The sequence below is a fragment of the Spermophilus citellus genome, assembly GCF_964194105.1.
Source record: "Spermophilus citellus genome assembly, chromosome: 13".
NCBI lineage: Eukaryota > Metazoa > Chordata > Mammalia > Rodentia > Sciuridae > Spermophilus > Spermophilus citellus.
In genome coordinates, this window is record NC_138193.1 from 66,756,386 (window position 1) to 67,333,101 (window position 576,716).

Here is a 576,716-nt window from a genome sequence, read left to right on the forward strand (position 1 = left end):
TAAGATGACCCCAAAGATTCCTGGCCTCTGTTTTATGCATGATCCCCTGGAATGTGCATGAGTTTGTGACTAGGATGAGGTTTCACTCTCCTGATTAGGTTGGTAATAAACTGACTATGAGTTAATTAAAAGGAAGGTGGTTAGGAATCAAAGGTGACCTTTAAGACCTGAAAGAAACTCCCTCTTAATAGACAGTAAAGAAAGAAGGACTTCTGTCCTATAGTCGTAGGGACTGAGTTCCATGAACAGTCATCAGGGACTGAGTTCTGTCAACAAACTCCAGATGGATATGACGCCTTGACCTCAGTCTTGTGGGACTCTGAGCAGAATATCTAGACTTTTCATTTCCAGAAAAGCTGATGTAGCAAATGACAGACAATTTAAGTGTCTAAAATTGTGATAATCTGTTACATAGCCACAAAACTATTATGCTATAGTTTTGGATTGAACTTATCAATTTTTAAGGAGTATATATTAAGATCTCCCATTATGGTTTTGCTTGTTAATTTCTGCTAGTATTTCTAAGCAATTATACTTTTTCTACTTTGAGGTCAAGATATTTGGGTTATATATATTCAAAATGGCTAAATGAATTTTTCCTGTAGGTAGTGACCCTTTTTTAATTACTAATTATGTTATTTGCCTGAAAATTTATTTTGTCTAATATTAAAACATACACTTTTAAATTAATATTTTTCCAGTATGTCATTTTTTATCCCTCTATTTTCAACCTTCTTTTTATGTTTTTAGAAATATCTGTAGCAAAAAAAAAAAACATAGTTGGATTTTGAAAAACTGGCTTAAGGCTATTTATTTTTACATAATGAGTTTTTTTTTTCTATCACATTCACTATGATTTATTTATTTATTTAGACTTTTTCTATCATCTTATTTATTGTGTTTTTTTTTTTTTTTCTATTTTAAAAAGGCTTTCTGCCTTGTACTGTTTTGATCAGATTTTCCCCGCTCTCCCACCTTCAATCTCTATTAGTTTAGAATTTAGAAATTATTTTTCATTCTTTTAGTGATTACTTTCAAATATTAGTCAGCATTTTTAACATAAACTTGAAAATTAATAATTAATTTCATAATCTTAAATACATAAGAATATTAAATAATACAAGGAGATTGGCCTTTTATAGATCTGATTATGCCTTCTTATCTTGCTCATTATGACTTACAGTTTAACTCCACCTTGATTTGATTAATCATTTTTATTAATATTGATTTATATAGTCAAACTTATTTAGCTACTCAGATTTTCTTTCTCTGAACTTGTTTTGGCACCTTAAACCTTTGTTCTTTGTTGAATTCATTCATTCTGATGAATATTCTTTTGTAATTTTATCTTCATGTTCTCAATATTGACCCCCAAACTGATTTATTTTGACCTTATTCTACAATGGTAGTTTAATTGGCTATAGAATTATAGGTTGATGATTTCTTTCTTTCATCATTTTTGAAGTTATGATTCCATTATTTCTGCCTTTTGAATTGTTTATCTGGTGAAGTCTTGCATAGTCTTCCTGTTAAGAGCTGGCTGGGGGTCTTTGCCCCTTTTTCTTGAATCCTAATAGTTACTGTGTCTACTTGGCCAATAGCATAGAATATGGTGGAAATGGTACCATGCTATTTGCAGAATCAGGCTGTGAAAGTGTCACAGTTTATATGCTTCCCTCTTGGATTTATGATGCTCAGGGAAGCTTGATTACCTTGATATTCCCAAGCTGTGATGAAGTTTGTGTTAGTAAGGGGAATCACTGCATGGAGTCAATCCCTCCAGGCAGGTGACAAACATGGAATGAAAACACCATCTTGAACATTTATCCTCTGCTGATGTGATGTAGAGAGGATGTAAGGCTGAACATATATCCCATTCCATTGTTCCAGTCTACTCCAACTGTTCAAGCCAACCCAGTTGAGGCCTGAGTTGTTGTTGAGCAGAGAATAGCCATCCATGCTGGGCTGCGCTAAAGTTCTTGACCCATAAAATCAAGAGCACAACAGAATGGTTGTTATTTTAATAACTAATTTTGTGGTGGTTTGTTATAATTAATACATATCTGGAACAATAGCATTTTCCCTTTGTAATACTTAGATCATGCTCTCAAATTATACTTTTATTAGTGTGTTTAGGGTTTATTTTTTTCAAAAGAACAGGTAAAAATGGACATAATTTGTTTTACATTTTATTCTCATGGCCTACCACATATAGATGTTTAATAAATATTTGGCAAATGAATAAATATTATAAAAAGTTTACATTGCTCAATTGTTTTGTTCTAATTTTTGCTATTTAAATTCTTTTAAAAATCTACTTATTTGGAGCTGTTAGATTTGCATCACAGTGTTTTATCAATGTACTGATGAGAACATTGTTTTGTGGTTGGATTGTTTTGTATTTAAAGCATTTAAAATTTAAAAAAACAAAACAAAAATAAACTCCAAAACATTTGCAGTGTTGTTTACCTGAGCTGATATAATCCACAAAGAAAGTAAATTAAAATAATGAATTTTTTTAAACCTACAAAAATTTAATTTAATCTGGAGATAGAAGATTCTGATTCTTTTTATGTCTTTAGGGCTTATTTGTTCCTCTTGTGCTGATAATTTTTCTGGCCATAGAAGACAGAAGAAATCAATGAACAATAACGCTGGCTGGGTTGAGCAGATAGAGCTCACAGTGAAAAGTTTAGAGTTTAAATTTAAAGATTACTTAATCACTTTTATTTTAAAATCTGGGAAACATCAAAATGCTTCCCCCAAATGAGTCCTGGCTCTACTGTGTATGATCCGATGATGCAGCTACTTCACGGTTTCCTGACATCTGTTGTTCCATGTCTTCATGGACAGCTGCGGAGATCTGCTTATTCTCCTTGTCACTTGGTTATTTCTGCTTTCACCCTCCAAAGATAATTCCTTTGCAATAAGCATCTCTTAAAATAGAGTTTGGGGGAAACAACTATTTGTTTGTTTATTTATTCATTTAGATAACATTATGTTCTAGAAATTCAAGTTAGTTGTTAGCTTCATGGATATATACATGTGTGTGTGTGTATGTATGTATATAATTTTTACATACAGAGAAAGAAAGGAAGGAAGAAGCAAAAGAAAGAAAATAAGGGGAATAATATGGTCCTGGTATAAGATTTAGAAAACTCAAACCAGAATGACCTTTTTTCCCAACTTGTGGTGGGCCAACATTTGTCTCTTTTACGGGAAACTGGTTTGTTACATGGTTCAAAATGTCCATAATATTAATGCAGGCCAATTGTGCAGAAGTATGGTTGTTCTTGGTTCCCATACCAGACAGTAATTTTTCCCAGGTTCCTCATAAAGGGGACCCAGGAGGAAGGAAATAGTTTCAGCTGAACTGTACCACAGAATAAAACAGCATTTAGGAGAGGCTGTAATTGACTGAAGAATTCAGAAGAGAATGAGTTACATTTATATTATATTTCTAGTTAACATCAGTGCCAGGCAAATAGTAGGTACTAATTAAATCTTCCTTAAGTGCATGAGAAACCTAAAATGGAAAAATGTTTCGGATTGCCTAATAACTTTTAACAGAAAGTTATCTGGAAGAAGAATGTTCCTCAAAGGGCTTGATGTGCTAACTGGCAGCAAGTCTGTCACCATCCTCATCAGGGTTGCTATGGAGAGAACATCCTGTCCTGTGATGTGTAGTGGGTACCACTGGAGATTTAAGCAAATACTGGTTAAATAGAACTGGGAGCTGCTGCTGTGGATTTGGATGCCTTGGAGGAGATGTGTATTTAGTTTGTGTAATCCTTCCTTTGCTCCCGAGGACTTAGAAGGCATAGCAGTTTCCTCTCTACTACCAGGGAAACTGGTCAATTGTTTTACTTGAGGCCCTTGGGCCCTTCCATTTTTTCACCATAAGTTCTATTTAACTTCATCAAATTCAGTTTTCCTCCATTTCTTCTTTTTTTTTTTTTTGGAATAAATCTGAAAATGTCTCTCTCTATACAGTTGACATGAAAGCTTACCTTCCCAAGCCAGAGTCTTTGTCTCTTTACTAACCTGTATGTCCATTGAACAATAATTATACTGTGGCCTGAAAGACACAGTGTCATTGTGTGGGTTAAAGTCAGAGTATAAAGGAGGGTCACATAACAATAAGGCTATAGTATTCTTTGCTGTGTTGCAACTGTCCACCTCGGTTATGTGAGAAGGCCCAAAGGTAAAGCCAAGTCACAAAAATAGGTTGCATTATTAGCACACTGCTCCACCCTCCGAAGCATATTGCTTCAATTAGAACAATGCTACACATTTGGTGTTAGTAAAAAATGAGGCAGTCTTTCCCTTTATTTTCTTTGGTCAACATTTTCTTTACTTGAAAAAGTAGTCTCTTTGTGAAAAAGCAGGAAACAAAGCATTATCTTTTGGACTTTAGTTTTTAGCCCTGTTAGTGAAACACCTAAATATTCCAGTGGGCAGCCTCTCCTGATGGCATTTCCCACCTTCTCCAACCCAGCAATGTGGCCACTGAAATGGGAACCCTTGTTGATGTTCTTCTTGCCCCTCACCCTTTTTTGCAATTCTCTGAATAGAATGGCTGAACAAAAAAGGGGAAAGAGAAAGAGAGCCAGAGAATCAGACTGGGCTGTGTAGAGATGCCCTGGCTTGGTGCTCAGTGGAGTGCACCAATGTGCAGAACTGCAGAATAGAAAGAGAATGGAGAGCCAAGAAGGGCAGCAACAGCCGAGTTCGTAGTCTTTCTTACCTGACTTGCATTTAATGAGAAACATACACCTATGGGAGAAATGGCTAGGTAAAGGTGGGCTTCAGATCATCACAGCTGCAGGGATTTCCACAGGAAAAGAAGTTTTCTCTGACATCAATAAAATGTAGGAGTTTGGCTGGGCACAGTGGAGCACACCTATAATCTCAGCAGCTCAAGCTCAAAAGGTTGGGGCAGCAGAGAGGTGGGAGGGAATGGGAGGGAGAAGGGGAATTGCATGGAAGATGGAAGGAGACCCTCATCGTTATATAAAATACATATATGATGGTGTGAGGGGGAAGAAAAAAAGAGAGAAATGTGTCACAGTAGATTGGGTAGAGAGAGGTGATGGGAGGATAGGTAAGAGGAGGGGGGATAGGAAGGGCAGCAGAATACAATAGACACTAGTATGGCTGTATGTATATACGTGGCTGTATAACCAATGTGATCCTGCAGTCTGTGCATGTGGAAAAATGAGAATTCATACCCCATTTGAATCAAATGTATGATATGTCAAGATCATTGTATTGTTATGAGCAACTAATTAAAAAAAAAGAGGTTGGGGCAGGAGGATTGCAAGTTCAAAACCAGCCTCACCAAAAGTGAAGTGCTAAGCAATTCACTGAGACCCTATCTCTAAATAAACTAGAATAAAATAAAATAAAATAATAGGGCTGGGGATGTGATGTGGCTCAGTGGTGGAGTACCCCTGTGTTCCATTCCCAGTACCCCTGTCCCCCAAATACAGGAGTTTGAACCAATGGCTCTGTCCTTTCCAAGCCACATCATCTTGAACCAGTTGAACCTTTCTGAGCCTCTGTGACCTCATCCCTCAAGTGCAAATACTTCAGAGTGCTGTGAGAATACAAGATAATGTACATTTAAATGCCTGACTTAGTCACTGGTAGTATTACCATCCTCCTTATTAACATTTTTATTTTCTTCATTATAGTTACTCATTTTGTCCTCTATGCACATGATCTTAAACATTATTATTATAATTAAATATCATTGAGAACACCCTATATGTCACTGATCAACAGAGCTGCAAAGCAAGCATAATAAAGTATTTCCTCTTTAGAACTAAAATTCATTTGTTTTTCAAAAAGGCAAGAGAAAGCATGTTTTGATTTATCTAATACTTAGTTAAGAGTTACTCAAAATAGTAGCTTAATTTGTAGCTAGATCTTTCTTTTAGGAAGCATTTTTACAAGACCCAGTCTCTGGAGAACTCAAAGTATGGCGTCTGGTAACTCATGTCCCTTGGTGGATCTCATTTTCTTCCTCTGTACACAAGGTCTTTCCATTCTCCTCTACCATGCTTGACTCACCTCCCCTGCAGGTCAAACCCTGTAATGAATACAGGACTTTGGGCAAGAGCATGTTGACTCCATCCTAAGAATACTGATATCCTTCCATTTTGTGTAAGTACATTAACATCAGAATCTTGTTGGCATCGATTCAAGAGTTTTAGAAAACAGATTCCATCCAACAAATTTAATTCATTGATAAATTTTCCATAAGACCAAATTAAACTATTTTTGATTTATTCCATTATGGTTTTCATTATTGAAATTCTTTTTTTCAATTTTTTTCCATTGAAATTTTACAGTGAAGATTTGATTTAGGGATCAGTTTTGTGTCTGTGACAAATTTTGCCAGATTCTATTGTTAAATATTGTGGATTTTCTCGTGACTCTTATTTCTGTTAAACTTATTTTGTTCAATCTGACTTTTTATATTTTCATGAAGTATCAAAATTTTCAGCAATTTTATTTCATTTTCTTTTACAAGAAGATTTAGTTGTGCATTTTTTACTATTTTCAGTTTGTTTGGGGGATTGAATCCAGGGGCACTTTAACACTGAGCTACATCCCCAGTCTGTTTTATTTTTTGAGACAAGGTTTTACTAGGTTGCAGAGAGTCTCACTAGATTGCTGAGGCTGGCCTCAAATTCATGATCCTCCTGCCTCAGCCTCTCGAGTTGCACTGTTATTCCTGTCTATCACCAGTTTTTATTTATGCTGATTAATTTTTTTCATAATATTCTTTATATGTTATGACATTTTGAATTTTTTTCCTAGCTCATTCATGGGGTAATATATGAGCATATTTCCTAAACTGTTGAAATGGGAAGGGAAAGTGGATAATAAGGGAATGTTAGCAAAAGAACGGATAAACCAGGAGTTTTGGTGCATGCCTATAATCCCAGCAGCTCTAGAGGCTGAGGCGGGAGGATGGTGAATTCAAAGCCAGCTTCAGCAAAAGTGAGGCACTAAGCAACTCAGTGAGACCCTGTGTCTAAATAAAACACAAAATAGGACTGGGGATGGGGCTCAGTGGCCAAGTGCCCCGGAGTTCATCCCCAGTACCAAACAAACAAACAAAATAAAAACAGAAAAAGTGGGAGGTAATCAGGAGAAGGTTAAATGGAAAGATTATCAGAAGAAAAGGAAGCCAAGGGTGTGGGGGAGGAGTCAGAACACCTCATGCTTAAAGTGAGGGAGTCAAAACAACTGGTTTATGCAGGGAGATCTTAATATGTACTTCTGATAGTAACTGAACATCAGCATGTTACATTTGTTAAATGGGACTTAGGACAAAATTAGTGATTGCTTTAAGGTTTTTCTTTTGCATGTCTCCGAGACATTTTTGTACCTTGACCAAGTCCCCTGTTTTCTCACTTTATCCTTTTCAAAGTAACCAGAGAGTATTTCAGTTGTCTGGTGTTTGTTCCATCTATGTTGCTAATGTTGACTGCAGCCCTTGCTGTAGTGTCAACGTCCTCACCATAACCCACTTTGAAATCACTCCCAGTTTCGAGGTATAAAGAGGTGGGACCAGTAGGATCTTTCAGGGGTGACCAGGTCAGGAGGGCTTTGCCCTTCTGAATGGCTTAATCTACTCATGGATTAATGGATTAACAGATTAATGGGTGATCACAAGAATGGGCCCCTTGCTAGGGCTAGATTGACCAGCTCAGGTGTCCTTGCTGTGTGGTACCCTGTGCTTTCTCTAGACTCTAAAAAGAGTCCCTACCAACAAGAAGGCTGTTGCTCACCAGGTGTGGCCTCTTAACCTTGAACCTCCCAGCTTCCAGAGCCAAGAGCTGAATAAACCTTTCTTCTTTTTTTTTTTTTTTTAAGAGAGAGTGAGAGAGGAGAGAGAGAGAATTTTTAATATTTATTTTTTAGTTCTCGGCGGACACAACATCTTTGTTGGTATATGGTGCTGAGGATCGAACCCGGGCCGCACGCATGCCAGGCGAGGGTGCTACCGCTTGAGCCACATCCCCAGCCCCAACCTTTATTCTTTATAAATGACTCAGTCTTTGATATTCAGTTATAAGCAATATAAAATGGCTAATGTAGGCCTATAAATAGAATTTGTCCAGTGAGGATGAATTCAGAAGTGCATAATAACTTACTTGGAAAAAAAATGCAGTGTCGTAGGAATAGACAGGCTCATCCTGGGGGAATACCTTCTGGCAGGTCAGGGGACTTGCTCTCTCATGGAACTCCAACTCAGTGCTCAGTATAACCACAGCTGAAGTAAAGTGGAATGATGCTCAGAATGGTCGTAGTGATGTTATGTCAATGGTAGACACTAATTGGGGACCTCAAGATCATCTAGTCAGAACTAATAACTAGAAACAAAGCCTGGTCTTGCTTGGGAAGGCAGAATAAAGCACGATCCTCCTGCAGCAGCTGACACCAAGTCTCTGTATTCATCCTACATAACTGGACCCACACACCCCCTTAATTATTGAATATTTGTTTTTGATTACTGGATTAATACATCTTCTTGACTAGAAACTATGAGCTCCATGAAGATAAGAATTAGGACTTCTTTGTTCATCCGTCTGTATCTGCATATATTATAATCCCTGGAACAAAATAGGTGCTCAATTTACATTGATTGAAAAAAAAAACTTAAGTGAATGTATAATAAAAACAAAAATAGAACAGAGCTTCTGAGCTTGATAGGAACAAGAGTTACCTTGAAGAATTTCCCCTTGATTCCTTTATGTGGATGTGGAGAAGAAAGGGAACAATGGATCAGGTCCCATCATTCATGGCCCTACTTCATGTACCCTGATACTAGTTATCTCAGCTTTGTGCTTCCCTGGCAGCTGCCCATGACAGTGCTCTGCTCACTTTCTTGAACAATGGAACTACCCTGCTTGGGGTCTAGTTCCAAGATCCTCCAAGGGAAATCCTTAGAAGTGAAAAACTCCAGGGTCCAGACTTGCCTCATGAAAACCAGCTGAGAGAAGAGTAAGACCTTCAAAAACACTGAGCATAACTGCTTTTGACAGAGGGAGAGCAGACAACATGAAATTAAGAGTGTATCATTTTTTTTATTTGAATCTTGGAACTTTTCAAATGTGCAGAGGGCATGAACCTTCAGAGTGCAAGGAATGGAATTGCTTCTCAATGATGGCTCTAATTATAACAGGGCCATGAATAATCTGCTTAATTTATGGAGCAAATGTGTACAGAGACTGCCCTAGCCTTGCTCCGACCTGGTAGTCCACCTCTCTTCCCTTTATTCCCCACCCCAGCAACAGAGCCTCCTTTCTGCTCCTTGGGAAACCAATTGTGCTGTGTTTCTGGGCCCTTGAGTATGCTGTTCCCTGTACCTAGAACACTTTTCCTCAGGCTCTTCACATGACCACTTCATGTTCATCAGTTTTCTGCTTAAATTTCACTTTCTCATATTTTACCGCCCTATCTAAGATACTCCCCCACATGAGCCCTATTTTTATATCTTTTTCTAACAGTTATCTCTCTACGATTACCTTTTTCAGTCGTTCATTCAATCATTTTTGTTCTCCCTGGAATGTAAAGTTCATGAGAGTATAAATGCTGTTGGTTTTATTCACTATAGTATTCTTAGCCTCTAGCTTATTATTATTATTATTTCTGTATTTTTGGAACTGGGGATTGAACTCAGGGGTGCTTTACCACTGAGCCCCAGCCCCGACCTTTTTATTTTTTATTGTGATATAGTCAGGCAAAGTTGCTAGAGCCTGGCTAAGTTGCTGAGGTTGGTTTTGAGCTTGTGATCCTCCTGCCTCAGTCTCCTGTGTTGCTGGGATTGCATATTTTTGGACATTTTAGAAGTATTTAATAGATTCTTGCTGAATAAATGAATGAATAGAGGAGACAGAGAAGACTTTAACATGAATACGTGATAGATTTGGTGGGCAGATTTTGAGAACTACATGAAGGAGTTTGGATCGTATTCTCCTACAGTGCCTTGGTATAGATTCTGGGTGGCTAACAGCAAAATCCACTCATGCTAGTTTAGGCAAAAAAAAGATAGGCATTAAAAAGATGCCAGGTAGTTGCAGTTTGGGCTACACCTAGGGTGTAGGGCCTCAGGAAAATATTTTGTTTCAAGTGATGCATGGCAGTTAACAATAACTGATCAATCTAATCTATGAACATTTAAATAGTTCTAAGATGATGCAAAATAAGTGGGATATGTTAGATGAAGACAGACTATTTATTTATTTATTGTTTGGTTCTGTGATTTTTAGCTAGGTAAGGATCTATTGCTGTTGAAATAGAGGATGAGTCTATATAATCAATTGGCTGGCTTAATTAGCAATATTTGGACATTCCCATATCCTGTTCATATAAGGTAACACTTGTCTAGGTATGAGGTTACTCAGTATTTTGTATCTGTGTATTCTGTTTTTTTTAATAATTCATTTTTTGCTCTTATTTTTCCTATGACCATGATAAAACAGATTCTCCAAAACACAGGGTAGTGTTCTTTATGGAAACACTGGAAAACTCAAGAGCCAGACCCCATAGACATGCCTGCAGGACGTAACCCAACCACACCGTGGAGACTGCCCTAGGGAAAACTGCTTTTCCCCTTGATGCCAATAATGTGTGGGTCCACACGCCAGAAGGCCTGCCACATTTACTCCCAAGGAGCCGGGCATCCCACTTGCCAGGAGAGTTTCTGCACCAAGCTCTTTCTCATATTGGCCCACACCATGTTTCCCTCAGGTGTGCTTAGAGGAGTAGAACCCAAGTTACACACCTGTCCTCCCAGCTGCAAGAGAGTCTGGGAGTTTTTCAATTCCACTTTGAAAGAGGAATTGTGGAAAGCTACTTAGGTATAAGGAGGCTTCTCAGTGACATTAGGTGGTCATTCTGAGAAAGACTCCATGTACCAGCTTTTCAACCTTTTAAATAAGAAAGTGATGTGATTTATATTCTTAAAAGACCACTCTTGTTTCTGATTGGATTATGGGCTTGAAGACGGCAAGAGCGGGGCAGGAGTGTGAGTAAAGATGTGAGACCTAAAGGTTTTGGGGTGTGGCAACAGGGATAGAGAGACGTGGGCAGAGCACAGTGGACATAGCAATGCCACAATGGAGGGTACTGGAGGAGATGAGGCTGAGGCAATTTGTGGGTCACCTCATTGAACAAAGGCATTATTATGTATTAGCTTATATGGAGACAGCCTTTTTTATGATCTTTTCCAAAGACCAAAGAAGACCAGAAGTTATCAAATTGGTCATTTAATTTCACCTAAGAACAAGCATGTAGTGTTCCCCTTCTCTATTCCAGTGTGGTTTTGATAATTGTGTGATAGCTTGCTCATGTGTGATAGCTACATTTTAATTAGCTTGAGTGTCTAAACAAGGATGGTTAACAATATATCAATCACTTCCTCTCTTACACTTTTGCTGAAAGTACTGCAGGCACCCAGGTCAAGTTAGGAATCTATTTCAATTGGCTCTTATCTCCTTAAGAAGCCAGGAGACTGGGATCCACAACCTAAGATCTGATGAGAATGTGGCAAATCTGAGCCAACAGGAAATGATTTTAAAAAGAATTTCCGAGTGATTATAAAACAAATATCAAGTTTTTTGTTACTAATCTAAAATAAATATATATAACCTGATCCATCCACAGTTAAGAGGGATATAGAATTTTTTAGAAGATTTGAAGTTTGAAAAATTTCCATAGGAAAGAGTTGTTCTGAGGAGATCCGGTTATGAATGACAGAATGAAACTGAGGGAGGGTGAATTTAACCTGAACATTAAAGAAGATATCCTTCATTCAGGGTCACCTATGTGGCAAAAGAGCAAAGCTTGTCTCTCCAAACAGGTTTAGTCATCACACCGTCTGCAAGACAGCCACATCCCAGCCTGGCCAGCCTTGGGCCTGCCAAGAGAAGAGGTCTTTCCTTTCCAAGGCTCTATGTACGCAGAAGCAGTGATTAGATGAGAAATGAATTTTAGAACAGATTTAGAGGATTTGCAGAATCCCCAGAAATGTCAAGGCTCCTTTCATACTTCCATGGCTGTTTGATAGTAGAGGTGAAGCAGGATGTGGCCGATGATCACCCACAGGAAACAAGCCCTTTATCACAACAACACCCTATTCTAAGGAAATTATTGCTGTTATAATCATAATATATTGATATGCGATGTAACAATTTTATTCTAAACAGTGGCTGGCTGACTGGTGAAATGTCTGCATTAACTATGAGATGGGTGTTCCCCGATGATATACTAGGAGACACATTGAGTGAGGTTCATCACTTGCCATCTCCCCAAAATAATTTGCTGTGTTAGGAAAGGAGGACCACATTTTAAACAGAATGTTTATATCTCCTGCCTTGACATTTCATATGGAATGCTAGAAAGTTTATACTATTTGTATGTTTTGGTTTTGTGGTTAGATTTAAAGGAAAAACAAAATCTTTGCAAACAAGCTTATGTGAATGAATCTATTTTCCTTTCTACTAACTCACAACCCCAAAAGGAGAGAGAGAGAGAGAGAGAGAGAGAGAGACTAGGAACCTAGCTCAAAGAAAATCTGCTGCTGGTTTTCATGAGATCCAGAAGTCTGGGAAAATAGGGACACTATTGCTGACAATCACCTGTGCACTAAAACTATAGCACTGCCGATCAAAACCAAATCAGAGTGGGATTTGCTGTGTCTCTAGGTCAGAAGACTCCACGTTATTCAGATGCCAGCTCTCCCCAGATACACCCATAGGTCCGATTCAATCACAGTTACAATCACAGTAGGGCTTATTGACATTGAAATGTTGATTCTAAATTTGATATGGAAATTAAAAGGTTCTAGAATAGTCAAAACAACTTTGAAAAAGAAGAACCAACGCAGAGAACCAATACTATCTGATTTCAAGACTTATTACAAAGCTACAGTAATTGAAGCAATATGATATTGATGTAAAGCAGGGGTAGGCAAAATGCTTATGTAAAGAATCAGATAGTAAATACTGTAGGCTTTGGGGGCCATACTGTCTCTGTCACAACTGCTCAGCTCTGCTATGAAAACATGCCATCTGAAAACAGCCATACCCCGTACATAAAAGGAAGAGTGGGACTGTTTCAATGTCAGTAAGCCTTTATTTGAATACATTGAAATTCGAATTTATATAATTTTTCTACATGTCATCCAAAAGTATTTCTTTGATTTATTTTTCGACCCTTTTTAAAGGTCAAAATGGTTTTTAAAATGGGAAAGCCATTCTTTTACTAGCTCATAGGCTGTATATAATAAACAGTGAGCCATCATTGGCAGAACACTGCTACAGACATAGACAAAAGATCAGTGGAACAGAGAGAGTCATGAAAAATGCTTATATACACACCAGCACCTAGTTGTGACAAAGGTGCACAGGCAATTCTGTGAAAAATTATGGTCAAGTAGCACTGTAATGTCCACACATAAGGGGCAAAAAGAACTTTGATCTATACTATATGCCCTGTGCAAATATTAACTCCCCATTCATAATCTAAAGCTATAAGACACCTTATAGATAATCTAAGACCTATCACTGTAAAAACTCTAGAAGAAAGCACAAAATAAAGTTGTGGTGATCTTAGTTTCAAAAGGATTTCTAAGCATATCAAAAGCATTGGGGACTCTTTGAATGCCAAAAGCATTATGTATAAAATAATAAATTAATGAATTAGAATTTATCACAATAACAGCAACAACAAAATATTTCTGTTCCTAGGAAGACATTATTTTGAGAATGAAATTTCCATCAATGGGGAGTGGATAAATTATTTTGGTATATCCATGTAATAGATCAATAAGAAGGATTGAACTATCCATGTGTGCTACTAGAGAGATGATCACAAAGTAATTAGTCTAGGTTAAAGAAGTCAGACAAAAATAATATATATCATATGATTTTTTAAATGTCAACTAATCTGTAGAGATAGAAATTATGAATATGGTTTCTGAGATGGGGTGGGTATGAGGACAGAAAGAAGGGGAGGATTACAAAAGATCATGAAGAAACTTTTATATACGGGTGATATGCTCATTATCTTTATCATGACAATAGATTTTCATGTGCACTAAAATGGTAGATGATAGATAGAACCAATGATAGATGTCAATTCTTATCAAATAGTATACCTTAAGTTGTTGTAGTTTATTGTATGCCAATTATATCTAAAATAATCATAAACACAGATAATAAAAATAAGCCTACAAATAATCTATACATTTCAATTATTGGACAAAGCTTTTAAAAAATTCTATGATTGCAAAAATCAAGAAAATATATGACATAGAGATTTTTATTGGAAAAATGAAAAATATATGCATACAAAAGTAGCAAATAAAAGTCTAAGAACTAACAAATATAATTTCTAAAATTATAAACTAAAAAGTTAGGTTTAACAGATTAAACAATTCAATACAAAATATTGGCCAGTGTTTTAGTCATCTTTTTCACTGCTATGACTAAAAGATCCTACCAGACAATTTTAGGGGAGGAAAAGTTTATTCGAGGGGTAACAGTTTCAGAGGTCTCAATCCATGGACAGCAGGTTCCATTCCTCAGGACTCCAGGTGAGACAGAACATTATACAGTGTGGTTGACAGAAATGGCTCACATGATGATTGGGCAGCAGAGAGAGAATTCACTAGCCATATACAAAATATGTATTTGAACATCATGCCCCCAATGACCCATCTCCTCCAGCCATGCCCTACCCACCTTCAGTTCACACTCAGTTAATCCCATCAGGGAGAGTAATTAATTGATTGGGTTAAGACTCTTGTAACCCAATCATTTCTCCTCTAAACCTTCTTGCATTGTCTCACACATGAGTTTTTGGGGGATACCTCTCATCCAAACCATAACAACTAGAAAGTGAATTATGCATTGGTTATGTACTTAATAATCAACAACCAACAAACTCATGTTAAATAATCTTTTTGTTAATTGTCCTGGAGGCTTATCTAACTAGCTCATTGATAATGGAAATGGTTTCTCAACCTAAGATAGGTTGCAGAATCTAGGGTTGCTTTGCTTCAGGCTGCAGGTTTGTGGGTTGTTTAAGTTCCCTGAGCACCACATGCCCAGGAAGCCAGGCAGGAGTCTTGTCACCCCTGTGAGCCCAGGGAGAAGCAGCTTTACGTCCAGGAATTTTAAAATTTAAATGGAAGAGATAATTTCAACACAATTACTAAAACCAAAACTGACACAAGAAGAAATAAAAAATCTAAATGATACTAGTTCTATTATAGAAACTGAATCTGTTATTGAAAATAGGCTCACACAGTGACTCAAGTTCAAATGCCTTCTGGCTGAAGTCTCTCACTTGTTTAGAGAAGAAATAAAATCAATTTTACATCAATTGTTTGGAAGAATAGAAGAATAGTTGGACATTTTCCAGTTTATTCTCTTAGGTCAAAATAAATTTGGTAACAAAATAACAGGCCAATTTTTCTCTTGTACATTGATGTAAAAATCTCCTAAACAAAGAATTATAAATCAAATTGATTAATATATAAAAAGGAAAAGACATCATGACTACATTTGGATTATCCCTATAAAGCAATTTTGGTGTAAGAAATGAAAAATCAAAGTAAGTCACTGAATTAAAAGAACACTTGAGAAAAGTCACATGATCATTTTAATTAATGGAGAGAGACAGCATTAGAAAGAATGCAAAAGTCATTCATGATGCTGAAACATTTTTGAAGTCTATTTAAAGGCTCCTACAAAACATGTTTATTCTTAATGATGAAAAACTGCAAAACTAGGGAAGCAAAATCTGTTCTTTTCAATTCTAGGCAATTCTACTGTGGTGCTGGTTAGAAGGCTTACCCAGCACCACAAAGAAAGAAAGAATGGTATATTAATTAAAAAGAAAGAAGCAAAATACCATTATTCACAACTAACATGATTTTGTATGTAGAAAATCCAAAAGAATTGAAGACAACTTATTAAAATTAATAAGTGAATGTAGTAAAAATCAATTGAGTTTTACATGCAATGTAATAAACCTTCACAGTTCATAAAGTTCTGAGTGATAAATGTATGCATGGTTACTGAAAAAAAAAAGTGGGCTGGAGGGTGCTGTCAGATGCCAAAGATGTCTGAGGTTAAGATTTCCTCAAATGTGTTAATGGAGGACCCTAGACTGTCAAATCTCAAGTATATGGCAACAAACTATTGAAAACTTCAATGTAAAAAATGATACCAATTGGGGCTGGGGATGTGGCTCAAGCAGTAGCGAGCTTGCCTGGCATGAGTGCGGCCTGGGTTCGATCCTCAACACCACATACAAACAAAGATGTTGTGTCCTCCGAGAACTAAAAAATAAATATTAAAAAAAAAATTCTCGGTCTATGGTGTATGGGAGCTTTGGATCCCCTGCAGTTTTTACAGAGCACTGATATCTATGGACTCTAACATGGACTTCATTTAAAGAAACCCACGGACCATTGATGGACAAAAACATGAATCAATTTGTATTGTGGCATTCAAATCCTAGCACTTTGGGAGAGGATCACTAGGCAATGCTGAGCTGACGTGGATCTGGGGCGAACAGTCTGGGCCTCTCAGAACACACACTGAGCCCAGATCGGCTGAATTCAAGCTCCCGTTAGCCTGCTTCCCGCAGACAAACAGCTGTGACTCAGCACTAATCCATCCGGCTGAAACAACTGGTCAGCCCTTCTGATCCTACGGAGGTAAATGCCTACCGAGCCTTCCTAGGTAGTGGCCACAGGTTTGAAACGGGGCTTGGGAGAGACAGTAAGGACCCACCCGTTGCATTGGTCACCTGGCAAAGGGAAACAAACTGTCGCCATTTGCAAGAGACACCACCATGGCAGAGAACTGATGTCATCAGACTGCGGCGGAGGAGATAACTTCATTGAAACCTGCGGCTACAGCATCAAATAAATTTATAGGAGTAAACAGTAACTCAGCAGTCAAACAGAACAAGAAGTAACATGAGCAGCTTCAAAAAGCAAGGAAGAAAAGGAGTACAAACAATGCAGGACAGCCTAAATATTCAGGAGGACCTAGAGTCATCAGAAAAATGGTCACATAAAGAACTCAAGGAACACCTTAGACAGATGGAATGGAACCTTAAAGAGGATACAAGACAGCAAATTCAAGCAGCGAAAGAACACATTGAGAATGAATTACATAAACAGATAAAAGAAGAAGTTAAGCATCTTTATCAGGAGATAGAGATTATAAAAAATAATCAAACAATAATTCTAGAAATGAAGGAAACAATAAACCAAATTAAAAACTCAAGGGAGAGTATCACTAACAGAGTGGAGCAAGTAGAAGCCAGAACATCAGATAATGAAGACAAAATATATCATCTTGAAAACAGTCTAGCCAACTCAGAAAGGCTGGTAAAAAAATCATGAGAAAAACATCCAAGAGTTATGGGATAACATAAAAAAACCAAACTTACGAGTCATCGGGATAGAAGAAGGTACAGAGATTCAAACCAAGGGAATGAGTAACCTGCTGAATGAAATAATTACATAAAACTTTCCAGAAATAAAAAGGGAAACAGATATACAAATTGAAGATGCATACAGGACACCGAGCACACAAAATCACAGTAGACCAACGCCAAGACACATTGTTATGAAGATATCCAATATACAGAACAAAGAGAAAATATTAAAAGCTACAAGAGAAAGGAGACAGATTACATTCAGGGGTAAACCAATAAGGTTAACAACAGATTTTTCATCATAGACACTGAAAGCAAGAAGGTCATGGAACAATGTATTTCAAACACTGAAAGACAATGGATGCCAACCAAGAATTCTGTATCCAGCAAAATTAAGCTTCAGGTATGACAACGAAATAAAAATCTTTCATGATAAACAAAAGTTAAAAGAATTTGCAGCCAGAAAACCAGCATTGCAAATCATTTTGAGCAAAACACTACACGAGGAAGAAATGAAAAACAATAACCAAAACCATCAGTGGGAAGTGCCTCGGTAAAGACAGAGGGCGAGGGGAAAGATAATCATGGAGAAACAAACTAAATTTTTTTAAAAAAGGATAAACAATCAAACATGGATGGAAGTACAAACCATATATCAATAGTAACTCTGAATGTTAATGGCTTAAACTCTCCAATAAAGCAACATAGGCTGGTATCATGGATTAAAAAAAACAAATCCAACAATATGCTGCCTCCAGGAGACACATCTGATTGGAAAAGACATACACAGACTGAAGGTGAAAGGATGGGAAAAAATATACCACGCACACGGTCCTCGTAAGCAAGCAGGGGTGGCCATCCTCATATTGAATAAAATCGACTTCAAGACTAAATTAATCAAAAGGGATAAAGAAGGTCATTATATACTGTTAAAAGGAACCATTCACCAACAAGACATAACAATTATCAATATTTATGCACCAAATAATGGTGCTGCGACATTCATAAAACAAATTCTCCTCAAGTTCAAAAATCAAATAGACCACAACACAATAATTATGGGTGACTTCAACACACCTCTCTCACCATTGGACAGATCCTCCAAACAAAAGTTGAATAAAGAAACTATAGAACTCAATATCACAATCAATAACCTAGACTTAACTGACATATATAGAATATATCAACCATCATCAAATGGATATACTTTTTTCTCAGCAGCACATGGATCCTTCTCAAAAATAGACCATATATTATGCCATAGGGCAACCCTCAGTAAATATAAAGGGGTGGAGATAATACCATGCATTTTATCTGATCATAATGGAATGAAACCGGAAATCAATGATAAAAGAAGGAAGGAAAAATCCTACATCACATGGAAAATGAACAATATGTTACTGAATGATCAATGGGTTACAGAAGACATAAAGGAGGAAATCAAAAAATTCTTAGAGATAAATGAAAATACAGACACAACATATCGGAATCTATGGGACACAATGAAAGCAGTTTTAAGAGGAAAATTCATCGCCTGGTGGTCATTCCTCAAAAAAAGAAAAAAACAACAAATAAATGAGCTCACACTTCATCTCAAAGCCCTAGAAAAGGAAGAGCAAAACAACAGCAAATGTAGCAGAAGGCAAGAAATAATTAAAATCAGAGCGGAAATCAATGAAATTGAAACAAAAGAAACTATTGAAAAAATTAACAAAACTAAAAGTTGGTTCTTCGAAAATATAAATAAGATCGACAGACCTTTAGCCATGCTAACGAAGAGAAGAAGAGAGAGAACTCAAATTACTAACATATGGGATGAAAAAGGCAATATCACAACAGATGCTACAGAAATACAGAAGACAATTAGAAATTATTTTGAAAACCTATATTCCAATAAAATAGAAGGTAGTGAAGACATCGATAAATTTCTTAAGTCATATGATTTGCCCAGACTGAGTCAGGAGGACACACACAATTTGAACAGACCAATATCAATGGATGAAATTGAAGAAGCCATCAAAAGACTACCAACCAAGAAAAGCCCAGGACCGGATGGGTATACAGCGGAGTTTTACAAAACCTTTAAAGAAGAATTAATACCAATACTTTTCAAGTTATTTCAGGAAATAGAAAAAGAGGGAGCTCTTCCAAATTCATTCTATGAGGCCAACATCACTCTGATTCCGAAACCAGACTAAGACACTTGAAAGAAAGAAAACTACAGACCAATATCTCTAATGAACCTAGATAAAAATCCTCAATAAAATTCTGGTGAATCGAATACAAAAAAACATCAAAAAAATTGTGCACCATGATCAAGTAGGATTCATCCCTGGGATGCAAGGATGGTTCAACATACGGAAATCAATAAATGTTATTCACCACATCAATAGACTTAAAGATAAGAACCATATGACCATCTCGATAGATGCAGAGAAAGCATTCGACAAAGTACAGCATCCCTTTATGTTCAAAACATTAGAAAAACTAGGGATAACAGGAACTTACCTTGACATTGTAAAAGCTATCTATGCTAAGCCACAGGCTAGCATCATTCTGAATGGACAAAAGTTGAAGGCATTCCCTCTAAAATCCGGAACAAGACAGGGATGCCCTCTATCACCACTTCTATTCAATATAGTTCTCGAAACACTGGCCAGAGCAATTAGACAGACGAAAGAAATTAAAGGCATAAAAATTGGAAAAGAAGAACTTAAATTATTACTATTTGCAGATGACATGATTCTATACCTAGAAGACCCAAAAGGGTCTACAAAGAAACTACTAGAACTAATAAATGAATTCAGCAAAGTGGCAGGATATAAAATCAACACACATAAATCAAAGGCATTTCTCTATATCAGCGACAAAACTTCTGAAACGGAAATGAGGAAAAACACTCCATTCACAATATCCTCAAAAAAAAATAAAAATTGGGAATCAACCTAACAAAAGAGGTGAAAGATTTATACAATGAAAACTACAGAACCCTAAAGAGAGAAGTAGAAGAAGATCTTAGAAGATGGAAAAATATACCCTGTTCATGGATAGGCAGAACTAACATCATCAAAATGGCGATATTACCAAAAGTTCTCTATAGGTTTAATGCAATGCCAATCAAAATCCCAACGGCATTTCTTGTAGAAATAGATAAAGCAATCATGAAATTCATATGGAAAAATAAAAGACCCAGAATAGCAAAAGCAATTCTAAGCAGGAAGTGTGAATCAGGCGGTATAGCGATACCAGACTTCAAACTATACTACAGAGCAATAGTAACAAAAACAGCATGGTACTGGTACCAAAACAGGTGGGTGGACCAATGGTATAGAATAGAGGACACAGAGACTAATCCACAAAGTTACAACTATCTTATATTTGATAAAGGGGCTAAAAGCATGCAATGGAGGAAGGATAGCATCTTCAACAAATGGTGTTGGGAAAACTGGAAATCCATATGCAACAAAATGAAACTGAATCCCTTTCTCTCTCCATGCACAAAAGTTTACTCAAAATGGATCAAGGAGCTTGATATCAAATCAGAGACTCTGGGTCTGATAGAAGAAAAAGTTGGCTCTGATCTACATATTGTGGTGTCGGGCTCCAAATTTCTTAATAGGACACCCATAGCACAAGAGTTAATACCAAGAATCAACAAATGGGACTTACTTAAACTAAAAAGTTTTTTTCTCAGCAAGAGAAACAATAAGAGAGGTAAATAGGGAGCCTACATCCTGGGAACAAATTTTTACTCCTCACACTTCAGATAGAGCCCTAATATCCAGAGTGTAAAAAGAACTCAAAAAATTAGACAATAAGATAACAAATAACCCAATCAACAAATGGGCCAAGGACCTGAACAGACACTTCTCAAAGGAGGATATACAATCAATCAACAAGTACATGAAAAAATGCTCACCATCTCTAGCAGTCAGAGAAATGCAAATCAAAACCACCCTAAGATACCATCTCACTCCAGTAAGAATGGCAGCCACTATGAAGTCAAACAACAACAAGTGCTGGCGAGGATGTGGAGAAAAGGGCACACTTGTACATTGCTGGTGGGACTGCAAATTGGTGCGGCCAATTTGGAAAGCAGTTTGGAGATTCCTGGGAAAGCTGGGAATGGAACCACCATTTGACCCTGCTATTGCCCTTCTGGGACTATTCCCTGAAGACCTTAAAAGAGCATGCTACAGGGATACTGCCACATCGATGTTCATAGCAGCACAATTCACAATAGCTAGACTGTGGAACCAACCCAGATGCCCTTCAATAGATGAATGGATAAAAAAAATGTGGCATCTATACACAATGGAGTACTATGCAGCAATAAAAAATGACAAAATCATAGAATTTGCAGGGAAATGGATGGCACTAGAGCAGATTATGCTTAGTGAAGCTAGCCAATCCCTAAAAAACAAATACCAAATGTCTTCTTTGATATAATGAGAGCAACTATGAACAGAGCAGGGAGGAAGAGCAGGAAGAAAAGATTAACATTAAACAGAGACATGAGATGGGAGGGAAAGGGAGAGAAAAGGGAAATTGCATGGAAATGAAGGGAGACCCTCATTGCTATACAAAATTACATATAAGAGGTTGTGAGGGGAATGGGAAAATAAACAAGGAGAGAAATGAATTACAGTAGATGGGGTAGAGAGAGAAGATGTGAGGGGAGGGGAGGGGGGATAGTAGGGGATAGGAAAGGTAGCAGAATACAACAATTAGTAATAGGGCATTATGTAAAATTGTGGATGTGTAACCGACGTGATTCTGCAATCTGCATTTGGGGTAAAATTGGGGGTTCATAACCCACTTCAATCTAATGTATGGAATATGATATGTCAAGAGCTTTGTAATGTTGTGAACAACCAATAAAAAAAAAAGAAAAAAAATTCTCTCTCTCTCTATCTCTCTAAAAAAAAAAGATACCAATTATTGTAACATCAGTTGATCAGTTACTTAGAAATAAGCCTGATGAAATATTTGTAAGAGGAAGAATATTCTAAAATACCATTGAAAAACTGAACAAAGCCTATCTTGTGTTTTGAATGGGCAGAGAGACTCAACATTATGAGCATATCTGTTTTTGCCAAATTAGCCTATGGATTCCATGCTATTCCAATAAAATCCTGGCAGACTTTTAAGATGGAAATAGAGAAGATGATTCTAAAATTTATGTGAAAAAATAGAAATACTATAGAAAAAAAATGCACATAGAATAAAATAGCTAAAGTAATCATGAAGAAGTTTGAAGATTTATCCTACCAGATATCAAAAGTCATTATACTTATTATTATTATAAAACAAGGTGCCACTGCAATGCAATGAGGAAAATAATTATTTTTCTGAAAATCCTGTGTAGTCATTTGGGTATCTATAAGAGGAAAAAATGAATCTTCATTTCTACAACATACAATATAACAAAAATCAATTCCAGTTGTATGGTAGACTTAAATGTGAAAGGTAAAACTTTTCAAAGGTAACGTAAAAGAACTTTTTCATGACCTTGTAGTGGGTAGGCAAAAATTAATTAATCTTCTTCTGTGCTCAGCCCTTCTCAGCTAGAAACAAGCTCAAAAGTGTGAAACAAAGTATAAAACGTGCTATTTATCTGACCATCTCACTATTTAAGATTCTGGCATCTTAATTTTAATTGGTCCGTTGAAGTCTGCTTTTCTACATATCTATAACAATATCTGAGATGTTGAGGGGATTTTACAAAGGCTTGAATATGGAAACTCTGAACTATATTTGGTTTAGTATGTAGTAAATGTAAGAATAAATCCATACAGCAAACTATTAACAATATAAAGGGTTATGATGTTTACTTCCAAATGTACCTCCAAGGATTTAATAAAAACTGGCCCACTGGAGCCAAGGGATTTCCCCCTCTGTTTCACTGTGATTCGGTTTCCTTTTCCTTTATAACATGGGCTCTGCTCACATTGTGTCTTCCATGCCAGGAAGGAGGGGTTGTTCATGGTAAGAGCAACCAACGCGGTCACCATGGCAAAGTGATATAAAGTATGATTAGAAACATGGGCTTTGAAGTCCACTTTCTCTGGAATCCCACCATGGTTGCTTACAAACTGTCTAAATGTAGGTAAGATGCTAAGTCATGGTGAGCCTGTTTCCCTAATTGAGCCTATGAGTATGATACTCACAGGCTGCTGCAGTTAAAATGCAGATACTGTTTCTGAAATGCTTAACCCAACGTCTTGTCTATAGGAATTGCTCAAAAATGGAAGCTGAGTGGGGAGGTGCTAGGGAGTGATATTGTCCAAATTATATTTTTATATAATGTGCATGTACGAATATATAATAACAAATCCTATCATTATGTACAACTATAATCTAACAATAAAAAATGTGAAAAATACAAATGGGCCAAGGACCTGAACAGACACTTCTCAGAGGAGGACATACAATCAATCAACAAGTACATGAAAAAATGCTCACCATCTCTAGCAATCAGAGAAATGCAAATCAAAACCACCCTAAGATACCATCTCACTCCAGTAAGATTGGCAGCCATTATGAAGTCAAACAACAATAAGTGTTGGCGGGGATGTGGGGAAAAGGGTACACTTGTACACTGCTGGTGGGGCTGCAAAATGGTGAGGCCAATTTGGAAAGCAGTATGGAGATTCCTGGGAAAGCTGGGAATGGATCCACCATTTGACCCAGCTATCGCACTTCTCGGACTATTCCCTGAGGACCTTAAAAGAGCCCACTATAGGGATACGGCCACATCAATGATTATAGCTACACAATTCACAATAGCTAGACTGTGGAACCAATCTAGATGCCCCTCAATAGATGAATGGATAAAAAAAATGTGGCATCTATACACAATGGAGTATTATGCAGCACTAAGAAATGACAAAATCATAGAATTTGCAGGGAAATGGATGGCATTAGAGCAGATTATGCTAAGTGAAGCTAGCCAAGCCCTAAAAAACAAATGCCAAATGTCTGCTTTGTTATAAAGAGAACAACTAAGAACAGAACAGGAAGGAAGAACATGAGGAAAAGACTACAGTAAACAAAGACGAATGGGGGGAGAGAAACGGAGAGAGAAGGGAAAGCACATGGAAATGGTAGGAGACCTTCAATGATACATAGAATTATAAGAGGTTATGAGGGGCAAGGGGGAGGGAAAAAAAGGGAGAGAATTGAACAACAGCAGGGGAGGTAGACAGGGAAGATGGGAGGGGAGGGGAGGGGAGGGGGGATAGTAGGGGATAGGAAAGGTAGCAGAATACAACAGTCACTAATATGGCATTATGTAAAAATGTGAATATGTAACAGATGTGATTCTGCAATATGTATTTGGGGTGAAAATGGGAGTTCAAAACACAATTTGAGTCAAATGTATGAAAGATGATATATCATGAGCTATGTAATGCTTTAAATAATCAATAAAAAATGTGAAAAATAAAAAAAGTAAAAAAAAATGGAAGCTGATTTTCATGTTCTTATGTTTGCTTCTAAAACCCTTATTGCTACCTGCCATGAACTCTTAATCTCTGAAGCTTTGCAATGACTCAAAATTTAGATTTCAAATAAAAGTGAATCAGACCTAAGTCCTCTGTTCACATATGAATACACAACCAGTGTAACCCTACATCATATTTAACTGCAAGAATGGGATCTGATGTAGAATAAATTATATTCCATGTATGTATAATAGCCCCAAATACATTCTACTGTGATGTATATCTACAAAGAACAAATAATTTTAAAATATAAAAATGTCCATATCACCAGATTCTCTAAAAAAGGCTTTTGCTTTTATTAAAAAAAAATCTACAAATTCCATACATTTAGTTCCTTGAAAGGGTCTTCTTTCCCTTTCCTCTTGTATCCATAGCTTTAGGTCTCTCTTACCCCATCTACTGTGACACTCATCCCTTGGAACAAAGGAGAGGGTTTTTGGAATTTGAGATTTTTAGTAGCAGGACAAGTACTAGGTTGGACCTGAAGTAAAAATGGGTCCTTCGTTGTGCAGAAATGACGAGTCCCATGATACTTTTACATAAACCCTCTCACTGTTGCTGGAGTTCAGGTTTTACTGTGTAAAAACATATGGCACAAATTATGCCATAGGCCAAAGTTGCTCATAAGCAGAGCCTTGCCTTTCCTGCTGTGGTTGTCAGAGGTTCCTTGTTTTACCTGTGGACACTGGTATATACTGCATCCGTTGAAATCTTTCCTTCTTAGCTGTGCCATGGATACCAACTCATGGCTTTCCTTCAGATGTCCTATTATGGAGGAACAGGATATTTTTTATTTACAAATGTGAAAATCTGCAGCAAGGCATATCTCTTTTATAATGCAGTGAACCTTCCAAACCCTTGTCTTAGTCTCTTGGAACCAAACAAATTACATGCCATAGTGTGCTGTATATCACAGCTAGAATGTTTATAACGTTTGGCTGAGTGGAATTTAGGAATGGGCTTCTCTGGTGAGCTGGAGCAGATTGTGCCTTTGACAGACAAGCTGCCATTTTCTTGAGATTTGACAATTTGGGGTCCTTCACCTATCCATGCAAAAAAATCTGAACCTCAGAGATCTTTGGCATTTGACCCCAATATTTTTATACAGTAACCATACATACATTTATCACTCCAAGCTTTATGAACAGTGAAGGTTTATTACACTGCACTCAAACCTCATTTAACCTTTTCTCTTGAAGCAATACTTTAAAACAGAGTTGTGAGAATTCGTATTATCAAGACTGGTTGGTTGACCCTTTTTGTGATTCCTTTCTTGAAAAGCGTTTGGCATGAACACTTGTGGACAGTAGACATTTCCTATAACCATGATCAAACTTACCTTTCTGTTCTCTTAGGGACTCAAAGTCCTTGGAAGCTTTTGGGTTGAGAGGGATTTTATAATGGGGAGATCTTAGAATCAACTGGTCACAAGTAGAAGTGATCAGATGTGTTTCTTGTGTATACCCATTATCACTTCCAGATCTGATCACTTTATCTATCACTTTCCCATCAGCCATTACATACAGGCCACTTCATGCCTGGTGACTATTATTTCTATCCTTACTATTCTGTCTCAAATGAAACTCAATTCTCTAAAAGTTTCTTCTTTCCTAAATTTAATGTCTTATTATCATAACCGATTTTGGATTATTTTCTGAACTTGATTTGTATAACTGGCGCTTTCCCAACTTGCTTATTAGTTACCTGAAGACTAGAATTGTATACTGTCATGCTAAACTATTCAAACCTCACACAAAGCTAAAAACATAGAGTAGAATTACAACATAGATGGAATGAATACATTTTGACATAGTATCTTTAAAAAAAACTATATTTCTGTCTAAAGATAAATATTTCTTAATAAATGGACAATTCTGAATGGAGCACTTTCTTGCCTTGGAGGTTCAGACGGTCCTGATGGTTATTTCTTCATGGAATTGGGCCTTTTGGAATTTGATGTCTGAGTACATCAAATGGAAGGAACCATGTTCCTTCATGTACCTAGATGCAAAGTTCTGAACCATTTGTTTTATCCCTTCCCTGTTTCAGTTCTAGCTAATATGTAGGGATGACCTGTAATATTGAATTGACAGGAGAGGTTTCAAGCTCCATGGGAAAGAGGACTAGGTATGCACAGGAAAATGAGTGGAAGTGCATAAGCCCTTTCTATGTCATCCCAACAATGCACATCTTAAAGCCAGGTCAAAAAGCTGATGCTCTGACCGCTGTTGATGTAAGGTTTTGGATCTGCCACTTTTATGTCCCTCTGAAACCAGTGCCAATCAGCAGTGAAAGTTTTGCTCTTTGCAGGGAAATGGAAGATGCTGATTCTAATTTCAAGTGGGTATATAGACATTCAGTAGCATCAGGGTCTATCATTTTGGCTTAGCTTTTCAATTTCATTCAACCAAGCCATTATTCCACTTTCTGTCCTTGCTCCCATTATGAATTTTCGATGCATTTCTACTATTTATGACCCTGCATGGGGCTTATTGTCACTCTGCTATGTTTTTCTCATGGTTTTGGGAGGAAACTGTCAGGTAATACCATTCAGAGATACCAAATACTTAAACCAGCTGGTTGATCATATCAGAAATACCAGGAAGCATATTCTGAGCCCTGCACATCTTTTTATTTATTTGGTACTCATTTGCTATTTAATACTTGTCAGACACTAAGTGCTTAACAGATACTAACACAGTTAAGCCTTAAAATTGCCCTCTGATGTAGGTACTATAATCATCCCAATTTAAAAGATGAGAAAACTGAAGCACAAAGAGTTTACAATATTTTGTGCTAGGTCACCCAGTGAGGAAATGGCAGAGCTGGGGATTGTTCTGTGACAGTTCCAGAATCTATGCCTTTAATGATGGGGCCTTACTCTCTCTGTTCTGAGTGTTTTGTTTGATTAGTGGATATTTGTGGAGTGCCTTGTTCTCTAAGCACCATGGAAAACAACTCTATGGATATGGAGAGGACTCGGTAAAGCACATCAGCACTTAAAGCGAGTGATGGAAATGTTCAACTTTGTACAGCATAGGCGTTGCGTGTGCATGCATGTGTGCCAGGGGGTTGGGGGGGGGTCTTCCTGCCCTCCAGAAAATCTGAGAGCAAAGTAGCTGTTGAGCAGCTGTTTAGGCTGCTCAGTGGGACTAAACTCCAATATCAGCTTTCAGATGAGTTGGGTGGGAGTGAAAAATAGAACGCCAGTCATTTAACAAACATTTTTCAAGCAACTGTAAGTACAAGGCATGGGATTAAGGAACAACAGAATACTGTCAGATCTTACCTTTAAATATTATTATAAAACATCACCAGTTTAGATTCATAGGGAAAAGGCCGCCTAAAATGTAATAATTTGCAACTATATAATATAATATAATGTGCAAATTTCATGTTCAATTAATGCAGTGCTATCCCTGTACCTCTATTTTTATAAGGAAGGGCAACAAGAGAAACAGGAGGGAGAAGAAAACAAAGGATTGGATATGTGCCAATAATTCTAGTGTATATCAGTTACTAGGGCCCAGGGCTCCTCATTCCCCTGCCTATGGATTCTCAATATGGGTACCCCTACTTGGCAAAAAAAAAAAAGAAGCCATTTTTTAACAAATCCATAGGCAGCATGAACTTGGCCAATGTATCAGCCCCCTGGGAATACTAAATGTACCCCATTTCATTTATAGGAAAGAAGCAAATTTAGACAGAGTGCTTTTGTGTAAACCATAAACTGCATTTAACAAGGCAGGAGGCTTGGGAATCCATGGTCAGGCTGCTTGCTTTTCCTGGCACCTTGTTAAACACAGTTGAAAGTTTGCATGCTGGGGAACAGCCCACTTTCTCTTTGTTCCTGGGAATGGTCCTAACTAACCTGGTAAGCCTGGGTGGACATGCTGGAAGAAGCAGGGGAGCTCAGGGGGCCTAAACTCTAATCTCCGAGCAGTACCCACCTCAGCTGGGCCTGAGAGCCTGTATGTGCAAGTCCTCCAAAGCACAGAGCTGCCTCCAACACTGACTCCAACATCTAATAACACTTATTATCAGGCCACTCTTTCTATGTCTAAATTAAATCCTTCATCCTGCAGTTTAATGCATCTCCTTTTGTTCTGCCCTGAATAAAGATGGAGAACAGCTGGTCAGCGTTCCCTATAGAATAACTCTTCAGACACTCAAAAGCTATTATTAAGTTCCCTCACAGTCTCCTCTTCTCCAGACAAATACTGAAGCTTTCTCCCACTTATTTTCCCCACTCACCTTTTTTTCCCCTCTGGCTTTAGGTCCTTCTCCAGCTGCTTGCTTCTTGAGGCCACCTGGAAATCCAACTGCATTTTTTTTCCTAATGGTCTTGTCACTGGGAAATGATGGTGGGGGGATGCTGTTTCTCTTTCAGTGTCGTCATTTTCTTGTGGGCTTAGTCTCTAATTATCTCAGGATAATCCAATGGCTTGAATTAACGGAAGAATTTATCCTAATCTTGAAGCATTGGGGGCCTATTAAAATCTTGTTAGTAAAGTTGCGTTTGCATGTGTGTAAGCTTGTTTGCATAGTTTTTCTGAACTTCTACATTCATCTCTTCCTAAATATTATTATCGTGATATCAAGTGTACCTCTACTTTAAATATAGGTTCAAGCCACGATTCTTTCTAAATTTGGGATAAAATATGTGTGTGTGTGCACGCCTGTGTGTGTTTGCCTACTAACTTTAATTTGTGATAGCTTTCCAGAATTCAATGGTAAGAAGGATTCTGAGGCTGTATTGTAGTTAAGCAAGAAAGAATGAGACTGAAACGAATGCTTTGTAGCATTAGCTATGGTTGTGGCAATAATGTTGCCAAGTTGTGTGGTCACTAAATAAGTGGTTGAAAGTTAAAATAGCAAATAATTATGTTTTTTCTTTGTTTCCCTGATATTCTTAAAGAAATTCATCCTTTCTATTGATACACCTATGGGTAGTATTATTAATGAATCTCTCATTTACTCTGATTCCATATATCCCAGGGCATCTGGAACCCCTCTCACCCTCAACTCCTGTATTCTACTGGCTAACCAACAGTCTTGGGGAAAAAACTCCATTCTCATTTTCCCAGAACATTATAGGAATTTATCAACTCATTCTTGGATCAGTCTGGAAGCCCAATAACTGCTTGCCTCTTTTCCCGCCCTGTGGCCATCCTGCCAACACCCTAGGCTGAAGTTTTATTTATGGCAGTCCATTACTCAGGAAGAATTAGTGGCTCAGTGTTGCTTAATGTAATGCATCTAAATGCTTCTTCCTCCTTACTGACTTTTGGGGTTTTCTCAAAGTATGTTCTACTCAAAATACTTAGTTTAGTTTCCTACCACTACCCAGGAATCTTTTTGCTTCAAAAAAAAAATAAACACATCTTACACAAAGAATGTTTACCACTCACCTAGAATATCCTCCTCTCTTTCCATCCATTTTAATCCAACTCATTGTATGAAACTCCTCATCCATGAACATTTTTAAAGGTAGTCTACCAATCTTTTATTGGTGTCTATTTTCTCTAACTTAACACTTTTATATTTTGTCAGTTAGCCCAATTATATAGTTTGTATGCCTCACTAATTGTTCTGTGTGAATCAACTGGTCTCTTCAGGTGGACTGGCTTTCTGCAGAGAACAGACACTTCCCTTTCACCTATTTGTTTTATTCTTCTTTTCTTCTATATTAATCTGCTCCATAGTATTGGTATACTCAGAAATAGTACTGCAAAAGTACCTATCACATGACCCTACAAATAACAGTCTGACAGCTTTTCACAATGATTAGATTTTTAAAGATAATATGACCAGTCTTTATGGCTTTGGATAGATGAATTAATATTTCAGAAGGTATAGTTACTTGTGACATTAGTAAAGAAAAATGTATTTGGGGATCACACCTAGTTAATAAATGATTCTCTTTGGGGGAAGAATAAAAGTGATTTCATTTTGACAGAGCTCAAAGTATTATTAATTACACAGATGCTAATAGGGTATTGAGGAATAGCAATGCAAAGGCATTGAAATGCAATTTCTCACCTGGCTTGCATAAAGGGTGATGAGATGTTCAACACAAGATTTCTCTACCGGCACAAAGAATATCTTAAAAAATTGCAGGCAAAATCCGAAAGAGGAAAAAAATTATTAATCAATCACTAGTATATAATATTCACTAGTGCAGTCAAGAATAATCACAAAGGGACCTGTTGGGCTGGGATGTGTCTCTCATGTCTTGATAGGGCATGCCTCAGCCACCGAAGGTTTCAGAAATCTTCCAGGAAAGACACCAGAGGACGTCAGCACAGCCCTTGCTCTGTTCCCTGTGTGAGTGTGATGGTGGAGCCATCTGAAAGTCACCTGAGAAGCACAGCAAAACTGTGCCATAGCATGGCATTTCTGAACCACAGCATAGTGGCTTAATTGATTTATACTTTATTCTTTTCAAACGACAGCTGAATGTCAAAGGTCTTTCTTTTGTGTAGTACTGGAAAACTGGTTGTCAAACAACCTCTACTCATTTAATAATTTATCACATTTTGTAAAAGAAAGGCAGCTGACATGCAGTAAATCTACTCCATATTTAAATTACTACATTGAACAATAATAAGGAGAATGAAAAATCTAGTCCATTATTTAAAATTAAACATATATGAAACTGTTTTTTTCCAAATGATCACCAAAGGCTATAGTTTAAAGGCGGCAGTGAAGCCCTGAGTGGAATAAAAATGCCTAACAGTGGTTTGCAAATGGCAGCAGAATTATTTATTCTATTTTTTCTATACATAAGGAATTGAGCTAAATGAACAATGTTTAAGCATGTCAGAATTTCATCAATTTTGCATGAGCATTCTCAAATATCCTGGTGGGGGTAATTGCTTGCAAATACATTTAAACTAATGATATGTTATATCCTTACTTGATATAAAACTATTAAAAGATACGTTATTGCATTTGACAATGCCATGCAGCTGGGTCAGATCTTAATGACAGATTTCTGCATTTGTGAATTAAGATACACTCTGCTGGAAGCAAATATTTTGTAAAAATAAAAGCTATATACTATGTAAGTTTGATCATTTATCTCAAACTTCCATTTCTGTTTGTTGGTAGCTATAAGAGTTAGAAAAGAAGGGGTTTGTCCATTTCCTAAAATTGGAAAAAGTATCCAGAGCTATAATCGAATTGTCCTCTTACCTTACTCCCCTCAGCAGGATAAAGAAAACTTGTAAAATCTACTGTGTGGTTTTAAAGGTCCACTTAGAGTGTGGTTTTGCAAACCCTTACAGGCTGAGGTGACTCACATGCTTCAAACCAATTAGAGAAAGTGGTCTTTTCTCCCTGTGAAAAAAAGCAAATTTATTTTTTAGGGAGGGGGATTAAATTCAGCTGAAAGGGAATATTGCATGGGGAAAATAATTCAAGGAAAAAAGTGAAATGGAAATCCACTAGCAGAAATAGTTTTGGAAAAGGGAAATGTACCAGTTTGCTGCAGGGATTCTTTGGCCCTTCACTTTCTGGCTTTTTTAATATTTTAGTCTATTCTTGGTTTTGCCTGAGGTCAGTATACAGAGGGTCCAGCTTGTATCAGTTTGGATTAATTTGCTTGGTTCTGGAATCAAAACCCCAGTGTGATTTCTCTTATTGACAATGGGCTAAAATGCATATTAATTTGTCTCCTGTGCCAGGATTCCCGAGACTCCAAGACGGATTGCGAAGCAGGCATTAATGCGTGTACGTGATTATAGAACTTGGGGAGCTATCTTGGCATCCCACTGGAAGTTAGATGATGTTATGATTACAAGGAAGTATTGATATACCTCCCTAATTGTTTCTTAGGACTTTGGATTCTATTTATGATGTCATTACAAAGCTATGCATTATCTGCATAATCGCCAGGAAAAGACTCTCTGGAAGGGAAATGTATCCCACTGAGATAATGCCACAAGCTACTGCTATACATCCAACGGCATATGTATGGTGTTGAAATAATAAGACAGCATGGAATAATGATGAATTCTTGTTCCCATCATGACAGAAAGCTTTCCCCAAATTATCACTATTACTGGCTTAATTGATCTATGCTCTATGAAAGGATTTCAGCAAATGGATGGTTTGGGGACTCCATCCCTAACCTTCAGCATAATTTCTGGTGGTATCAGCATAAGAAAGGCCAGCTACTCTGCAGAAACTGAGCCCACCCTGCCTCGAATGCACATTTCATCTTTAGATGTGTGTGTGTGTGTGTGTGTGTGTGTATAGTGTATGTATTGTGTGCCCCTGTGTGTGAGCATGGGTGAGGGTCTTTACACAAAGGTGCACATACACCATTCAGTTGATGGCCTGGGGGTGAAAATAAAGGTAAGATAAACTTGCCTCTGGAGTAAGAGGAAGATAATTTTTCTCTGAAACAGACTCTTCCCTGAGTGAAAAAAGTACACATTATTGTCGCTCGGTGTTATATATATGAAGCTCTCACCTTGACTCGGCAGCCTAGCAGGACTCGATCTTTTATATAGCAAAGAGCAGTACAATATACCTTTACTGCAAGGTTTTCAGTTACAGGGTAATTCTGATACATATTCTCTCTCTGTCCTTAAAAGGCACGTATGCTCTGATTTTCAACATCATTGAAGATTATTACAACTCCACTTCATAATATACTGTAAATTTTATTATAAAGCACCAATTCCTTGGCTCCTAAGAACAATCTTAGGCACAGAGTGCCCTATACTTCTTCCTCTTTCAGTAATGTGAGAGGAGACCTAATGAAGCTCTTTATGCAAATATCCTAGTTATCAGGTAAAACCTTCACATAGAAAATCTGTCACATGTTGTAAAATTTCTTTATGTTATCAAATGCTAATGATGACTCAGAACACAGCCCACAGAGGATCTTTGAAATCCTTCATAAAAACTGTATTCCACCCCAATATCAGAGGCCTTGGAAATTCCACCACTCTGAAGACGTGGGTTTGTAATTAGCACGGTGCGGGCTTCTCTGCCCTCTGAAACCATAATGTTAATTACAAAAATTACACTGTGTTTAAAAGTGCAATTAAGAGACTCCACCGCACAAAGGGAATCTTGGAACCTCTTTTCACACTTTGAAGCCAGGTCATAATGTAGCCCATAAAAAGAGGCCAAGGCTCATTCCCTTTTAAAGGCTTCAGAAGACCATAGAGGCGATCTCAGCGAGAATGAGCTCTACTGAGCTCCGCAGCGCTCTTAATGAATAATGTTCTACCTGGAGCAAGGGACGAGGCAAAAGGAGAAAATTAGCTGAAAAATGATGGCTGTTCCTTACCCAGCATGGCTGTTGCCAACATCAACGCCCAGCTTGGGTCTATTCTGGGCCAATTCTGAAGTCATTTGCTTGGTCCTGGTGTCTGCGTGGCTACAAAAGTGGGACACATATGTGTAAGCAAAATGGGGAGCTGGACTTGGGTGGATTCAGTCGTAGTTTTGTTCGTCATTCAGAACAGAACACTATTGACTTATTTGAACAAAATAAAATTATACTGGGAAAAAGTCCCACGCCCCACCCGCAGGAAATAAGGGAGAGAACTTCTAGAAGTGAGCTAATCACTTTCTTTGGTGACTTAATGGTAGGACTCAGGCTACATGGTTGGTGATGAAGTGTGTTAATGGTTAGGATAAAGAAGGCAGTGTAGACCAGAGGGCAAAACAGTGGGGCAGGATGTGGAAGCTCTGCATTAGACTTTCTGATCTGAGGTTATGTGGCATTTCAAAATAATTTAAATTCTCAAAGCCTCCGTTTTGCCACCAGGATAGTGAGAATAAGGCAGATCTTGAGGAGGGTCCAAGATCTAATTATATGGAATAAGTTATTCAAAATAAAACTGCTCAATAGCCGGTAAAGAAATCATTATAATTTTGTATTTCTTCAGCTATATCCTGGGTAAACATGATAATGCTGGTCAATGCTTGTGGAAGCTCTTCCTCTCACCCGTGCTGTTGTCTATATTGTATCCCCAAACACATTTTATACACTGAAGTCCCAGCTCCCAATGTTTCCGAATGTGACTTCATTTGGAAATAAGATCCTTGTAGATGAAATTAGTTAATATGATATGGGGGTGGGGGGATAATCCAATATGACTTGTCAAAAGGGAAAACTCGGGCATAGAGATAGATATGCACCCAGAGAAGCTGATATGAAGGGACAGGGAGAAGAGGCCGCCCATCTACAAGCCAAGAAGAGAGGCCCAGAGCAGCTACCTCCTGTGCTGTCCTCAGAAGGAACCCAGCCTGCTGACATCTTATCTTGGACTTCCAGCCTCCAGAACAGCAAGACAATACACTTCTGTTTCTGAAGTCATTCAATGTGGGGTATTTTTTTTTTTTTTTTTTTTTTTTTTACAGCAGCTCTGGGAAACTAATCCACACTAAAATTGAATTTTACTTTGTCAAGGTCATTTTTCTCTGAAAACGTTGGCATACCTTTCAGATAAATACACAGGAGACCAGAGAGCCCATAGGTCATTCTTCCCTCACCCACAGGCAGTCTTTTGAAAGTCATTCTTTTAAAATATTGGGTTTTCACATATGTTCTGGGACCCTGGAAGCCTACCATACCTTTCTCCTTCCTTTAATTTTTCTTGTGGTACACCCTGGCATGTTGAATGCTCACCAAGAGGAAAGTTGACTAAGGACTGAATCAAGAAGCAGCATTCATTTTTATACCTATGAGGCAGCAAAAAGCTGCATGAAATCTGCTTATACCACCTAAAATTTTGGTATTTTGGTTTTTGCCCAAAGAGCAATAAAAGGTACAAAATGGGTAAATTGACATTAGGTAGAGTTAGGTTATTGTAGTTGTTTATTTTTTAAAAGAGTGGTGGCGTGGAATCAGAATAGTGGAAGTAAGAGAGAAGGTTCCAGAAAGAGACTAAGACATTGGCAGTCCTGAGCTGGTATTCTGGGGAGTGTAAGTAGTTAGATCTAGCACTGTCCTAGCATCCCAAATGACAATGATAGTTTCTATAGAAAGAGACATTCATATAGGAGATAAAATGTTTTTTTTTTTTTTAACTCAGTAAGGTGTTTTAATAACCCCCTTTTCATGGCAGAACACTACCGATTAAAAACCCAGGGCCTTGCACTAACACACTTTTTGGATCTTCTTTCTTGTTCTCTCTGACATGTACATACTCATATTCACATACACAAATGCATATGTCTATGCTAAATCCTGAACAGTGAGTTTTGCATTTTTTTACAGATTTGCATTTTGTAAAGTTTTTTTTTTTTTTTTTTTGGTAGATTAGCAAAATCTGCAAAAATTGCTTTTCTCGGGTGTCTACAATATCTAAGTAAGCTGCTGCCTAAGTAATTTCCATCAGGAGAATTTTTGATTCGCTGTCCCCTGAAAACCCTGGACTTGTTTGTTAACCACCACATTTTATACCCATGAGCTCCTATGTGGTCCCTGAATTGGTGCACATTACTTAATTTTTCCTTCTATTTACAAATAAATTTCTTGTGAAGTCTAATGTGAAAACTCCCAACACTGCCTGATAAATTACCCACCTGACCTTTTATAGAAAATATTAAAAATTGGTATTGACACTGACTTTAAAGATGGGAAGAAAATTCCTCCTCTGCTGTCCCTGCTCCCCCCCTCCCCAAAGTCCTGCACAGTGTGCTGCCCATTGGCCTGGGTTGTTTGGCCTATGAGTCTGGAAAAATTCACTTCCTCCTCCTTCATCTTCTACCTGCCCGACTCGTTACAGAACCAGACAGTTTACATATGTGATCCTTCCTATTTAGAAAATTAATGGTGTTTTCTGGCTCCAAATCACAGCTTGTGGTGCTCTGCAGGCGATGAAAAACTTGGCCAGCTTCAGCAGCAAGGCAGCCATTAGAAAATTAACCCTTGGTGACCAAGGAGCAAAGGTAGGCAAGCGGGGTCCTGGAGACGTGGCAGGCTGTAGCTTTCAGGTGTCGATACATATGTTAGCCGTGTAGGAACAGCACACACGGGGCCCCCTGAGAGCTCCTAGCTAGCATGTTTGTGGTTGGCCACTGCAGAGAGGGCACGGACATAGCTCTTGGCAGCCAATGCAACCAATATGCCACGCTTTTTATTAGAGCTCAGGAGAAAGCCCAGAGCCCAGCTTTGGAATGCCAGCCATCACTGTCTTGGCTCCACCTGATTAAAAGATGTGCCATTCATCGCCATCCCTGTGTGCCTCCATTTCACACCCCCGTGCTGTGCTCTCCCTGCCGGCCTCAGGAAATGGCTGACCTTAGAGGGATGGAGTCATAAAAGCTAGGGTGGGAGAGAGCTTTATAGTGATTAATTCCACATTAACTTAAGTCATCTCTGCTTGTTTTCTTTTAGGATTCCCCCCCCCCCCACCACCACCTGGGGTCCAAAAAGAGTTATTTTCATGTGAAGTTTTGAAACTTCCTTCTGTGTGTGCATGTGTGTATGTGTTTGTGTACATGTTCCTTTGCATGCACAGGGGACAAGAGTTAGGACAGACAGCTCTGTAGCGCCAAGGCTACCTTTGGGAATTTGATTTCCTGAGGACAGTGTTGTTCGGAACTTTGGTACAGTTTTCTTTTTTCACAGGGAAGGCAGAGTCAAGGCAGTCTGAAGGTTCATCTCTGGTCTGGAATTGATCCCCCATGAAGGCAGAATTCATTTTCCTTGTCCTGCCCCCAATGCAACTGGCATCACGGACCCCCAAATCCACTGTGTTGGTGTGTGCTTTTCTATAGTTATTTACCTCTTAAACTGATGAGACACGGGGACTTCATATGCTGAGCAGGGGTGGATCCCTGAGCTCACCACTGAGGGAAGAACCTGGGCCGCCTGGAGAGCAGCCGTGGGAAGAACACAGGCTGGAAATGTCCCTGCTCCATCTTCTGCACACCTATCCTGCAGCCCTGAAGTTGATTTTTATTTTTAGGTTCCTGGTAGAAGAAAACACAGCTGCTTATTTTACTGCTTCTGAATGCTTGCTCCGTGGTATTCAGTGAAATCAGGCTATATTCATCTGTAACATTGTGTAACACCAGCTTTAATACAAACAGGGGTAAATAACAGTGGCACATTAATTACTCCTTTCTAGTTTACTCTGACAAAAATGTACTAAAATGAAGACTAATATAATTATAGATGATGCATTTTCAATTAGCCTTTGTTAATACTATTAATAAGATTAATAATATATACTAAAAATGTCAATATGCTTATCTAAATAATTTTTTTTTTTAAATCACCCTTTCAAGTCCCAGCATCAAACATTAAGGCACAGCGTCTTAATTACATGTGCTCATCAACAAAGTTAAATGGATAGCATCCCTCAAGTGTAGCAGACACAGGCGCGCTCTAGGATTGCCTGGCGAGTTCACCTTTCTCAGCCCAGTTTTACTTCTCTATACACCAGACTAGACTGCAGCCAACTCAGTGCAGGGCTTTGCAAAGTTCCTGTGTGGTGAGGGTGACTCCTGGAACAGCTTGCTGGCTAATGCACACACGTATACATGACCCCTTTCTGAACTGAATGATAAAATGTGGCTTTTTTCCCTTTATAATTTTAATAATATACAGCACAACACTGACTGGTGTTAATGTATAGAATTAATTGCCCCAGTGAGACATTTCTTCCGAAAAAGCAATAATAGCTGGATTCTCCTTGAGAATGTGAAAACCCTCTGGTATACTAATAAAATAAAAAAGGTTCATGGAATAATATCCTAAATAATTGGGTTCCCTGTGTACCGAAGGACCCCATGTCGTTTCTCTTAAGCATTCTTAAAAAAAAATGGTGATTATTCCTTTGGACTTAATAAAACATAATTGAAAAAATATCAGTGAGGATAACATCAGACAATCTCATTCATGTCCCCTTAATATTTTTAAAGGTGAAATTCTTAACACTCTCTTAATATTAAGGAGAAAACTTATGCAAGTAAATAATGATGTTTACTTGGCTGATAACATACTGGTAATATGCCTGGTCTCTCTCTCTCTTCCTCTCCCTGTGTGTATGTGTGTGTGTATGTGTGTGTCTGTGTGCATGCTCAGTATGTATATTTGATCATTAAAACTTTTCAACTGCTCCATTCTAAATCCACTGGCCCTTTCCTCCCCAGAAACTGGGAAACTGCAAGCTCCTACTGTGCTGTATTCATAATCAAATTAGTGTCTTTTGAATAGCCTCTGTGTGTGTGTGTGTGTGTGTGTGTGTGTGTAGGGACGGTGGGGGCACAAAACTGTTCTCCTGGCTGGCTGAATGTTTTCATCCCAGGAGTTTTTCTTTTTTCCCCCTTCAGACATAAAGGCTTACCCAGACTGAAAAGCTCACCCCTCTATTTTTCCTCCCACTCATCTTAACCTGTTTATTTACTTGTTCTTGTTCTATAAAACAACCAAAAAAAAAAAAAAAAAACAGCGGCTGGAAATGAACACATTTTCCACGGAAAGAGGAGCTATGGAGAGTGTTAGGAGAAATGCAAGGGGTACTGCGGACAGAGTCGGGGATGCAAGAGCGACAGAATGCTGAAGATAGTTGTCCCAGCTACGAGATAAAAGCTACATTACATGAAATTAATGGAGGCTGTCTGCGACATACATGAATCACTGTTTCAACACTAAGAAACCAGCACAAAAGAATAAAGAAATCTGAGTACTAACTACATCTTCAAAGGTCTCCTATTTACCCAGCTATACTGGGTACTGACACAAGTGGGGGGAAATATAAGAAAAAAGCACTGCTGTGATCGAATGAATGCGACCATATGAGCTATATTGGAGCCGTATGCATCCTATTTAGCTGATATCAAACACAGTTTAATGAAAGTTAAATAGTTTCTGAGGAGTGCATGAGCTGGAACAGATTAGATTCCACCGAGGGGTCTCTCAGCATATTGTTGCTCACATGTATTCCCTGCTCAGGGCTGCTACAATTCCAGCACTCCATTAGCAATACACAAAAGACTTATGCAGATAGCGGGCATAAGCTCCTACCGCCATGTTGGGAAATAAAAACACACACACACACAGACACACGCACACACGGATGAAGGTTTTGTTCAATGTGTTCATCTCAAAATAGATCTCTGTAATTCAAAACTGATAACAGCATTTGTGGAAAGAAGGAAGTAGCTGCCTATATTTTTAAACAGAGAAATATGTAAACTGCCTCCAATAGAAGATATTGTATCTGACACATAATGAGAGTTTGATTTTATTTTTCAGAGGACAATGATATGGGTGAATGCGATGCCCTTTTGATCTGCAAACTACATCTGGCCTAAAGGGTCCACAGCTGCAGCTTCCCTATCATCACCTCATGAAGTTATAGGAGTGTGTGCTCCTCCAAATCCTCACACACAGAATTTCTGTAGCAATGCCTCATTTTTAAAATGTACAATTCCTTCCAGAAATACTGACGAACAGCCTGTCCATCTATTCACATGGTTGTTATAAAAACTGACATGAATTGCAATTAATAATTTCATTACTTGGCAAAGATTTTTTTTTTTAACTTCTTCACAATTAAGTTGTCTATGTGCTTTTTTTCTTTCCTCCTGTCCAAACACCCTCTGCTCTCTCTTTACTGAGCTGACTCTTCCTGGACAGACAGTGGTGTTTTAATTTAAATAAACGGGAGAGATCTTTCACACTCGTTTCTCTATAAAAGTGGCTGGAGTGGCTGAAGAGCATCATTTGCTCCTTTCAGATTCAAAGCAAAAGATATCCCTTTCAACCTGAGCCATTTTCACACTTTTTCACTCTTTCATAATTGCAGTCAAACTTAGTTGAATATTTATCTTATGCTCAATATTTTCCCCACGCTGGCCTGGATTATATAGACGAATCAGATAAGATCCCTAAACTCCAAGAGCTTACAGTTTCCTGTAGCACTTCTACACTGGGGGTGATTTTGACAGTCTCCTTACCCCTAGGGAATATTTAGCAATGTCTGGAGACATTTATTCTGGGTTGTCCTGACTGGGAGAATGCTACTGGCATCTAGTGGGTAGAGGCCAGGGATGCCGGTAAGCCTCTTCCAATGCACAGGACAGTCCCCAACATGAGGAACTGTCTGGTTGAAAATGTCCATGGTGCCCGGATCTAGGGATGATGGTTTCCCATGAAGGAGCAAGGTGAAACTCCCAGTAACCTTTGAACCTGGATATAACTCTACAGCCTCTTCCTCTCCCCACTGAGGTCTGGACAACCTTGTTGTGTTACTAACCTGGCAGAACCCAGGGCTTGAGCCAGGCTCTCATAGCATTTTGCTTTCATGTGGGGAATACACTTTAAAGGCATTTTGTAGCCAGGGACAATGCCTCAAGTTTTGGAAAATCTCATTTTAGGTTTTTAGCTGTCTGAGGTTAGGGATAATTTTGTAAATTTAGACAAGAGAAAGAAAAGCAGACAGCTCCATGCATCTGCAATACATTCTTTCCCAGTCATGAGAAGACTTTCTTATTAACATTATTCAGGCCCTTCTAGAAGGGGTGGAATTTCCTCAGTCATCTCTTTTATGTCCTTTGATTATTGCTCCTAGGGATAAAAATGGCCCACATTAGGGAGCCTGGTGTCTGTTTAGGTAGTCTGTCAGATGCACTAAGGTAATTGGCTCTATTCCTTCATCTCAGTGCTCCAGTGAAGTACTTTCTTTAGGAATCAGAGTAGGTGTTAAAGTTGTCACCAGCTGCTTGTTCTGGTCAAGAAGGATTTCCTCACATTATTCCTGTTGTCCCTTGTCACCCACATTACATCATCACATTCCACATGACATTGTGTCAGAAGTGGTGCTCACACTGAAAGTTGCTTCCATCTGGTGGTGGCGTGATGGGGGGGGGGGGCAGCTGTCCTGTTTGGCAACATCAGCCAGCCCAGAGTACCTGTAAAAATATTGATGAGCACGTCTTTCACATCCTCTTTGATTTGTGCTCCTCAGATAATTGGGAATATAGCATCACTGTGGCTGGAAGCTGAACCATAATTTATAATGAACTGATAGCAAAGTTTATCTACTATGACTAATAATCATAATGTAGTAATGGTAATGTCAGTCATAATAAGAAGGAACTAATTAGAGTGGAAAACAATATCTCTCTTTAAGAAACCTCACCTCGCAGAGAAAATAAGATGTAGAGTTGGCACAACGTGTACTAATTTATTTCGCATAGTGCACCCAAAGAACAGTACTTGCACAGAATGATTGATTGACCTAGGAAATAATTCACGTGGAAACTAATTGATTGAGGGTAACTCTCAAACCACCTTTACCTGTGACATGAGACATTTTACGACAGTAAGGCGAATGCAGTTGCACAAAGTAGCCCAAAGCAATTATTTCCTAGGAAATGACTCCTTGTATTTTCCTAAATGTAAGTATCAGCTGGCCTGAGCGTCATGTAAGGAGAGAAGGCTGGCTGTGATGGTGATGGCAAAGGCATATTTTTGATAAAGAACATTGTCAATGAAATGAGATTCCATTCCTGCTGATTGGCAAGGTTTAGGGAATATTTTGGAAAGAGTTATAACAGTGTGCTGTGAGGATTTCAAGAATCTTGCAACAGTTTCTCTTTAACCTGCAGGTGGCATTAGTAGTAAAAATGTATTTCCTATCATTCTTGAAAAAGTATTCAGCAATGAAGTGAGGGAAACAGCAAAGGGTTTCACAGCATGACTCAATTAGAGGAGCAAGCCCGATTCATTGCAGATGGCTTTTTGCTATGTTTAATAATCCAGGGAACTCAATGATCCAAATCCAGAAATAGTAAACTACAATCCTTATAGGAATTGAAAAATCTGGGGAAGTTTTTTTTTTTTTCTTTCTCTTGAGTTTGGAATACAAGCATACGTCTATATGCACACATACACACATGTCTTTGTGATTCCGTTTCCATGTGGGAGGCCAAGAATCTGAGCACTGGGAGCAAACTTGGTTCTTTACTTACAGAGCGAGAATTGAAACTCAACAAAGTGTGATTGAAACTCTGTGAAACCAACCCTCTAAGATTCTCCCTCGCTGCTTCTGGGCCCTACATCCAGCCCAGGGAGACTGTGCAATGCTAGCATAGCAGTTCCCACAGCCGTGGGCTTACTTTTTACTTCTTTGGGGTGCATCAGCAGCGGGACTAACTGCACTGACCAAGCAAATTCTTGTATTGGTGGTGGTGAAGCACCTGGATGAGAGCCAATTTGCCAAAGGTTCCCTTCCCACCCTTTTCAGAGAACTGCCCATCCAACCAGTTATTCCTGGGAACGGGAAATTAATAGAACATTCCTTTAGAAACCCAAAGGCATCATTGAGATTACAAATCCAGGAAGACACAGAGAACATGTAAAGAAATGATTGGGCTTGGCTTTTGTGTTCTTATCCTACATTAACTAGCACGGGATGACTGTGAGGGTGAAGATGTTAAATAGGGTGGCCCCGCGTATGGCATGCAAGCAATCCCAAAGCATCCCTTAGGGAAAATGTGGCCTTCCAGCAGAAAGAGGCTGCAAAGAAAGGACAGGCACTGATTGGAAATCTTGTAAACACAAAACTCAGATTGATGGATAAAGATTCTTCCAGAACAGCCTCACTAACCACAGCGAAGTTAGTGGTTGTTCTGAAGAGAGCATTTTCATCTCTGATGATTTTCACATCTAAATGCCTTATTGTTAAAGCCTCTGCTTCCTTTCCACTGGATGTTTGAGGATTTTGTTGATTTCTAACAGCTCTAACCAAACACCAGGAGTAGCTCTTTCAGAATTCTTTTCAGACAAACTTACACGAAGGCTAGTATTTTACCAAATAAGTACTGATGTAATTGGAAGGGTCTATCGATGAATCAGTTAAATCACAAACTGTTATTGAACCTGAAAGTTCTAGCCTACATGTCCCCTTTTCTCACACTCCGCTCTGCCAACCATCACTATTAAACTGGCTCTGGGTCACAGTCTCTCTGCATCCTAGGAAGCACAGCTCCTCCTTCAGCCAGCATTGGTGAGAGTTTCCATGAAAAATTCCATTTCTACTGGAGGTTGCTGCTGCCTATATCTCTTACTGCAATGGATTCTGCTATTCTCTGCATTGGGGGAGAGCCTAGAGTCTGGAAGAGACACCAGGTTGCCCAGCTAGTTCATGGGGAAGTGACAAAGAAGGGCTTCCTTTTAGTTCTTAGTCACCATTAGAGGGTTAGAGGGACTTCAGGCAATGTTGCCTGTGCCCAAAGATTTCAGGACTATTTAACAAAGTGCTTCTCCATCCTCTAAGCTCTGCACAGAATATGGAGAAAATGGTCATAGCGACTGGGCTGGGACCCAGAATCCCCAATTCAAAAAGTACTACCCAGTGCTGGGCTGGGGTTCCAAACTTAGAGAACCAGTAATTCCTTGTGTAACTTGACACTGAGCTCAGATTTCACTGTATCCAAAATGATGTTTTTCTAGTGCTCCATTTCCTTTTGTTCTTTGGAGTCTTGTGGGGAATGTGGATACCCAGATTTCTGTCTGGTCTACTTAACTCCAGATCTTGGGCATTTTAAAAAGATACCGGCTTGTCTCCTTATTCAAATTAAAATATTAGCTGAGCCAAAATAACACGTGGTTTAACTTTCCTTTCTTTATTAAAAAAAATCCTGTGCAAAAAAAAAAAAAAAAGGATTTTTCTTAATTTGAAAAGTGATTATTGCTGGGTGTGGTGCTGACTCCTGTAATCTCAGAGACTCAGAAGGCAAAGGCAGGAGGATTGCGGGTTTGAGACCAACCTCACCAACTTAGCAAAGCCCCAAGCAACCTGTCTCAAAAATAAATAAATAGCCTGGCACTGTGGCACACGCTTGTAATCCTAGCAGCTAGTTCAAAACCAGCCTCAACAACTTAGCAAGGCCCTAAGCAATTTAATGAGACACTGTCTCTAAATAAAATACAAAAAGGGCTGGGGATGTGGCTCAGTGGTTAAGTGCCCCTGGGTTCAATTCAATCCCTGGTACCAAATAAATAAATAAATAAATAAGGGTTGGACATATGGCTCAGTGGTGAAGTGCCCGTGGGGTTAAAACCCCATTACCAAAAAAAAAAAAAAGCAATTGTTTGAGAAAACTTTGGCACTATGAAGAGAAGGTATATCTCCTCACTACCCACCCCAAATTATATGTTACAACCCCATTGCGGTGGTACTCAGAGATGAGGCATTTAGGGATGGTTAGGTTATAGAGGAGAAGCCTTCATCACCGATTTAGTGTCCTTATAAGAAAAAGCATAAGCTTGCTTCCTCTCTCTTTTCATCATGTGAGACACAGCAATAAGACAGCTGTCTGCAAAGTGGGAACGGGCCCTCACAGGAACCCAGTCATGCTGGCACCCGGATCTTAAATATCCCCGTCTCTAGAACTGTGGGAAATAAAGTTTCATCTATAATATTTTGTTGCAGCAACCTAAGCAGATAAAGACACATAATTATACAAGATTTTACAATTGGCTTTATATTTAACAGATACCCTTAAGAATCAACTCAGTGGTAGAGCACCTGCCTTGCACATGTGAGGCACTGAGTTTGATCCTCAGCACCACATACAAATAAATAAATACATATATTTTTAAGAAAAGAATCACATGAAATCAAGATGATCTTGGAAAACTGGACACATGACTGCTTATGCTTGAGTGTGTTCAGTAGTAAAGGTTTTCACCAGTTGAAAAACACTACACTTTGTTGTGTCTACTTGGAGTTCTCTGATTAATCAGTTCTTTCTATCAGGAATTTAGCTCCTGTATATCATAGAGTACCTGGGATCTCTATGGCAGTTTACAAGAACAGTGCCAGTTAACTATGTTATATAATGATTATCCCTCCCTGGGCTGTGTTTTCTTTTCCTGGTAATATATTATTCTATTCTCATTAATTTCTCTTTAAAGATCTTTTAAGGATCTTTATAGATAATTCAGGCCTTGGTTTTATGACGATGAAATATATGCTTCCCTCTGACCATTTAGAAGATTAAAAACTAACAGTCCTGGTAACTACAGGAATAGGTATGCGACCTTTACTTCCTCTGAACTTGTTTCCATTTCTACTTTACAAATAGACACTAGGCTGGCTCCAAGCTTCTCCTAAACCATGCCCCACAGTTCCTCAAAGGCACACACACATGCACATGTACACATGTATACACAGAACTTCAAGTTTATACAATTTAATATAAGTACTCATTTTTCAGTTCTAGTCTAAGAACAATTCTGAAAATCTTTCATGATTACACAAAATAAGAAATAAAAAGTGACACTTTGGATTTTTGGAGCAGGGAGCCAAATGTTGGTGAGGACTAGAGATGAAGAATGAGTGGAGAATATGAAAATCGAAGGATTAAGTATTAGGCTTTATACCTTAACCACTCTCTCCCCTCAACGTTCTCATCTTGGAAATAGGAATCATTATAGCACCTGTTCTATGTATTTTGTAATATTAATAGAACAGGTATTTTGTAATATTACCGAGACAAATAATTTACAGAAAATACTCCTTCCAAAAAAACCCATAAAATGGTGTGCACACATAAGGGTAGCCGGTAGCTGATTTACTGCTTCTTAAAACATCTGGACTCTCTACAGGATTCCCAGCAGTTCCCAGGAGTCCCCCCCAGCATGGAACTGGTAGAACAGGCACATTTGTGAAGGCAAACTCATATTCCTAGGAGGCACTTCTCTGCAGATTTGAACTCTTATGGGCAGCAGTATGTTAGGATTTGTTTTATTCTTTATGAAAACTCTCCTTCACCCATTCATTTGACAGAGCAAATCAAAACATGTGAGAAGGGACGATTGTTCCAGAAAAGTAGGGTGTGCAGAGTGGGTTATGTGTTGAGAGATGCCTCTGTTAGAAGTGAGGGCACAGGGAGAGAACATGGAAAGCACTTGCAATTCTGCAACCAGAAGATTCAGTGAAAGGAAATAAGGAGGAATCTTTTTTTTTTCTTTTTTTAAGTGTGCCAGACTCTTAAAAAGGGGAACACTGACCCAGCATGTCTCAGGCATTGTTATGAAGGACTTGAGACCCATTTGTTTTGACTTAGGTGTAGATATTTCTAAATTTTTGCCCCTTTACAAACACATTTGTTCTAACCATATTGCAACAGATCTGCATTGCTAGCCAATTCCCTTGAATTCTTAATTCTTGTTAACAACTCTGGCAATTAACCAATTACTCCTACCACTGAAGGGCTCGGGGAGGAAGGGACTGATGATTTATAGCAGCACAGCGTCTGTGCTTGTTGACTTGAACTCAATTGCTCAAGTACTTCATTTAGAGAATGGATGGGCAGGTGAGTAGCCAACAGGCTGAAGCCCCTCAAAAGACTAAAACTGCCAACAGGTGACAGGTTGATGGTGCTATCTTCTCTAGCTCTTTTGGGCTGTTATTTGCTTCCTTCCTATTCCCAGAACTCACAAGAAACCCTGATGCTCCCTGTGTGGGTCAGTCAACTAATCTAGTATGGATGGTTTTCCAGAATGGTAGAATCAGGGTGTTTAAGAAACCTTCTAGGTTGTCTAACTCGTAAGTGCAGGAAGCTGTCCTGCAAGGTCCTGGTGAAAACCATTTAGACTCTTCAAACATGACCAGTAATGACTTTGGAAGGTAGTTCATTCCTTGTTGGACAACTCCTCTTGTTAGAAAGTCTCCTTTAAAACTAAATCCTATCGGCCCATCTGTAATTTATACCCATTGATTCTATTTTTGTCCTGGGAAGCAATCCAAATAACTCCACTCTCTCTTCTGGTGGATAATGCGCCTTTAAAACTTAACATCAGCTTGAGTGTCTCCATTCTCTTTTTCATTACATTCTTCTAATGCTTGTGGGGCATGGTTTTCCTGTCTCTTTCCAGCACCTCCTCAAGGCACCCTTTTATTTCTCAAGGTTCTTCTTTAATTGCGGCAGCAACATTTTTAATCTAATTGCTTCTATTGCATTCCGGACGAGGCCCATCCCTGCCATTTTACATCCCCATATTATCTTTGGTCCTAGTAAAACCACAGATTCTGGAGGACTCATTCAATTAAAGTCAATAAAATGACCAGGAACACTCTGATGACATTTGCTAGTCCTTCCCTGAAATAACTTTGGATTTATCTGTTCTGTTTCAAGAACTATTTCTAGGGCTATGTGGCATGGCTTGAACTTTTGATGTGCTCTTTAGGAGAATCTAAATTTACTGAGTTAATAAAATTATAGGCACCGGTAAAGGCAATAATAGACCAAGGGGAGGTGAGGAATGCTATCAGGCAGAGAGAGAAAAGGGAAGGTCACTCACGGGAGAGAAGGGCAAACAGTGTCTGCAGAGAAGAAAGCTCTCTGGTAGTGGATATGAAATCACCCCAAAGGGCAGGGCCCATCAGATGTGCAGATAGTAGATGTGCAGCACACGATGTGAATCATGGGGTGACAACACACTCCTGCCCCCCGAATATTCCTCAAGCTCTTTCTACCATCAGTAATCCCCATGCAACAAACTTTTCCCCCTTAAGGCCACAGTAAAACTATAAATGTTCTCTGGGAGAGCAAAATATTAAGCCACTACCAACCAGTGACATCTCAGCTGTCCTTGACCACATTCAAACTAGCTGGTCACTGAGAAGACCCCCAAAGGAATGGGCTATAAAATATGTTTTAATTGGGGGAGAATTATAACACAACAAGCTAGAATTTCAGGACTTTTATGCATGAACTGAAGAGGATGGATGGAGGGAAGGATGCAGGGGGTAGCATGGTGTCTGAGACAAGAAGATGCCTCGGTGGAGGCCTGTGGAGGACTGTGGAGCCTTTGGAGTCTGTGTGGATACTGGAAAGTGGATGGATAAAGAGAGGATGCTATTTTTTTTTTTTTTTTGCTAACACATTAATCAGTCTCTTAGGGTGAAACACTATGTGGGAGACCCTGAGGAAATATCTGTGGTGCTTAAGCTCAGTATCTATGAATTACCTGGATAGACAGGATGCCTTAGTTCTTTTAATTTTCTACTTCTGAATGGACTTACTTAAATTGCTTCAGAGCTGTAAACTGTAATGGGAAAAATTCATTCATTTGGTTCTTTGCTCATTTTTTTTGCTTTTTTTTCCTTTTCTCCTTTTTATTCCTGACCAAGTCCCCAAAACGTGGTGTATTAGCAAGTGGAAGGCGGATGGGAGCCAGCAAATAGAGCATGAGTTGAGAGAAAAGATGAGGAAGAATAATTCTCATATTCTTTCTAATCATAAACTAGGCAGACACCTTGACTTCCAATGTCAGAGAAGCAAGGTAAAGTAGAAAAGGAGAGTGGATGAATCATAAATACATCCGTAGGTAAATAAAGAGTGGAAGAAGAAGGTAAACAGTGGTGTCAGGCCCTGGGACTTCAGTGCTAGAGTCTGTCTTTCCCTCTTTCACCTTTCTCTTATGTGAGCACCCTTCTGCCTGTTGGGTTTATTCCTTCTTACCAAAGAATAGATCCTTTCATTTAATTCTTTCTGCTTTATTCTTAATTTTAGTTCCGTTTAGAAAAAAGTATAAAAAGCCTCTGATTTGTTTGACATGGGTCATGTGCTTATGTACAGAATGATCTCCAATCATGGTGACCCAGGCAGCAATTGGTTTATTTTGGACTCCATGTTATACATGGGACTTCCTTTAGCTATATCTACTTCCTCCTTAAGTGCTCTACGTCCAAATGCAGTCACATTGGGGTTAGGAATTCCACATGAATTTTTAGGTGGGACTCAAAATTCAGTAAATAGCATATTTGAATATAGGTTTCTCAAAGGAGAAAGGACCTAGCTGTGAAATAGCAGTTTAGTGGATTTTTTTTGTTCCCCCTAATTTTTATAGGACAATATAAATCAGGAAGGTGAAGCCACTTTAAATAAACACACAGAATATTTGTAATGTGAGAGTTGAGAGGATTAACTTGGTTATGACTGATAAGGCTACTGAAGACCAGATATATCAAACAGGCTAAAGACATTTTCCTAGCTGAGCTGGGAATTCTGCCTAACAGAAAGACTGATTTTATTCTCGAAGAAGGGCCTTCCCCAAAAGGGGAACCCTCATCTTTGGAGAGGCACATGCATCTGAGCCTAGTCGAAGACTAATCTGTCTCTGGTACTATTTGATGCAGAAGTTGGCTATATCATTTGTCAGTGTCATCATTTAAGAGCTAAGTTTGGAAAAAATGTCTAGGAAAATAGAATACTTATTGGCAAATGTGAATGGCAATGAAACCCTATCACTGGCTATTTTCCATCAGAGGAAATAGCTACACATTCAAAATATCTATGAATGAACTCTTAAACTCATCATTGCTATTAAAAAGCAGTTTACACCAGAGCCCTTGCTTCAACTAAAGAGGAAATACCACCTCTGTACTGAGAGAACAATATGTCTGGTAGACCTCATTATTTAATAGGAAGAAATGAGGTTTGGGAAAACAGAAATAAACAGCATTTTTTAAGAAATCCCAAAGGTCAGGAGAATAATTACTACTTTGATCCATTGAGTAGAAGCTCTTTGGCTTGTGTATTCATGTGGTGTGTAGCTCATTACAATCCCTCTACCTGTGCACACAGGATATATTTGGGGTGTGCATGAGAGAGAGAAGGGGGGCTGCATGTGTGCAATGGGAAAGAACACATGTAAAAGAATAAAATCAATGTATACAAAGCATAAGTTAGAATTTTTTTTTTGGGGGGGGCAATGTAGTTTGAAAAGTAAGCAAGTTTGATGAGCTTTCTTTCTTATAACCAGGTTTGTGTATAAAGAAAAAGACTTTCTCTTATACAAATAGAAACCCATGTACCATGTCCTTCACAAATATAAGCAAGGATGTGCACATATGTCTTAAATTAATTCTGAAGCAATTTCAGACCCAGATTTCTGTTAATGCATTTAGCAAGTAATTCGTTGTCCATTCATTCATTAACAGCATATTTTAAAACTTCTTGCAAAAATCCCACCTCCCCCTCTTTAACAAAGTGGCACTTCTAGGAAGACAGAAGGGATATAAAATATGTCGGGTAAGATGGGAAAACAAATCTGAAAAAGAAAATTACACATTTAGTTGTAGAAGTGTATTACTAATATAAATGAGCTTTATAAAGACAATACTCCTCTTTCCTTACCTTTTCACAGGAAAAAAAAGGGATGAAGTTGTGAATTGGCACTGCATCAGTGGGTACTTTAGCATTTTATGATTCCAGTTTAGTATAATGTTATTCTCTCTTGGACATTATAATTTTTCTTCCATTTGTAAAGTGCTTTATAGTTTTCTAAGCAGTTTCATACAGAGTAGTTCATTTGTGGAACTAATAGCATTTACATGGGATAACAATATCCTAATAGAATGGTGCAATTCATGTAATGAGTTTAACTTGTTATTAAAATGAATGCCACTTGGATAAGATTGAGGGGAAATCAGACTGATCAAGAATCTTAGGGTAAGTTCTGACCATTCTTGATGTGTAAAAGGCAGGGGTCCACATATCTGGTCTCTCTACAGGCCTCTTGATTTTTCTTTACTTATATATTGCCTACCCTCTGTCAGTCTCCATTTTCAGTTAGCACAGAGGATGAATTAGGGGAAAATGGGAATCACTGGGTTTAATATCCTGCTCTGTACCTGCTAAGAATATGAGAAATGCATATGTCTACTTTTTATTTGTTTCCATGTATTTTGCACAAAATTTACTGAAACTGAGATCCAAATGAGCACAACTGGCCTCTTCTTAATAGTGGACAAGATTGGGAGCATTTTGTGCAGAGGTTAACAAAAACCCAAAGCAGTGTTTAGGATGATCTAATAGCACTTTGCTCCATTCATAGGCCACTCTAATCTTAGCACAGAGAGAATAGTTAATAACTAGTGTTTAATCACTCTATTCTTTCTTAATCTTTTTTTTCTTCTGCTCAAACATTCATGGGCTGGATTTTTCATCCTCAGAGTTTCCTACTCTCCTTAAAATATAATTTTTTTTGTAGAAATAAAAAAAATCATCTAAAATTTGTTGAATGGTTATCACTTTTCAGGCATTTTGGGGATAAGAAATTTTAGGGTCTTGGACAATAAGAAGAAATATGGGAATGGGAATGAGAAATAAATATGACCATGGATAATATATTTTAAAGTCCAAACATGAAGGCTGAAGTCACAAGAATACCTTGTCCGCACTTCATATTTTTCCTCAAGAATTGTGAGAAACATTGGTGGTTTTCATTCTTCCTCACTTTTTTTCCTATGTGTATGTGTCCCTTACAATACTGGATGTGGCAATCTGTCCAGTTGAAAATCTGTAGGACTCAGCCTCTGATTCCTCATCTTGCATCCATCGACCATACAACTAGACCTTCTAATCCAAAGGAGATCTAGAGAATGGAAACTATAGTAAAAGAGAAGACAAAAAGATGTAAGGAATTTAAGATATGGATGCTAAACTAAAGACCACTCTTCTATACACCAGCTGTTGTAAGTGACCAGCTTCACACAGGTCCCATGTAATGCAATCTTTCCCTTCCCATTCTATAGAATTTTTGATCACTGCCTCCTTTGTATGGGACTCTAATAAGAACTTCTTCAACATTAAAGGAAGTGCAGTCCAAAAGTGTTTGTGGTGGCATATAAGGGGAGTTTTGTCTCAGGAGTAGCAGCGAGTGCCCTTTCTAATGGGAGATGGGGTCTACGAGATTCAACTTTCCTCTTGTCAGAGAGTCCTGGGGAATATTTCCAAAAGCTTCTCTGATGGCCCATGGAACACTGAAACAGTGTTTGCCTGAACTGTCAACTTCACTTCACACAACTAGGATGTTAAACAGTTACTACTAATTGTTTTCAACAAATGCCTCAAGGAGGGGGAAAGTATATTTTAAAGGTTGAGCTTTGAGTATAGTCAAATAAAATGCCATGTAAGTTGAGATTTCCAGAGAACTTCCAGACAAGTCAGATAATGGCCATTCTGAGGCTGTGGGGCTTTTGAGGGGAGTTAAACCCCAAATCTACCCACTGCTGCCAGTGGCTATGAATTTTTATCCCTAACTTGATTGTGAGACCTGTTATTTGCAAACGTTCAGCAGATACTGAAGGAAATAGAGCACTAGGAAAGTTTCAAGTTAAAAAAGCCACAAAAAGTTCCTTCTTCTTCCCATGTTTCAACTGTTTCTCTTGAATAAATACTTCTTGGATTTGGTTAATTTCCAGAGTTCTGAAAACATTTATTTGACTCTCTTTGCCAATGTTCATATTACTTTTATAAAATAATGGAATTTTAAGAGGTTCTTACTCTTATTCCTGCAGATGTTACTCCCAGAAGTCAAGCTTAACTTAAAAACAAGGGGAAATTTAAGATATTCTCAGAAAAAGAACAATTAATAGAGTTTGTCATCAGCTAACTTACCCTAAGTGAGCAGCTCAATAAAGCACTTTTAGGTAAAAGAAATACAACTAAAACAGACTCGTAGAACTGAGAGAAAAAAGCAAATATATGGGTAAATAAAATGGTCATTTTTTTCTTTAGTTTTCTAAATTATATTGATCTAATGTGTTCCTTTATGTATATAGAGAAAATATTTGAGAATTATATAATGCATGTGTAAGAGTGAATACATGTAAAGAGAACTTCTATACATTGCTCAAACTAGTAAAATATTGACACCAATTGAACCTGATAAGTTATATGTTATGTATATATAATATTTTACTTAGAACCAACACTAAATTATAAATAGGTACAAACTCAAAACCATTATATACAAATGAAAACTTAACTATAAAAATATGAAGTTAACCCACAAAATATAAGAAAAATAAATGAAAGAAAAGCACAGGTAACAAACAGAAAGCAAAAAAGAGGCAGACTTAAGCCTAAAATATCATTACATTAAATATGAAATGTCTAAATATATAGACTAAAAGACTGTAATTGACAGGGTGGATGAAAGTCATGGCCAAATTACATGTTGTCTAAAAATGTTTATACTCAATATAGTAGCAGGATTATAACTGGAAAATCACCAACACCATACTACTTAGAAACTATACAATGCACTTCAAAATTATTCATAAATCAATGCTAAAGTCCCAAGATGTGTTCGAGAAATACATTTAACTACATGAAAATGAAAACATAACACATTAAAATTTTTGAGAAACAATGAAGTAGTTCTGAGAAGAAAATGTGTGACATTAAATGACATAAAGACAAAAACTTAGATTTTTGACAATCTTAAGAATGTTGTAAAAGAAAGCCAAAATAAACCAAAGCAAGCAAAAGGAAGAAAATACTAAAGGCAAGATCAAAGATCAAGTAAACTAAAAATATTAAAACTATAAACAAATCAATGAAATAAAAATCTTGTTATTGGAAAGAAGCAATAAAATTGACAATTCTTCAGCAAAATTGACAAAGAAGGGAAAATAAAGATGCACATCATTAATATCAAGAATAAAAAAACAAGACATTATGGTGGTGCATGCCCCTAAACCCAGAAACCCAGAAGTCAGAGGTAGGAGAATCGCAAATTCAAGGCCAGCTTGGGCAGCTTAGCAAGATCCTGTCTTAAAATTAAAAAAAAAAAAAATAAATAAAATACAAAGGCTTGGGACATAGCTTAGTGGTGAAGCACCCCTGGGTTCAATCCACAGTATCAAAAAAGAAAAAAAAAAGAAAAAAATAGAATAAACAAAACAGACACACAGACTTTTAAAGGATAATATAAGGAAAAACATGAGCAACTTTACATAGGTAAATTTGACAATGTAGAGGAACTAGACCAATTTCTCAAAAAAATATATAAACTCTTCAGCTCACAGAACATGAAATAGATAATTTAAATGCTCTTATAACTACGATTAAATTTGTATCATAACTTTCATAGTGGAATCCCAGACCCAGATGATTCCACTAGAGGAGTCAACCAAACCTTCAATGAAGAATTAGCACCAATTCTACACATCTTCCAGGAAGAAGAAAAGAAAGCATTTTTCAGCTCTTTTTTGAAGTTGGCACGTGCCTAATACCAAAAATAGAGAGTGCAAACAACAACAAATTAAAAGCATAATTTCTCAGTGATACCAATGATTATTTCTTTAAAAATACATATATGTATATCTAAATTATCTACATATCATAATTTGGTAAGTTTGATTAAGGAAAAAGATAACTGCATTCACACTTGATTTGTGAAAGAGATTATAATTGAAGCCCTGAAAGACATTTTAAAAATAGCAATAAAATTTTATGTGTGTCTTTATTGAACAGTTACTTGATATTTTAATAAAACACATATAATATTGGATTGATCTAAGAAAGATAATTTACTAAATGAATAATATGAAAACGCATTTGAAAGCTATTCAACTCTGGATTTTTAATTCTATTAACGACAAATAGGTAGTTTAATTCAACCAGCCAGCTTTAAAAAAAAAAAAAAACAACTGAAAATTGTAGAAAGATTTTAAAACATATTTGCTTGGAGACACTGGAGAGCTGGTAAAACATTGAGAACTGAGATCAAAACATAGGATAAGGAATACTGAGGGCCTCCTTTACTACAGTGCCTTTGCTACTATCTGACCCAGTCAACTGGAATTGAATCAAAGAATGGCAAAGAACTGAAGCTATAAAAAAATGTACCTAAAATTTTTGTGTCAATTCTAGAATTGAACAATATAATTACAATTAAGAAATTAATGTGCAGATTTAATAGCATTTAGATGCAGTTGAAAAAATGTTAGCAAATAAGTTAATAATGATGTCAGATGAAAACTATCTTAAATACAACACAGTGAAACAAACTGAACAAAACTACACAAGACCTGACAAATGAGAAAATCTAACATATGTGTTGAAACATATCTAGATGAAGAGTAGAAAAGATATTAGAGAAAACTGTAAAATTAGTAGATGCAATGCCTGAAATAAAAATGTGAATTACCAATGAATACCTATGAGTCCCAAGTAAAACAGGTAAAGAGAATCTTATGTCTATCACAGTAAAATAACTGAAGGCCAAGGACAAAAAAGGAATTAAGAGACTTTGAGCAAAGAAAAATTACTTTCAAAGAAGCCATGCTTAGCTCATGATAGATAACTCCACAGAAATAATGAGAGCTAGAAAACATTGAAATGATATTTTCAAAGGACTGAAGACAAAATAGTTAACTTTAATTTTATAATAATGGAAATATCCAGGCTAGGGATATAGCTCAGTTGGTAGAGTGCTTGCCTTGCATGCACGAGGCCCTGGGTTCAATCCCCTGCACCACAAAGATAAAAAAAAAAAAAAAGAAAAGAAAAGAAAAGAAAGAAAATATTCTTCTAAAATAAAAATATTTTCACAAAGGAAGTAAAAGATTTCATTAATAACACTAACTCAGTAAAAAAAATCTAGAGTATTCTTCAAAATAATCTAATCAATGCAGAAAGAGGAAAAATAAATGTGGGGTAAATCTAAATGAACACTGACTGTAAAAAGTAAAGCGAATAATGTATTTTGTGCTTTTACCCACACTCATACACAAATACACAGAATTAAAATATAACAGTAACTTACATGAGACTGATAAATGGAATTAATATGTTCTAAGGCCATTAGAAAACTTGAAAGGCCCTTGGAAAAAGGTGAACATACTTTATATACCAATAGAGGTATGAAAAATGAGGTTTATATGTGTAATAAGAATTGTAATGCAAAAAGTTACATGTATAAAGGCATGAATTGGCGTGAACATACTCTATATATAAAGATATGAAAAACTGTACTCTATATGTGTAACAAGAATTGTAATGCATTCCGCTGTCATGTATTTAAAAAAAATAAAAAAGTGAAATTTCCATCTTTTATTAGTTGTTTTGAATCAAGAATATATGTTCTAATTTCTAGTGTATCTACTTAAAAAAAACAAAAACAGACAACTTAATAAAAGGAATAAATGAAATAGTTAAAAAAAACACAAATAAAACATAAAAGCAAAAATTCAATGAATCAAAACTAGACTAAAAGGGAATAAAATAAAAAGAAGATAAATTTATAGAAAAAAGGATATTAAGTTTAAAAACAAGTTGCATTAACTCTTATATTAAATATAAGTAAAGTAAGTGCTCCAAGAAAGATGAAAATTTTCAGACTCAGTAAAAGCATATACTCATCTCAATGCAAATTAAAATAGGCTCTGAAATATAAGGACAAGCCAGGTAGAAAGAAAAGGAATGAGCAATACATGATCTGCAAACAGTAACCAAAAGTCAGGTTGTATAACCACATTATTATGAGACAATTACTGACAGGTGAAAATTATTAGTGGAGATTAAGGCAGTCACCTTATAATGCCAAAATTCTCAATACACTAGGAAGTAAAAATAATTTCAAATTTTCATAGTCACTAAAACCATAACTTCAAATAAAAAGGAAAAATAAACTGACAAAATGCAAGGAAATCTATCACCATAGTGGTGCATCTTAAAAGATTCCTCTCATTAACTAATAAAACAATGCAGAGAATAGAACAGTAATAATATAGACATTTGAACGACACAATTAACAAACAAGATGTGATTGATATAGAACATTGCAACCAACATCTGCAGAATATGAATTTGTATGAAGTACACATGAAACAGTAACCAAAATAGATCATCTGCTGATTCATATAGAAAGTCTAAACAAATTTCAAAGGATTGTAGTCATGCTGAGTATGTTCTCTGACCACAGAGCAAATTAAGCTAGAAAACAAAAACAAAACGATAACTAGAAAATCCCCATATGTTTGGAAATTAAGAAGTATATTCTAAATAGACTTTGAGTCAAAAAAGAAATTATAGAGGAAATTAGAAATTTCTTTGAAATGAGTGATAATGAAAATACTACAACTTGCAGATTGCCGCTAAAGAAATTTAGAGGGATAATTATAGATTTAGATGCATATATAACATAAAGATGAAAAATAATCTGAGCATCAATCTAGAAGAAATTGGGGGAGGAATTCTGTGTGAAACCCAAATAAAAGAGAAGGAAAAAAATATAAATAGGACAGAATTTAAAGAAGTAGAAACATATGCAACAAAGCCTAATGTTGGTTATTTGGAAACTAACAAGACAGAAAGTGGGAAAGAAACTGAGAAAAGGGACACATAATCAAAGTCAAGAATGGCAAAAAGGGATACTGATCTTACAAATAATGTTTTCATATTCTGTACAACTTTATATCTGAAATTTGAAAATGTAATATGAAATGAGCAAATATTAGGGAAAATTCCTCTTACAAAAAGGGAAATAAGAATAGAATATTTGAATGTAAGTAACTGTTAAATAAAAACGGAGTTTTTTTTTTTTTAACTAAAAGACTTCTATGAAAAAGAAAATTCACCCCATCACTAGATGACTTCCTGAGTGAATTCTACCAGATTTTAAAGGAAAAAATTATGACAGGTTTACATCCTAGCCTACAAAATAGAAAAAAATAAAATAAGCGAATAATTGCAAATTCAATTTATATGGCTTGCATAACTTCTATACCAAACTTTGACAAGGAATCACAAAAAGAGCAATTCTAGGTCAATTTCTTTGATCATAAATGCAAAACTTCTGAGCAAAATAACAAGAAACTGAATGAAAACCAATAAGTAAAATAATCATATTTTTATGTATAATTTGGTTTTATTCCAAAAATGCATAAGTTTGTTTGACATTAAAAATTAGTTAATATATTTCACTATATCAACAGAGTAAAAGAATTAAAAATATTTTCAATAAATATAGAAAATGCAGTTTTAGAAATATTTGCTATTTATAGTTAATGCAAACACATAAACAAAACATCTTAGCAAACAAGAATAAAGAGAACTTCCTTCATTTGATGAAATATATAAACAAACAAACCTGAAGTGATTATCATACTTAACAGTAAAATGTTGAAAGTTATTCAAGATTGGGAATGATTCAAGAATGCTTCGTACATCAGTATTATTCAATACTTTTTTTTTTTTTACTAGAAATCATTTTCAGGGCAGTAAGATTTAAAAAGAAACAAAAAAATATAAGAATAAAGTAAAAGTACTAAAATTTTTATTAAGAATGATAAAATTATAATCATAAAAATCTGAAAGACTCTTTCAGATAACTTACTAAAATTGACATATGGGTGTAGCAAGTTTTTGGCAAAAGATTAATGAAAAAATAATCAATTACATTTCTGTTTACTAGCCTTCCTTCAAAATTTACGAGGGAAAGATATATGTCAGGATTAACCATTACAATGGCATGAAAATAACCAATTATTTTTTTTGAAAGAGGAGAGAGAGAGAGAGTGAAAGAGGAGAGAGAGAGAGAGAGAGAGAGAGAGAGAGAGAGAGAGAGAGAGAGAGAGAGAATTTTTTTAATATTTATTGTTTATTTTTTAGTTCTTGGCAGACACAACATCTTCGTCTGCATGTGGTGCTGAGGATCGAACCAGGGCCGCATGCATGCCAGGCGAGCGCGCTACCGCTTGAGCCACATCCCCAGCCCAATAACCAATTATTTAGAGCAGGTTTTATAAAAGATGTATATGTGTCTACAAAGAAATATACAGAAATATATAAAACAATATTGGGAGAATATAAAGCAGATTTAAATACATGGAGCAAGAACTATGTTCGTTCATTGATAGAATGATTCAAGATCGTAAAATATCTTTTTGGGGGTGGGGGTTTGTTATTGATATTTAGGTTTAATATAATCCCAAATTCTCTACTAGATTTCATTGTGGAAACTGGCAATCTAATTCTAAAATAAATATACATAGGAAAAAAAAACCAAAGAGCAGGAACAACAAAAGCAAGTTTCAAGAACTTGTTATTAGGTTATTAGACATATTAAAGAAACAGTGTTTTAAATAGTGTGGTATGAAAATATATTCATGGAATAGAGCAGACACACATATATGGAGACTGGTATATGCCAGGTTCCTTTAGTTGAGGAGAAAAGGACAACCTTTTCACCAAACTTTGCTGGGTTAGCTGTATACACATATAGTGGGAAAAATGTGTTGAACCCTACTTCACACCAATAACAAAATCAGTTGCATCTGGGTAGAAAATTTTAAAGACTCTAGAAAATACAAAACCCCCTACATTCAAATATCTTGGAGGCTTGAGTAGACACTTTGAAAGAATATCTAAATGACCAATAAACACCTAAAAATATGTTCAAAAGTAAAATGCAAATTTAATTATGGGGAGACACCCAGTATTCATTCTCAAGTCTAGTTAAAATCACAAAGACAGACAATGGGCATCTATAGCACAACCAGAGGATTGCTGTTGAGATACCATTTGACTGAGATGCTATTGCTGAGGATGTCGATCACCATTACTGTTTGGCATTAGCTACTAAAACAATTTTATTCTTTGGGATTTTCAACAGAAATAATGCACAGGTGTACCCAAAAATGCAAAATAAAAATAAAAAGTCAATAGAATCATGGCTCATATTAGCCAAAACCTTAAGAAAATAAATTTTGATAAGTAAGTTGGTAAAGAGTGTATATCTGTGCAAAGGAACATTGTACAGCAGTGAAATAGATACATTATTGTTACATGCTGAAACTTGAATAAATTCACAAACATCATATTGAGCAAAGGGAGTGGGACCTGGAAGGGAACATGTATTATATTTTTCACTTACACTAAACTCAAGAGCAGGGGAAACTAAACTATAATATTCAAAATCAAGATACTTATTGACTTGTTGAAGAGAAGGAGCGTAGTTATCAGGAGGCATTACAGGCATCACTTTAAGTACTGGTGATGATCTGTCTCATGAGGTGGAGAATGATTCTGGGGAGGTTCACTTGTGATAACTATTTTTTGTGCTTCTCTGTATTTTTCTGATATATGAATTATTACAAATGTTCACAGTGTTAATTATATTTCCCAAAGTTCCAAGCAAATAGTACATTAAAAAAGTATTCTAGAAACTATACAAAAAAAATTGAAGGAAATTTTCCCAGTCTGTAATATATGCAATCTCCAAACAGGGTGAACAAACTATAAAAAACAAGAAAGAAAAGAAAAGAAAACAAAACAAAATAAAAACTGAAAGACAATCTTGTTGATAAGCATAGACGCAAAAGATCTAAACCTCAAATGTATCAAATATAAACAAAAATCACAGTTACAAACAAATTTTATTCATTAGTATATAATTTATTTAAATAATGTTAAGTCCTAACAAAGTAAAATATATCTCAGAAATTTAAGAATAGTTTAGAATTCAAAGATCTATTATTAATTCACTAATCAATAAATTTAAGAAGAAATAATATATGATCATCTTAATAAAAAATTGTTTTTCATCGAAATCTAAATCTATTCTTGAGAAATATTTGAATGAAATAATGAAAGTCTAAGTTTGTTGTTATTGTTTGTTTTTAAGCAAATAAAAAGAAAGGCAACAAATATTTTGAAGGAAATGATTTCCTTGGGGTTGAGAAAGCTTCCTAAAGCAAGAAAAAGATAAAGTTTAGAATCTATAAAAGAAATGTATTTGTAGATTTTGTGACATAAAAAATTAAATTTGCTGTATGATAAAGATTCCATTGACTAAGATAGAGGTAAAATATCATGCTGAAAGAAAATAGTCTAAACAAACCTAAAAAAGCAAGCATCATGGTTCAGATATATCTGTAGGTATGTCTCTCTCTCTCTCTCTCTCTCTCTCTCTCTCTCTCTCTCTTTGTGTGTGTGTGTGTGTGTGTGTGTGTATATATATATATATATATATATATATATATATATATATATAATGTATAATAAATATCAAACAACTCAACAACAACAACAAAAACCCATATCTTAATACAAAATTGTCCAAAAAGTTAGCAGGCAATTCAACACAAGAAAAAATAGAAATAAAAAAGAAATTTATAGAGACACTGAACCCAAAAAAAGGCATTTTAAATGATTATAAGTACTTGTCTAAATTTAGGGAAACGAGAATCATAACACACTGTTGGTGGCCATGCAAGCTTGTTGTGTCTCTCTAAAGGGCAATTTGCCAGTTTCTATCAAAGTTATAATTCCCATAGGCTTTGATCTAGAAATTCCACTTTTCAGTATTTATTCTTGAGTAACTCTTACAAAGCACATAAAAAAGCAAATAAGGAGATGCTCATTGTGGTGATTTTTTTTTCATAATAGAGAAAAAAACTGAGGCTAAGAGATTCTAATAAGCAAGTCTCAATAATCAAATATTTAAATAAATTGAGTTCATCTGTGTATGGAAAATATGGAAATATAAAAGTATAGATGGACTTGCAAGTATTGAAATAGAAAAATCTTCAAAGGAGTTATTAGGTGGTAAATATTACAAAAATATTAAGAATTTTGCCATTGTGCAAAAGTAAGCAACTTTTTCTATTTTTCACACATGTGAATATGTATTTGTTTTGTCAACAAATAGATCAAAGGCAGGAAGATATACTTAACTGGGAACAGTTATATTGATCAGCTCCATGAGAAAAATGAGAGCGGGAATATGAATAGTGAGATTTCTACCTTCAGTCTATCTAGCTACATATTGGTTCAGTTTCTAAAACAAATTTTCATTTGGAGCATTGCTTGTGTAACTAAAATACATATTGCAAATGTTGGTGGCAATATTACTGTAATAGGCATACAGACTTGTGGTTTATCAGCCCCTCTGTAAGATTTTTTTTTAAAAAAAATCCAAAGCTACACTTTGTATTCCCCTACTAATCCTTTTTGAAACCAAATTATGAAATTCCATCCTGAAATATCAGTTGCAAGTAAAGCATCTAATAGGAAAAAGCAATAATAAAAAGTAATATTGAAAAGTAGGAAAGAGATAGGGAAACATAGTAAAGTATGTATCAAGTAGGTGATTCCTTTCCGCTGATTTTGGCATTTTAGAATCCTTAGAACATCTACTCTCAGGTAGATTCCCACCTCATATTGTGATGCAAAAATGTCCCTCTGTCCCATCCTGAATTTGTTGTAGAACTGGGGACCTACATAGCAACAGTCCATCCTCCTCTTCTTCCTTCCCTACTTCCCTTATTATTCTGGCTACTCAAACACAGTATTGACTTTTGATCCAAGTGTGTGTCTTTCTTAGTGGGACTCCCCTTCTGGAACCTAGAGAGCTTGGACAACTAGTTTGTGTGCCAGCACTTCTGTATTTTTGGAAGATGGAAATTGATTTTCCACCTATTCACATGTGCAGTCGTTGAGTGAGCCTCTCCCTTCACGACCTGTGCAGATTGTGCCATCAATAGCAGGATCATCATCACAGCCAGAGCACTCAGCACCTGGCATCTGAAGGGCCAGAGCCTTGCAGCAATGAGGATGTGCTAGAAAAATAAAGTCACAATGCACTGAGCTTAGAACTGCCCTTGTCCTTGAGAATTTCTGGATAAACTGAGTATCTGGAGACATTTTCTGGGACTGTGCCTTCCTGGAGGGCGTGTTGTGTTCTGTGTCATTCTAAATGTATTACTCTTGTTAAATGAATAGTGGGAGGATTCCTTTCAGGAAACAGAGAAATAACCATCAAGAATATCAGCAGTGCATTAAATTATGTTCATGATAATATCACCCATATTTGTTAAAATACAAAACTAGGTCCTGCTATACCTGGTACGGTTCTATAGCTATGAAAGCCTAGCTACAGAGGTGACACTTTGGTGGTCACACATTGAAAAACTCAGAGGTTTTGGGACAGGGAATAAACACAAGGTAAACGTTTAGAAAGTTATTGCAAGTTCCTAGTTCTAAATTGTTAATTGAGTGAGTGTATGGTGGCTACAGGGTAGGAAAACAGGAATCTTTCTAAAAGATGGGATAACTCAATCAGAAAGTCTAAAGATTTTGGTATTCTTAAATATTTCTTAAGAAAGTGAGGCTGGTATCTAATAATATGATTAGTACTAACTGCTAAGACCTTGGGAGATTAGAAGATGAAGGGTATGGTCAGAGGGTAGGGTCATTAAACTGACTTCAGTCCAAAACAGGATGGATAGATGGATGATAGATAGATAGATATAGATAGGTCTCAACATCTGAAATATAACTCACATTTCTGGATCCCACTTTTCAAGGACACATTGGAAACACTAATGGTCTTTCAGAGGCACACACAAAGGTGCCTTGTTGGACAGTCATTTCATGAAAGACATTGGATGGTGATGAAGAGAAAAAAGAAACCTGACATGCTGCCTGATCATTCTTTTATGTATTTGGAAAGCTGTTGTGTTAGAGAAGGACTGACCCTCCTAGTAGGCTCAGAACTTGAACCAACTGCTTAAACTTCTACAACGATAGATTTTAGCTAATCATAAGGCTAAACTTTCTTTTCAAAGACAAAAGTTTCCCCAAATGAAGATGGCCATAGTAGGAGAAAGGGATGTCCCAGCCACTAGAAGTGATCACATTGTTGAGGTGTGACACTGTCAAAATTACTTCAGGGGGTTTATTGGACGAAAGAATGGACTAGGTTATTTTTAAGGTTCCTTCCATCTCCAAAATTTTATTATTCTATGAAAATCTGACTATTTCAGAATGAGGTAGCTCTTCATATACTGCTTCACAACTTGTCTATGACTTGTCTCTTGAACACTGAGGGAAAGAATTTCCAAAAATAAATAAGTAAGTAAAAGAGGGGGTTATCAAAGCAAGGCTAAGACAGGAGGTATACTTCCAAATTGGATATTTAGAAAGGTGCAATATGTTTAAACAACTGAGATAGATGATATATATGTAGATGGACAAGGCCACAGCTATGGTTAGATACAGACAGTGAATCATTGCTTTATAAACATGTCTCTCCTACTCTAAAATGCCCAGATATTAGGAGGCATCTTCCAGTAACCAGTTTTTGAAGTGGGCAGGGAGGAGTTAATCTTTTGTCTTCAAAGCCCACAGGAATGTTTATCAACTCCTGTGCGGTCCTCCTTTCTTCCTTTCACTGAGTTAAGTCTGCTCTGCTTTGTTTGACGCTGCCCATTTGAGGAAAGCTTATCCCTGACCTTCTGCCAGAGAGACTGATGACAAGGACAGTTTGCACTAACCTTGACATTCACCAGGGTAAATGGCTTTTTCCACAAGTAGTCGGCAAACAAGGAGAGCCAGCAAAGAGCTAATGAATCTACACCAGAGAGAAACTGAACAACAATTGTGCTTTTAAAGAAGAAAAGAGTCCTTGGAAGACTCGGATCCATCTGGTGCTTAAAGGTTTAGGGGAAATTAACTCTTTTAGTTAATGCAGGTTGGAAATATAAATACATATATACACACAACCCCTAGCACTGCAATCTGCCCCAATGGGTCACTTATAAGTTAGCTCTTCTGGTCTTTGCTGCCCCAAAGTGAAGTTTCTGTGTCATTTTGTGGTGCTCAAAGAAGGCAGAGAAAGGCTGAAGAAGTGACCAGGATGTCAAGGCACATTTTCTTCAGCCACCACTGAACCCAAATCCTCTGAGTTCGATGGAAATAAATTGTGAATCTTATTTTTCCTTAATACTGGCCCAATTTAGCTACTATGTATACTATAAAATATCCACAAAAATATTCAGGAACTTTCCTATTATAGACAATCAGACAAGCAAATTTTCCCCAAGGGATCCCTGTGACCGGATAGAAATCCCACTGTATAAACTCACTCAATACTCTAAGAATTTTGCCCCTATCTCTCCCTTATTGATATTTCAATAGAGTGTGGGCATTATGGTCTCTTCTATTTAATTCTCTCCTTCATACAGACTTATTAGGACTATTCTTTGTTTTAGGTGTGTAGGTCTTTGCTCCTCATTGACATTTGTAACAGGTTACTTAAGATTTAAAACAATTTTTATCCACCACAATATTTTGCTCAATTCTGCTATACATAATTAAGGTTTGGTATGAAAATGTATGTTTCTGCCTCACAAAATCTGATCAACTATATTGTTCCAAGGTTCTACCAGTACTTTTGTTCATCATGTGAAATCAGTACTTACATTCTCACCCACATAACTCTACCCATCACAATCAAGTGTTTTTACATTTTCATTGTTTTCTGTTCTTTCTAAAAGTTATTACTATTCTTAAAATATATTTAAAGAAAAATCTAAAAATTTTAAACCCATAATGGCAGACAGTTTTACAAAGCTACATGTAATTGCCACCCAGATCAAGACATTGCACATTATCAATACACCAGATGCTTCCCTAATGCTTTGTCATTATTGCCTCCTTTCCAAGGGAATACCTGGGTCAATTCCAACAAAAGATTCGTTTTTTTTAAATTATTTTTTTAAGATTATATGAATGGAATTCTACAATAAACACTCTATTGTGTTTGAATTTTTTTCTTAATAACATGCTTTGAAATGCATCTTTGTGGTGGAGTGTAGTTATACTTGCTTATTTTCAGTGACATATGAAGTTTTTTCTTATGAATATACCACTTATTATTTATTTAATCTCCTGTTGATGGAAATCTTGGTCATTGCTGTTTTTAAGTTATGTTCATTATTGAAAATAATGCTGCTATGTGTAGTTTTATATGTCTATACCTTTCTGTTGAGGATAAAATATCTGGGTCAAAGGTAATGACCATATTAATTTAATAGCTATTCCTCAGTTTTTTGCTTTGTTTTTCTATAATCTGGTAATTATTTCAATATTTAATCTTTTATTTTTATTATATTTCAGTAATATGTACATTCATTATTGTCATTTTAGTGTCTAGTCTAGATATTACAATATGAATCGTTGATTTACTAGAGGCTAATATCTTTCCCAATTTTCTGACAAAGTAAGAGATATTTAACTTGATTTATTCCCCTCTCAAAATATTTGCCTTTTGCCTTTAATAACTTATAAACCATAAATCCTTTAAAACTAATTTTTAATATTTTATTAATTTAGTATTTATGTATGCTTACCCACATGTTTATCACTATATCTCCTCATTCATTCTTGAACCTCTAAACTTTTACTTTGGGATCATTTTCCTTCCATCTGCAAGGCATCTTTTAACAATTCCTTTGTAAGAAGCCTATTAATAAAGACTTCTCCCAGTTTTTGTCTGAAAATACCCTTTACCTTTTGTACTTTTTGAGGAAATATTTACTCAAATCAGAATTACAGTTTGACAGTTATTTTCTTTCAGCATGTTCACATTATATTCTATTGCTCTTTGGTTTCATTGTTTCCCTTCATAAGTCAGCTGTAAGTTTTGTTAATGCTCCTTTGAGGATAATTATCTATAAACTATAAAATCTGTTTCTCTTTTTTTTTTCTGAACATTTTTCCTCTTATTCTCAAAATAATAAGCTTTACTCTTTTGTATTAGTATTATAGTACCAAGGTGGAAATAAACCCAACATTGCACTACAAACCAACACTGCAAGGCACATCTTTAGGAGAAACATGGTTACTAAGGAAGGCCATCCCACAAAAGTGGTAGAACTATCTATTCCATCATATGAGCAAATCTTAACATAGGGATGCAAGAAATAGGGGGAAAAAGGTAATAATAACAACTTCCCAAATCATAACTCTCTAGTAAAAGATTCTAAATATATTGATGTGGAAAAAATGCCTGCTAGTGAAATTTTAATTAGACTCAAGACAATATAGATAAATAGCTAAATGAAATTGTGAAGGCAATGAAGGATGAATACAATAAAGGACATGAGGTAGAAATTTAGATAAGAGATTTTAGAGCTTGAAAATAAGTCTTTTGGAAGATTGCATTCAGACAAAAATAAAGCAAAAAAAAAAAAAGAACGAATAAAAAGAGCATACAAGATCTTTGGGACACCTTTTCAAAAATCAAATGTTTTTATAATTGGCATACCCAAAGGGGAAGAGATAAAGGTTATGGGAATAAAAACCATATTAAATGAAATAGTAGCAGAAAATGTCCCTAATCTTGGGGGACACATTGACATCCAGGTACAGGATGTCTATAGAACCCCAAATAGAAATGTCCAGGAGAGATCCATACCATGATCCATAATAATCAAACTGTCAAAAATGTACAACAAAGAATTTTAAAATCTGCAAGAGAAAAGTGCTAAGTCATATTTAAGGAAAATTCTATGAAACTAACAGTAGATTTTTCATCAGAAATTCTACAGGCCAAGAGGGGATGGAATATTGTATTTCAAATCTTGAAAGAAGATAACTTCAAACTAAGATTACTATATCCAGCTATACTATCCTTCAGAGTTGAGAGAAAATAAAGTCCTTCCAATACAAGCAAAACTGATGGAATTCACAGTAAACATATTAGATTTATAAAAGTTGTTTAAGGGAATTCTATATCCAGAGGTTGAAGAAAGAGAACTACCATCACATAGCATGTGAAAATATAAATCCCCTTAGAAGAGTAAAAACAGAAATAAAGAGAAGATAAAAAATGAAACATTATCAATACTATAAGTTATTGAACTACAAAGATAGATAAAAGAAGTAGCAAATAATATTCAAAACAACAAAAATAAAATCAAGAAAATGACAGGCATAAGTCTATACCTTAATGACTTTGAATATAAATGGTTTCAATTCCCCGGTTAAAAGATACAGGCTGTTGGAATGGATTAAAAAGCAAGATCCAAGAATAAGCTGTCTACAAAAGATGCACCTCACAACTATAGATACATGAAAGTGAAATGATGAAAAATAACATTACAAGCTACAGGAGTAGCTATACTTATAGTTGACAAAACAGATTTTAAGACAAAAGAAGAGACACATAAGATTACTATTTAACAATCAAGAAATAAATTCAACAAGAAGATATAAAAATCATAAATCTATATACATTCAGCATCAGAGCACTCAATTCTGTAAAACAAACACTGTAAGACATAAAGGTAGATATAGGTAGATATAGGCTCCAATACAGTAATGGGGGATTTAAATACCCTTGACTCACCGATGGATATATTATCTAGATTAAAAAAAATTAACAAAACAAATTACAGTAGCAATTCAATAGACTTAATAGATATTTATAAAACATTCCATTCAGTAGTTTGCAAAATACACATTCTTTTTCACCAATGCATGGAAGTTTTTCTGAAATAGACTATATATTAAGCCACAAAACAAGTCTGAAAAATTTCAAAAATATTAAAATTATGTCCTCTATCATTTCTGATCATAATAGAATGCAACTAGAATGTAACAGCAAGAAATACAGTACAAATTATACAAAGACATGGAGACTGAACAACACAATTTTGAATGAACAGTAGGTCATTGAATAAGTCAATTAGGAAATTTATTCCTTGAAACAAGTGATGATGTAAACACAACATACTAAAACCTTATAAATACAGCAAAAGCAGTGTTAAAAGGGACTTTTATAGCAATGAATGGTTACATTGAAAGAAAAAGAAACTCAAATGAACTAATGTTGCATTTCAAGATCTTAGAAAAGAAAGAATAAATAATACTATAATTATTTAAAAAGAGGAATAAAAGAAAACTGAAATATAGTCTAAAGATTAATGCAAATGATTAATGAAATTGAATTTTTTTGAGAAGATAAACAAAATTAACAAAACCTATCTAGATGAGAGAGAAAAACAGAGGCACAGAGAGAAAGGGGAGTGATGGGGATCTGTAGTTTTCATTGTAGAGGTCTTTCACCTCTTTTGTTGATTCCCAAGTATTTTACCTCCCTGCAGCAATTGTAAATGGAGTAGTTTTCCTAGTTTCTCTTTCAGAGGGTGACAAACAGAAATGCCTTTGATTTATGGGTGTTGATTTTATATCCTGCTACTTTGCTGAATTCATTTATTAGTTCTGGAATTTTCTGGTGGAATTTTTGGATCTTCTAGGTATAGAATCACATTGTCAGAAAATAATGATAATTTGAGTTCTTCTTTTCCTATCCTTATCCCTTAAATTTCTTTCACCTGTCTAATTTCTCTGGCTAGAGTTTCAAGAACTATGTTTGAAAGAAGTGGTGAAAGAGGGCATGCCTGTCTTGTTCCAATTTTTAGAGATAATGCTTTCAATTTTTCTGCATATAGAATAATATTGGCCTGGGGCTTAGCATAGATAGCTGTTGAGATACATTCCTATAATCCCTAGTTTTTCCAGTGTTTTGAACATGAAGGTGTACTGTATTTTGTCAAATGCTTTTTCTGCATCTATTGAGATGATCATGATTCTTATCTTTAAGTCTATTGATGTGATGGTTACATTTATTGATTTCCACATGTTGAACCAACCTTGCATCCCTGAGATGAACCCCTACTTGATCATGGTGCATTATCTTTTTGATATGTTTTTGTATTTGCTTTGCCAGAAATTTAGCATCTATATTCATTACAGATATTGGTCTGAAATTTTCTTTCTTTGATGTGTCTGTCTGGTTTTGGAATCAAGGTGGGATGGCCTAATATAATGAGTTTGGCAGCATTCCCTCTTTTTCTATTTCATGAAATAATTTGAGAAGTATTGATGATGGAAAGATCTCCCTTGTTCTTAGATAGGCAGAATTAACATTGTCAAAATGACCATACTATCAAAAGTACTATATAGATTTAATGCAGTTCCAATCAAAATCCAAATGACATTCCTCATAAAAATAGAAAAAGCAGTCATGAAATTCATCTGGAAAACTGAGACCCAGAATAGCTAAAGCAATCTTAGCATGAAAAGTGAAGCAGGTAGCATCAGTACTATACCTTAAACTATACTACAGAGCAGTAGTAACAAAAACAACATGGAATTGGCACCAAAATATAGTTGTAGACCAATGGTACAGAATAGAGAACACAGAGACAAACCCACATAAATACAGTTATCTCATATTAGACAAAGGCGCCAAAAAACATTCATTGGAGAAAAGATAGCCTTTTCAACAAATGGTGCTGATAAAACTGGAAATCCATATGCACTAAATGAAATTAAGGCCACATCTTTCACCATGCACAAAACCCAACTTAAAGTGGATAAAGGACCTAGGAATTAAACCAGAGACTCTACACCTAATAGAAGAAAAAGTAGGTTCAAATGTTTATAATGTTGGATTAGGCCCTGATTTCCTTAATAAAATCCCTATAGCACATGAAATAAAACCAAGAATCAATAAATGGGATTGATTCAAACTAAAAAGCTTCTTCTCAGCAAAAGAAACCATCAGTGAGGTGAATAGATTCTACAGAATGGGAGCATATCTTTATCAAATGCATATCAGATAAAGCACTAATCTGTAGGATATACAGAGAACTCAAAAATCTTAACACCAAATAAAACAAATAGCCAATCAATAAATGGGTCAAGGAATTGAACAGACACTTCTCAGAAGATGATATACAATCAACCAACAAATATATGAAAAAATATTCAATATCTCTATCAATTAGAGAATTTCAAATCAAAACTACTCTATGATTTCATCTTGCTTCAGCCAGAATAGCAGCTAGTAAGAATACAAACAACAATAAGTGTTGGCGAGGATGTGGGGGAAATGGCACACTCATACATTGATGGTTGGACTGCAAATTGGTGCAACCAATATGGAAAGCAGTATGGACATTCCTTGGAAAACTGGGAATGCATCACCATTTGACCCAGCTATCCCACTTCTTGGTTTATATCCAAAGAACTTAAAAACAGCATACTACAGGGAACAGCCACATCAATGTTTGTAGCAGCACGATTCACAATAGCTAAACTGTGGAACCAACCTAGAAACCTAGATGCCCTTCAGTAGATGAATGGATAAAGAAAATGTGATACACACACACACACACACACACACACACACACAATGAAATACTATTCAGCATTAAAGAGAATAAATCATGGTATTTGCAGATAAATGGATGGCATTGGAGAATATAATGCTAAGTGAAGTTAGCCAATCCTAAAAAATGCTGAATATTTTCTCTGGTATGTGGATGCTGATCTACCATCATGGTGATGAGTGGGGGCATGGGAGGAGTGGAGGAACTTTAGATAGGGCAAAGGGGTGCTGGGGTCGTGGCTCAGAGGTAGAGCACTTGCTAGCATGCCTGAGGCACTGAGTTTGATCCTCAGCACCACATAAATATAAAATAAAGATATTGTGTCCACCTATATCTAAAAAAATATATTAAAAAAAATAAAGATAGGGTAAAGGGGAGGGAGTGGAAAGGAGGGGGAATGGGGGTAAGAAAGATGGTGGAATGAGATGGAAATCATTACCATAAGTACATACATGAAGACGTGAATGGTGTGACTCTACTTTGTGTACAATCAGAGATATAAAAAATTGTGCTCTATACATGTACTATCAACTAAAATGCATTCTGCTGTCATGTATAACAAATTAGAATGGATTAATGATTTTTTAAAAGATAGCATAGAAAAAATAGAAAGTAAAAGGAGATCTTACAACTGATACCATAAAAATTTGAAATATCATTAAGGATTATTTTGAAAAATTAAAATTATATGATCATCTCAATAGATTACAGAAAATGCATTTGAAAACATTCAATATTCTTTCATAAGAAATCCCTGAACAAATTAGGGATGGAAGGAGCATACCTCAACATAATAAAAACTATATATGACAAATCCATAACTAACATCATAACAAATGAGTAAAAATTGAAAGTATTTTCTCTGAGATAAGGAAGTACAAGGGTGTCCACTCTCACTACTCTTTTTCAATTTAGGATTAGACATTTCAGTAAGAATAATTAGGGTACAGAAAGAAATAAAGAACATACAAATAATAAAGGAGGAACCCAAATTTCCCATTTTCATATGATATGATTCTGTAAATCAAAAAACATAAAGACCACCAAGACTATTAGAACTGATAAACAAATTCATTAAAGTAGCAAGGTACAGCCAATCTATAAAAGTCAGTAACTTTTCTATATATACATCAATAATGAATTTTCTGAGGATGAATTCATGAAAGCAATCCCACACACTACAGACACACAAAAAGCAAACTACCTAATAGTTAAACAATAAATGTAAATGAAAGACCTTTACGAAGAAAATAACAGAACACTGAAGGAAAAGACTGATGAAGACACTACAAGTTGGAAAGACTTCCCATGTTTATGAATTAGAAGACTAAATACTATTAAAGTGTCCATACTGCTCACAGTGATCTAGAGATTAGATACAATGTCCATCAAAATATTAAGAACATTTTTGACAGAACTAACAACAAAAACAAACCTACAGAAGCACAAAAGACCCTGAATAGCCAAAGAAATCTTGAGCAAAGAGAGGAAAGCTGGAGGTATCACAGTACCTGATAATTCAAGACATACAGAGGGATAGTTACAAGAATGGCATGGTTTCAGCATAAAAATAGACACATGGACTAATGGAAAACCGTAGAGAACCCAGAAATGAATCTACACCTCTACAATCAATTGATTATCAGCAAAGGTACTAAAAACACACATTGGAGAGAGGACAGCAAATATTGCTGACGACAACTGGTGTGGGAAAACTAGATATTCACAGCAGAATAGTAAATTTTGACCCTTGTCCCTCACCCTGTACATATACCAACTCAAAATGGATCAAAGACCGGAATCTCCAAAACTGCTAGGGAAACACAGGGAAAACACTGAAAGTTATTGGTATTGGTTATGATTTTTCTGTGTTTTCCCTGTGTTTCCCTAGCAGTTTTGGAGATTCCGGTCTGACTATTCTAGATATGAGATATTTCCATTTGGTGATTTTTGTCTTGCCTGAGCCTACTGTGCATATAAAAACAAATTCCTAAGATTTTCACATGGTGTAATTCTAGGGGTTTTAATAATTTTGGGGGCTTGATCCAAAGTGTAGAGCACTGGGCTTTATAGCTTTTGGAACAGAGCAACATCTATGCTTCTATCATTTCCTCAACCCAATCCATAGCAGGTAGGCTGCTCTAGGGTATGGGGATTTCTTTTATCACTAAGTATATTCCTCCATTGATAGTCTACCCTGAGTGATTTCTGTGTCCTCAAGAGTCTTGGCTTTTGAAATTCAAAGACAGAAAAACACTGGTTTTCTTTTTTCTTTTTTCCTTTCTACTGTCATATCTCTTCCCTGAGGCTGAATCATGGAATGTGCTAGTTACCTCTTGACCAATGGAGAATGGGGGTACTAAAGGAATAGAGAGATGGGGGTCTCATAAAATATGTTTCTTCAACTAGATAACTAGATGTACCTGTAATGCAAAAATTATAGGATATATTAAAAATAGTTTCAGTTACTTTTGCTGAGAATTTACTCTATGAGGTTACCTTGCTAAGCACTTTCCAATACTCCTAAAAGGCAAATCTTTAATTTACCCATAATAAAACTTAGAGATATTTAATTGAGACCACAGAGTTAATAAGTGGCAAAACTGGAATTCTAGTACAGGTCTATCTTACCTTAACACTTTTGATCTTAATAACTTTGAGCCAAGACTTGGGATTCTACAACCTGGGTCAGAACATCTTTAATTGAGTTAAGCAGACAAAAAGCTGTGAAAGAAAGCAGCAAGGAATGGACAGCAGCCATCAACCAGGCCAGAATTTACCTTGTGGTAAAGAACTGGCACATGATTAATCTTCACAGCAACATTAAAAAATTGTTACTCTCATAAAGTTCATTTTATAGATGAGGAAACTAAGATGTCAAAAGGATGTGAACTCAAGAAGTTGGGCTCTAGAATCCATGTTTTTACTATATTTTGCCACCTATTCCATAAAAGGGGCAAGATGCTAGTGGGTACCCCTAGGAAAACCCTGCCAAGTGGTAGACAAATGTAAAACTTCTGCCACTCCTCCTGGGACCTTTATATCCATGGCTTCTGTGGCCAAAGGCCAACCAAGCAAAATTGCATACAGTGGGGAAGATAATATTTCATCCTCCTCTAGGTCAGTCGGTTCTCAGCAGCATGCTTTCTGGTTTGAGATTTGAGAATCTCCAGATAGACAAACTCCACAATCCAGCAAAGGTCAGTCTAAATATTAGCCATATAAACAATACCTTCACCATAAGCACAAAGATGATTTATATCTCTCAATTCATTTTTTCTCCCTCATGACAGGGTACAACATAGATAACAGAAAAGGCAAAGAGTCAAGGAGCTTCTGCAATCCCTGAGGCCCTACTTATCCAAAAGTTGTTTTTCTGACTATTTGCTCTTATATCCCTTTGTAGCCTGACCCTTTCTTTCCAACATTGCCACATGCTGAGTATGCTGTCTTTCTTTATGGTTCTGGCCATTTTCTTTGTTGCAGTTGTTGGCGTGTGTGTGTGTGTGTGTGTGTGTGTGTGTGTGTTTGAATATGTATTTATAAAAAGATGACACCTTTGTTTCAATTTGCAAAATAAAGACATAATGAATGGAAACACATTTTGATTTTCAATGTGTTGGTTTCAGGTTAACAAAAGCATGTTGTCCATCATAAGTATGTCATTACCTGGAACTCCATCTCTGCAAATTCCTCCTTTCTTCACCCATGGGCAGCTGCCTGCATGCTGCAATTCTTCTCAGAAGCTCACAAAAGAGGAGAAAGTATTGTTGAGAACTTCTTTTTTTTATTGGTTGTTCAAAACATTACATAGTTCTTGATATATCATATTTCACACTTTGATTCAAGTGGGTTATGAACTCCCATTTTTACCCCGTATACAGATTGCAGAGTCACATCAATTACACTTCCACTGATTTACATATTGACATTCTCATGTCTGTTGTATTCTGCTGCCTTTCCTATCCTCTACTATCCCCCCTCCCCTCCCCTCCCCTCCCCTCTTCTCTCTCTACCCCCTCTACTGGAATTCATTTCTCCCCCTTGTATTATTTTTCCCTTTCCCCTCACTTCCTCTTGTATGTAATTTTGTATAACCCTAAGGGTCTCCTTCCATTTCCAAGCAATTTCCTTTCTCTCTCCCTGTCCCTCCCACCTCTCATCCCTGTTTAATGTTAGTCATCTTCTCATGCTCTTCTTCCCTACTCTGTTCTTAGTTACTTTCCTTATATCAAAGAAGACATTTGGCATTTGTTTTTTAGGGATTGGCTAGCTTCACTTAGCATAATCTGCTCTAATGCCATCCATTTCCCTCCAAATTCTATAATTTTGTCATTTTTTAATGCAGAGTAATACTCCATTGTGTATAAATGCCACATTTTTTTTTTATCCATTCGTCTATTGAAGGGCATCTAGGTTGCTTCCACAGTCTTGCTATTGTGAATTGTACTGTTATGAACATCGATGTAGCAGTGTCCCTGTAGCATGCTCTTTTTAGGTCTTTAGGGAATAGACCCAGAAGGGGAATAGCTGGATCAAATGGTGGTTCCATTCCCAGCTTTCCAAGAAATCTCCATACTGCTTTCCAAATTGGTTGCACCAATTTGTAGTCCCACCAACAATGTACAAGTGTACCCTTTTCCCCACATCCTCGCCAGCACTTGTTGTTGTTTGACTTCATAATGGCTGCCAATCTTACTGGAGTGAGATGATATCTTAGGGTGGTTTTGATTTGCATTTCTCTGACTGCTAGCGATGGTGAGCATTTTTTCATGTACTTGTTGATTGATTGTATGTCCTCCTCTGAGAAGTGTCTGTTCAGGTCCTTGGCCCATTTGTTGATTGGGTTATTTGTTATCTTATTGTCTAATTTTTTGAGTTCTTTATATACTCTGGATATTAGGGCTCTATCTGAAGTATGAGGAGTAAAGATTTGTTCCCATGATGTAGGCTCCCTATTTACCTCTCTTATTGTTTCTTTTGCTGAGAAAAAACTTTTTAGTTTGAGCAAGTCCCATTTGTTGATTCTAGATATTAATTCTTGTGCTATGGGTGTCCTATTGAGGAATTTGGAGCCCGACCCCACAGTGTGTAGGTCGTAGCCAACTTTTTCTTCTATCAGATGCCTTGTCTCTGGTTTGATATCAAGCTCCTTGATCCATTTTGAGTTAACTTTTGTGCATGGCGAGAGAAAGGGATTCAGTTTCATTTTGTTGCATATGGATTTCCAGTTTTCCCAGCACCATTTGTTGAAGATGCTATCCTTCCTCCATTGCATGCTTTTAGCCCCTTTATCAAATATAAGAAAGTTGTAGTTTTGTGGGTTGGTTTCTGTGTCCTCTATTCTGTACCATTGGTCCACCCACCTGTTTTGGTACCAGTACCATGCTGTTTTTGTTACTATTGTTCTGTAGTATAGTTTGAAGTCTGGTATCGCTATACCACCTAATTCACACTTCCTGCTTAGCATTGTTTTTGCTATTCTGGGTCTTTTATTTTCCATATAAATTTCATGATTGCTTTCTCTATTTCTACAAGAAATGCCATTGGGATTTTGATTGGCATTGCATTAAACCTATAGAGAAATTTTGGTAATATCGCCATTTTGATGATGTTAGTTCTGCCTATCCATGAACAGGGTACATTTTTCCATCTTCTAAGATCTTCTTCAATTTCTCTTTAGGGTTCTGTAGTTTTCATTGTATAAGTCTTTTACCTCTTTTGTTAGGTTGATTCCCAAGTATTTTATTATTTTTGAGGATATTGTGAATGCAGTGGTTGTCCTCATTTCCATTTCAGAGGGTTTGTCGCTGATATACAGGAGTGCCTTTGATTTATGCGTGTTGATTTTATATCCTGCCACTTTGCTGAATTCATTTATTAGCTCTAATAGTTTCTTTGTAGACCCTTTTGAGTCTGCTAGGTATAGAATCTCGTCATCTGCAAATAGTGATAGTTTAAGTTCTTCTTTTCCTATTTTTATGCCTTTAATTTCTTTCGTCTGTCTAATTGCTCATATCACTCATATGGACTTCGGAAACAAGCAGGAGTGTCCATACTCATATCAAATAAAATAGATTTCAAGCCAAAGTTAATCAAAAGGGATAAAGAGGGACACTACATACTGCTCAAGGGAACCATACACCAACAAGACATAACAATCATAAATATATATGCCCCAAACAATGGTGCAGCTATATTCATCAAACAAACTCTTCTCAAGTTCAAGAGTCTAATAGACCACCATACAATAATCATGGGAGACTTCAACACACCTCTCTCACCACTGGACAGATCTTCCAAACAAAAGTTGAATAAGGAAACTATAGAACTCAATAACACAATTAACAACCTAGACTTAATTGACATATATAGAATATACCACCCAACATCAAGCAGTTACACTTTTTTTCTCAGCAGCACATGGATCCTTCTCAAAAATAGATCATATATTATGTCACAGGGCAACTCTTAGACAATATAAAGGAGTAGAGATAATACCATGCATCTTATCTGACCATAATGGAATGAAACTGAAAATCAATGATAAAAGAAGGAAGGAAAAATCATGCATCACTTGGAGAATGAACAATAGGTTACTGAATGATCAATGGGTTATAGAAGACATTAAGGAGGAAATTAAAAAATTCTTAGAGATAAATGAAAACACAGACACAACATATCGTAATCTATGGGACACATTGAAAGCAGTTCTAAGAGGAAAATTCATTGCATGGAGTTCATTCCTTAAAAAGAGAAAAAAACAACAAATAAATGATCTAATACTTCATCTCAAAATCCTAGAAAAAGAAGAGCAAAATAACAGCAAAAGGAGTAGAAGGCAAGAAATAATTAAAATCAGAGCTGAAATTAATGAAATAGAAACAAAAGAAACAATTGAAAAAATTGATAAAACTAAAAGTTGGTTCTTTGAAAAAATAAATAAGATCGACAGACCCTTAGCCATGCTAACGAAGAGAAGAAGAGAGAGAACTCAAATTACTAGCATACAGGATGAAAAAGGCAATATCACAACAGACACTTCAGAAATACAGAAGATAATCAGAAATTATTTTGAATCCTTATACTCCAATAAAATAGAAGATAGTCAAGGCATCGATAAATTTCTTAAATCATATGATCTGCCCAGATTGAGTCAGGAGGATATAGATAACCTAAACAGACCAATATCAATTGAGGAAATAGAAGAAACCATCAAAAGATTATCAACTAAGAAAAGCCCAGGACCGGATGGGTATACAGCAGAGTTTTACAAAACCTTTAAAGAGGAACTAATACCAATATTTTTCAAGCTATTTCAGGAAATAGAAAAAGAGGGAGAACTTCCAAATACATTCTACGAGGCCAACATCACCCTGATACCTAAACCAGACAGAGACACTTCAAAGAAAGAAAACTACAGACCAATATCTCGAATGAACCTAAATGCAAAAATCCTCAATAAAATTCTGGCGAATCGGATACAAAATCATATCAAAAAAATTGTACACCATGATCAAGTAGGATTCATCCCTGGGATGCAAGGCTGGTTCAATATACAGAAATCAATAAATGTTATTCACCACATCAATAGACTTAAAAATAACAACCATATGATCATCTCGATAGATGCGGAAAAAGCATTCAACAAAGTACAGCATCCCTTTTTGTTCAAAACTCTCGAAAAAATAGGGATAACAGGAACATACCTCAACATTGTAAAACCAATCTACGCTAAGCCCCAGGCTAGCATCTTTCTGAATGGAGAAAAATTGAAGGCATTCCCTCTAAAATTTGGAACAAGACAGGGATGCCCTCTCTCACCACTTCTGTTCAACATAGTTCTCGAAACACTGGCCAGAGAACTTCTTTTGATGAACATCAGTGACTACACTCAATCATAAACTGTCCCTACACTCTTTTGTACTGTTTACATTCTGTAAAACACAGCAATGCAGTAATAATCTTCTGATTCTTCAGGTAGATTTCAATGCTGCTTGTTTTTTTTCACTTAATGGATTTAAACAGAACTTTGGTAAACTCTATAATTATGTTCATTTACTTGCTCCCTGTTTTCTTTTATTACTAAGTTACTGAGTTATGATAGGTGTGGCATCTTGGACAATAATCCTAGATGCTTGGCAGGGGCAGTTATACACCTTAGTCAGAGAACAGGTGTTACTATGAAAAATAATTTTTTTCTGCCATAGGCTTTTTGATGGGGTCTAGTTCTCATGAGATCCTCGTGATTAGCTACTCACGTTATCTTGTCTCTGGGGCTAATGCTTATTCTCAAATTGGCATCATCTGTTTTTAGCCCTTAGTATTAAAGAACTTCCAAATAACTTGAATATTGTTCTTATGCAATCCAGTTTTGCCTGAGATCACCATCCCCATAAGATTCACTATATTCAAAGCAAAAGTAGAAGGCTTGTTTGCTATTATGACTGTCAATATACCTCTGCCATACAACATATATATTACCTATGCTGAGAGAGTATTTAGCCCAAAGCTGAGACCTCTTTTTACCCTGAGTTATGTCACTCATTGTATGGATGATGTTGAGCAAGTCCCTTGATCTTTCTGGATCTCAATTTCTTTATCCTTACAATGACAGTGTTGTTGTACTTCAGTAACCTCTAAGAATCTTTCCATCTCTCAAACTTCTCTTATTACATTTAGAAACCTCAGTAACTTTCCCCTCTGCATTTTCTATAACTTGCCTTTAAAAATCTCATCTGGCTAGTATATCATATGTTGGCTCATCAGAGGAGTTGAGGAATCTATTCTGAGGTTCAGACGTCTAGCAGGTGCTAAGAACACTGTGGATATTGTTCCATATCCCCCCACTACCAGTTGATACTGAACTATGTTAGAGAAATTGCCCAGCAAACCTGAGTCTTTCTTCTTCTCATACAATGGGACTTGAATATTGATTGCATTCAGATCACACTAGAATTGTTCATCCATTTATAGAAATGTATACTCTTCATTTTAGAACTCTGTATTTTTATTTCCGCTTGAATTCATCTGCCTTTTCCCAACAGATACTATATTTAGTCAGTTTGTGGAAACTAATTTTTGGTGTCACTGCACATTTGCTCAAGGTATTTATTTATTTTTAAACTACAAATAAGCTAATATTTCCTAGTGAAGGATCCTGCTTGAGGTTTGCTGATGCGACTGGAGATGCTGGCAGGGGAATTCTGGATCTCTTGACTTAGCTTCCTGCTGAAGACTTAGGATTCTAAATTGCACAGATAATCTCTCTGTTCTAAAGTCTTAGTACAAATAACTTTTCAATAATTAGTGAGGTTTTATCACAGGCATAAAAACATTGTGAAGTTATAAAAAACACTAATGTTATTTTAATTGCCTTTAAGTTCCCCTTGGGAGTTAGATTTTCATAAGGATACACCTTATAATAGTCACAGTTGGGAGGACCCATCTGAGTCCAGAGAGGAAAATCTTGAAATTCACTTATATCTTTCACTTCCTCCTATTTTCTGTCCAAATCTTTATTTACCTTTCTTATGCATAAAGTCATATCTGAGGGCCGCATTAGTTTTTTGAAAAGACCGTCAATGGGAAGTCAAGTGCTTACCTTAAAGAATAGCTAGCTGAGAGACAGGTAAGAGGCTGTTGAGAGGCAGTAGCCTCCATCAAAAACCTAAGTGATGGGCACATATGGGGCAAACTGCATTCCCAAAGTGTAGGCAAAATTTGCAGCTTTGTCAAAGTGTCAGGAAACATGCAATTAAAATTTTTCTTCAAGATGATTTTCTTTAAATCAATAAAAATGTGATAGAATTATTGAAGCCCCAGTTTCTTTGGTTACAGAATATTGGGAATGCAACGTTGAATTGTCCAGGAGGAACCAGGCATCTATTTCCAACTGATGTGAAAGGACTTAGCAACTTCCAGTTACACCTTACACACAAAACCCCACCCTACCTCCACCAGGGAGGCTCCCTCAAATCTCACGGTCATAGGAACAATCCTGATCCCACCATGTGAAGCCTCCCATCTGTCCCCCTGATCCTGGACTACACTGCCCCCTGCATGCATCCTTCTGTCTCTACCTCTCACTTCCCCTCAGTGCTGGACCATGAGAAACTGCCTACAGGAAAAAATGAACAAAGGCATCCTCCCCTTACCCATGACTCTATTTTTTTGTATATGCCAAATGTAGAAATATCCTTCAGGGCAATATTCTTGCTTTTAGATTAACACTGTTGGGCAAGAGAATGACCTGGACTGAAAACATTAGAGGTCACCTATGCCAAATTTCAGTGCAATGTTTTTCCCTTCCCCATGTCTAACCTGCAATAGATTTCCCCAGGTTATGTTATGTCCAGCCAGTTGGACCTTCCAATGCTCAATAGGAGGGACGGTAGATAGAGGGGGATAATAAATTGCCCAGATATTTGCAAAAATGTGTGGGTGCTAACTTAATTTCTAACTCTTAACATATTCTCCTGAAAAAAACGGGTAATTATATTTTATGGCATTATGATTTAAATATCAGAAGTACATTTTGTGGAATTCAGAAACTTCAATATTATGGCTTATGTAGAATTTTCAAAAAAATAATGCGTTATGAGTTTCAAGCAACTATTTTACACATAACATATAGAGAAATACCTTTACACCTTTAAATTTTTTTTAATTGTAGATGGACAGAATGCCTTTATTTATTTTTATGTGGTGCAAAGGATTGAACCCATTGCCTCACACATGCTAGGCAAGCACTCTGCCATTGAGCTACAGCCTCAGCCCATCTTTACATCTTTTGTAATATAATGGGGGACCAAATAAGCATTGATAAAAATTAAAACAATGTTTGTGGCTCAAGTATGCAATTGATACATAATTCATGTTTTCTAAAAATTAACATTGAATAGTCACATAATATTTTAAGTAAAAAACACACAAAGAAAGATAGCTTTATGCTACTTCATTTGTCTTTCAAGCTGGACTTAACGTATTTGCTGGAAAGATGTTGGTTGCAGACTCACATAAAACCTGGCATCATATATCATATAGCTTAAGAAATTTGGGCTGGGGATGTGGCTCAAGTGGTAGCACGCTTGCCTGGCATGTGTGCGGCCCGGGTTCGATCCTCAGCACCACATACAAACAAAGGTGTTGTGTCCGCCGAAAACTAAAAAAGAAATATTAAAACTAACTCTCTCTCTCTCTCTCTCTCTCTCTCTTTAAAAAAAAGAAATTCAGAGTTTTTTCCTACTCATAAAATAGGATATTTGTATTATGTGGTTGTTGATATGAGTTCAAATATTCAATGAGGTAAGGGCTAGTAGCTCCTCACCTCCTTTGTTTGTTTCCTTGTAGTTATAAAAGGGATGCTAATATACTAAGTGTTACATCAGTATTCAGGATAGAAAGCAGTGGAAGAAAGGAAGAGGGAAAACCAAGCCTTTCTGTACTTTTTATAAGAATATCAATCTCTGCCAAAAGTCACTCCTCTCAACGACAGACTCCCATTCATGTTTTCCAGTCAAAATGGTGTCACGTAGCCAGTGATCTCTGAATGCAAAGGAATATGAGAAAGTGAATATTTGAATATTTATGTTCTTGTAGCCACTATAGACGAAATGATGAAGAAGCAGGGCAAAGTTAGATAATTGGCAGGGTCCTACTTGGGAGATATTTAACCATCTAATAACTTAGACCTGGCAGAATTTTGTCTATGCAGGAATGTCAAATTGGAAATTAAGAAAATCTAATTCTAGTTCTGGCTTCATTAATCTCTGGTTTTGTGATCTTGAACAAGTCACTTGATCATGTTATGTTTTGCTCTTGATAACTGACGTGCCTGGAGATACAAGATTAAGTCCATGGGCTTTAAATCCCCTCCTGAATGCAACACTATAGGATTCGGAGACCAATATGATTATACATAGCTGTGTTAGTCAGCTTTCCATCACAGAGAGAAAAAAAAAAAACGTCTGAAATATTCAACTTATAAGGAGGAAAGGTGTATTTTGGCTCACAGTTTCAGAGGTTTTACCTGAGGTAATTTGATTGGATAGAGTCTGTGGTGGCACAAAACCTCATAACTGGAGCACATGATAGAGGAAGCCTGTTTTCCTCATGGTGTCTGGAAAGCAAAGAGAGAAGAAGAGAAGGGGCTGGGGTTTTATTATCCCTTTCAAAGGCACACCCTTAATGACCTAAAATTCTTCCACTAAGTTCTACCTCCTAAAGCTTCCACCACTTCCCAACGATGCAATGCCATGATCAGGGGACAAAGCCTTCAATACATCAGTATTTGGAGGACAATGAAAATCCAAACTACAATGGTGTTGTGATTGATATGAGAACAAAATTCAGTGTCCCTTCCAATAGACTTCTACATTTTTTCACAGACATAGATGAAAGATTCTAAGAAATGTTTGGGGAAGTAAGAAGACTTTGTCAAGGAGGTACAGAGATGGTAATTTTTAGAATAATAATACAGCAGGACAGGGAGTTCAAAAGCCAGGAAATTCTTCCATCAAATCACAGAGATCATGAAAAATAGTATGAAAACTTAGTAAACTTTCAAACACCGTCACCATATATACACTCCTTTTAAGGAGAAATGTCTAAAATATTTGGTGAAAGGGAAAGGAGGAGGGCCAGATCCTTACTGAGAACTCCAGCCCCTAGATGGTGAATACAAATCACAACACTGCTTAGGTGTCACCAGCTGTATGGTCCACATCAATCTGGGGAAAACCTTGGCTGCAATATGAATACAAATAACACAAGTCTCCTTTGTTTCAGGTTGTATGGACCTGCACACACACAAAAATACAATCAATAATTAGTATCCATTCAAGTATGTTTTATGGACTACATGAAAAATTAAAAGTACAAAAGCAAAAATATAGAAGTAAATTGGGAATGAGTATTATATTATGATAAGGATATTTTGTTCCATGTGAAGTAGCCTCTAAGCTCACTTAAAAGAGTAAAAACCCTAGGTTTTATGTATATGAATACAGACGTAGTTAATTTGTTAACAGAATTGGAGATTGGAGGTTGATTGGAAAGGTAAGTCAAATCACTCCCACTTGACAGTTAATGATAAAAGTGAAGACTGAAGTGACCTGTAATGATAATGTTAGGAAAGAGAGAGATTTTGCATACATAATTTAAAGGATATGTCTTTTTCAGTTCACTTGTCTAGATGATAAATCTGGTTCTTTGAGGTGAAAGTGCATTTGGGTATCCAAATCTGCTTCATTATTCCTTCAGTGTTCTATAACACAAGGATGTGAAGCATAGTGGACTACCACAGAGATACAAAGGGTGACGAGGTCACCTTTCCATCCAGCAAAAATTGTGTCTTAACATATTGAGGAATATTTCTGAGTTATCTGTAGCATCAGAAATCTTCTTCAACACATCTTAACTTAAATTACATTGGTTGTAGTTTAAACACATCCCTTTAAGTGAAAACAAAAAAAGGATTGCATAATTTCAGACATGAAGATCTCCCTCTTAGTGTGATAGAATATTTTTGGAAATATTAACCACTTTTTTTTCTCAGATATACTTTCTAAGTTGGTTACTCTTACAGTTTAAGCACCAGATAGACAATCCTGAACCTATCTTAAGGAAAAAGGAAATTGTTCCTGTGATTTCAGTTTTAAAATCCCTATCTATTTCCTTTAAAGGACTCAGGGTGTATACAATGGATTTGGAAGGACACAAATGGAATTAGAGCATGGCTTCCACATTACAACTAACTCATCCCAGTCAGAACAGGTTGAGGGTAAGAGAAAAAGACAAAAAGAAACCATAACAGTGTGTTTGTTCTTACCTTTCCATTCTGTGGAATTCAGAGAATGGCAAATTCTTTCCACCTAATGGATTCAGGGAGAAGGTCTCATAGAGATCTTATGTCTCATCATAACTTAAGAACAGCCAAGGAGTTCTTGAGTACAGAGTATATCTGGCTGAGAACAATCATATCTGGGTCTGAAGACCCCTGCAGACTGGAAGTATGAGGACTTCATATGCCTGTGGGAGTTTCAATAACTGTCATCATATATATATATATAGGACAAGATGGAAGACCAGACAGACACTTGCTTTTCCCACCTTGACATTATGTAACGGCTGAAACGCTTAAACAAAAACATTAAAAAATTTTTATGTATATTGGATTAGACTATACTTTGATCGCCATGAATTTGAGCATTTAATGAAAACTAAAAATAAAAGTTATAATCTTTATAAAATTTGAATGAGCAAATGAAGATTCATGTTACATTTATATAATTTATTTTTTAATCTTGGCAAGCATTTCCAGAATGACGGAATGTACACTTTCAGAAAAACTATGAGGATCTGGACAAAGATTGGCAAAAATCAACATTTTTGGACAATAACTAAAGGTTTGCAACAATCCTGGGAGCATGAATTCAAGAGAAACAGCTGAATCTCAGTAAGAATAGCAACTTTGCACTCTTTTAACTGATTCCAACAACCTCTTCTTCCCAGCTATGTGATAGCCTTGAAACTCAGCAGTCTTTCAACTGTGGCAGCAGTGACTACCAGTAAGGCAACAACCACTTAAGGAGGCAGAATACATTTGGAGTATTGAAAAACATCTACAACTTCAGAGAATACTCATTATTCGACTTTCTGGCAATTCTGTGGAAAAGCTTAATTCACAGGGACTATTTTTAATTGATCTGATTCAATCCTATTTGATGGCAAATGCTCTTTTCCCGAGGTGTTTGTTGAAAACAATAATTGACAATACTTTAACACTGCAGTCACATGAGGTAAAGATATCAGTCAAAGTAAACAAAAAGGCAAGTCATAAAATCTAATAGAAAATTTAAGAAAACTGGATATCTGTTGTGGTTTTTGAAAAACTCCAATATTATTCCTAGGACCACACACATGAGCAAGGATACATACGGGTACCCATTCAGGAAAAACTGGAGAATGACTATCTCTCACTTCTGACTGAAGTTGGGGATTTGCACATAAAGAAAGAAAGGCTAAAAGAGAGTTGTAAACTATTTACATGTTGAAAGTGAACCCAATAAATATATTCAACAGAGGCTAGAATAATAATTGGTCTTGGGAATTTAAGAAAACCTACATCCAATAATTAGCTGATCACTAAGCCAACTAACTTCAGTGACTTCAGATATCATAGAATATGAACTTTTGAAAATTAGTTCAAGAAAGTTACAAAAGAGTAAAACAGAAACAAAATAATAAAAAAACCTCAACAAAAAATGCCAACTGGAAATGTGTGTCAGATTGATGGAGATAACACATTTTATTATTTAAAATGTCTAGTTTTAGGGCTGGGGATGTGGCTCAAGAAGTAGCGCGCTCACCAGGCATGTGCAGGGCGCTGGGTTCAATTCTCAGCACCACATACAAATTTAAAAGAAAAAATGAAGATGTTGTGTCCTCTGAAAACTAAAAAATAAATATTAAAAAATTAAAATTTTATTTTATTAAAAATAAAATAAAATGTATAGTTTTAAACTATAAAAATATAACACATAAAATAAATATGAAGATATGGCTCATATAATGGGGACAAAATAGTCAATAGGAATTATTCCTGATGTTGGAATTATAAAATAAAGAGATTAAATTGACTGTTACATTTTTTCAAGAAATTAAAGAAAACCACATGAAAGAAATTAAATGAATGCACAAGAATACTCTCTCATAAAATAGGAAAGTCAATAAAGAGATAAAAATTGGAAAAGAACCAAACAATAATTCTCAAGTTGAAAAGTATTACAAATGAAATAAAAAGTTTACTAAAGTTGTTCAATAGTACATTTGATTTTGCTGAAAGAGAATCAGATAACTCAAAGATAGGTTAATTTAGAATATATACTCTGGTTGGGCATGGTGGTACACACCTGTAATCCCAGTGGCTTGGGAGGCAGATGTAGGAAGATCACAAGTTCAAAGCTAGCCTCAGAAATTTAGGGAGATACTAAACAACTCAGTGAGACCCTGTCTTTAAATAAAATACAAAATAGGGCTGGGGATGTGGCTCAGTGGTTGAGTTCCCCTAAGTTCAATCCCTGGTACCTGCCCCCAACCCCCCCCCCCAAAAAAAATAAAAAGAATATATATTCTGAGGAAGAAATAAACACACGAAGAAAAATAAACAGAGCCTTGAAGATATTCATGACATCCCTGAATATATATATATATATATATATATATATATATATATATATATATACACACACACACCAGAAGGGAAGTAGAAAAGAAGAGAAAGAAGATATGAACTTCACTCAAAAACTTCCCCAAATGATTTTAAATGCTACTAAACTATATATACAAGAAACTGAATAAACTAGAAGAAACTCATTTAGATATGTCATATTTAAACTGTCAAAATTCAAAGACAAATTGAATTTTGAAAGCAGTGAGATTAAAACAACTCATCAAGTATTAAGGTTGACATCTCATCAGAAACTATGGGACCCCCAAAACCACAAGAAGATACACCAAAAGGAGCCTTTAAGCTGGATTGAATGAACACTAGATAGTTAAAATAAAAATGAAAATTAGAAAATCACTAGTAAATGTAACTACATAGAAACATTAAGAATGAGTATTTTTTCTTGTAACTATTTTCTTCTCCTCTGTGAGTTAAAAATGCTTAATAGAGTGATTAAAATAACACTGTTATAAGATATAAGAATGTCATTTGTAAGATAATAATAGCATAAGAAGAAACGAGATATTTGTAAAAGAAAAATTTTATGTTATTAATATTAATCTATATTAGTTTTTTAAAACTTAGAATGATAAGTATAATTCACAAGGCATCCACTAAGAAAATATATTTCAAAAAGTTGATGTATAAAAAATTAAAATAGTAGACTACAAGGATATTTATTTAGTATATAGAAAGCAGTAATAGAAGAATAAACTAACAAAAGAAATGAAATACAAAAACAAATATCAAGAAAGTAGACTTTTTTAGTACTTACATTAAATGTAAATGTATTAAACATTGCAATAAAAAAGCAGAGGTGGTAGAACAGATTATTAAAAAACATAACCAACTATATGCTGCCTATAATGGACACAGTAGATCCAAAGACACAAGTACAAACAAGTAGAAGAAAACAGTACATTAATCAGTTGAAATAAGTAAAATATAAATCAGAAAATTAATTCAATGACTCTCTTAGAAGAAAACATAGGAGTATATTTTCATGATCTTGAGTAAGACAAGATTTCTCAGTTATAACATCAAAATCACAATTGACAAAAGACAAAGCAAACTAAATTTAATCCATATTAAAAACTTTTGTGCATGAAAGCACACTATCAGAAAGAAAACCCACAAAATGGAAGGAAATATTTGCAAATTGTCTCTCTGATTAAGAACGTGTATCCAGCATATCTAGTAAATAATTTGGACACAACAATAGGTAACATAAAAATGAGCAAAAGACCTGAAAGAATATTTCAAATACATACACATACAAATGCTCAGAAACATATAAGATCAAAAATATTAGTTACTAGTTATGAAAGAAATGCAAATCAAAATGAGATAGTATATTGCACTCATGAAATGATTAAAATCAAATTGATAATCAATAAAATTGTTAATGATATGGAGAAATTGGAATTCTCGTATATTGCTGGTGGGATTGTAGAATGGTGTGGCTACTTTGGAAAACAGTTTGAAAATTCCTCAGAATAACAAATGTAGAGTTATTATATGACTCAGAAATTCCACTCCTAGATATATATCCAAGATAAATGAAAATACACATCCTAGTCAGGTGCAGTGGTGCATGCCTGTAATCCCAGTGACTCTGTAGTCCGAGGCTTGAAGATCACAAGTTCGAGACCAATCTCATCATATTAGCAAGGCCCTAAGGACTTAGTGAGACCTAGGCTCAAAATAAAACACAGAAACCTAAAGGGATGAGAGGGATATATCTCAGTGGTTAAGCATCCCTGGGTACCAAAAAAAAAGAAAAAAAGAAAGGAAGGAAGAAAGAAAATATACATCCACACAAAAACTTGCATATGATTGTGGCAAACTAATTTATAAAGTGAAAAAAATCCAAATTTCTACCAACTACTGAATCAATAAACTCATGGTATATCCATGAATTTGTATCAGCAATACAAAGGAATGAAGAATTGATATATGCCACATCATGGATAAATATTAAAAAATATGATGAATGAAAGATGACTATCATAAAAGACCACATACAGTATGATTTCTTTCATAAGAAATACCCAGATAATAACAATCCATAGATGCAGAAAGATTAGTAGTTTCCAGGGACTGGTAGGAGAGAGAAGTAAGGAGTGATTTCTAATGGTATAGGATTATAGGATTTTTGAGGTCATGAACATTTGGACATTAGATAATAGTGATGGTTACACATTCTGTGAAAATACAGGGTGGAAGGGGGGAGAGAGACCCACTGAATTATATAATTTAAAAGGGTAAATATTATGACATAAAAATTGTTCTTCAATCAAGTTGTTATAAAAAAAAATAGCCTGTCTCATTCCTAGGTTTGTCATGCTCAAAGATGCCTAGAGATCTGTGATCCCTGGAAGTGACTTAATGTGGGACAATAAAAGTATACATAATTTCTGAAGTCAATAATTGAAAACTGAGGTTATCTTTGTTCTAATTAATATTCTGCTTTACTCTAAAGTAAAAATGCTTTCCTACTTGTCTTTCAAGTGAGAAAAAGGAAAGTAATTTGGGTGCTTCTCATCAAATTATATCACATGGGAGAAGACAAATATGAAACCATACATTTGTGGTCTTCTAAAGAAGGTTTTGTCTTTAGCAATCTATGTGGGTATAAAACCATGTATCCCTGATACTCTGTCCAAAAAGTAACCCTACTATAAAATATGTTTTTCCAGCAACATTTCTAATTATCATTTCCTATTAATAGCTCCAATTTCACCAGACTGCATGCTTCTTGAATGCAGGGTCCTGTGTTATTCATCTTTGATTCCCTGTCCCCAATAACGACAGGTGCATGGAAGATGTTCAGGATGTTTGTCAAAGATTAGACTCACATAAGGTTTTAGATCTGGTAATATGATAAGGGATTATTATTTGTTTCCAGACTTTAAAAATACTTACTCCCCTCAAAGATATCAGAAGGAATGTGAACTCCTGTTTCTGTCAACAGCAGAGTCACTGGACCCAGGCCCACCTCCTTTACATAAAAAGTTATAAAACTGAACAAAATAATTGAAGCAAATGTTTTCAGACTTTGGACAATAAGAAGCACAGTACTTTGATCCCTGAGAAAAGGGAAACAAATGAGGTGAACCCTATAATTATTCCAGCTTTCTGCCTGGAAGTACTTTCCAAATCAAGGTACAAGGAGAGAGATCCCAAGCAGAGTACTCAGCTATGGAAGCAGATATCATAATTGGAGGCAGCAGGAAATTTGCTGGGCAGGACTCCAGAGAGGAAGGAGCTGCGCAGAAAAGGAGCACTGGAAATAGACATAGAGGCTCTTTTAAATCTTTGGCTCAATACTAAGCTGCATGTGCACATGGAGAAACTGCACTAAGCTGGTGGATTGTAGCTTCTGGGGCAGGTGGGTTGGACAGTCAGAGTACTCAGTGGTAGGATTTCTGATCATGCAAGAGTGAAGAACTGATCAGCTTATTGAACACCTTGGCCAATTCTTGAGACTTAGACAAGCTACATATTGGAAATGGTAAAGTCACACCTATTCTAAGAAAGAATTAAAATAAGCCTTGATGTGATCAAAATGATCTACAGAAAATTAAACCGCTTGCAGAATAAAGCTAAATACTCTTTAAAGGAAGTAAACAAAATCTTGATTCCCAATACTGGCAAACTCAACATTCCATACTAAGAAAAATTACTAGATGTGAAAAGAGAGGGGAATCAGATCTTTTTTTAGAGGAAAAAATGTGGTCAATTAAAAGATTACTGAGTAGATAAAACTAGGACTCAAGGGCATTAAAACAGCTATAACTAATATTCTAAAGGAGTCACAGTAAAACACAAATATAATAACAAAAGAATGGAAGATGTAAGAAAACTACCAAATGGAACTTATGTTGATGAAAACTGCATTACTAGAAATAGAAAATTTGCATGTTTCTATTTCTATATTGCATGTTTAAGATCAGATTATATACTGCAACATTAAATATCAATGACTTTGAATTTATTGCAATAGAATAGAAGTTACTCAACATGGAAGGAATAGATGAACTCTAGATAGGGCAGGGGGGTTGGAGGAGAAGGGAGGGGGCATGGGGTTATTGAATGTGGAATGTGATGATCATTATTATCCAAAGACATGAATTGGTGTGAACATAGTTTGTATACAACCAGAGATATGAAAAATTGTGCTCTATTGTGTAATAAGAATTATAATGCATTCCACTGTCATATATAAATTTGAAAAAAGAAAGAAAAAACAGTGCTACTCAAACTAAAGCACAAAGATTATTTGTATGCACTAGTAATGGAACATATGTACAGAGATTTAGAGAACAAGTAGACAAAAATCACTAAGAACATACAAAATTTGTACAAATCTATCAACTACAGTAGCCTAACTGACATTTAAAGAACATTCCACATAATAACAGCAAAATACCCAAAACTTCAAGTGGACATGGATTACTCACTAGTTCACCTACTGAGAATTAAAATAAGTTTCAATAAATGCCAAAAGGTTAAAATTATACAAAACATACTCTCTCACCAAAACAGAATCAAATTGTTCACCAATAACAAAAGTATTTGAAATACTTGGAAATTAAGCAACACAATTTTAAATAGCCCTTAAATCAAATGAGACAAACAAACAAAAACTTACAAAATATTTTGACATGAATGATTATCAAAGAAAAAGTCATACAAATTTCTGAAATTCAGCTAAACCAGTAGCAGAAGATAAATATTTGAACAGACATTTCATGAAAGAAGAGATATCCCAGCCAATAAACACATGAGAAATGGCAGCATCATTAATCATTAGAGAAATATAAGTTTAACATATAACAAAATGACATCTCCCACCCACTGAAATGATTAAAATTGAAAATGTTGACAATATCAATTGTTGGCAAGGATGTGGAGAAACAGGAACTTCACACACTGCCGTGGAGTATATAAAATGGTACAGCGCTTTGGAAATGTTAGACAGTTTTAGGTCAAGTTAAGCATGCACATGCCATATGACCCAGCAATTCGAATTCTGTGGAAAACATGGCCATGCAAAGACTTATAGAAACTATCTATCTATGTAGATATCTATTTATTTATTTATTTAGTGATGCTGGGGATTGAACCCAGGGCCTGTTGCATTCGAGGCAAGCACTCTACCAACTAAGCTACATCCTCAGCCCTATATAAAAGTTTTCATAGCACCTTTATTTTATAACAGCCCCAAACTGGAAAAAGCAATGCAAATATACAGTAACTGAGGAATACATGAACAAAATATGGTATATCTATACAGAGAAAAACTATTTAGCAATAAAAATAAAATAAAAACTATAAAACTTGTCACAGCCTCAATGAATCTCAGAACACTTTGTTGAATGAAATAAGCCAGAGAAGAGAGTATTATAACATTTTACTGGGCTGGGGATGTGGCTCAAGTGGTAGTGCGCTCGCCTGGCATGCGTGCGGCCCGGGTTCGATCCTCAGCACCACATACCAACAAGGATGTTGTGTCCGCCGAGAACTAAAAAATAAATATTAAAAATTCTCTCTCTCTCTCTCTCTCTCTCTCTCTCTCTCTCTCTCTCTCTCTCTGTCTCTCACTCTCTCTTTAAAAAAAAAAAAAACATTTTACTGACATGATGGTCTAGAACAGAGCTCTGGTGAATGCATTTTTAATTACCCTAGGTACATGTATGACTGCACATATGGTGTGACGCTACATCATGTACAACTAGAGAAATGAAGAGTTGTGCTATAATTGTGTACAATGAATCCAAATGCATTCTGCTGCCATATATCCTTAACTAAAATAAATAAATTAATTGATTAAAAAAGAACAACAAAAAGAACAGTGGCTGTCTTTGAGGGAGTGGGAGAGAATTGACAAAGAAGGGGCAAAGAGAACATTCTACGTGTTGGAAATTGGTGTGATGCTTCTCAAGAAACCTTTTGAGCTGTAAAACTTAAGTTCTGTTCATTTCACGGTGTATAAATTATACCTCAGTAAAAACAAATTAAAATCATACATGTGTTAGGCTGCTATCATTTTATTTTGCCAAGAAAAATTTTAAAAATCAACAAGTAACAACAACAACAAAAGCTATTATCATCATCATTTCATGAAACTAAATGTTTTAATTGCCTAAAAGAGGAAAGAACAACATCTTAGTGGGAGGATATTCCTTTGAAATGAACAAATTTAGTAATGCAGATAATTAAATTAAATTCATCTCCTCTCTTTTTGTTTTTATTCATTTCACCAGTGACTTGAAAATTTCTTCATCAATTGTCATGCTTTCCTGACCATTTGATCTTGTCAAACTGGAGTTGCCAGATTTATAAAATAAAAGTACAGGACACTATATCTATCTATCAATCTATCTATCTATCTATCTATCTATCTATCTATCTATCTATCTATCTATTTATCTATCTATCTATCTGTCTATGTGGATGATTATTGCCAAATATTGCATAAGAGACAGTATTCTAAAAATTATTTATTTGTCACACTAAACTAGTGACCTTGTGTTGGGTAAATCTAAGCCAAATTTTTCTTTGGATAGATGACTAAAACAGAAGCCCAGAGATGTGGATTTTCCCAAGATCTAACTAGTAAAACATTCCTTGCCTCTCCACCTGCACTTTAGTGTTTAAGGTTAATAAAATTAAGGGTCAATTTTTTGAGCAGAAATATGAATGTGTAATTCCTTTCCACATTTATTTTAAAATGTGTTCCACTTGGAAAGTTACACAATCGAAGGGTCAATCCAATGAGGTAATTCGTGTGGATTCTGTCCTGCTCACTGTGACCTTTGGCAAGTCCCAGTAAAAGATTACAACTGCTATTATCTGTCCAATATCACTCTTCAATGCTAATATTGTTACCTGCTTTAAAATGTGCAAGCTTTTCAAAAATATTGCCCCTACCTCAAAAGTACCTGTGAATTGCCCAACGACATGGAGACCATGTCTGTACTTTCAAATATGATTTATCATCTGGAGAATATATGGAAAATGATAAGACCCAGAAAATAGTCACTACATGTAGAGCTTTTTCATCTTGCCTTACACAAGGCAACCCTTCCTCCTTTGCATAAGTGACCCCAAATACTCTGCTCCACCTCTAACCACAATATTACTGTTCATTCTCTTTCTTACTCACTCTTCCAAGCCATAAGTGTGGTCTTATGCTATAGCCTTTTCTCACTGAGCCCTCCTTGGCATTCCTTGTGAATAAAGCTCTTTCCCATCATCTATGCCTCAGTATCAATGTCACCTCCTCTGAGGATCCTCTCCAAGCACTCTGGTGTTGACACTCTGTTATTCTTCCTCTCAGCCCCTTGTTTATGTCCTTCAGAGCCCTTGTCACCATTTTAAATAATCTATTGCCTACATCTCAGCCAGGAGAAGATGGACTCCATGAAGGATGGCATGGTGGGCACTATTTCTTTGGTCCTTTACCCTTAGTAGAGAGCTTCCGGATGTCCAAGGAGGAATGACTCATTAGTGAGCTGTTCATTTCTGTGACAAAAGTATCTGACAGGAGCAAGTTAGAGGAAGAGAGATTTATTTTGACTCACTGTTTCAGAGGATTCAGTGTGTGGTCAGCCAACTCCATCACTCTGGGACTGAGGTGAGACAAAACCAGAGAGAGAGAGAGAGAGAGAGAGAGAGAGAGAGAGAGAGAGGGGAAGAAGGAGGAGGAGGAGGAGGAGGAGGGGTATGAGGAGGAGGAGGAGGAGGGGGAGGAGGAGGAGGAGGAAGGGGAGGAGGAGGAGGATGAGGGGGAGGAGGAGTAGGAGGAGGAGGAGGAGGGGGAGGAGGAGGAGGAGGAGGGGGAGGAGGAGGAGGAGGAGGGGGAGGAGGGGGGGAGGAGGAGGAGGGGGAGGAGGGGGGGAGGAGGGGGAGGAGGAGGGGGAGGAGAAGGAGGAGGAGGAGGGGGAGGAGGGGGAGGAAGGGGAGGAAGGGAAGGAGGAGGGGGAGGAGGGGGAGGAGGAGGAGGAGGGGGAGGGAGAGGAGGGGGAGGAGGAGGAGGAGGGAGAGGAGGGGGAGGGGGAGGAGGAGGGGGGAGGAGGAGGAGGGGGAGGAGGAGGGGGGAGGGGGAGGGGGAGGAGGGGGAGGGGAGGAGGAGGAAGGGGAGGAGGAGGGGGGACGGGAAGGGGGAGGAGGGGGAGGAGGAGGGGGAGGAGGAGGAAGGGGAGGAGGAGGAGGAGGAGGGGGAGGGGGAGGAGGGGGAGGGGGAGGAGGAGGAAGGGGAGGGGGAGGAGGAGGAGGGGGAGGAGGAGGAAGGGGAGGGGGAGGAGGAGGAGGGGGAGGAGGGGGAGGAGGGAAAGGAGGAGGAGGGGGAGGAGGGGGAGGAGGAGGGGGGAGGAGGAGGAGGAGGAGGAGGAGGAGGAGGAAGATAGGAAGTCTGGAGATAAGAAAACTTTTCCAGGGCATACCCTCAATAGTCCCAGCAGTCCTCCAGCTAGATCCCACTTCCCAATAATCCATTCAGCTAGTGATGAGTTTAGACCTCTTATGATCCAATCAGTACCTAAAAGCCCCACCTCTGAACCTTTTTGGGTTTGGGACCATGCCTTCAACATGTGACTTTGCAGGCATTCCATATTCAAACCATAACAAATGGACTGCTGCCTGCTCTGCCCCTGACCACCCTTGGCCCTCCGTCTCTTGCTCTCTGTACATCTTCAGTGAGGCTCTCCTCACTTGCACCCCCAGGTCATGATGCTCTTTTATAGACCCCCACAGCAAGGTGCTAGCAATTGTCACATTGGTAATCAATCACATAGACATTTGATTGGTTGAAGAATATCTATATCATTAGGCTGTATGCTTTGTGACCCTGGCCAGGGTCCATTTGCTCACCTCTGTATCCCTGTTATCTTCACAGAGCCTAGTACAGAGGATTGGATACAAAAGTATGAGTCTGATACTATGTGCCATCAATCTAAGGTCTAAATACATGACTTTTCCTTCTAAAATTATGCTTTCTCGCTCACAATTCTAGCCAAATCCCATTTCCCAAAGGGCATGGAACACCTTGTTCTCTAGAAAACTACAAAACAAGTAATGAAGAACATGTATTCAACGGAGTCCCACCCAAAAAGAAAAATCTCACAACCACCAAATAAGAACTCCTCTCTCCTCTGGCTACACCCCCATCTCTACACCTACCACCTTCCAGCTGCTTCAAAAAACAGGAAAAGGAAAAACTTTCTTTTCTTTTTAAGAAAATATTCTAGGCCTGTGACATATTTTGGGATAGGAAGGTCTTGGGGGTACTTGGCTGTAAAGGTCCACTGCTGGTACGAGCCTACGTTTCTGAGCTTTGTTATTTTATCCACATCTCTCTGTTGTTATGATCAGTGTCAGTTTTATGAAAAAGCGAGGGAGCCTGGAGATGGTTAAGCATATATTTCAAGTGGGCATACTACTTGCTTCTAAAGAAGTCAAATGCCATAACAATAATTTTGATATCCCACATTGCCTTCTCATGTACTGTGTTGTCACAGTCTTCAAGTACACTTCCTGTCTCTAGGTATCATTTCTAGTCACCAGGTGCTCCTATTCCGTCTCTCTCTCTCCCTCTCTGTCCCTCTTCACTTTTCTTCTCTCTCTGCAGGGAGACAGTCTTTAGTCTGGGAGGGGACCTGATGGTATACTCACACTTCGATGTTGAACCGTGGTGGTGAGTGGGTGGGTGGCTGGGCTTTTCCCTTTGCTGTCTCCCTGTTCTCCTCTGTTGCAGCTGATTCAGTATCAGCGCCATTGGAATCATGGGATGCATCCCCGCCTTTCACCATTTGTCAGGATCCCGTTTGGAAGGAGGAGGCCAGGAAGGGAGGCTTTAAATGAGCAAAGCAAAGGAAGGAGGAAAGAAGCCAGTACATAAACAACAGAGATTCTGCTGTGGTTAGACGGGGGATTGTGATCAGATGGAAGCTGATTAATATTTTCAATGTTTATCAACGATGATTAGTGATGGGATAATAGTCAGGGACAAGTAGCTTCAGCCTAGAATCCTGGCAGCCCTGCTCCAGACAGTGAATACTCAGGATCACTACCAGATTAATCAGCTGTGTTCCATGACAACCAAAGTGGGTCAGAAAACCCCACAAGACCCAGACGGACTTTTATCCTGTCCTGAGTTAAAACACAACATTCATTTGAATATTCTCAGGATTGCATATTTTGAGGATGGAGTTTGGGGTGGGTCATTTTCCAAAGCCGATCTGTGAAGTTAACCAACCTTACCTGGACTCCCACACTATCAGAAGGTGACATGAGGACTCTGGCAAGGTATGAGGAGTAACTTATTTAGTGAATACATCATTCATTTTCGTCTCTCATTCTTGCACCTGAAGCCACTTCCTTTCTTTGAGGGAGTTCTCACTTATTTGACAGAGCCTACCTCCTCAAAATGCAAGCTCCTCCTTTTCCTAAGTGTCCCAGGGGCTCTGCAGAGGGCCTCCACCTGAGGCTTCTGACCTGGATCCTACAGCTTAGAAGTGCGGGCTCTCCTTTGATCACAGAGCTGGTAATATATTTATGAGAAAAGAGGGATCTTGCAAATGCCAATCCTCACGTGGTTGGCAGCAGTCAGTGGCTACATGTGGTTTCCAGAAGAAGTGGTGGCCGAAGCTGCAGACTCCTGGGTGATGCTGATGGTCCGGACAGGGGCTGCTGTGTGGTTTGGAGAATGGCTCCTACCTGCATTGGTTCTAAGACTGTGACCTCTGGGATATGCTGTGAGCTGTGCATACTCTTTGCTTGCTAACTAGAGTGGACTTCTGTTCCCCCCAAACTAGGTCCTTGGATGATTCAAAGCCAAAGTTAGGCCCAGATGTGCCTTGGCTGCTTTATGCACTTTTTATTGCTGCTTAATAAATCACCTCAAAATTAGTGGCTTAAAACAATGAACATTGATCTTCACGCCCTTTCTGTGGGTCAAGAATTAGGGCTGAGCGTAGCTGGATTCTCTGTTCAATATCTCAAAAAGCTGCTATCCAGGTGTTGGCCAAGTTGCTTTCTTCTGACAGGCTGGACTGAGCAGAGATATGCTTCCAGGCTCCCTTAGGCTGTTGTCAGAATCAATTTCCTTGCAGCTCTACAATTCATGGTCTTTGCTGCACCAAGGCCAGAAGGAGTGAGGGTCTCTAACCTTGAGACCCATTTGAAAAAGTTCACCTGATTTGGTCAGGCCTTTCCAGACAACGTGGGTTTTGATTCATGATGACGACGTATTAGAGGTTTAACTTAGTCAATAAAATCCTTCGATCTTTACCATGGAAGGTACTCTGATCACCACAGTGCTGTCCTGTGACCTTTGCCACATCCTGTTGGTGAGAAGCAAGTAACAGGTCCTGCCCACTTTCTAGGGGAAGGATTGTATAGGGTTGTTGGGAGCCTTTAAGTCCTGGATGTGGATGCCTTTAAGTTCTGATGCACTGGGTTCTGAATAGTTATTGTGTTCAGTCTGGCCAGATAGTGCTAGGTCACAGTAACTTGGGCATTACCCCAGCTCAGATAATAAGGCGTGGCTCCAAGAGTAGGCATCACCCGCTGGGGTTGAGTTACACTCAACTATTCCTTTGGAATCCTACCCCTTTGCCCTTCTGGGGATAGAATATTCCATGGAACAGCCTCCCCCAATAAAACCCGGGTTCGAGGCGTGCTCTCTCTCTGACTTAGGATAGTCCCAAGATGACAAAAATGAGGATGTGATTTTGTTATGTGGGTGCAGATGGGCAAGGCCTGTGCTGTGTTTGAATTTTGAGCTGACTTTTTGGTTTATATTTTCAGAGAATCTGTGAGCTATCTGTACTTGGGAGCACAGCCTGTAATTGCGTGATTGTTCTCAATGAAAGGCCCTATACTCTACCCAAGTAAGACCCTCCCAAAGGTGAAGCCATCTTCTCTGAACAGCCTGGTGTGTCATGTTCCATGCACATGTTTCCTGATTCCTGAACTGGGATCTGCTCACTGAACTGGTAGACTACTTGGGTAAGACGGAGACAAGACTGCTCAGAGAAGGATCCCCTGGGCTGGTGGGATGGGATGTATGTTAATCTTGAACTTGAGACTTCAGTATGAGGCTCGCAGAGGTGCAGCCTGGGCCCACATAATCAGAGCAAAATAACTTGCTCTTCATTTCACCTTCAGATGTGGAAGACTATTTTTTTTTTTAACCAGGCAAGAAGGGTGAGAGAGAGTCAAACTTGTTTTCTCGGGTTTCTGATAGCAAGTACAAAACACTAACTTAGACTTGTCATGATCTTCTGGACGTGCAGGACTGCTCTTGGTTGGGTGTGTGATGTCTGGCATTCATTTGAAAGGCAAATGTGTATCGTTCTAATTTCTGTGAGAATCAGTTCATTAAAATTTTAGCTATGCTCAGTCGGTGAGGGAATTCATTTTTATGTTCTAATGAGCCTTTCTGTCTCCTGTCTTTTCACCTCTCTTCTCTACTGGCTTTTCCTATCATTATGTACAAGTTTAAGTCTCTTTTAATCTTGAAACAGACAAGAAAATAAACAAAACCTATATGGCCCCAACTTCCCAGCTAGTTTTTACCTGTGCGACATCTTATCTTCATAGTCAAGTTCTTCGAGGTGTCTACAAAACTCTATCTCCTTTCTTAACAATTGCCTTCACCACCTGACATTGGTCAGACTCTGCCCCTACTAATAACTGAAACTGTTTCAAAATTTATCCCATGGGCAGGGGATGGAGCTCAGTTGTACAATTTTTTCTTGCTTCTCTTTATTAAAGTTTTGCCCCTTTTTTAAAATTAAAGCTCATATCCTCAAATAGCACAAATTTTGCTTATTTTTGGACTTTTTTATGCATGGAATCATATGGTGTATGTTCTTTTTTTTTTTTTTTTTAGAGAGAGAGAGAGAGAGAGAGAATTTCAATATTTATTTTTCAGTTTTCGGCGGACACAACATCTTTGTCTGTATGTGGTGCTGAGGATCGAACCCGGGCCGCACGCATGCCAGGTGAGCGCCCTACCGCCTGAGCCACATCCCCAGCCCCAGGTGTATGTTCTTTAGCAACTTTTGTTTTTGCATCTGACATTGATTTTTTTAAAGATTCGCACATACTGATGATTGTAGTTGTACTACATTCATTTCACTGTTTTTCAGTATTTCATTGTGCATTAATACTGGGCGTTACCCATTGTTATAACTGTGTCCATTTACAGCTTAGCATATTTTGAGTTAAGTCATAAACTTGTGTAGAAGTAGAATGGTACCTATAAATATTAGACATGCCACTGATAACTAGGGATCATAAAGATCCTGAAGATACCATCTTTCTTCTCTGGGAATTTCTGAAATGCAAACTTAGATTTATTATCTAGGCAATTTCATTCCCTTTAATATTTTTGTCCAAAATATCTATACCAATGGGATTAGAATATGATTTAAGTCATATTGAATATATCTAGCTAATTGCCTAAATTCTCCAAAACACTTTTCAAGAGAGTAAACAGTGTTGATTTTGATGAATCCATTTCAGAGAAAATGTTTTTTGTTGAATTTAAAGACACATGTATACTGACAAAGTTATATGAATAGCCAACATTTGTGATTGTTTGTTTCCTATTCTTTTCCCAGAGGTCTTTGGAAACAGTTTACAAATACAAACCCAAATAACATTACTTTGGGAATAATTATCAGAAAGATGCTTATCAATTGGATAAGTAGACAGTTGTAAAACAAAACTTTTGGCCTAGGGCCTAATTCAGATAGGAAAGTGTCCAAATAACTTTTAAGTAGTATAAAATGATACTGCTAAGGGCCTGATTTTTATTCAAGAAGAAGACTTAAAAAATAAGCTGCACTATTTTTCTAAAAACTGTTTTTGAAAAATGAAGTTGAGTTTAATGTCTTTCTTTCTTAATTCTGAATTGTGTCAAAAAAAGAGAAGGAATTAAAAAAACCCAAAACACTATTAATTTAATCTGGTTTTTAAATGTGATATCTTGTATATTTTTTACCCTGGGATATTAACATATTTGTCTATTGCCAAGACAACAGACATAAAATCAATCGAAGTTTTATTTTTATTCATTTGTATTTTGCAGCCTTAAACTTGAGTGGTCCAAAGGGTGTCATGGTGATTAACTGTTCTGATAACATTCTTGTGCATTTAATATGGTACTTTACCATTTTCAAAGTACATGTAAGGAAACTGAGGTCAAGAGAGTTTAAGTGAGGGGCCCAGCTGCAAAGCTGCTGTTACTATTTGATAAAAAGTTATAGGTTAGAGTGATGTTAGTAAGTTCCAAGGCCAGAGCGACAATCTTATTCTTCTGAATCCTTCCTTAGTACTTTTTCCCCCTGACATTCCAGGCCATTCTTAGTGAAATGGATGAACACCACATTGCACATTGGCTGGTTCTTTTTGATAAGTTATTACCCCCTGACTAAAGATTTCACAGCAAAATAGACACTTTGGATAGGCAGGAAGGTAACTACATATACTTTGAGGTAAATGTGCATTTTTTTTGTCTTGACCAATTTTCTTTTCAATTAGAATGCACATTACCTCTAAGTTATCTTTTAAGAAAGATGACGGTGTCCAGGGTTTTTGAGGCACTAAGCAGGAGGCTAAGCAGGAGGTTATGGGATGAAACCTCAAGATTGGAACACAGTGAGATAGCAGGCTAAGCATAAGGGGACATGGAGGAGGGACCGTGCTTTTAAATGCATTGCTGTGATGTCAGATAGGGAGAGACAGGCTCTGACACCTCTACAGAAATTAGTGCTTCGTAAACGATCAGTGTGAGGCATGTGTCCCACGTGATGCAACACACTTGTGTTGGGGTCTGGGAGGCGTGGTAGGGCAGCAAAGCTGAGGAGAAGAGAAGGCACAGCAAGTGAAAAGGGAGCTAAGAGAAACTAAAAGGCAGGCGGGGGTCACTTCCTATGCCATGACCAACTTCCTCTGCTTCCTTTTCTACTTCCTCTTTCCCTATCTTCCTCCAATCTTCTTTCATGGGGCACAGTGTTTGCAATTTGGTTCACAGTCATTGCTCTTACTCATTGCCATTCCAGTTCGCCTCTGCAAGCAAGCACCCGGGCCCCGCTGTGCTTGTTTTCAAGAATGAATAGCTCCAAGTATGAACGTTTCCCATACAGGAGGCAAAGGGGTCAGTCTGGACCTCTGGACATTTGCTGTGTTTAACTTGCCTGGCATGTCCTGCGAAAGGGAGGGTAACTCGCAGAGCTTTTGATAGCTGTTTGTGTATAGGCTGCAAAGCACAAGTCAGATCATGAGATTGCCTGTCAGGTCATCTCCTGTGAAATCCATTATGAAAAACACCCGGAAACTGATGCCTGACTTGAAATCCTTAGTTTACTAAATTGCAGAAATTATCTTTGGAAGGTTTTGTCACTTTTATATTTTTTTCTTATAAAAAAAAATAATGTTTGCAGTAATGCCGTGTGCAAAGTGCTAGTTGAATGAATCTGTCACTGAAACTTCAATTCCAGATTACCACACTGCAAGATCTGCTATTATAAATGAAAACACATCTTTAGAAAGTTCACAACAGTTTGAAGTATATGAGCTATTGAAATGCAATAGAAAAATCCACCCTTTACAGATTAGTCAAACAGTGATTGCAGTCCAATATGTAAACACAGTCTCACTTTATTGTCAGGGTAAAATGGTCCTTAATGTGCTACTCCAAGAACAGGTTAGCATTACCTAAGTCTACAAATAATGATATAAATTATCTTTAAGAATTCTTTGCTTGTGAGTATGGCCATAGATTTCAAAAGCAAATAGAAAATCACTACATTACCAAACTACCAGACTTGTTTGATAAGTTTTTCTTTAAAAAAAAAATAATTCTCTGTAAGCAACCAACCACAATTTGGTAGAAGAATGTTACTGAGCAGTTCTTAGGGGACCTTTAAAAGTAGGTTTTATCAAAAGAGGCCTAAAAAATGCCACATCCTTGTAGTTTCAAGATCAAATATGAATAAGTTGGTTTCATTTCCAGTGCAGTGTGCTGTTTATAAGGGTAGGGGTGCAGGTCTCCTTTTTGTTTAGTTATTGTGCCTTTGGGAAATCATTGTTTTATGGTATTTTACCACTAATATGAACCATGCCTTTTTTTTTCTCTCTATAGTAAAGACTGTTACTTAGTTTTCCAAATAACCAAAAGTTGTGTAGACAAGAAAATGGGGATTTACAATATGGAAAGAAGGAGGAAGTAACTATTGAGAATCCTGGATAAATAAATCAGAATTTTACCATGCTTGCAATTTTTTTCAAGACTTGCCATCTACAAAATTTCACATCAAGTGTACTTACAGTTGTACTTCTAATTAAAACTTTGAAATCTTAATTCAATCCCTGAAATTAGTAGAGGATGGCAAGGAATGAAATAAAGAAAAAAGTAGTGAGGAGGAGGAGGAGGAAACTCAAAGTTCTTTTTGTATTGTACCCGTCCTGAAAGGGATGCCCCCAGAGGACACATGATCATGGCCATTCATTCAGATCTCAAGGCAGCCATGGTACCTATCACCACTCTACCTTTCTGATTTGCATAAAGCAATTACCCCCATGGTCAGTGGCTTCTTAGTTGTCTAGACAACATGCTTCAGATGGTATCGATGACCTCAGACACACCAGGCTAGCTCTAAATTAGTGATGAGCAGAGCTGGAGGGATGTATTATAATAGTTATAAACCATAAGAAGGTATTTAAATAGATAGATAAGACACATGCAAATCTTTTCATTGCCATGACAACCATCTTGATATAGGTTTTCCATATGTAGCAAGAAGGGCAGAGCAAAAGGCACTGGAGAAATAGCAGGAACCTGTAATGAAAATGAACCCTGGCAGGGGATTAGTCCAGATCTTGGTCATTTATTAACTCTTAATAGAATACAAACTTCTGTAGTGGCACACTGCTTACCAGTCAGAGAAATAATAGTTCCAACACTGGCTGTGTCGTTCTCAGCTATACCATTACATCCTAGGTCCCCAGTTCTCACAAATGGTGCTGACTGATTAAAGGAAGGAAGGAGAAGAGGGATACCAGTATGCTACGAAATGCAAATTCTTTGGTGCCCCAAAGAGCTTCCCAGAGAGGGATTCAGCCCATACTCAAAATGTATAACTTGTAGACATGTCTTTAATCATCGTCTGTTTTTGTTGATCAGAGAAACTAACGAATTCCCAAATAATCATATAACGAGGAAGCTCACTCCATTTCAAAATGAGATGGCATTTGTTCTTGTGCAAGCTACCTCGAGGGAGAAGAAAAGAAACGCCGCCTGCCCACCCCCTGCGGCCCTCCTTTCCCCTCTCCCCTGTTTCCTTCTTTCCTCTCTTCTTGCTCCCCTTCTGTTCTCTAGCTTTTGTTTCTTTCTTTTTATTTTGCTCCCAGTGTTCTTCATTTCTTCTAAGTGCCAACACCGTTTCCAGGCCAGCTTTAGGCACTGATGATTCTCTTGTGGCCTGGCAAGCTCCCTCCAGCAATGTTCTCTTCTGCTACAGATCTGGGAGCAGAGCCACTCGGGCCAGGCATTTCATCCCCACCTGGTTCACCCCAAACACCTGCTTCGAGGCAAGTGACCAAGGTGAGAGAACACAAGTACACCTCCAGCTCTATGTAACATTTTCCTCTGCAGATCACAGACCTCCAAAGGCCCTCAAATCTTTTGAAATATAAATGGCAATTCTATTTGCTACTCATGAGGCCAAACCTGGTACTGTTGGCGGCACCACGGAGTCATTAAAATTCTTCAGTGAGATCTTCGCATGCGCAATCAATGTATGGATTCCCTTTGACACAAACTGGCATTTCAGCACACAAGGGAACATTGGTGAAAACAAGCTGGTTTATTAATTAAAGTGATAATAAATAATTCCCCTAAACTTCAATATGTTTAGTGCGAGTCTTGGCTCAGTCAGGCGTGTTCGGAGGCTATTTTAAAATGCGGACTTCCTTTGTGCTTTTTTTAGCAAGAAACCAAATCAAAGCCAGAAAGACCCATTCCAATCACAAAGTAACTTCAGTGCTAATTTGGTAGTAGCCCTTGGGAACCAAACTTGATAGGGTATTATTTAAATATGGTTGCTTTAAAAACTAGTTTGGTGGCCACTTAAGAGCAGGAGACAGAAATAAGAAGAGGTTAAACAACAAACGCCCTTCAGCAAAGCGCAATTGAAAAATCTCATTCATCAGACTCCACCTGTCCTTTGGAAAACGTTCTAACTTTATAGAAATTGAAGACTAATCATAGCCCCGAAAACTGTTGGTATTAACACTGTGGGGCATCCTGTGTGCTGATGTCTCGGTTCCTTATCCGGAATACGTGTTCTGTCTGACAAATTTTTGGGGTGTTGTTGTGCCTTCAAGATACTCAGATGTTCCTTTTTTTTTCTTCTTACATCTGGGGTTTTAATTAACAGTCTTTCCGTATATTTGAAGCAAAATGAACTTGGTCTGATCTGGGCAAGGCCGTAAAGCATTTTTATTTATGAATGCAATCCCTGTCATGTTAATTTTTACCATGTTTCTGATTTATCCTAAAAGAACACATTACACAGTGGATTTGCAGGAGTTAAAGGGAATCTACAGGGTGGCTTTCATCTTTATGTCTTTATATACTGGAGGGCATTTGACTGCACCTCTGCACCACTCTCACTCACAATCATTTTCTGCTTTAGAAATGTAGCCATTTGGATCAATAGTTACAGGACAATATATTGTACTTCTGATGGGGGCCTCCTAGGACAGTTAAGGAGCCTTGTGGTAATTTCACCAGATGCTTGGTCATACCCAGAAATCTATTTTTAAAATGAAAGTTAGTGCAACGTACACAGAACCAAATTTATGGGCCTCCTAATGAAATGTTACTTACTCTACTTACGTATATTAAAATAAAATTAGGAAAAATGGAGTATACAAGAACGTTTTGCAGCTTGAAAAACAGATTTTTTAATGGAACGCTTGAGCAGTACAGCTACAAATCTTTGTCTTTTTTGGAATTTGTAGCTGCTGCGATACTCGACTGTTATCAAACACTGAAATTTGGGGTTTGGTGTCTATCTCTAGTTGTGATGATGACTTTACACTTCTAATATCTGAAAGAAAAGGGGACAAAACCCTGAGATGGCCATAGATGTTTACAGAGTGCATAGAGATAGAGCAAGAAAAGATGCAAGAAATGATATGTCTCTTAAAGTGTTAACAAATGTAGGTTCCAGTTGAGGATTTTTCTGTAAATACTTTATCTATAAACACACTGGGTTATCACAGATGTTTATTGTACAACTAGTCCTGATCCTAACCTTTATGTCTTTATTGCTTACATACCATTCCCTTGTTTATGGGTCTGTACCATTCGGTGCCCTTGAGCTTGGTCCCTCTGAGCCCCGACCTCTGCATGCTTGCTCACTCACTCCGCTCATGTCTGCAATCAGTAAATCTGAGACAGGCCCTGGCTGATAGCCGAGCCGCAGTAGGGCAATTAACACAGAACTAAAGTGTCATTCATGGCAGGGTGGGGACAGTGGCAGACCGCAGATGACAGTTCTCAGTTCTGAAGCTGTGACATCCAGGCCAGACCCAAGATTATAAGGAACAAGAGGGGAGGGGGAGAAAGGGGAGGGCGGGGGGTGGAATTTGGGGGGAAAGAGTTCACCAAAGAAAAGCACTGAGTGGTTTCTCTTTGAAGAATTGTTTACTCCCTGTATCAGATTCCAGCTGTCTGACCAGTTAATTGGATGAATACCTAGAAGAAAGCGTTCTGTGCACTAAGCGAATTGGGGAAAATGGGCGTCTTTGTTTCTCTTTAGATGGAGAAAGTGCTTTTTCTTAAAAAAAAAAAGAAAATCTCTGACTCTCAATCACCTTTTAACAGTGTTCCTGCCAGACTTAGATTAAAAAAAGGAAAAGAAATATCCTTTATTAAGTGCTGCCTCCCCCCACCTTTTTGTTCGCTCACCATTTCCCCTGAAGCCACCTACCTGTGTCAGCTCTGATATCTTAATAAAGTTAGTGTTGAATAGAAACAGAGAGTCCAGGCCCTGCGTCCAGAGAAGCAGCTTCCCTTCCAGCCCCTTCTTCTAAATAGCTCTGGAGACTCATCTAAGCAATAAGAGAAAACTGCTCATTGTGGACCCCAGTCTGGAGGGTTAGCTAGCCCCCAGGCCACCAGGGGGCATCCTGGATCCTGAGGTTGCACATCTGGGCATCAGCTACTTGGGAGTTGTACAAACCCACTTTGAGAACAGCACAGCGCTTTCTTGATGAAGTCGAATGTTCTCCCTCACCTCCTCCTTCCCACTCTTTCTTGCCTACACTCGCCTTTTACTTACTATTTTCTCCAAACATTTTACCTTTTCTGTAAAATTGCTTCCAATGGCTAGGAAAACATATTCATAGCAGCTACCATCTATAATTTAATTAATGTCATTTGTCCTCTATACTGTATCTTATTTAGTCCTCACCAAAAATAAACAAAAGATAAAAACTAGGCTCAAAACAAATATCTTTCCAGAAGTCAAATAGCTAGAATGGGTAGAGCCAGATTTCAACTTATACTGATATTGTAAGAATGCCCAGAGCTTTGGACCTCTGTCAGCTGTGTGGCCACAAGAGCGTGCAACAATCCATTCTCCACTTTACATCTCAGAAGCTTTACCTGTAAAATGGGAATTATAAACTTGGTAGGACTTTACTGAGGGTGGAATAAGTCAATGCTGCGTGTGAAAAGTACTTGGAGCAGCAATGAACATATCCTAACAGTCTTTCTAGAGGTTGTTACTGCTGTCATTAACATCACCTCTGCCATTACCCTGCTTTTCTGATTGTTTATAGCATCAGGGTGTAGGAAGTATTAGGTGGAGGAAATTAGTGTGGTCATTTCTACAAAACAACTTATAATTTACAGAAGTTGGGAAGAAGGAAAAGGCTTGAACTCTGGGTCCAAGATTTATTTGTGAAGCCTCAGGTAATTCCATCCAAATAATGTAGACAGTTCAGTTGCATACTGAGTTCACACAAAGGATGGATTTCTCAAAAGGAACTCCTAGGCTAATTCTTTCTCACTAATGGTTTGCTCATAAAGCAGCTGGTAAGGCTTCTGCATTACCCTGCCTTATATTGTGTAGTCAACCATGTGGTTGTGAAATGAAGGCAGTTCTTTGAAACTTTCTCCCTTGTGAACCTGAGTGATAGGAATTAGCATCTTGTCCAGGAAGATAAGACCTAGTCCTGAACCTCTACATTTGACTATCATGTTTCAGAATTGGACACAGTAGTGCTGAAATTGATATTAAGGGTTATTTTCATGATGAGGCAATTGAATGATTCAACAGTAGGATAGTTTCCCGTTTGTGCCAGGGGTAGAGTCCAGCTACCCTCTCTCTTCCTGGTTCACCTCTTTTCCCTACATTGCCCCACACTGTCACTTCTGCATTTTCTAACAAGTTGTGAGGCTCAGGAAATGGCATATGTACTCAGTACTTATTACAATACCAAAATAGCAAAATTAGATAAGAAATTCTGATTTCAGCATTGAAATAGTTGAGAGCTACAACTCCTCATACAAATAGCAAGTCCAGGAATCTGTCCACTGTGTATTCCTATATATGTATATTTTATCATTGATTTTTTTTTAACCATTATGGTTGTGGCCTATGGCTTAATTGAAGGATATCAGATAGGATCATCCCTTTATCATTAACTCCACTCTTTCTTTTGAATGTTCTGTTCTTATTCTGTAGTCTCAACACTAAACCATTTTTTCCCCTATACTCTCCCCTATGGAACTCTGTTTCCTTAAAGATGGCAGGTGTTTTCCAGATAAAACATTTCTGTGACTAAATAAGTTTGAGGAATTTTGAATGGTTTAGTTTCCTTTTAGAGATTTGTAACGATCATTATTATATTTGGATTAAAAAAAAAGTTTTCTCAGGCAAATTCTTTTAATTTTGCTTCGCTTAGCATTTGCCTAAACTCATTTAGTCATGAAATCATCTTCTTGAATATGTATTATTGCAGCAGAATTGTCCAGTGGATTGTCAATCTCTAAACACAGCAAAGGGAAAGACAAGTGTGGCTCATGGAGGAGCCAGCAGAAGGGCATTGCTTCTGCCCTTATGCCATTGGTCAGTACTTGGTCACATGATCACCCTTGATCACAAAGGAGTCTGGGAAATGTAACCTAGTTGGTGTCCAGGAGGAAAAGGACTGCATTCCTGGGAACTAGCATTTAGTTTTCACCATGAATACCTTGCAATACCATCTTTAAGAACTAGTGTGGCATAATTCAGACTCCATTCTATGCCACATGCCTTCACTTTAAGTATGTCTCAATTTTGTCCAAGTCTAGTACCTACAAGTTTCGCTTTAAGATATGTTTAGTAATGGAGTAGATAGTATTTCTGCTATTTCCTGATAAAGTAAAATAAGTGTTGTGACAGATCTTATATTTTTATTTACAACATTGAAGAATCAATATTAAACCTTAATTCAGAAGTGGAATGAATTGAGGGAGATTATGTGGCTCAGATGCATTTTTTTTTTCTGCTGTTTTAGGCTAACATGAGGATAGTGCTTAGAGATTTGGAAGGAATAGGTTGTTTGTGACCCATTTGGCAATCTTTCTTAAATATCAGATGTCTCGAACTAGCTTTGGACCAGTAATGGCTCACACTCAATTCATGGTTGAATTGTCTGATGAAAATTTGAAATGTTGATATCCTGGGCTCACAGCTGAAAAATGACACACATGGTTTAGTGTTTCAGCAGGCAAGAAGCAGACTGGCATGGTGGTATGAAATTTCTGAAGCCTGACTTCCTTTTTCTCCAAGGCATATAGTCAGTTACTAACCAAGTGGAGTATATCACAAGGATGCTTGAGAGTAAAATCTGGAAGTTTCTAGAAAGGAAGTACTGGGTCAAATCTATCACTGTGACATCCACAGAGGAGATATCCCAGAGCTCTCAGCCTACCATGTGACTATGGAAACTATAGTGAAAACAGTTTTACTATGAGTTGTGTTGACTATAAAGGAACCTCAATACATGTAAAATAAATGATTTTTCAAAAGAAATGTGCCTCTATGGTCCTCCACTTTGAGTTAATTTAAAACCTATCTTGAAAAGTTCAACTCTGGTCGGTTCATAACCATCCTGCTTATCAAATTAGAACATATGCTAGAAATAATCTGATTTCCCAATTTTATAGGACAGAAATGCAAAATCCAAAGATGCAAAGTGACACAGCCAAAATTACCTGTAAATTGAGGCAGAACTGACCATAAACACTTTCTATTTAATGGAATCGCTGTCTCTAACTGAACAATTACTTCAAAATACTTAATGAGTTGTCTACACAGATATTTACTTAGCAAAACTAAACTTTTTTAAAAAAAACCCACAGATTTAGTTTACTTTTTTCAAAAGTGAAAATTTTAAAAGAAATTATATTAAAATATTTTTTTTATTTTTGCACAGCACTGAGTTCTACGGTAGGTGCTTGGTTTCCCTCAAGTAATAACAACAACAACAAAAAGTCAGAGGTTTCTGTCAGGAAGACAGGAGCTAGTAAGATGTGCACTCAGAACAGGTTCTGGCAAATAGTAAATGTTAGCTGTTGCAGTCGTGTGTCACTGCCGTTCCTGCATTTGCAGAGCTTGAGTGAAATAAGAAAACAGTTCCCTGGTTGGTTTCCCCTCTGTCAAATCTCATTCACTCTGCTTGTGTCTTCAGGAACTTCAACTTACTTCATGAGAACCCTGACACAAGTCCCCTATTCTTCATGGATTCATTCCATTGTGATTCTAAGCCAGAGCTTGTTTGGCAAGATGTTTCCTGAGAATATTTATAGTTAGCAGCTTGATTTGGAGCAGACACACGATTTAAGCTCTACAAGCATTATATATATATATATATATATATATATATATATATATATATATATATATATATATATTTTACTATTTTTTTCTGACTTGATTAAGTGTGTCACTGCAACAGCTACTAATCTTTGCCAACAAGAAGCATGAAAGGAGGGAGATAGCAGGAACCAGAGACGGACAGATCAAGTAAGAGACAGATCAAGTGATGAGGATGTAAGTTCTTTAATTTAGAGATGTTAATGAGGTGCTAATGTGGGTGCTGCAGGAACTATGAACATGAATGAGATCCATCTCTGTGGAGCATCTTTAGTGAACTCTGCTGTCTCCTAATGGGGGTAAAGAAAGTTCAGAAATAGCAAGATACGAATTGGGAATGGAAGATGCAGGAAGCTCTATAAGGGATCCAGAAACAGACTGTAAAGATCAGAGGAGGCGAAAGCCTCTTGTTTTTGAAATCATCAAGGACAGCAACCAATAGCCCAAGAAAGAAGGAGATGAACTCTTGATCAAACAGTTATTTATTCAATATTCTGATGGCACAGTTTGTTTATTTGCTATCAAAAAGGTATGTTCAATTTGCCTATCGTTATATCTTTGCTCATCACCAAAAGGGAATCAATACACAAGTTCTATGTCTAAAGGAATTTCACTTCAAATGTTTCCAGTAAGACTTTTCAGAGATGACAAAGGTGTGAAGGGGTGTAAATTCAAGGGGCAAGATTGTTACTGAAGGTGAAGCTGTGGTGCTGAGTGACAATGGAAGATTTAGAGGCACTGGGATTGAAGAAAAAAGTTTGAAGGAAAAGGGCAGGGGGCTTCTTTTCTAGATAAAACAAAGTCCCAGTGAAGACTGGAGTTGTTTCAGGGTTTGGAAATTTTTACAGATAAAAAAGCCTGTGTTCTCAAATCTGGTGAATAAATTTGCTTAAAAGATTTTTTTCCATTAAAGATATATTCTATTTAAAATATGCTACCAGCTCCATCAACCAACACTAGAGCGACTCAAGTTTTTCCTGAACACAGTGATCATGGCAAATCAATAGTGTACTCCAAATTATTGTCCCATGTGTCCCATGCAGAAATTGAAGATACTCAGTTGATACCAATTACCTATTTTAAGGAACTAAGTCAAATGACTTTGGTGTTAAACTCAATAATGTTTTGTTCTCTATTCAGTTTGTCTGTCTAGATACCTAATAATTGCTAAATGGTTATTTCAACTATGTAAAACTTCACTCTTATATAAAACTATTAGAAAACATGAATTTATTTTATATTCCTGTTAAATTCCTTTTATTGTGATAACTACATTCATACCATGAAAATCACAGTGTCCACACATTTCCCACTGACTGACCATTCTGGACTGTTCTATAGCTTAAACCTTTTATCTACTTTTGTTCATTCATTTATTCAACTGGTGTAGATTCTTTACTTTGTGCCAGGTACTCTCTAAAGTATTGGAGACGAAAAAGCTTGACAAAGACACATTGTGGTCATCTTTGCCACCTATCAGGTCCAATGTGGCCTTTTCTCCTGCTCTATGTCCTGGCAGTTGGATTCTTATGGACTTTATCAACAGGGTCCTGTGAGCTCTGGGAAATAGATGTACTAGAAGAAGAAAAAGTGGGGGGGGGGGGCTTTTATCCCAGTCTCTACTCTGCCAGGTTGCTCAGTGTTGGTTGTTCTCTTCTATTTTGGGGCACAATCCCATATAGGGGTGCTTTTCATTTGCCTACCCTTTCAAGGTTCTTCTTCTAGATCCTTTAGGTGAAGAGTTGCTAAAACTAGGGGCTGGGGCTGGGGCTCAGCACTACCGCACTTGCCTGGCATGTAAGGCAGTTGTTCAATTCTCAGCACCACATATAAATAAATAAATAAAGTAAGTAAAGATCTATTAACAACTAAAAATATTAAAAAAGTTGCTGAAATTAAAACAAATAACCTGATGTTATTAGATCCATGGTACTGCATCCTTTTTTGTTTTCTTTATCCATTTCTTTCTTTCTTTTTTTTTTTTTTTTTTTTTTTTTTTTTGGTACCAGGGATTGAATCCAAGCACCACTGAGTTACATCTCCAGCCATTTTTATGTTTTATTTGAGAGAGGGTCTCACTAAATTGCTCAGGGTCTCACTGAGTTGCTAAAACAGGCTTTGAAATTGCAATCCTCCTGCCTCAGCCTCCTGAGCCACTGGGATTACATGCAGTACAACCATACCCAGCTCCTTAACACAAATTTTAAATAGCCTCTTTCTTAAACTCCTGCTCAGATCCTCTTTGAGAATGGCCTTTGTTTCTTTTAAGAACTCTGATTGATACACCATGTTTCTTTCCTTAAGGGATTGCTACTGGTAGGTCAGAATAAATCCTGAATGAATACCTATAAATGTTAACAGTTACAACTTTACTAGGCCTCATTGGATTCAGATATTTGCAGTGGTAGCAAAATTGATAAAAAATATCCCATGTACTAGCTCTTCTTCTGATACAAATGTACTCTGATTTTTCATCATTTCTAGATGCAGAGATATTTTCTGTCAATTATTCCTGTGAGATATTAATGGTTATAAATACTCTATAACTAAAAATGTCCTTTCTTTTGAGATCCAGATCAAAAACATTACAGTGGTTTACAGGACTTGGAGCTGGAGAGTAGTGTAAGGCTCCTTGTATGTGTTCTAATCACCATTCCAACTCCTGTCCGTATAAACAAGATCTGTTGTAAAACTCCATTTACAATCTCACATCTTTCCATGCCAGCCTGCTTGGGCATCCACATTTTGTCAGAAAACAATTAAAAATCCACATTGGTTTTACTTTCACAATCTTCTCACTTAGTTCCCCCCCCTCCCCTTTGCTAAAGACAGTGAAATCTCTCTTGCTTTTCTTATGGAATTCTAACAATGTTTTGGAAGGTTCTACTACTCTCCTTGGATTTTCCCTCTCGTTTCCCTTTTACCTTTTTTTAACAGATGAAGTCTTCCTAACTAAAGCCAAACACTCAAGGTAGCTTTTTAAATTCTACATTTCCTGAATGACTATGAAGATAATTCAATATATATTACAAAGACCCACTATTTTTTTTCATATTATTCTCAATTTCCCTCTTAATATAAACCAATATCCCATTTATTATTATTTTTTAACCTTACCCTGTATGTCAATTCAACATATTCTTTGAGCTGTGGATTGTGGTGTCTCGATTTCCTTCTTGAGAGGCTATGGGCAATTTAGAAGCCATTAGTGTATGTGTGTGAGTGGTTTGAATTGCTTCTTCCACCACATCTTTCCTTGAACTTGCTCCACTGAATTTCATTCTCCATTGTAGAAAGCGATTACACAACTACCTCTGGTCTTACTGAAGTTCTTCCCACCTCTTATTCTTGACTGCATCTGTGTTGAATATCGGAATAATTATATAGTTTTGATAAATTTGTTGCCCTAACTATTCACCCCATCTTTGAGGTTGTTCATGAACTTATAGGGTACCCGTGCCACTAGTGATCCTGAGACAATCATCCAACTTTTGAGCTGGTAACCAGTCATTTTTCTCAGCATCATTTTTTTTTTTAGCCAGCTTTCAATCCAATCCTCCTAGAATTCAAAGTATTTTTTTCCTAAAAGATACCAAATGAGTCATTTATTATTCAGTGAAAATAAAAATAGTGAAATCCATCTTGAAGACACAGTCTACATATAATCCTGACAACATTCTATAATTTCTTTGAAATTTGGTGGATGACCAATGCTATGAAAAAGTGAAAATGAATAATTTTTCAGTTATTTCTTTTTTGATATTTAAAAATTAATTACTTTAATTAATTTAAAACCTGTTTAGATTCCTCAAACTACATATTTATTAATATAAATAACAGTGAAATGATACTCTAATGCAAATAAAGAAGTTTAAGGACACACTTTGTATTTCTTCAGGAGAACTAGAACATAGACAAGGATTCTCAAAAGGTAAAATTTTATTTGACTAGTTTCATGGTGGAATGCAAAAAGCACCAACTTTAGAATTAGACTTTAACTTGAACTTTGTTTCTGTCATTTATTTCCAAAATTTCCTTTAGGGTATAAATGAATGAAAAGATTGGGTATCTTGGTTTTTATAGGTTTTGGAAGAACTTTAATTCTAGCTGAAGAAATCAAGTATCAAAAAATGCATGTATCAAAACTGTGATTGTTAATTTTTCTTTAAAAATATTGATTTCTGTACCCTCATTCCATGGGGGAATAATACTTTCTCACTCCACTGAGGTTGATCTTTTCTGTGTGACTGGCTTTGTCTTCACAGTTCTTTGATCCACAACTGAGTTTGGCCAGGTGATTGATTGGCCAATGGAGTAATGACTTGATGAAAAAATAGATCTGAAAAGTATTTGCAAGTTAGACTCTTGCATCCCTCTCACTTCTATGATAAGACCATGAGTGGGTTAGCTCATTAGTTCCAGGAAAATGAGAGTCAAATGAAGCAGAGGCATCCAGCTAAGTTTCCTTGTCTGGACCAAACCAAATAAGTTATCCCTAGAGCTATCTGAGTATGCCCAGACAAGATCAGGAGAATCACCAAGCTCATTCTAGTCAGACCACCCAGCTCCAAGCCAAGCCAGAAATAAGTCAACTCAGCAGATGCACATTGTCTTTTGCTACTGAGATCTTATGATGATTTTGTGTTTACTGTTATTTGGGCAATAGAAAACTGACCTCCTGAAACACCCAGTTGAAGTATCTCAGCCACAGATAGATGACAATGGTTAGCTATAGGCCATCAATGCAGTATGTCAAAGAGACTTTAAATATCAAGTCTGTCTTCCAACCTAGTTAATGTTCATTCAGAACAGTGTGCCGTTTTTCAATCAGATGAGCAGGATGTGTAAAAGAAATGGAATTGGGATTTGAATTTGCAAACTTTAAACATGTCCTCTTAATATCTATGTTCTAAAAAATAAAAATAAAGTAAGACTGAAAACAGTCTTGCCACATGCTTGTAGAAGAGCCGTTCATACACTCAGAAAGCAGCTCTGCGTGGGTGTCTCTAGGTCTAGACTCACTCATGCTAATTTCTACTTAATATCACAACTTAGGTGCCTCCATATTGACCCAACCATGAATTGCGCATAATTAAAGGTTTGCTGCCCTCATCTACATTCTCAATTTTCCACATATAAGTAAATACAACTATGCTTACTGTCGCCTCAGTTGGAAATCTAAGAATGACCTTTGATTGCTGTTTTGTTTACAACTAACTCATGAAAATAAGTCTAGATCCACCTCTAATGTGGTCAGATAAAGTGCTGAGTCACATTCTGTCTTCCCATTCTATCATCTTAGTGGGCCATCATTGTCACTCATCTAGAACACAACAGTAGCTTCCAACAGGTCTTCTGACTCCACCCTTGCCCTGTAATTTTCTTAAAATTCAAATTGCAAAAAGTTTGTCTTCTGATTAAAATTCTTTGTGACTGTTACTACACGAAGCAGAAAACAAACACACACAGGTAAACTCCTGCCCATAGCCCCCAAGTCCCAGAGGTTCCCATCCCTCCTCATTCAGCACACTTGGGCCACTCTGCCCTCCCTGTCAGCTCCCCAGCCACACTCTTCTCCCCTCCTGATCTGTGAGTCCACTGATCTGATGAGTGCTTCTGACCTTCACACAAATTGCCTCTGTCCAGAATATTCTTGATGTGGCAAGCCCCATTTCCTTTAGACCTTAGGGCTCCTCAGAGTGGATTTTTAAACTACACTATTTAAAGTAGATTTCTCTATTTCTCTGCTTCAAATTATTTGTCAATGTTGTCTATATTTCTTTTTATTGTTTTTTTTCCTAATCTTTTCTGTCTTTTTCCTCCACCGAGACGTAATTTCCTGGAGGTTGGGGGCTTTGTCTGTCTTATGTACCATTTTATCCCCAGTACTTCCTATATGGTTGATGCTTAATAATTGTTAGTTCATTGAATAACAAAAAAATAAATAAATTTGTGTCTCTCATTTCAAGTCACTTGGATAGCTGTTGCCACTTGCAGCTTATATTAGCATTTCTCTTTACCTTTCTAACTTAAAGCTCATTTTTTCCAGCCTCGAGTTTTCCTTGTATCTTAATTGGAAGATCTTTGCTTCTGGACAACAGGGATCAAAGACGTCAGACCAAGAATGCACAAAAGCTCCCTCAGCTTTCTTAAGTGACAAGTTGAGGTCAAGCTTAACATGAGTGATATTAGACTAATTATATTAATCGAAAGCAGAGACAGTGAGAAAAAGTGCATTATAAAAATATGATCCCCAACCATTTTGTTGAGATAAGTAAAATCTCAATGTTTACACTAAAGTTTTCCATGAGTGAACTGGAATGATGTCATAGTCTCTTGGTACAGAATATGAGAAGGTTCTAAGAACTCCATGTGGTGGGTTTCCATAGTGCTTCTCTGGAAAGGAGACAGCATGCGGTGTTGCTATACTAAGGGAGAAGTCAGGAGGAAATGGTTCCTCGTGGCAGTGGCAACCCATATCATTAGCTGAACTCCTGACACCTGAAGCAATTTTTTTTTTCTCTGCCAAACCACACTGTTTTAATTACTGACCATGGCTCTTACATTTATCTACAGGGTTTCACCTACAATTCAAAGTCACTGAATTTCCTTTCTGCATGTTTAAAGAAACACATACCCTCCAGCTCAATCTCTGAAACCTTGAGTCTTCAGTGAGACCCTCTTCTTTCCCAAGGCATTCCCCTACTTCCTCTTTTAGAGGAAGATTGTTCCTCCTCTGTTTGATTTGCCAAGGTCTCAGTAGCCTCGTGCTGTGAGGACATGTCATCCAAGGAGACCACGGCAGAGTGTGATCATCAAAATTACAAGGTGCAAACACACTGCAGGCTGGCGGGGCGTTTATCAGTGACACCCAGAGACCATCATGCACAGCTAATCAGCAGAACACCTAGATACAAGTTGCCCTGTTGGCCATCCCAGGTGAAAATGAAACAGCTGTTTAATTTCGCATCTATGAAATGAACTTTTATCTTGAAACTTTGATGTCTCTATTATCATTTATTTATTTATTTATTGTGGTTATTTGATCTTCCTTTGGTTCTTTTGTGTGTTCTAGAATTATGTTTCTCTATATGAAAAGTAAGTTTAGGGGTGCTTGGATAAACTGAATGTCATAGGGGTGCATTTATTTTTAGGCATCTTAGAAAATATATGCATTGATATCAAATGTATTTCTTAGAACAAGATTATGCCAGGGACTTGGAGTCGATTTTAATTTTCTTAAAATAAAAGAGTAAATAAAATTCAGATATGGACAAAAATCATGAATGTGTTGACTGTGAATTTGGGGAAACATGGTGATATTACCTAGTCATAGTTGATCTTGTTCTATGATAGGATCAAATAGGTTGATTAAAAAGCAACTTCCTTTGAATTTGGCCACTTGGCAATATTTTATTTTGAATGGACCCCAATGTGAAAAATCTTTGCAGTAAAATTTTTTAAATGCTAAAGTTGAAGAGTGTGGAAATAAAGGAGCAGAAATGAAAGAACAAAAGTAGGGATGATCCTGAAATTCGAATGCTGGTTATAATAGCACACTGGGGTGCAAGGCTGGTAAGTGGAGGAAATATGATGTGGGTTCCTACTCTGCTCAAACCTGAAAACCTCCCCAGAAAAGAGCTTCAGTTGGTCTGAGGCTGTGCAATCGCCAGCACAACGGAATGCTTTATTGCCGTCTGGAAGTGTTTATTTTCTGAACATAAATTCAGGGGACAGATTCAAGGCATGTCTAGAAATAAAGCATATCATCATGTGAGCTGAGCTGACAGGGACAATTTACTGTACTGTGCATTTGTTCTGGGCCAATAGGAGGAGAGTTGGTGATCAACATTCTAAAGGCTGGCTGTTCACTTCTGACTGTCCCTTCCCTGAACTTTGGCATGGCATGGCTTAACCCTTGAGGGACTGCACTGCAGAACCTGGAAACCCATGAAGGGACACGTCTTCCACCTGGAGAAATCTACAGTAACGACATGTTCTACAGCCATCTGTTGGCTGCTGGTCCTATGCCCTGGGAAGGATGGGGCAGCTGAAAGCTAAGCTGTCTCCTAAAGACTTTTGTTGACAAACCTGAAAATGGAGATTTATTGGTTAAGTTTCCATTCGATTTCGCAGTAAAGAAGGGCCAAGTGTTTATGCTGATCATCTGACCAGGGCTTGCAAGATTACTGAATCTGGAGAGGGTAAGAGGATGTTGTATTTCAGAGTAGGAATTCCCTAGCCCCAGGGAGATGGTTTGGAGTGGCAACCCGTCTTTGTCTACATGCAAGTTATTATTGCATCTAACCCTTTCTTATTTACAAACAAGAGAACTTTACACCTATCTTATGTAGAAGCCATGAAAATCAAGTGAGCGGATGCAGATAAAATGCTGGGATTAGTCAATACTGCATCCTGTGCTTGTTACTTGTTAATTATTATTATTTTTGTTCACACGTTGAGCTATAAAGAAAGAGCTGAAAGAGAAATTTTTGCTATTTTCTTGGAGTTGTGAGTGTTCATTTACACACTACTTGTAGAAAACCTAATCTCAGCTATAGGTGGCAATGTTTAATCCATTATTAGAGTATACAGTTTTCAGATGGTTTTCAAGCCTTAAGGACTTTAGATTGGAAAAAAAAAATTCAGTTTCAAAACACCTCGAGAGATTTAATTTGAGCATGATATGTGGAGTCAAATTCAAAGTCAAGTAGCTTGCAATTACTCTGATGTGAAGCATATTAGAAAAATGAGGATAGAATTAAGTTCAAGTTGGAAAAATAAATTGGCCAAAGTAAGCTTGATATACAATTGGCCTTTCATATCCATGAGTTCTACATCTGTGAATGTAACAAATCTCAGATCAAAAATATTTGGGAAAAAACTGCATCTGTACCAAACATGTGCATCTTGTTTCTTGTCATTGTTTCCTAAACAGTACAGTGTAATAACTATTGACATGGCATTTGCATTGTGTTATGTATTATAAATAATCTAGAGATAATTTGAACTAGATAGGAAGATTTGCATAAAAATATTATGCCATTTTACACAGGTTGGAGCATATGTGGATTTTGATGTCTAGGGCTTGGAACCAATTCCCCATGGATACTGAAGTATGCTGACTGTATTGAGGATAAAGATTGTAATTTTTTTTTTCATCATAGAAATGACTAAAAGCTTAAAGTTTGAATGTGTTCAAAATAGGAGGGTGTTTTCTACCACTTCCTTTGGGGGTTCTCCTCTCTCGTTCTTCTCTCCCTTTCTGGTTCCATACTGTACAGGGAAACAAACAGGAGAGTCACACAGGCGAAAGAAGTAATCACAAGGAAGCTTTTATAAACCGAAAGGACATAAGTTATGCTCTGGCATAATTTTTCCTGAGAGACTTCTGAGCATCCAACAGAGTTACTGGGTAGACAACAAGGATTTTAGATATATAGGTTTTATCTTACTTAACATTAATGTTTGCCCTTAAACATTCATTGAGAGAAAAAGGAACAGTTTAATTGAATTTTTTAAAACAAAAGCTATAACTCTTCATTGTCTATTTTAATGATTCTATAAACAAATATTTTCATGGCAAGTTGATTTGTGAGCTGAGGCTATACAGGAACCAGAGCTTTCCTTCTTTCCTTGTGCTCTCTGGTTCTCTCCCCTTTTCTTTCTTTCTCTTTTCTTTCCTTCCTTTCCTCCCTTTCTTCCTTTTCTCCTTCCTCCTTCTTTTCCTCCCTCCCTTCCTCCCTTTCTCCCCCACTCCTCTTTCTTTCTTTTCAAGGTTACCCCATCCTGATTCTTCAACGTAAGGATGAAGGCAACCTAATTGAGACTCTAATTCTGGCGTTAGGGAGACTACTGCCAATATCTTATTGGTGACATCTGATCTAGTGATGTGTTTCTCAACTATCTACATAACTTAATAAGGCTCTTTTTAGAAACACACTAATGGGGGATTAGAAACTGGCTAAATGGCACATTCCATTTCTCTTACAGATAACTCCATATATTACTACTTCTGTTTAATAATTAATGCTCTTGTTTTTAAGATATTAACAATTTAGTCTTTGCCCTACTCAATCCACTCTCATAATGAAAAGCTCAGTGTGTCTATGGGCCTTGTATCACTTCCACACTAATTGTGATGAAATGCTCAGTGTAATGCACCAATAAATATTTGAAAATTGGGTGGAAGGAATGTGGGGAAAGCACTTTGTGCTTTTAATTGATATGCTGAACAACATTGGTTGCAAATGGAACTAATGCATTTGACTTTTTTTTTTCTTCTTCTCTAGATGTGATTTAAAAATTGTGGTGTCTGAAACAACCTGGGTTGGTTATTCGCTTTAGTTAGAGTGTCTGTTTCAATGTCAGTTGCCCTTGCTTCCTTTTTCTCTTTTACCTTCCTTTTTCTCTTTTACTGCAAGAAACAGTTTAGTAGCAATATTCAAAGTGGTGACTAAAGTTCATTCAGAGTCATACGGAGGTTTTCTTAAATCTGGCTCATCACGACTTCTTAGCCTTCTATGTTTTTCTTACTTTTAAGTCTCCTTTACCATTTGCCTGAGTCACTTGTGTTTTTTTGTTTTGTTTTGTTTTTAATTCATCACAAGACGGAGGGCCATTCACTTTTCTGTGATGTCCAAGTTGTAGGCTTGTTTTTCAGTCTCAGACCTGTGATACAATTTAGCTATTGTATTTAGTTCTTGTGAGAGTCCTTTTCAGGTTAGGAGAGATCTTTTGAGGGCTGCCCTGTCATTTCCAACAGAATTGTCCTGCTTGGTTTATAGTGGCTCCCTCACAGCTGTTGAAGTCTTTCCTCCCAGGTCATAGTATTCTGAGAAGCCCAGGCTCTTTAGGATTTGACTGCCTATGTCTCTGGCCTCACAGACTACTAGCAAATCACCTCCTCCCTCCTCTACCTCTTTTGCACCCCATGAGCACACAAAGCTACAGCCATGATTTGGTCCTTGTCCTAGATTTCCACAATTGCTTTTCATTCCTTGATCTGATACTCAGATGTCATCTCCAGCCTCCTTCCCTGACAGCTTTGGGAAGAGTTTTCCCTACTCTCTGCAATCACAGAGCAACCTGCATTCTCCTATTGTGGTACCCACTGTGCTGGAAATGCCAGTTTATCTGGCTGCCTTTCTCAGTCCCCTGGGGGATGCTGGAGAGACCCTGTCTTCCTGTCTTTGAAGTTTGTATCCTCAAGACTCAGAAGAGTGTTTGGAAATTATATATATATATATATATATATATATATATATATATATATATATATATATATGGGGGAGCTGGTGTTGAGTAAATGTATCAATGAATAGGCTAAGAATGAATGAAATCAATTCTCCAGAGCTAGTTCCACACCTCCAAGGTATTGCTGGATAATAGTGTCCATGGAATTGCCCACCCTAGAGATTACGGCTTTCTTTCTTCCCCTCCCTAGAATCAAGAAGAAAATTAAGCTAATGACAATTTTTCAATACTCTTAGTTTTTAGTATTGTTAGGTATTTTCAAAAAGAAAAGAAAAAAAGAATACAAGAACTTTTATTTAGAGAGCTTGATTTTCTAAAATTAATCAGGTTACTTGATATTGCATTAAAACTATTAAAACTAACACTGTCTGCTAAGGTTTTGATATTGTTTAAGAATTGACTAAGTGACCAAGACAGATGGTGAGTCTTTTGATTAGTGATAAAAGGAGGAGGGCCAGAAAAATTCGTTGAGGTAATTCCTACTTGGGATCTTTTACTTGGGTAATACACCCTTAATTTAGGAAAACTGTTAAAATATACTTTCTGTTCAGACTCCTCCCTGAAATTTGTAGCCCTTTGCCCTTCTTTCTCCTCTGTATACATGTGAATACTTCATATTTTTCTCTTGCCCGTTAGGAGGTTCTGTACATGGAATTTTGGGAATTTTTTTAATGTTATAGTAATGTAGTGCGGCTATCCCAGATTTCTATCAGAAGTGGCAGGCAGCCAAAAACTAGAATCATTGTTTGCAAACTCTAAATATAGAGTCAAGATTTATATGAAGAAAACAGATATGTCTTGTTATAAAACCATGAATAAGCATTGGCACAAACATAATAGTTTATTCTTCCTTGATATCGCTTATTTTAAATAGCTATCTATCTTTTACCAAGATACTGTAGAAAGATACATTATAGAAACATTTGCTTCCACTCAAAGTACTGGAGAGTTGCTCTTTTCTTATTCCAGTTAAGACTTCATTATTTTCTAGGAAGTGATGAGGGAAATAAGAGCCAAAAGGTGATTTGGTCTTTCTAAATTTCAGGTAGCCTGTGGGGTCGTTATTATTAATAATGCATCATGTTCATCTTTAGCTCATGTTGATGTGGTTTATTATTATTACTATTTTATTCGGGATCTGCTCTAACTTTGCACAAAGGTCGCCTTGATCCTGAGACTTCTTTGGCATTTATTCTACAAGATGTCACATTCCACAAAGAAAGAAACCTCCCCCATGTCCATCTGTGCTTCTCCCGACGTCCTTCCCATCCTGCCCCCTCTCTTCTGATTTCCATCCCCCTTTAATCATTTCTGCCTGGTCCACAACAAAGGGACAGCAGAGGGAAGAAAGACTTTCGGAAAGAGTTAAAAAGGATGGATGAAATTCATACAATGTACACCATATGGCCTCACATTTTCCAGATTAGGTAAACATTTCTGTTGGGGATAAATAGTTCTGTACATCGATGTAAAGAAATTGCAAGAGACAAGGGCACATTCAGCATAGTTATGCAATGGAGTAATGTTTGCTCAGGATGAGAAATCTAAAAACCCAAGGGCAAGTAGCAGGAGGGATCTTGGTACACTCCAACTTCTGGAAGAACGGGTTAAAAACCATGAGTCTATGGCCAAAATAAATACTGTCTCCTCTAAGCTAAGCATTAGTAATTGTTTTCAAATGCACGCGCGCGCGCACACACACACACACACACACTGATCCACTCTTGTAAGAAAGTCCCAATAATCCATCAACAAACCTCTCTGAAACAACTAAAGTTCTAAATTTTGTCAAAATCCATTTCTAGGTAGCCGATGCTCACAAAGAGACACTTGCAATACCTGGAAAAATTGATTCTAGGTGGGTCGTTTCCAGTGTGTGTCCCTGTATTGGGTGTAGACTGCTCTGCTCCTTGGTGAACAGCCCCAGAGCCATAGATTTCATTTGATCTTTGCAAAGGCTAACATCTGTCTGCTGTCATTTTAGTAAGATTGATGACAGGCAAGAAAGAAGAAAGGGGAGGGAGCGGAGGGAACACAGACAGGGAGAAGGAGCTTTGGGCGGCCCCCACGGTGGTGGCCAAGGCTGCCAGGGGTCACCGCTGCAAACCTTTTGGCCGATGAGGGCTGTGGTGAGAAGCAGCCAAGGCCCCACACTGGCAGTAATTGCACTTGGTTGTTACAGCTGATAGCTAGAACTCCAAGATACAAAGGCAGCATTTTGCACCTTATATATCTTAATAGATTACTCACATTGCATGCAGCACCAAGCTAAATGTTATGACAGCCATAAGAATGTAGTTTACTGTTATCTTAATGTAGCTGGGCAGTGTGGGGTAAAGCCATCAAAAATATTATATTTTTTAAAGTTTCCAAGAGAAACTAACTGATGCAGACATAGAGCTATTTTTACACAAAGCCCTGAATTTTGGCAAACACTTTTCAAACCATAATTTTAAATATATACACACATATTTCACATATGCATATGTATATGCATGGATATGCACATTTATATATGCATTTCCCCCGTTTTGCTAAATATCATTTTTCTTTCACTACTTCCTTTAAATTGTTATGTGAACACCATCCAGGGAAGACTCAATTTAGATATTTTTAAGAGATGATCCCATATTTGAAATTTGTCTAGGAAATAGTAAGCATTATTTTTGAAGGTACAAATGGCACACTTGGGGGATTTGGCATGAATGAAGAAGGACATAGACTTTCCATTAATGATGTAGTTTAAACATACTAGTCACATCCACTTCTCCGAGTACACACACCTGCTTGGAACAAGCCAGCACTTGCCTGTGAAATAAATGAAACTGGAGAGGGTTAACTCCCTCTGAAAGTGGGGAATCCAGGAAAGCACTATTTTTGTGCTGGTGTGGTCGGATGTTTGACGGGAACTTGCTGAAGTGGTGGCTACAGGGAGTTTAGACAAGTTTTGGCCGTTATCAGCAGGAGGCAGATTCTATGAATAGAATCTAATCCAGACACATACAACACTTTCCAAGTTTGGTTGGAAAGTAAAACAACTTTGCTTTATTCAATGGGAGCCCTTAGAGCCTTAGAATTCCTTGTGACATCAAGGTGACGACATGACAGAATGACTGAGTTCCATGGGCCAATTTATGTAAGTTTTAGGACATTCCAGAAAGCAGGCTTGAAGATCATACTGTCCTGTCTGATTCAATTATTTCATAAATGAGAAATTGGATATTTTTTCCTGAAAATATAAATTTCTAAAATAAAATATTTTTTTCCCAAATTCTTTTGAATTTAGCAAATAAAGTTCTACTTTGAATAGATTCATATAGAGCAGAATCAGCAAGAAGCAAAAGAACAAATATTTAAAGATCAGAAAAAAGTGAACACACAACAGAGTGTCAATTGCCATTTCCACAATATGAAAGAAATTATTTAAAAATGGTGAGGGCCAGTAGATTAGGCAATTGATCTCTATAGTGTTAAGAAGTCACTTTTACTTCAGTTTGGCTGAATTTTTCCATTATTTGGGGGAGTTTTCAAACATATTTAATATGTTCATGGAAGTACATATTTTTGCTTTGGTGGAGGATGGGGAATACTTCATCATAAAATATTATGCTGTAACATAGAAGCATAGAGAATTAGCTCTTCCCTCTGGATTTTTTGTAAGTGTTTTCTCAATCATTTTTCTTTTTATTCCTTTTATTATTTTTTTTTTCTTTTTATGGTGCCGCAGATGGAATCTAGGGCCTCATGTGTGCTAAGCATGCATTCCACTGCTGAGCTATTCCCCAGCCTCTTCCTACTGGATGAGTCAGAGAAGATAAACTCCACTGGGGTTGGGGAGAGGGTCTTTGGTTGAGACTGGGAGTTAATGTCAAAATCTCAGTTGATAAGGTCATCTTTAGTTTTGTTTGTTTGTTTAATGTCAGGGTCCATGTACTCTTAAAAGGGTAAATTTAACACAATGGAAGAAAGTTAAATGTAAGAATTCTTTTCACAGCTTTGGGCAGGGTGAGGGAGCTCTGTCAATAAGGGATGGTAAAGCATAGAAGACATAGAAGAGCAAATAACAATGACTAGGACTCATCACAGTTATAGCCATTTGTAGTAGATTAAAAGGTCAAAAGATATGTCTGCTAGAACCTGCAAATGTGACCCCACTTGGAAGGAGTTTTTGAAGATGTAATTTAGTTAAGGATCTCAAGAGGAAGCATCCTGGATTGTCCAGATAGGCCCTAATCCGATGGCAAGTGATCTTATGAGGAGAAGAGAACATCGAGACAGAGGGGAGAAAAGGAGGAGGAGGCTGTTTGAAGACAGAGGCAGAGATAGGAGGTCAGGGGAGGTAGGCAGACACGGGCCAATCCTTGTCTGGAGGCCACCAGAAGCTAGAAGAGTAGATAAGGAGTAAAGTCTTTGGAGGGAACACAGATCTGCCAGCAATTTGATTTCACACTTGGGTACTGGAAGAACTTCTAGAACTGGGAGATAATATAATCCTATTGTTGTAAGCCTCTTAGTTTGTGGTAATGAGTTATGGTGGCTCTGGGAGACTAATGCATCAAGGACAGGGGTCTTCAGATAGGTGTATAGTCCATCCTGCTTATAGGGAGATGCAGGGGCCACATAACAGGGAGTTTATCTCTCCTCCTGGTCTCTCATCTCCCACTGTGCCTCCCACTAACCAAAACAAGTTAGAAACATGACATTGTACCCCATGCAGATTGTATGATTATTATGTGTCAATTAAAAAAAAAATAGTACATTTTTTAAAAAACAGGAAGTGGAGGAGAGTTCTAGTAAAGTGGTTCTAGAATGCCAAGGTTTTGGAACATGAAACATAGGGGGGAAAATTTTGTGTAGAAAACAGAATATCAGAAAGCAACAATAGTACAGTATGTATTCCTTCATAACAAAGCTTCTAAAAAGTCAAAACTTTGCAATATCTCATTAGCAATAAAGAGGCTCAAAAAGAAAACTCAAGCTCCCAGTTATCTAGGATTTGGAGAAGACCATTATCATAAAGAGAAGCAATGGTAGATGTGAATATTGAGGGTTTGCTTAGAGATCAAGTGAAACTCATCAAAAGACATGTGTTTTAAAAGGCTAAAAATAAAAATAATTGAAGTCCTTGAGATAAATAGGAAACCTCAAGCAAACGTAGAACTTAAGAAGTTATTAACAGAGTGAATTTTTCTAGTTGCTCTGATTTTTAATGCTCTACCTCTAGTCAATTATCTGCACGTCTTAATAAATTCAGATTTATAATTGTGCCCAATCAAGTAAAGATATGAGCTTCTCTATGAGTCTCAAACGTGTCATGACTAGATACTTCTGGAAGATGAGAGTTCAGGTGACTTCATCTTAGTTCACGTGACCTGTTCCCCCTGAATTTCAGAATTTGGAGCCCACAGAGGGACAAAACTATTCCCAGTGTGGTTTCCCAACCCACACAGACACCTGGTATCATGAAATCAACTAGTCACTAAGGGAGATACAACAGGAAAATATGACTTGATGCATTATTTTCTGGAATTTATTTTTTTCTTTTACAAACTTTTATATGCAACAGTGCTTACTATCTAGGATATGATGTCTAACTTAACAATGATGTCTAATTTAACAAAAAGTATACATTTTATACATTAATTTCACATTTTCTATATCAGATTTTCAAGGTAGCTCACAACAAAAAGAAAAGGGCTATTTCCACATGCTCCATCATATGAAACTGGAGAAATTTAGGTCCTCTTAAGTTTTCCTTTTGGGAACCTCACAAAAAAAAAATAATATTAAAATGAGCAGCTTCTTTCTCTGGACCTTTATCTCAAAGGGATTTCCCCCAAAGCAATCCATTGTTCTGGTGCAGGACTTTCTATTAAAGTATTGATTTTTTAAAAATTCCCCCACATAGGAGTTAATGTACTACTCTCTCACTATTTTTACTCGGTTGGTATATTAAAAAATGCATGAACTTTGGGGTCAGACAAATCTGAAATTGAATTATGACTTTGCCACTGCATAGAGGTGGCACTTGGGTTTTTATGAAGCTCAGAGTCCTTATATATAAAATAGCTGATCACAAAGGCTTGCTGCAAGGATTAAGCACAATTATGCAAGCACAGTGCTTGGCCCATTTGAGGTGCTGGTAAAAGATTAAATGCTCTGTAGTTTGCTATAAAAGTAGAAAACCCGGAAAGATGAGTGGGAACACAAGGATGTGTCTAACCACATTTTGTTTGGTCTTATCACTTTGGGTTCTCTGGCACTGCCCTATCTAGCTCCTTCTCCCTGTTTTTGCCATCTGTTTTCCTGCTGCTTTGTATATCTTCATAATTTAACTCTCCTTCCAGTCCCCATCATTGTGTTTTATTTCCCACCCATCCTTTTCCCTCTTCTGGCTGTTTGGTACCCAAGAGAGAGCCCAGCAGGAGGATTTGGCCAATGTAGTCTCCCCATTTCCCTCCCCAAATTAAATGCAAGCTCTAACTTGGCAGACCAGGTTCATTTTCTCAAGCTCCACAGGACCTGTGTGGGATAAGGATCTGGCCTGTTGCTAATTAGAATCAATGACCCCGGCCTGATTCCAAGATTTAGAAACAGACAGCGCTACCCCTCCTCACATTGCCTGGTAGTAAATATCATTCCTTTCCCTCTGGCTCCCTTTCCTTCCAAACTGAATGAATCCATTTGCCCAAGCCCTGGAAGTCCATCTAATCAACTGTCTGCTAGGTGGGGTGGAGCAAACACTCTTGAGCTTTGCAGTTTGCTCAAGTTGGCTACAACAGCAATGCTTAAAGTGTGATGGATAAAAAACATGAATGATGTGTAGCTCAGAGTCAGGCATTCAGCAAAAGCCAGATGAAAATATTTATCTGTGTCTTCCCTTTGGACAAGTGACACAGTTTCTATCTCTGTCAAACACTTTTCTCAGGTAAATTGCTCAATCTTATTAAAGAATCACTTCTGGTGGGGGCAAATTGTCAAATCCAAGACATTTATATTAATCTGGATGCATTCAGCTGTTTATAATTCTGTCATAACAGTCACTTCCTGAAAGAAACGTCTCTTCTAGGGATCTTTACAAAATATAGTAGATGAAGAAACTGCTGATGAAAAATGTATTTTATAAAACTAAAGAATTAGTTTAAAAAACAAAAGAGCAGGGCACATCTATCTCAGTGACACAGGTAACTATGATATGGATATTATGGGTTATCATAACTTAAATCCTGTTTGGGGCAAGATATTATGTTCAAGTCACAGGACCAGTGTTCTAAAGGTTGTTTCTTACTCTTTGTTATAACAACATTTAAGGAGAAAGGTTTTCATCAAGAAAATAACCTGCCTTCCATGAGTTTGATATCACTAGAGACAGTCCCTATTGTGGACAAAGGTATTTCTGTCATAAAACTACTAAAACCTCTGCTCTTTCCTGTGGGAAGAAGCCATTTATCATGACTAAAAAAGTAAATAAAAATATATAACTGATGTTTCAGTCAGCTTTCTGTTATTGTAACAAATATATAGATAATCAACTTATAAAGCAAAAAGGTTATTGTGGCTTATAGTTTTAGAGGTTCCATTCTATTGTATGTTGGAACCATGACTTTTAGGCCTCTGGTGAGGCAGCATAACATGTTGGGGAGTTTGTGGGAGGACTCAGCAGCTCACCTAATGGCCACTACACAAAAGAGAGAGGAGTAAGGAGTGGAGATACCAATATCCTCTTCAGGGGCATTCTCTCAATGACCAGAAGATCTTTTCGTAGGCTCCATATTGTGAAGGTTTCTATCATTTCTCATTAGCACTACTCTGGGTACCAAGACTTTAATACATGGGCCTCTGGGGGTATATTCAGATTCAAACTACAGAAACTGATAAATATGAACATGGAACAAATACCTATATCCAGTTAACAAATGATGTTCCTGAAAGTACAGGGGTTAGACAAAATTGGAAGGCAGGCTAACTTGTTCTTTTATAGAAAGAAATCCTACAAACGCTCTGTGAAGAGCAACAGGTCCTTCCTAATTGCTGCACCTGTACAAGTTTCTCTCTGTGGGGACACATTTGGGATTTTGTTGAATGTGGGGGTTGATGAGACTGTGAAGGGAAGCTTTAGAATGTGGAAGTACGTGGAAAGTGGAAGTGTGTGTGTGTGTGTGTGTGTGTGTGTGTGTGTGTTTCATCAGAACAAGGCAACCATCTCAAAAGCAACACAAAATAGAGCCAGGCAATCAGTAACAATGAAACCTACCTTCTTACAAAATAAGAAATGGAACTTTCTTAGAGCTGACTCAACTTCCCCTTTTCCACTCCCATAGTCCTACTGTAAGGAGAGTCCTGGGACATGGGAGTTACTTGTATTTGTAGAACAAATGAGTGAACATGTGAATAAATGAGAGGATTCCAGGAACTTGTGGGGTGCTGCACATGTGCTAATCTATCTGACTCTCTGCAGTAGTTTCCTGAAGCTGCTGTAACAAATTATCACAAATGTCATTGTTTTAAAAACTACAGTTTACTCTGTCATGGCTCTGGAGACTAGGAATCCAAAATGAAAGTGACATCAGACTGGACTCTTTCCAGAGGCTCGAAGGAGAAACCTTTCTTTGCTTTTCCAGTTTCCAGTGGCTACAGGTGTTGCTTTGGCTTGTGGCTACATCACTCCAGTCCCTGTCTGGTCCTTACATGGCTTTCTCTGTGGGTCTCTCTTCTTGTCCTCAAATCTCCCTCTACCCTTCTTATAAAGGAACACTTGAATTGGGTTCAGGGTCCATCTGGAAGGATAATCCAGGATTATCTTGTTTTAAGATCCTGAATCACATCCCCAAAGTCTTTTTAAAAAAAAATTAAATAACATTCCCAGCTACTAAGAATGTATGTGATATCTACTAGGGAGGGTTCGTACTGAGCCTACCACACATGAATTAGTTATTATGAAAATAACTTCTATTGTGCTTTGCCTCTTTTACAGATGAGAAACTTAGAGGGGATAGCAAATTATTTCTGTAGTTTCCAAGACCCACCTGAAAGCCTGGAGAAGAAAAAATAAAAATAACCCAGAGGAAAATGAATGTCCTATTTAAATTATATCCTAAAAATTCTTAAAGTATGACATTCCATCTTGCAAGGCACAAACAGAAATTCAGATACAAGTAATATGTTTGATACTGTAGTATTAAAAAACAAAAAACAAAAATGCCCACACACACTTACCACAGGCTCCATAAAATCTAAACTACTTCCCCATTGTTTATGGTAATTGAAAAATATGATATTTTTTTCTATGGGCACCAGGTCTTCTCTTATTTATTCTCTTTTTTTAATATTTTTATTGGTTGTTCAAAACATTACAAAGCTCATGATATATCATCTTTCATACATTTGACTCAATTGGGTTATGAACTCCCATTTTTACCCCAAATACAAATTGCAGAATCACATCAGTTACACATCACATTTTTACATAATGGCATATTAGTGACTGTTGTATTCTGCTACCTTTCCTATCCCCTACTATCCCCCCTCCCCTCCCCACCCATCATCACTCTCTTCCTCATCTGCTGTTGTTCAATTCTCTCCCTTGTTCCCCCCCTTTCCCCTCACATCCTCTTCTATGTAATTTTGTGTAACATTGAGGGTCTCCTACCATTTCCATATGCTTTCCCTTCTCTCTCCCTTTCTCTTCCCCCACTCGTCTTTGTTTAATATTAATCTTTTCCTCATGTTCTTCCTCCCTGTTCTGTTCTTAGTTGCTCTCTTTATATCAAAGAAGACATCTGGCATTTGTTTTTTAAGGATTGGCTAGCTTCACTTAGCATAATCTGCTCTAATGCCATCCATTTCCCTGCAAATTCCATGATTTTGTCATTTTTTATTGCTGCGTAGTACTCCATTGTGTATAGATGCCACATTTTTTTTATCCATTCATCTATTGAAGGGCATCTAGGTTGGTTCCACAGTTTAGCTATTGTGAATTGTGCCGCTATGATCATTGATGTGGCAGTATCCCTGTAGTACGCTCTTTTAAGATCCTCAGGGAATAGTCCCAGGAGGGCGATAGCTGGGTCAAATGGTGGATCCATTGCCAGATTTCCCAGGTATCTCCATACTGCTTTCCAAATTGGCCTTACCAATTTGCAGTCCCACCAGCAGTGTACAAGAGTACCCTTTTCTCCACATCCTCACCAGCACTTGTTGTTGTTTGACTTCATAGTGGCTGCCAATCTTATTGGAGTGAGATGGTATCTTAGGGTGGTTTTGATTTGCATTTCTCTGACTGCTAGAGATGGTGAGCATTTTTTCATGTACTTGTTGATTGATTGTATGTCCTCCTCTGAGAAGTGTCTGTTCAGGTCCTTGGCCCATTTGTTGATTGGGTTATTTGTTATCTTATTGTTTAATTTTTTGAGTTCTTTGTATATTCTAATGTGTCCTTATCAGTTCCACTGGCTGATTCTCTCTTGTCCACTTTTCAAAGGCTTTCTGCCCAACTTTATCTTAAGATACATGAGGTTAAGGAGTCAGCCACAAATTTCATATGTAACTCAACATATTGAAGCTTCTCCAAAAGTCCCCATTGGTAAGTATATCACCTTGTACCTGGAAAATTTAATTATGAATCACATCTTGCTTTTAATATATTTTTTACATTTAATTATTCTAGCATTCTTATCCAAAAAGTTGTTTCACTCTTTATTTAACACATGGGCCTAAAATATGAGCATTATGTTGAATGCAAAGAGGGCACTCAATAACTACATTTGAAATTTGGAAAGGAATTTTGTTTTTTAAGGAGTAGATAAAGCTGTACATTGCTTTTGAATTATCGGTAACACATAGCAATATATATAAAAGCTCTAACTCATTCAACATTGTATATAAGTGAACTATGTTATTTTATTTATGTTATTAATGTTAATTTGTGGAGATGGTTACATGAATTACCACCCTGTTCATAATTCTTCCACTTTTTAGAATATAAAAAACAATCGCTCTAAAATGCTAAGCCATAAATGTTTCATGCTGTTTTTTATATTTCAAATAACATATGATTTTTTGAATATCTGGTCTTTCATGGGTCAAAAATATCTAAAGATTCAGAAAAACCTGGAAAGAGATGGGGAGGACAGTTGAAGTTATTTGAGATACTACATGGAGCAAATGAAGTTCAGGTTTATGTGAAAGAGCTTGTCAGAAAATATTATGTGCCCCAAACTGGAGAATGTAAAATTCTTACCTAATATTTCTGTTGCTTCTTTTAAAAATATTTTTTTTTTAGTTGTTGATGGACCTTTATTTTATTTATTTTTATGTGGTACTGAGAATTGAACCCAGTGCCTCACACATGCTGGGCAAACGCTCTGCCACTGAGCCACAACCCCAGCCCTATTTCTGTTGCTTTTAATCCAATATTTGCAGGATGGGGGAGAGAACAATGGGGGGAAAGGAAGTAAATAACTTCAGACTTTCCTGTATCTCAATTGGGAAAAGAGAGAAAAATGTGTCGTCCTCCAGGCTGTTTTCTGAGTTCAAGGGATCAACTATTATTTATTAAAAATCTTTGTTGCAAGTTTCTAAAGAAGAAGGTAAAGAAAGCATTGTCAACAGTGAGTCACAGTGACAGCAAAAAAGATGCTTTTTCACTAGGTTGCTGTTGTGGAATTGCACTTTGAGCATTTGCAAATGTTTCTAGTGGATAAACAGCAATATACTTTGGAATATCAGGCTCTAGAAATTTGGTCACATCCATCCCAAGCAAGCCTAGAAGAAAATGAAATTGGTTAGCTTGAGGGCGGTGATCATTTTTTTTTTTAAATATTTATTTGTGTATACATGAAATGTGTGGAAATTCCACGTGTACCTTTGTCATTGGCCAGATTGAACCATACACTTCATATAGGGGTCCAGGAATTGGGATTTACTTTTTGACTCTAGAAACACTGAGATGCTCTGTATTTCAAACCACAAGAGATGGAACAGGGCCCATTAAAAAGGAAATAAGTGGCCAGAATCAGCCCAGCCACACTAACCAAATGCACATCTTCAGATGGAGACCCACGGTCGTCTCTTTCAGATGCTATTTTCAAAATCTTCACAAAGGACTGCTCGGTGATTATATGTATTCATGATGTGCATATCGTGTGCTCAGCTCAAAGGATATTTGAATGATGCATTGAGAATTATTCCTAAAAAAAGATTCAGCATCTGTAAACTGCTTCGTCTTTGAGAACGGGAAGGAAAAAAAAAATATGGCTTGATTTTCTTTAAAAAAAAAAATACCAACTCATAAAGCAGAGCAGCTTATGTGAGTTGGTGTTAATGCCCCATTACACACAGACACACTGAGGCATAATCACACGCATTCACGTCCACACAATCACACACACATAAACAACCATGCGGCATTGCTTCGCCCTGATTATTTCCATCTTGAAATTCACTTTTCAAATCAAGGGAGCCCTCAAGCTCCAGCTCATAGGTTTTTCCCCTTCCCCGAGCTCTCTTGGCCTCCAGAGAGAAAAATGTCTCCAAGAACAAACCCCAGGCCAAAGGCTTCCCACAATCTATGGATCAGTTCCAGGTATTTGTACGTGTAATGTGCAGGGGATGGGGCTTGTCTACACACATGTTGAAGTATGGACAACTTGGAGCTGTCGATTCTTTCTTATTCCTCACATCTGTCCTTGATGGTACACTTCAGGGAGATCACACAAGTCACATCCCAAATGTTCTCTGTCTTTACTGACCTGGAAATTCAAGGGCCGGAGGAAGTCACCTGACTTGGGGTTTCTGTGCTGGTCTGGGCTTTCAGGTCACTTGTTTCTGAGAGGCTGCTACATCATAGGAGCAGATGCTGTCTTGTGATTAGCAAGGGCCATTAGCTGGTGTGCCAGCTGAGGGGCATCTCTTGCCCCACATGAAAAGAAAAAAAAAAGATAAGGAAAAGAAAAAAGAAAAGAATTTTACAGTGGAATAAAGTATACAAATCAATCTCTCCTGGACAGTTGAATATTCTTCATTTTCTAGCATATTCAAAACACTGATGGAGTGGAACATGCCTGTAGTCCCCTTGGGTCAGGAGGCTGAGACAGGAGGATTGCAAGTTCAAAGCCAGCCTCAGCATTGTAGTGAAGCCCTAAGCAACTTAGCAACATCCTTTCTCAAAAAAAAAAAAAAAAAAGATTAAAAGGGCTGGTATATGGCTCAATGGTTAAGCACCTCTGGGTCCAATCTCCAGTACAAAACCAAAACAAAACACTGATGGATCATCACCCAAAGACAATCTAGTGGAGTCCCAGAGAATGTTTTCTGAGAACTTCATATTTTGCTTAGAATTTATCCTATTATTTTTTTTTTAAAGAGAGAGAGAGAGAAAAAAAAATTTTAATATTTATTTTTCAGTTTTCGGCAGACACAACATCTTTGTTTTGTATGTGGTGCTGAGGATCGAACCTGGGCCACATGCATGCCAGGCGAGCGCGCTACTGCTTGAGCCATATCCCCAGCCCTTATCCTATTATTGACTAGGAAATATTCAGTGAGTATCTATTACTATATGCCCCAAACCATTAAGTGATATTCCACTGCAAACTTTTGATTGTGAATATATGAGAAAGGGGCCTATGTCTTAATCATACTTGTTCTCAGTTGGAAGGCTGAAATACAATAGACAATTGATCCATGTCTATGGAATACATTAATAAATGTTTGTCCCATCTCTTGCCCCTAACATTTTTAGTTTACTTAAAAGGACTAATTGCTTTTTTCTAGTTTTGTAACTCCCTTCTTATTTACCTGAATTATTTTGTTAAATAAGTAAAGGTAGAAATGATAGATTAGAATGATAGTCCTGACTAATGGTGTTGTTCTGCGGATTTCCTCTGTGATGAGATTTGGCACCTCTCCTCAGCCGGAGATGGTACATATTGCTTCACCCCTTGAGTTTAGATTGCTCTTGTGACTCTTTGGGCCAGTGAAGTATAATGTAAATGACAGCATGATTGTTCCTTTTCTTAACATAGACTTCAAGAAACCTTGTGTCTTTTTGTTCTCTTTCTCTTGGACTCCAGTCTGTGCCATGAGAATGTTCTCTGATTCATCTTCTGGAGGGAGAGAGATCACAGGGATCAGAAACAGACCATCCAAATCAAATCTCGGCAAGGCCAGGCTGACCTCAGCTGACCCACCAGCCCCCTGCACAGGTACGAGCAAGTCAAGCTCAGATCAGTAGAGCCACCCAAGCACAACATTGACTTACAGCAAAAATATGTATTTATAGTTTTATGCTTCTGTGGTTGTTTGCTCTAATGCATTATTGTGACAAGAGATAATGGATATAGGTGTCCTCATATCTTCTTCTCTCCTGGCTTTTCTGTACTCTTCAGTGTCTATTAATCACACTTCCTAAAATCTGCTCCCAGGAAAACTTCTGATTTCAGTCACAATTAACAAATAAATGTTAATTAAACAGATTGCTTATTTGCTAGGAATTAATAATACAAGCATGCATTCTGACTGTGGAATGGCAGGTTTTGCATTATCTTAAAGCACTTTACTTACTCTGATAATCAGAGGGGAGAAACGCAATGTTAAAGAAAGTACAGGAGCAGCAATGGGCAATGTGCACCGTTCAACCTCCAAGACTTCTTCTGACCCTGACATATGGTAACTAATCTTCACTTTGTCTACGATCAATTAAGATTTCTTCATCATCCCTGCCTTATGGGAGCTTTGAATCTAAACACATCAGTAGGGGCTCAATTAAATAGAGAGGATGATAACCATAACTGTAAAGACATTGACCTATTCATAAAATCATATTTGTTCAAACCTAAAACATGTTTTTTCAAGCTTTCAGACTCAAAGACAGTTGATCGATAAAATGGCTAACATATACGCCCTATTGACTGTACATGGCATGAATGGACATGAATGGAATGTTGAGAAATGAAGACAACTTGTAGAAAGAAGACAAAACTTCATCTTTAGGTGGAGGATTATCTGTCACAAAAGGAAGAAAGCCAGTGAGGGAAAAACCACTTGTTCATTCATCTAGAAAATCTTCCCAGAGGAAGCAAAAATCCCTAAAATTTTGAAGCCAGAATTGTAATCCCCCAGCCAAAGAATGGTGTTATGGGGTTGTAAATAGTTGAGAATGGTGTTATGGTGTTTTGCTCAACTGTGTGTCCAATTAGCCCTTAACAAGAAAAACTGCTGCAGCACTTTGAGAATTTCAGAACTTCCAATGATTCTTTATACTTAGTAAACCTTTGTACTGTTTTAATTTCATTCCATCAATAATCACTATGGATGGAATGAGAGGTAGGATGGAGTTTGCCTAATAGAGAAGTAAAGAGGTTAGACCAGAAGGATATATTTCTTCACACAGTTTAATCACTTCCTCACTCAGTCTATCAATCAATCAGTCCATCAACCCATGTCGAGTAGGTGTGAAATAGCAGCACCCTGAAATTTGATTTCTCTGTGCCTTAAACATAAGCCCAAAGCCTGCATGTTAGTAGGTGTCTTGTGGATATTTCTTGACCTGACACAAGTGCTCCATACATGTTGACTGACTTACACCTTCCTGGGATTTCCACCAAGAAATCTGGCAGAAGACACCTGGGCAAAGATTTTATTTGGGGGGGGGGGTGGTATTGGTGTCTCTCATTAGAACCAAGTATTTAGGTAAAAATAACAACATGAGTTGAGAGCTCCTTTTAGGTTGTATAATTTGGCTTTTATCCAAAAGCCAGATCCAATGTAACCTATGTGTTTCTCAATTTTTCTGTCTTTATCTTTGTGGTGTTTAATGTGCATATGGAGGTCACAGACAGAGTTGTTTTGAGTAGTTTAGAGAATAGTCTGATCATTGGTTGTGATTTGTTCCAGGTTTTCATACTCGTTTTTTTTGTTTGTTGGTTATATTATTTGTTTTTTTAATAACATATTTAGTCAGTGAGCTTTGTCTTCCAATTCATTTTAATTTAGCAAACTTATTTCCTATAAACTAGCCAGGTGCCCAGTCAAATCAAATATGTGACTTGCAGAGAACTAATGGATTTTTCCATAGATGATTCATAGCTTCTTATTCCATAGTGACCCCTTCTTTACTTAATGACATTCCAAAGAACAAGGGTGGTATTCTGAAGTGCTCTACACCAAGGACAGATTTTAGGGATTAGTTGAATTACAATAGATAAGACATTACATTTACATCCATGGTACAATGAATGAGCCATGTAGAATGAATACATTAAGCAATTTCCACACACAAAAAAAATTGATAGTGCTCATATATAAATAATTGTGAGTCAATTTTTACATAAACTCTTGGCATCCAATCAGACCATGTCTCTGATTCATCATTCTGTCCAAGTTGAAAGCTTTCTAGTGTAAGCCTCACCTCTCTGCCTGGTACCTTTCTCTGGCTGTTGAAGCATGCCCAGTAGGCTATCGGGCTAGCAAGCCAATGTCTGAGTACATGCTTACCTAATGATAGACAGAAGTCGGTGCATAATAGAGTCAGGTTTTTTGGCTCTCCAGTGGGCTAGCTACACATGCTCCATACTGTCATCCAGTGGTTCCCATCAGGATTCAGTTTCAGTTGATCACAGTGATAATCTGCTCTTTAACATACACTGTGTTGGTTTCCTTACCTTTCCTGTTTTCTTCTTCCCCTATTCCTAGGCCTTTATGGGCTCATTTAGTAATTAAGTCCTTATCTCCAAGTCTACAGCCAGAGGAATTGAATCTATGCAACTCTTAGTCTGGATCCTGCTTTTGGAGAAATCGCATCTTCAACAAAGCCACGAACGGTTCAAAAATGTTATGAGGATTGTTGCTTCTCTTTCTGCTTAGTTTATTCTGTATCTGAATTATAGAACAGCTACTATGAAACATTAAAAAGTATAATTTAAAATATCAAATTTCCCTTCCTTCCTTCTAGATCTTTTATATTTAGTTTCTGGCTTTCAGCCACTAGAACGCATGTCTTACATCCTTGAGATGATCTCAGTACCTTTCTCATTGACCTAGCAAGCTATTTTTTTTCCATGATGATGAGCTAAGATCACGCCTCCTAATGACGGCTGCAAGATTGTCTTGTTAGGAGAAGGGCTAAGGTGGGATCGTCTTTAATGACAGCAAAAGCACCTCATAAAACCTGACTCCTCAGTTTTACAGGCATGAGTCTGGAATTTTAGCAGATGTAGACTTACTAAATCAGTCAGTCAAAAATTATATCAGTTGAAGTGCAATGTTCCTGGCAGTCCAAAAAACCTGAACATGTAGGTGATTTGGAGGGCATTTCGTTAACTCTTTAATTGGTCGTTTCAGTGCTAGAGGCAGGAGCTAATTGCCTGTAGGTCACTGTAGTCCTGGAGCTTAGGTAAATGTATATTGTCATATGTCACATTTTCATATGGTTCCTTTGCACAGGTTGGTAAAAATGATTGCTACATAATTAAAATTAAGACAAGGTGGGAAAAGTGATTCAATTAAAGCCCTGAAGCCATTGCACAAATTATCTGATGTACCAAAAACTAATGAATAGTTATAACTAGTTTTTTTTTCTTTTGCCTCCTTGTTCTTCAATTTTACGTGCCTCATGGAGTGCCAGGAACCCTTTTCAAGTTCTCTATGGCTGGATATTGGGTGGGCAACTACTGCCAGGAGCCAGTGCATGAGAATCTCAAGCTTTTAAAATATACCTATACAGAAACTTTGTGGATGGGGATTTTTTTTTTATTGGTTGTTCACAACATTACAAAGCTCTTGACATATCATATTTCATACATTAGATTGAAGTGGGTTATGAACCCCCAATTTTACCCCAAATGCAGATTGCAGAATCACGTCGGTTACACATCCACAATTTTACATAATGCCCTATTAGTAATTGTTGTATTCTGCTACCTTTCCTATCCCCTACTATCCCCCCTCCCCTCCCCTCCCATCTTCTCTCTCTACCCCATCTACTGTAATTCATTTCTCTCCTTGTTTATTTTCCCATTCCCCTCACAACCTCTTATATGTAATTTTGTATAACAATGAGGATCTCCCTTCATTTCCATGCAATTTCCCTTTTCTCTCCCTTTCCCTCCCATCTCATGTCTCTGTTTAATGTTAATCTTTTCTTCTTGCTCTTCCTCCCTGCTATGTTCATAGTTGCTCTCATTATATCAAAGAAGACATTTGGTATTTGTTTTTTAGGGATTGGCTAGCTTCACTAAGCTTAATCTGCTCTAGTGCCATCCATTTCCCTGCAAATTCTATGATTTTGTCATTTTTTATTGCTGCATAGTACTCCATTGTGTATAGATGCCACATTTTTTTTATCCATTCATCTATTGAAGGGCATCTGGGTTGGTTCCACAGTCTAGCTATTGTGAATTGTAGTGGATGGGGATTTTAACTGAAACTAACCAGATAAGAAATTCAGGAGGTCTCTCCATAGCCCAATATTATTCTGAAAACATCTGCTATATTTCAGTCTGCATGGAGCAAGTATTATATACCAGGGTGAGTGATGACAGTGAAACTAAATGAGATTTGCCATACCTAAAACATCCCATGTTTTACATCATTTATTTTACAAATCTTCCAAAGTGTCTCAGGAGGCATTAAATGGGGAGCATTGGTGAGAACTCTGAGATGCCATGTTTAAGGACAATTTTAATTACTTGATGTTGATGTAACAACTGAATATATATTTTGCGTGCACAAAATAAAGCCAAAGGGATGTTTAAAAAGCAAAAAAAAATGTCAGGTTATCAGTTTGTATCTCCTGAATTCTATGTATGCAGAAAATAGTATTCACATTCAGCCCCGACTTAATGCAGATACAAGAAAGAAGCAGGTTTGGTCAATAATGAATAACAACTTGGGATAAGTTTCTTGGTTGTCAGAATGCTGATATGAAATAAAAATCCTTTTGGGAATGTGTCAGAAAACTAATAACCTCTAACCACCTATAGTTACTAGCATTTATTAACATCAGTTGCCAGGAATTTGACATATATTATTTCTGTTGCTTACAACAGCTCTGGAAAGTAGTATTATCATCTCATTTTAGAGTTGCTGAAACTGAGCCTTATGAAGTTCCAACAACTTCATCAAAGTTATCTATGTATAAATGTTGGACAATTGGCTCCCATGGGGCTAGTCTTTCCATGGGTATTTACATAATGAATTACCCTGGAAATTTATGACTTAAACAATAACCACTCATGATTCTGTAAGATGACTGGGTTGAGCTGAGTTGCTCTTTACTGTGATATTGACTAAGTCTGCATCACCTGTCTTGTGTCTTGGCTGGACTATTCAGGATGCCTCACACAGGAGAGTGGTGGGTGTGGCTGGAAGACTGAGCTAGCTGGAATGCAAAGGGTGTTGTGGGTTCTCTCCACACAGTTTTAAAATCTTCCCCTCTCCTTCTGACCTTTCCATGGAGTCTCACCAACAGGGTAGTTGGACTACTTATATGGCCACTCAAAGCACCTCCCCAAAACACAAATGAGGACCTGTCAGGTCTTCTTAAGGCTTAGTCCTGAAACTGACACATCCTGCTTTTGCCTCATTCTTTTGGTTAAAACAGTTCATTGATTACTTCAGCTCCAATGTTGGGGTGACTGCACAAGGACATGAATACCTGTAACTATGGTTGTCTGGGAACCATTTCTCGACATTCACCACTGTAATATATGATTCCTAAGGAGATATTTTTATTAAGTATCTGTATGGATGCTTATCTCTCCATGAGAGCAGACATGTAGACATGTACTTATATTTTCTCTCCCAGCCCAGTTGTTACATCTCTAGCACCTAACATATGATCTAAAATATAATAGGTGATCAATCAATATTTTTTGAATGAGCCATTATTGAAAGGTTAAGAGATAATTATACTATGGTTGGCATATGTTTGCAAGATAATTTTCCTGGGTATGAGTTTGGGTAGATCTGAATTAATAAAATTATATAAAATATTCCATTGGTGGATAGATATGATAGACCAGGAAGGGACAGGCCATTTCTTGTTCTCTGAAGTGTCAATACCAGCAACAACGAGATTCAAAGTACTTAGAAAATAACTTCACTTGAATTAATTAATTTAACTCTCTAAAACAAACAATCAAAAAACATAGTCAAGTTAAGTACAGTCATCCTTTGGTATCTGCATGAGTCTGGTTCCAAGACCCCTGCATATACTCAAATCTACAATTGCTCAAATCCATTCCATAAAGTTATGTAGCACTGGCATATAACCTAAGTAGTCCTCCCATATACCTTACCTAAACTTTAGACTATTTGTAACACCTAGTACCACATAAATAGTAGTTATATTTTTCTGTTTAGGAAAAAAACCTCTATAATCTGTATAAATTCTATACATACACAATTTTTCACCTAATATTTTCAGTTTTTTTCGTTGGTTAGATTCATGATTACAGAACTAGCAAATAAAGAGGGCCAACTATACTATCATTTTCCTCCTTTTATAAATAAGAAAACTAAGTCACAGAAAGGAAATAAGATATGACATAGGTAGGAATTGACCCACTCCACCCCCAGTCATTGTCTGTCATGACTGCATTACATTCAAAGGTGATTTTCCTGTAACTAGAAATGCAAAATGGTGTATGTCACTTTCTAGTTAGGAGAGCTGAACCAAGATGTTGTTTCATTTTGCAGGGTTTAAAGAGATATAACCTTAAAGGAGAAAGAGAAGGAAGAAAAGAAAGATGGAAGTAATGAAAGAAAAAAAGAAAAGGAAGAAAGAAAAGAGAAGGAAAATAGAGAGAAAGAAAGAAAAATTAAAATAAAAAGCTTACAGGAAATAGGTATAGAAGTCTGGGAGGCAAGAAAAGCTGCTTCTGAAGTTGCCCCAACAATTCTCAAACAAACGTGTTCTTACCTCAAGAGGAGTCCTTTCTCATACTCAATAGTTAGGGTCCAACACTCCTTGTACTGGAATATTGGAGATAAAAACCTGCATGCTAAACATGTGACATTTTATTATCTGTATTTTCTTCCACCATTTTCTCATGTGTTTTGGTAAAGCTTTGTTGATAATCCAAGGCTGCCCTTGTGCTGAGAATATTCTGGACTCTGTCTATGCCTGGCTGAGGGAGAAGCAGCACTAAGGAACCCCAGTGAGGAGAGCTGGAGCCATCAGGAGTGAGTGTGATAAAATCCTAGATGGGAGAATACAAGTGCAAGAAAACCCAAGAAAGGATACTTTTTTTCTTCCCAGTTAATTTTCTCAGAGATAATTTAGAAAGGACAGATTTATGCATCTTTTCCAAAAATGGGAGCAGCTTAGTTGATAACACAGTGACTAACCTAATGATGTGACTTGTACAAATAGACTGTATCCATGGGCACAGGGAGGGCTAGTTCCTCATCATTTTGTGACCACTTCTGAAGCAGAAGATATCGAAATGAAAGAAGCAGAGGACATGGGAGGAGGTGTTTTCGAGAACCTTGTCTACCCAGTGATTTTGTACATCTAGTTCAACTCATCTAATCTCAGCATTGAGCATTGCTTTTTCACGTTCCTGAGGAAAAAAGAATAATTTGCCTCTATTGCACATTTTTTTTGAGCACTGAGAAGACTGAATGTGAATGGGATACTTCATAATCCTGGAATTGAGACTATTCTTTGAGGTCATCTCAGAGATCTTGAATACCTTGGGCTTGGTTGGTAAGTTGTGGACAGCGGCCTCATCCATTTAGGTAGGAGCAGCCATGAAAATGGAGAAATGGGACAAAAAAAGTAGACTATGAAGAAGGTTGAAAATTATGGATGTAAATAATTATGAGTTGGCTTTCTCAGCTCCTTTTGACAAAAGCAGGAATTTGCCATGAGCCAACCTGGAAGAGCTTGATTGTATAAAATCCACAGGTAAAATTCTCAGTGAAAGAAGATTAGATCTTTGTGTCCTTCTCCCACTGCTAGGGGTGCAAGTTAACCCTTCCCCATCCTCATCTGAGCTTTGCCTCCTCGACTTGTAGGCCTACGTCATCATTTATTCCAACAGCTAGAGATTAGTGTAAGAAGTCATTCATGTGCAATTTATGTAAACTGAAGGTATGGAAATACATAAGATCAGAGATAGAAACTGGATATGTTGGTACATGCAAAGCCTTAGATTCAAGCTTCTTCTCATTTTATACTTTTAAAAGGATAGCATGGATAATACGTTTAAACAATACATTGGTCCCCAAACAAACAATATTAGCAATCATAAATCTTTGTTCTTAAAAAATACTGATACTTTCACCCCAAACAAATATTTTGAAAATCTATTTCAGTCAACCATATTTATTGACAAGGTCCTACGGGTCTAGCCAAGTTTTAGAATAAGGAATCTAAGCACCTATAAAAAGTGTGAATATCTTACATCATTTTCCCCAGACTTTCTTTTTCTCCTTGACTTTAAAAAAAAAAAAAAAAGAAGCATCTATTTGAAAAATGAAGTTGATTCTTTTATTGCTGATGGCGACAACAGAAATACAGGCTTCCTATCTATAGATACCTTTCAGAAATGAGTCCTTCCAGAACACTGAGATACACCCCCCAAAAAATAAGTACTAAAGGTGTGTGGAGAAGGGATAATTTAATTCTTCCTCACAGCTTTGGCACTGAAGCTAAGGTGATGGAAAGGAACTCAGAGTGACTCTGATGAGGGAAATCCAGATCTTTTGATTCACTGGGTAAAGGTCTTTGGAGAATACATTCTAATATATCAAAGCCACACAGACAAATAAAAAAATCTAATTCCTTTATCTTGGCTGCCCTTTCCTGTGGTGTCTAAAATTCAGATATGGGAACCACTGGAAGTCTGATGTTTGTGCACTGATAGGGTGGGCCGTGGGAGGGACAGGTTGCCGCAGTTTGGACACCAAGAAATAATAGCAGTTCTGAGTGACACAATAGAGGCTAAGGCAGAATTTGAAAGAACATCAATCAATTAATCCAGCAATAAATGGAAACATCTTCATGGAGAACATTCTGTGATCACAGAACCATGTCACATGCTTTTGGCAGGAAGAGAGTACAAATGTTTTTAGTTGTCAAGGCAAAACAGAAAAGTGTGAGTGTTAAATAATGGGAAATTTTGATAATCAGAATAAATGGTATAAAGAAACACATAAACATTTACCACTTCACTCCTTTTCCTCTTAGAGCACAGGAAGAGAAAGGGTGATAACCCTAAGAGAGCAGGTGACCTTTCTAGTGCCAGTTCTTTCTCTCAGTCCCTTTACCACCTCTTCCCTTCCTCCTTCTTCTTCCTTAAGAAGGAAAAGACTATACTGGATTATTTTGTAAGATTCTGTCTTTGTTGTTAGCACGTTAGTACTTGAAAGAGAGTCCTGGAGTAAATCCAGGAGGAATTCCTGAGGTCTTAATGGATGCCTGATGTTTGCAGTTGAAAACCAGGATTTTCATAGCTATTGTGAGAATTCTGTATTATGGAATAATTGTCAGAGGGTCTGCCCCTGAGAGCTGTGATTCTAAAATGGGAAACTGGGGTTCAGAGAGTACACATCTGATAAAACTTTCTGGTGGTCACCATAATGAAGTAGCCGAGTGCAAAGGTATCATTTGGCCCTGCCATCTCTGAGGCATTGACAGCAACAATTTCCCTAGGATTATTGGGTTCTCTTTGAACCATGTTCCTTTTTCAGAAGCAATAGCTTTTGCCTGAAATTAGAGGTATGTTCTGCTTTAATAGCAGTGACTCTTAGCCACTCAGCTTCAAGTCCACTCTTGAGGCTACACATTGGTTGTGTCCCTCCCTTTTACCCTCTTGATTAAACTCATATCGTTCCTTACTGGAGTCTGATAAATTGAGGTATAGAGAAGAGGTTGAGATTCCTTAGACTTGCCTGGCACTTTCAGCCCCTAAGATCCAAGCTCACTGCTCAAACTGGAAAAATTATTATCCTCAATTACAATGTGTGACTGCATAATTTGATTTTTTTAAACTAAATTTTCTGTTTTCATATTTAGAGAGAGAAAAGAAAAAAGGTAACTTCTGGGAAAATAACAAATGATCATGGTCTCATGACTTCAATCCTTGTTAGTTAGACACTCTGTCAATTGACTCAATTAGACAGTACAGCCCCATTAAACCTGATGTTTTATATGTCAAGAATTATATAAATTATTTATCAAAGGTTTCATACGGCTCTTGAAACCATCCCACATTTCCTGAATATCTGTAGTTAGAATTTTATACATTTCTTTATGAATCAAGATATCAAATTGTGATAAATGTTGAGTCCAGTTTCTGTCTCCCTTGGGCAGCCTTAGATTTTAATGTCCTCTGATTCCAGATGTTTATTATCAGATGTTAGGTCAAAAAAGCTTCTGAACTCATGCAACTCTGTCAATTATTTGGAGGGAGGTAAAAATACTCATGATAGCATAAAATTTGTTCTTGGTTGTTTACTAACATATTTTCAAAAAATGACTTTTGGGGACCCTAAGAACCTTAATTTTATTGAAGGCCATTTATAATTTCATATCCTGAGGCCCAAATCAGGAAAGAACTCTCTCCTATTGATATTATGCTCTACTGAAAAAAAAAAAAACAGAAAATAAACGCATAAGTGAATAATCTCAGATATCCAAAAGTGCTATATATAAAGAAATCAATCAGAGGAACCAAGAGCCGGGAGGTGGTGTTTTACAGTGGATGGCAGAGGAGGCTTCTGCTACATTTGAGTTGAGAGGTCAGCCAGGTAAAAATGATTTGGGGGGCTGGGGATGTGGCTCAAGTGGTAGCGCGCTCTCCTGGCATGCGCAGGGTGCTGGGTTTGATCCTCAGTACCACATAAAAATAAAATAAAGATGTTGTGTCCACCGAAAACTAAAAAATAAATATCAAAAAATTCTCTCTCTCTCTCTCTTAAAAAAAATGGCCTTTCTGTTGTCCCAGATTTGGGTCATTATCAGTGTATAGAATAGAAAGGTCATGTAATCTATAAAGATAACTATATGAAAACCAAATAATAAAGATTGTATGTTTCAGTGCTCATATTTTAATCAATGCCCCTTCAGCTCTCTGACCAGAGAAGTCTCTGGTGGCACTTGTGGACTCGGACTATCTCAGGTCAGGGCATTGTGAAGAAGCAGGTTCATCTCCTCTGCTTGGAGAAGAGTTGAATCATTAGTGCCAGGCTCCATCTGTGCTTGATCAAGGAGACTCTTCCTCTGTAGACAGGAGTATAAAAATCTTCATACCAGGTTAAATCTAGACAATGGGAAATGTATCATTCGATTACAAGGAAGAATTTAGAAGGAGTCTGTCTAAGGCAGTTTCTATATTAATCAGGATAGCCCACGATTTCAGTTGCTCAACACACCCAAAGTTCATTCTTTATAAAGATGGTTCCAGGCAACCTCTTTCCAATAATGGGGTAATCTAGGCTAAATTGGTGTGACTTTGCTGTCTTATAAAAACCCAAAGCTCTTTATATCACACTCACTGTGACCAAGGAGAGAAGTCACAGGGATCTCATACTTCACTCCTGTATTCTTAGCTTAGAAGTGATGCATAAAATTTCCACTCATAATCCATTGGCCAGGAATCCTCACACAGCATGGTGTTCTGTGTGAATGGAAGAAGAGCAGAGCTATATACTCCTGAGCCCAAGTAATGTTTGTCTTCGGCTGAGAAAAAAAGATCGTGGAATTCCAATGCTTATTTAACAAATGGGAAACAAGTACCAAGATTCAGTGACTTGATCAAGATGACAGAGCTATTTAGAGACAGAACTGGACAAACCAGTTTCCTGATTCCAGGCTGAGTAAATTCAGAGGAAGTAATTCAGCTGTATAGAGTGGAAATTATGGAAGAAATTTTAAGGAGCCCTCATCCATGGTCCTAATCCAATTTCAGAAAGCTTACTTAGAGGAAACACGCACGAAAAAAAGACCCATAGATTTGGAAATATCAGGGAGGAGGAGGCATGTTTATCTTTAAATTTTTTATTAATGTGTAACACATATACAGAAATGTAGACAAGCCAATCATAAAGGCTAATGAATTTTCATAAAATGCACACAAGACATGGAATAGTGTCAGTATCCCAGAAGTATAGACTTACTAACTTCTAAAGCTAGAACTAATCTTTCTGGGTTTGAATGTTTTATGTAAATAATTGCATGACACAAACCTTTTTTTTTCCTGGCATCTTTCTTTCAATGTTTAGTTTGTGAGATTTTGTAGAATGACTATACAACAATTGGATTCCCTATTTTACTATGAAAGGATGTTTGCATTATTTCCAGATTATAACAATTATGAATAACACTGTACAAATGGTCTTGATGTTTCTTTTGATGCATATACACATGTGTTTCTGTTAATAGGGGAAGATCTTCTTAAAGTGTTCATTGACACTATTGCATAGCAGGTAGAATGCTGCAGGAAACCTTCACTCTGTCCCTTTCGGTGAAGGCAATCTGGCTAAGATGTGAAATTACGGTTTTCTTAGAAGTCAGAAAGCAGAGGATATGGAGAAACTTAAGTTAACTAAACTCCAGAAAGTGAAAAATAAAACAGTAAGAGAAATAAAAGTAAGAAAAAGATTAATGAAATAATGAAATTTCTTATATTGCTTTTGCTTCTGATTTTCTTTGGTTCATTTTTTGGTGCTGGAGATTGAACTCGGGGCGTTTTACCACTGTGCTACATCTCCAGCCCATTTTTAAAAATTTTTATTTTGAGACAGGGTTTAAGTTACTGAAATTGGCCTTGAACTTGCAATCCTCCTGCCTCAGTCTCCCAAGTAGCTGAGATCATAGGTCTGTGCCACCACAGACAGTTCTTACATTGTTTTTAAGTAACAGAATACTAGTTGATTATAAACTTCCTAATCAGAAGATTCATATTATAAACTCCAGAGCAATCACTAAACATGTGACTCAAATAGATACATCAAAAATGTCCATTGTGTAGTTAAAAATGGAACATAAGGTAATCAAACTTGCGGAGTCATGGGGATTGAATAAATCCAACTGAATATAAAGTTCATACAAAATAGAATGTAAATGGTCTGCACTAGGGTACTCTATTTGATATGAATGGTGCCCCCTGAAGTTATACAATGCACAGTCCTTTGATGCCTAGAGTGGCAAACCACAAAGCAAATCCTGACAGATCTAAAAATGAGAAGCGGATAAATATGTAATTTTATTAGGAGATTTTAACAATATTTTTGAACAGTTGATAAAACAATGAATGAAAATCAATAAAATTGTAGAAAAAACATTTACCTAATTAACATTTAGAATACTATACAAAACATTAGCAGAATATGCCTACTTTTCTCATCCACATGAAACATTCACCAAGCTACACCATATTTGGACCAGAAAAATATATACCAATAAATGTTAAATGATTATCACCAATCAGAATATATTCTTGGGAGAGCCACTATTAAATTAGAAAGAAATAGTAATAAGATATCTATAATATTTCTAATAAAGAAGATGCTTCTAAAAAACCTGAGGGTCATAAGCATGGTATTCTAGAAAATAACTAGAAAAATCAGACAATATATAAAAGTGATAATAAAAATAAATTTGACATTTGAGAACTGAAGCTAAAACAGTGCTTACAGGTGATTTTTTATTCCAAATGATTATATTAAAAAGGAAGGCTAGTTTAAAATTAATAATCTGAGTTTGAGAATGTAGGGGTGGGAAAATCTAACCAAAAGTGGATCAAAGGAAGGAAATAATAAATACAAGGGCAGAAATCAATGATATAGGAAAGAAATAAACAATAGCACTATGGACAAGGCCAATGTCTGTTTTTTTGAAAATATTAATAAATTGGTGAAAGCATACAGATTATTCAAGAGTAAAATAAAGCACTAGTTACTAATAAAATAATAAAAGATGTCTATTGCTGCCAATCTACAGACAATAATTAAGTTATAATCATACCATGACCTGAAAAGCATTTTACCAGCTCAATTGACAACTTACATAATATTGACATATTCTTTCTAAACAGAATTTACACAAATGTTATTCAGTCTGGATGACTTCTATTGATTTATCTTCATATTCATTGACTGTCTTCTACCTGTTAAAATCTGCTATTGAGCATCTCTGTTGAGTTTTTCATTTCAATTATTTGACTTTTAACTCCCTATTTTAATTTGGCTCTTTTTATAATAATTTTTTCTCTTTATTAACATATATATATATATATATATATATATATATATATATATAATATATGTGCTTGTGTGTGTGTGTATCTTACTTTAGTGAGATTTGATCATCTTATTTTAACTCTTCAGATATGATTTCCTTTAGCTTGAATAATAAAAAGATAAATCACCTAATTAAAAAATGGCAAACAATTTAAATGGACATTTTCTTTAAAAAGAAACACAATTGGTCAATAAATAAAAAGTTGTTCAATATAATTCATCATTGGAGAAATATAAATATAAATTAAAACTGTGATAATACTCAATTTTACTCCTCTTTGAGAGGACATTTTTAATTATAAGAGGTAAGGCCCATAGGAAAAGATGGCAAGAATGTGGAGCCACCAGAATGGTTCATACACAGCTGATGAAGGTATAATTTGGTAAAACCACTTTGAAATACTGTTTGGCATGGTTTCATTGTTTTTAAGTTTCATATAAACATGCCTATGGACCACCAATTTTACTTTTAGGCATCTGCTCAGGAGAATTGTAGACATGTGTTTAGAAAATAGGCTTATTGTACGCATCTGTGTCATTTGTAAATACTGAAACCTATGTGACCCACACCCAATCAACAAAATAAATTGTCGTGCATCCCCACCAAAGAATACTCTTTGGCAATAAAAATGAACAAAATACTGACATTCACAACAAAATGTTGAATTTGTACAACATTATATTAAACAAAAAAATCAAATATGGAAGGTACATAATATATTACATATTGATAAAGTTAGGGACAAGTTAAACTAATTTCGGAAGTAAGAAAGCCCCACTCAGGGATGCAGTATGTTGATTAGAAAGGGATGGAAAGGGTTCTTTTGCAGTGATAAGAACAGTCTGTGCCTTATTTTGATAGTTTTGTGGATTGAATTTGTCAAATTCGTAGAATTGAATCTTTGCCTTTTATTCTGTATAAATTACACCTCACTCAAATGTAAAGTTGAAAAGTAAATGAAAACATGTAAAGCAATTTCTCTAATAGCAATAAGATGCTGTAAACATATCTCCAATTACTAATTAAAATATTTTATGCTAAAAAGTATCCATTGGGTGGGGTCCTATTTAGGTCTTCTCACCCTGAAATCTGAAATGTAAGTATTTTATCTTGTTTAATGTCTTGAAGATCCAGTCAGCACCATGAACAAATGAGGTGAGGTGCTGCTCAGAGACAAAAACAACTTTAATAGAAATTTGTTTTAAAAATGCAAGAAAACTCAGAAGTTTTTTTTCCCCATTTTCCTTAAAAAATGTCCAAACAGATTTTTATCTTTCAATTTGTGAAAAGAAGGAAGTCTCTTTTCAGCTGAATCTTATTAAGGCACCAAAGCATTGTGCAGCCAGATGAGAAAGCTGTGAATCAAAGGGTTCATGACACTTGTGCCGACAACCCTCTCTCCCGGGCTCAATGTGGGAAGGGAAAGGTGGTGGAGACCCGCCTCCACATTGTACCCCATCACCCAGCCTTGCTCCTCCAGCCTCCAGTCCCACCCACGGCAGCTCAGATGTACCTTAGAACAAGGTGAAGAATGTGACTTTTTGGGGAGTCCAGTCCATCTTGATTTATAACCTCCAACTGAAGATAAAATTGGCAACTAAGATGCCTTTTTACCTTTGTGAGAGTTGAGTAGATTGAAAATCCCACACACTTCAAACTGTTTGCTGGCCTCTGAAACATCTTCCCAAGATAAAAAGGTGGCATGTATTTTGGACTTGAGTGTCTTGCTTTCATGTATATATTTCACAAATATAATTGAGCACCTACTATGACCAGCCACTGACTTAGCAGTTATATTTGCTCTGAAGGATGAATTGAGACATGGAAAAGAGATAACGATTGGGTCATTTGGAAAGCATGTTAATGGGGATCAGGGACTTCTTTCTAAATCACATAGGATAACAAGAAGTTGATGGAAGTTCATTAATCCAATTAAAATATAGGCAGGGAATCTGTATTATGATAGCACTCTGAAATTATATTATGAAGCCTACCCAAACTGTCCATGCTACACATTATATAAATCCTGTATATTTTAATTCCTTGATAGATAATTTTACTGACTAACATATTTGAGACTAAGTTGTAACAGACAGTGTTCTGAGAGGTTTGGGTGCTTTCCATGTATTTAATGGAGACCCATCACTTTTCAGGCTGAGTGTACTTAGCCTTGCATTAGAGGCAGGTGTGATTCATCAAATGACTTTACAAAGCACCATTTCAACTACACCCTGAATTTCATGCTCATTATAATTCAGGTATATGTGGACATGTTTCCAGGGATCGAAATTGTCATGGTTTAGATGTGATGTTACCGCCAAAAGCTATGCATGAGACAATGTAAGAAAAGTCAGAGGTGAGGGCTGGAGTTGTAGCATAGTGGTAGAGCACGTGTCTTGCATGTGTGAGACCCTGGGTTCGATACTCTGCACCACATAAAAATAGATAAAAATAAAGATATTGTGTCCATATACAACTAAAAAAATAATAATAAAGAAAGGTCAGAGGTGAATTGATTGGAGTAGGAGAACCTTAACCTAATCAGTGGTCTTATCTACTGATGGATTAATGGGGTGGTAACTATAGGCATGTAGGGTGTAGCTGGAGGAAGTAGGTTAGATGTTGGGAGTGTGCTTTGGGGTTTGTATTTTGTTTCTGGTGAGCAGAGTGCTCTCTCTCTCTCTCTCTCTCTCTCTCTGTTTCTCTCTCTCTCTCTCTCTCTCTCTCTCTCTCTCTCTCTCTCTCTCTCTTTCCTGAACTGCTTTTCTCCACCACACCCTTCCACCATGATATTCTGCCTACCCATGGGCCCAGAACAATGGAGTTGACCATTTATAGTATAGACTGATACTTCTGAAACTCTGAGCCCCAAATAAACTTTTCCTCCTGTAATTGTTCTTATCAGCTCTTTTGGTCACAGTGATGAAAATTCTAATGAAAACAGAAATTTTATTCACATAGTCCCTAATAATTGCTAGAGAGAACAATAACTAGATGCAACAACTTGCTTTGGGACCAAGACGAAGAGAATTTAGGGACGGAGAACCTCCCCTGAGCTAACCAATGGGCAAGGAAACTACCTCATGGGAAAGAAATCAGAATACTTGAACTTGGGAGAGGGAGTGTAGCTAGTTAAAGGAGAGAATTTATTTAATTTCCATATTGTTCCAAGTCATCCCATTTTTTTTGGTCTTTGAGCCCAAATATTAGGGACTTTATTACAACTGTGTGTTGTTGTAGCTACCAACAGCCAATCAAATGAAGGATTGTATTTTTGAGAATCTGAGGGCTCAAGCACCTCTGTTAGTAATCTACTGACAGAATATGGTTAGAGAGAGTGTGTTCTCCTCAATTCAATGCGATATTTATTTAAGCAGAAAAGATGAGGGCCTCCAAATCATAGAGTTTATGGGTACTCCAAAATAAATACCTGTGTGCCAGGACCATTTTGTATAGCCTGAAGGAATGATGTCAGTGGATACCTGAGCAACTTTTGGGGGACCCTTTGGAGTAACATAAGACAAAAAATCTGAACTATAAGCATGAAGTGATTCCCAAAAAGGCCACTTATGAGAAACCTCAGGTGCTCCTTGGTTCAAAGGTGTAGCTTTGGATTCCAAAAATGTCACTGGTTCTGCTGTGATTTTGGCTGGTGTGGTCTGAGAAATGAGTACTAGACTTCCATTTAGGAGTCCCCAATGCCATCAGGTGCACTACGTGGCACTTGCTGCTTCTCCTGGATCCCCCACCCTTAAGCAACAGCCCAGTCCACTACAGGGGCCTCCTGGCAGCTCAGACAAGGCACTTAGCAATCACAGACGTGACACTTAGAAAAATCACTTGTCTCCCAGTTCAGACAAGGCACTCAGGAAACTGTGGGTATCTGGTTTTTTTTTTACATCTGTAAAAGGAGAGAGGTTACCCCACATACTTCCTATTTGCTGTCATTGGTTTAGACTCTGTAGAATGAGAAAGAGGGAAAGGGAGAAGAAAGGAAGGAAACAGGGGAGGAGAGAAGGAGGAGGGATGGCAGGAAACAATAAAAAGAAGTTTCTCTTAGGCAGTTATTAGGATTAAAGACAGAAATAATGTTATACATCATACAAAATATTTTCACTATTCAATTACTTGCAGAAAAAGGTCTGTGTTAGTGTGCTTTATGGACTAAAGTGTCTTCTTCCCAAATTCAGCCCTAGCACCACAGAATATAACCAAAGTTGGAAATAGGGCCACAAAGTGGTAATTAATTAAATGAGGCCACGTTTATGGGCGCTGATCCATATGACTATTTGTTGGAGACAGGGTCTTCAAAAAAGCAATAAGTTTAAAATGAGATCAGTAGGGTGTGGGTCCTAACTAGTAAGACTGGTGTCCTTAGAAAAAGAAAAGGGGACATCAAGAATATATTCTAGCGAGACACTGTGGCACACACCTGTAATCCCAGTGGCTCAGGAGGTGAGGCAGGAAAATTGCGAGTTCAAAGCCAGCCTCAGCAATTTAGTGAGGCCCTAAGCAACTCAGCTAGACTCTGTCTCTAAATAAAATACAAAATAGGGCTGGGGATATGGCTCAGTGGTTGACTACCTCCAAGTTCAATCCCTGGGTACCACTCCCCTCCAAAAATAAATAATGTATCCTAATTGAGAAAAGGTCACTCGAAGACATAGAAGATATCACTCCATGGTAAGATTACATAGGACTAATTTCCTTCTTTATGAATTCCTGGATTTTTACATAATAATATTCAATGATCAAAGGTAACACTGGTAATTATGTTTTTAAATGTCACTGGAATGTAAGTAAAAACTAAACCAAAACAAACACGTGCCAAAAATAAATAAATAAAAATAAACTTCACTTGTAACTTTTTTAAGCCACCAAGATTTTTACCTGTGTGCTTCTCAGGTGTATATCTAAATATAAGTTTTTACTGACATAAAAATAATTTCACATGAATTTTTTTTAAAAGAGAGAGTGAGAGAGGAGAGAGAGTGAGAGAGAATTTTTAATATTTATTTTTTAGTTCTCGGCGGACACAACATCTTTGTTTGTATGTGGTGCTGAGGATCGAACCCGGGCCGCACGCATGCCAGGCGAGCGCGCTACCGCCTGAGCCACATCCCCAGCCCCACATGAAATTTTTAAGAATTAGAATTACATGAACTTTAGTAATTTGACCAAGGCTCACCTTTTTATTTTCATGTAAAAGGAAAACTGTGTCACCATCCTTAGTCACAAAAGGGAAAAAATGAAAGAGAAAAGAGGAAAATCTTTAAGGAAAAAAGAAGAACTTTCCAGTTCCAAGCTCAGAGAAATTTAATTTGTAGAGTCTGTATTTTAGTTACATTTTTCATACTTGGTCAATATAAAATATTCTCCAAAGTACAAATACTACTCAGGGCAAGCTTTGCCTCAGAGCCATATTTGTTCTACTTTGGGAAAATTACTTAGTCTCTCTCACCAGTCTTGTATAGGCAAAAAAATAATAAACATTTTAAGTCACAGATTTCAAGTCACTTCAGCATAACCATTGCTATCTTGCCTGAGAGCCTCTATTCTTATGAATGACATGAATGTTGAGTTTAAGGACTTTGAGAAACTGAAAATTTCCACTTTGAGGTTGGGTGATGTTTCATGGAAAGGTGATGTTGATGAGTGGACAGGACTTATATATGGGACACCGGAGGTGGTCATTCCTGATGCAAGGGAAAACCGAACAAAGGCACACAGGTAAGAAAATGTAGGGCATTGTTTGGGAAAAAAAAAAATGAATAATTTTGGTTTGCTAGAGCAGAAATATATAATGGAATCAGTTAGTAATTAATTTGCAATGATTCATGTGCTACTTTCCCCATTATTTCAAAGGGACTTGGCTATTACTGTAAATTTTCTTCCATGTGGACATAGTAGAATGCCCCCAGCTTCCTCACCACTGCACGGCTACTATGTTATGCAGAATGTAAGTTGATATGTACAAATTTACAAAAGATCCTAGCATATCTGGGGTTCTTTTATTGAAACTAGTTACTATTATTTGCATTAATAATATTACTACGTGGCACCTGAACTCAAAATGCCACGATGGCACCATAAAACAATACCCGAATGCATTTATGCCATCTTTCATTGGAGAATCTCAAAGTGCTTTACAAACATTAATTAATTAAGGTTCCAAATTAATTATCATGCATTAATTTTTCATTGTATAGAATAGACTTTTCAGCTTCATTGATTTTTACGTGCTAATAAGCTTTCCTTGACTCTCTTCATTTTTTTTTTCACCCTCTGTGACTAAGCAGGTATAAAAAGGAGAAGGAAAAGACTTATGGCATTTGGGAGAGTGGAGTTTGATTTGAATTTGGACTTTTCAGCTGTCTGTGTGATTTTTAAATGCTGGCCCTATCGTGGAGAGTGGTTTTGTGGGGGTTAGTTCTAACTTCTTTATGTGACACAGAACTGAACCAGGAGGTACATCTGGGCTCTCCCAATGGCTGTTTTCCCTTCCTGCCTGGCATGCCAGGTTTTTAACATTTTGCTATTGCCTTGACCTAGATTCATATGGAAATAGTGATGCTGATGTCTGGACAGGACATGGACCGCTTGTGATTGTGTGGTTTTAAGTGCCTGTAAAATATGGCCTGAGTGTGTGAAAGGGGGAAAATGCTGACAAATCAGATCTTCTCAAACTAAAGGATGGTTTGAATAAATGCACCTAAGGATTGGGAACTTTTCTCCAGAGACTAAATGGAAAAAAAAATTAAAATATATAAATAAAAAGCAAAGGAATGTTCTATAAGGGTAGTAGCAACCGGAGCACCTATCTTAAGGATTGGGTTCCTTCATTTGTTTTAATCATACCAACTTTAGTAGCAGATCAGGATTTGAAGATTGTATTTACAAATGGTGTTTTAGAAGATTCATTATGAAATGTGTGGCTTTTTTTTTTTTTTTTTAAGTGGAAGCTGAGGCCCAGCTGGTGCAGCCGGGCTGGGCTAATGGAGATTCTCCCATCTGCCTTCTGTTAGGGAGAGTGCTGACCCTGCGTGTCTAGGAGCAGGTTGGGGGGTGGTATTGCTTACATGTGTGTCTGGGAGCTGAGCTGGGCCTTGACTTATGAAGGCTTCCTTTTTTAGGGTCAGATTCAGGCCAGGGAAGATTTAGCCTCCTGGCCCTGATGTACTCCACATGGCTCTCTTCTCCATCCGTTCATCTTAGCCATGATGGAGCTGCCAACTCCCGCTCATTCCTTCCTGTTCTCCAAGCTGCTCAGTCCTGCTACAGGGAGCGCAGCACATTCCCCAAGTTCACACTGCTCTCTAGGAGAGTTTTCTTAGACTGGTCATTCCATGGACTTTAACAGAACTAAAGTTTTAGGGATGGGCTTGTTTGCTTGGGAGTTATTGCCCGTCAATGACATTGAAAGAATACTCCTTTGACTAAGGTGGATTTAAGGGAAAAAAGGTAGAAAGGAGATTGGTGTGAAACTGATCTTTTCTTAGGGGAGCCAAAGAGAGAGAAAATGCTAAATTATCTTCTGCATTCTAGAGCATTCTTTGTTGTCATTTCTTATCCATTAGGCATCTTTCACAGACCAAGATTCTTAGGCAAATGGGCTCTAAATGTCCCCCTGCCTAACTGCTTTTGTTCATGGTGCTTGTCACAGAGAGGACTTCTCACTCCGGTCCAGCTGTGCAAATCCTAACCATCCCTCAAGCTCCAACCTCTGTCCTCAATCCTTATTGCAGTTTACCTGTCCACCCCGCCCTAGGCTCTCTTCAGCCTCTGAACTCAGGCAGCATTATTGTCTGAACTATTTGGCAATTAATCATGGACAGCCCTGCTTTGTGACATCTCCTATATTATATTATTATTAAATTCAAACAATTTAACTTTTCAGGTGCCAAAGAGCTTCCTATACTTTCTGCAGCAGGAACAAAAAGTTGTACTCTTTGTGTTTTCCTCTGTGCATGTCTCAGAGTATGGAGCACATGCTCTCAGTGATTACCTTTTGATTAAATTAAAATACTAGTACAAGAGGAGTCAATTATTTCAATCACTTATTTATGAAAAAAAAACCCAACATTCTTTATGGAGTTACATTTGTATGATATATGTATACATAAATTCATAGATTTTTTTTATTGGATGTGGGTTTTAAAAAATGATTAATTAATCAGAGAGAGAAGAGAAATTGCTAGAAGCATACTGGATTCTGGAGTATCTCTAGGAAACCAAAGGCAGCTGGGTTTTATGTATCTTAGGGCAAAAACAGAACAGTGCAAGTAGAACTCTTCCTGTCCCCTACTCAGGGTCTAATTTCTATTTTACTCTGCCTATTTAATTTTTAGTCTCTTCATATATAAAATGACTTCCTGTGTTGCTTATGCAAGGGGACAGACAACCCCACAGTTTGAAAATTTATGCTATCTCAATTCTAGCCACACCCAGACACTGACTAGCTATTAATCAGTTCTAATTCCAAATTCCAGGGAAGAGTCTTTTTGGCTTAAATTGGATTAGAAGAGTATTCCAGGCCCCATAGACTATCACTGAGGGACCAGGTTACATAAAATATAGTCACAAGGGGCCCATCTTGGTAAGAGGGAGTCAACTCAGAGTGAGGGGACATTATTTTCATCTAGTAATACTCTTCCAAATTTTACCAACTGCAAGTCTTAAATTGGTTTCTTCCCCTGATTTTAATATTGAATTGATGATATCATCATACATTGAAATGGACATATTAAAAAATCTAAACTGAGACTCTTTCTTCTCTTTCCCTTGCAAATTCTTTGGGTTCCATCTCCTAGCTGCCCTTTTCCTCCTCCTTGTGCCCCTTACTGTTGCCTTCACCCAAGTCCACTCCACTTGCTACTGGGATCATTTCATTAGCCTTTGAATTATTCTCCAGGCTTCAAATCCCACCCGTACATCCCAGTCATACTCCACATACAGATGATTTTAGAGCACAGCAGGATGGGGTTAATCTCCTTTATTAGAAAACAGAGTATATTCCCTATCACCTACATTAATTTATTCATTCAATATAAGTTAATATTTGTTGACTACTTATTATGAGTCAGACACATCTTTAGAAAATGAAAATAAAAAGAAAATTGAGATACAAAAGGTCCCAGGGCACATCGGACCTTGAGGGAAGGCAGACCTAACACAGTAAACTACTTTTAGATCGGAATAATTAAAAGCAAAGAAATAAACAGGTTTGTATGAGAGAGTGTGGAGAAATGAGGCCAATTTGGGTGAAGTCTTCGAGAAAATCTTTATGAGATGATATGTGGGATTTAAAATATCATAATATGGGAGAAACTAAGGCTATAAAGATGAGTAGCAAGAATAGTCCAAACAGAAGGAAGAGGCATGAATCAGGTTGATTTATTCCAAAAACAGAAAGGTAGTCACTGTGGCTTGAGCACAGTGAGCAAGGGTCAGGATGGCATGGCACATGGTGAGGTCAGAGAGGCACCAAAGGCTTGGCCATTCTTCAAGCCATTATTCTTCCATGTTTAGTAGAAATCAAGAACATGGGGAGGAGTGTCATAAGAGAGGACTCACTTTGAAAAGTTTCAATCTTTAAACACTTACTCTAGCTGCTATGGAAATGAGTTGCTGAATATCAAGAATAGATCAGTAAGATCAGCTGAGAAATAACTAATGTAGTTTATTAAGAAGATTATGGTTTAAACCATGCTGAAAGTAGAACACATTGCACTTAATGGAAAACATGTCAAGAAAGAGAGGTAAAAGGAGAAACTAAGGAGACTTCTAAATTAGACAGATATTAATATCTGTCCTAGTCAGATAATATAAATACTATAAGATGATGGGTAGCTTATGAACAACAAAAAATTGTTCCCACAATTTTGGAGACTGGGAATCAACCATGAAGGCCCCAGGCCTATCAGTATCTGATGAAGGCCTGGTTTGTAGATGGTGCCTTCTTGCTGTGTCTTCACATGGGCACAGAAGCTCCTTCACACAGGAGAGCACCACTCTCATGACCTTGAACCTCTTGAAGTCCTCACCTCCTAAAATCTTTGGGATTTTAATATGAATTTCAGGAAGACACAAACATTCAAATCACAGCAGTAGCTTTTCCTAACATCAGGACAATTAGGGAAGGAACCCACTAGATGTGGAAGTTGGGGCAGGGCATGAGAAAGACTCAAACATATAAACTCAGAGATGCCTCATATATATCCAGGAAAAGATGTCAGTCAGGAAGCTAAATGTATGAGTCAGAAGAAAATTGAGAACTCAAGACTATGAACTTGAGAATAATCAACAAAGATATGACATTTATAACTTTGGTGCCCAGTGATGTCATGAATCTTTAAAACAGAGTTCAGATAGAGAAGAGAGAGGACCCTGAACTAAGGTGCCAGGCACTCTCCAATTTACCTGTTAGGTAGAGAATCAAGCAGCAGTAGGGTCTGAATGGGTCTTCCCAAGTTGTCAGTCAACCAAAAAGTTCAGTGAGCTCCTGGTCTTGAACTCCATCTATTGCCACAGCTCTTTGTATCTTGTAATGAGGAATCACTTTAGCTTCCTTCTCCTAAAGAATGCAGAAAATTGGCATTTGCACAAAAATGTATGTTTGCAGAACAAGGATAATATAAAGCTGATATCCCCAGCAGTAAGCCTCCCAACTACCCCCCAGGACAGTCTGAATGAAAAAATGATTATGTACTTAATGTCCACTGAGTACCCCAGAGAGAAAAAGAGCATACTATAATTGCAAAGTATTATTTTTACCATTATTAATACATGAATCATTCATTAGGAAAAAAAAGAACTAGGAATCGGAAAGTCAGGAGATAATAGGCTGTGTTTATAATGTTGCACAGAAGGAATTGCCCACATAAATCCCCTCCCACTAGGATGTGTAGCCGATTCCCACACGCTGAGTATGTTCTCATCTTAAACACCAACCCTTAGCACTAGCCCTAGAGAACTACATATTTGTAGTCAAGTGAGCATCTATCTTGTGCATTTTATTTTTCCCCTTGACCTTGCCTGCCCTACAGGGCTTCTTGATCAAAGGTCCTGAGAGGGAGTTGACTTCTTTTGTAAGATTGCTTAGAAGTATACCATCCTTTCAAATGGTGTGACTCCATTTTAAAAGAATGAAGGAATTTACAGGACTTTGGAAGGACTTTAAGTATACCAAGTATAAGCACCCAAATCTTGGATTATCCACCAAAATTACCCATTACAGCCTGAAAGTTTTATCATGAAGCAAAACAGGAAACACATCAACAAAATCAATTATTGATGTGCATCTGAATACATTTTTAGAAATGCAAAATAACAGAAGACCCTAAATTTGATATCCATTTCCTTATTGACTAAAATATTTAGAACAAATATGACCAAATTTAACTATGCTATTTCTATCCTCATATTTGTAAAGTGGAATAATGTGTTTTCTTGGGCAGACTGTCTGGGCAGTAATGATTCAAAGCCCACATTAAATATCTATGGGACATTAAATTTGAAGGGGGTAAATTAATACTGAAACATGCAATGATGAATAAAGAAGAAGTTTATTTTTATTTATTTATTTTCTTTATGAGTAAGAAATAGACAAAAAAGGCAATTGGAATGCTAGATTCCTCTTTGCTGAGAGTACTGGGGTATTGAAAGTGGAGGGTTTGGATGGTGGAAGTTCCATGATTTTATTCAAATATCACACAGCTTTAAAATTAGATTAGCAAAACTCTTGACTACATGTAATTCTGTCCTTGAGTAGTAATGTTAGATGGTTATTCTAGCCCCGGATTATGAAGATGATTTCATTACTGTGTCCTCATTCATAGGATTGTTCTTCCTCTCTCCATGTGAGCTGTGAGTGGCAATTGGAAGGTCCACAATGTTGGTAATCACGAGTGAGAGGGGCTATTAAGCAATAATCATTTCCTTTTTAATTGGCTTACAAACCACACATGAAATCAGTCTCATTTTTAACCAAAAATATTATTCCCAGCTTAACCAACCATCTTATTCACCAGACTTTTAGCCAAAATGATCTTTGGCTGCATCAAGGAATCAAATTTACTCTCAAAAAAAAAAAAAAGTGTCACAGCTGAATGTGTTTAAATAGATTGTGCCCCGGGCTTTAAAGGAAAACCTGAAGACAGATACAGAAATTTGGAAGGGAAAGGTACTATTGTTACTGGAATAAGAGTAAAACTTCCTCAGATAATAATTTTTATAGGAATGGCTTTATTTTTATTATTAATAAATTCAGTCCTATTATTTTGATGACATTTAAACTGAATTTCCCATATTGTGTGTGAAGGGAAACCACATTTGAGGTGTTTGAGACACCTGTTTGTTTTCCAGTGTACCTACAAGTATTCTGCTAAATTTATTCTTGACTTATATATTGACTAGCTAGCTAGACAGCAAGTCCTTTGGTCCTACCCTACCCTTCAACATTAAGATTGCTTCTGAAATCTTTTAAGATTTTTAAACATCTACACCTACAAATGACACTATGATCTTTCAAGAGCAGGTAAGTACCCCTATTCTACTCTGAACCATATCACTCTCACTCACAGGGTGAAAGTCACTCAGGGAACGTGGCAGATGGAATTTGAAACAAAATTTGGGTCAATCCTTACAGACTAGAATATATTTTGGTTCCTGTAGTTTATGCACAATATCCGGCAATGCCAAATTGTTTAATGAATGGAAACTAACAAACTAATTAATTAATTAATTAATGCAAATTGACTGGTCCCAGAATTCAAAGTCTTCATCTCATTAAGATCAGTGCCCATTAATTCACAGAGCTGAGGCTCCTGCAGACAACCCTTTTCCCATAAAGGAAATTCAGCCATAAAAGATGATACTCAAGGTGTTAGCTGGGGCAAAAGCTGAGGTCAGATGCTCTGAGAGTAGCTGCTTGCCCTATAATAAAGCTTGCTCCTTCTTCTAGACTCAACTGTCTCTAATCCCAAAGTTCATTGGGAATAAAACTGGGGGGTTGGGTGGGAATCTTTCTAAGAGGTTCTTTCTTTTGTCCGTGGGGGCTGTTTCCTGTATTTAGGAGTCTTTTGTGGTCTATCAGTTTCCATCTGTAAATATCTTCCAGATTTCCTAACTGATCACTCATCTAGGACCCTGGCGGACTTCCTACAACGGATATAGATTTAGTCTTATATTTCTGCTGTCATTTTGATGGGATTTGAGGAGGGAGGAGAAGAAAGTCATTTGTTCAGTCAGCCATCTTGATTCAGAGTTGATAACCTTTTATCAGGGCAGGCACAGAGGGACAGAACTCCTGCCCCAGATCCTTTAAAAAGCAATTGTGAGAGACGTTTAGCACGTTCAGAACACTAGCAACCTGACCTACATTCTTTCAGTATATTGATTTGCAAAATCTGTCTTTCTTTACTTTCATATTTTCTGTGCTTCAATTCTTTAAGAGAAAAAATATAGGGAAAATAAGTTATTCATGGCTTCAACTTTTAACTCTCCATTTTTACTTATGAGAGTATATATTTTTATTTATTAGTTCTACAAAACAGAGAACTTACACTTTCCTCTCATGAGGGATTTTTATGAATTGTTATATCATTGAAATGAGATATAGCATGTTTTATTGTCCTAGAAAAAAGTTGTTTAATAAGTAAACTAATCAACAAAAGGGACACAGTATCCACTCTGAAAAATGAAAACACAAGACAAAATTGTCACTCATTTTAGTCTGAGTGTTGGTAGTAGGGGTGGCCATGTGTGTGTTTGCATGTGTGCATGCTCTTGCATATGTATGTTTAGCTCCCACACAAGACTTCAACTTAAGTTATGCCTTGATCACATGTTTTCTCACTGAAACCCAATGTGAAGACACATGAGTAGAGGGATGGTGGCTTGTAGAAAAGATTAAGGGCTTCTGGAGGTGGAAGAGAACAGGACAGAAGGACAGGGAGAAATAAAGAAGGATCTATGATAGTGGACTCTAGTTCTTCAGTGCTAAGTATCATGACCTCTATGCTGTGTGCCTTTCTTTTGAAGCAGTCTTCCTTGATGACTTTTCTCAGTGCCCAGTGGCCTTTTGGAACTAAGCATGTATTCAGAAATCCTACAGTAATGCTTCCTCTGAGACATTCCTTCCAGGACTGCTCCATGTTCCTGAATTTTCCTTCTTCTCTTTCCCCATTAACCTACTTGAATGATTTTTGCTCTCTTTAAAAGTGACCTCTCTAGGCAGGCACAGTGGGCCATGCCTGTAATCCCAGCAGCTTGGGGGGCTCATGCAGGAGGATCATAAGTTCAAGGTCAGCTCTAGTAATTTAGCGAGGCTCTGAACAACTTAGTGAGACCCCGTTTCAAAAAAAAAATAAGGGTTAGGGATGTGGTTCAGTGGTTAAGCACCTCTGGGTTCCAATCCCTGGAAGACGGGGACCTTTAATTTCTTCTGCTTCCATATAGAATTGTCCCTGCTTATTCCTTCTCTCTCTCTCTCTCTCTCTCTCTCTCTCTCTCTCTCTCTCTCTCTCTCTCTCTCTCATTCATCTCATCATTTAGACTCTACTTTTAACAATAAGATTAAATATTTTTTCTGGTAAAAGTATATGAACAAGAAGGAATAGTATGACCATTCAAAATCTTTGTTTGATGCTTTGAGGTTTACATTTTACTTTGACATTTTTAATCTCACTGAATTTAATGAAGTCTTTACATGCTATGTAAATAATAAGGAATTGGAAAGCAAAAAGGAGTCAGTGGCCATCGTAGGTTGCTCAGCCATTTTTTGAGTAGTGGAGGTGGGAGAGGAAGGTGATTCAACTCTAAGGCTCACACGAAACTCTTAACTCTCCTTCCATGCAGGTACTCAGGACCCAAGAGTGAAAAATGCTCAGTCCATGTCTGGGCTTTAAACTTACCAGCTGTGTGATCTGAGAAAATCTCTGGTCCACTTTGACCTTCTGTTGTTTCTCCCAAGTTCTACCAGAGCCTGTCATGAAAGGACATGTGAGTTGTAAGGACAGCACATCCCTGTAAAAATATCAGGCACCATAGGTCTGCTGTGTTCCATAACCCCAGAAGGCACCCTTCTCAGAGAATGAAATGCTGTGGGGTGTGAGCACATGGTGTTATATTTCAATGGTATTGCACTGGAGTCCTGTGATTCCTGTGGCTTTGCAAATTGCTGTTGTATGAATTTACAAGAAAAGAAAATGAAGATTTGGATATGTGCAAGAATAAGTTGTGCAAAGTCCAGATATACACAACGTGCAAAGTCTTAACAATCGCTATGTTGTCTATTGTTTCTGCAACTTAAAACAACAAGTATTGTTATCTCACAGATGTGGGGGCTGACAGACTACCTCGGGTTGTCACATGGGGCCCCTCATGTGGTTTTAGTGGAACAACAGCTGCAACCAGAGTAATCTGAAGGCTGTTTCCTCGGCACCAGTGCTAATGTGACTGGAACAGGATTTGGCCAATTTGTCACTACTCTTCCAGTGCAGACTTTCCAAATGGAGGAACTGGACTTTATTATAGATTACTGTAGTCTCAATGTCTTCACATTTCTTGCATGGAGGCTGGCATCTCCTAGAATAGGAGTTACAAGAAGCCTAAGGGGAAACTGTGCAGCTTCCTAGGATCTAGACTTGGAATCCTGGAATATCATTTCACTGTGTTCAGTTACGTAATCAATTGATAAATGCCCCTCTATTGAAGAGGAGGGGAGAAGTAGATTCCACTTCTCAGGGAGCCTGGAGTATAGCATAGGGAAGGGAGGAGTTGAGGGAGGTTATCTTAGAGACAAGCTACCACAATGAGCTCTCTCCCATCTCAATCCATTGGCTGATCAACATCTCAAAGTGTGTATGTCACCACCTTGCCAATGCCCAATCTGTTACTCACACTAAAACCAAACACATCACTACTCCTTGGGTTGTGAATGTGCATGTGTGTGTGCATACACATGCACACATACACTGAGCTTCATTGTTTTCCAATGAACATCATTCTTCCATCTGAACTTTTATTTTCAGATTGGATTAAGCGCTACAGAAGATAATCCTATCTATAGATTGTAGCATCAAAGACCCATATAGACAAAAAACTGATTCCTTATTCATACTTGCCTTCCTAATACTAGAAGTCATGACAAAATGTACATGGGTGATCACAAGGAAAAAGAACATAGGCAGCTAGGTCAACATGATTATATCTAAGAAAGTAGCATGTCAGTGTGTGCAAGTATTTGTGGGTTTGTGCACATGTGTGCATGCCCATAGGAGATGCATGTGTGTATATCATGTGCATGCACGCAAATGCATCTGTAATGTATGTGTATATGTGTGTGTGTTTATCTATATGTAAATACACACACCAGACTGATCAAGGACAGTGGTCTGGGCAACAAAGCAGCATTATCATCTTCATGTAGAAAAATAAATCTTCAAAGTCTGAAGCTCTAATTCTCCCATAGGTCAATATTAGTTTTCACTGGACTTTAGAGTGGTAGGTAACTCCTGATGGCTGTACTAAAACTACTTTAAATTGTTGCCTAGTTATGGTAGTGTATTTTTGTACATGTCTAATTCTTATAATGAAACAAGGGGGATGCACTTTTCTTCTAAATACTGCAGGTAATAACCTTAATGAATTCAGGCTGTTTCTGTATTATGTGTTGGAAAAACGCGGTGACAGCCATGAAGCTGCCAGGCATATCCTGCCAAGGAAAAGTACATAAGGAAAGTATATGGAACCAACATTAGAAAAGCCATAAGAACTCTCCATATCTCCTTAATATGGTATTAAAACGATTTTAATTGTGTGCATACACCCACAGACCTCCAAGGGTTAACTGCACACAATGTAATGAATTCAATAATGATGAGTTAAAAAAGGTCTAATTAGCAAGTAACCACTTTATTATGAAAGAAAATGGTAATGAATTTAATAGCTCAAAATCATTAACAATATTTAGTTTGCTGGTACTTGTTCTCTATTATCCTCATTAATATGAACATTTAATATGTTTTAAAATGGATTTGTAATACTTTCTGTGCCATGAGGTTACACTGACAGAAAGAGTGTAATTATTCTGCTAATTGTTATCACTGTATGTTTGTGCTCCGAATAGAAGTATATTTAGGTGTTAATACCAAAAAAAAAAAAAAAAAGTAATTAAGAAAGGGAAGATTTAAAACCTAATTAAACAAAAACTAAAAAAATAAAATAAAATAAAATCTTAGGCCACCATAAGAAAAGAATTTCTGAAGTAATTGCATTGGAAAGTTTTTTTTTCCTTCTCTTCTTATTATTTTTTCTATTGTCCTATTGTGGTGGGGTTTTTGAAGGAGAAAATAAAGTTATCTAAATGCAAACTGGGATAAAAAGAAACAGAAGAATTTCAAGATTTGTATTCTTAGAGTGAAGTTGGCTCTTCACAACATGCCTGACCATAATGGTCACTGTTAGGAGGACCCTCTGATGGTTGGCAACCAGCCTCTCACACATGAGGCAGCACGGTGAACTTGCCCTCTCACCTGAACTTAACCTTTTTAGCCCCATGCCTCTCTATCTCTGTGATTCCCTAGGATTCTGACACATACCTGTGTGCCTTCCCCCATTGAGTGTTATTTCTTCTGAGATCCAGGGCAGTTTTCTTTTTTAGGCATCCTATAGTTGCCAGAGCTGCTAAAGGTTCACAGAGATTTCAGGCACAAATCCCCACAGACTGAAATATCACAGGGTAAAGAAGACTCATGTTGTACGAACAATATTCAACCTTGTCAGAGACTAATGAGAGTCCCCCAGAACAAGCGAAACCATCCAGAAGCTTCTTTCCAACAAGGTTTCTGAATCAGTCCAAAAAGCAGCCCAACATGTCACTGGGAGTTGTTGGTGGAACGTCTTTCTTATGCTGGGCTCCTTGAAGATAATTTGATAGACTCTTGTAATCAGGTTAACCTAATTTGTCATCTTACTGTAATTGGTTCAACCTTGCAACTTTCATAAACCGGACTACATTTAAGGCTCCATTTGTCCTTCTGGAAATACCCCCATCTTGATTCTTTCTGACCTTCACTTTGAGGGCCAATATTCCATGAACAGGTACCCTTCTGGTCCTCTTCAAACAGCCTTGTTGTTTCAGAAGTCTTCTTTTTCACTCTTATGTGGGGATCCAGACCTTGTCCCCATGCAATGGTGACTCTGGAGGAAGTTGAGTGCTCTGGTGAATGCCCGGATATTCTGGCTTCCACTGCAGATTGCTTCTCCACCCAGCTTGCTGTTGCTTTATCTTCAGGCATTGCCAGCAACAGGATGCCCCCACCTGGTCGTTATATCACTGGGTATACGTTTTAAAACCTTAAAAGATATAGTAGGCAGAAATTTTGTGTACTTGGGTCTATAAAGATAAGCCATAACAGGAATAACCCATATAAGTCACTTCATTCCACGAGCAGGCAAGAGACAACTGAGAGAAGAACTCTTAATAAAACAGTGACTTTCCTGACCTCAGAGTATTCATACTCCTGGGCTGCCTCAAGTCAGATCTCTTCATCTCAATAGCTTTACTCACCTATTCTCTTTGTTTGGAGAGAATTTTTAGTGTTGTTATCTGATTTTAACTGCCTTTTGATGACTAACAATCAATTTGGGGACTTAACTACTGGTCAAAAGAGACACAAAGGAAAATCTTACTAATTTTGGAAAGATATGATTGAAATTGCCTGGGGTTTCATAACAACTTTTTTGAATAAGTAGCATACTTTCAATTCCTTCTCAATTTATTAGTAGTCATGTAAGGAATGGGGCTACTCATGAACCACCACACAGTTTCTGTTTTTTGAAATTCTTTTTAGTATGACAGTAAAGGTTCAGATACCATGCGAGAAAACAGTAAAGATAAACTATGAAGTCTTCCATTAAGAGTATCGAGAATTTCTAAAATCCTTTCTCCTACCCACTCCCAGTCTCCCTATTTTGCTTTCCCCAACCTGCCCCAAAGGCACCGACTGCTGTCACCGCCCACCCCTCCTCCAGCATCTTCTGGTTTTGTTGTCCCACTGATATCCCCCAACCAAATTCCACACGAAACAGACAAATTTTGAGATTTCAAAGGACCTCTTTGGATTCGACTTGCAAAGTACACAGAGAGAATTTAGATTCCCAGAATCAAACAGTTCACACATATCTCGATTTTGAAAGCATTCTCTTGGATGTGTCAAGTATAATATCAGGAGTTTGTAGGCTCCGATAAGAGTTGGCTCATTCACTCTTCCTCTCAGTTGCCCTATTAACACCATAACGCATTTTCTACAGAACCCAAGAATGTATGAACTCCCATTCCTGCTTTCGAGGAACAGATTTGTTCAATATGGAGTATTTAGCCAATGAACAAAGTAAATGGGAATCTGTACTTAGAGTCATCAATTACCCTGCAGCCAAACTCTGCTCTGCAATCCTGTCATGCAAATACCTGTACAGAAACACACAGGAGCAAACATCCCAAAGAGTTTGCTAGTAGATCTTGAAAAGATTACCCTCAATTCCCGGAGATTAAAAAAAAAATACCCAGATTTTCTGACTGCCTCAAGGAATAAATCTCTGAAAACAGTTTTTTAGTTCTCCAGACCAAGAAACCTAATTGCATATAACCTAATTGTATATAACTAAAGTGACAAAAAATCTTGCAAATACTAACAGTCTTGTCAGTTTGTGAAGTTTGTCTTTCTAACATGACAGGACTGATAGAGACACTGGACAGTATGCTCTTCTACTTTCCTTTAATTCTTATGCAACAATTTCTCATATTACCCGTTATATATTTATTGGTTTTGATTCTTAACCATGAATATAACTTATTCTATAATCTTGCTTGTTTTACGTTACCATAGATCTTGAGCATAGTTCTATGCCAATAAATAAAGTTACATGTCATCGTTTTATATGACTGGATAATATTATTAAAGCTTTTGTTGTCACTGTGGTCAATTAAAATCTGAGTTCTATTATAATCTTGCACTTCGTGGGTGGATAAATATCTCCTTGTTAAAATACATACATACATACATATATATATATATGTATGTATGATATGTATGTGTGTGTATACATACATATACATACAGAGAGATAGAGAGGGGGGGTATATTTTGGTACACACAGCAGGTTATGATTATTATTTAGTTTTACTTACTTGTTTCTTTTTTCATTACATAACATTCCTTTTTATTCTAATTAATGTGCAGTTTTACCAATGTTTATTTTTTATATTTTTATTCTGAAATTGTCTGAATTTCTATACAAGCCTTTTTATACAGATGATAGACCTTTATAGATGATATACCAAATATTTCTTTTAATCAGTCATACTGATGAAGCCCTTATGATTCTTAAGTTTTATTCTCATATTCATCCATTTTCAATGATCCTTTAAGATTTTGCCATATTGTTTAGCTATTTATTTGTCATACAAATGAGAAAACTTAATAGTTGTCATCATACTTGCTATTATATTTCTGAATAAACATAGGATGCAGAGTATCTTGATCTGTCTTTTGAACTAGGCTGCTTGATTTTGGTAAAGTCACAAACTGATTTCCTTCATTCCTTCATTCAACAGTATACGATAAACTCGATGTTCTTTCTGCTTTTCAATCCTCATTTTTCTGAATAACATCCTTGCTTACTTATTTATTTTCATTTAGTTTTTGAGAGAATCTATTGAATTCCCAAAATGCAAAGTGAGAATCTAGTGTTTTTAGACTACTACCTCCACCCTACCAAGCACACCCATTCCAATTCTTAAGTTACCTCGATATTTAGTGTTGATGTCATGTCATTATTCACAGTCATGGTGTCTGGTAAAGAATTACTTATGACTTTCCTTCTTATGTAAGCCCCTCAATTGATAATTAGGCCTCATTTTTTATTTGTTGAGTTTTCTATGTATTTCTACCTGCCACTTGCCTCTTAGGTCCCCTCTCCATTCCTTTTCACCTTCCCTTTCGCTCTCCTCCTCTTCCTCCTCCTATTTTTTGTTTTGTTTTGTTTTCTTAAGTACCAGGATTGAACCCAGGGGTGCTTAACCTCTGAGCCACATCCCCAACCCTTTTTATTTTGTATTTTATTTTGATACAGCTGCTTAGGGGCTTGCTAAGTTGTTGAGTTTGGCTTCAATCTTGTGATCCTCCTGCCTCAGCCTCCTGCCCTGCAGGGATTCCAGCCACTGAGCCCAGCTTCAGTATTGATCATACTGTAAAACCTTTTGTATAGCAGAATAATGGAGATGGAAATGAATAGTATTTACCCTCAAAGAAAGACACCCCTCTTTTTCTCTGAGGCCACTAGTGTAGAAGGTTACACCCACTTTAGTTCATCTGGATCTGGTTTTCTTACAATCTTAGTTAGATGCAGTGCATTAGTGATTCCTCATGACTTGGGGGAAGAAAAAGGCTATTTCCCCCCATAGGGCTTGAGATCTAGGTACCTGTAAGACAGTGGAGATCTGATTATGCTTTACAACTGGGCTCCCAGCTTCTCATTTCATGGGCGTTTTCTCTTTTACTTTTGGATGTCATCACTTCAGATTTTTGAGTTTTCTCTGCTTTCCATTCCCTCCACTCCATTTTTTTCTGGTCTTTAGGAGATCAAGTTTTGTCTATCTGCCCTCCTTCTTCAGAAACCAACACAGTGAGTGGGGCAGGTTGGCGCACACCTGTAATCCCAGCAGCTTGGGAGGCTGAGGCAGGAAGATAAGGAGTTCAAATCCAGCCTCAGCAAAAGCAAGGCACTAAGAACTCAGAGAGACCCTGTCTCTAAATAAAATACAAAATAGGGCTGGGAATGCGACTCAGTGGTCCAGTGCCCCAGAGTTCAATCTCCAGTACCATAAACAAAACAAAACAAAAAAACGGTGCAATCTGTGAAAGCCCCATGTGCCTCTCTGACTTCTCACTACTCCCCTGCCTCATCTTGAGCTTTTGAGAGCATCTGCAGACCAAGGTTGTGCAGCGCATTGGGCTGGTCTCCCCCAGTATCAGTCTTCCACAGGAGGGTGCTTTGCATTAGGACAATGGCCCATGCACCTCAGTGGGGATTTACCTCATTGATCTTACAGTGGACTTACAATTCCCTTACCTTCTGGGAAGGTCTGTGGGAAAAAGCTTGTATTGATTAATTTTATGTGTCAACTTGACTGGAACACAGAGTACCCAGGTATTTGGTTAAACATTATTCTGGGTGTATCTGTGAGGGTGTTTCCGGATAAGATTAAAATTTGAATCAGTAAACTGATTAAACAGATGGTCCATCCAATCCATTGGAGGGCTGAATACAACAAAAGGCCAGATAAGGGCAAATTCAATCTTACTGCAGGTGACAGCTAGGACACCAGTTCTCTCATGCCCTAAAGCTAGGACTTGATGATCACCACTCCTGGTTTTCAGGCCTTCAGACCCAGACAGGTAGCATAACATTGGCATTCCCTGGTTCTCCAACTTACATAGAGAGAGCATGGGAGCTACACGGCTCCTTGATCACATGAGTAAATTTCTGCAACAAATCTCTTCATATACATATTTCTGTTTCTCTGGAGAACCTTTTATAAATGGTGGCAGATACTCTCTAGCCTGGCTCCTCAGTATCTGAATATGATTTTAGTCTCACCATAACAGAGTGACTACTGAAATCTCCATTCTTCCTTTAAGCTATTTTCTTTTTTTTTTTAATTTTTTTTTCCACTTATTTTTTTTTAATTTTATTGTTGGTTGTTCAAAACATTACATAGTTCTTAATGTACCATATTTCACAGATTGATTCAAGTGGGTTATGAACTCCCATTTTTACCCCGTATACAGATTGCTGTGTCACATCAGTTACATTACCATTGATTTACAAATTGCCTTTCTAGTGACTGATGTATTCTGCTGTCTATCCCATTCTCCACTATCCCCCCTCCCCTCCCCTTCTCTCTCTCCACCCCCTCTACTATAAATCGTTTCTTCCACTTATATAATTTTTCTCCTACCCCTCCTTTCCTCTTATATGTAATTGTGTATAACCCTGAGGCTCACCTTCCAGTTCCATGCAATCTCCCTTCTCTCTCCCTTTCCCTCCCGCCTATCATCCCAGTTTAATGTTAATCTTCTTCTCAAGCTCTCTACCCTGTATTTGGTTACTCCCCTTATATCAAAGGAGACATTTGGCATTTGTTTTTTAAGGATTGGCTAGCTTCGCTTAGCATAATCTGCTCTAATGCCATCCATTTCCCTCCAAATTCTATGATTTTGTCATTTCTTATTGCAGAGTAATACTCCATTGTGTATAAATGCCACATTTTTTAATCCATTCATCTATTGAAGGGCTTCTAGGTTGGTTCCACAATCTTGCTATCGTGAATTGTGCTGCTATGAACATCGATGTAGGAGTGTCCCTGTAGCATGCTCTTGTTAGGTCTTTAGGGAATAGACCGAGAAGGGGAATAGCTGGATCAAATGGTGGTTCCATTCCCAGCTTTCCAAGAAATCTCCATACTGCTTTCCAAATTGGCTGCACCATTTTGCAGTCCCACCAACAATGAACAAGTGTACCCATTTCCCCGCATCCTCGCCAGCACTTGTTGTCTTTGGACTTCTTAATGGCTGCCAATCTTACTGGAGTGAGATGGTATCTTAGGGTGGTTTTGATTTGCATTTCTCTGACTGCTAGCGATGTTGAGCATTTTTTCATGTACTTGTTGATTGATTGTATGTCCTCCTCTGAGAAGTGTCTGTTCAGGTCCTTGGCCCATTTGTTGATTGGGTTATTTGTTATCTTATTATCTAATTTTTTGAGTTCTTTGTATACTCTGGATATTAGGGCTCTATCTGAAGTGTGTGGAGTAAAGATTTGTTCCCAGGATGTAGGCTCCCTGTTTATCTCTCTTATTGTTTCTTTTGTTGAGAGAAAACTTTTTAGTTTGAGTAATTCCCATTTGTTGATTCTAGTTGTTAACTCTTGCGCTATGGGTGTCCTATTGAGGAATTTGGAGCCCGACCCCACAGTATGTAGATCATAGCCGACTTTTTCTTCGATCAGACGCCATGTCTCTGATTTAATATCGAGCTCCTTGATCCATTTTGAGTTAACTTTTGTGCATGGCGAGAGAAAGGGATTCAGTTTCATTTTGATGCAAATGGATTTCCAGTTTTCCCAGCACCATTTGTTGAAGATGCTATCCTTCCTCCATTGCATGCTTTTAGCCCCTTTATCAAATATAAGATAGTTGTAGTTTTGTGGATTGGTTACTGTGTCTTCTATTCTGTACCATTAGTCCACTCGCCTGTTTTGGTACCAGTACCATGCTGTTTTTGTTACTATTGCTCTATAGTATAGTTTGAAGTCTGGTATCGCTATACCGCCTGATTCACACTTCCTGCTTAGCATTGTTTTTGCTATTCTGGGTCTTTTATTATTCCATATGAATTTCCTGATTGTTTTATCTATTTCTACAAGAAATGCTGTTGGGATTTTGATTGGGATAGCATTGAACTTATAGAGAAGTTTTGGTAATATCGCCATTTTGATGATGTTAGTTTTGCCTATCCATGAACAGGGTATATTTTTCCATCTTCTGAGGTCTTCTTCTATATCTCTCTTTAGGGTTCTGTAGTTTTCATTGTATAGGTCTTTCACCTCTTTTGTTAGGTTGATTCCCAAGTATTTTATTTTGGGGGGGGATATTGTGAATTGAGTAGTTGTCCTCATTTCCGTTTGTCGCTGATTAATAGATTTTTCCTCTATTGTTATTGGTCTGTTTAGGCTGTCTATATCTTCCTGACTCAATCTGGGCAGATCGTATGACTTAAGAAATTTATCGATGCCTTCACTATCTTCTATTTTATTGGAGTATAAGGATTCAAAGTAATTTCTGATTATCTTCTGTATTTCTGAAGTGTCTGTTGTGATATTGCCTTTTTCATCCCGTATGCTAGTAATTTGGGTTCTCTCTCTTCTTCTCTTCATTAGCATGGCTAAGGGTCTGTCGATTTTATTTATTTTTTCAAAGAACCAACTTTTGGTTTTGTCAATTTTTTCAATTGTTTCTTTTGTTTCGATTTCCTTAATTTCAGCTTTGATTTTAATTATTTCTTGCCTTCTACTTCTTTTGCTGTTGTTTTGCTCTTCTTTTTCTAGGATTTTGAGATGATATATGAGATCGTTTATTTGTTGTTTTTTTCTTTTTTTTAAGGAATGTGCTCCAAGCAATGAATTTTCCTCTTTAAACTGCTTTCAATGTGTCCCATAGATTCTGATATGTTGTGTCTGTGATTTCATTTAACTCTAAGAAGTTTTTAATTTCCTCCTTAATGTCTTCTATAACCCATTGATCATTCAGTAACCTATTGTTCATTCTCCAAGTGATGCATGATTTTTCCTTCCTTCTTTTATCGTTGATTTTCAGTTTCATTCCATTATGATCAGATAAGATGCATGGTATTATGTCTACTCCTTTATATTGTCTAAGAGTTGCCCTGTGACATAATATATGATCTATTTTTGTGAAAGATCCATGTGCTGCTGAGAAAAAAGTGTAACTACTTGATGTTGGGTGGTATATTCTATATATGCTTTAAGCTATTTTCTATTTGGCTCCTTAGTCTACTGACTAAAGCAATTTATGAATAGCTGCATAATAACCTTAATAGTGAATCTGGGATCAAGCTGGAGCTCTCTTTTCTCAACCTTCTTATATTTATGGGATCTGACCACTGAAGTCCTGAATACTTTGACAGCCTTGACTTTCAACTTTTGTCTTCGTATCGTTGTAAAATTGCCAAAGTCTAAACTGGTTCTCTGTCATCTAGCCCCCGTCTCAGGCAGACCTTGCAGTCTATCTGGGTTCCTCTCACAGTGATTCCCTTCTTTTTGGAATATTGGTTCCCCAAGTCCTGATCTCTGTATTTGCAGTTCTCTGATGTATTTAAATCAGTTTTTCCTTCATAAACTCTAGTTATTCTGAGCTGGAGTTGTCTCATGCCTGTCATATTCCTGCATGTTAGGCAGAAGGTGGGTTCCCCAGTTCCAGCCTGGACCTTTGTTTTATGGATGTGCTGAACTTCACTGTCATTTTATGTTTTCCTCTTGCTTTGAATCCCTTCTTTCCTATATTGCATATGCTCCTTTCGTTTTGATTTATTTCTTTGATTTAATGAAATACATTCCATAAAGGATGTTTATGATTTGGGTGTGGTGTGTGCGTGCGTGCATGCATACATGCCTGTGCTTGCGAGCTTGTATTTGGGAAGGGTGGCCTTCCAGGTGACTGGAAATGCCTTTATTTTACCATCATAGCTCTATTGGAATATAGAATTATAGGCGTGAAATCTGGTTTTTCTTTTCTTTTAAATATTATTTTTTTATGGTTTTCCAGCTTCCAGATTTGCTTTTAAGAGGACCGTGTCACTCTAATTCCTGATCTTATTATGCCATCCATTATTCTTTCTGGAAACATTTAGGATTTTTCTATTTATCTTTATGGATCAATAACATCATTGAATATAGACCCTTGTGTGATGGTGTTCTTATTACTAAAATTTTGCATACTATGTGATGCATCGCTATCCTCAGTCTGGAAATATTTTCTCTTCAACATTTCTTTTCTCTTTGAGAGTACTATCACGTGGGTACTGAGCTTCCAGATTTTTCTACCTTTCCCCCCATGTCTTAACCTTCTTCCTGCATTTAATTTCTTCTAAGCAGTTTATTTTTTTCTCCACTTTTTCTGATTTTTAAATAAATTTCAGCTAACATATTTCAGTCTCCAACAGTACTTTCTTCTTAGGATGTTTGTTCTTCTAGCAGTTTATTATTTCATAGATTCAGTATCTTCTCCTATGTCTCAGAGGATGTTAATTATAGCTGTTTTTGTATTTTCCTCTAATATCTATATTATCTTTGTTTTTCTTATGTTTTTCTGTATTTTGTGTTATTTCTTTGGGTCTCTTTCATGCTTAAGCTGGTTTTTGAACCCCTATGACTGATCTTAGAGCATCCATAAGTTTTAAAAGAAAAATGCTAAAATATTGACAGGAAACCTGTTTTCTTTCTCTTTTCACAAATCCAGTAACACACTGTTTTCATTATTATAGTTTTAGAATACCTTTTAATATTCTTCCTTTAATTTTTTAATTGGTGCATTTTAATTATACATGATGGTGGGGTATATTGTTACATGTTTGTACAGGCATACAAGCACAGTATAATTTGATCTTTGTTCACCAGTATTATTATTCTTTTTAAAAATAATTTTGCCTCTTATCTGTACTTAGTCCAGAAGAACTTTTTTAAAATTTACTAATTTAAGCTTGATTTAAACTATATACACACACATACATATATACATATATAAAAGCAAACTAGAGTACTGAGTTGATTATATAACACAATTCTATTTATATATTGTATGTTCCCATGCTCTTATTGCTAGCTTTTTTTTTTTCATTTTGGTGTATTAAATAATTTATTGAAGACAGAGAATTGTTTGGCTTATTGAATTCTTAACTTATTAACCTCATAAAACAAGTTGACATCATGGGGAGTGGAGAAGAGGCCAAATATCAAGCTCAGTGGGAAAGACTAATTTTTCACACTGATTAGATACAATCACATGGATCAACCTGAGAGATTCACCTTGTAGGTTCACGCCTCTTCAGATGGCAATGTCATTCCAAGCCTGCATTGGCTCATCTCTCTTCCTATCATCATTACAACCAACAAGTCAGAATAAGCAGCATATCCAGAGATGGAGTTGGCACCATGGGACCTCTCTGTGCAGGTGCTATTCCTCAGGACAGTAACCTTTTGACTTGGCTTACATGTAAGGGATCCTGGTGTACTGCAATATGCAGCAGATCCAGTTGGTCCGAACTTGTAGTTCCATTTGGAGCATGGGTTGATTTGAACTTGTACATCAAGTATGTTTGCTCAGACTTTCAGGTGTACACCCTAATTGGTTATCAATAAATGGATAAGGACACATAGCCCTTTCTTTCTTCCTTTCTCTTTTTCTTTCTTCCTTCCTTCCTTCCTTCCTTTTTTTCTTTCTTTCTTAAATATAGACTTTATTTGTAGAGCAGTCTTAGGTTAACAGAAAAATCAAGTAGAAGGTGCAGCTATTTCCTATGCATCCTTTGTCCTCACACAGCCTCCCCTAGGTCAGCCTCCCCTAGGTCAGCCTCCCCCAGCAGAGGGGTACATTTGTTACACTCAGTGAACCTACATCCACATGTAGCTATCACTTAGAGAATATGCAACTCTTGAAGTTGCATATTCTATGGATTTGGTTAAATTTAGAATGACATGTATCCTTCATTGCAGTATTTTATAGAATACTTGCACTTCCTTGAAAATCCTCTGTGCTCTGCATAAACTGTTTTCTGATAAATATTGAGCAGATTTTAAGTTACAAATGTGACATGCTCTAATCATACAGCAAGAAAATCAAATACTTTGAGAAGGAATATAAGTCTTCAATCAGGAGAATGTTTACTAAAACAAATGGGGCGACTATCCACAGAGCAAAAGATACTGTCCAAGGAGCAAAGGCGCACGGGTGGGGGGGGGGGATTCAAAGCAGTTGGAAAGATAAAGGAGACAAATGCTGTAAGGATGGCTCTCAGAGTTGGGTGTGGGTGGCAGTCACCTCAGTTTCTTCAAGAAAACCTCTAGATAACACCGTCCCGACTATATACCTCCATCTACTCCATGGAGTGCCACTCAGTATTCCTCGGAGTGAATATAAGCCTCATCAAACCCTTCCTTTCTGGCTAAATACAAACCTTAAGTGTATCTCTAGCTATGTATACATAGCTCAGAATTCTGGCTGGCAAAGGTCATTTTATTTCTGAGCTTTAATTTGAATTTCCTTTTCACCCAGTTCTTCTAAAAGAAAGTATTTAGGCAGAGTTTTTGTTGTGGTTGCTGTTGTTGTTTGGGCTTTATTTTTCAGCAGAGCTGTTGCATAACACAATTGGTTTTGCATGCTTCGTGGGAAAGCAGGCCACCTTCCCTCATAAAGGGTGAGGGCACTGACGTGCCTCCCAATCACTTGGTTCTATTGTTCTAAGCAGTCCTTTCAGTGTTTTTGGCAGGCTCAGGCTTCTGTGCTTCATGGCCTTATTTTATTATTGTGTAGAGGGGAGTGCAGTGTGATTATCCATTCTTCCTTCAGGCAGAGCAAGCCATCTGGAATGTTTATGAAACCCGCCGGCTGATCAAGAGGCTAGAACTCTGGCGATATACATGGACGTGGGTTGTTCTACATCATCACGGCTTTGTTCCTCTGATGATGTAGCATGCAGAGAGGGCCACGCTAATGGATTTAGAGCACTTCGCAGTGGAGGTGCCATGAGCTGAATGGAGGAAGAGATATTTTTGGCCTCCGGGTAATTGACTGAAGGATGGTAGAAAAATGTTTCATGTTAAGCAAGAAGGCTTCAAAACTTTTAACTGTTTAATTTGGGGTGGTAGAAGGGCAGGTGATCAGCAAGAGGTTTGAGGAGCGGCCTTTGAAGCCCAAATCTTTGCGATGAGGTCATGCCCCCCTAAGCCTGTCTGACGCTCTGTGTAAAAAGATCAGTCAAGCTTGTCCAGAAATAAAATGCTACTATTCTAATTTTAAAATTTAGGCATTTCCCAGCCTACACTAAGCAGTACTTATATTTCTTTCCTTTTATTAGTGTCACTGCAAAGAAAGAGGAACATTCTTCCTTTGCTATAAATTTTGGTCTGTAATTGTTGAACATATTTTTTGCAGGAAGGCAAACTTTGTCTCTTCATGCTTTCCATGTTTGTAAAATGAGTGTTTGTGGAGCTGGGAAGAATAATTTATAATGAGGGTTTGGGATTCTTTTCAATTTAATTTGGATTTTACACTGCGTCAACTTTTCAGTCAATTATAGAACTATGATTAGTTACCAGTCACTTAAATAAGCACCTTTTAAAAATAGACCTATAAAAATGATACAGGGACTAATCACTGATGTGAACAAATCTTGTGCAGGGCCACCCGTACCATAATAAGAGGAAAGGAAAGATGGGTGAGCAAATAAAACCTGTATTTGGCTAAATTGCAAGATATGTTAGTTACCCAACCTACTGAATAAATCTGTTCTGGCCCAGGCTACATCAGTGCACAGGATCTGCCATTGAGAACACCGTGAATAAATCCCAGATGACAGAAATGAGTAACTTCTCTTAATATGAAGATGAATATCTCAGGTGGAGGAGCTCTGTGTAAAGCATCTTGTCTGAGCTTACAATTGGTGCTCATTGATTTAGAGACAGGTAAATATATATGTTTAAATGTGGTCGTACCAACAGACCTATGGTTATATGCACACATATATGTAATCACATCTACCACTCTGTGTGTATACATTATATAGATCAACATAAGTGTGTGTTTCTTTGTATTCATCTTCTCATATTCATATTTTTATCTCTAGTCAAATTATGGACATCTCATCCACTCCACCAGAAGTCACAGCCACATTAATATTACAGAGGGAGACAAATTCCATCAGACACCAATGTCTCCATATCAGTTGTCTATTGTTGCAATAAGGGGCAGTAATCACCACCATTCTGCACTGGTCTGGCTTAATACAACAGTTATGTATCACTCACGAGGCAATGGGTCTATCAGGCAGCTCTGGGCTGTTAGGTTCACTCATGCCTCTGACATCATCTTCAGGTCAGTTGGGTGGCTTCACATACTTCACTGGTTCTTTTGCATGTCTGGGGTCTTGGGTGGGAAACCTGAGCTAATTTGGTTTGCTCCTCATGGTCTCTCTTCTTGCAGCCCACTAGAGTAGACTTGTTCTGATAGTGAAAAAGACAGAGAACAGGGATCCTGAGGTTCAGCCTCTGAAGTGGCATGTTATCTTTCCTGACATATTCCACTGGGCAAGTCCCCCAAACTAGCCTAGATGGAAGAGGTGGGCAAGTGGATACCACTTTGTGATAGAAGATCTGTAAAGTCAAGTTATTGAATATAAGAACTCAGAGACAGCCAATCCCTCTCTGCAGCTCAGACAGAATGGGAAACAGAATGAATGCTCTTGTCTACTTGCTGTTACTCTAACATCCTTAGCTCTGCCCCTTCTAAATTAAATAACAATGTGAAATGTTTGTCCTCACGTCTCTATAAACCATCTACAACGGAAAATATTATTGTTTTCAAAACAACATCCAACCTATATATTGAGTCATCACCAGAATCTTTTTCTTATCCTTGACAGTGTGATTTCAAGGCATTAGGCCTTCTTATACTAAGATTCCATCATTTTCCTGTGAAAGTTGAGACACTTCTCGATTAGCAGTCCTCTTCTGGATTTTTTCCAGGCCTTTCTAACTTTGCCCACCATTCTTCCTACTCCATGGAATATGTAGAGTGGCACTGATTAGGAATATTGTGTACATAAAAATAAACAACCAACCTTAAAGTGAGCTGTGAACTATTGCAATCTGGCTAAATCTGCAACTGTATATTTGAACTGACAGCAGTGTACCAATTATCCAATTAACATGTAAGCCCATATATCTGTTTCATACTCAGCGGTGAAGTTCAGCCAACATTCAGTTTATTTTGACTCAATTAAACTCTTTAATTTCAGCTTGATTTTTCTGGAGAGGTGCTCATATAGCTTCCCTTTTCAAAGCTCTACCTAACCTGTTGCTCTTTCTTGACTTTCTTTTCTTATGTGTGGTAACTGTCAAATATTTATTGAGTGCTTTGGCATTCGTGCACAAGGCCAGAAGATTAAGAGTTCTATAGTTCAAGAATAGAATAAGGGTCGGGTGTGGTTGTACACACCTGTAATCCCAGCAACTTGGGAAGCCAAGACAGGAGGATCATAAGTTCGAAATAAAAAAATAAGAAGGGCTGAGGATGTGGCTCTAGGTACAATCCCTCATACAAAATAAAAAAGAAAAATAGTAGAGTTAGGAATAATCCATATGACTTGTGTTCACTGACCTCACAGGAGTAGATACGTGGAATGAAGGAGAAGAAAGAGAGAGGAAGACACACATGCATACTGTTGGAGACTAGATCTCTGTAATACTGTATTATAAGTGAAGATAAAGTCTAGCCCCCAAGCAGGCCCAGTAATAGAGCTTTGCCAGAAGCTACAGTTCTTGATACGACATGGTGGTGGTTGCTAGGATTACTCTGTTGCAGCTACTCTGGTGACCTAAGACTCTAACAGTGAAAGATATCAGACTTGAGACTTCAATCTTGTCATGGCAACCCACCCCTGCTCCTCCAACTCAGACACTCCTACGAAGAGGGGCCAGTGTGCTCCTGACTTTAAATAAAAAGATGCAGTTCACAGACCCCTCAAGTTCCAATGACTTCAGTGGCAAGAACGTCCCATGATGGGGAAACTGGCCCCTCCCTTTGGCCCTGGCTCTTCCTCCATTGGTGAGACAGTGGGGTGAGTGCCTTAGTCAGTTCCTCCTCTCTAATGTGAATGGAGAGAGCAGGGTTTTCTCTTGCAATATGACCTCTTGGGGCATCTTCTGAGTATAAGTCTTTGGCCTCTCAGCTGAGCTAATTGTGGCAGAGGTGAAAAATAAGGACAGATCAGCAGAAAGAGGAAAACCACCCGGACTTGGAACGATTTGAGAGAAAGAACTCTGTCAGTGTAATATGTCTAAAGAAATCAGGTCACTATTGGGGAAAAAGATTTGAGTATTTGCGTTAATGAGTCTGCATTTGTTTGATAGCTCTTCAACTTTGAGGGTCTTGTGTCACTAGAGTTTCAATATCATCCAACAAATTCCATCACTACCTTCACTTCTCTGGTGAAGAAACGGAGGCTCATAGAGGCAAGGCAACTTTCCCAAGCCACATGGTGGAGATCTGAGGCCATTGCCCTGTGACTGTGAAGGCTGAACACTCTTAACTGTCCTGTGGAGCCAGAGTCCTCCTCCTTCTCCTTTGGATCATCTTTTTGTAGAGTTCTGAGTCACTCGTCTTGCATCTCTGGTATTCTCTTTACCAATGTGTGTGTGTGTGTGTGTGTGTGTGTGTGTGTGCGCGCGCGCCTGTGGTGTCAGTCTACCTGCACTTATTAAACTTGACAAAATGTGTCACCAGCTGAATGTGGAACAATGTCTCACCTTTGTTTCCTATTTTGTAATACATGAATATTGGTCTCCAAAATCTGTAGGTCATTTCTCACATTGTAAACTTTTCTCGATTTTCTTTTGTTAATGAAACCAGCCACTTACCCAAATAACAGTAATATTTAATTTTTACTTCCATAAAGTCTGAAGAATCCATCCAGAATCCCTGTTGGAGGAATTTATCTATGATTTCAGCCTCACAGATGTGTCTCTCCTCTGCCTATCCTAAAAACCTACTACTAGTCAAGCACAGTGCTAAATATATGAAGCAGACTCCTGCCCTCAAAGAGGTTATAGATCTCACTAGATGCACAGCAAGGCAAGCAGAACTGGGTTTGACTGAATATGCAAATGACTTGCCAACAAACTACATGCTATTACTTTTCTGATATGGAAAGTGATTCGAATCTACAATAGTAACAGACCCAAACAATGGGGCCAACTGATCATGGACTGAAACCTTCAAAATCATAAGCCAGAATAACCCTCTTTATTTATAAGTTGATTATCTCAGGTAATTTATTATAATAATAATAATAACTAACACAAGTCAGTAAAGCTGACTAACACAGTAAGCATTAAATTCAAGAATAAAAACTTTTCAGCCGATGTAAGAAAAGGTATTGTTAGTTATCAGCCAAAGCCAGAAGGGTTTGTTTGGAACCCAACAATGAGTTGTCCAACATCTACACAGTGAGCAAGCAAGGATCAGGTAAAAGAATGCATGACAAAGAGAAGCCTTAATAGCTGAGCACTTAGAATCTCTGTCTTTATGTATTAATTTATGACATAGTAAACCAATGTTTTTGCTTCTAAGGAACCAGAATTTCATAATGAAATACTGTTGATTACTTGCTCAATTAATGAGGGAGTCTTCTAATGCTGCAAATCTCTGTTAAATAGCAAGGAGTATTCTACTTTGGAAAAGGTGAATCTACAGAAAAAAAGTTGAAAGATAGAACTCTGGGGCTTTGCTTTCTAATTAAGCATATATTTACTTCCCAGACATCTCCCTCTTTCTCTACCCTCTCCCATTTGTACCCTGCTCTGCAGTAAGTACTCTCTAAGTATAGATGCTGTGTGTATGGAACTGCAATGAAAAATTAAGAGAGACTGACTTCCTTTTCAGGAGCAGTTAATTATTACAGAACATTAGGTTTCCCCTGCTGATCACTATAGGCAGGAAAGATTTAGAGGAGGAGCTCATGTTCTATATCAAGGACAGCCAGATAAATACTATTGATCCGAACTTGTTTGTGGCAATGGGGCATCCACTTGCTGGTTAGATTAACCCCAGGTGTGTATTCCTTCTGTCTATAGGATTTAACCCGACTCATGTTTTCTATGTAAAGGTGGTTATTAAGCCAAGAATTAGTGACTTCTAATGGCTCATAACCTCTTCACTAGGAATTATAAAAAGTTTCCTCTGGCTTGAGAGTGTTTTGCCAGGATTGAAAAAAATCAGTGTTGAAGGGCTTCTAAACAATCTCATTGGAAATTTCCCTTGGAACAGACAAAGCTATCTCTTTTAAGCCATGTTAATAAGCCAAAAGCACGAAAGTTGAGTAGAAGCCAAAAGCACGGAAGTTTCACCCAGGAAAAAAAGTTTGGAAGTACGACACATGGATTAGTAATTGCTTATGTACGTTCCTGTGGTTGACGACTATTTTCTTCTAAAAAATATAAAGAAATAAACATTGGAAAAGGACAGGATCTATACGGAATTTTACCTATGGAAGCATAAAGCTGTGCAGTGGCAATTCTATGGTGGCAGATCTAGACAAGCAATCTTGCTGCATACCTGTCTAAGCCCATCTTGTGTTGCTATTCCAAAATACAAGGGGCTGGTTGCTTTATTAGGAAAGAGCTTTACTGAGCTCACAGTTCTAGAGGTTTCAGAGCATGGCACCAGTACCTGCTTGGCTCCAGTGAGGGCCTCATGGATGATGGCGTCACTGAGGTGGCACCATGAATGGAGCAGTCAGCAGCACCTGTGGAAGAGTGACATAGGGAGTCTCTAGGTTTGCTGCTAACAGCCCATTCTCACAAGAAAGAATCCAGTCCCATGAGACATGACCCACCAATCCATTCATGAAGATAGAGCCCTTACGACCTAATTACCTCCCGCTAGGCTCCACCTAGGACTCACCCCTTGCAAACCACCACACTGGGGACCCAGCTCCAGTACGTGAAATTTTGGCCAACAAGTCACACATATCCAAACCAAGTATGCTGGTATGGATATTTTCAAGGTGTCCCTAAACCATCAGTCCTAAAACAGATTGAAGATGTACCTGTCGTTCTGGATCATTCTAAGCTTCTCAAAGAGCCAACCCAAAGTGATGAGGAAGCCAGAGAAGCAAATCTCAGGGAGAAACAATTTCTTTAAAGAGGTAGAGCTGTGATCACAATGGAAATCTTGAGGCTGGATGTGACCTACCTTAGCTTGGGTACCTAAAGGATGGACCGTTCTGCCTCCTCTTCAGACCAGCCATGAAACTGCAGAGATTAAAAAGAAAAAAAAAACATTATATTATCTTTACAGGCAAATAAAATTCAAAAGATATGGATCTCTGAACAGATTCTATAGTCATTAATAGACTTCAGGGTGAGCTGCCTATATTTCCTCTCACCACTGAATTCAATCTGTTGTGAAAAATTTTCACTGTCTCCAAGTCATCATGAAAACATCCTCAGCTAATTGAGACATTCCCAAACAATTAAGATAACCAGATGCGTCTGTTATTTGTAATTACCTGAACATGCATTCCTTTCTTTGAGAAGAGTTCCATTTTTTGAGCTTTTTGAACTACTCCAGATAATGAAAATGAAGATTACTGTGTGTGCATTTTTCACTTGGCCTAATTTTGACATGGAATTACCTCTTTCCAAAATTAAGCAGCAAAACTAGAAACATGTGTGCAAGAAAGAGCTTTTTTCACTTTGCTTTGTCCTGAAATAATAGTTTCTCTTTTTATACCAATCACATCTCAGACAGTTTCTGAGATTTAAGTTAAAAGATGGAAACCCATAGTTATGGAAAAAAATAAAGTTTATAATTGCCACTCATGACCTGCCACACTTAATCTTTAATATTCATTCTGAGTCTGGAATACTGTATGAAGTTTTTGGCATGTAAGTACAGTAGGTTTTCCATGTAAGTGGTAACTACAACCATAACTATTCATTAACTATTACTAGCCTTCACTATTTTCCTTAGTACTCTTGATAATGATATCTGATTTCTCCAGACGGAAATCTTCATTAGTGCTTTGGAGTATTATTAGGAAATTTTGTTTTTGACTTGAATAACATGCAATTGATCAGAATGATTTAAAACTTTAACCCAACAATAATTCTGCATTTTCAGTTCTCCAATGATAAAATTCCTTATAAATTTTTCAGAATAGACCTGCAATTCCATCTATGTCTTGTTACAACTCTGCATTTGTCTTCACTATATTTACAAATTAGTCTTATATTACCTTTTATTATAATCACCTCAAACAATTATTTAGCTTGCATTATAATTTGAAGTTTTGTGTGTCCAATCTGAAGACAATGCCTACCCTATCCTCATTTTTATTCCCTACCTATAAATCTAGCCCTTGCATGTGGTAGGTGCTCAGTAAATATTTTATTTGCTTTCATTGAAAAAGGTCTTATCTCTTCCTGATGTACTCTTGCCTTCCAGAAAATACTGTAAATTCAGTATTAAACAACTTTGGATTCTCGGGAGTTGGAGTGTTATATTCACCATGAATGATTGGAATATTCTTCTCCTACCCTAGTGGTGGAACTGATATCACTCTATGTCATACTATGAAGACAAAAAACTTTTTGCTTGGAAGATCAAAATAGGAAAAATGTCTCTAGATATGGACAAAGACATCAGGAGACATGTGACATGGGAGAAAGGAACAGAACCTAAAAATGAAGGAGAAGGTAGAAGAGACAGAGAAGTTAAGAAAGAAGAGCACACAGAAGAAAAACAAACATTTTTCTTATAAATTACATCTCTTGATAATGAACATTAATATTTCATTAAAAGTAAAGGATGAGTTATATTTATGCATCAATTGCTAAAACATTTTCCATTTTGATGAGTCCTTCTGAGCTAGTATAGAATGCTTTCTATTCTTATTCAAGTGACCTTTTATCATTATGATTAGCTGTAACTTAATTAGATTCCTCCTTCTTATTGTACAATTACTGTCAAAGAATAGGGACTCCAGGTCAACTTTCCACAACTGAAACTCATTATTTTTGTTAACTGCCCCTCTGTATATTGTTGTTTGAAAAAACAGAAATTGCAACCATGTATATTCTACTTCCCATAGTTATTCTGTTATTTTGTAATTTTATGACTATGGACAAGTCATTTATTCTGTCAGAAGCTGTACTTTTATTTATTTTTATTTTTTATTTGATAGTATTTTATTTTGGTGTATCAGAGATTGAATACACGGGCACTTAACTGCTGAGTCACATCCTCATCCATTTTACTTTTTATTTTGATACAGGGTCTCACTAACTTGCTTTGGGCCTCACTAAATTGCTGAGGCTGGCTTTGAATTTTTAATTCTCCTGACTCAGCCTCCTGAGCTGCTGGGATTACAAGCAAGTAGCACCATGCCCCACAAGAAGATATATTTTTGTTTTTAAAGTGAGAATAATAGTACCTAATGATGTATGTGTAGCAAGTATTCTATGTTAAATTTCACTTCTAAAACTTTTATTCATGGAAAAGAAAATCTTATATAGTACTGGAGCAAAATGAAGAAAACTTGCATTGGAAAATAAACATTACCATAAGATTTCATTGTGGTCTCAATTTTTTTTTTGTATTACATTTTACCTAAGTATGTGAAAATGTGATTATAATTCTTATATTGTGAGGTATCTAAACAAAGCTTCACATTATATACAAATAAAAATACGTAGCCAAATCTCTTCAAAAAAATTTAATGTGACAGATGATGTTTTGTTATTTTGCTAAAACTAAATGATCTATGTGAATTTAATTGTATAAAAAAGAACATATAGTCGTTTATTTCACTTCCTGTCAACTTGTGTATTTGTAACGTCGAGCCCGATAGATCATTCCTTGAATCATAGCCATCACTGTAATAATTTTCCTTTTTAAAAAATAATTAGTTTAAGCCACAACTCATGGTTTTCATGGACTCATTTGTGTGGCAGTCCAGCCTCCCCCCCAAATGAACTAACAGTGACTTTGAAGCATGATTTAATGAAAAAATGTTCATTGTCTATTTCTGTGTAATCCTCAAAAACCTCTGTAAATTGTGTGTACAAAGATAGATTTTTCACAGACACCCACGAGCAACATGGATGGGATTTGCTGCTTTCCTTGGATTTCCTGGCGTTAGGTATGATTATACCACTGTGTGATGTGCCCTGTGATCATTTAATTATTCAATCATAATTCTTTACTTGAACTATAAAACCTGGGTAATTTTTTTTTACCATGTTCTGTGATGTCACTTACTGTTCATTTGATACAAAAACCCCATTTATATATTAAGTCTGCTCTGTTCTTTTCTTATTAGCCTGTGACAATTAATGTGGAACATTATTCCACCACACTGTCATTTTCATGATGTCAAAACATTCTGGATTTATTAAATAAATTATGAAGCTAAAATTCTAGTCTGTGAAAATATCTTTCAATTATAGCTGATCACTGTAAAAGAGAAGTTTTTTGTCTTCATAATTAGTAAAAGAATCCAACAAGAGTACAATAGCAGACACATGATGATCGCTGTCTCATTAACAGTAGGACATGATCACCTAACGCATTTCTGGCTGGATGTGATCATTTGGTACCAATGTGTAAACTCACATATAATCCTCAGCAGTGAAATCATGTGGCCGTTCCCAAGCATAGGATGGCTTTCTAGATGGTTCAGAATGTGTTCACTCCTTTTGTATTTTAAACATTGCAATTGATCTGAAAATTTTCATTGAAAACCTAAGATGTTCAAACTAAAAACCTGCCATAGGGATCTCACTCACTTTTCACAGACTCCCGTGGGTGAACAGACATAGCAAACAAATACATCCAACACGAATATTCATTGGATGTCCATTAGAGAGTACACAATAAGTTTGTAATGTTGTATTCTATGGGTGCTTTCCTTTTTGTGATTCTTATTGATTTATTGTATTATTACTGAGGTGAGCATTTGATTATATCTGCTTTAAGAATTTTCTTTTTTTTCCTTTTTTTTAGATGGAATGCATTTGCTTATAAACAATTCTAGATTGCGTGCTTCCCACAAATTTATGTTACAGACATATTTTGCTGATTTAAGGATTGTGTTGCTTTTAAGATCTGTCATCAGTATATATTTGGTTGTGTGCATCTAATTGTGTGAAAAGCAGAATCAATAGCTTTTGTGCTTTAAGAATTTTCTAAACTAATATTATTATGACCTTGCCCAACATCAAGGACATCAAGGTCTTATTGGGCTATATTTTTTCTGTGAGTCAGAAGTGAGGCCAAACCACTTCAAGAGGAGTTTGTCCTTGTTGGTGGCTCCTGAAGCCTTCTTCCAAAGGAAGGAAAGATTGTCTTCAATTCAATCAAGCATCCTTGCCAGACTCTTTTAATGCTTATAGAATATGTGTCAGCTTGAGAAGCTGCTGGGTCTTATGTTTCTTCATGAATATGAAGCAAGGAAGAGTGACACACTGCACCCTGTTGGGGTGTCCAAATGTGAGTTCTTTGCCTCTCTAGATATATCAGAAGAAAAACATCAATGGAGAAATTCCCAAAGGACTGGAATTCATCCATTCTTTAAGAACAAGTTCTCTGAAACTTTTCTTTTTTACCACTTATGAAAGATGTCCTTCATGCACACAATATACTACCATGAATAAGTGCATATTTTGATGACATCAAGAGAGAAAACACAAATAAGATGGTAAATTGAAACACTGTAGTAATTAATAATCCATAATCCCACTAACTCTGTTCAAAATGGTAGATGGTATTATGTCCATTTCCAGGGGAAGAAACTGAAGCTCCAAGAGGCTAAGTCACAATTTACTGAGGGTTAAATACCTCCATAATTGTTAGCGCCACATGCTCCTTTTCTCTGTCCACTGTCTCTCATCATTTCAAACCATTTTAGCTTTACAAGGAGATTGATCAAAGAAGAGTGCAGCATTACTTGAGAGCAGGAATTGTACAGGAGAGAATGGCTGGGTCAGACCTCTTGCAGAGAAAGATATGGATTTGATTCCTTTTCACTTCTCAATCTAGATCTAAAAAGGGAAGCTCTGGATATAGTCTAGATTCATGCAAGGGAGGGTTGAAATTCGTTCAACTGGTTTTGCCTTTCTAAAGATGATAAAAACATTAAGTTGACATTGAGAAACCATGGTAGGAAAAAAAAGTGCAAACATGTGCAAAAAAAAGAGACAATTCAGAGTGTGACTTTAGAAAAAACCTCTGATAGTACATATCTTGGGTACAAACAGAATTCAAGCAAAACCAATGGAAGGGCTGCTTGTCATTTAATATATCTGAAATATCCACCCCCACCCCGCCCCGTCACTTTCAATCCCTTCTAAAGTACTGATGATATATTGGTACTCTTCTACATCATTTATACGTGTTTTCTCACTTAATCCTCGTAAAGACCCTATGAGTAGACAGTATTATTGTCATCTTTTCACACATAGGGAGACTGGGACCTTGAGAGTCTATGTAAGTGGCCCCAGATTGTTCATTGTACCATGGGGCACACTTGGTGCTCAGTCCCAGATGGTTGTCCCCCAGAGTACATCTTGGCACCAGAACAATCTGCTTTCTCCTTCCTTCCCACTTCTCATGGCCATCTCCACTTGGCCTTTATTCTGAAGTTGGTTGTTGGTTGTGGGCTAACCAACCACTGTGATGATGGGAGACAAGAAGGACCACCACTCTTTCCCACTCTCCGATCTTCCACTGGGAAGGGTTATGTCTTCTCACTTGTTAGAGATCGATATTTATCATAGATCCACACATGCCAGCCATCTCTTCACACTGTCCAATCTCCAATGCCTTTGATAAAATTCCATAGGAAAGCCATTATGTAGCTCTGAAGTATAACAAGAGGAAAGCAGCAATGGTGACACAGGGGACACACGGTGCTTACTCTGTGGTCATTACTAGAATAAATCCATTACCAGGACCAAGCCATTCATTTCTCTCAACAATGCTTTGAGATAGGTGTTATTGTTACCATCATTGGACAAATAATCAAAGACAGGCCAGAGAGCTTGCAAAATAGAGTCTTATTCTAGGGCCTATCATTGCTGCAATTATATGGGGAAAATCTTGATGATATGCACTGGAAATATATCCAGGATACATAAAGAACTCAAAAAAACTTAACAACAAAAAAAACAAATAACCCAATCAATAAATGGGCTAAGGAACTGAACAGACACTTAACAAAAGAATAAATATGATCAGTCAACAAGTATTTGAAAAAACACTCAACATCTCTAGCAGTTAAAGAAATTAAAGTAAAACTACACTGAGATTTTATTTTACTCTACTCAGAATGGCGATCATCAAGAATTCAAGCAACAGTAAATGTTGCCGAGGATGTGGGGGGAAAGGCACACTCATACATCTCTGGTGGGACAACAAATTGGTACAGTATGGAGATTCCTCAGAAAACTTGGAATGGAACCATCATTTGACTTAGTTATCCCACTCTTCAGTTTATACATAAAGGATACCAGAATGACTTTCCACATCAATGTTTATGGCAGCTCAATACCAATAGCTAAACTATGGAACCAACCTATGTGCCCTTCAACAGATGAATGGATAAAGAAAATGTGGTATTTATACACAATAGAATATTACTCAGCTATAAAGAAGAATGAAATTATGGCATTTGCTGGTAAATGGATGGAACTGGAGAATATCATCCTAAGTGAAATACACTAACCCCCCCAAATTAAGGCCAAATGTTTTCTCTGATATGCTGATGCTAATTCACAATAAGGCAGGAGGGGTTAGGGAAGAATAGAAGTATTTTGGATGAGACAAAGGGGTGTGAAGGAAAAGAAGGGGGAATGTGAATAGGAAAGACGGTAGAATGAATTGGGCATTACTATCCTATATGCATATATGATTACACCACTAATGTAATTCTACATTATGTACAATAAAAAGAAGTCTCTCTCTCTCTCTCTCTCTCTCTCTATATATATATATATATATATATATATATATTTATTTATAAAAATATTTTAAAAAATATTTTTATAAATATAAATATTTTTAAAAAATAAAATATTTTTAAAAAATAAAATATTTTTAAAAAATATTTTTAAAAAATAGATAAATTTTAAAAATAAGGATATTAGCCAGGTATAGTAGTATATGCCAGGTACTTGGGAGGCTGAGGCAGGAGGATCACAAGGTGGATGTCACCTTCAGAAACTTAGCAAGACCCCATCTCAAAGCAAACAATAAGTACATAAGGGCTGAGACTGTAGCTTAGTGGTAGAACGCCCCTAAGTTTGATTCCCATGACCACATAAATAATATCATGTAGGTGCACTTAAACTCTTAATCTCTTTTACGAGGCTTTCTTCCCCCTGTGAGAACATGGATTCATTATTCTGAGCAACTTCCTTCTAGAGAACATTTGGAAGACAACCTGTTCATAATTTGGGGGTCCTCATTCCAGGACATCATCATTGAACCCTTGTATTGTGTGTTCTGTTTTATTATCACCAGAGCACAGTGATGTTTAGTCTCTCTCACTGCAACAGGGAAACCTAAGAACCATGGGCTTGTCCTCGGCCAGTTTTGAGCAGGGGTCTCTGCAAAGAAATGCATGTGCTGTACTCCACTATCCCTGTTTCTTTTTTTCCATTTTCTTTTTGCCCCTTTGACAGTTGCAAAACAATAAGATAAAACAAGGTATACAGTAAGTGTTGGAGGCTGGGGATAAAGTTTACCATAATTCTTTACTGTATATGCAGTATCTGAAACTGAAATTGGCTTCTCTAAACAACAGCTGTGATGGAAGAGGCAGCTGTTTTGAAGCAAAAAAAAAAAAAAAATGACTCTGGACTAGGAATCAGGGGGTCCAAAGCTGAGTCCTGGATCTGCCCTAGCTTTGTGATGCAGCCATTAGACTCCTTGGTGGTCAGTTACATCATCTGCAGAATGGGAATAATTCTGTCTCACAGGATGAGATATTACATATCTATATGTAGAAACCATTAGTCTGTTAATAAAGAAATACTTTATAAACTACTGAATGAATAAGAGCTCTTAAAATTGTTAAGTAAAGTTGTAAAAATTGCAAACTCTAATGGGTTGGGTTAGAAGAAAGTATTTCTCTAAATAAAAGTTCAAATGCATTTGGCCCCTCCTCGGCCTTTTCCTCTTCTTCTTCCTCAAAAAAACTCATATAAAAATGAAGCCCGATAAGTGCATGTAAAGCTTTTCAAAGCTTTAGGCACAGGTTGGGAGAAAAGACAAATTGTTGGTAATGCCATAAAAAGCTACAGAGCAATAAAATTGCATCGTGATGATACCAAGAAAACATCTGTTTCTTAAAGATGCTCACCAGCATGAGGGCTCAGTTTAAGGCATCTCTTTTCAGAACAAATGCACAGAACAGCAGTGAGAGGAACTCTAGGCAAGAGCAGCAACATGATAAAGCCCACAGAACAATCCAGGTATCTGGGGAGATTAGAGAAAATGGATAATTCATTGAAACCATTGCCAAGATGGAGAGTAATTATAATCCACAAAAATTTCAAATTTAAAAAGGAAAGGAAGGAGAAGAGTTATTTAATTTGATCCGGAAGATGATGTAAAAATGAGAGAAAAGAAAATTTGGGAAAATGATTTTTGGTAATTAGATAATTAGCATGAAGAATTCCTAAAGGACCCCAAAGATTTTGAAAGGGGCAGAGTGTCTGCAGAGCATTGACATACGATCCATTAAAAAATCTTCAGCTACAGGTGCCCACTCCTATTGCAAGAAAGAACCCTCTGGTCTCAGAAACTTCACTGGATATAAAGGTCAATGGATTTGGTTTCCTTCCTGGCTTCCTTTTGCATTGCCAGAGATCAACCCCAGGGCCTGGCACATACTAGGCTCTACCGCTGAGCTACATCCATATCCCTGGACTTGATCTTTCTTATGATCATTTGTAAACCTAAATATGAAATAAGAAGTCAGTTTTCCAGGAAGAAAAACGTTTGAGAATCCTCAAGCCTCATACTCGTGACTGGAGACCCAAATATATGATAGCTGAGAGCCATCATCTTCTCCGCTCTAGAAAATATTTATTCAGTCATTTAACCAATGTTTGCTAAGCACCTAGTAGGATCCATGTAGAGTGCTAAGCAGTTCACTTATATCATGAAATACAGCAACTCTACCGTTTCCTATGTTTCCACTAATTAAATCTTTTGTCGTATTTATCTACTATCAAAAAGTAACAGCAAGCTTCGTGAGGGTAATGATAAAGACAGACAGGGCTTCTCCAGCACAGCAGCCAGCCCCTGCCCTGACTTTATGTATGACTACTAAATATATGTCCAACATGATGCCAAGAAGAGGAACAGGTGGCAAGATGTATGAGTTCTAGAAAAAATTTATTCTTACTGCCTCAAAACGTCATGAACTCCCAATGTCTCTCAGATTCCCAAACATGTCATGTCATAATATTCATTTAAAAATGTAAATGCATTTTTTTTCTTGGATAAATAGTCATCAAATCCTTAAGGAGCAAACAGCGTCGAAGTCAAATATGTACAATGGAGACAATCCCAGGGCTATTCAGGTACAGACATATCTAAATAATGAAAGACAGAGTCATTAGCCAAGCTGACTTCAGGTGTGTTAGTTAAATCCTCATGACATCTAAGTAAGGACAGAAAATATTGATAGATTTCCCTGTCCCTCCTTTCCTTATTTTTATGTGCGCAAGACTTCTTTATTTCTAACAGTAGATCAACTGTAAGCATCTGTAATACGGTAAATACCAGAAAAGAGACATCATTAATTCTGTCTTTTAGTCTAGAAAAGACCAGCTAAAGAGAAGTTATTTCATTAGTACTTTCCGCTCTATGCCAAATACCTACACATGTTCTCGTCAGTGTGTGCTTTAAATTACTTACTGAAATGGATATTTGTCTTTACAAAGAAATAATGGTTTCCTCGTGTCTCTCAGTAACAGGAAAAATTTCCATCCTTACTCGGGTAAGATTAAAAAGCTAATCAGCACTGTGGTCTCTTCGAGTCTGCAGATGTGCGCTCCTGAAATCCACAGTGGATTTGGATTACCTGGTGATATTTGAACTGCCCCTTCAGCTCTGCTTGTTCGTTTGTTTAACACTTTGTTCAGCTTTATTTTTAAGTGACTCTGACAGCTCCTAACTAAGGAACAACATGCTCCGGCTAGCTGTTTGGGCCAAGGGGTTTAATGATTTAAAAATTATCTCATTCACTTTGGTTTTAATGTAGAAATGTCTGCAGATGGGAGGAGGGCCAAATTAAGAGCAAAGAGTGTCTATTCTGGAAGCTGGGCCAATGTTTGCAGAGAGCTATGGGCTTCCCTGAGAAGAGTTTAGCACATTGAGCCACCTACCACCTCCCCCCCATTAAAGAGAGGGGATATTTGGATTATAGTCATCCATTTACATATATTTGAAAAGCTAACTCTTCTGGGGGAAGCATAACCCACGTCAAATTCTTCCTTTCAATCCCTAGCACTCACTGTGATGCCTGGCACACAGTAGGCATGTAAAGAAAAAAACAATCGAAGGATGAAATTCTTTTTCTCACTGCCTTGCTAATTGGATGAGGTCAGATCTCTGACAGGAACTGATGTCCTGAGCATCGCTGTAGGTCCTCAACCAAGACTTGCTGAGTGATTGAAAGACCAACCTGTTTCTCATTCTACTGGATGCCAAGCCATAGAGGAGAAGTAAACAGACTTAACAGGAGATGAAAGAAGGATTGCTGAGCCACAGTGAGAGGTTAGAGAACACGCATTTGTGGCAGAGACAATCAGCATGTTTTCAGAAATATCTCTAACAAAACTTGGCAGCCTGGGAGACAAAGAGAAAGTGAGAGAGAGTAAAGCAAGAAAGGAAAAAAGTGAAAGAAAAAAAGAGAAACCCAAGACATTAAAACAAACAAACAAACAAAAAAAGCAGATGGCAGTGGTCAGGGGTTCCTGGGTGGGGCTTTGTGCAATAGATAGAGTCACAAACTCCCTGTCCTTTCTCTCATTTATCCTTATGGTATCCTGGCTGGTCAACAGGCTTCTCTTAGAATAACTTTTCTAGAGTTGGACAAACTCAGAGTATCCAAAAGCATCCCTGCATTTGACCATGACTCCTGGTCTGAAACAGGCCTTCATCTTAAGTTTAGTTTAAGTTTAGCTTTTCTGTCTCCCCACCTCTCCTCACTTCTATTTTCTTTCTCATATTCAGGAATACCATACCATTTTATAATGAAAACCAAAATATTTTTGGAGAAGTGAGGGAAAAGGTAGCTACAATGGTTACATACAGGGCTGCTGTTTGACTATTGTAGGTTTTCCTCCAGAAAAACACATTCAAAATCATATCTTATGACTTGCATTAATATAACATAATCTGGGCTATCATATAATCCAGGCCAGATTCAATATAGCAGAACATGCACATTGTTTTTCCTTCTGACTTAAAAGAAATTCAAACAGCTTTGAGGGTCCCTAATATCACACACCCTGGACCTACTGCCTACTGTGCCTGGTGGAGAAGACAGCTCCAATTGCCTCAGGCTTAGAAGTACAAGGGGTCTGTTCTGGGGACAGTCACTCCGTAGGTTTAGAGTTCTGTTAATGAAAGTTACACTCACATGGAATCTTGATTCCCTGAGACTCAGCTTCCGGCCCATTCAAAAAGTAATGAAGTACCTGAGCTATTATAATCATCAACTTTGAATAAACAAGAAAAAGACACGTGGGAGCAGGCCTCGTTGTCATAGACAGAGGATTGGTGTGGGGTAGGCTGCGTGGAAGGCACATGCAGATTCCAAAAGGCTTTGTTGAAAATTCCTTCAGTGGCAGGCAGTTAGGGGAGGGAGGTTTGTTGATGGCCAGGACTGTGCTTCTCTAAGTCTCCCTAAGAGTGAGGTAAGGGTGCTGGCCTACAGTGTCACTAGGGAAGACATCTAGCTAAATAGTGAGCTGGTTAGGGAACCAGCTTGGTGGCAGTGACATTAGGTAATTTGGGTTTTTGTCAAAAAAACATGAGCATGAGAGCTTCTTCATTTCCCTATCATGAAAGGTGGTGACCTTAGCATGGATTATTTTAGTGTGGAGTCCCCATCCCGTGATACATCTATAATGAGATTTGCCTTGCTACTCACATCTGAACAGTCTTCCATCCTTAGGTCACTTCTATTGGTGACTCCTTTTGTACGATATGTTAGCTTACCTCTCCAATTTAGATGTAAACATCTGTGAAAAATCTATCTTAGATCTAATCGTAAATAAGTCATCACAGACTCCAAATCCCTCATTTATTTTTTTCTTTTTTAAATCTTTAATCAATCAATAATACTAAAGTACTATCCATATATGTACATTGAATAAAATGATCAAATCAAGCTAATTAACAAATGCTACTTCACATACTTATTTTTCGTGATATAAAATATTAAAATTTTCTATCAATTATGAAATACACAATAGATTATGATCAACTCAAGTCACCATGTAGTACAATAGATCTCAAAAGCCAGTCATTCTATGTAACCAAAACTTCGTACCCTTTGGCATCTCCCTGATTGCCCTGAACCACTCTGCTCTTTGGTAACCACTGTTCTGCTTTTCACTGTAAGACGGATTTTTCAAGAATCCACGTGAAAGTGAGATCCTGTCTATTTAGGAAACCCCGAAGCTAGTTTGTAGTAAAGCCGTCATGCTTCAGACTCACATCCTTTGGGTCCTAGCTTCTTATGTTAAGACTTTGTTAGAAATTTTATATTTTTCATCTTTGAAAGCCTCCTCACAGCTTTGGAACTGTTACCTAACCAATATCCTCCTCTTTCTTCCATGAAATTCTATTGCAATTATTACATTACATTATTCTTCCTCACTTCCATCATCCAATGTTCCAAGACTTTTCATTGGTTTCCAAAATCATACCCATCATAAAATGTCCATAATCCCTTCAATTCCTATGGTGTTGATATTGATGTACTTCTGCCAACCTTTTACTTCTACAGTTCTGGGCTCATCTCTTCGTAAGACTGAACTAAATTCAATAATCCATATTGTAGAGTATCTGTGTCTTGCTACAACCACTGTATCTTTGCTCTTTCCCCTGCCTCTGACTTTTGCCTTTATCATGGTAGCTGTGGCCTCAACTTCACCACAGGTTGTCCCTCTTTGTAATGGTTAATTTGAATTGTGAACCTGACTGGAGTAACAGATGCCTATGATTAAGAGGCTTATGGTTGTGTCGATGAGGGTGTGTCTATGAATGATTGGCATGTAGAATAGCCAACTGAAATGGAGACCCTCCCTAAGTGTGGGCAGCACCGCCCAATCGGATGATGGCTTGGATGGAATAAAAATTGGAAGAACAAGGAAGCATCAGTAAATGCAACCTTCATCATTCTTGAATGAGTTCTTGATTGCTACTTCAATAGTCTGAGGATATAAAGTCTTGCTTCTTAACTCTTCCAAAGCGCACTCTGCCAGTGATTCTCCAGAAGCCTGTGGTGTTCCACTGGAGTGTTGCACTGTTCAGCTACTAGTTCTTCCAGTCCTCCAGCTTGCGACAGCCATTGGACTATCCAGCTTCTGGTTGTGTAGGTCAACCTAATGCATCTCCTTTTTATAATTATACTTCCTTTTGATTCTGTTCCTTTAAAGAATCCTGACTAGATACACACTTCTTCACTCTGCCTTCAGCTTCAGAAGCCTTCCCTGGGTCCCAAGACTCTACAGCAGGCACTTCCTAACTGTCCTTTCTCACACACTAGAATCACTCTTTAGAGATCCTGCAATCTTGCCAAACCTCCACTATTAGTTGCCCACCATTTGTTAGCTGGTCATTGACTCCTAAGTGCCAAGCTTTACTGGATAAATTCATGAGAAAGTTCCTATTGAGTCTGCTCTGCTCTTGTTCCCTAACCTCACTTTTAGACATCTTATTGCTCAGGATCTCAGGATCTTATGCCTCTTTGAACTTTATATCCATTTCCTCTCAAGAAAAAAAAAAAAGATGTTCTAACATTTTTTCCTACGTTTTTGATGCCTCATCTCAGCCATGCCGTCCTCACTCTGAGCAGATGACCTTCCTTCCTACTTCACTGAAAAAGCAGAGGCCATCTGGTACAACCTCCCTAATCTTTCCTCCTCTCCATCTGTCACCATGCTTCACTTCTGAAACTTTCTCTGGTATCTTCATCTTTCCTTCTCTTCCCTCCTGTTTCTAACTCCTTTCCAAAAAAAAAAAAAAAATCTGAGCTTTAAAAAATAATAGAACTAAGCTAGACTTGACATTAGCTTTATGTCTAGCTCTGGTGACATTTAGAAGTAAATATCTCATATGCTGTATCAGGAAACCAGGAACTGCTGAGTTAGCAATGCTTCCTCCCACTCCTGAGGTACCCAGCACCACTGGGCTCTTGGTCCCCTACTGCATGGTTTCTCCTGAAGCTACAGAAGGTACCTCTTCCTTCTTCAGTCATACCAGGTTTTTCTCTAAATGTTTTTGCTTGCATAAACATACACAAGAGCTGCTGATTTTCCAAACAAAATTATTTTCATCTTTTATAATCAGTAGGCTATCTGGTTATTTTTCCCTTTACATTAAAAAAAAAAGCTATGTACACTCTCTGTTTCTATTTATTGATGTTTGTAATTCACAGAAAATTATCTCATGGCTCCAAACCTTGATGATGAAGTTGAAATGGAATTTTCTGATTCTTCCCTAACTTTGCCCTCTATGTAGTATTCTGAACTATCTTTAATGACCCCTACCTCCTTTTTGTATTCTCTTTTACCTTTGGTTCTGTAGACTGGCAGTATCCCATTTTTTTCCTCCATTTTTTAAGTTTTTTTTTCCTCTCTCTCTGTTGTTTTCTAACCCTGAAATATAATCACTCCTTGAAGGTCCACTTTATCCCCTTCCCTTGAACCCTCTTCTCTTGCTATCATTTATACCCTTGCCTTCAAGTATTATTTCTAGACTAGTAGGTTCAAAAATTATACCCCTCACCTTCCCATTAGACACAGTCTTGAATTTACAAAAAAGTATCAACCAAATATTTGCAGCTGGTTACAACACTGGCTTCTCAGTATAAACTTAAAATATGGTATAAAATAGAATGTATTGGATTATCTGTCCCCAAATTCTGCTCTTCTTCTTGTCTTTCCTCTTTATTCTCTTACTCCTGACTCAAGAAACTATGAATCCACTTTTAAATTCCCTTTTTTTCTTTAACCATCATAACTGAACTGTGACCAAATCCCTTCCATCTGTGGCTTCCAAGATATAGGTATCTGGTAGCAATAAAGAGCTAGAATCTTAGGACCCTATCTAACACTCCTCTTAAAAGAGTGTCATTTACCATCTTTTCCTACAATTCCGATGGTTAGAAGTTCATTCCTGTGTGAAGCAGTACATTTCTTTTGATAGAATGTTCTCATTTTCTCTTTATCAGAGTGAGAATTTTTTTTTAAACTTGCCTAAGAGTTTTCATGAATTAGTATTAAAAATTGTCAAATGTTCTTCTGCATTAGTCAAGATATATATATTTTGTCTCCTTTACTTATTAATATTGTGAAATACATTAATTGATATTAAAATATTAAACTAATTTTGCAAATGTGTAATAATTTCCCTTTGAAATAATACTAGATTTTAGTTACTGGGGTATTTTTTTAGGTATTTTTATGCCAGTGATCATGAGGGATATTATTCTCTAGTTTCTTTTTATAATAGTATTTTTATCTGTTGCTATTATTAGAGTAATGTTTATCCAATATAATGAGCTAGGAAGTGTGACTTCATCCTCTATTTTCTGAAATAGTTTTTAGATAGACTTATTTATTTTCCCTTAAGTATTTCAAAGAATTTAACAGTGCAAGTCATTTGAGTCTGGAAATCATAAATAAATATGATTCTTCTTCAGCTTTGCTTCTTTTTATTTTTTCTTGTGTTAATTCTGATAATATGCTTTATAGAATGTGTTATTTTCATTTTCTTGTTGAATTTATGGTCCAAAGTCTTTTGCAATCTCTCCTTCCAATATCTTAATATTTGTAGGAACTCTAGTTTTCTCTTGCAAATCTATCTTCTCTTTTTTACTTCATAAATCTAAGTATTTATCAAATTCATTGCTCTTTTAATAGGCCAGTTTTTTTTATTTTTTTAAATTTCTTTTTGCTTTCATGTTTTCTTTTTCTTTTATTTTTACTCTAAACTGTACTATTTCCTTCCTGCTACTTCATTTGGTTCTATTTTGTTCTTTTTCTTAAGTTTAATTGTTCTGTTCCTTAACAGATAATTTATATCTTTCTTGTTTTCTAATTTAAACACTCTGAGCAAAAAATTCCCCCCATTTACTACTTTAGATGCATCCAATATGTTAGATATGTTGTGCTTTATTTCATTCACAATATTTTCTAGTTTACCTTGTAATGCTTTCTTAAGATACTTAAAAATATGTTTTTCCCAATTCTTGTGGATTTTTTAATATTTTTCCAAAATTTAAATACTATTTTAAGTCTCCTATAACTGGATAACATATTCAGCATCCTCAGATATTCATGGAATGTTCTTTTGTGGTACAGTTTATGGCATATCTTGAGTAAATAATTCATATGTGTATGAAAAGAATGTCAATTAGTTCATATTAGTTGATACATTTTGCCATCTACTTCTTTTATTAAATGAAGAAGAGGCACTGAAACTTCAATTAGGGCTGTGGATTTGTTTCTTACTGTAGTTTTGTGATTTTATATTTCATATATTTAAAAGATCTGTTGTAATAGTTAATACATATAGGAGTCTTAAGACATTTTAATGAATTAACCACTTAAGAAACATCCTTTTTTATTCCTTGACTACTCTTGAAGTATTGTTCATACAGATACTCCTGTTTTCCTTAAAGTAATAATAGCATAATATGACTTTTTCTGACTTTTAAATTTTATTCTCTCTCCATTTGTATGGTTGATATCTATTTCCTGTACATGGCATAGCATTGTGTTTAGCTTTGGTCATCTAATCTGTCAAACTGTGTATTATAATCATAGTGCCAAGCCGTTTATATTTAGTGTAATTATTGGTGTAACTTTGTGCTATTTTTGCATTTTGTATCATCTGGTTTTTGTTCCCTTTTTCCCTTTTCCTGGTCTCTTTTTCTGTACATCCACATAATTTTTAGTATTCTATTCTTTCTTTAACTTTTTAGCTATATCTACTTATTTCATTTTTTAATTGGTGAATATTCTAGAGTTTTAACTTATTAAAGTCTATATTTGACTACTAAGTACATTAAAGTGTTCTCACTTGAATATAAATACATTGCCACAAAAATTTTTATTTCTTTTTTTTCCAAGAATTTTATGTATACACATCTAGAGTTCTCAAGGTACTCTTATTTTTGCATCAGTTGGTAAATTATGTTTTAAATAAATAAGAGAAAGGGTCTTTTGTATTTACTTATATTTTCTTTTAAAATCTTTTTTCACTGTTTCCCATAGATTTGAATTTCTATCTTGTATTATTTTTCTTTCATATAAAAGTTCCTTTAACACACTTGTAATTTAAGTTTGATGATGATGGATTTTTGATGGAAAAAATCCTTCTTAAGTCTCCATTTTTAAAGACACTTTTGCTGGATGTAGAGTTTTTTTTTTTTAGCAGTTCTATTCTCTCTCTTTTTTAACTTACATATTGCTCTCTATTATTTTCGAATTCCATTTCTTACAAAAATTTAGTCTTTATTTTTATCTTTGACCTCGTGTAGTTAATATATTTTTTCAGGTTGTTTTTAAGATTTTTTTTCTTTATTGGTTTAAAACTATTTTGTTGCAATGTGTCTTCGTGTTGTTTTATTTGTGTTTATCTTTCTTGGAATCATTGAACTTCTTAGAACTTTGAGTTTAAATTGTTTACACCAATTTTAGATAATCTTGTATCATCTCTTCAAAGTTTTTTTTTTTTCCTGATTCTCCTTTTGGATTCTACTACCATTTATATCAAACACTTAAAAATGGTCTGCAGATTACTGATTACAATTTGTAGGTTTTCCTTGGCTGTTTTTCCTTTCACATGTAGTTTTTCTTTTGTTATGTCATCAAATTTATGATCTCTTTTTCTTTAGTGATTAATCCGATATGAAACTCATCTCGTAATTTTTTTATACCCAATATTATGTGCTATGACTTTAGAACTTCTATTTTATTCTATTTTATATCTTCTACTTTTCCTTAACATATTTGTATTTTCCTTTAAATACTAAAATATATTCAGAAAGCTGATTTGCAATCTTTGTCTGATGATTTCATCATTTCCATAATCGTAGAGTCTGCTTCTATTTAATGAGTTCTATCCTGATTGTTGGTCAGGTTTTCCTGCTTCTTCATGTTTAGTGATTTCTTCCTGAGTGCTGAAAATTATCAGTGCTATTTCTTTGTAGTGTATGGATTTTGAAGTCTTCTTTTAAAGCATGTTTATTTATTTATTTCTTCTTTTTTCTTTTGTATCAGTTTGATTTTTTTTCAAGGTAGTTATGTGTTTAAGCTCTTTCATGACCAATCTAAATAAAACTTTTCCTTAGGGGTAGCTTATGGCCTGGCTCTTGTGAGGTCTCTGCTGTGTTCATTATTCAAGACCTTTTAATATTGTACCCCAAACTTCCATTCCAATACTATCAGCTGTTGCTCTTCCAATGTGAATCAATCAGGTCCCTTGTTTTGCTTATTCTGGTGATTCCCTTTGTCTACAATTGCATATTTTTTTCTCTACCTATTTAAGTTATATCCTTTATTCTACTCATGGGTTATACATCACCACCTTCATGGAGCATTCATTAATCACCTACATGAGAATTAATTTATTTTTCTTCTGAGCTGCTAATTTTCTTGATTTGGCTCTAATTTGTTAAATTTTGCATAGTAACTACTTGTAGCCAAATCATTTCACCTATTCTCAGCCTTAGCTTTCTTTTCTGTAAAATGGGAGAACAGAGTGTCTAGATTTCTCAGGTAACTTGTAAGTTGTGTCTGTGAAAATGAAGTGAAATCCTGTCTATGCAAAAGTGCCATTGTTTTTTTTGTTGTTGTTGTTGTTGTTGTTGTTATTACTGTTCTGGTGATGGTCATGCCAACCTTTTAATCCTGAAATCTGCTTGGGAGCCAACAACAGGTTGTTTTTAGCATTTTGTAACTATTTTGGCCTTCATCTTCAGATATCACTAGTCTTTCATCTGTCCACTCTGAATCTTCCAGGTCATGTCAATTCAGTTATTCTCTATATATGAAAAAATGTAAACAAACATAATTACCTACATAATATCTCCCAACACGGATTCCTCAAGAATTTTGATATGTTAGATGAACTATGTTTTAATTTATTTAGACACTTATCTTAATAAGTTTAAACTTTTCTGGTAGATGATGTGGGTTAATGGTTGAATGACCCAAAGCTATCAGGGCATATTCAATTGTTAAGTGCTTGTTGGGTTTCCAATAGCATGTTAGGTACTCTAGGCCAAATAATAATACTAACACTGGATGGGAGTACATTCTGGACTAGCCACTGTGCTCAAGGCTTTTATACACATGAACATGAATTTAATCCTCTAAGAAATAGGTGGTTACAATTTTATCCCCATTTCTTGCATAATGAAATCAAGGCTTAGGAATGTAAAGTAATCTGCCCAAGATGAGACTCTCAATCCTGGCTGCACATTAGAATCACTCGGGGAGCTTTTAATAAATTACCATATCCCTTTGTACCCTATACCACTTAAATCAGAATCTCTAGGGGTGCAATCCAGGCATCCATATTTTAAAATATCTTCCCAGGTGATCCTAATACACAACTGGGATTGAGAACCACTGCTCCAGAGCATCTCTGCTCTCCTTCATAAGCGTGTAAGTTTCTACCCAATACAACCTTATGTACTAATTAGATAGATACACAGGGATGAAACAATAAAGAACCAGTACAAAGGAACCAGGAGGTTACCAAAGTAAACACTGAATTACATAGCCTACTGTAAGAGCAGCAGAATTGGAGAGAATGTAATTCAATTATAATTCCTAAGTGCGAAAGGGTTTGAATATAAAGGACGACCAAATGCTTTCTCCCTAGCAGAACAGGAGAGGCTTTTAAATTGCAGACGAGATCATGCCTAGTCTAAGAAAGGGTTTCTGCATTCAGCTGGACTGAGGGGCATAGGTTGTCTTCAAGACTCTTAACATAGGGTGTTTTAAAAATGATTCTAGTCAAAGGCAGGGCCTCAGACCGAGTGACCCCTCACAGCCTCTCTCAGCCCAGGAATTTTGTGACATGCATTGGAATGCAGACAGCTCATCACTGTGAGGAAAATGAAACAGCCATTGTGTTTTACTAACTCAGGCTGCTTGCCTCCTCCAGCCATCTCCACAAAGTTACCCTAAGCCATCAGAGCACATTGCATTTCTGGTCCTCAACAGTAAAATCCTGAGAACAATAGTGCAGTATCTGAGAATAGCAGAATAACTTACTCTATCCAGTGCTCATCAAAGCAAAACCATCTGTTTAAACATTCGACATTATTACAAGTTTGCACCCCATCAGAATAAATAAATTAAGCCAGAGAGGCTGCGTAATCTGTGCCCCATAAACGAGTTGACAGAAAAGGGTTCAAAATGAACGGTAGGGATTCAGGCATGTTGGGGATGCATCCAGCCCACTGGGAGTGATGGAGAAACCAAAGAAGGTGCTCTGTGAATAAAAATTATCAGCACTGTGGACATCCTGCAAAGAGCCGGCAAGAGTGTGAGGCTTCATGATGCTCACCTTCGCCAGTACTGACCCTATCATCACTGAGTCCTTGGCACCCTCCATCTCTCTCTGCCATCCTCTCCCCTATAAAAGCTGGCCACCTAGTGCCAAATGTGCTAAGAACACACAGGAAGGGTGGCAATGACTGCCGAAGGAAAGCGTGGGAGGCAGAAGATGAGGAATATGTATAGGAAATGACTGTAGACACATCTGATCAAAATGTAAAATCTGACATTTATCTGTTTGCAATGCTGCAGAAAGGTGGTCTTGCCAACCATGGATGGGCCAGGAAGCAGTGGTTTTTCTATTAAGGGTAAATAAAATGAGGGTAAAATTTTAAGTTGAGAAATTTTTCTGTTGCTAGAAGGCAAATTACTACATGCAGTAGTACAAAAGAACAGGGGTAAACAATACAATATGCTGTGAATTGCGAATGCATGTGTGGTAATGTCATGAATATATTAACTTCCTTCATTGTCAAGGCAAGTGACAGAGGCTGCCTGAAATTCAGAGAGGAGCCGGCTGTCACTCTGCAGCTCAGACAGTTGGAGTCACATCTCTCCTAATAACAAAGTCTATTCTGTTTACATTTGACATGGTGAGCAAGAAGTGGTGGGTTGTTTTTTTTTAATAAGGAAATGAATGAAAGCTTGAATGAATGAAGGAGTGAATGAATAGATGGAGCCTCTTCACCCAGTCCTTCTTCAAGCTATCAGTCTTCCCTATTTGGATAAAAACAAATCATCTCTGACAGGAGCACATTTAGATGAATTTTTTAATATTCCTGGCAATGGGTTGTATTTATTTATTTTAACTATGTCAACATACTGCATATTTCTGAATCTAGGTCCCAGTGGTGTTTAATAAAAGAAACCTGAACAGCACTACAGTATCAGAATCGAGGAGGGAGGAGGCTCCAGATGAACTAATGAACAGAAGGGACTTAAGGCTGATGCCAGCGAGGGTTGGTGACAGGTTAACATTAGTTCTGCTTGGGTTGGGTGTGGGGGTCTGGTTATCTCAATGCTCCCCCATTCTAGGGCATAACTGAGGCAAGGAGGTAAATATCCCATTGTGCTTAATAGCAGGATCCTGAGAAATGTTCTCAGAGTGAGGGAGGAAAAAGAGCCGGAGGCAGATTATTAGGTTGGAATTAAAATGCAGACGAGATTCATTAAATTGTTGACCCTCCTCCCCACTCCAAAAAAAAAAAAAAAATCAGGTTGCCATCTTAAATTGACAGCATTAGAGAGGAATTATGTGCGCTGATTAATAAGTGAATGTTTTTACCATTATGATCGCGGCACCTGCTAGTTATGTCGACATTGAAGAGGCTCTCAAACTACAGTGTTTCCAATAATAGAGGTACCATGAGCTGAAAGTTGTGCACAAGTGTCAGTGCAGGGACACATCATTTTCTTACACAGTTGTGATGTTTAAAAATATTGCCGCTATTCCTCTTGCCAGTCTCTTCTGCGCCCTCCCCCCCTCCCATTCTTACCTGCACATTGTGCGCAAAAGCACATCGTTTACTCCCATCAGTAAAGTGAAAGGGAATTTAGAGTCAAATCAGAAAATGCCAAAGAGAGTGAATTCCAGAGCAAGACAAGCATGCAACTCACCATTTAGAACCACATGATATAAAGTGATTTGAAAACATGTGTTATTCTTTCCAGATTCCAAGAAAAATGGCAATTTTATCCAATTTGGGTGTTTGCCAAAGGTGCCATTTCACCAAATGTAGCTACGGTCATAAAAAAGGAAGCTTCAGAGTAGATTAACTGGCTTTGCTGTACTATAATGGTGCTTTAAATGAGCAATTTGAGACAATTAACCTGGAACAGGCACTTCTGAGTGCTTTATCCCTTTAACAGTTTTGGTTCTTCAAACAAGAACAGAGAAAATGAAAATTGGCTCCTTCTCATCGTAGAATCTTCTGTATAACTTTCTGAATATGCATATGATCCATAAGGAGCGTGTAATGGGAAATCTAAACTATGTAATTTGAAGATGTAATACTCCATCAACCAAATAAAATCATTTAAAAAATTAATGGGTATTTATGTGGCTGACTTAAGATAAAACTGTGCTCCATCTTTTAGTAATACTTACTAGCTCTTCCCTTGGATACAAAACACATATTTTTCATCTATGTATTTATTATTTACTGTAATGTATGGGAGGGGAATCATTTGGAATTACATGGAATTATTAAAGTATTAAAATGCTTTCCCACACTATCTGGAGATACTATTCTCTCGTTATATTTAAAAATAGCTAGTCAGAAGAGAACAAAATAGAATCAATCTATCTAATCAAAAGGAAGGAAGAGTTCTAAGAATGTATTTAGATGAATATCTAATTGGAAACCAAATAAGAAATATTTGAGTGCCTACTACGTGCATGAAATTATGACAGATAATATGGAGATGATTAATCGTAGCTATTATGATTTTGAACGTACTATTCTGAAAAGGATGATACAGACATGGTGCAGAGGAGGGAGCAGAGTCAGAGAGATAAGAGTCTTTTACACTGATTGAGGTGCCCTCATTGTCTTGTGGGGGTAAACCAAGCTAAAGAGAATGGTCCTAGGGAAAACTAGTGTTAAAAAAAAATCATTGCTGGGAGATTTGGAATTCTTAATAGAAACTCCCAGAAGCATCTTTGTAATATGGAAATGGGAGAAAAGAAAACACATATTTCTGCCTGGGAATTGAACTTTCCTTAATGATGTGTGACCCTTGCTTCAGACACTTGAGGTTTAAGCCCCTCCCCCAAGAAGATGGGCAAGTCTCTGTGCTGCACAGTATTGGAGACAGCAAGCCCCGAGCCTGGAAGAATGATCTATCAACTTACACAAACAAAGTCAACAAACATCTTGTGTCCTGGAAAAAGTAAATAAAAGTAATTTTAAATTTCAGAAATGTATTTTTCCACATTGCTAAATCTAGTATTTCTTTTTCAGACTTGATCTCATTTGATATTTCTGCAACATTTGCCATGGCTGATCACTCTTTTTTGGAACCTTCTACACTCAGCTTTCTGAATATCCCATTCTTCCTGCTTTAGTGGGTGATACTTAGATTTCTCTCTTGGAGTTTTCTCTTCTTCTTGATCTCTAACTTCTGCAAATGCTCCATCTCAGTGCTGCAAATCTCCTTTGTCTTCAAGCATTCCCCAAGCCCCCATGTCTCTAAACTTGACCTCTCCTAGAGCCCTGGATGCATGTCTCTCACTGCCAACACAGTACCTTCCCTTAATTTGGATACAAACCCACATATATTTATTTATTATTTACTGCAAACTATGGGAAGAAAAAAATCATTTGGAATTCTATGTAATTACTACAGTATCAAAATGCTTTCACCAGAGGAGATGCTGTTCTCTCATTAAATATCTAATACGGGGTCTCAAAATGAACAAGGTCAAATATAACTGAACCCAACCATGCTTCTCATAACCTCTTCATCTTAGAAAATATTGCTACCTACTCTCAGTTATTTGAGATGAAAAGCCCCCAGTTAGATTTTCATCCCTTAGAGTCCTGTTTTTGTTCTGAATATGGAAAGATAAGAAGCCAAGATTATTCTTTGCATAAGGGGAATGTGAAATATCACCCATACTGTTGTGGTTTGGTGTCCCTGTGTTAATGCAGGAATTTTTGGTGATTAAGTGACTGGATTATGAAAGATGGAACCTAATCAGTCCATCCTAATTTGGCAGATGGATCATGGTTTGAGGAGGTGGGTCACTGGGTGTATGCCCTGGAAGGATTCATCTTCCCTGTGCCTCTCCTGATTCCCTCCTGCATCCTGGCCACCATGAGGTGAGCTGATTTCTTCTATACTCCCCTTCGGCCATAACTTTGTGACTCACCTTGGAGCCTCAGAGCAATGGACTAGGCTTTCCATGGACCGAGACCTCTGAAAACATAAGCCCCAAGTAAACCTTTCCTCTTCTAAGTTGTTCTTGGGTATATTGGTTGCAGTTGTGCAGCTGATTAAATACCTGCCTTGCAGATTATTCTTGTTCCTCCTCCCCTAAAGAGTTGCTTAACCCACCCACTGATTTGACAAATAATTGTTGGGCATGATGCATATGGTAGGTTCAGATCTTGATGTATTAGACACATCTTGTTCTCAAGTGTTTAGAATTGCAATATCTGAAGAGACAACAGTATGCATTGCAAATTCAAGGGCTAGCAAGAACACTCATGGATCTTCCAATTAACTTAAAAAAACCCCAGCTCCTACCCAAATTAATACCATAAAGATAATGGTTGATCTCTAGTTGTAATCCCCTCAGGTTCTAAAGCATGGGAACTGAGTGTTTACCTTCCAGTTTATAAAATCACTTGGAGGAAAGTGGAGGTGACCAAAAGTTTGTAGTCTAACTGCTTAGTTTAGATAAGCATGGAAGACGTGGTGGCTCAACTGACTGACATTTTCCAGATTATGAGGTCAGCAAGGTAGGGTGGAGTTTTCTTTCTTCTTCCCCTGGTACTCTTATAAATTCTAATTTATTTCCTTCTCATCTTCTACATTTCTCAACATTCAATGAGTACTTTTTTGCATGGACCTGGGTGCAAGAGATAAAGCTTCCTTTAGGACAGATTCTCTAGTCTGTAGAAGTTGAAAAGTCTAAGCAAGGGAGAAAATCAAGGGAAAAACTTGCAAAACCAGGGCTCAGATGCTTGGAGTGGGGTTGAGGACACAAGTTGGCAGTGTGGACTGTGCCACCTGGTGGGCTCAAGGCAGGTCTATGAACAGAAGAAAACAATGTTCGTTCTCCACTCCAGACAGTGTGGAAAATAAGGGCAAAGGCAAGAAGGTGATAAGCAGCAGATTCTAAGCATTCACCACTTGAAAGGCATGTTCACAGGAAAGAAGACCATGTGGTCACAGTGATCAGTATGGTAGGCCAAAGAACTTGGCCTTTATCATATATAAGTGGGGAAGCTTGTGAGTTTTTCATGGAAAATATAATGCAATTAGATTGGCAGTTATGCAGATTATCATGACAGCTGTGTGCAGGTGAACTGGACATGATTAGTAGGCGCTAGTCTTTCTCACAATTGACAGAGATGAGCCAAACCTGGGACTGGTTAGCATTTTTACATAAATAATAGGCCTTCTTCTTATTTGTCTGTTTGCTTTGAGGCCTTTAAATGTTTTCACATTATTAGCTTGCTCATCAGATTTAAAAGTCTGTAGCCTTTTACATATGGTTTGATTTTTTAAGCAAGTTGCTTAACCTGTTTGGATTTACTTATTATAAAATGAAGAAAAGAAAATAGTACCTGTTAGAAAGTTTTGGAGAGATTTAAATTCTTCTACATGTGAAAGGTTTAGCCATGGTACCCCTATCTTGCACAATTAAACATAAATGATTATTGATATTATTTTAACAAAACAAAGAGACTAATAAGTAAGCACACTTTTCAACATCCAGGGCTAGGAATATGACTGTCATTATATTTTTCAAGTCACCTGATGTCTTAGTACTACAGTAGTAGTACTGAGGAGAAAAAAAAATGATACATTATTAGCATTGTAAAATCTCCATCTTAATGCTCAGCCCTGAACTGGGAGAAAAAATCCCCACTGAAATTTTTAAATACTGTTAATGATGTGCAATTCTGGATTGGCTTGATCATGACTTCGACCTTGAATTACAGGGAGACAGGTCTTATGTTATGGGCACACTCAAAGTCATCAAATGACTGCCCCTGGGAGTTGTTCAAGTCAGATATCTTCTTATAAGGCATCTTGCCATTTCTTCCTATTCCAGAAGTTTATTCTGAAGTACGTTTTCCCATAATAACAACTCTATCTTTTTTAAAAAGAATGCTTACTGCAGCAGTCATGATATTGTGCTATCTATCTATTCATTTAGACCTCATTATCATCCAGTGGTAAGATTACATAGGTAAAGGACCCTTACTATTCCCATTTTACAGATGAGAAACTGAGACACAATAGAAATTCTGATGCCCAACCATCTGACTCCAAGTGCCTCACTAAAAGAATGTTAGACTCATCTACTGGTTCTTCAAAATTCATACATTATTCCCTTTATGGATTAATTGAATAAAGCATGGTTGACTTTCCTTTGAACATCTAGACAACCATTTGCACTTTATAAAAAACCCACTTAGTTAAAAAGATAGTGTGCTTTAAAAACACCAGAATGTAGCCAAATATCAAAATTAGAGGTATTCATATGCTAAGTTGACCCACCCCTTAACCTATTAATTACTAAAACAGAGGAAAACAGTACCTTTTCAAGTTTTTCCCCCCCCTTTCAGAGTAATTGGATTCAAACTCACATCTGTAGCATTAAACCCGTGTTTTCAACCTTTTTTTTTTCCTCCTCCCAATTGTTTAACCTCCATCTACATCTCTGGCATAAATTTAAGCCTTTATTTGTGAATATTCGGATAAGCACTTTGCCTCCAACGGTATTGTTCAGGGCACAGCATCATTGTTACAGCTGTAATTGTAACTATCAAGACACAGTTCTTTGTAATTAGAAAGTCAAGATGGTATTCAGCAGTATGGCAGCACAGACTTACATTTGTTAGGCTATTAGAAAAAAATGTTTACAGAGAAAACAGTGTCATTGTTTAGTGCTCTTAATTGACCATCTGCCTGGTAAAGAAATGTCCAAAGAAGGATAAATAAGACTATAGTACACTTATTTATTTATTTTCTTTGTGCAGTGAGGAAATTAGGAAAAGCAACAGCGGAGGCAAACTCGATAAGACATTGCTAAATCAGGCTGCAAGTGAAATCATGCCAGGAATACCGTTTCTTTCTTTCTTTCTTTCTTTCTTTCTTCTTCTCCTTATTTTTTTTTAATTGCTTTCAGTGTGGAGACAAAGACCCATGGCCTCCTCAAAGTGTGTTTAAGAGAAATCTCTTGGATGATCCTGGAGCTCCTGGTATAGGGTTCTGGCCTCCCTTTGCCTTATTCTCTTCCTTTGCCAATCCTCCTTGCTTTGGCAAACACTGGTCTCTAACCACCCTGCTTTGTTCTCCAGTGCACAGTTTCTGCAGAATAATGCTCCCTTCCCCGTGTTTTTGCTTAAACAACTCTATATTCCTGTCCCTCCTCCCCTCCAGCTATATAAATCTCATCCATCCTTCCAGTGTTGGCTCATGTATCTCTCCCCCACCTCCATTCCATGTCTTTTTCTGACCATCCAGGAAGATGAAACTCTCTCCCTGCTCTGAACTTCTGTAGCAGTTATTATTTTCCCATCCACTTGGCAGTGGAGGGTAACCTGCCTGGCGATGTTCTTCTGTCACGCTGGAACTGTTATTCAAATTCAGCCTTGCCATTTGCATCCTCATATGCTCTTGTTTTGACTCTCCCCTTAGATTGTAAAGTTCTCTTCCTAAAATCACATCTTATTCTTCTTTGAATTTCCCCCAAAATGCCCATCACTTTTTCCTATGTCTCTTTTCTTCTTTACTTGATCCAAAACAACAGACTAGCACTTGGGGTCCTAGGAAATGTCTATCATTCATCTTTTGACAAAGCCAAACAAACCCAAGCTGATTTGACCCTCAACACATGAAGTCTCTTCCATAAACATACCGGGCACCTATTTCATGCCAACTTTTTGGGAAGCATTGGGTATGCAGGGAAGGATCAACTGTGGCCCCTAGTCCAGAGCAACATACCTTTGGGGGATGAATGGATGCTGGTAAAATCACATGTTGGGGAGATGCAGGACATACAGCAAGATTAGACAGTATGCCTCTTGGAATTTGGTTCAAAGTAATAAGAGTTAATTTGTCACCAACATCCCAGGATCACAATAACGGGCCTGTTCTGTTGTGTCACACTGGTGCACATCTTGTAGAAAAGGCTACATCAGTGTTCTTGCCAGGAGCAAAAACAATATGTGGCACCCAGGACAGAGCTGCTCCCAGATTCCGTAATTTGGGTCCTATTGTATGTCCAAAAAGCAAAGAGCAGCTGGTCTTGAGAAGATTATCTGTCGTGCTATGTAGATGTCCTTCTGTCCAGAGTCTGAATTGAGTTTCCTCCAAAGACTGTGAGTGACCAGGCTTATGTTCAGAGACCTGTCTCTTCCAGGATCACAGATGGAAACCCCCATTACAGCCATGCACAGATTCACCACAATATGGAAACCCCTCAAGCAGAATTGGAACCAAACACAAAATATGACCTGACCCAATCCCAGCCTCAAATTTGTATGAATAATGTTTATTTCCTCATTGTATTTTCCTTTTTTATTTTTCTTTTTTTAAATATTTTTTTAGTTGTTGCTGGACCTTTATTTTATTTATTTATTTAAATGTGGTGCTGAGAATCAAACCCAGTGTCTCACACATGCCAGGCAAGTGCTTTACCATTGTGCCACAAACCCAGCCCCTCACTGTAGTTTTCTAGAGACAACATATGCCTGGTTGCCTAGAAGATACACTTCAAGACTCCTGCAAACATCTTTGTAACACCTTTTCTGTCTCTTCCTTTCCAACTCAGTTATTCTCAGAGCATTTTATATAGCATGCCTTTATTTATTTATATATTTATTTTTATGCAGTGCTGAGGATGGAACCCAGTGCCTTACACATGCTAGGCAAGCACTCTGCCACTGAGCTACAGTCCCAGCCCACCTGATGCATTTTCTAATGTTTCATGGATAATACTTCTACCAGTACTAGCCTTATAGCTGAACTGAACACACCTTGTGCCTAAGAATTACTGTTGCAAATAGGTTTATATTTTCCTGTTGCTCCATTATCATAAAAAGGGGCAAAGACCAAAGAGCTTTTACTCTTGCTATTATGGCTTCTTGAAATGTTCTTCCCAGGATTTTCTCATAGCTCCTTTATTTTACGTATCTCCTTAAATTCTGCCTTATCATTTAGTTCTTTTGAACTTCCCTACATGAAGGGCAGCCCTCACCCCAAACAACCCTAACTCATCAAATGTTACATACCCTGGCTTAAATTGTGTCCATATCTGAGATCATCAAGGTGGTGTTTATTCTCACTCCTCGCCAAACATACACACACACTAATATTTTCAAGGAATGTCACAGGGACTCAACAAACATACATTTAATAAAGCATCACATTTTTAGAGATTCCTGGAACCCTTACAATGATTACACAGAGGAAAGAGTTTACAGAATTCTTGAGTTTTGATATCCATGTCCCATCGTCAGGTTTAGAGCCCACATTGGTCATTTAGCAACTGTGAGACTATGAGAAAGTTTCACTTCCTAAGCCTGCTTGCTGAACCTCAAAGTAGAGATAATAATACTGACGTCTTTAGAGTCATGGTGAGGAAGGGATAAGTTTTATAAAGGTTTGTGTCCACAGGGGAAGATATCCAGCATACATAGATTATTTTTCTACCTTCATTTGCTGTTTTCTTCCTTCCTCCCTCTCCTAATCTCTTTCTCACATTGTTCTTTATTTTCTCCTTCCATTCCTTTCTTAAAAAGAAAAATGCTTTTTCTTCTTTCCCTCTATTCCTTCCAACCCTTCATACTAGGATTGGAAAACAACCCAAGAACTCTTCTTCAATGTGTTCCTCAGTAGCCTTTCAAAGTAGACACACATACACACACACACCCTGCTTCTGTTCCTAACTTTTCAGAAGATTTGAACTGAATCATTAACTCATTCAACATATCTTGAAAAATACAGTTGCCTTTTAATTTTCACTGTTTTTTTTTCTGAAAATTTTTTCAGACCCATAATTTTTCTTAGCCATTTAAGAACACTCTAAGAACCTTAGCCATAGTAGAACCCTCCTTTGGGGCATTCACAACAGGAGCTACTTCTGGGCAGGAGCTGTTCTCTTTTTCATTCTTTTGTGCCACATCAGAATAGATAGTTTAAATGTTTGTATGAAATCAGAACCTCCACTTGCATTCAGGTAGAGACTGCCATTGCTTTTGACATTAGAGAAATTTAACACAAGAGTTTTTCAGTATTAATCCTAGCCCAGGTATAAGCTCTTATTTCATTGGGCAATGAAAAGGCATAAACATAATTCCTAATATTTTAGGATTGGAAAACTGAAGCAAATTGAGGCAACACATTGGCTCATACTGAAATATAGTAGGAAAAGCCTTAATGCCTGGAATATAGTAGATACTGGCTTTAATCGGGGTTATAGAGAAAATCAGCTGCACTGCACCATCTTAACCAAATTGGAGAGGCTTTGTTAGTCTCACATAGCAAGAAATAAGTGATGGATTATCCAGAACTAGTACTGTGGCTTAATACCATCTTAGTGATGTCTGCAGCAGTTTCAATAATTCTCTGTGATCTGGGTAGAAAGAGGGAGTAGAAGACACAGTGTAAAAAAACTACTGCTTGTAACATTTAGCCAGAATGGGGTCCTGTGGCTACCCTAGCCGTGATGGGGGCTGAGAATGAAGCACTTTTACTACAGCCTCTGTAATAGGCTGACATAAAAGGCCGTTGTTGGAGTAGATAGTGAGCTCATCTATTGACAGTACCTACAACAAAAATAATGGGACATAAATAATTGAGAATAAATGAGATATCATTCGGAAAAAATGAGCTCTGCACGTGCTAGAGCTAAAAGATCACATATGCCTACTTTATTATTTTTTCAGAAAGAAAAATTCTGATGAGTGGGTAGGAGATTCTTTTTAGGATCATTTAGAAAGTTCAAATCCCAGATAGAAACCTAGGTCAGCAAACTGTGGGCCACACCCCTTTTCCAGGACAATAGCAGCCACCTGCTGGTCACATATTTCTCTTTTATCATGGCAAGGTATTTCTGAGGTGGAAGAAGTAGGAGATCAGAGCTGGTTCCATATAAAGCCAAAAGAACTCCATCTCCCTTGTTACACTTATTACAGAGCATTCTGCTTTGGCCATTAGAAAAAAAGAAAGAATGAAATGAAAATAGTAGGACGTATTGGAGTTCCGAAAATTAAGTCATTTCCAGTTTACTCAACTAGTAACAAATTAAGTCAAGATTTTTTGTTTGTTTGTTTGTTTGTTTGTTTATTGCAGTGCTGGGGATTGAACCAAAGGGTTTTGCACATACTAGGCAAATGTGTACTGCTGAGTTATGCTCCCAGCCTCTCCCCTTTTGTTAAATTAAGGATTTAAATTCAAAAGTTTTGCAACACACAAACACTAAACAGCCAAAACATCCTCCCAAAAAACAACATCGTAGTTCAAAGAACATTACCACATATGAAACATAATCAGAGGATTTCTGTTACCTCGTTTTAACGTCAGTTAATCAGATTTTATAATTCACTTATTATTATTGAAACATCTGTTTTACTGTTATAGACCAATGTTATTTATTTAAACCTATTATTATTATCATCACCACCACCACCACCACCACCATCATCATCATCATCATTTAACCAGGACTTATTCTTTTCTAAACAAACTGAAAGAGTGATGTCATACAAATAACCCCACATTGGACAACAACTATGCCTTTCACAGATGAAAGAAACTATTTATCTGTGGATTCTTAGCCTGAGTGTCCTATAGATCTAAGAGACTTGGATAGAAAAAGAAGCTCCATTTATTTCCTCCCACTATTACTCCATTCCCATCTTATCAGCATTAGAGAGAGAGAAGTAGTCAAATTCATGCCTAAAGATGCCAAGTCCAAAATAGACTGACTATAGAGGTATGCCCTCTTAAACTGCAAAGCTTGTGTGCATTACTCTAGAACATGCAGGGTTTTTGTGGGACCTTACATTTTGTGTTTCTGTTAAGTTCCTAGATGATGCTGATGCTCCTGGTCCTCAGACCACTTAAGGATTCCAGTTTTTCTCTCTCGTCATATCTGGAGTAGCAAGCGCCTAATCTACCACTGCTACAGCTGGGGATCTGGTCCAGGACTGACTCGTGAGAGAAAACTCCTTGATCTCCCAATGGATGTGTTATTATTAAACCTGCTGAATGGGTCCAGTTTGTTATCATTCTTTTAGTAAAATGATAACACTGAAATTAACATGAGGGCCACTGGCAAAGGAAAGGACATGCTTCATTAGATAGTAAGCCAGAAGAAAAATCATCAGCAAGTGTTAGAGAGATCACTGCAAGTGCTCAGAGCTCTGTCAGTGGGCCTGGCCTAAAGATTTCCTGAAGGAAAAACCCAGACGTGGTGCCCTCTTCCACTGCCAACCTACAGGTACACAACAGCAGTATAATACACTCTTCTTTCCAGTGGTCCCTATCTAGTCAAGATGGTTACTTCACTCTTACTTCAGGCAGATGTCTGTCCCCTACCATGTGATTTTGTTCACTTGAATCCTTAATCTTCTAGTCCTGATCTTATCTACATCTCTTCCACCCTGAGTGAGATTCCACTATTTGCAAGAAGTCCTAAATTCCTAAACAGTTTACTATTAGATCCTCAAAACTATCACAGAGCTGCAAAATCAGTTCCTGCTACATGTTTGTGAAATCAATGAACAGTGAATTAATGACAAGGATGATCCATGCTCTGACACCCACAACATGTGAACCAATTGACTCTTCATTCTCTCCTCATCCCTGCAAAGTGTTTCACTAAATTGAAGAAAAGAGAAATAATTTTAAAAGCAAGATGGATTCTGTATAACTTTTCCAAAAGTATCACTGGAATGAATAAAAGTTAAACGACCCTGCCAAGAAGCTCTGGCACTAACATTTACAAAGCCTCTAACATTGATAGATTTGTTCCCTTTGTTTGAAGCATTATATCAAACCATGGACATCGTTTCATTCAACTCCTTTAAGAATCCTAGGAGACAGGTGCTATTACACCATTAGTATGCTTGAAGGAATCTGTAGGTCATACAGAACTCATTGCAATTAGAACACGGATTCCAAAACAGGGCCATTTACACACATGCTCTGTGTGCTTTATCAGTGAGTCTTATCCACTGCTTTCTGTCCCCCCAGCATCCCACATGCAAACTGCATTACCCTTATAGATAGATAATACTCCAAAGGGAAATGAAGAAAGGAGGGAAGAAATGAATGGATATCTTTCTAGAAGGCTTGTGTACACGTGATACCATACAATTTAATATCCCAATAAAAGCATCTGTCCCATTCACTTTGGGGTTTCAACAGAAGTTGAAATTTCTGTCCACTTAATCATCAGGTTCTAATGTATCCCCCAAGAGTTTTCAGACCTGGCAGCTGTATGCAAATAACCAAAGGGGTATTTTATCCTTCCAGGGAATTTGATGCCTCTTATGAGGAGATGAAGATAACCTATAACCATGTCTGAATCGAGACCAAAAGAGATAGTGAAATCAGTAAAGATGAAGCAATTCTGACATTCTCAGAGGTCTTTAATACTTGTCTCTGGAAGCCTGGCTGGAGGCTGAAGGCTGGAGGCTGAATAAAACAGCAGTCCCAGGATGCAGTTCTCACCGTAGCCTTTGCTCTTCTGTTCTCTGTTCAGGCAATGCTCTTCCTCTGCATTCCCACCAGGATCTGATTGACTTCTCTCTGCACTGTGGTACACAGTCCAGTCTCACCTCATCCAAAGCCCTTCCAGGATCTAAAAGAAGCCCCTCTGTTGCTTTATTCCATCCTACAATCTTGTTTTATATTTTTTCTTCAAGGCAGTAATTATCCCCTGAAATATTAAATAAGCATTGATATATAAATCCTATCTCCCCTACCCTAGAATCTCAGATCTTGGAAGCAGGTCTGTGTCAGTGTTGATCCCTTCTAAATTCCCGAACCCAGATTAGTGGTTAGTGTGTATGGGATGCTTCCCAAATATCCACTAAATAAATGAATTCATCAGCACCAAACATCTTAAGCAAGTTGCCAACCATCCTACCTTTGTGCTGTATCTCAACAAGATCAACTACCACAGCACCCACCTACTGAAGATAACACCATCGTACTTCTGTCCAAGAAGCATCTGGCTTCCTTCCAGACAGACCTTGCTTCTTCCCTCCACCTCATCTCATCTTGAATTTAAGATGGTATCCATCTCTCCAGGACCATCAGCATTTTCATGGGGTAGATTAGATTTAGGGAAATGTTCTGATATGCACAAAAGTGTGCATTAGGAGTGGGGAAGGATCTTCCTTCCTTCTCTGGGTGATGGCATAAGATCTTTATTAGGTCAGTGCCTCGCATGAACCACAAGCTTCTTAGGGAGCTAATCTGCCCAGCTCATCCTGTCACCCTTCGACTTAGTGCCACTCAGTAATGATGTGTTCTGGCTGTCGTCACTGTCGTCCCTGTGCAGTAAGAGCAGCTGCCTCCTCCGCCTTCAGTGTGCGGAGTCCACTCAGCATCCTCACTTGGAATTGTCTGGTAATTGCTTCTGAGAACCCAGGAAGGACTCACCCCTCCTGACTTCCAGATGGACCTGGCATGAGAGTTAGTAACAAATACTACTTCTGATTTTCATGTGAGGATAAACTTGATATCACAACCACCACCACAATCTGGTTGCATCATTTGGGAAAGGTTGTGAGATTTATATACTTGTATAGTCGAAACCACTTTCACACAATGAGATGCTGACCTCCCCCAAATCTCTTTTATCCTACAATAGATCTTGTTTTAAAGGTACCTGCCCATATTTATTGTAGATGACAGACTAATAAAATGAAGTCATTTTAATAAACGCCATATCAGAATATCCCATCTTCTAATGTGGCAATGTGAAATTTCACCACTGGAGGAAGCATTTAACATTCTGACTATTTTAATACTTTTAATAAATATTTGCAATTCCTATGATAAAGCATCCCAGTAGAAAATGCATTTCCTCCGAAATTTATGTGGCTGCTGGCAGGTGGCCATTTTCTAATTTTCTGTCTCACTTACATACATTTATTACAGATTTCTAAGTACCCCTTTTTGCTCTTTGGCTACAAGCATGCTGTTTCTTTGGAGTAGGAATGTGTGTGGTTAAAACTGAGGGTGGTAAACAAGAGCTTCTGGTTTGCAAATTTGAGGGTTGGTCCTATCCCCTTGGGGGGTCCTTCAACATCTATTTTATTCAACCCTACAATACATTTTGCATCCAATCTTCATGATCTCCATGGAACTTGAGAATCCTCTCTCAGTTCCACAATGCTGTGAAAGGCTGGGGGCAGGCATATTTTGATCTATTAAGCCTTGAGCTTACTAATGGAATGCTGCAGAATTTGTGAAATATTTCTTAGAGTAATAAGATTTAGGGAGAGAGAGAGAGTAATATCCAGGTTAAGTAAACTATATTTCAAGTTCAAAGCAAAGGGTGTTAAAAAATTTCTGTCGTAAATCTTCTTGTAGAATTTTTTAAAAAATAACTTCTTGAAGTGTATCATCAACTGTTATTGTGTATTTCCGACCTTGGTTAGACATGATGTAAAATTAGTAAATGTACCTCAAATACCCTGGTACTTCCTGTTTTCTTCCTTCTGACATGTTCAAAATCTGCATGTTGATTGCTCTTAAAGTTATGGTCCAACCAGAAGAGAAATCAGAGTCTTTTTCAGGCATTGCCTTTCTATGCTACCACAAGGCCTTCTGGGCCTGTATGTTCAATGTCTCTAGTCATTTTTTTCCTTCAAGTCCCACTGACACTGTCTTGGAATATTTACTAATTTTCACTAATGAGCACAGTCATTCATGAATCATTTCATCAAGGCATTATCTCATCTAAGCCATCTGACCATCCCATGAGCCAGATAATATCATCCCCAATTACAGACAAAAGGAGAGACAGTAAGTCACAGTGTTTTGTTCCAGGTCACCACTGAGGAAGTCTTAGCGCTGGGATATGAAACCTGACAGTCTGACCCCAGAAATGAGACTGAACTATGAGGCTCTTCACCAGCAGGGATTATAAAAACTTGGTCACTCTTCTTCCGGCTTCTTCATCTCATCTTGGCTGTTCCTCTTCACATTTCTGTCACAGCCTGCTTACAAAACTATGTGCTCATATTACAACCTACAAAACCTCTGGTGGCAACTCTATGCCCACCATTTATTCACGTGGCCATTTGTTTATTATTGATTGCTTTATTTCATTCATTCAACAAATATTTGCAGGCCACACGTAATATATCAGGTGGAGTCTAGCACTGAGGTTGTGGTAAAGATGAAAATCATCCAAGTCTTGTCCAGTGGATAATAGGTGTGGAGATAATGATATAAATAAACTAGAGTAGTGGTGAGTGGTGTGGAGAAAGATAAAGCAGAGGAAAAGGTAGGGATGGAAGATATATTTAGACAAGATAATTAGGAAAAGGCTCTACAATGAATAACATTTATATGTAGACCCAAGAAATGGGAGGGAGGATGATTCTAGGCCAAGAAAGTGGCTAATTCATCATGGAAGGAGGATAGCCAGTCCAGGGTGCTTAAAGCAGGGCTATGCTGAGCCTGCTCAGGAGTAGCATGGTGGCCAGGATACCTGGAGGAGGAGACAGTCCTGAGACAACACAGGCTTGGAAGCCTGATAGACCATATTTGGAGTGATATTGCTCTCCCTTTCACTTATGTCTCTGTATTTCAAACATCTTCTGAAAATAGGTTTTTCTTGTCAACAATGCACTCCTTGGTAAATCCAAAATGGAGCATTCTTCTAGCCACTTCTCAACATGATGAAGACTAAGGCCCTTCTTTGTCTTCTAAAACCTTTACATCCCTAAGGCTTCTCCGATGCCACTGCCTGAGTCAATGTTGCTCTTATGGCTGGCCTTGCTACAGCTCCCTCCTCCTCCTCCAGTGGAAGAGGCCTACTATGGGAAACTTGGGGTCAGGCAACCTCAGATCAAATCTCACCACACACCTCAGGGATGGCGTTCCCTAGAGTTAGTGAAGACATTTTTCCAAATTTCAGTTTGGTCTTGCTGATTTTAAATACAGTACTATAGGAACAATCTCTTACAATTTACAGTGGAATAAATGACGAAGATAATGTGAAATTATCTTCACAGATAGTGAAAATACAATAAGTTCAGTTTTAAATTTTTTAAAGGGATGTCATATCCCATTTTCCTTCTGATGACCCTAGTGATATCCCCTAGTATTATGAGTCCACCCACCCCCTTGCTTTCCTGGAGTAGACTTCCAGCATCTTGAAAGCAAGAACCATATACAGTTCATCTTAGTTGTTCCTTCAGTAAATGCTAATAAAATGATTTGAAAGAACCTTTTAACCTAAATCACTAGTTTATATACTTCATTTAAAACAATTAGGATACAAATGAGTGAAGAATTTTGAAAAATCAAAACATAAATAATTTTTTTCCTTATAGCCATATTGAAATAATTTAGGTTTACAAAATTTAACACATGGAAAGTATCTCTATGACCTGAGGCAGGGGTTGGGGGGCAGGGAAGAATTTTTCAATGCAACATAAAAAGTAATAAATTTAGAGAAAACTTGATAAATTCAATTAAGATTATTCAATTCTTAATAATCAAATTAAGATTTAAAATTTTGGTCCTTCGAGTGTGAGTAAAATGGCAAGATACAAATTAAAAGAAGATATTTGCAATATTTTATCAGGAAAGATTTTGTGTCTAAAATGTGTATAAATTGTCTACTAACAAACTTTAAAAGACACAAGCATACAGAAAAATAAGTGAAATAGGATAAACTAGAAATTTTATAGAAAATAAGACAAATTCAGAAATTATAGAAATTTTAGCTTTTATGTCTTTGGAGATGTGTGCATGGATCTTCACAGAAACATTGATTATCAGAGCAAAAACCTGGGAACAACCCTAATGTTTTCCAACTGGATCATTAAGTATTATGGAGTGAATTTTGTCCACCCAAATCCATTCGCTGAAGCCCAAACACTCAATGTGACTGCATTTGGATGCCTTTAAGGAGGTAAGACCAATGTTATTATAAGAAGTAGAATAAGTTGTGCACAGAAGAAAGGGCACGCAAGAGCTGGGGAAGAAGGCAGTTGTCTGCAAGCTAGGAAGAGAGACCTCACCAGGAACCAGGCCTCTCTGTACCTGGATCTTGAACTTCTAGCTGCCAGCTTGTGAGAAAATAAATTTCTGTTTTTGAAGCAACTTAATTTGTGGTATTTTGTCATGGAAGCCCTAGAAGATAATTTCATACATAAATCATTTATGGTGTATACCTTTATTATATATATATATATATATATATATATATATATATATATACACACACACACACACACACATACACATATACACACACATACACATACAAACATAATAGAACAATGAATAAACAGTGAATAAAAAACAGTTATACCCAACAAGGGAATGAATCTTAGAAAATTTACTGATAAAATAAGGTTATAAGAGACTATATTCAATACTACACAATTTGTATAGACCTTAAAAACAATATATATATTATATAGAATTGGGGGATATATTCACATGGACAGAGACTTTAAAAAAAAAACCAGAATTATGAACGTAAAATTCAGCATGCTGGGAAGACTGGGAAGCAAGATGATGAAGATTCTCATGCAAAAGCCATGAAATTAGAAATGTTCTATTTTTTAAGTCAGATAATGAGATTATAAATATTCATTGTGTTATTATGTTCCAAATTTGTTTATAGAGAAAACGATATTGTTCTTAAGAACCAACTGTTATTTAAAAGATACCAGAAACTGTGAGGTTTTGTTTTTGTTTTTGTTTTTTATAGTGGGGGTAACCTTTCCCCCATAGTCAATTGTCTTTGGCCATTTGGTCTGCTATAACAAAACATCAAAAACTAGGCGACTTAAAACAACCAAAATTTATTTCTCATGGTATTAGAGGCCGGGATGTTCAAGATTAAGTTTCAGTGTCTTGTGAGGCTCTGCTTTATGTTTCATAGGTGAAGTCTTGTCATTGTGTCTTTACCTGTGAAAGAGGCAAGGGACCTTTCCCAAACCTCTTCTGGAGAGGGCAAATCCCATGAAATTAATGTGTAGAAAATTAATTATGATGAAAGCACCATACCTGTGATCTAATTGACATCCAATGGTCCCCCCTTTTCATATTATCACCATGGTGATTAGGATTTAACATATATATTTTGAGGAGGACTCAAACATTCAAGACCAAAGCAGTAAACATGGCTTCCAATTTTTTTAATTGCAGTTACTTTCTTCTCCCTTTCTTTGATAGCCTTGACCCTTTTCTTTCCATATAACTGCCTCCTTTATACATTTTAAAATTGGGGAAGTAGCCAATTTCATTAAATTTTTGTTATAAAAAATATCCTACTAATATATCAGGTATGTGAGAGCATAATACTCAGAATTGATTCCAGTGTAAAATTAATTCTCAGTTACTTATAATATTTAATTTGTGTATGCAAACTACCCCAGTCACTGAGAAGATAATTGGCTTTTCTCTGAAGTCTCTCAGCCTACATATTAATTTCATCTTCTCTCTCAGACCCATACACTCATCAGAACTCATTGGTATTATCTGTGTGTACTTAGAGGAGTTTCAATGCCAATAAGTTTGTCAAACATCATCATATCTGGTCTGTTGGGCAGAATTTGTTTATGTTATCCCAATTCTACAACATTGAACAATTGCCTTCCAACACTTTGTGGATTATTTTCTATTTTACAGGTCACGTTGGCTGTTGAAAGTTAAGGACTCCTTTGAAATAGCTACATTAAAATATTAGAGCATAGTCTTCAGCTGCCAAGGGAGCACAGTTTTGTGATCTCTCATATTTTTTCTTTAAATTTACATTCTAATTTTTTTTAATAAATTAGTATATTCCTTATACAGTTGGAAGATCACAGCACATACAGAGTAGGCAAAGTAGAGGTTTCAAAGTAATTTTCAGACTGATGTATATTTTGATAAGAGATGGGGCTGTTGCTGGGATGGGTTGTGATAGCTTCATCCACTAAAAAGTAGCATTTTGGTGATAGTTCATTGCCACTTTCCCATCCTAAAATCTTCAAAACAAACTGTCAATCTTACCACATGGAACGTCTCACGACAGTCACTGACACATTTGGCTTTCATCAGAAATTTTTGTGCAAGATATCCGTAAAGCAGGTTGGGCTGTTGGATTATTACTATCATTTTATGCCTTTCTTGAGAAAATGTGTTAACTGTGAAATATGATTTCAGCATTAAACATTCAGAGTAACACCCATCACCAGCTTGGAAAACTTGATGATTGAAAGTTAAGTGTCTTCTCCCAAACACCAATCCATTTCTTTGGCTGTCTGTGTCTGAGGGGGAAACTGAGGAAATGAAGGAATATTCATCTCACCAGAGGGATCCTAAGAAGAAGATTTTCTCTTGCAGATGATTCTAAAACTTCAGCTGCATCTATTTCTCTTTTAAAATGGAGTTCCCCCTAGGCCTTCATTGAGTGAAGTTCATTTTCCTTCTGATGCTAAGTCAGTACATCCCAAAGCAGATTTCTGTGTCCTTCCTATCTTTGGTGGAATTAGTATCATCAAAAGAAAACCCAGAGACATCAACTGACACAAGTAGGTATGTCACTTAAAAAGCAGTATGTCACTTAGAAAGTCATCTGACGTTGAGGCCCACCCACAGGGGTTCCAGGATAGGGGCTGGTACCCTCTCCTAGAGACTGTACCAAGAGATGCTGGGAAAGTAGGTTAAGCGGGTCCTACCCATTCTCCTAATTGTCCTAGTGACAGTGTTGTCACTCTGGCACAGTGGTCTGAGTTGTACTTGGCATTTTGATATATCTATGCTCAAAGAACCCACACTTTCACTCTCAGATTTACAAATCTTGGCATTTGGCTTGAGGCCTACATTTCCTGTGGAAGCACTTAAGTGCTATTGTGCAATATTGGGTTAGGTGGCGATTGGAGTTTCTCCTTCCTTGAAAATTGACCTCCATCATTTTGGGGGTCCCAGCAGGCCTTTTATGTTCTCTTGTAATGAATTTCCATTTAATTTTTACTTTTGTTGGGTGGACTGGAATCCATAAATATAAATGGGAGGGCTGCTGGCCATTATGGGAGCTGTAATTCAGTCCACCGGAGGCTCTGATAAAATGTACACTGTTAGAACCCGATTCCTACAGCTTACGTTTATCAGAAACCTTCTATCAAATTACAACCTGGTAATGTCTATTTTCTCATGCATTTCCCTATCTGTAATGATAACAAAATCATGCTAATCCATTCCGATGATGATGATTATTATTTTTTTTGGTGACACGGAAGCTGAATAGCCCCTCCAGCCAGACTCTTACATCAAAGTGCTTCTTTCTTATAATGCCTCTTAAGAACAAAACTGTATTCCACTCTTTGGCACACTCTAATCTTTCCATGTCTATTACAATACTTCATTAATTTGCCTACCTCGTTGCTTTGTAGCTTTGAAGAAGGGAAGAAGTGGAAAACACTTGAATTCATAGTAACCTCTGGCAGGGTCTGCTCTTCCAAATATTTCAGCTATTTCCTCCCTGCTGGCTCTCTCGCATGTCTGAGTTCCTGTGAGGAGCAGATAGGAATCCATGCCCTCCCACCTTAGGCATCATAAATATCTTTCAGATAATAGATAATTCACCCGATTGTACGCTGTTCCTCTGCACTTAAGAGATTCTCAGTGTGAAGAGAAAAATGCATTTTGATTTGAGGCATTCCTAGGTTTTATAGGGATGCTAAATTATATCCCTATAATGGTGGGGGGAACTAAAAACTTTTCCCATTATTGAATGTCAGCTTTATCTCTTTCCTTTTTTCCTTCCCCAACCTCAAAAGAAACATCTGCAAAGCTATTCAACCCAATGAAGAGCAATATTCCCCTGAATGTACCCCATGTTTCTGACAAGTGTGTGGGCATGTGCATGTATACAGTAAGGGAACATTATTTACTTTAAATCTTTGAAAGGAAATGTAAACCTCTGAACAAAGCAGTCCAGTCCATTTTGGTATGCTCTAAAGATTAACAAATGTGTCCTTACATTGATCCTACATCTGCCAGGGTCAAATATACTGGGCTTAATTTTGCCCTCTGAGGAGACCTGACAGTTGTATCTTTTTCTGCAAGACATTTTTTCTCCAAATTTGATGATTTTTATCAGACTTATCCTATGTCTCCTCTACATGGCCCCCATATATTTTCCTTCTATGACATGAATTCTGGAGCCAGTTCTTATAGTGTCTTATCTATTGGGATCACTTCACAGTAGCGAAGATTTAAATGTGGTCTTAGGTTGGTTTCCTCTGAAGCAACCTGAGTCAAAATCTTGGTGTACATGATTTATTTGGGAGACAATCTCAGGAAGTTCAAGTGAGGAAGAGTGGAAAGTTGGAGAAGGAAGAAATTTAATAAAATATGTGCGAATGAGCAGATTACTGCTGTGGGCAATGGGACTCCATTGCACTGGGCACCCGTGCATAACCACATGAACACTCCTCAAAATCATTCCATGGGTATTGGGGAGGCTAAGGTGTATATCTACCAATATCCTTCCTCTGATTTGGAGAAGGGTGCACCTGGGTATGTAAATACCTAGCACATCTTTGTGTCTTGACATAGAAAAAAAATCATAAAGGTGGTGATAAATCTCCACAAGAGAAGAGATTGAGAGTCTTTTGAGGTGGAGGACTGTGAGCCTGCTGCAAGCCTGTGCACCTGGGCCTCAGGGGCCTTCTGGTGAGCTGAAGGGTTATAGGGCAGACTCTCAGGGAGGGCTACTGTAGAGTGCAGCCTGGTAACCTATATAAGCTGGTGAATCTGTCCAGGTAGAAAGCAAATAAGGAAGGCTGAGCCTGTGGGAATCACAGAGTTTATGTCCTACCCAGAAGTATTATAATCTAAAATAATAATAATGGTAATAATTCAGAGACTATGCCAGGTAAACCAAATATGTCTGTCAGCTTGCAACCCTTGCAATAATGGAAGGAGGCACAGTCGCAAATTTCAGTGCATGTCCTACCTAAATGAGGCTGTCCTCCTCAGCTCCAGCCAATTGTTTAAAACATGATATTGCTAGATTATGATTTTTCCCCATGAGATTCTAAAACTCCAGATTTTATAGAAAATATCTTGGTTTTTTTGAACACAATATAAACTGAAGTTGCTTGGGCTTTGTGAAGCCCTTCTTGGGGTGTCCACCTCCCATGCACAGCCTCTTTGTCACAGAAGCTACAGCACAGGGACGGTGGGAGCTCAGGACCTCAGAAGCATGTAAGTGGCTCCTTTGTGCCTCTCCGGGTAAACTTGTTTCACTAGTGTAAGCTTATTCCACAGAAGTCCCATTTTTGAAAGAGCTAACACAAAAACAGATTAAGTACATGCAATGACAGCAGAAGTCGAGCAGTCTCTTTCATTAAATAAATTTCATTTGTTTTGAGCTTAACACTACCTTTGGGGTGGAGTTTGGGGGGGGGGGGCGGCGGTGTTCCAAAATAGGTGAATAGATTTTTACCCTATTAATGTAACCCAGGTTAAAGCTGCATTGCTTTGCAGCAAGAAAATTTAAGGTAGAGCTTTGATCTCTTTCCTATTAAAATAAAGTAATGCATTATCCTGACCTCAAAAAAGTAGTCTTAATTAGGGGCCTTGAATGAGATAATTGACCTTGACATTGCCTTCAGCTCAAGGCACAAAGCTGTTATCAAAATGACTTATCGAGAAGTAAGACATGCTGCAATAAGGACCATTTATTTAATAATTCTACATTTCAGAATTTTAAACTCCCAGAATCTTTATGCCACAAGGACAAACACTAGCTTTGTAGTGTCCAATAAGGAGACAGCACTGTGTTGAAGTGAAATCTACTTTAAGATTATGCTTTGGTAAGAAATATAGACTTTGTTTAATATGCATATTTTTATATTTTTGACCTAATTGTTTGCATCTTAACAAAATTATCTGATTATGAAATGTCTCTTCTGTGTATTGCAGGATATCTTTTTAAGCATCAGCATAAAGATTAGAAACAAAGAAGCACAGAAAGAACATAGGAGTCAAGAGATGTCCTCCTTGGTTCCTATTTCAGTACCAGCCATGTGGCCAAGGGAAAAAAAATATTTTGTAGAATCATCTTTAAACTCCTTAAAGCTTTATTATCTCATAAGGTTAATATAATTATTGTCCTACTTCATCCTTTGACCTTTCTTCGTTTCATCTTTTGCCTAAAAATCAAGCTATGATCAATTCCTCTTACCTAGGCAAACTCTGGGTAAAATTATAAAGATGAAAAACTCCTTTGTAGTTTCTAAGACCTTCTTTCTGGTTCTTATTTCTAGTCCATGAGCTGAGTTTTCCTTAGCATCCCAAGCCCACATTCCACTTTGTTTCATGATTAAACTCTTACTCTCTGACCCAGCTACGTTCTCTCTCAAAATCTCCAATCTACTCTACCCCCACCCCAGTAAAAGTTAACCTGTTACTGTTCCCTGTTACATTTGCATCTATTTCTGGTTGAAGAATTAAGGTTCCACTCTTTTGTTAGAGAAATTTGAGAAATAAGTATCCAAATGTGAGAAATCTTAGAATGCTAGTAAAGAATGATTTTTACCATCTCTCTAGGCCAAGAAATGGGATATATACACAGTGTGGAAACCCCAGTCTCAATTTTAGTACAGATTATAGACACAGGCTGTTATAGGGCCAAGAAAAGAGTTCAGGTCTGTACATGTCACATGCAAACACTAAGCATTATTAGATGACTGCCTAGTAGACTAGGGGCACAGAAATGGATGTAGTAGTATTTGCCCTTTAGGAATTCATAGGCTAATGGAAGAGATGAAAGGAGGTATAGATTGGCAGGTGGGTCTGGGAAGATGGTGTCCAATTCAAGATAATAGACCTTATTTTGCTTTTCAACCCCCTTTCAGATAACATCCATCCACAATAATCCAACCTGAACATGTGGTACATTTTTTTCAAATCTTTGTCTTCTAATAAATCATCTTTCTTTTCCACCTCTTAATTTCTTATCCTTGGTGCCAAATCACTACCATTGCTTTGGTGGGTCCGTCCTCCTCCAACTCACATACCACAGTACTTATCTCAGATTTGAACTCCTCAAAGTCATTCCTGGATGTTCCTTGTGCCCACCAAAGACCTAAGGACATTTCTCCAGCTGCTTTTTGCCCGTGGGCTTGATTTCAGTGTACCTGACCTGTTGCCTCATGCCCCAGTAATAAAGATAGACCAAAACATCCTCCGAAAATCCATAAGATAAAATATTTCATGAAAACAGAAGAACTGGAAACATCTCCCTCCAGGAGGCACTATTTCCTCCGGTCTCCAAGAGTGAGCTGAAACCTGACAGGAAGAGAAGGGAGTTATTTAAGCAGAGAGTTCAACATGCCAAAAGAATCCAGGGAGGCTTGACAAGTTTGGGATGTTTGGAGGAGAACAAGGTGTTTCATGAAGTTACATCTGCATCCACCTGAACTGTCTCGTGCCTGTTTCATAACTGGATATTGACACCCACATAAAAAGGGCAAGGTTTATTTGTCTCTTTAGGCCTAGAGTGCATACTCCACAATGTACATATGGAAATGATAGAAACGGCCTTGAAGAAGAGAAAGTTTTAGAAAGAGCCTTGCTATTTTTCTATACCATTCAGTATAAGAGTTAATGGTAGAAACAACTATACAGCTATCTAGGCCCTCAAACCTTTATTTTCTTGATCCTGAAGGCTAACACATATTCTCTCTCTCTCTCTCTCTCTCTCTCTCTCTCTCTCTCTCTCACACACACACACACACACACACACACACCCTTCCCTGCACTCTCCACTTACCACCCGGCTCCAAGTCAGCCCCTCTTATTTTGCATTTGGCCCTGAGATTTCCCCTTTACAATAGATGGGGCCCATCTTTCTGATTTTAACTTCTCCCCACCAGGAGGTAGAGATTTATCTTGACAAACCCTTTGGAATTGCTAGGGGAATATTAATAAAATTTGAGCGTGCATCCCACAGCAGTGAAGAGAATCCCTGAGAAGTTTGAAAGCTTCCGTGGGAGATTAGAGGTGGCTGGGAGCAAATGTGGTCCCGGGTAGCGAGCTCCCAGCGCGGATCTCTCACTATCCAGGAATCTCTAATTACTAATACAGTACATGAACAGTATGATATGTCCTTACAATTGCAGACGCCTTTTCAAAGATAATCTTTAATAGTTTATTTGACAACCTGTAAAATTATAGAAAATTATTAGTCTTGGGAATTACAAAAATCCCTGTAGTACAGTCAAACAATAAAATTATAATTACCTGTGGGTAATTGAAATTTAACTGTTTTTTTATTGTATATTACACATCAATAGCAACATAAGTTCAAGAGGTTTTTTTCTTCTTTCCTTTTTTGTTACAGAACCTGAGAAAATGGACAGCATTGTTGGGGGCTGTGAGTTCCTGTCACAGTACTGAGCTTGAACAATTTCGATTAAAGCCCCATGTTTGAGACTGTCATTAGACCTGCATTAAATTACATATCTGGAGTGTTAAAAAATAAAGAGCACAGTAGCTTTTTCTCAGCTACCTAAGGTAGGTAGTTAAGGCCCTGATTATCTTTAAAGGTCTATTTTTTCCCCCTTTACTGAAAGTCCTTATTTCTTTCATTAAACATAAAACACATTTAAGAATACTAAACTGTGCAGACAGGAATATTAGGGATGGCATATTCCAAAGTACTTTTGTTCTGTATTCATTGCTCAAGGTTGACTTCTGCATTGTATAATGCGATTTTTTATTATTTAGCTCTTGCATGGGTGAACTAAACAGGACTGGCATTGTTTGGGTCCTCTAACTCCCTGGGTGTTAGATAAAGTGTATACTTTCCTTCCTCCTCTTCTTCCTTCAACGGCTCCCTCCACTACCCACCCAGAAAAAAAAAATAACTAAAAAAACAAAACATGAAAACATGTTAAGTGTCTTCCAACCAAAGCAAGATGCTGGCATTTAAATTGTGTCCCATGGCTTCTCCTTGGAATGACAAAGAAGGTCTCAGTCCTCTGTTTCCTTTGTTTAAAAGAAACTCTGGGTTCCTCCCTGCTGGAATACTGGTTTAACTGAGTGGGAAGAAAGTAATGGACCCATATAGGGTTAAAAAAAAGGGGGGTGGTGGTCACTGACAAAAGGACTGGTTTCTGTTCAAAAATCATCTCCAAGATTTGCTGCCCCTCCTTGCCCAGCTCCCTCGTCTGTCCCTGTCTCAGAGTCCCACCATTTCCTGTCTGCCAACATCACTGCAAGGACTTTGGAGAACCAGGGACCTCAGGACAGCCTTTTGAAGCCTTTATCCAGAGGTAACAGCTTCAGGCCAAGTGGTCTGACCCAGTTCCTCTCTGTGGTTTGGAGAGCAATGAGAATTTAAATCTGCTTTTATTTTACCCGGTACTGTCTGATTTTCACCTCTTTGTCTGAAAATAAAGAAACAGGGTCAAAGTATGTTGAATGTTCAGGACTGATATAAGAAAATTCGCCAGCAGGCTAGTGCCAGCCTTTTTCTGTGAATAGTCTGAGGGGTCTAGTGTGGGAGGACAGGAGGCCTTCATCTCCCATGGCCATCGCTGGTGATTTCATGACACATGAGGCAGGAGGAGGAGCTGCTCATTCCAGACTTTTGCCTTAATTATATTAAAGAAGCTGAGAGAGAGAGAAGATGAAAGAAAATGAAGTTCAGAAACAACAGCAGCTCATTTTTTTCTCGTGTCCTCCTTCATGAATTTATTAAAATATGTGATGGAAAAACTGAAGTGAACACACACACACACACACTTTTTTCTTTCTTTCTTTCTTTCTTTCTTTCTTTCTTTCTTTCTTTCTTTCTTTCTTTTTTTTTTTTGATAGGATATCATCAAGTTTTCCGATCTGCCATGACTGAATGATATTCTACCAAATTCAAATACTGAAACCTTAACTTCCAGTGTGATGGTATTTGGAGATGGACCTTCAGGAGGTAATTAGGTTTATATGATTAATGAGAGTGGTGTCCTGATGCTGGATTTAGTGTCCTTACAAGAATAGACACCAAAGAGCTTGTTCATTCCTCCATTGCATGTGTGTGCAAAGAAGAGCACACACAGCAAGATAGTAGCCATATGGAAGCCAAGAAAAACTTCCCAAGTGTCCGACCATGCATGCCAGCACCCTAATCTCTGACTTCCAGTCTTCAGAACGGTAAGAAAATAGGCTTCTGTTGTTTCATTGCCCAGTCTATTGTAGTTTGTTATAGCAGCCCGAGTAGACTAATGCACCATCTGATAGCTGAGGTCATAATTTCATTAATGTTAAGAGTCAATGTTGAAAAGCAATCATAGTTAGAGCATTTCTTTTTGAGAAAAATTTAGTCTTAAAATTAATTCAATATAATGATTTCATGAAGCCCCCAAAAGCACCAAATAATATCTTCTCTCCAAAAGTAGGTGAGAAATTTTGTATACCATTGAATCCCTGTTGTGAAGTGATGAAAAGCTAACAGATTACCCTCATGCAGTTCACTGTGGATAATGTCCCCCTACAGATTGAGGGAAACTCAGCAGTTTGGGGCACCATCAAGTCACACTTTTGTAAAATATTCATTTGGTAGGATCTTTTCAAACACGACCCAGTTCACTTCTGGTTTACCCATTAGTCATCGTTCTTTTCCCACTGGAACCCAAGTTCCACGTAGCTGAGAATTCAATCTTGTTTATCACTTTTACTCTCATGGCTCTCCACGGGTCTCCAACTTCAAACAGACTCCAGCCGTGGGTGTTCCTGCCCCTTCCTGCTCCCTTATTCCTGGTCCTTTCTCTTCCACCAACTCCCCGCCTCACTTCCCCCCAGCCACCATGATGGTTGTTCATGCTCACACCCATCCTGCATTTGTCCACTTTTTAAAAAAATTATTATTTATTTCTCGTCTTCCCTTTTCAGAGAGGAGAAGACTACTCTTCTAAAACTCACTTCCTTTCAAAGCAGGCAGTTGGCTCCTTAGTCTGCTTTATTTTTTCCTCATAATATTTGTCACCATTTAGAAAGATATTTTAGCACTGATATATTTGGCTCTCAATATTTGTTGAATAGGTAGAATTTAAAGCAAGTGAAAAACATCCCAGAATGAGAATTGGGTGTGGAGGTCAAAGTTACTCCCTGTGGTCCCCAGGGTCATTCACAGAAACCGTCCGCAAGAAGGGCTTACCAAGGGGGGGAATAAAGAATCACTGATGAATTATTTTGATTTTTATATAGGCATTTGTCATTTCTCATTTCTAAAATGGAAACAGGTGATCTATGCAGCGTTAAATATTCTGCATTGGGTCCAACAGTTCAACATTACATTGAGGAGATAAATGTGGAAACTATCAAATCCATAATAAGGTAAAACCTGGTTTCCACCAATTTAATCTCTATTAAAAGCCTCATAAACCACATTTTGGTAAGAGGGACTAATATCTAACTCACAGCTATGCCCAGCTTCTAACTCAATTGGCATATGTTTCTTCATATTCCTCTTTAGAAAGTCAATGGTTTATGAAATTATCCAAATATCTGAATCCCTCCCTAGCCAGAAAGAGTCGCTAAATGCAAAAGAATTTAAATTGCCCACACTCCATAATCTCCTCCAACTCTCCCCCCACCCCTGTGGGCAAGCTTTAATTTTCGGAAAGGAAATACATGTAAAAGAGTGAATTTTGGGTGGGTGGCTCCATGATTTTGATTCAATGCCCTGAATTTAATTCAAGCTGTTGAAAGGTAAGGCTTAAAAATAGTTCAATGCTAGCCTTCCCACACTGTCCTCAAACCTTCCTTAATTCCTCTTTCTACTTTCAGAGACATGAGTGTGGAAGCCTTTCCTCATTCAGCAGAGGTCCCTACTTGTCGGATCCTGTAAAGAGGCAAGTGGGGTGCTTTTAAGACAAAACTCTAGAAAGACTTTTTTTTTTTTTCTGAAGACTCCTCAGAATCCTTCCTGTGCTCAAGATGCCAACCTCAATTGGGGGTGTTAGGGCCAAAGGTCACTAGACCCAAAAGATATATCCATCTGGACAGTGTCCTTTGTGCAATGCAGCTAAAGGCTCTTATCTGGTGGGAGGTTTGAGATGTGTCCAAAGAAAGACAAAGTTCCAGCTTCTGGCTTTCTGAAAGAGTCTCATCTCTCGCTGTCTGCTTTAAAATGCCCATCTTCTTCCAACACTCCTACACCACTTGGGAATCTCTTCAAGGCTTTGCAATGTGTACCATGCAGAGGTCAAAGTCTCTCCCCCGTGTTCACATCCTACCGGCAACAAATTCCTAAGGAATCAAGGTTAGACATGGAGTGGATTTTCCTTCAGTCTGCAGGGGACCTCAGCCTATTTTAAGTTTCACGCACTTGTTAAGTATTCCTGACTGAAATTAGAGGCCTAGTTGACAAGAGTCTTTGAATATCCCTTCCACTTCTAGGAATCCGGGTTTTAGCTCCGTCCCAGACAGTTCTTATAGTGAAAAAGTGAAACTTCTGTTCTATCTAATTCAGTCTTCTGCACATTTGCTACTGTTTTTTAGAAGCCAGAGGCGATTTACAAGAGAACTTGCAAAGCCATTTTGCCTGAACAAATTCTCCATCTGGTGATTCTCTGAACATTATTTTATGTTTCTTAAAGGAAGAAATGAGGAATGGACTTAGAGGGCCTCACGTTGACGTCTACCTGCCAAGAGACCTTACTCTACCTACTCTCCAGGAACATTTGTACATTTACCTTGTGGATGTGTAACCGACGTGATTCTGCAATCTGCATTTGGGGTAAAATTGGGAGTTCATAATCCACTTCAATCTAATGTATGAAATATGATATGTCAAGAGCTTTGTAATGTTGTAAACAACCAATAAAAAAATAATTTAAAAAAATAATTAAAAAAATTAAAAAAAAAAAAAGAAAAACACTCCTTGGGCATAATTTCTCACCATTTCTTTGTTCCCAGCATTCTTAGGTCAGCAAAGTTGCCACTTGGGGCCCTATCCACATATATGTATTAGAATAGCTGAGATAGGAGAAATCTGAAAAAAAAATAAAATAAAAAGGAAGGCTCTGCTTTTTTAGTTCATGAAACGCACACATAAGTTTGAGTGTTTTTAGTCAGTTGTGTGGTATCTGAGAACAGTGCTGCTGTTGAGACATCTCACATCACCTCTTCAGGAAAATAATGAGTGCACGGAGCTTCTTGGCATTCAAATAGAAAAACAGGGTCTGCAGTTGTGGTCAGGTGGGGGATATGAGACCTTGAGGGCTCTGTTACTCTTTCTGAATACTTGAAATTTCCCAAACCTCCTCTCACAAAGTCACACCTTTGCCTCCCTCTCTCTTAGACACATGGTCCTGACAGTTTACTTTGACCCTGTTGATTTCTCTGCTTTCCCCCAATTTCCTAAAGCCAGATGTGCTTCCCATCTGAAGATGGCTTTTCCTCCTTCACGTGCTGATTGCATCATTTTCTGTTTCTGTCCCCTTTCCTAGAGATAGCATCTCCTGGTCAACCTGGTTTGCTTTCCAGCCATCTGTGCCTAGGAAAAGAGAACGGGCCCTGGTTCTGGCCTCTTCTCAGACATCCCTTTCTTAAGGCCACATTCTGGTTCTCATTCAGTTGATCTTCTTTGTGTTTCCACTCTTTAATTTGTCATTCCCCCTCTGTGACCCTGGCTGCTGTTCGACTTTGAATCTGGCCTTCTCTTTTACTGGCCTCCCACATTGTTAACTCTGGGGGCAAATATATGGGCCAGGCTCATGTCGAAAGAGAGCCAGGGAGAAGAAAAAAAGACGGATTGGATTACAAAAGGGTGTAAGGTTCACGGGGCTCAGGAAGTTGGAAATGCGGCACACTGCCTTAGCTGAGGAAGTAGTCCAAATGCACTCATTCACTTATACATGCATCATTTCTTCATCAATTCAACACCTCCATGGAATAAACACTCTGTCTCTTAGTTGTCTCTTTTATGAGGTTGGTTGTGATTATTTCTGCACAGGAATCCTAAACTTACACAGCCTGCATCCAAGATTGACGTGAACTACCCCTTTTCTGAGCCAGAGACATGTGATTCAGGTACTCTCGTTCCTCACACTGTCCCTAGCAAAACACAGGGACTGGATCTAAGACACAGCATGACAGATTTGAGACTCTCACTTAGGGGATCATAAAACATTCATCCATTCATTGATTCATCCAATCAGTCATTTAAATGACACTTATGGAGCAAGACAAGAACCTAGAATATGCCATCTAGTGTTGTTGGCACTCAGGAGACAGCAGTGACTAAAATAAAGTTCCTGGTCTCATGCAACTTACTTGTTAGAGAAGTATTTTGAGGGGAGACATACATATTCTTTCAGGGATTGGTGAATTCTACAAAGACAAATGAGGCAAGGAGAACAGAGAAAGGTATGGGAAGAGAAGTTCCATCATTAGGTGCAACGACAGGGAAAGCCTCTGTCACTAAAATGTCATTTGAATCACGAAAATGTGGAAATGGATATCTAGAGGAGAGCCTTAGATAAAGGGAACAGGGAATCAGAAAGCCTCAAGCAGAACAGCACTTGTCATATTAGAAAATAGCAAAAGTCGGAGTCATCTAATAGGTCTATTTCCTATGAGCACCCATAGATTTTTGCATTTCACCAAAAATAATACCCACATAATTATAAGCACTTATTTAGTCCTTATATTTCCCTCAAGGCAACATGAGATATAAAGCAGAGAATATGACTGCTTGGTTTACCTCCACATTCTGGTACTTCTTCAATATCAACTATATCTTAGGTACACCATAAATAGTAATCAAATGAATGAGTGGATGTCTGAATAAACTGCCCTATAAAATGAGATAATGCACATAAATCTTTTGGCTCAGTGCCAGACATACTATACATTGAATGGATTTCAGAGACAATATGTTGCTGCTGATGCAGGTGATGATGATGAACCCAGGAAAGAAGCACTTTGTTCTGAAGATGGAAAGACCACTCTGGTCTGGTGTTAGCCTAGCCTATACAACAAAGGGGTCACTTTGATGCTTCTTCTTGCATTTGGCTTGTTCTCTGTATGACTCCAGTGATAGTAAGAAACGTGTCTACAATGACATAGACAGGTACAGTTTCTCTCAGTATCTGTGATGGATTGGTTCCAGGACCCCTGTGAATACTAAAATCCAAGGATGTTTGAGTCTCTTACATAAAATGATGCAGTATTTGAATAGAACCTACCTACTCCTTCATGCATATTTCAAATCATTTCTAGATTGCATATATTACCTAATAATATGTAAATGCTAGATAAATAAGAGTTATATTGTGTTGTTTAGGAAAGAATGACAAGAAAATAAAATCTAAGTCACTACAGATGCAATTTTTTTAAAAAAATATATTTTTAATTTGAAGTTGGTTGAATTCACAGAGATGGAACCCTCTAATAGGGAAGACCAACTATAATAACACCCAAAGAAGGCAGAATTATTTGACTCTTCATTGGCTACGCCCTTCTGAACAAGGAGCAAAGTCTTCAAAGGGGAAACAGTTGAAGGATGTAAAATGAAGATTACTGTCTCACTGAAGGATTAATAAAGAAGAACAAAGCTACTTGATGTAAGATCCACTCTTGGTCAGGTAGAGAATTAACAGATATTTATTCAAAGTTCCAACCATCACAACTTTAAAAGTGTCACAAGAGCAGAAGTCCCACTATTGACATACAGGAGGATTTGCATCTTAGAACCAGAGACAAGGTCATGGAACATTTTGAGTCTGACTGTTAACAAATCAAGAAGTGATGATCAAATTGTGGGTATGTGGCAAGTTAGAGTTAGGAAGCACTGGAGAAGTTATTGCACAAAGCTCCATAAATCTTCATTTTGTAGATAAAGGGGTCCTGTTATTGGGCTGAAATGTCTTCCAGGTTCACCACAGCACAGCAAGGTATAAGACCAGATCTTCTGTCCCCAAGATCCATGATTCTTCAATCAATATCAGTAATCCCATGACTAGTATCCTACTTCCATTCTTACACTTTTATAACTGACTCTGCACCTAATAGCAAAGTGATCTTTGAAAACTGATCTGTACCTAAGAAGATCTCTAATGGTTTCTGATTGCAATTAAGATCCAAATTCCCTTAGTGGTCTATAATATATCTGAGCATATGTTGATGCCTGGCTCATAGTAGACATCAATAAATATTTGTTGAACAATAAATCAATGGATGAACTTATTCTTCCTCCTAGTAAGATTAACAATTGGTCGATCATGGTAAATCTGCAGGAATATTCGTTTAATTTAAACATTTAATAAATATTTCTTCTAACATTAATGCATATGAGGCCATGAAAACTGACTAAATGTAGGGTGCCTGAATTCAACAATCAGATCCAAGTAATTTATTTAAACCTCATTGTCTAATAAATGGCACATTCTCTGGCTCAGCCTAATTAAGTCCGGATACTAATGATTTTGATGACTGTATGGAAAGTTTATAAAATCTAAAAGACAGGAAGGTGGGAGGCATAATAAATATAACAATCAACATTCAAAATTGTTCTGACAGGCTGGAATTCTGACCAAATGCCAATAAGATGAAATTTAATAGGGATAAATGCAATGTCCTGCAAAAAAAAAAAGTTCAAATAATTAATAGTATAAATACTGAATGGAAAGACTTGGCTTGGCAGAAATTCATGTAAAAAAAAGATCTAGAGGATTTAACTGACCACACTTTAATAAGACCCATCAGTGTAAGACAGGTGTTTCAAAAAATAATGTTCATAGGTTGCACTGACGGAGGTCCTTTTTCTAAATCACAGCCAGTAATTGTCTTCCTAAGCTCTGTACTTTAGACCACATCTGGAATATTTTGTTCAGTTCTTGGGCCATTATTTTAAGAGGGAACACTTAATCCAGAGAAAGAAAACTAAGAGAGGGAAAGTTTGGAAAGCAAATCATGTTCCAAAGGCTTGAAATACAAGATCATAATAATATTTTTAAGTTCTGCAAGACATTAGAAGGGATACATTTTTGCTGTTCTAGAAGTCAAAGCTTAGAATAATGGCTGTAAGTGGGTAGTAAATATCCTGATGACAAATTTTTGAATCAGTGAATGAATGATGTCAGGGAGGAAGGGAGCTTTTATTGCACGAGGGAGAAAAATTATGTGTACCTGGAACAGTTTCACAAAAGAAATAGCCACCTGAATGAATTGGAACACATAATATGCTACGAGAGGTTGTTGCAACAACATAACAGCAGAGAACAGAACCCCAAAAGTCAGAGATGCTGAGTGATCCCCTGGGATCACTATCCTCAACCTTTAAACTAAACAAGGTGCTCCATGCTCATCTCACTCATTATCCAAGATGGTCAACCCAAAGTTCCCTTTAGTCCCACAGCCAACAAATTCTCTATTTATGTGAGTGTGTGTGTGTGTGTGTGTGTGTGTGTGTAGTATAATAAGTGACCTTAGAATTGAAATTGTTTCCTAAAGAACTTGAATTATTGTCCCCAAAAATAAAGAGTCAAATGCTATTCTGGAATCACAAAAGGGAAAAGAAAACTGCCTTCTTTGGTGATAATATATAAATCTCAACACGATAAGAAGAATGAAAGTGTTGAGGCAGTGTTGCACGATGCAGTCTTAAGATGTCATCATGGCTCTTAGTTACCATCTTCTTCTGGACAATTGCAGGAGTCAAAATCTGGCTGATGAGTGGGTTGGTAGAAGGCCATTGCCCCTTGTTCCATGCTTGCATGGCTTCTACTGCTTAGTCAAAGCTATCAAAGGAACTTTATCAAAGCTCCTTTGTCAAAGGAGAAAAGAAGGGATGTCTTATACAAATATGACTCTCTTTCTTATTTTTTCCTGGTTCTGAGAACAATGACTAGTACTCAGGAAGTAGTAAGTAAGTATTTATTAGAAGGAAGGAAGGAGGGAAGGAAGGAAGGAAGACTTGCTGAAGACAGAATGAGAAGTCTGTACAAATAAGCTGTCACCAATCAAAACTAATTTCTTGCATGACTTGCCTTTTCATCTTTGTTCAAATGTGATGAGAGTCAGTCCTTCCATTTTTCCGTTCCTCATGGTTTTTTTAGTCTAAAATTTTCAGCTGAAAAGACCAAATCAAAGTTATCCGTCTAAAATCTTCTATTGACTTCAAGAAACACCAACTGGAAACATGCAAGCAACGTTTGGCCCTGAGAATATTTAATCTATGAAATAACTCTTAATTCTACAGAATTTTCTGTGAAATTGTGGCCTTTTGGATTAACCTATAACTGAATCCCAAAAGGCATATCATCTCTTTTTCTGGATAAATGCTGAAAATAATTATATGAAATGTTTTCATCTTACTGAAGAAGATAATAACACATTGAGCTGGCTCCACCTCCTCTTCTTCTCAACTGTGTTTCCTTTCTACCATATTTTCTGGAATTGCACCAGCCAGGGCAGGAGAACAAGCATAAAGGGTCTATTGCTGAAGCATGAAGAGCAGGTGTATGGAAGGTAAGCCAGGAGATCCACTCACCTGGACTAGAATATTCAACATTTCTCCTCCCCTAAACATTCTTCCTATGGTTCATCCAGAAAGCTATCTTATCTTAAAATAACTTCTGAACTCCCACAGCATTTAGATCATTGCTTTAATTTTTATGTGTTGTGTAGCTTCTCTAATTAACTCTTCATTCATATGTATTATTTTCATAGTTACACTAAGAGCTAGTACCGTGCTCTGTTCATTGCTCATCCTTGTTCTTTCCCTTCTCCTTGCCCCTCCATGTTTTCATGCATATCAAGTGGTCCTTGCTGTGATGGGAAAAGAGTCAGAGATGTTTCTTCTAGATAATTTTTTTAATATTAGTTCAAGGTGTTTTTTTAATTCATGATAAGGCTACCCATAAAAATAATTACATATGTGGATTCTTTCTATGGGAGAAACAAACATGTTTAAATACAAGTGAATATCAGGAACCTATTTTAAGGAAATGATGCATGAGTGACGAAACAGGTGACAATTTTTGTTCAGATTCTATCTCAAAAATCATTCCCCAGTCTGTTCTCTGACAATTCCTAATGCTTCTCACCACATTATACCTCGTGGAAACTTCTCATACCTATCTCAAAGCCACCTATGAAGAGAGTTAGGGCAAGTCTTATGATTCTCATTTGTGGTCTGAGGGTCATGAGTTTCTCAGTATTATATGGTCAGCAATGTCCATGCACCTGACACTGACTGTATGCTCTTGACCCAAATCCCAAGGAGGTAACCATAAAATAATGAGAATGATTATCTCACAGGTTCATTTATTAGTGTATCAGAATACCTGCAGCCATGTGAGGGATTATTTCTCTTTTAGAAGAATCAATGATGTTGATGTTGTACTGATTTTGTGTGCACACTTTTTTTTTTACAGTTTCAGTTGGCCACACATTCTTGCAGGTAGCACATCTTTATCTTCTGAGAGATAATATGATAATATTTAAAGACGTTGTAAATCAGAAATCCATTCAAGCTCTTTTTTTTCTTTTTCTCTTAAGGGAAGCAATCACAAAGATCCAAGAGCCAATTTTGGGAAGGTTTTTTGTGTCCTTAAGGTTTCTTCTCCACATCAGGTGACAAAATTATTATTGAACATTTCCCCAAATAACTTGTTTTTACTTTTACATGTAACTTTTAATCTATCTGGAGTTCATTTCTATAAATGCTATAAAGTATTTGATTCTTTATAAGACCTTCTACTTAACAGCTGGTCCATTATTCATTTATTTGTATTGGCACATATATAATACATTAAGTTTCCATGTGTGTATGGCTCTGTCTCGAACAATGTATTGTGTTTCACAATTATATTTGTCCCTTCCTAATTTAGGAATACAAAGCTGTTTTTCTTGTAGTGGCTTTGAATTCTTCATATCTCATTGACAAGTCCCAACTTGCTATTTTCTTTTTCAAAGTTGACCTAACTTTTAATGGATTGCTGTTATTCATTCTTACATGTGACTTTTTTATTTGTTAAGTTTCTAAAAACAAATCCAACTGATTGTATAAGAATTTTTTGAAAATTATCAGATAATTTGACTGGAAGTAGTGATTTTACAGTTAGGCCATGTTACTTATAATGATGGAATATACATTAATTGGTTCTTCTTTTACCTTCTTTAATATTTTTAAAATTATCTCTATAGAACCCTTTTACATTTTTGTTAATGTGGTATCCAAATAATGTAGAATTTTTATTTTCATTGCCAATAGAATATTCTTTTTTTCCTATATATAGCTAATTGATTTTTTGTATAGACATGAAATGTCATTAGTCTTAGTATTGTCTTCTGTCAAGCAAACTAGTCTAATTTTTTTCTTACTATAGTTTTAATATTTGCTTTGTTTTATTTAATTTTCTAGGGATATTAATAAAGTTTGATTTTTCTCTCCTAATCTTATACATTTTGTTTATTGTCTTATAGAATTATAAAGATGTACCATATTGTATTGTACAATAATGGAAATATTTTCTTTCTGATCATAAAGTGAATTTACCTAAGGTTTTTCCTTTAAATATGTTTTACATAGGTTTTTATTACTTCATATGTCCAAAGTTAAGGAAATACTTTCCCAAGTTTTTTGAGTTTTTGTTTCTTAGTCATCATAGGTATCGAAGTTGATCAAATGATTTATTCTGTTAAAATTCTGTCGTGGTTTTCTTTTAATAAATGTATAAGTGAATTATAGATTATCCAATATTAAACCATCCTTGAATTCCTTTAATCAACCATTGCTCATCATATGTTTTAATATGCATTTTTAATCCACTATTAACATAAATTTAATGTTATACTTAATAAAGGCTCATCTAATGCCATGGGTCTTGGTGTATGCCTGTAATCCCAGAGGCTCAGGAGTCTGAGGCAGGAAAATCACAAGTTCAAAGCTAGCCTCAGCAATTTTTCCAGGCCCTAAGCAACTTATGGAGGCTCTAAGCAACTTAATGAGTCCCTGTCTCAAAATTTTACAAAAAAAGGGGCTGGGGACCTGGGAATGTGGTCTACTAGTTGAACACCCCTTGGTTTAATCTCTGGTACAAAAAGAAAAGAAAAGATGTCTTATCTATGCAAAAAATCAAGTAGTGGAGATATGCTTTCTGTAATGATCATATTTAATTGAGTTAAAAATTTTCTAGTACCATAATTGAGATGTTTCTCAGTCTTCTGATGCAATTATTGGCTTTCTCCATTTCCCTACCTTTGGTAGCAACTGTTATATAGCAGAAGTGATATATTTTTTGAAAGTTACATTGAACAAGTAAATTAGGTTACTTTAATATTATGAACATCTACTTATGGAAATACACCACAGAGTTAAGTAATAGTTTAAAGGTAAAGAAAATACTGTAAAATTAGGCTAAATATAATGACTATATAAAGGATTTAAACAAATTAATGATAAAAAAGAGAAAAAAAGAAGAACCAATTGTGAAGCAAATAATAAATATGAATACATAATTCTCAAAAGAAAAAAAGTAAATGATAGCAGCTAAAGAAAAATATGTTCAAATTCATCAGTAATGAAATAAGTGAAGGCAAAATAAGGAGATTGCTCTATAGCCCTGCTAGTTACAAAAATTAGAGCTGTACTCTTACTGGGAGGGACACTGCTATATTATGGAGAGCCATCTAGCAGTACTTTGTCATAGTTGTATAGCCATGATCCAGCAATACAACACACTGAAATTCCATAATGTGATATGTTTTGGGATGTTAACTGTAGAATTTGTGTTTAACAATTGAAAACTACTCAGTAATACATAAAAGAGATAAATACGGAAAAATAGTAGATTCACACTTTGGAATTCTGTGCAGCAGTTAGAAACACCTAAGTGAATAATACACATATAGTAATTATGAATGGATCTTAAAAAGTTTAAGGTAAAAGAAAACCAGAAACACAATTAAGGCAACAACACAATGCCATTCACATAAACTAAAATACACATTCACATACAGCATAATTTACATTGTTAAATACAGTTTCATGTTAGAGTATTAAATATGTTGGAAAAGTTGTTTTGAACTCAAGGAAGATGAGAATGGAGAACAAAACTAAGAATGAAGACATACCTTCCTACATAAATTCGTATAACCAGTAGGATTTCTCATGAACCTATGGCTCTTGCACCAGAAACTGTGAAATATGATTACTCAAACCTTCTTTACCTGAGACAAAATGAAATAAAACCTACAGAAGTGTCTGTGAGAGCTCAAAGGATGTCAGGGAAGAGAAAATGAAAGTGTTAGAAGATCCAGGAGGAGTCTCCTCCATCTACATCTCTCCTCTTCTTTCTCTTCTCTCTCAGCAGCTAGTGGTTTTTCTATTCCATGTGCATGGCAAGAGCTCCATTTGGATAACTCCATGTGTTTACCCTCCTTCTTTCAAAAGACCAGCCCAGACTGACTTTTAGGGAAAAGTAATTACAAGTTAAGTCTGAGGAATATGGTAGATAACACATTTCAGTTATATTAGACTGAATATAAGACAAGTTTTCTTTCATGAGAAATCCAATTATTAAACTGTTCAAATTACATTCACACACTCCTAAAAGAGTTTTAAAAATCATATTTTCTTAATTGTAAAAATTATGGGCTTCATTTTCTTTTTGTCATCCACATTTTTTTTCATACTTCCCCTTTTCTCCTCCTTCTTCTTTCTTTTCCTTCTCCATCCATCCCACCCCCTGCCACTTCTCCTTCATTCATAGATTTGCTATCAAACTATTCAAAAAGGAGTTTGGCTGATTTGATCACCATTTAACAATTGACTTTTAGAGAAAAGGAGTTTCAAAATGAATTTTCCTTGGTAATATGGCAGTGCATTTTCATTGTTTCCATGAAGATTTTTACTTAGCCTTCCATAGTTCAGTTGGAAAGATGTGAGATTCTGTCTTTCAAAAGCTCTGAAAGCTACAAGTTTCCATCTCAGTTAACCAATGGAAATGAAAAGAACATTTCTCAATGATGTTTATTAACCCCATTTCTGAGCTAAAGAGGACATTTAAGTAGAAACATGATCAGCAAGTTTGCCATGATGTTTTCACTTTCCTGCCCTCTACAAAGATGCTAGGTTTGGAGACATAATGCTTCCAGAGTGTTGGATGAGTCCATCTCACTCATGGATTACTTCAAGTGAGGAAGTCTTGTGGCGTGTAGAGATAATAGAGACACATGATGAGCACTTTAAAATTCAGAAAGCCATTCAAAAACACCCACCATGTAATTAAGCTGTTTATTTTTATTTTCAGTCTATTAGAGTTGGTGAATATTTTCACTTTAACACCAGGATGTCAGTGGGACCACAGGGTAGGGTAAGAGGGGTTTTTACAGCCACCAGCATTGTGACTGAAAAGGATTTGCTTGCTAAGGGCTCCACATTCTTGAAATTAAATAAATGATTATTTACATCTTTGTTTTCACAAAGATAATGAATTTTTCACTGGCTACTGACTTGTCCCTCTGCCTCTATTCTCTTAGCGGGGGCTTATAAAGTTAAGTTTGGTTTCCTGTAAATTGTGTTATTAAATCACAGACAAAGCTCTTTTTCAAGAGCTTGTTGGGTAGTTGTAAAGACAGCCCTAGGGCTCTCTCTGTGAGCTCCAGAAAAGAACTGGTGAGAGGTTTCACAGCTAGTTGCTTTTCCTCTCTTAAAATACAACATTGTTTTAAAAACTAAATTTGTTTAGTTATGTATGTATGTATTTGCTCTGAAAAGGACCCTGTCATGTTGAAAATCCATCCACACATCTTCTTATTCATCTGATGGCTCAAGGTATAACTTTAAGTAGTCTATTGATAGGAGAATAAAAATTCTAGTTTCCCCTCTGAATATGCAAAGCCAAGCCACTTCCTCCTAAGAGTTCTCAGAAGCAGCTCCATCAGAAGCCACTCAAAAAATCCCCTTCAATTGTCATAAAATGTAATTCTGATATTAATGCCACCACCTTGCTTATCTAACCCAGGCTTCCCACCCCCACACATCAAACCCTGTCTTTCTAACAAGCAGAGAGTCTCCCTTCAGGTCAAGTTCATTCTTGCTTCTAAACTTTCATTCTTTGCTATGCCACTCTTATCTAACACTTTGCTCAAAAGCATTCTATTTTCACTTAAACAAGAAGGAAACAAACAAGCCCGTCTTCTCTGATTACTTGTGCCAGACTGCCATTGATAGAAGGTCATAAAATATGGCCTTTACCTAATTCCTGGACTTGTTCTCGAGTTATTTTCTCTGTGAGCACATTCTATATGCTAATCACGGCAGGGAATCTGTTGACTATTGCTTGATTTTTTTTTTTTTAAACTTGCCTACTGCCTAAGGAATAGCTGATGAAACAGAAGACATTTGACAAATATCTTTTACCTCAATAATCAGCTAATTGGTATGGTTATTGCTTTAATTATTAGGTTATTTATCCCATAATTAACTCTTACATTTTAGGAATTTGAATATCTGGATTAGAAAATAGGGACTAATCAGTTTATATCATATTTGTCCATGTGGCTAGTAACTCTTACCTTTTTTTCCATGTGAATTCTGGTAATGTAAAGAATATCCATATTTATTGTTTTAAGACGTTTCAAACATATACAGAGACTAGACTAAAAAAATATTGAGGCTTAATTATGCTTCAACAACTATAAACATCAACTATAAAGGGCAGGCTGAGCATTCTATAAATTTTTATACATACCAACTAATCAAATCCTCAGAACACCCCTGTGATGTGATATGATTATTATCATCCCAATTTTCTGAATGCATGTGGAGGTAAGTACTTTGCATTAAAAACCACATCAATTTTAGGTGGTCGAGGGCAAACTCGAACAAAACTTTTTGGTTTAGAAGCTGTGCCCTAAATCTCCATCCTATATCATCTTTTCACCTTGCCTTCCTTATAAACACTGGCATTATGACATACCTGCTTCAAACTTTTAAAACCTAAGTATTTCCCCTTGTAGGGATTTGGCTTGATATCCCTGCAGCTATCCTGAGTTGAAAGTGCTACGATTCCCAGAGTAACCCCGGTGGGTTTTCCCTGCAAGTTTTTCCAATATAATATAAACAGACAAAATTATTACTGTGTGAAGCTGTAAAGCTGAGCCCTGATTCCACTATTAGTTTGAGATAAACCAGGTATTTTGCATCTTGGATGAAGTTACTTTTGTCCTGAACAGTATATAGGCCCCTACTTCTGACTCAAAAGGAGGGATCCATCTATTTTTGCTTCTATCCAGGACCAGGTTTCTGTTAGTTAAGTCCTGGGTAAATTGTGCTGTGTGCAACCTGGCTCTCTTGCCTCTTTTCTTGATTCTCATGGAACCACAGCACTGAACCTTGTAGGCTGGAACTAGGTTGCTCCAAACCACTCCTAAATACCTTTGCAGCCCCTTTCCATGGATGTTCTCCCTTGGAACAATAATTCTTATGAATTCAAATTATATCAAGCCTACGTGGTTTCGTGCTTTCACTAAATATTTGTGTGCCATTATCTTTTGAGTTTTTAACAAATTATTTAAATATGGATCCTTTAGCCATTGCCTTGATTTTACTTGATGTATTCTCACGATCTGTCTCCACTGTCATATGTACCCATTGTTCCTCATTTCTGCCCCATGGAAAATATAGCATGAATTTCTTGCTCATGGGCCTTTGTGGTGATTATAGATTTTTTTTTAATAAGAAACCATGGTACAGTGAATATTTTTACTTTGTCTGTCTGCTTTACCTCATGTATTTGACTTATTTTCAGAAATATAACATAAGGGGAGAATTACTGGGGCATAGGTTATGAGATTTGGTCAAGTGACTTTCTAAATTGGTTCTACCAGCTCACATGTCCACTCTACTGATTGTTGGATTTCCTATTTCTCTACTTCATTATAAAGGTTGTTGCTCCCAGACCTTCTATTTTTGTCAATCTCATGAGTGTAAAATTGTCTCATTATTTAATATTTCCATTTCATGATTACTTATGGAAGCTGAGAACCTTTTTATAGGATTCACAGTCATTCAGATTTCCTCCTCTGTAATATGTCATTTCTGTTCTTTGCTCATCTTTCTATTGTGCCATTTTAAAATCAATTTTTAAAAGTTACTCATGATTGATATTAAACTGTTTGCTATTAAATATTTAAATTTCTTATTTCCTGCTCAGTTGCTTTTTTACTTCATATTTAGTTTATTCTATAATACAGATATTTTCAAAGTATATGTGGTTAAGTCTATCAATTGTTTCTGTTATGGTAAGGACAATTCAGTATATTCTAGCATATTCACAAATATGTGCAACCACCACTGTGGTGCATTTGAGAACATTTCAATCACCTCAAAAAGATACCTGGACCATTTAGTTATGAATACTTTAGCCCCCCCCCCATCTTTCTCATCACTAAGAAACCACTAATCCACTTTCTGTCTCAATATATTTATCTCTTTTGGATTTTCAGATGAATTGACTGATAGAATACATCATCTTTAATGACTGGCTTCTTTTTCATAGCATACATATTATTAAGGTCCATTCATGTGGTGACACATATCAGTACTCCATTCCTTTTTGTGGTTTAATAATATTCCACTGCTGATTCGCCCGGCCTTCCCCGCGGCTACAGAAGGCAGGGCGCCACAGAGAAGTGATTAATTAGCAAGCAGGGAGAAAAGTGGCTGCAATTCTGTGGAATCCTGCTGGATGAGCCTCCACTGACCCCCGGGCTGAGTGCGGGATTTCAGAGGGGGAAGGAAGCGGTACAGTTCTATCCCCCACAATGGAAACAAAACAATAGAGTGCCGGGGTCCCCAATAGACACCCTCCACACCCAACAAACTGCAGGTCCAGAGTATAGTTTGAACTGCCGAGAGCCATCACTCAGGGGAAATCTGGTATAGCAGGAGAAACCAAGACTAGCAGGAGAAACTAGGGGACTAGAGGCCAGGCCCTTGCGACTGGGCGGTTGGAAACCGCAGGCCTGCCGGCCACAGTTCGCCCACTGCCCACGTAACTGGGCGGTAGGAGAACGCCCGCCCGCCGACTACCGACCTCTGGACTGGGTGCCTAGAGATCGCCCTCCCACCGGCGACAGCCGGCCCACTGCCCGCGCAACCGGGCGGCCGGAGTCCACTCCCCCGCCGCGACCGATCACCCGCCCGCTGCCTGAGATACTGGGTGGCTGGAGACTTCCCGCCTGCCTCGACGGGGAGCTGAAACCAAACAGAGACAGTCCAGTCACACAGCCCCATTAGGACACCCCAGCAAGGAGCCTGGGGCCCGTCATAGCAGAGTAGTGACGTCACTGGAGCTCGGCCATCGGAATTCCTTCCCAGCAGAATCCACGTTAGCAGGCACAGTTTAACAACACAAAGAAGAAACAACAGAGTAATACAGAACCAAAACAAATCTATAGAAGAGAGCAGAAACACGGCAATCAAATAGAGCTAGAAAGTAACGTGGACAACATGAGAAAACAAGGGAAAAAAGGAGTACAAACAATGCAGGAGAACTTAATTCTACAGGAGGACATAGAAACATCAGAAGCAGGGATAGGGAAAGAACTCAAGGCATACCTAACTCGAATGGAAAGGAATATTAGGGAAGACATGAGACAGCAAGTCCAAGCAATAAAAGTATATTTTGAAAATGAATTAAACAAACAAATTCAAATGGCAAAGAACGAGCTCTACCAGGAGATAGAGATCTTAAAAAAAATCAAACAATAATCCTAGAATTGCAGGAAAATATAAACCAAATTAAAAACTCAAATGAGAATATCACAAACAGACTTGATCAAGTAGAAGTCAGAACATCAGATAATGAAGACAAGGTTTATCAACTTGAAAAGAATATAGTCAACACAGAAAAGATGCTTAAATCCCACGAGCAATCTATTCAAGAGATATGGGATGTCATAAAAAAAAACAAATTTGAGGGTCATCGGGATAGAAGAAGGCACAGAGACTCAAACCATAGGAATGGACAGCATATTAAATGAAATAATTCTAGAAAACTTCCCAGAGATGAAAGATGAAATGGATTGCCAAATCCTGGAAGCCTACAGGACCCCAAACATTCAAAACCATAATAGACCAACTCCAAGACATATAATTATGAAGATAGCCAACGTACAGAACAAGGAGAGAATATTAAAAGCTAAGAGAGAAAGGAGGCAGATTACATTCAGGGGTAAACCAATTAGGTTAATGACTGATTTCTCATCACAGACTTTGAAAGCGAGAAGATCCTGGAACAATGTATTTCAAACGCTGAAAAATAATGGATTCCAACCAAGAATAATGTATCCAGCAAAATTAAGCTTCAGATTTGACAATGAAATTAAAATCTGTCACGATAAACAAAAGCTAAAAGAATTTGCAGCAAGAAAACCAGCACTGCAAAGCATTTTGAGCAAAATACTACAAGAAGAGGAACTGAAAAATAGTGCCCAAAACTAACAGCAGGAGGTATCTCAGTAAAGGGGGAGGAAAATAACCAAAAATAAAACCAGCCAAACTAAAATAAATAAATAAAGAAGCATGACTGGAAGTACAAATCATATCTAAATTGTAACCTTAAATGTTAATGGCCTAAACTCACCAATCAAGAGACATAGGCTAGTAACCTGGATCAAAAAAATAAATCCAACAATATGCTGCCTTCAAGAGACTCATATGATAGGAAAAGACATACACAGGCTGAAGTTAAAAGGTTGGAAAAAATCATACCACTCACATGGCCCTCGGAAGCAAGCAGGAGTGGCCATACTCATATCGAATAAAATCAACTTTAAACCTAAGTTAATCAAGAAGGATAAAGAAGGACACTATATACTGTTAAAAGTAACCATCCACCAACAAGACATAACAATTATCAATTTGTATGAACCAAACAATGGAGCTGCAACATTCATAAAATAAACTCTCCTCAAGTTCAAGAGTCAAATAGACCACAACACAATAATTATGGGTGACTTCAACACACCGCTCTCACCATTAGACAGATCCTCTAGACAAAAACTGAATAAAGATACTATAGAACTCAACAGCACAATCAATAACCTAGACTTAACCCACATATATAGAATATATCAACCATCATCAAGTGGATACACGTTCTTCTCAGCAGCACATGGATCCTACTCAAAGATAGACCATATATTATGCCACAAGGCAACTCTTAGTAAGTATAAAGGCATGGAGATAATACCATGCACCATATCTGATCACAATGGAATGAAATTGGAAATCAATGATACAAGAAGGAAGGAAAAATCCTACATCACATGGAAAATGAACAATATGTTACTGAATGATCAATGGGTTACAGAAGACATAAAGGAGGAGATGAAAAAATTCTTAGAGACAAATGATAATACAGACACAACATACCAGAATTTATGGGACACAATGAAAGCAGTTTTAAGAGGGAAATTCATTTCTTGGAGTTCTTTCCTCAAAAAAAGAAAAAAACAACAGATAAATGAACTCACACTACACCTCAAAAACCTAGAAAAGGAAGAGCAAAACAACAGAAAATGTAGTAGAAGACAAGAAATAATTAAAATTAGAGCAGAAATCAACGAAACTGAAACGAAAAAAAACATTGAAAAAATTGATAAAACTAAAAGTTGGTTCTTTGAAAAAATAAATAAGATAGACAGGCCCTTAGCCATGCTAACGAAGAGAAGAAGAGAGAGAACCAAATTACCAACATACGGGATGAAAAAGGCAATATCACAACAGATACTACAGAAATACAGAAGATAATTAGAAAGTGTTTTGAAACACTATATTCCAATAAAATAGAAGATAGTGAAGATATCGATAAATTTCTTAAGGCATATGATCTGCCCAGATTGAGAAAGGAAGACACACACAATTTAAACAGACCAATAACAAAGTAAAAAATAGAAGAAGCTATCAAAAGATTACCAACCAAGAAAAGCCCTGGACCGGATGGGTATACAGCGGAGTTCTACAAAACCTTCAAAGAAGAATTAATACCAATACTTTTCAAGCTATTTGAAGAAATAGAAAAAGAAGGAGCTCTTCCAAATTCATTCTATGAGGCCAACATCACTCTGATCCCAAAACCAGACAAAGACACTTCAAAGAAAGAAAACTACAGACCAATATCTCTAATGAACTTGGATGCAAAAATTCTCAATAAAATTCTGGCGAATCGAATACAAAAACATATCAAAAAACTTGTGCACCATGATCAAGTAGGATTCATCCCTGGGATGCAAGGCTGGTTCAATATACGGAAATCAATAAATGCTATTCACCACATCAATAGACTTAAAGACAAGAACCATATGATCATCTCGATAGATGCAGAGAAAGCATTTGACAAAGTACAGCATCCCTTTATGTTCAAAACACTAGAAAAACTAGGGATAACAGGAACTTACCTCAACATTGTAAAAGCTATATATGCTAAACCTCAGGCTAGCATCATCCTAAACAGAGAAAAACTGAAGGCATTCCCTCTAAAATCTGGAACAAGACAGGGATGCCCTCTATCACCACTTCTATTCAATTTAGTTCTCGAAGTACTAGCCAGAGCAATTAGACAGACAAAAGAAATTAAAGGCATAAAAATAGGAAAAGAAGAAATTAAATTATCGCTATTTGCGGATGACATGATAATATACTTAACAGACCCAAAAGGGTCTACAAAGAAGCTGCTAGAGTTAATAAATGAATTCAGCAAAGTGGCAGGTTATAAAATTAACACGCATAAATCAAAGGCATTCCTGTATATCAGCAACAAAACCTCTAAAATGGAAACAAGGAAAACCACTCCATTCACAATATCCTCAAAGAAAATAAGATACTTGGGAATCAACCCAACAAAAGAGGTGAAAGATTTATACAATGAAAACTACAGAACCCTAAAGAGAGAGAGAGAAGAAGATCTCAGAAGATGGAAAAATATACCCTGTTCATGGATAGGCAGAACTAACATCATCAAAATGGCAATATTACCCAAAGTTCTCTACAGGTTTAATGCGATGCCAATCAAAATCCCAATGGCATTTTTTGTAGAAATAGATAAAGCAATCATGGAATTCATATGGAAAAACAAAAGACCCAGAATAGCAAAAGCAATTCTAAGAAGGAAATGTGAATCTGGAGGTATAGTGATACCAGAGTACAAACTGTACTACAAAGCAATAGTAACAAAAACAACATGGTACTGGTACCAAAACAGGCAGGTGGACCAATGGTACAGAATAGAAGACACAGAGACTAATCCACAAAGTTACAACTATCTTATATTTGATAAAGGGGCTAAAAATATGCAATGGAGGAAGGATAGCATCTTCAACAAATGGTGCTGGGAAAATTGGAAATCCATATGCAACAAAATGAAATTGAATCCCTTTCTCTTGCCATCCACAAAAGTTAACTCAAAATGGATCAAGGAGCTAGATATCAAATCAGAGACGCTGCGTCTGATAGAAGAAAACGTTGGCTCCGATCTACATATAGTGGGGTTGGGCTCCAAATTCCTTAATAGGACGCCCATAGCCCAAGAGTTAATAACAAGAATAAACAAATGGGACTTACTGAAACTAAAAAGTTTTTTCTCAGCAAGGGAAACAATAAAAGAGGTAAATAGAGAGCCTACATCCTGGGAACAAATTTTTACCCCTCACACCTCAGATAGAGCCCTAATATCCAGAATGTACAAAGAACTCAAAAAATTAAACAATAAGATAGCAAAAACCCAATCAACAAATGGGCCAAGGACCTGAACAGACACTTCTCAGAGGAGGATATACACTCAATCAACAAGTACATGAAAAAATGCTCACCATCTCTAGCAATCAGAGAAATGCAAATCAAAACCACCCTAAGATACCATCTCACTCCAGTAAGATTGGCAGCCATTATGAAGTCAAACAACAATAAGTGTTGGCGGGGATGTGGGGAAAAGGGTACACTTGTACACTGCTGGTGGGACTGCAAAATGGTGAGGCCAATTTGGAAAGCAAGATGGAGATTCCTGGGAAAGCTGGCAATGGATCCACCATTTGACCCAGGTATCGCCCTTCTCGGACTATTCCCTGAGGACCTTAAAAGAGCCCACTATAGGGATACGGCCACATCAATGATTATATCGACACAATTCACAATAGCTAGACTGTGGAACCAACCTTGATGCCCTTCAATAGATGAATGGATAAAAAAAATGTGGCATCTATACACAATGGAGTATTATGCAGCACTAAGAAATGACAAAATCATAGAATTTTCAGGGAAATGGATGGCATTAGAGCAGATTATGCTAAGTGAAGCTAGCCAAGCCCTAAAAAACAAATGCCAAATGTCTTCTTTGATATAAAGAGAGCAACTAAGAACAGAACAGGAAGGAAGAGCATGAGGAAAAGACTAACAGTAAACAAAGACGAATGGGGGGAGAGAAAGGGAGAGAGAAGGGAAAGCATATGGAAATGGTAGGAGACCTTCAATGATACACAAAATTATAAGAGGTTATGAGGGGCAAGGGGGAGGGGGGGAAAAAAGGGAGAGAATTGAACAACAGCAGGGGAGGTAGAGAGGGAAGATGGGAGGGGAGGGGAGGGGAGGGGGGATAGTAGGGGATAGGAAAGGTAGCAGAATACAACAGTCACTAATATGCCATTATGTAATAATGTGAGTATGTAACAGTTGTGATTCTGCAATCTGTATTTGGGGTAAAAATGGGACTTCAAAACCCAATTGAGTCTAATGTATGAAAGATGATATATCATGAGCTCTGTAATGTTTTGAACAATCAATAAAAAATAATATTCCACTGTACAAAAAATAATTATATTTCCATTTGTCTCTTGATTACCATTTTCATTATTTCTAAGTTCTGGCTAATATGAATGATTCTGCTATCAACATTCATTTATAAGTTTTTATGTGAACCTGTTTTTATTTCTTTGGGGCATGTTTTATAGCTAGGAGTGGGATTTCTGGGTCACATGGTGATGATTTGAGGAACTTCTGGGTTTTTCTCCAAAATGACTGCTTAATTTTACTTTTTCACTTGCAGTATGTAAGAGTTCTGATTTCTCACATGCTTACTTCCTTCAGTTAACTGTCTGACTTTTGATTCTAGCCATCCTAAATAATGTGAAGTGGAATCTCACTGTAGTTACTTTCATGATTAAGAGTATTTAGAATCTTTTCATAGGTTTATTTGGCCATTTGTAAATTTTCCTTGGGAAAATATCTATTCAGATCATTTGCCTATTTTTAAATATTGAGTTGTTTGTTTATTATTGAATTGTGAAAGTCATTTTAAATAAATCCTGGGCTTAAATCCCTTATCAGATACATGTTTTGCAAATATTCTCGTTCATTCAGTGGGATGTCCCTTAAATGATGGCCTTTGAGTGCACAAAATTTTTATTCTGATGAAGTTCAATTTAACTAATTTTTTTCTTTTGTTGCTTGTGCCTTGGGTTGTCAAATCTAAGAATCCTTCACCAAATACAAGGTAAGGAAGATTTACTGATATAATCAAAGGATGCATAGTTTTAGCTTTTACATTTAGTTCATTGATCCACTTTGAGTTAATCTTTTGAGTCAATTTTGAGTGAATCTTTATGTACAGTATGAAGTAATCATCCAACTGCCCTCTTTTCTACATAGCTATCATTTGTCTCACACCATTAGTTAATACAAATGTTGGCACTCATTTTGAGTATCAGTTGAAAAGAAGTACAGGCTTCTTTCTGCACTCTCAATGATAAACTCAGTTATGTCTATCCTTGAACTGCTAACACACTACCTTGAATACTATTACTTTATGGTAGGTTTTGAAACTCTACATCTTTTTACTTTGCTTTTCTTTGTTAAAATTGTCATAGAATTGCAGGGTCTCTTGAAATTTTATAATCAGCTTTTCAATTTCTATAAAGTAGTCATCTGGGATCCTGGTGGGGATCATGTTGAATAGTAACTTAGCTTGGGGGGTATTGTCACTGTGTTGCTACTGACAAATATACTATACATATTTTACATTTTATATGCTATGGGCCCAACAGTATACCTTATATACATATTATTTTATGAAATGGCTTTTTTAATAACTTAAGAAGAAAATATATATTTTTGCTTTTATAATTATTATTATTATTTTTAAGTGTGCCTTTGGTTTTTCATATGAAACTTAGCATCTGGATCACTTGCTTTCAGACTGAGGAATTTCCAGAATATTTATTTAAAGGTGAGTTTTTCTTTGACTAGGAGATATCTTAATTGGTAAGTTTTGTTTTTTTGAGCACTTTATATATATGTGTGTGTTTGTGTGTGTGTGTGTGTGTGTGTGTGTGTATAATCTTATTGCCTTCTGGTTTCTAATGTTTCTTTTGAGGCATCAACTGTACATTTTATTGGGGTTCCTTTGTAAGCTACATATCATTTTCCTTTTCAGAGTTTTCTTCTTGACTTTGATTTCCAGTGTTCTTATTTGATGCGTCTCTTTGGGTTTATTCTACTTTGAACTTACTGAGCTCCTGTGTCTGTACATTAACATTTCTCAGTATGTGGAAATTTTTCAGTCATCATTTCTTCTAAAAATGTCCTACTGCTTTCTTTTCCTATTCATTGTGTGTGTTTTGCTGTGTTAAATGATGTTCCACCTTTCTTAAGGCTTTCTTTATTTTTCTTCATTTTTTTCTGCTTCGGTAATCTCCATCAAAATCTCCATTTCCATGGTAGTCAATTTTTAATTTCAATAAACAAAATACCTGACAAGAACTATTTAAAGGAGGAAAGATTTATTTGGGCTCATGATTTCAGAGGTCTCAGTCCATGGTTGCACTGAAGTGAAGCAGAATATCTTGGTGGTAGGGCATGGTGGAGCAAAGCTGCTCAGTTCATGGAATCTGGAAGGGAGAGAAAAAGAGAGAAAGGGAAAGCAGGAGGGACTAGGTATAGATATAGTCCAGGGCCACACCCCTGAGACCTACTTCCTCCAGCTATGCTTACCTGCTTACTACTCAGCAGTCCATTCAAATTATTTATCCATCAAATGGATTAACCCAATCATGAGGTTATAGCCTTAATCATTTCCTCAAAGCCCCAACTCTAGATCCTTTTTTTTTTTTGTCTAGATCTTTTATTGGGGGCTATGCTTCCAAAATATGAGCTTTTGAGACATTCCAGATTCAAATCATAACTTTCCACCCTAACCTCCTATCTTCAAGATCACTTGTTCTTGTTCTGCTGGTTCAAATGTACTGTGAAGCCCTTGTAGTGAGAGCCATAATTTCTACTTTTTGAAAGAATTTGTCTTTATTGATCTTATCTACTTGATGTACTATTGTAATTATTCCTTTCTTTACTTCTTTTTTATTATATTTTCCTTCAGTTCTGTGAACATTTTTAGAATGACTAATTTTTTTAATTCTGTATATTTGACATCTGATCTCTCTTATAGGTAGTTTCTGTTGCCTTATTTTTTTTCCAGTGTGTGGGTCATACTTCTTGTTTATTTGCATGATACATGCTTTTTGTTGTTGTTGTTTGTTATTTTGTTTTGTTTTGTTTGTTGTTATTGTTGTTGTTAAGAACTAGACATTTTAGATTACATATTATAACAAATTTTCATACTACCTCTCTCCAGGTCTTGTTATTATGTTTTTCTTGTCTGTATAATGACTGTGTTATTTCAGTGTGGTTTATTTATTCCCAGCCAAAATTTATCATCAGATGTTATTCTTTAGGAATCCACAGCAATGAGTACCCACAGTCACCCAGGGATAACACTGCAGTTGATAGAACTCTCTTGTTCTCTTTCCCAGACCACACTCGGTTGTTAAATTCCACTAATGGTCAAATGATTATCGTTTTCAGTAATGTCCTGAGGTACGATATTGTTCTATAAACTAATATATTTAAATTCTGGCCCCTCATGTATAATAGATTCTGAGATCATATTTGATTTTTATTCTGATCCATGGAGGACTCTCCAGTTACATTATTCCCTGGCTCTTCTCTGCAAACTATTTGGTTTACCCTTTAGCTTGTAACTTGAATCATCTCCCAGTTGTCTTCCACCAGAACCTCTACTGTTCTTGAGAGTGTCACAGGCTTGATTTTCTTCACTCAAAGTTGCAAAAAAAAAAAAAACAAAAAAACAAAAAATAAAAAACAAAAAAAAAAACCGACAAGTTTTCATGGAAAGAGATTAAAAGCTATCTGTTTTAAGGCCTGTTTCTCTTCCCAGGCAAAATCTCTGAATCAGGGATTTTCAAGTTGGGATGAGACAACAGCAAGCTTCTTTCTGAGTGCCACCCTTCCCCTAGGAGCCAAGATTCCCATGCAGAAGCCCGAGATACTTTTAGCTTGCCTCTCCTGATGCAGAACCAGAAAGGGAACCCCTGCTTCTCAAGTGCACTTGCTCAGGACTTAATCTCAGAAACAGAAGACTTAGACAGAATGAGAAATGCTGATATTCTGTTTCTCCTAGGAAGAAAGCCCTATCACTTGGTGCTAGAGGGAGAGAGAACCCTGTGATTTGGGCACCAGTCTGGAGTGGGTTCTGTACCACCTCACGTGTGGAATGAGGGACAGAGTGGGTGGTCTTGGCTAAAATCTCTCAGACTTCCACTTTTCTTAAATTTTCATAGATATCCCAGAGTAGGTGTTGCTTCATGTGCCTTTGTTTTCTATAGTTTTCATCATTTCACTGTGAAGCAGGCCAGTATAGGCCCCGGTGCTATCATGCTGTCATGTTAATCTTCTAGCCCAAGTTAATATGTTTGATTTATGGTTTTCTTAGAAACTTCAGAGTTTGAGTTGGAGAGTACTTATTTTATTTTATTTTTTGTTCTCCTCTTCCTCCTCCTTCTAATGAGGTCTCAGTGACCTCAAACTCCCATGTTATTGAAGAGTATTGATAAGGTAAAATATGTGCTTAACACTAGATGCAATTGACTGAATTGACCTGGTTGATAATTAATCAATTAAATCAAACTAGTTTCATTGAATTTGCCTCTTTCAAAAAAAAAATCACATTTTCTGAGCTAGCTAGTTATCTTATGACATAGCTCATAGCATTTTTCACTAATACCTTAACTACCTAGTAATTATTCACCACTTACATTCTAAAGTGGATATAATTGGGAGATAGGAAATAATAAAAACTGGTCTTGAGCAGTCAAAAAAGATGCATAAAATTTTGGTGTATTAAACCTTATGCCATATTTCACAGATGATATGTCAGGCATTCACCGCTAGTTTAGAAAAAGTTTGGCTCAGTGTGATTTTCCATTCCAAAGGTGATAGGCACATTGAAAGGAAAAGAGGTCTAGGGAAGATACACTGTTAGATGTGATGAATAGAGCAGATGAGAAAATTTAAATGAGCAAATACAGAAAAAAGACAGCCATCTATACACTGAAAATCCTGACTATATCACAGAATTGATTAAAACACAGAGTGATTGACTTTGTGAATTATTAAAGAACATTGAGGATACTCCAAGGAAATTCGGGCACTTAACAAATATTTCCATCACAAATAGTTAAATTAAGACAAGTTAGTGTTTGAGGGGGGCTTTCATTACCTGTGGGAGTTCATCTTTCCATAATAGCTATGACATGAGGCTAATCTCTATAGGGGGATAGTCATAGGAGGCTTATTTTGAAACAAACCAAGTGACTTATTGGATGGATGCTAGATGAATATTTGTGGAATGAGTGAGTTAATGAGTCAATCTATTAGTTAATGTAAGTACTATTGAGTTATTTTGATATCCGGAGTCTAACAGATCTGACTTTAGGTAGATCTTGATAATCACAAGGGATACAGTATGTTGCATATGCCATGAACATGTACAAGTTATAAAACTCAACCATCACCAATATCATAATTCTAAGTTTTGATGCTTTCAGAAGTTTTTGACTATGAGTTTCCACATTTTTTTTCTGAATTTTTTTTCATCTGTGGTCAGCATAAACAGTTGGATTTGTTTTTGAGGACTTAGTCTTTTTTTTTTCTTATTATAACAAGAAAAGTCTTATCGTGTACTATGTTAAATAGAAAAATTAAGCTATGGCCAAGTGGCTAATCCAAGCCACTGAGGATATAATCGGCTTTCAACCATACATTTGAGTTTGACTTTCTTGAGCAAGAAGGTGGACTGCACATGAGCTCAGATATTGGGGATACAAAACTATCACAATAGTTTTCAAAGAGGTTAGAAAGAGGTTAAGGGCAGAAAACAGAACAGTAGACCAAAAAACCAGTCCACTACCATTAGGCCAAATGAATAGCAGGTCCGTGGGTACAAATAGTCCAGGAGTGAGGAACAGTGTGGGGAAGCTCAAGGTCGAGGAGTCTGGAGAGATTCCCTAAAGAGGTAGTGTGAGCCAAACCCCTACTTCCTCTGTGCCTACTATTGAATTGACTATCATCTTTCATGTATATAAGGCTGGAGCAATAAAAAACCATGGAGTTCTACACATGATATGTCTAATATTTAAAGATTAAAATTAATTTAATAAACTGTTGAAATGACCTTCTTCTCCTCCATTGAAAATCATGCATTTACTATGATCCAAGAGCCCAAGTCTGAATTTAGAATTCTTGGATTCCTGAAAGTTCCACACAGATGATAGTGTAGAGAGGGCTGGCTCCTGACCCTTACAACCCGACCCCTACTGTACTCTTCACTATGAGGAGCCCCAGTGTGCTTATGGGGATGCCCAAGTGCCCAAACTAAGTACACCACACTCCCTTGTAGAACATGAGTTGGGTGGTTCACCTGGAGCCACTGTGGGACACTTAATATCCTGATATCTAGTATACCCTCTAAAAGGAAATTTTGCTTTTAGGGCCTCACAGATTTTTCCTTTGGAGAGAGAAACATAAGCAAAGAGAGCTTCAACGGTAATGTGCAGAAACAAGCATAATTCTTCTTCCTCATACCTAAGGAAATTCTGGCTCTAAGTAATAATTTTAAGTCTTACAGTCATTCTTAATTCTTCATATCCTTTCAAATCCATCCATGCTGACTTAACTTGGACTCCTCAACTTTACCTAAATTGAAAAAGAGAGGATTACACTAAATTTTTTTTAAATGTTTCTCTCTTTTTATTCTTTAACTTTTCTCCAAGGAGAATTGTTAAGATGTATACAAAATTTTAAATTCCTCTTTTTTTACTATGTATTAATTTCCAAAACATCTCTTATCACTTTTATTAATTAATTAATTAATTTGTTTGTTTGTTTGTTTGTTTGTTTATATTAGGGATTGAACTCAAGGGTACTTAACCATTGAGCTACCTCCCCAGCCCTTTCTTAATTTTATTTTGAGACAGGTCTCTCTAAATTGCTTACAGCCTTGCTAAATTGCTGAGATGGGCTTTGAAATTGCAATCCTCTTGCCTCAGCTTACCACGTTGCTAGGATTACAGGTATGCACCACCATACCTGGCTTATTTCTTTAAAAATTTTTTATTATATGTGTGCTTCTTTTTTTAAATGTTTTTATTAGTACATTGTAGTTACGGGTTCATTGTGACAAACTCAATAATGCTTGGAAAATAATTTGTTCCATTTCAGTGCCCAGTACTTATTATTTTTCTCCCCTTCTCTCCCCTTATTCCCTTTCCTCTACTCAACTGGTCTTCATTCTATTTACTTATTATTATGTTAATTGCTGTTTTATAAATATACATAAATGTGAAATTCACTGTTGTATATTCATAGGTATACATAGCATAATTTTGTTAATTTCATTCCACAGTCCCTCCATTTTTCATCCGTCCTTCCTTCCCCTCTGGGCTCTTCTTCTATTCCATTGATACACCTTATTTTTACATTGGATTTTTTTTTCTTATTTTGCTCTAACTTCTGCATGTAAGAGAAAACATTCAACCCTGGACTTTCTGAGTCTTGCTTATTTCATTTAGCATGATGTTCTCCTGTTCCATTCATTCACCAGCTAATGCCATAATTTCTTCTTCTTTATGGCTAAGTAAAATTCCATAGGGTGTATATACCACATTTTTTTAATCCATTCATCTGTTAACAGACATCTGGGCTGGTTCCATAACTTGGCTATTGTGAATTGTGCTGTGATAAACATTGATGAGCCTGTATCACTATGTTGACTTTAGTTCTTGTCATATGGTGATTCCATTCCTAGTTTTTTTAGGAATCTCCATACTGCTTTATAGAGTGGTTGTACTAAGTTGCAGTCCCATTAACCATGTGTGAATGTGTCTTTTTCTGCACATTTTCATTTATTACTATTATATTACTTATATTCTTAATGATCGCTATTCTAACTGGAGTGAGATGAAATCTCAATATAGTTTTGATTTATATTTTCTTGATTGCTAGGGATGTTGGACATCTTTTTCATATTTTTGTTGGACATTTGCATTTCCTTTTTTTTTGTGTGTGTGACCAAGGATTGAACTCAAGGGCTTTCAACAACTGAGCCACATCCCCAGCCCTATTTTGTATTTTATTTAGAAACAGGGTCTCACTGAGTTGCTTAGTGCCTTGCTATTGCTGAGGCTGGTTTTGAACTCAAGATCCTCCTGCCTCAGCCTCTGTAGCCTCTGGGATTCTAGTCACACGCCACCACACCTGGCTGCATTTCTTTTTTTTTGAGAGATGTTTATTTAGTTCTTTCGTATATTTATTGACTGTAATATTTGTTTTTATTTTGTTTTGGTGTTAAGCTTTTGTTTCTTAATATATTCTGATACTAGTCCCCTGTTAAAGGAGTAGCTGTCAAAGATTTTGTGCTCTTTCTTCTCTTAATTGTGTCCTTTGCTATGCAGAAGCTTTTTAACTTGGTGCTATCCCACTTATTGATTGTTGGCATTATTTCTTGAAGTTTATCTGTCCCAAAATTTGGATTATCGAGCCTTTGTTTTCATTTAGCTGTTACAAAGTTTCTGGTCTAATTTCTTTGTCTTTGATTCACCTTGATTTGACTTTTTTGTAGGGTGAAAGGGATCTAAGTTTCATTCTTTCACATATGGGTATCCAGTTTTCCCAGCATCATAAAAAGGCTGTCTTTTCTCCAACAGATGTTTTTGGCAACTTTGTCAAGTATCAGACAGCTGCAGCTATAGGCTTGTCTTTTTGTCTTCTATTCTATTCTATTGGACTTCATGTCAGTTTTGATGCCAGCACCATGCTGGTTTTGTTACTGTAGTTCTGTAGTATATTCTGAGATCAGATATTTTGATGCCTCTAGCATCATTCTTCTTGCTCAGTATTGTTTTGGCTCTTCTGAGTCTTATTCTTTCAAATGAATTTAAGGACCATTTTTTTCCTAGTCCTATGAAGAATGTCATTGGTACTTTGATGGGATTGCATTGACTCTGTATAATACTTTTGGTTATGTGGTCATTTTGACGATATCAATTCTGCCTATCCAAGAACATGGGAAGCCTTTCAATATTTTAAGGTTTTCTCCAATTTCATTCTTCAGCATCCTCCAGTTTCCATTGTACAGGTCTTTTACCTCTTTGGTTAGATTTATTCTCAACAATTTTATATTCTTTTATTTTTGAGGTTATTATGAGTGAAATCGCTTTTCTGATTTCTTTTTTAGCAGATTCATCATTGGGGTTATAGAAAAGCTATTGATTTTTGTATGTTGATCTTGTACCCTGCTACTTTGCTGAATTTATCAGCTCTAGCAGTCTTCTGGTGGGGTGTATTGGGTATTTTTATTAAATATTAATAAGCTGCAACAACTATAGAATTGTTTTATAGGAAGTTCTTTGGAGTTAAAACTGTTGTATTCATGTATATATTTTTTATTTTACTTTTTTTTTGTTTTTTATTTGTTTTCTTTTTTGTTGTTTGTTTGTTTATTGCCTCATTTCATAGCTCTGGGCCTCACACAGTAGATGCTCCATAAACATTTGTTGAATATTTAGTAGTCATGAGTCAAAGATTAAGAGACAATATAAAAATTTCTAAAAAGCACAGCAAAAAGCAAGCAAGGATGCACTTCAGTCTTTCCCCGTTTTCATGGCAAGAGTGTGACAACTTGGAATAAACTGAAACAAATTATTTATTGTCTGTGAATTTCACTTTTGTAGGGAAGCGAGCTTGGAGCATTGAGAGCAGTTTGGAAGAGACTCAAGGTGAAGAGAGCTGGTCATCACAAGCAGAGGCAAACACAGAGGGGGCCATTCTGTGGGTAGAATGCTCATCCACAGTGGTAACACGGGAGGCCAGCAGATTGAGTTGTCAGTTAGCTTGGGCCTCGGCTATATAGAGGAATGAGAGTGAAAGAGGTCAGTTCTCCCCAGGGCAAACCGGGAAAGAAGATATCATTTTGAATGTCAGCTCTTTTGCAGCTTAATTATTAGGCACTTCCTGTGTGTCTACATTCACAGGAGCTGTGTTTTATACCATAAGCATGTTGTTGCTTAGGAGAAAAAAAAAACAGAGACAATAGAACCTCCCAATTAATGAGAGCTGGTTTATGAAGGAAATTGCATCCAGGACTTGGAAATTAAATAAAATTTAATGAGATGGTGGGGAGATAAAAGAGTAATCCAAGTGGAAGCTGTGCATAGTGTAAGGAGTTTCAAGTAAGTGTTTCAAGGGGGAGAGAGCTAATAGATTCAGCCACTGAAAGCAGAGGCTGCCATAGGAAGCATACATGGATGGAAGGGATTGGAAGTGCATCGTGATGGCTTTGACCTCCGTATTCAAACTTAGCACAGTGTCTCATTTTTGCACCCTGACAGATTTGATACCTATTTAATCTAATGATTAAACACATCATATTTATGTCCTAAGGGTTTGTTAAATACTAAGTCATTCATGCTTCATAACAAACCATATAAAGTCTTTCAGAATCCCCATTGCATTAATGTGGAAATAGATACAGAGAGGTCAAGTAATCAGCCTTACACAGCACAGCATGCTGCCTCGCAAACCAGAAGGTGCATATGGTTCTCAGTTACTTTTGCTTGCTGACTGGTACCTGAAAACCTTCCTCTTTCAGCTCCTCCATTCTTGTAGCTTGAAACTGACTCATTGTGTGGGGATGGAAGCAAATCCCCTAGGTGAGCTACATTACTCTGAAGTCTTCAGTGCCATCCTTGGTCAGGGCAGAAGGTGACCCAAGAGTGCACTGAATGGACTGTAGGGACAGCTGCCATCAGGGAAACATGGGCAGGTGTACAGCGGTACACAGTACCGAGCTCACCTCATATCTGAGGTGGGTGCTGACATGAGAGTAGGAAATCAGAAACAATTATAAGCTTTCAAACAAAGGAGGGGCCTAAGGACAGTTTAGAGAAAGCAGCCAGTTTGTGCATTGCATAAAGAGCCAAGGCTTTGGGGGTAGTAGGCTTGAATTAGCCAAAAGAAAGGGAGAACCAGGAGAAGGTGATGGGAAACCAAGAAAGTGATTTATTACCTAATTTAGGGATCAGCTGAACTTGAACTGAGTCTAAACCAAGAGAAACCATATATAATCTATGAATCTTGGATCTGAGTTGCATTTGCTTCTTTGGGGAAGACTTTCTGGTCTGAGCCTTCTGTCTTCACAGCTATCCATCCATGGGGAGAGAGAGGGTGACTACACAGAACTCTTTGATTCTTCCTAAAAATTGAAGGTGAAGTTCAAGTCACTCTGTAAGCAAGTAGCTGCTTGATCATGCAGCTAGCTTGCTGAAATGCTTCCTCAGCTACCTTAGAGCAACGCTTGGTTCTAACACACGTTTTGGTAAGTATTTATTCAAATCATAGTATAATTAAAACAGTCCTATTCTTTGGAAGGGCATAAGTGTTTCTTTTTCTATTTTTGATTAGTCTTTAATATTTCCCCCTTGTTTTTCTCCTCCTTAGTCTGTTGTCCACCCAAATTCTCTTGTATAGATATAAAAAAGTGAAAATTCTGCCTTAGTAGGTCTTAGTTCATTCTTTTCCAAAATAGCCCAGCAACCCTAAATAAAGGTGAACATTGTTTTCTGTATTTCCAAAGTGAGTTCTAGATCTTAGTGCTCTGAGCATTAGTGTATGTGTGTGTGTGTGTGTGTGTGTGTGTATACACATACTAATAAACTATATAAACTAATATATGTAATAGTTTATATACTTTATTAGTTTATATATACAAACAAATATATACATATATGTATATTTTAAATCAGGGTTAGACTTACTCAGTACAGGTTTTTTGCTTGTATTCTTAGCTAAAACTCTGTTCTAAAATGGACCTTTGGAAGTTCAGTGTCCACCCTATATTACAAGGGACATCAGCATAGCAAAAGGCCTCTGTTACATGTCTATAATGTTCTATGCCTCCTCACACATATCTCAATGGAGCAATCACAGAATTTTTTAAATTTCGTTTTTTGGCAAAATTGTGCACTGTCCTTAATCAGGATACAGAATCACTTCTACAGGAGAAAGACTGAGCATCATTTTCTGCCCACTCACTGCCCACTCAAACTCACCCCAGTATCGCAACCTTGCACAGAAGAATGGAAGTATAAAAATACCAAGGGGCCTTCACTTCTTGCACACAAGCTGCACACATAAAGTCTGTGGATGACATGGTCTGCTAAGTTTCCTTCTCTAGAACTAAGTGCTTATTAACAAAGGAAGACTAGTTGAATGTAGATCATATTTATCAAGTAATGCTGCTGCAGAGAGAGACCAAGCTAAAGATGCCAGGGGCATCTTTCCCCAGATGGTTATGTGCACAAACTATTTTGCTAGAATCCCAGTTTTAAATTGGTTGAAAATCAGTTGGCTGACCATTCTATCAGGACGGAAAGTTACCAGAAATCTGGTTGAAGAGCATTAGTTGGTTTTTTTTTTTTTTTTTTTTTTTTTAAGTTGAGAGGGTATTTGTTTTAAATACAGTTAATTGGCTTAGTTGTTTCCATTTGGAATAAATACAATACAGCATATAAAATTTAGCATTGGTTCCAGAAGTCCTCTAATGGGTGGCAAAACTATCTCCTGAGCTGGGGTATATTTGCTATATTTGGCCCACTAAATTAGTATTATTATAAGTTGCAGTTGTTAAAATTCTGAATAATGTGAGTTCTATTAGATGATGCCAATTATTTTTTTCTCTAATAGTTACATAGTTTCCCATGTAAAATTAATTGAAAAAATAATTTCAAAGAAATAAAGGACTTTACAATTTTTTGAAGTTCTCATCTAAGGATATCTACTCTGGGGACACTGTCCAATTGGTGCATAAGCTAAGGTTGAGGTGTCCTTGAAATTCATATAACTATTGCCTCAAAATTAAACTCTATTTTCTTCTTGGGAACTTGGAAATTTGCAACTTAAAGTCCTTGGAGCAATAATAATTTAAAGAGATATTAAATCTTATGTCACTCACACGAGTTCCATGTTGTGATTGAAAGGATCCTCTCTTCTGGAGCCACTCAAGGGCTTTAACATGCTCGTGGATACTATGACTCCCCAAGAGAAAAGACTTTCTCACATTTATTTGATTCCAGAAGCCTTTGCAGTATGATATTTTGAAAGACCACTACCCCATGAAACATAGTTTGGTAAATGTTGACTTTCTGTGATTTTTCTTTTTTCTTCTTGATAGGAGGAAAAGTAGTGAATAAGAAAATGGGTAGGAGAAGACAAGCAGGGTGTCAGGGAAATACATCAGAGAGGGTTAGTGAATGACTCGGGCAACTAACTTCACTTGTTTTCTGCTTTTGCCCAAAGCCTATTCTGCAATTAGGCTCAAAGAGTTATCCACAAAGGCCACTTCTTATCATCAGAGCTCATGCCAACCAGAACCGCTGATATTCTTCACAGAGGCTCTTTTCGATTTGTAGTAGAGGAAGCAATGGGATGTGGGCCAGATTCGATTTCCCTGCACTCATAAGCCATCTTCCTTAAGGCTGCAAGAGCAGCTCATGAATAGCTAGGAGCCAAATTTGGCCCATTTAAAATATTATTGCATTGTCCACCATAATGATGGTAATAACCTTGTAATGAGTGTGCATGGAGCTGGGCCCTGTACAAAACCCAGGAGGAGCCACACTCCTTGCCTGTGCATAGTGAATACCAAAGAAGCCTTCCTGTCCCCATCCAGGGGCAGTCACTGCTGAAAAGGTAGGTGATCACTTTCTTTCTGACATTCTGGCCTCTGGCCATGAATATTGAGAGCTGTTCTCCTCTGAGGCTACTCATTTCCTTCTCCAAAAGACTTTAATGCTTACGGTAAGTATACTACCTTGTAACCCATGTGACCTTAAATAATGTCAGCTGCCCATTCCATAAAGTATTCCTCAAAAAAGGTCAGATTCAATACCTAATATTGATGTAAGGGCTTCAGCTAATTCCACTGCATATAGAAATCCATCTACAGATTTCTTTTTCTACGTATAGAGAGGCTTGCATTCACTCACCTAAATGCTTCTGTCATCTGGCAGGCACACTCAGAAACTATTTCTTCATTTTTTAAAAAATCTTTGTCATTTTTTTTTTAAAGAATTGGCAAGTAGACAATTGATCAATCAACTTTATTTTGTAGGAAGGATTTAGAAGGACTTTTAAGAGACAAAACCTGTATAAAATAATATCTAGCAAAAAAAATGTTTGGAGAAATTGAAACTCAAAGAAAGGATGAAAATGGAAGAGTAAGACAGAGATATAAATGACACAATGAGAGAAAGAACGGCTGGCCTCTGAGCCAGGAAGTTAATATTAAGCAGATGCTGTTCTAGGATATGGTAAGAGATGTAAAGCAGTCATGAACAAGTTAATTGGCCCAATTTGAATTTCATAGGTAGGATTACCAAGCTGAGCATCTCAATGCTGTGTTGCTGGGAACACCTTTCTGCCGTCTCCATTCTAGCGGTAATCCTTTATCCAATCACTAAATGAGACAGATAAGGGACCAGTTGTTTCAGCAAAACTAAAAAATTTCATACTTTCCCTCCCCCCCCCCGCCATCCCTCCCTCCCTCCCTCTCTTTCTCCCCCAGCCCAGAGTTAATATTCAGGTGGAGAGCTGAAGAAGTTGACTGAAAAGAGATGTGATAGATATAAAAACAATCACTTAGACATTTCCTTAAGTCTCACTTTGTTTCCGAAGGCCAGGCTTGCTCAGAAATATTCTGCATGATCATGATAGAGACAAAAATTCAGTAATTGAGATATTTGCAAAGTGATTGCTTTCAAATGCATGGTGCATGGAATGTTCTGAATTCCTGGAAAGTCCTCACCCATTCGGGTCTATGTGAAAGAGATACATAGCAGGTCTTAGTTTTGGCGATGAATGCCAAAAGCCTGGATCTTAAGGTCATCTAGAAATTATTAGTGCTCCTGAAAATGGTGTGATTTTGCCAACCTGAATATATCTGTGATTCCTCCCTAACTTTTGCTGGATGCTTTAGCATGGCGGCTGTCAATAATTTACCCCAGCTGATTGAGTTCATAGTAGCCTACTTTGTGAAGGTAGGACATTCAGATTATAAATGAGAGACTGAGTCATAGAGCAGGACGGTACAGCATGAAGATTTTTCCTTCCTCCATTGCCTTGCTGATCCACAGCAGTATATCAGCTGGGAGCTGCAGTATGTGACTAGTGAGCCAATGGGAATCTGCTCTCTGGATTTCAGGATGCTCTTTTGTTTACTAAGGTCTGGCCTAATAACAGGGTGTCACACAATGTAACATGACACACCCAGAGCAAAGGAGAGGTGTCTAAAAAATTGCAGAGCTTCCATCAGCCCAGACCCTTTATTTTTTCACACACACACACACACACAAAAAAAAAAAAACAGACACAAATCAAAAGATATTTTGAGGAAAGATTTTTTTTTTAAACATGGAGCACTGACTTCCCAGGACTTTTGAGGGTCTTGTTTGTCTTCCTCCTGGATGCTTTTGGAAGCTACCTCTTTCAGCTCACCTAGAGTTGATCTCATTAATAAAAGAATGACTTTACAGAAAAGAGTTTCTAAAATTATACTCTGACTCAGAATTGCAAGTTGGCTTTTTCAGCCCAAAGATAAATTTCTTAAGCATTAAGCTTACTTTATCAAGCATTATACCTGACATCCTCTCATAAATGTTGCATATATTTCAACTTATTTTAATAGTGTGTGGGCTTGGTTTATAATATTCTCATGCTGTTACTAAAGTTGACTCTTCTCAGCCCTATATTAGTTGAAAGAATGCTTGCCCCTCCCAAAATAGCATTCAACTTAAAATAACATCAGTCAAGTTTCCTTTTGGTTGTTGTTGTTATTGTTGCTTATCAGGCATTTTGTTTATGAGAACCAGCAATGCAATCATTGTATTACTTTTATGGGAGTGCAAACATATTTTGGCAAGGATACTATTGGAAACACTTCTTATACACCCCCCATGTTCACAAGGGACTCAGCATCATAATCTGGTCAGGTAGGCAACAGAGTGCATTGCTTACAGGAGTCAAGGACATCCAGGTTGGGGCAGAACTGTCACAATGTTACTTTGTGAAGATACAAAGAGCAAGATGACTAGAGTGACCAGTCTTCAGCTAGTGACATTTTCTAGGGGCTTACATTTACTGAGTCACACAATGCAGGCCTGAGCTTTAGAGTGAATTTGCAGAAACACGGGCTCAAGGTTATGATGGAACTGGCAGATCAGTCAACTCAAACAAATGATCAAGACAGTGAGAAACCATGAACTTTAGTGTAGGGCTAAATTGATGAGCCTCCTCCATCCAAATGGCAGTTTGGTTCATAAAAGTAAAAATAAAAAGCATAAATTAATACATTGTACAATGAATTTACAGGTCCTAAAATAAGTTAATATGGTCAATTGGTGGTTGTATGTTAATAAAACTTGTTCTTATTAGGTCTTTTGGTCACAGTGGCAAAGAAAAAAAAAAGCTGATTAAAACACTCAGGATTAGGTTGAGGTAAAGGCATGAAATATATAAATGGACACCAAAAAAAAAAGCCCCTCAATAATCAAATAATAACTTAATGAAATATTTTTAAAACTCAAAAATAAGCAAAAATCCATGATGAACAAATTATCAGAATTTTAAGTAAAAATAGGCTATTGCTAATTCTCTAGGACTCTGTATGACCCTTTGTTATTGTGCAAAGAAACAGTAATTTACAACCAACCCAGTTTCTCGGTCTATGGGACCACTTTGTACCTAAAGGATATATAAGGGTTGACAGTGGAGTTGAACAGATTGGACAGTAGAGAGCTTTAAATGTTTTCATACATTTTGGATTGTACAACTTTTATTAACTTTTTCTTTGTTCGCTGGTTAAAAATCTGTGAAGATATTTTATAAATGTGTATGGGATACAAACTTTTCTTTTTTGCTTCAGGCTAAAAAATGTCTTGCCACCGCACTGGAGGTAGATGTTTTCATTGTGCTCTTAAAAATGAAGACTCTGATTTTCTAGAGAGGTTAATATAATCGACTAAGCTCACACAGCCAGGCAGTGGCAGAGTCCAGTTTTGAACAAGTTTGACTCAAAAATCCACCCTTCTAATCACTCTGCTTTCTTGGAAATTATAACACTCCATTATCCAGAAAATTCAAGCATCCAACATATCTTCAGTCTGGATAAACCAGTTATTAGTATAGTGTTGCTCAACTACATCCTAAACAATTTTAATTTCTAACAGAAATTGTTCTAGGAAAGAAATTAGACCCTTTATACAGTACAGTTTCTCAGGGATCTACCAAAATTACTGTAAGACAGGTGTGAATATTGTGTTTGAGGATATCACTATTAAACAAATATTTGATTAGCAGTATTTCAAAACGGAGTTCATGCATTATCTGCCTGTGGAATGCCAAAGAGGTATTTTGGAAACATTAACATCTTCTGGCTGTTTTGCTGTAGAACACACCACCTTGGCCAAGCACAGGTTTCTTTGCAGGGTGAAATCTGAGGGACCCAAACATTAAGCCATATGTCAAAATAATATTTTGCTTATTTTAAAGGTTGACAGAAGCCCATATCTGAAACATGCAAATTTATATACTCTAGCATAGCATAAAGTTAATGTTTGTTTGGCTTCTGCAAGATAGTTTTTGCCTGGTAAAAACTGTTTTCTTTGAGCTAGAATGGTTATGTGTAAGAGTTTCTTCTACTTTGTTGAAGTGAACAAGCAGACTCTGAACAAAAGAGCAGTATAATATGGATTATATATGGGTTGATGATAAGGAGGACAAGGAGGAGGAGAATGACTTTGTATCTCTAAAAACTTTAAGCATGGTTCCTGGTGGTGAAGAAAACCTTCACACCAGCATCTCAGAACTCCAGTTCTAAGCCTCCCTAAGTCATGCTACAAATCTCAAAACAGAGAAAAATTGGGCACTTATCTTCTCTTTTGTAATCTCTTTTATTTTGCTGCTTTGTGTTTAAGGCTATAAATTTATTCTCATTTTAATTGCCATCATTCTTTGATTCATTCACATGTTCAACAAAACTCTCTAAGATCTTACACATACCAGATGCTACAGAAACAAAGACAAAATTAGCAGTTCCTGCCCTCAGGAAGTTTATGATCTTGTCATCAAGAAGTAGCTATGTTGACAAGTATTTGTAATGACAATAATGTACTTGTGAACCAAATGAGATGGGGTCACTTCACAGACTGAGGAAGGTCTTGGGGGCTATGGAAGATTTACAAAAGGGGACAACATTTAAGCTCAGTTCAAAAACAAGTTTGTCAACTGAATAATGTTAGGGCCTTCCAGACAAATGCACAGGCAGAGAGACCAAGGAGAGATGGCATGTTTCTGGAATAAGTAGCTCAGCATTGCTGCACCATAAGAGATGATGGAGAAAGATCGGGAAATGAGATGGCAAAGATAGACAGAAACCAAAGTCTGATAGGTTTGCATGTCGCCATTGACGAGAGCTTAGCATTTACCATGTAGAAGAAGGACAACTACTGAAGGATGTTTCCATCTTACCACTTCTGAGTGGTAAGATCGATCCTAATGGTGGAAGCCCATTTAGATGTTATATAGAGCATAAATCATAAAGATCAATACAAGTATTGATGATCTAGGAATTTTTCTTTCTTTCTTTTTCAGGGCCTCTGTTTTTCTTCCTTAAATTGTTTCACCATGAAAGAATGTGGATCAGATTGTTTCAGACATTTGATGCGGTTCGATATATCAAAATACGTGCTTGCAAATCGTGTCTGATAATCTTATAAATATTTTCAGTTTTTATCTATTTTGCCATATGCAGAATAGTACAGTAGAACCAAGCTCATTTTGATACTTTCACTATATCAAGAAAATAAACGTGAGCGTGCTGCTAAGAGGCCAGCCATGTGCATGTGGCCACACAGAGGGAAGTGTGTTTGTTGCTGCAAATATGAGAGCTTCTATTGCATTCATAATTCTCTGAGGATTCCGCATTGGAATGCATACTCTCGAAAATTTATATTTAAGGTAGAAGTCTTCAATGGGCAGTAAATAGCCTTTATCTTCCTGCAACCAGCAGTTGGTCCTGTTTGCTGACTACTTGGATATTCTTATGTCTTTTCAAAGAGTCTCTGACAGTTTCCAACATACTTATCAACACAGGTTCAAAGTATGATTTCTCCAGATGCACGTACAGTATAGTAAGATGAGATAGCACAGCAAAGACAACCATTCATTACTACCCTGGTCATTATAGCAGTTTACTGAAAAGGAAAAAAAAATCTCTCCTTTTTTTTTTCTTCAGAATAATACTATTCTAGGAGCCTATTCTAGAAGAAAATCCTAATGCAAAGGCTGTCTTAATAATGCTGAACCCAGAAGAATTTGGCATAAATAAGACATGGAGTTAGCTGACATGAGATATTACGTTTATTCCATTGTTGGCGAGGACAAAACTGGGCTGCTATTGTCACAGGTGAAAAGTGTCTTGGAAAGTCTGCTCTGGTGCTTGTTAGATAAGGGGCTGCCTTAGTCTGAATAACCTGAACAAGATTTATACACATCACTGAAATGGACTCGTGTTTACAGTCCGTCCTTGCTCACCAGGATTAACAGCGCAAGGGCAGCCTGAGAGGCATCACGCAAGGAAACCCCGAATAACCTTCAGGAAAGTGCTGGGAGACTGTTGAGAAGAAACAGAATTTCTGAATCTACTCTTTGGCTTGTGGCAGGTTGCAAGCCTTCTCTGCACAAAGACCTGCAGCTGCTGTTAAATCCTGAGTGGGAACCCCATTATCAATTGGGGGAGCTTTCTATACAAATGGTTAAGATATGTTAAAGAAACTAGAGTTCTGTTACCCTCTCTACATATAGTAAGATGCTTTACACATTTAAAAAAAAAATCCCAGAATCAAATGATGGTCCTTAGTGTGGAGTTTTTAAATACACCAATGTGCCACAATCGTAATGAAAGAAAGCCTTTTTGGAAAGTTGGAATTCATACCCGCTCAGTGTATGTTTTTACTGCACGCGAGGACCCTCTCTTGCATGCTCTCACTCGGGGACAATTCAGCTCGAGCCCGTGCTCCTAGGGACTGAGACATTTTCAAGTCCCTTTATGATCTATGCAGAAATTATCTCTTCTTCCAAACCATCAAATGTAGTGCGTGGGTGCCATGGCTGCCTTCCAGTGAGATGAAAGGCGCTCATGACTTGGCATCCAGTCTTTCCCTGGGCTCTTCAGTAATGGCATTTCACTTAATACAATATGCCCCTAACTGAGTTTTAGTGATTTCAAATGAATTTAGTCTCCTTATCAATATCCTCTATTTGGTAGTGTGTTTGCTCTTCAGTGCGCTGTGCCAATAAATCCAGCACAAGGGCTGCCTCCTTCCCTCTCAATTGTCTGGCTTCTCTCTATGAAAGCCAACACCCGGCAGCAGAAAAAAAAAAAAAAAAGAGTCTCTTTAAAAACTTGTCTCTATCATAAATGTAAATATCAATAAACTCAGGAGGTTGGCGGGGGCAGGCTCTCATGGATTTGGCCGTGTGGTTGGCTGTTTTACAAGCAAGAGGCCGGAATCCTAGGAAGTCCAAGTAGCTTGCTTACAGTCCTAAAAGGACTTGTAGGAATTTTAAAACAGAAAAACTGTTGGTCTGTTCAGGAACAAAGCTCAGTGAGTCCCATTACAAGGCAAAACAACCCAATCCAGGGAGAAAAGAGAATAAATCTTATAGGGGTTAACTTTAGATTCTCCATGAAGTAAAAGCACAAAAATTGGGGTGCAATTGATATAAAATATTTTTGTGTTTTCCAAACTGTAAACTCTTTTCACTCCATTTTTTAAAAATACTTTTAAATTATTTAATTATTTTAACTACATTTGAGCATGTCTTCTTCTCATATTTTATATATATACAGTTTGTAGATCTTTATTTTATTTATTTATATGCGGTGCTGAGATTCGAACCCAGTGCCTCACACATGCTAAGCAAGTGCTCTGCCACTGAGCCCCAGCCCCCGTTTTTTCTTTTTTTTAAATTTAAACTTCTTTTTTGAGATGTTATAGATTCATATGCAGTTGTGAGAAATAGTATAGCAAGAATACTTCTACCATTTTCCTACTCTTCCTCAAAGCTGACATCTTAAACTTAATATATTATGACAACCAGGAGTTTGACTTGATTCAGTCAAGATACAGATGTCTCCCATTAATACAAGTATATCTCATATGGCTTTCATAGCTATGCCATCTGACCTCCCATCTCCTCCTCTCCTTAGCACTGGAAACCAATATTTTTTTCCATTTTTTTTTAGCCATTTGAATATTCCATTTTTTTAAATTATATCATTTCAAGAAAATTAATAACATGGAATCATAAGATTGGATTTTTCACTTTGCTTAATTCTCTGGAGATCTATCTCAGTTGTTGCAGACATCAGTGGTCTACTATTGTGTTGCTAACCAGAGTTCCAGGGTGTGATACACCAGTTTGTTTAACCATTCAGTGTGGAACTATTGCAGATGAAGCCACTTGAAAACTTTTGTATACGGATTTATGTGTGGTTGTGTTCATGTTTCTGTTACACATAAATGTTCAGGTGTATAATTGGTGAATTCCACTATTTTAAGAATCTGCCAACCCATTTTTCAGAGTGGCTATATCATTTTACATTTTCATTCTCAATGTGTGAATGATTCAGTTTCTCCAAATCCTCTCCAGAATTTATTGTTACTATTATTTTTAGTTACTTTGATAGGTATGCAGCAATATCTCACTGTGGTTTAATTTGCATTTCCTCAATGATTAATGATGTTAAACATGTTTTCATGTTCTTGTTTTCTATCTTTATATCCTTTCTCTATTTTTGCCCATTCTTAATGGGAGCATTTTTTTCAACATTGAGTTTTAAGAGTTCTTCAAATATTATAGATAATAATTCCTAATCATATTAGTAGTTTATAGACATTTTCTCTTGATCTATATCTTGTATTTTCATCCTTTTAATAGGTTTTATTCACAGAAGAAAAATTTGTATTTTTGATGAAGTCTAATTAATCAATATTTGCTCATATGGCTTATGATTTTGTTGTCAAGTAAAAAAAACTCTAACCTAAAGAAAGTTTTTTTTGCTATTTTTTCTCTAAAGTTTTATATTTACATATTTCACTTTTAGTTCTACCACAATTTTCAGTTACATTTTTGAATAAGGAATGAGATTGGTCAAGATTAATTCTTTTGATAATGCATGTCCATTATCTTAGCACCAGTTGTTGAAAAGTCTATGATGCCTCTATTAAAAGGTTTTGTGCTTGTGCAAAAATCAGTTCAGAGTCTTCATATGGGTCTATTTTGGGGGCTCTCTATTCTATCCCCTTTCTAATTCCACAGCTATTGTTTATTATAGCTATACAACAAATCTTAGAATCAGGTAGAATGATTTATTGCACACTGTAATCTTTTTCAAAATTATTTAGCTATTCTAGGTTGTGAAACTTCCTTTTGGCCTCCATCATTTCAGACAAACTATTTCATCATCCAGATACTTTTGTCATTGTTGTTCAGGTAAAGTGTCATTTTGCTCTTGATGCTAACAAGTTTTTTTTTTTTCTTTGTCTTTAGTTTTCAGGAGTTTTATTATGATGTACGTGCTTTGGTGTGAATACCTAGGGGTTTATTGTATTTGAAGTTTGCTTAGCTTTTAAATTTTTTAAGTTGCCAAATTTAGGAAATCTTTGGCCATTTTTTCTTTAATAAGTGCTTTGTTTGTTTGCTTGCTTGTTTTTGTAGTGCTGGGTATTGAACCCAGGGAGAATCTACCACTGAGCTACATGCCAGTCCTTCTTATTTCTATTTTTTTTTTAAATTTTGAAACAGTCATACCAAGTTGTCCAGGCTGGCCTTGAACTTGTGATCCTCCAGCCTCATCCTCCCAAGAAGCTAGGATTATAGGAGTGCACCACTGCATCTTGCTCTTTGAGAGGTTCTTAACCTTACCCTCTTTCTCCTCTGCTCCCAAAACTCTAATGATATGAGCATTAATATTTCATTACATTCCTTCTACTCATCCCCCCAGACTGTTCATTTTTCTTTTCAGTCTATTTTCTCTTCATTGTTCAGCTTTGGCCATCTGTACTACTCTCCTTTTTAGTCCACGGAATTCCTGATTCCTTTCTTTCTGTTTTTGAGTCTACTCAATGAGGTTTTTTATTTCAGTTATTATATTTTTAACTTCTAAAATTTCCAATTGCTTGTTCTTTTTATGTTCCCTTTATTTGTAATTGCTCATTGAAGTATTTGTAAGATGACTGCCTTAAATCTTTGTCAAGCCATCCTAAAATCTCTTTTCTCTCACTATGGCATCCATTCATTGTCTTTGCCCCATCAGTTTACTATCTTAGTTTCTTGATATTAGAAATGATTCTCAGTTGAACCTTTGTCATTTTGACAAAATGTCATGTGTCATGAGTCCAGATTTTACTGAAACCTTCTATTTTAGCAAACTTCCTTTGACACTACTCTAGGAGGAGAATGGGAGTATCACCTCATTATGTCAGATCTAGGCTCCCCAGCCCCCATCTTTGGACACCAAACATAGCACTATTCTTTATTACTATGGGGAGTGGGCAAGATCTCCAGCTCCCTAGTAGACCTCCATTGCTACCTTCCTGTCTGAGCATCTCCTTACTGCCTCCCACTGGGCTGCTGGATGAAATTCATTACTTTTCACCTCACCTAATCTGAAACCTCCCAGTGGGAAATGGGGAGTGATTGGTGGGTCTTCTTACTTCCAGTTAAGTGTGGAGCTCCAGACCACATAGGCTCCATTGATACTGCTTAGGAGATATCCATACTGCCAGTGGGAATGACAGCTTGCATTCCTGACTTGACTACTGCTGACATGGGTGGGTGGAGCCATGGCTTATTTGTCTACATTTCTCTCTGAGACTCTTCTTATGTTTGTTTCATATATATCTTCAAGTTTTAGTAGCACTTAGTGGAAAGAATAGAGGAAAATATCTTCACCCCCAGAAGCTAAAGTTCCACTTCCTTGTACCACTGTTCTTGAGGTTTAGACTTAAGCATGGCTTCCTATGGTTATGATTTAGAGTCTATTTCCAATGAAGCATATTTCCCATTCATAGTCTTTTATGATACCTGATTCTCCCAAAAGGTAAGTTAATTTTATTTTATTTTCTGTCATGCAAACCACATGTCACATACTCTGGTATATTAGTCCATTTTTTTCTGTAACTGAATCCCTAAGTCTGGATAACTTTATTTTATTTTAGCACATAATTTATTTTAGCACATAGTTCTGAAGGTCCAAAGTTGAGGACATGCATCTTGTGATGGTCTTTTTACTGGTAGAGTCCAAAGCATCACAGGGCATCATGCAGCAAGAGAAAGGAATAGGCATGTGTATCTCTTCTGCTGTGTCTACTTAAAAATTCACCTAATATTTAGTCACAGAGGTTCCACTCTAAAGACATTAACCTGTTCACCTCCTAAAAGGCTCACCTCTACACATGATACTTTGATTAAATTTCTAAGCTCTTTCCAGCCTACACTAGAGATTAAACCATATTCAAACCAGAGCATCTAGGAAGAGTAACAGTTCAACCACTAAGATCTACTCACATCTGAGGACTAATTAATTGATCAGAATAGTTAATAGGGTTAAAAATTATTTTGAACAGGAGAATCTAAGTGGGCTATAGGACTAGCTAATAAGGCATTTTTAATGCAAATTTTATAATATTTAGTGAAACCAAAAAAATACTTTAATTTGAAATTGAAGTTTAACTAAAAGCAAAATGACAGTGCTGATGTAAACATTAGGCAACATTCCTTCCCCATCATCAGAGGTAGAATTTGGAATAGCCCTAGTTTACTTTGGTATAGAAGAAGAACTACCAGGAAGCTTCACATCATTAAGAAGTTCTTCGCAGCATCATTTGGAGTTAGAGTATGCCTTCGCCTTCTACGAATGCTGGAGAGAGAGCATGCATTCAAGGAGGTGTAGTTGCAGAAGGAAATATCTGCCCACAACAAGAGTTGGAATAGTTTTAAAGAATAAAAGTTAAAAGCAACAATGCAACAGTGACACAGTTATAGGCATTAAAAACAAAAATTCAGAGATCATTCAACAGAGGAATCAAAATAACCTCCACTGGTAGTGGCTTGAAAATTCCTGGGAAATTTCAGGGGAAAAAAAAAACAGAGAAAAATAAAAATAAAAAAATTTTAAAAATTATAAAACCCTATCCTGATTCAGTGACCCACTTACCTTAGGTTACACATTTAAAAGTCCAGGACTCCATCCATTCTCTAGTACTTTCTGTATCATGTTAGTGTTTAATCAAAATTATGGCAGCATATTATTTATTTTTGAAAGATAGTTCTATTTGTAATTTAGTGTCAAGTCTATGACCTCATACTGCACTCAAATGTTTATTTAATTTTTATACCTAAAAAAAAAAAAAAAAAAACCCTGCAACTTTCAGGAGAAAGCATCCTCCTAAAAATAGTTTTGTTTTGTTGGGTTGTTAACCAAAGACATGTCTATACTTCATTTGAAAAAAAAAAAAAATGCTAGATTTTTATTGTTTATGAGGATAACTTTCTAGTCTACCAGAGTTATTTTTTTTGTTGCTTTAGGTCGGATAGGGAAATTTTAAATAAAAATAAAAGGCTGAGACCAGGGACTAGTGATTGGTAATTTAGCATTTAAATGCTAATGACAACATAGGGGCTGAGAGGCCTTGGACTAGCAGCAGTATGGTCTGCAGAAAGAAAAACCCAGGGCTGGGGATGTGGCTCAAGTGGTAGCGCACTCGCCTGGCATGCGTGTGGCCCAGATTCCATCCTCAGCACCACATACAAACAAAGATATTGTGAAAACTAAAGAATAAATATTAAAAAACTTTCTCTCTCTTAAAAAAAAACAACCCATCCTTGGTCACCTCTTGCTGATTCTGTTTAATTCTCTTCACTACATTCTTTAGGTATCACCTGAAAATCCTCACCAGCTTCTCCTCTTTGACATTGATACTTACCCTGTAGACATGTCTTTCTCTTGGGTCCTCATCTCATCTTCATGACTTTTTCCCCCTTCCTGAAAAATCTATCTTTGCCTTCCCCATGTTTCTTTCTGTTTCAATATTTTTAAAATTCTTTTTTATTCTGTGTTTTAATAGATAATATATTTTCATGGTTCAAAGACCAAAACAATATCATGTGCTATATACTGACAAGATTCCTTTCCCCTCCGTATTTTCATTTTTTCCCTGCCACTATATGTGACCACCTTCATGGATTTTGTATTTGTCTTGTATTTGTTTTTTTCAGATGCAAGCAAATAAATGTGTGTTCTACTTTTTAAAACTTTCTTCCACAAAGAATGTTACACATTATAAACTGTCCTGACCCATGCTCTTTTTACTTCACCATATGTTATGGTTTAGATGTGAGGTGTCCCCCAAAAGCTCATGCATGAGACAATGCAAGAAAGTTCAGAGAAGAAATTATCAGGTTATGAGAGCTTTAACCCAACCAGTGAATTAATTGAGTGTAAACTAAAGGCAGGTTGGTGGGGCAGGAGGCAGTGGGGCATTAGGGGCGTGGCTTTGGGGTATATAATTTTATCTGGCAAATGGAGTGTCTCTGCTTTCTGATCATCATGTGAGCTGCTTCCCTCTGCCACTCTCTTCCCCCATGATGTTCTGTCACATCTTGAGCTCCAAGGAATGGAGCCAGCCTTCTATGGACTAAGAATTCTGAAACTGTGAGTCCCCAAATAAATGTTTCCTCATCTACAGTTGTTCTGGTCAGATATTTTAGTCACAGCAGCAAAAAAGCTGACTAAAACTCTACATTCTCTGGTCATCTTCCTATATTACTATAGCTTTTCAATAGCTACATAACAATTCATTTTTTGTTATAACTCTAGTTTAGCCATTCCCCTAATGATAAACAATTATTTCGTATCCAATTCATTATTATTCTAAATATCACTAAAATTGATAGCATATGTCATTTTGGACATGTGAGGATATGCAATTGAACTGTAGGTCAAATGGTTCTCTTTTACTTCTTCTATCATCCCCAACTTGTCACTCTTAATAAAACTCTAGGCTCAGTTTATCTCTGTTATCTAAATCCATCTCTTTTTATATTTTGTGCTCTAGAATCTACCTAAGTAGCTTCTGTCTCAGATTGTCAACTACTTTCTAGATATTGCAACCCCATGCTCCATTGACTCTGTTGGAGTTCAGAAATAAATGTCACTGTAAATCATGATGCTTTCACATGCTAAGCACTTTGAATTAAAGGATATTGGAAGGCTTTAGAACCAAGATCTTTCCAACCTTCCCTTTTTTTCTCCCTCCCCCAATCACAGGGAGGAGCTCTCTTGATTTCCCATATTTGACTGAAGGAAGTTCTACAAGAAATGTAATTGTCTTGGATTCCCTTTCTAACATGACATTGGCCAGGCAAGATTAACTCACAGGGAAAAGATTAAAGGGTCTCCACCTATTTGTCTCTTCTACTGAAGACAGCTCCTGAAAGACTTTGCAATAATCATATCAATTTTCTAGCAGTTCTGCCAGTCACCACCCCGAGATTTTTGCCATCCTCCCCAAAGCCAGAGGATCTTTGTCCAGGGCCATTGTCTGTTCCTCAGGACAGTTAATTTCTCCTAAATCTCAGTCACTACCCCACTGAAATTGTCTTTAGGGGCCTTATTTCCCTCTTCCCTGTGGAAAAGATATTTGAGTTTTAACCATCTATGAGTTTTATATTTTTATATGGCTCCTACTTATATGTACAGGTTAATAAATTTGTATGTTTTTTCTCCTGTTAATCTATCTATTGCCAATTTATTTCATTAAGCAGGAAGACTTACATCTCCAGAGTGGGGAGGGAGAGATTCCCTTTACCTTTTAGTACCCCAAATTAGTCATTTTTCTAATTGAATTCATCCTCTTCTTTTTTTTTAAATTATCAAACCTGGTGCTTCTCATTTTGTTGTACATTTACCTATTATGTATGTGTTTTTAAAGTTTCTTCTAATTTTTTTCTCCCTTTATACTGGGGATTGAACCTAGGGGCATACTACCATTAAGCTTCATCCCTCCATCCCAGCCTGATTGATTGATTGATTGATTTAGAGACTGATCTGACTAATTTGCTGTGGCTAATCTTGAACTTGTGATCCTCCTACTTCAGCCTTCTAAATCCATGGGATTATAGGCATGTACCACCATTCTTGGCTCTTCTTCTTTCTTAAACACAAACTTTAGTTGGTTGTTTAAATTCCCCATTTTTTCTCCAAATCTTTCTTCATTTTATCTCCAACCTACACTGGTACAGCATGAAATCTGAGGGGCGGGTTCTGTAGGGGAATAAAGCAGGCTGATGTTTTACAAGTCTGCAAGAACTAAAATGTGATGATTTCACATTTTATAAATTAGATGTCTCCCAGTTACTAGGAGTTTAGAAATGAATATCCTTGAAAAACGAATTTCTTTTCATACACAGTACTCAATCAGATGACCACTACTAAATTGAAAGGTTTTGCCTTTTTATCGTATGTTGGCTCTTATGTCATTTATTAACTTTAAAACATAAATTTAACTTCCGATTATCTAATGATAGACCCATTATCTTACACTTATGAAATACTATGAAATAAATAATTGATATGGAATTAATTGGTTGACTTAAATTATAGAGCTACTAGGTAGACTTATCATTGGCAATGTTAATTAACTTTCAAGAAAACTAAGTTCTAGCCATAGTGTTGAGTTCTATCTGTTTATATTTTATTCTCTTTTACTTATAGTTCCAAATAACTAAGCTTGATATCTTTTAAAAATATAATAACTTTTGACTAAATTAACATATTTTTCTTATGTGGACATAGCCTTTGTTCAATATCAGAGGCATATCTAGGACTTAGGGAAGGACATCACCAGGATGATCTTGATCAATTTTTCCAACTTGAAACAATGTACACCCATGTTGCAATTTTGTAGAAGTCTGATCTCCTTCATCACTTGCTCTTTGCCAGGTTAATTTTAAAAGTATCAACTATCAGGGGGGTAAAATTATAACATAAATATCCAAAGTTATAGGCCAAGTTTTGCTGAATAAAACTGTCTGATATATTTATTTCAAGAATGGAACATAAAAATCAAACATAAATTGATGGAGAAGAGTAGACTGAAGAGGTTTAAACAACGTTCAAGCTTTCTCTAGTCAGTTTGTAGCTATCTAAGAGAATCAGCCAACTAGATCTGAATTTTGAAAACAGGGCCATTCTGATAAAAAATGCTTTTATGAGTGTATGATTTTGTGATTTTGTGATTTCACCGTGATTCCAAGATGTAAAGTTATGACAGCAATAAAACTTCCACCAGGAACAAGTAAATCAGCAATATGTTTAACACAGTTTCCTTTCTATTATTCAATATCAGAGGAACTAGCTAGTTGTCACTAGTAAGAAAATTACATGTTCCCAGCAGTTTTGACAACACAGAAGGGTATATGTGTATGTATATATGTGTACACACAAACACACACACACACACACACACACACACACACACACACACACATAGAGGTTTGGAAAGTCATTCACATGTGGAAAAATCAAGCATTTTATCAATCAGCAAATACTTAAGTTTGATCTCTTTCACTTAAAAAAAAATCCCCAAATATACCATGTGGTGAAATTAATTAGGCAAAAGCATACACGTGATAAACACATGCACAAACACCCACTGATTCTTGTGTTTATTTATTTTTCAAATTTATTGTAGGCTGACCGGTTTTCAACTTAAAAACATAGTTCAAATTACACCTGATATAAAAGTAGTGATAACTCCTCCACAATAACAGTGCAAATAATTACAAGATTATATATTAGGTACTCGATAAAAATATACTAAATCAGTTCTCATGGAGGCCAGTTACCATGAAGGAAATAACACTGCCACAATTTTTAAGTGACAGTGCTTGGCAAACCAGCCATAATTTGCTTGAGTTAGTACTGTAAGCAATAGATTTAGAGTATTATGAAAATATATGCTTTGTTAAGTGCTGTGAAATATGCTGGATAATTCCAAACATATCTTTTACTGAACTAATGAATCAAAATGGAGCTTCCATGTTCTCTGTAATCAGTATGTGGAAAAATGTGTATGGAAATACAGATTAAAAGTACATGCTGCATCCTTTTGGGAGATAATGACTGTTAGAAGTGTTCAGTTTCATGGATAAAGAACCTCAATTTGGCAGTTCAAGACCATTTCTAATTTGGTAAGGGGCCTAAAAATATGGTTTGGAAGAGTGAAGAGACGAGGCTGGACCTGGAATGATATTTAAGTGGAATTTGTAACCTGTTTAGGGTTTGCAAAATTACGCTAAATTTTTAAATTCCAGAGGTCCTGATCTTTTGAATGACATTTTTTTGTGTGTATGCTTTTTATGCCCTCTTTTTTTCTTCCACACTTGAATCCTGGAAGACATATAGAAGAATATTCTTTCTTACTTTGAAAGAGCTGAAAAAATAATATGTGATTGCATATTAATTGAAAAATACATGTTAATTGGAAAAAATAGAAAAATAACAGAAAAATAAAATAAGGTAATATAAATTGTCTCCAAATGTACTACCTAGATGAAAACCTAAGTATTTACGCATACTACAAAATACATATGAACAAATGTGCACACATACATGCAACAATTTTTTCGAAAATAAAATCAAAAAACATAAAATTTCTAATTTATATAAAATATATAGTTTTCCCCATAATATTGTAGGAAATAATTATTTTCTAATATGCAGATCCATGGTTTCTGGTGGAAATATGATATACAGATATGCTACCATGTATCCTTTAGCAACTCCACATTAGTAGTTTGAAATCAGCCATGGTGGGATCATTTCACTATAGCAAAGCCACAAGCCCTACAAAACCAATGCCTGTGTTATTGTCTTGTTGATTACCAAGACTTAATAAAACAATGGAGAAAATATTAACGTTATATCTATAGTGGTTACATTATGAATAATGCTAAATACTGAGCAAATAATTCTTCCACTGTTCAAGAAATCAATTATCCTATGTAGCAAAGAAATTGCTCATCTCAGTCAGTGACATTCTGAATTTTGTTCTACTTTTTTCTTTTGTCTTAACTCATTAACATTAAATTTAAGCAAAAATCTGCAAGGTTTAGTTGTTAAAATTTGTCAACACACTATCACTTACCTCATACACTCACATGCTCATCATCACTGAGTACCAATAGTTCTAAAAATCATTCACTCATTGGCAGATTAAAAGGATAAAGTTATTTCTGAGTTATTTTTCACATACTTATTGGATATAAGAATTTCTTTTTTGTCAAATTATTTGCTTCTATTATTAGTATATATTTCTTTTTTGATGAAAATGTTTATTTTATTAATTGACAAGAGCTATTTTGGTAGTAAGGAGAGCAACCCCTTTCCTGAATACTTGATGAAAATAAATTTCTCCCAGTTTCCTGATTGGTATTTGTCATAGTTTGGATCTGAAGTGGTCCTCAAAGTCATGTGGCCTGTGGTGCTATTGGGAGGTGGTGGAGCCTAAAGGAGGTAGGAAAAAAGGTCATGGGAGGTGTGCCTGTGAAGGGATATGGGAACCCCATTTGATTCCCCTCTCTTTTCTGTTTTCCCTTTTTTCCTTCTTCTTCTTTCTTTTTTTCCTCCCCAGCCTCCATGAACTTCCTTTACCAGGCTATTCCACCATGAAGTATTGCCTTGCCACAGGTCCAAGAGCAGTGGAACCCTCTAATCATGAACTGAAACCTAACACCAAAATAAATCTTTCCTCCTTTTAATTATTCATCTCAGGTATTTTGTCACAGTGATGGAAAGCTGACTAATACAATATTTAATGTTGATGGTATTTTTTTATATGAAGGTTCTGCCTTTGGGAATAGGTAGACAACGTCAAAATTCTACAAGTAGTACAATATTAACCTAGGGTTTATTTTAAAATATATATTTTAGTATTCATTTTTGTAATCTCATTTAGGAATACTTTCCTGGTTATTCTTCAATTTTTCCATTTTCATTAGCCAAATTCATATTTTGATTTGAATCAATTTAGGGAAGGCTTATTAGTTCCCATTGATTTATCTGCTAATTTTGACACAGATGAAACCATGAACTTAATATCTGCTAGGGCACATGTCAACCTGCCTTCTTCTCTTCCAGTATATTTTAGTGATTCCCTATTATTTCTTTTTCTAGTTCTATACAGAATATTTTTATTAGTCTATAAAACAAAATATACAAATAGTACTTTAAGATCCCAGTAAACTTTTTATTTGGTACTAGGGATTGAGCCCAGGGTCACTTGACCACTGAGCTACATCCCCAGTTATTTTTTTTTATTTTTGTTTTTGCTAATTTTCTGAGTCTGGCCTTGAAATTGCAATCCTCTGGGCTTAGCCTCCCCAGTTGATGACGTTACAGGTGTTGTGTCATTGGGTTTGGCCAATGTACTATTCTTTAAATATATCAGTTTGTCATCCTTGCAATATTGAGATTAGTCAACTAGAATACTGATGAATAAATATCTTTTTCAGGTTTTTATTTGTATATAAAAACTATCACCACAAATTTCTATTGAATATACTCCATGCAGGAATCATTACATAGTGGTAAAAAGAAAAAAGCCCAGCATCCTCTTACAAGGCTTAATTCTAGGGAAGAAAGATTAAAATATTTTAATAATAATATAATATGTAATACTTTAAGAAAAACAAGATAATTGGCTAAAAAGTCATGGCAGGGAAAAGGATTTTGCCTTGCTTAGGAAGCATATGTGAATTACTAGATGGGAAAGTCACTTTCATTGTTTTTAGAGTCAGTCTAGGGTTCTACATAAAGCTAAAGGCTGGGTTCCTAGAGATAGGGCCAACTGCTATTGTTTAAGATGAAAATTATGTCTATTCATTAAAACAAATGCTACTAGAAGCATATCTTCCAAAATATTGAAAAAGGTGTGCAAGGTTGTATGTTCAAGAACGTATACTACACATAATCTGAATAATAAATATTTGGAGATGATCTAGAATTCATCATAGAAAAATTATTAAATAAATTAGCATATATTACATAGTTTTTATATGTAAATATAAATATGTTTAAAATGATATATCTGGTCAAATTGGAATATGTATGCATAATATGAAATAATTTTTAAAGTTATAAAACAGTAATTATATATTTTTTGTGTCATTGATCATTGCCTTATACAAATATATAGGTATGTATGTAGATGCAATACTGTATATGTATAAGGAAATATATATACCATAATAATGTATAAATATATATATATATATATATATGTGTGTGTGTGTGTGTGTGTGTGTGTGTATATATATATATATATACACACACACACACACACACACATAAAAACATATGTGCATTTTCTTATATTCTACTTAACTCTTATCAGTTCTGTAAAATACCAACCAAACCATTTTGTGGATGCATCTTTTAAGTGACAGAGGGTTAAGTGAAGAATATACAGATTTAATTATTTTAGATTTGTGCATTGTATTTGTTTGGTGATAGGAACACAGACTAATTTTTCACATGTAATGTTTGCAATACAGATTTCAATGTTCAGAATGAGAGCATTTGGAAAATTATCTGGGGCTTAGGATATAGTTGTGGTAGAGTGCTTACCTAGCATGCATGAGGCCCTGGGTTCCATCCCTAGCACTATAGGAAAATAAATAAATCCAATATCCTATTTCTCTTTCTTGACTTTGTAATGTTGATTCATCTCTCAATTGCCTGGAATAGGTCTCCAATAAGTTTTTAAATAAATTTTAAGAAGTAAAATGAATTCTAAATTTATCCTTCCATATATATTCAAGAATGGCTTTTTTCGCATATTAATATAAACTTGAAGTGTTATTCACATTTTCATCACAAATGTTTCCCTAAAGATTTTGGTAGACTATTAAATCTCAGGGCCTCATGGTATTCAATAATGTGAAGGAGAAGTCTCGGGCCATACTTAATTTTGTTTATCTGTAGGTAACTTGTTTATTCCCACTTGAATGTTTTCAGGTTTTGAAGGTTTTAACTGAAACTTTAGCCATAATGATTCCAAGTGTGATAATTTATCTTGATTATTGCATCTGTTGTATTTTTTCTCTCCCTCCCTCTCTCTCTCTCTCTTTCTCTCCCCCTTCTTGCTTTTCCCCTCCAACACAAATGTATATTCCAATTATGTTATCTTTTTCTATGGACTTCTCTCATAATTTTTCTTTCCCTACCATTCTGGGGGAACTTCAGAAGATTGCCCTCTATATACAAACTAAATTTTGTTCTTTAATTTCCACAGTGCAGATTTTAATTTTACTGTTGTTAATTGTAGTTTACATATTTATCCTCTCTTATATTACCTATCCCATTAACTTATCTTGCCTTTTACAATTCAGCATGATTTTCACATGACTCTTTATTTTTCCCCCTCCAGATTGACATAAATCACATATTCTTGTATGTTGTCTGAATACCAAGCAGTATTTGAACATTTCCCACTGATTCTCAAATTGAAAGTAATATAGGCACCTTGTATTTTCCCAGGAGTTGGTATGTATGGCTTGCTTCAGCACCACTTGTACTTAAGGGTCACTACAATTCCATTTTCAATCTGTGTCTATAGAGCAGATTTTAAGCACAATTCTCCAAACTGAGTTAGGATTGTGTTATGTTTTTTTTGGATATGAGGTGTCCCCCCAGAGCTCCTGTTTTAATGTTGAATGTTCAGAGGTGAAATGTTTGGATGGTGAGAGCTGTAACCTAATCTGCCTATCCTAGTTTGAGTGAAGGAGGTGGTAACTGTAGGCAGGTGGGGCATGGCTGGAGGAGGTGCGTCACTGTGGGTATGCCTGGGAAAGGTGCACCTCCTCCTCCCTCTGTCTCTGTTTTCTGGCTGCCATGATGGGAGTAGCACTCCTCTGCCATACCCTTTTGCCATAATGTTATGCCTCACCATGGGCCAAGCTGGACTAAACCTCTGGAACCATGAGGAATCTCCAAAAATCTCTGGAACTTCCCTCCGCTAATTTGGTCTTTTTGGGTATTTGGGTCACAGCAATCAATGATAGGTGACTAACACAGCTATCTCTAGCATTCATTACATGACTCACGGACATGCACCAGTTTAAGTTTGAATAACCTACAGTTTATCAATATGTCCCACCAAAACATCCTTCTGTCATTGCTCCCATTCACAGCACTAAATTATTGTGGTTATACTTCAAAGATAGAGTGGATGGCCATCAGAATCTCCAAATTCTTACCCTTTTGTTTTGTGAATCACAAGGGAAATTTAAAGATGGAAGATGAAAGACATAATTCAAGTTTCTCAAAATAATTTATGCTCCAAAATTTTCTTAGGGCAGGAATGAGAGGCATCTCTTCTTCAAAGGCAGGCAATGCCAGAGAAATTATTTCTATCCTTTCTTTTAAGCCAATAGGATCCCTTGTTTTAGCACCATATGATAACTGTGAATTGTGCCATTTCAATCAACTGCATGAATTTTGCAAGTTATGTGATATTTTCCCAACCTTTGACCTGAGCTTCACTGTCAGTTATTGGCGCTTTTGTGCATTTTTATCGTTTTGTGGACCTTGATGGGTACTTTATTGCAATTTGGGGAGAGACTCTATGAGGAAATTCTAATAAATTCTGTGTTAGTCTATTCTTTTCTCATATTAATTATTCTGAAATACTCAATAAATATTTCCAAGGTAAAATGCTATAAAAGAAATTAAATTAATAAAACATTTCTTCTCCTCTGTTCAAGTGACATAATCAAATATTTTTCATGAACTCTCTCCTACACCAGTGTAAATCTACAAGACTAATGCACAGGCATCAAGTTTGAAATTATATTGTTGAAGAAATTATATTGTTGAAGTTTTCCAGTGTTTTTTCCAGCCTCCAAGAATATATTTTTTCTGACTACTCTCAATATATCGAGAACTGAAGAAAACTGTTGATGTACACACACTTTATGATCATTTTAAATTAAATATAATGATTAAGTATATGAATAAAATTAAGAATTCAACTGATGTCTTAGAGAACATTATTTTCAAATTCTTTGTTGAATATTTCTCTTATATTTGCAGTCTAAAACTAATGTAAATAACCCAAATAATTAATTACTGCAACCATGGAATTGCTGGAAGAAGATAACAATTTATGTATATGTGAGTTTAAACAAAACAGTCATTCTTTCTTTAAAATGACCTTTGTATTTCATAAAAGGACCACTCTTCAGGTATGATAGCTAATACAGCATTACAGATGACAATGATGAAAGAAAAATTATGCTTATTTATGGTAAGCATCGACTCCATATGCCAAGCAATGGGATCTCCCACTTCTTGGTTTTATGATCTTGGTCATCCAACATTTCTGAATCTTGTCTTCTTAATGGTAAATATTAGTAATAATTGCACATAATTTCCTGAATTATATTGAGAAATAAATGATATACTGTAAATGCTCTATACACAGCAAATCCCAATGAAAATATACACTAAAATTTGAACTATGTAGTTACATTTAGCACGTGATTAGTAACTATCGGAAATGTCATTTTCAACTATGAAAGACAACCAAGATAGAAATAATTGTACATATATTTATTATGGGCCATTGCAATTGTTGATAGTTCTTAAGCTGCTCAAATGGTGCTTAATACCCAGTTAGTAAGCCAAGTAAAACTCAGTTTCTGACTTAAATGGACTGTGAATGAAGGTATAAAGAATGGTTTCACTTACACATTTAAATAATTGCAGGACTTCAGTTGGATGGGAAATACTTTGGGCTCATTAATAAGGCCTGGTTCAAATAACATTATGAAAGAATCCCTGAAACACTAGTTTAATTTCATTTTTTTTTCCCAAGCATATATTACCATGGTCTGCTGAAGAGTGATCGTGCTCTAGAAAGCTTGAAAAGGAGGCTACAACATGGATAGAAGACTGAGAAGACTGGAGAGAATTTCTACTTCTTTAGGCCCTCTAATCTTTGAAGCTGTGAGCAATTTATCATCCATAGGCTCAGCTTTGCGGCAGACTATGCAGAAAATTCTGACTATGGTACCCTGAGCAGTTCCATTCATGGCCAAGCTTCCCGTCAGAATGGCTGCTATACCTGCCATGACTCAGGGCCACACATCCAGAATCTGGGTCTTTGTCCTCTCTGGCAGATAGTAAATGCCCCTCACACCAGCTCCATTAGCGTCTGCTCAACACCCTTCCAGCCTAAACACTGGTGCCTGTGGACCCAATGTGTCCTTCTAGTGTCATGGTCAGGGTTACCTATAGATATGAAGGAGTAAGATTAAATCAGCAGACTGTTTGGGGAAAGGAGTTCACCAGATCACAAAGTCATCTTTACAAATGTGTGATGGGAAATATTTGTGTATATGACTCTGTGCTTATGACATTATAAAACTGTCATTTATGATGTGAAAAATAGTATTTTGTTGTTCTGCTTTTCTCTAAAACTATGGATTGCTTTTGCTCATATCAAAGATAATTCTAGGTGTTTGAAGCCTCCACATTCCATATGTAAATATACATGTGTGTGTTTTGTATGTCATTGTATTTATGTGCATGTAGTTATTCATTTTCAGTTGCATAATGGGAAGGACATGGAAACTAGAATCAACCTGCTTTGAATATAACTGTTAGCTCTGTTACTCTCAAGTTGTTTCACTTCTAGTCTCTCAGAAACTCAGCTTTCTCACCTTTAAAATAAGCATAATGCTATATATCTCCTAGGGTTGTAAAGGTTGAAGGAGACAATGTCGTGTGCTCCTAGCATGGTAGCTCGCATACAGAAGATTGTCAATACATGCAAATTCTGGTCCTTCTCTCCATGACAATAAAAATGGTCCGTGTATGGATAGGGCCTGGGGAGATTCATACAGAGGACTCATCTCTTCTCACAAAGAAAAGGGTCTCCGGTATTAATCAGAGGCACCTAATCTAGGCCATAAAGACTATAATATAATACGGGGAATTCACTAAGGAAACTGTATTCAGCACTAACTCTCATCTGTCAAAATATAAACAGAAAGAGAGAAATTCTGGTATTAGTTAAGCATGGGGTTTGGATTTAGGGAATGGGGTCAATCATTTCTAGGGATTATTTAACCAGGGATGTCTTTAATGTTATGGTTTAGCTATTAAGCATCCCCCAAAAGCTCATGTGTGAGACAGTGCAAGAATATTCAGAGGTGAAGACTGGGTTAGAAAGCCATAACCCAATCAGTGAATTAATCCCCTGATTGGAATTAACTGAGTGGAAACTGTAGGTTGGTAAGGCATGGCTGGATAAGGTGGGTCATTGGGAGTGTGTTTGGGGGGCATACATTTGATGAGCTGAGTTCAGTCTCTCCCTCCTTCCTGGTGCGATGTCTTGACAGGCTTTCTTCCACCACATTCTTCTGCCATGATGTTTGGCCTCACTTCCGGCCCTGAGGAACAATGGAGCCAGCTGTCTATGAACTGAGACCTCTGAAACCATGAGCCCCCAAATAAGCTATTCTTCCTTTAAATTTGTTCTTGTTAGGTCTTTTGGTCACAGCAGTGAAAAAGCTGACAAAAACATTTAGGATACTTTTGAGTTAACAAATGTAACCTTGTTTTAGACAAAGAAATGTCTTCTCTGGCTTTTATCTGTGTGCTCTACCCAGAAGTTCAGCCTTTAGATGCACAATCTAAGAGCTAATATTCTTCTTTGTGTTCTTTGGTTAAAACAGTTGAATCAGTTTTCCCTCCACTGCTGGACGTGGAACTCTGCTATTATGCCTACTCAACTCAAGGACACAGGGCCAAGTCTCCCTGTTCTGCTCTTTTTCAGTAAAAAATAAACACAGGACTGTGACTGGAGGCTCTGAAGACATCTGACCAAAACGTTTCACATTTGGTGCCAAAAAAATTCTCATTGACTTGAAGTCAGACAATGGGAAACCTTGTCTAAACATCCACTCCATGAGGAAAGCAGAGATAATAATGTTGTTGTTGTTGTTTTTTTTTTTTTTTTTCACCTCTGAAGATGCTCAAATATCTAAAGGTGAGGAGATACAGATGGGGTCCCAGTGGTGTGGCAGGCAGGGTCCTTAGCAACTGCAAGGGTCAAAGCAACAGTGACCCAAACCAGAATGTGAGAGCTGCCCACTTCTGTTTATAAAAATCTTGCCTTCACAACACATTTGTGCAGAACATATAGCATTGGAGAATCCTCAGAACAACCCAAGGAGGTCGACAGATGAAACCATTAAGATTTTACAAATAGAGGTCAATGATGTTCCACAGGTCACATAAGCAGTGAAACCCTGGTTGAGTCTGGGCATGTGTTCTGGGTTTCCATAGTTAAACACTTGGAATGGGAAAAATAAGCATCTTTAAGGGAGAGGGGTGGGAGACCAAACATAAAATTCTTCTTTTATATCTGGCAGAGTAGGTGAGAGAAGAAATTGATGCTTATAGAAATTTTATATATTGATATTCATTAAATATTTCTGGATTCTTTCTATGTTTAAGGATTGGTCTTGTTGTACAAGAATAAACCTTGCTCACAGGAAGTAGACAGTTTAGTCAAAAGAAATAAGACATTTCAAATATAATTTTAAAAACTTTAAGTGCTGTATTTTAAGAATAGAATGAATTGTGGGTTCCCTCACCCAGAATCTTCATGGGACAAAAAAAAGGCATTTGAATCAAGAGAACCATTGAAACTTTATTGGTGAGCCGAGGTCTGAGCTGAACTTTGAAGGATTCATGGGTGAACTGAATTTAGATCCTTGGCATGAGAGAAAAACTTAAACCCTAAGTACTGAAGACATTATTTCAGGAATTGTCAGCACAAAGGGTTACACATATATGTATCATTAGAAGAAAACACTTTTGTCACAGAGTTGTTATTAGTCTCAATATATTTTTTAAAAAGTATTCAAAAGAAATTGTATAGGGCTGAAGTAGAGCTCACTGGTAGAATATGTGCTTAGCATACATACACATTGTTCTGGGTTCAATCCCCAGCAACATAACTCAAAAAAGAAAGAACTTTCCATAATGTATTGCTTTACCTGTTATGTCACATATATGAATTTCTCTTTCCATTTGACATTATAGAGCCATCTTTCAAAATGTGATCACTAATTACAAAAATAATATTTATAGCTTGAATTCATAGACAAACAAAAATATTATTGTATACACATATATATGTGTGAAATTATTGATCTAGCTAAATTTATTATATTAAAATTAATTTTTTTTACTTTGTAGGTCCAGGTAAGGTCACATGGCCATATTATTTATTATAAATTTATTCACACATCTCACCAACATTAATATGAGCAGAAATCATTTGAACTGAATAATTCCATAACATATCCAGAAATATTGAAATGACTATTACATAATCACATTCTTTCTTCATCACAAATTTATCGTTTATTATTCTTCTTTTTCTCTAAGTCACTTTACCTGTGGTAAATTATTGGTTACAGAACTGATGGATAAGAATCATATTTAGACAGTTAACCTTCTTAAGTAATGCCCTGCTCATTTATGATATTTTTCTCATATGATACCTTTTAACTATGATGTTGGCATGTCTATAGAAAGAAAGGGAAATATAGAATAATGATAATTAGATAATTTGGGTTCCACATCCAAATTACATATTTGAATGTGACATTTAAACTTGTAATATCTAGTTATTTCATTTCTTTGATTTAATTTTCATGTATGGATTTAAGACAGAAAAAAAAAAAGCTGAAAAAAATCATTTAACTACTTTTATCAAAAATTTAGGTATTTTTTCTTATTGAACCCAGAGGTGCTCTACAACTGGACTACATCCCCAGTTCTTTTTATTTATTTATTTATTTTTAATTTTGAGACAGGATCTTGCTAAATTGCTGAGGGTCATACTAAGTTGTTCAGGGCGCCTCAAACTTTCAAGTTCACCTACTGAGTTGCGGGATTACCAGTGTATGCCACCACACCTAGGAAAAGAATTTATTTTCTTAATGAAATGTGCACTAGTTGTTGCAATTTTCATCTTCTCGCTGATAGAGTGGTGAAAAAATTATGCTAAATTCCTGTTGACTTTGGTGTTGCCAAACACCATCCTAATTTCTATCTCCAAAATACATTATAGCCAACCGTTGGTATCTGCAGGGTGTTGGTTCCACAAGGTCACAAAAATCCACCCACCAATGCTTAAGACCCTTTTATAAAATTGCATATACCCATGCAATCCTTCAGGATACTTTAAGTCATCTCTAGATTACTTATACTATCTAATACATTATAAATGCTATTTAAATAGTTGTACTTTATTGTTTAGGGAATACGGACAAGGGAAAAATTCTGTACATGTTCAGTACAGATGTGATTTTTGTCTGAATATTTTTGATGTGCAGTCGGTTCAATCTGCAGATGTAAAATCCACAAAGGGCTATCTGTAAGATGGAAATTAAAATGTTTAAAATCAATTTAATTTAGTTTGGTTCCTTAGCTTATTATTATTAGTTTATTTAGATAGTGCTTTATCTATTAAAGTATTTAGATATCATGAGGTTCTCATGAGCAGCTAAATAAATAAGCTTTATTTTTATGACTGTTTTTCACAGCCATGAAATATTTTGGCTGATCATTCGATTTAGGTCAATTTCATGTTCTTTCTTGATTTCATACCATCTTTTGGATAATGCATACTCGCAGGCCTCCAGCTCACCTCCATCTTGTGTCTTTTCAGTCAACAGGGAAACCTGTACACCTGGTCTGTTCTCACATTTGTTTTCATGCTATAGAGAGATGGAGCCATTCATGGCAAATCAATGCTATAAAAATTATAGACTGTTATAAAAGTTTCATGGCAAATAGCTGTTTAACACCACAAAGAAGTTAGGTTAAAATTGTTTCAAACTCTAAAATTAGTTACATTTTAAGCTAACTGCATATGCTTTTATTGTCTCTGATCTAAAATATAATCCCAGGAGGTTGTGAAAAGCATGCAAATTACAGAAAGCTAATTTGCTCCAACAGCGTTGCCTCCCATGCAGTTGGGAGGTCTATTAGAAATAGTGTATTCTCTGTTATTTGCATATTAATAGCACCTGCTGAAATACTTTGGGATTTACTTCCACTGCCAGCAGAGGGACAGAACTAAAATATATAAAATTCCTTTCATTTCACTATGTTAGGCTCTAAAACATTCAGGATGGACTAAGAATTCTGAATTAATAGCAGAAACTAGTATGTTCGTAATGCATATGATATCTGAATACATTTTTCTTCGTGATAAAATGTCACTTGTTTAAGAGGCTGCAAACAAGGTGACTACAAGCCTGCCAACAAAAGTTTCTCCTTCTTGAAGAAAACAAAACAAGTCTTTCAAAATGCACGGAATAAGAATATTGTTTCTTTATGTTTATTCTCTGAGCAACTATAAAGTTTCGCAAAAAAAAAAACTCAGATACACAGATTTAAAAATTACATGCAAACACTTAGATTCTCAGTATACTACAGACTGCAAATGTTAGTTATTTTTAAGCAATTAAATGTGTTTTTCCCCAGTAGCGACTTGAAGATTTTTCTCCAAAATCAACTTTAGTTTTTCTTTGATCATGAATTTCCTTCTTGCTTCTTTTCCTCCAATACAAAATGAAAAGAGATCTTATAGGAGTCTAGAGTTTATGATATTTTGAAAGAAAGAACAGCTTCTTCTTTTCTTTAGAGAAGATAAAAAAATGCTTTTAGTTTCTACATCTTACTTTTAGAATATGAATACCAAAAAAAAAAAAATTCAAATGACTACCTAAAAAGGAAAAAATTCAAATGCTGCACTATAAAGATGATAGCCACAAAAATGAACCTAATCAAACACACCCTTTAGTATATAGAAGTACTTTCCTACTTCTATGCTTGTCTTCTGTTGTTACATCTAAGTAGAATATCCTCCACATCTTATCCACTTAATGTAGCTGTAGCTATCTATAACTCAGACCTGATCTCAAAGTTTGGATTGGAAGAAATAACTGGATAATTCAGACAAAAATGAAATACTAGGAAAGCGTCACATCTGCCCACATCCCATTCTGCAAGGTTCAGTCAATGGCTGTTGCTAACTGCAAAGAAGGCTGAGAAATGTGTTCTAATATTTTGTGCAGGAAAAAAGGAAACGTGTTCCATGTACAATCTTTGCTGAAAGTATTTCTGGAGAAATGTATATGATAAAAAGATAGGATTGCTAACTGTGAAGCTTAAGTCAGCAAGATGACCCTATAAGTGTCTGGATAGGACATATTTTATGTTTTGGGGCCTTGTAATCTCTGAATCTCTTCTAAGTATTCCTGTTGCTATTGTTTAAAACGTCTTTAAATGTAAAGTCGTTCTTAACTCCAGAGTCTTATGAGAACTGACTGCTGGTCAGATATGGGCTGAGGAGTATAATGTTAATCTTTGCTCTAGAGGAGACAGGTTGGTTTATATGTGTAGTTAGTACAGTGGTGGATGTTCACCATATTCATAAAAATAAGTCAATTTCAAAGTTTTTGCAAATCACCTAAAACAAACATAGACTAGTGTAGGTGTGATGGTGTGGAGGTGGCTTGTCACCCAAGGGTTCATGTGTTGGAAGCTAGATCCCCATTGTGAGGATGTTAGAAGGTGGAAGAACTTTTAGAAGATGGATCATAGCAGGAGGCCCTCAGGTCATTGAGACCACTGCCTTTAGAAAGGAATAAGGTAGTTCTGGGGGGACCTTAAATTAGTCCTCAAGAGAGGTACTGAGTGAGGATGATCCCTGTGGCATTTTCTGTCTTGTCATGGATTCTCTCCCTTCCATAGGTGCTGCTGTTGTTAGGATGCCATCTGCCATGAGGTTCTCACTAGAGTAGGGCCAATGCCAGTGTTGTGCCTTTGAAGCTCCAGAACAGTGAGTTTAATAAATCTCTTTTGCTTATAAGTTATCCAACCTCAGTACTGTGTTATATTAACAGAAAATGGACTAATATATATGTATATATGAAAACCAAAACTCGGTAAATTAAAGTCAACAAAATAAATCAACTTTTATCTTTTTGCAAAGAAGATAAATGTCATGATTATTATATACTGATGTTTTGGAATGGTTTACTGAAATTAAATTTTTATAGGAGAAAAAAAGATACTTTTGGTATAACCACTGGAATAATTATTAGTAGTATTGTAACTACGCAGGTATGCCAGCTACCCTAACATACGAATAATTAAAAATTGACTATAAAATTCAACAGTCATTTTGAGGAAAAGAAAAATAAGATTGGTAGCATACCAAAAGCTAGCAGGTAAACCAAATACTATAAGGATAAAGGGAAATTTTTGGAATATTTTGGTCTCTTTAAAAATACACACTTTTTAAATTTAATAGAATTGGAAGAAAACATATAGAAAAACTTTAGCAGACTCAGGTACATAAAATGAAAAATTCTGCACACAGAATAAAGCATAAACAAAATGAAGTTATTTGGAGCACATATATTAAAAGATTAGTATAAATTATCAAAGAAATTAAAGAAAGTCTAATAAAATATGGAACAAAATATGTAGTTTGCCAAGCATAAAGATTATACATAACCAATGAAGTTTTGAAAGTAAACTGCATTGGTTATGTATAAAATCATAAAATCAAGCGCCCTTGATTTACAAAAAAATTAAATGTTGATAGGAACAATCTCACAATTCGGCCAGTTAGCACTAATAAAATTCCAAAGGCTCTGTGCTAGTCCATCAGGCTGCTATATAAAAATCCCATAAACTCAATGTCATATAAACAACAGAAACTTATATTTTTACTATTTTAGAAGCTGGGAGGTCCAAGATTAACATGCTGGCAGATTTAGCGTGGAGTAGGGGGGCCATTCCTCAAAGTCGGTGCCTTCTCACCCATGCGGTAGAGGGACAAGGGGCTCCCTCGGGCCTCTTTTATGAGGACATTAATCCCATTCATGAGGACTCTGGCCTGTTGATCCTACTTAGCTCCTAAAGGTCTGGCTATTAATATTATCGCACTCACCTCTATGCATCAACATGTGACACATGAACTGAGGGACTGAGGACACAAGCACTGAGGCCATAGTGGCGTTCTCCCCAGTAGGGACTGAAGCAACTCACCTGGCTTTAACCTTGGCTCTAGATTTCACACCAGCTCTCTCATTAGGGATTCCAAACTCCTTGGTGTTCAGTCTTCTCAGCTCCTGCTCTTCTCACAGGATATTTCTCTCCCTGTTACATCATCCAGAAAACTGCAGCAAGCAAAGAGCCTTATCAACCTCAATGCTATTTCCCCTTCTGCCTGAGCCATGGGGACTGGAGGCAGGACTGCAACTATGAGCATCATCTTCTCAACCTCCAGGATGTGGAAGATGATTTCTGTGATTTTACAATATTTGTAGCACCTTTGAACAAATACATGAATGAAGAGGTTTCTAGTAACTTCTATCTAGATTTAGTTGGTAAGCTCCTCTGAAGGAGGCTCTCATCTTTTGTTTCTCCAGAAAAATAGATAGATAATTGATTGATGACAGATTAGTTAATAGAAAAAAGATGATTGATAAATACATGACAGATAATAGAGATAGGTGATACATTGATAGATGGTAGATGATAGATAGTTTCTAAGAGATTCAATTCTTTCTAGTGGCATCTTGACTAACCCCTATAGATTTACCAAATCTTAAGTCTGGAAGAAATTCCAGAGTTCATTTCCTACAATGGTTCTCAAATGTATGCATAAGAATTTTCTGGGGCTGGATAAACAAGCTGTGGTACATTAAGACAGTGGAATATTATTCAGTGCTAAGAAGCTATGAAAAGACATAGAGGAAACTTAAATGCCTATTACTAAGTGAAAGAAACCCATCTAAAGAGACTAAATACTACAAAATTCTGAATACATAACATTCCGGAAAAGGTATGACGATGAAGAACACTAAAAAGGTCAGTGATTGCCAGGGGTTAGGGAGTGGGGAGGGATGAGTAAGTGGAACCCAGGATTTTAAGACAGTGATACTCTTCTAAATGAAACTACAAATGGTAGGTACAAGTCATTATAAATGTATCCAAACCCAAAGGATCTGAAGAACAAAGAGTGAACCCTAATATAAAGTATAGACTGCCAGGTGTGAGGGCACACGCCTCTAATACCAGCCACTCAGGAGGCTAAGATAGGAGGATCTCAAGTTAGGCCAGCCTGAACAACTTATTGAGACCCTATCTCAAAATATAAAAATGGCTGGGATGTGGCTCAGTGGTTGAGCACCCTTGGGTTCAATCTCCAATACCCCAAACAGAAACAAACGAACAATAACAAAATACCTTTAGTCTAGAAGGATGATGATGTGTCAGTGTCCAGCCGCTATAACAAAGATCCTTCTCTGGCAGAGGATGTTGACAACTGGGAACCAAGGCATGTGCAGGGCAGGCAGTGTAAAGCCCAGAGACACTGCAAAATCCAGAGACACTGCAAAGCCCAGAGACTTTATACTGGACTTTCTGTCTTTTTTTTTTTTTTTTTTTTTTTTTTGTGAACCAAAAACTGCTCTAAAAAATAAAATCAATTAAAAAAAACGTAGGGATCTAAGGGGCTTATTGAAATTGCAGATTCCTGGCACCTATTGCAGTATAATATGTCAGAATCTCTGGGAATGGATCCCCAAAAGCTCCTTAGAGGACAAGCTCTCTGTGTGCTTCAACCCAGGGACACTCAACCACTGAGCCTCATCCTCAGCCCATTTTTATTTTTTTATTTACAGAAATAATTTTTAATTTTTTTTACTTATTTTTATTTTTTTATTAGGGTCTCCCTAATTTGATTAGTTCCTCACTAAGTTGCTGAGGCTGGCCTTGAACTTGCATCCTCCTGCCTCAGCCTCCCAAATTCCTGGGATTACAGGTCTGTGTCACCATACTGGGCTCTTTCATCTCTTCCAAAGGACATTTGTGGGTGGGGAGGTTGAGGTCCTCAGCCAGACCCTTGGCAGATGACTCAGATTGCAAAACTCTCACACAAGATCAATGGCAAGGGTCCTCGCGGGTGAATTCCCTACCACTAACCCCATTTCTTGAATTATTCCCATCACTTTCTTTAGACTTTTAAACTCCCATCTTTGCTTGCTTGTTTCTTAGTCCTGTGGACAATGCTCCCTTTCCCAGAGCATTAGCCATTTTAAAGTAAAGAGTCAGAGGTGACCTTTTGGGTGTAGGGTCTCTTTTTGCTTGGGGTCCCTAAGCCCCTCTGAAGTGAGGAGCCTTGCTGGCCCCTCCAGGAGGATGCAGCACTTGGTCCTTAAGAGCCAAAGGCTTTTCACCCAGAGAATCATGCGCCCCGCACAGTCAGGCTTGCCGAGCTGGCCCGTTTCTATGGGGCAGCCGTGAGAAGCTGGCAATTTTTATTTATTGTCTGCAGTTCGTGGCAGCCTGTATTTCACCACCTGCACATCTAAAAAAGAAGGGGAAGAAAAGCACACCAATATTCTCAAAATGTTTATATTCAAGGAATGTGTGTTTCAGAGAGGGAGGTCGGGATGCGTGTATTTTTATTGTGTGTGAAAGAATCCTTAGTAGCGGTGCAGCTGGAAAAATAATGGAAGCACAGGGTACTGTCTTTTGTGACAAAGTTTCCTCTGGTAAGTTACAATTATAACGTAGAAAATGATACCTTAGACGGCAACTCATTTGTGAATCCTGGGAAATGCTGTTCAATGATTCCTCATCAGGACGGCAGAACCTGATCTGTAAAAATTTGGGCCTCAGCGGGAGGCTGTTTGCAAAGAGTGATTTGCATTTCAATTGTGAGTCCAGCACAACCTTTAAATCTGGCTGCCACACTCTCACAATGGAATTTTTCTTCTTCTTTTTTTTCCTTTTCTATCTTTCTTTCTTTTTTTTTCCCCCTCTCCTTCTTGGTATATGTAAAAAAAAAAAAGAGAAAGGAATGTTACCATACATCAGTTCCACAATCATGTACAATAAGATACAGGAAGTTACAAGAAAGAAAAAGTGTGGCACTGACAGTTCGACTCTCTACCAATGAGCAATTATATCACATTTTTACTACTGCAGAGGAAATATTCCTTGTACCGGAGCTGTCTCCACACCATTCCTTGGTCCAGATGTACCACATCTCTTTCCTCTTTTTTTTTCTCCAAAATTTCAAACAGCAAATTTGATTTTGCTTGATGAAGAAAAGAGTAAAGCACACAAAAGTAAACCAGCAAAACGAAAACTTCTATTTTTTGAAATCAGTGTCCACTAGGGCCCATTGTTGTTGGACAGCTAGGGCTTCCTCCATTCCCTTCCCTGGCAGTGCCTTTCCACAGTAACCGCTTGTCAGGTTCTTAACTTTCCTTTCCTTGCTAAGTGCAGTGGTATACACCTGTAATCCCAGTGGAGGCTGAGGCAGAAGGATCATGAGTTCAAACCCAGCCTCAGTAAAAGTGAGGCACCAAGCAACTCAGTTAGACCCTGTCTCTAAATACTAAATGCCTCCAGGATGTGGCTCAGTTGCTGAGTGCCCCTGTCAATCCCGGGTAAATGTTCCTTTCCTTCAGATTGTTTGGATTAGCTCTGCTATGAACCCTGGGCTGCTCTATTACCAGAACAGAAAGGGATGATCACCCAGGTCCTGCACCCACTACTTTCAAGGAGGTGACACGCTTCTTCCAGAAACAGAGGGATTGCCAGGAAGGGGTGAAGTAGAAATGAGTGATTTTCCACAGTATGTTTATTACATTGCATCATTACATTAGTTTGCTCTAACTTTAAACTTTGTACAACCTTCCTCTATCATTGCTAAGGAGTCGAACTACATACTAGCAAGTTCATCTCCCAGTCCCCATCTCTGGATTGCTTTGCCAGTGGTCCCCAGGCTGCCATATCTGATGAGCATGACCTTCTTGGTGCACATCTGACATTCTGACATACTCAACCTTTCGGATGATCACTCGCTGTTCCTTGAAATATTTGGGGTTTTGTTTTTTCACTTGCAGAACTCTGCTCTCTGAGGCTTCTCTTGGATTCTTGAGCTCTTTCTTATTCCTTTGTATACTGCTTCTCTGCTGATTTCTAAATGTCGGCATCTCCTGGAGCCAGTGTTTGGACATATTGACATCATGTGTACCTCACTGCCGGAGCTCTTTTTTCCAAGTCTTCTAGCTTTATATACCATTTATACGCTGACTGATCCCACCTTTAGTCCAACCTCTTTCCAGATGTCCACTTGAATCAGCCTCTAGTTCCCGCTGCTCAAATTCCTCACCTTAGTGAGGTCTAAACTTCCCCACCATAGTTTAGCTTCATCATTTTTTTAAGTATCGGGGTTCAGGAGGATGGGGAGGGCTGGATCAGTGAGGAGAATACCTAAAAGTCTCTGATATCTCTCTTTTCACCATTTCTCACGTCTGATAGTAGTTCCTGTTTCTCTGGACTACTACTCTGTCTTGAGAGTCATATTCCTTCTGTCCCTCTCTCATTCTTATGGTTCCTAAAAATGTACCAAACTCAAGCCTACCCCAGGGGCTTTGTGCACTCCAAGCACTTTTCTTAGAATGCTCTTCCTCTGAATGGCTATCCTGTTTTCAGAGGCTGCATCCCAAACTGGCACTGAAGAGACAATTTCCCAAAAACTTTATATTCAAAATAGCAGCTTTCCCTCCCCTTGTCTGTCCCCTGACACTCTTACTCCCGTTTATTCTACATTAGATGTATCACAACCAGATGTTATGTATTTATACACTATTGATTTGTATACTGCCCATTTACATGCTAGTGTATCATGAGGGCAAGAACCTGGTTTATATTGTTTTGTACTAAGAACCTAGCACCTAATATAGCCCCTGACACATAATAGGGACTCAATAATTATCTCTTCAATGTTAAATGAATTTTAAAATCATTTTGGTTTCTGTTCATATTCCAAATGTCTTTGGAATAATCTGTTTGTGTCTCATTTTAATTTAAGGTTTCTCTCTCTCTCTCTCTCTCTCTCTCTCTGTACTGGGAACCAGGGGTTCAACTCAGGGATGCTCTACCACTGAGATACATCTTAGCTCTTTTTATTTTGATACAAGTTCTTGCTAAAATGCCCAGGCTGATCTGGAACTTGCAATCCTCCTACCTCAGTTTCCCAAATTGGTGGGATTCCTGGTGTGTGCCACCATGCCTGGCAAGAAGTTCTTTTTAATATTTGCTTAAAATCTGCATAACAATGACAGTTAATAAACTTAAATCCAAAAGATACTTGCTGCTTTTATTCTCCTCCATGACATCTTTTAAAATTATTTATTTATTTTAATTTGTTATACATGATGGCAGAATGCCACTTCATATTACACATTCAGAGCACAATTTTTCAAGTCACTGATTGTACACACAGTATTTTCACACCACTCATGTCTTCATACATGTACTTAGGGTAATGATGTCTATTATACCCCCATCATTCCTACCTCTTGTCCTCTGCTTTGCCTCCATCCCCTTTGCCCTATCTAAAGTTCCTCCATTCCTCCCATGCCCCTCCACCATCACCATTATGAGTCAGCATCCTCATGTGAAAGAAAACATACCATGGAAAAAATCACTCGTTTCTACTTCACCCCTTCCTGGTTTGGGGGGATTGGCTTGCTTCACTTGGCATGATATTCTCCAACTCCATCCACTTACCTGCAAATGCCATGATTTTATTCTCTTTTAATGCTGAGTAATGTTCCATTGTGTATATATTCCAAAGTTTCCCTATCCATTCATCTATTGAAGGGCATCTAGGTTGGTTCCACAGTTTAGCTATTGTGAATTGTGCTGCCATAAACATTGATGTGGCTCTGTCCCTGTAGTGTGCTGTTTTTAAGTCCTTTGGGTATAAACCAAGGAGTGGGATAGCAGGGTCAAATGATGGTTCCATTACAAGTTTTCCAAGGAATCTCCTTACTGCTTTTCAGATTAGCTGCACCAATTTGCTCTCCTACCAGCAATGTATGAGTGTGCCTTTTTCTCCACATCCTCACCAACACTTATTGTTTGTATTCTTGATAGCTGTCATTCTGACTGGAGTGAGATGAAATCTTAAAGTAGTTTTGATTTGCATTTCTCTAATTGCTAGAGATGTTGAACATTTTTTTGTCATGTTTGTTATTGATTGCATACCCTCTTCTGAGAAGTGTATGTTCAGTTCCTTGGCCCATTTATTGATTAGGTTATTTGAAATTAAACCTCTATCTCTTACCATGCACAAAACTCAACTCAAAATGGATCAAAAACCTAGGAATTAAACCAGAGACCTTGCACCTAATGAAAGAAAAAGTAGGCCCAATTCTCCATCATGTCAGATTAGGCCCCAGCTTTCTTAATAAAAGTTCTGTAGTGCAAGAATTAAAACCAAGAATCAATAAATGGGATGGATTAAAACTAAAAAGATTCTTCTCAGCAAAAGAAAAAATCAGTGAGGTGAATAGAGAGCCTATAGAATGGGAGCAAATCTTTACCACTGCACATCAGATAGAGCACTAATCTCTAGGATATATAAAGCACTCAAAAATCTTAACTCCTCCATGACATCTTTATTTCTTTTTTGTTGCTGTTTGGTTTGATTTGGTTGTTGTTGTTTGTTGTTGTTGTTTTTGTTGTTGTTTATTTGTTTGTTTTATTTATTTATTTACTTTTGGGCACTGGGGATTGAATTCAGTGGCACTTAACCACTGAACCACATCCTCATCCCTCTTTTGTATTTTATTTAGAGACCAGATCTCACTGAGTTGGTTAGTACCTCACTGTTGCTGAGGCTGGCTTTGAACTCAAAATCTTCCTGCCTCAGCCTCTTGAGCTGAGTTGCTGGGTTACAGGTGTGAGCCATGGTGCCTATTTGTCTGTTTTGTATCTGGGATTGAACAGAGGGGCACTTAACCACTGAGCCACATCTCGTGTCCTTTTTAAAATTATTTTGAGACAGAATCTCCCTAAGTTGCTAGAGCTTCACTAAGTTGTGGGGCTGGCTTTGAATTTGTGATCCTTTGAACTTGCGATCCTCCTGAGCCACTGGGATCACAGGTATGCCCCACCATGCTCAGCACAAGGTTTCTGTTCTTAAATTCTTTATTCCAATCATTTTAGTTTTGTCCCTCAAATGGAGTATCTTGGTTCAGTATATATTTTGCAGAATATTCCAATTCTTTGTTAAAATTTAAATGTAATTATTTTATTATAGATAATACATAATAGCTAGCAGCTCCAATAAATACAAACTGTTTCCTAGATTACAGCCCTATGCACAAACTGCTATCTCCAGGGACTGCTGGGATTCTTGCCTCCCCACCCCACCCTACCTGACTGTGGTTCCATTTTTCAGCATTTCTCTGAACGCTGCTCCTCACCACCCAGCTTTCTTTTGTGTCTTCCCCCATGTTCTTCACTTGCTGCTGCTGAAGTACTCGAGTTGGAAAACTGCAAACCCAGGTTTATTAAATTTGTGTCTGGAGTAAAAGTTAATAATCTATGATTGAGGGCCTTTGCTCTGATTTGAGTGAAGGGACTTCAGGTTTTCAGTTTTCCTTTTGCTTAAGTGCTCTATCTTGGTTATCTTCTGGCTGTCTGAGAGGCGATACTAAGCAGGGTGTCCGTGTGTATATATTTCCTAGTTCAGGTGCATGCTCTGTAATTAACACACTGAATTGTTTTGAGCCTGAACTTGTATCCCTGGGACTCCTGAGGGAGGAAGTTGTTCATATGCTCTTGCCCCGGATGGTGAGTCTCACTGGCCCATAGCTGAGTGGTGTCCACTACTTAAAAAGATGCAGAACAGGGCTTGCAGGAAAACTGCTTTCTCTTTTTGCATGAAGTGATGTGAGGCATATAACGCTAGAAAAAGATTTCAATTAACATCTTCTCTCTAGAAGACAGACATTAAAGCCTCTTTCCATCGCCTCTCACAAAGGAAAAACGCCACCCGCAGTAGGACCTCACATCTTCAGCTACAGCCCGCGCGGAGAGAAGGCGAGTCCACGGCTCTGTGATTGCGGTGCCCTGATTCTCAGGTGTCACCGTTTCCACTTGAGCCTGTACTCGGCAAAGCCCTTGGGGCACCAATCTTGTCCCTCCTCTGATAAATTCTACTTATTATACTGTGCTGTGTACACTCTCAGAGCTAGATAAATGAAGAGTAATAATAACTGTTATTTTTACACCAAGTGTTATCAAATCAGAAATCTGACACCTAGTAATTTAATATATATGTTTTTTCCACATACCTTTATTGCTGTTTGGCTAGACAGAAAATATGAGGAGATTGGAAACCAACTGTAAATATTTCTACAGCCTTAATGGCAAAGGCTTTTTTCTTTTCTTTATTATCTTGCTCCACTTACTCTATCTATCCTCTATTTTTCAGGCTTCCTTCTGCCTCATTCTCTCCTTTCAATAGTCCCTTATCCAGGAACCTTTTCCCTGTTTATGACCATTTCCACATGCTTCCATGACCCACGCTTCCTGAGCCATTACCCTGCATTGGGGGATGGGAATGCAGTATCCTTAATGTTATTTATTGTTGAACTAGATCACAGGATAGAACTCAAGGGACCTGGGTTTGCATCAGATCTAACATTTCAAAGCAGTTTGACTGTAGGCAAATTGCTTAACCTCTGTCAGCCTGGTTTCCTCATCTGTAACAGAGATCAGAACAATCCCCACTTCATTGCAAGGATACTGTTAAGAGTAAAGTGCATTATGAAAACATCTTGGTTCTTGATTAGATGTGATTCCTTCTCCATTGTGTCTGTTATTGACAGTAAAACTTTTGAGGGTATACTGTACATATGTATGAAGTTTCTGAGGGCTGATTCTATCATAGTTTTCAAATTGCAAAACACCAAATGCATATGAGGATCTACCAGGACACTAGGGTAGATCTAGTAGAGGATGAAAAAAAAGAAAGAATAGATAAGGCACAATTGTTTACATTTCAAAAGCTTTCTATGGACTTGGGTCAATAAGTGATGTAAAAAGTCAAGTGATAGCACAAATAATTGAAATAATAATTTGAAATAACAAGAGAAGCAATGGCTAAGAAAAGAGCTGTTTCCCACTAAATAACTCAGAAAATAACTATAATTCAGAGGGCAGAAAACACTCTAAGCCCTAATGTAGAGGTGGTGGGGAGAGGTTTCAGCAGGTGACCTGGTCACTGCTAAGTCTTTGCAGCAGAATTGGTAGACAATGAAAAGAAGAAACATCCATTCATGATAAACTTGGTTCATGACTGACATAGCACAGAATTTGAAAATATTTTAAAGTAAATATAAGCAAATTTAGATTGAGACAACAGTCCACAGAGTTTCAGGAACCAGTTCTGATATTTTGAACTATGTCACATTCCTCTTTCATCATTTCTTACAAAATTCTCAGACCCATGCACCCCAGCAATTCTTATCTTATCTGCCACTAGGTCCAAAGTTGTACCCTTATCCAGAGAACTTTCGAGCAACAATAGGCAGTAAGGTCTGATGGTTCACCTGTCTCAATAGCCAAATCAGATCAACTATGCAGCCATCCAATTGATTGCTCAGCAATTGATTTAAGTGAACTAAAAAACTGTCAGTTATTTCTTGCATGTGAATAGTCTTACAAAAATGCATGCAGTGCCCCATAAATGTCTAGTTCCAGGCCGAAAATCTGGGAGTTATAAATGAAAGAATACGTCATAACATTGTGGGCTATTCTTGCCAGTTCTTTCATCAAGTGTGAATTTTTGATTCCAGCAGCCAGACTAACTGCTTTGTAGCTACTCTATTTTTAAAGACATGCAGTCAGGGACCTAAGCTTTGGCTAGTTCGGATAATAAATAAAGCACATGGATAGATGTGTTTATTTGGACATGTAATTTAGTTTCTATATAACAGTATTTTTCTTTTAATGACACACATGCTGATTCCTAGTCATCAGCCCTAGGCGCCAGTAAAATCAGATTAAAAGCATTAGTAATGTAGTTAATTCCATTTATAATATGCCTACACCAGAGACGAGAACATTCAAATAAGGAAAATCTATAAACTGAAATTAAAGAGTTTTTTTGGAGCTCCTTATAAGAAACCTTTGAAAGAAAGACATAGAATTTTACATAAATACTCTCAAAGAGGCTTTCTGGCCATGTTTTACCAAGTAATATTTATAATCCCAATTAAAATTTGCTTTGGCCACTTGAGTATTCATCTTTTGTGCTTGAGGTTGACTCATGCTGACTGTATTAAGGGATAGGCGTCTTTCAATCATGCTCCACTAGTTGTCGCCTTCTATAAGTTTGCCTAACAATCACTATCAGCTAATCAATTTTTCCTTTTTATTCAAATTCTATTATGCACTCCCTTTTGACCTATTGTTCTTGGGACAGCCCATGGATTCTTTTTTTCTGAACTTCTCAGCATATCACATATAGCATAAGCGGATAAAAGCCTGAGCAGTAAATCTAATCGATAGCTCCCACAGGTAGACATCTATTTCCTGCCTCTCTTTAATGTGCTGTCCTTTGTACATGAAGATGTCACTATTGACCTACAATCCATCTGGCATCTGGTGTGAGTTCTGGACTTTGGCCAGTAGGCAGGGTGCATTTGGACTAAGTCATCCCCATTCCTTCCCCAGGTCACCTCTCCAGATCCACTATCCATATGATAGACAGGCTGTGGCCATAGAGTGACATAAGCTACCTGGCCATAAATCAAAATTGTAACAATCATTTCACTTTTTTTTTGTAACCACAAAGCTAGTGAATTTAACTTTTGTCCCTTTTTTATCTTTTGTTCTTTGTGGCAATTAACTAATATCAATGATGAAAGCTACTGTATGCAACTTTATTATTTTTCATTAGTTCAGTTTTTTAGAGACAAATTATGAAAGTAAACATGATGCACACGGCATGTTTGTAACTTAAAAATCCCAAATATACAGAAGTGCATAAAGTGAAAGTTTCCTTGCTTTCAGTCCAGTCCTCAAATTCCAGAAATTTCTAAAAGAAATGCAGACATCTACATGTATATATACAATATATGTCCAAATGTGTTTTAATACAAAATTAACATAACTGATATTGTTTGATGGGTTCATTATTTTATATTTCCTGAATTTTTTTTTACATTAGTGTTCCTTATTAATTTCATAGTCACATGAAATGTCACAGTATAAATAACCACAATTTACTCAATCATACACTGATATTCAGAAGTTTAAATTTTTTTTCTGATTTTTTACTTTTATAAGTAATACTACAATAAAATGTTTCACCTGGCTGTCTGTTCAGGTACAATACACTATACTAAAAATGGCCTTAAATAATGAAAAACATTTATTATCTCAAAGTTTCTATTGGTCAGCAGTCTAGGGACAGCTCTCCTGCTGGTTCTGACTGGAAGTCTCTTGTCAGGGGTAGCCAAGATAGTTGCAGTCATCCAGAGATGGAACTGGGGCTGGAGGATTTGAGGGGGCCTCCTGGCTTACGTGGTCAGCTGGTTCATGCTGGTTGTTAATGGAGACTGCAGTTCTGCTCAGCATGGGCTCCTTGAGTGTCCTCATGCTCGGGCAGCTGTCTTCCTCCACAGGAGCAACCCCAAAAGAGCAAGAGCTGGATAGAAGCTATCATTCCTGTGACCTAGCCTGTAAAGTCACCTCGCATCACCCCCCACTACATTTTATTATTTGAAAGAAAATTACAGGGTCTGACCCACACTCAGGTAGAGGGGAATTAGACTTGGCCATTTGAAGGAAAGAATGTCAACGAATTTGCTAGAAGGTCTTAAAATCATTACAAAAATAATAACAAAGGAGTAAGTAAGCAAGTGAATGATATCTAGAAATATTTCTAAAATGTATTACTGAAGTGGAATTGCTGAATAAATGCCAATGCATATTTTGAAAGTTGAAAGATATTTCAATATTGTCCTCCAAAAATGTGTTCAAACTCATAAATCCATAGGGTTTAAATATTGTTTTCTGCCAAGGTCTCAGGAACACTGTGTGTTTTATATGTTTGTCAATCTGATAGCTTAAAAGCAATATATATTTTTAAAAATTTATATTTTACCTGGTTGCTTGGGAGTTTAGAATCTGAGCTCCTTGGCTGGTAGGTCCACCCTTTTATTTTCCTTACCTCTCACTTTGTAATTTCTAAGAGGGGGAAGCAGAAGAAAGGTGTCCTGTTGAACATTTAGGGTTCCATAGAACACAGTTTGAAAACCACTGTTATTCTAAAATACATAACATTTATGGGGGGAAAAACTGTATCTAGTTAAAAGCACTTGGTCATCCAAAGACTAGACTGTTAAAAAGTGGACTGAATGGCATTTAGTGAATACATTCATTTACATTGATATATATATATATACATAGATATGGCTTTATATAACATTAAGAAATGTATATACTTCTAAGGTTTGCTTTAATGCTTAAAAAATTTAAATCAAGTCAATGTAAAGCAACTACTTCATTTTGAAAATAGGATAACTTAAATTACAAATGCATAGAATTCATTTTTAAAAAATAATAAAGCCCTATCTATGGCTTCAGGACCAGACAATGCAATTTTTGTCTTAAGAAACAATGCGTACATTCCAGACATCTGTCTACTCAGTGCAAGAAGGAGTCATGAACTCAAGACAACAGGCATGAAGATTCAGAGGCCATGGCACCCACACTATGCATATATCATTTATGTCCTAAAATATATACACTGCGGACACATATGGACACACACAGAGTAAATCACAAAGCTTTCTATCCTGTGAGTCTTTCTCTTCAGCCTGTGATGGATCTCATTATTAATTAAAGAATCATTTAGCTTGCATAATTGTCTTCTGCCATACATAATTCCAACCTTTCAATGTCTCTTCAAGTTGGCTTATTAGACTAAATGCACTCCTTTGTTTTGGTGACACCATCAATCACAGCCTCTTGATGGAGGGACTCCACAGTGGGGTGAATAATATGTACAGAGGCCTTCTTTGTCCCCATGATGGAACTTACCAACAGGTAACATCATTCGTAAATTTTTTTTTGCTCCTTTAAAACTAGAGAATTAAGATCCCACAATCTGCAGTTCAGGAGGTCAGGTTGTCAGTTGGAAGAAATTAGCCATTTGTTGTTAAGCGTCTGCTGAGATATATGAATGTTTCAGGACTTTGGAACAAACTGATGACAAGATATATAAGAATGTCTAAATCAGGCACAACTGGTCTACTACAGCCAAGCAGGCTATACTCACATCAACCATATATATATATATATATATATATATATATATATATATATATATATATATATATATATTATTTACAAACTTTAAAATAAAAGGGAGTCTAGCAAAGAATGGTTCTCATTGTACAGTAAGTCAGACAGATTAAAACTCCTGAGGCATTGAAAGCACTGTAATCAATTCATACAGATTTTCCTCTTTATTTTGTCAGAAGAGAAACAGAGGCATCACGGAAAATGCCCTTATTTGATGGGACATTTAGACACCATCTTTAAACTGGCTTGGGAGCAACAGGAAATGTCAAGTTGGGTCAGATCCATGGGTCCATTAGACCTGCTGGCTAAAAGGAATAGTGTAGGTGAGAAGCAGAGTATTGGGAATAAATAAATGATTTGCTCTCTGGCATTAGCTTCAAAAGGATGTTAAAATGCTCTCTCAAACATCCATAGCTTCCCTTCACTTAAGTCCACAACTTCATTTGTCTTCTTAATGTACAACTTCTTGGCCTCTGCAGGTTCACTTCCAACCATGTAAAATTAAACCTCTCTCAAGAGTCAGGGTGAGTTTTTGGTTTACTTATTCTGAGACTTTTTTGAACAAATGTATGTGAACAAAACAAATTCCTTTCAAAAGAGTCTAAAATGTTCTCTCTGGGTGTGTTGAATGTTTCTCATGGCAGAACATGTTCTTGCTGTGGCATCAGATGTTCAGGGAATTCAAATTGATAATTTAAAAAAAAATCATTTGTCTGGTCATATTATTTATTAGGAAATATTTTAGATTTCTACAGTCAATATATCAGAAAAAACTTGGGAAAGACATCAGTTATTAAAATTTAATAAGGTTAGTAAACCATTTCTAAGTTTTTAAGTATATAAGGTATGTTAGTCAGCCTTCTGATGGTATCACTATAACACTGGACAGAACAGCTTAGGGGAGGAAAAGATTATTTTGAGCAAACAATTTCAAAGGTTCAGCCCCTGGCTGGCCAAATCCATTGCTCTGGGCCCAAGGTCATGCAGAATTTCATGGCATGGTGGAGGGCAGCTGCTCAATTCATGGCTGTTCAGAGGCAGAGAGAGAGAGGGAGGACCCAGAGGGACAAAATCCCCAAGAGCTGCCCCCCACAGAACAACTTCCCTTAGTCATGCTATACCTGCCTATAGTCACCATCAAGTCCATGAGTCTTTTCAAATAATTAATCCATCAAGTGGATTAATCCACTGATTAGGTTTCATCTCTGACCATCACTGTATTGTCTATCACATGGGCTTGGAGGGGCCTCATATCCAAACCATAATCTAAGGCATATGCATTGTTCAAATTCACAAACTACAAAATGGCATTGAGTAAGAAGTCAGTTTCCACCTCTCTCCAAACACTGCAGTTTTATGTAGGAAAGCATGTTGTCAATGTCTTCACTATTATTCTAGGTATAGCTTTCAAGAAATGTTCTATATATTTATATGCATTTATACTAGATAGATAGATATATATATATATATGTGTTCACACAAATGTTTGCAAGATACAAAACTTTTGTGGAATTTTCTTTTATCATAGAATGTATTTTGGATCCTCTTCATATTTGTATATGTAGAAATACCTTGATTTTCTTAATAGCTATAGAATAGTCCATTGTACAAACTTATTCTGAGCTGTTTCTAAAAAGGGCACTAACTCTCCCTCTGATGTGTAGTTTGGGGATTTTGAAGAAAGTATAAAAAGATCTGGATCACCAGATCATATCTATTGTCCTATGATACCAACAGAACTGGGATTTTATTATCTGAATTTTGCTTTATGAATGAATAATTCTCTAGGCTTCTCTCTTACCCAAATATTTTTTTCTGAATCCATTAATGTGGCTCAAATATAAACGAAACTTAACAAATTTGAAGAAATAAATCCAAATTTCTTGGACCCCTACATCATAGCATTCACAAAAAGTGACTCAAAGAGAGTCATAGAGCTAACAGAAGAGCTACAACTATAAAACTATTAGAAGAAAATATAGGAGTAAATCTTTGTATGCTGAGTTAAGCAATACTTTCTCAGAAATGATGTTAAAAGTATAACTTAAAACAGAAAATTGGCAAGTGGAATTTCCTCAAAATTAAGAATGTTTTCTTCAAAGATAGTCATCAAGATGGTGAAAAAGATAACTTGTAGATTGAGAGAACATATTTGCAAATGATATATCTGGTAAGCAAATATAAAATATTCACAATACATAAAGGACTTTTACAAGTCAATATTTAATTTTAATTCTTTGTCCAATTGAATAAATGGGCAAATAATTTAAATAGACATTTCTCTACAGATGATTTACAAATTGTCAATAAGCACATTAAAAGATGTTCCCTGTCATCAGTCATTAGTGAGATAGCAAATCAAAACCATAATGAGACACCAATTCACACCACCAGCATGTCTGTAATCAAAATGACAAGCAATAACAAGGATGGGTGAGGATGTGGAGAAAATGGATCATGCATGCATAGCTGGTGGGAATAGAAACTGGTGCAGTTGCTTTGGAGAACAGTTTGGCATTTGGGAGTTGCCCATAATTGATATTTTCCCATTTTATCTGTTCTCTGAAATAGTGCATGACATGAGTTAGAAGTATTTCTAGTTTGTATGTTTGGTAGAATTTTAATATCACTTGGGGTCTACTGTTTCCATTGGAGAATTATTTGATTTATTTCGGGATTATAAGATATTATGATTTGGAACTGAATGTCTCTCCAAAGCCCATGTGTTGAAAGCATGATCCCCAAATCATTGTGGTTCAAAGATGGGGGTTGCAGGCAATGATCGGATTATGAAAGCTCTGATCTAATCAGTGGATTAATCCACTTTGCTACCTAGTTTGAAGGAAGTAGATTACAGGGAGCATGCCTTGGAAGGGTTTACTTTCTCCCCAATTTTACTCTATTTCTCTCTGCTTCTTGGCTGTCTTGTGTTTTCATCTGTCTTGCCCTTTTGTCATCATGTTATTTCTAATCTCACTACCAAAGAAATGAAGCTGGCAGACCATGGACTGAATGCTCTAAAACTGTGGGCCAAAATAAACTTTTCCTACTCTAACTTGTTCTTGTTAAGTATTTCAGTTACAGTGATGCAAAACTGACTAACAAACAGGTCTATTCAGATTCAGATTTTCTTCTGGTTTTGGATTCAGGATTGGAAAGTTCTATTTGTTTGTCTGGATGGTTGTCTCTTTTATGTTTGCAAATATATTAATGAAGTTGCCTATGCAATATTCAATATCTAGAATTATGGCTCATTTTTGTCTAATATTGTTCATTTATTCTCCTCTCTTGTTGAGTTTGCTAAAAGAATTCCACATTTTTATTTCAAGAAAACAATCTTTCAATAGATACATTATATTTTTTTTTGTTACAGACTTTCTTAATCTCTAGTCTTTTATTGTTATTTTCTTCCTGTGACATTTTTAGAGTGGTGTTCTTTTCCTAACTTGCCTATGTAGATGCTTAACTTATTAATTTTTAGCCTTTATTTCTTCTGTTTTGTTAAAATCAGTTTTAAATGACAAATCATAATTATATGTATTTATGAGGTACAATGTGATATTTTGATATGCATAAAGCTAATTAATATATTCATCCTTTTGCATCAATTTTTTATGGTGAGATTTTAAAATTTATTCTCTTCTAGTAAAATTTCTAAAACTAAAGTTTAGCTATATTCTATAATATTTGGTTTTGTGGTATTTTTATTATCACTGAAATCTAAGTATTTTGGCTTTCCACAATGCTTTTTAACTTTGATTTAAAAGAATATTTAGTAATGTGTTTTCACACCATAAAATACATTCGCTTTCCAATCTATTTTTAATTATTAATTTCTAACTTAACTGCATTTTTATTACAGTTAATAATTAATATATAATAACAATGCATGAGATCCTCGGTTCAATTCCAAGCACTGCAAAAAAAAAAAAAGTGTTCAGAGAATGTATCATAACCAAAGTTTGTTATTCATTAATAACATACTTTTGTAGTATACATGCTTTGTAGTATGTATTGTACATGCTACATGTATGTTGTATACATATGTATAGTAGAATATATACTATGTATGTAGTATGCATACTTCATAGTATGTATTAATAGTTTTCATAAATGTTTTTGAGTACTGAAAATACTGTATATTCTGTATTTATTGGTACATTAGTCTATACATGCCAATTATATGAGGTTTTTTATTTTGGTTAGATACTTCTACTATTAATATTTTTGTTTGTTGCTATATTAGTTAACTGTGTGAAGGGTTTTAAAATACACCTTTATGATAGTGATTTGCTGATTTCTTATAATTATGCAGTAAATAAAATTTGATTGTACTTATTCTAAATTATCACTGGGTATGCTGGGTATACACAAGTTTAAAAATAAATGTTCTCTCATCATATAGTGACATGTTTTATCTTTCACAATGAATTTGACGATGTTCGGTTTCTCTTATATTAGTATAGCTATACCATCTGTGTTTTGATTAACATTCTCCTGACTTATCTTTTCCCTTTCTTAAACATTTTAAAATTTCTCTATTCCTGTTTTTTTTGTTTTTCCTCTTCCCGTATTTCTTCTTCCTCTCCTCCTCCTCCTCCTTCTCCTTCTTATTTTTCTCCCTCTGTTTTATTTCTACATCTCTCCTTCCCTCTTGCCCTCCCCGTTCTCCCCCTCCCTCCCTTCATCAATTTGGTCAGCTTCTTGTTTTAACAAGACCATAAAGAAAGACCATGTGCATTTACCATAATTACTTATTTATATGGATTTACATCTTTCAACTTAATTGTGCTTCTTACTTGTCCCAAGTTTTATGTTTTCTTTTCCTTTCCTCTTTCCTTCCAGAATGCTTGGAGATATATATATATATATATATATATATATATATATATATATATATATATATATATATATATTTCTTTCAGTTTCCTCCTTTCCACTTATTAAGAATTCTTATGACCTATTTATATTAGCTTAATGATTACCCTATATATTTCAGCAGGCAAACATAATTTATCAAATCTAAGTCACTGTTTTCACTTTCAACTTCAATGTTCCATGAGCTATAGGCTATTTTAATGTAAAGCATCCACTGATTTTATTTTGCCTTTTGTTTACTTTATTCGGTTTTGTTTCTTTATTTTTGAACCTCATGAAGAATTTATCACTATGATTTCACACAGCCAACATTTATTTATATTTATCCACATATTATCATTTTCCTTTGCTCATAATTTATTCTTGTTTCTCAATGCTAACATCTGGGATCACTTTCCTTCTTTGTGAATTACATCTTTTAAAAGTTCCTTCAGAGAAGATCTATTGATAGTGAACTATTAGTTTTGTTTCCCAAAAAGCTAATTATTTTACCCTCTTTCTTGAAAATTACTTTCATTAACATGCAATCTTGATTTTGACGGTTATTTTCCCTGAGCACATTGAAGATATTACCATGCTGTTTGGGTTCCATTGCCACTTTTGAGAAGTTGGCTGTCAGTTTATCACACCATTGAAGGTTCTCATTTTTCTCTTGGTACTTTAATAATATGTTTATGTCTTTTATGATCTGTAGCTTCATGAGTCTAAGCATTTATTTTCCTGGTTAGGATTCATTTAGCTAAATGAATCTGAGAATTGCTACTTTGAAAAAATAAATTCTGGAAAATTCTCAATTACTAACTTCAGTTCCTTTCTCTTGGAAACTTAATTAGACATCTATTAGGACTTGTTGCTCGTCTATATTGATTTAACATTTTCAGTGTTTTACATATCTTTTCTTCTCTCCAGATAGATGTTAAAGCTCATAAAATTTCTGTCCTTGTGTCTACTGAACATTTCAGCCTATCTATTGAGTTATATATTATTTCTAGAATTTCTGTTAGTTTCTTGTTCAAATAGGCTTTTACATTTTTGCAACCTATTTTTCAGTCTTGTATTTGCTTTCTTAGCACTAATTGTACATATTTCTTGTAAACCCTGTTTCTGAGAAATATATTTTATAAAGACTTTGTCCAATCATGTCATTCAGAAATAATGGACTTGGTGTCTTGCTTTTATATACATGATGTACATAGTTCATGAAACCTTATTTGTGGAGATCTTGGAAGCCTGAATTAAAGGTAGGTTCTTCTAGAATGAAAGTATCCTGTGTGTTGACACCAAACTCTGTGTACCTGTGTGTTGTGTGTTTGATAACTTAGACAGTCTAAAATATGCCTGACACACCCATGCCATGGCAAGGTTATGGTTTTGAACATTTTGGAGATACAACCCTTCCCATATCCCACCCAATGCCTTCCAGATGGTGTGCTGGTGATTGGCTGGGTGACCGGGATGTGTTTACTTGTGTTCATATTACACTGAGTATGTGGCCCTTGAGTGATTATTTGTATGCAGGAGTGTCTCCTATTATATTTCCCACTTGAGGTGATTCCTAGACTTTCTCCTGCCCATGCCCTCAGAGATCAAGAAAACAAAAACCAAATTTACTTGAGACAACAAATATTCTCAAGACAAAACCAGATTCAGGGCTACTTAACTCTCTTCCTTCCTCCTTTTACTTAATGTTTGGCTGAGCATATTACTTGCCAACTTGCTACTTACAGGTATTGTTCAAAAATGAATATAGACATAAAACGGTTTTATTTGTTTCCAGCAAAACAATCAGTTGTGGGAATTAGAGTTCAATAAATATTTAAGGAATGAATGAAATTTCAGGTCTTCCTGTATCCTATTGATAGTTCATCCAAACTCACACAGAACAGAAGAGAATAGATCCTTTCCCAGAGGGTATTTCTCTACATCTATACCTCATCTACAAAGTAGCAGAAAACAGGAAATATGAAGGGAAAAGAACTCTTTTTCACTTTGCTTTTTTTGCTAAAAGAGTAGAAAGAAGAAAACAAGAGGAAGAGAAGATGGAAAAAAATATAGAGAATGGCTTGGAGCTGTGGAGTACAGGCTCCTGCATGGGTGTCTATCTTTTGGGAGTACTTCTACATTTCTTGTTCATATTTGGAACAGTTGTCGATTATTGTACAGATGTCCCTGTGCATCTATTGCCAGGAGTGAATCTGTTCTGACTCTTCCGAGTTTCCCAACCTCACACTCTGATCTCATCCAGTGTCACTGCAATACTGTGCTAAAAGAGGAACCCAGTGGTTTTCTGAAAAGAATGTTAAAGTGAATATTGGTGGCAGAGGGAAGGAAAATGCTTACTCTAAATTCTCCAGAAATCATTTCAATAACCTGTCATCTTTCATTTCCCTCCCCTCTTCTTTTGCATGAGACCTTTCATGAGAAATACCTTTGTTCCTCTACCCCGTGGCCTGGGTGGCCAAAATCAGTGAAATGATTCCATTTCTCAAAATTACATTAACGGAAAAGTGGCTGAAGAAAGCCTGATTCTTTCATAAGTCATAATGCTTTTAGAAGCATTTTATTATCTCCCAGGATGAAATATATGACATCCTGTAATAGGTCCTAAATATCAGGACCTTTAACTCTTCTCAAGGTGAGCACCTTCCTCTGCTCAGGCCTTTGTCTCACTGTCTCTCAAGGACCATGGGGCATTAATGGACACCCCACACACTCCTAAGGATCAGAATTAGATGAGTTTTTTTTTTTTTTCATCTATGCATGTTTCCCAAATGAAGGAACATTTGACAGGAACACTCTCAGGCAGAAATGGCACAAGAGAAATATGGTATCGTCAAACAGAGCATGAGAGGTCAGTTGATGGGAGACGGCCTCCTTGCTTAACGGGAGCTTGTGACTGACCCTGTCCAGATGAGGAAGTGTTAAGTGAATTTCTAGAATACAGACCACTCCACACATTGAATGGTAAGAAAGGCCAAAGCACCTCAGTCATGTCTTGCTTAGAAAACTTTCTCGTGCCCATGCGCGTGCTCTTGCAACATGGATTTTGCTAGTGGACTTTGCTCCAGTTTACAAAAAAAAAAAAAGGAGTTTGGTGGTTGGTGGGGGAGGGGTTCCCCACGTGGGCTCTCTCCACAATGAGTCACTGCACTGGACCTCCGTCCTGACATCATACTTCAATCAAAAACTTTTTGCACAAAATGTCACTTTCAAAGTTGCGGTTTGGGGGGAAAAAGTGTCTTTATAAAAAATTCATGGCCACAATGATCTGATAATGCAGTGTTCTGATACCAGCAGATGTTTTGTCTAACATGTTCCCTGAAGCTGTACTCTGTGCCTTCATATCTTTCATTTCCAGTTGCTATCTGCTGACTGTGGGATGTCATGTACGTACCCTATAGCTATGCGCGGCAATTCGCATCTAACACCACCGCGCGTAATGAGCTTCACAAGATGCTTGTCGCAATAACTCCGTACTTCCCTAACCATATGGAACACAACACTCTAAAGCCCATAGACACTTTTTTTTTATTACAGTTCAGATCCTTAAAACATAATCTGTGTGATGTCTAGTGAATGTACGTGAAGAGCTGCTGAAAACAAAGTTAACACTTGTTCACATCATCTGTTACAAATGTCCAATTTGGGACAATAAATTTTCTCGGAACCTGTTCTTTTGCTGACTCGTTGCTTTATCTTTTTTTTCCTTTTTCTCTCACGTCGTTTTTTTTATGAACTATGCATATGTATTAAATGGGATTTGTTGTCCCTAGATACCAATTTGCATAAAGTACAAGCCATCATTGGTTGGAGAGAAGCAAATTACTTCTCCGGCAAGATCACACTTTATTTTTTTTTTTTTAATTTTAACAAACTGCAGGCAGAGGCTGTTAACAGTACTTAGCCAGATATGCAAAGTATCACTTTTCTCAAAAGCAGCTTGATCAATGAGTGGGAAGAGGAAAAAAAAAAAAAGTGGGAGGTGATATTATTCAATTAAGTCCCATAGAAAGCTGACCTGGAACAGCCATGCCCATACCTGTTCAGCCACCTGTCCACCTGTCGGTAAGCTGAGCCTCTGCTTTTCCCCTTCAGTGCAGGTCAGGTATTCAAGGTTTCTGAGAACAAAAACCGAGAGACTTAGCAAAGAAGTGAGACCAAGTCAGCAGCTTTTAAAAATAACAAGAATCTCTCAGTTTTATTCTCTGATTCTCAGAAAACTCACCGCTTTTGATTTATTTCTTTTTCAAGTTATCCTTGCCATCCTTTCCTTTGCAACTTAATAGTCAAGCAGCTTTCTGTCAACAGCTCTGCTTGTAATTGCTGACTCCAAATGTCTTGTAAACTACAAGTAAGACCTGCACCCCCACCTCTGCCCATCACAAAAAGCAGATTTCCCTAGCAGATGCAGGAAGGCATGGAGGCCACGGTGGATGGAGCCCCACCATCCAGGCCAACACCAGCCCTTGGGTGCCTGCTTCCCACTCTTCTTGTGCTGTACACCTGTGACAAGTTGGCAATCGCTGGGGTGATAACACAGAGACTTGCAAATTCCAGCTTGTCCCTCTGCTAAGCAGAGCTGTGCTAGTTTTTTGCTAAATAAAGAAACAAACAGCTCTTTTAGCCAAGAATCTCAGACAACGTATTGGGGGTGGAAGTTGTGAACCTTAGAAACAGCTGGGAATAAATGACACTCTCCAACTTTTGACAAACTTGCCACAGAAACTTTAGAAGACTTGGTCTGACTTAGATGCACATTTCAGTTAAGTTTATGTTCCAGGGGCTTTTGATATGTGTAACAAAATAATTGAATTTTTAATATCACTTTAAATCATTCGAACTAGAGTACATAGAAGTTCCTTACAAAGAGCAAATATTTGTTCTAACCATTGTAACCTCTAAAGGTAAACAAGAAACCGTTGTTATCAAAGTCTGATCCCCCTCTTGGGAGGGGCCATTCCATCATTATTCATTTATGAGGATCCAAGAGATTTGAATATATAATTTACTCCTCTTGCCTTGTCAGGAGGCCAAGCAAAAATAGAAATAAATGAGTGAGAAGCCATCAGGCTTGAGGACGTGAAAGGTTTATGCTACCAGCCACCATATCTATCTTTGAGGACTACACAAAAGTGACCAAAATTTACCACTCTAAACCTAGAGAGTCTGTGAATGTGGGTGTGTGGGTGTGCATCCCCTCACCACTGTGCTCCTAGAGCCCACAGAGTGGTTCTTATGAGATGTCCAATACCATTTGTTCAATGGATCAGTGAATGGTTGAGGTATGAACTGATGAACACATAATGGGAGTGGGCTGGGCCCAGCAAACTATATATCTGTTACTAGCACCGGAGTCAAAGATTAATGAAATTTCTGTGTGCAAAATTTCATCCTCTAAATTCCATCAGAGAAGCATTTTTGAATACCTGCATTGTTCCAAGAAATAAACTAAACACTGCTGACAGTGAGATTTATTGGATAGAATCAAATATGGATCGTGGAAGAGGAACCAACCACATAATATCACCTAATGGATTGGTAAATTTGGGCAAATTACTCACTGTCCTTGGGCTTTTTGTTGCTTCCTTTGGAAAATGAGGGAAACTCCCTCTAGCATAGAAATATTCTGATGATTAAATGAGATTAACCAAAGTCAAGTTCCCAGACCATTCTAACTGCTCCCTGAGAATTGGTCTCCTTTCTACTTCCTGACCCTTCAGAACTTGTGATCTAATTCTCCTATTTTAGATGAACACACTAACTGTACTCCCAATAGAGGACGATTGTAGAAGATTTAGAAGCACGAAATTACTTCTTTTGAAAAGAAAAATGCCTGAAAAAAGAGCTCCTTGTGGTTTTTCATCCTACCCCGTTTCCGCATTTATGCTGGCCAAATATCTTTCTTTCTTCCATGCAATTTTCCAAACCATACTCAATCACACAAGCCCTTAGAGCTTAGGGAATGGGGCTTCCAAGCCTACAAGGGTTCTTGCACTGCTTGTTGAACCTCAAAACATAAATATTTCCGTTCCAGGTGCTCTATCAGCTCTTTGCTGAATAACAGATAATCCCAAATAACAGCAATTTATTGTTCGTCACAGTCGGTGGGTTGGCTGATTGGTTTCACTTCATGTTGAGCCTAGATTCACTCATGGGACTACATTCAGCTACAGGGTTGGCTGGGCTGAAATTTCCCCAAAGACCTTGTTTCCTGGTTAGTGCTATTTTTCTGGAGTACCCTGGTTCTCCTCTATGTGGCATCTTGTCCTCCAGCAGGAAGACAGATTTCCTTCTGTGGTGGTCTGAAGGAAACCTTCCAATAGGGTAAACATGCAAGCTACATGGTCTTCTAAGGACAAGGCTCCACAACTTGCACAGAATCATTTCTACCACATTCTGTTGGACAAAGCAAGTCATAAGATCAACTCAGTGTCAAAGGGGTAGAGAAATAGACTTCCCCTCTGGCCTGGAAGCATGCCATGTTACCTTGCAGAAGGCTGGATATATTGGAGTAAGAGGTGTCTCTATATATTAAGCAATCAACTCCAGTGTCCTCTCCACTTTGATATTGAAGATTTGTGTCTAAGTTGTCTTTTGATGAGATTTTTTCCCAGTGGCCTACTTTTGAAGGACTTTTAAACTGTCTAGTTTCAAAAGATCACTTTGGGCACCAAGTCCCTACTCCCAAGTTCATTAATGTGTTCTTATAAACAGAGGATTGTCAAATTTTGTTTCATAATGTCTTCCTTTGCTTTATAATTTCTCCAAGAAGAAGGAACAATAGAGAATTATTTCCATGCTATTATGAAATGTACTAATATATTTAGAAAACAGAACAATTAAAATTATTACTGGTTTAAAATGATTATTCAAAAAATACTTAGGTCTACATCCAACAGAATGTTTACAGAATGTATATGCAAAAGAACTATAAAAATATGATGAAAAACATTAAAAGTTTCAGCTCAGCCTGATGACACATGCCTATAATCCCAGTGGCTTGGGAGACTGAGGCAGGAGGATTGTGAATTCAAAGCCAGCCTCAGCAATGGCAAGGCGCAGTGAGACCCTGTCTCTAAATAAAATACAAAATAGGGTTGGGGATGTGGTCAGTGATTGAATGTCCCTGAGTTCTATCCCTGGTACCACCCCTCGCAAAAAAATGTTTCAATAAATAGAGGACTATTTCATGTTTATAGATTGAAATACTTAATATTATTAAGATGTAAATTCATCCCAACTTGTTGTAAGTACTCCTCAGTAAAAATATTAGAAAGCTACTTTGTTGATACCAACAAAGTTATTCTAAAGTTTTATGGAAAGATAAAATACCAGATAGCCAACATAATACTAAAGAATAACACAGTTAAATGATTGTCACTACTCAATTTGAAACATACAGCAAAACTATGATAATTGAGATGAGTTGATATTAGCAAAACCACAGGCAAAATCATTGGAACAGAACCCAGAAAGTACACTAATACAAAAATAGTCTATTGATCTTTCACAAGATAGAATGGTAAGACAACGAAGAGAAGATAGTCTTTTCAACCATTAGTGCTAAAACCAGAAGATGTCAAAATGGAAAGAAAAACAAATAAGTAAACAAACAAAACTAGACACAGACCTTATGCTTTCACAAAAACAAATAGTTTAAAATGTATCAGAAGAATAAAAACACAACACAATACAGCAAAATTCCTAGAAGAAAATGTAAGAGGCAAACTCTGTGATTTAGATTTTGTGATGAGTTTTTACATACAACACCACAAGCATTATCTATGAAAGAAAAAAATTGGTAAATTATGACTTGTTAAGATTAAAATCTTCTACTCTTTGAATAATATTTATTCAGAGAAGAAGACAAGTCACAAACTGGAAAAAAAATTTGCAAACCATATATCTGATCAAATCGTTGTATCCACATCATGCAGAGGACTCTTAAAACAGCAATGAGAAAATAAAGAAGCCCATGAAGAAAGGGCTGAAAGAAGTATCTGAAGAGACATCTCAGATACACAGATGGCAAATAATCATATGAAAAAAAAATGCTCAATATAATTTGTCATCCAGAAATTTGATGCCGAATTTTGCCAAATGGTTTTTGAAATCTATTATAATAATTATTTTGCTTTAGTCTGTTATTATAATGAATTGCATTGATGAGCTTTGAATGTTGAGCCAGTCTCACATTCCTGAGATAAACCCTACTAAGTCATAATGTATGAATATTCTTTTGTGTACTGCTTTTTTGATGAATACTTCATTGAATATTTATGTGTTAATATTTATGAAGGATCTATTGGTCTACAGTCTTTCATCTATTGTCTCATTTTTGTCTGACTTTTTAAATAAAGGTAAAATTACGCTAACAAAATAAGTTGAAAATGTCCTATTTTTTGAATAAAGGTATTTATACTTTATATATTTTTTAAAATATTTAGTAGACTTTATCCATGAAGCCAGTTGGCCCTAGACTTCTTCACTGGAGAGTTATTAATTTTGAATAGTTTTCTTTAATTGATATAAGGCTTATCAGGTTATCTACTTCTTACTGAGTGAATTTTTGTAGTTTCTGCCTTTCAAATAATTGATCCATGATATCTAAGTTGTCAAAGTAATAGGCAATTTTTTTTATCTCTTTCTTCCTATTTGAAGATTTCCTTTTATTGTTATCTGAGGATCTATAGTCACATACCTTTTTATTCCTGGTGTTGAAAATTGATGTATTCTCTCTTTTCTCTTGCTTATTCTGATGAAATATTTGTAAATTCTATTGAATTTTCATTGAATAATCTTTTGGTTTAATTTATAATTTTTGTTGTGTTTCCTTGTTGTCAATTTCATTATTTTCTCTTCTTATTTGTATTATTATCTTTTTTATGTTCATTCCATAATTTGTTCCTCCTTTTTCTAGCTTGTTAAGATGAAGACTTAGATCATTGACCTTGAGGTCATTTTTTGTTCTACAATTAAGCATTTAATGTTATAAAAATTTCCTCTAGCTACCATTTAAGCTTCATCCTACAAATTTAGCTTCATCCCCTTCATTTTTATGATGTTGAAAACATTTCATCTTTTCACTTCAGACTTGGCCTTTACTGTATGTCTATCTAGATAAGTTCTAATTACTAAATATTTTAGCATTTTTCAGATATATATTGGTTCTGATTTCCATTATGATGAAATAAGGTACTTTGTATTATTTACATTTTTAAAAAGAAATATTGAATAGAACATTTAAAATTTTTGTTATGGTTTGTTACAAGACTTAGTTGGTCTAGGTGACTTTTTATGTGCATTTGATAAGAAGGTGTATTCTGCTGTTGATAGACATAGTGTTCATCAAATTATTTGATAGTACTGTTGAGACTCTATATCTTTGCTGATAGTCTGTCTATGCACTTATTTATTGATAATTTGAAAAAGAGTGCTGAAATTGGAAAGTATGATAGTGGATTTAAATTTCCTCTTTTCAGTCCTATTTTTTCCCTATGAATTTGTCAAATTTTGTTTGTTACTTCTTTATTCTTATAGTAGTTTTGGATTGTTTCCTGTACATTTTGAATATTATATTGGAGACTCTGGGTACCATTAAGTGTTTCTGGTGAAACTTAAACTTTTATTTTATCAGGCAGTCGACTCAGGTTCAGACTGAATATTTCCTTTTGGGTGGCAATTCCAATGCTAGTTAAGACTTCAGAGCTTTATTTTGCTTTGTGTATACCCTGAATGTGTACCTCTCACAGGTCACTGTGGGACTTGAATGCTGAGCTTATACTATGGTTCAGTTCTCATCCTGTGCTGGGCTGGTTTACATCTATTACATACATGCTCAGCCTAGGGGTGAGTCTAGGACTTTTGTCAGTTCTTGTACAGAGATGGGTTCAAAATGTGAAAAATTAAGAAAGGAAATAAAACAAAATATATTTCCTTTTTTATTGTTCCCAATAGCAGAAGAGGCAGAACCTAAAAGGAGGAAGAATGGAGACCTAGACATTCTTTTCCCCTCAATCCCACCCAGGCACACATGCATACAAATGCACACTATTAAACACATAGTGGAAAGGGAGAGCCTTGAATGGGATGTGAAACAGATGTTTCAGACCAAATTGGACAATTTTGGTAACTAAAAGTAACCAGAGAGTTTTAGAGTTAGACCCATGTGTCATGCAAATGTCTGCTACCCTTTGAAAATTGTCTTGCAAAATCCAACTAGTCCATAGTTGTACTTCCACAAACTGGAAAATTCTTAATAAATGGTTAGAACTTCCTAAGCTATTTACCGTTCAAAAGGGCGCATAATAGAAGCTCTTGTATGGGGTTCAGATAGTAAGTCAACCAGACCAGGAACATCAGCAAGATGTTCCAGAGGTAGTAAGCTCTTATAACATCCTCTGGTGCTGAGAACTCTGGCAACTCACCCACCATAGACAGTGACTCTATTGTTCCTCAGACTCTCATATTCTATGACCAGCTTCCATTCAGGGTGACATATTTTCCTTCTCATCTGCTAGATCTTCAATCAGAGTACAACGAAGACATATAAACCATCCGTTACCCTCAGGGTGATTTCCTATAACCTTGTTCTGACTTGATTGTATACTTTAATCCAACAACCTCCCCCCCCCCGCCTTTTTAATCTTTTTATTTTAACCTTAAATCAGGTCTAAGTGAATAAAAATCACCAGGGGATGTCAAAAATATGAAGATGTACATGACAATGGTCATAAATAAAACAAACGTGCAAAATAATACATGTGTACAGATCATCACAAGAAAAGAAGGCATAATGAAAACAAAATGTTACTGAAGTTCAGAGATGGGAAATGTCACTTCTGGCTTCCCAGTTTCATAAAGAAGTGACATTTTGAACTAAACCTTAAAAGATAAGAAAGATTTCGCTAGGCAGAAATTGGTACAGGTAAGATATTCCCTGCAAAGCAAGTAGCATGAAAATATTATAAAGCTAAGAAATGTTCAAGGATTGCTTAAGTGACAGAAACCAGATCAGTAGAGCTTAGTGCACCTCTTGATATTAATTGTGGTTGCAGAATACATGAGGCCTTGAATACCAAGACAAGGTTTTCTTCATTTTAGAAGTAAATAGGAGGACATTTAATATTTAGGGGAAAATATAAGATAGATAGATAAAACAGATTGATATTATATTAATGTTTAGGAAACCTGGCTAAAGGTTATTCCAGAATTCTTTGTAAAATTCTAGCCACTATTCAGTAAGCCTGAAAATATGGCAATTTTTTTTTCAAAAGCTACACTTTAAAAAATAAAATAAGAACTTTAAGAATTATTCTGGCACCAGTGAAGATTTAGGATGGCTCCTCAGAGGGTATTTTGTTGACAGCAACATGGAAAGTTCTACGTGGTTATCATGAAAATCCAGACATAAAACCTGTGCTGGTTAAGAGATACCTAAGATTAAGAGAATTCTAGGTGAATCCATGAGGGTTCCTAAGAATGTTCAGAATATGGGATTGTTCAGAATGTCCATATAAATGTGTGTGTGTTTGTGTGTGTGTGTGTTTGTGTGTACACACTCAAGTAATTCTTTTGGCCTTGTGTAGACTGAGTTCTAGGTGACTATGATGTCTGAGTTAAATGGATTAAATATGAAGTCTTAGGAAACTGGCTTGTGACTAATGTTTAACTTTAAGAATCATTATGGATCATGAAAAGTAAGCTTTTGAATCTTGGTTAGAAACAAAAGAAAGTGTTACAGAGAATTGAAGACAGAACCTTGAGGATGTCCATTCTCTGAGTTAGAAGAAAGGAAAGGAATCAATAAAGGGGACCGTGGTTGCCAGTGTTTTCAAAGGCTTCTAATGAGCCCTATCTCCTGACTTTCATATCCTCCTGTAATTTCCTCATTTTGCACATGAGCTGGGCATCATGGCTTGTTTCTAATTAATAAAATGCAGCCAAGAGGTGAAATATCACTTCCAAGGAGAGGTCCTAAGAGATGATGCCTTCGATCTTTTTGGCATTATCTTTTCCTACCACATAACACCACCAGCAAGGATCAGAGGGCAGACGCCAGCCAATAGCTAGTGAGGAAATGAGACCATCCACCACCAGTCTCAGAGGAATAAATTCTGCAAACAATCACATGGGTGAACCTGAAAGCAGATCCTCAGATTCTCCCCTAGTCAAACTGTCAGGTTACATCACAGTTCCTGGACCAACATCTGACTGCAGCTTCTTGAGAAATTCTGTAGCTGAGAATCCAGCTGAGTCAAGTCTGAACCAAGGCCCAGGACACTGGGAGATATAGACATCATTGTTTCAATTTGTGATGCTCAGGTGTAACTTGTTATACAACAATAAATATATAGACAGAGGTAGATACTTTGGAGAAACAGGAACAGGAAGAAGTTAATGTACAGACGTAGAAGACCAAAGAAAAAAGAGACTCCAAGATGGAGGGAGTAATCATCAGACTAAATATGGCGGAGAGGTTGCATAGGTTACTGGCTTGTCAAAAGCCCACTGCTAATTTGGGGTGTCTAGCAGAAAAAAAAAGAGGAGTTAAAAACAGTGGCTTGAGGAAAGTTTCTTATTTTCCATGATATAAATTTCTAGACTTATCTCTAGGAAGAGAGGAGGTCTAAAGATTCAAAGAAGTATGATGGAGACAAAAAATGATTTATTGTGCACCCACTCTGAGGTTCATACTACTTTCAGCACTAGAGACATAACAGCACAAAAAAGAAAGTGGCAAAGATCTTTACTTATTATAGTTTATATTCTAGTAGAAAAACATAGGAAATTAGTGGACTCTATAATGTGTTAGTGCTGGTGTGTGTCATCAGGGAGAGATATTCTCAAGTAATATTCAGTGTTTTTGGAAGGGAAAATACTTTCCCCTTCAAGAAAAAAAAAAAGGTTAAAATGTCATAGGAAATAAGAGAGACACTCTTAAATGGAGAGGAGGTTAGGACAATTGAGCCATTCTGTTGAGAGAAGTGGCCTTTTATCTCTGCTTTTGCCTAATGCTTCTCTTAGCGCATGTTTGTCAACAATTTGCTGGACTCCTACTTCCCTCCCTCTATTTATGTGGAAATTAGCACATGTTGGAGGACTAACTGTTGATGTACAATCGTGGTCCCTTCATTATGGATGGTGATATAATTCACAGTAACCAAGGTAGTACATTTTCCAATTACACATTCTATTGTCTCATTAGCTGTCATACGTCACCTGCACCTACCTATCAAGTAGCACATTTTACTTCATTATGTGCCCCCAGTCATCTTTAGTGACAAGCAGCCTAGCCTGAATTGTCACAACAAGCCCTAATTTCAAGCAGCAAACCATATTTCAGTTGCATTTTAGAACAAATTTATGTATCTAATATGGTTTCAGCAAATGCAACAGGATTGATTTCATGTGCTCCCCCACTCCATATTAATACATGGCATATAACTTTTATCCATTGTTTTCAGAGTAACATCCAGTTTTCCACTGAGGGTAAGATATTCTGCAACTGTGGTTTTAACATAATGGCTCATGGAGATTGAACAGGTTGCCCCAAATCATCCCCCAAACCAAGATCTTGCTGGTGGGTCGGTTTTCTAGAGTAGTCCATCATTTCAGAAACAATAAGGTAGCACTGGTAAGGACTGGTGAAAAAGGCCCCTGGAATGGGGAAGATCATTAGAAAAAAAACAGATTCGTTTATCCTGGACAGCTGCTCCATGAGTCAAGCTATCATTTTTCTTCCTTTTCCCTTTGGAGTTCTGTGTGTGCCAGACAGCAGTGTTATTTTCAAGTTTTTATCAGAGATACACAGATACTCACAGCTGCATTAATCCCATGTCTCTTTGATGATGCAAACTGTCTCTGCATCTGAATCTGAATTCATGAACTGGAATAGTAGGATGACGTCATCTGTTTCTATGCCTGAATTCTTGCACGTGATGTGTGAACATTCGAAGTCCCAGGTTCACTATCACTCTCTGACTCTGCTCTCTGCTCCAGATGCCTGAGACCCTCCAGGGCAAGTTCCTCAAGGTTTCACTCTCAGAGAATGAAGTTTTGCAATCCATTTCCAGTACACCCAAGTCTTGGTCCTTTGGGCCTCCAGCTGGTTCTCCTTAGCTCAGAACCTGAGTCATGTTCAAGTTCCCTCTGACCTCCTGGTGGTTTCTTAAACCAGATTTCTCTTTGCCTGAGATATTCCAAAACAACATTCTGGGAATTCCCACTTGGAAATTCTTCTTCCCTTTCAGTGGAATTGTCCATGCAATTCAAAACAGTGGCCAATTTTACACCTCCTCCTTCCTTTAGGTTTTTCCAGTTGGACTCATTTAATCCCTTCCCCACAGCATTGCCTCTTCCCAAATCCATATTCATAATCTTCTTAGTGGAAGGTAGAGGGCATTAAAACCTAAAGGTTTCTGCTAAATTTCTCCATTCCTCTTTTGCCAACAGGGGGAAGCTTGTGTTTCTGCTGGGTATGCTAGTAATGGGATTTTTTTTTCTTCTTTTTTCCTTAGCACAGTTCTATAATTAATGCATGTTTCTTTGATTCTACATTTATATTTAACACATTTTAAAAGGTACAAAATGCGTTTTAAAGACGCTTCTTGTTCCCTTGTGATTATTCGAGTACAGAGGAGCCATGTAAGGATTATGAGAGGAGCTCCCAGGAAGGAGGGGAAGACTATTGACAGAGACTCCCCAGAGCAGAAGCCATGCGAAGGGGAAGTTCACTGACTTGGAGGCTCTTGCACCACCTGCTGGTAATTTAGGAAAGCAATTAAATGCCAGACATGGACTGACGCACTCACTGTGGCATGTGGGAGCAACCACACTCTTTGGGTATCATTTTATCATCAGAGTCTGGAGGGCTGACAGATGCAGAGCTTGTGCTTAAATTCATGGAAAACTTAGTTTTGGCATCTCACACTCCTGGAAAACTGGCCCACGTAAAAAAGAACCCTTTCTCCTCTTTCCCTCCTTCCTGTCCAACCCGACCTCAGCCCTGGGAGAGTCTTGGGTTTTTGGATGCCTTTCTTTTCACTCTACACCAGCGTTGCCTCTTTGGCATGTTCCTAAGTGGGTTGTTTCTCTCCAGCTCTTGGAGTTCATTTCCTAAGAATAATGTCTACTTTGTTGTCCATTGAAAGTGGTGGGAGCCACTCACTGTATGCAAAGAGACCTAGAGACCAGAGTCATTTCAATAGCCTACAAATCATGGAAGCAGCAGCTCTGGAGAGAAAAAAAGAAAGAGTGCAAGCTGGAATGAGGGGCTTCTCTCCATATATCCAGGATGACTGGGCTGCATCCCATAGCCGACTAAGGAACACCTAATAGTCACTGCACTGATAAGGAAGCTACTCTATGATTGTCACTCAATATAGGTAACCACCATTCTGTAACTCTGAGATTTAAGGGGTGGTGGTAATCTCTACAGCCTGCTGTTCTCAGCCAGTATAAGTCATAAGACATACCTGGGAGCTTGTGGAACTGGTAGGTTCCTGGACCCTTTCCCAGAGATGCAGATTTAATAGGTCTGAGAGGGGCTCTGGAATCGGCACTTCAACAAAGCCCCAGAATGGTTCTGCTACAGATGATGTTCAGACTATGCTTTAAGAGAACACCAAGACCAGCCAATGCAGCAAAAGATCTAACATTGCTTTCAGTCCCCAAAATTGATCCTCCAATTATATCCTCCGTGCTTTTATCCAACCCTTGTCATCATTGCTATTTTACAAGAAAAGTCTATTATTGTTAGAGTGTAGAAAATACCATCAGATTAAAATTAAATGGCATAATCTAAATTCACTCTCAGATGACCTGTGTCAAACTGTAAACTTTTGGTGTACATTGAAGAGCTTTTGTGCATAAACATACTTATAGTATGTAATATATATATATATATATATATATATATATATATATATACACACACATATACACACACACACATATATATGTGTGTGTGTGTGTGTGTGTGTGTGTGTGTGTGTGTAGCTAGGTTGTTTTTGTTCATTTATCAATATATCATGAATGTTTGGGAACCTTGGAAAATCTATATCTTCATAAGCATTTTTATGGACTCTTCCATTAAACAGATACATAGCTCCTCAGCCAGCATCCTGAGTATTAAGTATTTAGACTCCCCCAATGTTTATGCCATCATAGAAAAATACATGATGAACACCTCTGTGCTTGTGCCTTCTCATTCTATCATTTTCCAAAGACGTGTTCCTAGTGTGGAATGATTGGGTCAAAGGGAGATAGATCGTAATGCTTTGAGAAATTGCCAAATATCCCCAAGAAATTCCTCTTGATTTCCCCTCTCAGCAGCACTTAGTAAAAGTAAGGAAACACACTCTTGCCAATCTGGATATTTTTATAATTTTTAAAAAACCTATTCCCATATGCTCTGATATAGAAAACTATTTTTATTGTTTTTGTGTACAGTTATCTGACTTGTAGAAAGAATGGAACTGTTCTGTTTTTACTACATGTTTGCCACTTAAGATTCTGATTTTATAAACTACTTATTCACTTCCTTTGCCCATGATATATTTGCAAAATTTATCTTTTACTAAGAAGAACCCTTTTTTCCTTTTTTAAAATTTTATTTTATTTTTGTGATCCTGGGACTCAAACCCATGGCCTTACACATGCCAAACAAATGCTTTATCACTAAGCCACATTCTCAGTCTGAGAAAGAAATCTTGATACTAACATTTCACCCTTTTTTGACTACTCTTTACATCAACTCTTCATTTACGAAATAATTGCACATATATTAGATATATTAATACCATATTGGCCAATGTGATACCAGATTTTTTAAAATTTGTCTATGGTATTTTTAACTGGTTTGCTTTTATTGTTACTTGGGAATTATTGACTTTTATGACATTAAAACATGTTTCAAAATAGCCTTTTAAAATTTCCATCTTCAATTCCACATAAGGAAAGATCTCTTCTATTTCACATATAAATATCCACTTAAGCTTCTTCCAGAATTGATTGTTTATTCTACATTTAGATATTTGATCCATCTGAAATTTTTATTGATATGCAGAATGAGCTTTATGTCTCGTAGTGTCATTCTGTTGTCCTAATATCACTCCCCTTCTTTCTTATGAGAGAAAAATTCTGGCCAGATATTTTCATTTTATACACATGCATGGCCTGTGAGAAACAAAGTGAAATATCCCTTTGGGTGAGTTCTCTGACTCTAGCTCCATAGACAACCTCCCCTTGCAGTTGATCTTGAGACTTCCTAAGCTATAGACCCTTCAAGGGAAGCCATGAGCCTTCTCCTCCCTTCCCATTACAGGCAAGTTCAGAGGTTTCCAAAGGTAGCTATACATGGGATAAATCGACAAGAAACCTACTGTGATTTCATATCAACATTTCATTTGCTAATTCCCCTTCCTTCCCATTCATCTCCAGTACTTTTCACACTCCCCAGCTGTAGCGCAGCACAGTGAGATGAACACCAGCATGCAGGAGCACACATGTAGGTTTGAACTCTGCAATGGGTTGACCACTCATCTCTCTGAATCTTTTGCAAAATGAGTAGGTGAGCACATGAGTCTGTTTGAGCTTGTGTAATGAAACACCACAGACTATGGCTTACACAACTGTGAGAAAGTATATTTTCTTATAGTTCTGGAGACTGGAAGTCCAAGATCAAGGAACCTCATCAGAGTTTATCCCTGGTGAGGCCTCTCTCCTTGACTTACAATGGCTTTTCCATGTGTGTGTGTGAAGAGTAAGAGTAATCTGGTGTCTCTTCCTCTTCTCAGTGCTATGGAGTTGGGGTGTCACTCTTTCAACCTCATTTAATCTTGGTTACCTTCATAAAGGTTCTGCCTCCAAATATAGTCACATTGGCAATTATTGCTTCAACCTATGAAGTTTGAGGTGGACATAATTCAAAGTATAGACATGTATGTCTTATACAGTTTTAAACTTTGAAAATAGTTTTCAAGAAAGTATCAGTGGCATGAGGAGATGCAGCCGAAAAAGTGCCAAATTGCAATTCCATTGTATGTCTGTATTTCCATTTCCCGTCTGTATTGAAGTCTGTTCAGGGATGTGCTAGGAGCTCTAGTGATTCAAACAGTATACATCCTGGTACTTTCCCTTCAATGGCACTGAATCTCAATGTGGTGAGATGACAACAACCTTTGAAAAGATAGGAAAACACCACAAGATCCAATATGATTAAGGATAAGGCATGGGCTTCAAAAAATGCCCCTGTTTACATGCAATCAGATAAGAGCTGCAACTCTAGAGTTCGAATACTAAAGGTGTGCCAAGACTTTGGTCCAACCTCTGGGTCTTCACCGCTTTCAAAGACATAGCAGAAGGATGCATCCTTAGAAATGGAGTTTTCCTTTTGAGAAAACTTTCTTGCATGTTGGCTTGTTCCAAATTGACACAGGCAGCCTTTTCCTGAGCTAGTGGCATCCATCTCCATTTGATGCACAGAGAGGGACGCCTCATGGAGTGTCACCCAGGCACATTTAGGCATATTTACCCTCACCGGGTCTCTGAATTTTGGATCAAAAAAAAAAAAAATACAGGAAGTAGCATCAAAATTTTCTTCTCTGAAAATGAATGTTATTTGAGAAAATGTATGTTTGGGCTGAGGGCACTTCTTGGTTGTCTGAATCATTCATTCTCACCAGGTCCTCCACTTGTATAGAGGAGAGCTTATGGGGACAAGGTTCAATCCTTTTTAAAGACAAGTGGTGGTGGCCTTAGCACTCAAAAAAGCAGATAATCCAGAACACCAAATTGGTAAGAAGCCAAGCAAATCTTGCAGGAGTGGAAGGAGGGAACAGCAGGACAGCAGACACCGCTAATGAGGAGCACCCACGGCTAACAGAGTGAGAAAATCTTTCCCACTGCCTCGCGGACGCCCCTTCTTTTCCTTCCCCTTTCTTCTCCCCGTGGAAAGCAGGTAGCTAAATACCTGCTTGTGAGCCCCACGAGCAGTGCTACCTGAAGTGCTTAACCCACTGCAAGTGTTGGACCAATCATTCAACAATTCCCACGGCTGCTTTTGTGAGAAGCCTCTCTCTTAAGCCTCTGGTTTAAGAATTTAGAGTAATCATGTAAAAATGATACCCCTGTGCTCCATGATCCGCTGAATCTCGCTAATGCCGGATCCCAGAAGAGGGCTTATTAATGGTGAGAAGCAGTGCCTCTCTCTCGGCTCATGTTTCACACAGATCTCTCTTATGGCTTCAGCTGTAAACCTCACTGCTGATAAAGGGAGTATAATGAACCTCACTGCTCCATGAGAAGGAAATCTGTGGCTGTTGGAGCAGTTACCTGGCTACCTCCTGGCACTAGGGTAGTCATGAGAGGCATGCTTGGGGGCTGTGGGAAATAAAGGTGCAAAGCCACCTCCTCTTGTACCTCCTCAGCCTTTTCTCTCTGTCATGATCAAAGAGGCTGCATTTAAAGATCAATATGTGCAACTGGAAGGGTGCTATATTTTCTCCACTAGTTCTTCCTTAATTTTTCATCAGTTCCTAGCTGCTAAATGGGTGAAGGGCTCCTCATTTTTGTACAGTTTCCATTAAATAAAAAAGAGCCTAAGGTCTTGGAATCTCTGGATCTCCTGGACTGGAGCATTCTAGAATTCTTTAGGGATCAGGACATCTCCCATTTTGCTCTGACGGTGAACAATTGACCACTAATTTCTGTAATGGAAGTCTGCAGCACGTGCCAAGACTAACATAATAATTTCCTCTTAGATCCCATCATGCCAAGTCCTTTCCCATGCAAAAAATGGCAAGAAAAATAGTGGCTCCTATCTTATAAATGAGAAACCACTTCTAGAACCCATCTCTAAGAGATTGATTGACACACATTAGTACAAAGTGTCTGTTTTTGAATGTCGAATTTCACACTTAAAAACAGCTCGTCTCTGTATCAAACTTTATCCTTTCCTAAATACTCATGCCCAGTATCTCATTTGCTGCTTAAGCAGTCAAGCAAGGGCCTAAGAGGATCTCATTCTAGATACAATGCAACTGAGGCCGGCAGATATTAGACCACTTGCTAAGCCACATCAAACTTCAGCTGTGGAACAAGCACTAGAATACAGGACAATCTGGTTTGCAGCAAAGGGTATTTCCAAACATGCCATTTCTCTCAATTCAAAGAGTTACCTTATTAGATTATATACTGAATAATGAAAAATCACCTTTTATTTATTTATTTATTTTTTGGCTCTCCAAAGAGACAAATGATTTGGACCAGATAGTTCTCAAGCAAGGCATTTTTCTCTTGTTATTTTTAGTAGTCCACAGTGTCAGGGAAGATTTAGCCATTTGGCCCATGTGCTCCAGCAGATGGGTCCTGGAGTGGAGCACTGTGTACGCCTTCCCCCGGACGTACAGCTCAAGCCATGGTTACTTTGGTGTACAGCCAGGGCTTTTACTTCACAGAGGACACCTCCAGGGATTAGGCTCCCCTGGAAGAATGTTCTGGTGTCACTCAAAGTACATTTCAGTCAATGGTGCAAAAACATCTTTAGAAAAGACACCCTTTTGTATGGAGTGGAGAAGGCAAAACCCTGGGGAACTGAACTGTCAATTCCAAAGGATCAGCCAGGACCCCTGCTTTGCAAACGACCCCCACCAGCCTGTCCTCTCTAGGTAGACACACAGATGCATATACATAAGTACATGCAGATAACATTCACTGTCACTTTGTCATAAAAAAAAAAAATCTTTCACCAGGACCCCTCAGATAACCACTCTAGCACCATCTGAATGGATAATACCATTTTAAATATACTTTCCACTTCCTTAACTTTAAAAGAAAAGCACCTCATTTTACTCACTGCTTATTGAATAAAGGATTAGTATTATTTTCCTTCCTCCAGTGAACTTCCTTGCCCTTCATCCTCAGTAGATGGTATGTCTTTGTGTTTCTCTGCCAAGATGTCACTGTTGAACAAATCACAGGCCTTAATGCTGCCCAGTTCATGCTGTGATAACTTTTTATTCAGAATTGCTTGAGGTCATCTCAATGGGAGTAATGGGTAGGAATGAGAATTTACCCCCAACTTGAATTAAAATAACTTCCAAGTACTTCCTAGAGCAGGAACAAAGATGAAAGGGGCCCAAATTATGGGAGTATTTGAAATAACAAGGCAAGGGTGTCCTTTGAAATATACTCCGCCACATTTGTTTGCCTTTAAGTCGGATCACCTTAACCAAGGACGTTGGGTGGCAGGAACAAATGGTTAATGATTGTGGAAGGAACCTAGCCAATTGGGCTTTTCTTTCTTTCTTTTTCTTTTACTTATCTTTTTATATTATTATTATTATTATTTTTTAACTTTGGCTAGAATGCCCAGTAGGAGTGCAGGCTGGAGGATCGGCTGTCTTTTGAACTGGAGACATCACAGGAAGCTCCAAATTGCTAACCTGAGGCCGGAGCAAAAACTTTTCTTCGTGGAAGGGATTGCTTTTTTTTTTTTTTTCCACCCCCTTCATCGGATGGCATCCCAAGTCCTGCCGGATTGCAACTGTCTTTGTTCCTGCAGCCAAGCCTTATAGCTGGCTCACACTCTGCCACGCTCATAACCTCTCACTAGAAAAAAGATTACAAAGAGGGGCAAACACCCTAGAGGGTTCCCCTTTATCAGAGCCTTCGCTGTCAGTGGGCTCCTCATTTCCAGAGCCCTCGTCTGATTATTAGTGTACTGACGGAATAAAAATAACCTCATATTCCTACATGAATCATAAATAAAACCCTTTTATTTCATCAAAGAGGTTGGCAGGTTTATAGTCCTTTGCAATGCAGGCACGATCTGAATGACATACCTTTAATTTTGCTGACAAGCTCATTGGGGTACGAATGAAAAAAGAATGAAAAGTGGGCGACTTGGAAAACGGTTGTGCTGGAGGCTTTTGGTGAGGATAAATATTTCACCTTGCCACTGTAATCAGGGAACCAACTGATCTTGGTAATGAACTCTTCAATTATAGCCCACTTCTGACTCCCCGGAATTGCCTAAGCAACAATACCATCGTGATTATCGCTGACGTTACAGATGGAAGAAACCTGCAAAAGAAGAAAGAAGATGGGAAAAGAAAAAGGAAGAAGGGGTACAAGGAGAAGAGAGAGCTGTTGAAAGTTTACATTGCTGGATCATCAAATAAGAAAAGAACCACGAGCTGAGCAAACAAAATACTATAGCCCCTCCATCCCCACTTTTGTCCATTCTCCTCCTCCATGAAAACTTCTGGATGATTCCATGGGTGCTCAAAAATGTTTTCAATCTAGTCTTGAACTCTCCAAATCAGAGAAAGCAGCACTCAAACGCAGCTCCATAATTTGTACATCCAGCCCAACTGCCCTTCTGTTAAATATGACATAAGGATTCCTGAAATATCTTTCTTTCAAGGAAGACCAAAACCATCTTCTGGGTCCTGAGCTAGGGAAAAAAGTATTTTCTGTCTTTTTTAATTGGAGAAGGAAGAATTGAATGATCAAAGAATACTAGGTGCTGGGTTCATAAATAATTGGCCTTTTTTTTTCTAGAAAAAGAAATTCAAATTTTTTCCAGCAAATTTTTCAAGCAAGCTTTGGAGATCAGAGTTTAATGTGGATAAAGTCAAGGAGGGAAAATGAAAAAAAATTTTAAAGTTAATTACTAGAAAAGCAAGGAGGTCTCACTTTAGGATGAGTACTTTCCAATGGGTCAGTCCAAGTAAACTTAGCCCTAAGGAAGGGATTTTAGGTGGTCTAGCTTGGGGGCTTCCCAATTAGCTTGGGATTTGCTTTTATTGTCAAATTTACTTGAGACAGTTTGACAGATATTATAGTTGCCACCAGTAACCTTTAGGCCTCATCCTGTAAAAAAAAAAACAGCTCACACTGGCAAAGAATGAGGCTTTATTTATGGCAGGTAAGCTAGGGAGAAGGGAAAATATATTGTGCTTTTCTCTCCTCAATTGAACCGTAATCTTCTGGGGGAGAGAAGTCATGATTTACTCTAATTGTGTAGCTTCCACAGAACCTAACATGGCCTATCTTCTTGTGTCTTAAGTTGACATAAAAAGTAGGATGAGAGTTCTAAAGGAGCCACTGGAGACTATAGGGGCACTGGGCTGTCCTGCAAAGTCTTGAGATTCAGCTTCATGTCCTCAGCAATCCATGAGTCTCGGGCTGGGTCTTAGTGAGGTGGCTTGTCTACTTCAAGCATTCCTTGTTTCTAAACAGTGTGTGCATGCTTGTGATTATCCAAAGAATATTACAGGAAGGTGCTATTATTCTAGGTTCATAGATGAGGACTCTGTGGTTCCGAGAGAGCAAATATCATACCAAGGATTGTCTAGAAGGGTATCAGAAACACCGCCCTAGTTCTCAAGAAAGGAGTGTTTATCCTGAGGATTAACGATGGTGGAGAGGCCTTTTCCACACTTCTGACTTTTAACAATGAAGCAGGCAATAAAATGATATTAATTATGCTTCTAGGCAAAGGGTAGAAAAGACACCTGTAAAGTGATAATGGCAGCGCAACGCTCCTGTTTCTCTAGGTGAATGCAGACACTTATACTGTGGCCAAGAAAACCTGACCTATGATGATTTTCCAGGATCTGTCCCAGCTGCCTGGCCCCATGCACAACCCCCTCAGGCTATGTGAGAAAGCTTCTGATTAATAGGCTCAAGGAGGGAATGCCCAGCTTTGGACTACCTGGACAACAGGTAGTTGTCACAAACTACCCTAAGGGTGCAGAGGGAATATCCGGGGTTTACTTCAGCAATAAGAATTATTCAGAACCTCCCATTCCTAACACCAAGAGGGATAAAATATTATTTTGAAAATGCTATCTAACCTCTCATGTAAAAACCTCTCATGTAAAGCTATCTACGCACTGCTACCAAACATGGTGTTTCCAGGCAGAGTATGGGCACCACGGGTGCAATGAGCAATGGGATGGAGCCTACCTAGGGACTGGAGGAGCTAACACGAGACTTCTTATGCATCCATAGGTATGTGGCAAAGGTCTGAGCACTTTGTTATTTCCCCAGCATTGTACTAGATATTTCAGGTCTATAATTATCACTACCCCTTGTGACAATTCTGTAAGGAAGGTGTGTTAGGATTTAAGCAGGGAAAGGAAAACCCCTTGAAATATTTATAAGCAGGAGTTTTAGAGACAGAGAATTTAAGACAAGTGAATTGTTAACAGAGGTAATGCAAGAGCTGAAAATCCAAAGAGGAGTGAGGAGGCACCCTCAGATTGGCAGGGAAAGGAAAAATTCTTAAGAGCCCAGAAAGGACTGGAACGAGAAAGCAAAGACAGCCAATTCCAGAAATACCATCCAAGGCAGTGAGACTGGGAGAGAAATCTCTCATTCCCTTGTCCTCCATTCTCTCACCAGTGCCCACACTGGCCAGAAGATAGAGATATGCAGTTTGCATGGTCAGCCCTCTAGAACAGAGCAGGGCATGAGAAAAGGCAGAACACGGATCTGAGGACAGACAGACCGAGGGCAGACTCAGGGGGATTGTGATGCCCAATTTACAAATACAGAAACTGAGGTTCACAGGGGCTCTGCTTTGCCCCAAACCATCCAACTGGTCATTGTAGGATGAAGATTTTGCTCTGAGCTTCAGTAAAGGCCATGAACTGTATGAGATACTTCATGTTGATAATTATCACTACCCCTTACACCAGCACCATAAATAAGATTTAATTGTCCACATCTCTCCATGACGCTGTATTTTTCCCCTGCATGCTAGTCTGGACAACAAGAAGAAAGGTCCTCAGGGACTTAGAATGTTCTTGGCTTCTAGAGTGAGAGTGTATCCATGGCAGGTTCCCCCAGGGATAAAACATTAATCCTTGGAAATAAGCAGACTGCAGCACAGTGTGGTGGTTCAGCAGGGACCTAATGGTGTTTTTCTGTGGTCCCTGGGACTGAGATTTCCATAGCTCACTTTGCTCTTGATTCTTATCCTTGTGCCCTCTGCTTTGACTTTAGAGTCTGAATTGCTACACTAGTCTGTCCTGACCTGTATTCACACTCTGAAGCTTGCAGAGCACAGAGTAGGGCACCCATTAGGCCTGATTAACGAATGTATGCTATTTCAAATCAGTTAACGCTGTGCTTCCTGATTGGCCCTTAACTGTTTCTGTATCCTCTATGGGTAGCACTTCAATCTTATCCTAGTTTCAGCCCCTTCCTGGGCCTCTCTGTTAAATTTGCTGGTTGTCTCTGATCCCCATTCCAAGTTCTATTCCTGATTCTTGATATAATAAACAGTTTCCAGGAAAATGATATCCCAGGAAAATGCCATCTGTCAGGCTAGGTTCTTGAAGCTTGTCTAAAATCAGCCTCTTGCCCTCTCTGCAGAACTTAACCCTGCACCTGAACCAAGTTTGCCTCAAGTGACTGTTGGTGGATTGCTGATCTGCAGCGTCTCCCCATTGTTCAAAAAGAAACTCTTCTTTAAAAGCTTATATGCACTTCTCCAAAATGGTCCTTTTATGTATATAATGAACTTACGAAGAAAGAAGGCATGTGTGTCTCTATTTGAGAGAGACGGAAAGAAAAAGCAATGGGAAGGAAGAGGGAAAAACTGATGAAACCCTAGAGAAAGACAAAATCAACTCTATTGAATTCTAGATTGCCATCTTGTCAGGATTTTTGCAAGATTCCTCTGCTACTCTTTTAATTCTCATTACTTTCCATTTTCCTTGAATAAGCACAGAAGCAGGTTCTAATTTTACCAGAGGCTTTTCATCAAATCAGACTTTTTATTCTCGCTAGGTTATCCTAGTCACAAAAACATCTCTCTTTTCAAAGCTTGCATAATATTAGCTAACTCTAGTGGGGTACAGCTTCTTGAACCCACACAGTTAAGATGCAAACATTATTCTTTAACCTGACTCCAGTTATCTTTCATCACGGAGACTGACATTCTTGGTAGCCAGAATCTTCACAGAACCTCTGAGGTTTATGAAAAATTTCCTTAATCACTGGCTGTGCAGACATGAACTTTTTGAACTTAAAGTAAGTCATACCTCTCTTTGGTGTTTTGAGAAATCTCAGACACTCAACTTTCCTATTCCTAACCTGGTTATAATGAAGGCTTTTGACAACCAGAGGAGCCTTGTCTCAAGCAGGACTGCCACCCCTTCCCCCTGGCACCATGGTTGCATAGCAGGTCAGCACTTCGTACCCAGGCCACTTGGAAACACCTAATTATATTGAAGGAAAATGATCGAAGTTTTTTTTTTGTTTTTTTTTTTCTTGTGGAGGACTAAATTCCACAGAGCAGATCCATGAAAATTCACAATTCTGCTGTTGCCACCTTCTTTGTGAAAACATAAACTGGAAACATATGCTAGGATCCTAACCCCAGAACAAAAGGTAAGGAAAGCAGGGCCAGAGGCTCCCAGCTCACTGACAATAAGGGTTCTAAGATTTTCCCTTTCCCATCATGGATACATCTGCTAAATTCCCTTAAGGAATAACAGTGGGTATTTCACCTGCAGAATCTAAATGTAGCTGGATATTTAGAGGCTGAAGTTGGCTCTCATTGGCTCAGTTACACTTTCTTTAGAACACAAGTTACGGAGAGCCCATAGAACCAAAGTACTTATTCACTCTATCCATCAGGATTTGAACCATGTCAATGCTGGTGGGAAGGAGAAAAGGTTCTTTTTGTCAAGGTATTTTTAGCACACTATCACAATGGAGATGGCATAGACCAACTCTGACAGAAAAGCTTTAGTCCAGAGGAAAGTACCACTAACCATGTGGTTCCAGGGCCTTTAGGGATTCATTTTCCTTGGACTTTGGTTTTCTCATCAGAAAAAGAGGTTCTGACCTGTTTGATTTTTGCATGACTTTATTAAGATGATGTAAGTAAATCGTTTCTCTGAATTGCTGGTAGGTATTAGGTCCTCAATAAATAGTTGGAAAAATTTGACACTCTAGCATGAAAAGTCCTATTACAGGGAGAGCCAAATTAAAGGTATGGATTATATGGTCTTTGAGAATTTAGTAGGAAAATCTGATTCACTAGAGTTATCCAGAAGGATTTCAGGAGGCTGAAAAGTGGAACTTTGTCAATGGGTTGGATTAGGAAAGGCTGATGAGAAGAAGAGGGTAATCCAAAGAAGGCCAGTAACCTAATCAAAAAAAAAAAAAAAAAAAACCCAGAAATGTAGGAACTCCAGGTGGGTTTGAGGAGAGTGAGGAAATGACTTTTTGAAAAAGGGATCAAGAAAGGACCAATGAACAGGAGCCTGGAAATGTGGTGGGGCCATGCTATGATTTTAAAATGATCTGTAGAAGAGAGACTTGAGAGTCTTAGGAATCTGGGTGGATAGTTCATTGTTGCCAGAAGAAATGTAGGAAGACAATCCAGAGAGTTGTTAACCAGCAGAGCTTAGAGATAAATGGGCAAGTTAGATTGGAAGAGTCGGGGTGTCATGATGTCAATAAGAGGCAGGGGACAGAAGAGAAGATGCAGGTGTGGTGCTCAGAAAGAATGAGTCCGCTGTACATTCTGATCAAATAAGAGGGAGAGAAAAGTTGGGTCACCAGTTGATTCTGACCCTTTGCACAACAAGGAGATGGTAGGCACTTAACATGAAAGATAAAATCAAAAGGTAGAACTGACTTTGTAAAGGCAACACCAACTAGAAACTATGTGGCACTTTGCCAATAATGTTATTTCTAGGTATCCCTTAAGGATCTGGAATGGAGTGAGGAGCATAGTTTCAGTGAATTCCAACTGGATTATATAACATATTTTGAATATGAAACAAAATGTAGCATCTTTTCTACCCATGGCACAAAGGGCTTTTTGCCAAGTGATGCTGGAACAGCACATCTATTTTGTTGGGCTGAGTCACTGCCTTCAGAAATGGTTCTAATCTCAGCTATGCATGATGACTGTGGAAAGTTTACTTTCATTTTTTTTCCCCCTGCATCTCAGGATTTTTTTTCTATAAAAGAAACATAATGACATCAACTTGTCCTTCATTGCCACTGCAACATATTTTGTGTGTTTACTGAGAGTAAATTCAGAGCTCCCATCTGGGTTGCCCATCAGAGTTCCCAGAGGACAGGGTTGATGCCTTTCTGGTAGGAAGTATCACAGAGCTGGGCAAGTTCCTTGATGCCCCTGTGTCACCCAGACTATGAGCTCTTGAGGGCTGGGACTACAGTTCATCTCCATAATTCTCTTGTTTAGCATGTAGAAAGTAAAAGAAAAAATTAACAAGTAAAGTATAAATTCATTAGTCTGTATGATGAGCACTGTCTTGGTGTATATAAAAAAAATCTGGCTTCTTTTTGATGAGCTCAACTCCTTTCTGAGACAAACAACAACAACAAAAATGGTTGACTTGTCCAGATAGGTTCTTAATTCTTAATTATAAATATGGTAGCAAGTGGAAGGTGTGCTAGTGGGTTATGAGTTATTGTAACAAAATATCTGAGCTAATAGAGAAAAGGTTTCTTTTGGTCCATGGTTTTGAAGGTTTCAGTCCATAGTCAGTTGGCCCTATTGCTGTTTGGCCTATGGTGAGGCTGCACATCATGGCAAGGAACATGTGGTAGAGCAGAATTGTTCACCTTATAGACAGATGAGCAAAAGAGAAGGAGATTGGTGTCCCACATTCCCTCCAAGCCCATGACTCCAATGACCTAAAACTTCCAACTAGGCCACACCTCTGAAAGATTCTTTACCACCTTTCAATAGTGCCAAACTAAGGACCAAGGCCCTTTACACATGGGACTTTTGAGGACATACCAGATCAAAATTATAGTAATGGCTTTCAGTACTGTCCTCTATCAAGAACAAGGCTGAGAAATTAGATTTGGGCTATGGGACTACCCAGTTAAGTAATGATGCCATCAAAAGCACTAGTCAACATATGCAGAATGCCAAAGCATTTAATGTATTATGTATCTTTTCCCTGTAACATTTTTAACTAAATCACAGGGACATATTTTGGGGAAATTCATTTATAAGACTGAAGGGTTACATTTTTAGGCAACACTATACCTAAACTGCTGCTTCTTCTTCCTCTTCTTCTTTCTTTCTGAGATCACAGTTTGCCTTCAACAATAAATCAATATCCTGATTGTCCTTAAATTCCTCAACTTTCATTTATTCTGTTCTTGTTTTTCATCGGCAAGTATTTGGGATGGACTAGGAAATTTGTAAGACAGCCTAAAGAAAATTAATAAAAAAAACCCTGCCTTTTCTTTTCTAATTGATGATGGTTAAAACTAGAATAATTTATAGATTGGGGAAATAAAACAAAAGTAAACTCAATATTTGTGAGTTGAAGCTTAAAGAGGATAATAACTGCATCATAAATTAGCTAAAACATCTTAGAATTCCCAAGACTGTGGGGTAGAAGCAGCTTATAAAACTCATGCTTATGATCTCTTATTAGTTCTGGTTTATATTTAACTACAAATACAAATGTATTAATTGCAGAAATTACAATGTGACTTGTAGAAATAGCCAACGGTAATAAAATCTTTTGACATCATTTTAATTCTTCATTATATTGGCACCATTATCAAAATTCAAGTCCTGATGCTTATGTATCTATTCTCTATCAGCATTAAGGATTCTTCACTAGCCAATTCACACAGGAAATTGCATTCTTAGGCAGCTGTGGTCAGTGGATAAGGGAGCACAAGGATAAATGAAATCTGCACTTATATACCAAGCCAAGTCTTCACCTTCCTCTACTTCACGCCTAACTTTGATATTAAAACATGTTAATAGGGAACATATTGGCAAATTGTAAATGGTATGACATGTCAGAATTTTTCCTTTCCTTTTCAAATTGTTGATGAAGGAGTGGAGGAAGACTCAGGAGAAGAAAAAGAAATAAATAGCTTAGGTAATCTCCACACTACCTGGGACCCTACACTGAGAACTAAATGCAAACGCTTAATCCATTTGAATCCACTTTTGAGGGTGTTTTACTCTGTATTTGGCCTTGTGCTATATATTCTGAGATACTGAGACTGAAAAGCAGAAAAGGTCAAGAAAACTGCTATAATAGAATTCATACCAGACAGGATTCAGCGAGGACACAGAACATACTGAGAACATTTTTAAGTAGAAAGAATTTAGCACAGGGTATTGGGTGCTTGGAAGCGCAGGTTCTAGAGTGAGCTATGAGGAGCGTTTCCTGGACTGTTTGGGAAGAGGAGCTGTCCCCTCAAGATTGCCACCGGAACAAGGGGGGATGAAATAAAGGAGCTTCTGCTCCCACTGTCACCATCCAACATACCTGTCAGCACATTTAGTAAACTGCAAAATTGACAGGGAATGCCACCCAAGAAGAGCCTCACGTCTTCAGGGATTTGAGTCCCCATAGAAACAAATAGGCAAGGAGATGGTCTACACCTGATGCCCCACTTCTAAGTCTTACTTTTGTCTGGACTTAATTCACAACAAACGGTACATGCAAGGGAAACTGGGGGCATGGTTTTAGTTTTCTAGCCTGTTCAAGCAGAAGAAAAATGAAATGACCACTCCTCTGTGTCCTCCAGAAAAGTGGAAACTACCCTTCATTGGTGGTCTTCCATGTTTAGAAAATAACCACAGAAACTTTATCTGCAGTGCATTCATTGATTTCATTTAATTAGTGGTGGTCTTTGACTTAAGTCTAGAAGGATGGATGGGTGGTCTTTTATGGATGAAGATGTTTTGGGGTAAAGCAAGGTAGCTAAACCTGAGATAAGTGGTAGTGTTACTGCCCCGATTTCAAGAGCATGAAAAAGAAAGATATATTGATGGGGTAGCAGCTTCTGATACCAGGACCAGGTCAGATAAAAGCAGGGTGGGGGCATTAGCGGGAAGGGTGGTGGGATCCAAGACTTCCCTTACAGATGTCACATGCACATGAGGGTAACGAGGGCCAAGTGTAGAATGTCCATCCATTCTCCACTACTATGGAAAGTAAGCCAACCTTGCAGCTCCAGATTAAGGCATTCTTAATCAAAATTTTACTATTGTCTCTTGCCAAGATGACCTTATCTTGCCTCCACACTCCACTAACTGTCCCAACTACACACAAAGCACTTACATATGACTTTGTCATTTTGCTCAAGAGTGGGTTCTTGTGTATAGACTGGAGGTTCTCCTGATGGATCCCTACAGCAAAGACATGCAAGATCAGTGCTCTGCTCCCCTTACCAATGATGCCACCCTGCAGGCACCTGTGCTCCCTTAGGAAAGGGGTCTTTCAACACAATTATTTTGCCTGCGTGTTGAAAACAGAATTTCTTCTTCTTTTAGCTTCTTCTCTCTTTTTCCTCCTCCCATAATGTCTTTGCTCTTTCTTGATGACTTCTCTGATGCCCTCCAGCCTCCCTGGTCCCCTCTCAGTGTTCCTATTGTCCTTGCTATCTCCCTTTTATCTCACTTGATGTAGTTTCCTTGTATTTATCTTCACCTTCAGCCAGTTCCTCCCTGCTTTCTGTGTTTCGCTTTCCCACCCCAAGTTCACATTCTTTTACTTTGGCTCTGTTCCAACTTCTTCTATATTTTTATACTTTATCCCATTTGTCTCCTTAATTGGGGTCCCTAGTTTTGTTTGTTTCTGCCTCTGCATCTGTCACCTTCTGTGCTTCCTGTTGTTTATTTCACTTTATATACATATACTGTCCTCATTTTGATTTTTCTTTCTCTCTGCAATTCTCTCACTGTTTGCCAATCTGTACCCCTCCCTCACCCATCCCCGATACATCACTTTGCTTTTTATATCATCATGTCCACAGAAAGCCTCTTGCCCCTTCTAGCAAAAAGGAAAACCAACATGAGACTTAACCCTGTTGGTCTCTATAAAACCAAGGTATGAGGAACTTCAGTCAGGACCACAGTTCCCAGCACCTGTGGTCACTTCCAGGGTCAGGTTTACCTTACCACTGTACTTTATTGTTTTAACAAGGTAACTCAGTTTAGGAATAATTTGCTTTGAAATTCAACCCCAAAGCAAGCCTTTAACAAAATGACTTCACTGTAGTGTTGATCTGTTGTGTAACTAGTTTTATGGCCTGCCAGCTGCTTCAGGAGATGGCTTCAGAGGATAGTGTCTTTCCTTTAGTTTTAAACTGGAGTGCATAGACATCCACCTTCACAAACACACATAAACCACGGGACTTCACTCTCCATCTGTGTGTGCATTGCATGCATTTATACATTTTTTATTTATATCCACACACAAATCTATACATACCGAGTTTCATACATGTACAAATGAAACATATCTAAAGTATATACATATATACAAGTATGTATTGTATATCTGCTATACATACATATCTTGTATACCTAATACACATATACATGCATACATTTTCTACATAGTACATATACATGTACAGTAGTTGAAATTGTGGTAATTGAGTGAAGCATTCAGTAAGTGCCTTATAATAAGGAAAAAAAGAAATATGCTCTATCAAATTAATGACTACTCATTTAGAGAATAAAAACTAACAATGCTCTGAAATTTCAGAGCATACTTTAAAGACATTTAAGCCATTTCCCATGAAATTATTTTATCTCTACCAACCAGCTCTTTTATTGTTGATTTGTTTCTTTTCACATTTTCTTAAATCTCGTAAAACATTCCTGTGAAATGGAAAAAGTACAGTAGGGGTAGGAGGGAGGCAGGTTCTATCACTTAATTTTCCAAATGGAGAAACTAGGGCAGAGCTACTGGTATTTCCTGGTGAACTTGCCCTACTAGGTGACTGAGGAGCTGCCACACCCGCTTCATCTCTCATCACAGAAATTCTCATCTGTATTTTTTTCACCCCATTTTAGGAATATTCCAATTTCAAAAATGTACACTTACGTTCCATCTTAATGAGCTCACACTGGAATTATAGGTCTTTATTTTCCATAATTAGCTAAATATAAATCTGATTTCAGAAACCAGCATCATAAATTCAATGCATTAGGTGCAATGGATTAAAATGTGTTTTCTGCTGAATGCATATACTTAAGCAGTCAGTGAAATAGGAACCATGTTGAATCCCAATGGTTTTCAAAACCAGAGGCATTACAAATGGCTGAGATTTAAGGGGTTTTGTAAAACTTACAAAGGAAATATATTTTCCATACAAATTAAGATGAACAATGATTATAAAATTATTTGTCACCAAAACAACCCCTCTAAATCTTAGAATTTGAATATATACTTCACTTCTCTAGATAGACGCCAAGCTGTATGCCTGCGTTTGAGAAGTACTCGGGCTTATTTTGGCTTGATGGAGGCATTGGAATCCCACAAGGTATTTAGAAGATTCAGTACAAATCACAGCTATATAAATTAGATTTGTAAACTTTACGAAAATGTAAGCAGCCCCAAACACTCTCCTCTCTTCCTGCCTCTATCTCAGCAGAGTAGCTCCCTGACAAGAAGGCAGAATAGTGAGTAAAGAATAACCCGAGTGAAAAGATTCACTGCAAAATCAAGTTTGGCTTGAAGAATTTCCAGATTGATACAGAAAGTATCACAGACTCAACTGATTGGGAATATCGAAGGGAGTCCACAAAGTATCTTGCTTTGCGCACACTTTTCTTTGCTCTAGGGGAACCCTGCCTGGCTCTGGGCACCTGCTGCCCCAGCCACATTTTCATTCCTACACAATACCATGGGAATCTGCTATGGCCACATGAGAGATGGTGGAGGCTTCCTGCCACCAGTGAGCCCTGTTTGTCCTCAGCCAGGTTGATGGGACTTTGCTGATATGTATTAACTGTGCAAGTTTCTACACTAAAGGAAAAACATGATCTCAGTTTGGCTGCCCGTTAAACATGCCTGTTGCTATTGCCCCCCTGACTCTCTTAACTGCACACATTTATCCATTGATTGAAGAATGGTTTCATTTCAGATTGAAAAGAAACAGCTCTGGCATTGGTTATTTTGGCATACGAATCTCCAATATGACTCTGTTTTCTAAGCAGACATTAATGATTCTAAAACTAATATTCATTGTTTGAAGAGGCACAGCGGCCTTGGCATTTACTTAACCTTTTGTCTCATGTATGAGACTGAGTCAGCCTAAATCCTTTTCTTAATTAATATCTTTTCTTTTTATGGCCGATGTTATTTATTGAACAATTTGCATGTAACAATTAGAGCCCTGAGAGTTTAAGAAAACTCTTCGTGCTCGGAAGTCCACCTCTTCTGGCTTTTATTTATTTAGTTTTTAAGGTTGTTAGGATTATATAAACTCAGGGAAAGCTTAGTTGAAGTAGTAGGGAACAAGTTGGGGCAGATATATCTTATGTCAGTGATCCCATCTGCTGGAGCCCAAAGGAAAAAAAGAAGTAGACTCATTTTTATAAAAATGATGTGATTTATGTAAGCAAACTATAGCCATTTTTAAAGAGTGTAGATTCATTTAGCTCTAAATATCTGCAAAACAGTTCATAGTATGTTGGCCATTATGTGTAGGAATAAGACATAGCTCTAAAAAAATCTATGTGTATAGGAATAGGTTGTTATATTTAAGGCTATTTTTAGATGACAGAAAACAAGGAAAGGTAACACAATGTTAAAAATTTTAAAAAATAGAAAACTTTATCCATGACCCCAAAACACCTTCGAAAGTGAACCACTATTTGCCATCTTCACTCAAATTCCTGTCCATAAGAATTCATAAATTTGGCATAATTTAATCATGTAATAAAAATAGCACTTTTATATGAAATTCCCTTCATTTTGGCTTACAGTTTGTCTTTAAATTATATTTAACTGCTGCATAGTATTCAAGTAAATAGATATGTTTAATAATATAATCAATCCCATATTGTGAGTTATTATGTTCTCTGTAATGTTTTGTTAGACAATAAAATATATGGTAAACATCTTTGAAGAATATGGCTTGTCCACTTTTGCCCTATTGGAAGAATTATCAGGTGAAATAATGGGCTCATTTTCCATTTATTAGCAATAATATTTAACACTATTTTTTTTGGTTCTAGGGATTCATGAGTATATTGGTTGATAACCTTGTTATTGATGCATACTATCTACATTTTGAAGTTATCCTAAACAGATTATGCATAAAACACATTAATTTTCTTGGTTAATTTTATTTGACTTCCCCAAATCCAGAATTGACTGTTTCAAATCATGTTATCCAAATTTTGTTATTCTACTTAACTAGCATTTTAAGCAAAACCAAATAATTTTAATTATTGAGGTGTTTTTCAAGACCTTAAACTGACTCTTAAATCATTAAATGTCAATAATCATTATCTAACACTTCATAAGCTATAGAAGATGTTTCTAAAGATACATTGATTCTTTTTTTAGCCAGTACTTAATATGAACTTATGGTATGATTATTTCCCACTTTCTGAAAGGGAACCAGAGGGTGCAAACCCTTTATTTGAGGGCTCTAGTGAATCAAGGTTTTATTTTAGAAAATGTAATTTTTTTCCTTTCCCAACTGGCATTTCAAAGATATTTCAAGTACTCATATTACCAGATATTAAGCACTTCAGTAAGAAATTATCTAAATTTCCCAATTTGCTCCTTAAAGACTTCTTACAGACTCTTTTTCAAATGTGCCTGTGGAATGCAGATTGTCTTGTTCATAATGTTAAATTTACTTAGGTAGTAGAAACCTTTTTTGAGGATTCTAATGTTCCAAGCATTAAATAGATAAAAAAGCCAGTTCATAACAGGGTCATGATAGGTTTTTTGGAGAAAGAAATTTCTAGAGAGAGAAAAAAATGCTAAATGCTTAATTAAAAATTGTTAGTAAAATAATATTAACTAAGATTTTAAAATAGAAAGATGCTTTTCTGGGCTCATAAAGCTGCCATAAACACTTTTGAACCTTATGAAAAAATTTCTTCAAGTTAGGAACATAGAAGTGATAATCCTGGGTGGTAGGAAATAGACCCCTCCAATATTCTTCATTTTTAACAAATCTCTCTCAAAAATGGTTTTAACACTTTAATATCTCTTTCAATAAACTATGGAAATTTCTACTTTCTTACATTGTCAAGATTTCTTGATGTTATCAGACTGTGGGTTTTTTTGCCTAAGAGTTGTAAAATGGCATCCCATTGATGTTTTAATTTTTATTCCCTAATCACTCACTTTTTTTTTTTTTTTGGTCTTTGAGACAGTCTATAGTATGACATTCAAAGAAATGAATTTATCTTGACTCAAGCCCCCAACCCCCGCTCTGGAGAATCCTGGAAAAGCCCTGGGTTCTACTTCTTCAGGACATGAGCCTCTAAGATATCACTTCTCTAGGTTGCAAGCCCAAATCATGTCACAACCAACCAGCTCTACCTCCCTGTCATTCTACCCAAACAGCCCCCTCTAGATTTTAGATGGAATTACTGTCTTTAAACAATGAAAATATCCCTGGGGATTCATTGGATTATATGTTATCATGTAATATATTAATTACCATTTAGAATTTTATCAAAAGTTAGTCCAGAATCAGGGAATATGATGAGTGGGGTGGATCAAGACATTACCCAGAAGAAAGTGAAAGACATGGATTTAACTAGCTGATAAGCCCCTCAGGATGGGAACACTCTTTTTCAATGAGAGCAGTGGAGTAATAGTTACTTATCTAACACCTACAATTAGGCACAGTGGTACACTGCTTTGTATATAATGTTCCTTTACTTTCACAAAAATAAAACATGAGGTAGGCATTATCTCCATTTAACATTCACACTCACAAAATGACTGTGATAAGAAGATTAAAACCCAATTTTAAAAAATAGACAAAAGAGTCAAGCACTTTACCAAAGAAGCCACAAGGTGACAAACAATGCAATGCAGAGGTCCCCAGCATTGTAAATTGTTAGTGAAATGCAAGCAAAAGCCTTGATGAGACCCCATCATCAGATGGCTTACATTAAAATAATAACACCAACTACCAAATGGGATGTGGATCAACTCAAGATCTTATACATGGGGGTGGAAAATCAATATGGCTCAATCTTATGAAAAACTCTTTGGAAGTTTCTTATAAATTTAAACGTACACTTACCAGTCATTTAACTGCAGATTTACCTAAGAAAAATGAAAACACACTTCCATGCAATAGAAATACTGTACACAAATACTCATAGTAGTTGTATCCCTTATCACTAAAACTGGAAAAAATTTGAGTCTGCCACCTGGTTAATGTCTAAACAAAATGGACTATGCCTCAGAAATAAGAGTGTGAAGTACTGATCCACAAAACTACAAGGATGAATCCAATGAGCATCTTCTAAGTGACAGAAAACTGACACTTAATATTATATTTTGTGTGATTCCATTTATGTGACTTTTTTTCTGCAATACTGATATATGCATTATAAGAAAAGGAAAAGCACTGAGACAAAAATCAGATCTGTACTTGGGAAAGGCTGGAGTCTGAGGAAGATATGGATTAAAAGTATCAGCACGGATTTTGCTGAACTGATAAAAAGTTTTGAACATTGGTTGCTTTTATGGTGGTGACAGGTCTGTATGCATTTGCCCAAACCCATCAAAATGAACATCTTAACTGAGTAAACTCTACTTAATTTCTATCTTAAGAAATGTGACCCCCCCCCAAATCTAGCTTCTGCATAATGATGTTTTTGATCTTTTTATTTTATCTTTGGTATTCCTAGATAAAGAGTATCTTAGGTGGGAGCATAACACATAGTAGGCATTCAGTAAATTCATGTTAAATAAATTAACAAGAAAAAAGGGTGTTCCTTGACAATAACAGTGCCCACTTCTCCAGTTTACTTCTTTTAAGTCTTATTTCATTTTGATAAGAACACTTAACATGAGACCTACCCTCTTCACAAATTTCTAAGTGCAGCACACAATATTGTTAACTATAGGCATCCCAGTTTTCTTCAGAATAGTCCAGCCCCATACGCTGATGCCTGGCACCATTTCTGTAAGCTCACACTTATGCAAGCGATATTCCTGTGAAGCCGACCCATGAGTAATTTCTGAGTAGGTATTAAAACACCCTCACGTCTACAAGTCTAATATATTAATAAATGTGCTGTTTTCAATAAGACATCTAAATTTGCATGCACCATCCTACTTGTTATGTTCAGTGCTCAATTTTTTAATGTTTCTTGGACACTAGCCAGTAAGTCTGAGTCCCTAGTTAGTTCATCTATTACTTTCTCGCCACAATAGATTTGGGTCTCCGCCAAGAAATGGACTAATATTGCATACAAAAATTGTATAATGCATTTCCTGATCTTCGGATATTTCCTTTCCAAGTGGGAGAGGAGGACGCACGCTCTCTCTCTCTCTCTCTCTCTCTCTCTCTCTCTCTCTCTCACACACACACACACACACACACATAAATCCTATCTATATACACAATCTACCCACGATAGGTAAACATTTTTATTGCTGTTATTAATATCGGATGCCTTCTATAATCCATGGGCTTGCTTGTCCATTTACATGATCCCCTCACCCTGTGGACTAGAAGGGAACAATGAGTTGTAAAATCTGATAATGATCAAGGATGATGCCTCTATGTGGGAAAAAGAAAAAAGAAAGAAAAATCAGGATTGTAGGAGCTCTCGTTTCCACAGGAAAAGCACATTTTCTGCATTTGATTTGGCACATTTGCTGTGTCTTAATTTCAGTGATTCCAAAATGAGATCCTCTTGAAGAAGAAAAGGTTGTGTGTTGGCTAGGGGGCACTTTCCACCCCCACCTTCATTTCCCTTAAAACATAAGCACAGAACTAATGAATGCTATTAAAGGTACTTGTAGAAATGATTCTGATTTGTATCTGATGACTAACTAACCTATTATTGCTCTTCTTGGGCAGAGATTAATGGGAAATTCTTAGAGAATAAAGACTCTAACAAGCCTTAGAAATATGTGTGGGCCCAGACTGTACCACGTGACCTCAGAAAGCCGAACCCTGGCTGTTAATATCCTTGACTAATGAACCAAGGCTACAGTCCGTGCTAGCAAAGTGTCAAGAAATAAGTAACCAGAGAGGTGACCTTTTAACATGCTTCTAAATGTAATTTTTAACAGAACAGTGTCAATAAGTTCAAAATCCCATATGCTTTTGATCTGATATGGAAGTACGATGCATCAATATTAGGAAGTAAAATGGAAGGAAAAAAGAAAGCTAGAGGAAAAGAATAATAAAAGAATCTAAAAGAAATCATCTAGACTATGACTCCAAACACCTTCCCTTTAACATAGTGGGAACAGAAAAGGTGCAGGTTCACTTTTTCAACATTATCATCACCATTAAGACATAGAATTAATAACAACAATAATAATATTCCCATTAAGCTCCTTAACTGTGACTTTGCCTAGGTTTGATGCATATTGCATGGCCTAGCAACCTTCCCTTTTCTAGGTCCTGGGTTTTTCATTATTAGATTCAATCTCAGGATATAAAATTGGGTGTTCAATAAACCTGGGGTGGATTTCCAGCTCTGAAACTATGTAACCAGGTAAATTGCATACGTTGTGTAACATCTCAGTCTTTTTCTCCACAAAATGGGAACACAAATAATATCTTTATGGGTTCCCTATGAAAATTAAACAGAAACACTGCATATAAATTTTTTAGCATAATATTGGCATTTGCTAGTAAATTGATGAAGTTGGAGAATATCATGGTAAGCAAAATAAGCCAATCCCTCAAAACCAAATGTCAAATGTTTTCTTTTATATGTGGATGCTAATTCACAATAAGGCCAGGTGGGGGGGGGGGTTAGAGAAGGATAGAGTTATTTTAGATTAGGGAGATGGGAGGGAAGGAGGATATGGGGGTAAGAAGGATAGTAGAATGAATCAGATATTATTACCCTCTATACATTATACATACAAAACTATACGTCAGGTAGGATGCTACATCATATACAACCTGAAGAATGAGAAATTATACTCTATTATATATGATGTATCAAAGTGCATTCTACTGTCTACTAATTTAAAAAAATAAAACTAAAAAGAAACCTTTAGCAAAATGTCTGATAAGTTGGAAGAGTTTTAAACTGTTAGCTATTATTATAGTGGCAGTTACTACTGTTATTGATATTATTATTTGAATTCCCTCTATCTGTTTTGATGCCTATTAGTTACACCTTCCCTATAGATGGCCAATATCCTGTGTGTAATGCCACACAGCCGGACTCTCTGTAACCCCACAGTGCACAGCACAGTGCCTCCTACAGTTTGGCTGAATAGGAAAAACCCTTCTGACTATGTTTCTTGAGAATATTGAACATATGTCTAATATAGATATGGACTTACAACAAGAAGAAAAGTTAAGATGTTTACTACTGAAGAAATTAACTCTTTTATGCTTTATATTTTTAATCAGTGACAATTCTACTATTTAGGCATATCCAACTTTTAGAAAACTTGTATTTATGGTGACAAAATATCTGCAAATATTATCAGACAAGCAAGGAAACATCTTTTTTTGGGTACCAGCAAAAAGATTACCTTTAAAAATAGCTGATCTTGGGGCTGGGGATGTGGCTCAAGCGCTACCAAGCGGTAGCGAACTCACCTGGCATGTGCAAGGCTCTGGGTTCGATCCTCAGCACCACATAAAAATAAAATAAAGATGTTGTGTCCACCGAAAACTAAAAAATAAATATTAAAAAAACTCTCTCTCTCTCTCTCCTCTCTCTCTCTCTCTCTCTCTCTCTCTCTCTCTCTCTCTCAAAAAAAAATATAGCTGATCTTGATCTTGGAGTATTCTGGACTCCATAGTCTGTAGCGTTCATACCACAAACAGTGCATGAGGCTGTTCTCTTTCAACCCCACTTGGTCCAGCAAATGTTGATAGGCATCTGCTCAGCCAGTTCCTGAGCTAGGCCATCACTCTTAAAGGACATACAGCCTACAGGTGGAGAAGGTGAATAATGCAGTGTAAGTAATAAGGAGGAAGAGCTAACTCTGAATGGGAAAAGGTGGTGAAGGGTGCTTTAGAAGTTTCATGGGCTATTGCAAGTTAGGATGAATATAGGTAGCAATAACATACTACATATTTCAAAAAGCTAGAAGAAAGGAGTTTGAATGTTGTCACCATAAAGAAATGAAAAAATGTTTGAGAAGATGGATGTGTCTAACCCAATTTAAATATAACCCGGTATATTTATGTATCAGAATAGCACATGATATTTCATAAATATGTACAATTTTGTTTTTATGTATCAGTTAAAAATAAATATGTATTTTTAAAAAGTTTCAAATTGGAGGCCAGTTTGAAAAGCACCTCTTTATTGGCACTAGCATGCCAATATTCATTCAGCACAGCATAGTAGTAAAGAGTAAAGACTGTGGCATCTGCCTCCTGGCTGTGCCACCAACTGGCTAGGTATCCTGGTGGGCCAGTTTGCATCTTCATGTCCTGATTTCCTCACCTGCACAGTAGAGTTAATAAGAGAACTTTCATTATGGGTTCACTGCTAAGATTAAGTAAATGGAGGCTGGCAAGTGTCTGGAATAGTACCTGCCTGGCATGTGGTCAAGGTCCTAGAAGTATATGTTCAATAAAGACATAATCAGCTAGCTTCTTCCCTCACCCACCTGCAGTCAGTGCATGCAGACTCCCAACCTCAAGGAGCTCATAGTCTCTGAGCTGTGTGTGGAGAAGACAAGCAGCAAGCCACAGGCAGAATGAATGAAGGAGGTTATAGGGTGACAAGTGCTATAGAGAACAAATAAAAGTAGAGCCTGGTAAGGGGATCTGGACTGTGGGGACAGAGCAGGACTACAACTTTAAATGAGATGGTTCATCAGTCAGGTGGAGCTTATGAGCAGGACATTGGCTGGAAGAGTAGGAAGAGGCACAGGCAAAGGCCACGCAGGTTTGGGGTCTATGTGAGTGCAGGAGGGAGCGGGTCCGTGACCCCACTGTTAGAAGTCAGGTCAGCTGGGCTTGGAGTTGGGTTGGGCTCCCTTCTGCGGGTGGATTTTATTTAGAAACATCCTCCACCACCTTCTGAGCTTCCAGAGCTCCCCAATGGGAAGACAAGGACGTCTGTCTCCAAAACAAATGAAAAGGGTCTGTTTATTTGGAATATTTCAACAATGAAATAACTGTTGGGAGAGGAGGAGGAGAGAACAGGGAGAAGGGAGGGAATCAAACACTCTCCAGATCTCCCCAGAAGTGAGAAGCAGAGACTCTGGGGCATTCGCTCAGGAAGGCAGAGCTTTTATCCATTGTTGCCAAATTCCACTCTGGCAGGAGTTTACAGGCAAGAGCTTAACCTGTGACCATTCTGGGTGGGCTTGTCTAGCCTGAAGCAGAAGCCATTCCTGCTGGGCCACTGAAACTAATTCTTAAAATCATAAAAGAAAAGTTGGATCCAAAGCCATCTGACGAACTGGAGCGCCTACTGTGAATGAGTTTTCTTGGATCTGTGGGCAGTGGTTGGGCAGAAGGGATCGGAGCAGGAGAGATGGGGTATATTCTCTCTCTTTACCAACCCAGTAAATAACAGTTACAGGAAAGACCTGGACACTTCTCACCCATCCCTTTGAGAGTGTCAGCTAGCAACAGTTAACAAACTGCCCACCTTCAATGCCCCTGTAGAATGTGATGAAGAAATTCATATTTTTCTTTAGTGTCTCAGAGAACACACAGGTAGACCAGCTGGTCATTATCTATGCCATTTTCTCATACCTTGAGTTACAGTCATGAGCTGAAGTCTTTCAAAGGTCCATTGAAAGTTGGACAAGCATCGTCCCAGCACTAGCATGCCCATATTACTGATGAAGAAACTGAGATTTGAATTTTAAAGTAAACTTGGCCAACATCGCAGTAGAGATTGACATTTATTGAGAAATTACAATCAGCTAGGGACTGGGCCAGAAATATGGAAACCTCTCAGGTTGATTTCATTTTTCCTATGCTACCAATGCTCTCAGTGGCTCAGTCCCTTGCCCGAACTTGTCCCATTTGTCATGAAAATGTCTTAGTTGTCCTTAATTTTAAACCAAACTCAATTTCTCATAAGGTCTTTTGAGTATTTAAAATGAAACGTGGAACTTTCTCTTCCTTGTGAATTCAGGTAGGAGGTGAAAATCTGGATAGGTCCGTAAGTGTCCTCTTTATCTAGTTTAATAATTGAAATCTCATTGATTTTATCAGCAAATGGCATATTTGACTGACCCACTTCTGGCCTATAGGATATAATTGAAAGACTGTCAAGGAGTCTATGTTAGTGCAGGAGGGATCTAGCATACCTGGAATAAAAACACAAAGCTGCAAATGTTAAATCTTTGGTCATTTCTGTGCCTGGAAAACAGAAATAAAGCCTGGAGCTGTAGTAGCCACTTTATAATCATAAGACAGCAACCATAGGACACAAGCCCTCAAACCAATTAAAGAGGACAAAGCACTGAGAAATGAAATTCCTTACATCCTAATGACATTTTTGAGTTACTGCCCTAAACTTTTCCTTCAAAGTCCTTGCTTATTTAGAATAGTAACTGAAAAGCAATGGTAAAAATCAAAACCACTGTTAGTTACTATCCATAAAGGATAAGGTATAACAAAGATGGCAGTGAACAGCCACCAGGAATCCTTGGTCAACTGCAGTGTACACAAGGATGAAGGCAGACTGCACCCATGTGACAGCAACACACAAGGACTGCATGCCCTGTCCTCAGTGGAGCACTTGCTTGGTACCCAGGTCATGCTTAGCAATCCTCATCCATTATCTCATCTGAGTCTCTCTTTATGAATGCCTGTTTTGCCCAGGTATTCATATTTCCAGTTATTTGTTTATTCAGGCACCATTTACTATCTGCAAAAAGCTAATCTCCCTACCTATGTACATGTTTGTTAAGCTTAAAACAATTGGAGGATATGGAGTGCCTCAGTCAATTTGACGTCCCTGAATAAACAAATACCTGGAAATATGAATACCTGGGCAAAGCAGTTAACTGGGGATTTTAATATAGTTACTTCCCACTTTGTTATCACCATTAAAACTTGGGTAAGTGTCTTATTTCTAAAAAAAACCACACCACCACACCTCCATTTGACTCTACCATTCCAACAAGTTAGCTTACTTCAAGAAAACATTTCACCATTCAAGAGCACATTGCTTAGTAATTGCATTGACACCTCTGCCACTTGCACCTAAAACATAAGGAAGGCATGGATGAATCGAGGCAGTGCTTTGAGTTACTTGGCTGTCATTCCCAAAGCATCATAGGGCTACTGACCCTTGCTGTCAATGCTTTCAGAGGAAAATTCTATAAAACACTTGAAGAACTACTTTGTGGGATGATCTAATTGTTAGCTGGATAACAGAAACTACTAGTAAAGGAATAAAAATATTTATGATTTGTGTTTGACCTCAGATTCTTATTTGAAGATGTGCAGGTAAAAAGTGCGACCAATGAATCTTTGGAAAATAAAGGATTTCATCATTGCTATTTATTACCTACGTGTGTATAAGACAGCCTGCTCCAGAAGAGATGTTTTATATTCTACCTCTCTCCTTGTTACATTAATGTTTGATTATATATCCATCTGAGTGAGGAGGTGGACACTTGAAGTGAGGGAAAGAGATTACTTATATACATCTTCAGAGATAGTTTACTTATTAATTGATTCTATTAAATAAGCATTTGCTATATACTCACAATGGACAAAGCATTGCAGCGGTAAATAAAAATCCTGGTTCTACATTCCCAAATATCTATTGAACATATTCCAGATACTCTTCTTTTAGTAAGTTCCAAACTCAACTACATAGCATTTCTAATTCCTAACCCCAAACCTTTGCTCCTATTTGCAACCTCAGTCTGGGCACCATGTACCAATATCACTTAATTAAAAGACAAATGATCGTTCTTATCTTTGATACCTAACTCTTATCCTAAGCTTCTAGATATTACCTCTTGCACATTTCTGAAAATTGCACCCTGTCTTTTTCTACTTTTATCCCTTGAGAGGTGACACGGTGCTGAGGTTAAAAGTTTGTAGTCTGCATATAAATGTGGATTCAAATTCTGGCTGGCCTTACTCCTCAATAGCTTTGTGACATTCAGAAAAGGACTTAACCTTAGTGAACTTGTGTCTCCATCAGTAGATAGGGATAACCATGGAATCTGCTTTACAGGCTAGATTTAGATGGTGCTTGGTATGTGGTAATAGTCCCTAAACACATGGTGTAATTTGAAGAAGAAGGAAGAGGAGGAAGGTGGGGGGTGGGGAGGAGTTAAGGTGTACCAATTTGAGTAAAGTAAAATTTATTACCTTGTACAACAGGAAGAATAAGAATTAATTCAGTAGTACAACAATGTAATGAAATGTCCGGGTTCTTTCTTTCTGCACTCTCACATGGTCAGACATTTTGCTGCAGTTTAAAATATTGCATCTGAGCATGAAAAGATCTACTAGACAAGCTGTCTAGCCCAGTGTCATTTTATAAAATGAAAGAAACATTTCAAATCTCCCTGCAAGACTCTCCTCATATCCTATCATCCATACTGGTTTACATGCATGACCTGCCTCCCTGGTCACTAATGAAGTAAATGGGTTTTCTCTGATGGCCTTAGACTAATCAGGATCTGTCCCTGAACTGGAGGTGTGAGGGCCTCACTAGCACATGGATGCATGAACACAAGTGGAATTCAGTTGCCGATGACAAGGTGAGAGTTGGGCTTTTGGGGGAGGGTCACAACAGTGATCAGGATAAGTATATATTTGTAAATCAGGTCTCCAGTGAGTGTCCTGTGGATGACTACAGTTACAGCCTCCTAAGGAGTGGGCTGGATTCTGATTCCTTGGCTTCCCAATCCATTCTCCACAATGTTGCTAAATATTCCTCAAGTATGAACTTGATCTTCCTTCAGTTTTTGCTTGGATTTTTTGCATACACAAAAACTTCATATTCCTTTTTGATCATTTATGTAACTGTCCAAGATTGTCTTTCCAGCTTCATTTCTGATACCTACAGCCCTCAACACACACAGGCATCTGATGTTCTCAGCCACACAAACATCCCAGGAACTAGTGCACTTCCATGGTGTGCTGACTTCTCCCTTGTCTTAGAACACGCCTCTCCCTATCCTCATCCAGCTAGGACCCATCTCAGTGATCCTTCCACACACTGCAGTATCACCTTTGTCCTGAAACCACATGTTAAACTTGTCACTCACACCTTTCTATGACATCCAGGCATCATAATATCCCAAAGGAGTCAGGCACAGTGGCACATGCCTATAATCCCAGTGGCTCAGGAGGCTGAGATGGGAGGATAGAGAATTCAAATCCAGCCTCTGCAAAAAGCTAGGCATTAGTAACTAATGAGACCCTATCTCTAAACAAAAATACAAAATAAGGCTGGGGATATGGCTCAGTGGTTGAGTGCCCCTGACTTCAATCCCTGGTACCTGGCCCCCTGCCCAAAAAAGTAATAATAATGTCCCAGAGGAGAAAAAGAAAACAGCAGAGGACTATGGCTACAATATGTGAAATATGACTATACATAATTGATTATATTAATTAATTACTACAAATAAGAATATTAAATAATTATTTTTATATAAATAAATATTAGAATAAGTACTTGCTTATATATAAATATATACTAAAATTAAATTACATGGGAGAATAACTTTACCTAGATGAAAATGTTACTAGGGTCACATAAGTACCAAGTATACAGCTTAACAGCAAGAAAAAAAAAAGACAAATAAATATCATTTGCCTTGATATCCCCTGCCTGTATTTGTTCAATATGAAATGAATATTTTCTGTGTATGGTATGTCAGGCACTTTGCTAGGATCTCATGAACTAGTGAGGCAGAGTTGCACTAAAATAGAAGAGATAGGGTAGCTGCAATCATTAGATTACTTCCCATGTATTGAGTCTATGGGATCAGAGATGCATTTAAACACAGAGTACAGGAAAGAATAGCTTTCAGTTGTCTAGTCCTTGCCATTCTTAGCCTCCTCTCCTGCGATTAGTGCAACGCTTGCTAGTGGGTCTCAATAATCTAAAGACATATGGAACTCACTGTGGGATATGACTTCCATTTATATTAGTGATTACAGATTTAAGGCTATAATAGTTCCTAATTTCTTGAGGCCATATTAATTTATGAAGACAAATATATAGATACACACACACACACACACACACACACACACACACACACATACACCCCTCAGTTACTAGACCACAGAAATATGTACCTTCAAAATATAGCTCTGTTAAAACTGTGATACTCCCTGAAAGAGAAAAATAGCCCCTGAATGGATAACTTAGTAACTTTAATAGGATTTATTGAGTTTTTAAAAGACAGTTCCTTTTTAATACTACTTGATGATTAATGATACATTGATTGAGAATTAACAACTATCTTGTTTATACAATTCATTTAAAGTGCTGTTAAGCCCCAAGCTATGACTTAAAGAATGATCTAGGCTCAGTTTAGCATTCATTACACTAACTATCTCAGCCAATGGCAGTCCAGAAGAGTAAATACCACTTTATCAACAAAACACGGAAATGCTAATTGACAGCTGGCAGAGTCCAATCAGATATCTCTGCAGACAACTAACTAACTACTTTTGGAGCATCTGTTTCATTTTGCTAATTGACCCTGCTTCTCTCACTTGTTCTTTTGGAAAAAAGGACAGAGGAAAGGATTGAAAAAATGAAGAAAGAAAAGAAATTCTGTGTGTGTGTGTGTGTGTGTGTGTGTGTCTGTGAAGTTTGTGGGAAATAAAGACCATGGCTATTTTTACTATTTATCCTAAAAAATGAGAATGTGCATACATGTATTCTTTAGAAACGTGGGTGAGATGTAGTCAAGGGTAGGGGTCTACATTTGACATCTCTGATGCCAGGCACCCAAATTTAATGAACACTACTGAAGTGGAAGTTACAAAAAGCAGAGTAATTTGTATAGAAAAAAAAGCGCCACAAAACACAGGCTATATTATTTTGCATTTCTGGGGGAAGATGGTGGAGGAATCTAGCAATCTCCCCAAGCATGCTTTCTCCTATTGATATTGCAGTTGATGTAATGGCCAATTAATTCCACTGACCATACTAAATGTTCACCTTGCAGGGTGCGTGAGAGAAGAAATGGGTACTTTTAGGGTTTCCTTTGTTATACACTCATTAGATTTTTATAGATACAAACTTCCTCCACTCCTCCCCTTGTCCTCTTTCCCCTAAAGCAAAGGTAGCAAAAGAAACTGGGAGGGAGAGGGAACAGAAAGAAAGAACTCAAGGGAGAGGGGTAAGACCAGTCATTTAATATGTTTGCCTACATGGCGTTATACCTTTGAACTTCCAAGTGCAACTTTATACATTGTCTTTTGACATTATGCAGTTTGGAATCCTGAAAGCTCTCAGTTTAGACAACTAAATTATTGCTTGTCAATTTAGCTTGGGATGAAAGACAGGTGTTTTGTTTCACAGTAAAACTCCACTTAGAGCTTACATTGGCTCTAAATCCAATCCCAGCATCGTGTTGTGGGCTGGCATTGAAGTGTATCTCAGTAGGAATTATCAGTCTGGCCCGACAGTCAATCCACACAAGATCCTTCACCTTGGTGCCTCTACCCGGGCACGCCTAATGCCATTTAAAAGCAATTGAGATAAAGATCCCTTTGTGGTCTCAGGCTTAGTGCTCTTGCTGATATTTCACTACGTTTTGGTTTTTGTCTCCAACAAAGAACTAAACGAAGCAAAGTTGAAAAATCTCCATGAGTTGTCTTAGACACCAATGCAATACTTCATGATGCTTTAGCAAATATTTGTTGTGAACACTGTTTTAATTTATAGAACAGTTAACTATTTTATATCTCCACTTCAATGTAATGATGTAGCAGTCCCGCTTTTTATCAGGAAAGTTAAGCTAGCACCTGTATATTTTTATTGCTTTGACTTGAGGAGTTTGAAAAAGGCTAAAATTATGTCATTATGGGCTGAAAAACAAAACCTCTCCAGAAGCTCTTTCACATCTCTCCTCCACCATGTTGTTTTTTTTTTATTGGTTGTTCACAACATTACAAAGCTCTTGACATATCGTATTTCATACATTAGATTGAAGTGGGTTATGAACCCCCAATTTTACCCCAAATGCAGATTGCAGAATCACATCGGTTACACATCCACAATTTTACATAATGCCCTATTAGTAATTGTTGTATTCTGCTACCTTTCCTATCCCCTACTATCCCCCCTCCCCTCCCCTCCCATCTTCTCTCTCTACCCCATCTACTGTAATTCATTTCTCTCCTATTTATTTTCCCAACCCCTCACAACCTCTTATATGTAATTTTGTATAGCAATGAGGGTCTCCCTTCATTTCCATGCAATTTCCCTTTTCTCTCCCTTTCCCTCCCATCTCATGTCTCTGTTTAATGTTAATCTTTTCTTCCTGCTCTTCCTCCCTGCTCTGTTCATAGTTGCTCTCATTCTATCAAAGAAGACATTTGGTATTTGTTTTTTAGGGATTGGCTAGCTTCACTAAGCATAATCTGCTCTAGTGCCATCCATTTCCCTGCAAATTCTATGATTTTGTCATTTTTTATTGCTGCATAGTACTCCATTGTGTATAGATGCCACTTTTTTTTATCCACTCATCTATTGAAGGGCATCTGGGTTGGTTCCACAGTCTAGCTATTGTGAATTGTGCTGCTATGAACATCGATGTGGTAGTATCCCTGTAGCATGCTCTTTTAAGGTCTTCAGGGAATAGTCAGAGAAGGGCAATAGCAGGGTCAAATGGTGGTTCCATTCCCAGCTTTCCAGGGAATCTCCATACTGCTTTCCAAATTGGCCACACCAATTTGCAGTCCCACCAGCAATGTACAAGAGTACCCTTTTCTCCACATCCCCGCCAACACTTGTTGTTGTTTGACTTCATAGTGGCTGCCAATCCTACTGGAGTGAGATGGTATCTTAGGGTGGTTTTGATTTGCATTTCTCTGACTGCTAGAGATGGTGAGCATTTTTTCATGTACTTGTTGATTGATTGTATATCCTCCTCTGAGAAGTGTCTGTTCAGGTCCTTGGCCCATTTGTTGATTGGGTTATTTGTTATCTTATTGTCTAATTTTTTGAGTTCTTTGTATACTCTGGATATTAGGGCTCTATCTGAAGTGTAAGGAGTAAAAATTTGTTCCTAGGATGTAGGCTCCCTATTTACCTCTCTTATTGTTTCTCTTGCTGAGAAAAAACTTTTTAGTTTAAGTAAGTCCCATTTGTTGATTCTTGTTATTAAATCTTGTGCTATGGGTGTCCTATTAAGGAATTTGGAGCCCAACAGCACAGTATTTAGATCGTAGCCAACTTTTTCTTCTATCAGACGCAGAGTCTCTGATTTGATATCAAGCTCCTTGATCCATTTTGAGTTAACTTTTGTTAAAGGGATTCAGTTTCATTTTGTTGCATATGGATTTCCAGTTTTCCCAACACCATTTGTTGAAGATGCTATCCTTCCTCCATTGCATGCTTTTAGTCCCTTTATCAAATATAAGATAGTTGTAACTTTGTGGATTAGTCTCTGTGTCCTCTGTTCTATACCATTGGTCCACCTGCCTGTTTTGGTACCAGTACCATGCTGTTTTTGTCACTATTGCTCTGTAATATAGTTTGAAATCTGGTATCGTTATACCGCCTGATTCACACTTCCTGCTTAGAATTGCTTTTGCTATTCTGGGTCTTTTATTTTTCCATATGAATTTCATGATTGCTTTATCTATTTCTATAAGAAATGCCATTGGGATTTTGATTGGCATTGCATTAAACCTATAGAGAACTTTTGGTAATATCGCCATTTTGATAATGTTAGTTCTGCCTATCCATGAACAGGGTATATTTTTCCATCTTCTAAGATCTTCTTCTACTTCTCTCTTTAGGGTTCTGTAGTTTTCATTGTATAAATCTTTCACCTCTTTTGTTAGGTTGATTCCCAAGTATTTTATTTTATTTTTTTTTTTTTGAGGATATTGTGAATGGAGTGTTTTTCCTCATTTCCGTTTCAGAAATTTTGTCGCTGATATACAGAAATGCCTTTGATTTATGCGTGTTGATTTTATATCTTGCCACTTTGCTGAATTCATTTATTAGTTCTAGTAGTTTCTTTGTAGACCCTTTTGTGTCTTCTAGGTATAGAATCATGTCATCTGCAAATAGTGATAATTTAAGTTCTTCTTTTCCTATTTTTATGCCTTTAATTTCTTTTGTCTGTCTAATTGCTCTGGCCAGTGTTTCAAGAACTATATTGAATAGAAGTGGTGATAGAGGGCATCCCTGTCTTGTTCCAGATTTTAGAGGGAATGCCTTTAACTTTTGTCCATTCAGAATGATGCTAGCCTGAGGCTTAGCATAGATAGCTTTTACAATGTCAAGGTAAGTTCCTGTTATCCCTAGTTTTTCTAACATTTTGAACATAAAGGGATGCTGTACTTTGTCGAATGCTTTCTCTGTGTCTATCGAGATGATCATATGGTTCTTATCTTTAAGTCTATTGATGTGATGAATAACATTTATTGATTTCCATATATTGAACCATCCTTGCATCCCAGGGATGAATCCTACTTGATCATGGTGCACAATTTTTTTTGATGTGCCTTTGTATCCGATTCGCCAGATTTTTATTGAGGATTTTTGCATCTAGGTTCATTAGAGATATTGGTCTGTAGTTTTCTTTCTTTGAGGTGTCTTTGTCTGGTTTCGGAATCAGGGTGATGTTGGCCTCATAGAATGAATTTGGCAGAGCTCCCTCTTTTTCTATTTCCTGAAATAACTTGAAAAGTATTGGTATTAATTCTTCTTTAAAGGTTTTGTAAAACTCCGGTGTATACCCATCCGGTCCTGGGCTTTTCTTGGTTGGTAGTCTTTTGATGGCTTCTTCAATTTCATCCATTGATATTGGTCTGTTCAAGTTGTGTGTATCCTCCTGACTCAGTCTGGGTAAATCATATGACTTAAGAAATTTATCGATGTCTTCACTATCTTCTATTTTATTGGAATATAGGTTTTCAAAATAATTTCTAATTGTCTTCTGTATTTCTGTAGCATCTGTTGTGATATTGCCTTTTTCATCCCGTATGTTAGTAATTTGAGTTCTCTCTCTTCTTCTCTTCGTTAGTATGGCTAGGGGTCTGTCGATCTTATTTATTTTTTCAAAGAACCAACTTTTTGTTTTGTTAATTTTTTCAATAGTTTCTTTTGTTTCAATTTCATTGATTTCCGCTCTGATTTTAATTATTTCTTGTCTTCTTCTACATTTGCTGTTGTTTTGCTCTTCCTTTCCTAGGGCTTTGAGATGAAGTGTGAGCTCATTTATTTGTTGGTTTTTTCTTTTTTTGAGGAATGACCACCAGGCGATGAATTTTCCTCTTAAAACTGCTTTCATTGTGTCCCATAGATTCCGATATGTTGTGTCTGTATTTTCATTTATCTCTAAGAATTTTTTGATTTCCTCCTTTATGTCTTCTATAACCCATTGATCATTCAGTAACATATTGTTCATTTTCCATGTGATGTAGGATTTTTCCTTCCTTCTTTTATCATTGATTTCCAGTTTCATTCCATTATGATCAGATAAAATGCATGGTATTATCTCCACCGCTTTATATTTACTGCGGTTTTCTCTGAGGTATAATATATGGTCTATTTTTGAGAAGGATCCATGTGCTGCTGAGAAAAAAGTATATCCATTTGATGATGGTTGATATATTCTATATATGTCAGTTAAGTCTAGGTTATTGATTGTGATATTGAGTTGTATAGTTTCTTTATTCAACTTTTGTTTGGAGGATCTGTCCCATGGTGAGAGAGGTGTGTTGAAGTCACCCATAATTATTGTGTTGTGGTCTATTTGATTCTTGAACTTGAGGAGAATTTGTTTTATGAATATCGCAGCACCATTATTTGGTGCATAAATATTGATAATTGTTATGTCTTGTTGGTGAATGGTTCCCTTTAACAGTATATAATGTCCTTCTTTATCCCTTTTGATTAACTTAGTCTTGAAGTCGATTTTATTCGATATGAGGATGGCCACCCCTGCTTGCTTACGAGGACCGTGTGCGTTGTATATTTTTTCCCATCCTTTCACCTTCAGCCTGTGTATGTCTTTTCCAATCAGATGTGTCTCCTGGAGGCAGCATATTGTTGGATTTGTTTTTTTAATCCATGATACCAGTCTATGTCGCTTTATTGGAGAGTTTAAGCCATTAACATTCAGAGTTACTATTGATATATGGTTTGTACTTCCATCCATGTTTGATTATTTATCCTTTTTTAAAAAAAATTTAGTTTGTTTCTACATAATTATCTTTCCCCTCACCCTCTGTCTTTACCGAGGCACTTCCCACTGATGGTTTTGGTTATTGTTTTTCATTTCTTCCTCGTGTAGTGTTTTGCTCAAAATGCTTTGCAATGCTGGTTTTCTGGCTGCAAATTTTTTTAACTTTTGTTTATCATGAAAGATTTTTATTTCATTGTCATACCTGAAGCTTAATTTTGCTGGATACAGAATTCTTGGTTGGCATCCATTGTCTTTCAGTGTTTGAAATACATTGCTCCATGACCTTCTTGCTTTCAGTGTCTGTGATAAAAAAATCCGTTCTTAACCTTATTGGTTTACCCCTGAATGTAATCTGTCTCCTTTCTCTTGTAGCTTTTAATATTTTCTCTTTGTTCTGTATATTGGATATCTTCATAACAATGTGTCTTGGTGTTGGTCTACTGTGATTTTGTGTGCTCGGTGTCTTGTATGCATCTTCAATATGTATATCTGTTTCCTTTTTTTTATTTCTGGAAAGTTTTCTGTAATTATTTCATTCAGCAGGTTACTCATTCCCTTGGTTGAATCTCTTTACCTTCTTCTATCCCGATGACTCGTAAGTTTGGTTTTTTTATGTTATCCCATAACTCTTGGATGTTTTTCTCGTGATTTTTTACCAGCCTTTCTGAGTTGGCTAGACTCTTTTCAAGATGATATATTTTGTCTTCATTATCTGATGTTCTGGCTTCTACTTGCTCCACTCTGTTAGTGATACTCTCATTTGAGTTTTTAATTTGGTTTATCGTTTCCTTCATTTCTAGAATTATTTTTTATTATTTTTTATAATCTCTATCTCCTGATAAAGATGCTTAACTTCTTCTTTTATCTGTTTATGTAATTCATTCTCAATGTGTTCTTTAGCTGCTTGAATTTGCTGTCTTGTATCCTCTTTAAGGTTCCATTCCATCTGTCTAAGGTGTTCCTTGAGTTCTTTATATGACCATTTTTCTGATGACTCTAGGTCCTCCTGAATATTTAGGCTGTCCTGCATTGTTTGTACTCCTTTTCTTCCTTGCTTTTTGAAGCTGCTCATGTTACTTCTTGTTCTGTTTGACTGCTGAGTTACTGTTTACTCCTATAAATTTATTTGATGCTTGGGAGGTATTAGAAGGGAAGGGAAGAAGTCACTAAAGAGAATGAGAGTAAGCAGGTAGAATTCAAGGAAGGGGGGATAAGATAATTGAAAAGAAATGAAAAGACAAAAGAAGAAAAAAATAGGAATTAAAAAAAGAGGGCTGGGGATGTGGCTCAAGCGGTAGCGCGCTCGCCTGGCATGCGTGCGGCCCGGGTTCGATCCTCAGCACCACATACAAACAAAGATGTTGTGTCCGCCGATAACTAAAAAATAAATATTAAAAAAAAAATTCTCTCTCTCTCTCCTCTCTCACTCTATCTTAAAAAAAAAAAAGAAAAAAAATTTTTTAAATAATAAAAAAATTAAAATTAAAATTAGAAGAAAAAAATTAGAAAAAAAATTGTAAAAAAAAAATTTTAAAAACAAGAAGAAAGAAAAATGAAAATGAAAGAAAAACCCAAATCAAAAAAAAAGAGAAAAGAAAAAAGAAAAAAAACCTAATAAATGCAGTCTTAGAGTTTGATTAACTTCTCTTCCAGTAGGTGGCGCTGTGCCCACCAGGCCAAGTTTCTCCTGTCAATACGCGGGAACTAATCACTGTGCAGCAGCTCCTCCCAGACTGGGCGAGTCTCCAATCCTGAGTGCCTAGGGCCTCCTCTTGTGTCTAGTCACTTCCCACTTTTCCTCTAGCCAGGCCCCTCTCACGGGTGCCACTCACCACAATACTGGCTACACGCCAGATCTGTTGCTCCCGGGAGCCCTGTTTTCATGAACGACTGGGCACACTCTTCCAGTTTGCCATTCCCTCAGACCCTAAGTTTGTAGAGCTTGGGGCTGAGAATCCTCAACGAATTTTACTTGCCCTCCGATAGCCACGCCCCCAGTAGCTGGTGCAAGAGACCTCAGCTGTCAGCACTGGTGGGAGCGGTAGTTCTGCGCCTCGGGTCCCGCGCCACCTCTGATTCCCTCGGTCTGGCTATCATGCTCACGGGAGAACTGGGAGGGGCCCTTAAGGTTTCCCCGATGTGTGGAGAGGGAAAGCTAGGGAATTACACACCTGTAGCCGCAGGTTTCAATGAAGTTATCTCCTCCGCCGCAGTCTGATGACATCAGTTCTCTGCCATGGTGGTATCTCTTGCAAATGGCGACAGTTCGTTTCCCTTCGCCGGGTGACCAATGCAATGGGTGGGTCCTTACTGTCTCTCCCAAGCCCCGTTTCAAACCTGTGGCCACTACCTATGAAGGTTCGGTTGGCATTTACCTCCATAGGATCAGAAGGACTGACCAGTTGTTTCAGCCGGATGGATTAGTGCTGAGTCACAGCTCTTTGTCTGCAGGAAGCAGGCGAACGGGAGCTTGAATTCAGCCGATCTGGGCTCAGTGTGTGTTCTGAGAGGCCCAGACTGTTCGCCCCAGATCCATGTCAGCTCAGCATTGCCTAGTGATCCTGAGCAAACAGATTTAGGTTGTTTACGACTCCCTATGCCTGCACAGCTGAAGAGGTCAGAGACTTGATCTCTCCGCGCCCGCCGCCATGTTGAAAAGCTCCACCATGTTTTTTTATATCACCTATTCTAATGTGTGTGGCAATGAAAGCTGGTCACCCCTGCCCAGTATCAGCCTATAAGAGAACTCTCAGCAAATATGAGCACAGCAATTCAGAGTTTGCCTCCTACAGTGGAAACCAGGTACTATGAACCTTGTTTACTATTGGTGGGATGTGTTCATAGATCTCCTCATGATTGCTATTAATAAGTCAATAAACATTTAATAAGTTTTAAACTTATGAAGCCTAAGTCCCCATACCTCAACTCCACCATCACGATGAAGTTAAGTAATTTGATCAAACTAATTCATAATAGAACGAAGTAATTCATAACAGAACCAAGCTAGACCTGGGAATTCTCTTCAGTAAACCATTTTTATTCCACTATATAGCTTTGGATTTAATGTTTTCCCCAAATGATGTTTAGAACACATTATGAGCTTCCACCCATTGAATTCAATTCAGAGAATATTAATTATCATTATCTCCATATAGGTGTCATATAGGTATTGTATAGTCTCAGTTCAACTTTGAATACAGAACTTTTTTGTCCCCGCTCCCCCGGAAATGCTTAGATTAGAGTGGAATCTTAGTGAACAGGTCCTATTTGAGCTTTAATAAACTAACACATTTCTTTTAGTGGATTTGTAAAACATAGCACATATAAAAGCTCTATCTTATTTATTATAAATTCTCCAGTGCCTAGGATAATGCCTTGTCCATAAAAAATCCCTGATGGATATTTGCTGAATTTCTAATTTGATGTGTTTGATTCAGGATCCTAATCCTGTATCATCTAGAATCCATCTGATGAACTATAAACTATATTAATTTCTCTGGGAAAAACTGCCTATTAACCAACCACACTGCCATCAGTCCATTCTTGTGCTAATGTTCAGCTAGGAGTAAAGTGATCAGACACAGGCAAGACCTGACCAAATATAGGCCTTTAATTTGTCTGCGAGATGTAGAGTAGGGGCAGATATAATTAAGAACAGTTGGATTTTTCTGGAACTCACAGAAAACTCCTGTACTGAAATAGAAAAAAAAATGTCTGACTTACAGTTGTTTTTTTTTTTTTTTAAATAAACTACCAAGTATGTTTTTCATCTGTCAAATGGAAAGACCAACCCAGGACTATTGTGAAAAGTCAAAGGGATTAGAGGTGAGGGTGATAAAAATCTTAAAAGCAATATGTAAGCAGAATGACATTGGGAATAGTGATCATAATTATAACAAAGATAGTGACCCTGAAGTTGACTGCCTATTCAAGGGTGAGAGGGAGGCTCTTGGGTCAATTCTTAGCAAACAAACAGACAGAAAGAGTTCTTCAGGTTTTAGGGCCAATGATTCCAGACATAAAACACTCAGTAATTGACAACCCAGGGTATCCCTACTGGCCTTTAGCTCTTACTCTGTCTATAAAAAAAGAACTTCATTCAAATGCATGGTTGGCAATGAATTGGAAATTTCACCACATTGCCCTACTCCTGACCCCAGTGTGACCTCCAGGTCACCCCTCAGTCAACATGTTAGAGGATTCTCTGAGTGCAGTTTTAAGCTGGATTCAGCCAAGTTTCCTGAAGGAAAATCAAGAGTAATGTGGTTTCAATGGTTGTTTTCAAATTCTGTGGGCAAAGGCCACCGTGGCAGGATTACCACTGATGACATTGTCCATATATTGGTCTACTGCCCCAATTTGTTTCACCCTTTATTTTTCATTTTACAGATAGCTCCTAAGCTGTTGCAAAGCAAAACAAACAAACAAAAATCAAACAGCTCCCCAAAACATAACCTTTGAAAAAGGAAAAAGGTATTCATGGTTATTTTACAATACAAAAGACTAGTATTTTTAGACCTGTTCTATAACTTATTTCTGAGTTAGTTTTAGAATTTATATGAGTAAAAGGTGAGTGAAGAAGTTGAGCCCAAAAGCCAAACAGAGTGTGGGGTATGGTTGGACTTTTAGCATGACCTTTCTCTGTTGATCTGAAAACAAATCAATTCACTATTCAAGGAAATAGCTTCCAAGAAATGTTCTTCTAAGAATCATCCAGATGTTAAGTAGTGCATGGGTAACTAAATTGTTTGGTTTCGATGATTTCTTAGAACTGGATTTGTGTTTCTTTGGCTTTAAAGAAAACAATTCTAACAGGCTGTATGGAAATGCCAGTCAATTTATTAAGTCAATTTATTAAGAAGTTGAGTCAACATGGCTCTGACTCCTGATCTTTCACCATGGACATTTGGTTTCCTCCATTTTTTTAAAGGATCCCTGAAATCACATGCACCAAATATTACTCAAAAGATTGAATAGGTTAACATACATTTGTACTACTATTTTTGAATATACAAAATTAAAATGAATTTAAAATGCATAATGAAATTATGCATGTTTATACAACATGTGTACAACTGTGTCTATGCAAATGGCCTATAATTTTTTTTTACATTAAAGAAGGCATTTTTCTTAAGCAATGTCTTAAATCAATTTCATTTTAGTCTTCAGTCCATAAAGTAGGTATATGTCCAACTCCTTAGGGAAGTATCTCTGCCAAATGATTGCGCTGGGAATTTTCTAAACATAAAACTCATTTTTCCCCCTTTGATCCATAACCTTGAGACCCACCTGAGCTACCTTGTAGTTAGCTTTAAGAAAGATAAAGACTTGCTAAATATTCTCGTTACAGCTCTAAGGTCATGTGACTCTTACATTTGAATGAAAGATTTGATCCATTTAATGAATACATTTATCAAAAAGTTATTTTTTAATATGTGAATATATCTTTTGACTTTTGAATTTATCAGTTCCTACAGGATAAAATCCATGTTAATTCAAATAATATCTAATGTTCTTCACAATTTGGTCCCAATCCTAATACACGGAAGTAGGCCAAGAGGCTGGAGAAGTTCAAACGTTTTCTGAACAGGCTATGAGTTTATTCACCTCACATACTTTTGCTCTCATAACTTCATACTTTTTCTTTGATAATTTTCCATACTTGGCCTTTCATAACTCCTATATTCTTGTTTCTTTCCCTTTCTTCTTTGCCTAAATGAACATATTCTTCCCGAGATACCAAGCTCAAGTGACACTATTTCTGAGACGGCTCCCATGATTATAATTCACCCCTCCATGCAGAGTCGGGTTCCTATTCCACTGAGTTCAGGTAGTACCATGCATATCCTCTTTTAGAAAAATAACACAAAAAAAAAATTCAGAAAGCTTTTGCTGAATATTTCTGAACGAGTGAATCAATCAATAATTGAATGATGCAGGCACCAAAGAATGCCTTGTTCCACAGTTGTTTACAAAGCTATTTCTACAGCCCAAATGTGAGCCCCACGTGGGCAGCTACTTGTATTCATTTTTCTATCCTCAAGGCCTGAACGGTGACATGTGGTCATATTTTAGTAGGTTTTTTTTTTTTTTTTTTTGAATTAGTAGTTTGAAGAGACACGCCTATGGAGGATAGGTGTTTATTTTTTATGGACATTTCTACCTTTCTGAATTGAAATCATTCTGATTCTCTCCAAAATAGCCATACCTAGGGCTCCCTCAGCTAAGTGAGGAGTCACAGATATCCCCTTTCCTGTCACTGCTTGTAGACACATGCTTGTTTATGTTTGGCTAATTAAAATTAATCACCCTAGTTCTCCCTTCCCTTCAAGGGTATTACTTCCCATTAACTTCAATGAAGCTTGTTTGACTTCAATGGAAGTTTTTACCTGCATAGGGACAGTGAGGAATCAGGACAAATATCTTTAAGGCTGTCATTTGTCACCATGAACAAAAGAAATAAAGATCCTTAGGCATGAGGCGCTGTAGCACACTTCCCGCGCCTCTCTTAATTCTATCCTTGCTGACAACCCATGACTGCCACATAAAAGAAAGCATCAGAATTATAATTGAATGGTTCTGAAATATCAGAGACAGAACCTCTGAAAAGGAGGTTCACAAACTTATTCTTTGGCAAGGTTACTGATTGGAGTCCCTACAAACGGCCAGAATGCACAGCGCACGCATCCCTGGAGTCCGCGTGGACCGGGAGAGCCGGGTAGCTTCACTCCATCCACCAGCACAGAGTCTTTGACAACCCTCTACTGTTCAAAACCCCTGAGAAACAAAGAGATGAAAGGGGCGACAGCATCTGAACACCGCAGTGAGGTCCCCTTCCAAAACTCTAGCATTTTATTCATAGTGCATTTATTTCAGGCAGAGTATGAGATGTTAAGAGTATGTTGGCAAAACTGGGCTGCCAATGTGGAGTGACTGGAAAAATTCCTCAATTTTTAAGATGTTTTGGATATCAAAAATTAAGCCAAGCTAGCCATATTGTTTCTCAAGGGCACCAAGTTACTTAATTTTTCATAGGAACAGCATGGCTTTCTCCTAAAATGATTGTTCTAGAATCCACACCTTTACATTATCACATAGCAACTGTTTCTACTGTATTTTTATAATTTCTATTCAGGACTATTTTCCAGTATTTAAATGAGAATAGATAGATAGATAATATACTGCCAAGCCTTACAGATAGAGATACATCCATCTATCTATCTATTCCTGATATATAAATATCAGTTCTTTATTTATATCCTTATCTCTTTGGAATTAAATAGAATTATTAATTATTAATCACATTTGGAATTAATAGAATTATTAATTCAGTAACCTGCTTGAAGAAATAAACACACACTCACTATAAAGGATTACAGATCCAGGTGAGGATGTGGATTTAAGAAAAAAACCTGATATTTATTTTAAGTCCTGTAGCTAGAATTATATCTATGTTATCTCACTTAAGTGGCCTAAATGGTCTCATAAGAAGCTGATATTACTTGCATTGATACTTATAGTTTATAATTAAAATTTTAATGCTAAAAAAGACTATTCCATAAAATCTTTTCATCCTCGGCTTGTCCTGTTTAATTAGTCTCTCTCCATCTAAAGAAAATATTGGTTCTTAGATGAAATTCCATCATTGAAGTTGCTCCTTCCGTTGAACACACTGTCTCTGCAAATTCCACCTATTAAAGTGCATGTTACCTAGGTCAGATAAAATATGCCCGAAGATTTTTCACAGCAATCAAGTAGTCATATTAAGACAGCATTGTCTTCGGTGAAATGGAAGTATAGATAAAGGAAATGGAACTGTAAGAGAAAGAAAGCTAGATCTTAGATGTAGAAACCAGAAATGACACAGTCCTTGAGGTTGTAGCCTGTGTGGGCAATGAGTGTACATTTTGTTTCATAGTAGTAAGGGATTGTAAGGATAGGGCAAGCATACTGGCTAAAAAGTGCACCAAAATAAAATTTCACCTTCTTCACAGTTCTGACGGGAAGGGAGGCAGTATAGTGATCATGAAACCATCTCTTACTCTCCCCCTCTCCAGCCAGAAGAGCCTTTGCCTTTCTTGGCATTGGCTTTCCACTGGAGCAGCAGAGAGCACTGTGTGTGCTTCATCAGAGGCACCACGCTACAAAAACGAAGAATGACAACATCAGTCACCGTAATTGATGCTAAAGCCTGAAGCTGCATTTGGATGGGAGGCTGGAGCCAATCTTTCAGTCAGTGAATGAGACATTTCTATTGGCAGAGGTTTCCCAGCTCCATTTCTCAGATTCAGAAAGAAGCGCTCTCCAGCCTATTTCTTCCTTATTGTTTAGCTTCTTCTGCTTGCTTGTTTTTCTCCACAGAGTAGCTTACCAAATCTCCTTTTAACATCTTCTGCCCCTGATGCCCATGTAAATGTAAATGTAGTAGACTCCCTTAATGTACATGCCTTTATAGTTTCTCTCTACAAATACCCATCCAGAATTAAACGTAGTATCTCAGAGACTGTTTTTCAAACTTTACTGATTAAACATGTAACCTGGGATAATGTGAAAACACAGCCCCCTGGGCTCTAGGACTCATGACAACCAAGAGGGAAGGTTGACAGTCTGCATGTTTAACATGCAGCTGATTCTCATTGTTGAGAGCCTGTTACTATCAGACCTACCCTGCCTTCTGTATTTCCTGCCCAGGCTGTGGCATCTGGGGACACATCACTCTTCGGTATTTCATGGACTGAATGAATGAACAAATCTCATAGTCACCATGACTTCAAGTGGCCCACCTATTCACAACAGCCATCCAGTTGGTCCTCAAAGTCTAGAGATTCCACCTCTAAGAGAACATTGGGTTTTCCCTTGCACATCCTCATTCTGTTGCCTCAGTGAAAGTTGTCGTCATTATTTCCCTAAAGTAATTTCATCACTCTTTAATGAATCTTCTCTTCATGACCTGTCTCACTGTTGTTCAGCTTTTAAACTTCTACCAAGGGAATCTTTCTGAAACACAGATTATTATGTTCCTTGAAAATCTTTCAACAGAACCCTTCTCCCTCCCAAACCTGGAATAGTGTTCCCAATGCACAGAGCCTGGAACAAACAGGTCCCTTAAACTTATAGGGTTATGGTTCTTACTCAAAGCCCTTCAAAACCTGGCCTCAACTTCACTTTTCTCTTTCATTCCTGCTCTCTACCTGCACCTACTCCAGGGCCCTTCGAAGCTCCTGCTTAAGCTCAGACTCTCCTCCTTGAACTTCCTTCAATGACTAGTCTTGCACTCTCTGTGCATAGGTGGTTGCTTCTGCCTCATACACCCCCACTCACACCTCCTTCTGTACCTTACAAGAAAAACTCATTCCTCAAATATTTAGTTTGCAATTTTTCCTCAAATTTCCCTTAGTTTCTCTCTGACCACAGGTAGCATGTTAATAGTCTACCTGAACTCAGATAAGAATCTTTCTGAGTCTTGACCCTTTTTTCTTCTTTAGGGTACTCTGACACTTAATCTCACTTCTGTATTTATAAGGTTAACCAATGTCCCAGGAACTATGGCTCTTAAACTTTGGAGCCATCCTAGGATTGTCCTGTGGATGGATGGTTACCAGTTCCAGGAGGGTGGCTTGGTGAATGTATTTTTTTTCTGCTGTGAAGTGCAACATCACTTTTTGGGTATCATGTCATATAGTACTGACATGCTGATTTTGTGTGATTTCAAGTCAGACACAGGAGATTAGGACTCTAGGCTGCATAAAGTCATCTGCCAATCTTAAACTTGAGCCATATGTGTTGCCCATGTTCTGATCAACCATACTGCCACCCTCAGTCCACAGTATTAAGGGTAGTGGGGGTCACTACAGACAACATTTGCTACAAGTACCCATAATCACTGGCATCAAGAGCAGACATTCTACCCCTTCTACAAGTTCTGTGCCATGTGGAAGATAATCCATAAGGAGGCTACTGGAGGCTTCTAAGACCAGTGCCCCTCACATCAATGAATTGTTCTCATCAGTGTCCTCTATTACCTCTGATTGACTTGACCACCTCATAGTATCCCAGGTAGGTTGAAGCCATGTTGGTTAAAGGACAGACATTTTTATGTGTGCAAATGGGATTATTTTTTCTTATTCAGCTTCCTGTCCCTTTCCTACCCTTCCAGCTGATGGAGGTATGTGGAAGGCAGGAGCGCAGACAACATTGAAAGAGATCACATTCTAGGAATGCAATGATGACAGCCTAATTAAAGGAAGAGAAGGCCTAGTTGAAGTTGTATTATTCTATGTGTCCTTTACAGAACTATGAATCATAAACTTAGCATACTCTGCAAACAAGTTATTCTCCACATTTTCCTGCATATTCTGGGCAAGATTTACATTTGTGATTATCACCAATGAAGCACAAAACAGCCCTGGAGAGAATTGTTGGGTTCCAATATTCATGAACTGCTCAGTGGATGATGAAGTGACATAAATAATATAGCAACTAGCCTTAAACAAATGGTATTATGGAACCAGAGAAGCAAGATCTATATTGATTCTATAGACACAGGTTCCAAAGAGTCATGAACATATTGCTAAATATAGTAGCATTGCATCACTACCAGTTTTGAATAGTAAGAGTTGTGATTTTAGTTAGAAATGGTGAATTTAAAAACTAAAAAAAATGAAAGAAAAAACATAAAGAGGAAGACCTGTACCTGAACAGATGGTACCCAGACACTAAAACAATTTTACATGAATTAATTACATGGAAAATATGCATACATTGTGTGGTCTACCTATTTTACCAAATCTTCAATGAATGACCCTTAAATTTTAAAATATTATTCTAAGTTACATGATCCACATAGAAAATGAAAATTTTTTTGTTTGACTTGGAACCTTGCATACTGCAGAGGAGACGCTGCTGGACATGCACCATGCTAAGCAACTTATGAGCACAAGCTATTTTTATCTTCACAACAATCACAATAATCCAGTAATTATCTTATTATGTAGAAAGCAAAACTAGAGAAGCTAAGCAATTTGCTTATGCACACAGTTATCAGGAGGACCTAATTCTAATGTGTATGTCAACCATAGAAAACAACATATATCTATCCAACACAAGTTGTGTTTCTTGGATATAGTATTACCCTTATTCTTATATATATTATCATTACTGTTATCATCACTAAGAAATTAAAATGACTGTTGAATATTACCTACGTGCCAGCCATAGTTGCAAGCATCTAAAATGAATTATTCATTAAATAATTTTAACAACCTTATGAAGTATATATGGATAATATTTCCATTGCAAAGGTGGAAAAATTGAGGGTCCTCAGCGAATAGGTAAGTTACTCAAGGTAATTCAGCTATCAGTAGAGAACAAAGTAAGGTTCTCTGACTCTGGAGCCCAAGCAAAGCAATACCAAATCTTCCGGTTGGTTCCTTTAACCTATATTTCTGAACTAAATGGGGACTTAGACGTAAAACATCACAAACCACACTATATGACTGGAATCGATCTATGATTTTACTCTCTGGTTTGGTGATTCTTTCAATTTATTTTCACAGGGCTTGGCATAATCTGAGGGCTTAGCACTGCCAGTTCTAATGGCACTCTGGTTCTTGTAGATACAGCTTTACTGAAAAGATTCATGTGGTCCAAGGGTGAGCTTTGCAGCTGGTAGTGAGGTCACAGGACATAGGCATGGCTTCAATGGCCAGAGCCACAGAGAGAAAACACCCAGGGGGAATCCATTTTTAATTCAAGAATAGGAAAGCATGCATTCATGAGAAAGTCATGCGAACATATATATGCCTATGCAAATATGTATATGTCTGTCCCCTTTCTTTAATATTGATTTTTTTTTCGCTTAATATTATACTTCTATTTTTACATAGGACTGGAGAATTTTAATCAACAAAAGTGTGTGTTTGGCTGTAGCATGGAAATAGAGAACATATCAGATATCACATTCACTATAGATATCTTGGCTTAAATACAAATACAACACAATGCCAAATATCTGGCCAAAAATCAATAATAGCAGTCAATTAGGCAAGCATGTGGAACTATTTGGAAAAATTCAGATAATTGACTAAAAATTCCAATTTTCATTCAGATGCCTGTCACCACGCTTCTTATCATTTGATGTTTTTCTCTCACTACTTAGAGTCACAAATATTTTACTCCTTCACACTCTAAGCAATAACACGCCTACCAAAAAAAGCTGAAATAAAAATGTGATGACTAGGAGACTTGCAAGTGATCATTTTTATCTTTCCTTTTAATTCTCGCACCGAGCAAAAATTCTGATTCGTTTTCCCCTATCAACTCCTTCTTTTATTTCAAGATTCCACTGATCATTTACCAATGCTGAAAAACCTCTTTAGCCCACTCTATATTTCATCCCAGGTGACCAAACTCTGCATTTTGATTTCTAAATGGGCAGATAGATGTAGTGTAATGAGAACACAAAGAAGCAGGTTTATAACTTGGTACATTATGGCCCCGGGTTCAAAGCAGGGGAAGCAGCCGGTGCCATAAGCCTTTGTTTCCGATTCATGCAGATCAACTCCAGTATTTTCTAGGATTGTAACAATGCAGAATATGGAGGGGGGGGCACAAAAGAGGAAGAAAAGAAAACGAATTAAAACAAAGCAAAAACTCTTGGGATGGTTTATGCTGCAGGGTATTTTCCCAGAGTTCTGTCCAAGAATAATCTAGTAAAAATGTGGACAGAGAACCACCGACCCCTGCTTTCCCCGAACATATGCAGCTCTGATCAGTCTGGTATTTCAAGAAAAACAAGGTCCTGAACCCGAGTCCTCAGACACATAACAAAGCGCACTTCACAGCTGTGATGCACAGCGACGATCGGCTCGGAGGCCTGAGTGGGTCCCAAGACAATGCCTCCTTTATCACCCAGAGGACAAATATCTAGACAGCAATATTTTCTGCTTGAATGCTTCAAGCAGCTCGAGCAACTCCTGACTGAAAGGGAAAACTGAGCTCAGAGTGTTTGCTGAGTGATTATTTTAATTTACTACTTGATGTAAATCTAAATGAACTGACACCCAGCTCAAGATGGACAGAAAACAATCATCGCCGAGGGTGGGGGGGCTGCAGAAATAAAAGTGGGTGCAGGAAAGGGGCTGATGTTACACATCAGCTGAGGTTTAGCCCAGGTTTACCCAACTTGCACAGTGGCAGTGTAATAGATAGGGGGGGGCAGGCTCGGCATTCCGTTCCCTTCTCTCAATTACCATAATAAGTTCAGTAATTTTGTGCTGTTTATTTATCAGCCAAGGATAACAAAGGGAGCTGAGGAAGTCTGTTCTGGAGGCACCATGACAAAGCACCAGACAGAAAGCAGTCACGTGTGGGGAGATGAGCAGAGACACCACTTCTCAGGCACCTGATTATTCTTTCTCAGTATTTAGAAGCCAAAATGATCCTTAAGAAAAACAAGTGCTCATGCAACAACACAATCGAGACAGATAGAGAATGGCGTCAGGTGGGGAATTGAAGAAATTGAAGGGCAACTTGTCAATGAAGTTTTAATCCATCCCATAAAAAAAAGCACTCTTTCCTTCACATCCATTATTTGTCCAAACTTACTGGTGGAGATAATTTCGTTTTAAATTTTTTTTTTTTTTAATAACTGCTTGGTTGAGTTACTCCTTCCTTTCCTGTGTGGTCTTAGATTCTCAAAGCTGACAGTTCTGAACATACTGAATATTTCTGAGAAACTAGATGGTAAAAATCATCACGGTACCTGCTAAAGATGAACGTCAGATTTCTCTGCGGTGCTTGTATTAAACAAAGCATCCTTTCTCGCTCTTACTCGCCCTCATTTTTTTTCTTCAGCTCATGAAACAGTGCACTAAACAGTCACAGAACTAAGATATAGATTCCTGTTCCCAGGTTTATCTTTTCTCTCTAAAAAAGACTTCCATTTCAGCCATATCTGCCCAATATTCCCTGCAAAAAAAAAAGTGGCAATGTTTTCTAATGAGCATAATCCCTGTTATTTGTAGCACTGTTATAAATGGCACAGGGTATGCATATAAATCCCCACACATGATTCTGAAAATATGCCCAATAGAGAAAAAATATATCACCACTTGTTTTCCATAATCACAATTTGGAACCAAATTATGCTTCCTATCTTTTTTACTTGTCCTTACCTACCAGTTTAAGAATGATCTATCTGTATAGATTTGGACATGTGTATGTTAACATTAAACCCAGTAAACTGTACATGCAATATATGGTATATTTTGCACATAAACATATATAATAAATTTATATATTCATGTATCTATTTAGTGAGTGCAACATTAATATACATGCATCTATCAGGTACAATTGGAAAACATCCATTTCCTACAGATCTGGGTCACTGCTTTTCTAACCAGGAGCCCTAGAATTCCCTGCAATGTCCTTGGAACTACCATGATGGCCACCATATGTGGCAAGTAAAGAAAACCAGCTGAGTCTTCCACTTTGACTTATCTTTTTTTTTTTTATTGGTTGTTCACAACATTACAAAGCTCTTGACATATCATATTTAATACATTAGATTGAAGTGGGTTATGAACCCCCAATTTTACCCCAAATGCAGATTGCAGAATCACGTCGGTTACACATCCACAATTTTACATAATGCCCTATTAGTAATTGTTGTATTCTGCTACCTTTCCTATCCCCTACTATCCCCCCCTCCCCTCCCCTCCCATCTTCTCTCTCTACCCCATCTACTGTAATTCATTTCTCTCCTTGTTTATTTTCCCATTCCCCTCACAACCTCTTATATGTAATTTTGTATAGCAATGAGGGTCTCCCTTCATTTCCATGCAATTTCCCTTTTCTCTCCCTTTCCCTCCCATCTCATGTCTCTGTTTAATGTTAATCTTTTCTTCCTGCTCTTCTTCCCCGCTCTGTTCATAGTTGCTCTCATTCTATCAAAGAAGACATTTGGTATTTGTTTTTTAGGGATTGGCTAGCTTCACTAAGCATAATCTGCTCTAGTGCCATCCATTTCTCTGCAAATTCTATGATTTTGTCATTTTTTATTGCTGCATAGTACTCCATTGTGTATAGATGCCACATTTTTTTTTATCCATTTATCTATTGAAGGGCATCTGGGTTGGTTCCACAGTCTAGCTATTGTGAATTGTGCTGCTATGAACATCGATGTGGCAGTATCCCTGTAGCATGCTCTTTTAAGGTCTTCAGGGAATAGTCCAAGAAGGGCAATAGCAGGGTCAAATGGTGGTTCCATTCCCAGCTTTCCCAGGAATCTCCAAACTGCTTTCCAAATTGGCCGCACCAATTTGCAGTCCCACCAGCAATGTACAAGAGTACCCTTTTCTCCACATCCTCGCCAGCACTTGTTGTTGTTTGACTTCATAGTGGCTGCCAATCTTACTGGAGTGAGATGGTATCTTAGGGTGGTTTTGATTTGCATTTCTCTGACTGCTAGAGATGGTGAGCATTTTTTCATGTACTTGTTGATTGATTGTATATCCTCCTCTGAGAAGTGTCTGTTCAGGTCCTTGGCTCATTTGTTGATTGGGTTATTTGTTGTCTTATTGTCTAATTTTTTGAGTTCTTTGTATACTCTGGATATTAGGGCTCTATCTGAAGTGTGAGGAGTAAAAATTTGTTCCCAGGATGTAGGCTCCCTATTTACCTCTCTTATTGTTTCTCTTGCTGAGAAAAAAACTTTTAAGTTTAATTAAGTCCCATTTGTTGATTCTTGTTATTAACTCTTGTGCTATGGGTGTCCTATTAAGGAATTTGGTGCAGCATTTGCCTTTAAAACATTCCTTCAAGCCAAGTATGGTCCACACCTGTAATCCCTCTGACTCTGGAGGCTCAAGTGGGAGGATTATATGTTTGAAGACAGCCTTAGCAACTCAGTGAGATCCTGTTGCTAAATAAAATACAAAATAGGGCTGGGGATGTGACTCAGTGGTCCAGTGGCCCTGATTTCAATCCCCAGTACAAAAAAGAAAATGGGAATTTTTTTGATCATCATTGCCCTGGATTGTCCTAAAAAGACTTGAAATTATGCTATGTGCATGTATAAATATGTCACAATGAATCCCCATTATTATGTATAATTATAATGCACCAATAAGAAGGTTTTATTAGAATATTGTGTGAAAATTAAATAATGGAAAAAATAGTCATGTGCTCAGATGCTTCACCACATGATGCCTAATGCCTAGAGGTGATATACAGATCAGTGTTGTTTATGTCATAAAGCTAAAGCCTTTTCACCATAGTCTGCTCCCCACCCCCAGCCATCTACATTTGTACATAAAGATGTTTGGAGTTCTCCTTCACTTTTTTTTAGTGCCTTTCTGGTGATAGGTCACTTGTATTAACATTTTGTATACTCTACTATCTCACTTGTAGGTGGAGGGTGCCATAGATGTTAAGGATACAGAGATGATTGGGATAGGACCCCAAAATTCAAGTTAAGGAGTTTAAGGAAGTTTGTTTTCTTTGGGGAGTATTGTAGGGTGGCTGAATTTTCATCATATAGATTGGGGGCTGGGCATGTAAGCCCTTTCTGTAATCCAAAAGTGTTATGAATTGCCCTTCATTCCCCATTTATTGGGGGAATACCATTTTGGGAATCAAAACTGAAGCCTGCCATTGTGAGCACCCCTAAAATACCCCTCCTTGACTACAATGTCTCATCAAATTAGTCAGTGATATAAAGAACTTGCATAAGCTAGCTATAATTTCTTAACATATTTCTTTTTTTAAAAAAAAGCTAGTTGATGCTTAGATCTCAAAGAAGTTTTTATAGAACAAATATATATATTTCCTCGGCTATTTTTAATGGATGAAAACGTTGATTCTAAAACCTGGTCTGTTTTAATATCATCAACAGTTCATGAGGAAAAAACTATTCTCTTGACATCGTTTCATCTGTGATTTAAAGATACAGGGTAGCAGGAAAAAAAGAAGGCCTGTTGATTGAATAATACAAAAGAATGTATTTGATTGAAGAATCAAAATGGGAATTTTCTTCTAGGTTTTCATTCCTCACTTATACCAAGTTGGACAAGCCCAAGCAGGGACTTTAATAGGCTTTTAAAATAACTCTTTCATACTACAGTAGACCATACAATACTGTTTAGATTATTTTATTTCCATAATAAACCCTCATTAAGTATATTTATCTAATGATATGACAGATCTGAAGGGAAAGGGAATATAAAAAAAATGTGTGCATGTGTTAAACATTAGCTTTTTCAGCAGATTTATAAATAAATTACAGATAATTTATAGAATCATGCCATATTTATAATTGCATGTTTAAAGCAATCTTCTTATGGTAATTGCATTGTATGGCCGACTCTAAGAAGGGGGAAATTGCAAATTTATATTTCCAGAGTTTACTGAGATGTGCTGTCTTTTATAGGTAAAATTGTATTGTGTAAAATTCAGAGTAGAAAATGAAGCTTCTATTTCAGTGTGACTCAGACCACATTACTAAATGTTCAGAAGGCTCAGCATAAAAAATTAGGTGTTCACTATTTCTCAAAGAGGTCATTGCTTAAATTCCAAATTAATTTTCAAATGAAGCTGCTACAAAAGAATCAATAAACTTTGTATGACAAAGCAAAACTCTGTCGGTGCCTTGAAGATAAATGATACACAGATTCTTCATGGAGAGGAGGGGTTTCAATGGCCCTTACAGCTTCCCAATGCAGGCTGGTGCTCATAGTTCCTTCTGGAAAAATTTCAAGATAAGAAACAAGTATAAGGTGGTAAAATATACCCAAGCTACCAAAAAAGCCAAACCCATTGACTTCAAATGCATTATTTATTGCTAAGATGTTTCTTCCTGACACTTTACACAGCAACAATTAAGTGAATTAACCTGTTTTTGTGGAAAGAAAATAAAACACTTTATGCTGTATATTTCTCAAAGTATCTAACATAAGCTGATGGGGTAGGTTGAGAGTCATGTTCATCCACACCTTCAGATGAAAAAAAAATTGATGTCTAGGCTTTATGAACAAATGAGTAATTAGACATTCAACCAACATTGATTTTTATTAATTGTCTAGTCTATTCCAGGCACTGCTGAGGATGTTGGGGAAACATCTGTGAACAAAATGTTCCTTCCCACAGGCGGTTTACATTTTTAGTTGTAGACACAAAAACTAAAATGATAAGAAAAATCATCTAATGTGACACAAAAGTAAACAAGGTAGAAAAAAAGTAGTCAAGGGCACTATTTTAAACATATAGTGAGGGACATTTACCTTAAGAAAGAGACATCTAAGCAAAGATCAGGAGAAAGTGAGAAAGTATGGGAAGAAGTGGTCATTAGCATTAGTGCAAGAACCCAGGGTTGTGAATGAAGTTAGACTACAAGAGGATACAAAAGAAAAAGAACAGAATAGGGAAGGGCAGAGAGATTGGGGATGAGGTCAGAGAGACAGTTGGAGGTTAGGTCACTGTTACAGGTAAAGGTTGGGCAGCAGACAGGTTCTGAAAGACTGTACCAGTGCGACAAACAACCCCAAAATCTCAGTGACTGAAAAAAAACCTGTTTATTTCTTGCTTACGTCGGATCTACTGTTAGCTTGGAGGCTCTGAGGTGTGTCAGCCTTGATCTAGAAGTCAGGTGGACAGAGAAGTCAAAAGCATTGCCAGTTCCAGGCGCAGATGCAAAAAAAAAAAAAAAAAAATCTCAGAATGATATCCTATAAGCAATGGGTGACCCAGCATGGAGGCAACATCATTTCCACCAGAAACTCATTGAACAAATTTAGTCAAATAACCACAAATAATGATGATGAGATGAGGAGAAGGGAAAGGTGTTGTCAGGAAACTCAGTTCTACTGTGACTATAAATACTATGTAAACAGCATTTATGAATTTTATGATAAGAATGTTAAGTTTTGCAAGAATGATATGGGAAGTTATGAGGGACTTATCCTTTGACAGGATCATCTGAACTTTGTATAGACAACAAGGAGTTAAGGAAGCAAGAGGGAAGTAGAAGTCCTATAATTAGACTATAGCAATAACTTAGGAGAGAGATAATTGAGCATTTACGCCCAAGTTTCTCTTCTATTCTGTTTTGCTTTTTGAGGATGCAAACCCAAATAGGTAAGCAGGTACCATCAAAGTAGGAAACGGGTTGGTGTATAGAATAGGAAGTGTTGGGTCCTATGGCAAAACTGGGCAGATCCTATGGCTAAACGTGCCCATTAAGGCATGCAAAATCTTTTTTTTTTTTAAATATTATTGCATCAGCCAAACAAACCAAAAATTTGGTAGCCTCTATAATTTGCATTCTTCTTAGTTAAAAATCAAATTAGCTGAAATAACAAATGACTAAATAAAACAACCGACTCATTAATCCTGTGTCTGAAGAATTTAAATGACACTTTGGAAGATACATGGCAACACATAAACTTGCATTAAACAAAGCACCCACCAGTCAGGTAAAACCCCGGCTTAATCAGGAAGTGACAGACTGATTTATCATCTGTGCAAAACTCACCATATAACTCCCAATTCAACTGACTTTAATTGGATTGAGTGAAATCTTGTGATTCCAGGCTCAAAACACAGGTTGCTAAACCTTCTTCTCTACTGAATGGTAGTTCTACCAAAATTTGATGTGGAAGGTTGGCCATGTGCAGTAATTACCTGGTATGCATAAATGCATAATGACTGCATTCCATCAGATCTGGAGGTGGGGTCAGGGTACAGCAAACACTCCCCCTGGATGGGGAGATTCAAGGAATATACCTTCAGAAATCGTGGCTCTGACCATTTCTTAAAGAAATCATAAGTTTGATCTTTACCAAACGTGGAAAGAACTTGTACAATGTTACAATTCCCACTGTTTTTGTAACACTCTTGGATGTGGTCAGTGACCATTATTCACATTCAGCAGTGAGAGAAACACATCCACCAGATACCTCTGTTTTCTTACTTCCCTCATCCCTTCTTTTCTTTCTCTCCGTATCCCTTTTTATTCTCCCTTAATTTCTCTCTTCCTCTCTCTCCTTTCTTCCATCTGTCCATGTGTCTTACTAGAACACCACTGAGCTTTCACAACTTCTTAGGCAGAACACTAGGTTCCAGAAATACTGTGATTGATCAATACACACAGATCCCTGTTTTTATATAGGGTGTATTTTAGAGAGAGTTTTCATTCTAATTCAGAGAAGTCAAACCAGCAATACTTACTATAGTGAATGAACAATGTCCACTATCCAGGCAAGTGTATTTGCATCTAGTCAAATGGTATCTACCATAAAAAAAACAATACTGGAATGCTACAGTGTGGCGTGAGTACTTCAGTTGCATTTAGAGCTATTTTGTATGAACATATTCTAGGGTGTCAGAATCAGAAGGATCACTGTGGTCTTGCTGCAAACACCTGTCCTCTCCTCTTTTGAAGTTTAGCTCAAATGACATTGTTTCCTGAGACTTTTACAAATATTCCGGGCAAGAGTTTTTGCCAGGGTTCCAGTACCCTTTTCTTAGGTCACATGTATCGCTCAACTCATAAGCTTAGTAAGTAATGTACGTGATCTGATAAAAATACATGTGTATATGTTGTTCAAATGTCAGGAGAGAATTTGGTGCCATCATTATTATTTTATGTACGAATTTGGGCACAATATTTCTTAAACTAATGTTTTAGGTAAAAAATATGGAATGTTGTTACACAGTTTTAATTTTAAGGTATTAGCTCAGAAATTTTAAACGATTTTATGAGCCAAACAAAATTCCATAAACCATATTTGGCCTGAAGTTCTCCAGTTCGGGGCCTCTGTCTATACCCTATAAATATTGGCACTTGTCACTCAACACCTGAAGTTTTACTTAACAGATCCTATAGTGTTCTTAACCCCAGTGAGGTAGCAAAATCTATGCAGGTAGTGTCCCTTATCACTTGCATCCCCCATCTCAGTGTAGGTCACATGGTGAATTATTAGACAGTAGCAGAAGATGAGCAGGTGCTTAATGTAAGACAGCCTCCCACCGCCACCACCAGGTTCAAATCCTTGCCACTCCATTTATGAATTAGGTGATTCTGGATAATTTTTAATTTATTGATGCCTCATTTTTTTAAAGAAGAATAAAATTGTTAAAAATGTTATTATAAAAATTATTAATATTATATTATTGTTATAAATATTATTAAAGTTGAGAGGTTGGTAGGAAATAAAAAGCACAGTAAATAGCTATAAGTAACATGTACTTTAGAACATGAAATAAAATCATATATATAATTATATTTTTTAACTACTAAATGGAGGTGATGCTCATTACACTTATCTTATAAGGTTATTATAAGGATTAAATGGGTTCATACTTGTGATATCATTTAAATATTGTAAATCCCTTAAAATAATGGCAGGAACATGGTAATTATGTAGGTATTTTTACATAAATTAAACAAAAAATAAGTAAGTACACAAATAATATATGTGTTATAGAAATTGCCATCTACTTATACTTCTAGTTTCATTCAATGATAGGAGTTAATTTTTAAAATGAATCCTTTTTATTTTGTCATTTATATAAAGAAACAAAGTACATATATCTGACCCCAAGGCTATCAAAAAATGTAAAACCTAACTTTCAATCTGTTCTGAATTCTTTATCATATTATTTTATTTGTTCTTTATTTTGTTTTTTCTTTAGTGTTTCAAGATCTTTTAAATATATATTTTGCAAGAAAACTAACAGCTGCATGAAATATTCTGAACTTTTAATACCAAGCTACAGGTGTATGTACTTCTAAACAGCTGATGAACATCTGGGACACTTGGTGCACTGATTTTTAAAGTTTCTCATCACTTATTTGTTATGTACTAACCCATTAAACAATTGAGTGGTTCCCCATAAATTAAAACAAACTGATTAATTGCATCCAAATGCTCTTAGAAAAATATTTTTTAGTGCAGAAGATTTCTGTTCTTTTTCACATGGAACCACACTGCTAAACAGGCTATATACTTTTTTCTCTTTCTTTTTTCATATTTGGAGAATTATATACTGAGGCATAATTAAAGGTTCACTTCTTATTTTAAAGAATGCCTCCTGTTCATTTCCTTTATCTACAAAAAAAAAATACCAACTGTTAAATGAGAAAAAGGAATAAACATTTTTGCACTCAGGAATTTTGCTAAGAACTAGAACAACAGCTATTTTATTTAATCCCTATAATATCTTCATTTCCCCCATTTTGCAACTGAGGAAACCAAGGTTTACAAATCCTAAATAACAGAATCGCTTCCCAATTTTGCAAAGTTAGAAAGTGCTACATACGGGATTTGAATCCAGCTTAGGGTAAGGGAAAAAAATGTTTTGGAATTTATTCAGCTTCATAATTATTTTTTTTTCCAGACGGGGGCTGATATAAGCAAATGGAGAGTAAAAGCAGTCCTCAACTCCATCATTTTAAAATATTTATGGAGCAGCTGGTGAATGCCAAGCATTATTTACTTCTCTGCCTCTTTCATTATCTGTTTGCATACTACAAAGTTAAGAATAACATGCATGAACATAGCTTCTGTTTATAAAGCAGTAGGTCTCCAAGTGTGGCCCCTGGCCCAGTAGCAGCCCCAGCAATAGCCGCTGAGTCCTTGTTAGAAATGCAGAATCTGGGGTCCCATTTCAAACCTGCTGAACTGGAATCTCTGAAGCTGAGGCCCAGAAATCTGCATTTTAACAGGCCTGAAAGGTGATTCTCATACTTTTATTTCAGAACCTTTGGCAAAGTGGCAAAGAATTCCTACTGAGAGCAACAGAGATTTGTTTAAGAAAGAGAAATAGAATCCCTACCAGAGAGGCCTTTAGAACCTTAGGTGTAAGTGCACACAGAGGCCAGAGCATTAGCAAAAGAAACTACAAACTGAGACAAATGAGAAGCCTCGGCCAAGCAGACCTGACTCTATGAGGGCCTATAGTCTCTGAAGATAGCACAGAGGGTGAGACACACATACACTAAAATACAGCAGCCCTACCAAGTGCATTATTTCATTCCTATCAGAAGGTTTGTGGTTATGATCATGTCATTTGTGGTGTAACCCTATTTTTCTCTAAAAGATGAGGGTCTCCCCTCCTATACCAGCCACCCTTCTCCTATACACAAAATGTTTATCTCAGAAAGCTTTCACCAAATACATCCAGTCTGCCTGCAGAGGTGCGCCAATTTATTCTTCTCTGCATTGATGTCTCCTTCATTCCCGCATCCTTCCTGAATTATAGGAATAAAACCACCTAACCATTGAGAAATAGGCTTTGGAAATTACTTTCAATGATCCAAAGCAGTCAGCCATTCCCTGAGGCTCTTGTGCCTCATCTGTTGAATGGGTGGGTCTCCCTTCTGTCCCCTTCCACCTCCAGGCTTGTTTGTTTCCAAGGATCTATGACATCCAAGACCAGCTATGGTGAGCTTACATGAATTAGGGGAGCTTAGTTGATGAGATCAGTTTCGACAAGGTCCTGAGTAATGGTAAAAGGGTACCCCATGAGTCTGCTGTGTTAGTGTGCTGAGCAATAAGGCAGATTCAACACCCATTTTCATGGTGACCAAGCTAAGAACGGTCATGGCATGAAGAAAAGAGAGAAATAAAAGAACATGAGATTGCCTTTTTATTTTTCCAGATTGCTACTTTCCTCTTCCGTAGTATTATTTAAATTCTAAACATGATGAGCATCTTTTACTTGTGTTTGGAATATGCTGCTACTTAGAAAAAAAAAATTAATCCCAGTTTTTCTAGAGGCAGGAGGATGGTCAAGATGAGCTGCTGTAGCGCCTTGTAGCCTTAAGATGCCCGCTTTTAAAGCTTTATTTGGAATGTGGCACATTATAATTGACAGACTTGACAAGCATTCTGGTTTCATGGGCTGCATGTCAGGATTCCTGCCCTATATTTCCATATCACCGAGCTCTTCTAGTGTGTCCTTGAACTAATTTAAAATCTCCCTGGGTTTCAGGTTCCCCATCTTCGTTGAAGGCCCCACATCATTTGCTATGTACTTGCAGGATGTCCCTAAGCATGGGATGTACTGTCCTCCAGCCTTGAGAGATTTCTTACTTCTTTGCCCATGATGTCGATATGCATTTGCTTATCCTTTAGAGAGAGCTACTCATATGTAGATCTCATCCCCCTAAATAATATGTGAATTGCATCATATCTGTGAAAACTACTTGACAATTGGTGTTTTTAGAGCCACAAACCCAGCTTGACTGCATTATTTTTCTCAATTTTTCACCTGTCTGCATTTTTTTTAAACATCAGATCAGTAGTAGAATAGCTTAAATTTTCCTAAGACTTTTTATAGCTGTATCTCAAATTTTAAAGTTCTTTCTTTTCCCTCCAATTCTGTGAGTTTTAACTAATTCTTGTAGGGGCCTCAGATTCTAGTTATCTCTGATTGATTTGCAGCATAAAGAATACCTTCTATAATGCCTGGTGTATTATTTTCACAGCAGAACTTTGTTTCACATACTACATTAAGTAAAACAGAACAAAAGGTTCATCTTACTATACAAATATAAAGAAGCAAAATGTAATTGATAAAGATCATCAGATGGTGAATGTTGTTTTAAATAGCTATGCAAAAAAAAAAAAAAATGTCTGAATTCAACAAAGGTTAGATTCTTTTTTCACCCAGGGCTTTGGAGAGGAAAAACTGGCATGTGTAATCTTGTCCACATTAATTTTTACCGCCATGGTCAAAGAGCCCCACCAGAATGAAACTTGTAAAGAATTTTCTTTCTTCATTTGGCTTGATCGTAGAGGAATTAGCTCACCCGGGTAAAGCAAGGTGAAAAGAAAACTAGTTTGGGGAGATAAGCAATGTTCATAGGAAAGAGAAAGTTTGAGGCAAACATATGGTTGAAATGCTCAAGTCGATTTCAGATCAAGCTGAGAGAGTTGAGATCCGTTGGTTCAGGGATCCAGTTCACTGCACATTCCTACTGTGCCTGACTACTAATTGCATCCTGTGTTTGTCAATCAAATATTTGCAATTAACAAAAATATTCCCTTAAGAGACGTAGAACAGAGCTGGCAAAGGATCTGGAGCTTTGCTAAGTAGAGCTAACCGCACACAGAAAGTAAAATATGTTATTAAAAATATTCTGCTGCTGATGACACCGCTAGACACTCCCAGTCAAAACATTAACAAGCAGAATAGGTGGCATGGGGGCTTTTCAAAGGGATTTTGTTCAAAGAACAGAAACTTTGATCTCAGTGTCTCTGACCCCTCCTCCACCTCTGATTCTTCAATCTACAAGTACATATAGTGGTTTAATTTAACTCTGTGCATAATTTGCCTAAGGATAAAAGTTGATCTAGATTTTTTTAACTCCAATTTTACAAATGCTCTACTTTCTCCTGCCCCCCCCCTCCTCCCCACACACAGATTTCAAGAGGGATGTCAGAGGAGGAAGGTGACTAGAATATTAAGGACTGTGGGATATTCGGAGGAAACTCTAATTTGTAAATTGGTAGAAATGCCAGTAATTTGTTGGGAATTGAAGACCTTCAGTATTCAAGAGTGAAGCTTGGCAGCAGTACACTGTTGTTTTATAAATCAATATTACATCTGAAGGTGGTGTTTGAATGTTTGTGTCATTTGGGGTTGTCTCCAACATAGTTCTGTGATAAGAAATGTTCAAACAAAATAAATACAATCCCTTCCCTGTCCTTTAGGATAAATTCCAAACATAATTCCACAACATGGATATAACATTCAAATCAACGACAGAACTTCTGTAATTACATAAACCCCTCGACCACAGAAATGCTATTGAATTGGAGCTGCTTTGCAATATTCCCTGAGAAAGGACTGTGTGGCTGTCAGATTAACAAAAGTCAAGAGGAGGTAAGACAATGCTCACCACTGCAAAAAAGAGCTCCGCGCATAATGAACAGAATATGCATGCCTGTTTAGGAAATTAAGGTGAATCCAAGGTGACTTGGGGTCACATGAAGAGTCACAACGGTCACTAACTGGAAAAGTGAGCATTGAGAATTAGTCATTGGGTTTAAATAAATTCATCTCCATCATTATTAGATACCACCTAGGTTTAATCAAAATTAATTGCTTGAGTGAATTTTTCGGTTTTATCTGGTTATTATCGGGCTCTGAGCTGCTGGGATTCTGGTGGCTTCAGGAGCAGGGAGAGAGCTGAAGCTGAGCTGCTTTTTGATTGCTGTCGATTCTCCCTCCCCACTGTTTAGAAGATACGGCCACTTGTGCAGTTATGACCAGGGTGAGCCATGAAGAATGGGAAACAGGCTGATTAGTACAGACATTGACTCATTTTCATAGGTAAAACCTGAAGGGTGACGAGGAGGAACAAAGTGTTATTGTCATTGTGGCCTTATTTATTCAAAGAACTATAGCTCTCATAGTTTCCTACTAAAATAAACCCACATCCAGGGTTCTGAAAGTGTCAGTCCAAGTCCCTGATAGGGCTAAATGGCTCTATTGCACTGGTTCAGTGGCTTCCAAGCTTTACTTATCATATCTTCCAGCAATAAAACATTCTTGAACACACACCTTCCATATAGCCACGATCGCACTACTAAATTAGATACATTATAAGGCATTATCAAAACAGAAAATTTTTGAAGGACAGAATAAAAAGTAATTAAAAATCAATGCTATCTTCCTGATCTCCGTCTTCCAGAGCCTTGTGGATCAGCAGGCTCCATTCTGGACAGTGGAGAGGCGGCTGAGCTTGGCTGGGCCCCAGGTTTTCCTGAACGGTCTGGGTCCTAGCTGACCTGGATCCCAGGAGCAAGTGGAAAGCCCTTGTTTGCCATCACAGAGCACCAGCCCTAAGCTGAGACTTAAGTGGGAAAATGGCTGTACTTAGACTTGCAAAACTGCATATGGAGCACTCCTAGTTCATTTTGATTCCATCAACACAGAAGCACAGAAACTCAGAGCCCACTAATAGCCAGATGAAAACCGAAAAATTCTCTCCAACAATCCTTTTTGATTAAGCTCAAGTGCCATCTAATAATGGTGGAGATTGATTTTTTTTAAACCAAATGACTAATTTGCACAACACCCTTGGTACAGGGAAAGGAAGCTGCAGATGTGTGTGTGTGTGTGTGTGTGTGTGTGTGTGTGTGTGTGTGTGTAAAATACCAGGGGAATTTTGGTGGAGTGGAGGGAAAGGAAAACTAATTTGCCTTTAGTGGAGAATGCTGGTCCTGCCACTTTCAAGTTGGGTGACTTTGAGGATCAAGTTTGAGTTGCCCTGGGGAACTCACTTAGTCCTTATTTTCAAGTACTTCTCTGTAAAATGGGGACAATAAAGTCCATTTTGCAGAATCAATATAAGCATAGCAGTTACTAAAAAGAAAAAAAAGTGGTCACTCTTGTTATATCACAGAGGAAGAAAATAAATTCTAGGTTCTGCCAAGAATAGCCACTTAGTGTCCAAGCTGAACGGACAATAAGTTATGACAATCACAGGAACATTTTTTTTCTTTTAGAATTCAATGTCCTTGCATTTCCATTATCATATTTAATCCTCATAATGGACTTGAAAGATGACAAGAGAACAAGTGCAATTTTCCAAGTTTTACAAACACAAAAAGATGGACAAATCATTATCATTCAGTGACAGAGCTAAGAATTGAACTCAGGACTCCTGTTTTCCAGACCAGCAAAGGGAAGGAAGCAGATGCCTCAGGTATGTATTACATTCTATATAAACCTCCATCAGACATGCTGTATGTGGGCATGTTTGCAGCTAAAGACTTTTTTTTTCTGAAGTTAATTCTTTTTACCCCAATCTATCTTCTTTCTTCCTCTCTTCTTTCCATTGTCCAGCAAATTCTTTGGTAATAACATAAATATCACAACATGATCAATTGAAGAAATGATGAAGATGAGTGCTACCTGCATTTTCCACTTAAACTACATTGGCTGTTTATTGGGGGACATCATAAATATTAAAAGCTGATACTTCCACTAAATATATGCTTTTGAACATTTCCTCTCCCTCCCCCAATTTAAAAGCTGAATGATATTAATATAGATCACACATACAAAACACACACAGAAAAATGTAAAACAAACCAGAGGCAAGTTTCACATCCAGTGTCACTTGACTCTTAACACTCAAGCAATTCTTCTGTAAACAAAGTTCTACACTTGGCAAGTTCCTTCTCTGACTTCCTTGCTCCTTTGAGCAAGACAGAGAGAATGGTGTGCATTGTGCCAGTTTTGATCTTTGCTCTGGGTCCTAGTGTTCCTCTAAAACTTATGCCTACTGGAACCTCAGAAGTTACTTTATTTAGGAAAAGGGCTTTTGCCAATGCAGTTAGATATAAATGAGGTCATACTGGATTAGGTTGGACCTTAAATCTAACATGGCCAGTATCCTTATAAGAAGATAATTTTTTTTTTTTAATCTAAAGACATACCCAGGAAAAGATGATCACATGAAGATGGAAGCAGTAATTGGAGCAATGCAGCCACAGGACAGAGAATAACAAGAATTTCTAGTAACCAATAGAAGCAGGAAACAGGCAAGGAAGTGTTCCCACTTAGAGCTTTCAGTCACATTACTGCAGCCGTAGGTAATAATACGGTGTCCAAATGCATTCCACTTACCAAAATGAACTTGTGGAGTCATGATTTATGTCCTTTCTTAGTGGCTATTTTAATTCCTTAAGGTAACTGTTTCATACAGTTTCACAAGAATATTAACAGGCACCATGAGTTAGGAGCATTTTTATTATTTTTTTTTCATTTAAATAATATAAACAATTCTAGAATAACTTGAATTATTTCCCTCTACCAAAAAAAACAGCATTAATTAATAGATACATTTTTGTTTTATGAGAAATAAAAAATACTAGTTTCCAAAAGGAACTACAATCTTTGGATTTGGGATTTGTGTGCTGGTACCTTTTGCACAGTATTTAAAATAATATTTTATAGCCCAGTTCAGTTGGCCAAATTCCAGTCTTCACTCAAAAATTCCAAAAAACTATTTTGATCAAAAACTGATTTAGGTCCTTGCTAGAATTTCTTTACTTGCACATCATAGTTTTGAACTCAGTTTTGAGCAAGTCACCTTCCCATATCATACTCACAGATGCCTCTGTAATAATCATAGCCTCCTCCTCACTTTTAAGTCCAAATGCCTGAGATGAAGAAGAGAATTCGAAGCTATCTCCTACTGATTTCATGATACATAACAATATAATGTGTGTGTGTGTGTGTGTGTGTGTGTTAAACTAAACCACTTTGTGAAGTACAGGTACTGAGAGTTTTCATGCTTCCAGTACATTCCTGTAGAATAGGAGTGCCCAAAGACCTTTTTCTAGCATTGTAATACAGCCTTGTATCTGGGTGCTAAACTCATGAATTTTACTCTTTGCTTTGTGTTGTCTGCCAGAAGGCCAGTTATACCACCCCCACACTTTTTTTTTTTGGCGGGGGGGGGGGGGGGGACTAGGATTAAACCTTGGGGTGCTTAACCATTGAGCTACAAGGTCTCACTAGATTACTTAGGGCCTTGCTAAACTACTGAGGCTGGCCTCTGGCCTTGAACTTAAGATTCTGTCTCAACCCCACAAACCACTGCAATTACAGGCAAGTGCCAAAATGTTCAGTCAATTACACCCATTTTAATTCCATGGTCTTTATCATTCACCAAGGGTCCTTTCCCAGCCAACAATGGGCACAAAATGACTAAAGATCAGGCAGAGAGTTAACACAGCTATAATCTTTTGAATGTTTACTATTTTGCCAGGCCCTGTGATAATCTTTCTATGTTGATTTCTCACTTCTGGGCTAGGCATTATCATTCCTCTTTAAAGATAAAATAATTGAGGCTCAGAGAGGTGAAGTGATTTGACCAATGATAGTTCATAGCTAATAAGTGGGGAAGGGAAAATTAGACTCTGATTATTTCCAAAATTCCTAGGCTTCAACTTTTCTCTTTTTCTTCCCAAGTGTAGTCAGAAAGACACTGAAGGTAACAATGGATTATAGATTAGAAAAAAATTAAAATGTTCAAAAAATTAAATTACCACATATGAATATTGCATAGGTGAGAACTGTATGGGCTAATATATTTTTAAGATTTTAAGAGGAAATTAAAAACTTTTTATCTAATTAAAATGTTAGATAATAGTCCTGGCCTTGTCAGTTTGACCTTGAGAAATTCTCTCAACTTTAACTTTCTATTAAACTACAGATTTGGAGATAATCTCTGAGAGTTTCTGAGATCAAAAATTCTGTCTTTTCCAGGCAGACAGTTAGAAAATGTAAAATTGATCTTATTTCTTAGACAGGCATTGTTCATATAGGATATTTGATACAACCTTCAATTTTCAACATCATGCACTAACTAGCTTACTTTCTGGACCAAGAAGCTGATGTGCAGTTGATTATAGATATAACTGTGCATACAATATTTAATCAACCATATTAATTATGTAATATTTCTCACAATATGAATCATTCTAAATAATAAATGGATTTATTGAAAAGGGTAATGTCAAATAAAATTATATGTGCTTTTAGATTTAGATAGCCTGAGAAGTTTGCTCGGCATGGAAAAACTGGAGGATCCCCGGACAACCTTTAGAAAAGGGCTGCCTGAGGCAGAAGCCAAGCCTGGATGGGAGTGGACAAGCTGAAAAAAGCTTCCCAAACCTGTGGTTAGGACAGAGAAGCTGCATGCTGTGGCATGTTGGGAAATGGCCTGGCCAAGATACCATTGCTCACTGACAGCTGTACTGGCCAAAAGAATCCCCCTGAGTGTATTTGGCAGCATATGGCATAGGAAGCACATGAGAGTCAGATGCTTTCAACCCAGAATGACTTTAAAGGCAAAAATAAGCAAAAAAAAAAAAAAAAATCAATCTTTGTGAAGAGCTTTAGTTCTACTCAGAATCCAATTTGAAGGTCAGCGAAGGCCTCTGAAGCAGGAGGAGTCCTAGGCCTAGACCTTGGGGAGATCCACTAGTTAGACCTGGCCGTAATAAAGCCACATAGTGACCACAAGACCTTAGTGGCAGATACTATTTATTGAGCTCATGATCCTAGGGCCTGGCCTGGGCATGGTTTCTCTTACTGTATTATCCACTCATGGATTTGCAGAGATCTGTGGATCAAATGGGAAGTTTTGCCGATCCTGAATGGACTTCCTCACGTCTGGGACATGCTGTCTGTTGACTGATCTAAGATCTCAACATGGATGCCTGGAGCAACATGGCTCTCTTTGACATGTCTCTTATCCTCCAGCAGAATGGCCCAGGCATGTTCTCCTGTTGATGATACAGGAGGAAGATGAGCAAGTCCAAAAGCAAAGGGATATATGTGGCTATCCCATTGGCCAAGCAAGTCACATGGCTCAGAGTGAGAGGCTCCACACAGTAACATGGAAAGTCATGGATCAGGTAGGGGAAAATAATGGGAAAATGAATCAACCACTGGGGTTTTGACTGTATGAAGGCAATGGAGTAGTTGAAAAAACAGCCCCAGAATTACTCATTTTAAATCCCAGTCCCTGTAATACAAGCTCAATAAATGCTATATCTATGAATAAATAAATAAATGAAGGAGAAAAAAAAACCAGCCCTGCTCTGAAGTAAGCTAGGCTATCTCGGGGGGAAAAATTTTTCCTTACCTTAGTCTATGAAAACAAGAAGAAAACTCATGTTCTATTGCTTTGCAGATTTGTTTCTCTCTGTCTCAGAAAAGTTCCTGTTCTAAACAAATAACATGATTCCTGGGCACTATTCATGTTAGAGTGATATGGAAATACTTCAAGCAAAATAATACAAGAATATTTGGGGGAAGAAAACAGATCAGATTGTGCTGAATCCAACTTCCAGCCACAGTCTGACTCTGTGCCCCCCCATCAGGCAATGATATGGGACTCGTAACACATCTCCAGTTCCGGGCTCATTTTCATAATAAACTCTTGTTTTACTTTCTCTACCACTGTTTTCTCTAAGATTTACCATTTGAGAATAACAAACACTAAATAGAACAAGTATTTCTGCTGAGTTAAAGCTCAACCACTCAGCTTACATGTTCATGGTTCTATCTCGGTATCTATAGCTTCCCACCTAGAATCTATATTTCTTTCCTACAGTAGTTATAGCATCTGTCTGGCTCTAGCCTAATCCTATATTTTTAGCAGCACAGAATGAAGGTGGGAATAGAAGCAGTCCATAAATTTGTCTGGAAACGTGTCTTTCAGTATGTTGCCTCTTTAGAAACAGAAAGAGGATTTTAAGCCTGCTACAGTGCAGGCCAAACTACCGGAAGTGTTTTCTCACCCGCTGTCTTTGTTGATGGTGATGCTGGTTAAAAAATCAGCCACAGAGGTGTGTTCTACACAGAGGCACATGTGGCAGAGTTAATGAAAGAAATAAGAAATTTTGACCTGTAAAGAAATGTAGTGTCATTCCAAGAATTAGGTAGCCTAAGTTACACAAACCTTAGTTTCAATGCCACAGAATAGATAGAAACCCTTTCTTCCTGACAAGTCATGCTATAAGTTTTGATCCTTGGGAGGCAGCAGTAATGTGTGATAAATAGCCATCAGCTGCTTCACTCTGGGCCTTGTAGACTGCCCATGGGCTCTAATGCCGCCCACTGAGCCACTTTGGAGGCAAATGATGCATTTTTAAACAGCACATTAATATTAAAAAGCATTCAATGAGCAGATCAAGGGCAAAGTGCCGTTCATTCCTTCACAGAAATTTAAGTCTTACGTAAAACCCTGTGTCACTTCCTCATATGTGTCAGATAGTTCTGATTTCTTAAAACATAGATGAAGCCCACATGACAGGAGATTAACATGCATGGTGACATTAAATGGTAACAAGGCCTCAAAAACACAGAGAGGCACCTCACAGTGGGCATACAATGTATGAAAGAATATCCATGAAAAGAAAAATGTCCTGTGCTTAATTAAATACAGTACCACCTTTCTTCAGAGGCCATTTTGTCACCATAACCAAGTCTCCTGGAACTTGAATTTCACTGTTCTTTTTCTCCAAGGGAAGTAGAGAAAAAAAAATCTGTAGTTTTCCCTCAAACTTCCTTCCAGATCTCTTTCCGATTTTCTCAATATTCTCTTCTTCCTTGACCATGGTTCAGAAACAGAGAGCCGCCTCCAGCCTAGACCTGCCCTTTGGCAACTAGATTAAAACTCAAAATCCACAAAACAGTCCCAATGCCCTTGAGTCCGATGTCACTGACTCATCACAAAAATGTTGGTTTTCATCCCTCTGTGTTCATCGATGGAATAAATAGGAAGAAGAAAGTTACATATACGTCTTTGTGTGTTTTCAAAATTCTATGGTATTAGTTCTCAGATCTGAATTTGGTGCTATTATTCGATGTCCCTGTTCCACCACTTCAGGGACTAAGGGAAGGAAGTCAAGTAAGACAAGAGATCAGACAGAAAGAGAGTCGGCCAAAGGTGGGGTTTTCCAGAAGTAGATTCTCAACCAAAGTCAGGTACAAGGTGCTTATTAGGGATCATCACCTGTGGGGGGAAAAAAAAGCAAGGAAAGCAAGCCTGGGCAGAGAAAGAAGTATAAGTGCTATGTAGCCCTGACAAATCCTTCGTCACCAGGGGAAAGCTCTGGAGAGAAACCTGCCTGTCACTTTGCACCAAAATGTCCAGATCATAAAGCCCTCATTGGAAAGGAGCTACCACCACAAGGGCAGGATTTCAAATGAGCTATATGGACCCTGCAGGAACCTATAGCCAGAGGCAGCCTGCCTTTAGCACTCCCACAGCTGGTCAGCAAGTCCTTCCCTGAAGGACAATCTAGGCAGCTCATCTCCATGTCACACCTAAATGCTCAAAACTTGTCAAGCAAGTGCCTCAGAACCTAAAGACAGAGCTAAAGACAGCTGTGTTGCTAGACAAAAATGGATTTGACTGGTCCCCCCAGAAAGGAAGCAGCATCATCAAACATAAGGTCTTGGGGAAAAAATATGTGACACACTTTTCTTCCATCTCTCAAAGAAGACAGCAATAAACCCTGGGGTAGGAGTTGGGAAGAGAGGGTTCATAGCTTTAGCCCAAATCTAACTAGGGCTAGTGTTTTTAGTACTTGTTCCCAAAATCAAAACAAAACAAACTAAAAAAAATGTTTATAATCTAAGAGCTGGTATTAAACTCTTCCATCACTGAAAGCTGGAAGCCATGGTCTCTGAGCCATGAATTCATAAGTACTGAGGAAAATGGACAAGAATCTACCTATGCCCCCTGAGAGCTATGGAAAAGAGGCCTTTCATATATTTGATGTACATTTTATGGACAATTGAATTTCCTATCAGGATCCATGAATATGTGTTTGCATATGGATGTTGTGAATTTCATAAATCTCAGCAAATATTATGGCAGTTGAATTCTAACTAATAAGAAAATTGCAAAAAGTATTGTATTAAATTTTTTCCCACGTACTCTGTTTGGGTGCAACTGGTTAAGAAACTAGTTTCTTACATGTGAATTGCTCAGTGCTCATTATAGAACATGCAATCTTCATGAAATAATTGAAAATCTGTAAACATAAGTTTAAACTGATCTGCATGCTTGTTATGAGTTTTTAATACATTAAAAAACCTTTGATTATTCCAAATGCAGGCAGGCATTAATACTTATTGCACTTTCTATTAAACTAAATTTTAACATTGCTATATGTGGCATTTCAGCTTTAGATCACAGGTTGACCTGGTAAGTTTTACACACATAAGAAGAGCCTTCCTAGATATTATTAGCCTCTAGATAGTGTTAAGGATGCAAGAGTTATGTGCCAGGGAGGTTAATCATCACACCGGTTCCATGAAGTTAGTTTTTGTCATGACAGTGCTCAGTAAGCACTGTCCTAGCACAAGAGTCTCAGATTGGATTAAATCTTTTCCAAGCACCCCACCCACACATGTCCCAAGAAAAGCTTCATGAATGTTTAAAACACTTTGTATTTATAAGTATTCTAGAACGTTTGTGGGAATGCATACTTAATGTAACTGGAAATGACCAGGGAGGGTTTGGGTTAGCATTTGGGTCTTGTACCTACTGAGCAATTGTTTGACAAGATTGGAGCTCTAGTAGCTCTGACTGGAGGATTCACTGTTTGGAGCACCAGCTAAACTAATGCTAAAAACTGATGAAAGTCCAGTTGTTTATTCACAGTTATTAGGTTGTAGAGTTTCCAATAGTTAAAGGTAAGTTTGGTTCTGGGTCTTGGTGATGGGCTTAATTGTGTACCCACCAAAATCGATATGTTGAAGTCCCAACCCCAGTGCCTCAGAATGGAACTATGTTTGGAGATATGATCTTTGAAGAGCTGACAATGTTAAAATGAAGCCTACAGGGCTGGACCCATGTCCAGTGTGACTGATGTCTATAAGAAAAAGGAACACCAAAAAACTTGCACCCAGAGGAAAGGCCATGTGAAGACCAAGAGAAAAGAGGCCTTGGGAAAACCAATCCTGCCCCATTTGCATTTGAACTTCCAGGCTCCAGAACACTGAGAAAATAAATTTCTATTCTTTAAGTCACCCCATCTGTGGTTTTGTATTATGGCCCTACAAAACTAATATAACCTCTTTCTTCATGGATACAGATAGTGAAAGCCAACTTCTGATCTTAAAATTATTGATCAGCATACAGGTACAAAAGCTGTCATTCAACATGTGCCACAAGCTCAAGGATTATGGGCTCCTTTAAGTTGTTGCCAAAAGGGTTACAAGATGCAGATGATGCATCTGTCTCTTGGCAGGATAGAGCTAGATTTCTAGTTGGGGTCAAGTACAAAAATCCCCCATTATAAGTTATTGGATAGATTGATTTGGAATCCTCAGCCTAAGGCCTCAATTGTAAAATTAAGGTAGGCTAAATTCTTACCCCTGTTCAGGAAAGGATGAGCATGCTGTAGAGTATTTCTAGTCAATCAGTATATCTTGAACACTATCTGAACCAATTATGATAAAAATGTTTAACATTTATAATGCTAACTAGCCATATGCAGCCATCATTTCTGGATATGAGTTTCTAATTCAAACATTTCAAAAGTAATCTCAGCATCTGATTTTAGTATTCAGATGTTAATTAATGATAAAATACAACTAACCCCTGAATGCATAGAGTAAAATCAACAAATCCACACATATAACATATCATACAGCTTATGGAAGTATTTTACTATTACTTTTAAAATTTAACATCATTTCAGATTTACTAAAAAAGTACAAGAACAATGTAAAAAATTGCTGGATACTCATCAAGAAATAATTTGCCTTTGGTATTTATTATCTGGTTTTGCAGAAATGGAGAGATTAATTAACTATTTTAAAGATCTTTAGCCAGTGAGTAGTGGATCTCAGATGTAACTGGGCATTGATCCTAGCCCAGCAACACTAAATATGCTATCAATTTAAAAAGTTCCAAGACCAATTTAGAGGGCCTATGAGCAAGAGAACTATAATTTGGGGGATTTGTGTCTTTTAACTTTTTCTCCAACTGTACAGTCCTCTGGGATTTCAGAGGTTACCTGAAGATTGACAATATTTTCATATTGATGACTAGTGGGATATATGCTCACATATTCCAAAATTTTCTAATAGGGTAGTTTGGGGAATAAATATATGAGTTTTCAGCTTTTTCTTATTATTTCTACCAAGCTCCTTCTATCTATCTTGGTTAATATTAACATTTGTGAACTCTATTAGTATTTAAAGAATCATTGTTTTGAAACCCAAAGTCAATTTTCTTCAGAAATATCTCCCTTTCTCTCTTTTTCTGGAGATACAACAAGAAGTGTATATACTTTGTGGTCTTGTTTTACAACACTACATGCCTAACTTTTCTTTTCACTTTTTTGTGTGTAACTCATACATTCAAATGTCCTTTGAGGTCCTTGGTAGTTTTTAAGAGTGAATCAGGGTCCTGACACCCCAAATTTTGACAACCACTGATCTAAGCCAGGTCTCTTTCATATGCAAATACCATGTTTGCTTCCAACTTTATATTTTCTTCCCTTTGCTTCTGAGAAATACTAATTCTATCTTTAATTTAGGGAGAAATTGTTCTGGAATGAATATTTCATCTGAGGGAAAAAATGAAGGGAAAAGAAAATCTAAGGACAGCATCAACAAGATAAAGGTAAGGACGAGCTACAGCAGTGTCTAGTCTACTTAAAGTGGACTGCGAAGCTGAGTGGTAAACTTCCTTTTGCTTAGAGCTGCTTAGGATTTTTGCCATGTTAAGGGAAGGGGCAGTCTAGGTCTCTGACTGTGGTTCTGGAAGTCTTCACCTGTTTTGCCCAAAGGCAAAAGAGCCTAGCTTGCTCCTGTTGCATGATCAATGGTGTTTTAAGCCAAGAAACTCTGCAGGTGTTTCAGAAAAGCAGCGGCTTTTATAAGATGGTAAAGCAAGGTGGAAGGCAGCAGCTAGATAGCCACTGTGTGCAATATGATGATGAGCAGAGAACAGGTTCTGCTTTCAGCCAAACTTTGCATATCTTAGCTTTGGGACCAATATCCCAAAACACTATCATGTTATAGCTGGCCTGTTCTCTGGGAAAAGAAATGTCCATGGAAGCTTTGCATTTTAGATAGCAAAGAGCCAAACACTAACACACTTTGGTTAAGTCTCAATGAAGTAGATGGACCAGATTAAGTTTCCCTCACCTTTACCCTACATAAGCAGCTTTGTAACTCTTCCTTCTTTCTCACTCTCATTTTATGTAAAAGGAAGATGTTTGGCCAAAAATAATTTGCCCAAGTACAAAACATTTGCAAATGCTATCAGACCTATTGCTGTAGGTCTGCTCTAGCTGGATTGGCCAGCACCATAACTAGAGCAAACATACCTCCATAGCTTTTCAACCTCCCAACAAAAAAGGTGACTTTGTGTTTCTGTTCCCTTCTTTCCCGTTCAGAAATATCTAAAAGATATAAAAACTCTCCTAACTTGTCCATTTCCAATATGCAGCCCTGGCTGCCAAACCCAGAGATGGCTTGGAGCACCACCAGCAGAGCAATCCAAAAATTCTTGAGGACATTGAATTCACACTCATCTGTGCTACCACCATATATCAGCTTAGACAGGAAGCCACCCAGTTCCGTTTCATCTCACCTACAACTCCCCAGCCTCCAGACATTCCCTGTGTCCTGAATTTGCTTCACTCCCCAAAGTGACCACATCCATCTATCATTTCCTGAAAGTATGGGAAGGAGCAGGAAGGTCTTATGAAGAGAAACCACAGATGAGTCTGAAACAAGTTAACTGAAGTCCATCCTTTGACCAAATGGATTTTCATTTTCATGTATCTATGAAAATTGTTTCATTTGTGAAACACAAGAAGACTTCAATTACTTCCCCCTTCCAGTATCTGTAGGGCTCTGCCCCCAGGGATGGGGTTGGAAAGGTGGTTTTTTTGTTTGTTTGTTTTTTGGTTTTTTTTTTATTTTTTTTTTATTGATTATTTAAAGCATTACATAGCTCATGATATATCATCTTTCATACATTTGACTCAAATTGTGTTTTGAACTCCCATTTTCACCCCAAATACAGATTGCAGAATCACATCTGTTACATATTCACATTTTTACATAATGCCATATTAGTGACTGTTGTATTCTGCTACCTTTGGAAAGGTGGTTTTATTTTGGTGATATTTGCCCCAGAAGGCTCTGCTAACTTTCCAGGAGGCCATGTGACTGGAAATGGAAAAAGTGGCTCTAACTTATTCCATCCTTCTCCTCCTTCGGCACTGTTCCAGTCCCATGTGGGCCAAACCAAACCTTCCATACATCTTCACAATGTCAACTGAGCTTGGTATGTCAAACCATGGATAGTTCCAATGATAACAAAACCAGTAGTCTATAAACATACAAGCCACAACTCTGGACTTCTGACAGAATACAAATTAGGATTTGAGTATTCTTAAAGGCCTCTGATATTAGTTATCAATGTTGCCTATTAAAGGGCAGCAGTGGGAATAAGATGCTTATTTTTCCCTGCAAATACCAACTTATCTTGGTCACTGCTAGATTTGTCATTTCTTACTTTTTGATGAACTGGAGGGCCATCAGATGAGTATATTATATTTGTTAGGATTTTAGTGGTGTCAATAAGACTAGGAATAATAGAGGCTAATGTTTCAAAAATAATTGATTCTTGGAAGACACTATTTAAAGAGTATAAGAAATCATTCCCAGTTCCTTTCCCTGGTCACTGTTCACCCAAAGCTTGGAAAGCTGAGTGTTTCCTTTCTTCAGGATTTCCTGATACTAGGGGCTGCCATGCACTGCACTTTTGATTCATGGCATGTGAAGAAAGTTTTCTGGAGTGTTGTTAGGAAGGCCCTGGAAGAGGTTTTCTTCCTTGGTAGGAAGGGACAATGAGTGATGAGGATCGTGGAATTTTCTGCTTTCCATTGCCTTGAATGCTGACAACCTGGATAGAAGTGAAGTGGCTATCTTGTGACCATGAAAAAAAAAGTCAGAAATGGCAGCAGAGCCAGACCCAACTTTGTCAAGCCAGAGAAAGAATGCTGACCATCATCTATGCCTTCATTGCTTGTTATGTAACAAAGGTAAACACCAATTCTGTGTCATCTGCAGCCCATCCTGCACCTTAGATTTTTTTTTTTTTTTTTTTTTTTGTGCATGATATGGGGGGAAAGGCACATATTTTGCAGAAGTTACTATAGGTCTTTCTAAATCTGGGAATTACTTCATAAACTATATAATTCCATGCAAATATGAAAAAGGCATTTTTGGGGGGAGGGGTAGTACATTGGCTTTTTATCCCTATTGATATGCATTAATTGCGACTCTAACATCCACTGAATCATCCTCTAGTTTTTGAGAGTGCACAAGAGATTCAGTCCTTAAGGAATTTATAATTTATTAAGTGACTCCTTCATGGAGATGTCTAATGTAATACTAGAGAGAATAAAACAAAGAATTATTAAACTATTAGTGACTAAATTATAAGATACTGGAGGTCCAGTTCTGCAGGAATTCAAAAATAATCTTTAAGATCTATTAAGTGCTTACTATTTTCCAAGCACTACTCTAAGTATTTTACATGAAGTAAGTAACTGAATCCTGGGACAGCCCTTCATATAAATATATTACCTTCCACATTTCACTCGTGGTAAAATTGAGGTGCAATGGAGTTACAAGTGTTGACAGAATTAACAGATGGTAAATGGCACAGCCAGGATTGAATCCAGGCCCCCTGGCTTGGAGCCACCCTTCTCCTGGGAACATCAGAATGTCAAATCTGCAGTTCCTAACCTCTGTTCTGTTGCTTAGCTCATTCTGTGACCTTGGGTGCAGGTTTCCTACACTTGCTACCCTATCTTTAAAATGAGGATAATAGTTACCCAACAGATTGTTTTAGAGATGAAATAAGTAATGTATTTAAAGCTCCTAGTACTGTAACTGGCACACAGTGGGGCATGATAAATGGCCTATATTACTGGTCTGGCAGGACACACTGGAAGCCCTAGCACCCTTTCCGTTAACATGAGGAGGTGAGACTGTCCCTCTTCAGTGTGTTGTAGATCTTGAAATTTAAGTCAGGCCCTGAAAATAGTCAAATATTTTTAGAAAACATTATGTCTAGGCTACTATTTCAAACTGGGCAAGATAAAAGTCATGCTAACTCTCTCAAGAGACAACTTTTTCTGAAAAAAAAAAATTAATGTTTATCTTGGCAAGAGCCATTGTTAGGAAAACTAGCAAGGAAATTAGTCACAGTTCATACAGGTGGAGGGACTGAAGAGAATGGGAATCACAATTCATTTATTTTGACAAATACTGAATACGCACACGATCCATAGGTGCTGCCTCCCCTTCCTTCTCTCCCTCCTTATTGCATAGGTTATTGAGGTGCTAGTTTATCAAGACTGGATAAAGAAGAGTCCTGCCAAGGCAAGGTGCACCATTGTTCCAAAGCAAAGGGTGCTGGAGTAGGTAGATAGGTGGTGTTGAGGGTAGGTAAATTAATAAATTTCATTAATTTACTTCTTTAAATTAGATAGCCATTTGTCCCATGCAATGCTAAGGGTTAAACAAGATGGAAAGGTTTGGTAAAAGAAATGTTTCTGAACACAGGCCTGAGATGATTCTCAAAGGACAAATGGAGATGATTTCTAATGCTGGGTGACTCGAAAACATCTACCTGACATCAGAAAGAGTGGATTGTTTGGAAAGATCCCCCAAATGATAAAAGGGAATCAGATCAAGGGCATTTGAATAAACTACCTGTCTCATGTTGTAACTATGAGCTGTCAGGACAGTTAGCTCTGAGGATGGCCCAGTGTTAATTCATCAGGAAAAGACATATTTCCATGGACCACCACGGGAAGACAGTCCCCTGCTAAAGTGCATCGCCTGGAAACAGGCCTTGTTTATAGAGTGGGGAGAAAGAGTGGCTGGAGCCAGTGCAAATGGTTCTCATTTGTATTCAATCAATTCATGCCTCTACCTTATGCCTTCCTGTGGCTAATGGGAAGGGGCACAGTTAGCGCTTTCTTCTCTTAATCCTCACATTGGGGGAGCGTCAATTATTTATATAGTAATCAACTCTAAACAGAACAACTCTATTTAATAAATGAACAGGGGCTAAAATGGACCTTATGGCAACAAGTCACAGTGCCAATTTAATAGAGGCCAACTTAGGGGTTTCCACCTCCACATCCGGGAAGAAAAAAGATGCTACATAATTAATCGGGACATCTTTTCTCCCAAGGGTTTCCTCCTTTCTGTATAAGCCTGTGCCTGTGTCCTGGTCTTATCCCCTACTTGGGGAACAGCTTCCTGGGTTCTTTCTTTTACCCTCACTAAAGCTCTCTGTACCCTCCTTGCTGTTAGAGTACAATCTCACTCCTAGGTTCAGGTGATGCATTTAACTATTTTTTTAAGTGGGATCATTTCTCTAGCCTGTTTAGATTTTTTTTCCATCCTGAATCTGTCAATCAATATATAGACACACCTTAGAAGTTGGTGCATCCACATAAATATGGTATTAATTTCATCATTTTAGGAACATAGAAACTTTTATTAAAAATGTTGGGGAGATAGGTCCCTACAGCTTGTTTCTTGGCACAGAAGATGCTACAAATGAACTTCCACTTGACATGGGTCTGTTACCCAAAACATTATGGTTAATCAGCAAGAAACAAGTCTACCTACTATGACAGCATTGTCTATACACTTATTTGTCTTGATCCACAGAATACTACCAGTGATTCTGATAAATCTCCATTTAGACAAGTATGTTCCTGATTTATGTGTTTAAGCAGCCTTATGATATTTGTTAATTAAGTACCTATCAGACCCCTTTTTACCACACAAGGTTAATGAAGAACCTAAGGCCTACTGGCATAGCAATCTATCAAAAATTAAAATGTCTCTTATCTGTCATCACTTATTTTTAGTGAAACTGTGAGGACTTCAATACTCATAGCCTTTTTCTTTCTGTTGCTGTTCACAAGCTGAAGATTCAAAAATTAATTTTGAAATTCTAAAAAATAAATTTAAAGATGACTAATTTTGTAGTTTCCAGAATCCACATTTTCTACTTTTGTGTTCTCAGAAACATTGCCCGTTTCCTGTGTTTTATATCATTCCCATTCTTATTTTCCACATTTTCTAAAGAATACTGAGAAATCCACAGTTTTGTGCATTTTTCCTTGTGTTTCCATTAAGTTCGTCTGGAGCCAGGGTTTCAAGAACTTTGACAAACTGACATATGCTGTCAGAGTAATAAGCTCCTATAGAATACTGTATTACTCCAAAAAATATATATTGCATAGGTCTCCTATTACCCATTTTGTCAGTTTCAAATTTCACTAGTTGACTTATAAGATATTCCAGAAATTGATTTCTTTTTACCTTTCCAGATTATCCCTACATTTTCCCTATTCTCACTTCCCACTTTGTCAGGCTGGTTCCCATTGTCCATTTCTATTTCTAAACCTCTTCACATGCTATTTTGTCACTTTGAAACACTCGAAACCCCTTTTTGTCTCTAGTTAAACATCAGCTCTCTAAATGTTTTCTCGCTCATGAAGTCATCTCCTGCCATTAACATCCCACTTTGATTTATCCTTTCCAATACCAATTGGTCCCTGACTATGTAGGTTCAACTGTTTTCTTATTGTTTCACCTATGTAAGCTTTATTTTCTCAGTTACTTGATAAATGCCTCAAAATGTCACTGTTTTGCCCCCTGTGCCTGATAGGAGTTGAGCACATATTCCACTTGGTACAACAGCTTAATTGATGTACAATCAAGAACCAAATATAAGCCACAGAATATAAAGCATGAAAATGTATTTTATCAGAATTCCTGAATGTTTGATAGATAAACTCATGTAGATCAGACTTTCAGATATTTGACTGCAATTGTCAATTTCAATCCAGTATTTTATATCACATTTGACAGAGTCATTTTCATAACCTATGGTATCCCTTTTCTGTCCTGAAATTTAAAATGTCCCCTTGAGACAACTAATGAACCCTTAATTCTAAAAGTCATATCCAAGTAGGAGAATACATTCTATAAGCCCCAAATAATTGTCTCAAAAATCAATACAGTCTCAGTTTTTGAAATGCAAACAGGCAAAGATAATAGAAGCATTTTTTCATTAGGTATTCAAGACCACTGAGTTTATTGGAAACATTATAAACTATGGTGTGTGTGTGTGTGTGTGTGTTTGCACAAATGAGTTATTAATATAAAAAAGTAATTGAGCCACTTTAAACCATGTAGATTGGAGTATGACAGATATAAACATATCTAGTTAAAATAACTACAAGTTATTCAAAATATCTCACCATGGAGGGCTTCAGGTGACCTTGAATGAAAGCTCCAGGCTGTGCTCTGTCCACACTGCTGTGTCATAGGTGATGATACAAGGTGACAGGAGAAAGAAACCTGAATTATGCTGGAGGTCGAAAAACAAAATCTCTGAATAGCTTTAGAGACAGAATAATTTGAATTTACATATGACACACCCTCAAAGGCAGAAAAGTTCAGTGATGATGACTAAACCAGAAACTTCTGGAGAGTTTCTTCACCTCCAGATGCTTTTCCAATCCAGCCTATTTCTTTGCTGGACTTCCCTTTACACCCCTTAGTGAAAACCCTGGGAGCTTATAGGTCATTATCTTAAAGGCACACAAACATTTGTTTCTCCCTGTTGGTTGATGAACAATAAACGAATGTTCAAATATTAGATCTAATCTCTTGACTACTTAACAAAATGATTTTGGTAGTTGGTTTTTGTTTGGTTAGTTGGTTGGTTGGTTGATCAGTAATTCAAGGACAAGATTAGGTTGACCTTTTATAATACACATTAATGAACTTGACCTTAGTTCCAATGTTCTTTCAGTATAATAGTATCAATTCTCTTTTCATTCCTTTCCAGTGTCTTATAACATTTTCTCTGAATAGTTGTGTAAGTTTGTCTTCCACCAATAAAAACTAAGAGTTGGAATTTTTACATTCTTTATACATTAGACTCGAAATTAAACAAGGGCTCCAAGTCACATAACCCAGGGGAAACATCTTACATTCATTCTTATGGCAAATAAATTTTTTTTCTTAATGAATTAACACTTCAACAATAACAACAAAGAGCAGAATGGAACCAGATGGTATAAAAATAGAAATTTATGTACTTAGTGGAAGCTAGATATAGGCAAGCATAGACTGGAGGTCACTAAAGTCACACACATGCACCTGGAAAGACAGATTAGATCTAAGGCTGTGTGTAAGCATGTGTATGTCTGAGAGGAGACAGGGTCAGGAAGATGGGGAAAACCAACATATATCAAGTATCTACCAGGTATCAACCACTGAGTATACCAATGCCTAAAAATGATTACATCTTAGTTGATTCAGTCAAATACTAATACTAGTAAAAAGGTTTGCCTGTAATCCAGATAAACAGTCTCAACTTTGTTACTTTAAAAAAAAAAAACAAGGAATAAATCTTCTTGGCATCAAAAAAAAAAAAAAAAAAAAACTCAAAACCACTGTGCAAGCTAAGAATGACATATCCCCCATGGTGTATATGAGGAAACAAGAGCTCACAGAGATTGATCGGTTTTCCTAAGACCAAAATGTCTAATGAATAGTTGAATCAAGCATTTACCTTAGTTCCTGTCTTTCTGGTATATCATAGTGACCCTGAAAGCAAATATTCAGAAAAGACAAAAAAGAAAAGTAGAAAGAAAATTTTTAAAATCATGAGGGAAAGGGAGGAAAAAAAGAAACCCTCAAATGCCAGTCTACACTGAGCAAGCAAAAGCAATGATAAGGCAGGCAGAGGGTGTCCAGATGGAAAGAACAAGGGGAAAGGAGAATTTGTCTTAGAGTCTCAAGTGATGCTTATTTCTGATTTCTTTATAAGCAAAGTAAAATAGATCAATTTTTCATTCCAACAAAATTCATGCAGATAGCTAATTTTAATAGAAGAAACTGTCTTAATGATTTAATTCACTTTGCCACTGTGTGAATAAGCTGCTTCATACCTAGATAGGGTTTGCCTTCATACAGTTTTTTATATAAATCATTTAACTCCAGCAAATGGCTATATATATATATATATATATATATATATATATATATATATATATAATCTTCAGAATGAGTTGGACGGATTTTCACACTGTAGACTACGACTACTTCTTTTAGTATCAGATATACCCTGCAACAGCCTTAAGATATGTTACCTGCGTTTCTTCCCATCTGGAACCCTGCACGATAAACTTCAGTTTTAGCATTTTCAAGTCTGTAAGGAGTTTCGAATGATATTTCAGGGATTTTGTTATGATCCAGACCCAACCATGGAAAGTACCTGAAACACAGTCCACAAACTTCCAGGAAGGCTAGCGTGTTTGAAATATAAGCCTCAAAAAATTAGCCTCTAGAATGAATTAGACCTACCTGAAGTCCAGAAATCCTCCCTCGAGTTGATGTCAAGCCTTGACTCAAGAAATGTCTAAAGCCCTTTGTGGGCGTGGGGGGAAAAAAATCTCAGGAATTCTCCTCCCTGTATTTAATGCCCCCAGATTTCAAATGTAAGTATTAGAAGCTGAGCCCTTGAACATCTCCCTTCATTTCTTGACATCTTTATGACAATGTATGGTGCAGTACCTCACTTTGCTGCAATTACTGAACAGACAGCACTGTAGGCAATGTAAGTTGCTCTTAAGTGCAGCAATCCATTCTGAAGAGATGTACAAACATAAACTCTGCATCGTGGCAGGCTTCTATGAAACCTGAGCATTATCTGTGAATTTTCTCTCTCTCCTTTTTAATCATTCTGTTAGCTCACCTCTAGAACCCAGTGGCCTAATTTACTAATTAATAACTATTATTACTTAGTAGAATTGAAAACTGAAATTACTGCCTGCCTTACACATAATAAAAATTGGCAATCCATTCAGAGTTTTTTGAGGGGCTGCTTCATTCATTGCACAGTCCTGGCAGCTGGGTTGATGTCATTGTCTGCTCTCTACATGGCCCTGGTTTCCAGATGGGTTGGAGGAGAGGCGGGAGATTATCTTCCTCGCACATGTAGATGAAAAGAATAGATGGCTTATAGTGCAATATGTATCAATAGGGTCTTAATAGACAGTATTCTTTCAGTCAATAATCACATCATTTAGGAACGTCTCCTTGTCTTCGTTTCTTCATTTGTGCTTGGTCCCCCTGACCTCCTGACCCCAGCTTTAGACCTTTCCATGAGATGTCTAAACTCTAGTTATTCTTTAGTTGATAAAATGTGTTGAGGAGAAATGGATGATGTAAATTCCTGGTCTCCTAATATAATCAATAGTGAGTTACCAGGTTAAATCTAGGAGATATTAAATAGGAATTATGATCACTAGTACTTTTTTCATTTTGTAGGTATCCTCACAGTTGTTCAAGTCAAATCTGCTTAAAGCAAAAAAAAAAAAAAAACAGCATTCATTCTTCCAAGGAAGCTTCTCTTCCATACTACAATGGCCCTTAGAGCTGCCCACCTTATTTCCCATTGCCTTAATCATGGTTAAATTTCAATTGTCAGTACAATATGTTCACCTGTTAGTATTCGAGTATTCTCAAGTCTGTGGTCCACCATGTCAAGCACCAGTAAGAAGCTGAGTCTGCTAGACATACAGAAGTTTAACCTCTGCTCCTTGGGAGTTCTCTTTTTAGAAGGGCAGCCAAGATATAAAGCATGTGAAGAGCACTATTTAACTCCTAAGGGACAAATTCCTTTAAGAATGATAAGGGCAGGGTATGTAGAAAAAAAAAGAATATTTGAAATTTTGTCAGTTCTGAAAGGTTGTAGCTAAACAGAAAACAAGATCGTTGACCATTGTTTTAGTCAGCTTTTGTGCCCCTATGATCAAAATCTCATTAAAAAACATAGAGAGGGGAAAGTTAATTTGGGGCTCATGTTTCAGAGGTCCCAGTCCATAGACAGCCAACTCCATTACTCTGGACCCAAGGTTAAGCAGCACATGATGGGATAAGGGTCCAAGAGAGGAAAGCTGCTCAGCTCATGATGGCCAGGTAGGAGAGAGAGAGAGAGAGAGAGAGAGAGAGAGAGAGAGAGAGAGAGAGAAGAAGAAGAAGAAGAAGAAGGAGGAGGAGGAGGAGGAGGAGGAGGAGGAGGAGGAGGAGGAAGGAGAGGAGAGAGAAGAGAGAATGTGATGCTCACATGAAAGATGCCACAGGGAAGATGCACCTTTTCAGAGCTCACCCCTGTGACTCATCTCCTCGAGTTATGCCCCACCTGCCTACAGTTACCACCTAGTCAGTCCATTCAAACTAGGATGGACTGATTAGGTTACAACTCTCACAGTTCAATCATTTTACCTCTGAATATTCCTGCATTAACACAGGAGCATTAGGGGAACACCTCATATCCAAACCATCACACCCCTTACATCATATAATCTGGTTCAAATTTCCATAAGGCATGGCAGGCAGCTCCCATTGTCAAGGCAGCTAGTCACTCTAAGAAGGTTGATGCACAGACTAGGAGAAGGTGCCTAAGCATGCAGCCCATTTAGAATGTGTCCCTTCTCAGTAGCTTACCAGATAATTGGTCAAAATGGCAGTCAGTTCTCATGGTTGTCCCAACTCTGCTTCATACAACTGTACTACAGAATCAGCTCTTCATAATCAAGTATTTGTTGATCTCTTTTCCCCACTTGCTAAGGTTATTATTATGATCCTTAAGCTGAATGATATTGTAATAATCAATCAATCTATCAATCAATCATCTATTGACAGCACATAATTTCTTAGCATCCTGGGAATTCCTAAAATGGGATACTGCTCTGTCTTATATTATCCCTCTTTTTTTTTCTTTTTCTTTTACTTGGTACTGGAGATTGTACCTAGGGGTACTTTACTACTGAGCTACATCCCCAATCCTTTTTTTAGAGTTTTTTAAACTTTGATACAGGGTCTCTGTAAGTTGCACAGGACCTCACTAAGTTGCCAAGGCTGGCTTTGAACCTGAAATCCTCTTGCCTCAGCTTCCTAAGTCCCTGAGGTTACAGGAGTGTGCTACAGTGCCTGGCTTTTATTTTCACTTTTGATAAGAAACACTAACCACCACCCATCCGAAGAACAAACCCTTCAAAGAAGCCCTTCAAACTTGACTCATCAAAGTCCTACCACACATTGTATTAAGAAAAATGCACACTCCCCCCCAAAAGTTTACAATTTGTTTATCTGTATTATCCCAGCTTTGTGCTCTCTCAGCATTTCTAATTAATTGAACACAAAACAAATCAAACAGAATAGTAGGAGAACAAATGTTCAATCTGATGTCTTCAACTACTAAACACCAGAGGTTACAGTCAAGCCTAAAACAATGCCATTTTTCCCTTAGAATCACTAACCCAATAGATATTGGCACATTTGGTTTTAGTTAGTACTTTTTTTTTGGCGGGAGAAGTCCTAGGGATTTAACTCAGGGGCACTCTACCACTGAGACACATCCCCAGTACTATTTTGTATTTTATTTAGAGGCAGAGTCTAACTGAATTGCTTAGCACCTCACTATTGCTGAGGCTGGTTCTGTACTCATGATCCTCCTGCCTCAGCCTCCTGGGATTACAGGTGTGTGCCACTGCATCTGGCTAGCCCTTGGTTTTGAACACTCACATCATGTAATATTAACTATGGAGTAAATTACAAATTGAATTCCAGATCTCATTTAGATCTAGGTCTTTTTCCAGATCTAAGGACGGTTTTTCAAATACTCTTCTGAGATGTTAAATGAAGAGGTGACAGAATTAGTGTGGCAAGATACAGTAATTACTTCTCCTTCTGAAACAAGTCTTCCCATTCTGACAGTGTTAATTCAAATAAATTACTATGAGCTGGACCATGCATTTGACACACAAAGTACAGAATTTTTAAACAATAAAGATAATCTAGACCAGGGATACCTAACTAGATCCACAAGCCAAATCTGTCTTATAGCCTGATTTTGTAAATACAGTTTTACCAAAAACTAGCCACACCCATTTATATTGTATGGATAACCTGAATAGCAGAGTTAGGTGGTTGAAACAGAAATAATACAATTTTAAAACACTAAAAATTTACTACTTGCCCCTTCACATATTTTTTAAAAATTATTGATCCCTGGTATAAACCAGAAATCTTATTTGCAATGCCCCAAATTAAATTTTGGGGGGCAACATATTTGGTAGCAAAACTTGAACTAACCTGAAATCTTTTGGTAGCAATGACATAAATTCACCCAAATTAACAAGAGGGTGTTTGTAGTTTTTACTTACCCCTCTGGAAATATTTATATGATTTGCTACAGAAATAGTGATGTGCCTTGCTACAAAGGGCTCTCCTAGACCCCACTGATGTTGTTATAAATACATACCCCATTCAGTATACATTTCCCTAAACTCTAAAATATTCTTAATTCTGAAAAAAAAAGAAAAAAAAGTCTTGCCCCCAGAGTTTTTAATTAGGTTCAGTAAATCAAAGATGCCCAAATTCTGGGATAAAAGAGCATTTAAAATGTTTCATCGTTGAACATTCTCTGGAGTATTGGGTGTCTTAATTGGGAGTGGGAGTGGGAGGGCCATGAGTGATAAGTGCTGCTCAGCTCTGGCGTTTCCAGATAGGGATCCCAGGGCGATTTGAATAGTGTGCATTTTCTATTAAGGTACACAGGCAAAGTGTGCAATGATAAACAGCAATGCCATTGATATTAAAAAAAAGACAGTGCTAATAACAGAGATCCAAATGCTAAAATACATTTGGAATACTGCCTTTCCTATCATATAGAAAACGAGGGCTCTTGCTTGCAAGAATCCTGCAGTGTTTACTTCTGAGCATTAAGTTATGGTTTTCTAAGATTAACAATTGTACAAACTAAGGAAATAAAAATTCTCACCCAAGAAACTCATGGATCTTGGGAAATAACCAAACAATAGATTAAAAGCTTTTGCATTATAACACTAAAATTTAATCGCTTCGTAAATATGAATCCTGGATAGATCTAGAAGGTTACGTTTTCTAGGAAAGAGTTAACTTTGGAACTTGTGTTTGTTTGTGTCCTCCTCTCAAGTGGAGGACAAAAGGCTTAGCTGGCAGCACAGTGATGGTGCTTTATGGCAGGTAAGAGAAAGGGACATAAAAACATAATACATCTGAATAGGTGCATGAAGTAAGTAGTGGCCTGAGTCATCAGAAAACAAAGGAGGAATTTTGACACAGAATATTTTTGTTTGCAAAGACTATTTCATAGCACCCATGGACTATGGGATGAGCATTGGGGTCAGAAAAGCTCAAAGGCTTATCTTCAATATTTTTAACTTACCATAAATTACAATCTTTTTTAAAAAATTAAATCAACATCAGGAGTCTCTACTTTAAATGGCCAAAATAAATAAGAAGCATCCAGCATTAAACTTATATTATTGGTATCCATATTCTATGTGTCTAATTATAGGTGGCTAAAAGGGGGTTGTGGGTTGCTTCAGCAATCATATTGACATTGGCAAGTGAATCAAGCATACTATAATTTGGCTCTATCAGCAGACATCACACCATTCCACATGGCTTTTAACTTGGTATTGTGCTCATAGTCTTTCCAAAGAATGTTTCCTTTCCTTTGCAAGTCTCAAAATAATTAATGAGAAATGCAGATGTATTTTTAAAGTATGAAAGATCCACCTCTAGTAGTATCAAAAGGCCAAATCGATAAATCATACAGCCTAACACAGGCTACCATATTTGGGGAGGTCATATTAATTTGCCCAATTATCAAAGAGGTTGTATGCCACCCAGAGTGAATTCAATGAACTGTCTGGGGATAGTATACTTTGAAATCCAAGGGACCTTCAGGCCAGTGTAATTGCATTGATGTGATATGGAGCCAGCCACTACATATAAAATATCTCCCAAGGGCATTATTTTTCAATAGATATACATGAATTTTTGTATAATTTTTGCAGCTTTCATGTAAATCTGGAATATTACACAACAAAAAGTCAGAAAAAAGAAGAATAAGAAAAAGATATGCCTCTCTAGCCAGAGTGCCCATGTTCAACTTTTGAATATGGATATTTTTATTTTTAAACTCTGGGCAGTATGATAGATTGAGTTAGGATCCCCAATAATTCCTGTATTGAAGCCTTAATCCATATTGTCTCAGAATGTGGTTGTACTTAGAGTTGGATCATTATGGAGATGATGCAGTTAAAATGAGGTAATTAATGTGTAATGTAATCCAATATGATGGGAGTCCTTATAAGTAGAGGAAATTCATACACAGATGGGTACAGAGGGAAGACATATAAAGAACTGGAGAAGATGGTCATCGGCAAGCCAAGCAGACAGGCCACAACCCTGCTGACACTTTGATCTTGAAATTCTAGCTGGAATGTGAGACAATACATTTCTTATTGTGTATGCCACACAGTGTCTGGTACTTTGTTATGAGGTTCCTAGCAAACTAAAACAGGCGTTTATTACCTATGCAAACCTTTTATTTATAGCTTAGTGCAATGCGAATCATAATATCTACCTCATGTTATTGTTATGAAGATTTAAGAAAATGATACATTTAAAAAGTTTAATATATGCATCTGGCATATAGAGTATTCAGAAATCAAATTATTATCATCATTATTATTATTATTATTATTATTATTATTATTATTACTACACATAATGGTTCTAACTAGATTGTATTAAAATAGAAACATGGTAGCATGGTAGTATGGAGAAGATAACAAGTAAAATGCCATATTAAAAGGGTTCGCTTTTAATCTTTTAGCCAATTGTATTGTTTACCTCTCTAGTAGTGGTATGATCCTGAGGAATATTGGTCCTGCCTATTTTTCTACTCTATCTAAAATAAGGATGGACCATTAAATGAAAGCCACTATTTTAAAAATCCTTTCTAGGTTCCATCACTATGTAAAGGGAGACCACTTCAGAGGGTAATAGAATAATCATATAAGTAGAAAAATTTCCTTGAATATTTTTAAAAACTTTTATTTTAGGTAAGTCAACAAATGTTTACTATACACTAGACAGATAATATGTCAAATATTATCTTAACCCTAACAATAATCTTTCAAATTATATATTTTATCATTCCATTTTATAGATGTAGGAATTCAGACAGTGAAATTAAGTAATTTGTCCAATATCCAAAAGCTAATAAAAGATTAATCTGGACTTACTGTAATTCTTTAATTCAAATCCCATGCTGTTTACTACTGTGCCCTACCACTTAGAATTATTGCTTTACTTTTCCTTTACTTTTAGTGAAACTTAAAACTATGCAGAGATGACTTTTGAAAATTTTAATTTAAATAAAATTTTTGTGCAAACCTAAGGATATAAATCATTTGCATGTCAATAAACAAAACCATAAATAGACACCAACTAGAGGGGGGAAACTGCAAATAATGACAAAGCAACTTGAAAGAAACACACGAGCCATTAAACAAATGCAAGCCAGGTTCAGAGGCAGCAATCCTAAGGAAGAAATTCAAGTGGCCACAAAGTGGACAAAGGTTGTTTTGACCATTAAAGAAGGAAGGTAATTATAAACAAGTTATTAGGCTTTTATTATTTTTTCCCTGTTTTTGTTTATGTTCTTATTAAATTTCCATAAAGAGTGAAGACACAAATTCCATATTGAAGAATGTGTAGTTAAATAGGTTTTTGCTATGTTGTTGATTGGAATACATTTTGTTCAGTATTTTGGAAAGAAATGGGCTCACATAATTTAAAATACCATAAAGATACTTATCATCAGCTCAATTATTTCACTTTTAAGAATCTAGGTGCAATTTTATGTGGTTCAATCTAATATTTTCAATGGGTTCCTTCCTATTTGTTATATATGCTTCTGAAATGCTTGGAGTGAGGGGAATCATGTTAGTTTATGTAAGAAACTTAGAATACTAAATTAATATGTAATATAGCATCTCTGGATATTGGGATTATGGATAAGTCTTATTTCCCTAAATTTAGTCTGGTTTTATTAATGTATTATGGTAAGCACATTTTTGTAATTTAAAAAAAAACGGAGGCAAGATAATCACCATTTCTAACAAGTTACTTTCATTCGAATTTTGTATAAGGGAGCCTTTTAAAATGCATCTTGTGGTCAGAAATGTTTATGTATTTATGTTAGCAATTATATCATTACAAAAATAAGACACCTAATTTCCCAAATTAATTCTTCTTCTTTACATTTATGTTAACCAAAAGGCACATAAGCTTAGGATGAAGACTATCTCCATAAACCAATGGGCTGGCAGCACTTTGTTTTGATCCAGTGATAAGAACTTGTTTACCAAAGAGCTCCTTGAAGTGGATATATGACTTTTCTCTATGATGATTGATATGTGCATCCCTACACTGGTATATTTATATTCAGGTTGTAGATATGCACACTAAATGAATGTGTTCGAAGTCTTCCTCTCATCTGTCATTGACATACAATTATTAAGAATTTGAGAACTGGGTGCAGTGGCACACATCAGTTCCCATTGGTTCGGGAGGCTGACACAGGAGGATCACAAGTTCAAAGCCAGTCTCAACAACTTAGCGAGGCCCTGAGCAATTTAACAAGACCCTATATCTAAATAAACTATAAAAAGGGCTGGGGATGTAGCTCAGTGGTTAAGAGCCCCCTAAGTTCAATCCCCAGTTCCAAAGGAGGGGGAGAGATGACTTTGCCATTTTTCAAAGAGAAAAGTTTAAGTTACTATACACTCATATCATTAAGGATTTGCTAACGGTGCACACTTGAGTGTCATTTCTGTTTTCTTTGGGTTTCATTTGAGATCTCTGATTATTCTACAAGCAAAGGTTCATCTACCATGGTGCTCTTGCTTTGTTGTTGTTGTTGTTACTGCTGTTGCTGTTGTTTTTGCTTTTGTCAAGTCTAAGGATTTTCTTGTAATCATCATGCACCTTCTGCAAAGAGAAGCATTATGTCATAGAGGGTACAGAGAGTAACCTTGGCTGAAAACAATTCGACAAACAAACTCATTCTCAAGAGGTAAGAACAGTATACTCATTTTCCCCCCATTGTTTCCCCCATGAATGAATTTAAGTGTGGAGCAGGCAGTTAACTTGTGAGTACTATTCAGATTGAACTTTCTTTGTCAAGGTTTCTCAGCACTATCCATAAAGTTGCTTTGTAAGAGTGTGTTCTGTTTTGATACTCTCTGTAAGACTACTTTGTAGGTTTCCAGTCTTTAACAAAATGGAAATTATCTTAGGGGAACCAGATCTCTGTAGCTTTGGAAGGACCCTGTATTCTGGATGCTCTTCTCCATCATCTCATTTAGAAACTTGATACACCATTCTAGTTTGATATTCTCCAGTGGCTAGGCCATGTGAAGACTAATAAAAGTAGTATGAAGAAAAAAGAAAACTCTCTTTAATGTTTTTGTTTCCGATGATTTTCTTTCCCATTCCTCCCATTGTTTCAGTTCTGCTGGAGGTCAAATCACTCAAGAACTGCTCATTCCCCACTTCTTGCATGTAATTTTTTAGTCTGAACAAGCCTACAGAGATGCATTCACCTTCTTTCCCTCTGATGCACAGGTCTGATGAAAGGAAGAGAAAACAAAGTCAATGACACCAAGTCCCAGGTGTCCTGAAACAGCAGAGAAGCAGATGCATCTGGAACAAGTGCGGATAATGTGGGTGAGATGGAGGTGGAACCTGCCCTGGAAGAACAGCTGAAAGCTTGTCTCCTTTAGACAAATGTGTATTCATTCAAAAATTATGCCGTGCATACTCAGGCACTGGAAATCAGCTGTGAATAAGACATAGAATGATCCCCTCCTACATGGAGTTTACATTCTTCCAGAAAATTTCTGTTCATAGCTTAGATCTCAGATGTGCCAGATCATGGTGATCCTGATGAGCAAGCCAAGGAAGGTTCATCTCTTAGAGCTGGACATACATTAACTAACCCCAGGAAAATTGATGAATAAAACCAGAAAGTTGATGTGCCAATTTACAAAGGAAAATACTTATTGCTTGGAAAAAAAAGGTAATTGTGCCAGCATAAGCCCCTAATTAGGTGAAATAGTGATTTGTAGCATCAGGTTCAGCCAGACTCATGTACATAATTCATACTAGAGTTAGTCTTACATATGAGACTCAGTCAAAGTCTTATGGCCTCACATGCCCTTGCATGACAGAGCTTGGAAGATCACTGTTCACATTTCCTTTGTAAAACTTCCAGTGGAGCCCACTAACATTTCTGAAGAGAAACGATGTCAGTCATGTGACAGTCCAGTCTTACAAGCCTAGGAGCCACTAGGGCTTTTAAAGGTAACTTGGGCTAATACTACTCTGATAATTATGTACAGATTGAAAGAATTAATACACAGGGCACAATCCTATATCCCTTATGTTGAGAGAAGTTCTCATGTCTTCTATGAAAATGGTATGAGCTTAGTCACTAAACTTCTCTGCAAATCAATTTTCCTATCTTCAGATGAACAGATTGGATTACGCAGTGGTTAGGGTTTCCTCCAGTTCTAGGACTGAAGCAAAGATGGTTAGTGGCACAGTTGAGTTCACCTGGAAAAGGAATTTATCCACAGTAGACTGGGACATGTCTAGCATATACTCAAAATTGTTGAAAACCAAGGTTGTGGTCAGGGAAAGGATGGGGTGCTGAGTACGTACTCTCAAGAATAAAAAAGAGTCAAGTCAACAGTGAAGCAAGAGTAAGGAAGATTTGAAAGTAACTCTAGAACTCAGAGAGTATGTGGTCTGGATAAACCAATTCTCTTTTTTTAATTGGTGTTTCTCAACCCATTTAAACCCAAGGTTCATTTACTGTGACATAAAGTTTATTATAGGCTATGATAAAATAATAACATGCACAGAATGACAGTAGCTATAAACGCAGACTGAGTTACACAGGTGGGTTAAATGTTAAGTCCCATAACACAAGCTGTTCAGTGTCATGACATTCCAAAATGATAATCAACTTCCTGAAACAAAATATGTTCTCCCTTCAACTTATATGATGCTAACATTCTGAGAAAAGTCAATGTATGTTACCATCATGCTATGTCTGTAGATTCTAAAGTAGAGTCTGCTTTAGGCTGGGTTAATCATAAATAGGCTCCAACGTCATGCATTTGTTTCAGGAAATTCTGTGAAACGTCTTCATAGTGCAAGAGTATCTCGAATCCTCAGTCACCAACATTATGATAACCAATAATACTCCTCAACAAGTTTAAACTGTGCCTATTTTACTCTCCCAGTGGATAGAGTTTAGGGTAGGAGGGTATGGATGCATAAAGGACATTGTGGTCCTACATACCCCTGAGCTGATATTTTATGATTTTTGTTCTATCTGAGAATATGTCACTCCACCAATTTTCAACTTCCAGTTATTTCTACTGCTCCCTAAACTTTATGGGAAAATAATATACCATTTGCTCCCAAGATCAATCTCAGGCTTCATTTGAACAAAATAAATTTAAAAATCGTATTTTCTCTACTCTGCTTCTCCTAGCTTCCTGACTACTCCACACCACATATAAGATCTGCCCAAATGGCCACTCCATGCTAACTTACATTTGAGCCAAATACTTTAATTTCCAGTTTCCTCAAGTTGACAGTCTCAGTTTAGTACTTATGGATTTTGTCGGGGAAAAAGAAATAAAATGACTTTCTTGGTTCCATATCATCTGGTTTCTTTGAAGGCCTACTATAGGGACCTATATTTATTTTCACAGTTGCCCCTGTTTCAAGTGGCATAATTTTCAGGAAGTCTAGGCATGTCTATTTCTGTGTGCATGTCTGAGTTTGTGTTTGCTGTGCCATATATTTGTGTGCTTATTATAAGGACAATTTATTCTTTTGTCAAAGAATTAATCCATATGGGGCATATATTTGTATGTTTGAAATTTTTGTCAGACATTTCAATATGGAAATTTAAAATGAAATTGAAGAAAGAAAAGATGATTAAAGGTGTTATCAAATTAGCTGGGGTTGGGGATGTGGCTCAAACGGTAGCACGCTGGCCTGGCATGCACGGGGTGCTGGGTTCGATCCTCAGCCCCACATAAAAATAAAATAAAGATGTTGTGTCCACTGAAAACTAAAAAATAAATATTAAAAAAATTCTCTCTCTCTCTTTTTTAAAAAATTAAATTAGCTGGTTCTCTATTACTTCTAGAATAATCCCTTTTCTGGCTTTCTTCTTATATAACCTATATAGGTATTATGATAGTTTAATATATATGAGGCAGCCCAATTAAGTCATAGAACTATATGCTTCAAGAGAGCAGCATCAAATAAAAGGAAAATGTTTAAAAATAGCAATAATGATCGAAGAGCAGGTGTTATTTTGGAATTTCTTGGGGTTCTCAGCAGAAGGCAGGTGTTATACGGAAGTGATAATTTGAATATTTGATATATCTTGGCATCTGTCTGCAAGAATAAGACCCAAGAGATGGGTTTTGCCCAGTAGAGAGTGTGCTAAAACTCACTCACACAGCATTTACCCGTGGAAGTCATCTTTTAATACTATCCCAGTGGACAGGCTTTCCCCCCCAGGATGTTAATTCTCAGCATCTTGAAAAGTACTAGATTTTCCAACTTGGAGGACTGTCATGTGACACTGATCTAGGCACTAAGGAGGGTCCTGCCCTTTGAAAATTTAAAGACAACTTAGTAGGAACCATGCCAGCTTGGCATCCTATACCAATCCCTGTCATCATTGCCCTTGGTCATGGCTCTGAACAATCATTATCTGGTACCCCTCAATAGCCAGGATCCTGGGGAATGTTGTGCGCTGTGGGTACATAATTCATATTCCTACTGACTCACAGGCCATTCCCACATTAAGGAAAGCAAATAGCTTATATAAAACCACATGATAATGGTAGAAAAATCCCTGGACTTAGAATATGAAATGCCCATTTTGTGCACATCAGCTAAAAATAAAACAAAAAATTTAAGCTAGTTGGATTTAGAAAAGCCATTTCTTATGTTTTTTTGTAAATGTTTTCAGAGCTATTCTGTTATACCAATAGAATCTGTCTCTAAAAATACTTATTCATTCAAGAACACAAAAGCCACACCCATAGGTTTAACTTCTATTCTCTTCCAACCAATCAAATTACCTCCTCTGGAATGATTTCTTTCCCTTCTCACCTCTGAATGGCAGAATGCTATTCTGGAACCAGAATCCTTTGATTCTTAAAATAAGAAATACTCTCCTAGGGAGAGAAGCATGGCTTATTCAACCCTAGATAATCACTCCCGTTTCTCCAAGACTCATGGAGCAAACATGGTTGTCACCTTTTATACAGCAAAACATTCTTTCTGAAGAACTTCAAATAAATAAATTGTAGGGTTTTCACACACACACACACACACACACACACACACACACAACACGCATCGAGTCCCGCCAAGTCCTCAAATAGTTAAGTTGAGCAGTTTACTTAGAAAGGCTGACAAATTTGCTTCACTTCAAAATATCATTAACACCAATAACACATTTGCCCAAGCCTATTTCTAAGTTGTAAAAAAAGATTGCTACAGATTAAGACCCTTGATATAATGCTATAAGCTCCTAACAATGGTATCTTTTATAGTGAAGAGCAACTGCAGACACAAATTGCCCTCTTTCCTGCACCTTTTTCACAAAAATCAATATTAAAGTAGTATCAGCCTTAACTCTCCCATACACTATATGAGAAAAAACCACAGCCGTGCTTAGGACAGTTTAGGTCAATAAAGAATCAATACTGTGGTTGAATCTGTAGAAAGATAAAAGACTTAGAACTCTCTACACAGGCACCCATTGTTTTCGCTACATTCTGTACAGCAGCCAAAGGACGTCACTTGGGGGGGAGGGGGGCTTTTTCCTTGGGTGAGGGCAGCTCTCTCTTTTCTTTTTTAAGGTTGCTGTGCATTAAGTGTTGGTGAAAAGTAACAGAAAGGGGCAAGAAGAAAAGAATGGCAGACCCTATTTTCTTCTCTCAGATGTTGTGGTCTTTTCTCTGAATAGTCCCTTTGCAAGGGTGGGAGACAGGTAGAGAGAGGAGTTGTGCACACAAATCTACTCATGGCACATATGAGATCAGGTGATACCAAAAGGCAGGCAGTCTGGGTTAAAATCTTGGTGACTGTGTGTTGGGGGACAAGTTACTTTTTAAACTTGTTTCCTCATCTATCATGAAATAGAAGATAGTATGACCAGCTCACTTACAGAATTTGTATTGGAAATTCATGGGGCTTACCAGTGTGCTGGCATACAGGTGATGGTACTCCTTAGCCCTCCTGCTGTCTGGCAAGGCCCTATGACTGGTCCTAACCAATGAACGCTGAGCATAAGTGCCACTGAGCCTAAGTTTTACTTCCAGGCTGAGACAGTGAACCACTCAGGATATTATCTCCTTCTCTGTCCTAAAGACTAGCCAAAGGCCTCCTGTTCACAGGTGAGGTGGCAGCTCAACACCACTGTGTCTCTGAGTCACCCAGAGAGTACAGGTGTCTTGGAGAGTCACTCAGATCTGTAGTTTTTTGAGATAACTAAGTAAACATTCATTGTATTCTGCCACCAGGATGAAGGGATCATTGTTTTGTTGTTCTTAGAGCATCATAACCCGGAATATCCTGGCTATTGTTTATGAGGAAAATGTGTAAAAATTTCTCACTCAGTGCTGGGAACAAAATAGTATTTGATGAATGTTTTTAGACCAAAGCTGCATTCCAAGCAGGGGAGCAGTTTGAACAAAGTGATAAAATGAAACAACATAGTGCATTTAGGGATTCTGTAAGTAGAAGAATTCTTAGAATAAGAATCATCATAACTATTAAAAATGGAAAATGTCTTTTAAAACATCCAAATTTGGGTTCCTAAAAGAGTGCTATATAGAAAATCAGTCCCGTAAACTACAGAAAGAGTGTGCTTTGGTTTAAGACGTTAAGAAAATGCTGCCTACTTCAATTCCCCACTTGAATCTTCTTAATGCACATTAAATTACTAAAGGCTCTGAGAAGTACTATGAGAGAAAAATCTGATAAACATTTTGTATTCCAGGACTTTTCAAGCTTATTTGACCACAGAATGCTGTTTCCACGTAATGCCAATTAACTTCTTAGAGAACACTTTGTTACTACCTTCACAGAGCTTATTAGCTAGATTGTTAGCAAATTGTTCAGTGATACTTAGCACTAATATTAGTTATGGATTAGGTTCAGCTATATGTAATGAGAAACCTATATAACAGCGGCTTTAATAGAAAAAAATAATAATAGCTGCACTTATAATCTTCCCATATGAAACATTGTCATAAGCTTTACATGTTTTCTAGCCACTTAATCCTTGTAATAGCCTCTCTTATGTAATAAAAGATTTGAAGGTTGAAGAGATCCAAGGTTGATTCAGTAGCTCAAAACTGCAAGTCTCTGCAATTCTGTTGTTCAAACTTTCCCTTAGGTTGAATTGCAGAATGACTGGCTGGGACCATTCTAGACATCAGAAAGAAGGCAGACATGTTCAAAGTAGGAAGTGCATGTCTCTTCAGGGTTTACCTCTCTTTTCTTAAAAATCTTTCTAAAACTACCTGTTGGTATCTCTTGGTCAGAATCATATCCTATGGTCATACATCTGTGCAAAGATTTCTCCGAAAGGCAAACTTTTATTTTCGCTGTTTTGTTTTACACAAGCACATCGTCACCCCCCGCCCACCCTCCAACCACCACCACCACCAAATGGTGTTCCTAGGAAGGAAGTGAGAATGGATAACAGGAAGGTAGCAAGTAGTTTCTGCCACATGATGTCCTGGAGGTGTCAATTCTGTGCCCCCCACTTACATACATGTACAAGTGACAATCAAACACGCCAGAGATTTGGAAGTAATGCACCAAGTAAAATTAAAATTTTGAGGAAAAACAGAATAATTATTAAGATTGGGTCCAAGGAAAAAAGCTGTTCCTCAGAGCCATCCAACAGCGGAGGGAGGTCAAACTCGGGACTGAAGAACAGCATAACTCTAGAGATGATGTTACTTACATCTGAAATCTTCGTTTCCTCAGCTCTAAAGAGAGAAGAGTCCTTCCTTCACTGGGCATGTAATGAAGATATTAAATAAATTAATGCATGTAAACCCCTTGAAGCAGTGTGATTTAGCAAGAGTTCACAAAGGTGAGCTATGTCAGTTCTATCCACGTTGACTTTTTTTTTTTTTGCTTTTTTTTAATTTATTTTTTTATTTTTTTTATTGGTTGTTCACAACATTACAAAGCTCTTGACATATCATATTTCATACATTAGATTGAAGTGGGTTATGAACCCCCAATTTTACCCCAAATGCAGATTGCAGAATCACGTCGGTTACACATCCACAATTTTACATAATTCCCTATTAGTAATTGTTGTATTCTGCTACCTTTCCTATCCCCTACTATCCTCCCTCCCCTCCCCTCCCATCTTCTCTCTCTACCCCATCTACTGTAATTCATTTCTCTCCTTGTTTATTTTCCCATTCCCCTCACAACCTCTTATATGTAATTTTGTATAGCAATGAGGGTCTCCCTTCATTTCCATGCAATTTCCCTTTTCTCTCCCTTTCCCTCCCATCTCATGTCTCTGTTTAATGTTAATCTTTTCTTCCTGCTCTTCCTCCCTGCTCTGTTCATAGTTGCTCTCATTATATCAAAGAAGACATTTGGTATTTGTTTTTTAGGGATTGGCCAGCTTCACTAAGCATAATCTGCTCTAGTGCCATCCATTTCCCTGCAAATTCTATGATTTTGTCATTTTTTATTGCTGCATAGTACTCCATTGTGTATAGATGCCACATTTTTTTATCCCTTCATCTATTGAAGGGCATCTGGGTTGGTTCCACAGTCTAGCTATTGTGAATTGTGCTGCTATGAACATCGATGTGGTAGTATCCCTGTAGCATGCTCTTTTAAGGTCTTCGGGGAATAGTCCGAGAAGGGCAATAGCAGGGTCAAATGGTGGTTCCATTCCCAGCTTTCCCAGGAATCTCCAAACTGCTTTCCAAATTGGCCGCACCAATTTGCAGTCCCACCAGCAATGACTTTTAATGACTTACAAAGTAGCCCATTACCCAATCATCACAGAATCTAGTTGAAGGACATGATGTGGGTCCCACACGCAGGAAACACCATCCACTCTTTTTGTGAAACAAACACACACACAAAAACAAAATCCTAATAAACTCAGTCATACTACTTTGCTCAAACAGTGTAGCCAGAATGGACATATTGGCAGCCAGCTATTCAGGTGGAATTTGAAGGTGGAAGGTTAGAAGATTCCTTCCTCCTCACTGGTAAGGAGAAGATACCGATGATGACATTTATCTGAATTGTAAGACTTGGAATTGCTAAGCTGGACATCTTTTACTTTTTCTTTCTGCCCTGGAGCATATTTCCCGAACAACCTGTGCATCCCAAAGAATGCCATCTGCTTTTCCTATTTGACATCCAAACTCTAGGATAGATCTTCTTTAGGTGTTTATGTATTTTCTCCCTCAAGATTAAGAGTTGCAGAAATGTTCCTTGCCACTGCTCTCACTCTACAAACTATAAACACAAAGGAATATCCTTCCTCAATATGTTATTCTTTCAGCATGACTAATCAGAGAGAATGGCAACATATTGTTTAGTTATCTAATTAGAGAGAATTATTGATTAATTCTCAAGCAGGGTTCATCGCTGTGTCCCTGCTCATCTTACCAGCCCCTTCTCTCACCCTCTCTAATTTCTAGGGAAGTTATGTTAACACAACCAGGGCAAAGAGAGCAGGGGATGTGCGTTCTGTGAGTGCTCATGTCGGGGCAAGCAGGCCATCCTCCCGACCACGCTGCCACTGCCCTGCACACCTGGGGCCAGAGCCAAAGCTCTGCTTCTTTCCTGCTATGGGAACCACAGCGGTATGAGCCTTGTCAATATAACAGTGAGCTGTGTTATGTGAGGAACATCCACATCACCCAAGCCAGGAGACTTTGGTCTGGGACTGATGTCAAAGCAGGCAGGAAGCTAGAGAAAATGAATCAAGTAGAACTGTCCCAGTCAAAGTAGAAATGTGAGCTAGCTTAGCCATGTTCCACAGCTAGCCATTACTGTACAGCCTTTGGGTTCTGGCAGACTTGGGTTTGTATCAGGTTGATTTGCTATCTCATTGGCTGGCTTTTGGCAATTTACTTTCTTTCACTTTCAAGTTATGGTATTCTTATCTCAAAAATGGGGGTAGTATTACTGAATTCATTGGGCTTTTGCAAAGGTTAAATGAAGTCAGGTAAGTAAAGGGCTTACCATGGTGACAGGGAAACTGTAGCTGCTAGCCATACTTTTCTCTTCTCCTTGAGGATCCTTATGGTGTCACACCGAATCTGGGAAAGAGAAAAATTGAAAGAATTTTATGCTCAGATTTTACATATCAGTCTTTTTTAATTTTATTTTTTAAAGAGAGAGAGAGAATTTTTAATATTTATTTTTTTTAGCTCTCGGTGGACACAACATCTTTGTATGTGGTGCTGAGGGCCAAACCCAGGCCACATCCCCAGCCCCACATATCAGTATTTTGTCTTAGTCAACCCTTGTTATGGTTTGGATGTGAGGTGTCCCGCAAAGGCTCACATGTGAGACATTGCAAAAGGGTTCTCAAGGGAAATGATTGGGCTGTAAGAATTTTAATCCAATCAGTGAATCAATCCCTTGATGGGATTAACCAAGTGGTTACCTAGAGCAGGTTGGGTATGGCTGGAGGAGGTGGGGTATATAGTAATATCTGGCAAATGGAATCTCTCTCTCTGCTGCCTGATCATCATGTGAGCTGCATCTGTCCTCCACACTCTGCTTCCATGATGTTCAGACTCACCTCCAGACTTAAGGAATGGAGCCTGCTGTCTATGGATTGAGATCTCTGAAGCCATGGGCCCTCAAATACGCTTCTCCTCCTCTACAATTGGGTTGGTCAGGTCTTTGAGTCAAAATGGCAAAAAAAAAAAAAAATCGGCTAAACAACCCTAAACTTAAGAGATAAAGAGAAAAAACAAATAATGCATGTACCATGTCTAATGCAACACATTTCTTCCCCATGCAAAGGAGGCTGAAAAACTTGGGATGGTCAGGTCGCTCCCTCCCCTCTTCCTGAAGCTCCTTCCTGATTGTTCATGAGAGTCCAGTGAGGCTGAGACATATCTGGCTTTCTCTGGGGTTACCAAGTCATTCTTCAATTCTGCTCCTGCTCTGGCTTGCTGCTTTGTAGACTTGTTGCTGTGCCCACCACCCCCACTCCTACTTCCAAGCACTTCTTACACTCCCTCTGTCAACTGGTCTGGGACAGGCTAAACATCAAAGTCTTTTATTTGGATTTTTCCTTCATCTCCAACTGACTCCATCCCAAACTCAATTTCCTCTTTCCTCTTTTTCAATTAACTACAGTTGCCCGGAGCTGGGGAGATAGGAGGAGATAGTAGGGACATACATCTGTCGCCATTTAACGGGTAGTGTATGGAGTGTGCTGGCATTCAGATCCCTAATACAGCCTGTTGGACTCAAATAATCTAGACATATTTGATTTTTGTAAAAGACAGAAGCAACACACAATGAGCCTTTGCACAGACCACCCAAGGGGGCATTTAGAGAGAATTTCCAATCTATTCATGATCTGTAATTCCCAGCCCCAAAAGTTTCCATGTTATAGCAGAATACCTAGGGACTCCATATGTTATGGGAACACAGCAGAACCAAAATGAGCTGAAAGAAGAATGCATTCGATTCAAACATGGGATGAAACAGTACCCAAGGAGCCCCTGTTTCATTGTCTCTACCTGGGACCCTGGGACAACACAGCCATCTCAGCCCCATTCAAGTGTGACATTTCTTTTGAATATGACAGTGGCGGCGACCTTGTCATTAACTGATGCTATGAGCAACATTTCAGCTTTCATAATTCAGTTAATTTTCAAGCCACTGGTTACTGAACCCCCAGTATAATTTTCATATAATTAAACCACACACACACACACACACACACACACACACACACACACATCCACAAATGTGACAAACAGCAGAGAAAAACAAAACTGAAAACCCTAAAAAGCTAGAAGCAAAACTCAAACCTATTTTTCATTTCCTTTTATCACATTGACCAAATGCATCTTTCACGTATATTTGCAAAAATAAGGGGAGGGGGGTAGGGGAATTATATATTTTGATACTGGTTCTGCAATATTTTGGAAAAAGTCTTACAAAGGACATTTATGGGATGTCTTCAAAATGCAAAGAATTTCCATGAGAGCTAGAAAAGGGACCACCACTCAGGGGAAGGATATGGCTCCTGAGCCCATCCACCACTCAGACCTTCTTCTGTGCTCTTGTCCCTATTATTATACATTGTTTTGCAAAGACTTGAAACATCAGAATGACAAGCTTGCAAAGATATATTTAAAAAAATATAGCCCTGAATGAAAGGATCCCGCCACAGGTATCTGAATGTTCCCTGTAGTTAAGTTTGTCCCCAGCCAGACATTCTCATTTCAGAGGTGGGGGTTCTACACAAGTTCTCCTGAGACATGAAGCCATCATCTAATGGATTTCAATGGTAGAAAGACTTTGGTGTTACCCAGCTTCTACCTTCTTCTCCCAAATATCTTCACATCTTTTAGAGCTCAGTGTGGAGGTGAGATATTTCTCTTTCTGCTTACAGTACCAGCCCTTCCTGACTTTGGTAGATGACTATCAGGTCCCCTTAGTTTCTGCTTAGCCAAGCCCTACATGTTTCATTCTTTTAATCTTTCTTCATAAATCAGTCTTTCCAGCTCCTTAATCATTCTTGACAGATGATTTACCCAATAGTTTACCATTAGAATGTGAGATTGTTGTCTTTTGAAAGCGTATCAATATAAATTATTAAAAAAAAAAAACATTATTAGTGCTGAGTCCTTGGAGAGAGAAAGAGAGAAGAGAGAGAGAACCACAAGTTTCTAATAAGAGCGAGGACCAGAACTCTAGTGCTTTCATAAATGAAAACACACAAATAATTACAATGTTCCTGAGAGCTGGGAGCCAACTTGAGAAAAGTATCCTCCTTACTTGATAGAAAGTAAGTGCCATTTGTGAAAAAAAGGAAGGCTAACCATTTAATACTTCATGTAGTAGTTAAGCCAAAGAACTTTTTTAAAAAACAGTTTTCTCGTAACTCTGTTAAACAATGAACAAGTTCTGGTAATAAAAGCTGCCTATATTCCCAGAGAGAGAAACGGAACAGCAGAGCTGCCTCCCTTTCGTGTTCTTGGCAGGGGGAGGCAAGAAGGAAAAGAACACTACATTTTCTGTTCGGCCTTGCATATAAACTTCCCAACACGGCCGAAGAATTTTCAAAAGCATTCAGATCTTTTTACAGCCTGACATCATATTCCTCACCATGACACCATGGCTTTTCAAGATAGGAATCCAATGGCACTCATTTCTCAAAATGTTCCCAGCCCATCCAAATTTGGCATTTCGTACTTTTCCTCCATGACCTTAACTTTCCAAAGTTTTCTTTGGGTTTTTGAACCCAAAGATCCAGATAAGTTTCTCTGTGTTTACAAACTGTGAGGCCAACCCTGTGAAATAGCACCTTATAAAAAGGGCCTGACTGGCCAGGTGGCTGGACAGCAGGGAGGTTACATGGAGAGTTAGAAAAGAGACAGAACAGTCTGGTTCAAGCAGCAATGCTTTCTTTTGCTTTTTGTTCTCCAGGTCCAGCAGTTTGCACCTACTTTCCCAAGTTCTTTGGATCTGCTCTGATTATTTTCACAAGATCAAAAAAGAAAAAACCCAAAATACTCAATCTCTTTCATGATGCATCAGGAGTTCAGGGTGCAGGGCCAACTCCCTGGGGCAGGAGACTCAGCCCCTTTATTTCTAGAGCAATGTCAAGGCAAGGGTTTCAGGGTCTCAGACAGGCAGGGTTGAGACCACTCTCCAGCCTTCTTCACAAGAGAGGCAAGAGGGGAGAAGCTGGGGGTGAGATGTTGTGATCCTTCCCACTCAGGAATCTGCAAGAGCTTCCCCTACAAACAGCCTTGCTTTTAGGAGGAAGGTTATCATTTTATTTTTTTAATCCGTCTAAAACTTCTTTGGGTCTTACTGAGCATGCCTGGAATGCAACTTCAGCACAAGCAAGAACCCTTCCTGAGTTCATCTGAAGTGGTCTATTCCTCCTTCAGAAAGAGGAAGGCATGGATCATGCTTATGTGTTTGTGGCAGTGTCAGATTGCTATAGAAGTTTCTAACCATTTACTTTCAATTTGTATACTCATCATGTCACAGAACGTTTCTAAATGGTTCTAAACTGGCACTTGGCCACCATGCTCTGAGTAATACGGTCTTAAAGTGAGGGGCTCCAAATGGGGCCCCTGGACAAAATCCCACCCAACACCTGTTTTCATAAATAAAACTTTAAGAACTGCATATATCTGCTCCCATGTTGTCACTGTTGAATCCAGGAATTCACCTACAAACCTAAAATATTTATTATGTGGCCTTTAAAAAGTCATCTGTGTACCCCTGATGAACTAAATCACTCTATGCAACAAAAAGATGGGGTAAATTTTAGCAACACTGACACCACCCACCCACACACTATCTCCTCCACTTACTGGGAGAAAAGAGGGCTGATATTTCTCAGCAGCAACTTGGACTGGACTAGACTATTATTTCCAAAAAGGAAGATATCAAGGTGTTTGCTGTAAATGTCAGCTCACAGGCCTAGGAGTAATTTACAGATCAATTATCAAGAAGAAAACCTTTCTGGGCTCTGTGTGTGTGTGTGTGTGTGTGTGTGTGTGTGTACACATGTGTGTGTTTGCATGTACATGCTGCCCTGTGTGTGTGTGTGTGCAAGTCCAATTCAAGGCTGAACCAAACCACTGCAAACTTGCTGTGAGAATAACCAGCCAGAGCCCATTGACCATGTTCATAAAGAAGTCCCTTTGTTAAAGAAAGCCACTCAGGAAGAGGGCGGGAAGGGGAGGGAAAGAGGTGAGCCCTGCCTTGAAGAGGTCTATAGCGCTTCAATCAGAAACAGCTGTGGCCAGTTTAATGCTATCACAGGGCTCATAGAGATGTGACATCACGCAGAACTGAAGCTCGGCCAAGGAGTTTTACTGGCAATATACCTTAGACTCTAAGGATTTAGTTACAAATTTGTATGTGGCACATGTTTTTTGAATGAATTCACCCTGGGAACCAACACCATACCGCATCTCCTCTAGTAACTTAGCTGAAAACAGGGTAGTGGGTGGGTTTTTTTGTTTTGGTTTTTTTTTAAGCTTACAATTAAAATCTTTATTAATTTTAAGCTAAAGGGAAGTAAATGAATTTGCTATCATCTCAGTTCATTACATGTCTAACTAGAAAGATTTTCACAATCAGACCAGTACCCTGGCCAAGTAGGAGGAACTGGGAGACACTTTATATTCTAATTTCAAACTGCAGGGTATCCCAGGTGTACTGTATAGGATTTCCTGTAATTTACCAGCAAAATAAGCAGTCTACAGGAATATGTTTGCCATACTGTACATTTGTATTAATTACCCAGCAGGATAAAGTGATTTCTTTGTGATAGAAAGAGATGTGGATCTACAGGAAAATCATTAAGCCAAACCAGGGAAAACAGACACTTTTCTGTTGTTAAGCAGTTTGGCTGGGTTCAGGATTGGAGTCTGGGAGTATGTAATTGGTAGCATTTTTCTCCTATCCACTCAATTTTCTCCCAGAAAAGAGAATAGACTCTCCAATGGAAACTAGCAACCAAAGTTGAAAGTGTGTTGCAGGCCCCTGTCAGGGTAACCTGTGAGAATCCACAGAGTCCTCCCTGGAGCTGTATGATCTTGTTAAAATATAATTTGGAGGTATGAAAAATTGTAACCAGGATGCAAAGGTATCAATGCCAAGTGGAAAAGACAATGCATACCAGAAAAGTTCAGAGGTGGAAGAAGCGCAACAAGCTTTCATGGTAGAAGTCTTTATGGGAGGGAGAATTTGGATGGAATCTCATAGGAGGAGGGTAATTTAGACAGGTCTGGAGGATGGGAGTAAAAGAGGCTCAGCTAAAGGAGGCTTTTGCTAAAGGAGGGATGCAAGATGAGGAGCTAGGGATGTACAACAGGGGTTCAGCAATAATGTGTGGTCAGAGACAACTCAGGGAGAGTTCAGTCTGAGGACACAGAAAGGAATTGAAGGAGAGGGACCAAGAATCCACAGCTGTAGAGCACATACCATGTACCAGGTGCTTTATGAGCTCATTTCATCATGATAACTTTTTGATATCATTTATATGAGGAATCTAAAATGCAGAGTAATGGAGTAGAATGACAATTGTCAGGGGTTGGAGAAATGGGGACACAATAGTATCAAGTTTCAGTTTGTAAGATGACTATGTCTTAGAGATCTGCTGTCCATCATAGTGTCAATAGTTAACAACACTGTATTGTAGACTTAAAAATTGACTAAGACAGCAGACCTTAAGTTTTGTAATGTCAGAGAGAGAGAGAGAGAGAGAGAGAGAGAGAGAGAGAGAGAGAGAGAATTATAAGTAAAGAACACAGGAATAAATCTTTAGAGATGATGGGACACAGGTTATAGTAATGTTTTCACAGGAGTATACTTATTTTAAACTTCTACATTGTATATATTAATAGTACAGTTTTTGTATGCCAGCTATACCTAAAAAATGTTTTTAAAACACATGCATGTACAACACACACACACACACACACACACACACACATCTGTTCATTGCAATATGTATTTCTTATGCTATCTTAATGGCTCACAACCCTACCTGCCCATTAGGATCCTGCCTGGAGAGGTAAAAGTATGATAAGTACACCGTAACCCACCCAGGAGATTCTGATGCGTCAGCTCTGGGCAGGGGCTTGGGCACATCTCCACAGCTGGTTTTTCTGAAGCCCTAGCAATAGCATATTTTACCATGAAGTGTGCTGCTCTTTTCCCTCCCTCAAGAAGAGCTTTGCATACTTCCTGAAGAAATTTACTTGCCATTGTCCGTCCTCAACTTTCCAAATGTTTTCAGGCTGGAATTCCTACTGATCGCAGACTGAAATGAATTCAAGAAAAAAGTTTCTCACCTTCTATTGTGGTATGAAATGGCAGTCACCTTCATCTGGTTTCCTGGAAAGCAGAGTTGGGGGCAATGTCCTAGGTGCTTCTATTTGATTTAAGGAGTGAAAGTTCATGAAAGCAGAATGATGGAGGAAAGGGAACGAGAAGGGAAAGACAGTGTTTTACTGAGCTGGTCCCCGTTGGATTTCCACTGTCACTGCTTGCTCCCTACTCCAGACTAGTGCAGGAGGATGCCGGATCATGGATGCATTACCCATGCTGCATTACACGGAGGGAGAGGAAGATTGACCTGCTGACTTTTGTGTCCTGTTGGTTAAAGGTTCATGCCAGGAGCATTAGCTTCCCCACACTCTGGCTGTGTAGGCAGTTCTCAGAGGTCCTGTAGCAAAGCACACATGGGCATCTATGAGGAAGAAAGATGAGGGAGGAGGGAGAGGATGTACACAGAAATCTTGATGAAGTGGTACTTCTGTGGCCAAAAGCTTTGCAAATAAACTGAGCTAATCAGAAGTGGCACATGAAAGTGTTTGACTCATATGATAAGATTTTTCTCCCAATTCCAATTCCACGAAGTGGTTTAGTTTTGTTTTGTTTTATCCTCAGGTAGTTATCTAAAAAGCGGTGCATTTGTGGCACAGAAAGAAATGGTACGAGAAGAATAAACAATGAAACATTGAACAAAAAAAAATCCCAAAGGCCAAAATTTACCTTCCCTTGCCTTTGCAGAACTTTCCTGGGATTTACTGGGGTCATGTTTTATTGTAACAAATATGGGACAGACATTTATAATAGCCTTTATTAATTAAATGAGAATTTTTTGACATGGAAATATCAACGGATATCAGATAGCAGCAGCATTATGGAATCATCTATGTTCTGCCAAAGGGGAATAAAGGCCCAGAATAATGTCAGAATGTTTCTCCCCATTTCAGTATCTCCCTATATCCTCTGCTAGGAAAGTCTATATAAGCAAAGACAACATAAAGGTATATATAGATAGACTCACAGGATGTTCACTAAACAACAACAACCCTCCACCACCAGCCCCTGATTGATTCTTCCAGCCATAAACCAGTGGTTCCCAAACTTTAGCATGTACTGGAACCACCTGGGAGGTTTGTGTCACGCAGAACACAGGTGTGCCTAAGTGCTGATGATTCTACTCTACCCAAGGACTACACTTGGAGAACATAGTGGCATAAATTAACTTTAGGCCACCAATCACTTTTAGACAAATGATTACTAACCTGGAGATTATGGGACAATATGGAGGTTATCTTATTTTTCTAAGGAATTTAGTTTGAATCCCTTTTTTTTTTTTGAAGACTTTCTCATAAGTGTATTAACACCATGCTGCTCAAGAAACAGCAGCATAAACATTGACTGGCATCTATTATGAATGCAAATTCTTGGCCTCATCCAAGAACCACTGCATGGAAGTCTAAATTGTGACAATGGATAATTTGTGTGAAGATAGAAGATATTCTTCATTCCATACTTCCTTTCCATTGTTCCTAAAATTCAGGTGCAGAAAAATTCCAATTGGCCATTTTGATTGGACAAGCTCCAGATAATTTGTCTCATACACTCACACACTGTGTTAGTCAGGTTTTCATTCCTGTGACAAAATACTTGAGAAAAACAACTTAAAAAGAGGAGAGATTCATTCTGACTTATGGTTTCAAAGGTTCAACACCTGGTCCCGGGCTCTATTACTTTGGCCTGAGATAAATCAGAACTTCAATTGAAGGAGGTTTCTCACCTCATGGCAGCCAGGAAAACACACACACACACACACACACACCCCAGAGAGAGAGAGAGAGAGAGAACAAGGGGCCAGGGATGGAAAGACTCATGGAACCATTGTTGAATTTTTAATTGACACTTTCCCCCAGATTTCTGTACCTGACAAAACCAGTGAGAACAGTGACTGAAGATGAGAGAAGGAAGGACAGGTCAGGGGGGAAGGCAAGAGCTCAGAGAAAAAGAAGGAGATAAAGAGCAAAGGACATGACTGAAGAAGGAGGCCCAGATGTACAGGCCTTTTTCCTATGAACTTGACTTCCTCTGTGGTTCTACACACACACACACACACACACACACACACACACACACGAATTTGACTTTTTATCCTGGGACCACAGGCTCTTGAGATTTTCCCATTGGCTCAGAAGCTACTAACATGTATAAGCAGAGCTGCACCTCCCATGCCTACCCCGAGCGATGCTCGGGCCTGCTCAGGATCAACAGGCATTTTCCGACTCATCCTGAAAAACAGGACTTGCCCAGTGCATTTCACATTTCTGATCTCAGCTTTGTCCTATGGCTTCCTCACACCCCTCACACCCCAGCAACTCAGCTCCCTTCCCAGAAAAATCGACTGTGTGTGAAATCTAGCCATGTTTCCTTAACATTCTGCACTCTTGCACCCTCCTCTAACCACATGGGAATTGCCTGAAATGGAACATTTCTGGGTTGGCATCACCTTGTACCCCAGACTTGAGCCACCTTTTGGAAAGAGAGGTTCATGTGCTTCTTTTCAAGGTCATAAAGAAATTAAACCGAAGCCCCACCTCCCTTCTCTTTTTATACACCCTGAGCCATTCTAGAGACATTTTCTAGAGAAAATAGAGCTTAATTTCTTGGAGGTGTTTTGTTGACAAGAAAATGGAAAGCATGTGTCCCTGCTTCGCTTATTGTACTTCCAAGTAATGAAAGTATTTAAGAAGGTACAATTATGATCTTGGCAAGCACCTGGGGCTCTTGGAACTGTTTTTTCACACTGAATAAACACTGAAGATAATCTGTTTACGTTACACTGTGCTGAAAAGCTATCTACAACAAAGGCCACAACCATTCTTTACTTTCCCTTTCTTGAAAGGGAAAAATATATCGCACTAATAATTTGCTGAAAATGATTTCATTGTCTCCATTTTCACTCTAGCCAGACAGAAACAGGTTTTAGTAAAGGAGTTTATGGGCTTCTTGTTTTCTGCCACTTTTAATTGAACAGCACAGTCCATTTTTTTTCTAATTACTTGGAATTCTTATTAATAATTCCTGGTGATTCAGGATCACTCACCTACCCTGAAAAATTAACTATGACCTTCCTTTGAATAATAAGCCCCCAATTCATTCCATCCTCTCAACCTGATTGATTTGACTATATGGTATTTTTAGTTTCATTTGAACATGGTGCAGTCCAGAAAGGAGAATGTAATTCTTGTTTTGGCCCCAAATGGTAACAAGCTATCGAGTTAGGAAACAATACCCAGAAAAATGCCTGCCTTCAGCTCAGCTGCCTTTAAATGGTACAGATGCTATGGAGAATTATCTGCCTAATATAATAGAATGCATTGCAAAATCTTGCAAAGATAACACAGAAGAAAAGAATCAATGGCATGTTCATGTGTTTTGCAGTGCTCCGAGATTCAGTGAGCAAGTTTCACAAAGGAGACAAAGATGAACCACCGTAGAGCATCACGCTTGAGAGACTCTCTCTTCCACTTCAATAGATGGTCAACATCCCATAATTCAGAACAGTAGTTTCATTTGTCTCTCCTTAACTTGGAAGGTGGGTCTCCTGTTGCTCCTATGTGGTAGGAGTTGGATGTGGTCTTGTCCTCTCTGGGTCAGAGGGAGACCTCTTGATGTGACTGGTGGTCCATGCACCATTGGGATGTAAGAAACGATGTGTTAAGTGGAGGAAGGCAGTTTCTGGGAAAGTGATGCTCTGCTCTGTTCCTCCTCCCTGCTCACTTTACAGTTTTCAGCAAGGGCACAAAGGATGTCCTGGAAGGATACGAACTTACTCCAAAGGCCACCACAGATTCATCCTCTTGGGCAGTCTTTTTCAAACACCCTTAAGGGATAAACTCTTTAGCTTAGCTTTCACTAAAATGTCACCTGTCCCTTAATAAGCAACTATCAGGATCTTAAAACTCTGCCTCTACTGTCCTCATGAAATGCACAGAGGGATCCTAGCACTGTGTGTTAGGTTTCTAGAGTCCTTAGTGAGCAAAGGCAGGCGGAATCGCAGTCCTCATGATGTAGTCTGTTGTTTTCTAGTCCATTGAATTTGCAGGTGTTGGGCCTGAGGTCTTAAGACCTGAGGTCACACCACTGGTTAATGGCTCCTCTGATCCCATGCAGTGTCCCCCTACTCCACCCAGCTGCCTTCTTGTATTCAATACTGGGAGCCATTTAGTTCATGGGGTCCCTAAGCCTCTAACCACTAGGGGGCAAAATCAACCCAACAGTCTCAGTAATTCATCCCAGCTGAGCAGCCCCATTTCCTTCAGCCCCATCCCAGGAAGTCTCTTTGCAGTGATGTTTTGAATTAAGAAGTTGCAATAACATTCTCACAGTCCCTTTCAGCTCTGTGGGTTGGCCTCACAGAAGGCTAAAGGAATTCACAGCAGCCCCCAGAACAGCCTGTGGTATGTTTCTCCAACAGTTACAAAGAGAGAAACCCATTGTCAGAAATGACAGAGTAGGGTCCTACCCCTCAGCCCAACATTTACTACATCCAAAACCATTATCAGAGCAGAGAGAGGTGGAAAACAGTCCACACCTGCTTCCGGCTCCCTAGGGGACTGTGAGATGGGGGCAATCCCATGTCCCTATCTTTTATAGCTCAGAGAACAATCTAGCATCACCAGAAGAGTCACCTTGAGGAAGTGTTTTTTAAGGGAACATGGAGACAGTGAATGCTTACGTATCTCTTGGTAAGTGCCTGGTATACTTCTTTATGTTGGGTAATAAATGCAAGATGACTGAGTGATTTGACTATGGGTGGTTTTCAGGACATCTGTGAGTTATAGAGAGAAATGAGTTAACCCATCTCACAGATAAGAAATGAGGAAGAGGGGGCTGGGGCTGGGGCTGGGGCTCAGCGGTAGTGCATTTGCCTGGCATGTGTGAAGCACTGGGTTCAATACTCAGCACCACATAAAAACAAATAAAATAAAGATCTATCAACAATGAAAAAAAATGAGGAAGAGAGAAAGCGGATCTCCACAGACCACCCAATTAGTCCACCCAGCCTGGAATAAAACTGAGGCCACATAACTGGTCTTTTCCTAACCATAATGTTCACATTAGGAACATTCAAAATTTTCCTCATACTTGGTATACTATGCTACACATGCAGTTGTGGAGGAAAGCATGTCATTTTTTTTTTTTCAGAATGAGTGCCAATCCCATGACTCTATACTCAGGGATATAAATGACATTTTTATAAAAGATGTCATAATATGATAATTTCCTATTTGTTTTGGGTTCAGATGACGACATCATGTGATACAGGGGGCATCTCCGAATCCTCGAGTGGGCACAAGAAACATGAATATGGAAGTTCAATTTTTAGAAAACATTGTTTTAAACTGCCTTTGACAGTTATCCCTTGGCATAGGGATTTTCGGAGCAAGGATTCCAGATTGCATTGCAAATTATATTTATTTACATCTATTAAGTCTAATTAGGGGGAGGGGTGCTCACTGGTAGAAGAAGAAAGAATTTTAAACTAGACAGAGTTATGTTCTGGATATTTCTCTGCTCCTCACTTTTCCAACTTTCTTCTTTGACTGCTTGGAGGTGACTCTAAAAATCAGATAGACGTTTTCTGTATTAAAGGCAATTCTAAAACACACAGATTCACACGGGGGGGTCAGGGGAGCTAGAAATGGAAAAGACAACTTTGCTTCTATTTTTTAGGTGTAACTGAAGAACACAAGGGTATTTAAAAGTTCCCCCAACATTCTCTTTTTCCACCACCTGCTCCCAAACCGGAAAACAATACCAAGCAAACAGCACGCACAAGAACATTTGTATCCTTGGGGCTGTGCTGTGGGAGGACTTAGCCATTTTGTATGGAATATGCTTTTCTTTCATGACAATAATTTTTCTCTGACTCAATAATATAGATGTCACATTATTAAGTCCAACGGAAGAAAAAAAATTATAACAGCTGGAAAACATCCCAGTCATTGTATGCAAAACAGAGTGAAGGAGTGCCAAAAGGGGAGGGGAAGAGCCACTCTCCAACGGGGAAGAAAAACAGCAAGAAAAGAGAGAGGCCTCGAAAGGTGTGTCAGGGGACCAACTCCAGTCCTACATCCTCTGCCACATTTAGTTTCCTCGGCCCTCAGCTCACCATATTTCTTCATGGGCTCCACCACTGGCACTTTAGATCCTCCCAGGAGTCCCATGGCCCTTCCAAGGAGTGTTCAAGTGGCACAGAGAGTGTGGCAACTTCAAAGCATTAAAGGGAAAAAGGAGTCTCCTTCCCCGCCATCATCATTTTTAAAAATGGCAATTGATGTCGCCTGAAGCGGAGGCTCGGAAACCCAATTATACTACATTTCATTCAAGTGTCAGCAATTGGAATAATAGTGCCCGACAGTGAGGGCCCCTGTGCGAAACGATGCTCTGCCATATTATCCTGTTTGGGTCCGGTGTTTTCATAAATTCAGGCTTGGAGCAGAGCCCAGGGCTGCTTTCTTTCAAGGTCTTTGCCTCCCTCTCATCCTTTTCCTCCACTCTTTTCTGCTCAGTCCATCTTTCCTTCTGTCTGTATGTCTTGCCATCTTGCCCTCTCTTCCTCAGCCGTGGCTGGCCTGGGGTACCAGTGGCTGCTCTGTTTACTGAAGAACATATGCTTCATTGGAACATTTTCCACACCCCTTGGGCCAAATGTTTTATGTATTTGGCCCTGAGCAGCCTTTTGGATTCTGTCACGAGGAGCCACTAAAGACCATGTGGCAGCCACTAACTCACATATTATAGCCTGTTTTGTATATTATTACCATTGTTATTACTAGTCGCCTTTCCCTGAGAGTAATATGCACCTCAATGAGCTTTAATTATAATGGTTCTGCTTTGCAGAATGTTTTCCTACCAAGCCTCCCTGTCAACCTTCATGGTCATTAACAGCTATGCAGACTGCATGCTCACCTACCCAGACATTATAGTGACACAAGAGGATACTATTGGATGCCACCTCCTCTCCAACTGGTGTGCAAAGAAGTCCTAACTGCCTTTTATTTAGGCTGTATTTCAGAAGATGGCAACCACAGCTCTCAGGCCTCAGGTGAGAAAAGGTACGCAACCTGGTGTGGAGGGAAGGAGGTAGTTTTATTGATAATAACTGACTCTTCCTCAGTGGTTGATTGCACTTCCCATGATATCTGTGTTCTCTCTCTTTCTGGACCTTAATGTCCACTCACCAATACTTATCTGCTTGTTCCTGATAAGATATTAAATTCCAGAGCACAACTCAGTCAACATTCTTCTCTGACCAATGATAATTTTTATCTCCTGAACCTTATAATAATAGCCCACATCTCATGGGTTGAGAGATAGGATACTGACCCCAATCTCTTTTTCGGAGTTCTCGTCTAACCTGGTTATTTCCACCATGACTGGCCCTGTGGAAACAGATGCTTGGCTGCTTAGTTTGAACCCACCCAACCCCAATGCAACTTGTGTCACATCGTCACTTGTCTCTTGCTCGTACACTCTTCTAGGTTTCACACCTCCCCGACCAAACTTGATACAGATGTCAACTTCTACTTCTGCTCCTAATTCATCCTATTTCATTTTCTCCTAAAAAAAAAAATTATATAGAATTGTGTGCTGTAGAGTCATTGTGTCCCCCAGAATTCATTTGTTGAAAACTAATCCCCAGTGTGATGCTATTAGGAGGTGGGAACTGGGGGAATTAATTAAGTCATGAAAATGAAGCCTTTTGAATGGAACTGGTGCCCTTATAAGAGACATCCCAGAAAGATCTTTGGCCCCTCCACCACGTGAAGACAAAGCAAGAGGGCTGCTATCTCAGGACAAGTAAGCAGACACTACATCTGCTGCCAACTTGATCTTGTGCTTTCCAGCCTCCAGAATGGTGAGTCATAAATTTCTGTTGTTTATTAAGCAATCAGATTATAGTAATTTGTTATAGCAGACTAAACGGGCTAAGCCAAGGACTAACAGAAAATTTACCTTATTTCACAGTTGGAAAAATGAGACCTTTCATTTGCTTCAGATATACTTTTCATTTGTCCATAAACATTTCAATCAAATCTATAAAACATTTTTAAGAACCCGATAGAGCATCGACACCTTTACCAGGTAATAGAAATGAAGGGCTCAGCTGAGTATAAGGGTGAGCAAACTATGGCCCTCAGGCCAAATCCCATCTACCACCTCTGCTTTCAAATAAAGCTTTATTGGAATATAGCTGTACTCATGTATTTATGTATGTCTAAAACAACCTTTATGCTGCAATGAAAGAACTGAAGAGTTGTAACAGAGACTATTTGGCCTACAAAGCCAAAAGCATTTCCTCTCTAGCCCTTTACGGAAAATGCTTGTGAACTCCTCATACACTGGGTTCTTTCCATGTCTTTTTCCATGTTTTTTCCATGTCTATTCATTTCTACACCTTTGAAGTCCAAAGTGACCATGTGATCAGTTTTTTAATGTGAGGTATGAGCAGAATACGTGACCTTCTATATGAAAATGTTCAAGAGCTTTTATGTGAGTTACCATATGATGATTTTTCTGATAATCAATTATATGCCACTCTATAGCTCCAGTAAGCCTTCAGTGAACTACAATGAACATAGTAGGCTCCTCGCCAATTGGAGTAGGTCATAAGGTGTGTATGATTAAAAAAAAAAAAGTTATATAAGTTTGGTGTTTGCCAGAGCATAACCCAGCTTACCCTGACAGTGAGTTAAACATGGAAACAAATAATTTTCAGTGAACAAAAACATAGAAGAGAAAGTAATTAATTCTCTATGAATTTAGAGAGCCAGTTAGGTCAGGTTTCTCAGGGCAATATCTGACCTGGGATAGAAGATAGATATGGATTTGCCAAGTACTAGGTTGTCATGGGAATTCCAGACCAAAGTGATGATGTGTAGACAATTATGTTGTGTTTAGGGAAATTCAAACTATTTTATAGATATAAAGTTCAAATGGAGAAATGGAGGAAGATTAGAACTTACTTTGTATATCTAGGTTTGTCTAAGATAGTATATTTTGTTGTGTATGTTTTAATGGTGCTCCTACTTACTCTCAATGATATTCCAGTTTTGTTTACATGGTCACACTTCTTATATGTCATGATTGTAAGACTGTCATTTATTTTGTAGCTGTTTTTAGTCAGTTTTTTCAGTGCTGTGACTAAAAGACATGACAAGAACAATTTTATAAAATAAAAGTTTATTTGGGGTGCTGCAGTTTTTGGTCAGTGGTAGAGCGCTTGCCTAGCATATGTGAGGCACCAGGTTTGATCCTCAGTACCACATAAAGAATAAATTTAAAAAATGAAGGTATTGTGTCCATCTACAACTTAAAAAAAAAAACACCATTTTTTGGAGCCAAGTTTTCAGAAGTCTCAGTCGTTAGAAGCTGGTAACATTCTTTGGGGCTGGAGGTAAAGGAGGACATGATGTGGAAGAGTGTAGTGCTGAGAAGTGGCTCAATACATCACACCTGGAGGCAGAAAGAATCTCCATGCACCAAACATAAAATATACACCCCAAAGGCATGCCCACAATGACCCACCTCCTCCAGCCACATGCTACCTCGCTATACTTACTACTAAATTATTCCATTTCGGGGGATTAATTCACAGATTGGGTTAAGAATCTCATAATCCAATCATTTCACCACGAAAACTTTTACACTGTCTCACACATGAGCTCTTGGGGGACATCTCACAACTAAACCACAGCAGTAGCTGATAGAGGATCAACAGGAAGGAGTATGAATAGACTGATATATATATATATATATATATATATATATATATATATATATATATATATAAAATAAGTTAATGCAGCCAAAAGAATAAGTTAATGCAGGAAAGCAGTAAATGTAAATATATATAAAGTCCTTCCACAGCCAAGTTTTGCAGACCTTACTAAGTCCTCTCAATGTACTTTCCACCCTTTTCCAAGGTTTAGTGGGCCCAATATTACATAGTTAGAAGACTACATCACCTACTCTCCTTTGCAATTAAATCTAGCCACAGAGATTAAGTGGGGGTGTTACATGGAACTTCTGAAAGGCATCCTTTTTGGGGTAGGAAGGACATTTACTTAGATCACAAGTATAGGCCCATCATATAGGTAAAGCAAAACCTACCTACATAGGTCATGCAAAGTCACATATTTCCTACAGGGGATCAGGGTCCTTGATGACCTAATGGAGACACAGGAGCTGCCTTATATTGCCTCCCTTCAGTTTTTTCTTATGTGGGAGATAAATAACTTTCTATTTTATTCAGATAATGTTATTTTGGATGGTTTCATCATATGATACTCAACAAATTTCTAAGCAGTAGATCAGTCCTTCACCAGACTGAGTTACCATCAATGCAATTGGGAGGTAAAAGAAGCAACTGCTTTGTCCCAGATCTCAATTTCATCCTCTAACTTTACCAGGGAGTTTCATTCAGGAAGTTATTGGAATTTCAGAAATAAATCTGACAATACTGATTATCTACTTGGGTATTTTCTCCATGGATCAGAAACTAGAGGAGAGGACAGTCCTTTCACTCAGCATAAATCTATATAGCTTGTAGACTTGGTTTTGTGACATTGAAGTAATTCAACTAAAAAAAATTAGTTATATATTAAAGTGATTTTTAATGGGCCAGAGGTGGGTATAAAAGGGGTAGGAATTTACTCCTGAAAGAACAACAGTGTCCTGAACTAAATGGCTATTAAAAATAAAGTGCTATCCTATGGGTAATTCCTCATTGCTAGCTATGCCACTAGACTTTCTCTGTAAAATGAGCAAAAGCAAAGAGTTTCCTCCATGGTGCCCCCCCCCCTCTCTCTCTCTCTCTCTCTCTCTCTCTCTCTCTATATATATATATATATATATATATGATTTAATATATACATATTAAAGCAGCCCAAAGAATAAGTTAATGCAGGCAAGCAGTAAATGTAAAGAAACAAAAGTGGATCTAGCCAGATTATATATTAAATAAAAGGCAATGAATAAGCACTGAGTGAAATTTTATATGTGCACATTACACCAAACCAGTCAAAGATTCTGACCCCTGGCACTGCTGAAATGATGCAGCCATCTTCTTCGTTCTGATGCTTTCAATAAAATCATTCCCAAGAGGACTAGGGAAAAATTTTCTCTCTCAATAAAATGTGAAACCGTTGGTATTATGAAAAAGCATACTAATAATTGGATAGTGTTCTGAAGTCACTTTCATAAAAGCCTCCCTTTTCTCTTCCCTCCTCGGGTTTTAATATCGCCCAGCGAGTCCGTCAGATCACCGGGGTTTTGTTGGAGATGGAAAGATGTAGCATTGATTGGTGCCCTTGTGAGGTGCAGGTCAACAACGCGCATATCAACAGAGATAACTTGAGGAATAATGCACTCTGAGTTCCTAAACACGGCCCACCCATAATGAATATGCTGCCCTACAGCCTCTAATGGAAAAAGAAATAAAGCTTGTGCCTGGGTCCTCTGACAGAGGGAAAAATAGGTTCTGAGTGTTAGGAGCCTTTGGCTAAAGTCACACTGAGCTCTACAAATTGCAGGCTCTATGCGGCAGGACCTGAAAAGCTGGTGTGATGGTGAAGTGAAAGGTTCTGGAAGAGGACACCTTGTGAGTGTCAATGAAACTACACAGGAAAGTGGGATTGGCCCAGAATGTTAAAGGCAAAGGAAGTCGGCAGCTGTATCCAGGATGGAATGAAAGTTTGCAGTCACAACAATTAGTACCAGTTGACAAGGTCTTTTAGAAACATGTCAGCAGAGAGAGCCCACATATGGTACCTCTTTTACACCTTTCCAAAGTGGGGAGAAGAGTGAGAGGAGGGGGAGAAATGTTGACAGTAAACATTCAAGACAGGGGAGGTGAAGAATTTTTTTTTCATAGCCCATCCGTGGAAGGCAGCTCTTGAGTTTGAGAATAAGCCAAAGGTAGCCGGTGTAGTGGATCTTGTCAGCCTCGTCATTCTCTGCTGTAGTTGGAGGTAATTGTGTCCTACTCCCAGCCTCCCCACCAGCCACAGTGCAGATGACTCCCCTGCACTTTCTTCATCTTGATCAATCACATGGACATGCACTCTGCCTCACTGATGTCTCCTCCATTCCTCAGGGCGTTGACCCTGCCATTCTCCATGAGGACAGAGGGATTCAGTCAAGATACCACTAAAAGTGCACCCTCATGGTCGACCCAACTTCCAACTGGAAAAATCAAGTTCAAACAGATATCCCCAGTAGAACAACCGGGGGAGGAGAAAATGTGATGTGCACATGGGGACAAGGCCAGTCCTACAATGGTGGAGATGGTGAGAACAACAGACTGAAGACCAGCAGATATGGAGGAATTGCAGGCTGATTTTAGGTTTCATAAGGTAAGCTAGCTTCTCCCCTGGGAAGACCGGTCTTTTTCCCATCCTATACCCTAAAGATTATAACATTGGGTATAACATCTAAATATGATCTAATTTTTTATGTTTTGATCATCAAGATGTTTTTACTGCCAGTAATACCACCTAATTAATAAATAAGATTAATAAATAAGATGGTTGTCCTTGAGAAGTCTGGAGGCCGAGAGGAGCAAGAGAGGGCTTGGTCGGAAGAACTGAAACATGAACCAGTTGTATATTTCTTCATGAACCTCTGTTCCACACCAAGAACTGTGACCAGGTATTTTCTTACTCATCTGTGTGTTGGCAAATGGCATAATTGTTGGATGGAGAAAACTTCAATTTTCAAACCCACTAGTGGGCAGTGGTGTGTGTTCAGATTTAGAATCCCTTCTCATTTCATTCTTTTTCTTCTTGGGGCCATATGACCCATTTGTTCCTCTTCTTTTCAGATATCAGGGTATTTGTCAAAGTGAATAATTTGTGACTTCTGAAGTAATAGTATCTGAAGGCAATGAGTCCTTGAGAGAAAGTTTTAATCACTTTTTCCCATTGGTTCTAGAGAGCAGAGTCTATAAGTTACTAAGTAAAGGAAGATGTGCTAGGTTAACAGGGTCTCCACCTGTTTAAAGGAACACTCAGTCTTGCCAAAGAAAATGATCAAATTACAAATACTGATCTTAGATGTAAAAGAAATGGCCATGATCATTATCTTCTTCTTGCATTAGTTTTTACTCTTCCTTTTCCAATCTCACACAATCCAACTGAAAATAATCAAAGAAGAAAGTCATCTTTCTTCTTAACCTGGTCAGAAGGCTGGCTCATCCACTTGGGTGAAGGAAACCAAAGGAAAGCATTCTGTTCATGATTACAAGAAGGACGCAAAGCACCAGACAATTGGTTGCTGTTATCTTCAAAAGAAAATGGATGCTCTCTGGGCCAGTTATGATGATACAGTCAAACATTTTCAAAGCACTTCAGAGATTTTAACAATGCCAAAAATTACACTATGCTCAATGAAATTCAGTGAAGAAGTGGATCCAGGGTTATGATTCCAGTTTTACGAGTGAGGAAACTGAAGCCCAGGTAGGATGTGGGCACCAGTGAGTGACCTAGCCAGGACTCATGTCCAGACTTCCTGGCTCAGATGCATAATGACAATTTATGTTCAAGCTTTTCTTATTCCTTTTTTTCTTGATGTACTTTGTTTTTCTAAGTGGATTCCCTTGGATGGGGAATTTGAGTTACTCAAAATGGTTGAACATCTCCATTGAGTTTCTTTATGTCTAAGAATACAAGCAACTTGGAAGGTGGAGGCTTGGGAAACAGAAGGCGGACCACACTAGGTTTAGATGGAATCCAGGTGGGGGGACCTGCAATAGCGCCCCACTTCAGCACTGACACAGAACTGGACTTATTAGTCTGCGAAACCTCACAGCCCCCGAAAGGGGTAGATAGAGGGTCTTCTTGCCCCCTGGGGTTACAGATAGAAAGCCAGAGACAGAGACTCTACAGGCATGGGAAGCTGATAATGAAGCCAATGATTAACAGTTGAGACTTGTGCCTGCACTCCAGCTGCGTCACACAGACACCAATGTCATTTCCACAAAATGCTTTGCTTTCTCTTTAAAAACACTCTGGGCCTTTAAAAAAATGAAAACAAGCCTCTTCCCTCTAGGCAGGTGTGCATGCAGTGGGCACACACACACATGCACACTCACCGTCATTTAACAAGGATGAGAGGGCACGATCCCAAAGGCTTTCCAACCTCCTGTCCAAGGAGAGTTCCCAGCTAGCCTAATCACTCTGGCAACAGCACACCTGAGCATTTCCCTCTCGGCACAAAGGAGGACAGAGGGATGGGAAGCTAGTTCTGATGAACAGATAGTGGCTGAGGCTGGAACAGCCCGTATATGTCACCTGTATAAGGGGCCTTAATAAGAAAGTTGGGAAAATCATCTACTCCCAGGTTTAAATGTGACTTGGCCATTGCTTTGAAGTAGCTAAGTCGACAAAGTCTGCTCTTCATCAATTTTTTTTAAGTAAAAATAATAATAAAATTTGAAAATTATGATAATTATGTGTTCTGTACCCTGGATAGGGGCAGACTAAGTGAGGCATATTTTCTAATGTAATTAAGGCTTTCAACTGATCCCTCCCAACTGCAATTGTTATTTCAAAAGTGAATTAATAAATCATGTCCAGCCTGCTTGGAATAAAAATTTGTCTAGAGTATTCCTGTGGCAAGCTGCAAACTCTGACTCATAGGAGGAAGAGAGAGACTGGGTGAAATGGTTATGAGATGGGCCTGTGCTGAGTCCTCAACCTTGGACCAAATTTTGGGAAGAGGGTTTCAGCTGGACATCTGGAACCATTTCTAAGCTTTATTGCAAACAACATGCAAATAGTCTCTCCCTATGTTTACTTATGGTTCCCTCTGCTAAACTCAAAGCAATTAATGCTGCTGATTCCTGGATGCCCAGGGGATTCAGATCTCCTGTGGTTTGCGCAGAGCACTTTAGCTATCCTGATGAATTAGTGTGAGGCCTGGTAATGCACCTTTGAGCATGTGCGGCCTTTTAAGGCTCTTGGAGGTCAAGCTTTGTGGCTGTATAAAGCACATTTTCCCTTGGCAGACCAGAGACTCTGGCGGCATACAGGGCTGTATTTCTATTCCTCACAGGTTCCAGATTCCTAGTGTCCGCAGTCATGCAACTCTCTGGAGAGCCAATGTTCCAGGCCTGTGAAAATTCAAGGCAAATATTTACCAAGAAGGCCCCAGGAGGAGCCCTTGGCATGTTTAGTGTGAGAGTAATATTTCAATTCAGAGAATAGGTACCATTTTTCTTTTCTTCAAAAGGTAGGTGCAAAATCCAAGACAGGGCACTGTTGATGAGGACCCCCTCCCTGGGCCTCGGTGGTATCAGTGTGGGGAACTCTGATTTTCCTTTAAAAATAAAAAAAGGTGAGCAAGTGATCCAGAGGATTCCCTGGTCAATGTTATTTCCACAGGAAGGTGGTATAGTGAATAGATACTGGACTGAGGGGCACAGCGCTGGTGATAACTTCACACTAGCTGTTGGCCTTACCCTACTCTAAAAATATTTTTTTAGGTATTAATTCCCCATTGCAAAAATGAGGGACTTGCAAGGCCATTTGATGATGTCTTCCAGAAATTAAGCATGGTGGCAGTTTTCCTTGGCATTATATATTTGCTATTCCATGATGTTGTGTTTGACAGAGGGAAATGCATTAGTTAGACTGAAAGATGCCCCACATTCTGTCCACTGCAATTCCTCAACTCTCATTATCTCTCTTACCAACCTGTTTGTACTCTCCTAGCTGTGTGATCACAGACAATTTTCTTGACTTCTCTGAATCTGTTTTTCTTGTCCATAAACTGGACCTGATAATAGAGCTCCACTTACAGAGTAATTATGAGGATTTAATTTATAAAAAGACGTGAAGTTCATGCCAAGCATTCAGAAACTGATAGATATTGGTCATCTCTCAGTATCCACGAAGGATTGATTGGTTCCAGAACACCTGCAGATACCAAACTCCGTAGATACTCAGGTCCTCTATACAAAATGGCATAGTATTTGCATATAACATACATACACTTCCTGTATATTTTAAATCAACTCTAGATTACTTAGAAGAGCTACTACAATGTAAACACCAAGTAAATATTTATTATAAGCTTTAGGGAATAATGACAAAAATATGTCTACACCATTTAATACAGACACCATTTTTCAAATATCTCTATCTATAGTTGGTTGAATCCATGGATGCAAACCTCACAGATAGGAAGGGCTGTTTGGATCTATAGATTTAGTATTCCCAAGCATCTGCTTCATACCTTCTTGCCCCTGCATCTTTGATCACTGTTAGTGTCTTGGGGTTGCTATAACAAGGTAGCATAAACTGAGTGGCTTAAAAAAATGGAAATGTATTGTTTCACCAAGGAGTCAGCAGTGCCAGCCTTTCTCTGTAGGTGCTAGAGAAGATCTTCTCCAGTCTTCCCTTCTCCCCACCCTCTTTCCCAGCTTCTGGAAAATTTTTGGTTTGTGGCAGCATAACTCCAATCTTCGCAAGGTATTTCTCCCTATGTGTATCTGTGCCCAAATTTCTCCTTTTTATAAGAAAACCAGTCATGCTCCAGCACAATTTGGCTTAGCAAACTACTTCTGCAATTATGGAATCCCATTCTGAGAGACTGGGGGTTAGAACTGCAATGTAGGAATTAGGGATATGTGTGTGTAGAAACAAAGGCACATAATTCAATCCATAACCATTCTATTCTTCAGCTTTCACCAAAAATTTACTCTATCTTTTTGTGCTCCTTTGAGATACAGGCTAACTTCCTAAGCCTTCTCTGCCATGCCCATCTGAGCTCAAAAGAGTTAAATCATCTTCAGAATTCTAAGGCAACTGGTTGTTGTCTGGATCTCCTATTTGAATCTTAAGTTGTAAGTCCCCAGATATTGTTAATCATTTTTATTCCATATATATTTATATTGAAATTTTTTCATTAAGAAGTAGTTGAAGAAACATGTTCAGGTCAAAGTCACTGAAAAGTTCACACACGTCCAATTCAAATCCACATATGTCCCTCCTAACTATTCTAGTCACATGATAATGACCCTCAGAAACTTCCCCATCAAGATTATTCCCAAGATAGCTCCTCATACCCCGGTGCGTCTGACATTCTAGGATTCAGTATCATGTCTCCTTTGTGTTATGTCTGATACTTAGGCCTGGTATTCCTAAGATCCCATCGGGGTACTCCAACTGTGGTGACCCCTTAATGGTGGAAGAAGTCTTGAGAAGCCACCTAATGACCGGTCTCTGTAGGGATAGGCCATGGTCTAGCTGGCTAGATGTCTCACCCTCCACCTACTCCCAGGACTGAGGTTTTACCTGACCCAATGACAACTTCTTGCTCACTGCTGCAGCATTTGCCTGATACCCATCTACTCCTTGTTCTCCTAGATTTCAGGATATTAATATTCCCCATAATTTCCTCTATTCTGGGTTCTACTCAACTCTTGGAGAAATCTAAGTGCCACCTACATGAACTTCTGCAAACTCTATTTCTCTCTACAGGTAGGGTCTGTTCTTCCAGATCATGCATCTGTGCAATTAACCATGTCCACTTCAGTCTTGTTCTAAGGAATGACCTAAGGCAGTTCCAAAGCCCCTGCTGCAAAATGAAAATCTGCTGAGTTGAGCCATCTTTCAGTGAGAACTTGCCCTTTCCAGTGGTTTTTATACACTCCATTTCTGACACCAAATGAAGAAGTTTTGTTTTTTTCTCCTGACATCCAATACCCATTATCTTTTTCAGGCCAATTCTTCAGCTCTCTGATTCTCTTGACTTCATCTGGGCAAACTGATGAAGTCTCAGGCTAACTACCCAGAATTAGCATCAACTCCACAGGTTGAAGTGCTCAATCCCACAAAACCACCCTCGCTTCAGATGCTGGTCACAAGTAATGGGCTCCTAGATCACTCACATTTCCATCTGACATGGTTACCCATTCGCCCACCAAAATTTCATAATTCAATAAAAAGACCCCCAGAACTCAGGAAAGCACTCAGCCTAACTAGTGAGTTTATTATAAAGGATACAACTCAGGACCAGTCAAATGGAAGAGATGAACTGGAGACCAGCCCTCCCATGCTGAGGGTATCCAGCCCTTCACCTCCCCAACTTGGAGGCATCTAATTAGCACACAAAAGAGATTCTTATCACCCAGTAGAGCCCAAGGGTTTTAGGAGCTGTGTGCTAGGAACTGAGGACTGAAATTAATTAATTAATTAATTGGGCACTGATGATTGAACCCAGGGGTGCTTTACCACTGAGTTACACCCATATCCTATTTTTTTTTCACTTTGAGACAGGGTCTCCCTAAATTGCTGAGACTGGTTTCAAACTTTTAATCCTACTGACTCAGACGATTACAGGCAGGTGCTGTTTCACCCAGCTTTTTTTTATTTTTTATTTAAACCACATCTTTGTTGGTCCAACGAATATTATATGACATTTAAAATCATAGAAAAGAAACTGGTTGGCCCCTTGAAAGTCGTGCTTGTTGACTAAAACAATAAACATGGATTGAAAAGCAGAGTAGGTTAGATCAGAAGTGGTGATTCTCTAGGTGGAATGGTCACAGAGCTGAGTCCTGGGGATTTGCAAAGTGCCAAATTTTCCTGACTGGCCCTAAATCAGTTATGGGAATTAAAGGAGACTTAGGGAGCTGCCATCTTCCTGTTGGGTTAAATTTAAACTGGAAACAAGTGCTAAGACAACTCTGGATAAAGCCCTGAGATCTCAGACAAGTTTTCACAAAAGGACTTGGTTGGAAGGTACTATTTAGTGGGAAACTCTTGACACCAACCAGCCTCAAGTTTAGCTTTAGAGCTTTGATCCTTAGAGAATCCTAAGCTACTCACAAAGAGCTATGTGAGAACTAGTTGGCCATCCTTAATAAGCAACTGTCAAGAATTATAAAACAAAGGAAACACTCATTAATAGATAAACTGACCCAGTGAAGTGTTTTATTGAAGACCCTGCTTTAAATGAGTAGTTCATTTCCTACACACTTTGTCTTATTTGTGTGTGTGTGTATGTGTGTGTGTGTGTGTGTGTGTGTGTGTGTGTGTGTATGAGAGATTATTGTTGATGTTTAGGAAAAAAACTGATTCTTTTATATTCAACAGTCTATACTGAAAATTTATGTGGGAGGATCTTCTCTTCATAAGATGGCACCATTAAATAGTAACTACCTCAACCCAGGGAAAATTGGTGTCAGAGGCTAAAAGTCCTATGAGATTGAGGATGGGATCAGCAAAACATGCAAAAGAATAAATGACAATCCACACTCCTTTGGGAGAACACATTTTTACACCAACACAAAGGGGAAAAAAACAAGCCACATCTCCTGTATGCTGATGTCACAGAGTCTTGCTCATTATTATACTTTGGATATAAGATGTCTCCCTCATAAAGTCATATGATAGACATTGCAGGAACATTCAAAGATGTAATTTTTTATTACATTATGAGAGCTATATCTGATGAGTGAATGAATCTATTTGATCAATAATTTGAAAACACTCTGTACTAGGTGGTAACTAAGCTAGTGGGGCATGCCTGGAGGTGAGTCATTGGGGGTGAGCCTGTGGGAATTGTATCTTGACCCCTGGCTCCTCCTCTCTCTCTCTCTCTCTCTCTCTCTGCTTCCCAGCTGTCAGAGAAGAAGCAACTTTCTTTCACCATGTTCTTGCATCCTCAACATGACCCAGAGAAATGGAGTGGGCTGACATGGACTTAAACCTCCGAAACGCAGAGTCCCAAATAATTTTTTCCTCCCCTAATTTATTTGTGTCAGGTATTTTGGTCACAACGACAAAAAGCTAACACATTGATCTAATCAAAAGTGAAACAGACCTAGGAAAACTTTGTGGTAATCCAAGGGCTTGGGGAGAAGTTAGATGAGAGCAGGTGAGAGGCAGTCAATAGGCACTGACTTTAGTTTAAAACCAGGATGAGAAAAACAAATATGTGTGTGTGTGTGTGTATATACACATAAATTTGTGTTGTGTGTGTTTGTGTGTGTGTATATATATATATATATGTGTGTGTGTGTGTGTGTGTGTGTGTGTATGTATATACATGTTTATATGTATATATATTTCAATAGGCTCCTGAAATTATGTTTATGACTTTCTTTTGGTTTTGAAGTTGATTGATTGAAAGCTCCTCTGAGTCAATTAACAAAACATTACTTACATTAAGTTTAGGAAAAATACCAAAGATAATAGCACTGTGATTCCACTAATAACCCCTTACCTTATTAAAGTAGAAATTTTTTTTTTTTAAAGAGAGAGTGAGAGAGGAGAGAGAGAGAGAGAGAGAGAATTTTTAATATTTACTTTTTAGTTCTCGGCGGACACAACATCTTTGTTGGTATGTGGTGCTGAGGATCGAACCCGGGCCGCACGCATGCCAGGCGAGCGCGCTACCGCTTGAGCCACATCCCCAGCCCAGTAGAAATTTTTAAATAATTTAATTATCTCTTTGACAGACTTCTGGCCTGTTCATGTTTTGCTTTTTGCCCTCAGTATGCCCTGAAACTGAAGTAAGATGTTCTTAAGCATATTAATGTAGATACACATTTAGTCACATGATTAGAAAACCTAAAGGAAGATAAAACTTTATTTTTTCCTCACAGTAAAAAAAAAAAAAAAAAGATATGTTTATTTCTGTATGATACAGTATCCTGAAGCTGTCATAAGTTACTGTTTCAAGAGGTAGCTGTGAAACAAATGTGTCCCCTTCAAAACTCAGGTGTGGGCAATGTGAATGTATTAAAAGGTAGGGCAGTTCAGAGGTTCTGGGTGGTGTGGACTTCTCCCTCATAATGGGAATAGGTGCCCTTATAACGGGACTTGATGGAGAGAGTTAGTCCCAGCTTGCTCTTCTGCCACATGAAGACATATTACTTCTCCCCTCTAGGGGACAGAGGGTTCAAGGCACCATCTTGGAATCAGAGAAACCAGGCTCTGACCTGCTACACCTTGCCCTTGGACTTCCCAGTCTCCAGTTATCAGTAAATTTCTATTTCTTTATAAATTACTCAGTCTCAGATACTCTTATGATGGCATAGAATGCACTAAGAGGTTATCCAGAGCCTGAATGGTGCTCTCTGTATTAGAAGCCCAATTAAACTGTTACTCTTGTTTACAGTCCAAGATGACATACCTCCATGTCACATGCCAGTCAGCCTGCAGGCAGAAAGGGGAAGATAAAAGGGACATAGCTTTGGAATTGTATGCCTTATTTTCCCTACATGCAATTGGTGAACATTTAGTCATGTGGTCACACCTAGTCATAAAGGAGACTGGGAAATGTAGTTTGGTTGTCAGACAACCATACAGCCGGCTGAACATGCAGACTCTCCTCTTTATCTTGGTGTTTAGTAGTTTAATTATGCACACTTTTCTTCATATTTGCCTTGTTTGGGGTTTTCTGTGTCTCCTTATTGTCAATTTATGTAATTGCCAATTTTTGGAAAATATAAGCCATTGTTTTTTACAAATAGTTTTTCTAGACCATTTCTTTTTCTCTTGGGAGTCTCATTACCTGTATGTTTGACCTTTTGTGTTTAAAATACATGTCCCTGAGACCAGGCTTATTCTTTAACTCTTTTCTTCTCTCTGTTTTTCATATTAACAATCTGTTACCCATACAAATTCACTGACTCTTTTTAGTCATACCCATTCTGTTAATCACATTCAGTTACATTTTTTTAAATTTCATATATTATAGTTTTTTCAATTTTAGAATTTCTACTTGATACCTTTTTGAGTTTTTTTATATCTCTTCTGAGATATCCTTTCTTTTTATTAATTACAAACATATTGTTCTCTACCTCATTGTGCATCATTATAACTATCTGCTAATTCCAGCATACCAATCATCAAACAGTTGGTTTCCATTGATTATCTTTTCTCCTCAAAAAATGGGTAACATTTTCCTGTTTCTTTGTATGTCAAGTGATTTTAAATTATATTTTGAACATTGTAAAACATTTTTTTGTGTGAAAACATTGAATTCTGTTATATTTCTCTGGGGAGATCATTTTGTTGTTGTTGTTTAGAAGGCAATTAAGTTGGTCAGACTCAAACTAAAATCTCTGTCTCTTAGGCTGCAAGTCAAATCCCAGTTTAGTGCTTTTATATTTAGCTAGAATCTATGCGGCCCATGTATGGTTCAGATAAATCAGAAATTTGGGTAACATTTATGCACAAGAAATTACAGTTCCTTCTCTGTCTCTCTCCTCACTGTGATGAACTCTTACTTTTCAGTTGCTGCCTCTGCCTTGGATTCTTTCCTATTCCTTTTTGTCAGAAAGTCTCCAGAATTTCTAGCAAAGTTTTAAGTGCCTCACTCAATGTCAACTGTGTCTTGCATAAATGGATATATCAACTTGTCCTTCTTTTTTTCCTACTGTCAACTGCCTCCCAAATCCACCTGCTTTGTTGATATCCAATACCTTCAAGTCATTGTCCTTCTGTAAGTTGTCCACATTTTTACAGTTGTTACCCGTGACAGGGTCATCTGATGGAAACTTCCTCAACCACAGCAGCAATGAAAACAAATCTGACGTTCTGATTGAAAGAATCAAGGTGTACTTACTAGTAAATGACTATCTCTAACACAAGGGCCCTCCCTGCCTTCATTCACAGTCTTTCCTATTTTACAAAATTCAATTTTTACAAAACATTTCACTATTGAAAGCTAGTTTGGGGATGCATGTGTTCCCTAAATTTGGTACATAAAACTAAGTATTTCTTAAGTAAAAAATGTGGGGAGTTTTGTTTAGCATATTTCAGACAGTGGCCTAGGAAAAGCAGTTTCTTTCTGGGGCATATAAGGATCTGACTTTTGAGACAGAATTTACTAGCTGATAATTGTAGTCTCAGAGCTGGAAGATTTTTTTTTTTTTTTAACTTGTGATCAATCTTAAGCATAAGCAGAGATTAAAGACCCTTAAACTTTAACGTTGCTAACATTGAAATGATATAGACAGGCTAAGGACAAATGTTAGCTCTTCCACTTAATTTTATACTGTAAATAGTAATACATCAGCACTGATTGCCTGCTATGTTTGGGGCCCTTAGTTAGGTAGAATGTAAATGTACATGGGATGGGGTTGCCTCTCTGAAGAAATTGATGTCCTTTTTTTGGGAAGTTGGCACGATCCTCTTGTTTTTAACCCATAGAGATAATATGTTATTATTAATTTTAACTTCCCAGGACTAAAAGCACAATTGAATACCTGATGAAAATTTGCCTATTTCCCTGAAAAGTTTGTTCCTTTCTCTCTCACTTCCTCTTTCTTTTTTTCTTTCTTTCTTTCTTTCTTTCTTTCTTTCTTTCTTTCTTTCTTTCTTTCTTTCTTTCTTTCTTTCTTTTCTTGTTTTGATAACCGTGGGGGTAAACAGATGGAAATGTAAAGTTCATTTTCATGAGAGATATTGATATAAGAAGTAAAAAATAAAGTAAATTGTCCCCAGTGAAATGATCCTATTTTTTTATAGATTTATGAGTCTATGTCTACCTTGGTGGAACCATTCCAAATTATAGAAAAGTGAAGTGAAAATTATTATTATTTTTAATAGAAAAACAGAGCACTTATGAAAGAACAAACACTAAAACACTGATATTTGCAAATGAACAAATAGCACATCTTAATCTAACCATAATCTAGCTTTAAAAAGTGGAGGAGCCTCTGCCAGAATCTAGCTGAACTAGCTGTAAACCTGTGCAGGTCCCAGGATATGTCGTTAAGTACTCAGAAAACTATAAGCTCGACAAGAAACGTATGAATAGCTAAATGTGTGAGAGTCGGGGAATTCTAAATATAAAAAGTACCCATTTTCAAAAAGAAATGAGATCTTCTAATTAATAGGAATTTAAACGTATAGATTTTTCCAAGAATTTTCTGAAATGAGTATGTAGCAAAAAAATGGATTTATTATTAATTCATGATTTGAAAATACTTCTTGGCCTTGTAATGTAAGTAATTATTCTACTGAGAGGCCAAATAGCAAAGTGATTAAGAGCCAAGCTGTTAGGTTTCTTTTGCCAGTTGTAAACTTTGGGGAAAAATTACTTATGAACTTAGTGCCTTGTGTTTTTTTCCCCTCTGTGAAATGGGTTTAATATCCCATTTCACTGGGTTGCTGTACATTGTTTAATAAATATAAAGATGGGAGAATATAGTTGAATATAATGAGGACTATTTAAATGTTAACAATGGTTACTATTACAATAAATGATATTGGAGCTAGACATCTGGATTTTGTTTTCATGTCCTGGAACTGAAAATCTTGTTACCCTAATGTCAGTTGACATAAGTAGTATTTTCTTTGGAACCAACCTAGATGCCCTTCAGTAGATGAATTTATAAAGAAACTGTGGTATATATACACATAATGGAATATTACTCAGCATTAAAAGAGAATAAAATCATGGCATTTGCAGGTAAATGGATGGAGTTGGAAAATATTACACTAAGTAAACCAATCCCCCAAAATAAATGCCAAATGTTTTCTCTGATATGAGGATGCTGAACCACGTGGAAGAAACTTTAGATAGGCCAAAGAGGAGGGAGGAGAAGAGAGGGGCAGGGGTTAGGAAAGATGGTGAAATGAGATGGACATCATTACCCTAAGTACATGTATGAAGACATTAATGGAGTGACTCTATTTTGTGTACAAATAGACCCGGAAAATTGTGTTCTATATGTTATATATGAAAATTGTGCTCTATATATTATACTATGAATTAAAATGCATTCTGCTGTCCTATATAACAAATTAGAATAAATTTTAAAAAGAAAGACTACAGGCCATTTATGTGCAGAAAGCATCCTTTTAAACATTATCTCCCTCATTGACAGTCTGTAGATCCATCAATTGAACCATATCAGAATTCTCATTTGTAAAAATTGAACCTAAAGTTACTGTGCTAGCTTTCCATTACTGTGACAAAATACCTGTGATGATCAACTTAAAAGTAGGAAAGGTTTATTTTGGTTCATGGCGTCAGACCTCTCAGTCCACAGTTGCTTGGGTCTGTGGCACATAACACATCATGGCACAAATGTGTGGCAGAGGAGGCCTATTTACCTCATTGTGGCCAGAAAGCAGAGAAAAAGAGGAAGCAGAAAGGGACATGCAGGGGATCCCAATATCCCCTTCAAGAGCATGTTTCCAATGACCTCACTTCCTTCTGCTGGGCCCCACCTCTTAAAGGTTCTAGCACTTTCCATCATGGCCATAGGTTGGGTGCCAAGCCTGTAACACAGGGCTTTTAAAGAACATTTAAAATTCAAATTATTAGTTACTAACAGATAGGATTTATGTTTTATTTTTCAGAGTCTAACACAATGCCTGAAACATAGTGTGATCATAGTAAAAAGTAAAAAATAATAACATTTTACCTACATAAATATGAGGTACTGGATGACATGCTCTCTTGAGAGACTTTGTGATTCTGAGGTTTATGACTATTTACACATTTCTAATGGATAGAAATTGAATTTGACTATTTTACTTGGAATGATAGTTTTCAGAATATAATGTGTTAGCCTTTACTGACCAACCATCAGCTGAGTATGAGCATTAAATTATTTTCTAGTACTAGAAATTAGTCTTAAATGTTATTAACAATCTCTTTCCCCATCCTCTTAGTTACAAATAGCATGGCTTAGCATGGCATGCTGGTGCCTGACACAGGGACACTGACCCTCCTAGCCATTACTGACCGCCAGAAAAGAATAATTCCCTGTGTCTAGGTCACCTTTAAATGCCATGCAAAAATGCTTGTGTTGGAGTTACTCCTTTTAAAAAATCGACACATAAAAATTTATACATATTTATGGCACACCAAGTGATGTTTTTTGATATGTGTATATACCATGTAATGTTCAAATCAGGGTAAATAGATTTCTCTCTCAAACATCTATTTTTGCTTTGTGGTTAAAAAACACACACACACACACACTCAAAATCCTTTCTTCTAACTTTGTGAAATATATAGCACCTTTTCATTATCTGCAATCACCCTGATGTTTAATGAAACAATACCTGGGTTCGTTTCCCTTACCTGACTCTACCTGAGTAACCAATGACCAATACTTCCCCATCCCTCTATCTTTTTTATTCTACCGAACCTCAAGTAGCCATTATAAACAGCAGTGGATCTTTCATTAGGGTTCAATCAAATTATTTTCTTTTGCTCATCTGCATTTTTAACAATGAAGGTTTTTCAGCACAAGCTACTCATCTTGCTTTATTAAAAGGCTATGTTCACTTCATGTGAAACCATGATTTCTTGCTTCAACATATATCTTCTAGTATAATACAAACATAAATAATTTAAAAAGCTCCAGTAAAGATGAGGCAGGTTACCCAGAGGAGATGACAGGTTTTTGTTTTCTTTCGCTTATTTGTTTTTGACAACAGCCTTTTCCCAATAATAATAGAGGCCAGAGAGAGTGGGTTCTTATCTTCAATGAATTGAAGGAAATTAATCCTAACTCTAGGATTTTATGCCTCGCTATACTTTTTTCAAAAATAAGGATGAAATAAATATATTTTTAGACTGCCAAAGACTGAGTTCTGTTTCTTACCCAAGCCCCTATTTTTAAAATAACTAAACATATGCTTCTGCAGAAATTGAAAAATAAATAAAATTTTTTAAAATGAACTCTAAGAAAGGTTCAGGAGAGAAATTAAACTTTGAAGAGCCCAGACATTGATGGAAGTTATCAAATAATTTAAGTTTATATTGATTGCCTTTTTTGAACTCTCATATAATATTTTTGGGTTCAGTTAAGTAAAATTGTTATTTTAGACAATAAAATCAAAAAGAGTGTGATATTTAATGGGGACCTACATTGTGCTAAAATTATACCAGTATTTAGGACAAAAATAGAAAACAGCTAAAGCTGCTATAGATGTATTTAAAATGTTTAATCATGTAAGTATGTTACAAAATGAATGGAACTCATTAAATAAATTAAAATGCAATGCATAGATTCCAGATCATCATCAGAAAAAAAAAAATCAGTATATGGTGAGAATTGGAAAGTAATATAAAATACCTCTTCAATCTAACAGAAAGTGGAAAAGAAGAAGAAAAAGAAAGGATGATAAATAACAAACACAAAATATGTTTGTAATCAGTAATCATAGTAAATGTAACAATGAGTGCAAATTCACGGTGAATACAAAAACTACATTAAAATACAAAGAGTACCAGACTGAGCTAGAAGAAGAAGGTATATTATCAGAAAGAGATCTCCCAAACAAATTGATATTATAAGGTTAAAGATAAAGGGGGAGAGGGTTTACATAGCGTAAAAAAAAAATAGATGAAGGTCACAATATAAATATCTGATAAAATAAATTAAAGGGGAAAAAATAAGCTCTAATAGGTTCAAGAAGATGAGGTTTAATCAGGAGCAAACCACCCAGAGCTACAAACACCCTGAAGCCTTACAGTATGGCTAAGACCTCTACTAAAAGAAAAAAGGGCAGACACACAGTATCTTTTGTCTAACCAGGTTCATGGCCAGGACTAGCCCACAGGAGTCAGTTTGTAGCCACCTTTAGCAGAATATGTGGATCTTGGGCTTGGACGGAGAGGAGAGATTTTCAGCCTAGTCTTTATGGGTAAAATCTGTCTGCAAAGTTGGATAGGGATGGGGTGGGACAATGAAGACACAGAGTGAGGGAGTGAGGGGGGAGGAGGTGGGGGAGGGGGATTATACAAGCAGTTGAAAACAAACTTTTCATGTAGCTTATTAACCCCATGCTAATGCATCCTGCTGTAAAGGTGAATTCATCCCTGCTGAAGAGAACAGCTGATACTTAGGTGATGTCTGACTGGGGAAAGCATGAAATATTTAATCAGGACATGCTTGGTATTGGACACAACTCATAACACACTTGGCCTTGCCAGATGTTCATTTCCCTTTCCTTGCCCTTCTCTCCATCTGAGCTGCTCTCAGTTAAAGGTGTCTTTGGAATGCAGGCTCTGAGGCATTAGCTACGGACTGTCATCTCTGGTGAAATACATGCAGAATGTATGATTGGCCTTCTTCCATTGAAGTTCAAGGCCCCTGCTAAAACAACACTGCCCAGACCAATTTCAGAATCCCTTCAAGTTTGCTTTATAAACTATCATATCAAATAAAAATAGACAACTCAGCTGAAAATGAAATCAAAGTTGGCCTGGAACATAGACAAGGACTTCGAGGGTCAAGCTGATATTAAGCCAGCAGATGAATTTGGTTTCTGGAGAGCAGAGGTGGGTATCGTTGTGTTTGGGGGAATGCATACCTATGCTGAGAATGCATAGCTCTTTATCCCCACTTCTTGAGACAACTAGGGATGCAAATGTCTGTATACTGCAGATATCATTCATATACAGGAGTAAGCCTGAAAACATTAGGAGGGACCTGACCAGACCACTTTGGTGTGGAAAATAACTTTAGCAAATACTCCACTTTATAAATAAGGAAACAGAAGTTCATGGAGGTTAAGTGACTTGTTCCGAAACATTCCAGCTAGTTAGTAAGAAACTTGGGACTAGAACTCCCAGATGAAGCTTTTTTCCTAAATTTACTGATATTATCTCCTAATTCACAAGAGCAGCCAGGGGCGGGGGGGTTACCATAATATTGCAGCTTGCTAATTTGGCTGATCCTCAGAAAGACATTCAGGTAGTGGTTGCATCAGATTCCTTGTATAGACAGTACCACAGCAGGGGATGAGTCTATACTGGGGTTAAGCATTCTAACTGAAAATGATTTACTGTGTGAATAAGGCAGTTAGTTAATGGTTTTAGTTTTAGAATATGTTCTTTTGAATCTTACAACCAGCATCAGTCACTAATTCAAATGGCATTTGACAGCATTTGAGAGTTAAACCATACTTCAAAAGTCCTTAATGTTCAACTAGAAATGTAGGCTAGACATTGGGACATTCTGATTCTGAGTTTAGGTTCTCTGTGAATAGGGAAATGTTTAGCAAGAAAATCTTTAGATGCTTATAGGCTTTGCATTCACCATTGAAATGCAATCCAGACATAGAGCCAAGTCAGCAAAATAATGATTACCGCAAATGGGTGCGCTAAGTTGGGTTGTTAGCAATTTATCCAAATTAAGAGTTGGGGCTTTATCATAATCACTAGAGAAGTATGCCATTCATAGCTTCATTTATTTTCACATGTGATGCTCATCCTAATTTCTAAGTTTACCACCATCCCCTTCCAAAATATAAACATACATTCTACTCATTGCTCACTTCAGAGAGTTCTGTCAAGTTAGAAGGTAATCTACAATGGAATGTGGCTTTTTTTTTCTTCTTTCAGAAAGCCCTCTAAATTTTGAATTTTATTTGGATCTTAAGAGCCTTTAGGCATTTCTGCCTTCTCAGTGTTGTATACATGATTTCTGTTAGGTCAGTCTTAGCACGCTCAAATGAAATAATGCTTAAAAGCTTATTAGAGGGGGACACATGAAAGGCCATTGATATTGGAAATCTAAGGGTTTGTGTTGTACTTTGGGGCTGGCAATGTTTGTAAGCTATCACCAGTCTCAAGTTTGAATGGGAAACAGGAGGTAGTGGTTACAGAACAGACCACTGGTTGCAGGGGAAAGCTGTCTAGTAGGAGCTGTGGTCCTCCTTAGAAAAGCAGAGTCAACCATAGAGATCTAACTGGGATGCAGCTGAAGGAAGAAATGTCCACCATACTATTGTCTTGCCTCCAGATCTCCTGTTGGTGACCCAATTAGCCAACTGTAAACCAGAGGGATTAGGAGTATATGGAAGCAGCTCATCTATTAGCTTTCTCTACCCACAGCAGGTTAGAGGGTGCAAGGGTGAATCTGAGTGGATATCTCTGGGAAAGTAAGGATTCTTTTTCTTACAAATTGTTGGAAAGCTCTAAAATTCGGTGCCAGCCTTAAGGAAATCAAACTGAATGTATTCACAGAGTACACAGATCCCCACAACCAAAGTCATGTTAGGATTTCCCTTTCAGAAACCCTTTCAAATTGGTGACTAGAGAGACTTATGTATTAGTGCTCATGAGGTCTTCTCAGAGAACAGAAGAGGCATAAGTGATTTAGTTGAATGGTAACTTGACATTTTTGCAGGTAGAGTGAAAGACAGCCCTTCCTTTTTGATGTGCTTGCCATTGTAGTCACTGACCCCTGGTGCACCATCTTGAAAGTATTTGGAGGTTTTGGAAGATGGATGACTGACAATAAGATCACTGGCCCCACAGTGTACACATCAAGTGACTGGGTTTCTCCAAGGTCAACATTGGGTAGTAAGAATTAAGCCAGAGTCCAAAAGAAGAAGCACTTTATTAAAGGGCAAATTAAGGAGAGTTAGGCTGGAAAGTGATCGGAATAGCACTTCCTGCATCCAGTCTCTCATGTAAGGAAGAACTTTAGAAATTGCCATGTATCTTATCATAAATAAATACCTGAATAATCTGAAAAAAAAATCCAGAACTCTTCTTAGGTCTATCAGAAACATGAGAAGAAAGACAAAATTCCTGCCCCAGGAATGCCAGACATATAAATGAACTCAAACACTCAGCCATTGGAGCAGAAACCTCCACAGGAATGTTGTCAGGATAGCAAAAGCTGACTAGTAACTGAGGAATCACCTTCCATCTCACAGTGGACAATTCTGAGAGTCAAAACCTTCACGGTAACAAGAACCATAGGATTCTACTTACTTATCTAAAATAATAAAACTCGTAGAAATAGAGTAAAATGGTGGGTGCAACCAATGATGGGGAAGGGGAAACAGGGAGCTACTTGTTCAGTGGGCATAAAGTTTCATTTCTCAGTTATGCAAGATAAATAAGTTCTGGACATCTTCTATACAATGTTGTGCCTATAGTGAAAAATACTGTATTATGCACTTGTCTTGAGGGTAGTTTTGTGTTAAATGTTCTTCAAAATGTTCTTACCACAAATTTAAGAACATCCATTGGAAGTGCCTGGTCATAGGAGGGGCCTCTATACTTTTGTGAGTTTGACCCAAAGAACTCTTCCAGAAAGCCAAAAAACTTATTGACTATCTAGATCCCCTCTTCTCAACACCAATATTGACAACATTCTTCTCCTATTTTTCCAAACTCCTCATCACTGTGATACTCATCTGGGCAGAGAAAGGGGGAAAGGAAGCATTTTAAAATATACCAGAATAGTCTGTTTTTCTTAACCAGGTCTACCCTCAGGAGAAACTGCTTCACTGGTGCTTAGCCTTGCTGAGGTTTTATCAAGGTCTAAATGACCTGGGGGAAGGGAAATTCCCACCTCAATATCTCTAACCATCTCATCCCACATAAGCAGGGGAAATACTGAGAAAAACTAATGAAGTTCAGAGTCCATTGGCTCAGGCTCAACAAAAAACTGAGAATCGTGGAACTGTAGCATGATTTCCCTCTCCACACACCTTACCACTACTTTACTAAAGCCTATTTACCAGTTACTTTTACCTTCAAAAGTCTGCCTTTCAGGAAAAAAAAAATTTAAAAGAAAAAGAAAAATCACCAGGCATACTAAAAGGCAAAACCAAAAGGTGAAGAGATTGCACAAGTATCATAACTATGGTCAGATATGGAAGGGATATTGAAATTATCAGAGCAGAAATTTAAAAATATAAACCCAAATAAAACAAATTGAATCCAAAGTAAGTAGAAGAAAGGAAATAGTAAAAATAGAGCAGAAATCAATACAAATGACTTTCTAAGTCTCAATCTATTCATTGGGCAATGAGGATACTGATAGTACCTGCTGTATTAGATTGTCATAAAGTAATGCATATGGTGGGTGGGGCTATTCATGTATGTAGTATGTTTAGTCATTAATACAGAAGGACAAGTATAGCCTGTTGTTGAGTTGTATGTATTGTAGTGCTAGATCCTGTTGCCATCAGATGTTTATATCACCTCCTAATTCCCCTGGATCTAATTCTGTGATTTCTAATCAGTCTTCTCATAATGCAGCTTCTTTTCAGATCAGGAGAAGATGGCTGGTGAGACTTTTGTTTATACAATTGACTGATAGGTTATTTACTTGAAAGTTATATTAGTAAATCAGCACTATAATTTTATTTATCACTCTCAGAACTTTTATTAGCCTAAATTGTCCATCATTTAAGTCAAACCCTGTCTTGATCCACTTTCCAAATCTTAAAGTGGAAAGGTCAGATAATGATAAAAGTTTAATTCATGAAAGGAAATCATCTTTGGTGGATTGTATCAGGACAACTGCAAAGTATCCCTCTGGGATGCCCCCTCCCTTATTGTCAGGCCCCTTTAAACATCTACAACAGACTATCATGGTGTTACAGGTGGACAAATATCCATATTCAGGGTACCACAGAAGTACTGAAAACTAAGTCCTGTGTCACAAAATCAATTTCTTTCCAAATAGCAATATCCAGATGTCTCCTTCAACACCCCTTTTGGCTATCTAGAGCCAATGTCAAACCTTTATTCTCCCTATCATCATTCATTGAGCACATTTAGTGAAGAGCTTGGGCAACCCAGGGTTCAATAATTGAAACATGTGGGTATTCCAGGTCCCTGGCTTAATATCATATATTAAAAGAACCATTTCCTTTTAAAAATTCCCCTCTTCACTGTAACTCTTCCATCTCCAGTCCTCTGTTTATGCATTTAATTGTATAATGCTACCAGAGGCCTAAACCCTATGCACTAAATAAATAGGAATTTTCTTACTGATGCATATAAAATCTGGGATGCCTGGATTCCGTGCCATGCTGCGCTCTGTGGGGATCAGGAAACAAAGGGGTGAAGGACAGTGGCTGCCTGGTGTCTTAATAAGATGCAGATCAGCCGAAGAGCATCAGACCATCAAATCCAGGGTCTGCTGCAACTACACACCTTTCGTCAGGCTTGGAATGGGCCGAGATGGATTCGGGGCTTTATTGAAAGATCATACAGGATGACTGCAAAATCCCATTACTTGTTGATTAAGTATTGATTGCCTCAGTATTAACAAGCCAGCTAATATGAAGTGACCTCTGAGGCCAGTGGTTTGGGGGGAAGGGAAGACAATTTACTAAAACAGGCAGGCAGATGAATAAGAGGGCTAGATTTGCTCTTGGCTTTTAGCTTCGGTTAAAATGTCACACTCGATAGTGCAGATCAATGCCCACTTTATTTCCTCACAGCCGTCTTATTACCGTCATGAGGCTGCCTCCTTTGATGCTTTCTTATGACCCTCTGAACCGCCTGCTCAGCTCACCCTCTGCTTTCAACTAAAAGGAAAGCCCTTCCTGCCCCCTCATGGCTGATGGCGAAGCCATGGATATAAGCCTGGGCCAGGAGGACCAGTCAAGCACTGTCTAGGGTCAGAGGTGCTACACTGACTGCGCTTCTGCCCTTGTCCTGTGCTTTCCTTTGGGTGTCTTCAACATCAAAGCTCGCTCCTTTTTTTCCACAATTCCCAAATAATGTTGAGGCAGTGGAACAAGAAACTGTGCTCAGAACTTCCATCCAAGGTCATCATGGGATGGGTGGGTTGTGGGGAGGATAGGACTTCATTCCCTAGGAAGGAAACTCTTGGCTACTATTTGAAAACTACCCCTCCCATCCAGAAATGGGTATCTCTGACAATGGCAAAAATAAGTAAGTAAAATAAATAACAAACAAAATTCCTCCTTTCTTCAATCAAGCCAGCTTGTGTTGTAAGAAGGCCCATGGCATTTACTGGTCAAAGGAACTTTAAGCAATCCTACACCATGGAAATCATAGTTTATTTTTCAATCTATAAAGAGGAGCTTCTATGAACATGCTCTACTCTTTTAGAGATGTGTTTGGCTTCTATGCTGCAAAATCCTCTTCTGACTACTTAGTCTAGCTTTCTCTAAGCATAAATATTTTATGTGCTGGGCAGCGTAGGGATTCTTCAATACCCTCCTATTGGCCAGAGGTCTGACTCCAACTTTCTTTATCGGAAAAAAAAGGGGGGAGGAGAAGGGAGTCTAGTAAAAACTTTCTCCCTGGCAAACATACTCAATTGGTCTCTGAAATGAAAAGATTTCCAACACTGGATGGCTAGAGGGGGGAATGAGAGAACAGAGAGGAATCTTCAAACTCTCTAAGGCTGGTATTCAAAGCCAATGTCAACCTGAAGATGAAAACCATAATAATTTCTCTGGGGCTTTAAGAAACTGCCTCAGTAAGTTTTTGTTGCTGCAAAATTCATAATTTAAAGGTGCTTCCCACTTATTCCAAACTAAATTGTGTGAATAAAGATCATTTCTCCCTTTATTTAATTGTATCAGTTTTTCCCCCCTCAGCGTCTTATCAGGGTTCCATATTAAGTCCTATGATATAGAACCACTCAAAGCCTACCACAAACAGCACCATTGCCCTCTTTTCTTTTCCTCTTTGTATTATTTTCTGTCCTATAGAATCATCTACTAAATGCATACCCTACTTTCTCTGTTTCTTTTCTGTTTCATTCAATCTACTACAAGCATTAAATGTGTATTGCATGCAAACTATGTATAGATTATATAGCATTAAGTTACCATTCAAGAATTTGTTGAATGAATAAACTCACTGTTCTGCATTTTTCAATGAATTCATAAATTTTCTGCCTCTTTCATTAATGTATGGAGACTGGTTCTCCTTATAGAGATTTAGAAATCATACTAAAAAATCTGGCTCTCATTTTTTCCCCTCAGTCTCATGACCCCAATGAATTTGTTTGAAAACGAGCTAGAATAATGAGCTCAATAATGAAAGAAATTTTTGGAAGAAAACACAAAAATTCCAGAAAAGAACATTCTACACTTTCTATTCCCAGGAACTCCCACATGGAATGATACTCTATTTAATCTTTCTGCATAACTACTTTTGACTCAGAGAATTCTTCAGCTTATAGAAGATGTTAACTTAAGATACACCATAGGGGGAAGCAGTAAGTGATCTCACAAAAAGTTCACATAATGTTATGAAAAATAGATTAAACAGTAAGACTGAAAGAACATTGAGGATTCAATAGACAATATTCTCAACTTTCTGAGAACATTACCATCCTCTGCTTAGACACTTAACCATCCCTTCCTACAACCCATTCATGGTATTGGAGACAGAATTCTGGACTGGATGGACATCAGAATATGACTCAGGATGGCAGTTCTTATGAATTAATCATTTCTTAGAAAGATGGGTAGTGCATGCACTCCAGAATGATACATAAGACTTACCAGAGCAAGATTTGAATTCCACCCCTCCATGTGGTCCCCTGAGGTGAAGAACTGAATTATGGAGATTCCTTTGTCCTTAACTTCAAGCCTCAGTAGACCAAGGCTGTGTGGGCATCTTCAACCACTTTCTGCTAGACTTATATATACCCAGATTCATAACATTCTGATGTGCAAAGTGCAAAGTTAAGTAGGCAAAAGTTCCAGTGGCAAGACAACCACAACCTCATTAACAGCAAGTGATGTTGTAAAACAAGAGTAAGGAACCTCTGGTTTCAGCTCAAGACTGACTGTCACATGGGTTCCATGCCCTGCCAACATCAATAGAATGGCAGTTGCTTCTTGGATTGTGATGTTGGAAGAAATCTGAGGCAGCCTCAATGCCCAGAGAAAAAGCATAGGACACCAGAGTTGTGTCAGGTATCTAGTGTTGCAATAAATTCACCTCAAAATTTAATAGATTAAAACAATAAACATTTATTATCTCATATATTTTGTGGGTTGGGAATTTCGAAGCAGTTTAACTGGATGGTCCTAGTTCAGAGAATCTCATGAGGTTGCAGACAAAATTTCTGCCAAGGTTGTAATGGTTTGAAGGATTGACTGGAAATGGAAGACCCACACATGTAGTGGCTCTCACCACATGGCTGTTAGCAGCTAGATTCTTGGCAGCTCTTGGCCAGAAACCTCAGCTCCTCATCACATATGTCTCTCCTTACAACACGGACGTGGGCTTTCTTAGTACTTGTTACCAAAGTTAGAGATGGAGATAGGCAGATGATAGGTAGGTAGGATAAATAGATGTTGGACAGCATCTGTTAAAATCTGGTATCGAATGATTACCATCATTTTTGTCTTGTTTCTGTTGGTCACAGAGAACAACCATGATGGTTACAGTTGTGTTCAAGTAGCTATGTCTGCAATGATTGGTAAGTGGAGAGTAGTGGCATATGTTATTTGCTGAGCTAGATGTGAGCATAATCAACTCATGCAAAGTGTATATAATTTTATGTAAAAGAGTAAATTTTTTACTTATTGACCATAAAGTTGTAAAATAATTTCTCTAAAAAAATATGTGAAATAGAGTCAATCCATTTCCTTTCTATGAGTTCAGATACACGTTCCTCATCTCTTTAACAAATGTTTCTTGAGTGATGACTACTTAACACAAGCAATGGAAAAACATGCATGAAAGAGACATGTGAAACCTGAGTCATGGAGCTCTGTCTTGTGGGAAACAAAATAATAGAATCATAGGAATAAATTATTGCAATTTATCCACAGCCAAAGCAGATTAAGTCTCTAAAATTTTTGGACCAAGTGATTCTGTTCTGAGTGACTATACAGTCTCAACTGGCGTCTTCTTTTCTGACCTCTTGTCTTTTTATTGAAACTTAAACTACTAGGTTTACTCTGAAAACAAAAGTGATATCGTAACCCTCCAAATCTCACAATATTATTGGGCAAAAATCAAAGAAGACTGTTTTATGTGTTCCTTGGATGATTTTTTAGATAGTCTAAGAATCCAAACTAATAGTGATCACTTATGCAAGCATACTTATTTTCTGTGGAAAAAGTCTATGGATATTTTCAGATTTCAATATTAGTAGCTCTACAAAATTTAAGTACCACTATATACCAATTCAAATGTCCAAAATCCAGAATTCCAAATTCTGGTAAGGATATGGTACAACAGGAAAGCTTCCTCACAGGTGAGAATTTAAGAGTAGAGCACTTTGGAAAACAGTTTGATGGCTTTCTACAAAACCAAACATAGTCTTGTCATATGTGTTCCAGCAACCATACTCCTTGGTATTTAGCCCAAGGAATTGAAAACTTATGTCCACACAAAATCCTGTACAAGAATGTTTATAGCACCTTTATTTCTAATTGCCTAAACTTGGAAGCAACCAAGATGTCCTTTAGTAGGTGAATGGATAAACTGTGGTACATCCAAGCAAAGAAATATTACTGAGCACTAAAATAATAGATATCAACCCTTGAAATGACATGGAGGGTACTTCATATTACTAAGTAAAAGAAGCCAGAAGTCTGAAAAGACTACTTACTATGTAATTTCAACTATGTGATATTCTAGAAAGGGTGATACTATGGAGACAGTAAAACAACCAATGGTTGTCAGAGATTAGGGGGGAGAGAAATGAATAGGGAAAGTGCAGAGGATCTTTGTGTCAGTGGAATTATTCTGTGTGCTGCAATGGTGGACCCATGTCATTATACATGTACAACACCAAGAAGGAACCCTCCTGTACATTATGGGCTCTGGGCAATTATGATGTGTCAGTTTGGATCCATCAGTTGTAACAAATGTACCATCTGGTGGGGCAAATTGATAATGGAAAGGCTACACTTCTGTAGGGGCAGAGGGCATGTGGGACTCTCAGTACCCTTTGCTCAGTTTTTCAGTGAACTATAACCACTCTTAAAAAGTAAATCTTTTTTTTAAAGATAGAAATATTAGGGACTAATGTTTAGAAATACGATCCCACTCTTGTTATTGCTTTAAGGAAATCTTTCTCATCTCCCCAACTTCATCAGCAAGCCCTTTCTATACTCTCATGGCTCCCTCCCACCACCTGCCATATGCTTATGAAACTGAAACCCTGCATCCTTGCCCGAACTCCTGGCCCAGTTCTTCTGTGTGTCCCATTTCTTTGTGCTTCTGCATATCCACTGTTCTCATTCCCTAGAGTTTATTTCTCCCTCTTTCTTTCCCGATATTTTTATAAATATTCCTTGACTTTTCCTGACAAAATTTGCTACTTGGTTAAAAAAAATTATTGTCAATAGCAACATATAAAATTTAATATGTAAGATATAAATATGCATTTATATATAATTATATATCTCATGTGATATATAAATATAGGATTTAAATGTGATACATAAATATTAAATATGACATATAAATATGTAAATATAAAACATACTTAATATGACCATACATTTGAGAGTTAATTTTTAGGCCCTGCACTTGGAACAAAGGACATAAAATTGCACTCAGAAATGATCCCAAACTCAAGAATCAGCAGAGGGAGATATGTAAGCATATGATACAGTACAATGTGCTGATAAGGATGATGTGGAGAAAGACTCTTATGAGCTAAAGAAGGAAGTTCTTCTTCCAGCAAAGGTGAGACATTGATAAACATTTCATAATCAAGATATAGCTGAGGATTTGACTAGTGCCTAGTGCCTTAGAAAAGTAGGGTGGACTGTCCTTTGGGGCCGATGGAACAGAAGGGGAAAGCAGTGAGATTTGAAACTATATACTACAGGGACTACATACTACATCAATGTTTATAGCAGCACAATTCACAATAGCTAAACCGTGGAACCAACCTAGATGCCCCTCAGTAGATGAATGGATTAAAAATGTGGCATATATACACAATGGAATATTACTCAGCAATAAAAGAGAATAAAGTCGTGGCATTTGCAGGTAAATGGATGGCATTGGAGAAGATAATGCTAGATGAAGTTAGCCAATATCAAAAAAACAAATGGCGAATGTTTTCTCTGATATAAGGTGACTGACTCATAGTAGGGTAGGGCGGGGGAACATGGGAGGAATAGATGAACTCTAGATAGGGCAGAGGAGTGGGAGGGGTAGGGAGGGGTCAGGGGGTTAGCAATGATGGTGGAATGTGATAGACATCATTATCCAGGTACATGCATGAAGACACGAATTGGTGTGAACATACTTTATATACAAACAGAGATATGAAAAATTGTACTGTGTGTGTAATAAGAATTGTAATGCATTCTGCTGTCATGTATTTAAAAAATAAAATCAAATTGATAAAAATAAATACATAAATAAAATGCTTTTTTACTTTAAAAGACATAATAGAAAAGATGAAGAAGCACTTTCATATTTCTTATGCTCCTCAGTATCAATCAGGTCTGTGGCACAAGAAGACACACTTGAAGTGAGATGACAATAAGGCAACACCTTTCTCAGGTGTGTCACACATGACCTTGGATGTACTTGGCATACATGTAGCAATAGCAATGGTGATAGTAGGTCACGTGGGCTTTGTGCTGTAGTGTTATGTTAGAATTGGAAATTAGCATTTAGGTGTTTTGTTTTTTAAGCCATAGCCTCTATCAGTGACACTCAGTCTTCATAGTCCTGGTGGGGTGGGTAGAATAAGTGATGCCCCTGGAGATCATCAGTGGGCTTGGTGGAGAAACTAAATAGATGGCTGGAGTGTGAAAGATAGAAGGCAAGATCCTATGTTAATAAATCTCATTTAAGTGGTCAGTGTGTCATTGCAATAAAATTCAGGATTTGGTCATGGTGCATGTGGACCATGGGGAGGGCAGGGGAAGGTAAGTTGGAGGGGTGTCTGGTTGTGAGGTCAAAGAATACTACCCTTTAAAATATAGAGCAGCTTGAAAGAATTGAACTAAAAACAGACAATGTGAGAGGAACGAGTTTTTGCATGGCATTCCCAAGAAGAAATAATACACTTGTTATGCATTACAGTCTGTGCTCAAAATGCTATTTCAGCATTCTAGGTATTAAAAAAAGAACCTTATGTGGTCTTGTGGTGAACGACTGTGAAGGATTATTTAAAGTAAACTGTAGGGAAATATAAAACAAACCCAGCTAATTTACCACAACAGTGAAGATGCATAAATAAGATGTTTATGAATAACAAGGACAGCTTACCTATTATTTCAAAAAAATTCACTTTTAGTAGAAAATATGCCACATTTTACTTAAAGGAGAATGACCCCTATTTTTTCCCCACAGCTCTATTGAGGCTATAGTCTCTGGTACAGCCTTACTCACGTTATGAATATAACCTGATACCTATTTTGTAAATGTCTTAATTATATGTTTGACCCTCTGGGAATCTTGGCTTGAGGGATAAATATCTTCACACTGAAGGCTAATACTGCCCTAAGTCCAAGAGCTCAAGGACTCAGTAAACGGGGTTGCCAATCAATGACCAATCAGAGAGGAAAATGGAGGATGACAGTAAAGTCATGCCCATGTAAGTGTGACCCTTTCATTGACAGCATTCAGCATTTTATGGAAGGAAACCTCATTGTGCATCTCTAACCAGGGAGTTCACTGAGTAAACATCTTGCACAGATCTTCACAGGAGGCTATGGTGGTCTGCTTGAATTTTTATTTGATTCCCTCTGAATCTTGTTTTGTAATTCTGAAATTGACATTCTGATTCAAATGGCACAAACTTGTCAATTTTCTGCCAAATGGCTTCCCTTTTTCTTCTGGTTAAACAGACTGTATTTCTCATGGTTCTTGCATATAAATAAGTTGTGGTCAACATCACAGACTGGTTCATGGCCAATGTGCTGGAGCCTAAAATCTCCCCCAGTGATCTTGACCCTGACCCTTTCCCCATCTGTTGGTTAAACGGGGAAGTCTCCAAGAACTTGGAAGGGAGTAGACTCTTGATGTAGAAAGATCCTGAGTGACTACCAAGGACTCATCACTTTAACATGAGCAAGAAACCATCCTTGTTATGCAAGGTCACTCAGATTTAAAGTTGTCTATTTCAGGGTTAGCCTACCCTCTCTTAACTTTTCCTGAAACCAAATCCTTCCTATGTCTTTTTTCTTTTTTACATGTTTTTTTTTTTTTGCTTCATAACCAAAGTTTTAGTTGCCCCAGATTCTTGCACCCTATAAACAAGAGAAAATAAACTAGACCAAAAAAAAAATGTTTACATTACTAAGAAGTGTAAGAAAGAGGAGGAGGAGCTAACTCATAGGAACACCCTTATAAGGACAATATTAAGTGTAACCAAATCATAGGTTCCCATAATCACGTTTGAAAAGGGGTAGTTGGAGAGAACAACATATAAGAAATTCATGTTGATTAAAGTGGATTTTACCAAATACAATTCAAGCATGAAAATATGCCATGAGTGGCCTATGTCAGTGATCACTCATCTATTTCTCTTTGTGTCAAGCAAGATAACCAATTCTAAGAAAAAATAAATAAATAATAAACCTCTCTTGTTAATTTGTTTCACTACAGTAGACATTTGTGTGTGTGTATCTTTTAATATTATATGTCTTAAAGATACACAATATATTTAATTTAAAAATATAAAACTCCATGGAAACTTTGTTCTCAAGTTCATGCTGCTAGAAACACATAAAATCCCAAATTGGTTTTGGATACTTGAGGACACTGAGTCTTCTGCAAATGTGAGATGCCAACACAGCCCAAGCCTCCTTTAAATGAATCCCACAATGATGCAAACTAAGATGTGGCAGTCAAAAAATAAGTGTGTCGAATACTCTCATTATTCACCTTCCACTCGAGAGGTCGCATAAATGAAAGCCCTCTACTTACACCCCAACACATCCATTAAAAACCCATCAGGTTGGGAGAGGAAGCCTTCACCAGTTAAAGAGGCTGCACACAAAAATTCACAGAAAGGACAGATTTCAATACATCATCTTCAAGAAGTGATACTCTCAGAGGTTTGCACCACTGCTCTTTTACCAAATCTTTGATTTGCTTTTGATATGCATTTTCACCCTTTCAAATGCAACCAGATCTCAGTACATATCACATTTTTAATGAGAAGAAACAAGCAGGTGTTGATGTGTTATATATAACTGCAACAATTCCAACTACATTTGTCTAATGGGTAAGAATATCACTTTTTAACAATACAAGAAGGAAAATGAAAAATAGAACAGGATCCCATCCTTGTATTTGGCAACTAGAGAGGATATATATAAGTGGTAGTTTTCAATTTATTTTGGGAGACTGCTGAAGGTTAGCATCATTTAGAGATCACTGAGAAGACACTAATGTGAATCAAGCTTATATTATTAGTAATTTGCATATTACTTAATAACCCATGTTTTCTTCTTGAAAGCACCTAAGAGTGTGAAATATATATTCCTTGCTATGCATCACTGATGAATGTTTCTGTACTGAAGTCCATGCTCATCAAAATGATGAGTCTTTATTATAGAAGCTTCAACCGCTGTTCTTATAAAAATGTCTACAATCGGAATATATGCTCTTTTAAACTCCGGAGTGGTTGATATCACAGTATGGTTGTAGTCTTCACTCATAATTATTCAAATTTCCAATTTATACTATGTCATTGGCTACAACAAATGAAACTACCACCGTTATGATCATCAACAACAAACCACTTAACAAGTGTGTATAGTCTATATAAAATACTAGGGAGGAAAGGAAGAATTGTTGCTCATTGGAGCTCATTCAGATTATTTGAAAATTACACATTTGAAAAGATGAGAAATTTTCAATAGAATAAGGAGGGAGCCATCATGTCAGAGGTCTCATGTTCATAAAGTTAATTGACAGTGACTCTGGACAGATCAGGTAATGTCAGACCTCACACAAAGATGGCATCCACACTAGGGCCAGTCCATGTATCAGGCAGTCACTGAAGAAGATACATTACTATCTCCATGGAAGTCTAGGTGCTTGGAAATAGGCCTAGCCATGAAGAACAGATTCTTGGGCAGGACCTTTAAGAGTGAATGGGATTGGGTTATATAATAAATGATCATATGGAAAAGCCTTGCTTCCTTATCTTGAAACCAGGGTCAAAGTGTGGACAAACCAAACTCTGGATAAACACTGATCTATCAAGATTCAAGTAAACCTGACTGCAAAGAATGGAGAGATACAAGGGTCAAAAGCCAGGCAGATTTTTACATTAAGAAGTCATTAGTGACAAACAGCATTTTAAATGGAAACTTTTCTGGAAGACCGGATCTGAATAGGACTTCAGTTATTTATAGAGATTTATAGAGATCTGAGAACTTCATGAGCAAGGGTAGAAGGCAAAACTTTATATAGAGGTGTTTAGGAAATGTTGAAAAATTAGAATGGAGTAGATGACTTGCAAATGAAGCAATAAGAAATAAAGACTGGTACTGTGGAGATTTGGATGTCAGAATGTGTGTGTTTCCGATTTGCCAGGCAATGGAGAGATTGAAATTTTGTGAGCAATGTGCTGGTATGTGAGAAAGGGAATTATGGTTGTGGTCAACATCACAGACTGGTTCCTGGCCAATGTGCTGGAGAAAGGGAATTATGGTTAGTTCACCACAGATTAATAGAAGGTTAAACTATGGTGATACAGAAGTTAAAGAGGTCATATGAGAAAAGTTGTAAAGGATTTATCCAATGAGCTACTAAAGAATGGTGGAAGGAAAGACATTACTTAAAATCATCCCCAGGATTTATGCTAGAAAAGTGGGAGTTGAGCAAACGAATGATAGAAAGGTGAAAGGAAACAGAAGGAGAGGACTATAGAGATGATATAGGGTACAGATGGTGAGCTTAGTGGTGGCCATGTATAATCCCCTAAATGCCACCGGACTGCATATACCTCTTTGTTTTAAATGTCTAAAATGGTGTAATTCATTGATCCTCTGAACTGAAAACAAAATAGCATTAATTAAAGTTTTCAAAATGGTGAGGAAGAGAAAACTAACAAATTAGTTATTTCCTAACATATGGAAGAGTCAGACTTTTAATGCTAAAATGGACTGTCAATAATAAAATATTTGTTCCTGAGGTCTTATGTATATCATATTTAGGAAATATTCAGAGTAACACAAAATTACTCTACTTTTTCAAATTCCAGAATTCATGAAATGTTAGTCTAAATATGGGTGAATAATCTAATTGCCAGTTAGCTTGAACAAGTAATCTTCTCACTAAGTAAGTTAATGTTCTTCATTCCACCCCTAACCTCCACCTAAGTTCTTTATCTACTTCAAGTTGGTTAGTTCTGATACAATGGATGACTAAGCCTCATTTCTATCAATTCTCATAAGGATGTAAAAAAACTATCTTACCAATGTTTAGCAAAGTGTACCTAGGCTCTAAAAAATATCACTACTCAAGAATACTCAATAATTAAAATTCACTGCTCTTAAACACTATTACACATATAGAGTAGTGGGAAACATAAATATTTTCCATAGTGCTTAGAAGGTTCTGAATTTAATAAAAGAGAAGACCGGGAAATAAGAGAGACCTTTTGGGAAACAGCACCAACAGAGTTCTCACAGACACAATTTAAATCATTTAATATTGCAATTCCAACATCTTAGTGTGTGTGTATCAAATATGATTAATGATTCAATTACTAAACACATATAATATTAATGTGTTTAACAATTAAATCATAAATTAATTGAAATATCTACTTCATCCATTATAATACACCCATTTCAAATGAGATGTGAAAATCATACATACATATGACTGACACACACACACAATCCTGAATTCCCAAGAACTACCTTGGGTGATTTCCAGCCTATAACTTCCCCTCAGCCCTTGCTCCAGGCAGCCACTGATTTGTTGTTTGTTAGCATGTACTTTACTAGTGTTCCCTGTGCTAGAATTGCTTATAAATAACTTCATACAGTGTGTACATTTTGGTGTCAGGCTTCTGTCACTCAGCATAATGTTTCTGAGATTCATTCACGTTTTTCAGAGTTCACATTGCATAGCTCACTCTTTGTTATTACCAAGTAGTATTCCATTGTACAGACAAACAACAATTTGTTTATCACTCACCAGTTTTTGGACATTTGGATAGGTTCCAGTTTCTAAATGTGAAGAATAAAACTGCAATGAACATTCATGTACAAGTTTTTATGTGGATACATTTTCTCTTGGATAAACACTTAAGTGTGGAATTGCTGGGTCATATGGTAAATGTATATTTCACTTTCTAGGAAACTGCCAAACTGTTTCCCAAAGTGATGATAAAATTTTACACTCCCATCTGATGTTCAAGAATTCCAGTTGCTCCACATCCTCAGCAACATTTGGTCTTGTCAGTTTTTTTTTTTTATTTTTATTTCCTTTTATTTTTAGCTTTTCTAGTGGACATATAATGTTGCCACATTGTGGTTTTTGCATTCTCTGATGATTATGATATGGAGCATCTTTTTGCATACTATCGGCCACTTCAATATCTTCTTTCATGCAGTATCTGTTCAAGTCTTTTAGAAGGTTTTGACTGTTGCTTTGAAAAAAAATCGAGTGGTTAGTGCTCTTATATTTGATGTATAAGAATCCTTTGTATATTCTGAATAAAGTTCTTTGCAGATATATGAATTACAAATATTTTCTCTCATTTTATGATTTGCCATTTTATTTTCTTAGAGCATGTTATTATTATTATTATTTTTTTAAATTTTTGGTCAAATTTATTGTTTCCATGGACGAGTGTATCCTATCTAAGAGTTACTTTACCTAAGGCCATAAAGATTTTCTCCTATGCTTCCTCATAGAAATTTTATAGTTGCAGTTTTAGGTCAAGGGCTATGATCCATTTTGAATTATATTTTGTACATGATGTGAGGCAAACCTGAGGCTTCATTTCCCCCATTTGGATGACCAGTCGTTCCAGTAACATTTGTTAAATAGGTCTCTTTCATCACTGAATTAATTTGGCAACTTTGTAAGAAATCGATTGACCACATATGTATGCATTTATTTATAGATCATTCTGCTCCTTTGATCTGTATTTCCGTCTTTATGCCAATTTCACAATTCCTTAATTACTATGACTTTATAATAATAGTTAAGCTGTGAAATCAGGAACTGTAAGTGCTATGAACTGAATTGTGCCCTCCCAAAATGTACATATTGAAGCTCTAAACCCCAATGTGACAGTAATTGGAATAAGGAAGTAATTTAGGTTAAGTGGATTCATAAGGTGAGGGGCCTGGGTCTGATAGGATTAGTATCCTGATAAGAAGAGATACCATTGAACTCTTCCTCTCTCTCCAGAATACTTTGCGTTCTAAAACCTTATGAAATCCACATATTAGTTCAGGTAGCTTTTTGGTAGCTTTTTTAGGATTTGCTAGGTAGAGAGTCAAGTTGTGTGTAAATATAAAAATTTCCCTTTTCAAATATGCATGTCTTCTATGCGTTTTTTTTTTTCTTGCAGGGGGCATATGTGAGAATGCTGTCTTCTGTTTTTCTTGAACTGATTAGAACTCTCAATGTGATGTTGAATATAAAAAGTGAGAATGAATATCTTTGTTTTGTCTAAGTTTTAAGGAGATAGAGTCTCAGCATGAAGTAAAATGTTACCTGTAAATATTTTGGTATATGCCCTTTATCAGATTTTCTGACTGCTTGCATGCGGAGTAGTTATATTTTTCAAATGCTTTTTCTCATATATTGTGATTGACACATACACACAATTTACCTCACTCATTCTGGTAATATGAAGACTTTTGTATTGACTAGTGAGTATTTGACTAACTGCGCACTTTGGAGAGGAAACCGACTGTCACACATTTTATATGATTGCAAGATTTGATTTGTAGCATTTAGGAGTTTTGAATTTCTGCTCTTGAGGGCTACCAATCTATAGTTTGTTTGTTTGTTTTCCTATAATGTCTTTGTCTTGTTTGTTGTCATGGCAATGATGGTATCCATTTGTACTGAGAAATGTTCTCTCCTTTTAATCTGAATTTCTGCAAAATTTGCATCATAACTTTGTGAAATGATTGACAGGATCCATCAGTGAAGCTCTCTGGGCCTGGGATTTTTATTTCGGGAACATTTGAAAGTTACTAATTCAATTTGTTTAGCACATAGATTGCTATTTATATTTTCTATTTATTCTAGTGTCAGTTTTGGTAATTTCTGTCTCTTAAACAACTTATCTGTTTGATCTAACTTGCCATCTTTCTTGGCTTAATTATTTTATAATATTGTCTTAATATGCATTTAAATGAATTGAAGGTCTGTGGTTATATCACTTCTTTCTCCCCCAACTCTCCCCGGGTTTCAAAGTTTTGCTCTTCAATCTGGCTGATGTAGACATGAATGTCTTCCAGCCCTGTGTGAATTCTGGGCATCCTTCAGCTTGCAGTCTTAAATCTTCTTCTTTGCTGAGCCTTTTATAGCTCCCTACTCTGCGATATCCATGCAGAGGCTCAGGAAGAACCCTAAGAGATTCCTGAAGCTTCTTCTCCGTGTTGCTTCTTCCTGCACATGGCTCTGCATCACAAATTCTAGCCACCTTCTCCTCTCCAAAAGCTGTCTCCTCCTATCAGTGATGTGACTGTTTTCTTCTTTTGATTTCCTCTCTCTTTCCTGCAGTTCATTACATGCTTCCAGGCAGAAAGCCAGAGAGAGATTGTAGGTCTTACCTCACTTGTTTCCTTTTTCTCAGAGATCACAGTTCTGCATTGCCTGATGTCCAACATCTGAAAACGGTTATTTCATAGGGTTTGTCCCATTTATGGGTTGTTTGCAGACAAGGTAAGTCTAATCCTAGTCAGTCTGCCACAGTCAGAAACATTCGTGCCTTATTTCAAATGGGAGGAACGGGGACTCAGAGACTTAACTTTTTCAGAGAACGCAACTAGTAAGTATGATCCACAGCTGGGCCTTTCTATCGTGCTGCCTCTCAACCTGATAACATTTTGCTAGATTTAAGGAAAATGTGTTTCATAATCCATTCCCCCAAGCTTGTTAAATAATTGGAGGCAAACAATATTCCACATGAAGCAAGATAAGGCAGTGAATTAGATAATACAGGAACCTGTAAGGAAGAGGAGAGACAATATGCTTTTGCAAAGTTATTTTAACAGAGGAAAATGATTACATGTAATAGAAGTATAAATAAAACAGAGAAGAAAATAAGAATACTTACAAAAGATAACCAGTTCAATAGGTGACATTGGTGAGACTGTCCTGATTTTAATACCTCTCAGTGGCAACCATAGTAGTCTCACTAGGGACACACAAAGCCATCTGTGAGTTCTTATCTCTCTTTGACTCATTAAAGAAGTCTATTTGAGAATTTTTTAATATCGCCACTAAAAGACCTGAAGATCCCTAAGATTTTAAAGACATTTATTTTAATCAGACCAAAGGCCTTAATAGTAAAAATATAAGCATGTTTTACCTTCAGTTGACAACTTGAAATATTTTAAAGCAATGGACCCCACAGAGAACAATCAAGAGCATCTGGAAATTTCAGTACAATTCCATCAATTATTTAAGATTTGGTTTATTTAAAAGATGCGTATTATAAATTATCTGCATGTGAAGGACCAGGTCTATAAAAACAGCCATATGAAAAAAAAGATAGGGCGTGCCTCTGAGCTTTATTATTGTTCAGTGTCAATGTGTATGCCTCATTGCCACAAGCAAGTGACATGTCCAATACACAGCAAAATGCCTCAAGTGTGAGATTTTTAAATAAACATTAGCATCCTGGTTGCTGTGAAATACTCAGAAATGGGGGCTCTGGGTGATTTTCCAGCTCTGTTCCACATTTCCTGAATTTGTAAGTTTACTAGGTGTTACATGTGGACATTTTTATTATTATTTTCCAGCTCTTTAGTTGTTTCTAGGTGCTGGTAGTCATTTAATTGTCACTAAAAAAAGAAAGGAGTTTGTTGACCTTCAGGCTCACAGACATGCAGAATTATTGATGTGTTCTTAGAACACATCAGCCTGTTATTATTCACATAGGATGAGAATGAATTCCAAAGTGGAGGCACAGGAAGGAAAAGGAAATATACATAAAAATCGTTCCTTAAACAGATGCGATAAACATGCATTTGCCTCTCAGCCTAAATGTTTGAGAACATATCTCTCACTGAATCATAACTTACTAAATTAAAGGAAGAGAAAAATAGTGTTGAAGATCATTTCCACCCTGACCTATGTGAGAAGTGTGATGGCTTATAGCTCATCACTATCACTTCTTCCTGAGAGTGCTAATTAAGCATCTCGATATGTATAGAGAAAAACACTCACTATAGTCCTTCTGGTCTGCAGTGGGCATTTGACAGTACACACAGAAATCATACACTCGTTTTAAGTGCCATGAATAGAGTAGAATGAAAACGATTTTGTGAACATATTGGTCAGGATTCTCCTGATTGTAACCCAAGAGGACACCTCAGTTAACTTAGCATAAAGAGCATCTTTTGGCTCAGCTAGCCGGGAAGGTTTGAGAGCAAGTTTATAGTATTGAGAGCCGCAGGGTCCAACACCGGTATGACTTTCATGCTTCTCTCACTGTGGTCTGTCAGTCCTGGGGAACTTCAGCAGCCTAAAGTATGGTTTCTCAAGCTCAGTACTCTTGACATTTTATGTCCAGGAATTATTTGTTGTGGGGGGGGCTGTTCTGTGCATTATATGATGTTTAGCAGCATCCCTGGTCTCTACCCCTTGGACACTAGTTCACCTTTCTCCCAACTTTCCACAACCACAAATGTCTCCAAATATTGCTAAATGTCTCTTCAGGGAAAAATAATCCCCAGCTAAAAACGACTAGCCTAGAGGATGAAAATGCAGACTGAAATTCTGTCTCTTTCACTTGTATGCAGGTGACATTAAGCAAGTTTCCTTCTGTCTTTGTGCCTAGATTTCTTCACCTCTCTAATAGATTATAACCTTATATATGAGATATGGAAACTGTAAGGATTAACTGAAATAATTAAAAAAAAATTCCTAGAACAGTATTTGCACATAGCATTCAATTAAACTTAATTCTCAATACTGAAGCAATATTTCCTTCAGAAGGTAAAGAAATGGCTTCTGGATGTACAGGATTATGCAGAGTTAGCTTCGTAACTTTCAAGGAATCAACAGCCTTTAGCTCCCAGTGCAACCACTAGTCCAGGTTTGCCAGTGAATAGCCAGTCTTGGGTCACACCCCAATCCTATGACTACAGTGGGGAGAGACTTTATTCAAATTAAATAAGAGGCATGGGAAAACATGATAGGCCAACAAAATTAGCAGCCACCATAGTCCATTGTGGGGTGTAAAACCAGTGCAAGTTCTCAAAGGCTTGGGAGGCTGAGGCAGGAGGATTACAAGTTCAAAGCCAGCCTCAGCAACTTAGCAAGGTCCAAAGCAACCTACCAAGGCTCTGTCTAAAAATAAAAAATAAAAAGGGCTGGGATGTGGTTAAGCACCCCTGGATTAAATCCCTGGTACCAAAAACAAAAACAAGCAAGCAAAAATCTTGACATGATTGATTCCGGGTCATGGAAATGCTTCACCAGTCAGGTGCTCCTGCATCTTCTAGAGCAAATGGGTCAGCAAATTATCAGACCAGATGGTTAAGGAATACCAAGAAGGTACCAGGTACAGAACTGCTGTCCCAAGACCAGAGACAAAGGAAGCCTAGTTGCAGCAGAAGAAATAGACATTGTTCTTCTTTGCCAGTTTTGCAATAAGGAAGATAAAGCTGGTGTAGTACTGATCAAAATTTTGAGTTCCTCCCAGGTGACTGATGCTTTATACGTGTTATCTCAAATAATTCAACGTCCCTATGTGGTAATTGAATTATTCCCATTTTAAAATTATGAAACTGAAGCCTTTCTAGGAAGGAGAAGTAAATTCAGCTGAGGCTCACAGTCAATAAGGGATGGAGTCAGCATTCAAGCCCAAGCCTGCCTGATTCCACAGTCTCTCACCGAAGCCTGGAGGCTGATTGAGGTATACAGGAAGCTAAGCTGCTGAATGGCTTTGGGACACACCACTTACCCTGAAGATGGAACATTAGTTAGGTCTTTTTATATTTGGCCAATGAAACCCCTCAAGCATTGTCGTGCCACCTGCCCAAATTTCATGCATTAGGGACTGGAGATCCAGGCAGAGATGAGTCCTCCACCAGAAGTTCGCCTCCGATGCCTTAGAGTTGCTTTCTTAGGTATACTTTTAACCTTGTCCTTTGTTGAACCCCCAGCTGAAATGCAGCCATTATACAGGGCAAGACTGAGACAAGCAGATACTGTTGGGGCCAATAATTTGGTGTTCTTTCAAAAGACAAATTTCAAATAATAAAATTTGTGGACCTTTTTCTGCACATTCATAAAATGAAGCGGATATGACAGAACATTTCGACTTTGTTGAAACTGCTTTTCATGTTAGAATATTCCCTCCCCACAGTTGTGATTGGGATAGCACCAGATAGTTACTCACGCTTGATAAAATCTTGACCCAGGTCAATTGAACTTAAGAACTTGACATTCTATCACTTGATTTCTACCACCAAGGACCATGATGTCAAAATCGGTCTTGGGATGGGAGGCAAGGCTGGATTGTACCTCCTGATTTGCAAAAATCTTATACTAAGGTAGCAATACCAGTGATTTGAGTGTGATTTTCATTGTTGTTATCATTTTCTATAGACAGTGATGCCTACTTTGGTGGTAGGTTGGGTTAATTTACAATATAAAAATAAAGCACGAGTCTCATGGAGTGTTCGTTTGGTGTGCCTTTTGACTGCTGAGGCCCACCCTTGTTCTGATTCTGCCTCCAGAGTAGCCCTATCAATGACCCAAGGTTGAGGTAAGCTCTCTCTTCTCTGTTCCTTGGCTGCCCGCTGTGTGCTGCCTGAGCCCATCTCTTCTTGCCATGGACAGCTTCTCACACCTTGGTATCTGTCATTTCACTTGATTACCAGCATCATACCTCCCTTCTCCGTTTATTTCTGTTTCTAATGCTACATAATGAACTGTAAAGATTTGTACATTTCATTTTCTATAATTAATTTTGGACACTTTAAGGACCAGAATTTCAGTTTCTGTCTATTGATTATTTTTCAGTATGCAAATATATTTTTATGCACAACTAAAGAAAAATGAAAAAAATGACCATATGGTCCAGAGCAGAAGTTTGGCCACAGGTATGAACTGATACAAGAGGGTATTCATGGTGGCTCTGATTTTTCTGTGCATGTATTTTTTGAGAGAAATCAAATACCCACATTTATTAAAATCAGATTAAGATGACTCAACTGCTGATATTCCTTGGCCAGCGTGCCAATTCCTACCTTGCTATTGGCTATGCGGAAGTCCGGGCTATGGGCTCCATCACTGAATTATCTTTCTCCTCTCTTATCCAGTTCTTCTCACTGGAGTGCAGTGGGAAACCAGTTCAAATTCCTAAAGTCTGGCCAAGTGTAGAGTGGCCATGGCCATCAAGAATTTGATGACAGAACAGATTTCCCATACCTTTACATCTTCATTATGCAAATAGCTGCTACCTAACTGCAGGCCCCAACCCTCCCCAAATGTAGGCCAACTATACCATATGACTTTACAAAAAAAGAAATCACACAGGAAGTAGAAAGAAATATCTCTTGCCCTTGGTGCTTGTGGCTGATGTGTGGCTGGGGTAACTAGCTACCTCTTTTGTCCTTTTAAGGACCTTGTGGCTTTCTCTGGCAACCTGCCATTAGCTTAAACTTATCATTCCTTCTAATTTTCCACAGCAGAGTGACACACACCACAACCCATCTGCCTTGTAAAGCTCTTCCAAGGATAATAAGGGGGCTTCTGGGTCTCATCCATGACACCCAAGACATGAAAGTACCCTATGAAGGAGACTGAAGGACAGCTTTGCCTAACTACTGCAAGCAACCCACCTGACTTTCATGTAGTTTCTTTAAAAGTTGGTAAGGAGGGTGGTGTACAAGGATGCACATAGAGAACAGCCAGAGGGTGGTCTATTCTAGAGCCCAGATGGAAATCTGGGCAAACTTTCCTTTTTCTTACAAATTCCTATATTTCTGAAAAATTCAGTCCAAAGGGGGATCATCTTGATCCATTAAATCTAACAGTTTTCCTCAACCAACATCTCAGTCTTCCTCTTTCTACTATGATTCAGGGGTCAGCTCCCTGACCAAAGCCTTCCCCCTACCTCTTCCCTTTTGATTCCCTGAACTTAAACTATTGTGGCTGAATCTTCTAACTGTGGCTTTTGATCTCATGTCTTGCTACAGAGAACAAAAAGTCTCAATTTCCTACCTTGGAGTACTATACCATAAATCCAGTCTTGGAGGAAACCAGGAGGTGGTAGGGGAAATACATTTTTTAAGAGAGAATTAAACTACATGGGGATATTGACACACAAATATTTCTCCTGTTATAAACTAATTCCAGATCAGTTAGCTTGTGGTATGGGGCCAAAGTAGCTTTTCTGTTTTGATCTACACAGACTCAAGAACTGGTGAAAATGGAGCCCATCAATTGAACACAACATCCATTCCTCACTTGTGTGGGACAGGAGAAGACAACAGATGGCACAGGCATGGTGTGGCAAAAGCACTAGTATTCCCAGACATAGTTTGAAAGGAGCTAAGGGGAAAGTATTGTATATAATTAACTCTTTAATTCACATAGCTATGTGATATGAGTTCAATTCATAGTTTAAATTTTAAAGAAAAGGCTGAGTAACTTGCCCAGGGTCCCAGGGCAGTAAAATAATAAAGAATAACTCCAATAGTTGTTCACTTAACTTTTCTACCATACTTCCTCACAGGAAAGCTGGAAGACCTTATGCAAAAAGTTGGAAAAGGGAGAACATACTCATATATTGAGGCCTATGTGCCAAACCATGTTTACACAATCATCTCATTTGACCCTCAAAATCTAAGGAAGTAAGCATCTCTTTAAATCACTATTATAGACAAGGTAACTAATAGTGAAGTTAAGAAACTTGTTCAAAGCCATACAGCTAAAAACTATAGAGCGTTGTTGAACTTTCACTATTTGCAGAAAGCTACTTCCCTACTATAGCATTCAACCTTCTAAAGACAAAACATTGCACCGTGCTTCCTTTGCAAAATGAAGGCTAAATCATATGATCCAAATACAGAGTAGAATTTTTGGCACCTTTTGCTCCATCAAAAGAATTTTTTTATACCGGAATGAAAATAGACTATGCAGTATCTCTTAACTTAGGAGTTCTTAACTTTGCTACAATCTTTGTTTTCCTGAAGTCAAAAAAATATATATACGCAATATGCCGAAGTCGCATATGGCCTGTGGCTCGTGGCTAGTCCAAAAAAACTCAGAATTTCCAGGGTAAGTAGGACAAGAAGCAGAAGGTGCTGACTGAATGTTTTACCTAAAGCAGAGAGGACAGAATAAAGGAGTTCCTACTTCCCTGATTAGTGCAAGCATAATCACCATACCCTGAGTTTGAGCCATACAGAGAGTTGGAAATACTACTTCAGAATATGCCAAAGGTCTGTGCCCAGGTGGAGGGCACAGAGAATACAGGGAAAAGGAAGACACGTGAATGGGCTAGCATAGCACAAACTGAGTGAAAGTTGCTCTCACATATCTGCATGTTGGCCTAGCTGTGCAGAAGAGAAATACCCTTCCTTCATTTTCCTGTGGGACAAATGTCAACAAGCACCATATGGTTTTGTCCTTTGGCTCTTCTAAAAAAAAAAAATAGATCCTACCTATGTTAACTTCATATATACAATGCTGGTGCCCCAGGAACAATGAGCATCTTAATACTGGGCTATCCCTCACTTTTTTGCACAGGGTGAGCAGACAGATGCCTTTCAGTTAGTGCTGGTGAAAGTCATCCCGGTCATGGTAGTTCACTTCCATTCCCCTCTAGCAACATAACAGATGTACAGTAAATGGAGAATGATTCTTCACCTCAGTTAATCTCCACACATACTCAGCCACAGGTTATGAAGTCCCCTTCCCTCCAAGATTCCCCTAATCTTACTTTTGAAATCACTTCCTTATCTTCTTCATCCACTTCCCCAATGAACCACTCAACCTTGCAACCCCCTAAACCAGGGGAAGATGGATATTTGAGTTCTCTCATCCTTATGTAGATCTTTCACTGGCTCTCTGTACAGCCTGGAGACACTTCTCTTGCTCAGGCATTTTTACCTAGAAAGGTTTGAGAAATTCAAATAAACTTCATGTATTTCCTTCAGAAATTTAATAAGGAAAGAGAGAAAGATTTTTAGAGGAGTCAGGGGGATGGGGGAGAGGATAAGAAACAGTCAAAACAATAATTACAGTGTGAGAAACACAGGCATTACTGAAAACTGAAAGCAAATATTCTGATCCTTGAAATGATGGACAGAATGTGGGGGAGTGTTTCAGTTTATGAAAAACAAAGAAATTCAACACAACACCCAAGAGGTAGGGTAGGGAGAGACAAACACATAAAATAACTATAACATTATTCCTTTGAATACTGAGAACAATTAAATGATATGATTAGAGAGAATAAATTAAGTTCAAAGGCAGAATGACTGGGCTTGGGTTATGGAGAATTCTAAGTAATTAAGGAGAAAAGAACCAAGTCCCCCAAACTTCCTATCATCATTTCTTGCTTCCTGAATCTGTGATGTTCCTCTTTCTGCCTCAAACTTACCGATATACCACTTATCAGAGTAATAGAGCCTCATAAGGTCAGAATTTGAAGCTGTCATCCTACAAGGGTGCCCTGAAACAAGGTGCTTCTCAGAGTCTAGAATATGTGTACCATAGATCTAAATATTTAAATTGTATAAATATATATACATATATATTTATATATATATATATATATAAATATATATGTATGTATGTGTGTGTATATATATATATATATATATATATATATATATATATATATATATATGCTCTTTGTGTCCATCAAAAGAAAATTTGTCTACCCCCTTTCTTGGTGAATACCTATTTTCAATAACCTTGAAAAACAGGTTGAAAATTAAAACTTGGGAATTTTTTGTAAATTTTTCCTTGGAACTTGAAAGTACAGAAAAAGCTGTTCTTCTGTCCCCAGTTCAGCCACATGCTACAGCAACCTCCCTTCTCACACCAGATTTATGGGATCAACCCTGTCTGTACATTCAAACTTCTTCACACCCTTCCCCTGCAAACAGTCAGAACTTGGAACTCACTAAGTCCTAGCTGTGCACTTGGTAGTGTATTGTCTCCTCGTTAACGGACATGACAAGGGAAAAGGTGCATGTCAGTCTCAGAAGTGGACTCAGAGTATACAGAACATGGTCTAGAAGTGAGAACATCTGCTTGGACCCACCTCTGCAGCCTTGCAAATTCCTTATTTTGTGGGGAGGAATACAGCCAGGGGAGGGTGGAATGCTGACTTCTAAAGCATATCCGAGGCCTCTCTTACCCTGATTTAAGGAAAGCAGGGCCCCATAGTCATAGTCATTAATGTTTGCTGGGCTCTGACCTGTGGAAACCACCATACTAGAGTGAAGAGTATAAATAGCAATGCAAGGGGGACTCTGTTTAAGTGATGGATGTTTAGGATAGCTAATGACCTTCTCAGAAATAGGGTAACCAATTCGTAGGCTTCACAAATCTCTACCTCTCCTATATTTCTCATCACAATAAACAGCTACACCACATCAACCCGTGGCCACCAGAAATCTGACTCAATCCAAATTTCTACTCTTTGGCCGCCATTTTATTCCCTATTAATTCCATTTCCCAAATGCCTCTTCCTCCAGACTGCTGAGTGTGATAGCAACCAGCTGATATATGGGTAGTCTGTGCAGTAACAGAGTTCAAAGCTCAGAGGCAGAGATCCTGCTGGGCTGATGCAGTGGGAGAGGGGAAGCACTGTGATCTGTCATGTAACTTGTGATGTTTTGACACATTATCTTTTGGAAGGACTGAATCTTGAAGGAAGTATTATTTTTGGATGATTTTGTACAAGAACCTATGAGAGGAAAACAGGAATCAGGCCTTCTCTTTTTCATTTATTTTTAGCCTATTTATTCTGAATCTTTGGCCAGAATATATCACTCTTCCATGGAAACAAACCAGTATGTTACACAAACTACTTTGCACTTCTGCCTTTGTCTTTATACTCTCTAAAAACCTTCATTGGTTGTTCTATTGAATTATCTTTGGAAATCTTTTACATTTGAGGGGCTCTAAAAATCCCTTATATATCAGAGAGAGAGGAGCAGGCACAGGGTTGGCTGCCTAGAGGTGTGAGAACCCAAGTATGATGTCAGTCTACCATGTGCATGATTTTAAGTCAGCCCTAGTGTGTACTCAGATCTAAATAGAAGTCTGTGAGTAACCTGTTTTATAGCCATCTTCCCAAACTTCAAAGCACTTGGCCCAGATGAGCCAATGGAAACTGATATATATATATATATATATATATATATATATATATATATATATATATATAATAAAATAATATATATAATAAAATAAAAATTATATATATATATATATATATATATATATATATATAATTTTTATTTTATGCTCCTTGTGTCCATGCAATTGGAATAAACTGTAAATTAGGTGTTATAGCACTGTAGTTTGGTTAGATGCAGTGGTTTAGAAATGTAGCTTTAGTTTGTAATAAGATAATAGCTGCTTTGCTTTGTTGTGACAGTAGCAATAAAGTAAAGTTACTACAATGTAAAATGTGGTAACCAACCCAAACTACTGAAACCCAGCCACAAAATCAGAGGCAGCCCAACTCTAAGAACTTTATACGCAGAAGCGATGATAGGCTCCCATCTCTGAGCACGTAACTCAGGGAACCTTGTCATAGCCATTAGTATTGTACGGTTCAGACATTTGCCACGGGTCAGATCATATTCCCCCAAACCATATGAAGTAAGAGTCCTGTTGAAATATAGAAAAATTTTCATTTTGTTTCCATCACATAGAAAGAAGTTTCCCCTGAACCTAAGCCAGTATTCAGAGGTGCCTGGGCATGTACAAAGAGTTAATATGTTGCTCAGTATCTCAGGGAACCAATTTCCTGAGACAGTTGACTGGGAAAATGTGTCATAATACAGATGCCTGCTAAGAAAGCATGAAAGAAAAGGAAAGCTTAGGACTTTTCTTAGTTATTGGCCCCATTTTGACCCCTATGGATGTCTGCCTGGACCTTGAGGAGGGGGTTGTAGGTAGAAATTGAAGAATTTTTTTGTAAGGATATCTAATGAAAGAGGCTACCACAGAACAGTTTAAGAGCCATGGTAGAAAAATATGATAGTGAGTAGAGGAGAGAGACATTTCTCGGGGAACTTCTAAGCAGTGAGGACAGTAGGGGCAAAACCACTCTGGCTCCTGACAAGTTTTTGCTTTAAAAATGACAGGAGGAGGCAGCACCCTTGGTATTGGCCTGAGAGCTTCAGATCTTGGAGGTAGTCACAGCACCATCAAGGGCTTTAAGTTAAGCCAACACCAGGAAAAAAGTAAGAGACAAACCATGAGCTCATGTGCATAGCCCTCTGCACCCAGTGAGGGGTACAGAGTGAGGGAACTATGTGGATCTTCAGTGTTTGGTGTTTAGTTACCAAACATTAGACACAGGCTGGAAAACCCTGTGAAATTTAGACCATTGTTATAAATGTGGCCCCATTGTATTTAGACGCTGATAAGGTTAAGAAAACATGGGCATCACATGAGAAAGGCATAGGTTTCATACTAATTAATATGTACTGAGTATTTATGCCAGAGAAGATCTCCAACACTTTTTATGTATTGCTCATTTAAATTTTCATCATAGCTCATCAATGAGCCCCATTGTTTTCCTCATTTCTCAGATAAACTAGATAAAACTAATGGGTGGCATATTAGTTTTACCCAGGGTCACAACTAATAAGTGGTTAGAGCTGGGAACAAACTCAGAGTCTGACTCCTAAGCTGTGCTCATGGACATCAGGTGATCCTCCTGGCTCACACTCCGCTGAGAGCCATTTTTGGTACAGCACTCTGGAGTCCTATTTCCCTGCAGGCTAATTTTCCTGGGTTTATCTGTATTTTTAAATTAATACAGATTTACAATAAACAAGCAAAATATACAATATTCTGCACCTCTTAAAACATATGAACTTCATAAGAAAACTATTTCCTGAGCCTATAGTGGGGTCATATTCCTTTGAATTTGGCAAAAAAAAAAAAAAAAAAACTGCAAATGTTCTAAAAAATAGTAACTAGGGTGCAGAAGACAAACTGTTACATTTTGTGTATTGTGAGGCCATCCAGTTCTCTAAGAACTCCATTTAAACTCAGACTAGATGGAGGGAGAAGATGGCGGCAGGAAGTGAGTAAGCCGCTCCGTGCTCCGCGCCGCCACGCCCGCAGCATATGTTGCCGCATCTTAAAAGATGAAGTAAAGATCATTAAAGGAGATCTGTCGACAAAGTCTCAGCACCGTGTCAAGAAAGGGGCCTAGGTGGAGTGAATCCGCCACGACTCCAGCCAAGGTGGAGTGAGTCCATCACGACTTCAGCGCAAGCAGTAAGGCTGCAGCCCGAGCTGCCCGGCTCCCTCGGCCCCTTCTCCTTCTCCTCTCCGCCTTTCCACTTTGCTTCTCCCCCGCCTTCTCTCCTCCCACGCTCAGTCCCTAAATCTAGATCTCAATTTCTTTCCCCCACCCCGCCCGCTCTCCCGCGTGTCCGGTACCCGGCCCGCGCGGCCCCGAGGCGCTGCCTCCCCTCCCCCAGCCCACACCCCCTCCCTGGGGGTCCCGAAGGCCACAGCTGGGCCACCACCGCGCCGCCGCCGCCGCCGCCTCTTCCCGCGGAGCACCATAGAGCAGACTCTTCACCGCGCGAGTGAGCTGGAACAGCTGATAAGATGAGTGACAATTTAAAATCTAAGTGATCCAACATGGCGGCAGACGCGGAGAGATCAAGTCTCTAACCCCTTCAGCTGTGCGAGCATAGGGAGAAGTAAACTGTCAAAATACTGTTCACTCAGGACCACTAGGCACTGTTGAGCTGAAGGGGATCCCGGGCGAACAGTCTGCCCCTCTCAGAACACACCGAGCCCGGATTGGGCTGCATTCTAGTTCTGGTTCACCTGCTTCTAGTGACTCAGCACTAATGATCCCGCTGAAATAACTAGTCGGCCCACCTGAACTCACAGAGGTAAAAGCCAACTGAGCACGATAGTCAGACCCAGGGTATCCCTCTGCTGACAACAGAGGTCCCTTGAACCAGCTACCAGGGGAGTTGCTACCCGAGGGCAAACAAATTCACTGGGGGTCCTCAGCCCCAAGCCCTACAAACTTAGGGTCTGAGGGAGGCAAACAGAAAGGGTGTGCCCAGGCATCCATAAAAACAGGGCTCCCAGGAGCAGCAGACCCGGCGTGTAGCCAGTATTGTGGTGAGCGTCATAGGTGAGCGGGGCCTGGCTAGAGGAACCACAAGAGAAGGCCCTAGGCACTCAGGATTGGAGACCCGCCCAGTCTGGGAAGAAGAGCTGAGGAACAGTGATTGGTTCTCATCCATCAAGAAGAGAAGCCTGGCCAAGTTCCCACCTACTGGAAGAGAAGTTAATTGAGCTCTATGACTGCATTTATTATTTTTTTTAATGATTATTAGTGGTATTTTTTTAAATTTTATTCTCACTTTTTGTTGTTGATGTTGTTGCTCTTCAACTTTCTTATTAATGGTTTCAATTTTTTTAATTCTTTTTATTCTATTATTATTACTATTATTTTTTAAACTTTAATTTCCATTTTTTTATTATCATTATAATTTTTTTTGGTTTTAAATTTTTATTTTTTCGTTTTTTCCTCTTTCTTTTCACTTTTTTCTTTTGTCTTTTCATTTCTTTTCAATTTTCTTATTCCCCCTTTCTTGAATTCTACCTGCCTACACTCACTCTCTTTAGTGACTCCTTCCCTTCCCTTCTAATACCTCTCCTCCCAAGCATCAAATAAATTTATAAGAGTAAACAGTAACTCAGCAGTCAAAGAGAACAAGAAGTACCATGAGCATAAAAAAGCAAGGAAGAAAAGGAGTACAAACAATGAAGGACAGCCTAAATATTCAGGAGGACCTGGAGTCATCAGAAAAATGGCCATATAAAGAACTCAAGGAACACCTTAGACAGATGGAAAGGAACCTTAAAGATCACATTGAAAATGAATTACATAAACAGATAAAAGAAGAAGTTAAGCATCTTTATCAGGAGATAGAGATTATAAAAAAAATCAAACAATAATTCTAGGAATGAAGGAAACGATAAACCAAATTAAAAACTCAATCGAGAGTATCACTAATAGAGTGGAGCAAGTAGAAGCCAGAACGTCAGATAATGAAGACAAAATATATCATCTTGAAAAGAGTCTAGCCAACTCAGATAGGCTGGTAAAAAATCACGAGAAAAACATCCAAGAGATTTGGGATAACTTAAAAAAACCAAACTTACGAGTCATCGGGATAGAGGAAGGCACAGAGATTCATGCCAAGGGAATGAGTAACTTGCTGAATGAAATAATTACAGAAAACTTTCCAGAAATAAAAAAGGAAACAGATATACAAATTGTAGATGCATACAGGACACCGAGCACACAAAATCACAGTAGACCAACGCCAAGACACATTGTTATGAAGATATCCAATATACAGAACAAAGAGAAAATATTAAAAGCTACAAGAGAAAAGAGGCAGATTACATTCAGGGGTAAACCAATAAGGTTAACAACGGATTTTTCATTACAGACGCTGAAAGCGAGAATATCCTGGAACAACGTGTATCAAACACTGAAAGACAGTGGATGCCAACCAAGAATTCTGTATCCAGCAAAATTAAGCTTCAGATACGACAACGAAATAAAAATCTTTCATGATAAACAAAAGCTAAAAGAATTTGTAGCCAGAAAACCATCATTGCAAAGCGTGTTGAACAAAACTCTACACGAGGAAGAAATGAAAAACAATAACCAAAACCATCAGCGGGAAGTGTCTCGGTAAAGACAGAGGACGGGGGAAAGCTAATCATGGAGAAACAAACTAAATTAGAAAAAAAAGAGATAAATAATCAAACATGGCAGGAAGTACAAACCGTATATCAATAGTAACTCTAAACGTTAATGGCTTAAACTCTCCAATAAAGCGACATAGGCTGGTAACATGGATTAAAAAAACAAATCCAACAATATGCTGCCTCCAGGAGACACATCTGATTGGAAAAGACATACACAGGCTCAAGGTAAAAGGTTGGGAAAAAATATACCACGCACACGGTCCTCGTAAGCAAGCAGCGGTGGCCATTCTCATATCGAATAAAATCGACTTCAAGACTAAGTTAATCAAAAGGGATAAGGAAGGACATTATATACTGTTAAAAGGAACCATTCACCAACAAGCCATAACAATTATCAATATTTATGCACCAAATATTGGCGCTGCGACGTTCATAAAACAAACTCTCCTCAAGTTCAAGAATCAAATAGACCACAACACAATAATCATGGGTGACTTCAACACACCTCTCTCACCATTGGACAGATCCTCCAAACAAAAGTTGACTACAGAAACTATTGACCTCAATATCACAATCAATAACCTAGACTTAACTGACATATATAGAATATATCAACCATCATCAAGTGGATATACTTTTTTCTCAGCAGCACATGGATCCTTCTCAAAAATAGATCATATATTATGCCATAGGGCAACCCTCAGTAAATGTAAAGGGGTAGAGATTATACCATGCACTTTATCAGATCATAATGGAATGAAACTGGAAATCAATGATAAAAGAAGGAAGGAAAAATCCTACATCACATGGACAATGAACAATACGTTACTGAATGATCAATGGGTTACAGAAGACATAAAGGAGGAAATCAAAAAATTCTTAGAGATAAATGAAAATACAGACACAACATATCGGAATCTATGGGACACAATGAAAGCAGTTTTAAGAGGGAAATTCATCACCTGGAGGTCATTCCTCAAAAAAAGGAAAAACCAACAAATAAATGAGCTCACACTTAATCTCAAAGCCCTAGAAAACGAAGAGCAAAACAACAGCAAATGTAGCAGAAGGCAAGAATTAATTAAAATCAGAGCAGGAATCAATGAAATTGAAACAAAAGAAACTATTGAAAAAATTAACAAAACAAAAAGTTGGTTCTTTGAAAAAATAAATAAGATTGACAGACCCCTAGCCATACTAACGAAGAGAAGAAGAGAGAGAACTCAAATTACTAACATACGGGATGAAAAAGGCAATATTACAACAGACGCTTCAGAAATACAGAAGACAATTAGAAATTATTTTGAAAACCTATATTCCAATAAAATAGAAGATAGTGAAGACATCGATAAATTCCTTAAGTCATATGATTTGCCCAGACTGAGTCAGGAGGATACTCACAACTTAAACAGACCAATATCAATAGATGAAATAGAAGAAGCAATCAAAAGACTTCCAACCAAGAAAAGCCCAGGACTGGATGGGTATACAGCGGAGTTTTACAAAACCTTTAAAGAAGAATTAATACCAATACTTTTCAAGTTCTTTCAGGAAATAGAAAAAGAGGGAGCTCTGCCAAATTCATTCTATGAGGCCAACATCACCCTGATTCCGAAACCAGACAAAGACACCTCAAAGAAAGAAAACTACAGACCAATATCTCTGATGAACCTAGATGCAAAAATCCTCAATAAAATTCTGGCGAATCGGATACAAAGGCACATCAAAAAAATTGTGCACCATGATCAAGTAGGATTCATCCCTGGGATGCAAGGATGGTTGAATATACGGAAGTCAATAAATGTTATTCACCACATCAATAGACTTAAAGATAAGAACCATATGATCATCTCGATAGACGCAGAAAAAGCATTTGACAAAGTACAGCATCCCTTTATGTTCAAAACATTAGAAAAACTAGGGATAACAGGAACTTACCTCGACATTGTAAAAGCTATCTATGCTAAGCCTCAGGCTAGCATCATTCTGAATGGAGAAAAATTGAAGGCATTCCCTCTAAAATCTGGAACAAGACAGGGATGCCCCCTATCACCACTTCTATTCAATATAGTTCTGGAAACACTCGCCAGAGCAATTAGACAGATGAAAGAAATTAAAGGCATAAAAATAGGAAAAGAAGAACTTAAATTATCACTATTTGCAGATGACATGATTCTATACCTAGAAGACCCAAAAGGGTCTACAAAAAAACTACTAGAACTAATAAATGAATTCAGCAAAGTGGCAGGATATAAAATCAACACACATAAATCAAAGGCATTTCTGTATATCAGCGACAAAACTTCTGAAACGGAAATGAAGAAAAACACTCCATTCACAATATCCTCAAAAAAAATAAAATACTTGGGAATCAACCTAACAAAAGAGGTGAAAGACCTATACAATGAAAACTACAGAACCCTAAAGAGAGAAATAGAAGAGGATCTTAGAAGATGGAAAAATATACCTTGTTCATGGATAGGCAGAACTAACATCATCAAAATGGCGATGTTACCAAAAGTTCTCTATAGGTTTAATGCAATGCCAATCAAAATCCCAATGGCATTTCTTGTAGAAATAGATAAAGCAATCATGAAATTCATATGAAACAATAAAAGACCCAGAATAGCAAAAACAATTCTAAGCAGGAAGTGTGAATCAGGTGGTATAGCGATACCAGATTTCAAACTATATTACAGAGCAATAGTAATAAAAACAGCATGGTACTGGTACTAGAACAGGCGGGTGGACCAATGGTATAAAATAGAGGACACAGAGACTAATCCACAAAGCTACAACTATCTTATATTTGATAAAGGAGCTAAACACATGCAATGGAGAAAGGATAGCATCTTCAACAAATGGTGTTGGGAAAACTGGAAATCCATATGCAACAAAATGAAACTGAATCCCCTCCTCTCGCCATGCACAAAAGTCAACTCAAAGTGGATCAAGGAGCTAGATATCAAATCAGAGACTCTCCGTCTGATAGAAGAAAAAGTTGGCTCCGATCTACAGATTGTGGGGATGGGCTCAAAATTCCTTAACCTATTATTCCTTAACCATAGCACAAGAGTTAATAACAAGAATCAACAAATGGGACTTTCTTAAACTGAAAAGTTTTTTCTCAGCAAGAGAAACAATAAGAGAGGTAAATAGGGAGCCTACATCCTGGGAACAAATTTTTACTCCTCACACTTCAGATAGAGCCCTAATATCCAGAGTATACAAAGAACTCAAAAAATTAGACAATAAGAAAACAAATAACCCAATCAACAAATGGGCCAAGGACATGAACAAACACTTCACAGAGGAGGACATACAATCAATCAACAAGTACATGAAAAAATGCTCACCATCTCTAGCAGTCAAGGAAATGCAAATCAAAACCACCCTAAGATACCACCTCACCCCAGTAAGATTGGCAGCCATGATGAAGTCAAACAACAATGAGTGCTGGCGAGGATGTGGGGAAAAGGGTACTCTTGTACATTGCTGGTGGGACTGCAAATTGGTGCGGCCAATTTGGAAAGCAGTTTGGAGATTCCTGGGAAAGATGGGAATGGAACCACCATTTGACCCTGCTATTGCCCTTCTCGGACTATTCCCTGAAGACCTTAAAAGAGCATGCTACAGGGATACTGCCACATCGATGTTTATAGCAGCACAATTCACAATTGCTAGACTGTGGAAGCAACCCAGATGCCCTTCAATAGATGAATGGATAAAAAAAATGTGGCATTTATACACCATGGAGTATTACGCAGCACTAAAAAATGACAAAATCACGGAATTTGCAGGGAAATGGATGGCACTAGAGCAGATTATGCATAGTGAAGCTAGCCAATCCCTAAAAAACAAATACCAAATGTCTTCTTTGATATAATGAGAGCAACTAAGAACAGAACAGGGAGGAAGAGCAGGAAGAAAAGATTAACATTAAACAGAGACATGAGGTGGGAGGGAAAGGGAGAAAAAAAGGGAAATCACATGGAAATGGAGGGAGACCCTCACTGTTATACAAAATTACATATAAGAGGTTATGAGGGGAATGGGATAACAAACATGGAGGGAAATGAATTACAGTAGATGGGGTAGAGAGAGAAGATGGGAGGGGAGGGGAGGGGGGATAGTAGAGGATAGGAAAGGTAGCAGAATACAACAGTCACTAATATGGCAGTATGTAAAAATGTGATGTGTATCCGATGTGATTCTGCAATCTGTATTTGGGGTAAAAATGGGAGTTCATAACCCACTTGATTCTAATGTATGAAATATGATATGTCAAGAGCTTTGTAATGTTGTGAACAACCAATAAAAAAAAATAAATAAACTCAGACTAAATGGGCCTTCCCAATGACCTTGGAAATAACTTTTGAATGTTCTAATACTTCACATGCATAAAAGCACATTTGACCGGATACATAAAATTCAGGGGAATAAGAGAGAGAGAGCTCAACTTTATTTATAGACTTTCTGATTATTTATTTATTTATTTATTTTTGGTTGGTTAAAAAGCTGACAGACTGTATTACAGCTAACATTCCCATATTGATTATACCATTTCTGAGGCTGGCCTCTCTGTCACAGGAGCAGCATAATTAGTTTTTTCCTTGTTAAATATTTGTAAATCATTTGTACTTTTATGGGGTACATAACCTGGCTGTTACCCTTCAAATAATCTTCTTGTAGCTTGTTTAAACAAGAAATATCTCCTAGAGTGCAGTGTCACTTCTGTCCTTCAATGAGACAGCATAAGGACTTTGCTTGATGGTAAAAAAGCAAAGGGGCATCAATACCATGGATATAGAACAAGTCTGTGAGATGCTCCACCCAATCAGACTCAAAAACTTCTATGTCCTCCGAGTTGCTCTATTGATACCATTAGGAAACAGCTAGATTGGAGGTAAATGTTTGATTTGTTCGATTTGCTTTTTGTTTTTGTTTATCTTAAGTGAGTAATAGTTACAATTGTCAATCTCACAAACATTAGAAAGCACTGGTTTGGGATTTTTAAGGGAAAAAAGATTGATGTATCTTGCAATTATATGATCACATGATGACCTTCAAGCATCCATTTCATGTTCCATCTCTAAAATACAACTTTGTCTTCATCATGCTCATTAAGTCTTGCCACCTTAAAAAAAATAGAGAGGACAGGCAAGTATTTCCACGGTGCTACAATTTCTCAAAAGGTTCTTGGAAATCCCCATTGGAAATGGACTTTCCAGTCTAATAGCACCCTCCTTTGAATAGCTTTAATAACCATAGATCCTTTTATTTTCTTTTGAAAGTTGGAGTGAATTTTATTTTGAACGAAGGCCAAGTTACTTGAATATAAATCTAATAAATAAGCTGAATAAAAACCCACCTGTATATGTTGATCCCAAATGGCAAGATATAAATCTAAAGTGATGAGAAGGATGGTCTCTAGTGATTCTTAAAGAAACCAAAGATCCATGAGAGCAAGGACAATGTCTCTGGAATAGGGATATACCTTCAAGGATGAGACTCCTGAACCATTTGGACCAGTTTTTAAAATTATAAGTAAACACAATAGTTCACAAGATAAGAAGGTAGTAAATCAAATTGGGTCCCATAAGAAACCATGATCATGAATTAGAAAGCTATAAGAAAGGACAATTGTTCTTCCCCAGAGCCCTGGATTCTACCAATGCATTTCATAGTTCTCTTCAGTCTATTTCAGCAGATCAGCTGGCTACTTCCAGATGAGCCTAATTCAAAGAACTTGAAGCTAATCTGAAACTAGAAGTCCTAAATTACAAAGAAAGAGAAGCTTCAGGATTCCTTGGAGCATGTTATGAGATGTGGTGTGGGATGCAGAAAGACACAGAGCTGTAGGAGAAGGGGAGGAGGTATTTGAGAATAACCAGAAGATAGAAGGTCACTATCCATGTACCTGTGAACATCCAAGTTGGCTTACATAAGAACCAGAATCTCATGTTTCAATACCTTTGAAGGACAGACACATTTGGGCCACATTGGTACAGTTTGCCCTCAGAGAAGCCAGTTCATTTCTTTGCCTGATTCACAGGTAAAGAAAAGACTTGCAGATAGGCAATGGGTCATTTGATTGTTACTTAGCAATTTACTACAGAAAGACCAAATTTTAGAAATCTCAATGGAGAAAGAAAGAGAAATCATAGAAGTTGATTTATGACATCTTAGGCCCTCAATCCTTTTTGCATCCTAAACAAATGAAAGTGTAGCAAACTATACCAATTATTATTACATATATGCCCAATGCTCATACAGACATATTTGGATAATAAAATATTAAATTTACATAATGTATCAGTCAGCTTTTCGTTGCTGTGACAAAATAACTGAGCAAAATAACTTACAGGAGGAAACATTTATTTGGGCACACAGTTTCAGAGGTTTCAGTCCATGAGTCCATGATCACCTGACTCCATTGCTAAGGAACTGAGATGAGACGGAACATCATGACCAAAGGGCATGGTGGAGGAAAGCTGCTTACCTCATAGCAACCAGAAAGCAATGTGGGTGCAGGAAAGTTCAGGGAACCCTTCCAGGGCACACACCCAATGACCTACTTTACTAGGCCCCACCTCCTACAGTTTTCAACACCTTCCAATAGCACCACCAAATCATGAATCTATCAATGGATTTATCTCAATGATATAACAGTCCTCAGGATTCAATCACTTTCCAAAATCCCTGTCTCTGAACTTTGCTACATTGAGGACGAAGCCTTCAACATGTGAGGCTTTGGGACACAGATCCAAACTATAACACATATATTTTACAATATTCCAAAATATTTTATTCATTATAGTAACCTTACAAAACAGAGTACTATTAGGTTGAACCATACACAATTGTTTCACCATAATATTCGTACACTCAAGTTTAATACATGATTTATCCAATATAGAGAAGCTTTAAGCAACCAACTTGAGCTTACTGGCTCCTAAGTGCTGGAGATAGAACCAAAATTCATGTCTTCTTGGCTTTTGTATTTCCACAATAATATATTATATAAGGAAAGAGTGGACCTATATATAATATAAACCAAAATTAAGCATTTTGTATATGTTTGTTTTGTGATAAATTCATTATAGTTGTAAAGAGGAAAATGTCTAGAAATGTGCTTTGAGTGCTCTTAATTAATTTTTTGCAATCTTATGCATTTTTCTCAAATTAGCAAAGTACAAAGAATCAAGTCATTATGCTGTGCAAAGATTACATATTTTGTTTTTGAAATCGACTGTGAGTAATTTTATTTTATTTTATTTTTTCTACCTCTACTATTTATGGTACAAAGGACTGAAGAAAAGAAAAAGAACCCATTATATTTGAATAATAAAAAAATCAAAATGATTATGTCATGAAAAATTTATTTTTCCACATCTCTTTTTTGTTGAAGTCAAAGTCTCTCCATTTTGGGAAAAATGGAATGAAGGAATCCATCATTTGCTTCTGATATAATCTTCCTAAATAATACCTGAATTAGAATTCAAATCAATAACCCACTTCCTCTTCTGGTTATACTAATGTTTCTTTAAAATACAGATGTTTCAAATGAGTAAATCATATATAACTTGTTAGCTTTTTTTTTAATGCTACAGGGAATTTCAAGCATATTATTATATATGCAATGTTTTCCCAAGATTTAGCAAATGACTATCAAACATGGAAACACAATTTAACAACTTAGAGGAAAAGAAATGTACATCATTAATTTAAATTCAATTAGCTAGCTTCATCTCAGCAAACGGCTAGTTAAGTGCCTCGAGTACGTGGTGTGGGAATTCCACTGGTCCAGCGAGCCCCTGATTTCTTTGATCAGCTCAGCAGTTACTTTGTTGTCCTGGAAGATGGATCCTTTCTCCCTGCGCTGCACTCACAGCTTCTCAGGGCATGAGGAAGATGGCACCAATTTGTTTACCCATGAATGTTTTTTTGAGAGGAGAGAGGCCTCTGTGTTTCAAATCTTCCCCCTGGACACAAACTTGGGGCAGGGGGGAGGAAGGGAATTTCTGTGTCATTTGACTGTTTTTATCTTTCTAACTATTGGAGAAGATTCTTCTTCTACCTTACAAGCTTTAAACCAACCAAAAAGAAAAAAAGAAAGGGATTTTTCCACACTATTTAACTTATTATTATTTTGACATAAAGATATTATTTTTTTAAAATTCAGGGTGGAAGGAAGTTTCCCCAAATGGTATCTGACTGAATGTGCATTTTCTCTGATTGCCGGTGAATATAGCCAATAGGGAAAATTCTGAGGAAAGAATTAGAAAAAAAAAATATATATATATATACACACATACATACATATATGTTTCTATTTTATGCTTTTATGTATCACTGAAATTCCCCCAACACTAATTTTTCATTATTGATATATGATTATACAAGACTGTCCATATGGAATCAAAACAATACAGTTTCAATAATCTTTTACTCACACTTATATTCTTGGTTTGATACTTTCATTGATTATCTTTTTGTGTTTATGATCCAATTTGCCTATCAATAAAATCATTGTTTAACCTTGATGCCTTGGTTAAGAAATGAAATTTAAAAAGAACCAAAATTAGTAGCTATGTCAGTGGCAATTACAGAATTATAATAGCCCAAAGTTACCAGAACCCCAAAACTCAATGGCTTTTATTACATCCAGCATTTTCTTATTCCTCAAAAAGCTACAGGACAGATGAATAATTTAAGCCCTATGCTGGGCTTACTCTTATGAACTTTGGGTTGCATAATCAGTTCTGCTGGTCTTGTCTTGGATTTTTCAAGTGTTTGAGGGTTAGTTAAAATGTAACTAGTCTAAAATGGCCTCACATTTATGTCTGTTGGATGGCTGATTCTTTCCTTGGACAATACGGGGTCACTATTTCAATATTCAGCCAGCTAGCTATCATTCACATGGTGATGACAGCAGTCCAAGATTGACAGAAAAAATTCAGGGTCTCTTCAGTTTTAGCCTCAGATGGGCCCCACAATCACTTTTGCCAAATTCCATTAGTTGAAGCAAATCACTGTATTAGCCCATATTCAGGAGTAAAAAGACTCTTTTAAGGGGGGAGAGTCACTGGGCTGTCTTGCAAAAGTATAGATACCAAGTATGAACATTTGTGGTCATTTTATAATCATTCTACTGGAGTAGGCAACAGTGTATTTGGAAAGCATATTCCAAATACACTGGTTCTATACGCTCGATTGTTGACATGCAAAACTGTAATCCATGTGCGCACAAACAAAAAGAGAGAAGTATCCATTTCCATGGTCAAATACAACTGGAAACTCTGCTTTTATGGGACTCTTCTCTGTGATGGAGGTGGAGATAGGGATGCCTAGAAAGGGGCTAGCAGGACAGTAGCCTCAACTCTTTCTTTAGAAATGGCTATAATTCCCCACATGTGCAGAAGCTTCTTCCCTTCTCAGGAACAGAGACTGTGTTGAGACTCAATTTCACAAAGGTCTAGACCCCTCAACATCTCTAGGTGCTGGGCAACTGAAATTTCAATTCCCCAAATGGTTGGTGTCCAAGCCCAGATTTCTGAGTGTCTGAATTTAGTTCTCCTCATTGAAGATAGTTCTCGTGCTTATGTCATACAAAGGAAAAGCAATACTGTGTTAGATCCTTTTACAGGAATATAACCTCTCAGTATATCCCAAGCATACTTCCTGTACATGTCTGCTATATTCTGAAAGACAGAGACCTGTGCAACTGCTGAGATCCTGCACCAAATGATATGAGCTGGAGTTTGTACACGGGCCACTGCATGAGAGGGTGATACCAAAATTATTAGGAATCTTTGATTCTGCTGTTGACTGATGTTTGTGACTCCACTCTCCATTCATATGTTTAAATCCTCATTTACAAAATGGTGGTATTAGGAGGTGCAGCCTTTGGGATAGTTAAGCATAGGGGCTGGAGCTTCCATGAGGGTATATTAGCCTTTATAAGAGAAAAGAGTTATGGTGAGGATATAGCTAGCAGGCATCTTCTTGCAAGCTGGGAAGGAGGTCCTTACCAGGAACGGAATCAGCTGACACACTGGTCTTGTCATTCCCAGTAATGGTATTTGGGTTACAGCAGCTTGAATAGACTAAATCAGGATCTGTCCTACAGATCTTTCTGGCTTTGTTGATTGACTTTCAAATAGAAGATTACAAAACTCTCCAAGCTTTTTTGACCAAAAAATTCCCCCCGCCCCCGGGGGAGCATCTTGCAGGATTGGTATTGCATAGAATTCACATTAGAGAAAATGTCTTATTTAAAGGATAGATTTCAGTAAAATAAATATATGAAAATTCAAATTCACATAAAACACTCATTGTTTATTTTCTCACATATGTTTATTGTGCTTTCAGTCCCGTCTGAGGAATTACTGACAGTCAAAATAAGTAACTAAACAGAAGCAACTGGAAAAACAAAACAAAAAAAAAAAATAAGCTGGAGTTAAAGAAGGACAAAGCTAAGAAGCAAAAGAGTTAAAGATGTCTGATAAAACAGCCCAATGTATGATACATTTTAGGCACTTCATAAACAGAATAATGAAAGAGAATCTGAAAGCAGAATTTTATTGGAATGAATAAATGAAAAATAATAATTTATTAGTCGTTCAACAATTCTTAATTGTATCTCTGAAATGTATCTTTCACATAGGTTCCTGGGGACACAGCAATGTATAGAACTCTTGTCTTCAAAAAGCTTATAGTCTAGAGCTGGAATTGGCTTATAAGCCAAATTCTACTTACCACCTGTTTTGTCAAATAAAGTTTTATTGGAACACAGCCACATTTACTTGTTTATATATTTTCTTGTAGAGACGGACATAATACCTTTTTTTTATTTGTTAGGTTTTTTTTTTTTTTTAATGTGGTGCTGAGGATCGAACCCAGTGCCTCACATGTACAAGGCAAGCGCTCTGCCACTGAGCCACAACCCCAGCCCTATAGTTGTTTTTGTGCTACAATGGCAGAATTGTGTACTTCCTATAGAGATGACATGGCTAAAATATTTACTGCCTAGTTCTTTTACACAGACTTTACTGACTGCTGATAGACTCTAAGTCCATCCTTAACTGCTACAGTTCTGTATTTTTTTTCTTAGAAATGCCTTTTTTACCCTGATGGTTTCAATTGCTACTCCTATAGAAAGGACTCTAATTTCTCCTTCCAGTCATAGATAGGCACTGGAGTATTTCTAGAAGTTCTCAACTCATCCTATGAAAGCAATTACATGCTGTGCCTATCCTACATATTATTCTTCTGTCTAGGTCAGAGTTGACAGAGAGATTAAGAGACAAACAAGAAATGTGACCATTCAAATTTGAAGTGCATATGGAATACTTCACTATTGTTATAATAGTACCTTGTTTTACTTTGGAAACTCTCAAAGCACTTTACCGTAATTAGTTTCCTTAATATGCCAGGGAATTTGTTTTAAAAGTATTGTTGTTATCACTGTCTGGTTGTGAGAAGAGTTTCAAACAGTTACATGGTTCACAGAAGGGCTGATTCCCTGACAGAAAAGTTACTCTGAAGTGTTAGCAACAGGGCTGCAGCTTCATGATGGTATTCCATGTGTCTTAGTCAGTGTGGGCTGCTATCATGCAACACTGTGGACTAGGTGGCTTATAAACAACAGGAATTTTTTTTCTTGTAATTCAGGAAGCTGGATGTCTGAGATCAGGGTGTCAGCATGGTCTACCTCTGGTAAAAGACCTCCTGGTTGCAAACTGTCAACTTCTCATTGTATTCTCACACAGCAGAAAGAGTGAGAGAGCTCTCTGTCTCTCTCTTTCTGTCTCTTTCTCTCTCTGTCTGATATTTTATTTTATTTTGCAGGGCTAGAGATTGAACCAGGAGCATTCTATCTCTAAGCTATATCTCCAGTCCTTTTTATTTTGAGACAAGATCTCACTAAGTTACATGCTGGCCTTGAACTCATGATCCCCTGGCCTTAGCCTCCTGAGTAACTGGATTAGAGGCATGGACCACCACATCCCTATCCAGGTCTCTACTATAAATGCAGTAATCCCATTCATGGTGACTTCACCTAATCACCTCCTAAAGGACTCGCCTCCGAATGCCATCACATGGGAAGTTAGGATCCAACATATGAATTTTGGAGGAACATGCCAAAACAAGAAGGCTGAGCCCGCTCCAACTCAGCCTTATCTATTGAAATTAAACTAGACTTCCATGAATTTTCTCCTTCAGGCCCTAATTTCAATTTAGCTACTCTCTGCTCCCCAATGGTGCATGACAAGAGGAGTATTCCATGCTTGGCACTATTATAATCAGGTGTAGGGATGATGGTGTTATTTTCCCCCAAGAACTCCCCTAGATGTTACCTCTGCCTCTATGCTTCCCTAAGTCTCCACTGTGGTTCTTTTCCTTGCTATTTTTGTTAAGGTTGTTTCTGTCACTACATAGAGGTGACAATGGTAAGCACAATCAGCTCTGGAAGAGGGGAAAGGCTCTGAAGTCTATGTCTCCAGCATAAGCACTTCCTAAAGAAAACAGACTTCCCTGTCCTGCTTCCTAAAAGCAAATTCCCAAACCATATAGAGATTCGGGAAGTCTAAAAGGTTTTCATAACAGAAATGAAAGCAGGATGATTTTTCTCCTAAGATGCTCAGCTGCTCTATTGCTCTGAAACTCTACTCACTCACTCTGTCCTCTATGTATTGTATTTCAATAAAAACTTAATAAACAGAATATTAAAGATTTGAAGAATTATACAAAGTATTAAATTTCTAACCCTGCCATTTATTTTATTTTTATGAGATATCAGGACCAGTTTAATAAGTATAATAAACATAAACTCTGGCATTTATAACACTATTCACCAGATTAATACCAGATAATATTTTCAAGAAGTGCCATTTTAATAGGAACAAATGGATAAACAGATATGTCTTGGACTCATTCTACCAAGATTGCAGGAACCCAATTTTTGAAAGCAAATTAACAACCAAAATCAATATTTTCCCCATTAATTCCACATTCACTGAAAGAATTTTACTAGTAGAAGATGGCAAAAGATACTCTGGCATTAAACCAGCCAATGCTGCCTTGTCTGCATATTAAAAAGAAAGCTCTTCCTACTCTTTAGTTTTAACCTATTGTCCTGGACTTGCTATTGTAGGTCTCTTTACCCAACCTCTTGTACATGAACACGAACATAGTTGGTGGTTAATAATACCCCATTTATCTGCAGCAAGGAGAGGAAGGTGTGTTTTATTAGTAGTATTTCTAATTTATTATCTCCCACCACTCTCTTTCTCTCAGTCCCCCACATAAGACATTTGAAGATGCTAATAACTTCAAGGAAAGCTCAAACACATAAAAAGAAATTCCCAAGAGAAACACTTCCTTCCTAACCTCAAAGAAAGGGCAAAGAGCTAGGTGTGGTGGTGCATGCCTGTAATCCCAGGTAGGTAGGAGGATCGCAAGTTCAAAGCCAGCCTCAGCAACTTAATGATGCCCTAAGCAATTTAGCAAGACTTTGTCTCAAAATAAAAAAATAAAATGGCTGGAAATATGGCTCAGTAGTTAAGCATCTCTTGGTTCAATTCCTGGTTAAAAAGTAAAAATTAAAAAAAGAAGGAAGAAAGGAAGGAATGAAGGAAAGCAATCAGGAAGGAAGAGAGAGAAAGAGAGAAAGAGAGAGAGAAAAAGGGAGAGAGAGAAAAGAAGTAGTATTTGTGAACTGCAGGCACTGAAGAGATGTACATTATAATTACATAAATAGACAAAAAATATAAATATTATCAATGAGTGATTTCCAAAACATAGCTAAGAAATCATATCCAGACATAAAATTGCAAAATATAAAACACTTTTATCAATATCAATTGTAGGTGAGGGCATGTTCAAACATATTTCTCTACATTGCTGGTAGGAGTTAAAAGTGTTACAGAAACTTCGGAGATCAATTTTGCCGCACTGGTCACAATTTAAAATCTAATATTCTATAGTCCATCAAATCCATTTCACCATCTAACTTAGAGAAATTTTTTCACATGTATACAAAGAAACATGCACATGGCTATTTATTGTTGAATTACTTGTGATAGTTGAAGTTTAAATCAGACTAAGTATCTCCAAGGGATCAGCTAATAGTCTTTGGTAGAACGTGGAACAACAACTCTGGACAGAAATTCATACACATGCACATACCAAAGTCCACTCTCTTTTTTGTTCTGGTATTCATTGTTCACTTACATAAATAATAGAAAATAATTTGATGTTTTTTCTCACCAAACTGATAATAGAGTTTCTCTTCCCCTGAGCAAATAGTAAAGAAATTAAAAATCTTTACAAGGAGAATATTTTGTGTAAAACTTCTTTGTTTAAAAAATTAAAAGTAAGCCAGATGTGGTGGTCATGCCGATAATCCCAGGTACTCAGGAGTCTGAGGCAGGAGGATCACAAGTTTACAGCCAGTCTGGGCAACGTAGTAAGACCCTGTCTCTAAGTAAAAATATTTTAGAGGGGCTGGAGATGTAACTAAGGGCTGAAGATGTAGCTCAGTGGTAGAGTGCTTGCCTAGCATATATAAGGCCCTGGGTTGGATCTACACCACACACATACACATACATACATACATACATACATACATGCATAAAAATATACCCTAAAATAATAATAGATAAAAAATATACAATCAAAATGAAGTGATGAGAAAATTAATGTTATTATTAAGCACTTATTATATGTTGGCAACTCTGTAAATGAACATTTGCTATTGTGATAGGCTGAATTAGAAGACAGTCTCCAAGATTCCCATCTAACTGGTGCTTCACAAAACAATGATCAAGGTACTGCTCAGAAGGAAGATTTTCAGATGTAATTAAGCATCTAAATCTGCTAACTTTAAAATATGGAGATTATATGACCAATTCTGAACTAATCATCTGAGATCTTTAAAAGAAGAAAAGTTTTCTCTGGCTTTTTAGAGAAGAAGAAATTAGAGATTCGAAACATGTAAAGAAGCAGAGCGTGGTGGCACACAGCTGTAATCCCAGTGGCTGAAGACAGGAGAATCACTGGTTCAAAGCCAGCTTCAGCAACAGCAAAGTGCCAAGCAACTCAGTGAGACCCTGTCTCTAAATAAAATACAAACTAGGGCTGGGGATGTGGCTCAGCGGTTGAGTGCCCCTGAGTTCAATCCCTGGTACAAAAAATATACATATATCTAAAGAATTTAGTGTTCAGTTGCTGACAAAAAAAAATGAAATAAAATAAAATAAACACACAGATGGCCTCTAGGAACCTTGAGTAGCCATCAAGGAAGTCAGGAGCCCAGTCCTGCAAGCTGAAGGAAATGAATTATCTCAGAACCCAGTAAGTATGAGAGAGGATCCCCAAGCCTCAGATGAGAACCACTACCTGATCTGACTCCCTGATTTCGGCTCAGCTAGACCCTAAACACATAATCCAGTTCTGCCAAACCCGGACTTCTGACCAACAGAAACTGCAGGATAATAAATATGTGTTTTAAACTGCTATGTGTGTGGTAGATTCTTATACAGCAAAGTAAATGAACACGGCTATGATGTGGTGTGGTAATGAATAATCCCTCTATCTCAGCCGCTCAACAGAACACAAAGTCACTTCTTGCTCTGTCTCAGGTGGATATCCAGGAACGGGATGAATTAGGATCCCAAGAATTATTTAGAGAACTGCATTTTTTTTTCCCCAGGGATGAAGTCCGAATTTAGGGCCTTACCCATGCTCTGTTACTGAGCTAAATCCCCAAAACCCAGATGAACTGCATTTTACAAAACAGATTCTAAGGAATGAGGCACCTGGAGGTGCCCTGGCCCAGAATCACTCCCATGAGCCATAGGCCTGAACTAGCCATGTGGCACCACCTAATAACAAGGCAACAAAGCCATGGTAAGAGGCAGATAGAATATTTGTGGAACCCTTGTACATCTGCCCTAGGAACCTTATGGAATTCTTACAAGGAGCTTGTGAGAAACATTTTTTCAGTATCTTTAACCAAAAGGCTAACTGAAACGCAGAGAGGACATGCAGCTTGCTCAGCATCAGGCAGGTCACAGAAGTCTGAAGGTGAACTCAGTTCCCTGTAACTTGTTCTTGTCATTGTGCCATGCGGCCTCTTCTAGCATGAAGGGACTTCTACAGAGTACCTAGAGGCTTGCTCTCCAGAAGAAAATACGTGAATGAGTTGGAACTTGAAAATGATCCTTAAACCGAAATCTTTGACTCACCTTCAAAACACAGCACAGAGATTCTCAAGTCTCTCCACCTACCACAGGAGACTGCACCTACATTTCATCAAATCCAAGGTGGATGGATGGTAAAACTTGCCATTCTCTTGTGTACCACCAGGAGAGGAAACTGGTTCCAATTAAGGTATGGTGTACAAGAATTATATGACACTACTGAATGCTGAAAGAATATGCACCTCAGAATTGTTGAACTTTGCAATTCCTATCCATCCTTCCCCGAATGTGCTATAGGTAAAAATAGAGTGAAATTTCATCATACAATTTGGGGTCCCATAGGACTGGATTTCAATTAATAAAGAAAATTATTCATTTGAGAAACTTTCGGTTTCCTCAGTAACTCAAGGAAGACTTGCACCTTTACCTTCTTCTGAAGGGATTTGAGGCAATTAATTAATAAACATAAGTAATAAGGAATTCAGGTTGACCATCGCAACATATTTTACAGAAGACAGTCTCCAACTTTCAATGGTTCAATTTCATGATTTTTTCAACTTTACAATGGTGCTAAAGTGACCCATGCAAGGATTCTGTTTTTCACTTTAATTAGTGTTCAGTAAATTTCGTGAGATGCTTAACACTTTATTATACAATAGGCTTTGTTTTAGATGATTTTGTCTAGCTGTAGTCTACTGTAAGTGTTCTGAGCTTGTTTAAGACTAAGTTAGGATGTTCACTAGATTAAATATATTAAATGCATTTATGACTTATGATATTTTCAGCTTACCATGGAATTATCAAGACAAGTAAAGGAATGGTTATGTATGCAAATGCTACTCTAAGTACCGTAAATATTGTTAGCAAAATGCTATGAGTTAGAAACTATTATCTCCATTATGATTCTAAATTATTTGAAGTTCAAAGAGATCAAAGTCTCACAGCTGGATAAAGGCAGAGGGATTCAAATCCAGTAACCTGGTTTAAGAACTTAAGGTTCTAACCCAACACCTCAATCCACCTGGAGAATCTATTACCTTCTATAGCTTGTCCCCAGAGCTTCCATTCATTAGAAATGTTTCTCTGACCAATTCCTGCCTTCAAATTCATACATATTTTCAGATCACAGGTCATGTTTCCCTTTCTTTATCAATCTCTGTTACTCTCAAGTAAATGTGTTTTATTTTCTCCAAATCTCTGAAAATGATTGTTCCTCAGTTGGAGTGATGACCATATTCTGTCTTGTACAGAATTCAATGAACACTTCTGGTTGGCTTAAAAATGTACCCAGTGTTCAATAAACATTTCTGGTTGGCTAAAAGAAAAAAAAAAGTCCCAAGATATGCTTGTTCTAGCTCCTGGATCCACATGGCAAAAAAGAATCTTTGCGATAGTGATTAAATTTAGGATCTTGCTAAAATGCGAAGATTAACCTGGATCATCAAGATGAACCATAAATGATACCTGAATGCATCCTTATCAGGGAGAACAGAGGGAGATTTCACAGACAAGTAAACACATACACTCGGAATGAGAGGGGACTACAGAGGCAGATACAAACTAAGACCTGCTGGCAACAACCAGAATCTAGAAGAGATTAAGAAAAAAGAATTAAAAACAAAAACAAAAACAAAAATCCAAACTTCTGCCTAGAGGGTCTGGAGGGAGGATTATCATTACTAATATCTTTATTATAAAGAGGTTATATTATGTAACAATGCATATTATTATTTTACTTTTGGTTTCCGGAACTATGAAAAATACATTAGTTTTGTTTTGAACCACTCAGTTTGTGGTAGTTTGTTATAGTAACCACAGGAAACTAATACAGTACTAATTCAGTTCATTATGTTTAAAAATAATTTATTAAATCAAATAAATATTTTAGTGTTAAGTTGTATCTTTGGGCAAAGCATCTTGAACAACAAAACTGTACTATAAACATGTAATTCTATACTGTACATTTTGGCTAATTATTGCAAATTTTTGTGATTTCATCACAGGACAACCTGAACAGGAACATCTATGAGTATAACCATAAAATGTTAGCCCAACTTTCTATTTGTGATTAAAGGAAAGAAAGGTTATTTTCCTAAAAGTAAAAATATCCCCAAAATGTTATGTTTGCTTTCACTGCTTCAAATAAATGGGTACATGAGTTTGCCTCAAGGTTAAATGTTAAATTTCTCACCAGAAACATCTCCATTATTTATTTCTTCTTGTAGAAAAATAAAGTGAAAAATTTTAGAAATTCAAAAAGTATCCACCCCCCAAAAAAATTATGCAAAAAGAACAGGCACTGTCAGAGCAAGTCTGAAGATCTTACTCTTTAAGTTCCAAAATTAGGATTTCTAGTGTTTCTGAAATCCTTAATAACCAAAATATCTTCAACTATTTTCTAAATTAAATGTAAGCTCTCTGTAACTTAAAGGGGAAAAAAAAGAAGAAGAAAAAGAAGAAAGTCATTGCATGAGATTTTTATCAATACAAAATTAATATTGCTGGTACAGTGAAACTCTGGAGTGGGTTCATAATAAAAAAAAAACTTCAATACACCCTGTAAGTGCTGCCAAAATAAGCAGGAAGTTCCTTTTCGTTTGAGCAGTCAGATTTTTCTTCTGTCTGCAAACAGAGCAAAATTCAGGACATTTCACTACTGGAGAATCTCTAATGAGTGGTTAGTAAAATACCCACCTTTCTGACTGCCACTGGATATCAAAAAATTACTCACTTCTGACTCAGTAATTACCCACCAAAAATTTAGATCAAGTGGTCGTCACGTCACCCAAATTAGTACCTGACAAGGAATGCTTTTGGCAGGGCTGGCAGCTGAGAAACAGGAAGTGAGTTGCAAAACATTATTAAAACTTGAAAATAACAGCCTTAAAGGTGTGTGATCTACCATTCAAATACTCAAAAACTACCACAGAGAGAAACATCACGCCTGGGCAGAAGGGAGCCTGGGGAGGAGAGGAAGCAAAGGAAATGTCACTTAATTTTTGCTCACCCAAAGGGCCACACCAGTTCCCTGACAGACCATTATTATTATTATTATTATTATTATTATTATTATTATTATTACCAATGTATTTTCAAACGTGCCAAAGTCTTCTAACATACTTAGAAAGAGGGAGAAGTTCTGAATATTTCCTTGCAATGGATTCTGAGAGCCAAAATGGTGCTGTTGAAAGCCTCTTGCCAGAAGTTGGGTTGTATCTTAAGCCACATCCAGTCAAGGGTTCAAATTCCTTCATAGCCCAAGAAAGGATGGCAGGAGACTGACCTTAGAATCAGATCAGGCACCTCATCTGAGGCAAATCAAAGGAGACATAGCATGGATCAAAGAACTCGACTTGTCTTTGTCTTCATGCTGGGGGTCATCTGGCAGTGACGCAGATCTCTCAGAAGAATGGAGCGCCTTTCTTGATATTTGGACTTTAAATTAGTCTAACTGGGTCACTGAGATTCAACTTTTGTTATTTGAACAGGATTTGGGGTAGGATCATTGCAGTATTCACTCACAGCTCAATCTATACAGCTATAATTCAACTTGAGCATTACCAATATACATGTTAAAGATGCAATGACTTCTGAGTTATATTGTCATTTTTTTTTTGTTGATCCATAAATAATGGTTGCGATCAAAAAACACTAACAGTATTCATTAAGAACTCCCCTGGAGCCTTAGAAGATGTCAGTCAACTGATTTCTTGTTAGGATCAGAAGTTGCCAACAGCGGTCTGACTAACTCCAGCCTAGTCCATTTGCTTACATAATGTTCATGGCTTCTTTTCCTGCCAGTGTCTACAGAGCTAAAGAGTTGCAAAACACCACAGTAAGTGAGCTGTGTAGCTTCAACAGAGAATTAGTGACCCATAAAGCAAAAAAAAAATTTGACCATCTTACTCGTTACAAGAAAAAAATTACAATCATTGCACTGAAAAGATGGCATGAACCTTATGTGGATTGAAGTTAGTACCACAGATCTCTATATCACTATTGTCAAAGAATTCCTTAGCTATATTTGAGGTCCTTCATAAGCAGTTCCCATGTCCTACTCGACTAAAACTTGTCATCCAGTGTTATTCAGTGTGGCATTCCTCAAACACACTGCTACAGTCATACTTGAATACTGTTGCTAGGCATCAGAGATACATGCCCTAGTAAGATCTGGTTCCTGCTTCTAAGCCATTTGCCACCTAGCAGGAGCTTATTACTTAAAAAGCACAATGCCAGGAATGGAGTAGGTATCACTGTATATCCTTTATACTATACGTAGTTGAAATGAATTGAGATAAATTAATATATATAAAAGGGAACTAAGTGTACATTATGCTTTCATCCCAGCATCACCTCCAAAACAGACCGAAAGGTCTTTGCTTTTATTATAAACTTGTAGAAGAAATTCCCTGATAGATCTGAAAAGTTCACTCGATGGCCTTTTCTAGGTTCCAATCACATAGAAAAATAATCTATATTTATGGAAGCATTTTTACTAAGTTACTCTTTCTTTTCTTTTTTTCTTTTTTCAGGGATTAAACTCAGGGGCACTTGACCTAGCCACATCTGAGCCCTATTTTGTGTTTTATTTTGAGACAGGGTCTCACCGAGGCTGGTGATCCTCCTGTCTTAGCCTCCCAACTGTGTTACTCTTTCTATAGGGACCTTGAAATGCTTTTTCTTGCATATATATAGAGAAAAGAATATAGGTGTGTAGGACTAGTATTTCAAGCATTAATAACTGCTTTGTTTTGGCCATGGGTAATTATTTGTGCCATGTCATAGACTCCTTTATGATATTTCTTGAAGTAGTATCACTATTGGTACTACATTTTTCTCCTGAGGTGACACTTGGAGGTCTACTTATGAAATTGTGTTTAAATGAAGACTAATTAATTGTAAAAGGACCTCTTGGCAAAGATTGCTCAAATTAAATAATAATTGCCAAATATCCTCTTCGCTTTATGCTATATCGACTCAGCCTCCAAGATTCACCCAGCTCTTAACAAGTCCGTCCTGGCTGGTAATTACTCAGTAATCTCTTCCTTCAATGGTATAAGTTTCTCAGGATTTTTACAGCATTTTTTTTCTTAAAGGAAGAATAAAAAGATTTCTCCTTTGATTTCCATCTGGACATACATCGCTCAAGGACCAAAGGCATTTCAACAACTCCTCTGAAATATGCCAACACTTACTACACAAAAGAGATCATCAATGTTGATACTGTTATAACAAGTTAAGCTTCAAACTGGGATCCTAGACCCTTCTGGCATTGAGACCTGACTACTCTCAACCTATTGTGACTATTATGGAAAGTTCTTAAAATATGTGTTAACATTAGGTGGAAAGGAGGAAGGTGGTTTATGAAAATGTGTGTTTGATTTGGATTTGTTCTCGGAGCAAAGTACTTGTTCTTAGAACAAGAATCATGCCCACCATGGGTCTTTACCAAGTCTGACCTTATTTGCACACAAAGCAGCTTGCTTCCTCCAGGGCAAACTTGTGTGGGGTCCAGTGTGTTTGTCTCAGTGTGAGGGGCACTATGGTGTAGGAAGGTACACCATGATGGTTTTCTAAGATCTTCAACATGATGGAAATATCATTGTACCCCACAAGTATATAGTTATTATCTGTCAATTTTTAAAAAAAAATCTAAAAAGACCTCATTAAAGCAGTTAATTTGTTCCTTAAATTAATGATTCTTGAGCAAAGAAAGGGTGAAGCGGGGGAGTCAGCAACACATACCCAGCTATCACCTGGGTATGAACTGATCTGTGTCCCCAAAAAAACAAGATGTTGAAACCTTAACTTCTGATATGATGGTGCAAAGATGGGGGTCTTTGAGAGAAAATTAAGTTTAGATAAGGTCACAAGGGTGGAGTCCTTATCATAGGATGGGTGGCTTTGAAAAAGAGACATGAGAGGGTTTATTCTCTACTCCCCCTTCTCTCTGTCTTTTGCTCCCTCTCTTTGTCTCTATTGCTCTTTGAGACTATGGCAAGAAGATAATCATCTGCTATCCAGGAAGAGAGCCTTCACTAGAACCTGACCTTGCTGGCACCTCGATCTGAGACTTCCAGCCCCCAGAACAGTGGGAAAATAAACTGCTGTTGTTTGAAGCCTTACACCTATGTATTTTGTTATGGTAGTCCAAGCTAAGCAAGTCACCAGGTAACCAGAAGATTTTCAGGTTTTTTTGTTTTTTGTTTTTTGTTTTTTTGTTAGAGGATGTGTCTGGAGAAGTGGCCTGAGTCTGATGCCTTGATTAATACATGAACAGACTTGGAGTGGCTCTTCCTCTACTTATCGCCAAGATACAATCTGGCACAACAGTTTTGTTTGATAGACAGCATTGGCCTGTGCTTGTCAACTAGCCAACGTGAAATAACATTATTACTGTATAATGTCGAGTTAGGCTGCATAATATTTCCATTGTATGACACACATGATGAAGAGATTTCAGAGTTCTCCACTGTTTACATAATTAGCATTACATATTTGTAAAATTAAGGTACTACTATCACCGTTATTACCATATTTCCTTCCTGCCAGGGGGCTGATACTGATGTGTGTGCACTTTGGAGAAGGATAAGAGGAAACACTTCCATCTCCAAAGGCTCTCTGTGTCCCTGCCATCCCCATACAAGGCACCTGAACCCCACTTCATCTCATGGCCTTGCCAAAAAAAATAAAATGAAATAACCAGGGCCATCTTGAAGAATGAGAGGAGAGGACAAGAGGGAACAGGCCTAAAAGACCAGGCTCCAAGTGTAGTTTATTGCTCTATTGCTGGTTTGAAAGGATTATGTAGCCATAGGCTATCTCCACATAGAAAGATGGTTCAGTGACATCCCTTTGGTAAATAAGTAGCTATTCCTCCTCCCTCTAAACGTCACATTGAAGTAGGCTGTGTTTTCTGATTAATTCAGTTTGAATACCACTGACTGTCTGTCACTGTAGTCATATGTCACTGGTGGCAGCTCAGAGAGTCTAACCTTCTCTAACATCAGTGCACACAATTCATTTTAAAATGTGGTCTAATAGTTACTGAATACCTGCAAGGTAAAGGGTAGATGGGATGCATTTTCCCTCAAAATAGCCTGCAACCAAATTTATGAAAGCAAACTGTAGGCACAGTAGTTCTTTGCAACACAAAGGTTGTAAGTCACTTGGAAATGTCCCCAAAGAGTCGTCTTCGTCTTTTACCAGTGCCTGACCAGGCCCTTGGCATTCCGTTATGTGAGATGTGGCACCTCCTTTGGTTTTCCTTCATGTACAATTGGAGAAGAAGCAAAATACTGACATCCCTTGTCTTTGGAGCATCTGATAGCACAACCTTAGGGTCTTGCTGCAGGAAGCAGTCACCAGCTAAAATCAGTCTAGTGTTTTTCCCCCTTTCTCACTTCAGGAAAGGAAGTGGCATGGTGGAGACCCTGGGCTTTCGAGTCAGAAGTGGGTTGAAAATCGTAACTCTGCTATGAATCAGCTTTCTAACGTAAAGCAGGTGACTCAGCTTTCCCCATCCTCATCTCTTCTTCCACAGAATGTTAATGACAGCACCTTATTACCCTGCTGTGGATGAGCAAATGAAACCAATAGTGGGAACAACTTAGGACCTTGTCCCTTGTTCCCTGAATACACATTGAAAAAATACTGCTACTAAAAATGTGCATTGCTTTTATGCATGACCATGTGCAAAAGTGACAAGTTTTGACCTAATCTTGCCTCAGGCCTTGGCCTCCAAATCCAACAATAAATACACACGTCTCTGTTTACAACTCCATAAATAGGGACATGTGTTTCTGTTAACAATGCATGCTCTGGGCTGTCTCTGTGATCAATTATTTTATATCATTTTCAAATTGCCACATGTTTACATCTTTCCAAATAGCTGTCCCCTCAATGGATAGGGCCTGGCTGACTATGGCATGGTCAGAGGGGTTCCCTTCAACTTATCACATCTAGAAATGCCACAGACAGAAATGCTTCCAGGCTATTTGCTAAGAAAACTAGCATAAGCTGCTTATCAGAAAATATTACATTTCCCCTGAAAGGTGAACTGTTTTGTCAGTTGCTGGGGCTGTGTGAAATTCCTTCTTTGTCATGATAGGTCACTGCTCAGAAGCTAACAGTAGACTGCCATGTCCCTGGTGCATGCCAAGGCCCTGGGCGAAATCCTGAAAAGCTGGCCTTTGCTTTTAGGACAAGCAGGCTGTCGTTGGAATCCCAGCCCTATATAAATGCAAGTGGTATTAGTGCTGTCAAGACTGTAATTTTTAAAGATGTATCGGTCAACATGCCTTGTTGATACCTTTACAAAGCTTGGTATCCTCCTGGTGGTATGATTTGGTAGAAATTCTCTTTGAAACACCCTGATTTAGGATTCGGGTTCTAAATTTTCAGCCTCCAATATTGTATATCTCAAGAAATAGAAAATACCTGTTCTGTTAGGGACATGTGGCCTGGGGCAAGTCATTTCAAATCACTGAAACTCTGTTTCCACACCTTTAAAATGTGAATAAAAGTATTGTTTATCTCTTATGGTAAGTATGGAACTCATGAGAAGGCATTTTTGTAAAGATTTTTGTTCACTGCAAAGGCCAAGACCAACGTAAGGCATGAAAATTACTTTATTATCATCAAACATGGTATCAAGCTCCACATGATCATGGTGCCCAGGATTAATCACCACCACTTACTTAGCTTTGGGTGAGTTTTATGGTCAGTGTCTTAGGGCCAGCCAATCAGTGGACTTTTCTTATGGTAGGTAGATAATGACAAAGGAGGATTGGATTCTGCCTGGTTTATGGTCTGGACAATGCAAATTTGCATTTTGACTGTGGACCTGAGTGGATTTACTGTGCTTCATGAAGTTTTACAATGGTGTCCATTAAGTACAATAATATTAACAACAACAATAACAATGATAACTGAACATTCAAAGAGCTTCAAAGGCTTGCTCTAGTACACACCACTAGCAAAAGATCAAGACTTAATTGGACCTAACTCTGCCTGGGTCCAAAGAGTGTAATCCAGAGGCATGGGACCTTGCTACCTCTGTACACTGATAAATCTTCAGAGAAAGGTGAAGACCAGAAGTCATAAAGCATCTTCCCTTAAACTCTGAAGAGTGAATAGAAGTGGTTTACAAGTGATACTTGATGCTACTATGACAGCACCCACCCTCAGGTTGGGAGCAGCAGTGTGAAGAAATAGAGGAAACTTTTAGATCATGTTTCCCTTCCCTATCTTTTCATTTAAACTAATTCTCTTTTTGTTCACTCCCCCCCATCAACCTCACTTCTTTCCTGATTCTCTCCCTCTTCTTACCTCTACCTTTCTTTCTGTCTCCCTCTTCTCCCCAACCCCACTTTCCTCTCCATTGCTCTCTTTCTTTCTCTAGTAGAAAAATTAATAAGAAGAATGAAAACTTTCAGTATCAGAGCCATATCTGAATATGAGCTTTACCACTTCCTTGGTACCTAGCACTGTGCCTGACATTCACTATCAGAAAGGCCTTCTCCAACCAGGTATGTGTCCTAACAACTGGTACAAAAAGTAGCAAATCCAATCACTCAGATTTTGTTATCTTCTAAACATAAAGGTACTTGTCAAACTGTTGTCTTTTCACTGAAATGCATGTTTTGACATCATGCTAGCTAAAGGAGGCAGCATTTTTTCTGGATTACATGTCACTTGGTTACCAGTTCACAGATGTATCTTGCGTGGCCTCTACAGTTCTTTTCCACAGTTGGCCAGTGGCCAGGCTCAAGGCCTTTTGTGCACTCAAGGATCTGCATACTCCAGCTCTCATCATTTCTCTGCTCCCTTTTCTCTAATTATTCCACCTGCTTTGCAGCCAGCCAGAGTGCAGGATTCCCGGGGAGAGGAGTCTAGGATGGTGGGAGCCGATTTGTTTGCTTTATGTGCAGTAACTGGTCTCGGGCATTCTCTGATTCTAAACTCATGTCCTTTTCTGAACTGGTTACAAATCACTTCTGTCATCAGTCTCAGTGTCCGGTCTTAGGCAGGAATGAAAATCAACAGTGCTGAAAAGTGCTGCTATCTGGAGCCAGAAATAGCCCCCATGCTTCTAGTAAGGTACAGGAAATAGCCCCTGAGGCTCCCATTGTCCCTCTTCATGGACATACTCTGAATTCTTTCCAACTGTTACTTCCTTTTCCTAAATGTAGGGACTATTTCCTGACTATGCAGAATCCTGAGCCATGTGTCTGCAAAGCACACCTGTGATTCAAAGTACCTCTGTCCTGAGAAAGATTGCTATAAAACCATTTTGAGAGTGTGGAAACACAGAGTGAAGGAAGAAACTGCTAGAGCATTTTCTTTTCTTTATTTTTAGCAAAATGAAAGATGAGTCACTTGACCTCACTGTGAAGGAGCAAGATATTGAAAGAATTTTGTTTCCTTGATAATTACCCATAGCTTGAATAATCAGAAGGCCAAGATTTAACCTCTCTGAGCTGTGCTGGTTTTGGTGCACCCTGAACAAATAAATATAATCTATAGTTCTTAGAGCTTACATTTTTCCAAAATTGTCTACCTCTTAGATCTACCATTATTCTTACTATTCTGAAGAGTACATAATATTTGTGTTTCAAACAATAATGATGATATACATTTTTGAATTGAAGGATGCCTCCGTAACCTGCTGTATCTATTTGTGCTCACTCGTCTGTAAATACACTTTAAAAACTGTAAAGCACCCTGCAAATATTCACTGCACATGGTATGTATATTTTTTTATTTTTCTGCATAATGACAATGATAATAAAAGGATTCTTGCTTGCCTGCTAGCCACAGCAATACTACTGCACCAAAGTCACACCCCAGCAAGGTTCATTGCTTCCTTGTGAATTTGCAGACTAGACCTGGTGAACCCTTTCCAATCTGACAGACGTCACAACCCATTCACCCGAGTTGCCATATGTGGCTCCAGCTAAGAGTATCACCACACAATCATACATTTTTACAATGGGTCTATAAAACAACCATTATAATAAATGTCTGCTTAATTAATACATTAGGACATAAAGCAATTTATTATGCTCTTATTTGCTATCATTCTCCCTGCTCAAATTTAATAATGCAAAAAGGTTTCTCTGATGCCAACCCCTGGAAATAATAAAAATACATTCATCATGGATATTGAATGCAGACACGCCTGGCAGTAGTGCTGGCAAAGAGAAGGCAGTCAAATGTGGAAAGGGAAACTCGGGGATGTTTTGCACAAGCTTGGCTAGAATCAGATCTCTAGGAGAGAGGGAAGGAGCCTAGTACAATGCTTGGCATAGCATTGAGGAAGGTGCCCAGAATAACTATTATTACAATATGCAACAAAAGGGGGAGGGAGACAGGGAGTTGGGGTGAAAAGCTTTCAAGTCAGTTAAATTCATGAGGGCTATGGAGGCTCAAATTGAAATTATCTCACTCTGTGCTGATAAATAAAGTAGCTCTGGTACCTAAATCATGACACTAACTATACGTTTCGATTTTTTTTAAGTAGTGATTAGGTGGATACTCTGGGGAACTTACCAGCCTTCGCAGAGATAACAGACTCAACTTAATATCAACTTAAAAAGAGACTTGAATTCTAACCAATCTCATGTAATGAATTGAAATTCTATAGCTTTCAGAGGGGGGGGGAAGATAAAAAAGCGACACGGCTCCATTCTCTAACTTGCTGTCAGGAAATATAATTTGTGCTCTCGGTGATTCACCTAGCTCATATGCAGCATGCAAATTTATTTCCCTAATAATCAGACCTGGAGATTGCCCAAGAGGATTAATAGCATCATTCCTTATGACCGCCAGGATATTATGCACCTCTGACATGGAAAAATTGTGTTAGTTCTACAGAGAAAACGCAAGGATATTTGTCCTGCTAGACAATATAATAGGCTGGTGCATCATCAGATTACAATGTCATTTCAAAAACCTTGAATACAAATAATGTACAGTGGGGGAAATGTTGGAACAACCTCCCTTAATTCAGTAGCCTTGGATTCACACGTATTTTTGCATGTGCTATGCAGTATATGCACAGTTTTATTTTTTAATTAAAGCTTTCCAACATTGCATGCAAAAAGGAAAGGGTATTATATATTCCATGAGATATTGTCATTGTTTCTTGGAAAATGGATGAAAAAAGACACAGGGAAAGGGCTCTTTCTGTGGCTTTGCTTTATTTTTATCCCACCGTATACCACCCATGACAGTGCTAGGAAGCAGAACTTTTGTAGGTATACCCCGAGTGTCTGGGGTCTATATGTGGGCTGTGCTTGTTGATATGTACAGTGTTTTAGGTGTGTAAGAACTGAACCTCCACTCACATCTTCTTTAATCACATACAGAATCATTTGGACCTTCGATTGCTCAGTATTTGATACTCAAGGTAAAACGATATCTTTCACAATCGTTGTTTAGGACTATATTTTATTTTATTTCTTTATCTTTTACAATGAATCGGTCAGAAATTTTCCAGAACAGTAATGTCTCCAGCTGTACTTTAGACCAAAGAACGCTGCCTTGAGACAAGACCAAATTTCATTATTATGCGCATGGGAGCAATAAGATTAGCTCCTACTGCTGCCCCTAAGGTGGAGCAGCAGGAAGAACCAATGAGATGATGCTAATGTGCATGTTAATAGTATTCTGCTAGAAGAAGTTGGGATAATTAAACATGTACCGTCTCTTTAAGACAGAGCTGCACACATTTTCTTCGGATGGGTGTTTACAAGAATTCCAATTTCAGGTCATAGCCATTTCTGAGATTGCTTAAGAAAGAGATGGGAATAACTTATCTTATTCATGTATTCAAGGAACCTTATAAAATGTGCAAAACATAACAGTTTTAAGGGGCAAACATGCATCTTATCTTGACAGAGCTGCTTTATTATGTGTACTGTTGTATACTGACCTAATATATGGAGCATTTTTAGCTAATATACCTTGCAGGAAACCAGCCTTTAATGTGATGGATTTTATGGTATCTCATTAGGGTGTGTTTATATAACCTGATACTAAACACGTTTTCAGATTCATGTTCCTTATTAAAATTGTGAGCCACATTGATTTTTAGTTGGAATAGCAACGGAGTCATTTTTACCATTAAGAAGGGTAGCTCTGGAGTTACTCCCAGAGCACAACTATTCTCTGTACAAACTTGAGAATGACCGCCTTTATACCTTCCATTAGCGTCATCTTGACAGGATGGCCCACTGTCTCCTGATTATTTAGAGCCCCCACTAAGTTATTATCCATAGCACCAGAATTTTTAATTTCAAGTTTTTCTCTTTTTTTTTCCCTGCCCTGGAACTGAAAAAAAAAAAATCTTTCATTTTCCTATTTTTCTATCAGCATTTTTTCATTTTAAGGGTTAGCTCTAATTAATATTGATAGATTGGCCCTGAAGAGACATATATCTTCACATCAGATTTTTCCAAGGTTTTCATAACTAATACTGCCAGCAAAAGCAGAGTTTGCATGAAAGTGGCAAATTTTTTAAAAGAAGGAGAAAAAGAAAAAAAATTAGTATTACAAGTTGTGTTAAACAAAATAATGACTTTCATATGGTGAAGTCTCCCTTTTTGTAAACTGATCCTGTGAGGTAACTCAGAAGTCAGCCCTGAATAGTGTCCCAGGGTATTTTCGGTGGAGTCAGGGGAAATAATGACCTAGAGGTACTGTAAATAGTTTAAATTATTGGAAGGTCTTTCTAAGAAATGTAATGTGAGAAGGGAGAGGAATGTTTTTTCTCTATTGTAGAGTGAGTGCCCTTTGGAGGGGATCCAAATTCAGAATGCAAATATTTAGAGGAAAGGACTATCTTTTACGAAAAGCAAATACTGTACTTTTTCTACTTGTTACTGCAAAGCTAGTGAACACGATCCAACCAGGAAGAAAAACGAGCAGGCAAACAGGAGCACAAGTACATTTATTTAATTTTCTTTCTTTTTTTTTTTTTTTTTTTTGCATTTTAAACTAGTCACAAACCCTAAATAGGGAGCAGAAGGGAGAGATCTTGAACAGCAACACACAGCAAACCCGTAATGTGAACATTTATTGTGACTCATGTTGTTTCCTTTTAACTGAATTTGCAACTTTAACTCTAATCCTGAGTTGTAGTCCTCAAGTCTCAAGTAAACACTTTATCTGGTCTAAGAAATTTTAAGGCTGAACTTGTTCTTAGGATAAGAAACAGTTTCCGTTTATTTTGCTCTGTCATATTATCCATTATTAAACATTAAAGTTGTGTCAATTACTTTCATATTTTATTATTCTCCCAGTTATTCTACCAGCGAATCAAGTCTTCTTTACAAACCTGTCTCTCAGGGGCTGTGAATTGATGTACAGAATAGAATTGTGTGTTTTTTGTTTGTTTTGTTTCTGTTTTCTCTAGTTAACCCTAGTGATTAGTTAGTTATTTCATCCACTCTACCTCCTCACTACCCATTATGATCATCCCTTAAAAAAAATAATAAGGATAACTTATTTACTTTAACCAATGTGAGACTGAGCTTGCAAAGTTCCTCTGGCCGAATGTAAGAGCCAGGTTAACTCAGGCACTTGTTTTAAATGGAGATGAACTGAGCTACCGTGAGAACAACCAACTCTGTTGCTAGTATTAACAGCTTCACAGTTATTCGGCTTGAGGTGTAATTATTTTACCATTATTACATGCGAGGCTTTTAACAAAACAGTCGTTCCCTCCATTTAAGCAGAGAGTTTTATAATTTATTACATCTCTTTGGTCATCAACACACTATACAAACAGTTGGCCACCGGTGACCAATTACATTAAGGTTAAGCAACATAACTTTAAATTAGAAATAAGCTAATGTATCTTCATCAAGGGCCTGCTGTGTTTTCACTGCTGTTTATGAGATGATACTAAATGTGGATATAGAGCACGCTCACTGGGACCAATTCCTTTCGGCCTGAAAATGGGAAAGTCTCAAGTGTACCCAGGTCCAGAGCTAATTAATGGGATAACATCTGCTTTAAGCATTCAGCTGGAGTAATTTCTATCAACTTCCCAGCCAAGGTGCAAGAGAAACTGTCAGAGAACTAAGTATCTATCATGAGCCATATTAATCTGTGACAGGACTGCGAAAGACACACTCTGGTCTGGGTTTTCTATTCACCTGGGGTGTTGCTATGGCCAAAGCCACTTTCCTTCTCCTCCATTCTTTCTTCAGTGCCTGAGAATCGGAAGGGATACCTGAAGAAATAACCCATTGCATCCACATAGACCGGGAAACTGTTCATGTGTTCAAAAATCCACTGTAAAGAGATAAAAGACGAGAATAAAACAGCTGTGTTCTTTCTGAAACAATCAGGTTTAGCCACAAAGACATTTATGTTGTTTTATCGTATTACTTAAAAACGCAGCAGGATTTTCTAAAGAGAAATACTGGTACTGTAAAACAAGCTTCAGAAGGGATAAGCCCACTTATTTTGTGTTATTTTATGTTATCAGCCCTAGTACAACATGATTCAAGCTTTAGCGGTGACTAAATAAAGGTACCTCTGTCCCGAATGGTCATTTGCATAAATTCAACCTGAATGGAAGGGGGAGAAGTGATTCTCTGACAACTTAAGTGATGTTTATAGAAGCAGCAAGAGTAATTCCTTTAGCACAGGTTTCCCACCAATTCTAATTCTTTTCTGGTGTACTTATTTTTTTGTTGTTGTTGCTTTTTTATTGATTTATTTTGTGGAGAAGCGGGAGAAAGAGTTAATATTAATTAAGAGTTCAGAGGGATGTATTTCTACTGTGTGTGCCCTTTTGGAGTGAGCCCCTGAATTAGGATGCTTCCTGTACAGTCTTACAATCAGGCAAACAGCACCAAGCTTTATGATCCCAGCGATCAATAGAAAGAGAGAGAAAAGCATATACACTGTTTTTAGTGGTTGGGCTAATGTCATTTTTTTAAAATAATCGTGGAACCAATAAATGGCATACATAAAATATGCTCCCAAGGAAAAAAATTACAATAATGACCATTTACCTTTACCTGAATTTTTTTTTTTTTGGGGGGGGTTTAAAAGCCAAATGTCAACTCACAATGAGTAAAGGGAAGTGTATGGTCTAAAATTCTCCAGCCTCTGAAAGAGGGTGTTGCTCAGGGTTATTTATGGAGATGAAACTGAGAAGAGAAGCAGGGTATTTTTAAAGAATCTTAACACGTATACCATAGAGGAAGAAAAAGACAGCATTTTCTTTAGATAGTCAATAATCCTATGAAATCTTTAATATTGCTAAATTGAAATTGTGGCTGTCCCCAACTTATATATTTATGGAATAATCTTATCGTCAACTAATAAGTTGTGTTGGTTAATTGCCAACTCATTTTGCATATAGTTAAGTTGTGCATAAAAAAATACGCATGATGAAACATGTAGTATTTTATAACCCAGAGCAACTAACATGCTCATACCTAATGCATGCACACACACTGTAACCCAGGACAAATTGCTCCTGTTAGTTACTACCACAGGCTGGCAGGCCAGAAAATACATTTGGTGCCTAATATGCATAAGCACAGAAATATGGTCAGGCTCATTACTGTAATAAAGCTGTGATTTGCCAGCAGGATCAGTAGAAACACACTTGGAGCAGTCTGTCCCTTCCACTAGCTCATGTGCCATAAAGCAATAAGGTTGTAACAAGGGTGAATCCTCAATTCAGTTGGGCTACCTTGTCTGGGTTATTTGAACCCTGATTTGCCTTAAGGGGCCCATTTGCTTGTCCTAATGTGTACACAGTGATAATGTAGCCATTTACGCAATAAGGGAGGTCTGCAAAACAGTAGTTTGCTCTGTAATAACGTGGGGTAGCAAGAGTATGCAGAACTGGCAACTGTTGGTCCAATTATATAATTCCATGGAGGCATCTGCAAATCAGAGAGGTGGCTTTTTAATGTGCTTCAGAGTGAATAGAGTACTGGACAAGAAAAGGGCCAAATGGATTTCTTTTTAATACTTCAGTGAAATTAGAACGAGGTTGATGAAGAAAATGCTTTGAGTTCTCCACTTGAAGTTCCCATATTATAAAAAAGACTAAATGATTATGGAATTTACATTGAGTAGAGGCAGGCTAAGGTGATAGTCCCCTAGTTGGAAGGAAAGGCACTTAGGGTTCATTTCTCTTTGGGAGGAGATATTCAATCCAAGTTCAAGGTATGCCTGGCAGAAACTCTGACAATAACACGCCACATATTTTACTCCTATTTCTTTTTAAAAATTTCCCTTTTATTTTCCTCTTTTTCTTTTGCCAGCCTTTAATGGAAGCTGGTTTTGCATTTCTGCCTACCCATGTAAATAGGCTGAAAAGCTAGTGGTGGAGTACAAGAAGAAAATAACTAAATTAATTAATTTGTTAAACACATTCTTTTCCCAAGGTTTAGGAGACCATTTTACTGGTTAACCAGAAAAAAAAATCCAAAAACTTGCATGTTCTCTGAAACTTGCATGCTTGTATGTTCTTTTTCTAATCTGGTTTATGATACTTTTCTATGATAAATATCCAGAGTACCAACAGGTATTGCCACTCTAAACAATGTCAATTAATTGTTTCTTAAGATTCTGAGATCAAAGGTAGTTTCTATATGCACAAAAAAGAATGGCAACTGCATTGCATTCCAGCTCTCTCAATATCCCGGCTCCAGATTCAGGAAATTCCATTCAGGATCCTTCTCCATGGAACACTCATAGAACTTCTTCATTCTGTTGTGCTAAGAATTTTTGGTTAAGATGCAAAAAGAATCACAGTATATCACATACCTTATATATTACGTGGATTTAAAACATGTTATTAAATACTAATAAATCTTCTCTCGCCCACCTTCACGTGGTAAATAGAGTACCTTTTAAAAGTTTTAAATTTATGTTGATTCTCAATGGAAAATAGTCATGCCATGAAATTAAAAAAGATGCATGAATAGTTAGTGAAGAGAGCACATCCAGATTGTCCTACAGGAAAAAATGGAAAAGACGACAGGGTGGTCAGCAGGATGCTCAGTATTTGCATTCTGCTGTCATTAACTCCCACTGGCCTTCTCTGGTGTCTTGGGTACCAGAATTGCTATCATAGGTTGATGTATCATCTCCAGGATTCCCCAGATTGAAAGCAACCAAGCTACTAGGCAGGGGTCACATACTAAATCAATAACCCTACTCCCTATTATCAAATCAGATAATAACTTCCAAAGAGAGGATAGAAATCTAAGAGATCTGTAGGATTTTCTTTTAAAATGTCATTTTAAAGAGATGCTATAGATTGAGTAAGACCACAACAGCAAAGAACTGCCCAGGGAAAGGCCCTCCAAACAGAGCTGACCATCCCACCCTGGTGCACTGGGACCTATTGCCTAAAACACAGACACAGCAGGAGTAGAGATTTGAGAGTCACAGATTCAGTGACTTAGTATAGGAGATCTTCACCCCACTTTTTTATTCCTGTTATCATGAGTGGTTTTAAAAAATATGACTTGTAACCTATATCCGAAGAAGCAGACCTACAGCTGGCATTTTTTTCCCCATTTATATAGCTTCAAGAGCTTTGTCACATTTCTGAGATTTCAGCATTCTTGCCCAGGTGGGCACTTTCTTTTATTAAAAAAAATTATTTTTATTGGCGCTTTATCATTATACATAATGTGGGATTTGCTATGCTATATTTGTATATGCACATAACATAGTTTAATCAATCTCATCTCCCAGTACTTTCCCTTTCCTTCCTCCCTTTCCTCCCAGTGATCACCTTGCTCTAATCCACTGATGACTCTTCTATTATTGTTACTATTATTTTAATCAGTGCATTACAGTTATACCCATTATATGTGTGGGTATAATTGTAGTAGTGTATTCACCCATGAACATAGCCTAAATTTGGAACTTTCAATATCATGTTTCAAGTCTGTGAAATCTACTCAGCTGCCCTCTACCACCACCACCACCAATGCTCTGCTTAGAAACAGAGCCTCTGCCCTTGAAGGGTTTACACGTTCATGGAGGAGGAAAGATGAAACAGAACAAAGAGAATACCCACCAATATTCAATATTATAAATATCTCAGTAGAAGAGCAAAACAAATAGCTTACATCTTCCCATTCCTGAGGTCCAAAGGGAGAGGTGGGCAGTCAGATACAGGCCTTAGAGGTGTTCATAAAGTTGCTTACAGCTAGCTGCTCCTGCCGTCACCTTCAGGATGCAGACTGTACCTTATCCTGGGAGGAAAATCTCCTCCAGTCAAAGCGTAAACACCAGTCCGAGGCCATCATTTGTGACCACTTTGATCATTGATGTACTCTTTTCCAGATTGGTCCCTTTAAACTTGAGGTTTCCAGGGGAAACAGAAACAGCTATTGATGTTTAGTTTAAAGGCATTTCTGTACTTTGGCTTTTCTTGTCTCTTTTTCTCCATGTCCTGCTTTCTTCCCACCCTCACTGCAGCCTCCCTGAGGTCTCCCTGGATCTGATCTGCTGACCTGGGTGCTGAGGCTGGATTTGAATCTTCTAAAAGGTCCTTAACATGCCAGAGTTAACAGGCCTGCCTGGGCCTGCTGCCATCTCCAAGCTGCCACAAACTCCCCTGATTGTTTGGCAATAAAAATCAGCTATAAAAGTGTGAAAAATACCAGAGATCCAAATGGGAGAGAGGGGAATGGCTCTTACACCCTTTTACTGGACATCTGATTTATTTTTTAAATGGAAATGCCACTTTTATAGCTACTGTAGTTCAATTATCTCTAATTTTACACATTTTATGCAAATTCTCAGCATCTTAATTGCAAATGAGAAGGAAACTTATATTTTAAAGCAGAACAACAAGGTATAGTTTCATCTTTTCTTTTCAATTTTTAATTCCTATGCTTGGTTCAACACCATTAAACTTTTAAAACTCTTTTTACACAGTTGTTTAAAATTATGTGTAATTTAAAGCACACTCACATGTTCACAAACACCCATAGCCTTAAACAAGTAGCTAATTTTACTCCCAAACCTCACTCTCCCTTTTGGAAAGATACTTTGATGTTCTCCTACACGGTTTCTAAGACCCCAAAGGAATACACTCAAAAGCTTGGTGTCATATCTTATGTATCAAGCATGTTGGAATGGATTCTAAGCACTAAGAAACCCAGTTGTAGGGTTTTTGCTCCAGTGCTAAGATTTCTAGCCTGCTGTATGCTGGTACATGTTGGACCATCAATCCATAGTGTGGGCTGGACACGGAGGCAGATTATAATCTACATTCAGTGTTTGCCCATTTCCATGTAAGTGTTCCTACCATGGATGATTCCAAACTATCAGCATTATATCACTCCACGTGAAGGTGGAAAGAGGTGTGCTCAGTTGGCTTTTGTGAGCTGAGTTCCTTTGGAGCCAGTATTAGCACATGGCTACTTCCAGAAATCTACATGTGCATTGAGAATAAGTAACTTTTAAATTTTTTTATTGTAGTTGTAAAAATCATGAATACTCTCTGGTGTGGATTAAAGCTCAATTTTGATAAGGGCTAGGTTTCTACAATGAAAGGCACAGAGGAAGCACAGAGAATGGTACGGTTAGTATACCCTGGGAGGAGGGAGCAGGGCTCAGCAGAGACCTCAAAGTCTGTGATGACATCAAGTGAGCTCCAAACTGCATCTCCCTCTCCCCTGGTTAAAAGCAATATCACACTGTCACCTTCCTTAATACTCCACAAAATTGGTACCAAGATTCTTTCTAGATCTAGATCCTTCCTTTTCTTCCCAATCATATTTTATTCTATCACATCAAGCAAAGGGAACATAATCACTTGCATCCAACAAAAATCTAGACTCCTCTGTAAACCCAAGCAAATGAGAGGAGAAAGGAAGCCCCTGCATGTGTAGCACCTCTCATTAGGCCCTCCGCCTACCAATAATGAGGTTCGCTCCTACAAATGTTGGACTCTGGGCAGCTGGTCCAGTACTTAATTCACATAAAGGAAAATAAATAGTACATAGGAGCTCCTGACTTTTACGTCCTCCCTTTCCTCCTTTCCCTTTGTGACTTCATGCTGGTTTGCAATTTGTGTTTTCACCACTGTAGTTAATTCTAAGACACAGTCGATCAACTCATAGCTTCCTCAGTAATGGAAGTGCCTCTAAATAAAATTGCATAAAGCTCAACACTTGGATGGAAAGAATCCCTACCAGTCTTTTCATCTTGTATTTAGTTGGCTACCTTTCACTGAAGTTACATTTGTAGCATAATTAATGAAATAAGTTTTTCTTCTGACTTGCCTAAATAAAGCTGCCAGGTAACTTAGAAACTATCTGTACCTTTATGAGGAAGTATTGTTCCTAAGGGTCTGAGACCCTCCTACATAACCCCTGGCAGACAGCTGAACTATTATACCTGGAGTATGTGACTGAGGCCTGACAGGCTGAAAAATACACATGCCTCGTAATGCATGTCAACAATTTTACTATCTGATACAAATGGAAACTTGCTAAATTTATTCCCTAAAATGCTTTTTATGCTTTTCTCGGTTCTGGCTTAGTGGTAATGTATTTAAATGTCTGGGAGAAATATTCAAAAGAATGAAACACATAACTTTAGTTGAGATGCCTACATTTCAAACCAAATACTGGCAGATCAGTGAGTATCTGGGCTAATACTATCCTTATTTGATTAGGATAATCCAGGAAGACACTGACTCATCCCTTCAGATCCTGCCTTTTAACCAATCAATATTTTTAGGGTTGTGGTTTTCAGAAGGCAGGTGATAATTTTGGAGATAACATCTCAAGGTGCTGCTGACATTGAGATGCATATTTAATATGTTCCTGGAGTGACAGAGCACAGCAATGTTGGAATCTTCCCTTAGAAATACACATGCATGCACACCCACACACATAATGCCACTAACCTTTGAATTCCTGAAGCCCCAGTATAGATTTACCAAACTGGATCTTATGAATGTTGATGAACATTTGAAACACTTAAGGGGTAGGGAGCAAACACCCTTCCCTTAGAGATATTGTCTCTTTCACATAGAGAAACTCCTGAGAAGAAAAGAGAACAAGAGTCTCTGCACCCTAAGATCAATAGTGGGACAGGAGGAAGGAGAGGTAACGCTGGCCAGAGCACAGGGCTGGCCATTCACTCACATCAGCATGTGCTACATCTATACAGAATGTCAGTCTGGATGAGACCTGGGAAAGGGGGTGGGGGGGGGAAGCAAGGCAAAAGCATTCCACTTGAATTTTTTTAAATGTCATTAAAATATATCTATTTTAATTTCATACAGCTAAAATTATCTGCTTGTTTTGTATTAATTTTGCCTTGACTGAAATTAGTTGTCAGACCTCTGTTTATAGCCTAATTACCTTTTTCCTGAAAAAAAAGGAGGTAAAAGAAATAACAATAAATTTGTAACACAAAAGCTACAAGTTTGTGTATTAGTATAAATTAGAGATGGTTCTAGGAACCCGGTTTGAAAATAATTAAACAAATCTGAGATTCTTCGTTCTTGGAAGACTAAGATTTTAATAGTTCTGCCTTTGTAGTGGAGTGCAGTGATTATTTCTCGTGGACACAGACACAGGAGTGTGCTGTGTGGCTGCAGTTGGTGTCATCTATTGTATTTAGCTGTCTTATCCAGCCAGATGGATAATCAAATGTTTACACTCAGGATCACAGGTTTGCAAAGTGTTCTATTCTTGGCCAAATGGCAAATACTTTTTGTTATTTGTGGTCTACAGAGTCTCCATCATGCGTATACTCAGCTTTGCCATCATAGTACAAAAACAACCATGGGCAATATGCAAATAAATGAGTATAACTGTTTCAATAAATCTTTATTTACAAAATCAGGAAGTGGACTACATTTTGGCTCATATGCCCTAGATTGCCAACCTCTGTCCAAAGCAATTCAACCAATGGAGTGTGGAAAGACATAAAGGTATATACAGTACAGCAGAGAGTCAGTGTTCAAAAATATATTTTGAATAAAAAATAGTATCAATTAAACTAAAAACTATAGACACATATGCACATGTACTTTAAACATACAAATATGGAGTTATCTCCAAGTCGGAATCAATTTCTTTAAAAAAATTTTCTGTTTCAGGGACATTTTGGAATTAACAAACAAAAGTAGCAAATGAACTTTAAGGGGATGTAGAGGAAAGACAACCAAATGCAGTTTATCAAAGCTAAGTTAAAAAAAAAAAGACATTCTGCCCAACCAGTTGGCTACAGACAATGCCACTGTTACATAATATTACATAATAACTAGGTTTACAATTATGCCCTTCATAAGTGTATAAGAGTATGTTGCAGAAGTTTTGGTCAAGTCAAAGAGATGACAAATGTATTTTTTAATTTGTCTTTTTATTGTAGTTGTAGATAGACAGCATGCCTTTATTTGATTTGTTTATTTTTATGGAATGCTAAGGATAGAATGTATTTTTTAAAGACACGTATCCAAACAAATAACTTTAAAGTAATCCTCTCTCTTGAAAGAATGACCTTCCGTTATCTTATAAATGAGCCCCAGATTTGGGAAGCAAAGTTCTAGGGCTCAGTCCTAGTCCAGCTTCTTATCCTATAGCCAGCATTTCCTTCTCCATATTACAGGGCTGGACCCAAAGATCGGTGATACTCAAAGCTGACACTGAAATTCCATGACTCCATTGCTAGCTTCAACCATTTTTAGTTAGGGGACCCCTGACTTTTTACCTAAGTGTGAAATGTTGAGTTGCCTTCTTTTTCCTTCTACTAAGCAAGTTTCTACCCTACTCCACACAAATCCTCTCACAGCAAGAATCTCATCTTAAATGTTAATTTGCCTCCTCTCCCCACAGGTTGCCAGGGACGGGGTACACAGACAGGACAGCAGCCACAAGGGCATCTTTCCAGGCCAAGCCTGCAAAGTCCTGCACACTCCTCAGCTGGAGGGGCTTTCCAAGCTCAGTATCTGGACCATTGCCAAGCAGTTCTGTCCAGCTGTAAGCCTGATTTTATATAGTTATTTTCACTTATTTTTTATTTTTCAAAATGTAAACGAATCTGTTTAGCTAGGAAATCACGTCCCTTGAAAGTGATTATAACCTAATTTGACATGCAGTATTTGTACACTTATTCTGGAGTTATGATGCATTTACTGTGTTTACATAAATAGAGATTTCAGTATAATTACTACAAAATAATGTAAAGAGTTGATCAGATGAAATTCGCCAAAATCTCATTTGGATGATTTTTTTTTTTAACTTGAACGTAAAATTTCTTTGGAAATGAAATGGGTCCATTTCTAAAATGTTCTCTAAATGTCTCACAAAAACATCCTCTTTCTTCATCCATTTCTGATTGATCATTAATTGATACTGTCAAAATATTGGCAGTATACCTCACATGTGCCAGATACCAACAGAGAAAGCCTAGACATAGCCTTTAATGGTGGTACATATTACAAGTCCAGACGGGCTTCATGGAAACTTCATGACATCCAGGGAGTCTTCATCTGCCTTGATCTTGTCTGATAATTTTGGATAACACTGTGTTTCCTTCATGAAAAAAAAAATGGAAAGGAAGAAAGGTACAAAATGATTGGCATAGAAGAAATATCAGAGAGAAGCAACCATAATGAATTTCTGGAGAAAGAGCTGCAAACATCTTTAAAGTGCTGCCCTGTTTCTATCTGAGTGAAAGAAAGGACTTTCCCACAATTGAAGTACTTTACTGAAACTAGGAAGGAACAATCACATAAAGAAGGACTGGGGGCTGGGGATGTGGCTCAAGCGGTAACACGCTTGCCTGGCAGGCGCAGGGCCCTGGGTTGGATCCTCAGCACTACATAAAAATAAAATAGAGATGTGTCCACCAAAAACTGAAAAATAAATATTTTTTTTAAATTAGGGAAAAGGCCTGCAAGCTGCTCGAACAGTGAAAAGAGGACTGGCACAATGTCCACAAAGGCCAGTGTTTCAGAGAGGCAAAGATGTAACCACATGTGTGCCCTTGACCAACACCATGCTATTCTATCACGTGAACCGGGTGCTGATGCTCAGGCGAACTAGGAGGAGAAAAACCTTTCATTTCTTGGTGGAGTGTTATTCTTCCATCACATGTTGAAAACTGTCCCTCAAATACCTGGGTTCTTCTCTTTGTGGTGTTTTCTAAAAGACAAATGACATTTAGACATAGTTATAATGTCCTCAGGGGGGAAAAAAAAGCTTCTTTGTTTTTCATTTAGAATGAGTTCTTACCTCCAAAATGATCAGAGAAAGAGATGGAGATTTCCAACTAGAATTACTTTAAGCCCTTGGTCTTGTTTCTAAAAAGTCCATTTTCAACTTAGGGTACATGATTGTCATTCAATAGTCAAACATCTTTCAATACTATCTAATTCAATGCCTCAGAGAAATTTTGTTAATGAACATTAACTAAATCATCTAGCATGGCCAATGGCTCATGAGTTCAGATAGTTTATCTCAAAAGAAAGATAGAAATAGATGGCAACGATGTTCCAAAGAACTAAGATATATTGTTTATTATAATGAGCATGGTATGAGGTAGCTACTTGTTCAACTATTTATTTCAAAACTATTTTCTATGTTGAAATTATTCTTAAATCATCAATTAGGAAGCCTTTAAAACAATACCCCACAAGTCAGCTGATGAACTGTGCACACCCGCCTTGGTCTCAGGCCCAGGTTGTGTTTTATTCTGCTGCCACAGATGCAGCACAGGGTTCTCACAATGAAGAACCATAAGCATGTGCTTTGGATCCCAGTTCTGGTCCTTAGTACCACTGTTCTTTGACTCGTTGTCCAAACTCTCTGCACTTTAGCAGTGATCACCTGAACTTGGATGGCATTTACAAATTCTCACCACTATCTTTTTCTTTTTCAGCCTCTTCCCTAAGTTCTAAGACTTTGTGAAAATTTATGAATGGCAATGGAAGCCCCAATTAATAAGTAAGTATTCCAATAGCACACTACATTTTTGTCTTCTATTAGAGTAGTAAATTGTGTAGTGACTGTTGTTCATTTTATTTGCCTAGTTGACGTTCCTCATGGGAAACACTATACCTTAGGAATGACACTAACTCCCAACAGATATGGCCATCACTGATTTTTATAAACAGATCCTTTTCATTGTCTACGAACTATCTTTGGCTTACATTCCCTTCTAACTGACCCTACTTATTCAACCTCCCAGGTTACGGAAGACGAGCTCCTAAAGAGTACACGTCCAAGGCTCCCCTTTGCTCCTTTCCACCAGTCAGTGCTTATTAAATTCCTACACTAAGTTGAATTATTTTTGACACGAGTTCTTTGTTTTTCATAATCATCTTAGGCAAGAGATGATTTCTCTTGCTGCATCTGTAGCATTTTCACAGTGTTACATCAAAACCAACTTGATATGGTCTCAAGAGGATAACAGGAAATTCCTGAGGAGAGTCTTCTCAAAGGCAGGGGAGTCCTTTAGAGTGCCACATGCCCCAATTTTGAGGCAATTGCCCCAGTTTTCACATGCTGTCTCCCCTGTGTTCCCAGGAATGGATCTAATGTTGTCTTCCTCTGGGTCCCTATTGATTGCCTGATCTGTGATAATGCTGCTTGAAAATGATGGAAAAAAAATGGGGTAGAATTGGAATCATCCAAATTAAAAACATGTTGGATAAAAATCACAGGGAAAAATGGACATTCTATGAAGCCTTCCTAAGGGTTGTTCAGTATTCTGCAAAATATTGGTTGGTTACTTCACATACTCTATTGTCTTCTCTTAAAAATTTTAAATTAGGAAACTTAATTTTAAACAAATAAAATACCTAGAAAATGGAATCCCTTTTGCTTTCAACTGGTCTGATATGGGGAAGGTGTTATTTTGTACTAATGTTCTTTTCACACTAAAAAAACATTATCATTTCCTGAATGTCTGTGTTTTGTCATCTTATTAAAATATCAAAAAAATAATTTATTTCACATTCTCTTCCATCCAGATTTTTCAATTGATGAACATGGAAAACAGTTTTTGCTTTGTTGTTTTAATTTCTCTAGTCTCTTATATGCAATATTTGGGGCTTAAAACCCCAAATAAAAGACAAAAATATTAGAAGTACATTGCTTAAAGTTACATTGGGTTCCAAATAAGCATAGAACAGGGTTTTTAAGTTAAAACAGGACCACGAATTCTCTGGAAAAGAAAATGTTAGATGTGAATTTAAAAAAAAATGACACACATAGAAAAAAGCAATGCTTCTAATAAATAATGTGTTATTAAAAGACAAACAAACTGGTGTAGTAAAGTCACTCTCATGACATTGCTCCAACAGCTAGAACACCTGCTCCAATATTGTTTCTGTTCAAGTTTGTTTTCTTTGGTTGGAAGAACAACTTAATGTTAGAACAATCTACATGAAGTTGTTTACCAAGGTGACTAAACCCTTCTGTTATGATGTCAAATTGTCCTAATTGGAAGATCAAGTCAGAATCTGATTGCTACATCTGGGTGTTAGAGTGAGCAAACTGGAAACACTGCTAGATATTTGCATCCTAACTGTCCATGCTCCTAAAGTCAGGCTCAGACTGCCTTTGAGAAATCTTCATCAAGACCCCAAGGGTCACTCTAGATTGCCTATCTAGATGTTCAGTGTAAACATTCCAGGCTGGAAGCCAGCTCTCCTCTCTCTGCCTAGATCTCAATCATGATTGTTTCAAAGATGAAGGTTCTGATCATTCTCCCAGCTCTGCATTCTCATTGATCTATGTCAAATGTCTTCAGTTTCTGGGTCCCCATTTATTTCTATCACAAGAGACTAGGTCCTCCCTCTTATCATAAGGATCAATTACCAGTAAGAGATACAGACATAGTTAAAATTTTACAAAATTTTTGCTTTGTTGGAAATGGGAAGAGATGGGAGAAAGGAGGATTTGGGAGGATGTTAGAGTGTGATCTGCCCTCAAGAAGAGACAATTCCCTAGATTTGTGGAAAGGAAGAAAGTTGAAGAAAAAAGGGCAGAAAACCTGGAATCAATTTAATCCTACTTGGGGTTAGCATATGGAAGGACAGGGGACCAAACTTTCAGATTAGTGTGTGTGGCTGAAAAGCAAGGAATTCCTATGATGGAACTCCAGGGAGATAGCAAGGCTATTGTAAAGATGGTACTGCATGGTCCTTCCAGGAAAACAGGCTCTTGAACTTCTCTGCCCCCAATATGACACAAGTACCATGAGTTCTTCAGTGAAAGAGAGAAAAGCAGAAGAGACCATGAAAGAATTTGAATACCTTATAGGCTAAAAACAAGTAGTGCCTCAGAGGCCATATATATGAATTAGTGATTGGCTGGACTGGTTCATGCCATGGGGGTAGGAGGCAGATGTCAACCAAAGGCAGATATCCCAAACCCTCCAGCCACCTCTATCACCATAGTATTACTGAAGTCCCCAGAAACAAGAGACATGCATGGCATTTGACAAGAGGAAGCTAAAAGGACTTTAGATTGTATTTTTTGTGCCCTGGAGAACAGAGACTTGAAAAGGAGAGTCATTTATATTTAAAAAAAATAGTTACATTTTTCTTGCACACCTGACTTTGTGGGTTTAACTCCCAGCCTACCTCACATTAATTTTGATTAATTTTCTTTTATCTTTCACCTCACTGAGCAAGTGCAATGTACTGCTCTCTCTCCATCTATCTTCTCCCCGTTTTTCTGTGTTCTCTTTCTCTGCAACCTCCTCCTCCAGACTTTCGCAACTTCTAATTCTGTGTTCGGAACAAAGTAACAGAAACTTGAAATAAAGACTCAATCAGAGCTTTGCCTTCATCTTGGATCCCCCAATTTCTGCAGCCTCAGCGATGTTTTCTGATATTTTATAGCCACTTTCTCATTTCCATCTGCTCTGCTGTTTTCTGTACTCTCCTTTTTACTTTCTGTGGTCTCTAGTACTCTTCTTTGATATTTTAAAATATTATTATTTATTTTTATTATTTTTTGTTGGTGCATTACAATTATACATCATAATGAAGTTCATTATACCATATGCCTACATGCCCATAACATAATTTGATCACTCTCATTCCCCTGTTTTTTTTTAATTCTACTAATATTTTTTTATAAATTTACAAAAAGGAATAATAGAAAAATTCCTCAAAATTCTTCTCTTAACTTGGAATACCTCTCCAAATGGGAGACTGAACCCATCATCCATCACTGCCTACGTGAGTCTCTCAGACAAGCTTTCCCTTTGCATCAACCTAAATTCTTACAAAATTCAAATGCCTTTTAAACATACCTAACCCACTGATTTTGCACAGACTCTTCCCCTTCCTACTGTGATCTCTCTCATCCCCTCTACCTGTGCTAATATTCTTATGTGCCTAAGATGGTCCTAAACCCTTCCTGTCCACCCCAACCCTATAGTCACTCTCCCTATCTTCCAACACCTATAACTTTTTCTCCTTCTCTTGGACCTGAACAATGCTCTGTTATATAGAATTATTTATCTTTATTACACATACATTTTTCCTTTCCATTAACAAAATTAACTCTTTAAGTCAAGTCTGCCTCTTTATTGATAATAATTATTAACAATAAAAAGTGTTATGTATCTATGCAGCAGGGTCCTCCTTAAAGATGTATTGAATCCAGGTGCGGTAACTCACACCTGTAATCACAATGGCTGGCAAGGCTGAGGCAGGAGGATCACAAGTTCAAAGCAAACCTCAGCAAAAGTGAGGTCCTAAGCCATTCAGTGAGACTCTGTCTCTAAATAAAATACAAAATAGGGCTGGGGTTGTGGCTCAGTGGTCAAGTACACCTGAATTCAATCCCTGGAACCCCCCTCCCCCACAAAAAAGATATATTGAATATATATTTACCAGTAACAATACATGTTTATTAATTGAATAATGAAATATGGAAGAAACAAAGCAAGTACATATTGAATAAGTGCATCTCTGACTTCAAGCCTACGGAATGCCCAGATGTTCTCGCCCATGGGGAAAGTTCCACAGTTCCAAGTCACAGTTGGATGATATTTACAAGGCTTAATACCATCTTTGCTAAATTATCTTGAGTTTTCACTGATATCAGAAATAAATGTTTTTGTCATGCAGCCTAATTTATAATTCTTGGCATATATGAGGATTTTATTCATAATATGACTATTTATAATAATTTGTTTTGCTTTAATACAATTTAATTCAGAGTTACTATATAAAGAGCACCAGATTTTGTTGGGGGGTCGAGGAAGGCCCAACATATTTCTGAAGCAAATCTCGGCCAGAGGGCCTTATTTTACAAATGAGGATGTGAGGTAAAGAAAGGTTAAATAATATGTCTCCAAGACACATGGCTAATTAGTAGAAAGATTTAGTCTAGGGCTAAAAGGGTGACTCAGTGGCAGAGTGCTTGCCTAGCATGTTTGATGCTTAGTATCATAAATAAATAAATGAATGAATGAATGAATGAATGAATAAATAAATAAATAAATAAATAAATGAAAAAGATCTGGTCTAAAATACAGATACCTTAAATCCTCATACCATAGTCTTTACCACATTCTGTTGCCATTGCCTCTATAAGTAAAAGAATGAAAGAACAATTTGTAATATGTCCATTTACCAAAATAATCTTTAAAATGCTACAAAATATTATAGCATAATTTATACTCTTTTATGTGTAGGAGACACTCAACTTTCAGTCCCATAAGGAAGTTCCTGCGGTGGTTTCTTTCCCCTGAGGCAGGATTTAAATTAATGAAAACTTGTGACCCAGCTCCAGACAGGCATAGGACTCCCATATTAAGCTGAAAACAGTGCTGGGACCCTGGCCATGCAAGTACAAGAGCGGCCAAGTAGGTGCAGGAGTGGCCAAGTTCAAACAAACCACAGTCACCCCATGTTTACTTTGTCATGTAAGATCCTTAAGCGTCTCTCTCTCATTATTCAGGACTTTTGCCCACTCCATCTGCTACTGACTAATGTTTGTGTTTCCTCTCCCCCAAATGTTGCAGCCCTAATCCCCAGTTGTGGGGGCATTTGGAGATGAGACCTTTGGGAAGTAATCAGGGTCACATTAGGTCATGAAATTGGGGTCCTCATGATGAGATTAATATCTTTACAAAAAAAAAAAGGAAGAAAGAAGAAGATTTATCTTTCTCTCCTCTCAATTGCACACACCAAAGGAAAGGCCATGCAAGAACATAAGGAGAAGACCATCTGAAACCCTCACCAAGAACAGAATCCACTGGCACCTTGATCTTGAACTTATCAGCCTCCAGAACTGTGAGAAATACGTGCCTCTCTATTAAGCCACCGGGTCTATGGTGTTTTGTTATACACAGCCTGAGAACACTAAGATACCATCCAATTCCCTTTGACTCATTTCACTTTAAACCTATTTCAGTTCTGTTAAGAGGCAGGCTAATGGCCTGTTTCTCCAATGTAATATACACATCTATTAATGGTGGCCTTCCGGTGACAACAACTTAATCTACTAGCACAGGTAGGCAATACAGATAAAAGCTTAGCTAACTAACACACAATTGATTATTCACAATAGCCCAGATATGAAAAAGCACCTAAGGATCCATTGACAGATGAACAGATAAAGAAAATGTGAAACACGTGCACACCCACATACACACACTAGAATATTACTCTTTGGGCTTAAAAAAAGAAAAGAAAAAAATCTTACAATTTGCACCATGGATAAAACGGGGACATTATGTTAAGTGTATGAGCCAGACACAAAAAGACAAATACTGCCTGATCTCACTTTTATATGTGAAATCAAAAAAAAAAAAAAAAAGAATTTATAGTAACAGAGAGTAAGAGGATTTCTAGGGGCAAAGGGGTAGAAAAAAATGAGACATTGGTCAAAGTGAATAAACTCTCAGTTATAAGATGAAAAAGTTCTGGGGATCAAATGTATAGCATGATGACTATAGTTGATAGTAAATATTCTATGCCTGAAGTTTGCTGAGAGTAGATTCTAAGTATTTTCAACACACACACACACACACACACACACACACACACAGTTAACTAAGAAATGTTGGGATGAATACATTAATTAGCTTGATGGTGATTATTTTCCAATGCATATGTATATCAAAACGTCATGTTGTACAGTTTAAATATATACAATTTTTCTTTGTCAATTATACTTCAGTGACGCTGGGGAAAAGAATGGATTGCAGAGACACCCCTGCTGTTAGCTATGAGGATCTGAGACAGTGTTGTCTGTCCATTTGTATCAAAGGAGGTTGCATAGGTAAGTGTCTTTCACTCTGTGCTTCCAGGACTCTTGGGTCTCCCAGAGGTGCCTCTGGGCTTTATCAGGTGAGCTTTCAGATTAGGTGCCCCTACCTCGAAACTCAACTTCAGCCAGACCCTTAATCTGCTACCTACATCAGGACCCTCCATAATATTTCAATGGGAAAAATAATTCTATTGTATAAGCCATGACAATAAAAGCAAAATTATATTCGCAATGCACTGGAGTGCTTCCTGCCCCTTCACTCTGAGAGGTTTGGGTTAGGCCACCCTCACAGTGCCTTCCTGATTATCGAGTCCTTCTGATCAGCTGCATTATTGAGGGTGTCCATCACAGAGACTGTTGGAAGAGTTCCTTCCCCACTTTTAGGATATAATAGGCCATAAGCAAACTGGGATTCTAGATCCAATCAGGAGGGCATGGACAAAATAAATTCCTTGCCATCATCCACATGATATAGACCCACTGTACACAGTTCTAGGATCTTCAGCAGGTCTGACACAACAAGTTTTATACTACGCAACATACATTCATTGAGCATCAACTATAGGTTCTCCTAGGCTGTCCATTAGCTTGGTTTGGGGCTAAAAAAATTGTCATTTCATTTTTGTTGTTATTGTTTGCTTTCTGGAAATTGCATATTTATCTCATAAACTGTAGCTCCTACAACACCACAGAATAATGCAAACTTAGGAACTGGTGTGTTATTTCACGCTACATATTCCCATTAAATTCTTCCAATTCCTATTCAGCACCAACTAAGTGTCCGTTACTGAGTTCAGTTCAAAGATAAATAGAAAAAAAAAAAAAAAGTTTAAAAGATATGGCTCCTGTCTTCAAGGATTTAGAGTACAACTGGGAGAAAAACTTCCAAACACAAAACCAGCAGGTGACAAAGAAGAATGCTAAATTAGTTACAACCACCTGCCAATGGTGTGGTACAGACACTAAATTCACTTGTCCATGTGCAAAGGGTAAGATCAAGCACCATGGAGTGAGTGTGTGTGTTGTGTGTGTGTGTGTGTGTGTGTGTGTGTGTGTGTGTGTGTGTTGAGGGTCTGTTCATTCTGTTTGTTCTGTTTTTCTGGGACAGGATCTGCTATTTTGCCCAGGCTGGTCTCTAACTCTTGGGCTCAAATGGTCCCTCCTGTCTCAGCCTTTCAAGTTCTGGGACTGTAAGCATACACCACCAGCCCTGGCATCTGATCTATTTATAGAGGGCTACAAAGATTTGGCCACAGTAAGAATGACTCCTCACAGAGAAAGAAGGTGGAAGATGAGACCAAGGGCACTAGGGAAGCCAGCTGCTCTGGAACAAAGACCGGCTATGTCAAAGAGCCCGGCCTCTGGCACTACCTTGGTAGAGGATGCTGGTCAAGTGACTTAACCCATCTTGAATCTCTGTTCATTTTTTTCCCAGTGGAAATTATCTCCTGGGATTCTATATATCTTAAAGAAGCATCTTCATTTGAATGTGTTTAATGCTTGCAATGTGCTTAGTACTCACTACCTGCGAGAGAGGCACACATTATTATCACCATAATCATCGTTTACCACCTGCCTGCCTCACTTGAACCCATTACTCACACCATCCCTCTCCCAGGAGGAGCTTTTCCTCATCTCCCAGGTTCATCTATTTGCTCTTTGGGAGATGAATTTACTAAATCTTAAAATTTAAAGTGACCACTTCCAAATGTTTGGGGCGGGGGTGGGAACTTGAAAGGGAAAGTGGTATTCGATTTGGATTCCTCAAAAAAAAAAAATATGCTTGTTCTTCAAATGCTGGGGTGGCTCAGGTTGGGTCAGTGGCCTCTCAAAGTCAGTAAAGACGAAACAGCCTACTTAGGGAACACATGATCCAAAAAAATCTTGCAAAGTAGGGGTCTTCCCACCTGAGAACAATCTTGCACATTTTCCTGTTTCTCCCATGATCTCTTTTTCCTATGTTAGCAATGATAATCTGGGACTAAATTCATATTTTCTAAGGGAGAAATTCTTCGAAGCTTGCTAATCTCATGCAGATGTGGTGATACTTTTACTATGTTCTTCTATGGCTTCTTAAAAAACAAATTGGAAGAAGGAGGGGAAAAAAAAGCTCACAAAAAAAAAAAACAACAAATATTCGCCAACCCATATGGTCAGTAATTGCTGTTTAATAGTCCTCTTATTACAAACCTAAGAGGCAGCAGTCTGAATTACCAGTAGAGTATTAATAAACAGGAATGAGTTAATAGTGCATAAAGACCTTCTAGTGGAACAGTGGGGGAGTTGAATATTCTTTTCTTCAGTCAGCTGTAAGTAATTACTGCATGGTGTGCTTCTGACTATTACCATAACAGAGCAATTGGACGTGAAGAATGGATAATAGTATGGACATGGAGGTATTTTTAGAATATCAGCAGTGGAGCAGGTAACTGGCCTACTCCAGTAGAAACCTTTAAATAAGTTTAGAAAGACTTTTTTTTTTCCTTATGACATTTAGCCATGGTAGAATTTTTAAAAGATCAATCTAATAAATTATTTAAAATAACTTTACAAAGAAGATGCCTGTGATATGTAAATAAGAAGGCAAGAAGGGAAGAAGGAAAAGCCTAGAAAGCCCAGGCGGACACGAGGCATGTTGCCGACGTTACTGTAACTACATAATCACAGGTTCCCTCCTGCTCCTGGGAGACACAGCCTTCCTCTGCCTAGATGCTGAATCTGCTTGACTGGCTCCCACTGGCTGCTCAGGTGAAAGTGAAAATATTCAAATCAGAGCTGTAACTATGATTGCTGGAGTTGTGGGTTTTCTAAAATTGAGTTAGTCATCCTCGGTGATTTAATGATGCATATCATTTATTTTAAAATATTATTACAGGGGCATTGACTGAGCTACGGCTCCCTTTTCGCGGGACTGTCCATTATGTGAGGCGGCGGGCTATGTCATGGACGGCGGCAGGCTGGGATATTGTCTAACGGCACAACATATGTTCTCAGATGAAAACAGCTTGAGACTTTGACTCAGAAAGCGGTAATTTTGCAAATGTGCACAAATATCATTTAAGGAATATTTTGATTTTTTTTTTCCAGGGTATAGGTCCTTCTCCTGCCTCCTGGCTGCACGGGCCGATGCTGATTTTTCAATTTGCAGGTTTGTTAAGCATCATGGAATGTTTTGGTTCTCAATCAAGAATATTCTTCCCAAGTGGTTCCAAAGTCCTATGCTTGAAAATAAACGCATGTCCTCTTTGTCTCCTAGCAGCATGTGTTCCAACGTACAATAGCGGCAAAGGGTGGAGGAAGGCAGTGCCTTTGATTGAACCATCCTATAGGTTTTTAACCTTCCACTCTTGTGGGCTGCAAGCTTTCTTAAAGGCAGGGAAGCATGCTCTTTTCTATGGGCGGTGCTGGCAGCTGGAGTCCAACAGGGGTGGTTAGGAGCCAGGACCCAAGTCCTCCTCCTGGCAGGATTCCTGTCCTACATTGTAGCACAGGAGATGAACAGAGGATTGAGCCGCCCCGTGTGCTGATGACCCTATGGTCCCACCTGAAAAGAAGAGGTAGAGCCTGTGGGACAGGTGGAAATGCTTAACTGATCTCTGCCCACTGCTTTGAAGTCTTCTGACAAACAAATGTGTGTGAAATAAACACTGTCACATTTATTTTTCCTGAAAAACCACATCATTGTGTCTGAGCTCTGCCAGCCAGCATATTCTGATTCGTCTAGACACAACCTCTTTCTGGCTAAAAGATACTACACTGTAAATTTACAGCTGTGTGTTTCAACTGCTTAGCTGGTGAGTCTTAACAGAAGGCCAGGGCATACCTGTTCCTGTGACCCACAGAGAGCAGAAGCTCCTCTGTGTCACTGGTTTTGATTTGCTTTTGTCATGTGTTTGAAAATGGAACAATTGTCTTTTCCTTAAATCTGTAGAAAGATGAGAACAAAAGGAAATCGAACAAATTGAATGTCCCTTTTAAACAAAAATTTTCACATAGGACAAAGATCTAAGGTCATTTCAAGAAAGTGCTTCAGACCTCATGATTTAAAGCATTTTGGTGTTGAGCATCTTTGTGTTTCTATTTTGGTGAAATTTTGAGACACTGGTCACTTTGCATGTGACCCCAGTGGTGGTGGTCATGAGAGTGCCCCACTGACATTTATTCTGCACCTCTATTCATCATGAACTTCTCGAGGGTGTGAGCCAGACCTCTGGGTTTATATCCAGTGTTTCTTCCTTGTCAAAAGCACCAGCATAAGAACTTCCCTAAGAAAAGACACTACCACGAGTCAGAGATACTACTATTTCAGGCCTAGAAAACCCTCTGGGGAGCAAAGAATATGGATCCTCCCAAGAGTGAGACTAAGAGGGGAGAGAAGGCTAGAACCCCATTATATTTTCATTTAGCTCTGAGAAGCCCACAGGGAAAGAAATACCTGGAGCTGTTAAGAAGCCAAGTTATTCCAGAAGCCTCCATTTTATTTATTCTTTGGTATTTTGGCTAATAGTTCTTTGGTCAGGAATTCTTAGTATTTTAGGCATTTCCGTGGACCATAACCTTGTCAGTACCTACTTCACAGACTTCTATCATCCTCCCATATTCTTATCTCAGTTCTCCATCATTCTATCTTATCTGTCCTCTGGGTCTTTACACTGTCTGTTCCCTTTGCCTGGAATGCACTCAGTCTCAGTCAAAATGTCATCTCAAGGAAACTATTCTAGTGCCTTTCCAGGCATTCTCTAAACTTGATTTTCTTCCCATAATTTATACTAGCTGATATTTTCTTATTTGCATATGTACTAAATTGAATGACTCTTAATTCTTGACTCCCTCCCAGCAAAATACATACTGCTGTGGTTTGGATCTGGTATGAGTGTGTGCCCCAATGGTTCATGTGCTGGAAGCTTAATTGCTAGTATAGCAGTATTGAGACTGGGAGGAGCTTTAGGAAGTGGGGCCTCCTGGAAGGCAGTAAGGCCATTGGGGTCACTACCCTTGGAAGTTAATATAGTTCTTACAAGACCCCATTTTTCTTCCCACCATACACGAAAAATACTTTGATCCATTCATATTGGTTTTAGCATGTGATTGTCTTGGCTAATGAAATGTTAGTCAAATGTTAGAAATTTAGACTTTCTGGCATAATCTGGTTTGTTCTCTTGCATGCTTATAGTTTCTTGTAAGAAGAAAATGCTCAAGATTTCTGCTGGTTTTGAGGGACAGAAGATACAAGGAAGAGGATATGATCCCAACTAATAGTTTAGAGCCCAGATTAGCTGAACCAGTCACCTTCCAGCAGCCCCACAGAAGCCTTCATGAAATAAATAATGCTGAGCATGCGATTGATTTTGGAGTTGTTTGTTTCACAGCACTCTTGTAGGATAAATGCTGACTGATACAGTTTGTTGGTTTATTGTCTGCCTCCTCATGAGAATATAACTTCTCAGCACAAGAAAAGAGGAACATTCTTTCTCTTGCTCATCTATGTATTCCATTGAACAGAAAAATTCTAGGTATATAGTCACTGTATGATAAATAAGTAAAAAATATAACATATAGTAAGAAACTTCCATTTTAATATTAGCTATTAGAATTCTATTTGAGTATATCATTTACCCTCTGTAAAGCTAACTTCACAGAGAGTAAAAAAGAATGATGTATCTGGGTAAATATGCCATTTGGAGTTCTTTAAAAGTATTGAAAATCTTCAGGAGTGGTCTGGAATAGAGAGAGATGAAGTGACTGGCATAGTTGATTTGGGAGAGAAAATAGCATTATTTTATTGAGATAGTGTCCCAGTCATCTTTGTATCTGCAGCTCCAGGTAAAGTGGGCTCTCAACATGCATGGGTTTAAATGCATTGACTTCAGAGCTCAGAGAAGCTTTTATACCCTACTTGACCTTTAGTCACAGAAGATATCAAAATGACATCAGCAAATAACACAGACCTGAGCCTAATTCTTCACTCCAATGTGGGAGGAGCTCCATTGTACTTTTGGAGTCAACTTTAGAAAACATGGGGAATTCTGGTCTCTTTCTTTTTTTTTGGTACCAGGGGCACTTGGCCACTGAGCCACATCCCCAGCCATATTTTGTATTTTATTTAGAGACAGGGTCTCCCTGAGTTGCTTAGCACCTTGCCTTTGCTGAGGCTGGCTTTGAACTTGTGATCCTCTTGTCTCAGCCTCCTGAGCCACTGGGATTACAGGTATGTGCCACTGCACCCGGTCAAATTCTAGTCTCTTTCTGTAAATGAGCAGAACGCATTTCTTATTCTTTTGCATTCTCTAAGTGAATCCATTTTACTTTCCTATTCTTGCTGAGCCCTGAACCCGAATACACCCTATATAAAGGTAGAGATTTCATCAAACAGCTGATTTTTCTTTCTACTGCTACACAATCCCTATGATGGACGGCATGCTATGCTAAATTCCAGAAGCACCACTTCTGAGGGAGACAAAGTTCTTGCCACCCAGGAAGCTTCTGGAGAAGCAAGACAATCTGATTGTGTTGTTTGAAAGTGCAACAACTGAACAACACAAGGTGAGAACACAAAAGTAAGATATTAAAATGATCAACAAAAATTGACTTTGAAGTAGAAGTGGGAGAAAAAGAAGGGGTTACAGAGATGAGAAAATGGCCCTGAATATGGTTTTGGTCATGCTATGGGAAGGGGAGTGTTGAAACATAATGAAAAAAATATTAGTGTATCCCTGAAAGAAAATTACGTGGCCCGCCAGACATACATTCTGGTACCAATGGAAAAGGACCAAGAGAAGTTTGCAGACTTTTCCCCAAGACTTTTCCCTGGAGTCTGACACACAGCCCTTACCACAATCTCAAGAAAAGTGAAGAAACAGCATGGAAGCTCAAAACAGTAGGGACTCCAGGAAGGGAGAAAAGATTCTGCAGAGTCAGGCAGCTCATCCACTTGCTGAAAGTAAGTGCCTGCTGTTTTCCTTTTGAAAGGCATTTGGAGCATTAAAGAGCTATTAAAAAGCAAGTGAAAAAAAGTCTGGAAGGTAAAAAAAAAAAACATGCTCAAGTAGCCTATCAAAGGAGAAGACAGGATGAAATTTGGTCTGACAAGGGGAGGGGGTGAGGAGACAAAAGATTATCAGAGCCTAAAACACTTTATAGAAATTTTAAAAACAAAAAATTCTTGTGGATTGATTAGACCAGATAATGGTCTAAAGTTCAAGAGTTTAGGTCGTCAATATATGGGGTCTGACTAAGTAGAGGGCATTTTTTTGAAGATAGCTGGAAAATGTTTGGTGAATTAAATTTGTGAAGTAAATGTATACACTAAGAAATGTTTATGTCTGCCTTCTTTTTAGAGGGGGAAGTACTGGGGATTGAGCTCAGGGGCACTTGACTACTGAGCCACATCCCCAGCCCAATTTTGTATTTTATTTAGAGACAGGGTCTCACTGAGTTGCTCAGTGTCTCGCTTTTGCTGAGGCTGGCTTTGAACTTGCGATCCTCCTGTCTCAGCCTCCCCAGCCACTGGGATTACAGGCGTGTGTCACTGCGACCAGCTTGCCTTCTATTTTTCAACTTTTCATATGTGTTAAAACTGAATTGTGACAATAATATATCAAATTAGTTCTTTTAATGGCATTTACCATCCCTCCTGTCTTGAATATTCCACTTCAACTGCTCTTCACACTGTCCTGGAGGGCTTCCTATAGCTCTTCACACTATATAGATACAATTTTTTAATAGCATGTCTTATTCTAATATTACCTGAAAATAATGTGCTTCACATGTATGTATATGTCTGCTTTTGAAGAAGACCATTTTAGTAGGAGAGCAGGTAATCTTCCATACAGCTTTTCTTTTAAAGGATACATGAATGGGGGGGACTCACCCACATAACTTTATTAACTGAGATATAAATCATAAAATAATTCCTCCTTAACCACAAATTCTAATATGTAAAACTATAAATAACTATGATTTTCTGATACAAACTAAATACAAATCAAAGAAATGCTCAAACAGATGCTAAGGTGTTACCCTCTTTTTCATTTTTGATATTTTTAATCATTGGCATGATTTCATAATTGTTATTTTCTATTGCCTTCCTTTTTATCTCTTTATTGGAAGTACAAAGAAATAAAATGTAACAGAAAATAAATACGAAGGGAAAAATATCTTGAAAAGGTTGTGCCTAATGAAAAAAAAAGGCTTCTATTATACTAAAAGGGTTGTATTTGATCCTCATAACCAACTCGGTAGGAAGGGAGGAGATAGCCCACCAGAGCAGATAAGAGAATGATCTTTTAGTCACAAATGACTGGATTTAAATCCCACTCAGTTGCATAACTTAGGACAGGTTAGCTAAGGACTCTAAAGCTGGTTTCTATCACTTGTATAATAAAACCAACCTCATAGGTTTTGTTTTGTTTTTGTGGAATTAAGTGAGGAAAACTATAGACTGTGGTAAATAAGTCTATAAATAGCAGCTAGGCTTAATATTGCCAAGGTGTACTATCTTTTTTCCCCATTTGATATATGAAAATACCTATATAAAAGAGAGCTTACAGAATGGCAGGAAAATCTTTACCACCTGCACCTCAGATAGAGCACTAATCGCCAGGATATATAAAGAACTCAAAAAAACTTGACACCAAAACAAAACAAAACAAATTACCCAATCAACAAATGGACTAAGGAACTGAATGGACACTTCATAGAAGAAGAAATACAATCAATCAACAAATATATGAAAAAATGTTCATCATCTCTGGCAATTAGAGAAATGCAAATCAAAACTATACTGAGATTTCATCTCACTTCAGTCAGAATGGCAATTATAAAGAATAAAAGCAACAATAAATATTGGCAAGGATGTGGGGGGGGGGATTTACACTCACACATTGCTGGTGGGACTGAAAATTGGTACAACCACTATGGAAAGTAGTATGGAGATTCCTCAGAAAACTTGGAATGGAACCACCATTTGACCCAATTATCCCACTCCTTGGTTTATACCCTACTCCTTGGTTTATACCAAAGGACTTAAAATCAGCATACTACAGTGATGCAGGCACATCAATGTTTATAGCAGCTCAATTCACAATAGCTAAACTATGGAACCAAACCAGATGCCCTTCAACAGATGAATGGATAAAGAAAATGTGGTATACATACACAATGGAATATTACTCAGCCTCAAAGCAGAAAAAATTATAGCATTTGCAGATAAATGGATGGAGGTGGAAAATATTGTGCTAAGTGAAATAAGTCAATCCCAAAGAACCAAGGCCGAATGTTTTCTCTGATATGTGGATGCTCATCACAATAAGAGAGCAGGGGACTAGAGAATAATAGAAGTACTTTGGATTAGACAGAGGGTAGTGAACGGAGGGGAGGGGGCATGGGAGTAGGAAGGATAGTAGAATGAATCAGATATTATCACCCTATGTGCATACATGATTTTATGACCCATGTCATTCTATATCATGTACAACCAGAAGAATGAGAGGTTATACTCAATTTTTATATGATATAACTAATTGGAACAAATAAAAAAAACACAGAAGTTAGCGACATAAGTGTCGAGAAGTACGCTTAACTATGCTACTATGCTACACTGCAGAAACTATCTGTTTTAGCTTTCAATATTTAGAGGCAACCTGTCCATGTGTAGCCCTTCTCACATGAAAATTTTTTAAAAAATCCATTAGGAAAATATTCATCAATATCATTATAGCTAAATTCTTAAATGTATTTTTCACCAATGTGTTAATCTAGCTGCACTCTTCCAAAAATACATTCATAATTTAAACATTGGTGGAAACCTGAAAAGTCAGAAGATCAGAATCAATCTACAGAGTGGTCCACTGCAGCCTCCCTTCACCCTTGGATAGCCAACTTTTACCTTAATGACATAATTAAATGGCTATAAATTTCTGTAATTCTTGTTTCTTTAATTAACTGGAGAAAATCTTGAATTCTCTCAATAATGAAGATTCTGCTATTTTATTTGCATAGGCTTCCAACAGCTATTGTTCAACCTCCTCTGTAACAACTGCAAGGAGCACTAATTATTTTTTTAAAAAATAAGTAAAATTCAAGTCAAAGTGCAAACTGTCAGTGAACTACATGAATCATCACAGAAATTGGTTCTATATACCTTGCTGTTGATTTTCATCAAATGTTATTCTAGAGGAATAATAAATACAAACATAGCAAAAGCCACAATCACCAAATCTAAGAATTTCACTTGAAAATTCTTCATGCCTCAAGAGACACAAAACTGAAATACTTCCATTGAGGCTCAAGTTCAACTTGGGATAAGACAATAATAAACATTATAAATTTTACAAAAGTTTCTTAAAAATGTCTTCCCTTGTTCCCTTGGTTCTCCATTCATTTACCAGTTCTGAGGCAGGACCTGTCATTATCTTAATTAGATACATAATGGAAGATGGCCAGAAAAAAGAACCCAGTGATGCCACCTAGTTAGGAAGATGAAGGCACCAGATTTATATTCTGTAATGTGATCTCACTCCCCACAGGGTGGTTATACCACATATAGAGACCAGAACACATCAGCCAAAGCAGATAAGACAGAGGCACCTGGGTATGATCTGAGAGTATCAACCAAATAATGGGACAGCTGGTCCCAGTCACACTTCCACTGAGGTCTACTGGGCGAAGAGCAGTAGACAGAGGAGGAACGTTGCTGCAGAAATCCCTCCAAGGCCAGATATGGGCAATGGACCTAAGAATCCCTTTCTTCTATTTCCATGGAGACAAAGCAAGAGATGCAGCTCAGGGTTGGACAGGTTGTGTCCATACAAATTTGCCCTCTAAGGTGGTTTCCTCACTTGGCAAGCCATGGGCCTTGGTGCAGGCATCAGTGTGGTGGAGAAAGGGAGTTGTGTCATCATAGAAGGGTGACCTTTCTTTAGTCCTTCTGTAAGTCACTCTAAGACTGTGTTAGCTATAGTCTTATCTTTCAAATACTCACATCAGCTTGATGAAGAAAAAAGTGGGGTTAGAAGAGCAAATGGAATGACTGGCATTTTCCTAAAGGGATTAAGTCTTTGGAAGATGTTCTAGAAACTATCTTGTCTTTGAATAGACTGAATGTTAAAGTGAAAGCAGACTTACAGACCAGAAGAAACTAAAATATTGTTAAAAAACACTAAGTTGTTTTCGCCACTCACTGAAGTGGTAGTCCATGGACCAGATTGAATTTTACAGGGCAGCATTTATTCTCTGCACATCTAAGTGTTAGCATGAAGAGATCTACAGCTTTATTGTGTGTATAGAATGTAAGACTAGAGGACTCTACTCTAAATGCAATCATGTTTTTTTCCTGCATAATGAGATTATGAATGTTTGTATTTTTTACTTTTCAATCCTTAAACTTCTCTGCAGTTAGCATGTGTTAGATTTTAAAATCAAACACAGATAAATGTCACCTCTAAGTAATTTGTTTATTTCTTCCAGTTGTTTTTCTCTATATCCCAACTATTGGAAAAAAAAAACACATGAGGTATTCAGTCAGTCCCTTTCAGGGTTAAACTTTATAAAATATGTATTTTTAAACTCCAAAATCATTTCTAACTTTGCTCTGTTTTAATCCTCTTATTTCAAAGATCATGTTGTATTCTCTCAAAATTTCAAGATGGCCTTTGGCCAAATACAATAAAATTCTGCCCTGACCTGACATAAAGCATGAAGTATGAATATATAAAGCACTCAGAAAACTTTAAAGCACTTTAAAAATGTATGGTGATATTGGATGTGGGAGGAGGAAAGGGTGGAGGAGTAGAGGAAAGAAACAATAAGAGAAGGACTTAGGTTGTATCTTCTCATAACATAAACTTCAAAGGTCCTTCCTGAAGGTATTCACAAACAAGCAAATGGCACCATAGGGTGACATTCCTGAACACTTACATTGTTATAAATTTAATCCCAGGCCTTAGGCAACATGGTGTACCCCTTTGAGTTGACATTGTTCTCTGTCATTTATTGCTACTAAGAGCAGTGGATCTCCTTCAGTAGAGCCAAAGTTACCTCGAGCTTTTGGTCTTCTTGGTATGAACCCTAAGGCTACTTCCTGTACCTTTGTTGTTAAGAGCTGTTCTAGAAGTGGATCTTACATAGGAAAACTCCTTTGAATCTGTAAACTTCTCTGGAGTTTATTGGAGGGAGAAGACATAATAATCACAGAAGAGAAAGAAATGCTAAGATTGCTCTCCAAATTCAGATCTCATCAGCCCCCTCTCCCATCAAGACAAGACAGAGATAATACATAAGCAAATAGTCCACTACACTTTTGTTTCCCCACCATAAACTCAGGTCAGGATGAGAATGATATAATGGTAAAAAGCATATGCTCTAGAATCAGACAGCCTAGGTTCAAATCTCATCTCCACGGCTTGCTAGTTCCAAGATCTTGGAGAAATTGCTAGACTTCCTTTTGCCTTAAATTCCTCATAAGGATTATAAACAGGGCCTATTTCATGGGATTCTTGAGAGACTTATGTGTGTTAATATATGTGAAGTGTGTACAACAGCATCTGGCACTTACTTACTAAGTGTCCCATAAATGCTAATCACTATTATTATTTTTATTAAGAAGGGAATCCTCGGGTATATACATACTCCCAGAGGCCTCTGAGACTCATATCCTATCCCTGCAAGGACAACAATACTAAGAAGGCCAGGGAGCTCTGAAGAAATACTTCTGACTATTGGCAGAGTGTGTGTGGTAGTGACCTGTTTGTGCAAATCAGATTAGGATCAAGCCTTCTGGACTCACTTTGGTGGCATCAGAGTCAGGTTTCTATTGTGTTACCCATGCTTTCTGGCTCACTCAGCTCTGGGATCCCACATGCCCAGCAGTGGTTATGCAACATAGCCATCTGGAGCAGGATTCCATGTGCTGGTATGTGCCTTATAGAAAGCAAGCAAAGGAAATTTCTTAACATGGGAAACAATGTTGACTTCCTGGATTTAATTATTTTCTCACCAGGCTTTTTGAATACAGATAGTGGTCAAGCAGGCATTAACATTACTGCCATTGGACCCCACAGAAAACTAGAAATGTAAGGCATGACGGTTCACTTTTATCTACAGAATCCTTACCTCTACTTTCTTTTTTGACCAAAGGGGGAATCATTAGAAAAGAGAAGGAGGTACAAAAAAAATCTCCTAATGTATAACCACACTCCTCAAACACAAAAACATTCTTTCTGGATGCCCTTACCATATGCTGCAAAGGCATCCTTCCCATGATTCCTGGTTTTACTGAAGGTAGTCAGACCTTTAGCATTCCTAGGAAAATTCATATTCAATCAAATATTTAATGAACACATGAAATTTTCCTGGGTGGTTTTAAAGATTGATGGGCTGATGTAATAATGCACCTCACCTCTGCTTAAGGCATGTGCCCATCTCATCTATACACACGGGGAAAATATGCTGGAGTGAGTCCTAATCGAGCTCTCCTCCATTCAGATTCATTCACCAAAACAATAGTTCTGTGTTGTAATCTTCTCTGTCCATTCTTTTCTCTCCCCACCTTTTCCATTCTTTCTCACCCCCTACCATATCAACATATTAAACACACACACACACACACACACACACACACACACACACAAACTTTTAATAGGCTCTTAGAAAATGAAGACATTTCAGATTTGTTTTGGGCAGGAGGAGTTGGCCTGGTTTTCCAGAATACAGTTCAACCCTGCACCATACACACTTCCTCCTACTCCAGGGACTGCTTTTCATCTTCCATCCATCCCGCTAAGGAGAACAGAGGCTAATTTAGGAGCCTCTTTATGCCTGTACATATTCAGCCAGAGGGGTCACTGTTGATTGATTCAAGACACTCTGTCCTCCAAGAGCTTGCCAAGTCCCTGCTGGTCCAGAGAGCAGCAACCAACAGTAACTCACCCTTTAGTGCTTGTGTATTTCTGTGCCTCCAGCTAGAAGCAGTCAATAAACACCAGAGGCAACTTATGTTGCCTTAGATCACTAATAAATGCCTCACACCACCACCCCAGAGCCCTTTGACAAAAACTATTTCTCTACAGATAGATGTCAAACCCTAGCAGCAATTACTACAGAGGGGCCTCAGAGGCTTGGAGGAGGAGGCAGGGAGAGAGAAGGGCTCTCTCCAAAGACAGAGTTATATGCTTCCTCCTAATAAAACTCATTCCCTTTGGTTGACTGCTTCCTCTGAGTCAGACGCAGATGAGGCTTATTCTACTTTTTCCTCCATTCATTCCCCACTGTTCTGGCACTTGGGAAGCTCTGGCCCATTTTACAGATGAGGATGCTGAGGCTCACAGAGCGTGTATAACTTTTACTTTCTGCTCTCCCCCCAACCCCACCCCCTGCACTATCCCTCAGAAGCTAAGTGTTTAAAAAGCAGCTAGAAAATATTCCCTTTTGCCAGTTGATTCCATTGATTTCTGGACCTTGGAATACTATCAGTTCTTCTCTTATAATGAATAGAGGCTCAATGTTTCAGTTTCTCCTCTGGCTTCCAGAAGCATGCCCCATAGTATCCTGCTCGTCCCCTGGACATTGTCAGCACTTTCAGGGCCCTCCACTTTATTTTAAAAGTAGGTGTCACATATTCTTGCAAGTTCCTCCTGGTACCACAATGCATCATATGTTCACTGCACGTGGCACTGTGATACGTTTCGAAGCGGGCTTAAGGAAGTGAAATGAAATTTAAAAAAAAAAAATAGATGACAGAGTCACAGTCTTCCACAACTATTTCCAGTCATACAATATTGCACAGAGAATTATCCAGGCCCTGGTGAAGTAGATAGACTTCCATGCCTGGCCAGAGGTCTTAGCATTCCTTTTTTAAAAAAATATTTATTTTTTAGTTATAGGTGGACACAACGTCTTTATTTGATTTTTATGTGGTGCTGAGGACCAAACCCAGTGCCTCACATGTGCTAGGAGAGCACTCTCCCTCTGAGCCACAATCCCAGTCCCTTTGAGTTCCTTTTAATTTTGTCTCTGCCTCTATTTCCTGAGGAGTCTCCTTACACATTTCTTAAACAGCTACTTGTGGTGGGCTGAAGTACTCAATTGACCAAAAATCCATTTGATCCATATGGCTACTAACTACAGAAAAGCTAATGTCTCCACAAGCTAAAAATAAATAAATAAATAAATAATTTAAAAAATTTTTAAAAAATCCCCTAGCTGATTATGCTGTTAGGAGAGCACTCCCAGCATCCCTCTCTGTCAGGCTTCCATTTTGCAAGAGCAGAACCACAGACCAGCATGAACTTTTGACTTTCTCTCAATCCTCCCTGGAAACTCATGACACACCAACGTTAAAGACCCAAGATAGCTCTTATCTGTAACAGCTGCGGCACAAAGGACCCGGGGTTGCTGCCTTACATTGCCCCCCACAGAGCTGCTCTGCACCACATCTGTGAAGCCAGGGGGCAGACATGGCTGCCTCCCCCCTCACAAGGCTGCAGAAGAACCTCTGGCTGTGGTGGATCCAGGCTTGAATTTTGTGATAAGAATCACCACCTTTTCCTGTTACTGATAAAAATGACTTAAAACCTTGAAGATAATAACAATAATAATGATAATAATGTCTTCAGTTTCTACAGTGCTTTTCTATTTCTCAAGCACGTTTGCAATGGTGGTTTTGCTCTCCCTCTGCACACACTTCACCTAGTCTAAACATTGTGATATTTTTCCTCAGTGATTAGACATCTCTGCATTTCATTCGATCACCACAATCCGAAAAGGGAAACATGATTATCCCCAGTTTATCAATGGAGAAACTGAGGGTTAGAGTGATTTTTCTCAGAAGGTAAAGCAAGAATTTAAACACAGGCCAATTTTTGCAAAATCTAGGGTTCATGATGTCCCCCAGAAATCTTCAGCTGCTCTATAGGGAAACTGAGGCTTCTCTCTGCAACATTAGAGGAAGAATAGATCATGTGTGCCTAACATGCCAAGTGGCCCACACCTAATGGATAGCAGTCACAGTGCTAGTGTGTGGCTGTGGCGGATGTACAGTCCACAAATCCAACCCACTTCCAAAAGCGAGGCTCCTACAGAAGGGCTTTCTGTTGACACTTTCTCTGCATGTTTTGTTATGCTTGTTTTTGTTGGCCTGGAGAACCAGCAGCAGGGACAGCAGGAGGACTGTGAGCCAAGGGGCGGTCTGTTCACACCCTGGGGAAGAGGGTGTTTCACCAAGTTAGCTGCAGCTTGAAAGGATGGCTACACAGTCTTGCTCGCTCCGTTTTTGTTATCCCAGAGATAATAAATACAGGCTCATTCTGTTGTGTCCAAAAGACCCTTTTCAGGAGACCTGCTCTTGCTGGAAGTCTCCCGAGTCCCTCTACCTGATTACAGTCAGATGCTGGGCATTTTAAATTAAATTAGAACAAATGACACAAAATGAAAGGAGAGTGGGAAGGAGGAGAAACAAACCAGCAAAAAAAAAAAAAAAAAAAAAAAAAAAAAGGTTATTTATTGAAAATAGCCAATGAGGAAAAAATGGAGCCTTAAGAACTCAACTGATACTGGCAGAGATTGATGTTTGTCATGTAGACTTCAGCTAAAAAAAAAAACAAAAAACAAAACAAAAAAAAAAAAACAGCCACAAATGAGGATTTGTAGGCATGACAATTTTGCATCAACTCTGGCTAAAATATTCTACTGCAGATGACTTTATGATCAGGTTAAGCAGGAAATGTTCTAAATGGAGACCCGAATTTCTCTGGCTTGCAGACTGTGAAACAATCTCTGTTTGGTCAAATGATGCCATAGGCAGGATTCAAGGTACAGACCGAGGCACCCACTGCACCATTTTTCCCCAACCAAGTCCTGCCAAGAATGAAATGGTCCAGATTCTTCCAGAGAATATGCTCAGAGACCCATTGGAATATGGGTAAATGAAAGAGTAGGAGATGAATGAATTCCTATAATACCCTATTCTCAGTGTGCTCCAAAACCAGTAAAATCATTTAAAATTAAATGGCAGGACAATGGAACAAGATTCCAGTGGGTCTGCTTAGCAAGAGTGATTTCAAGCAGAATTCTTTATTGTCCCATGCAAAACAACTTGCAAGCAGCCAGTTCAACAATGCCCCCCAAACACATCAGCCTCCTGGATACCCCTCTACCTTGGTTCTGCCCTTGTCCCGTTTGCCTGGTACTTGTGGGATCACTTCTTTCAGCTGCAGTAAATATTGCTGAATCCTAGAACAGTGTTAAGATATTTGATAAGACAATCTAAGTTCACCAACCAGATGCTGAAAGGACATTTGCATTTAATATGCTTTTTCAATACTGTTAGCCCAAGTAATATATTGTACAGTAAAATATATTGTCTTATTACAGTACTCTCATCCTGAAGAAACAATGAGAAGAAATAGAATTCATATTACCCCTGTCTGTCACTAAAGGAGTATTCTTCAACAATCTCAAACACAGTGTGTATAAAATAATGTAATTATGGTAGAGGGTCAACTTCTCCTGTTCCCAAAACTTGCATCATGCATTAAAGGCCATTAATGAAACAAAGAAAATGAAGAGAGCAGAAGGGATGATTAGCTTATCAGAGACATATAGAATTAAAAATACAGTTTGGTCACATAGCTTTCCCCTAACATTAATCTTCATTTTAGTGTCTACAGCTCAGACATAAGTAAAACTTTCAGGGCATTGGTACTAATAGGTATTCTTTCAAAAATGTGACAATTGGTTTATTAAAAATAACTAAATAAGCATTCAGAAATAATCAGTGAAAATGTCTCTTAAGGCCATTATTTTTAGCTGAGCATTGTTGTGACTGTTTCCATGGCTAAACCATGAACATGTTTTCTGCACAAGCCCAGTCAGATAGTGGCCTTAATTAACTCTCAAATGGAGAATGCTGCGGTTTACCACTTATTAAACATCCACCACACCAAGTTACATTTTTTTTTTTACCCTTCCACACCTCACTTAGTCCAGACACCTCAAGGAACCCACAATGCTGAATAACCAGTGATTTGAAAACACGCACCATGTGTAATTACCAGACTGAACGCACGATCTGTGAGGGAAGCTCACGCCAATCTGGGCAGTTCTCATTTCCAGATGGAGTGATCCATGAGTATGTTGAGTATGTTGAGAAAGGGCAGAGGAAGCTGTCCTCACTCATTCATAGGAATTCAACAGATATTTATTAAGTGCTTGCTTTGTGTACTCCATTTCGAGCCTTCCTCTAGCTTCCTCATGTCTAGGAATTTTCAGGTGACCAAGTGGAATTCAGAATACGATGAAGGAGGAAGAAAACCATCCCAGCATTGAAGATTTTAAACAGTGTTATCTACCAGAAAAGAAAGGATAAAATTAGTTATCAAGCTAATCTACTCTTAATACAACATAGAAGTAGACTAACCAAGCTCATTTCACCAGGCATTTTATTCATGAGGGAGATGATGCAGTCTGAGATTCAATTGAGACAGAATTAGCTTTTGTGATTAGCTATGTTGAGTGGTTAAGGTATAGTAATAATGATAATAATGATTCCTTTCTCTCATACAATATTCAGACACACACACATACACACACACACACACATATCAGTTTGGATTTGGCTTGTGAATCTTCAACTAGTGTTGTCTGTGTATCAACTTGTATGCCCCTGGGGGATGAGGGAGGGGTGCGAATTCACCTCTTGTTGAAATCCCGCTGTGTATAAAATGGTCTTGGAATTTGAAGGAAGAAAAAAAAATCCTTCTATAAAGAGAACATGTGAAAAGGCCAAGGGAGAGCATAACGGAAAAAATACATAAAAATGCAAATTTTCCTAAACTTCAGCTTTGGATGGACTGAAGCATAAGTGAGAACTTCAATAAAGCAATAGAAAAAGATGACAGTTCAGAGTTTCAAAAATTTAAGACAGCAGCAGGATTAGACACTTTGGGTTGTCTTCGCACACATTTCTTATGGGAGTTAATTCCATTTGACATGCAAGACCAAAGCAAGATTACAGAGGCATAGCCCCATGGCGAGGTGTATGCTGTAGCTAAAAGCTGGGATTTGAATAATTGTGCAGGCTTACTCCAAGAATCAGGCGAGAACAGAATGAATGGATTATTACAAGGAACTTTGTACATTTTTAACTGCTGGACTTAATAAAATACCCTCTATGTGAGAATAGTGTTATGGTCGTCTGCACTTACTCTAGCTGAAGTTTGTGGTAGGATCTATCAAAAATGAGGAAAAACAGAAGCAGGTTTAAAAAAAATAGAATTTGTAATGAATGAGTGGGCTGGGTCTTGCCCCTATGATTTACAAAGGATGGAGAAATTTGGATAACTTGAAATCCACATATTCAACACCCCTCCACCCCCACCACCAAGTTAGAAGGAATTCATTTCCTGTGCAAAGAACTTTCAGGAAAGTGGAAATAGAGTCCAGGGAAAGTGGGCCACGAAAAGGTGGATTTTTATTTCACTATTTCAGCTTGTTAGGAAGGTCATTTATTACTGTGAAAAATTACTAACTCTCACATCATGTGCTGTGCGCGCGCACACACACACATGATCACTTCCCTTGGATTCTGTGGAAGCACTTGTCTGTAAAAGGCAAAAAAGAGTAACAGTTCTAAAGACTTCTCACTGCTTAATTAACTGTCCAGTGAGAATTATTAAATCCTTTATATAATTCTTATTTCGCGCTCATTAAAGTGAAAGATACAAATGCCGGACAATGCAAGGTTCCAGAGAAGGTTTAAGAAAGGAAAAGGTAGTCTTATAATAGCTGAGAATTATGAAAAGCTGCCCGTTAACAGGAGCCAAGTAGACCTTCCATTTTAAAAGTCACTGATTCAGATCTGAAATGATTTGATTTGATTTTCTTCCTTAAAATAGCCTTCAGCTCCTCCCTTCCTGAAAGCCCATTTCTGATTCCTCCTGCGGCCCTAACCAGCCTAGTGGGGAGAAGTCAACCCCAGAAGAGGAGGAAACTACTCTGGGGCCATGACACTGGGGTAGTGCGCCCTCTGCTGGGAAGCCAGCTCGAAGTCCTGCTCGGGAACATGCCCCCAGGAGCCTGTCCCTAGGAAAGCAAAAGAGATGCGCACTTCCAAAAGCCTCTCTTGCTCATTGCTGCAAGTGGAGATTAGGAGGAGGACATGAATGGGTGGGAGGGCTTCATTAAACCAGAACTCAACTGCAGCTCTCCTCACAAAACATGTCTGACAACTTCAGGCTGCATGTAAAATGGCAACAGGAATGATGAACACATTACAAATTTGTAGACCCTAAAATTAAGCTCCACCTCATTTATTTCATATTTCATTTTTCAGCAGGGCTGTTGCTGCCTGGCACAGAGGCACAGATCTTTCTTGATAAGCTCTGTGGTTTCCTTCTTGGAGAAGGGATTTGTGCTCTGTATGGATGCACTCAGTCTTCTTGGAGCCCAAATTCTGCTTGGTGTAGCTAAGACAGAGGTGGCATGTTGCAGTGTTCTGTAGAAGTCTGGGATCACAGCCCTGGGAGGGAAGCAAAGGGATGTGTTACCACAGGAAGAGGCAGGGCTAGTCTTTTCCCCTTGCCTCAGTGCATCAGATCCTCACTACAAAGTGTGATTCACAGGCCAGCAGTTCCGGCATCACCTGGGAGCTTGTTAGGAAACCAGGAGGCCAGGCCTCACTCACCCAGACCTACTGAATTATAATTTGCATTTTAACAGGATTCCCAGTGATTCATGGGATGTTGAACCTTGAGACGCACCACCGTAGGTATTTGAAGAGCTAAATTGCAAGCAAAACTAGAGTATTGAGCTTTACAAGTAGAAGGGAATGTAGCTCTCCCATCTGCCTCCCAGAATAAGAAGACCTAGGCCCAGAGAACAACATAGCTCCTGACTTATCTAAGAAGGAAATTTGAAATAGACCTCAACTTTGGTTTGCAGTGAAAACCAACAGGGTTATCAGAGCAGTCAGCAGCTGGCTTTACCATGTACTATGAAGACAAAAAAAGAGTGTCCCAGCATTACAAGGTACGGAATAATTCCCATGTGAGAGGGACCCTGTCTTCTTCAA